Source organism: Carcharhinus amblyrhynchos, chromosome 14 (assembly GCF_965287045.1).
Source record: "Carcharhinus amblyrhynchos chromosome 14, sCarAmb.v2.hapA, whole genome shotgun sequence".
Classification (NCBI taxonomy): Eukaryota; Metazoa; Chordata; class Chondrichthyes; order Carcharhiniformes; family Carcharhinidae; genus Carcharhinus; species Carcharhinus amblyrhynchos.
The window spans coordinates 76,528,086-77,042,850 of record NC_137337.1 but is presented as its reverse complement, the minus strand read 5'-3'; the positions used below and the strand labels follow the sequence as shown (position 1 = coordinate 77,042,850).

The 514,765-nt window shown below is 43.2% G+C and overlaps 5 protein-coding genes and 1 pseudogene across 7 annotated transcripts; 4 read left to right on the top strand and 2 right to left on the bottom strand.

Annotated features, from left to right (window-relative positions):
- The first annotated feature begins 4,177 nt into the window (after positions 1–4,177).
- fam98b (family with sequence similarity 98 member B) lies at positions 4,178–33,469 on the top strand. Its single transcript, XM_080202076.1, has 8 exons — positions 4,178–4,315; positions 7,298–7,446; positions 11,335–11,469; positions 14,915–15,096; positions 15,183–15,263; positions 24,714–24,830; positions 28,634–28,801; positions 32,631–33,469. The coding sequence occupies exons 1-8, from the start codon at positions 4,278–4,280 to the stop codon at positions 33,069–33,071; spliced, it is 1,311 nt and encodes a 436-aa protein (XP_080058202.1). The 5' UTR covers positions 4,178–4,277; the 3' UTR covers positions 33,072–33,469.
- A 15,705-nt stretch (positions 33,470–49,174) lies between these two features.
- Positions 49,175–138,666, bottom strand: LOC145352797 (RAS guanyl-releasing protein 1-like). Its single transcript, XM_080203151.1, has 17 exons — positions 138,419–138,666; positions 128,174–128,352; positions 90,552–90,657; positions 85,253–85,315; positions 83,226–83,357; positions 78,462–78,615; positions 75,505–75,678; positions 74,773–74,889; positions 72,522–72,797; positions 67,156–67,236; positions 64,305–64,409; positions 63,353–63,462; positions 59,422–59,566; positions 58,198–58,234; positions 55,714–55,857; positions 50,771–51,144; positions 49,175–49,744 (listed from the first exon to the last, which is right to left on the bottom strand). Exons 1-17 carry the CDS (start codon positions 138,490–138,492, stop codon positions 49,574–49,576), a joined length of 2,442 nt encoding a protein of 813 aa, XP_080059277.1. The 5' UTR covers positions 138,493–138,666; the 3' UTR covers positions 49,175–49,573.
- A 43,064-nt stretch (positions 138,667–181,730) lies between these two features.
- Positions 181,731–214,476, top strand: LOC145352318 (rho GTPase-activating protein 11A-like). The gene is made up of 13 exons (XM_080202075.1): positions 181,731–181,889; positions 185,565–185,653; positions 187,113–187,209; positions 190,038–190,291; positions 191,288–191,451; positions 195,922–196,068; positions 196,299–196,373; positions 198,443–198,539; positions 201,884–201,981; positions 205,716–205,878; positions 208,284–208,389; positions 210,427–210,574; positions 211,877–214,476. The coding sequence occupies exons 1-13, from the start codon at positions 181,782–181,784 to the stop codon at positions 213,589–213,591; spliced, it is 3,261 nt and encodes a 1,086-aa protein (XP_080058201.1). The 5' UTR covers positions 181,731–181,781; the 3' UTR covers positions 213,592–214,476.
- Positions 214,477–240,970: 26,494 nt separating this feature from the next.
- Positions 240,971–257,120, top strand: LOC145352317 (gremlin-1-like). Its single transcript, XM_080202074.1, has 3 exons — positions 240,971–241,079; positions 242,324–242,427; positions 256,510–257,120. Exons 2-3 carry the CDS (start codon positions 242,390–242,392, stop codon positions 257,024–257,026), a joined length of 555 nt encoding a protein of 184 aa, XP_080058200.1. The 5' UTR covers positions 240,971–241,079; positions 242,324–242,389; the 3' UTR covers positions 257,027–257,120.
- Positions 257,121–262,456: 5,336 nt separating this feature from the next.
- Positions 262,457–262,653, top strand: LOC145352851 (small nucleolar RNA U3; annotated as a pseudogene).
- Positions 262,654–263,840: 1,187 nt separating this feature from the next.
- On the bottom strand, positions 263,841–514,457 carry LOC145352796 (formin-like). 3 transcript variants are annotated; one of them, XM_080203148.1, is made up of 19 exons: positions 514,363–514,457; positions 499,699–501,763; positions 490,377–490,534; positions 463,535–463,649; positions 454,998–455,059; positions 407,203–408,053; positions 402,346–402,496; positions 381,003–381,090; positions 371,783–371,844; positions 364,868–364,956; positions 362,743–362,872; positions 361,157–361,303; positions 360,340–360,399; positions 357,114–357,234; positions 343,209–343,301; positions 329,451–329,502; positions 314,084–314,233; positions 272,598–272,679; positions 263,841–268,552 (listed from the first exon to the last, which is right to left on the bottom strand). In XM_080203148.1, the coding sequence occupies exons 2-19, from the start codon at positions 501,641–501,643 to the stop codon at positions 268,508–268,510; spliced, it is 4,401 nt and encodes a 1,466-aa protein (XP_080059274.1). In that variant the 5' UTR covers positions 501,644–501,763; positions 514,363–514,457; the 3' UTR covers positions 263,841–268,507. The 3 variants fall into 3 exon arrangements, with proteins under 3 accessions (XP_080059274.1, XP_080059276.1, XP_080059275.1); XM_080203150.1 differs by lacking the exons at positions 490,377–490,534; positions 499,699–501,763; positions 514,363–514,457 and adding exons at positions 476,114–477,406; positions 478,016–478,550; XM_080203149.1 differs by lacking the exons at positions 490,377–490,534; positions 499,699–501,763; positions 514,363–514,457 and adding an exon at positions 476,114–478,551.
- Positions 514,458–514,765: the final 308 nt, after the last annotated feature.

The window sequence follows — 514,765 nt, the reverse complement described above, 5'->3', positions numbered from 1 at the left end:
ACATAAGTAAACCTGATGGCATTTTATAATAATCAACAGTAGTTTCATGGTCATTGTGAAACTCTGGGTTTTTACTGAATTCTAGTTTCACCATGTGCTGTGGTGGGATTTGAACCTGGGATTCCAGTGTTAACCTGGGTCCCTGCTTTACTAGTCCAGTCATAACACCACTCTCGCTTCACCTCCCCCTTTGGATCCTTCCATGACGACCAATAATCACATACCAGTTGTACATTGATGGAATGGCAGCCCTAGCTGTTAACAAACATTAGGGGCTCTTGCCACATGGGTGCAGTCGATTGCACCCCGCACTCTAGAGAAGCCTGAGATGGTGGTAAAACTGGTGAATCTTTGATCCTGGCTTTCTTCACCCTGAGAATTATAGAATGCCCACAGCACAGAAGGAGGCCATTTGGCCCATCAAGTCTGCACCCAGGTTTACCCAGTAAGCACGGTGGCACAGTGGTTAGCACTGCTGCCTCACAGTGCCAGGAGCCTGGGTTATTTTCCTGGTTTGAGTCTCTGTGTGAAGTCTGCATGTTCTCCCTGTGTCTGCGTGGGTTTCATCTAGATATTCCAGTTTACCCTCTCAGTCTGAAAGATGTGCTGGTTAGATGCATTGGTCATGCTAAATTCTCTCTCCGTGTACCCGAACAGGCGCCTGAGTGGCGACTGGGGGATTTTTACAGTAACTTCATTGTAAGCCTACTTGTAACACTAATAAATAAACTTTAAACTAAAAAAATCCCATGCATTTACCCTGTTAAACCCCCTTCTCAAATATCTTGGGACGCTAAGGGGCATGGCCATTCCACCCATCATCATGCCCTCCTGAAATGGCATCTGTGCCCTCTTTGCGGTGTTACGGTCTGAGAGATGCTGCACAGGTCCCTGGAAAAACCTAGAAGCAAAATCCCAGAGCAGTGCCAAAGCCAGTGGCAGGTGAAAGTCTCCAGCCCCATCAGGCTGCTTTTCCATTCCTGCAGCACCCCATGAGATGAGGTGTGGGTTAGCTGTGCCCACAGATGGCATCGAAGGAGGGATGTGCTGACCTTAGAATGAGTCCAGAGGAGGTTCACAAGAGTGATCCTTGGAATGAAGAGCTTGTCCTATGAGGAACAGTTGAAGACTCTGGGTCCGTACTTGTCGTTTAGAAGGATGAGGGGAGGATCTTATTGAAACTTACAGGATACTGCGATAGAATGGACGTGGAGAGGATGTTTCCACTAGTAGGAAAAATTAGAATCAGAGGGCACAACCTAATGCTAAAGGGATAATTCTTTAGAACAGAGATGAGAAGGAATTTCTTCAACCAGGGAGTGGTGAATCTGTGGAACTCTGTCGCAGAAGGCTGTGGAGGCCAGGTCATTAAGTGTCTTTAAGACAGAGATAGATAGTTCTTGATTAATAAGGGGATCAGGGGTAATGGGGATGAGAAAAATATCAGCCATGATTGAGTCTGCTCCGCCGTTCAATGGGCCGAGTGACCCAATTCTGCTCCAACGTCTTATGGCATACTGGGGACACTCCAGACATTTGGCAGAATTGGGGGAGGGGAGGACACAGTTGCCTCTTTTCACGTATGAAAACAAAGACAAACTTAATGCTATTTTCAAGCCAAGACTTTCAACCGTTCAGCAATCCCAAGGACGGTCACACAAAATTTCAACATTCACCTTGAGAAAAAGGCACAAGTTTACATTTTGTTAATTCACATTTCCAGATCTTTCCATTCGACTCCAGGAATGAAGGGTTTGAGGACAGCAGTATTTATGTAAACTAATATTTTATATACCAAGATTAACAAACAAGATACAAGCTTTCTCTTCCTCATACTTAGGAAGAACAACTGAACAGATCACAACTGCTGGAATAGACATATAAAGCGGTTAACTAAAATTCACTGCCTTCCATTCTGTAGAAGTGATGGGTTTTTTGATTTTTGGGTATCTTATTTGCCCTTGTTCCCTATGAGTTGGTGTTGGCTTTCAGTGGGATAGTATCAATAAGGAAGCAGGCACAGGGCTTGAACAGGACGCTGAATATATCTTAAGTTTTCTCGTGGTCGCCTCGATGAAATAAAGTTGACAAAGTTTAAAAGCAAACTGCGACTTAGGCTAAAGGTGACAGAATGTGGTGGCACACTGGTTAGAACTGCTGCCTCACGGCGCCAGAGATCTGGGTTCGATTCCTGGCTTCAGGTCACTGTCTGTGCGGAGTTTGCATGTTCTCCCTGTCTGTATGGGTTGGCTCCAGTTTCCTCCTAGGTGTGAAGGTTAGGTTGACTGGCTATGCTCAATTGCCCTTTAGTGCCAGGGGGATTGGTGACATAAATATGTGGGGTTAAGGGGTAGGGCCTGGTTGGGATTGTTGTTGGTGCAGGTTCGATGGGCTGAATGGCCTTCTTCTGCACTTCTGATTCTAATAGATTTATTACTAACAGATAAGCTGTATCAAAGACAACAATACTGTTTGTTCAACTTTAGAGATTTATTAACTGTTCTTCATTCAGGAAACAATAAAGTCAGGGAACTTAACTAATACGGTCATTAGAATTGTTTTATGTTAGTGTTTTACCTATTATTTTTGTCCCTACCCTTTTGATGATTTCAATAAAATCTGATTTGTTGGAAGCATGTTTCTTGAAATATATTTGTTATCCTTAGACGTTCATCTAAGAGCAAGGGTGAGCAACACATTGACAGATTATTTTTCTTGGCAAATAGGAATCTATTTAAAGATGCATAAAGATTCTCCCCTGGTGTCTCAACTGTGTCTGTCTCATTATTAGATTCCAGTTCATATTTGTCACTGAGTTGACGAACTCATGGAGTTGATCATTTCTCCCAAGGCTCTTGAGAAAGCTGCTGCTAGGATAAGCCTGTTTGAGGCAGTGATGACAAGGAAGCTCCCACACTTTGGGTATGTGATCTGGAGAAGTGTTTGGAAAAAGAATATCGTGCTTTGGACGTGGAGAGGATGTTTCCACTAGCAGGAAAAACTAGAACCAGAGGATGCAACATCAGGCTAAAGCGATGATCTTTTAAAACAGAGATGAGGAGGAATTTTTTTCAGCCAGTGGTGCATCTGTGGAACTCTTTGCTGCAGAAGGCTGTGGAGGCCAGATCATTGAGTGTCTTTAAGACAGAGAAAGATAGGTTCTTGATTAATAAGAGGGTCAGGAGTTATGGGAAAAAGGTAGAAGAATGGGGATGAGAAAAATATCAGTCATGACTGAATGGTGAGCAGACTCGATGGGCTGAGTGGCTTAAGTCTAAGGCCTTAGTGGTCTAAGTCTTATGATCTAATGGTCTTGCAAACGTCCACTTGGAAGACCTACAAGAGGCATGGATGAATAACATCAGAATGTAAGTTGATCTAAATGGTCATCCAGACTTGAAACCTAGAAGCCCTACAGTACAGGAGGTCATTCGGCCCATCAAGTCCGTACCGAACACAATCCCATATTCCCATAGCCTCACACATTTACCCTGCTAATCCCTCTGACACTAGGGTCAATTTAGCAGGGCCAATCAACCTAATCGGCATATCACTGGACTGTGGGAGGAAACTGGAGCACCCAGAGGAAACCCTCCCAGACCCTGGGAGAAAGTGCAAACTCCACACAGTCAGTCACCCAAGGCTGGAATTGAACCTGGATCCCTGGCGCTATGAGGCAGCAGTGCTAACCACTGTGCCACCGTGCCCAGCCAGAACATCGGCTCTATTCTCTCTCCACAAATGCTGCCAGACCTGCTGAGATTTTCCAGCATCATTTTGGTTGTAAAATGTACAGTAATTGACTATGTGAAATAGAAGTTGATCTAAAATCTTGCTGCATTGTGGGCGGCATGGTGGCACAGTGGTTAGCATTGCTGCCTCACTGTGCCAGGGACCCAGGTTCAATTCTAGCCTTGCATGACTAATTTTAATTGATCTGGTGTACGTGCACCGTAAAATATAAGTGGATCTTAAGTCTAGCTGCACTTTATAAAGACCATGCATAAAGTGTAAGTTGGCCCGGTGTGGGTGCATTATATTCAATGGAAGTTGATGTGAAGCATGGTTAACCTTTGCGCAGCTGCAGGGGCTCCTCCCGGCCGCCAGGTGGCGGTGTTGGTGGAGGTCCGGCGCGGTTGGGTTTGAGCGGGTTGGGGCTGCTCTTGTCTCTGTCCCCCGGAACAAAAGGAGCGGGAGCTGCAGCGGGAGAGAGTGCGGGGAAGCGGGCCTGCTGCTGTGCTCTACCTGCCTGAGGCCTCGGGCCCTCCGCCGGGACCATGGAGGGCGATGTGTTGGACACGCTGGAGGCGCTGGGGTGAGCAGTGACCGCACTCCCTGTGTACCCGCCCCCCCCCCCGGCAATATCCAGATTCCCCCCAATATACAACCCCAAATATTCTCCCCCCCATGTACACCCCCGCCCCCAATAAAACCTCCCCAATAAAACACCTCCAATATTACAGCCCCCAAATATACATCCCCCCCAATGTACACCCCCAATATACACCTCCCCAAATATACAGCCCCCAATGTACACCCCCCCAAATATACACCCCCCAATGTACACCCCCAATATACACCTCCCCAAATATACAGCCCCCAATGTACACCCCCCCAAATATACACCCCCCAATGTACACCCCAATATACACCTCCCCAAATATACATCACCCCCAAATATGCAGCCCCAATATACACCCCCTCCAAATATACATTCCCCAATATACAACCCCAAATATTCCCCCCCAATGTACAACCCCCATATACACCCCCAATAAAACACCTCCAATATCCAACCCTCAATATACAACCCTAAATATTCCCCCCCCTCCGATGTACACCCCCCCAATGTACACCCCTCCAAATACATCTCCAATAAAACCTCACCAATATACACCCCCCCCCCCTTCCCAATACAGCTCTCCCCAATACAGGGCCCCGCAATATGCGACCCTCCCCAATATGCCACCCCGTAATATGTGCCCCCCCCGCCGCCAAGCAGGTGGCCCCCGACCAGTGGATGATCCCTCAGTGGGAGGCCGAGACTGGCTCACCACCACCAGTGGTCAGCCCCCCACCCCCTAAGTGGGTGGCCTGATCCCTCGTGACTCTCTGACACTGAGCCAAATGTATTCCAACACGCACTGATAACCCCACCCTTCCACTTCCCATCCCCCCTCCTCACCCACCCCACCCTCAGATTTCTGCATCTGCAGTAATTTACTTTTTGTCCCCCAGTTAGCACATCCTTGTCTTTCTCACTCATCTGTTAATGCTCCTCAACCATCCCTTCTAATGTGTTATGGAGCTTGATAAGCAGAATGTTACTGGGTGAATAATCCAGAGACTTAGATTCATTTCTTTCTTGGGATGTGAGCATCACTGGCAAGGCCAATCCTGAATTGCCGTTGAGAAGGTGGTGAGCTGGTGCGGTCCATATGGCACACGTTCACCCACAGTGTTGTTAGGACGAGAGTTCCAGGTTCTGATCCAGCTGCAGTGAAGGATGGCTTGCAGGTGGTCATGTTGCCATCTGTTGCGCTGCTTCTTCTAGGTGGTAGAGGTCCCTGGTTTGGAAACTGCTCAGATCAGTGGTGGTCAGTAGTGAATAAATATTCACTATGGTGAATATTATTCACCATAGATGGTGGATGTGGATGCAGTGCCCAACAAGTGGACTAGTTTATTCTGTAATGCTGTTGGAGCCGCACTCATCCAGGCAAGTCAAATTTCAGGCCTACAGTTGGTCATGAAAGTGTAAATTGGGCAAATATTTTTGTTTTCTCAAGCTAAAATATCTACAGCTTTATGTTACCAATTCTCCATTTAGCTTTGATCCTCATCAGAGGAATATTCAAATACTCATTCCGCCTGAGCCACTCAGTCCCTGGCCTGATTACAGACTTGGTTCAAACATGAACGGAAGAGCTGAAGAAGTGAAGGTAACTGCCCTTTAAATCAAGGCAGCTTTCGTGTGGCATCAAGGAATCCGAGCAAAACTTGAGTCAATGGGAATCACAAGGCAACCTCTCCGTTTATACCAAGCTCAAAGAAAAATGGGTGTAGTGGTTGGAAGTTACTCATCTCCAGTTCAAGGAATGTCCTCAAGCCTACTATCTTTAGCTACTTCATCAATGACCTTCCTTCCATCGTAAGGTTAGAGTGAGGATGTTGGCTGATGTTTGCATAATATGTTCACTGTTCGTGACTCCTCAGATAATGAAGCAGTCCACGTCCAAACTTAACAAGACCTGGATAATATCTAGCTTGGGCTGGCAAAAGGCAAGTAACATTCGGACCACATGTGCCAAGCAATGACTTCTCCAACAAGAAAATTTAACCATCTCCCCATGACATCCAGTGGCGTAGCCTTTGCTGAATTCCCACTACCAACATTCCAGGGGTGGTCATTGATCAGAATGGTATGGCCATATAAATACTGTGGCTGCAAGAGCGGGTCAGAAGTTGGGAATTCTGCAGTAAATAACTCACCTCCTGACTCCCTAAAGCCTGTTCACCGTCTTTAAGACAAAAGTCAGGAGTGTGATAGAATACTGCCCACTTGCCTGGATGAATGCAATTCCAATAATATTCAAGAAGCTTGATACCATCCAAGAGAGAGCACCACCTTCAACATTCACTCCTCCACCACCAACGCATAGTAGCAGCCGTATGTACCATGTACAAGATGCACTGCTGTCCCCTTAAGACAACATCTGAAGGTTCCCCTCTAAGCCACTCACTGTCCTGACTTGGAACTGCTATTCCTTCACTGTCACTGGGTTCAAATCCTGCAACTCCCTCCCAAACAGCACTATGGTGTACCTATACTATGTAGACTGCAGCGGTTCAAGAAGGCAGCTCACCACCATCTTTTCGAAGCCAGTTAGGGATGAGCAATAAATGCTGGTCTAGCCAGTGACGTCCACATCCCATGAATGAATAAAAAACGTTAAATTTTTTGTTGGTAACTGAACTGTAAATTTGGACCTGTGCATAACTCAAGTGGAAAATTTGACAAACCTTGTTTAAATCTTGTGATGTTTTTCATCTTTGTTATCTTCTGTTGATCACATCAGTACATTCTGCAAATATTGTGAACATTACCTGAGAATGCCTGTGTCCCTGTTGTCTTTTTTTTGTGTCTTGTGAACTTTGAGGAGCAGATTTTGTTTGACAAGCTTCCCACTTGTCGGCCAGTATTTCCATTAAGCTGTGAATGTTCCTTTTTTTAATCTATTTGGACCCACATTTTGACATCAACATTCTACTTTAATGGATTTTTTTTTTGGTACAGGTACAGTGGACCCTTGTTAGAAGAAGAAGCGTTTTTGAAAGCAGTTGAGGCTGGGCCATCCTCTTTAGCATTTACTGAACTTTGTGTGTGGTTATCATCACAGATTAAAACGTTGTGTAATTTGGAAGAAACTATAAATGCCACTGCTGGTAAGAACAGTCTACTGTCAGAACATCTACTGTTTTCAAGAGATCAGATATGCTTGTTCCACGGCCCTGAATGTTTTCTAAAATATATTTCTGAGAAGTGTTTAGCTTGAAGTTTGCCTCCATGTGCTGTTGCCGATGAGAAAATAATTTAACTTCATTATATGTGAAAGCATAAGTAAAGACCTGTATCATAATGATGGGTGACACGGTGGCGCAGTGGTTAGCACTGCTGCCTCACAATGCCAGGGACCCAGGTTCGATTTCTGACTTGGGTCACTGTCTGTGCGGAGTCTGCACATTCTCCCTGTGTCTGCGAGGGTTTCCTCCATACGTTCCTGCTGATGAGAAAATAATGTAATCTGATTATATATGAAAGCGTAGGTAAAAACCTGTATCATAATGGTTTCATTATCCTGGTAAAATTATAATTGAGAAGCTCAAATAATATTTGAGGCAAATGATATCACATGCTGAATAAAAGAAAATTCTAGAAATCAAGCTTAAGGAAGATGACTTGATCAGTGTATCCCTACAGTTGTTACATCCTGGAGCATTAGTTCGGCAAAAACAGCTTAAATTCATTGCTACAGGAAGCAAAGTATCCTGTCAATTTGCTACTTTTGGTAGAATCCCTTTTATGGAAGTGATGTGGAGATAGAGCAGATGTGTAATTAGATACATGGAGAATGTGGATGAGGAATATTGCAGATGTACTCACTGGGTATAGTGTCCAAGTTTTTAACAAGTAGTAATTGAGAAAATGAGCCTAAAGATGATCAAATCTTTAATGATTTCCGCAAGGGAGTGTCTATGGGCATTATTTATACAGACTCTCAGAAAGCCGGTTCCTCCGTAAGAGGTTGTTGCAGAAATAGGCACACGTGGAATGTATGACAACTTATTGATGTGAGGGAGGAACTGGTTAGGAGACAACAGTAGGCCTAATGGATCTGTACTCAGATTGGCAGATTGGCTCCCATGGTGATCTGTACTGGGGCTCCTTTTCGTTGCATTTTCAAACCACTGATAGAAAGCAGCATACCCAGGTTTGCTGATGGCACCAAGTCAGGGGGCAGAGTAAGTCGTATAGATGGGAGGCACAAAGTTGCAAGGGGACGTTGAGTGGGCAGAAGTGTAGCCAGTATGAGGAAACCTAGCAGAAATTGGGAACACTTCCACACACCCCACAAACAGAGAGCCAGCTGAAAATTTCTGAACTGACATGGATAGGTCAGGTGAGGGTTACAGAACTAAGACTGATACATGAAGTTAAGATAAAATCAGCCATGATTTGATTGAATGGTAATGCAGTCTTTAAGGGGCTGATATACCTGCTGGCATATTTCTCATTTTCAGTTTGATGCAGTTTAATTTCAATAAGGGAATTGTTCCATTAAGTTGGGGATACAGTTCCATCAGTATATATTCTTGCAATTCTGTGATTGCAGCCAGTGAATTTGTTATCCTGCAATTAAATTCATGCGTCTTCTAGAATATTCAACAATTTTGTTGATAAATTTGTTCATAAACTTGAGAAATGGGATCTGGTGTATGGCACACGGTTGCTTGAGCTTACTTTTGTTATTTGTAAGATCATCACCGATCCTTTGTTTTACAAGTTCTAATTTGCTCTCAAGGGTGGCACAGTGGTTAACACCGCTGCTTCACAGCGCCAGAGACCCAGGTTCAACTCTGGCATAGCGTGACTGTCTGTGTGCAGTTTGCACATTGTCCCTGTGTCTGCGTGGATTTCCTCCGAGTACTACAGTTTCCTCCCACTATCCAAAAGATGAGTGAGTTAGGTGGATTGGCCATGCTAAATTGTTCCTTAGTGTCAGGGGGATGAACAGAGTAAATAAATACATGGGGTTAAGGGGATAGGGCCTGGGTGGGGTTGTGATTGGTGCAGACTTGATGGTCCGAGTGGTCCCCTTCCACACTGTAGGGATTCTATGATAAAATGGATATTAGATAACCACAAATTAATCTATCCTTTTAATGACATTCATGACTATGCTTAGGAACATGCAGATGTTTTCCCTTTTTGAATTGTGTTCATTATGCACCATGTGATCTTATTGTCTTTAGTGAGCTGATCTGAGCTGTCTGATATTGCCAACAGCAAATGTCGATTGCTTGTAATCAATTAATAAGATTTCCAATATTATCTGCACTCTGTGTACAACATGCTTTGTGTCACACAGAAGGAACAATACTTTTCACTGTATACTAATACATGTGACCATAATACAAGAGCAGGGATGTACTGCTAAGGTTGTATAAGGCTCTGGGCAGACTGCATTTGCAGTATTGTGTGCAATTTTGGGCCCCATATCTAAGGACGGATGCGCTGGCCTTAGAAAGGATCCAGAGGAGGTTCACAAGAATGATCCCTGGAATGAAGGGTTTGCCATATGAGGGGCAGTTGAGGAGTCTGGGTCTATACTCAGTGGAGTTTAGAAGGATGAGGGGGGATCTAATTGAAACTTACAGAACACTGAGATGTGGCATCTCCACATCTTTCATGGAGACATCTTTCATTTTACTGGCATGTTACAAATTCATTTCTTAGGGACACTATTATATGTTACTTAAATATTTTGTATTATTCTCAAACCACATATTAAAACATTAGCATTACCTTCATGCTAGGCATTTAGGATTAATCAAAATTCTCAACTACACTTCCCCATAACCCTCTGTCTACTCCGCGATCTATCAAATGTTTCTCCACCTCCACTTTAAATACCTCTAATGATTCAGCCTCTATCATCCTTTGGGGCAGAGAATTCCAGAGATTCATCAGCCTCTACACAACTCAGTTTGAAATGACTGACCCCTTATCTTGTAGCTTTGTCCCCTTGTTCAAGACTCTCCCACTCATGAAAACATCTCACCATCTACCCTTCGAGCCCCCTCAGGATATTATATGTTTGAGTAACATCATCCCTCCCTCTTATAAATTCCAAGGAGTATAGACCCAGACTATTTAGCCTCTCTTGATAGGACAACCTACTGATTCCAGGAATTCTCCTGGCCAATCTCCTTTGGACTACCTCCAATGTTATGATATCCTTTTTTAGATAAGGGGATCAAAACTGTGCACAGTATTCCAGTGAGACCTCACCAACACTCTACAATTGCAACAAAACCTCCCTATTTTTAAACTTTGCAAGAAAGGCCAAAATGACATTTTCTTAACTACTTGTTGTATCTGCCTGCTAGCTTTTTATGATTCATGCAGTAGGACATCTAAATCCCTCTGTACTTAAATTGTGTGAAGTTATTTAAAATACACTTAGTGAGAGCAAATTAATAAGAATCTGTGAAATAAAGGGTCAGTGATGATCTTATTAAACACTTGAGGAGCTATATGCTGAATGTACATCTGATCCTATTTTTGACTGCCAGTTCTCTGCATATGTTATGTTTTTTTTTGATTTGAGTTAGATTGAGACAAAGGCTTTACCCCTTTATTTGATGGCATTAATTGACACAGTTAGCTTTTTGTATTCAACCTACATGCCCATAGCACTGGGTTAATTGTTCTGTGCAGGAATTTATGTTCATGTTGCGCATGTTATTTGTTCCATTTTGATTTGAGAATTGTTTGGATTTTAGTCTTGGCAATAGGGTTGGATCAGTTAGTGAAATGTGATGGCCAGATTTAGCAACATATATTGGAATCAGAGCCGATTGTCTTTTATGCAGCTGCAGTTTCTGAGGGTTTTGTTTGATATGTGGTGCTTTAGCATTGAGAGGGAAATGTGTCCTAGGACATTTCATTTTCTTGGATCGATTTGACTTCTTGACAAGTATTAAAGGAAAGAAATGATTCGTACACTTCTAATTTACTAATATTTTAATTCTACTGACTTGCTATTTAAGGTGCCGATGACGTTGAAAGCTTTCTGTTTGAGATTAATGGCTTCCTAAAAGAGATGTCTTGCCCCTATTCAACACTTCTCACTGGTGATTTTGAAGAGCGACTAAAAAAGAAAGAAGACTGCTTAAAACTTCTGTGTAAGTTAAATTGTCTGCCAACAAGATAGAATTTTTATTGTTGATATTTTCCATGCATTTGTTGCAGGGATTGCTGCTGGAACCTTTATTATAGAATCCCTACAGTGCAGAAGGAGAGCATTCATCCCAACAAATCTCCTCCGACCACAATCCCACCCAGGTCCTATCCCCATTACCCATGCATTTACCCTACTTAGTCCCCCTGACATTAAGGGACAATTCATCACGGCCAATCCATCTAACCTGCACATCTTTGGACTGTGAGAGGAAATTGGAGCACCCAGAGGAAACCCATGCAGACATGGGTAGAATATGCAAACTCTGCACAGACAGTGACCCGAGGCTGGTATCGATCCCGGGTCCCTGGCACTGTGAGGCAACAGTGCTAACCATTGTGCCTTCGTTTGTAATTTACTTAATAGGATTGCTTAAAACATATTGCAAAAAAAGGAAGCAGAAAATTTATGCCACATAAAAATGGTTGATCTAGTAATATTACTGTTGGGTACTGTGGCCCTTCTATCACTGAGTGTTTTGAGAGTATGCCTGACTCACTATCATTCACCACAAGGTGTCCCCAAAATCCCTTGTTACATGAATTCAGTGATTGTTTCTCAGGAGCTTTGAGGACTCTTAGTCATCAGCAGCCGCACGGCACCTTTTCAGAGTTGCTGTTCTTCACTGTTTGAATAAATGTCAACCTAGAAAATTGATGTGCTGGGCAGCGCCAGCTGGCCCATCAGATCTGCTGCACAAAGAGTAGTGAACACTGGCGGGATGGTGGACTATAGAGGCAGCAGACCCAGGATTGATCATTTCCTTCTCACCATTCAAGCTCTTCGGTAAGAGTCACTAGATAGGCATGGGGATCGGGAACACCTTTTGTTTTTCCCTTTTTTCCCATTCCCTGGCTTTCTTTCTCTCTCGCAGGGAGAAATGATCTGTTGTCAGCTAACTCAGCAGCAATGTAAATCAGACTTAGGCCCCTTAGGTGGGTTTATAGTTTTTAAAGTTTATTTATTAGTGTCACAAGTTGGAATGTTGTTCCCAGCACCCACATACCTGTGATCCTGCTTTTTTTTAAAAAGTTTCTCTGTTTTCCTCTTACATTTTGTCAATGAGGCCCACTCCCACTTCTGACCCCATTGCAGCTAAACTGCTAATAGCCCCTGTGCTAACTAACATCATAAATGGTATCCCCCTTTTATTGTTCCCTTGTCTTTTCTGAAGTGCTGCCATATCCCCCTTCTTCTTTTGAAATCAATAATATTTTTGTTACATTAGGCAGGGCATTAATAGTCAGTAAACCATGGAGGTTAGCTGGAATTGAGATGCAGGACAGCCATGATCTAACAGAACAGTGTAACAGACTGAAAGGAGATTGCTGTTTCCTGATGTTCCTTTGAGATATCCTAAGGCTGGGAAAGGGGCTATATCAAAGAGTTAATAAAAATGAGTTCTAAATACACCTTAGAATTGCTTTTTAAAAATCATTTTAGCACAAAACTGGATGTTTTTAAAGTGTTTGCAATGTTACCATTGAAGAATGCCCTACAATGCAGAAAGAGACTTAGTGAATCTACACCAACTCCAAAAGAACATCTCACCTGTGCACGTCCTTATCCCCACAATCCCATGTGTTCAACATTGGCTAATCCCCTTAACCTACACATCTTTGGCCACTAAGGGACAAATCCACCTAATTTGCACATCTTTGGACTGTGGGAGGAAGCCGGAGCACCCAGAGGAAGCTCATTCAGGCACAAGGAGAACACGCAAATATTCTCTGCTTAAAAATTGACCTTTTGCTGAGGGTGTGGGGAATATAGTTGTGACGATGAACAAAACTTTGCTTTTTTTCTCAGGGAGAGATAAGATTTCTTTGGAGCTTTTAACTTCTTGTAGCAAAATTAACCTGCTTTGTTGAAGGTCATTTGTTACGTGAATGAATGTATAAAATAAATTAGCCGAATAAGAAATAGGAGTAGGAGTAGGCCATCTAGTCCTTCGAGCCTGCCCCGCCATTCAATAAGATCATGGCTGATCTGAAGTGGATCAGTTCCACTTTCCCGCTTTCTCCCCATAACCCTTAATTCCCTTGTCTATCAAAAACCTATCTACCTTTGACTTAAATATATTTAGCAAGGTAGCCTCCACCACTTCAACAGTCAGAGAATTCCAGAGATTCACCACCCTTTGAGTGAAGAAGTTCCTCCTCAACTCCGATCTAAACTGCCCCCCCCCCGCCCCCATCTTGAACCTGTGCCCTCTAGTCCTGCTATCCTTTCTGAGCGGGAAGAATCTCTCTTCCTCTACCCTATCCATCCCCTTCATTATCTTACACGTCTCTATAAGATCCCCCCTCATCCTTCTAAACTCCAACGAGTACAGACCCAGTCTATTCAGTCTCTCTTCATAGTCCAACCCCCTCATCTCCGGCATCAGCCTAGTGAACCACCTCTGCACTCCCTCCAAGGCCAATATATCCTTGCGCAAGTGCGGCGACCAAAACTGCACACACTACTCCAGCTGCGGCCTCACCAGTACCCTGTACAGTTGCAGCAAGACCTCCCTGCTTTTATATTCTATCCCCCTCGCTATAAAGGCCAGCATTCCATTCACCTTCTTGATCACTTGATCACCTGCTGCACCTGCAGACTGGGTTTTTGCGACTCATGCACAAGGACCCTTAGGTCCCTCTGCACCGTAGCACGCTGCAGCTTTTCACCCTTTAAATAGTAATCCCTCCTACTATTATTTCTGCCAAAGTGGATAACCTCACACTTGGAAACATCATACTCCATCTGCCAGGTCCTCGCCCACTCGCTCAGCCTATCCAGATCCCTCTGCAGACTTTCCACATCCTCCACGCAATTTGCTTTACCATTCATCTTCGTGTCATCAGCAAATTTCGTCACCCTACACTCAGCCCCCTCCTCCAGATCATCTATATAAATGGTAAATAGCTGAGGCCCCAGCACCGATCCCTGCAGCACTCCACTAGTCAGCAGCCGCCAATCAGAATAGCACCCATTGATACCAACTCTCTGCTTCCTATTAGACAACCAATCCTCTACCCACGCTAACACCTTACCCCCAACTCCGTGCACCCTAACCTTCTGTAGCAACCTTTTATGGGGCACCTTATCAAACGCCTTACGAAAATCTCAAAACACCACATCCACCGGTTCCCCTCTGTCTACCGCACTAGTCACATCCTCATAGAAATCCAATAAATTTGTCAAACACGATTTCCCCTTAATGAATCCGTGCTGCATCTGCCCTATCAAACCATTCCTTTCTAGGTGTCTCGCTATTTCTAATCCAAAGGAAATTGACAGCTGTCTGTATTTGCCAAAGCATTCTTAAGTGTGTTATCTTTAGATACATTTAAAATTTACAAAAATAAACCTCTGCTTTTATCTCTGTATCTGTTTGTTTTCAGTATACCTATCATCAGAGCTTCAGACAGCTAGGATCCTGCACTCCAAATCTCCTCCGGTGTCCAAAGTTGAAGACAACGAAGAAGTTCGGCAGGAAATTAAATCTATCTGTGCAACATTAAGTTTGCCCTGTCCTGTGTCTGGTGTTGCTGATGCACATTTATTTAAGCTTATAGAGGAAAAGGTTGGTTTTACAGCTTGTTGTTGTTCTTAAGCCCTCATGTTTATTTGCTGTATTGGAACAATCTCTAAATATTTCTTGTTTTGCAGGTGAAAAATGTTACTTCCAAAATTCCCAAAAGCCATGTGGGAGAACCGTTGTTGAAACTAACACTAACTCCTGATCACTGGGTAAGAGACTACTTTGAAAAATAAGGAAACCCTTCACGTAGAATCATCTACTTTGAATTGCTGTTATGAGGGTAAACTTTGCTGCTCAGAAACAAATTACAATGAAACAAATGGGCAGCACAGTGGTTAGCACTGCTGCTTCACAGTTTCAGGGTCCTGGGTTCGATTCCCAGGTCGGGTCACTGTCTGTGTGGAGTTTGCATGTTCTTCTCGTGTCTGCATGGGTTTCCTCCAAGTACTCTGGTTTCCTCCCACAGTCCAAAGCTGTGTGGGTTAGGTTGCTCGGCCATGCTAAATTGCCCCCTTAGTGTCCAGGCATGTGTAGGTTAGAGGGATTAGTGAGTATAATATGTAGGGATATGGGGATAGGGCCTCAGTGGGATTGTGTTTGGTGCAGACTCTATGGGCCGAAGTGCCTCTTCCTGCACTGTAGGGTTCTATGATTCTATAAATTACTGCAGATGCTGGAATATGAAACCAAAAGAGAAAACTCTGGAAGATCTCAGCAGGTCTGGCACGTTGTAAGGAGAGAAAAGAGCTGACGTTTCGAGCCCAGATGAATCTTAGTCAAAGCTTTGGTCATCTGGACTCGAAACGTTGACTCTTTTCTCTCCTTAAAGTTGCTGCCAGACCCACTGAGATTTTCCAGCATTTTCTCTTTTGATTAAACTTTGCTGCTATTTTGTATTAATGACTTTTAATGCAGTGTTTGGTGGTGGTGCCTCAGAGAGGAACATTGATCTGAACGCTAACAGAGTAAACCGTGGCTCTTGCATAAAGCTGTGGTATTTTTAATATGCAGATAAATTGCAGAAGCACAGCATATATCAACTAAAGTTATCTGTTGCGGTTTTGACCAGATTAGCAGTGAACTAGGTCTACACTTGAGCCTAGCGTAATACCTTTTCTATTCAACGCCAGGGGACCATTGGAAAAGCGCTATCAGAGTGTGAAGTTTAGTCAGTGATTGTTGACCTGAAAATATGTTTGAGGGGTTAAGTCACTATATTAAGTTTAATAAGTTAATGGTTTAATGTGCAGGAACAGCTGAAACCTCTAATGTAAGGTACCAGTGTGACACTAGAGGAGGTGGGAGGCAATGGCCTAGTGGTGTTATCACTAGACTATTAATCCAGAAACACAGCTAATGTTCTGGGGGCCCAGGTTCAGATCCTGCCATAGCAGATGGTGGCATTTGAATTCAATAAAAAAAATCTGGAATTAAGAATCTACTGATGGCCATGAAACCATTGTTGATTGTTGGAAAAACCCATCTGGTTTACTAATGCCCTTTAGGGAAGGGAATCTGCCGTCCTTACATTGTCTGGCCTACATGTGAATGCACATTCACAGCAATGTGGTTGACACTCAACTGTCCTCCAAGGGCAACCAGGGATGGACAATAAATAATCAGCGACACCCATGTCCCACGAATGAATTAAAAAATTAGAGAAGTTTGTTTATATACTATACTATTTTCAGTTGAGCTCAAAGTTTCTGAACTAATCACTTCCATTTGTTTTTTGTGATCATGGTGGAGGGGTGACTGTTGGATAGAAACCTGGAGAAAAATGCTGTGATTTTCTTTTGACACTCACCAGACATGGAAACTTAACCTCGATTAACTTCTCAACCAAAGACACACTTCCAAAAACATGTCACTCTTAGGAATGCACTAATGTGTTTGCCTAAATTTGCACGGAGTAGGAATTGAACCGACAAATTTCTAGCTGTAAGTTGAGAATGCTACCACTGAATGAAGCTGACAAAAATGGCATGTCAGTGCATTCAGATATCAGCTGTGGCTTCCTGTAGATAATAGTGCGTAAATATGTTATGTAAGATCTTTCAGAATGAAACAACTTGCACTCTTGCACTTATAAAGTAGTACCTCGTATCTCTTGTGTTACAGATTGTGTGAAAGTATTGCTACTGTTACATCAGCTTTAAATAGGCTATATTCTGTACAGAATCCTTTGTATTGGTCTGTATTTATTAGTGTGCAGGTTGGTTTAGGTACGTGTGCGTTCCATTTTTATACCCAATTATAGGAAGCACATATGAAAGCTGTACTTTTAAATCTTGCTTTTCACTTCATCTGTAACATTGCAGGTGGAGTGTGCTTTATCTACTCCTGGAAACCAAACACATGCAAAAGCCCACACTTTTTTTGAACTCCATCGACCTTTAGCACGGGAAGCCTAGCTGTTTGTCTGCATTGTTTACTTCGTGAATTTTGTGGTGAACATGTCGATAAAAACCTTATTGCAGGTACCCTTTATTTATTATTCAGTTCTTTCATAGAATTTCTACAGTGCAGAAGAAGGCCTATCAAGTCTGCACTGATCATAATCCCAGCCAGGTCCTATTCCCATAACCCCATATGTTTACCCTGCTAGTCCCCCTGGCACTAGGGTTAATTTAGCGTGGCCAATCTTTTGGAGTGGGAGGAAACCGGAGCACTGGGAGGAAACCCACGCAGACATGGGGAGAACATGCAAACTCCACACAGGCAGTGACCCGAACCCGGGTACCTGGCGCTATGAGGCAGCAGTGCTTGCCACTGTGCCACCGTTATGTCTTACTTTCCTAGCTATTCTATTTACTTTATACTGTAGCCAACCTAGGCTTAGACTTTGTGATGTAGGTTTATGTATATTCTGAAAACCGAAATGGTCTGATTCCAAAATTTCAATGGCCACAAGGGTTTCGGATAAAGCATACTTGAGCCTTGGTTAATGGCGAAAGCTACCCTTGTTTCATTCAATCTTTTCTCAGGGGTGCCAATGTTCGACAAGTGCATTGATGTATTACTGAATCATACAGAAATCATCCTTGTTTGTTCTTAGCTGGGTTAGCTTAAGTATTCTGCAGTTGAGTTCAGCAACTTGGGATCTTGGTCTGATCGGTAACCAGTATTAATGTTGGAGGTTGCAGTCTTATTCAGCAGTGGTGCATATGGACAATAATTACTCATCGTAGACTGTCTAAAATTGAATAAGCAGAGTAACTTTTTTAATTCATTCATGGAGCATGGGCGCCACTGGCTGGCCAACATTTATTGCATCCCTAGTTACCCGTGAACTGAATGGCTTGATTGGCCATTTCAGAGGGCATTTGGCAGTCAGCACATGTCTCTGGAGTCATATGTAGGTCTGCCCAGGTAAGGATGGCGGATTTCCTTCCTTAAAAGACATTAGTGAATCAGATGGTTTTTCCAACAATTGACAATGGTTTCATGGTCATCAGTAGATTCTTAATTCCAGACTTTTTTAATATTGAATTCAAGTTCCACGATCTGCCATGGTGGATTTCAAACCTGGGATCCCCAGAACATTAGCTGAGTTTCTGGATTAATAGTCCAGTGATAACACCATTGCCTCCCCTTACAATGGCACTGGCTCCCAATACCACTCTACAAAGTTGTACCTTACAGTGGAGGAAATTGGGGGCAAAATAGAATTCCAACTGAATTATTTTAAAAAATCTAATTTTTAATATTCTAGATTTTTTTCAGTGTTAATTTGAAAGCTGTTATTTGCATTAAATGCCTTTGAAAGTGTTAAGTGATATGGCTGCCTTGACATGAGGAGCTTTATCTCTACTAAACTGGATGTGGAATAAACTTCCTGAATGTAAAAGACAAGTTGCTGCGTTATTCCTCTGTCGTAAACTGGCATTGAAATTAAAAAGCTGAACTGGCCTGGGCTTTAACTTAAGACGGTAAAGAAACCTTCAGTGGTCTCTGCCATTCACATTAATTAATATCCACATCTTTGTTTTTAAGTTATGCTTAGTTATAAAACTCATTCCTGTCCTATATCCTTGTACGCTTATGTCTGCAGATATAATGACCAAACCCTGTGTTTTACTGTTTTAAAAAATGTATACTTCTGATTCAACCCTATGGAAAATTTGCTGAGTCACTTTAAAATTGACTTCACAAACAGGGTTTGGGGAAACATGCCGCAGCCTATTTCCAAAATTAAAACAAATCTGTTTACAGACAGATGGTGAGAAAAATAAAGGAGTTCAGTTTGCCTCTCTCCGCAGTCTGTAACAAGACTGATTAGAGAAAGACAAATATAGACATCAATTTAAACCAGTAAGTAGCTTGTTTGGATTTATTAAGTTTTTGACACCAGTAAGTAGCTTGTTCGGGGCAGCACGGTAGCGCAGTGATTAACATTGCTGCTTCATAGTGCCAAGAATTGGGTTCAATTCCTGGTTTGGGTCACTGTCTGTGTGGAGTTTTTACATTCTCCCCGTGTCTGTATGGGTCTCCTCCAGGTGCTCTGGTTTCCTCCCAGATTCTGAAAGACGTACTGGTTAGGTGCATTGACCTGAACAGGTGCCGGACTGTGGTTACTAGGGGAATTTCACAGTAACTTCATTGCAGTGTTAATGTAAGCCTTACATGTGACTAATAAATAAACTTCAAAAACTTTTCTGAAGTTACTGTCCCAAAGTCATTAATAATGGGTGGAGTGCAAAGTACCATTGCTGGACCCAAGAGCTAATAGATAGCCAACCGATCTTTCTATGGAAGAATGACTAGTTCATAATCTCTTAAGTTGTGTGTTTTCATATACAGCTGCAGATCTTGTGAATTGTGGACATAAGATTTTAAGATTTATGTTCATGTACACAATCCTATTTCCAACAGTTTATGAGCAGTTTGTTGTTCTTCCCGATGAAACACTCACTTCATGATCAGTTGAGTAATGTTCGAATGTGCTGAGGTCAGTTGGGTTTGTACATCTACTCCATGATTTATAGTTGTCAAACGTGTACACGACTACTGACTATGTAGCGTTTGAGAACATTAGCAAGAGAAGGGGAGAAGACTTAACAATACCAATACCTTGTAGCTAAAGCAGCATATGGTGTTTGGCTATTTTCCCTTGTGGTTCTGCCCAAAAAGCCATCAAGAAAGACAGCCTTTCAAGTGCATTCTACTCTGCAACTGTGTATTTTTTTGTGACGAGTGTTATGATCTCCGTAGGTGACCACACAAGCATCACGCTGGACTCACTGACTTACTCACCATATTACAAACATTATGGCTTCTTCCAATATGATTGTGCCACCTGTTAACTCTTGTTTCTGTTTCTTACCTGCCCGGCATTGCTTGTTCTCACAGCATGCAAGGTTGCTTCTAACTCCACATCCACTCCTCTCCTCCCAGTGCTCCCAGTTCTTCACTGCTACCAGCATCATTTCCCTGCCTTATACGTCTTGGACCCAGTCAGTGCCTTACTTCCCTGGGGTCAGATTTTCTGTCCTCCATTTCTGTTGCGACCCAATTTTCATCCATCTTCAGGACTATATTGACCCAAGTCCCCATTGGTACAGCCCTCACCTCTATTCCCTTATGTCCAGAGGACATAGACTTGAAAGCATATGGTGGACAGTTGATTCTGCCATCTCCTGCCGGATCTGGCTGGACATAAAACACTAATGGTCCTGTTCTTATTTGCTGAAAATAGCTCTCTGGATTCTTGGAATAAAAATAACTTCTGGCTTCTTTACTGTATTGCCACACTGCCTTTCCTGTGTCTCCTCCAAAAATTGATGTGAGGAACCCATGGATTTTTTTTTATTACTAAGACTGTTTGATCAGCTGTTTCTGCCTTGTCCATCCTTTCCACTAGCCCACCAGGCCAATTTTCCCCTAAAGGTCTTCTGTGTAATAGCTGTAAACTTGCATCTTCCTCTAATTTTTCTCTGCCTCTGCTCATGCACGCCCTCACTGAGCCAGCTTGTCCATGAGACCCACCCCATGTTAGCTGATTATTGTAAATGGTTCTTTTGTCCCTCTCTCTTTTAAATCTTCAGAAACCAACCCTTGAACTCATTTCCTTGCAGATTACTCCATGTTCACCTACCACCCCTGCACTTGCTAACTTTTATATTGGCTTCTGGTTGGGCACCATCTTATTTTAATCTCGTTATGGCTTGATGTCATTTTTTAAAATTTAAAATGTTCCTATGAAGCATTACGTTAATGGTTATTGTGTAAGTCAAAGTTGGTGGTGCTGTCATACCCTTGAACTTGATGCAGAACCAGATAGTTACCCTGAAGGAAAGAGAGAGATTAAAGGGTACAAAGACAAGCAAAATTTGAGACAAAAAGTTAAGAACAAGAGTTGGATGGAGCGGTGCAGATGCTAGTGCAGTAAATATAGCGCCATAAGAAACAGGTGGACAAAGACATTTGACAGAGATCTGCAGTTTGAGGGGGGTAAAAAAAATCACAATTATAGGATGATATATAATTTGTCTTTTAACACTTCCATTTAGATCAAGTGTGATATGTTGTTATGTACTGTAACTCCACTGTCATTACAAGCCTACCTACTCGATCATCGACCCCAGTCGAGAGTTATAGAGATATACAGCATGGAAAGAGGCCCTTCGGCCCAATTCGTCCTTGCTGACCTAGTTTCCTCAATTGAACTAGTTCCATTTGACCCACCCATGTATCCGTTCAAATATTTTTCTAAAACGTTGTAATTGTACCTGTCCCAACCACCCCTTCTGGCAGCTCATTCCATGTACACACCACCCTCTGTGTGGGAAACGTTGCCCCTCAGCTGCACTTCAGATCTGACATGATGTTCATTGGTCTTAAACATATGGTCTTCACAGAACAACATCTCAAATTAATTGACATCACAAAAACTATGCTTATGTTGGGAGGGAAAACACTGCATCCAAAATAATCACAGAATCCCTACAGTGCAGAAGCAGGCTGTTCAGCCCTTTGAGTCTGCACCAACCACAATCCCACCCCAGGCCCTAGTCCCACAACCCCTCACATTGACCCTACTAATCCCCATGGCAATCAACCTAATCCACCAGAGCACCCAGAGGAAACCTACGCAGACACGGGGAGAACGTGCAAACTCAATGACCAGAGGCCAGAATTGAACCTGGGTCCCTGGCACTGTGAGGAAGCAGAGGTAACCCACTGCGCCACCGTGCCACCCATGTAAAAATGAAATGTATTGAAACTAGAAGAAGCGGTATTTCTTAATGTTCTGGCTTCTGCCCAGCTGGTTTGTAGCACCTGCCATCAATTTTCTACTCTTCACGGCACTCCTATAACATTTGTATGAGCTGCCTTTCTGAAAAATGAAAGTGTTTCAAAGTTTTTGATTAAAATCCTGTCAGTTTATCTCTTTTGGTGTTTAGCAGCTACTCAAACCCCATAATATACAAGAGATGGAAAAATTCCTTTTCATAGTGGCATTAATATATTTTCCACAAAAACTGCGCTTCTTGTGTCTTCCTGTGTTTGTCTTCACAACAGTTGTATGGATTGATAGTTTAAAAATACATTTAAAACAAATGATAGGAAAAAGAATTGTGCGCAGTAATTCTTGCAGCAGTCATATTTATTTAATACACCAAATATCCATTATGGCGCCTCTTTCAGTGAGATTACAAAGTAATGCTTCATTGTTGGCAGTTTGAGTTCGTTGCACAAATCAGTGTTTGTACAGCAGCTAGAATAAGTTACTGTCTCTTGTGTTCCCTTGTCTTGTTATTTATTGACCTGGGTGGCACACTAGTGGGTGGCAAAGTGGTTATCATTGCTGCCTCACAGTGCCAGGGACTTGGGTTCAATTCCAGCCTCGAGTGACTGTGTGGAGACTGCATGTTGTCCCTGTGTCTGTGTGGGTTTCATCCGGGTGCTCCGGTTCCCTCCCACACTCTAAAAGACGTATTATTAGGTACATTGGCCATGCTAAATTCTCCCTCCATGTACCCGAACAGGTCCGGAGTGTGGTGATTAGGGGATTTTCACACCAACTTCATTGCAGTGTTACTGTAAATCTACTTGTGCCAAATAAGACCATATTCAAATTTTATTCCCTTATCTTTTAGTTCAGGTTGATGGAAATACTGTGTGGATTGGTTTAGTCTGTGACCAGAATTATTTCCGATTTATATAAACAGCCTGGATGTAGAAACTCAATGGAAAGCGATCATGTATAAATAATAGCAAAATTAAGAGATCAAGTAGAATCTGAAGAGGCAGATCAGAAAGGGCAAAGAGCCGAACAAAATATGTAAGTGGGCAGAACAAATGTAGCTGAAATTTAACGTGATGTATCTGTAGTAGGACATATGGGGAGGGAAACCAACTCGGGTAACAGAGACGTTGCAAGGAGCATTGGCAGATTCGAAGCTAAAGGTGACTATTTGTAGCAGAGCAGTAATCAGTGGGGTGAATAGGATATTGAACTGCATAGCTAAATAGCAGTCAGGAAGTCGTGATGCAACCTTCTAACCCTCTCCTCAGACCCCATAGTTAGTGCTGCGTATGGTTTCATGGTCATCAGTCGACCTTAATTCCAGAGGCTGAGGGGCAATCTGGTACAAGTTTATAAGATTGAGAGGTATAGGTAGGGTGAAGAGTTGGAAGCTTTTTCCCAGGACAGAAATGACAATTACAAGGGGGCACAAGTTCAAGGTAAAGGTTCAGTAGAGATATGAGGGGGAAAATTTTTTACACTGAAGGTGATCGGAGCCTGGAATGCACTGCCAGTGACGTGGTTGAGGCAGTTATGTTAGCCACATTTAAGACTTAGCTTGAAAGACATATAAACAAATGGGGAATAGAGGGATGTAAATGGTTGTCTAGATAGGTAAATGTGCTTGGAGAGCTGAAGGGCCTGTTCCTGTGCTGTATTGTTCTTTGTTTAGAACACTAAGAAATGAGAGATTCAAGCTCTGGCAGCAGTCAAGGAAGAAATTATTGGTCTAAATGTTGTAGTCAGCAGAGAGTGAACTATACTTGCTCATCTGAAAAAGCTTCAGTGGACTACTGAGCACAGACCTCTTTTCTGACAGCAGTTTGAAATGGCTGTATCTGCAGGGGGCCTGTGACATCTGCCAGCAGGGCATTCAGCAAGAAGGTTGATCAATCAGATTGAGCAATCCTCACAGATGGCAAAGCAGGAATTTTAAAAACAAAAAATATCAAATCCATTTACTGAAAGCGAAATAAAGTATTTGGACATTGCAGGGGAACAAAGGTGAAACTTAAGTAGAAAAGTGCAAACTTTCGAAAGCTTTGTCAATAATTTTCTTGGAGAATGACATTCAGGCCCTGAGAGATTGTTCATGAGTAGTTATGATTGACTATGCAGTTTAAAAACCTAATTACTCCTGATTGAGGTTTCATTGATCTTTGGCTTAAGTTGATGCCTTAACAGTGATTTTTGTTTTGATTCCATCAACCAAGTCTGCAACTGTGCAACCTGCATACTATTTTCCTAAGCCAATTATGTAAAGGCAAGTTATCTTTAAATATTGCTTGGCTGCATGAAGAATTCAGCTGAGCTGCTTTTGGACCATGTGTTATATGTAATATGTGACATGAGTTAACTTATTTTTCCTGTGGATAGTGACCTGTGTTTGTATCATCTTTCTGCCCAGGAGAAGCTAATGGCAATAAATACTGCTCTTACGAATGAGTATGAGTGCCGCAGAAGGATGTTGATCAAGCGTTTAGACGTCACCATCCAGTCATTTGGGTGGTCGGACAAAGCTAAGGTAGGAGTCAAAGGCCGAGGCTAAAGAACACCATTAACCTTGGAGAAGCTCATTGTTTTTGCAGCTTACCTTCCAAACACTGATTGAATCTGATTGCATTCCAACCCTGAGTTGAGTGCACTGAAGAATGTACTGTGGATTAAAACAACATTCAAAGAAGTAATGAGTTAAAGTAAATCCCAAGACTGCTTAACATTTTGTCACTTCGTGTCAGCTTGAAAGTGCTTATTTAAAAATGTATTTTGAGTAAACTAGAAATGTTTATATAAAACAGGCCCTATTCACGTAACCCCACATATTACTAAGGGATAATTGTGCGTGGTCAGTTCACATAACCCGCACTCAATAACTTTGGAGTGTGGGAGGAAGCCGGAGCACCTAAAGGAAACCTGCACAGACATGGGTGGAACGTGCAAATTCCACACAGTCACCCAAGGCTGGAATTGAACCCAGGTCCCTGCTGGTGAGAGGCAGCATTGCTAACCACTGTGCCATCATGCCTCTCAGGTTGGGCATGGATTTGGAGGAAAGAGTTACTCTCTGGCTACATACTTCATCACTCCAATTTGGAGCAGCCCTGGTGATGATGTAGGAAAGATCACTTGTAAGATATTGGAAAAGGTAGAAAAAATGGAGATTAATGTATACATTGGGATGAACATAGGCTCTGCAATTTTTCTATGGTGCCACCATGTTACTCATGTTCCCTTCCTAACAGCACTGTGGGTGTACCTACATCACATGGATGGCAATGGTTCAGGAAGGCAGCTCAGTACCACCTTTTCATGGACAATACATGCTGACCTTCAGCAACATCCCACGAACAAATAAAAAAGTCATTTATGTTGGGGAAAGCCCAGAAAAATCCTCAAGGCAGCCTTGTTTGCAAAGAAAATTACATTTTTTCTAAATAAAATTAACTATGTATTTTAAACTTAAGCGTTCAGTGGGTTTCAATCAGGGAGGGAGATGGGGGAACTACATTTCAATTTATCTCAAACTTGGGCAGTGGGGGTGGTGACTGGTGATTTTTGGAAATATCAGGTTTGGCACAACATTAAACATGAATTAAAATGCTGACACCTGAAAAGAAACAAATTGCTGAACAAAAGAAAGTTAGCAATAAATTGATAATTTTTTAAAAATGATAATAAATAAAGATGGCCGTGGGTGTACATGTCCAGCTCACTCCTAGTCTTGGGTGCTAACTGACTCAACCTCACCCACTCAGCGAGTGCCTGATTGTGTCAGGGTGAGGGTGAATGAGAACCCTGAGACTGGGAGTGAGCCAGACACAGACGATCCTTGCCCTCTTTTCACTGCCAGTACTACTTTCACCCTCCATGTCTGTCTGTCTCTCGCACGCGCACACCCAGACACACATACACAATTTCTTACTGTCCACTCCTCCAATCCGTATTCACTACCCACACACGCTCCTAGCCCCAGGCAGTGAAACTTTTCATTACACGTGCCCATCCTGAACAAGCCTCTCCCTCTCCCCGCCAGCCTGGATTGCTCTCGCTTTCCCCCCAGTTTTCTTGTTTCAGAGCCCGCTGACTGCTGCCCGCATTGATTTTCCTCCAATCACCAACTGCTTATCATCCATATTCGCTGCTATTAGGCTCACTTGCTGACCTATCTGCAACAAACAGGAGAGGATTGGAAAAGCACCTACACTGGCATTTTTGAAACTACCCCGGGGGCCATGGTTGGGGGGCTTTGTTGCCTGGATGAAGTATATAAAATATGCTTTCAAATATGAAAAGTTTAGCATTACTCCTTGCGTAATAAAAATGCACCTCCATTCTTTTCATAATTCTTTTGGTGGTTATTGCAAACTAGCAGTTAATTGAGGCCTATCTGGAAAGAGAAGCATATTGATTAGGTGTTGAGATTGAGTGGTAAATCAGTATGTATTTCTCATTTTTTTTTCTCTTAAAAAATAATGTTCCATTATTCTGAGGTGAATGAGCATCGTGTAATGTGGCTCTACATGTCATAGAGTCAAAGAGGTTTATAGCATGGAAGCAGGCCCTTTGGCCCAACTTGCCCATGACGCCTTAAGCTAGTCCCAATTACCCGCATTTGGCCTATATCCCTTTGTATCCATCTTACCCATGTAATTGTCTAAAAGCTTTTTAAAAGACAAATTTGCACCCACCTCTACTACTACCTCTGGCAGCTTGTTCCAGACACTTACCACCCTCTGTGAAAAAATTGCTCCTCTGGACCCTTTTGTATCTTTCCCCTCTTACCCTTAACATATGCCCTCTAGTTTTAGACTCCCTACCTTTGGGAAAAGATATTGACTATCTAGCTAACCAGTGTTCCTCATTATTTTATAAACCTCTATAAGATCCCCCCTCAGCCTCCTATGCTCCAGAGGAAAAAGTCCCAGTCCACCCAGCCTCTCCTTGTAACTCAAACTATTAAGTCCCGGTAGCATCCTAATAAATCTTTTCTGCACTCTTTCTAGTTTAATGATATCCTTTTGTATAATAGGGTGACCAGAACTGTGCACAGTATTCCAAATGTGGCTTACCAATGTCTTGTACAACTTCAAGATGTCCCAACTCCTGTATTCAGTGTTCTGACCAATGAAACCGAACATGCTGAATGCCTTCTTCACCACTCTGTCCACCTGTATCTCCACTTTCAATGAGCTATGAATCTGTGCCCCTAGATCTCTTTGTTCTGTAACTCTTCCCAACGCCCTACCATTAACTGCCCTGGTTCAATCTACCAAAATGCATCACCTCACATTTATCTAAATTAAACTCCATCTGCCATTCGTCAGCCCACTGGCCCAATTGATCAAGATCGCATGCTTCCCTAGACAGTAGATTAATACATTCCTGTCACTGATTTGAGTGCTGTTTTCTTCAGCTGTTTCTACTGTTGTAACTGTTGCCCTGCAAGGCATTTCGCATGTTGGCTAAAAGGCACCTCTTGCGTTGCACACTGACCAACCACCTGGAATCCAGATACTGGTGAATCATTCTGCCCATGATGATTACCGGTGCTGATTAAAGGGCCGCTAATATTGTTTGCAGTACGTTCCTAAAGATTAAGACATTTGTGCTGCAACTTAATATGGGATGACACAGTGGTTAACACTGCTGCCTCACGGTCCCAGGGAACCAGAGGTTTAAATCTGGCCTCGGGTGATTGTGGAGTTTGCACATTCTTCCTCCGGGTGCTCTGGTTCTTCCCACACTTCAAAGATGGGAGGGTTAGATTGATTGGCCGTGCCAAATTGACCCTTAGTGTCAGGGGGATTAGGACCATAAATATGTGGGGCTACAGGGACCTAGGTGGGATTGTTGTTGGTCTAGGCTCAGTGAGCCAATTGGCCGCCTCCTACACTGTAGATTCTATGATTCTGTGCTCCACAGGGTGCAATTTTATTGTGTATTTTAAGCTGATGTGGACTGGAATTTTTCACACAACGCAAACTGACAACTTTCTCCGTAGCATCGAAGTGCGTTTAACATTACATCTTCCCACAAAGTACCCCCAGCCTTAATTCTGTTTGTACCTAATGACTGAGTGTTTACAACTCCAGAGAATTCCAATCATACTCTGGTCAATAGTGTGTTTAGGCCCTGTAGATATTGTAACCAGACAGTTGCAGTTTAACTGACCAGTCTTTCAACTGAATAGAACAATTACTTTCGATATACTAGGAACAAAATTTCAAGAAACCATTCTAACCAAGAAGGACTTTTACTTTCCAAGAATGACATTGACAGTCATGGAAAACAAAAATGAAACAATGATAACACTTTTTTTTTCTTCAGGCAAATACTGACAATATGGCAAAGGTTTATCAACCAAAAAGGCACACTTTGTCCCTGGCATCCACAGTAACTCTGGCGCACCTTCTGGCTGCCCGTGAGGACTTATCCAGGATCTTAAAGACTAGCAGTGGATCCATAAGAGAGCGGACATCCTGTGCCATTAATAAGGTACGGCTGTTGATTTAAACATACCTCTACTCTGGAACTTGACTGTGATGTATTATTCTAAGTGGTAGATTACTAATGCCACAGATATAATTCCACATATTACTCATTATTCATTATGTGGGCGTTGCTGGCATGATCATGTTTATTGCCCTTGTGAAGGTGGTGATGAGCTGCTGCCTTGAACTGCTTCAGGCCAGAATTTCACACTGTCCCCACCAGTGCGTTTTTACCGGGGGTGGGGTGGAGGAACGAGGGGTGTGTGAAACTGAAGGAACGGGATTCCCTCTGCATTGACGCAGCCCCTGATCGTGCAGCAGTTTTACACTGGGTTAGGCAAGGCCTCCGATGGGAAGCCCATCCTTGTCCCATTGGCCACTTAAGGGCAGGTTCTTACCCAGCTTTTAAAAGGATTTATCCGGCGTGGGGGCATCTGTAAAAGAACAGGCGGAGTGAGATGACGTTGGTCAGAAGCAAAAAACCCCAGTTGAGGTACAGTGACTGCTGGAAGTTCCCCTTGCAGCATCTGCAGGTGTAACTTGGGTGTCCCAGAGGTCACTTCAGAATGTTCCTGGAGAACCATCTTCTCAGGAGATTGGCCTTTCTTCAGTGGTGGGTCAGTGATGTTGGGCACCCTTCCAATATGGCAGCTCAAAACAACAGCTATGCACCATCCAGGCCTACCCCACCACCGAGTACGGCATAAAACTCCTGGGTGCATAATTCCCAAGGTCGGGGCCGTTAAGATTTGCTGTGACTTCCTTCTGGCTGTCACAGCGGGAAACACTCCACGTTCCCACCCAGCCACATTGGCAGTTATCATTTTGCCCATGTGTTAGCATTTGTATGCAAGGTGGAACACTTACTGAACTGTAAGTCATTAAATTATGATGGGTATATATTAGACACCCTTCAGCCATCCCTTGCATTGTATTTTGTGGATTTAAAGTTGCTACTTATTGTCACACTTGAACAGCAAGTGCATGTACAACCAAAAGAGAAAACACTGGAAAATCTCAGCAGGTCTGGCAGCGTCCATAAAGAGAGAAAAGAGCTGACCTTTCGAGTCCAGCTGACCCTTTGACAAAGCTAGAAGGCATAGAAAGTGGAAGATATTTATATTGCGGGGGGAGAATGAAAGATGAGTCATTGCCACAGAAACTAGGGGAAAAGATTGCTACTGGCAGTCCACAGAGACGAACTAGTTTCTGCACATGCTATGTTTTCCAACCTCTGGGTCACACTTGGCTCAAACAAAGTAACTTCCAGTTACTTTCCCTGCATTGTAATCTTCTGAGATTTGGACAAAGCTTGCTTCTCCAAACACTTGAGAAAAAGCTTGCAGCTGGGTGAGTGAACAACTTGGACTGGCCTTTACATTTTGCGGAGTGTTGGAGGGGGAACAGTCTAACACAATTTTCTGCAGTGGTATAATGGCACAAACTTACAAGATAACAGATCGCCTGGGGGAACATTTGGGGGATATAATTTTACAAATCAAATTTCAGGCATCAGAATGTCTAATAATAAAGTATTGGGGACTGTGCTGCTCTCTATCAGCATATGAAAAGATAATTGTTTCGGGGGTGAGCCTTTTGTTGGTATTTTGTGAGCGTGTTCTTGTTCAGAGGGAGAATATAATTTATAACTGCTGGAACTGCAGTGCATTTTGACATAAGTTATGAGCAGAGTATTGGAGAAGTATGCTGAACATCAAAGCCTGTGAGCAGACATTACGGTGCGCTGAGCCAACATGATGCTTGCTAAAGAATGTTTCCACTTTAATCATCAAAGATGAAGAATGCATTGGTGCCCACCGTACAGGTAAACTTCCATATCAGGCCTATAACTGTTTGGATGGTTTTACAGCTCAGCTTCCCACTCATTCAACAAGATACTGTTGCAAAGTTGTCCTCCCCTTGCCTCTTTTCCTACCTGTGTGCTCTGACTACTTGGCACAAATGATTGGAGGATTTTACCAGCAGAAAAGATCTATTCCAGGAAACTGGGTTAGCATTTTCTCTCCTCCTCGGAACGCTTAACAAACTCAAATGATTTAAATGGGATTCAATTTGTGACTGGTGCTGTTACCAGCAATAAACACTGCTGTGAGGTGTTTTCAGTTTGACAAGTTGAGATGGGTGGTCCCATTCATGTGATGTTCAGAGTGTGTGCTGGTCAGCATGATGGCACAGTGGTTAGCACTGCTGCCTCACAGCATCAGGGACCCAGGATCAATTTTAGGCTTGGGTCACTATCTCTGTGAAGTTTGCACATTCTCCCCGTATCTGCATGGTTTTTCTCCAGGTGCTCCAGTTCCTTCCCACAGTCTGAAAGACCTGCTGGTTAGGTGCATTGGTCCTGCTAAATTCTCCCTCAGTGTACCTGAACAGGTGCTGGAGTGTGGCGATTCAGGGATTTTCACAGTAACTTCATTGCAGTGTTAATGTAAGCCAACTTGTGACACTAAGAAATAAACTGATGTATAGGTTAGGAAGATTAACCATGGGAAATAGGTGCATTGAAGGGATAGGGTGAGAAGAGGGCCTGGGTAAGATATTCTGTCAGAGAATTGATGCGGACTCAATGGGTTGAATGTCCTCTTCTGCACTGTAGGGTTTCTATGATAATATCATTGGTAATTCATCTCGTTGCTGTTTGGAGTAGAATAACTACCATAATTAGATCAGTGAACTTTGAAGTAAGTTCCCAGCACTCTGAAACACTGCCACTTGATGAAGCTTTATATATGCATGTGCCAAGTGTTTGACACTGGAGAGGTGATTAGTATGGTATTTGATATGCTAAGGTATCCAGGTAATGAGTATGATTGATGCTACATTTCCGAAGGAGGTATGGACTTTTCAAGTTAATGAACTACCTTCTCGGCACCCACTGACCGTGTGCATTCTTTACACTTAATCGGTTTCTCTCTGGGATCACAACTACATAATGTCTTTCTTTTGGCATTCGAATCCTTCAAAAGCATGTGAGACAATAATAGCAGTGAAGCTGCTTATCTGGGAGAGAATAAATTCCAGTAAAACTCTACTTCATCTTCTGTCTTGTGCATATGGCTTGATGATTGTGCAGTTTGTTGATTAGTTCTTCAAACCTCTATGTCATGGCGGCACAGTGGATTAGCGCTGCTGCCTCACAGAGCCAGAGATCCGGGTTCAATTCCGGCTTCGGGTCACTGTCTGTGCAGAATTTGCACGTTCTCCCAGTGTCTACGTGGGTTTCCTTTCGGTGCTCTGGTTTCCTCCCACAGTCCAAAGAAGTGGGGGTAAGGTTGATTGGTCATGCTAAATTGTTCCTTAGTGTCGGGGGACTAACAGGGATAAAAGGGGATAGGGCCTGGGTGGGATTGTGGAAATTGTGGTTGGTACAGGTTCAGTGGGCCAAATGGCCTCCTCCTGTACTGTATGGAGTCTGAGTGCTAAAACGTGGAACTGTCTGCAAGAATTAAAGCAGTCCCTGCCATAGGTTCTGTGCCAATTCTCATTTGTCTCATTCTTTGACTTTCTCAATGAAAGGCCACATTCCAGTTAGTGGCAACTTTTTATCTCCAGTTTATATCTCCTTGCTCCAAATTCAGAAATCCCATGAGACGGTATTATCCCTGTGTATCAGTGAAGCAATAACCGGGATTCTATCCCCCCCGCCCGCCTGCCATGGGAATCAGAGCGGGTGAGGGGTGGACAATGGAAATGTCCATTGACCTGCCTTTATGGTTTCAGAACGAACGAGGCTGTAAAATCCTGCCCTATATCTGAACAGAATTGACGCATCTTGCTTTGGATTCACCCCACATTGTGATTTACTTTGACAGGTGATGATGGGGAGAGTGCCTGATCGAGGAGGTAGACCGTCCGAAATAGAGGCACCACCACCCGAAATGCCACCTTGGCAGAAGAGACAAGATGGAGGAAGAGGCGGTCGTGGTGGAGGTGGCTGGGGTGGTGGCCAGGGAGGTGGCAGGGGTGGTGGAGGGAGAGGTGGCCAGGGAGGGGGCGGCTGGGGGGGAGGGGGAGGGAGAGGTGGCCAGGGAGGGGGCAGCTGGGGGGGAGGTGGAGGGGGAGGAGGCTGGGGGGCAGGAGGAGGTGGCGGTTGGGGGGGAGGGGGAGGCCAGGGAAGTGGGGGTGGTTGGGGAGGAGGGGGACATGGAAGTGGAGGTGGTTATGGAGGAGGAGGTGGCTATGGAGGAAGAGGTGGCTATGGGGGCAGAGGTGGCTATGGAGATATGGGTGGAAGAGGTTATAGACGGTACTGAATCTATATTAGATATTACAATCTATTAGTGAGGCCCATAAGGAGAATGGACTAGTTACACTCTTTAGCCACTGCAGTGTGTGATGACTGAACCTGCAACTGTAAATGATGAATTTACCTACTAAATTGAGTGAAGGAAATGAAACATGCTGTTGTCCTTTAAGATAGATAAATGTTGAAGATTTTTTTATGCATACAAGAGCTCAGATGATAGATATTGTTTACTACTGGAGACGAAAATCATTTTTTTACATGTTCATTGCAACTTTTTTTATGAGAATGTAATTAAAAATGTTTTACTGTGCAAATGTTCGAAGGTTATGATGAGCTGTAAGCAGTTGAGAATTTTTTTTAATAGAAAGACTTTGAACATGTAGTGAATAAAAATGATATAAAGAATTGCTTGGGATTCTGTAAGGTTTTATTTTCAAGAGTTAACCGTCGTAATGAATCTGTTAAACTCAGTGTTTCAGTCACGTCACATGTTGTGTGAGTCAAGTATTTTTGATTTCTGAGGAATTTGCAATTCATGTTTGTCCACTTGATGAGTTACTTCAGTTCTGCCCTGACTGAGTCCTTGAACAAATAATATATTTTCTCTTGCCAAAGTTGGTATGACTGCATATTGTAATCTTCAAAAAAGAGACCTTGGCCACCTCTGGAATATAGTCAGCTTTATGTATTTGAAAGAGGAGGTTGATTTTCTCTGAGAGAAATTGGGAGTCACCAACTTCAGACTGTGTGTGTTTCCACTTCAAAAATAGTATTCAACAGTTTATAACAAAAGAAAAATATCTATTGTGATACAAAATTTAACTTAAAATCACATTTTAACATATATTAACCCACTGTGAAATTATACAATATAGAGGAAGCCAGTTGCATCTTTGTCATCTGTGTCTATCAAGCGAACCCCTTGCTCAATCTCCATAAGGGAGATGAGAAATTTACAACATAGAAGGTCAGTTCAGTCCAAGGCATTCATAGTGACTAGCGGTCATCTCCTTTAATCCCATTTTTCAGCTCTTGGTCTGTATGCCTCTACCATCCTTTGCGATAGTTAGTTTGAGATCCCAATCACCCTCTGGACATAAAGATCTCCTGTCTTTTCTGTATCTTAGCCTCATTCTATGCCTTCTAGTTATAGATCCTTCAACCAAAGGGTAAAAGGGTCTTATTGCCCACCATGGGCCCTCACTGGTCACAATCCACACACACTGTGATCCGAGGTGGGATTCGAACCAGAGTCCCTGGTGCTGGGAGATATTGCTAACCAATGTGGCACCATGCCGCCCCCTTACAGGATTGTAGTCGTGCAAAACATTTATGATAGGTAAGATTGTACAATTTCAGCCCTATAGCACTCAGTAGAGTGCTTTCCTGAAGAAATGAGAGTCACTGGATCATTTGGCATCATTGCAGGTAAGGCAACAACCGGAAACACAGGGAAGGATTTGCCTTGCATTGGAACTGAATAGAGAGGAGTGGTTCAAAGCTGACATCAGGTCCACAGGCCGGCAACAGTGATCTTGGAGATGGAATTTATAACGTGGGAATGCGGTTAGAAATATGCAGATAAAGATGCTGATTTTTCAATGGAACAGAATGAGATATTGATCTAAGATGTGCAGAGAGATGGAGGGAGTATTTCATTCTCATGACAACAGATTCTCAGAACAACAGAACAGGTGTTGGGAGATTCCAACACGTGTCTCGTCTTGCCAAGTGTGATAAACACTTTTCGAGACGGTATTTAGCCCTCTTTCTGCTTACCTGACAGCAATACACGGGACTGGTCACGGAAAATCACTCAACGGATAAAACCAAACTGTAGCAAAAAGCGGAAAGTTTCCCTCCTGTTTGACCACTTGGAGCCAGGAGAGTTGGCCGAGCACCTAACCTACCTCGAGTTCAAATCCTTCCGCAGGATCTCAGTAAGTGTGCGCTGCCAGTGATATGGAGGTCTTGAGAGGGACAGGGCGAAGAATTGTCTATTTTAAAATGATGTTCCCTTTTTCTACACTGGAAGAGAGAGACACTTCATCAAGTTACTCATTTAAGCCTCTCAGATAAATTACAAGTAGGAAATTGTGATAGATACTGCAATGATTGATGGTGTGTGGGCAATCATTCAGTTCTGACTGGGCTGAGAACACCAGCGCAGCAGTGAAGACAATGATCCACGCATTCCATTTACAGAGCATTCATTCTCCATCAATCAAACCTGGAGTGAATCTCAGTTTCACTTGGAATTTCAAGGATTGATTCATTTTGGCATCTCCAAAATCCCATCATAATGTCTGGTAATTTATTAACCAGCTTACAACTTCCATGGGAACAGTATATCTGCCTGAAACATTTTGGATAATTTTACAGCAATTAAAGATATTATCTCTAGAAAATACAATTTGAAGTATATTTTTGCTGAAGGTTTATGGAATAAAATAGAATGTTTGCAGCACAGGAAGAGGATTTGTCTCTGTCACAGCAACTCACCTTGTCCGATTGTCAGAATCACAGAATATTACAGTGCAGAAGAGGCCTTTTGGCACCGACACATGGAAGGCTCTGATCTGCCCATTTAATCCCACTTGGCCCATAACCATTGAATGTTATGATGTGCCAAGTACTCGTCCACATACTTTTTAAAGGATGTGAGGCATCCTGCCTCCACCACTCTCCCAGGCAGCGCATTCCAGACCATCACCACCATCTGGGTAAAAACATTTTTTCTCAAATCCCTCCCAAACCTCCCACTCTTCACTTTTAACTTGTGTCCCCTCGTAACTGACCCTACTAATAAGGGGAACAGTTGCTCCCTATCCACCCTGTCCATGCCCCAAATAATCTTGAACACCTCAATCAGGTCACCCCCTCGTTCTTCTCTGCTCCAGAGGAAACAACCCAAATCTATCCAAACTCTCTTCATAACTTAAATGTTCCATCCCAGGCAGCGTCCTGGTGAATCTCTGCACCCCATCCTGTGCGTTCATGTCCTTGCTATAATGTGGCGGTGAAAACTGCACACGTACTCCAGCTGTCGCCTCACCAAAGTTCTATATAACTCCATCATAATCTCTCTGCTTTTGTAATCTATACCCTGATTGAGAAAGGCGAGTGTGCCATATGCCTTTTTCACCTGCCTATCCACCTCCAGAGATTCACAGACGAACACGCCAAGGTCCCTTTGTCCTTCGAAACTTCTCAGTGTCAGATCTTTCATATTAAGAGTGACCTTCCTTGTCAAATTACTCCTTCTAAAGTGCATCACCTCTCACTTTTCAGGGTTAAATTCCATCTGCCACTTATCTGCCCATTTGACTGTCTCCTCTGTATCTTCCTGTAACTCAAGACATTCACCATCACTGTTAACCAGCCGGCCAATCTTTGTGTCATCCTACCCCCCCCCCCACATAGTCATCTGTAATTTATATAAATGATGAACAATGGGGACCCAGCATGGATCCCTGTGGTACACCACTGGCCACTGTCCTCCACTCACTAAAACAGACATCTGTCTCCACCCTCTGTCTCCTACTGCTAAGCCAATTATGAATCCACCTTGTCAGATCGCCATTTGCCTTGCGCATTTGTCGTCTTAATAAATCTCCCATGCAGGGGGGCTTTTTGCTGAAATCCATGTAAACTAAATTCAATCAAATTTGTTAGACATTTCCCAATAGCACTGTGCCTATTCCTACATGACCTCCCTGTGAAAAAACCATGCTGACTATCCTTGATCAAACCTTGCCTCTCCAAATGGAAATAGACTCTCACCTTCAGTATCTTCTCCATTAGTTTCCCAAACACTGATGTGAGACTCGCTGGTCTGGAATTCTCTGGCTCGTCTCTACAACCTTTCTTAAATAGTGGGACCACATTTGCCGTTCTCCAGATCTCTGGCACCTCCCCGGTGATGTGGAGATGCCGGCGTTGGATTGGGGTAAACACAGTAAGAAGTCTCACAACACCAGATTAAAGTCCAACAGGTTTATTTGGTAGCAAAAGCCACTAGCTTTTGGAGCACTGCCCCTTCATCAGGTGAGTCAACCAGGGAGGAATTTAAAAATTAAAAATGTTATTCGTCAAACCAGCAGAGGGAGCTCCAGCTACTGATTTCTGGGATAAAAGCCCAAGCTGTAGCCAAAAATAATTTTAATAATTGCTGCACATTTTACTTGATTTTTTGAACTCAGTGTTTCTTTAGTTGTGTGGGATTTCAGCTTGCTGTCAACATTTTAGAAGCTCTTTCTTTTAACCATTCTTGGGATGTGGATGTCGCTAGCTGGGCCAGAAACTTATCAACCAAAAGAGAGAATGTCAAAGCTGGACTCTGGTCATCTGGACTCGAAATGTCAGCTCATTTCTGTCCTTATAGATGCTGCCAAACTTGCTGAGATTTTCCAGCGTTTTCTCTTCCAGCGTCCAGCAGAATCCAGCATCTGCAGTAATTTGCTTTTAACTGTCAGCCATGATTGAATAGCCAGCAGACTCGATGGGCCAAATGGCCTAATTCTGCTCCTATGTCTTATGGTTTTATGGCATTGAGCCAGTGTAGTCTGGCAGGTTAAAGTGCTCCCAAAGAGCTGTTAGGAAGAGAGTTCCAGGATTTGCTTTGACAAAGGGTCATCTCTCTGACTCGAAACGTCAGCTCTTTTCTCTCCTTACAGATACAAACAACAAAGAACAACACAGCACGGGAAACAGGCCCTTCGGCCCAACGAGCCCGTGCCGCCGTCCCACTGTCTCAGTGACCTATTCATGATTTTAGCCTACGCCTAATGTGCGAGGATCAGGGAGGTCCAATTTAGGGACAATTTAGTACCCAATCAATCAGCCTAAAAGCGCATCTTTGGGGATGTGGGAGGAAACCGGAGCACCCGGAGGAAACCCACGCAACCACGGGGAGAACGTGCAAACTCCCACAGACACAGGCCCAAATCCATGTGTCCGCACAGCAACAGAGATAGTCTCTGAGCTGTCATGTTGCCCTCGAGATGGTCCAGTTCAAGCACACTAACGACATGAAGCAATAGGCAACTCCCGAAGCAACGTCCAAGAGCAGCCCACTACAACCTGCCGCATGCATGCCCCTTGCATTTGATATCTTTCATGTTGCCAGACCTGCTGAGATTTTCCAGCGTTTTTCTCTTTTGGTTTAGTCTGACACTCCCTGGGTTAGCACAATGGAGGCTGTGTGGATGGAGGAGCTAGTTCCAAAGTTGTGCTTCCTACTGTGATTCCATCCATATCCAAAAGACAGCGTAGATCTTGAGCTACTGCAGGCTGTAAAGATCGTGTTAGCCCCAATCTTTAACGCCTCAGCCTTGTTGAAAGCTGAATGCATTGCTGCCTTATAGGACCATTTTCAAAGTGGAGGGGTCACGATCCCAGGGTGGGTTACGGGATGTTGAAAACTGGGTTGCCTAAAACAAAAACAAAGATCGCCTGACCTTTCGTTCCATTTTCTCTCTGGGTAAATTCTCGCTACAATACAATGTATGACTACATTTGAAGTTTAAAGTTTATTTATTAGTGTCACAAGTAGGCTTATATTAACACTTCAATGAAGTTACTGTGAAAATCGCCTCACTCCAGCATCTGTTCGGGTACACTGAGGGAGAATTTAGCACGGCCGATGCATCTAACCAGCATGTCTTTCAGGCTGTGGGAGGAATCCAGAGCACCCGGAGGAAACCCACGCAGACACGGGGACAACGTGCAGACAGCGACCCGATCCAGGAATCGAACCTAGATCCCTGGTGCTGTGAGGCAGCAGTGCTAACCACTGTGCCAAGATTCAACAGGCCAGCATGCTCTATACATGCACTTGGCACCAATTCTCTTTATGGGAAGCCAATGGATCGTTTTGTTACGTGAAAGAGAGGGTCAGAGACAAGCAGTAAGTGAGTGTGGCGTAGCTCGCGAGGGCAGGACGTTTGATAAAAGTAGGTCACTGGTAATAAAGCTTGAAAACCCGGCCTTATTGGACAGGTAGCCTTCAACCCCCATCCAATCCCCACTCAAACAGTACACTCTTCATTCTGCTCCCCAGAGATAGTGGCCATTTCAACACTTGCTGTTTGATGGCGTATGCTGTGGCTTTTAAATCTCTGGAATCCTCCTCAAAACTGCTTCCTCGCTTCTGTGCAGGTAACTAAACTGCAATTGTAATGTCTCATTGTGAATGTCACCATTGGGGCCCTCCTGCGGACTTTGCAGTGGGAGGGGAGGGGAGTATTGGTGCGATTCCAGTCTAAACCCACTGTCCTGCCGGGTCCAATCCCAAAAGTGATGTTGCGACGGAGGGAGCTTGGTGAACACAGCAGCTACTCTGTGAACAATGTCAGAGGAGACAAAGAACTTGGCAGAACCGAGGTTCCGCCACAAATTGTTCTCTCTCCTCCTTTAAGGTTAATGTGCAGGTTCAGTTGGCAGTTAGGAAGGCAAATTCAACATTAGCATTATTTCTAGATGGCGAGAATACCAGAGCAGGGATGTACTGCTGAGGCTGTATAAGGCTCTGGTCAGACCCCATTTGGAATATTGTGAGCAGTTTTGGGCCCTGTATCTAAGGAAGGATGTGCTGGCCTTGGAAAGGGTCCAGAGGAGGTTCACAAGAATGATCCCTGGAATGAAGAACTTGTTGAATGAGGAACAGTTGAGGACTCTGGATCTGGACTCAATAGAGTTTGGAAAGATGATGGGGGAATCTAGTTGAAACTTACAGAATACTGCGAGGCCTGGATAGAGTGGATGTGGAGAGGATGTTTCCACTCGTGGAAGAGATTAGAACTCGAGGGCACAACCTCAGAGTGAAGGGACACTCCTTTAAAACTGAGATAAGGGGGGTTTTCTTCAGCCAGAGAGTAGTGAACTCATTGTCACAGAGGAGGCCAGGTCATTGAGTGTCTTTAAGACAGAGATAATAGGTTCTTAATCAATAAAGGGATCAAAGGTTATGGGGAGAAAACAGGAGAATGGAGATGGGATTCACATCAGCCATATTGAATGGTGGAGCAGACTTGATGGGCTGAATGGCCTAATTCTGCTACTGTATCTAATGGACTCAATGAACATCATGGTCACTTGTCAAGTGCAGGTGAACGCTAATGGGCTTTTTCAAATCTAGTGGCTGCCATTAATCCTAATTGAATTTCATTTTTGCCAGATTCAGTCCAGCCTCCACCACACCCCCCCCCCCATCCTTCATCTGGAGTTTAGAAGGCTGAGGGGGGGATCTTATAGACACTTACAAGATAATGAAGGGGCTGGATAGGGTAGAGGTAGAGAGATTCTTTCCGCTTAGAAAGGAAACCAGAACTAGAGGGCACAGCCTCAAAATGAGGTGGAGGGGAGCAGTTTAGAACAGAGTTGAGGAGGAACTTCATCACTCAGAGGGTGATGAATCTCTGGAATTCTCTGCCCATTGAAGAGGTGGAGGCTATCTCATTGAATATGTTTAAGTCACGGGTAGATAGATTTCTGATAGACAAGGGAATTAAGGGTTATGGAGAGAAGGCAGGAAAGTGGAACTGATCCACTTCAGATCAGCCATGATCTTATTGAATGGTGGGGCAGGCTCGAAGGGCTAGATGGCCTACTCCTGCTCCTATGTCTTATGTTCTTATCCACGCCAAAGATTGCCATCAAGGCCAAAGTCAACCTGTCTAAAAAAATACAGAAGATCTTTCTCTCCTCTGTGCACTGGTTCCCTTTAAATTGCAGCTAAGTGGTTTTCTTTCAAACGCCTCATCTCAAGCCCAAGGTGCACTTGGAGCTGTGAATAAATACGTAAATAAACGAGACTCAGGAAACTGGAGTGCTATTATTAATCTCTGCTTCTGGTTAGCTCTTAATGATTGCGACTGAGTTTTGCAAGGGCACAGACACACATCCCAGTTTAGAAGCAAAGACAGTCTCTGCTGCAAACACTTCCTATTATCTGTCTTTGTTTTGTAGTTCTGTACTGACATCACCATGACTTAAATTAGTGTAAAGGACTTGGCTCGCAGTTATTTTTAGTCGTACGTGTTCTCTGGTGAAGATACAAGCTGCACGTCGTGTTGCTATGGGAATGGTTAAATTCGTGCCCCCTTCTCAGATATAATGAGCCGGAAGGACGTGAGGTCTGAAGTTGCAGCCACAGCACCATGGCTCCAGACACGCAGAGGTCAAGACACCTGCCTCGCTGTTTACCCACGCCCCGAGACCTCCCCAAATCCTGGAGCCGTTGGGGGAGATGTCTGCACCATCACTGGTGCCGTTGTCCCGTGCACACGCTGACCTGATGGATCTTTTGTCTGCTGCTTTGTCACATCGTTGAGGGAAGTAACAAGGGAGCGATGACCAAATTCTTAAAGCTGTGGAATTCTCCTCCAAACTGCTTCCTCACTTCTGTACAGATATCCAAACTGCAACTGCAATCTCTCGTGGTGAGAGTCATTTGGACATGGTATGATGGGGCTGTCCTAGAATTATAGAATCCCTACAGTGCAGAAGGAGGTCCTTTGGCCCATCGAGTCTGCACCGACAACAATCCCACCCGTAACCCCATGTATTCACCCCGCTAATTTCCCTGACACTGTAAGGGACAATTTAGCATGGCCAATCAACCTAACCCATACATCTTTGGACTGTGGGAGGAAACCAGAGCACCTGGAGGAAACCCATGCATACATGGGGAGAATGTGCAAACTCTGCACAGCCAGTGACCCAAACCAGGAATCGAACCTGGCTCCCTGGTGCTGTAAGGCAGCAGTGCTGACTACTGCGTTGCCCATTTTGTGGTCAATCTGTGATTTAAGGCTGAACAGACCAGTGGTATCTTTCCTCTCAGGTTAACCAATGCTGAGAGCGAGAGCTGGATTCGGGTCAGATCATCCGGGCCACACAAGGAATAATTTTTGGTCAGGTCCCATGTTGCAAAGTAAAATAATTGTAGACTGAAAAGTAGGATATTAGAATTTAGTGTTTGTACAATTGTAAAATGCTAAGAGGAGAAAGCATTGCATGGTTCTGTTAAAAGGTTGTGTTTTTTTCCTGAGCTTAGCTTAAAGTTTTAAAAAATGCAAGTACATATAGAGTACCCAGACTGAAACATTTGTATCAAAAGACCAAGCAGCAGTGTTACCAAGGCAACAAGCTTTTGATTTTTTTTGAATTTAGCCAATCAAGTTGAATCAGGCACTTAGATACCAGCAACCTATTAAATTTAATTCTGATGGTTTTGACAACCTAAGAACAATCTTATTGTGAGGGATATTGACATGTCATCACAGGTATAAAAAGAAGGAGGCAGTGGGACAAAAGGAGAGAGCAACTGCCAGCTGCCAGAGTAACAGCTCTTAGTTCAGCTCTCAGCTTTAAAGAGAGAGAGAGAACTGCAGGCTCTCATAGCCTCATTTAGGTCTTAATAGAAAGCACCATCTTGATAGTGAAGGTACCAAAGAAGAAAGAAGAATCAACAGAGGAGGCCCAGAATATTCCAGAAGACACAAAACCTGGTTGTAATTTAGAGAGTGACTAATATTCTGTTTTGTTGCTAAGTGGGAATTGCATTTATCTGAACGGTATTCCATTGGAATCCTGTTTTATTCAGTTTGTCAATCATTTATTAAATTGTTCCCTGTTAATTACTTAAGTAATTAGTTTAGAGAGAGTGTTGGGGTTATTTTGATTTAACCACTACAAGTTGCTGAAGTGCCGCTTCACACTCACTTTTACAGATTATGGGGTGAGTTCTCCTCTTTGAGTGGTTTGGTGTTAGTTCTCAAAGGGCAACTCAGCCTCCGCTTTTTAACACCCATCCTCTTCGCACCAGTCACTCTTCTCGGTAGTCCTTAGTGGCTGCTTCCAACTAGCATGAGCTTAATGAAGGGGCAGCAAGTTATTTCTAGATGACTCTCGAGCCATTCAGAGTCGAAGGGCTGACCCTAGCAGAAGATGCCTGCTGCCAAGTGTACTTGCTGCTCACTCGGCTGTGTTCTTACAAAATTGCTGTGGCCTACAAAATTTGATTTGATTTATTATTGTCACATGTATTAACATACAGTGAAAAGTATTGTTTCCTGCGCGCTATGCAGACAAAGCATAATGTTCATTGAGAAGGAAATGAGAGAGTGCAGAATTAGTGTTACAGTCATAGTTACGGTGTAGAGAAAGATCAACTTAATGCGAGGTAGGTCCATTCAAAAGTCTGACAGCAGCAGGGAAGAAGCTGTTCTTGAATTGGTCAATACATGACCTAACGGAAGTGGAAGATAGAATGTCCAGGGTGTGTGGGGTGCTTAATTACGCTGATGCTTTCCTGAGGCAGTGGGAAGTGTAGACAGAGTCAATGGATGGGAGGCTGGTTTACATGATGGATTGGGCTACATTCACAACCTTTTGTAGTTCCCTTGCGGCCTTGGGCAGAGCAGGAGCCCATACCAAACTGTGATACAACCAGAAAGAATGCTTTCTATGGTGTATCTGTAAAAGTTGGTGAAAGTGGTGAATGAATGAGAGACATAGACAGTGTGGATAGTCAGAGGCTTTTTGCCAGGTGGAAGGGTCAATTACGAGGGGGCAAAGGTTCAAGGTGAGGGGGGAAAGTTTAAGTAAGATATGCGGGGGGAAATGTTTCATGCAGAGTGTGGTGGGTGCCTGGAAAGCACGGTCAGAGGAGGTACTTGCATCTGTTCTCAGCTGGTGCTCCACAAATTTGTGGGAAAACTGAAGGATGAGCCTGAGCTTGCACCCTGTTACTGAAAGATTCATCTGAATATTCCCTGCGGTGTGTTTAACTTTCCATTCCTCCATTTCAGGATGGAATGGTCCAATTCAACTAATTGACATTGACATCAATCAGTCCATCGTGACCCAGCAGGGAGGTGATGGCCTAGTGGTATTATTACTGGACTATTACTCAGCTAATGTTCTGAGGACCGGGGTTCGAATCCCGCCGCAGCAGATGGTGGAATTTGAATTCAATAAAAAATATCTAGAATTAAGAATCTACTGACGATCATGAAACCATTGTTGGAAAACCCATCTGGTTCAACAATGCCCTTTAGGGAAGGAAGTCTGCAGTCCTTACCCAGTCTGGCCTACACGTGACTCCAGACCCACAGCAATGTGGTGACTCTTAAATGGCCCAGAAAGTTGCTCAGTTCAAGGGCAATTCAGGGTTGGCAGCAAATGCTGACCTTGCCAGCAACACTCGCATCCCATGGAAGAGAGAAGGATATTGTACCTTGGTCAACAAGCACTGATTTTAGCCTGCATTTTACACTGAATAATCATATGGCATGAAATGTCCCTCATATCGTAACTACAGTAGATTTTCACCTTTCGTAAGATCAGTTTGGCAGATATGGCAAAGTGCGTTTGACCACCCGCTTTCACTAAACAATTCTTACAAAGTGCGGTTATATCACACCTCTAACAAAGTGAAATGTCCCAACGCGACACAGGGCCAAGTTCCAGAGACCTGGTAAATCTTCAAGATTGTCATAGGATTTCTAATTATCACCAGAAAGGCAGCAAGGAGCCTCCGATTTATGGGGCGAAGAGATTATATCTACATATGACTCCAGAGCCTCAGCAATGTGGTTGATTCTCAACTGTCCTCTGAACAAGGGCAACTAGGGATGAGCAATAAATGCTGGCCAGCCAGCAACACCCATGTCCCAGGAATGAATGAAAAACAGAACTGTGCTTAAACAACACATATTAGATTTGATTCCTGAAAGTCTTTACAGAGAATGCAGCGATTGGTAATCTTACTCCCTCAGTAAAGGTCAGACAGGAACTGTAAACTTATAGATCCTAGATTCTCTCTGAAAGAATAACAGTCTGAGGTAGAAGAGATTTTTTCACATATTATTTAATGTTTGCTACTTTTAAACAAAAGAATCCATCTTAATTATTACATCATGCTACAGATTACTTACAATCACAAACCAAGTTACAAAAACAGAAATATGTATCATACAATTATACATATATACAATCACCCAAAGAGCACAATTGTTTATCTTATGTTTTAAAAAGTTACTTAACTGAGCCTGAAAGCTCTTTTAGTCTTTAAGGGGCGACTCGATTGAATGGCATCAAGGTTGCTTTTCATTTTACATAACGATCTGAGTAAAATTATGACTCACATTTTTATCTGCATCTTGCTGACCCGATTGACTGAAATGTATACTTTGGAGTAAACCTAAATATGCAAGAGCCTCGTAGTTTCCAAGTGCCAATCTAGTCTGGGTGGGATTGTGTTCGGTGCAGACTCGATGGGCCGAAAGGCCTTTTTCTGCACTGTAAGGCTCTATGATTCTATGATTCTAGTTTGCTGCAACACCCACCCACTGATCATAGATCTAATCTGTGATGCATGCAGAATGAAGTGTTGGTCTATTGAGCTAATGGAATATATTTTGTGGCTGCCATCTAATTTATATTCAGAAAACAAACACAAGAGAGGGGAATTTTCCCGTCCCACCCACCCCGGGAATCGTAGCGGGCAAAGAGTGGACCATGCAGAGGCCTGTTGACCTCAGGTGGGATTTTCTGGTTTTGGGGACAGCGCAGCTGGAAAATCCCGCCCAATGTTACATTATGCAACCACGCGCAGGGCTCTGGGTTCTGCTCTTATTCAACTTGATGAGGGAAAACCAAAAATTGTTTTTTTATATCAAATTAAACCTTTCAAAGGTTGAGTGAATTTTAGACTAATTTGAGTGGCGCAGAGGTTAGCACTCCGGCCTCACAGTGCCAGAGACCTGTGTTTGATTCCCGGCTTGGGTCACTGACTGTGTGGGGTTTGCACATTCTCCGGCTGTCTGTGTGGGTTTTCCTCCGGGTGCTCCGGTTTCCTCCCACACTCGAAAGATGTGCGGGTTTGATGGGCTAAATTGCCCCTTAGTATCAGGGGACTAGGATAAATGCATGGGGTCATGGGTATAGGGCCTGGATGGGATTGTGGTCGGTGCAGACTTGATGGGCTGAATGGCCTCCTTCTGCGCTCTAAGGATTCTACGACAAGGCTATGGTAAAAGCTAAGGCCAAATTCTTTGCTGATGCTGCAGTGGATTTGTGACTGGACCTCACTGATTACATTGACATGAGGACTGCAAACATTCATGGGTGCTTTTAGACTAAAATGTCAGCATACTTCTTTTACAACTCATAAAGTTTGTGGCTTGTATAAACTAGAAAAGGTTATGGCTAACCACCGGAGAAATGTATAACACGCAGAACTGAAAGAATGTGGTTTGGTTATAAACTGGCTGGTATTATCAAACACGTCTATTCTGGTTCAAAACACGAGGCTGGAGTTTCTGGCCATTCTTGGCGGGGGAGTTTTTCTGCCCCACCAATGGTGAACGCTCGCCACGGGTTTGCCGTTAGCGGAGGAGGGTGTGGATAGATTGGGAAACCTTGACAGCAGGCCACATCGGCCACCGCAGGGGGTGCACAGAAAATCCCGCCCAAACCCTTCCCTTGTAAGTATTTGTGGGTGAATATTTGAGCTGCCAATGAATGTGACTACTGTGCGCACGTGTACATTTGCTGAATTTAATCTCTGGTACAGGATGAGGGAGGGAGAGTGTGGTAGAGCCGTGAGAGATTGCAACAGAAAGTAGCAACTTTAAGAATGAAAGATGGATGATCGGGCATGGGACAGGGGTTGGGGGTGTTGTATTGAGGCAGTACATGCCAATCCATCGAACTCGCGCATCTTTTGAGGAAACCGGAGTACCCGGAGGAAACCCATGCAGACACGGGGAGAATGTGCAAACCCCGCAAAGACAGTGACCCGAGCCAGGAATCGAACCTGGCGCTGTGAGGCAGGAGTGCTAATCACTGTGCCGCCCAAATGGTTTTAAAATTCACTCGACTGTTGAAAGGTTTAATTTGACAAAAAAGGGGGTTTAAGATGGAGGAGAAAGGAGTCACAATCTAAAGTTGCCGAACTCAACATTGGGACCTCAGGGATGCCAGACCTGCCGAGTTTTTCCAGCATTTTCTGTTGTTTCGGATTCCAGCATCTGCAGTATTTTGCTTATTCCATTAATTCAGTTCTGAGTACGGCGACAGCAATACAAAAAAAACCCAAGGATGCTGGAAATTTGAAATAAAAAGAAAATAAAATGCTGGAGGAGAGGTTGATTGCCCTGAAGTGTTAATTCTGAACAGGGGATTTTGTTTGTGTGTGTTAAGTGACTATAAACGCTCATAAAAATGAAAAATGATTGTATATGTTGACTGGGTTTCCTTCATGATAGCTGTGACATTTTCAGGGCTAATGCTGTCAAGCTTCTGCGTAATCCTAGGGTAACATCAAGTCATTGTGATTCATCTTTGATGACTTGATTACGTTTGTAAGTTTTATCAAGTATAAGGACAGGGCTTAAGACCATAAAATATAGGAGCAGAACTAAGTCATTCAACCCATTGAGTCTGCCCCACCATTTAATCATGGCTGATATGATTCTCATCCCCATTCTCCTGCCTCCACCCCATAACCCCAATCTCCTTATTGATCAAGAACTTATTATCTCTGTCTTAAAGACACTCAATGACCTGGCCTCTTCTGTGGCAATGGGTTCCACAGATTCACCACCCTCTGGCTGAAGAAATTCCTCCTCATCTCAGTTTTAAAGGAGTGTCCCTTCACTCTGAGGTTGTGCCCCCGAGTTCTAATCTCTTCCACTAGTGGAAACATCCTCTCCACATCCAGTCTATCCAGGCCTCGCAGTATTCTGTAAGTTTCATTCAGATTCCCCCATCATCTTTCCAAACCCTACTGAGTACAGACCCAGAGTCCTCAACCGTTCCTCATTCAACAAGTTCTTCATTCCAGGGATCATTCTTGTGAACCTCCTTTGGACCCTTTTCAAGGCCAGCACATCCTTCCTTAGATATGGGACCCAAAACTGCTTATACTATTCCAAATGGGGTCTGAACAGAGCCTTATACAGCCTCAACAGTACATCCCTGCTCTGGTATTCTGGCCCTGTAGAAATAGTTGAGAGGAATGTAACAGATAGCTTTAGGTTGATAATTGGCCGAGAAACACCTGAGCTTCAAATCTTCATGATGATCCATTATTTAGGATGCTTAACATGTTTAAAAGTACAGAATTTTCGTGTTTTAAGAAGCTTTGTGGATGAATGGAAGAAGTATTTGTACAAATAGATGACCTTATCCTGACATTGCAAACACTTCTCATGTTTTTGACTTACTGTTGTTCTATGGATGAGCAGAGTGTGAAAATAATTGTCCAGAAACATCCTTGGCCAAAGATGTATTGGTCATGGGAGGGTCAGATTATTGGAGCAGGTGATGCAATAGTTTCAATATAGTCTTTCACAGAATCCCTACAGTGCAGAAGGAGGCTAATCGGCCTATTGAGTCTGCACCGACAACAATTCAACCTGGGCCCTATCCCCCTAACCCCACACATTTACCCTGCTAATCCTCCTGATACTGGGGTCAATTTAGCGTGGCCAATCAACACAACATTTAACAATACAGCTTTCAGAATTTTTCACCACAACTGACACTAGGGAGCAGGATTTTCTGGCCCAGCTCGCCACAAAACTGAAAAATTCCCAAAGTCAACTGATCTTTGCATGGTCCATACCTTGCCCACTATAATTCCCATGGCGGGATGGGAGATAGGAAAGTTCTGCGCTGAATGTGTTATGCAACTTGATGTTATTGGGTGACATCTTTTCAAGCAGTGGGGATTATTAGAAAAAATCTGATTCTTGTGTGAAATTTTGTAAACTTTTTTTTCTGGCAATTTCCATTTTAGAACAATATTTGCACATACTTTCTGCATCAACGTTAGTTTACCTCGTCAAGAAACAGGGCGGGAACTCATTCACATCTCGTCACTGCTGCCAGCAAGGATGGAGAATTTGACACTCAGCCAAATCTTCATTCACTGCAGTGGGACCAGAAAGCCCCACCAACGTGACTGGGTGTAAGATTCCGCCCGTTGTGTCTATTTAAAATCGTTATAAGCACACTTGAAATGCCTTTTAATCAGGTCTGAGTAAAACAAACCAGAGGTAATAATTTATTATAAATGAGTTATTATGATAGCGGCTCGTTAATCTAACCCTGCCAATTTTCACGAAACGATGGGCAGCAAATCTAATTGGTTGTTTTACACTAACGCCAATCCTGTTGTGTAACTCTTTAAAAAAACTGTCAGTCTTAGCTTTCCTTGAAGTAATCAAATGCCCATCTGCTCCCTTTCTCCAACTCCTGCTCACTTCATCCTTTATAAAGTTGATGATTTTGAATTAATAAAAGTGTCTAGTGTTTGTAATAATGCTTACTTCGACATTTTCTGATTTGAAAACTCTCCGTGAGTTATTTTTGATGAGAAACATCATTAAATAATGTGAAAGTGTCCATCACTTTTCACCAACAATCCTCATAGTCTGTTCACATTCTTAGCACTGTACAGAAATGCTGCTTACAGTCTACTGAATATCGTACATATTATTCCTGCGTCAGGGAAGAGTTTCTTGGCTCCATGATCATATGCTTTCGGAATAAATCTAATTGTTCTGTGAGAGCTTTAATCTCTTGCTGTGCCTCCAATAACTTTGTCTGCAGACCTGTGTTTTCAATGTGCAGTTTCTCCTTCTCTTCCCGAAGCAGAGTTCGTTCCTAAATTAGCAAAAGAACAGAGGAGTTATCGTTGTACACCAAGAGTTTGGACTAAACAGATCATGTAAGGATAACTGTCCTAAAAAGCCCCTTCGCGTGCTTCCTTTGTACCCTGCTAATAGCAATGCGGCAGATATTTTGGAGCAAGCAGTGTCATTAGAATCATGGAATCCCTCCAGTGCAGAATGAGACCATTCAGCCCATCGGGTCTGCACCAAAACTAACCCAGGCTTATCACATAACACAAGGAGCAAGAACCTATTGGCTGTTCACGCCATGTTCCCACTGGTCAGGGAAATTGGTGCCCAGTCCAATCTCCATTCACTGCAGTGGGATGGGAAAACCCTGCCAGTGCGAATGGCCGTAACATTCTGGTTTACATACGTATTCCGCTAATCCCCCTAACCTAAATATCCTGGGACACTAAGGAACAATTTAGCATGGCCAATCCACCTAACCTATACATCTGTGGGAGAAAACCGGAGCACCCGGTGAAGCCCATGCAGACACGGGGAGAACATACAAACTCCACACCGACAGTGACCCAAGGCCGGAATTGAACCCGGGTCCCTGGCACTGTGAGGCAGCAGTGCTAACCACTGTGTCACTGTGCTGCCCCAATATTCCAGGACACACTGCCTTCTCCAGGTTAATGATATCCCTGGGTTAGCCAGCTGGCAAGGGTCTGCTAAAGGTTGTTTTAAAGTATCACTAATGTCCTTTAGGGGCATCCTTACCTGGTCTGGCCTACATGTGACTCCAGACACAGTAATGTGGTTGACTCTCAACTGCCCTCTAAATTGGCTTAGCAAGCCACTCAATTGAAGGGCAACTGGGGATGGGCAATAAACGTTGGCCAGCCAGCGATGCCCATGTCCCATGAATGAATTAAAAATAATAACTATTGAGGTTCATTTTCAACAACACCATTTTGCTAAAAAATGTTTTTTTTAGAAACAAAAGATATTATCAGATTTTACATTGCCCAACTGTGATAAATGTTCTTTAAAACAAATGGATTCGTACCTTTTCTAGTTGATATAGTCGATGCTCCTTGCTAAAGTCATCACTTTTAGGTTTGTGAAAAGATGCCATATTTTCCCACTTCACACAGGGTCTCCTGCGAGCGGGAATGGGACTTGGGCACAGTGGGAGTATGTTTGGGGATAGCAGGGAGGTGTCTGGTGTCTTCATTCTTCCCGCAGAAGTCGCTTGATTCCCCGAGACATCTGTGTCTAAGCCAGTTGCGTCAGTCTGTGTAGCCTTATGCATTACAACGGGCTTCAATCTTACAGAGATCTTCTGTGCTGAGCCCCCCATCAGGACAATCGTGCGGTCTTTGCGTTCAGCATCATCATTCACTTCCTCGTTGAAGTATGTAAATGGTCCATCCTCATGTCCTGAAAAAATGTTAGCGTGAAAGGCATAAGAAAGTTTTAAAATAACTGATTGAGATACATAATATATGAACTGCAAACAAACCTCTTTATTCTCACATGCATGGATTCCGGGAAGAAAATGAACTGGTTGGATGTGAAATTTGGAAAAGAGAAGGGGTTACATTGATCATAGAATCCTACAGTGCAGAAGGAGGCTATTCGGCCCATTGAGTCTGTACCGACCGCAATCCCATCTGGGCCCTAGCCCTGTAACTCCATGCTTTTTTACCCTATCTAGTCCCCCGATACTAAGGGAGAGTTTGGTATGGCCAATCCACCTAACCCGCACATCTTTGGACTGTGGGAGGAAACCGGAGCACTCGAAGGAAACCCACGCAGACACAGGGAGAATGTGCAACCTCCACAGAGACAGTGACCCAAGCTGGGAATCATACCCAAGTCCCTGGCACTGTGAGGCAGCAGTGCTAACCACTGTGCTACTGTGCCATCCTATTGGATTCAACACAGAATATAGGCCCTGAAACATCCCAGTTCCAAAGCTGGATGAAGACCTGTGCTTCGGAACAAGGCAAGCTGTTCCAGTACAGCTACAATACAGGAACTACCTCTACAAAAAGCAAGACAAATGCAATCCAGCCACTTACTGCCCCATTGATCTACTCTCGATCAACATCAACTATACCAGACCTTGGTGAGACCACATTTGGAATATTGTGTGCAGTTCTGGTCACCTCACTATAAGAAGGATGTGGAAGCATTGGAGAGAGTGCAGAGGAGATTTACCAGGATGCTGCCTGGTTTGGAGGGTAGGTCTTATGAGGAAAGATTGAGGGAGCTGGGGCTTTTCTCTTTAGAGCGGAGGAGGGTGAGAAGCGACTTAATAGAGGTTTATAAGATGATGAGGGGGATAGATAGAGTGGATGTTCAGAGGCTATTTCCTCGGGTGGATGTAGCTGTTACTAGGGGGCATAACTATAAGGTTCATGGTGGGAGATATAGGAGGGATGTCTGAGGTAGATTCTTTACTCAGAGAGTGGTTGGGGTGTGGAATGCACTGCCTGCTGTGATAGTGGAGTCGGACACTTTAGGAACTTTCAAGCGGTTATTGGTTAGGCACATGGAGCACTTCAGAATGATAGGGAGTGGGATAGCTTGATCTTGGGTTTGGATGTAGCTCGGCACAACATTGAGGGGTGAAGGGCCTGTACAGTGGTGTACTGTTCTATGTTCTATAACATCAAAGAGATGGAAGATGTTATTAACAGTGTTAACCAAGTGGCACTTACTCAGCAATAACCCGCTCACTGATACTCAGTTTGTGTTCCGACAGCACAACTTGATTCCTGGCCACCACAGCTTTGGCTCAAATATGGGCAAAACAGGGAAATCCCAGAAGCAAGAGTGTGTGACATTAGGGCAGCATTTGACCAAGTGTGACGTCAAAGAGATGGAGAGAAACAGGGTCAATGGGAATAAGGGGAAAGATTCTCCAACGGTTTGAGTCATACCTGGTACAAAGGAAGCTGTCGATAGCCAATCAGCTCAGCCCTAGGATATCGCTGCAGGAGATCCTTAGGGTAATGTGCTAGATTTACCCAACAAGCTTTAGCTGCTTCATCAATAACTTCCATCAAAAGGTGAAAAGTGGGGATGTTCATTGATGATTGCACAGTCTTTGCTACATTTTTAACCCCTCAGATACTAAAGCAGTTCATCCCCATATGCAGCAAGATCCTGACAATATTCAGGACTGATAAGAGGTAAGTAATATTCACACCACGCAAGTGGCAAGAAGTGATCACATCCCCTTGGCTTTCAATGGTATCACCATTGCTATATTTCCCATCATCAGCTTTCTGGGGGGGGTGGTTTACCTTTGATCACAAATGGAAGCAAACCAGCCATGTAAAAACTGTGGCCACAGGAGTAGGTCAGAGACTGGAACTCCGCAGCAAGCAGCTCATCTCCCAAACTCTGTCCACCATCCACAAGGCAGGAGTGTGATGGAATTCTCTTCACCTGCCTGGATAGCACTCAAGAAGCTCGACACCATCCAGGACAAAACAGCCTGTTTGATCAACGCCCCATCCACCACCATAAATATTCATTCTCTCTACCGCAGATGCACAGAGGCAGGAGTGTGTACCATCCACAAGGTGCACTGCAACAACTCAGCAAAGCCCCTATGGCAACACCTTCCAAACACACAACTTCTACCGCCTACCACCTACGGGCAACAGTCAGATGGGAACACCATCACCTCCATATCATACACCATTCTTACTTGGAACTATTTTGCTGAACCTTCACTGTCACGGGGGTCAGCATTCTGAACCTTTCTGTCTAACAGCACGTTGACATTTAATGACAGTGCTATTACTTAGCATTTTCAGACAGGGAATTCTCATTCAAACACCTCGTAAGCAAATGAGTCATTTGTTCTTTCCCTTCTTGTGTTTTCATGGCAGAATTTCATATTTTCAAAAGTTGGACGTCAGAGGTTCAAGGAAGCAGCTCACCACCCTCTGCTCAAAGGCAATTAGAACGTGGAACATGTGCCTATGACGATGATGCTCACATCTCAAATATAAATGAAAGGGGATATCAGATCTGTGCAGTTCTTTTATAACTCCATTTTGGTCTTTGGAGCTTTGTTTAAACTGTTTTATGCTGTTAACGTCCCCAACAATCTCAAGATTTCTGTGGCTCAATGCAGAAATGACTTTTAGCATGATTAATTCTGTAACTGTCCAGATATCTAGGCAGCATGGTGACACATTGGTTAGCACTGCTGCCTCACAGTGCCCGGGACCTGGGTTCCATTCCTGGCTTGGGTTACTGTCTGTGTGGAGTTTGCATGTTCTCCCCGTGTCTGCGTGGGTTTCCTCTCAGTGCTCCGGTTTCCTTCCACAATCCAAAGATGTGCGGGTTAGGTGAATTGACCATGCTAAATTGCCCTTTAGTGTCCTGGGATGTGTAGCTAAAAGGGATTGGCAGGGTAAATTTGTGGGAGTACGCAGATTGGGCCTGGGTGGGATTGTCGTCAGTGCAGACTCAGTGGGTCAAATGGCTTCCTTCTGCACTGCAGTGTTTCTATGATTCTTCTATGATATCCAAAAGAATTCAATTGCTGGCTGAAATCTGTTATCTACGGTACGATTCTGATGGTGGTCAAGATTTGATGAGTCAATAACTGCATTATTGTTGTGTTATTCAGCCAGCTGGACAGTAAAAGACCAAGTAGATTGACCTGGGTCATCACAGAATCCCTACAGTGCAGAAGGATGCCATTTGACTCATTGAGCCTGCACTGACCACAATCCCACCCAGGCCCTATCCCCATTACCTTACAAATTCACCTGCTAATCTCCCTGACACTAAGGGGCAATTTAGCTTAGCCAATCCACCTAACCTGCACATCGTGGGAGGAAACCGGAGAATCCCGGAGGAAACCCACTCAGACACGGGGAGAATGTGCAAATTCTACACAGACAATCACCCAAGGCCAGAATTGAACCCAGGTCTCTGGCGCTGTGAGGCAGCAGTGCTAGCCACTGTGCCACCACTGGCCCCAGCAATTCCAATGTCCCTGTATTAAATAAAGGAGTATTCAGGAGCTGGTTGAGGCAGTGGTAAAGATGCTGCCTTCTCACTTCATAACATGTGAGATAAAGGTCCCAAATTGACTTTGTTATATCTCAAGCCATTATCTCCATCATTCACTGAACTATAACTTTAGATAATTATTAAAGAGCAATTCTAACTAGTATGACAAAAACAGAAAATGCTGGAAAATCTCAGCGGGTCTGACAGCATCAGTGGCGAGAGAATAGAGCCAACGTTTCAAGTCTGGATGACCCTTCATCAGCGATCATCCTGATGTGTTGGTTCTATTCTCTCTCCACAGATGCTGTCAGACCCACTGAGATTTTCCAGCATTTTCTGGTTTTGTTTCAGATTCCACCATCTGCAGTGTTTTGCCTTTATCTAACTAGTATTACTACAGCTTGGGGAATTGGATGTCTGTCACTGACACGACCTGACTAGAGAGGGTTCCTGCCTCCTTGCTGATACTAGCCAGGTTTCCAAAGTTGCCTGCATTTCTGCGAGGAAGCATTACATGCCCCTCGAAAACAGGCTAGAAGATCGGAGTGGAAGAAAATCTCTTCTATGCATTTCCTAGAAGCTAGTTTCAGAATAACACTGACAAGAGATTGTGGAACAAGTCACATGCGAGCTTGTCGTCTGAGTTTGTTCCCTGAAATGCCCAAAAGAGCAAAAAAGCTATTGAAATAATCAACTCAATTACCCTTAGATAATATTAAAAAGATAATAGAAAATTGAAACTAAAATCCAGAAAGATGCTTGCTTTTTTATCTTCTATATAATACCCAGCATTTCTCAAATATATATGTAGGTGTCTAACAAAGGGAAGCACTTGCATCCTGTTAAGTGGCAGGGTAATCAGTACTCAAAGTTATGCATCTTTTATCCAAATCAATTTTGAACATTCTTACCCTCAATATATTAAATAGCGATTGTATAATGCTGTGACAAATGTAATATTACCAGTGCTGGTGCCTTTGGTTCCCGCAGGGCAGAGTGCAGTGGGAGTGGAGCTTGATGTTGGACTAGTATCTGTGGTCTTGGGTTTATTTTTACATTCCAGGACCACCAGGTCTCGACACTGTTTGTGGCAGTTCATTCCACAATCTGCAAACAGAAAAGGAAGCGAGATAACATCGGCACACAAACTCACGAGAGGCTCAATGCAAAGAGGATGGAAATAAGGGTGGGAATTTGACACTGTGTTAAAATGTTCTGGGATGGATGCACGCAACAGATTTACTGTAGCGATAAATTTTCACTCTTCCCTGCTCAGTAATGGACACCAAGGCCAGAATTTTACCATCCCGCCCGCCCTGGGGATCGGAGCAGGCCAAGGACAGACCATGCAAAGGTCTATTGACCTCAGGCGGAATCTTATAGTTTTGGGAAGAGCGAGTCCATAATATCTTGCCCCAACTGCCTACTCTTTGCAAAGCACCATGTGTTCCTTGGAGTAGCTACAAGAACACAATTGATTTTTCTGATTCTATTATGGTCATTGTCATAATTCTGTCCCACACCATGCTATACAGTTTTAGAACAAAGCTATGTGGATTTTTAAATACATTAAATGTTCAGTATTGCTTTTCAGATGATCTACAGGCTAATTTAGAGGCAATTGCATGTTCACGGCACCTAGAAATTCATAACCCTTACAGGTACATACTTTTGGGATTGATATTGTATCTTTTTTTATTTAAAGCCAATCCCTTATGCCCTCCTGAATGCAGAAGTACTTGTAAAGGAAGCCACAGTGACAAGCTGTTTCAAAAACATTCTACTAACTGCTAGTTGGCCTTCCCATTAACTTTGCAGCCTGGATTATCTGTTAGCATCCTGTTAAGTACATTAATGGATAGTTCATAGCCACACAGGGAAATGGTTTGAGGCTACCTCATCTTATTTTACACGGGGCTTTTTCAGATAACTGTGAAAGACGTTCATCCCCTCCGTCTGATCTGTGTTGCAGATTCCTAACGTTGAGAAGAAAAGACTGTTCTAAAACTATACCAGCACGGTGGCACAGTGGTTAGTACTGCTGCCTCACAGTGCCAGGGACCTGGGTTCAATCCTGGCCTTGGGTCAGTATCTGTGTAGAGTCTGCATATTCTCCCCGTGCCTGTGTGGGTTTCCTCCGAGCGCCCCAGTTTCCTCCCACATGCCAAAAATGTGTAGATTAGGTGCATTGGCCTTGCTAAAATTGCCATTTAGTGTCGGGGGACTAGCAGGGTAAATGTGTGGGGCTACAGGGATAGGGGCTGGGTGGGATTGTAGTCGGCACAGACTCATTGGACCACATGGCCTCCTTCTGCACTGTATGGATTCTATGAGATGTGTAGGTTAGGTTGATTGGCCATGCTAAATTGACCTTAGTGTTTGGGGATTAGTAGACTAAATATGTGGGGACATAGGAACAGGGCCTAGGTGGGATTGTGGTTGATGCAGATTCGATGGGCTGAATGGCCTCCTTCTGCACTGTCGGGATTGTAAGGGCACACATTTCAATTCTCACCTTCCCCCCGCCATTCCAAGGGATTTTAAGCCAACATTTTCAGCATCTCTGTAACTAGCTTGAAGCCAAGTTTCATTTGAAACCATCACTCAAATTGTTGCTTTTTTTTATTCATTGGGCACGGGCATCACCAGCTGGGCCAGCATTTATTGCCCCTCCCTACTTGCCAGAGGGCTGTTGAAAATCAACCACATTGCTGTGGTGCTGGAGCCACATCTAGGCCAGGCCAGGTAAGGACAGCAGATTTTCTTCCCTAAAGGGCATTAGTGAACCAGATAGGTTTGTCCGACAGTCAACAATGGTTTCATGTAGATTCAGTAGATTCTTAGTTCCAAATTTTTTAAAATAGAATTCAAACTCCATAAACTGCCGTGGCAAGATTTGAACCCAGGTCATTAGCTGAGTTTCTGGATTAATAAACTAGCGATAATGCCACTAGGCTATTACCTCCCCAGGCAAGCAATTGTTCAAAATATAAGCTTGATATAGCTGGCCTGGGATGAAATGAATGGTATAAAACTCACCCTTTCGAACTTTTAAATTGTTAGTTAACAGATTAAGCGTCATTTGTGTGGTTGGTTTGGGTTTTGTGATACTACTGACAACATTAACTGAAGATTGTGATAAGATTATGGTCTTACTATGTATGCTTTGAGTGAAAGTTTAATGCTGTTTGAAGCATTCATAAAAAATGTACACTGATTTCAATATGTTCTTAAATAAAATTCAGTCTTCTAGAGTAACATCATCTAGAAATAGTCTGGAATATGTGTTCAGGCAAATCTAATTACTTGAAAATTGCAAAAATGATTTATTCATAATTGTAAATCAATTAACCCAATTTCACTGATCTATCTGAATTAAGTCACCATGAGTATGATATAAAATTAATAAACTTCCTTGACATGCCTGAGACCTAATATTTCACTTACCTCTGCATCTGTAGCCTTGTTTTATAACACCCCAGATCTGCAAAAAGGACAAAATGGATACTTTTGAGAATATTGCAATTTGACAGAACCGTGTATGTTTAATATTTTGTCAGAAAATTGAAATTTAAAGTTTATTTATTCGTGTCACAAGCAGGCCTACATTAACACTGCAATGAAGTTACTGTGAAAATTCCCCAGTTGCCACACTCTGGCACCTGTTCAGGTACACCGAGGAAGAATTTAGCATGACCAATGCACCTAACCAGCACATCTTTCGGACTGCAGGAGGAAACTGCAGCACCCAGAGGAAACCCATGCAGACATGGGGAGAATGTGCAGCCTCTGCACAGCTGGCAACCCAAGGCTGGGAATTGAACCTGATTCCCTGGTGGTGTGAGGCAGCTGTGCTAACCACTGTGCCACTGTGAAGGAAATAAATTTGAAAAATTTGATCTGGGTATATGGCCACAAGCAGAACATCGCCCCATCCTTATTTGCTCTGAGGATATTCAACATCAAATATTGGCCAGAGTTTTCCAGCCATTCACGCCAGCGGGATTCTCCAGTTCTGCTGCAGTGAACTAAAATTTGGCTGAGCGCCAAATTCTCTATCCTCACTGGGAGCAGCCATGGGGCATAAATCTATGGAATTCATTGCCATGGAGAGCTGCGGAGGCCAGGTCATTGAGTGTACTTAAGAGAGATGCTCTTGATCGGTAAGGGGTTCAAAGTGTACAGGGAAAAGGCGGGAGAATGGGGTTGAGATGCGTATCAGCCATGACTGAATGGCAGAGCAAGCTCTGGGCTGAATGGCCCAATTCTGCTTCAATATCTTATGGTCTTATGGTGAATGGTCAGAAAAATTCCAGCCATTGTTTGTATGACTGGAAGCCAGGCACCTTTTCTGAAGGTGGGGTTTATACATCAGTCTGACAGCTCCCCTGATCATTTTCAGGTTAACCAACAACTACGAGATTTATTCAGTTCAATTCCCTTACTCGCAATGCTGAGATTTGGCCTCTGGGTTTCCAGTTCGGCAGCATTGGATAATCACACTCATTACACAAAGGAATAGAAAAGCTATCATCTCCAGCACTATTACCCCCTCTGACTACATTCATATAAACTACTAATGGAAAATTTATCAATCATCAAGGGTAGCTGCTGTACATCTGAAACGGGGACATCTTACAGGAGACTAAATAGCGGATAAAAGTGACTTACAAATCCAGCACAGTTGTCACAGAAAGTTGGTTTCAGATACGTGGTCTCTTGGAAGTTATGGAGAAAACCTACGACGGACTTTGAGAAGATGGAGCTGGACCTCATGAAGTAGGCTGTGATCTCCTCTCTGCTTATTAGTCCTTCACTGGAAAATGAGAATTTTTCATTGTTAAATATCTTCTACAAATGTGGAATGACACAAACATAATAAGACGTTTGCAAACACCATTTCATTAGGAATGGTTGTGGATACAGAATCATAGAAACCCTACAGTGCAGAAGGAGGTTATTCAGCCCAAGAGTCAATTACTAGGGGACACTGACTTAAGGTGTGAGGATCAGTCCCACCCAGGTCCTATCCCCATAACTCCATGTATTTACCCTAGGTAATCCCCCTGACACTAAGGGGCAATTTAGCATGGTCAATCCACCTAACCTGCAAATCTTTGGACTGTGGAAGGAAACCAGAGAAACTCACACAGAGATTCAGGAGAACATGCAGACTCCACACAGGCAGTGACCCAAACTGGGAATTGAACCTGGATTCCTGGCGCTGTGAGGCAACAGTAAGATAATCTATCCTGTTACCCAGTAAAATTATAAATGATTTACTCAACAATGTTTTACATAACATTTTAAATAGTTCACAACTGACAGCAATGTTGGTACAATACTGAATACAACTGAACAATTCTTCCACGGAGAAACCTATAATTTAGCAAGGTTGTGTTCATACTTAGGAAGCACCCTGCTCTGCATACTGATGGCTTTGATCTATTCTGGGGAGGCATCAGTTACCTACTTCAGATATTGTATTCTATATATTACTTTGTGAGAGAAAGGACCATCGGTTACATTTGTAACTGGCTACAACGAGCACCAGTTTTGATGGGTGCAGTGTGGCCTAAATGTGGTAATGCTAATGTCTTAGTGTCATGGAGAATGTTTGATATCCCCCTATGGTATCCCTGATATCTCCCTGGCTATAGCAAATGTGAGAACACTGAGTAGTTCACGTTGATATGGCTCCTGGCCATGGATGGACTTAGATTTCCCACAGGGCCAGAAATAAAAGGCTGGGTTCTCTTGCCTACAGCTAGGATTCTCTAGTCCTGTTGCTGTGAATGGACATTTGGCTAAACGCCAAATTCTCCATTCTCACTGGCAGCAGCAGTGGGGTGCGAACGGCCAGAGAATTCAGGCCATACTTTTCATCAGGGCAGTTTGAAATCAAAGAACAAAGAAAATTACAGCATAGGGATAGGCCCTTCAGTCCTCCTAGCCTGCATTGACCATACTGCCCACCCGAACTAAAGCCCCCTACCCTTCTAGGGACCATATCCCTCTATTCCCATCCTATTCATGTATTTTTCAAGACACCCCTTAAAAGTCACTACCGTATCTGCTTCCACTATCTCCCCCGGCAACAAGTTCCAGCACCCACCAGTCTTTGTGTAAAAAATCTGCCTCGTACATCTCCTTTAAATCTTGCCCCTCGCACCTTAAACCTGTGCTCCCTAGTAATTGACTCTTCCACCCTGGGAAAAAGCTTCTGACTATCCACTTTGTTCACACCTCTCATAATCTTGTGGACTTCTATCAGGTCACTCCTCAAGCTCCAATGAGAACAAACAAAATTTCTCTATCTCTCTTCACAGCTAATGCCCTCCACACCAGGCAACATCCTGGTAAATCTTTTCTGTATCCTCACCAAAGCCTCCACATCCTTCTGGTAGCTATCAGAATTGACCACAATATTCCAAGCGCGGCCTAACTAAGGTTCTATAAAGTCATAAGCTTGCTGAGTGCCTTCTCCAAAACTGCCAAATATCTGCAGCTCAAGAGTGTACTGTGCCTTTTGAACCCTGGTCATGCATTGTAAATGGGCTTTGTTCTAGGGCATGACATTGAGGGAGCTGCATCAAGAGATACTTTTGCATTACAAAGAGAGTATTCCCTTCAAATGCATTTCTGATGGCAATAGGCTTTACAATGATGATTTGCTTGCTACAACAGCTTTAAAATCCATATTTAATGATTTTCTGTCAAATGTATTCCTATTTCAATAATGCCAAATAAAAGAGAACGGATTTGTTATTAGACTAATAAACGATGCGTGAATATAGAACCTCCTGCTTGTAGTAGTGTATTTTTAATTTTTTTTCCTCTCATGTCAAGCATTACAATCACAATGTGTTCTGCAAAATATTCTCTCCTCCAGCGTGTATAAGGAGCTGGTTCATGTTAACTTGTCAACTCATCCTTTGTTAATTTAGTCTGTCTTTGCAGATAAATCAGGTTTTTTTCGCGCAGTTAGAATCTTCAGTAGCAGAGTTGGTGGGATTTGGTGAGTTTGTGTCTATATCTGTGGATTTTTAGCAATTAACATTTTGTCATTATTGCTCCCTAACAATGCTGAAAGGACTGTATACATAAATCATCCCAATCTCGGTGTCTTATCTGTTCCCTGTTCCTAAACTTACACAGGTAATAGTAGGGCCCTGAGGAGTGTTGCAAAAAGAGAGATGGAGAGGTGCAGATACATCGTTCCTTGAAAGTGGCGTCACACATAGACAGGGTGGTGAAAAGGTGTTGGGTGCAGTTGCCTTCATCGGTCAGAGCATTGAGTACAGGAGTTGGGACGTTATATTACAACTGTACAAGACAATGGTAATGCCACATTTGGAGTACTACATACAATTTTGGTTGCCCTGCTATAGGAAAGTTATTAAACTGGAAAGGCTGTAAAATGATATACAAGGATGGGACAAGCACTGGAAGGTTTGAATTATAAGGAGAGGCTGGATAGGCTGGGCCTTTTTTCCCTGGAGCAAAGGAGGATGAGGGGTGACTTTATTGGGGTTTATAAATTTATGATGAGGCATAGATGAGGCGAATAGCCATGGTCTTCTCCCCAGGGTAGGGGAGTCCAAAACTAGTAGGCATACATTGAAAGTGAGAGGGGAAAGATTTAAAAGGGCCCTGAGGGGCAACTTTATCACACAGAGGGTGATGTGTATATGGAATGAGCTGTCAGAGGAAGTGGTAGAGGTGGGTACAATTATAACATTTAAGAGACATTTGGACAGGTAGATGGGTGACGGATATGGGTCAAACGCAGGCAAATGGGACTGGTTCAGTTTAGGAAACCTGGTTAGCATGGATGAGTTGGGCTGAAGGGCCTGTTTCCTTGCTGTATATCTCTATGACTAACCAATTTAGAAATAAATACAAGAATAGAGAGATTAAAGAAGTTGGGATTCAGACAGAGAAGATTTAGGTGTTAATCCCTTAAGAAGGTTAATGAAGGTATTCAAACCTCTAAAGAGTTCTGATAAACAGTTAGGGAAGAATGCTTCCATGGACAGGAAAATTGATAACCAGAATATATATTTAAACTAATTGGCAAATGAAGAGATCAAAACAGAAAATATTCAGCAGCATCTGTGGCGAGAGAAGAAATCCCACCCAGGCCCTATCCCCATAATCCCACACATTTACCCTAGCTAGTCCCCCTGACACTAATGGGCAATTTAGCATGGCCAATTCACCTAACCCACACATCTTTCAGACTGTGGGAGGAAACTGGAGCACCCAGAGGAAACCCACGCAGACACGGGGAAAACATGCAGACTCTGTACAGGAAATGATCCAAGCCGGGAATCGAACCCAGGTACCTGGTGCTGTGAGACAGCAGTGCTAACCACTGTGCCACCATGTTGCACAACAGATGCATGTGGGAACAATGGCCATTCTCTGGTGTGTTCACAAATGGATCTAAATCAAATAAACCCACAGTGAAGAGCTGACAAACTACTCTTAAACAGCGAGCTGTTTGACCCATGATGCCTATTTATAACACTGATTCTGTTCTGATACTTGGTGTCACATCATGCAATATTTTACACCATCCTGAAATTGCTGTACCTACCAATCTTTGTGCATCACACAGAAGGAAAATGGGAAACTGGCAGCAATCTTTTCAAACTCTTCTTGGGAAATATAGCCATCCTGATCATGGTCGTAATTTTTGAAGACAGACTGTATACAGTTAGGAAAAGAATGAACACATCAAATTAACAATGGAAAGAGCAGACATCAATACTAATATTCTGTTCATGTGACTGTGAATAGACTTGGCCTACTCCTTTTTCTATATGATGTTATTAGTTTCTATATGATGTTATTAGTTTCATATGGTACCCATTTCATCCAACTCTCTGCCTTTGTAACACTATATTCCCCTTAAAAACTAGTCTGCTGTTCCATCAAGATACTTCAAATTAATTGCAGCCACACTTATCTGTATAGAATTTCAGATTCCCTACAGTGCAGAAGGAGGCCATTTGGCCCATCATGCTTGCACTGACAACAATCCCACCCTGGCCCTATCCCTGTAACCCTACATATTTACCCGTTAACCCCCCTATCCTATACATCTTTGGACTGTGGGAGGAAACTGGAGCACCTGGAGGAAACCCACACAAACACAGGGGATCGTGTAGACTCCACACAGACAGTGACCCAAGCCAGAATTGACCCCAGATCCCTGGCACTGTGAGACGGCAGTGCTAACCACTGTGCCACTGCGCCACCCTTCCTCTATATCAACATTACTCTTTATTATAATATTGTGTTGCTGTTTGGACTCTGCCTGAACTCACAGCTCTAACTTTGCCTTCGCGCAGTGAGGATGCTGATTCCTCTGATGACTCCTGACAGTCAATGGCTGGAATCTTACTGCCCTGTCCACCATGGGAATCTAGATATGTGATGTAGTTGTATTGTCCTTTCACAATCAGTTATGACATTTTGTTATGAATGTCAAAAAAAAAGCTACTAATGAGATGTATGACACAATATTATCTTTGGGAAAAACTTACATCAACCATCCGCTGAATATGTTTACTGATGGTCTTGGGGTCAGGTTTTGTTGATACTCCAGGGGCCCAGTCTGCTACTACAGGTGGCTTGCAAGGAGTTGCTGGCTAAATGGGTCAATGATAAAGAGCAATCAGTTACTTTTAAACTGCAAACCATCCATGGGAAGACATTCCTCTCACATGTTGGATACTTTCATCAGTGTTGACAAATTTCAAACAAATTTGTTTTACTGCGTTAGTTATTGGATATTAATGTGGTTTAAGTTACTTGTGTCAATGTCAGTACTTGCTGTATCTTATTCTGCCCTAAACAGATTAACCTTTGATAAGCAACAAAGCAGATTTTCCTTTACATGTTTTAGTTACTAAATTAATAACAAATTCATGAATTAATTATCTTGCAATGGTTTAGAATTTTAAATCAAGATTAAATTATCTAGGAATATGATGAGGTAGTAACTTGTTCTTGCATATATTAAAAAAAGGATCAAGATAAGGCAGCTAACAGTTACACAAGATAAACTCATAGGTAATGACAGCGAAATACCAGAAATACTGAATAATTACTTTACCCTGGTATTTAGTAGGGATACTAACATGTGAACATGACTCTAGAAGTTGAGATTAAAAATGATAAAAAGATGTTTAAAATAGAAAGAGGCAGATAATCAATATACTAATTAAACTTAGACAGAGTAACAGGCCTGTGGTCCAAGCGGATCTTGTGATGAAATAAATTAGGGAAAGAGTTTGCCGTGGTAATGTTACACAGATAAAATAATCATCAGAAAAGGGAGGTGATGGCCCAGTGGTATTATCGCTAGACTATTAATCCAGAAACTCAACTAACATTCTGGAGATGCAGGTTTGAATCCCACCATGGCAGATGGTGGAATTTGAATTGAATAAAAAATGTCTGGAATTAATAGTCTACTGATGAAACCATCATCGATGTTGGAAAATCCCATCTGGCTTCCTAATGTCCTCTGGGCAAGGAAATCTGCCTTCCTTACCCAGCCTACATGTGACATGTGCATTTTAGGTGTTTGGGGGAGGTGGTTGCTGAGGTGATGTGTGTTAAGGGGAGGGGACTGTCAGGTTTGAGGTTTATGTGTTTCCGGGGAGTGGAGAGGATGTCAAGGTATTGTGTGTGTTGGAGAGTCTTTTGGGAGGCTTCCTGGCTGGAGAGGATTAGGAAGCTGCATAGATACACTAAAGAGAAGGAAGATTTAGTGTGAGAATGAAATGAAGAAGATGTGAGGCAATTAAGTCACGGAGAAAAATCCTATAAAAGTGGGTAAACAATTTTGCAGCAACATCTGTGCACATGATCATTCCATTTTGTTTTCAAGCCAACAGACATCTCAAAATAGGTAATCAGTGAATTATTCTAAATTGGTTTAATCTAGACTTTCTTCCCCATTGGACAGGAGAAGACAACAAAAGAGTGCCAGGCAAGTATTGGAGCGTTAATAAATGGACAGATATATCTGCACTTTAAATTACCTGGGGGTAATTTTGACATTGGCTGATAGCTTAGAGCAGACAATATCCTATCAGCTGCTTGTAATCTACCGCCACTGAAAACAGGTGGCCAATCCAAAGACAGATTGATCCATTCCACATTTTATCAGATTCTGCTATTTTGCTGATAAATCCAAAATGGATCAGTTCAGGTCAGTGAGCTTTCTGAATCGATTGGGATCAGCACTGACCCTGTATAATATTAATAAATGCTGGGACAAGCTGGTTTGTGCTCTAGGTTTTATAGAATCATGGAATCCCTACAGTGCACAAGGAGGCCATTCGGCCCATTGAACCTGCAACGGCAACAATCCCTCGCAACCCCACATATTCACCCTGCTAGTCCCCCTAAAGGGTCAATTTAGCATGGCCAATCAGCCTAACCTGCACAAAATTGGACTGTGGGAAGAAACCAGAGCACCCAGAGGAAACCCAAGCAGACACGAGGAGAATGTGCAAACTCCACACAGTAAAAAGTCCCATATCACCAGGTTAAAGTCCAACAAGGTTTATTTGCTATCACAAGCTTTAGGAGCACTGCTCTTTTTATCAGGTTAGTCTTACCTGATGAAAAAGCAGTGCTCTGAAAGCCCGTGATACCAAATAAACCCTGTTGAACTTTAACCCGGTGTTGTGAGCCTCCATACCGTGCCCACCCCAGTCCAATGCCGGCATCTCCACATCAAACTCCACACAGACAGTGACCCGAGGCTGGAATTGAACCCAGGTCCCTGGCGCTGTGAGGCAGCAGTGCTAACTTTAGAACGGAGTTGAGGAGGAACTTCTTCACTCAAAGGGTGGTGAATCTCTGGAATTCTCTGCCCGTTGAAGTGGTGGAGGCTGCCTCGCTAAATATTTTTAAGAAGCGGGTTGATGGGTTTTTGATAAGAGAGGGGATTAAGGGTTATGGGGAGAGGGCGGGAAAGTGGAACTGAGCCACGACAGATCAGCCATGATCTTATTGAATGGCGGGGCAGGCTCGAAGGGCCAGATGGCCTACTCCTGCTCCTATTTCTTCTGTTCTTATGTTCTTATGTTCTAACAACTGCATCACCGTGCCACACTGTACTACTGTGCCAAATTGGATATCTTTTCTTTCAACTAAAAATGATTCCCAGGTAGGTAGCAAGTGCTTTCAAACTGAAATCAGTGACTCATTTCTTCAGGAGCCACGGATCACCTGACTCGAATATAATCCAAACTGATTGCCTTTTGACGCTATCTGTGAGAAATATAATTGATGAATACACAGCTATCATCAGCAAAGGGTGTTGCAACATGACATTTAGTGTGAAATACCAACATTATCTAATTGAAATGGCCTTACTGGAACTTTATTGTTGCGTGGCTCACGTGCATACGAAAGCTCGTAAATTTCATCTTCCGAATAATAGAGATCCAAAGAAAGCTGAAATAATGGCAGAATACCAATTACACAAGCAGTTTGAAATAAACATTTCAGTTTTTACTCACTCTGCTATATACTATATATATATTGTATAAATGACTCATGTTCAGCAGCATCTTCTATTAGCAATTGACAGGTTTGCTAATTTGGAAAGACTGCACTCATTCTTTTCAATTAATGACTTAATGATTACTGATTATTCAAACCACACCAAACACCGCACAAGAAACACCAGTCGCCGTGGTTACTGATAGACTATGATAGAATGGTAGTTGCTGGAGTCACGCTTCATATAATTGCACCAAAACCTCCTTTTAATACAACCCAGATACAGAATATCACAGGAAAAGATCTCTGTTGTGGCTGAACCTTTTGATTTTGTTCCATTTTCTTTCCAGTACTCTCTCTTTGGACTCCCTCTCTGGGGTACAAGCATCTTGTCCCATCCCAATAGGACCTTACCCCTGTGAGAATTATTGCTGTGAGCAGTAACAATGAGGGCCAATGGATTAAGTGCAGGTGGGCTGACGGAATGAGGAACTTCAGTTACCTAGAGATAGATTGGAGAGGTTTCCCTTGGGGAAGATAAGGTTGAGAGGAGGCGGTGCTCAAAAACATGTCTGGTCTGGTCAGAGAGGATAGGGAGAAACTGTTCCCACTGGTGGAAGGATCGAGAACAAGGGGACAAGGGTTTAAAGGCATGGATGCAAAGGCAATATTGAAGAAAGTTGCTTTTCTACATTGCTAGTGACCAAGGTCTGGAATGCATTGCCTGGGAATGTGATGGAGGCAATTTCAATCAAGGCTTTCAAAAGGGAATTTTATTGTTATCTGAAAAGGAAGAATTTGCAAGGCTATGAGAAAAAGGCGGGAGAATGCCATTAGGTGGACTGATCCTTCCACAGAGCTGGCACAGATACAATGGGCTGAATGGTCTCCTTCTGTGCTGTGACCATTTTGTGACTCAAGGTTTGATTTTGTCCTCACCAGCTGTAGGTAAGGGATCTGGACCCTGACTGATATGTTGGCTGGAATTTTACCACCCGACCCACCACAGGAATCAGAATAGGCGAGGGGCGGACCATGGACAGGTCTGCTGACCTCGGGCGAGATTTTACCGTTTCTGGATGAGTGAGGCCATAAAAATTTTCCCGTTATCTTTCCTAACCTGGAAAGTGTTGCTAACCGCAGTGACTCTCTTGCTGTACCACTGGAGGTCAGCAAAGAATGGGTTTAGAATTGGAGGACAGACCATTGGTGTAGCGCCTTGGGATTTTTTTAACACAGGAACACTATATTCAGCATTAAAATCCTCCTGAAGGATCACTGGTAATGTACATTGTAACCAGACAACGCAACAGTAAATTAGTGTCCAATATGAACACCCAGTAACCTTAGTGCTTAATCCAGACATGGTAAGTGTGTGACTCTCCTCTAAGTCATTGCTACGCGAAAGGAAGCTGTCACTTGTCACAATATTTACCACAAGCAATTCTCCCCTAGTACCACAATCAGGGTGAATGGGCATCTCTATCTCTTTACCGTCCCACATTACCCTATCTCAATATAACCAAATAAATGGGCAAGGTGGTTAACATTACCCAGCCTTCCATCAATACAGTAACTGAGCAGACAGCTAGGAGATGCTCAGGATTTCTGGTGACCACTCATAGAATCCCTAAAGTGCAGATGAAGGCCACTTGGCCCATTAAGCCTGCACCGAAAACAATCCCATCCAAACCCCCTAACCCCGTGTATTTTCACTGCTAGTCCCTCTGACACTAAGAGGCAATTTACCATGGCCTATCCATCTAACCTGCACGTTGTTGGACTGTGGGAGGAAACTGGAGCACTCGGAGGAGATCGTAAACTCTACACAGACAGTGACCTAAGGCCAGAATTAAACCTGGGTCCCTGACACTGTGAGGCAGCAGTGCTAACCACTGTGGCATCGTGCCACCCTCATATTCTCAATATCCTTGAGGAGTGGACTACATTGCTAACCACCCAACTGCCACTGACACCCACCCACTCCCCCGCCAGCCCGACTCAACTACCTCTGACCCAAATTGTTTACCCTCTTGGACCAGACTGCCGCCTCACACTCTCTGCCACCTCATCCACCCTACCCATTCACTGGAGTTCAAACTGGACATTTAAAATGACAATACAGCAGCTGGTGTGCTCCCTCTGACTCTATTCCACTGTGACTGTGCCCCCTACCTGACCCTAAGCTCCGCATTTCATAGAAAAGAAAATCATAGAATCCCTACAGTGTAAAATGAAGCCATTCAGCCCATCGAGAGTGCTCCAACAACAATCCCACCCAGGCCCTATCCCCGCAATTGTACAGATCTAGACCACCAATCTCACTGACACTAGGGTCAATGTAGGATGGCCAATCAACCCAACCTGCACATCTTTGGAGTGTGGGAGGAAACCAGAGCAGCCAGAGGAAACCCACGCAGACATGGGGAGAATGTGCAAACTCCACACAGATAATCAACTGAGGTGGAATTGAACTTGGGTCTCTGGTGCTGTGAGGCAACAGCCAATGACTGCCGCTCCTTGGAAGAATTGATTTATGTCGGTATTATGTTATTTAATAAAAGGACAGAAATCATTGGAAAATTATAATATTCAAAAGATAATGCAGGTGCAATTTAACTTGATCCCAGCCTGAAGTTGCAGGGCTCTACTGACTGATTAACATTTTGATTTATGATCAGTAAATGGATTCTATTTCATATGTCCTAATGGGGCTGCCCAGAGGGAAATAATCCCTCAGAAGACCCTGCAATTAAAGAAGACCATTTGAATTTGTATGATTACATCTAATAAAGGTCACGGAACAGGCCCCAAGCAGATTCTGGGAATCTGCATTAAGAGCTCTCTGTTCAAGCACAGAAACTCCTGCAGACAGGACGACAAATACAAAGGGATGCTAGCTGGTTGAGATTGAGTGAACTTGCTGAACTTGCTAAATGTCTTCTTGGCAGCAGTGAAATCAGATAAGTGATTATCCATTTTAATTGAGTCCCTGAGTTCTGCTCAGTTAGCACTGCTGCCTCACAGCGCCAGGGGCCCGGGTTCGATTCCTGGCTTGGGTTACTGTCTGTGTGGAGTCTGCACATTCTCCCCATGTCTGCAAGGGTTTTCTCTGGGTGCTCTGGTTTCCTCCCACAGTCCAATGCTGGTTGGGTGCATTTGCCTTGGTAAATTGCACCTTGGTGTCAGTGCTAAATTCTCCCTCAGTGTACCCAAACAGGCGCCGGAGTGTGGCGACTAGGAGATTTTCACAGTAGCTTCACGGCAGTGTTAATGTAAGCCTACTTGTGACTAATAAATAAACTTTTACTGAAGGTATAACACAAAATAATGGTGTGGTTAGGTTAAAGAGAATCAGCAACAACTTATAACGTGTATTCCATATTCTCATGGCATTGTATTTTGTAAGTTGTTCAATTTGTTCTTGATCATGCAGTTCCTTTGTCATAGAATCCCTACAGTGCAGAATGAGGCCAGTCGTGAGGAGACCCATGCAGACATGGGGAGAATGTGCAAACTCCACACAGACAGTGACCCAAGGCTGGAATTGAACCTGGGTCCCTGGTGCTGTGAGGCAGTAGTGTTAACCACTTTGTGCCACCATGCCATTCAGATAAGCCATAAAGGGAAAAGTTACCTCTTTTTTAAAAGACTCAACCCTTGTGGGATGGATACTTAGCAAAACTTTTGTAAAAAAATTAAGACTTGTGCTATTTGGGTTGGAATGAAATCACATGTAAGTGATGTGCTGATGTGTTTTGATTCTATATAAAATTAATTGCATCCTTTTAAATACATGAACAAGCAGATCCATGAAGTTGGCGATGACATGAAGTTTTATTTTGCAAACTTTAATGTGTAAAATCGAGACAGAGATTTGTCACCATGGAATGCATGAGCGAAACTAACCTACCAACAGGATGGGAGTTTAAGTTTCTCACCTTGTAGCTTTGTGGGATGGGGGAGGTTATAAAGAATAGGGTTTTCTTCGAGGGGATATGAGATGGACATTTTAGAAGACTAGACAAAGAGTTTCATTAAGGATCCATGAGGTTGATTCCAGAGATGAAGGATTTGTTGCATAAAGAGAGACTGAACAGGTTAGGCCTATACTCTCTGGTATTCAGAAGAATGAGGGGAGATCAAATTAAGATATACAAGATGATAAAAGGTCTGGATAAAGGAGACATGGAGTGGATGCTTCCTCTTGTGGGACATTCTAGGACGAGAGGTCATAGCCTTAGGATAAGGGGCAGTAAATTTAAAACAGAGTAGGGGGAGAAACAACTTCTCCCAAAGGGTTGTGAATCTGTGGAATTTGCCAACCCAAAGTGCGATGGATGCTGGGACAGTGAGTAAATTTAAGGAGGAGTTAGAGAGATTTTTAATTGGTAATGGAGTGAAGGGTTATGGGGAGAAGGCAGGAAAATGGGGATGAGAAGCCTATCAGCCATGATTGAATGATGGTGCAGACTCGATGGACCGAATGGCCTAATTCTGCTTCTATGTCTTCTGGTCTTATGAAATTAATAACAAATCAGCTACAAATCCAGACTTTCTGAACTGGTGGTGGGATTGTGACCAATCTGACCAGTCACAAAACAGATATAGAATATGGGCTAATGTAAGTCTAGCATCAATAGTCACCAGTCTGGTAAATATATTAACCAAACAGACTTGTGCAGGAGAAGGTATTAAAAACAGCAGGTATAGACTTTGTTTTTAAGGATTAGAACTATTTTATCCAAATATAAAGTTTCCTTTCAGGAATCTGTATTATTGGCCTAGTTCCTAAAACTTCTTTTCCATCTAATTTGAAGAAATAGTATTGTCCGAAGATGTATGGGTTAAGTTGATTGGCCATGCTGAATTGCCCCTTAGTCTCGGGGGATCAGTAGGGTAAATATGTGAGGTTATGGGGCTGGGGCCTGGATGGGATTGTTGTTGGAGTAGGCTCGATGGGCCGAATTGCCTCCTTCTCCATTGCTGGGATTCTATGATTCTATAATCAGTTTGTTTCAACAACAACTTGCATTCATATAGCATCTTTTTCAGAATAAATGTCTCAAGTTGCTCAATGAATGACCCAAACTGAATGTTCTGGTTACATAATATTTTTGATGGACCTTATGCCCCAGTGTTTGGAGGTGCCATCTTCTTGCTTCTACTAGTGGTGGACCTTAGGGTTGTTTATCACCAGAGTAGTCAAGCAACGATCAGGGTAAAGACCGACTTACTGTGAGCAAGTGCACCAGGTCCTTGTTTGCATCGAGAGGAGGTGCTGTGTTCTGGAGCTGGACCAGCTCATTGATGTGGTTGTACAGTGTCTGCAGTTTGTGCACATTAATCTTGTTGTCTTCAATGCAGTCTGGCAGGGCTTCATGTAGTGAGATTAGATCTTTCAGGTGGACGCCCAGAATAGGGATCTTGAAGTCTACGCATTCACTGTACACGCGTCGGTAGTTGTTGTAGTTTCCACTGGACGAAAGCAGCTCAGTCATTTCATTCATCACCTACATTGGAAAAAGCTAGAGCTACAGACAAATGTGTTTGAATTTTCTTACTAACATGAAACTTATATCTCAAGCAAGTATTTTCCTTTGAATAGCCGTGTGGTACAGGAATCCAAAGAAAGCGTAAAAACAATAGGGTGGGAATTTATCTCGGGAGGGAATACAAATCACACCAGCCTCCTGCGAATGTCCATGACTATATTTCACCAGGTTGGTATATCTTTCTTTGTTCTGTTGAGTGTGGAACTGCTTAACTGGGGGAGGTTAATCTGGTTGCCCCTCCCACATGAGCCAGAAATTTCCTACTGCCTTTCCAACCGGTGTACTGAACCCATGTCAATGATGTTAAATTTTGCCCACTGGTTTTTGGGAGATGGGAATATAGATATAGGAGTGAGAAAACGAAAAAGTCCTTTGAATAGAGTAATGATCAAGTTTCCTTCATTGTAAATGCAGGTGTTGGATGGGCTGTTTGTTCTTTTCTCTTTTTCACTTTAGGTAGTAATTTTCCAGTGCAAATAGACAATTTGAAACTGAAAGAGATTTCATAAAATGGATAACACTAATTCTGTAATAAGGTGTCATTTTTCACTGAGGGTACACAATGCGGGGATTTTTTTTTTGAACATCTACTAAACTATAGTTGCACAGAAAAACAGGGGAACAACGTTTCAGCTACTGTTTCACCTACACATTGATGTCATATTTAGCATCGTTTGCATTCGATATCCTAACCAGAACAGCTAAACCTGAACATTTCTGTCAACACAAAGCCATTTTCTGTTAGTTGTCACTTTACTTATTTATTTTCCGACTGACTGACAGCTTCTAAATGCACAGAGAGTACAGCACTTCATTTATGCCTGAACGGGTTGACTGTATTGGACCCGCCACAGATATGAACCCACCAAGGGACCAGAATGTTTGCTGCCCTTGTGCTGAGTTTGGAAAATAGATCTCAGCCCTGTGGAATTTTGCTATCAACTATTAGTGAAATGTTGTCAGCAGGGATGACAGTAGGGGCTGCAAAAAGTTGACCAAGTGTTCCTGAGCTCATGAGGGGAAACCAGCCAGGGCTTCTATTCCTGTTTATTACTGACTGGCTGCTGCTCGAAGCTTCATATCTATAGAATCTGGTGATGATTTCATTGAACTGGTCAGTACTACTTTCCACAGTCCAATAGTCTGTAGTTAGCACAGTGGTTAACATTGCTGCCTCACAGCACCAGGGACCCTGGCCTTAGATGACTACCCGTGTAGAATTTGCTCATTCTCCCCATGTCTGCATGGGTTTCCTCCAGGTGCTCCACCTTCTTCCCACAGTCCAAAGATGTGCGGGTTAGGTGGATTGGCCATGATAAATTACCCCTTAGTGTCCCAACATGAGTAGGTTAGGTGGATTAACCATGCTAAATTGTCCCTTAATGTACAAACATGTGTAGGCTATATGGATTAGCCGTGCTAAATTGTCCCTTAATATCCCAACATGTATAGGTTAGGTGATTAGCCATGCTAAATTGCCCCTTAGTGTCCCAACATGTGAAGGTTAGATGGATTAGCCATTCTAAATTGTCCCTTAATGTCCCAACATGTGTAGATTATAGGGGGAATTAGCAGGGTAAATACCTGGGGCGACAGGGATAGTGCCTGGCTGGGCGCTCTGTTGGAGGGTTGGTGCAGACTCGATAGGCTGAATGGCCTCCTTCTGCACTGTAGAGATTCCGTGTAGTGTATATTGTCTAGGCTTATACATGAAGAATAACAACAAGGTATCAAAAAGTACATGCTGCCCACAGAGCTGTACCCCCCAGCATGAGTCAGAGTTACATCATAACGAGAAGGGGAATGAGGTTGTTAGAGTCAGAATTGCAACGTTTGACGTATTTGCAAGAGTTGCAAGCTGCCTTGCAACATCGCGACATGATGTGGAGACCAAGCTCTGTAACAAGAGGCTGCCAGCAAGAGAAACACCAACCTTATTGACATCATGAGGGACACAGGCACTCGTTTCTTTAAGTCTGGAGATGGAGCTGTGACATAAACCCCCAACGACTGCCATTAGTGTATTAAAGTTCTGGAGCTGCTGGAGTTTCTGTGGAAAAGGTAAGATGACAATGCATTCTGAATCAAATGAGAAGAATGGTACAACAATGAGTGATTCAGATCTGCTGAACTGAAACCCATCATTAACACCTCCAACTGGATTCAACACAGTAAAATGTATAATCTGTTCAAACATGTATTTTCCCATGCCTGCAGTCTTAAAGGAAAATTCCCTTGCAAATCATAATTATGATTTGATGACAATTTAATTTTTTATCCTTTGTTGTCATCCTTATTTGGACAGTGTTCTCTATCGTTGTACTCAGTTCTCAAAAGTTGCACGAGTCTCTGACTCAGTATGACTTGTTCCTGAGATGTGAATAAGTACAATGCATAGCGTTGCTATTGCAAGTGTAACCTTGGACCATTATAGCACACACAATGCTTAAAGGAACAGCCAAAACATGGATAAAACAGATTTCAATTGATTTATTTTTCTCAGGCTCCATTTATGAGACATAAATGTGGGGGACAAGTAAAAAGAAAACTAGATTTATGGTTTTATTTATCTCAGGGGCTACTGGGTTAACTGTATATGTGACAGCAAATGTGACCAAATGAAACTAACTGTATAATTGGTGTGAGGAGCTCACACCAGCCATACCTGAGCTACGCAGATAAACTTGGTGAAGACTTCAGCCCGTAGCTGTGGTGTTGGCCTGCTTAGAACCATAAGCTGAACCCATTGGGAGATACCATTACACAAAGCAACGGAACGTTCCATCGTGGGATTGTCTTTTACACAACCAGTCAGCACATAATTCTGATAATCTGAAATCTAGGCAAAGCAAAGTCTGGTTATATTCCGATCAATATCAATTCACACCTCGTCTAGCTCTTAAGTTGAAATGCACAGTTGTTGAAGTCAGAATCATAGCAAATTGTTTGACCTTCCCGAATATGCCAGAAATATTTGTATAGACCGGTAACATAAAAAAACATGCAATTCCTGAGCAGTGAGAAAACATGCCCAGTATTTCTGCCTGCGGTTATGTTTTTTGCAGCAATGTACCATGTTTCTGTACAGATCAAGGGATATAGGGGAGAAGGGGGGATTCAGATATTGAATTTTGATGATCAGTCATCATTGAAATGATTGGTGTAGCAGGCTGGAAGGGCCAAATGGCCTTCTCCTGTTTTTATTTCTTATGTTGCTAGCTATCTCCTAGCTGAAGATACAAATGATGGGGAGGGTTCGTCCATCCTGCCCGCCATGGGGATTGTAGCGGGTGGGGGGGGGTTGGTAAACCATGCAAAGATCCATTGAAATTGGGCAGGATTCTCCAGTTTTGGGGTGAGCACAGCTGGAGAATGTCTTGTATATCACAGCATTTCTCTGTTGCTATGGATGGACCATTGTATTGTAATGTTGGGTGTGGCTGAGATGCGCTGATAACATTTGTTCTGTGTCAGAAAGTTGTGAGTACAAGGTCCACTCTACTGACTTGTAAACCCAACTCTGGAGCACACAATGTAGCTGGTTCTTCAGTGTGGTATTAAGGGACTACCTTTCAAATCAGATATTAAACCACTCTCTTGGGCGAACATGAAAGAGACCAGGACCCTGCTCAGTGAAAAGATGGGGATTCCTTATTCATTGCCGCAGGAAGTAGTTGATGCCAAAGCATTGAGTGTATTCAAGAGGTTGGATATAGCACTTGGAGTGAATGGGATCAAAGGTTATGGGGAAAAAGCAGGATTAGGCTATTGAGTTGGATGATCAGCCATGATCATGATGAATGGCGGAGCAGGCTCGAAGGGTCAAATAGCCTCCTCCAGCTCCTATCTTCTATGTTTCTATGTTCAGAGCCCTGGCCAACATTTATCTCTCAGTAACATCTAAAAGTGGTCAACGTGTCATTTATCCCTCTGATATTTGTGAATCTTGCTGTGCACAGGTTGACTACCATGTTTCCTACATTATAATAATTCATTGAAAAATTACTGAATTGGCTTTGGATTGACCAGAAGTCATGGCGTATGAGGCACATTTGAGGACACTGGATCAATGGAGTTTAGGAGGATGAGGGGGGATCTCACTAAAACTTACAGGGTACTGAAAGGCCTGCATAGAGTGGACACAGGGAAGATGTTTCCATTAATAGGAGAGACGAGGATCCGAGGGCACGGCCTCAGAGTAAAGGGATGACCCTTTAGAGCCAAGATGAGGGGGAATTTCTTCAGCCACAGGGTGGTGAATCTGTGGAATTCATTGCCACAAAGGGCTGTGGAGACCAGATCATTGAGTGTTTTTAAGACAGAGATAGATAGGTTCTTGATTGGAAAGGGGATCAAAGGTTACGGGGAAAAGATGGGAGGATGGGGTTGAGAATCACATCGGCCATGATTGAATGGCTGAGCAGACGTGATGGGCTGAATGGTCTAATTCTGCTCCTATATCTTATGGAAGTCACGAAAACCAAGTTCTTTCTTATAAGGATATATCCATAAACTGTTTTAGTATTGCAATGAAGAAGGAACATTAAAAGTGGAGTGTAGCCAGAGTCAATGGCAGCTAGACTCAGGTTCAGCTGCGGAGTGCCCAGTACATTGATGGTTTCAGACCTGAGCCAGAGAACTAGATCATTAGATGAATAGAAGATAAATTTGGTATGTAAGGAAAAGCATAGTAAGAAGTGTCACAATGCCAGGTTAAATTCCAACAGGTTTATTTGGTAGCAAAAGCCACTAGCTTTTGGAGTGCTGCCCCTTCATCAGGTGAGTGGGAGTTCTGTTCACAAACTCAATTTACAAGATAAGAAACATTGTTTTGTAAATTGAGTTTGTGTCTATATATGCCCTGTTTGTGAACAGAATTCCCATGCACCTGATGAAGGGGCAGCACTCTGAAAGCTTGTGCTATCAAATAAACCTGTTGGACTTTAACCTGGTGTTGTGATACTTCTTACTATGCTTGCCCCAGTCCAATGCTGGCATCTCCACATCATATAAGGAAAAGGCAGAGGAGTGGGACGAGGTGAGTTGCTCTGACAGAGAGAGAGAGACAACTCTCTTTCTGTGCTGCAACCATTCAATGATGTTAGTCTATGAACCTTCAGCAAAAATATAATAATGCTGCAAATTGTATTTTCCAGAGATAATATTTTTAATTGCGGTAAGATTATCCAAAATATTTTGGCAGATATACTGTTCCCATGGAAGGATAAAGTTACCAGCTGATTAATAAATTTCCAGACATTATGATGGGATTTTGGAGATGCCAAAATGAATCAATCCTTGAAATTCCAAGTGAAACTGAGATTCACTCCAGGTTTGATTGATGGAGAATGAATGCTCTGTAAATGGAATGCGTGGATCATTGTCTTCACTGCTGCGCTGGTGTTCTCAGCCCAGTCAGAATTGAATGATTGCCCACACACCATCAATCATTGCAGTATCTATCACAATTTCCTACTTGTAATTTATCTGAGAGGCTTAAATGAGTAACTTGATGAAGTGTCTCTCTCTTCCAGTGTAGAAAAAGGGAACATCATTTTAAAATAGACAACTCTTCGCCCTGTCCTTCTCAAGACCTCCATATCACTGGCAGCGCACACTTACTGAGATCCTGCGGAAGGATTTGAACTCGAGGTAGGTTAGGTGCTCGGCCAACTCTCCTGGCTCCAAGTGGTCAAACAGGAGGGAAACTTTCCGCTTTTTGCTACAGTTTGGTTTTATCCGTTGAGTGATTTTCCGTGACCAGTCCCGTGTATTGCTGTCAGGTAAGCAGAAAGAGGGCTAAATACCGTCTCGAAAAGTGTTTATCACACTTGGCAAGACGAAACACGTGTTGGAATCTCCCAACACCTGTTCTGTTGTTCTGAGAATCTGTTGTCATGAGAATGAAATACTCCCTCCATCTCTCTGCACATCTTAGATCAATATCTCATTCTGTTCCATTGAAAAATCAGCATCTTTATCTGCATATTTCTAACCGCATTCCCACGTTATAAATTCCATCTCCAAGATCACTGTTGCCGGCCTGTGGACCTGATGTCAGCTTTGAACCAGCATTTATTCTCAGAATTGAGCCACTCCTCTCTATTCAGTTCCAATGCAAGGCAAATCCTTCCCCGTGTTTCCGGTTGTTGCCTTACCTGCAATGATGCCAAATAATCCAGTGACTCTCATTTCTTCAGGAAAGCACTCTACTGAGTGCTGTAGAGCTGTAATTGTACAATCTTACCTATCATAAATGTTTTACAGGACTAGAATCCTGTAGGGGGCAGCACAGTGGTTAGCATTGGTACCTCCCAACGCCAGGGACCTGGGTTCAATTCCCGCTCAGGTCACTATATGTGTGGAGTTTGCATGTTCTCCCCGTGTCTGTGTGGGTTTCCTTCGGGCGCTCTGGTTTTCTCCCACAGTCCAAAGATGTGTGGGTTAGATGGATTGGCCATGCTAAATTGCCCCTTAGTGTCAGGGGGACTAGCGGGGGTAAATGCATGGGCTTACAGGGATAGGTCCTGGATGGGATTGTGGTCAGTGCAGACACAATAGGCCTCGTTCTGCACTGTATGATTCAATGATACTATAAATAAAAAAGAGGTTTGAAACCCAGAACAGATAATTTTGGTTGCCTCAGTACGTTCATAACATGAAAAGTTGCCTGACATCAGTATTTGTAACAGTAGATGTTTGGAATTACTGTTCTCTAAGCTTACTTTTCTTAACAAAGCAATGGGACATAAATTTCATAAATTATATTCAATTCTTTTCTTTCACAGTCAATTAAACAGCCATTTAAATATCGATTGAGCACAATCCCATTTTTCTGAGCTACAATACAATCACAATGATTTGATGAACTTTCTCTTCCAGTTTGAGATGTCCTCTATGGAATAAATTTGGATAATCTTAATCTGGTCTTGAATAGGCAAGAACCCAAGCCACAAAACTGCTTAGAAATAAGCAATTTCAAAGAAGCCACAGGAATGTCCAATGTTAAGAATGTGGGGAAAAGCGACACCTTCCTGCTCTGATCAAGACTGCAAGAAACTACAAAGGGTCATGAACATAGCCCAGTCCATCACACAAACCAGCCTCCCATCCATTGACTCCATCTACACTTTCTGCTGCCTCAGAAAAGCAGCCAGCAAATCAAGGACTCCAGGCACCCTGGACATTCTCCTTTCCACCTTCTTCCTTTGGAAAAAAAGGTACAGAAGTCTGAGGTACATGACCTCAGTACAAGAATGTACTTGTTCTAAAACTGGCAATCGTCCTTCAAAACACAATTTAAAAAAATGACTTTCCAACTGTCAGCATGTCTCATTGCTGATATAACAGCAGCTTCTTGCCTGCTCCATCAGACTTTTGATTGGATATGAAGCCTAGCGGATATGAAGTTGATCATAGAATCATAGAATGCCCGCAGTCAGACAGAGGCCATTTGCCCATTGAGCCTGCACCAACAGCAGTCCCAACCAGGCCCTATTGTAACGCCATGCATTTACTCTGCTAACCCCCCCGACACATCAAGGGTCAATTTATCATGGCCAACCAACCTAACCCACACATCTTTTTACTGTGGAAAGAAACCGGAGCACCCAGAGGAAACCCACGCAGACATGGGGAGAACATGCATTTTCCACACAGACAATCACCCGAGGCCAGAATTGAACCCGGGTCCCTGCCACTGTGAGGCAGCAGTGGTAACCACTGTGCCACCGTGCCACCCTTGAACTTTCTCTGCACCCTAGCTATGTCTGTAACACTACATTCTGCACCCCCTCCTTTCCTTCTCTATGAATGGTATGCTTTGTATAGTGCACAAGAAACAATACTTTTCACTGTATATTAGTACATGTAACAATAATAAATCAAATCAAATCAAACCATAGAAGCAAGAGATGCCATTCTGTGAATAAATTTAAGGCATCTTGTTCAGGCAAGATGATTGATTTCTCTTCGCAACCCAAAATCTTTTACCTCAAATTTGGCACTGTTTGGTTAACAAAAAAAGGGAAAATGTTGTTGCTCCCCCATCCCCAACTGTATCCCGACTCCTGATCACTTCTGGCGCTTCGGTCTTTTTCAAAATTACCAGCAGCCCAGAAACCTTCAGAAGCTTTTAGAGGTCATTCAGGGGGAATAATGTTACCACAAAAAAAGGGTTAAAATTTTTAAAAACCTCGAAACCTGACCCCAAATCTCCACTTTCAGTGGTGGGCTGTCCCGCCTGCCACAGGAATTGTAGCGGGCAGGGAGTGGGGCTGGTGGGGGGAGCGGGGTGGGGGGTGGAGGCAGCAGTGCAAATGTCTGTTGACCTTGGGCTGGCGAGTGCGACTAGGAATTTCCACCCAGTATCTCCTAAAACACTTCAAATCCAATGAAGTGGATTTGGGGGGAGTGGAGAGAGGGGGTGGAAATGGTGGGAGGGAAGTCCTTGGGGAAATAAGTAACCAATCCATTTCCAGGCAGCAGGTTAAATATTAAAACGAGACCGCGGGCCTCATTTAATCTTGTCTCCATGTGTAACTGACAGCTCAGAGGAGGGTGAGAGACATTTACTGGCGACTGGTGAAGCCTGGCCATTTGAAAGGTAGAATGTATTTGTTCTAAAATTGGCAACCTTCCTTCAAAACACAATAACAAAAAAAGACTTTCCAACTGTCAGCATGTCTCAGCGCTGATATAAAAAATCATGAATTCTCCAATGATGAACAAGTGGTTAAGTCATCCATGCATTACATGCATCACATCACTTGCCTGATGTATTAAATAAGCAACCAAATGTCTTGTGTAGAATTAAATTGTTTAATGTGTGGGATCGTACAGCACGGAGGGATTGCACCCTGCCACAGGACTCACTCTTTCAGCTGAGCTATTCAGGCAAGGCCCAGTGTTCGCTATCGGGTGGACATCACAGATTCACACAAGAGCTTTTGCGAGTTTACACCATTACTGCCTGTGGGATCTTGCTGTGCACAAGCTGGTCTCCCTACATCATCACAGTGATTACTTTTCAAAAATATTTCATCGGATTTGAAGTATTTTGGGAGATACTGGGCGGAATTTCCTGGTCGCACTCGCTACCCAAAGCCAGCTCAAGGTCAACAGACATTTGCACTGCTACCCCCTCCCCCAAACACCTCCCCCCCACCAAGCCCCGCTTCCTGCCCACTACCATTCCTGCTGTGGGCGGGACAGGAAAATCCCGCCACCTTAGACCACACACCTGTGATGTACAAATGCAACTTTGATTTTCACAGATGATTGCTTTGTGCAGTGACCGACAATGATGCTGCCACTCCCAAGGCAAGGGTTCATCGATTAGTTGAGAAATACTGGGCAGGATTTTCCCGTACTCTTTCAAAAGTGTCAAGCTCTGACTAAAACCTGAGGTGTAGCCCGACAACTGCACAGACGAGTCTGTCGACCAGATTTTCAGGCACTCACAAAACAATTAGCGGTTGGGGTTTGCGTTGTCAGTCTGGCAGAAGGGGGCCTGACTGAACTGGCAAGGCCGTCACCATGGAAATTCGGGTGCCATCTTTCAAGGGCGCTCTAATCAATGCTGAAGAGAACCCCCCCCACCCCTTGCCAGCCACCATGGAGTATTAGGAGCACTCCCACAATGCACTCTTCCTTGGCACAATCATCTCTCCCCCCACAACCCTCCATCACTGCTAAAGTACCGCCATGTTTCTCCCCCCTCATTGTCCACTCTCCCCCACTCCCCTGTGCCTGCAAGATCCCCTCTCAATCGCCTTAGTGGTCTACCTCCTACACACGTAACGGGGACACCCCTCCCTCCACCATCCAATGCCGCTCCCAAGAAGGCCATACCAACCTATGTCATGGGGCAGTGCCAGGGTATGTCCCTCTCTCCCAGGGCTGGGAGAGGGGGAATTACGCTTATTTTGTGCCCCCGGGTGCGTCCCCTTGACTGATTCACACCTTCGAGCAGCCGTTGTGGATCTCACCAACAAGGTTGGAGTGTTCAACGAGGGGGCCAATCATGTGGCAGTGGGGGCGGGGCTGGGTAATTAGATTGAAATGTATTCAAAAACATCAAAATGAGATTCTCGCCCATGGTGGGTGTGAACCTTGTGATGTCACCGGTGAGGGAGTGGAAAATCGGGAAACGATCTCACCGGTGGGAATCGCACTTCCTGATTCTCCTTTACATTCCGCCCACATCACCATTCTCACTGCGGCAAAGGTGGGCTGAAAATCACCCCCGTTGTGTCGGAATCTTCCTCCGGTTTTCTCCCCGACACCACGCTTCTATTTCTGAACACAGGAATTCTGGTGCTAATTAAACAGTTCTGCAAATGGAATTGCTTCCTACAGGAATGGGACAGGAATATTTTCTCTTACATTTGAGAGGTGTCGATGAATTGGGAGTGGGATTCTTCACCGCTCTTTCGGACCAGTTCCTGAAAATGTTCCATTGTTTCTGACAGGCCTTTATCCATTTTGAACATAATCCAGAACTCTTTAATCCAGTACCTGTAATAAAAATCATGGAACTATCAACTTATAATGGATCGGAAGCAACAATGCCTTAATTTTCATAAATTATATTGGTTCATAAATCAATGTGGGGGAGACACATTTCCTGATTTGTCGCATTGAAACAGCTCAGACTAAAACCTACACCATTACTTTGAACAGGAGAAAGCTCTATGACATTGTCTCTATGAGTCCAGTTATATTTCAGAAACTGGTCTCAGAACATAATCGATGCAGTGTGATACAGGACAGACAAAAAGAGCCAACATTCAGCTGAACCTTTGCAACTTGACATCACTTGAACTGGAGTTATACTACGGCTGATGTGAAGACTTTCGTGTATGAAACTGCCCCTGATTGTAGTGTCATACTTGTTTTGCTGGAGCATGTTAGGTGGCACCATTGGCAAGTTTTTGCCATTGCTGAGGGGGCGGGTGGCTGGGATTGAAAAAGTAAAGGAGACAGCATGGTGGCACAGTGATTAGCACGGCTGCCTCCCTCACAGTGCCAGAGATCCGCGTTCAATTCTGGCCAAGGGTGACTGTATGGTGGACTCTGCACCTTCTCCCCGTGTCTGCATTTCCTCAGGGTGCTCAGGTTTCCTCCCACACTCTAAAGATGAGCGGGTTAGGTGAATTGGCCATGCTAAATTGCCCCTCAGTATCCCAAGATGTGTTGGTTAGATGGATTAGCCATGGGAAATGCAGGGGCTTACAGGGATAGGGTGGGGGGAGAGGGCCTGGGGGAGATTTGTCGTGGAGTCGGTGCTGACCCGATGGGCTGAATGGCCTCTTCTGCACTGTAGGGAATCTATGATTCAATCTAGTGCAGTTGGGAGTCAGACGACTTAACTGATCTTTGACATTCCAATATGTGACACATCTCGAGCAGAAAATTGCAATGTGATTCTCACTATTAAGACAGCGCTCCCCTTCTCCACATGATAGAAAGTTGAAATCTTACTTCGCATTTCATTTACTTAATTAGCCCATTGATCCTACGCGCAGTCTCAGATGTGGCATGGTATTGTTGTGCTTGGAATAAGCACAAGAGCAGTTCAAAGTCTGAATAGATCAGTCTGACCCAATTTAGATCCACTTTAATGTTGAAAGGATCTCATATCTGCTGACTATTGCATGTATTTGGTGTGGCAGTAAAGACGGCTATTTAGAAAGGTTGTTGACTGGAGATTACTTTCCAATTTTTCAATTCTTCAGTTCTTTTTCAGTTCACTTTCTGGTGAATGATTTACTCTGTCTTGATTTGTAGTCAATGCTGATTAAGCACAGAATCACAGAATACTACAGTGCAGAAGAGGCATTTCAACCCATCGAGTCTGCATCGATGCATGAAATACCCTGAACTGCCCACCTAATCCCACTTGCCAGCACTTGGCCCATAGCCTTGAGACATTTCATTCTCTGTAACACATATAATACAGGCGGCATCGTGGTTAGCACTGCTACCTCACAGCTCCAGACACCCAGGTTTGATTCCTGGCTCGGGTCACTGTCTATGTGGAGTCTGCACATTCTCCCCCTGTCCAAGTGAGTTTCCTCTGGGTGCTCCGGTTTTCTCCCACTGACCAAAAGATGCTGGTTAAGTGCATTTTCCTTGCTACATTCTCCCTCAGTGTACCCTAACAGGCATCAGAGTGTGGCATCAGATTGTCACAGTAACTTCATTGCAGTGTTAATATGAGCCTACTTGTACACTAATATTTAAACTTTAAAACATACGCACACACAAAAGCAGTTTTTCTCATTTTCAATAAAGCATTTGCAAAATTAAACCACATTCTTTCTAATTGAGTAAGATGTGCAGCTTCTGCAGGTAACCTTTGCTATTTGTCTTTTCATAGATGTGGTTTCTGCTTCCAGGAAAACCCTCACCTTATAAAGTAACAGATCTTCAGGCAAGATGCACCACAGTTTTTTTCTAGACCATCCTGATATGTAGGTCACCATTAAGGAAAACAGTTCAGCCGAAGTGTCCGAGGATCATTATTTATATTCAACAAGAGCATTGCTGAGGCCAGTGCGAAAGGCTTCTTCTGTGAGACAACTGTTATATAAGATGTACGATTATAGTTTACCACGGGCAGTGTTTATCTCTTGGCACATCTCACATATCTCCCACCAATGTCAAAGATTTCCTGAAATACAGCTTCAGATCTCCAAAGGTGAGCATACTGGAGGCAATTATCTGCAATGTTAAGATGCATTTAAATGCAGTGATTTTAAAAAAAGACAACATTGTACCAGGTCACAATTGCCGATCTGCCTGAAATCGTGTGCCATTATCACTTACACATCCTGGCAAAGAAAAGTTCCTTTTCTGCTACTTGTGATTCATGGGGACTAATGAGAGTAGTGGCATTTATCTACTTGCATGGATGAACAGTTCCAATTTGCCTCTTGAGATTTTATTTTTATTCAGTGGTTGCCTCCTCCCCCCTGCCCCCATCCCTCATTGTTGGGCAGGAAGTTGAACAACAAGACAGAATTGCAACATTTCTTCTAGAACTAAATACAGCGTTTGCTGCAAATCATATTCAGGCAGAATAACACAATAGATGCCACAATGGCAGTGACAGAGCAAACTCTTTTCACCATAATGTGGAGTTGCTGGTGTTGGACTGGGGTAGGCAGAGAAAGTCGTCTCACAACAGCAGGTTAAAGTCTAACAGGTTTACTTATTTACCAAATAAACCTATTGGACTTTAACCTGGTGTTGTTAGACTACTTGCTGTGTCTTTTCATCATACGCTCAAATCGTCAAAATTTGTTTTTGAATGCAGTTGAAGCATTCACTCAAAATGAAGGCTAGCATTGGTAACCTTTGTTACTCACAAAATTGCACTTTTTTATTCATTCATGGGGCATGGACATCACTGGTGACGCCAGCATTTATTGGCCATCCCTAACTGCCCTTGGAGGACAGTTGAGAGTCAACCACATTGCTGTGGCTCTGCAGTCACATGTAGGCCAGACCAGGTAAAGGCAGCAGATTTCCTTCCCTAAAGGACATTAGTGAACCAGATAGGTTTTTCTGACAATCGACTAATGGTTTCATGGCCATCAGTAGATTCTTAATTCCAGATATCCTTTACTGAATTAAAATTCCACTATCTGCTACGGTGGGATTTGAACCCGGGTCCCCAGAACATTTGCTGAGTTTCTGAATTAGTGATAATACCACTAGGCCATTGCCTCCCCTAGATTAGGCAAAAGTCCTAACTATAATTTTCTTGTTCAAGATATATTAGATCTTTAAGGCTCTCTAGTTAGTCTTTGCTGAATATTTGATTTGATTAGTACATTGCCTAGTGTAGACTAGTACTACAGTACAGGTAGGCTCCAATTATGGATTGTACTCCTTTCAGTAGGTAATAGTCAGACTGACCTTCCTAAACTGAAAAGGAGATTGTGATCAGCTTATGATCATTTGGGCCAGCCAGTTTGCATTACTGATTGTGCAGAATTACAAATCACCACTTATGTAAGATTGCAGGTAGATATTAAAGTTTATTTATTAGCATCACAAGTAGGCTTACATTAACACTGCAATGAAGTTACTATGAAAATCCCCTAGTCGCCACACTCTGGCGCCTGTTCGGGTACACTGAGGGAGAATTTAGTACGGCCAATGGACCTAACCTGCATGTTTTGGAGCGCGGGAGGAAACAAGAACACCTTGAGGAAGCCCACACAGACACGAGGAGAATGTGTAAACTCCACACAGACAGTGACCCAAGCCAGGGATCGAACCTGGATCCCGGGTGCTGTGAGGCAGCAGTGTGAACCACTGTGTCGCCCTGAGCTCAGTCACTGAAGAATTGCCTTCTTTATGATTGTGACCTTGAGGTGATCTGATTGGGGGTGGGTCGGGTTGTCTAGAAGTGGGCGTTCTAAGCAAAATTCATTTTCAGAACCATGTTACAAAGAGATCTAATAACTTAATTAAATGACATCATCATCGCAAGAAACAGATGATGATTTTATATCCGTCTTCTCCAATGGAATGAGGGCGACGGGCGGGGGAAGGGGAGTGGAATCCTTTGCTTTTAACAGGATAGTGTGTCATATAAACCAATATCATGTAGCCTCACTCACACTGAGCACTCCACTCTGATTAGGTGCATGACTGGGCCCCTATTCAAGTACCAGAGAAGCTTTTCATCCCTCTACAAGCCTGCTATTCATTCTGTGGGAAGGCAGACTAATTATCATAGCGGTTAATGCATCTTCTGAAGTAGCTTTTGTGGTTTAGCCTATTTTAAACATTGGATAGTTCACTGATTAAGGTCTATTTTTGAACAAGGTTTCAATTGGACAGAGTGGGGCCCATTGAATTAATGCATGCAGGTTCTGTAATGTTAAGGGTTGATCAGAAACTGGAGGTATTTATAATGGATATCCTTGTGGCAAAGGCATGTTAGAATTCTCTACCTTCTCAGTTAAAATTGCTATAACGCAATGGAATTCTAATAGCATGAAGATTGCAACATTGAGTGGAATTTTCCAGTTACAGAGGCGATTTCCCAATGGCTGCCTGATGGATCTCCTGGTCTCACCAGTATCTATGGTCTTTTGCCCATCCTGTTGCTGGGAACCTGTAAGGGGCAAAGTGGGGGCCACCTTTGGTGGGACTGCAAGATCCCACTGGCAGGAAGAGCTGCAAAAATGTTTGGGGTGGCACAGTGGCACAGCAGTTAGCTGTGTAGAGGGACCTGGGTTTCAATGCCAGCCTTGGGGGACTGTTTGTGTGGAGTTTGCACATTCTCCCCATGTCTGCATGGGCTTGCTCCGGTTTCCTCCCGCACTCCGAAGATGTGTGAGTCAGGTGGATTGGCCAGGCTAAATTGCTCCTTTAGATCCAAGATGTGTAGATTAGGGGGATGAGCAAGATAATTATGTGGGGTTCTAGGACTAGGATCTGGGTGGGATTCTCCACCGGAGAGTTGGTGCAGACTTGATGGGCCGAATGGCCTTCTTCTGCATTATAATATTTTATGAGTTCTAACATTATCCTTGTAAATTTCTTTGCACTAGGGAATCAGTGCAAAGGCATTTACGATAATGTTAGAGCTAAGAACTAAGAGGTTATTTAACTATCAGGAAAGATTGAATAACCTGGGCCTCTTCCCCAGAAAAGGCAAACCTGGGGGGTGATCCAATGAAGGTTTTAAAGTTTATGAAAGAGTGCTAAGTGAGTAAATGTAGTGACTATGGCTGGGACTTTCCAGCCCTCCCTCCTGCCAGGATCTTCCAGTCCTGCTGAAGGTCAATAGACCTTTGGCTGGTTCAATGTGGCTCTGTGGCGGGACTGGAAAATTCCCAACAAATATAAAATACTCATTGATAAATCAAAGGGAAATAAGGAGAAACTTCTTCATCCAGAGTGTGATTAGACTGTGGCTAAAGTGGATGGTATAATCGTATTTAAGCAGGAGCTAAATTAGTTACATTGGATAGGAGGAGGGGAGTGGACAATTCACATACAACTCACCACTGAACATGACAGGTCTCTAACGTGGCAGGTGCCTACCATGTCACTTGCGTGCTGTCATGAAAGTGAATGTTCTAATTTCTCACTGGTGGGGAACTTAATTTGGAGGGGGAACCTACTTCAGATGGGGGTGGTCTTTAATGAGCAAGCATGACTTGCTAATGTATGCAAAAGGATCACCAAGGCTTATTTGATGGGAAACTCGACCCCACATTACCCTTCCTTTCCAGTCCTGAGATCATAATTACTAAAGTTCATCTGCTGGCAGGAATCTGTTTGTTGGTTTCACGCCAAATTGTTACCTCGCTCACCAACTTCCCACTGCTGGTGCGACCAGAGGTTCTGCTTGATGTATAACCTGTGGTTGGATTACTGTTTGATAATGAGGGGCTCTAATGTGTAGAGAGTGCAAAATTTAGAATTGAAGTGAAAATTACCCTATTGTTACACACTCTGCAGAGGGAGGATCGGTCTCGCCAGGAGGGAGTTTGGCAACACTTGATTTATTTGCTCTGCATGAATGCAAAACTTCACAAAATGTTTTTCTTTTTATTTCACTTTTGTTAATCCAATATGAAAAAACCACTTTTCTATCAAACACTGGAGAAATTTACATAAAATCATAAAAGATACGGAAATGGGCAGCACGATGGCACAGTGATTAGCATTGATGCCTCACAGCGCCAGGGACCTGAGTTCGATTCCCAGCCTGGTCACTATCTGTGTGGAGTTTGCACATTCTCCCCATGTCTGTGTGGGTTTCCTCTGGGCGCTCTGGTTTCCTCCCACAGTCTGAAAGATGTGCTGGTTAGGTGCATTGGCCATGCTAAATTCTCTCTCAGTGTGCCCAGATAGATGCCGGAGTGTGACAACTAGGGGATTTTCACAGTAACTTCATTGCAGTGTTAATGTAAGCCTACTTGTGACATCAATAAATTAATTTTAGACTTTAAAACTTTTCACCAACACAAAAGATAAAATTAGTGAAATACATCTTTTTAAAACGTCTTTAAATAACACTGAAAGCTTTATTGCAATCTGATGCACTTATACTGGTAAATAAGTTGCATTTGTTAGAGAAATGAGTAAAACACAGGCTGATTTTTTAAAATTCATTTTTCTGGGGTGTGAGCGTCACTGGCTGGGCCCATCCCTAATTGCCCTCCATTTCAGGGGGCAATTGAGAATCAACCACATTGCTGTGCCTCTGGGTAAGGGTAAGGACAGCAGATTTCCTTCACTAAAGGGCATTAGTGAACCAGATGGGTTTTTATAACAATCGACAATGGTTTCAAAGTCATCATTAGACTTTTAATTCCAGATTTTTTTTGTTGCATTCAAACTTCACCATCTGCCGTGGTGGGATTCAACCCCGGCTCCCCAGAACATTACCCTGGATCTCTGAATTAATAGTTCAGTGATAATTCCGCTGTGCCTCTGCCTGCCCTAATCCCCTGATCAGCAAATTTGAACTCACATTATCAGATTATTCTTGTAATAAGCCAGAATAAAATAACAACAGTTTGCTTTCAAAACTTAAACAAGAGAATATATGAGTTCATTAATATAAAATTGATCTTGTTCTGCTACCCTGTTTAACATGAATGGTTTACCATCCAGGCGTCTTGCTCCACTCCGATGCTGATGTGCAGCTTAAGTGATATTGTAGCAAAAGGATATAGTGTGATGAGCTTTTGCAGCAGCTCCGTGGAGGAAACATTGAAGCGATGCATGGTCAGAGTAACTTCCAGCAGATAACTGCTTCGACACAGGTTCCCATCCGTATCTGTCAGAAGGGAAAGGTTACACAGATTGGAAAGGCAGACTCATTAAATCTCTTTATTCTCCCACTTCATTTTTGCAAACATCCCTATCCGCCCGCAGTAACAAAAGCCAGAATTCTCCGGCTTCCCGGCCTCAAGCTTCCTGCATTCGGGAGGTGGCACGTTGTTTGCTAGCGGTGGGATTCTCCAGCCCCGTTGCTGTCAATGGGAATTCCCATTGATGTCACCCCACTCCGGACGGGTGTGCGCTGCCTGCAGGATCGGAGAATCCCTCCGGCTTGAACGGCCGGAGAAGTCTGGCCAAAGTCTTGGAATTTAACCAGAATTATCTTGATAATATACATTCTAATCACTTTGTAGAGCAGTAGTTTGAAGAACGGTACACTGTTCACTGTACACTGGTGAACTATCTCCCTGGCCAGGCTACCAAGTCAGAGGGCTGGAATCAGCCAATGCCACAAAACAGACTGATAGTGAATTGATACCTTCATAGGAATCTTATCACCATTCTCGCTGGCAGGCTTTTCCCATCCCGCCGCAGTGAACAGAGCTTTGGCTGATCTCCAAATTCTCCGACCTCACAGCAGTGGGAGCGTGCCATAAGCAGGCGGTAAGCTCATGCCCCATGCTTTTCACTGTTTTATGCTAATGGTGTTGACCGATTTCGAAGACAGAAATATAAACTGAAGTACAGATCACGCACAGAGTACAGCTCTGAAGGCTCATCCAGGCTCGAAATGTTGGCTCTATTCTCTCTCCACAGATGCTGTCAGACCTACTGGGATTTTCCAGCATTTCCTGTTTGTTCCAGCATCTGCAGTATTTCACTTTTACATGGGACTTTTGTGAAAGAGAAGTTGTCTTGTTTTGTCACAGCTCTGCAGACAGTTTCTGTTTAAATGTGCTACACCTGTTTGGACCACCATCCTGTTACTCATTTGTGACTAACCAAAGCTATTGCAATGAAGAGTAGTGTCCTCAGAGCTCAGGAAAACCCAGTTTGCAATTACCATAACTATCAGTTGCGAACACAGTTTTAGAATTTGAATCATTTTAGGGGACATGATTTTGCATGTTTTAATATTTCCTTAACAACTGGCACAACATCACGTCATCAAAATACTCTGCTCTGCTTCACAGGAGTTGAATGTGCTCACCTACTTTCACACATTTTGAATAGTTTCAACATCTGGACTTTGACAATTCTATTAGTGGTCCATTTGGCTAGTGCAGGACCTGAATGTTGTTGAAAAAAGACATGCGGTGGAATTTTCCTATCTCGCCTGCCAATGGAATCATAGCAGGCGGGACAGGACCACACAAAGGACCGTTGACCTCAGGCGGGACTTTCCAGTTTGGGTGTGGGCACAGCCAGAAAATCCTGCCCATTTTGTCAAAGCTTTTCATCTTGCACTCATCAGGACAACTTGCAAGAATACTAAGTGTGAAGGGAGTAACAATTTATACTTTATGAGAAGAGAGTGCTGATTGGCTGGCAGTAGGACTCTGATTGGCAGAGGCATTGCCATGGAGAATGCAGCAGTTAATTGATGACTGACAGTTAACTGCCTAGCTTTGTTTCAATTCAAATTAGAGAGGTGTACTCATGAGTAGTCAACTCATTGCCCTGCATCATTTCCCAGGGCAATGTCGTGACCAGAGTCTAATGACTTCAATCAGGCCATTGAGATTGGCCTATTGGAATATGAACTCCTTGATTAAGGAGCCAATTGATGGGCCATTGAGGGAGCCTTTTACTTGTATTTAACCAGAAGTATCAGTTCCTCTGGCACCTCCAAAGGTAGACTGCTGAGTGATAGCACTCTATGTACTGCTTTTGGAATTGTAAATAAAGGGATTTTGGTGTAGGGACTTCTGCCTCCAAAGGCTTATTACACAGAGTCAACCTGCCTGATCTGAATTTAAACAGAGCTTGGCAGTTAACTGTTAGTCATCAGTTAACTGATGTATTATTTACACCAATGCCTCTGCCAATCAAAGCCCACTTGCCAACCAATCAGCACTCTCTTCTGATGAAGTAAGTTGTTGTTCCCTTTACAATTGGTCTGCTCAAGAATTGTCCTGATGAGTGCAAGATGAGAAGCTTTGACAATATGTCTTTTTTTCAGCAATACTCAATTCTATTGGGGTGGCACAAAAGTATCACATCAAAGGAGCAATCTAATTGAGTTTAGTCTTGTCACATGAAAAATATATGATCAGATCGATTGTCATTAAACTCTTCATGAGTTTATCCTGTTCAATGAAGGCGTATTATCAAACAATACCCAGCACAATCTGATCAACAATTTGGGTAAGAAAACCATTTCCTGTTGTTAAAAATATGAATTTCCTGATGGTATTGGTTAGACAATGTAGCTGGCCAGTTGGCTGGCTAAAACAATAGTCACAATATCAAGAATTCCATCGCAGTTACATGGAAATTAAAACCTTGAAGACAGATGCAACTGATGTAGTGAGTTTTACAATATCTCTAATAATCATTTTAAGAAAATGATTAATTACTCCCCCATTGAGTTTAAAAATAATTCCTTGTGCTGTATTTACAAATATTCCAATTGATTTATTATAATTGATCGGATTAAATGAAGAAGGGTTGGTGGAGACTCATGCGTTATATAAGGACCAGAAAGGACTTGTTAGACACATAGGAGCAGGAGGAGGCCATTTGGTCCTTTGAGCCTGCCCAACCATTCATTATGATCATGGCTGACAATCCAACTCAATAGTCTAATCCCACTTTTCCCCATAACTTTTGATCCCATTCATCTGAAGTGCTGTATCCCGCCGCCTCTTGAATATATTCAATGTTTTGGCATCAACTATAGACTTGTTGGATCAAATGGGCTTGTTCTGCGTTGCGTTACGGATGACTCAGGGAGTCTGAGTTGTTGTGGCAACATGTATTTTTTCAGTTATGGATGGTGAAGGCTCCAACTTTCTTTCCATCGTTTCTCCTGTTCTTACCGCCTGCCATCGGTGTTGGGTGTTGGATGGATTTGCAGATTGATTATTTGACTTGTTTGGCCAATTTGAGGACCCACCTTCCTCAGCCATCAGGTCCTGGAGCAGAACCTGTAGCCGGGACTGGCTCAGGGGAAGGACATCACCCACTCCTCCACAAGATCCTCTCCTTGAGCTGTAAATACTGTGTAATATGTTGTAATTTAGTGGAGTAAAGGTTGATTATGACTTTCGCATCATTGGGTGGAACATGTATTGGCAAAGAACATTTTCGGTTATGAAATTCTCCAATTACTCTAGTCACTGAGGCAGATGTTGCTCTACACAACAGAAATACCAACACCACTCGCTTACGTCCCATGGGTTGACTTGTCACATGAAATAGCCAGTGCTGCCTCTCCTCAGTGACCAGACATATCATTAAGTGGTGATCTTTGCAGCTCATTTAGCCAGAAAGGGATCCGCAAACAAATGAACCTGTCCACGTTTCCTTTTAGTAGATTTACAAAGAACAATGAACAAAGAAGATTTCAGCACAGGAACAGGCCCTTCGGCCCTCCAAGCCTGCACCGACCATGCTGCCTGTCTGAACTAAAACCCCTTACCCTTCCGGGGACCATATCCCTCTATTCTCATCCCATTCATGTATTTGTCAAGACGCCCCTTAAAATTCACTATCATATGTGCTTCCACTACCTCCCCCAGCAGTGAATTCCAGATAGCCACCATCCTCTATAAAAAACTTGCCTCCCAGTAGCTACTGTACTTGTTGAAAGACAAATAGCCCAAGTTTATTAATGTCACAGCAATGAAGTTGCTGTGAAAATCTCCTAGTAACCATACTCCAACGCCTGTTCGGGTACACTGAGGGAAAAGTTAGTATGGCCAGTGAACCTAACCAGTGCATCTTTCTGACTGTGGGAGGAAACTGGAGCACCCAGAGGAAACTCACGCAGACACGGGGAGAAGGTGCAGACTCTGCACAGATGGTGACTCAAATCCAGTACCTGGCACTTTGAGGCAGCAGTGTAACTGCTATGCCACCGTGCCGTGCGTATTGACTTAATAATTAAGATTACAGAATCATAGAAAAGGTATTATCACAGCTTTTACTTATTGTAATTTAACAAATTTATTTTGTAGTTTACATGAACTTTTGGAATGTCCAAGTTGCATTCCAATGTGTGCAGTTTAAAACATGAAAATGCCCAGAAAGCAGTTTTAAAGGGTCTATGTTGTTCAGGTTATTCCATAGCCCTAGGATTTTGAACGAAAGTGATGGCACTTAGCTAAAATTAATTGATTGTAGTTTATTTTCATTCCAAACGCCCCTATCTCTGGTTGATTAGACTTAATTCTTTTCACTTGTGAATTATCTGGCTGGCTATTTTTGTTCTGATCTGGTTGCCTCCTCCTGGCCACCTGTGACTATTGGTAAATGAGATGTTTTTTCAAATTTAATTTACAGGATGTGGGCGACGCTGGCTCAGCCAGCATTTATTGCCCACCCTTACTTGCCATCGAGTAGGTGGTTCTTCAGAGGTTTTTTTTTACAGTGTCCTCTCAATTTAAATACAGAATCCACACTTATTCTGAGATTATGGGGTCATTAAGTCAACCCCAACCCCAGCCTCATTGCTCAGTCATTCAGACACAAGCCAAACTCAACCATCAAGGAGGATTGATACATTTGTGAAATGGAAGCATAGATTTGCCACTTATTTGCTTCTACTATCGTCTTTGACTACATTAACCTGCAGAACACACGCACATACACACACACACATGCACACACACACACACGCATGCACACACACGCCCCCACCGTAAAATATAATGCTTGAGTCAACATCCATTCAAAAAGTCTGATGTGTCAAAAACAAATGGACAAATGGCCAACACTCATTATCAACATAGAATCATAGAATCCATATAGTGCAGAAGGATGTCATTTGGCCCATCGAGTCTGTACCGACAACAATCCCACCCAGGGCCTATCCCCGTAACCTCACATATATACCCTGCTGGTCCCGCTAACATTAAGGGGTAATTTAGAATGTTCGGGCAACCTAACCCGCACATCTTTGGAGTGTGGGAGGGAACCGGGGCATCCAGAAGAAACCCATGCCGACACAGGGAGAACATGCCAACTCCACATTGACGGTGAGCCAAGGCTGGAATTGAAATCGGGTCCCTGGCATTGTGAAGCAGCAGTGCTAACCACTGTGCCGCCCGTATAAATGAGGCTTTGCAAATTTTCAATCCCATTGTAAAGACATGGAAGTATTGAGAATGTTGGCATTTCTACACTCAGCACTGTGCTCATAAGAACTTACACACAAACATACAAGTTAGGAGCAGGAGTAGGCCATTCAGCCCCTCGAGCCTGCACTGCCACGGCTGATCTGATTGTGGCCTCAATTCCATTGTCTTTGAACCCTGATAAACTTTGACTCTTTTGTCAGTCAAGAACCTACTAACCTCTTCCTGGGTAAAAAAGATCATTGACCCAACTCCGTTGTCCTTGGGGGAAGAGAGTTCCAAAGATTCAAGAACTTTTGAGAGGCGATTTCCTTTAATCTCTGCCTTAAGTGGGAGATGATGTGGGTATGCCGGCGTTGGACTGGGGTAAACACAGTAAAAAGTCTGACAACACCAGGTTTTAGTCCAACCTATTTTGGACTAAAACCTGGATAGGTTGGACTAAAACCTGGTGTTGTCAGACTACTTAAGTGGGAGACCCATCATCTTTAAACACTTACCTCCTAATTCTAATCTCTCTCACAAGGGGAGACACCCTTTCAGCATTAACCCTGTCATGACCCCTCAGGATCTTCTATGTTTCAGTAAGATAACTTGGCAATCTTCTAATCTCCAATGGATACAGGTGCAAGCAGCCTATTCTTCCTTTCCTGACACGATATCACTCCCAACCCTAATCGCCAGTTGAAGGAATCCTCTCCCAAATGCTTCTAATGTATTTATCTTTCTTCATCCAGGAATCTTTTTCCCTGGTGTGCATCCAGTTCATGATTGCAGTCTGACAGAAGCGTAATCAAGTTGTGTTTCCTTGCTGCCATCATTGCCAATAGGAACAGAGAATGTGCCACATCCTGCCTCACTCTGAGCGAGTAAATAACTCCCTACAAGTGAGGCTGACCAGATAATTCACAAAGTGGCAAAGTCAGCCTCATAAACCTCGTTGATTTAAGTTGCTGCGGATCAGTATTAACTCCAGCCCTGACATTCTCATAGAATCCCTGTAGTGCACAGGAGGCCTTTCATCGAGCCTGCACCGACTCTCTGACAAAGATCTTACCCAGGCCCTCTGCCCCATCACCCCGTACATTTTGCATGGCCAATCCATCTCACCTACCCATCCTAGGACATTCGGGGAATTTAAGCATGGCCAATCCACCAGAAACTGGAGCACTGGGAGGAAGCCCCCGCACGCACAGGGAGAATGTGCAAACTCCGCACCGATAATCACCGGAGACCAGAACTGAATCAGGGATCCTGGAGCTGTGAGGCAGCAGTGCTAACCACTGTGCTATCATACTGCCCTTAGAAGGAGGCTGTTTGGTCCATTGAGTCTGTACCGACTCTGACAGAGCGTCCCATCCAGGTTCTGTTCCCGTGTAATCCCATGTATTTACCCTAACCCTAATTCCCCTAATCTACACATTTTAGGATATATTATGGGACAAATAAGCATGGTCAATCCTACCTAAACTGCACATCTTTGGGTGGAAATGGAGCACCCGGAGGAAACCCATGCAGACACGGGGACGACATGCAGATTCCACACAAACAGTGACCCAGGCTGGGAATTGAACCCGGGTCCCTGGTGCTGTGAGGCAGCAGTGCTAACCACTGTGCCACCATGTGACTTGTATCTTTATCAATGAGAGAAAATATAGGCCGATGGCATCACAAGGCTCTCAAATTTAGAATAAATTTATAAAATACACTATTCTTTTTTCACATTGTCCTCGAACAGGCACCGGAGTGTGGTGACTAGGGAATTTTCACAGTAACTTCACTTAGTTGTGACACTAACAAATTAATAAACAGGACATGCTTCAATTATTGGTGGGAAAAAAATAACATTTTGGAAGACAAGTGTTACTGTGAATAAACTTTCCGACGTAGTTCTGAGTTTTGATATACTGAACATGTATACCTTGGGTTTCATCTCTGATGATATCATTCAAAAACACAGCGTGGGTTTCCAAATGTACACTGACGACACCAGTCAACTCTGTCTAACCCTCCCACCCTATAAGTTCTCAGACTGATTGTTCAACATGCGGGACCAGATAGGCAGAAATTACAAATAAATAAATATTGGGAAGAGTGGAGCCCTTCGCCTCACGCTGCCACAAATTGTGCTCACTGACCAGCCACTCCATCCATCTCCCCCTGGCAGCTACCTGAAGCTGGACCAGACTGTTCAGTTCACAATGAGTTCCAGTGAATGAGAACTGATCACTAAGATTGCCCATGTCCACCTTGTAACATCAGCTGGCTCAGCACATCTGCTGTTGGCACTGCCATCCATGCGTTTGTGATTTCCAAAGTCAATGGGCAAATGTAGATTGATTTTGGAAAGCCAGCATGGATTTGTTAAGGGAAAAACCATGTTTAATTCACTTGATTGAGATTTTTGATGAGATAATGGAGAGAGTTGATGTACATGGTCCTGGTGGTGTGGTGTGCATGGAATTCCAGAAGACATTTGATAAAGTGACATATGACAGGCTTGTCAGCAAAGTTGAAGCTCATGGAATAAAAGGGAAATAGCATGGATTTGACATTGGCTGAGTGACAAGAGGCAGAGAGTAGTGGTGAACACCTGTTTTTCAGACAAGAGGAAGGTGGGGCTCCCTGACTGTCATTATGAGAATTACTGCATTTCTTGATCTATGTTAATGACCTAGATTTGGGAGTGCAGGTACAATTTCAAGATATGCAGATGACAAAAAATTTGCAAGTGTTTTGAAGTGCGAGGAGTATAGTGCTAGACATCAAGAAGTCATAGTCAGGCTGGTGGAATTAATTGAGAGAGGTGTGTGAGATACTTTGGTAGATAGCTTGAGGAAAGGCAATATAACATACAGGATACAATTCCAAAGGAGGTGGGTGGCTCGGTGACACAGCAGTTAGCGCTGCAGCATTACAGCGCCAAGGACCTAGATTCGATTTCAGCCTTGGGTCATTGTCTGTGTAGAGTATGCATGTTCTCCCTGTGTCTGCGTGGGTTTCCTTCCACACTCCAAAGGTGTGCCGGTTAGGTGAATTGGCCATGCTAAATTGCACCTTTGTGTCCCAAGATGTGCGGGTTAAGAGGGTTAGCAAAGTAAATGTACGGGGTTACAGGGATAGGGTGGGGTTGGTAAGCTGCTCTGTCAGAGAGTTGGTGCAGATTTGATGGACTGAATGATTTCCTTCTGCACTGTCAGGATTCTATGAGGTGTGGGACAGTGGATTTTTGGAATATGTGTAAAAATCATTGAAGGTGGTCGGACCGATTGAGAAACTGATTAGGAAGGAATACAGGACTTATATAATTCCTACAGTCCAGAAGATGGCCATTCAGCCTCTAGTCTGCATCGACCACAATCCCACCCAGGCCCTATCCCCATAATCCCACATATTGACCCCGCTAATTCCCTGGCACTGGGGTCAATTTAGCATGGTCAACCATCCCAACCTGCTCATCTTTGGACCGTGGGACGAAACCAGAGCATCCAGAGGAAATCCATCCAGACACAGGGAGAACGTGCAAACTCTGCACAGGCAGTGACCAAAGCTGGGGTCAAGCCCAGGTCTCAGGGTTCAACAAAAAAGCAGCCAGCATAATCAAGGACTCCACGCACCCTCTTTTACCTTCTTCTGTCACGAAAAAGATACAAATATCTGAGGTCGCGTACCAACCGACTCAAGAAGAGCTTCTTCCCTGCTGCCATCAGACTTTTGAATGGACTTACCTTATGTTAAGCTGATTTCTCTCTGCCACCTAGCTAGGGTAGCACGGTGGCACAGTGGTTAGGGCTGCTGCGCCACAGACACAGGTTTGATTCCCTGCTTGGATCACTGTCTGTGCGGAGTCTGCACATTCTCCCTGTTTCTACATGGGTTTCCTCCAGGTGCTCCGGTTTCCTCCCACAGTCCAAAAGACATGCTGGTTAGGTGGATTGGCCATGTTAATTTCTCCCTTAGTGTACCCAAACAGGCACTGGAATGTGGGTGACTCAGGGGTTTTCACAGTAAATTCATTACAGTGTTCATGTTAACCTATTTGTGACTAACAAATAAATCAATAATAAAATGACTATAACACTATATTCTGCACCCTCTCCTTTCCTTTTTCCTATGTACTCGATGAACCGTATGCTTTGTCTGCATAGCACGCAAGAAACAATACTTTTCACTGTGTCCCAATACATCTGACATAATAATAAGTCAAATCAAAAATGTCAGCCATGGTATGAAGAATAATGTCATTTTTAAAAATGCTATCTGATCTTTAAAGAATTCAGAGCCTTGAAACTGGTTGCTGCATTGGTAAAATAAAGGAATGAACGGTGTTTTTTGTCAAGTTTGTGCTCGCTGAGATTTTGGCTGCGCTGCCTAATGGAGAGTGCGAGTCAGTGGATGCCTGAGTGTCAGAGTGTGGGAGTGAACTGGTTGTCAGTGTTGCATAAGTGATACCACGTGAGTCATGCTAGGGCATTGTATTTCTATTTTTGCAGCAAGACTGAAGAGCGCAGAACCTTGGATTTTATTAAAGTTAGCAAGCTTTTCTTTTTGGTTTTAAGCATCCCCGTATCCGAGAAGAGAATGCTTCTCAGAGTACCGAGCTTCACTTTATAATTCAGGTTCCAAGAACAGTTAGATAACAATAAAAGTCATCAGGTTTCTTTAACATCTTCAATTCTATCTAAAAGCAATGAGAGAAAAATGCATTGTAGTGAAAGTGCACGGTGATAATAATTCTGCTTGTCAGGCTTCTGCTTTTAAAGATCAGCAATTTTGTTAATGCGAGCTGTCGGTACTTTATTGCATTAATGTACGGTATTGTTTGCCTTCACCTTCAGTCGACATCAGGTCGTCCATTTATGTGTCCATGCTGCTTAAACATATTCCTTTCCTGGTGTTTCAACCCCTCCTTGTACCATCGCATAGAAGGTGCAGCACAGAAATAGGCCACTCAATCCACCTGACCTCTACTGGGGTTTTAACTCCACACAAAGCTCCCCTCCACTGTAGTTACCTTTTCCCATCCTGTGCATCCCCCCTCCTCAATTATCCTGCTTTTCCTGTCTCCACAGTATACGCACAGAGTCCAAGCATTAATTCTCTGCTTTAGTACTCGAGGTGGCGCAATGCTAACAATGGGTAGCAACGCTGCTCACAATGCCAGGGATCCCAGTTCAATTCCCAGCTTAGGTCACTGTCTGCATGGGATATGTACGTTCTCCCTGTGTCTGCGTGGGTTTCCTCCAGGTGCTCCAATTTCCTCCCACAGTCTCAAAGACATGCTGGTTAGATGCATTGGCCATGCTAAATTCTCCCTCTGTGTACATGAATAGGTGCTGGAATGTGTTGACTATGGGATTTTTCACAGTACCTTCATTGCAGTGTTAATGTAAGCCTACTTACATTGTGATACCAATAAAACTAAAATAAAAATACTCCATTTGTCACGGATTTCTACATTCCCAGACATCCTTCTTGAATGCGTAAAGAAATTCTTGCTTAAATCTCTATTTGTTGCAGGTGTTCCGTCTGACCTGAAAGAAAAACTAACCAGACAGGAAGTGGTCCAAATTACATTGGCAATCTGGTTGGTATATCTGCCTCATGAACACGCACCCCCCCCACCCCCCACCCCGGTGAAGGTATGTTGTCTGCCTAGTTGTGGTTGATGGAGCAAAGACTTTTAGAATTAATACGCACTAAAGCTTTGCTTCCAATAACATAATGAGATAGCTTCCATCCAGTCCCCTGTTCCCAACAGCTCAGCATGTCTGGGCCACTTTGGCAGATGGAATAGTCAAGCTTCATAGCCCGTGCTCCTATGGGTAGTGAGACTTTGGTGAAAGCCAGAGGACTGAATACATGCTGCATGGTTCCAGATGTTTTAAAGTTTAGTTTATTTATTAGCGTCACAACTAAGCTTCCATTAACACTGCAGTGAAGTTACTGTGAAAATCCCCTAGTCTCCACACACTGCACCTGTTCGGTTACACTGAAGGAGAATTTAGCAGGGCCAACGCACCTAACAAGCACATCTTTCAGACTGTGGGAGGAAACCGGAACATCTGAAGGAAACCAACACAGACTCGAAGAGAATGTGCAGATTCTGCACAGACAGCAACCCAAGCCAGGAATCGAACCCTAATGTTATGAGGCAGAAGTGCTAACCAATGTGCCACTGTGCTGTGCATAAATGTCCCCCTCTCCCTTGGGACAACTACAACAAAGAGACTCTAAAGTGACACAAAAATGTGAAGGGGATGCTGCTATTTTCCTGTGTTTGATATTTTTTAGCAGCACAAGTCACATTTTTTGTCTTGCTTGGCTATTTAGTTGAGTGCCACAAAACCTTAGGGCTATGTAAAGATTAAATGAAAGAATCTCATTCATTTGCACAATTGGAGCTTTCAATGTGAAGTGATTTCAGTCCTCACATTGAGAATGTATCCACCAATGGAAAAAGTGCAGAATATTTCTAAACATTATGCCTGAAAATTCAAACAGATGCAAACTGTGGATCAAGAAATACAAAAGGCAATTGTTGGGCTGCATATCATCTGTAGACCACAATTTAGTCTTTCATTCTCCGGATGTAATGTGCCTTACGTCAGTAAACACAATGTTTTGCAATTAGTTAGCACAGTAGGCAATACTTTGGTGTCAGATACCTCATTTTCTCAGTGGCGTGGCAAGAAGCTGGTTAGAATCTGGAGATTTCTTTGTGGGAAGTTCTGTCTTAGACTCAGGCTGCCAAAGAAGGGCTAGATTTTCTGGGGAAAATTGATAAATAGTCATCACGGATTCCCTACCTCCTGTTGACCACATTGAGGCTGGCATCTGCAGAACCTTGGAAAGATGTCACTTAATTGTACTTTGTGAAATAAAATGCAATGTGGTGTGGGGACTGAAAAGGGAATGGGTTAATGGGGCAAATCACACTGCTTTTACAATACTAACTGTGAAATGCCATTTGCCATCTGTTCAATATTTTAAACAGCATTTGCATTGGTAAAGTTAATATATGTGATTTACTGCTAATAAAGTAACCAATGGACCAAGGTATATATGAGGCCAGACTGAACCCCATTTTTTCTATTTTCCTATTTTTTTCTATTTTTGGATAAGCGTGAGGAAAGGATGTTTTACTCCAGAAGTAAATCCATTGACAAATTGGAGATCTTTTTATCACAACAAGCTCTATTCATTCTACAGTTTAAGTATAACAAAATTAACCAGATTAACATGAAACTAAACAAGTCTAATTTCTAACTTATCACTATTCTAATCCAGTTCCAAACAAGCAACATACTTCTTACTGACTCAAACCCCACTTTGAATACAGTTAGCAATCACAAATATACTTGCTATAATGAGTGTAGACAGCCTTGGAGTTTTCAGAGAGATATACAGCTTTCAGAAGCCTTCAGAACTCTCCCAACCTCAGCCAGAACAGCCCTTTTTTCAAAAGACTATTTCTTTCTTTTACAGATCCTGGACTGCACATAAACCACAACATCACATGACCCTATCAATCACTCTAATCTGAAATCCCAGGGAATTTAAGTAAACAGAAGTCCATTAATTCTACTTAACATAGCCACTTACAAGATTAAAATGACTAATTATCCTGCTTTCCCCAACATCTAACCTGTATTCCTTCCAGACAAACTGACTACCTTTAGAAAAAAGCTTAACTTTAAAACATTCTCCTGAAACTCACATAAATACACAATAGGTATACATATCATTTGCACACTTTCATCACACCAGTGGTTGGTCCTTTATTCCACAAAAAGATAATGCTGAAAGGTAAGGGAATAAGTCAGAATTTTAAAGATTTTGGAGGGCTAAATTTGACGACGCTCAAAAAATGGGTGCTGGAATGCAATGTGTTTACCCCAATCCAATGCCCGCATCTCCACATTATGATAAGTGACAGCAGGAAGGTAAGGTTTTAATTTGATTTGATTTGATTTATTATTATCACATGTATTAGTATACAGTGAAAAGTATTGTTTGTTGCACACGATCAGACAAAACATACCATTCATAAAATACATATGGGAGAAGGAAATGAGAGAGTGCAGAATGTAGAGTTATAGTCATAGCTAGGGTGTAGAGGAAATTAACTTAATACAAGGATGCAAGGTAACTTAATGACAGCAGCAAGGAAGAAACTGTTCTTGAGTTGATTGGTGCATGACCTCAGACTTTTGTATCTTTTTCCTGATGGAAGAAGGTGGAAGAGAGAATGTCCGGGGTGCATGGGGTCCTTAATTATGTTGGCTGCTTTGCTGAGGCAGCGGGAAATGTAGATAGAGTCAATGGATGGGAGGCTGGTTTGCGTGATGGATTGAGCTACATTCACAACCTGTTGTAGTTTCTTGTGGTCTTGGGCAGAGCAGGAGCCATACCAAACTGTGATACAACCAGAAGGAATGATTTCTATGTGCATCTGTAAAAGCTGGTGAGAGTCATAGCTGACATGCCAAATTTTCTTAGTTTTCTGAGAAAATAGAGATGTTGGTGGGCTTTCTTAATTATAGTGACGGTATGGGGGGACCAGGTCAGATTGTTGGTGATCTGGACACCTAAAAACTTGAAGATCTTGACCCTTTCTACTTCAACCCCTTTGATGTAGACAAGAGCATGTTCTCCTTTACACTTCCTGAAGTCGATGACAAACTCTTTCGTTTTTTTGACATTGAGGGAGAGATTATTGTTGCTGCACCAGTTCACCAGGTTCTCTATCTCATTCCTGTACTCTGTCTTGTCATTGTTTGAGATCCAACCCACAACAGTGTCATCAGCAAACTTTTAAATCAAGTGGGAGGGGAATTTGGTCACACAGTCATAGGTGTATGAGGAGTATAGCCTGGGGTTGAGAACACAGCCTTGTGGGGCTCCAGTGTTGAGGATGATTGTGGAGGAGGTGTGGTTGCCTATCCTTACTGATTGTGGTCTGTGAGTTAGAAAGTTCAGGAACCAGTCACAGAGGGAGGAGCTGAAGCTCCTTGGACACCTGCCCCTCCCCCTGAACCTGTCTTCATGACTGACCCTTCAACGAAGGGGAACAGCTGCTTCTTATACACTCTGTCCGTATCTCTCATCTTGTGCGGCTCCATCAGGTCACCCCTCAGTCTTCTCTACTCCAACTAAAAGAACTCAAGCCTACACAACCTCTCTTCGTTTATTCTAGAAAAGTTGCCAACTGATGGGTTGGTAATGGTGTTGGGCTGTAAGAATGTTTATTTTCTTCCTTGCAGAGTCGGGGCATCACCTATATTTGGAATAATGTTTTCATCATCAGCTTTAGTGGATGATTACTTGCATCCTGTGGGCCTGGTACCAGTAAGAAATCTTTACTCCCCAACTTGTCATCATCCTGTTCAATTAATCTGAGCGTATATTTTAATCTTTCTGCTCATTAGGGTGTTATTGTGAGTGAGTGCAGATCATTAGTTAACGTAGTCCTGGTATTCAATAAAGGAATGATCACAAGGGGGGGAAATGCCTGTAAATAAGATGCTACTATTACTGAACACAATTATTCTACAAGGTAGTCTCTGGTTCAGATCAGATTCTCTCTCCAATTCTTAAGATGCTGGCCATTGCTAAGGTATACCTTTTCATTATTGATTTGCGCCCTTGGGTGTTAGAATGTAACCGGTGATAACCTTGTATCTGTTGTAGTGTGATCAATAATAACAAGCTGTAAGCGCCAGCTGACCCATTAAACCGTGTAACCAATGACAGAATGATATGATGATCAGATGACTCATTAGAAATTAGCACATGTTGGGAATTGTGGAGAGCTTGGAATGGCCCAGGGCAAGGCCTCAAATGTTGGAGTAATGAAGTTTCTTTATTTTCTTTGATTTATAAGTTGGAATAAGTTTTGTTATATTTTCGTTGTCTACACTGGAAGAATTCCTTCTGGATGAACATTGGTTATTGAGTAGGAGCAGATTATTTGAGATCAGAGGGCATCACATGGTCACACCTCCTCGGCACCACTGATCCCCTTCACTATCACTGATCCCCTGACTGAGATTAGTCAATTCGGCATTAACCAAGGAATCAATTTTGAGACTTCCTGGACTTTATTTCTACTTGGATGGCGAGGGGCGCCTTCCCAGAATTCAGCTAATGGTTGATTATGGAGAGTGGAACATTGAATAAAATTAAAAGATTTTCTTTGGACAGAGATTAGCGAGGGAGTGAATTCAGAAATGCGAAGTAGTACATTGGTAAAATATAAGGCTCTTCCGGGTCACGAAATACAAATGCAAAAAGCTAAAACAACAAATATCCTCCTTCTCTTTTTCTGCTTGGGAGCAAGGACAAACAATGATGGTAAACTGCCCCATGTGATGACCTGTAATGTTGTTTATTGTCCTGTACTGCTGTGGGCGTGTTAAAAAAAATTAGTTGCTATTAGGGAAAGACTGGAATGTTCCATTAGTGGCACAAGTGCTCCAAATGGTCCACTTTTTAATAAAACTGTGCCTATTCAGAACCACTTGGCTAATTCGATTGAGTCGCAAAGCTCACAGTTTGGAATGAAAATGCAAATTTAGTTTATTTTCCTCTTGAAATTTCAATTTCATTTTTTTTTTGGTTGTTCTGAATAATATGCTCTGTAGTGGTGTAGGCCACAGCATGTTGCTTGGATGGCTGCTCTTTATTGCCATGGTAACCTTTACCAACTGCCATTTTGTTTCCCCCCCCCCCCCCCTTCATTTGGATGACACTCCATCCAGCTAGCCCCAGTGCTAAACACAGGCGTGGCACTTTCAGTCCAACTACAACCACGATGAATCTCCGCAATCTTTCCACGTTCCTAGATACTGCACCTCAGTGAAAAGCAGCCAAGGCTTGCTGCTGGAAAATTCAAAAGAACGGCAATTTTGTAAAGCACTTTACATCCTCAAGTATTGTGGCTGCACAAAAAAGCAAGCTGCTATGGCAACCAGAACTATTGTCAAGGTGCCACTTAGGATGCATTTTGTTCAGGATTAAATCTGCAAGTGTATGCTAGTTTACATTTATAGACCATAGAATATGAAGGTAGTTATCTCATCACTGGTGCTGACAATCAACGTGCAGATAAAATTGTTTTCGCACACCGTTTTGGAACACATGAATGCTATCAATATAATGACTGGACAGCGAATGTTTTTCAGGTACCAAGACATAATGGGAATTCCCATGTGACTGTAAGATAGCATTTAAAAATACAAGCATATTACAAATAATTTCTAAGTCTTAGTTATATAACATTGGTTTGAACAATGCCTGATTGTCACCATATTTTCTCTAACGCTTGGCATCAAATCCAAATGTATGCCATACTTAATTCTTAGCAGTGCAGGAGCTGCTTTGTAATCACAAGTTTAAGCTTGTGATCTTTCTCTTACCCATTTGGAGTACTGCGTAAAATTCTGGTCACCCTGCGATAGGAAGGATAGAGGTTTACAGCATGGAAACAGGCCCTTCAGCCCAACTTATCCATTTGCCCAGTTTTTACCACTGAGCTGGTCCAAATTGCTCAAATTGTTATCAAATTGGAAAGGGTTTAAAGTCACAGGTAGATAGGTTTCTGATAGACAAGGGAATTAAGGGTTATGGGGAGAAAGCGGGAAAGTGGAACTGACCCACTTCAGATCAGCCATGATCTTATTGAATGGCGGGGCAGGCTCGAGGGGCTAGATGGCCTGCTCCTGCTCCTATTTCTTATGTTCTTGTGTTAAAGAGGATTTACAAGGATGTTACCGGGACTGGAAGGCTTGAATTATAAGGAGAGGCTGGGACTTCTTTCCCTGGAACATACGAGGATGAGGGGTGACCTTGTGGTGGTTTATAAAAATATGAGGGCCATAGATAAGGTCAATAGCCAAGGTCTTTTCCCCAGGGTAGGGGAGCTCAAAACTAGAAGGCATAGATTGAAGGTGAGAGGGGAAAGATTTAAAAGGGACCCATGGGGCAACTTGTTAACACAGAGGATGGTGTGTATATGGAATGAGCCATCAGAGGAGGTGGTAGAGGCAGGTACAATTACAACATTTATAAGACATTTGGACAGGTACATGGCTGGAAACGGTTTAGAGGGATATGGGCCTAATGCAGGCAAATGGGACTAGTTCAGTTTAGGAAACCTGGTCAGCACGGATGGGTTGGGCCAAAGGGCCTGTTTCCGTGCTACAAATCTCCATGACTCGGCTTTCTACTCCTTGTCCCTTCACCTTCTGAGATCACAGGGCTAATGCTTCCCTGGGTAGCAATAGCACCTTGTCCAAATGACCAGTCTTATGAGCAAACCTAGACAGTAAATATCTGTTAGCTAATCAACAGTTGGGAATCACACCCAACCTTGATCCTTTTGGGGCACTTTTCATAAGCATCCATCCTTTCTACAGGATTGAAGCTGTACTGAACTTGAATGCGAACGTATTGATTAACACGCTCACATCTCCTTTCTCCATGAGATTTTTTAATTAAATCAGCCCACTTAAAATAAATCACTTTGCAAAAATAGAATATATAGGAGTGTTTTAACTAAACACTATAAGCACCACTCAACAGAATTCAAACCCTTTAGGTTCTGAATACTCCCTAAAATTCTTGGCCAGGATTTTCCAATGTCGGATGCTCCACCACCGCTGCCAACGAGAACGGAGAATTTGGCACTCTGACAAATCTCACTGCAGCGGGACTGGAGAATCCTGGCCGCAGACAAGGTCAGAGAATTCTACACCTTGACTACTTTTTTGTTGCTTGTTCAGTGTTATCCACACAAAAAATATTTTTTTTTATCAACAGTTGTTCCTTTCCTTTCAATAATGATCAAGTTATTTAGAAATGGGACCAAGATTGCTAATGTTGAACCTGTAGAATTCTCTACCACAGAACATTGTAGATGGCAAGTCAAGGAATATATTTAAGAAGGAAATAGATTTCTTGACACTATAGGTATCAAGGGGTATGGGGAGAGAGCGGGGATGGCATTGTGATAGAGGGTCAGCATTGAATGGCAGAGGACAGTTGAAGGGCCGAATGGCCTACTCCTACTGCTATTTTCTACGTGGCTTTGTATCTATCGAGAATCTTTGAAACAGAAAGGCAGGACGAATTTGAGATATTTTAACTTGACGTTTATTTATTTTGTCACAAGTAGGCTTACATTAACACTGCGATGAAGTTCCTGCGAAAACACTGACGGGGAACTTAGCATGGCTGATGCAACTAACCAGTACAACTGTCAGGCTGTGGGAGGAAACTGGAGCACCCGGAGGAAACCCACGCAGACACGGGGAGAATGTGCAGATTCTGCACATACAGTGATCCAAGTTGGGAATTGAACCTGGGTCCCTGACGCTGTGGGGCAGCAGTGCTAATCATCGCCACCACATTTGTATTTCACATTCTTGTAAGATCTGTAAAATGATAGTATTTGAGTGAAAATGAGTCATTTTTCAGTAAAATGTTTACCCAGGAAAGGTAAATGTCTTTTGGGGAAATATTTGTTAGTGCTCATGTAATCAACTTTTCTCTTTAATCAGACAAATGGTGCACGCCTACAATATACCTGATGAAGTTATTGGATAACGTTGTTACGTAGCAATTTCATAGGGTAGATTTTGCACATTGGTTTCATGGCACATGTAGGTACAGGTTCGGAGCCACAACTGCCACAGAAGCTCAGTGATGTCCCCTGATTTGACCAGGTCAAAGGAGGAGCAAGAACTTGCCTGAATATGGAGAGGGTTTTGCAGTATTGGATTGGGCCCTTGGCGATTTTTAAAAGCCTCCATTGGCTGAGGAAAGTGTTCACAGATGAATGTAGCAATTTGTAGTGTTAAAAAGTTAAAAGTTAAAGTTTATTCATTAGTCTCAAGTAAGGCTTATATTAGCTATGAAATGAAGTTAATGTGAAAATCCCCTAGTCGCCACACTTTGGCGCCTGTTTGGGTATACTGAGGGAGAATTTAGCATGGCCAATGCACCTAACCAGCACATCTTTCAGACTGTGGGAGGAAACCGGAACACCTGGAGGAAAGCCACACAGGGAGAACGTGCAAACCCCACAAAGACAATGACCCAATTTGGGAATCGAACCTGCGTCCCTGGCGCTGTGAGGCAGCAGTGCTAACCACTGTGCTGGCCAGCAGTACACAATGATGCCCACTTTAGAAAATTCTATTTATTTTGTTTTACCTATTTAAATTCCACCTTAACATCTAAAAATAATAAAGGCTATTACCTGAACCTATCACCTGATGAAGGGGCAGTGCTCTGAAAGCTCATGCTACCAAATAAACCTGTTGGACTTTAACATGGTGTTGTGAGACCTCTTACTATGCCCACCCCAGTCCAACACCGGCATCTCCACATCAAGGCTATTAGTGTGTTGGTTGTGGCGAGACGCTGACACTCTCGAAGACTCCCGCGAAAGAATTCTTTTTCATGAATGTTGGGAAGAGTTATAAGTCATTCCAACTGGCGGATATCACAAACACATTGGCCCCCATTTGTTACCAATCTAACCATAGGGGACGGCTGAAGTTTTCTGCAGCTGGTAGGCAGATGTGTAAGCTTATAAGCTGCCGGGGGCTTGTTCATTTTTCGGTCAAATAAGGCCAGTGTCTGCAGCAAATACACAAGTGGGCTTAGTCTCTTGTCTGTTATATGGTTAACTGAATGCCGTCTATAGTCTCTGACTATCAGTGAACTTGTCAGGCCACAGTTATATTTTCCAGGGAGGACACAATATTAGTGGTGATATGTATTGTCTTGAACTGGCCTGATGTTAACATCTGGCGGAAGTCATGCAGGTGGTGGCTGAGGTGATGCAGAGTGTGGCCCTGGAATTTAACACATCTGCATGGGATCGTCAGTGTCCAACTCAAGCCTCAACCCAGTGAGAAGTTTTAGCTCTTTGCCACAGGAGATCAGCATTGAGATCCCGAGGGAATGGTTTCTGGTGGTCAGATATATTCTTAAGAGGGATGAGAGGGAAGCACAGATCAATGTAGGCCCAAGGTTTCAATACACAGCACAGTGCCATAGTAGTTAGCACTTTTGCTTCACTGCACCAGGGACTTGGGGAAGGCAATGGCCTAGCAGAATTATTGCTGCTCAGCTAATGTTCCAGAGATCTTGTTTCGAATCCCACCATGGCAGATGGTGGAATTTGAATTCAATAAAAAAATCTGGAATTAAGAATCTACTGATGATTATGAAACCATTGCTAATTGTTGGAAAACACCATCTGGTTCTTTAGGGAAGGAAATCTGCTGTCCAAGCCCCGTCTGGCCTACATGTGACTCCAGAGCCACAGCAATGTGGCTGACTCTCAACTGCCCTCAGACAACTAAGGATGGGCAATAAATGCCAGCCCATGTCTCACAAATGAATAACGAAAAATTCTAGGCTCGGGTGACTGTCTGTTTGAAATTTGCACGTCCTCCCTGTGTCTGAGTGGGTTTCTTCTGGGTACTTCAGTTTCCTCCCACAATTGAAAGATGTGCAGATTAAATGGATACTAAATTGCCTCTTAGTATCTGGGGGTTTAGCAGGGTAAATATGTGTGGTTACAGGGATACAGCCTGGGCGGGATTGTTATCGGTGCAGGCTCACTGGGCTGAATAGCCTCTTTCTGCTCTGTAGGGATTCAATGATTCGATGGAACTCACAGCAATGTTTCTGTCCCTCCTGAACCAAAAGAAGATTTAAAAAGTGATTTAATTTTCTGGGTTTCTTCCGGCTCTGGGTCCATTTGCTGAACATGGTTTATAACTTCTGGCATTGGCCAAAACACAATGACTTGTAGTTAAAATTGTACCATGGTCCCTAATTGCAACACAAGACCCAAACATTAGTACCTTCACATGGTCTTCACACGGCTGTGACAGGTACATCTGCTATCTCAGAAACCTAGCTGCACAAAATGGTGGCAAAAGGAACTCATCGGGAATCCAGTGGGAATCGCTCTTCCGTTACGTTAACCACCAACTCATTCCAATCAGGCCAGCTAGGGTCAAATTCAAAGTTTCAGTATCAGTGACTGATACATACCCTCCAATCTCATTCAGACATCATCATCCAATCCCACTCACACATCATCCAATCTCACTCACACAATCACAACTACAAGTCTCACTCACACCTATTACTTTCACAGTATTAGTAATTAGAAATATATAATGAAGAAAAGCTCAAATATGGTTCCATTTGTTCAGCTTAATATTCATTCATGGGACATAGGCCTTAGTTGCCCAAGGGCAGTTGTGAGTCAACCACATTGCTTTGGCTCTCCAATCACATGTAGGCCAGACCTGGTAAGGACAGCAGATTTCCTTCCCTTAAGAACATTAGTGAACCAGACAGGTTTTTCAGACAATTGGCAATGGTTTCATAGTCATTAATAGATTCTTAATTCCAAATTCTTTTTTAATTGAATTCAAATTCCACCAAGTGCCATGGTAGGATTTGAACCCAAGTTCCCAGAAGATAATCTGAGTTGTTGGAGCAATAGTCTAGTGATAATACCACTGGGTCATCACTTCTCTAGCTGAAGGGAAGTACCTTATCTCTGCCAAAGAAGTCAAAGGTCACAACAGCGTAGCTGTCAATGATAAATATCTTTTAAGCAATTGTAGCGTCCCAGTATAAGTTGTTGTTGTGTATCCTTCAAAATTATTGCCGAAAAGCCTTTAAAGTGTGCTCAGTAGAGCTTCAGAATTAACTGTGCAAAAGAAGTGGTGCTCTGGGGCTGCACAGAGGTTGCTAAGCATGAGGAAAGTGAGAGCTAGAACTAGTTTTGGTTTCTGCATCAAACAATTTGACTCAAGAGAAAGAAATGACGCATGCTGAGTCTAGGAATCTTTTTCCTCTTTTTTCCGCGGTGGTTGAATGTACTTTCGTTCCGTGGGATTGTATTTTAGCTGCAAAGACGCTTTGGTGCACATTTTAAGAATTAACTGTATCTTAAGTGATTCTGAATCGGTTTTCTGTAACTGGGACCGGCCACACATTCTTGTCAAATCAGCCACTATAATGTGGATGGAATAAATAGCTGCAGTTTGTGGCAAGAACAACCTAACCACCAAAGCTACTGTTGCAACAGACAGAATGTGCTTTTGAACCAGAATGTGAATCCAGCTCTATTGTTCAAGATCTGAAAGGCTGTGCATGAAATGAGAAGGTTTACTCTTGTGTTTGAAACAAAGATAATTTCTACGTTCCAATGGCCAAAATGTATGCCATCATCAGCTTAGTTGTTAAAGTTCAGAGTGTGCATGATGTAGATCTCTTCGGTCAAACATTATTGATCCCTCCTCTCAAAGAGCGAGATATTTCAAAGCAGTGTACGCTATTCAGAAGGCTCATTTGGAGATGTGACATTTCAGCTCTGCATGTGTGAGACTGGGCAGTGCATTACCCCCACAAATAGGCAGCAATCGGAGCTTCTGTGCGTCTCAACTTCCAAAGGCAGCCTGGCCCCAGGACTTCTGAGGGGAGATCTGATGTGTAGGTGCACAGCAGGAAAGCTTTCATCTTTAAAGCTATCGTGTATTTATCGGTCAGTCATTTTGTTTCTCCTTAACCCTTTGCTCTTAGCAAATGAAGCTCTTCAAAGTATAATCCCCTGAAGGTTCAAGTGGCAGAGCGGTTTCATAGGAACATTGAAGATAGGAGCAAGAGTAGGTCTTTCGGCCCTTCGAGACTGATCTGTCCCTCAGTATGATCATGGCTGATCATCCAATTCAATAGCCTGATCCCACTTTCCCACCATATTCTTAGATTCCTTTTGCCCCTAGAGCTACAACAAACTCCTTCCTGATAACATGCAATGTTTTGGCCTCAATGCTTTCTGTGGTGGTGAATTCCACCGGCTTGCAAGAACATATTCTCTTCATCTTACTCTTAAAAGGTTTACCCCTTATCCTTAAACTATGACACCTTGCTCTGGACTCTGCCATCATTGGGAGCATCCTTCTTGCATTTACCCTGTCTGGCCCTGATAGAATTTATAGATTTTGAAGAGATTGCTCTCATTCTTCTGAAATCCAGCGAATATCATCGTAACCAACTCAATCTTCTCATACATCAGTTCTGCCATACCAGGAACCAGGAACCTTGGCTGCACACCCTCAATAGCAAGAACATCCTTCCTCAGAAACGGAAACCAAAATTGTGCACAATACTCCAGGTGTGGCACCACCGAGGCCCTGTATAATTAATTGCGACAGGACATCCCGCTTCCTATACTCGAATCCTTTCACTATGGAGGCCAACATACCATTTACTTTCTTTATTGCCTGCTGCACCTGCATGCTTACTGGTGCACAAGGATATCCAGGTGTCATTGTACATTCTCCTTTCTCAATTCATAGCCATTCAGATAATAATCTGCCCTCCTGTTTTTGGTATTAAAGTGGATAATCTCACATTTATCCACATGATGCTGCATTTGCCTATTCACTTAGCTTGTTCAAATCATACTGACGCTTTCCTGTGTCCTCCTCAAAGTTCATCCTTATTGTCCCAAGGTGTGCAGGTTAGCAGGATTAGTGAGGTACACAGGGCCTGGGTGAGATACCCTGTTGGAGAGTCGATGCAGACTTTAGGGGCTGAATGGCCTTCTGCACTGTAGGGATTCTATTATTCTATTCAAGTGCTGGAGGAAATTGCGTTTGATCTTGGGCTCCACGTTGAACAAGCTGTTTGAGAGAACATACGAAGGGCCTGAGATAGAGAAAGAGAGAGAAATGCTGGAGAGGTAGCACTTTCTGAAAACTGCCTTCACCACTCTTACAAAACTAACTGCAAAAATCACAGCGCAACATTTTGCAAATCGTAGAAAAAGAATCTTGCAGATCTGCAGAATGCTAGTGATAGTATCTTTTTATCTGTTTTACATATTTGAAACTACGAAACTGAAACTATAGGAGTTAGTTATGCAGAGAACTTGCAAGCTGCAGAGAGGGAAACAGTGCTATCACGAGCTTGCTGTTGTATAAAGCATCAGCCTGACCTCAGGACCATAAACTGAAGGTAAAAAGAAGAAAATACATAAACATCCTCAAGAGATCTTTTAAGCCCCAAAGGTTTAAGGCACCATTGAGACCCGCACTCTCCTGTGAATCCAATGTTCAAGGCCCAATGAGTATAGTTGTGAAGTTTCGGCAAAGTGGCAGGAGGGAAAAGAACCAACCCAGGTGCCAGAAATGAGAATGCTACACCCAGCTCTGATGTCCCTGCAAAGTTCTCCTCACTTACATCTTGGGGCCAAAATTGGGAGAGCTATCCCACAAACCAGTTAAGCAAAAGCCAGACATAGTCAACAAATCATACTTTAAGCCAATGATCCAGACTCCGCGAGTATATCCTGTCCCATCGGCAGGACAGAGCCAGGAGTGGTGTACAGTCAGGAGGGAGTTGCCCTGGGAGTTTTCAGCATTGCTTCTGGACCCCATAAGGTCTTCTGCAACCAGGTCAAACATGGCCAAGAAGAGTTCTATCCTCTCTGAGCTGATGGATCAGTGCTCCTGCATATTGAACACCATTTGGAAGAGGCACAGAGGGTAGCACGGGCACAGAATGTATTCTGATCGGGAATCTTCAATGCTTATCACCCACTGTGGCTTGGTAACACCACTGAGTGAGCTGGTCCAATCGTGGGGGGCATATATGTCAGCTTGGACCTATGGTAGGTAGTGAGAGAACCAACAAGAGGGAAACACTTCCTTGACCTCACAGTCACCAATGTTCCTGTCACAGATACATTGTACATGACTGTATTGGTAGAAGTGACCACTGCACAGTCCCTGTGAAGAGACCCTCTCTATCCCACCTCGATTCAGACAAGAAATAGCAGATCCATCCTGAGCACGAATGAGATGCTGTATGGCCACCAATATTGGCACAATTGTAGCCAACCACAATCTGTTATTTTAGGACCCAGCATATCCCCTCATTCTGCCACTATCATCTCCCACAGTCTGAAAGCATTGGTGTGCTAAATTCTCTCTCAGTGTACCCGAACAGGCTCAGAGTGTGGTGGCTAGAGGATTTTCACAGTATTGCAGTATTAATGTAAGCCTACTTGTGGCAATAAATAAACTTCAACCTTTAACCATCCTGGCTCAATGTCTGCACCTTTAAGACTTGAATAGCAGATTAGCTGTAAAGACTCACATTCTAATCAGTATTCTGTAAATTGTGTGTGCCTTTATATGCCCTGTTTGTGAGCAGAACTCTCCACTCACCTGACGAAGGAACAGCGTTCCGAAAGTGAGTAGCATTTACTACCAAATAGACCTGTTGGACTTTAACCTGGTATTGTGAGACTTCTTACTGTGTTTACCCCAGTCCAACGCCGGCTTCTCCACATCAATGTAGGAGAGCCAGCCGTATCGAAAAATGATGTGACATCATTTAGTGAAACTACGACCTAGGCCACATGGTGCCAAACTGCACAGCAAAGCGATCCCATATCCAAGGGAGAAGATCAAAGCTATGCAGCGCTTTTACATGATGGCGGATAATTAAGCAACTAACTAGATCAGGGGGTTCCACAAATATCTCCGTCTTCATTATCGGAGGAAGTCCGGCACATCAGAGTGAAAGACAAGGCTGAAGCATCTTCAACCATCTCCAGAAAGATGTGCTGAGTGAATGAGCTATCTCCGCCTTCGAGATCCCCAGTATCAATGATGCCGGCAATCTCCAGTGAATTTGATTTATTGCACATGATGTGAGGAAATGACTGAAGGCACTGGTTACAGGAAAGGCTTTGACAAATGCCAGATCACATCTCAGCAGTCATACTGAAGATTGTGCTCCAGAACTTGTGACACCTTTACCAAACTGTACAACACTAAAATCTACACAAGAATGTGAAAAATTGGCCAGTTATGTTTCACCCACAGAACGCAGCAAATATCCAACCAGCCAATTACTGCCCCAGGAGTCTACTCTGAATGATTAGTGAAAGTGATAGACGTTGTCACTAATAGGGCCATCAAGTGACACTTAAATCAACACTTGCTAACCAATACTCCGTTTGGGTTCAGCCAATGACGCACAGCCTCTGTCCTCATTACAGCCTTGGTCCAAACACAAACAAGCAAAATAGCTGAACTGAGGTGAGGTGAGAGTGGGTGACATCAAGGCAGCACTTGACCGAGTGTGGCATCAAGGAACTCTGGCAAAACTAAAATCAATGGGAATCAAGGGAAAGTTCTTCCTTCTTGGAGTCATACCTGGTTCAAAGGAAGATGTATGTAGAAGTTTAAACATTTCAGCTCCAGGGCCTCACTGCAGGAGTTCCCCAGGGTAGTGTTCTAGACCCAACCATCTTCAACTGTTTGATCAATGATCTTTCCTCCAACATAAGCTCAGAAGTTGGAATATTCGCAAATGATTGCACAATGTTCAGCACCATTTGTAACTCCTCAGATACAGGAGCATTCTGCGCCCACGTGTGACAAAACCAACACAGTATTCTGACTTGGGCAGATAAGTAGCAAGAAATATTCACGCCATACAAATGCCAGACAGTGACCATCTCCAGAAAGACAGAATATAACCACCTTCCTTTGACATTCAATGGCACTACCATCACTGAATCTCCCCACCATCAACATCCTGGAGGTTACCATTGACCAGACACTGAACTGGATCAGCCATGTAAATAATATGGCTACAAGAGCAGTTCAGAGGTTGGGAATTCTGCAGAGAATAACTCACTTCCTGACTCCTCAAAGCCTGTCCAACAACTAAAGGCACAGCCAAGAGTGTGATAGAATACTCTCCACTTGCCTGGATGAGTGCAGCTCCAATAACTAAAGAAGCTCAACAACATACAGGATAAAGCAGCCCACTTAACTGGCACTACATCCAATACCTTCAACATTCACTCTCTCTGCCACACTGCCAATGGCAGCAGTGTGTATCATCTACAAGATACACTACAACAATTCGCCAAGATTCCTTCAATAGCACCTTCCAAGTCCTGATCTCTATCATCTAGAAGGACAAGAACACCAGATGCATTGGAACATCACCAGCAAGATCCCCCTCCAAGTCACTCATTACCCTGACTTGGAAATATACTGCCGTTCCTTCACTGTCACTGGATCAAAATCCTGGAGTTCCAACCATAACAGCTCTGTAGATATTCCCATAACTACTACGGTTCCAGAAAGCAGCTCACCACAACCTTCTCAAAGCCAAATAGGGGTGGGCAATAAATTGCTGGCCTAGCCAGCGACATTCACATCCCGTGACCAAATAAAAAAAGGATAGGCAAAAACTGCTGGCCCTACCAGTAATGCTCACATCCAAGGAACGAGCAAACGGGTATATTTTAAATATGAAACGTACCAGCTTTTTAAAAAATTCAAACATTGTACGAAGTTTCCTAGATTTTTGAATCACTTGGCAACACAAACCAATTTCAGGCTTCAACTCAAAATAGTTAAAACCTAATCCGACTCGAGAGCACCCAAAGGTCAGTAGAATTGAAACCTGTTGCAGACGATGGTGTCCCATCACTGGGGTGGGGGTGAAATGCAATTGGCAGAGGGGTAACGCTAAATGGGCTTTATCGCATGAGCTGCCTCTTGTACACCTTGCATGCAATTAAGTTCTATTGAAGTAAACAAAACTAACCATCAAGGAGGATAATATAGTGCCAATGTATGAATGCCCATTTTGTCCAATTCCTATGCCTAGGTCTTTACATCTGCCTGTCGGAATCCTGGCAACATTTTAAACTTAGTATGAATCTTTTTTTATTCTTCTCATAGCATCAACTTCCTGCCCAGCAAATCTCTGGCCATTCATTCCCAAGTACACAGGCACGGAACTCCTTTGTCACTACTTTCAGTCTCATGTGCAACAGGTAATCTAACTCTGGGGTTTCCAGTTACGTATCATGATCTACAAGTCTCCCATCCCTATCACCGTATTGGCTGATTTTAGTCATCCTTCTGTGCCCCGAATCCACATGAAGCTATTATATGTAACTTGTAACTTCCTGAAAGCTTATGGAATGAATAGTGGGTGGAGTTTTCCCGTTCCATGGGAATGATAGTGGGTGGGACAGGACCATGCAAAGCTCCATTGAGTTTGGGTGGGATTTTCCAGTCTTGGGACAAACGCAGCTGAAAATCCCACCCAGTACGTATAATATTAAAATGATCAAAATCATAATCATGTTGACATGAAGTAATTAGAGGAATCATTTTGGTACATCGCAATCAGACATTATAATGCTTGCCATTCTGAGAAATGGTGTGTAATGCACAGCCACTGACTCTCACAGGTCCACTGCCATTTGACACTCACTTGACCATTGATTGGCTAGAATGTCCATTTGCCCTGGGAAGGAACTCCTGCTTTGGGACCTGTCGCCCAATCTGACTGGCCAATAGCTCTCCAATCACTCCAGGAACAGTGTTACAGGTGGCCAGCAGAGATACTGCAGTGCTCTGCTTGGAACTAAGTCCTGGAACTGTTCCCAAGTTAAGTCCTGGGGATGATTGGGGATTCCCTGGGGAGTAATCATGGGATTGAGGAGGGGAATAGGCCAGTAGAATTTGAAGAACAGGGGCTCCTGGGTCCCGGAGGGGATCGTTACTAAAAGAAATCACAACACTTTACCATGTAGCAAATAATCACCAAAAGACTCACCCCTGGGGCAGAGAACTGGAGATTTACCGAAGTATGAATTGCATTTTTATTTGATAAACTGACTGATTAATGGGAACCAATTTTGCAAAGTGGTTGTTGCAAACTGATCTGAAGCCATTGTCAGAATCATTCTAGTTGTGTTGGTGGAGGACTGATTCCAGTGTTGGCTTAGATCACAGACAATAATGTGCATGAGTCTCAGTTACCAGGTACTGTCATGGGAAAGCACCAAGTGCCGGGTGCATTACTCGCATGGGCAGAGGCAAAACCAGGAGAGGGATAATATCCCTGAGAAAGGCTGTACTAATTGTATAGCCAGTAAAAAGTCTGACAATGCCAGGTTTAAGTCCAACCGATTTATTTGATAGTAAACTCACAAGCTTTCGCAATTTGCCCCTTTGTCAGGCGAATGGAGAGTTCTGGTCTCAGGCAGAGCATACAACAGCACAGACAGGCCAGAACTCTCCATTCGCCTGACAAAGGGGCAAATCCCGAAAGCTTGTGAGTTTACTATCAATTAAATCGGTTGGACTTAAACCTGGTGTTGTCAGACTTCTTACTGTGTTTACCCAAGTCCGATGCCGGCATCTCCACATAATGACTAATTGCACAGCTCCAGGTTGCCAGTTTGGAATGTGAGAAGGTGGCATCTAGACAACTACTTCACCTCAATTGGGCAGTTGCTTCTGTGCTTGCCTCTTGAATTTTGTCTCTTTTTTCTCAAAGCTATGCTAAAGGAGGTCTATGGTGAAGCTTTTGTTAATACTATTCTGGCCAGATACAAGAAGCAGTGCATGTTCAGGGATATTATCTCTCTCCTCTGCCCATATGAGTGATGTGTCTGGCACTTGGTGCTTTCCCATTGCAGCACCTGATAGCTCAGGTCATGAACATCACCGTCTGTGATCCAAGCCATCACTAGAATCTCTTCCCTACCAACATGACTAGAATGATTCTGACAAATCATCTGTCCAAAGATATGCAGGTTAGGTTGAGTGGCTGTGATAAATTGCCCCCGAGTGTCGGGGGATTAGGAGAGTAAATATGTGAGGTTGCGGGGGATAGGACCTGGGTGGGATTGTTGTCGGATCAGGTTCGATGGGCCAAATGGTCTCCTTCTCCACTCTAGATTCTATAATTAATGGCTTCAAATCAGTTTGTGACAACTGCTCCAATAACTTGAAACTATTAATTAGTCAGTTTATCAAATAAAGATTCAATGGGGTTGGCAGAGTAGCACAGTGGTTAGCACTGCTGTCTCACAGCGCCAGGGACCCAGGTTCAATTCCCGGCTTGGGCCACTGTCTGTGTAGAATTTGCACTTTCTCTCCGTGTCTGCATGTGTTTCCTCCGGGTGTTCCGGTTTCCTCCCACACTCCAAAGACATATGTTGGTTAGGTGTATTGGCCATGCTAAATTCTCCCTCAGTGTACCCGAACAGGCACCGGAGTGTGGCAACTAGGGGATTTTCAGAGTAACTTCATTGCAGTGTTAATGTAAGTCTACTTGTGATACTAATAAATAAACCTTAATTCATGCTCCAGTAAATCTTCAGTTCTCTCTGCTCCAAGAACAAATCTTTTGGTGATTATTTGCTTCAATACGGTAAAGTGTGGTTATTTTCTTTAACGATCGGTTGGTCTGTTGGACACAGGCCATGAATCGACAGGAACAGGAATTGAACCTGTGTTGCTGCTGTTAATTTGATCCGCATGATAGTCCTTGAACTGAGCTAACCAGCCCCTCCCATTGAGAATGTTCTTTCACTCAGAGGGTAGTGAGGACCTGGAATTTACTGCCTGAAGGCTGAGAGAGAGAGAGAAATGCACAGTGATATGATTTATTATTGTCACATGTATTAATATACAGTGAAAATTATTGTTTCTTGCGCGCTATACAGACACAGCATACCATTCATAGAAAAGGAAAGTAGAGGGTGCTGAATGTAGTGTTCCAGTCATAGCTAGGGTGTAGAGAAAGATCAACTTAATGTGAGGTAGGTCCATTCAAAAGTCTGACGGCAGCAGGGAAGAGGCTGTTTTGAGTTGGTCAGTACGCAATCTCAGACTTTTGTATCTTTTTCCCGATCGAAGAAGGTGAATGTCTGGGGTGCCTGGGGTCCTTAATTATATTGGCTGCTTTGCTGAGGCAGAGGGAAGTGTAGACAGAGTCAATGATGGGAGGCTGGTTTGCGTGATAGATTGCATTTATAACATGGATATGCATTTAAACTGCTGGAACCTCAGTGTTATGGAGCCCAAAACTGCAAAGCAGGATTAGGTTGAATGGCTTTTTCTCAGTCAGCATAGGCACATCGGGCCAAATGGCCTCATCCTGTGCTACAAACCTTTTGTGTTTCAACATTGCCATTATATTCTTTAGTCTGCTATTTGATCTATTTATTATCCATGTAACGGAAGGCAGTTGTAGTCCTACTGAACTAGTAATCCAGAGGTCCAGGATAGCATTTCTAATGTTAAAGTTAAGGTTTATTTATTACTGTAACAAGTAGGCTGACATTAACACTGCAATGAAGTTACTGTGAAAATCCCCCAGTCGCCACACTGAGAGAGAATTTAGCATGGCCAACGCACCCTAAACAGCACGTCTTTCAGACTGTGTGGGAGGAAACTGGAGCACCTGGAGGAAACCCACACAGAGAGAACGTGAAACCTTCATACTGCCATCCAAGACCAGAATCGAACCTGGTCTCTGGCACTGTGAAGCAGCAGTGCTAACCACTGTGCCACCGTGCCGCACTATCAAGTAGGGCCTCATCATCTGCAAGCACTCTTAACATCTCCTTTCGGGGAATATATTCATTTTTAAATCTACATGTTTCAAGGTGATTTATAAAGTGTGATTTATAATCTTTCAGGGTTGTACAAATTCCTGATATGATTTTGACTTGATTTATTATTGTCAAAATATTAGCGTACAGTGAAAAGTATTATGTCTTGCGCCCTATATAGACAGAGCATACCATTAATAGAGAAGGAATGGTGAGAGTTGCAGAATGTGTTGTTACAGTCATAGCCAGGATGTAGAGAAAGAATCAACTTAATGCGAGGTAGGTCCATTCAAAAGTCTGACAGCAGCAGGAAAGAAGCTGTTCTTGAGTTGGTTGGTACCTGTCCTCAGACTTTTGTATCTTTTTTCTGATGGAAGAGAGAATGTCCGGGGTGCCTGGCATCCTTAATTATGTTGGCTGCTTTGCCAAGGCAGTGGGAAATGTAGACAGAGTCAATGGCTGGGAAGCAGGTTTGCGTGATGGATTGAGGTACATACACAACCCCTTGTAGCTTCTTGCAGTCTTGGCCTTAATCATAAGGCCTTTGTGTCATACACAGACCCTAAGCCTTTCTGAAACCTAACACTTGTTCTCCAACCTGACAATGTATTGCAAGGCAGTCTCGGATATTATAAAATATCGGCAGAAGCAATTATCCATAAATCACACCCACGGTAGTTTAGTGCTTGTTAACAGTAGAATCATGACTTGGGAGACATTATCGTCTCTGCTTGAAGGAACTGCAGCTTCAAACAGAACAAGTATAAACCTCAAGCTTTGTAATATTTGAGCAAGAGGGTGATGTTAGCCAGTCTTTGTCAATCAAAACAATATGACTCAAGGTCATGCCAAAGCTGTTTAGACATTTATCACAGACTGTCCTGAGTGCATCTTAGTGTGGTGTAATATTAATTAGACTTTATCAGTTCAATGATGGAAGCAAAATAATTGATATGGTGGTTTGAAGAGAAAAGACTTACAATTATTGAGTAAGTTGAGGATCTGTTGCGCACTTCCAGCATTCTGTATTCTTAATTTCATTATATTCGGGGTATCTCCCTATTCTTCTTTAAAGCTAAGCAGGGCTATTTGCCCCATATTAAATGTATTTTTTTTCTTTTCTACACATACTTGACTTTAGGAGGACAGATCTAGAAACAATTGAACTAGAATTCGAAAGCACGAGCTTGTAACGTAATTAAACAATGCCATACAGAAGTGTGAGATATTGAAACACTGGAGGAAGTGTAGGAAAGATTTATAAGGATGCTCTCAACATTGACAGCATGTAACTGAGTAATGAACCATGGGGAAAGAGTAATAGATTTAAGAAACAACAAAAGTTCCGGAAGAAAGGTGAAGAGAACGGCTGGAACTTTCGGGGATCTTCCAGTCCCGCTGCGGTGCACCCATGCCACAGATTTCATGGTGGCATAGGGTGCATTCAAAGGGAAATCCTGTTGACAGTGACAGGACCAGAAGACCCTGCAGCCAGCCAATCAAGGGCCACCTCCTGGTGCCATGAGATACACAGCGGGTTAGGCAATAAATCCTACCTAGTGTTTGTTGTTTCGAAAAATGTTGATTTTACATCATCATAGAATCCCTACAGTGGAGAAGGTGGCTATGCAGCCCAACAAGCCTATCCAGGCCGTATCCCCATATATTAACATGCTAATTCCCCTGACACTAAGGGACAAATTAACATGGCCAATCAACCTAACCCACACATCTTTGGACTGTGGGAAGAAACCAGAGCACTTTGAAAATGACATTGAAAACAGTGTACTTCTTATAAGTAGTTCACGACTGATAAACTTGTACTATACAAATGGCATTACAACCAGATATAAGCTAGCAACTTGACCATCGCTGTGCAAAATGTGCAGACTCCACACGGACAGTCACCCAAAGCCAACGCTGTGATGCAGCAGTGCTAGCCATTGCGCCATTGTGCTTCCCTTCCATGATCTAGAATGTATTTCCAGATGGGCATTGGTAGAGTGTCAGGATTAAGGCGATCTTATAGAAACATGTTGTAGATTGGCTACCTGATGGGGAGTCATGGAATAATACAGCACAAGAGGAGACCCAGAAGGAATCTTCAAAATGATGTTGGAATTCAATCGGGTAAATGTGGAGAAATTGGGTCAGGCTTTCCAGTTCCGCAATGGCTACTCTCCGAGTTTTCTGCCCCCCCCCCACCACCCTACCCCCACTCCCAAGCACTGCTTCACACAGGACCAGAAAATTCCGGCCATGGTCTCCACTGGTGGGTTAGTCCTGAAAGAGGGAGCTAAATTTAAAATAGCTGCAAACCAATCAAATAAAGAATTTCCTTCACATAGGTTGTCTTGGGACTGTGGAACCTGCTGTCACATGAACACAGCACGCAGATGCCAATGAGGGATGGAAAGGGAGGTTTGATACACAAAAGAGGGTGAAAAAGAAAGTACAGGAGTATGAGGCAAAGTGGCAAAAGAAAATTAAGTGGGAGGAGGCTTGCGTGGAGCATAAAAACCAGCATACGCCTGTTGGGCTGACTGCCAAGGTAGAGTTTAATCATAGAATCCCCACAGTGCAGAAAGTTAAAGTTTATTTATTAGTCACAAGTAAGGCTTACGTTAACAGTGCAATGGAGTTACTGTGAAATTCCCCCAGTGGCCACAGTGCGGCGCCTGTTTGGATCAATTCGCCCAACCAGCATGTCCTTCAGAATGTGGGAGGAAACTGGAGCACCCGGAGGAAACCCACACAGGCACGGGGAGAATGTGCAAAGACACAGACAGTGACCCAAGCTGGGAATCGAACCCAGGTCCCTGGCGCTGTGAAGCAGCAATGCTAACCATGCCACCATGCTGCCCATCTGGCCCATCGAGTCCGCACCAACAACAATCCCACCCAGGCCCTATTCCCATAACTCCACATATTTACCCTGCTAGTCCCCCTGACACTAAGGGACAATTTAGCACAGCCAATCCACCTAACCTGCACATCTTTGGAGCGTGGGAGGAAACCGGGGCATGCGGACAAAACCCACTCAGACATGGGGAGAATGTGCAAACTCCACACAGACAGTGACCCAAGCCGGGAATCGAACCCAGGTCCCTGGCGCTGTGAGGCAGCTGCGCAAGTTTGGATGTGGGGTGGGAAGGGGTTGTATTTAATGCGATGGGAGGGCTCCAGGTGGAAACTCAGCCACCTTCCTGCCTCTGACCTGATAAAGTCCAGGGCAAAAAGGCTCATGGACAGCCTTATTCATCCCAGCACCAATCGAGGTCCTTAAATGGACAGCGAGCATCCCCTCTGGTAAGTTATAATGGTGTGACCACCCAGCATTGGATGTTTGCTGTGTATTGCAGGCTGACTCTTTTCTCTGCATTGAGCAAGCCCCAATTCCCAGCATCAGAAGCAAATGATGGTTCTATCAGCCGTTTGTAGCTGAGATGATGGTCACAGATGGCTGGAATAACATGACAGCTGTCTGATCTGAAAGGGAGATTAGAGAAGGATGGCTTTCCCCAAGACTGCAACCATCATAAAGAGAAGTAATTTCAGATCCAGGGCAAACAATCTCGGCGACAGTGGCAGCTGTCACTCAAGCAGAAAACTTGCTACGTTGCTCATCTTACATCCCAAGGACGCTTTGAAAATGACATTGAAAACTGTTTGCTTCTTATAAGTAGTTCACGGCTGGTATCCTTACTATTCCAGTTGCGTTACAACCAGCAAATTACTGCGGATGCTGGAATCTGAAATCAAAAGAGAAAATGCTGGAAAACCTCATTAGGTCTGGCAGCATCAATAAGGAGGGAAAAGAGCTGATGGTTCGAGTCCAGGTGACCCTTTGTCAAAGCTTTTCTCTCTTTACAGATGCTGCCAAACCTGCTGAGATTTTCCAGCATTTTCTCTTTTGGTTACAATCAGATACTAGCTAGCAACTTGAACATTCTGGCTGGGCAGAAATTCGATTTTGTCTCATGCACCCTGTAATGCAGTCTGAGCAGAATAGAGAAATGGTAAATATGTCAACACAAGCAGTACGGGGAAATGTACAGCAATGCGGGTAGTAATAATCTTGATGCTGCTTTGCATTGTGCTGTGTAAGTAGATTGGAGTCTATCAAGCAGTGAAATAATTTAACATGCCAAGTATGTTTTGGGTGCAAGTTTACAGCCCTTTCCACCCACAGGATTTTCCTGAGCCTCCAAAGTGAACTTTTGAACGACTGGCTGCATTTTCTAGCTACGATGGGTCCAGAAAATTCCGCCCTGATGTGTAAGGCTGAAGGAAATTCTTCATTAAACTGAGAGGGTTGCATAAAACAACTTCTCTTTAACTTTATACATGCATAGCAAAAATAGAGTACCAAGAAACAGGATTGATATAGCGAGAAGCTTGAAATAACATAACTCAGTAACAGTGAGATTGTGTTTTCCATTTCTTGACTGGACTGTCACGCGATATTAAGATACACCAGCTATTTGGGATTATTTCTGAGCCCCGGAGTTGTAATCCAAACCCTATACTAGATGTTGACACCCATGTTACTTATAACCAGTGACACTAGGAAGTATTATCCGACACTGAAGGGATTGTCTAGAGGCACCCTAAGGGAGTGTTGTCTTGAAAAAGAACATTCAAATAAGAGAGAATGTCTAGAACTCATTGTGTGTCTTTCAAGGACAACTAAGTTGATCAACTAAGTCAGAAACAATTAATGTGTTCCTGTTAGTGTTCTCACAAAAGATTCAAAGCTTAATATCCATTAAACTGAAGCTAGTAGAAACATACGGCTTTACACTTCCCTGCAGAAGATGTATGGACAAGGTGTTTGATAATTATTTATGTGTGCGTGTTTTTTCCTTTAGCTGCCAATCTATTTAGGGCTAACCCATTATTAACCCCGACAGGAAGTTGCTTAAATTGACAGAGCTCTGCAAAATACTTGTGAAAGATCTCTGTAAGCTAGTCTGTGTGTGCATGTGTGTGTACTCTGTCTGGTGGCACACGTCTGATCAACCTTTCTCCCTTGATCCAGGTACGTTACATACAGAAAGACAAGCATGTGCAAATTCATTAGTGAGCAGGATCAGTTTCCATCCACTTCCCTCAGTAATGTGGCAGAATTCATTCCCCTCACAGAGCTCAGGCAAGACAAATTGTTGGAGCTCATTATCACAAACGCTCAATTACAGCCCATCATATCAAAAATAATTCCTGAGAACGCGGTAGCACAGAAGGAATAACCAGAAGAAGTATTTCTCTGAATGTGGGGAAATGACCGGAACTGATTATTCTGATGTTTTAAAGATTTATTTTTTTCTTTGAGCATTCCTCTTAATTGAAATCAAACAATGATTTTTGTTCATGCATTCATGCAATTAAACATTTTGTCCAAGGTTGAATTTATTTTCTAACAAAGCCCATATTATAGCCACACTCTGTAATCTGTGTTCACCAGCTGTGATAGCTTTCAGATTGTCCACAGCAAAACCTTATCTGAAATTATATTTTATAAGCCTTTACGGTTGTTCCACATAAATTATTGTTCGTGATGGGCACTTGATTCAGATAACTGAGATAAAACCTTCCAAAACATGCATTTGTAGTTCCAAAAATAACAAAATAAAAACACACTTATTAAAGAAAGAAACTCCATAAAATGATAAACTGTTGTTAAATGAAAGGTAGCTGTTGTCAAGGGAAAAGCCCTATTGATAAGGTTTCCATCCATGGTGAAGAATGTGCCCCATAGAAAGAAAAGTAAATCTTACCAAAGGAATCAATGCAGGTATCGATTAGGTCATCTAAGCTAGCCCCCTTGGCTAGCTGTCCCAGGGACATCATTACGCTCACTCGATTGATCTGAGCAAGGTTTAGGCTGGATACACCGCAGTTTCTCTGCCTAAAAACAGTGGCAACTTTAAGGTCTGTGCATTCTTGCTGGGGTTTCCTGGAAGATGAAACAGCAGTTGGAGAAGTGTCAGATGCTCAGCTGAATCTCACATGAGTATACCATCAGGGCAGAACACAGAGTATGAAAGCAAAACCCCCTCGAGGTGGACTGGTAGGAGCCATCATCCATTGGCGACTGAAGCAAATAACACACATTGTGGAGGCTGTATTTCATATGCAAATTCAAACTGTCTCAAAAAAAAAGTTCACTGTAGCCTGTGAACACAAGCATGTTGTTTGAAATCAACTGACCATGGAAGAGATAGGAAGCTCTGTCTCACAATAACAGTGCATATAACAGAGACACTTATTTACTGATGATTTGAATAAAATGCTTGATCAATTTATTGCAGACTTTTGATGTAAATGATCCGTGGCATGAAGCTGAATGTTACAACCTATCTGAATATCACACCCCATTATCCTAAGCTGAAATCCTGGTAATTAATATTGTTGCATAAGATGCCAGAGATACACTATTCAAATGCCACTTTTTAAAAAATTCACAGACAGCCTTATTTTCTACAAACAGAACAGGAATTTACTGGTACCATTCCGACACCAAAGGAATTCAGAAAATGTAGTTTACATGAACAACCAAGATTTTAATTTTAAAAATCAATAAAATTCTAACTTACCTGCAAGCTTCCAAAGTTGAGATTTAGAAATTTTAGCCAATGTTCATCAGGATGTAAAGTACATAGCCCTGATCATGGGGGAAGTGGGTGAAGCCTACATGTAAATCATTAACTTAATTACAAAATATTTTACTTCATCTGGGAAGTGTTTTTGTCATCAATGGCTATCTTTTAATGGTGTGGATAAATGATGACTGCAGAATTGAATTTTCGACCTCAAGTGGGAGACATTCGCTCATGCGGAACCACTTCTGGAGGGGACGTTGTGCATTTCTTAATTAGCTTCCAGTCATTTTAGAAATTGACAGCTAATAGTGTCTATAGCTGTAGCTTTAGCATTAGAGATGCATACTAAAACTGAGAAATGCTGTTTTATCTGTGCCTGCCATTGTAATTATATTTAGAATATTAGAGATTCTGTGCTGTGTTTCTTTTCTGTACTGTCCTTAAAAATGCAACAAGTAAATAACAAATAAAAAACATAAGAAGCTGAGAGTGCTGAGAGGATCAGATGGTTTCTGTGGACAGAGAAACAGATTTAACACCATCACTGCTGACAGTCATTTTTCTTTCATGGATTCTCCCTGATGTGTTAAGCATTTCCAATATTTTTCATTTTGGGTTTCCAGATCCTATAGACCGTTGCTTTCTTGTAAAAGTAAATAAATGTTTTAGGTTGAATGTTTCAAAAACAGCCACCCAAAAAAAAGTGCATGTGTTTGTATTTAACTTTGACATAATATTTCCATAATGATTCAGGGGAAAGTTTTGGAACACAGTAAGCCACATAGGGTGATATCAAAGCAGATGGTCACACTCTTGGTCAGACAGGTAGCTTCCCAGGAGCATCTTAAAAGGTGAAAGGGAGAGTTGGAAAGGTTTGCAGAGGAAATTCAGTTGCTTCAGGCCTTGACAGCTGAAGCACAGTGGCCAAATGGTTAGCACTGTTGTCACACAGCACCAGGGTCTCAGGTTCAATCCCAGCCTCGGGTCACTGTCTATGAGGAGTTTGCACTTTCTCCCTGTGTCTGTGAGGGTTTCTCCGGAAGCTCCAACTCCCTCACATAGTCTAAACACGTGTGAGTTATTTTGATTGGCCATGCTAAATTGACCCTAGTGTCAGGAGGATTGGTAGCGTAAACGTGTGGGGTTACGAGAGTAGGTCCTGGGTGGGATTGTGATCGGTACAGACTTGACAGGCTGAATGGCCTCCTTCTGTACTGTAGGGAGTCTATAATTCTATGAGTGCAGATATTAGGGGGCTGGAGAATGTTGCAGAGTTGGGGAAGTAGTGGTTTAACGTGCATAGAAAATGTTCCAACAGTGACCCTTTATTTCTCAACACAGAGCTTTCCACCCTGGTTCGAAAAGTTCAGACCAGTAACGTGTAAACTACTTTGTGTGGGTGAGTTCAGCTTGCACACACTGTGATTTGCATTTCCAAGGTGGACTTTGTAAACCACAGGGTAGTGCATGTGGGGGTGGGGGCGATGCATGTGGGTGGGATCTTCCTCATTTGTTGTACATCACTGCTGCTGAAACTAGGGTTGCCAACTCTGATTGGAAAAACCCCTACAAGGTGTGGCCACCTTGCCTCCAGATTCCACCATGGCACTGCCTGCAACATTCATCCCCCAGTCACACATCACCTCCCATTCTATTTGAAAAGTGAGGAGACTGGTACCAGATTGGACATTTATTGACTGTCCACCTGCTGATTTTACCCTCTCCATCATTCTCACAACTGAGAAATGAAAGTGGAAAAAAAAGTTGTTTTTTTTAATGCCGGGACCATTTCTCCAGAGTAGCTGTAAGCAGTGTCCTAGAGATTTGTCTTAAATTCCTGGAGACCCATCTAGAGGGTGGGCAACATGGGTCAAAATTAAGACCAAGGCACATGGCTGCAACGCAAAGTGAACAGAGCTGAAATTACTCGAGTATTGAGATCATCCAGAGGAGATTAGTGGCAAAGTGTTACATTCTGTCAATGGTGTTTCTCTTCCACAAAAGTCAATGTTTTGGGTTTAAGCCACGTTTTTTACCCTGTTAGTCAAACACCAGGAGCAGTGCTGTTCCCAATCGGAACACAGAAAGCTGCATTAAACGCCAGTGACTTCTACAAGTTGTTGTTTCTCTTCCAGTACCTAGTGGTGCATGAGGCAGACATTCATCTGTTCCCATAGTGATTTTTCTTCCCTGGAACAGATTGCCAGTCTCTCCCCAGAGGCTTATAGCTTGAAGGACATCACTTCGTATCAAACATGACTGACCAGGAGTCTCTCCCACTCTTAGTGCCAGCCATTGACATGTTGGAAGGATTTTGTAGGTGGACACTCAACCTGTTTGGCTGCGTTTTGAATGCACCTTCCTTGGCCAATAAGTCCTGGACTGGGACTCGAACCCTGAGCTTCTGGCTCAGAGGCAGGGACATGACATATTGCTCCACAAGAGTGGCAGTACAGTGGCACAGTGATTAACACTGCTACCTCACAGCACCAGGGGCCAGGTTCAACTCCCGGCTTGGGTCACTGTCTGTGTGGAGCCTGCACGTTCTTTTGTGTCTGTGTGGGTTTCCTCTGGGTGCTCTGGTTTCCTCCCACAGTCCAAAGATGTGCGGGTTAGGTGGATTGGCCATGCTAAATAGCTCTTTAATGGCAGGGGGACTCGCTAAGGTAAATGCATGGGGATGGAGCCTGGGTGGGATTATGGTCAGTACTGACTCAATGGGCCAAGTGGCCTCCTTCTACACTGTAAGATTCCATAATTTTTATGTCCAATTGCTGATTTATTAAAGTTAGTGCTGAATTGATTTCCTGTGGAAGTGGATGGGGGAATGAGAGAAACAGTAGATAAGTATCAATGTATAGAATAAGATAAGGTGAAAACAACACAGGTTCATCGTCAATTTCTTTCTCAGGTTATGTGCAATGCCCTGGACTTGACCCAATTTGCTTATTCACACAAAGCTTCTGCAAGTTTGTGCCTGTTCCCTGGTGATAATCAACAACCAATCGAGGTATTTGTTTAACCCATACTCTCAACTTATGACAAGCTGATATCATTGGCAAGAGACTTTAGAGGTTCCTGTGACCTTCTAGCCGGGTATGGCAAGAAATCTATAAGAGGAAAAGTTTGTCTTGTTCTGGTATCCGTAAACAATCTGGGAAACAGAAGATTCACCATTGCTGGAGGCTCACAAGGTGATAAAGATGATCAGGATCTGTGAGGGCCAGGAACTATATATTTATATATAATTTTAAAGGAGTTAAATTTGAAACGAGTGAACAATTAAAATTACACGGGGTTTTATAATTCTGATCTTTGCTTTTAAAACTCTCCATGGCCTCATCGCCTCTTTATAACCTCTTTCAGCTCTTCAACCTTCTTATATGTCCACCAGCATTGGAGATGTCTCGCACAGGTTCACAGTAAACCCTATCATGTGTTTGAGAATATGGAAAAAATATTCATTAAATGAGTTCCGACTCAGTTGGGGGGTGGTGCACCGGCTCTCAATGCTGGTGCCAATCTAATCTATATAAATGACCTGGATTCATCAACTTAATGAAAAGTGATCGTACTTGCAGTTGTCCTAAACATCCAAGGGCAGTTGAATTGGAAATAGTAGCTCAGAAAATATAAAATGCAGTGGACGTGATATAAAGTTAAAGTTTATTCATTAGTGTCAGAAGTAGACATTAACACTGCAATGAAGTTACTGTGTAAATCCCCTATTCGCAACACTCTGGCGTCTGTTTGGGAACACTGAGGGAGAATTTACCTCAGCCAATGCATCTAACCAGAACATTTTAAGTTTAACTTTATTTATTAGTGTCACCAGTAGACTTACATTAACACTGTAATGAAGTTACTGTGAAAATCCCCAAGTCGCCACACTCCGGCATCTGTTTGGGTACATTGGGGGAGAATTTGGCATGGCCAAAGCACCTAACCAGCATATCTTCCAGACAGTGGGAGGAAACCTACGCAGACATGGGGAGAATGTGCAGACTCCACACAGACAATGACCTGAGGCTGGAATCGAACTCGGGTCCCTGGTGCTGTGAGGCAGTAGTGATAATGGTTGAGAGATATGCAAGTGGGCTAAACAATGAAAGCTGAAATCTAATTAGCGCAGGTTTAAACTGGCAAAGGGGAAATTTTAGGATAGATATCAGGAAATTCATTTTCATACAACGAGTGACCAACATAGATAAACTTCCAACTATAGCAATGGAGATAAAAACACAAATCAATTTTTCTAAAATTGTTTCTACAATGTGCAATATTACAATTTTTCTGGATGAGTGCATCAAGATGAAGCAAGTAGCCTTCCTCATCCAAAATTATCGTATGAAGTTAACAACCACTAAAACCTTCTAGTTGATTGGAGCTTTTCTATCTTTATCTACATTTATTTTTGTGTTTTTCAGTTTCAATCATTGCAGATGCCCAGATCATTTTTTTTTAAAAGGGGTTAAGTGATGGAGCAGTAATTACTATCACCGAGAGTCTATCCACAGATCCCTATTCGCGAGGTAATTGTTAATTTTGCCATGCAATTCTGTGCAGCAGAACAAGTTAAATGTTTGTTTTTGTCCACATTGGCTGGAACTTTCCAGCCCTTCAGATCTCCCAATCCCGCCAACAGCTGGGATTCCCAGTGGCATGGGGTTGATTGACTGGAAAATCCCATTGACGGCGATAGGATCAGAAAATCCTACCACCAGTGAATGGTGTGTTGTCTCCCACCATGAGAAACACACAGTTGGGAGGCTTGAAAATCTTACCTGATGCTTCCATATTTAATCTCCAGTGAAAACAATTTCATTCATACAACAGTGACACACTGCAGATGCTGGAAATTGGAAACTGGCATGGTGACACAGTGGTTACCACTGCTGCCTCACAGTGCCAGGGATCCAGGTTTGACTCACGGCTTGGGTCACCGTCTGAGCATAGTTCTCCCCACGTGTGCATGGGTTTCTCTGGGTGCCCCGGTTTCCTCCCATGCTCTAAAGATGTGCGGGTTAGGTGGATTGGCCATGCTAGATTGTCCCTTAGTGTTAGGGGGACCAGCTAGGGTAAATGCATGGGGTTATGGGGATGAGGCCCGGCTGGGTTTGTGGCAGGTGCAGACTTGATGGGCCGAATGGCACTGTCAGATTCTATGAAACTGCTAGAAATACTCAGCAGGTCAGGCAACACGTATGGAGTGAGAAATAGATTTAGCTTATTTTATTAGGCCTGAAGTAGGCTTACTTTACAATGATGTTATTGTGAAAATCCCCTAGTCACCACACTCCAGTGCCTATTCTGATACACTGAGGGAGAATTTAGCACAGCCAATGCACCTAACCAGCACATCTTCTGGGCTGCGGGAGGAAACCAGACACGGGGAGAACGTGCAGACACTGCACAGACAGTGACCCAAGCCAGGAATCGAACCTGGGTCCTTGGCGCTGTGAGGCTGCAGTGCTAACCACTGTGCCACCCTCAAAATAGAGTTATCTTTTCAGGTCAGTGACCAATTTGATGAAAGGTCATCAGCCTGAAATATTAGATCTGTTTCTCTCTCTACAGATGCTGCTAAACTGCTGAGTATTTCCAGCATTTTCCATCTTCATTTTAAAACAAATTCATTTAAAACCATAGAATCCCTACAGTGCAGAAAGAGGCTACCTGGCTTAATTCACCTAACCTGCACATCTTTGGAATGTAGGAGGAAACTGGAGCACCCGGAGGAAACACACACAAACGCGAGGAGAACATGCAAACTCCACACAGACAGTGACCCAAGGCTGGAACTAAATCTGGGTCCCTGGTGCTGTGAGGCAACAGAACTAACCACTGTGCCACCATTCTCCCCATGTCAACATGGGTTTCCTCCAGGCGCTCCAATTTCCTCCCACAGTCCAGAGATACGTGGGTTAGATTGATTGGACATGCTAAATTAACCCTAGTATTGGGGAATTAGCAGAGTAAATGTGTGGAGTTACAGGAGTAGTGCCTGGGTGGGATTGTGGGTGGTGCAGAACTTGATGGGCCAAATGGCTTCCTTCTGCACTGTAGCGATCCTATGATTCTGCATTTTTATAACATAAGGATGAGTACACTGTTAGAATGTCTTTGATAATGGAAGGATAGAACTTGGTAAATACCCTCCATAAAGCCAAAAGCTAATTTCTCACCCATCTCCAATCCCACCTGACCAACATGGTTTCTCAGTCCATCTACCTAATTGGTCCAGGTCTGCTGTGAATGCCACTTTTATATGTATTATCGCATGGCAATGCAAAATGCAGCTTCCTCCAGATCTTTGGAAATGATGTCAACAGCAGGACTGAGAACACATCTTTACAAAATTCAAGTTGTCACTGTCCCCAATAACAAGCTTTTTCCACTGATCGCAATCTCTTCTCTAACTTCTACTCTCAGTTTGTCTTCATTGTTTCTGTCAGTCACAGTTTGGACATTCCTAGGATTAAAACTAAAAACTAAACTCTTGTTGGCATTTGCACCGCGAGACCTCCACTTGCAGGCATCAAACTTCGGCAAACGTACTGGAGGATAAGGAACCCATTGATATAATTTTAAGTAAGCGTTTATTGAAGACATAGCTCACATTTCCCATTGATGTTGTTTGCAGAATTGTGCAAAGGAGCACCTCATAGCAGAATGTTACGCCATGCCAAGTGCTCACCCAGGTACTTCTTAAAGAATATGAGGCAATCCAGGCAGCACATTCCAAACCATCACCATTCTCTGGATGCCATTTATAGCACAGAAGGAGGCCATCCATCGAGTCCATGCAGGCTCTTCACGTAGCTGTCCAGTTTGCCTTATTCCTCCACTTTATTCTCATAACTCTGCCAGATCCTTTCCTTCAACTGATCATCCAATTTCCTTCTGAAATTATTGATCACGTCTACTTCTACCACCCTCGTGGGTGGTGCGTTCCAAGTCACTAGACCTCACCTTATTCCTCACATTTCCTCTGCCCAAAATCTTAAACCTAGATCCTTGTCCCCTTGTAGAAGTAGAAAGACTTGAGAACTTCATGTTTTTAGGTGCCCAGGTCACCAACAACCTGTCCTGGTCTCCCCATGCCAACACTACAGTTAAGAAAGCCCACCAACGCCTCTACTTTCTTAGAAGACTCAGGAAATTTGGCATGTCAGCTACGATTCTCACCAACTTTTACAGATGCACCATAGAAACATTCTTTCTGGTTGTATCACAGCTTGGTATGACTCCTGCTCTGCCTAAGACTGCAAGAAACTACAAAAGGTCGTGAATGTAGCCCAATCCATCACGCAAACCAACCTCCCATCCATTGACTTTGTCTACACTTCCTGCTGCCTCAGCAAAGCAGCCAGCATAATTAAGGACCTTACGCACACCGGACATTCTCACTTCCACCTTCTTCCATTGGGAAAAAGATACAAAAGTCTGAGGTCACATACCAACCAACTCCAGAACAGTTTCTTCCCTGCTGCCATCAGACTTTTGAATGGCCCTATCTTGCATTAAGTTGATCTTTCTCTGCACCCTAGCTATGACTGTAACACTATATTCTGCACTCTCTCCTTTCCTTCTCAATGAATGGTATGCTTTGTATAGCACATGAGAAACAATACTTTTGACTGTGTAGTAATACATGTGACAATAATAAATCAAATCAAATCAAATCAAACTTGTGGAGGAATGTGCTGTTTGTGAAACTCAGATGCTAGTTAAGATTTCAGGGAGGCACTATGGACATCATTCACAACACAGCCAGGAAAAGTGAAACCACAAAACAAGTTTAGCAGGATGACTTTTGTTTTGGAAATGAAGGATGAATTCTGATTGCAACATTAAAATTGTTGCTCTATGATGCTATAAAAATTCAGGTCAATTCAATACCTCCTACTATTGCGATACACCAAACAAACATTGAACCTTAAGATTCTGGAATAATTATCCAATGGTATCTATTCATAAAGTTTACAAAAATCAGCAAATGGAGTTACAGAGTCACAAGATTTTTTGTAGAATTTAAGATAGAGTTAGTTTTTTTAATGTATGTTTAATATTGAGTCTGCACCGACCACAATCCCACCTACACCTCATCCTGAAAACCCCACACATTCACGCCGCTAATGCCCCTGACACGAGGGTCAATTTTAGCAAAGCCAATCCACTGACCCACACATTTTTGGACTGTGGGAGAAAACTAGAACATCTGGAGGAAACCCATGCAGACACAGAGAAGAAGTGCAAACTCTGCACATACAGTCATCCAAGCCGGGATCGAGCCCGGGTCCCTGGCGCTGTGAGGCAGCAATACTAACACTGTGCCACCGTTTCACTCTAAGGATAAAAGTATAGGATTTAAGGATAAAAAGGTACAAAGAAGTACAGTATCAGAGTGCAACTCCCCACGACTCAAATCCACAGTTCCCCTATCTGTAAATGGGCAAACTCCCTCTTGTCTCCATTTTGTGGGGTGGGGGGAACTGGGACAAGTCATTTGCAGTTTAGGCATTTCTAAAATCAATTTAAAATTTAATATCTTGAAAAGATTGCTCTAATAATGGGTGGCACCAAGGCACAGTGGTTAGCACTGCTGCTTTACAGCACCAGGGACCCAGGTTCCATTCTGACCTCTGCAACAGTCTGTGTGGATTTTGCATGTTTTCCCCGTGTCTGCATGGGTTTCCTCCGATTTTCTCCCAGAGTCCAAGAATATGCGGGTTAGGTGGATTAGCCATGGTAAATGTGTGTGGGATTACGGGGATAGGGCGGGTGAGCCGACCTGGGTGAGATGCTCTTTCGGAGAATCGATTCAGACTTGATGGGCCGAAAGGTTCTCCTTCTGCACTGTATGGATAAGGCTGTCGGTTACAACTTTTCTATTCTGACTTCAGTCTATAATAGGCACAACCTCCAAGACCAGCCTTTCAGACACACAATACTCTGCAGAATTAGCTTTTTATAAACTGAGTATCAAGATGTTTTAGAATTCCCTCCCTTAAAAAAGATGTTCGCTCAGACATAAACTGTAAAACTGAGATTGATAGATTTTTGGCCAATAAGGGTAATAACAGTTACGGAACTGAGATGGGTTAGATGTTAAGATGCAGAGAAGCCACGATTTAATTGAGAAATGAACAGTCTGTAGGGGGTCTGAAATAGCCTCCTTCTGTTTCTACCTTCCCATGTAAGATGTAAATAGTTACAAACTTCAATTGGTGGACGAAAATGAGAGGTATCCCACAAAAATATTACTGCAGATACAAAATGCTATTCCCCCTGACAAAATGCAAAACCTCGAGGCAGCATGAAAATGATCCAAAGTTGATCATTAACAAACAAGATACGCTTAGCGCTGGGAAGGAAATAGCAGCAAGAGACAAAAAATACAAACAAACTTTGACTCACTGAATTTCTTTGAATCTCCCTAATGCTCCCATGTTTTCCGTAGGCTGACATGTCGCATTTTTTTGGTATCTCATCGCTCGTACACTAGCACGGATATTAAAGTGACAGAGCTCATCTCACGCTCCTTGTACACCAACTGATTCCGCTCTCACATCTGTCTTCAAAGGAAATTTATTTTTAAGAGTGATGCAACTTTCCGACCAGAGAACTGTGATCTTATTATCCCCTGCCCCCAGCCAGGAAGTAGCTGCTTGCCTGAAAGATACAGAAGTCATTCTAAGACTTACCCCCCTTAGCAGTTATGCAAAGCAGTCTGTTTGACAAGACAAACACACCTTTTAACATGCTGCCACAAGCAAAGTTAAAAATGTTGGCTGAGGTTCATACCATACACACGATGTGATTGTTACGATCAGTGAAACGCAGCCATCTGTAATAAATGTCAATATTTTGTAGATGTTCTTTTAATGGTTATTTTTCATGGAGTCTGACAGAGATTCTGAAATATTAAAATGTGTAGCTCATAGTAAAGATACCAGCGGCATTTTGTAAATGACTGTATAGAAGGGTTAAGTTTTGTTGGCGCGATCGAAGCTGTTGGTGGCATTGTGTTAAGCTGCTGATGTTCTAATAGAAATAATATTTAGGTTGTTTGGTTATGCACAATATCTAGACTACTGACCTAGTGTTTGAAGGCAACATTATACTGTTTTGGCAAGGAAATAAAAATTGCATTTTTATATTTAAAAGGCCATTTGCTTTACACAGCAACAATACATTTCCTTTTGTTTAAAATGTAACCTAATTCAGACTAACTCAGGCCCACAGACAATTCCTGGCTTCCCAAACTTTAAAAATGTTTGCCCTATAATGATATTGTGCCTTCAAGAAATGTATTTGTGTCATGTTTCTTGTGCAGGATTTTTTTAGCAGTCAGTCCTATTAACCCAGTGCCACTTTGCAACTGGCAGTCCTGTTGTTACTGCAGAAACATAATTGCTCCTAATTACTGGTTTGTTTTGATCTGATATAATGCACTTTTGTTATTTTGATATTTTACCTTGGGGTTTTACAGAGTAGGAGCTGATTCTGTTTATTGACAACAGAAGTCATATAACTGTGTGGAGCTAGGTTCACAGAGAGAAAACAAATTGCAGTTGATGATTGAATTTGGACAGAACAGTAATTCTTTCACTCTCTCTGGAGCTCTGCTGCTTGAAGATAGATCTTTTCTTTGGAGGCTGTGTATGGGAGTCAGATGTCTTTCCATATGTCTGTCCAGATGTGTTAAAAGGCTAGAAATCTAGCAACTCACATAAGTTGGTGTGCTTTTGCTAACTGATTCTGAGGAGAGAGAGTTTACATCTATGAGGATATTGCTTAGATTGAGACTATAGAGATATCTGTTAAGAATTATACTTTGTTTTGCTGAAGTATTTCAATTGATAAAAGTTATGCTAAATCTTTTTGTTATATTGACCGAATCATTATCAGAATAATGTAAGGTTCCGAATAGTCTCCTTCTACACTGTAGGGTTTCTATGGATTCTAAGATGACATACCAAGACCTGTAGAACAGGTGGAAGATTAAGTTTAAATTTATTTATTAGTGTCACAAATAAGCTTACATTAACACTGCAATGAAGTTACTGTGAAAATCCCCTTGTCGCCACACTCCAGCGCTGTTCGGGTACATTGAGGGAGAATTTAGCATGGACAATGCACCTAACCAGCATGTCTTTCAGACTGTGGGGCAAAACTGGAGAACCCGGAGGAAATCCACACAGACATGGGGAGGACCTGCAGACTCTGCACAGACAGTGACTCAAGTCAAGAACCGAATCCAGGTCCCTGGCGCTGTGAGGCAGCAGTGTTAATCACTGTGCAACTGTGCTGCCTGGTCTTTAAGGTGGAAATTAGTAAAAGAGAAAAGGATAAAAATGAGAAAACAGTCATTAGAGGAGGTCAAAACTCAGCCTGAGAAGTCTAAAGTTCCAAAAGGAAAGTAGTCAGATGGGGAGTAAGTCTCGGGGAGATTAAGGCCTCGCTATGATCCCCCCCCCCACACACACAGCAGGTGAAAGAGAGTCAGGAAGGAATTAAAATTTGAATTATTTATCAATGGGTTTGAGCTCCATGTAAGTGTTTGAGTTCATTATCTAGTTTGACAGACTAATGAGTGCTGAGGGAGATTTCCTAGTGTCATGGGCCTTCCTCAAACTAGGCCATCAGAGAATATCAGATTTACCGATCATTCCTGTGGCTGCTGCAGAATAGTTCCCTCATTTTTCTACATAACAATCACAACACGTCAGAAGTGGTTAATTGCACAAGATGGTTTGGGTATAATAAAACGCCAAACAAAGGCAACTATTATTAATAATAATGTCCCTTTAGGCTTTGCGTAAGCGCTGTAACATCTGGGAACTGCATTTGTTCCACCTAGAATGGTTGCCACTGTTAAAGATGTCAAAAATGATGAGGCCGGTGACACTGGGGCCGGAATTTTACTGGCACGCCCGCCCGAGGTTTGCAAGATCCCGCCCAAAGCCAACGGAGAATGCCGTTGTGTGAGCCTCGCCCAGCCCAATTCCAGGATGGGTGTGCCAGTAAAATACCAGCTAGGTGTCAGCTGCTGTGTCCCATCATCAAAGGATACTGGCTCGCAGGTCTGTTTGGTTTCATATATACTGGAGCCTTGAGTTCAACAATGAGGTAGTTAACTGAGGTATAAGGAAGCTGTAAAATTGCAACGTTGATCAATCCACAATACCTTCCTTAGAGGCAATACAATGTGGCATCGTCCACAATTCTGATTGCAAAAGCTTAGTAGCCTAAAAGCTTGAAGGAAAAAAAAATTACATGGGATCATTAGAAAGAGGTAATTCGGCACATCAAACTTGCACCAACAACAATCTCACCCAAGCCCTATGCCTGAAACCCTGCTCGTCCCCGACACTAAGGGACAATTTAACATAGCCAATCAACCTAATGCACACATTTTTGGACTGTGGGAGGAGACACGGGAGGAACATGCAAACTTCACACACAATCACCCGAGGCTGGAATTGAACCTAGGTTCCTGCTGCTGTAAGGCAGCAATGCTAACCACTGTGCTACCCATGTTTTAAAGTTATTTCTCTCCTTTCTGAGAAGCCTTGGTACCAGAGCTTTAAGAGGCTATTTGACCATATTGGCACAAACTAGCTCTCACCAGCCTGAAGGCTGCCACGGGGTCACCATATGAGAGCCAAGACAGATAAGCCTGGCCCTGTAATTGTCCAATTTCCAGCTATGATCGCTGGAAATATATCACAGGCTGGATTCCTCCCCTTCCTCACACCTTGCCTCTGAGCACCATATACAAATATATCACAACTCATTGATATCAATGCCTCTACTTTCTCAGAAGATTAAGGAAATTTGGCATGTCAGCTACGACTCCCGCCAACTTTTACAGATGCACCATAGAAAGCATTCTTTCTAGTTGTATCATGGCTTGGAATAGCTCCTGCTCTGTCCAAGACCTCAAAAAATTACAAAAAGTCATGGATATAGCCCAATCCATCATGCAAACCTATCTCCCATCCATTGACTTTGTCTACACTTCCCACTGCCTCGGAAAAGCAGCCAGCATAATTAAGGACCCCACGCACCCCAGACATTCTCTCTTCCATTTTCTTCCATTGGGAAAAAGATACAAAAGTCTGAGGTCACGTACCAAATGATTCAAGAACAGCTTCTTCCCTGCTGCCATCAGACTTTTGAATGAACCTACCTCGCATTAAGTTGTTCTTTCTCTACCCCCTGGTTATGGCTATAACACTACATTCTGCAGTCTCTCCTCTCCTTCTCAATGAATGATATACTTTGTACAGTGCGCAAGAAACAATACTTTTCACTGTATTCTAATACCTGTGGCAATAATAAATCAAATCAAGTCAAATACACCTCAGCAAAGATCAGATGTATTTTTATAGATTAATTCTTGAATCGTCCCAGTTGATATTACTGGACCAGACCATATGATGCATTATTGTATTCAGACACAGCGGAAACATAAATAAAAGTACTGATTTATGATGCTTAACTAAAGATTGCCCTCTTTATACCGTACAGTTTACCACCAATATGAAGATGGATGGTCCACTCTGCCTCTGACAACTGTATTTTACTAACTTGTTTTGGTAAGAAGTTTGATATTAAGTCATCTATTTGAGTTTGCCATTAGTTATGAAGTATTATTTTTATTCATTCGTGGGACATGGACGTCGCTGGCTGGGCCAGCATTTATTGCCCATCCTTAGTCACCCTAGGAGGGTAGTTGAGAGTCAACCACATTGCTGTGGCTCTGGAGTCACATGTAGGCCAGGCCAGGTAAGGATGGCAGATTTCCTTCCCTAAAGGACGTTAGATGGGTTTTTCCAACACTCGACAATAGTTTCATGATCATCAGTCGATTCTTAATTCCAGATGCTTTTTATTGAATTCAAGTTCCACCATGGCAGGATTGGAACCCAGGTCGCAAGAACATTAGCTGAATTTCTGAATTAATAGTCGAGCGATAACACCACTAGGGTATCGCTTCCCCTGTAAGTGACTAAACTTTAAACCTCAGAACACAACACAATGTACAAAATATCATTTACATATTTTAATTGCTTTCTGAAAAGGTTTGCAATTTTATTTTTTTTAAGAAGGCAAAAAACACAGATCACTCATATTTCATTTTCACTGTGGAAATCCCCATGTACATTCAGTGTACTCGATGAAGATGTAACTTTCCACTTCCCTATGGAAATAGTCAGTGTCTCTCTCTAAAAGGATAATGTGGCAAATTTTTCAGTGATACAGCATTTAGCCGCGGTTGCTTAGTTAGTCATTCCCCTGCAACCTTCCGATCGAAGAAATGTTGCCTGCAAGTATGTTTATTGTGTGAACTCAGAATAATGCGCTGAAGGTAACAGGACAAATAAAACCCAAGGCAAACATCAAGGTATCTTCTTAACCAATTAGATTTAAAGACTGAAAAATAAACATGAGAATAACTGAGAAGGAGGTTAAAGGAAATGAACTTAATCTCAAATCAGGTACAGGGAGAGAAATGTAGAGATGGAGATAAGATTTGATTGCGAGACAGTAAAAGAGACAAAGGAAACAACTTCAGAGCATAAACTCTCCCCACCCTCCCTTCAGGGCAACTGCCACGTTCCTCAGGCAGTCCCTTAACATTCCGTGTCTCTGTTCACAGAATCATAGAAACCCTACAGTGCAGAAAGAGGCCATTCGGCCCATTGAGTCTGCATCGATCACAATCCTACCCAAACCCTATCCCCCTATCCCTACACATTTATCTGCTAATCCCTCAAAGCTACACATCCTGGGACACTAAGGGCCAATTTAGCATGGCCATTCAACCTTACCCGCACATCTTTGGACTGTGGGAGGAAACCCAGAGCACCCGGAGGAAACCCACGCAGACACAGGGAGAATGTGCAAACTCTACACAGATAGTGACCCAAGCTGGGAATTAAACCCAAGTCCCTGGAGCTGTGACGCAGCAGTGCTAGCTTCTGTTCTGCCGTTCACACATTCTAGTCACTTAATGGATGCTTTTACCATCTTTCTCAGCCTTTTTCATTAACATTTACATTCCCTTTGTCCTATTACAGACCCCCTTACTGTATAATATAAATATCTTCTGATTTTCTTTGCTCTTAGCTCTGACGAAAGGTCATGCAGACTTGAAACGTTGGCTGTATTAGAGACTGATAGCCAAGTTCCGCACACATGAGAGTAGTGTTCTCTGCTGCTTCAGCACTCAGGGACATTTGGCCTCTGTTCTATGGGGAAGCATTCTCCAAAGCCGTCTTCACGACACACAACAACGCAGAATCACTGAGCAGAAACTGATAGCCCAAGTTCCGCACACGAGGACAACCTCAACTGGGATCTTGGGTTCATGACACACTCTCTGTAACCCCCATGACTTGCTTGGGCTTGCAAAACCTCACTAACCATCCTGGGTGGAGACAATACACATCTCTTTAACCTGTGCTTAACCCTCTGTCCACTCACATTGACTGTACTTTTAAGACTTGGTTAGCTGTAAAGACTTGCATTCCAACCATTATTTTGTAAATTGAGTTTATGTCTTTATATGCCCCGTTTGTGAACAGAACTCCCACTCACCTGATGTAGGGGTAGTTCTCCAAAAGCTTGTGGCTTGTGCTACGAAGTAAACCGGTTGGACTTTAACCACTTCTTACTGTGTTTACCCCAGTCCAACGCCAGCATCTCCACATCTATTGTCTCCCCACAGATGCTGTCAGACCTGCTGAGATTTTCCAGCGCTTTGTTTTTGTCCCACCTATTGACTCCATCGACCCTTCCCGCTGCCTTGGAAAAGCAGCCAGCATAAACAAGAACCCCATGCTCACTGGACATTCTCTTTTCCACCTTCATCCATCGGGAAAAAGAAACAAAAGTCTGAGATCAAATATCAACCAACTCAAGAACAGTTTCTTCCCTGCTGCTGTCAGACTTTTGAATGGGCCTACTTTGCATTAAGTTGATCTTTCTCTACACTCTAGATATGACTGTAACACTACATTCTGCACTCTCTCCTTTCCATCTCCCTTGTGTACTCTATGAATGGTAAATTTTGTCTGCATAGCATGCAAGAAACAATACTTTTCACGGTGTCACTAATAGTAAATCAAACCAAATTAAAACATGTAATAGTTAATGTACAGTACCTGAGAATTTGGTTGTAATAAACAATTATCACATTATTGCACACTTGAATTTGTCATTCCACCCTCTAAGTATCTGTGGTGGATCTAGTTTGTCTCTATTGTACAAGTACAGCAACTTCATGACAGTTAAATGCAGACAGTGAGCAGCCATTCACACAAAGTTCATGACAGGAAAATGCAACTTGGACAGTGGATTTGAGATACTTACATTCGACCACTCATCTCCTTCTCGCCTACATTCCTGCGCAATTTAAGCATAAATGACGTTCAGCACTGTCAGCTTCACTCTTATTTTGACAAATAAATTCTGGCCCGATAATATGAATGAAATAGAGGTGAATCATTCACACTGTGGCTAGAAGGTTCAATGGCTGGAATAGATGTGCAAGTTGTGGTTGTCGAGGATCTTGCCATTTGGAAAAAGGACATTTGAAAAGCTTGACGAAATGGAAAGATGTCACTAAATCATCAGGGGATTGTGACTCAGCGCATTTCCTGATCTTTCTTTAGAGTCCATCTGAAGACCTCTGGAGAATTAATTAACCAATAAAAACGTCAAGAGAGAATCCTTCCTCAAGATGTCCTGAAAATAATCGCTTCCATTTATATGTTTTTCTCTTGTTTGAGCACTTTTTAATGAGTGTTAAGAGGTAACAACTGACAATAAGAACATAACAACTAGAAGCCATCTGGCCCCTTGAGCCTGCTCTGCCATTCAATAAGATCATGGCTGATCTTTTCATGGATCAGTTCGACTTACTAGCCCGCTTACCATAACCCTTAATTCCTCTACTGTTCAAAAAATTATCTATCCTTACCTTAAAAACATTCAATGAGGTGGCCTCAGCTGCTTCATTGGGCAGGGAATTCCACAGATTCGCAACTCTTTGGGTGAAGAAGTTCCTCCGCAACTCAGTCCTATTTTTAAGAACATTGGAAGTTGCTAGGATTCATTTATTTTAACACCAACTGATAATTGACCTTTTTGAATTTTCACTAACCCTTAAAATAAACCACTGGAACGTAAAAACAGGGCTTTAAAATTTGAGTGGATATTTATGCAAATCAGATTGACATTCTCTGCCTACTTTGTGTTTTAGGGTAAACAAAATAATCTAACCTTTGGTAACCCAATCCACACAATGACCCAAACTTTCCATTTTATTAATGCCAGTGCTTTACCTTGTGGGTGTATCCTGTATTATTTTAAACAGATATGTCTAGCCCACACGATAAATAATTAAAGTTAAAACCATATGTATACAGTAGGACTGACACCTCAATATCTGTCACCGTGGCTAAGCGGTGGGAGAGTATGAGATTGTTTAGTCAAGTTTGCATTACAAAGGAGCTGACTTTGAAAGTTCTGCGCTGCACCGTAAGTTAGAACAAATAATGAATTGAGTTTCGGTGGAGAAGTTTCGCAAACGTGGAACTAAATCAAAATTTCCAGAGAAACTATTGTAGATATTACCGAATGAGAAGTGTGGGTAGAGCAAGTATTATAAATAAAGTTGTAAGCATGAGAGGTGTGAAGTAGAGAGTAAGTCAAGTTCCCATAGAATAGTGCCGTGGACTCAAAGGGCTGAATAGTCTCCCCCGGCCCGGTGTCTGATGTTTTTTTGATCTGGTTTGATTTATTATTGTTACATGTATTGGTACACGGTGAAAAGTATTATTTTTTGGATAGACAGAGTATGCTGTTCATAGGAAAAGAAAGGAGAGGGTGCAGAATGTAGTTTTACAGTCATTGGTAGGGTGTAGAGCAAGATCAACTGAACGTGAGGTAAGTCCATTCAAAAGTCTGACAGCAGCAGGGAAGAAGCTGTTCTTGAGTGGGTTGGTACGTGAGCTCAGACTTTTGTATCTTTTTTCCGAAGGAAGAATGTGGAAGACAGAACGTCCAGAGTGCGTGGGGTCCTTGTTTATGCTGGCTACTTTTCCGAAGCAGCAGGAAGGAGTCTCTGCATGTTTGAGCAGAGGCCCTTGTGCAAATGAAGACTCCAGGTTGTTTCAAGAACCTTAATTGTCAACTGTGTGCAGTGGATGATTCCTTGGACCTGTAGGAAACCAGCAAGTGCAGTAAGGTTCTGATTGACCTCGTAACTCCCAGCCTTGTCATAAATGTCACAAATTATCCAAAAGATGCATCTGTGAGCAGCAGATCACAATAGTTCATTGTAATTTGTAACATGATCCCACCGGCATTGTGGCCTGATCCCTATCATAGGTATTTATAGGTAAAATCCCTATTTATAGGTAGTTGCATTTTAAATGTCTACACTCCTGCACTCTATAAAATCAACCTGGTGTGATGAAAAATTAGTTGCGATAATATATAGATGTGTGTGTGTATATATAATATATATAATATATATAATATATATGTATGCATATTATATGCATTTTTGCAATATAGAAGGTAGACTTGTTTCAGTTTCATGTAGATTTGGGTTGTGAGCCTTGTGTGCCTAGAAGTCTGGATGGAGCTGTGATTAAAAAGCCAGTCATTTGTGTTTGTTTATATGTATAGTATATATACATGGGTGGCACAATGGCACAGGTTAGCACAGCTGCCTCACAGTGCCAGGGACCCGAGTTCAATTCCAGCTTTGGAGGATTGTCTTTCTGGAGTTCACACATTCTCCCCGTGCCTGTGTGGGTTTCCTCTGTATGCTCCAGCTTCCTCCCACATTCCAAAGATGTGCTGGTTAGGTGGATTAGCAGGGTAAATGTACAGGGTTACAAGGATAGGGCCTGGGTGAGGTGTTTTGTTGGAGTGTTGGTGCATTCTTGATGGGTCGAATGGTCTCCTTCTGCACTGCATGGATTCTTTGACTCCATGACAGTTTAGACTTTTAATGAGGTTTTACAGTCCCTAAGAGTCAAGAGATGGATTGAGGGGGTTGAGAGTTCAGGGATTCAAAAGCAATGTAGAAAAGCCTTGCTGTTGCACAGGGCCAATAATCAAATGACTCAGAGTCAGGGAGATAGGAGATAGAGACAGTACAGTTAGTGTGAGTCAGAGATGGAAGATAGGGGCCATGATTCTCCCATCGTAACCCACAACTTCTCTGACGGGTCAGAGTGGGAGACGCACGTCTGCAGGTTTGAACAGGGATTTGCATATGCGCCAGGAACGCATGCGCGTCTCCCACAGCCGGTGAACAGTCACCAGTCAGACCACACTGGAAATCGGCAGGAAGACAGGTAAGTCATTTAAACCTGTTTTTAATTTGTTTTAAATATGTAGATTAGATAATTATCTGGACCTTTCAGGTCCTGATTGAATTTCCCGCCCCTTCATTCCGGTGGAATTCAGACTAGCTCCTCATTTTCATGGAACTAGCAGGAGATCCCACCAGAATGAAGATGGGGGCAATTGGGGCCCCAGAGGGGGTCGGGCAGCTGGGGAGAGATGTCCCCGGCCATGGGCACTCTGGCAGTGCCAGCCTGTGCCCCCTGGCACTGCCCAAGGGGCAAAGTGCCCATGCCCGGGGGGGGGCACCTTGGCACTGCCCATCAGGCATTGGTGCCTATTGTGGGCAGGGCCTAGGGGCAATCAGTGGAGGTTCCGCTGCCACTCTGCAGGTGGGGTCGGTCTGCGATGGACGGAGGGCAGCGATTAGGGTGGGCTGGCGGGGAGGGTCTGCCGGGGTGGCGGCCGCAGGGTGTGGGGGAGGGTCTAACTCCGGGGAGGGGGAGGCGGTTCTGACCCCAGGAGAGTCAGCGGGTATGGGGAGGGTGTGCCTGCGGGGGTCATAGAGTTATAGAGGTCTACAGCATGTAAACAGGCCCTCTGGCCCAACTTGTCCATGCTGCCCTTTTTTTAAAACCCATATGCTAATCCCAGTTGCCTGCGTTTGGCCTATACCTGCTTCTACTATTACCTCTGGCAGCTTGTTCCAGACACTCACCACCCTCTGTGCGAAAGAATTGCCCCTCTGGACACTTTTGTATCTCTCTCCTCTCATCTTAAACCTAGTTTTAGTTTTAGACTCCCCTACCTTTGGGAAAAGATATTGACTATCTAGCTGATCTGGGCCCCTCATTATTTTATAGACCTCTATAAGATCTCTCCTCAGCCTTCTACACATCAGAGAAAAAAGTCCCAGTCTATCCAACTGCTTCTTATAACTCAAACAATCAAGTCCTGGTAGCATCCTGGTAAATCTTTTCTGCATTCTTCCTAGTTTAATAATATCCTTTCTATAATAGAATGAACAGAATTGCACAAGTATTCCAAGTGTGGCCTTACCAATGTCTTGTACAACTTCAAAAAACCATCTCAAGTCCTGTATTCAATGTTCTGAGCGATGAAACGTTCTTCACCACTCTGTCCACTTGTGACTCCATTTTCAAGGAGCTATGAACATGTACCCGTAGATCTCTTTGTTCTGTAACTCTCCCCAACGCCCTACCATTAACTGAGTAAGTCCTGCCCTGGTTCAATCTACCGAAATGCATCACCTCGCATTTATCTAAATTAAACTCCATCTGCCATTCATCAGTCCACTGGCCCAATTGATCAAGATCCTGTTGCAATTGGAGATAACATTTTTCACTGTCCACTTTGCCACCAATCTTGGTATCATCTGCAAACTTACTAATCGTGCCACCTATATTCTCTCCAAATAATTGATATAAATGACAAATAACAAGTGCACCCAGTGCTGATCCCTGAGGCACACCGCTGGTCACAGGTCTCCAGTTTGATAAACAACTCTCTACAACCACCTTCTGAAGCCAATTTTGTATCCATTTAGATACCTCACCCTGGATTCTGTGAGTAACTTTATGCAACAACCTACCATGCAGTACCTTGTCAAAGGCTTTGCTAAAGTCCATGTAGACAACACCAACTGCACTGCCTTATCTACCTTCTTGGTTACCCCTTCAAAAAACTCAATCAAATTGGTGAGACATGATTTTCCACTCGCAAAGCCATGCTGACTGTCCCTAATCAGTCCTTGTGTCTTTAAATACCTGTCGATCCTATCTCTCAAAATACCTTCCAAGAACTTACCCACCACAGATGTGAGGCTCACTGGCCTGTAGTTCCCAACCTTTTCCCTGTAGCTCTTTTTAAGCAAAGGCGCAACATTTGCCACTCTCTAATCTTCAGCCACCTCACCCATGGCTATCGATGATTCAGATATCTCAGATAGGGGACACACAATCTCCTCCCTAGCCTCCCACAATGTCCTGGGATATACCTCATCAGGCCCCGGGGATTTATCTAACTTGACGCGCTTTAAGACTTCCAGCACCTCCTCCTTCGTAATATGAGATCTTTCCAACTTTTATGTCTGGTGTACATTTTCTCGTTTTAAAGATATTTTATTCTGTGTGTTCAAAGTTCACCAGCAGATTCTGGTGAATTTGATCAATAGTCTTCCTGCATGATTTCAAAAAATAAGTTAGAATCTATCAAGCCCTGGCTCTGACATCGGGTCATCTAGACTCAAAACATTGCGTTCTGTTCTCTCGCCACAGATGCTGTCATACCTGCTGGGATTTTCTAGCATCACCGCAACTGGGGTTGAGCAAGTATGACTTCTTCATTGCAGCGTTTAAGGAGAAACTTAAAAAGTGCAGAGGCAAAGAAATAGAAGCATCTGTCAATAGGGTGAGATAATGTAAACAAAACTGGAGGAAGCCAGTGTAGACCAAGAATAGGCTGGTTGGGCTGAATGGCCTGTTTCTGTGCTGTACATTAGATGTAATTCTCACCAGTATCACTGAAGATAGTCTCTTCTCCCACGCAGCATAGAATCCATCACTGGTCACAGAATATTGAAGTGGATTCCATTACTTCAAAGCTTTTACACTCCGTATGTCAAATTATGAGGCAGTAACATTTTGAAATCTTTTTTAAAGTGTTTTCAATTTCTCCAGAGATGTCAACCAGGAAGTATCTCCGTGAACATATTTACAATGTATGGATGCAGAGACCAAGGCAGATTTTCCGTTTTGAATTGATATAGAATGTGATTGATGCTGGGGTAGAATATATTATAATCTACTTTCTTCACTTGAATTTGCAAAATTTGAATTGAAATTACATGAAAAATGGCTCTTGTGCTGTTATATTTCAATTGCATATTTCAAATTACTGGATAATAGTGTGGAAAATGACCATGAATATATTGAAATAGACTGTAATGTGCTAGTACTTCTTACTCTACTGCTCCATAAGTGTGTTAATGGAGACCTAATGCTGACACGTTTCAGTATCATCTATTTTATTTTTTTCTCTCATAATAGCTTAACCTGTGCGGATTTGACGCTGTCTAAGATCAGTCCCTTTGGAACAATGAAATTACTCTTAACTTTACACTGTCTTTAGTCACACAATGGAAACATGACAAAGACAGTGTGCAAAATTAAGACACCTGAGATGAAATCCAGAACAAGAATAATTATAATAATATCAATAGAATCAAACTGGATAAAATGATTTCCTTGCTTTAGTTTTCTCTCTCTACTCCTGAAGGTGATGGCTTATATGTTAGGCCAGTATTCTTTGCTTTCAGCTCTGATGTAGGGTCATCCAGACTTGAAATGTTGGCTCCATTCTTTCCTCACAGATGCTGTCAGAACTGCTGAGATTATCCAACATTTTCTGTTTTTGTTTCACAGAATCCCTACAGCTCAGAAGTAGGCCATTCGGCCCATTGAGTCTGTGCCGACCATAATCCCACTCAGTCACTATTCCCGTAACCCTGCACATTTACCCTGCTAATCCCCCGACACTATGGAGCAATTTAGCATTGCCAATCAACCTAACCCACACATCTTTGGACTGTGGAAAGAAACAGGAACACCTAGAGGAAACCTACATGGACACAGGAAGAAGGTGCAAACTCCACACAGACAGTGACCTGAAGCCAGAATTGAACATGGGTCCCTGGCACCGCCAGGCAGCAGTGCTAAACACTGTGCCACCGTGCCACCCATTATTCTCTGGAATTCTCTGCCCGTTGAAGTGGTGGAGGCTACCTCGCTAAAGATATTTAAGTCACGGGTAAATGGGTTTCTGATAGACAGGGGAATTAAGGGTTATGGGGGGAAAGTGGGAAAGTGGAACTGATCCACTTCAGATCAGCCATGATCTTACTGAATGGTGGGGCAGGCTCAAGGGGCTAGATGGCCTATCCTGCTCCTATTTCTTATGTTTTTATGTTCTTATTATCTGCAGTATTTTGCCTTTTTCTATGGATCAGCTGTGGCTCAGAGATAGAAGTCATTCTTCTGAGTCTAAAATCTAGGTTGACACTCCAAGTGCCATACTGAAGAGGGTTTGATTTGATTTGGTTTATTATTGTCACATATATTGGGATACAGTGAAAAGTATTGTTTCTTGTGCATTATACAAACAAAGCATACCGTTCATAGAGTACACTGGGGAGAAGGAAAGGAGAGAGTGCAGAATGTAGCATTACAGTCAAAGTCAGAGTGTAGAGAAAGACCAATGCAGGTTTTTGGGTGAGATATTCAACTGGTATATTGTCTATCATCAGAGGGGCACATAAAATAACCCATGGCACTCTTCTTAAGAAGATCAGAGGAGATTTCTTTGGTGTCCTGGCCAATTAAAATCACAAAAAAACACATTGCTGTTTGTGGATCCTTACTGCCTGTTTCCTACATTAGAACATTGACTACAGTCATAGAATCAGAAGGAGGCCATTCGGCTCATCAAGACTGCACCAACCACAATCTCACACAGGCCCTATCCCTATAACCCCATGCATTTACCCTAGTTAGTCCTCCTGACACTAAGGGGTAATTTAGCATGGCCAATCCGCCTAACCCGCACATCTTTGGACTGTGGGAGAAAACCAGAGCACCCGGAGGAAACCCACGCAAACAGAGGAAGAACGTGCAAACTCCACACAGACAGTGACCCAAGCTAGGAAACGAACCCGGGTTCCTGGTGTTGTGAGGCATCAGTGCTAAATACTATTCTTTCAAAAGTACTTCATTTGTTGCAAAAAGTTTTAGGATGAATTGAGATTGTGAAAGGTTTAAGCATATTTTTAAACATGAGGGCTGGCTACCCTTTCTTGTCTAGCTGACATGCTCATGGACTGCATGGTGGCACAGTGGTTAGCACTGCTGCCTCAGAGTGCCAGGGACCTGGGTTTGATTCCCACCTTGGGTCACTGTCTGTGCAGAGGCTGCATGTTCTCCCAGTGTCTGCATGGGTTTCCTCCAGGTGCTCTGAGATCCAGCCACTCATTTTCACAATTATTTCAAATAATGGAACACAAACTGTAATAAAGTCTCACAAACCTTTGAACAAGGATATCTTTCTGGCTTCTCATGAGCCAACCTCTTTTCAGCTTTATCTGTGGCTTTACTGAACAGTACTTGATCTCAATCCAGATCCTCTTTGTTCCTTTATCTTCAGGCTTCTTGAAAACTGCTCTTCACTCCAATAGTTTCCTTAACAACTTGTTCTTCAAATTTCCTGCACTTGTTTTCTTAATATTACTCCATGGTATGGCTTTTCTTTAACAAAGCTGAGAGAGATGTTCTCTCTCTAGACTTCTACAACCAACTGCTATGAAGTCAGCTGAAACTACAAAGCATCTTCCCATCCTTAAGGTGCCCCTGGTTGCTCAGCAATCACCTTTACTTCTCCTAGCTTATTTACTTTTCATGACATAGCCCTCTCCAAGCATAACAGAAGCACAGTTTGAACTGAAACCAAAATGCCCCAGATGTATGCACCTTTGTTTAATATAACTCTAGCTATAGATTTACCCTTCCTTACAAATAATCGCCGAATTATAACCAAACCCTATTTCCAATATTAAACTATTATATACACATATCACTAAACCATATACTTTTCTGCTATCCTTAACAGAACTGCTGAATTGAATCCCTCAAACATAAATATAATTCAATGAGATTAACTGAGTAGGGGTCAGGGAATGAATATCTGCCTCATTTTTCCTTTCTTTAGGCAGAAGACATTCATTCACTAGTGCTCAGATTTCCCCCCGCAGTCTGAAAGACGTGCTGATTAAGTGCATTGGCTAAATTCTCTCAGTGTATCTGAACCGTTGCCGGAGTGTGGCGACTAGGGGATTTTCACAGTAATTTTTCGCAGTGTTAATATAAGCTGACTTGTGACATTAATAAGTAAACTTTAATACCAATAATGCTACTGTGTCCTGGTTGACATCAAGGTTTGGACAAGGCATCTCCTTGGTCCATGTACCTCGGTACTACACCATGTGATGCATTTGACTACTGAGATATTAAGCAAGGGATAAGGTTTCTAAAAGGGAAGAAAAGTAAAAATAAAATAGTCTAAAGCTTAACGCAATAAATACAAAAATGTTGTATTATTTGCCTGTGTAACTGGCATTTACAACACATGAAATATAGAGAAGGATCTATTTGTAAATTCCGACTGCAAAGTATACAATGTAGAACTAACCACTACGCTTAGCACTGTCTAACTTTCAGAACAAACATTTTTTTCAAGGATAGAGTATGATTTCTTAGGTAAATTAAAATCACTTAATCTAATGTATAAATAGAAATCAGAAATATTTTGAATTACTGATGGACACATGCCACGAGTGATTCTCCTGACCTCCAACCATTTACTATGCACAAAGAAACAACTACCACTTCCAATTTATATAATATCCAACACCAAATAATGTGATATTGCATTTGTATCCATCTTTGTAAATTTAAATTGCCACTTAGTGCTGCCCATGATACTGTGGTTAGCACTGCTGACTCACAGCGCCAGGGACCCAGGTTCAATTCCGGCCTCGAGTCATTGTCTGTGTGGAATTTGCACCTTCCCCTCGTGTCTGCGTGGGTTTCCTCCGAGTGCCCCAGTTTCCTCCCACTCTCCAAAGATCTGTAGGTTAGGTTGATGGCCATGCTAAATTACCACTTAGTGCCAAGGGGACTAGCAGGGTAAATATGTGGGATAAGGATTGGGTGGAATTATTGTCAGTCCAGGTCCAATGGGCAGAATGGCCTCCTTTTGTACTATAGGAATTCAGTGATTCTATGATTAGTAGTTGTGTAGATTTGATGGATTAGCCACGGTAAATGTTTGGGTTTGCGGGGATAGGGCGGCAGAGAGAGCCTGTGTAACTGTTGGAATGTCGGTGCAGACTCGATGGGCCGCATGGACTCTTCTGCACTGTTGGGATTTTATGATTCTATTTTATTCCATGTCATCTAGTTCAAACACCTTCGCAGCAGGTCAGACAGGGAGGAGTGGGACTCCGTATATGTTCTGCTGATGGTGGTGTTTAATTACTCATTGGTAAGCATGGAACCACGCCCCTCAATCTTTAGTATACATTTGTTGTTCCTCTGTTTCATTTGTGACTAGATGCACTGACACATCTTTACCACAATCTTGCATGTCCAATAGGAAGTCTGTAAACACCTCCAGTCGGGAATATTTTAGCTCCGTCCTCTTCCCCCACTTCCTCCTTTTGGAATAACCCAGGGATTTGCCCTCCATGACTGGAAGGTGTTTTTTTGGGGCTCATCGTTATCTGAAATTTCCAGTTTTGTGGTTGGTCTTCTTGAAATCCAGGGGCAGAATTTCATGGCCCCCTCCCATTGGCATGATTTTCCAGTCCAGCTGAAGTCAAAGGATATTTGAACAGCTCGCTGCATTTTCTAGCCCGGCTCCTGTCACAATAGGCCTGCAAAACTCTGCCCCAGGTTTATTTTTTGGAATTGAATAATAGCCTTGGACTCTTAGAAAGTTCTGCTTTTGAGGACAAACTTGCTTCACCATTGCATCCCTTTTTAAAAGGAAAATCATCTAATAAATCTATCTCTGCTCGGAGACATTAGAGAAGAGAAGGTGGCCTTCAGCAAAGGTTGAGAGGCTATTAGGGAAATATTGATTTTTTAACTTGTTTGTCCAGTTCCAGAAAGTTTGACTGATGATAAATGTGAATGATATAGCAACAGAAGGTGATTTCTGATTAATCAAGATATTGACACAGATGTAAGTTGGGAAATCTCTCCAAGGCTTTTACATAGACAATGTAGCAACAGGCCATTCAGCCTAACCAGTCCATGATATAATGCCCTACTCAAGTCTCACCCCCATCTTTTCCCACCTAAATCTATGAACATAACCCATATCCTTTATTGCCTGTCTAGCTTCCCCTTACGTATGTCTATATTCTTCACTTCAGCAACTCCCTGTGGGAGTGATTTCTTTCATTGATTCATGAGACATGGGTGTTGCTGGGTGGCCAGCATTTATTGCCCATCCCTAGTTGCCTGGGGGCATTTTAGAGTAAACCACATTGCTGTGGCTCTGGAGTCATACGTAGGCCAGACCAGGTAAGGATGGCAGATTTCCTTTCCTAAAGGATATTAATGAACCAGATAGATTTTTCCAATAATCAACAGTGGTTTCACGGTCATCAGTAGATTCTTAATTCCACTAATATGCTTTTGTGTTCATAGAATCATAGAATCCCTACAGTGCAGGAGGAGGCCATTTGGCCCATCAAGTCTGCACCGACCACAATCCCACCCAGGTCCTATCCCCTTAACCCCACGTATTTACTCTGCTAGTCCACCTGACATTATGCAGCAATTTAACATGGCCAATCAACCTAACCCACACATCTTTGGAGTGCGGGAGGAAACCAGAACATTCGGGGGGAACCCCGCAGACATGGCGAGCACGTGCAAACTCCACACAGACAGTGACCTGTGCCCGGAATTGAACCCAGGTCCCTAGCACTGTGAGACTGTACTGCTAACCGCTGTGCCACTGTGTCGCCCCATCATGTTCTACATGAAAGTTGTAAAAAGTAGGTTTTAATTTGGGTTTAAATGAAATGATACAGCAAGATGCCTGTCTTTATTAAAACTTTTACAGATAAAATAATACTGGAATTAGATTGGGATTTTATTTTAATTGGTCAAGGTGCCTCTCTGGGTGGTGTCCAGCAACTGAACGTCCCTGGTATTCACTTTTCAATTTACTGATTTCATTCCTAGTTGGGATGAGTTCCAAAATGAAATATGGGCATGACGTGAAGTTTTGGGATTAGATTAATGCTCGGTGTGCGCTCTTTGTTGGAAAATATCAGGTAGCCACTCATCAGAAAAGTACATTTGGAACACTTTTCAATAGCCACACTTTATTTAATTATTTTTTAGTATTGAATGTTAATATGACCAAATAAACCCTTGCTTCAAAAATAATTTTGCATCATATAATGTCCTTATGTTGAATGCAAATACCTGCACATTCTGGTAAAGGCGCCCTTTCCTGTCTAACCCAAGGGAAACCACTGCAGTAGTAACCATGTCACTGCCAAGGTCAACTAAAAATGGATAAAGCAAATTGAAAAAAATCTGCGTTGCTTATGATTTATGCTTTGAGAGCTGGTAAACATCAAATTTTCTGTGATTATATCTGACATCTGTTTAATTTCTAAAACAATCTCAATCACCTTGACAGGCTCAGCATGTTTGGAAGCCTTTGAATGTTGGTTTGGCATTGCAGAGTTTCCATCTTGCTGTCACTCACATTCGGACTGCGGTCTCAAGGTAATCATGGGACTTTGTAGTTATTTTCTAATAGTCGATATCAATGTTCCAAAAGTTGGATAGGTAACTACTCATTTCATAGAATCATAGGATCCTTACAGCGCAAAAGGAGGACATTTGGCCCCTTGAGTTTGCGTCAACTCTCCTACAGAACAGAGATTCGCAGCAAACTCAAGACTCCTACACGCCCTCCCCCAGCCCTATCCTCGTAACCCCACATATTTTGATTTGATTTTATTTAATTTATTATTGTCACATGTGTTGGTATACAGTGAAAAGTATTGTTTGTGCATGCTGTACAGAAAAAGTATACCATATAGGAGAGGGTGCAGAGTGTAGCGTTACAGTCACAGCTAGGGTGTAGCGAAAGATCAACTTAATTTAGGATAGGTCCTTCAAAAGTCTGATAGCAGTAGGGCAAAAGCTGTTCTTGTGTCATTTGGTACGTGACCTCAGATTTTTGTATCTTTTTCCCAATGGAAGAAGGTGGAAGAGAGAATGTCCGGGGTGCATGAGATCCTTGATTATGCTGGCTGCTTTTCCAACGCAGCAGGAAGTGTAGACAGAGTCAATAGGTGGGAGGCTGGTTTGAGTGATGGACTGAGCTTCATTCACAACCCTTTGAAGTTTCTTGCGGCCTTGGTCAGAGCAGGAATCATATCAAGTTATGATACAACCAGAACTTACCCCACTAATTCCCCGAACCTACGCATCTTGGGACACTAAGGCTCAATTTTGCATGGACAATCCACTTAATCTGCGCATCATGTAAAGGGAATATTCTGATATATGAGTAAAGTTTTCTGGCAAATAACCTAATTAAGTCATTCAGAACTCTTCACAAGTGGAATAGTGCAAAAACGAAGACATACATTCTTGTAAATACAAAACTTTTTAAAAATTTACAACACAAATCAGGCCATTTGTCAAATTTTGTGCTCATTGAGGTACTTGTGGCAATAGTGAAATGTAGCGCCTTCCAAATTTCTGTACAAGTGTCAGTTTCAAGTATTTTAGATTGCATAACACACACTCTGAAGGAGAATAATACTCCTAATTTGGCCTAGTAATGTGCCCTTCGCTCACCTCGCTAGCACCCTCTACTGCATCACTATGGTGGTTACATTTCTTAGTGCTGCCTTTCCTGATTACTGATTCAATAACAAGTTCCATTTAAAATCCACCTCACATGGGGCCTTTAAGACTGTCAGAAAAATAGAAGAATCTTATACTGTTGAATTGGTTTAGAATTTCCCCTTATAGTTTTTCCTCAAATATTCCGTCATCTGGTTTTTCCTCAAATATTCCGTCATCTGGTACTCAGGGTCAGTGAACATTCTTCAAGAGTTGACTGTGTTTAGGTGTCTCAGCGAACCGCGGAATCCTAAAGTTGAAAGGTAGATTCACCAAGCTCTGGCTGCACACTTTCAGTCAAGTATCTTAAGCATTGAGTCCACTAATATTTTTATTTATTGTTAAGCTTTCTCCATTTGCATTGTCTGCACCTGTAAAGACTTGATTACCTGTTAAGACTCGCATTCCAAGCATCACCAGCCAGCGACGCCCATGTCCCATGAATGAATTTTAAAAAAGGCACATATCATTTGGAGCACATATGTAATCTTCAAATGAAAATAAATTCGGATGGTCTGTGCAGAGGGTTTGCTACATGGATGTCTTTGTGACCTTGACATGATCAACATGTGCAAGACGAAGCCACATTGTGCATATAACTCCCATGAGTAATTAGGTCAGAAACAGGGCAGGAGATCAAATCAAACTAAAAAAAAGCAGAAAAGGGAAGTAGATTAACAGCCACTAAGGGGAAGTTATATTTACCTCACAATTGGAAGTTAAACAGTATTTTCTGATTCTGGAGACAGCATCAACAACATAAAAGCAGCTGAACATTTTTTCCTAAATTTGTCCTCTCTGTAGAAGGCCAGTTTCCACCGAATTTACCACCCTGCCAGCTACAGGAATCAGAGCAGGCGAGGGGCGGACAATAGGAAAGTACTTTGACCTCAGCCGGGGTTTTATGGTTTCGGGATGAGCGAGGCCATAAAATCCCACCCAATATTGTCTCATAGCAATATTTTTAGACTCCTTATTGAGACTTCAATGCATTTTTTATAGTTTTTGCAACTGAATTTTCTTAAACATATGTTTAATGTGCATAAATGATGGCTTGATCATTTAAAATCTTAATTTTCATAAGATAAAGAGGGACCTAAACAAGATAGTATGGCCGGAATTCTCCCATCTCACCCAACATGGGAGTTGTAGTGGGCAAGGGAGTGAACCATGCAAAGGTGCATTGACTTCAGGCAGGATCCTCTGGTTCTGAGTTGGGTGCGGCTAGAGAATCCCATACCTTTTGTAACTCTCTCAATGAATTATTCTGTGTGTGAGCAGAGGGTGTTGGCATATTATTTGAACGGGAAGGAAATCACAACCAACCACAATTCAGCCTCAGTCCAATGTCAACACATACATTTGATCTGATTTAAGTTATCATTGTCGCATGTATTAACATACAGTGAAAAGTATTGTTTCTTGCTCACTATACAGACAATTCATAGAGAAGGAAAGGAGAGAATGCAGAATGTAGTGCTACAGTCATGAGAACATAAGAAATAGGAGCAGGAGTAGGCCATCTAGCCCTTCAAGCCTGCCCCGCCATTCAACAAGATCATGGCTGATCTGAAGTGGATCAGTTCCACTTTCCCGCTTTCTCCCCATAACCCTTAATTCCCTTGTCTATCAGAAACCTATCTACCCATGACTTAAATATATTCAGCGAGGTAGCCTCCACCACTTCAACGGGCAGAGAATTCCAGAGATTCACCACCCTTTGAGTGAAGAAGTTCCTCCTCAACTCCGATCTAAACCGCCCCCTCCCCCTGCTTATTTTGAGGCTGTGCCCTCTAGTTCTGCTATCCTTTCTAAGCAGGAAGAATCTCTCTACCTCTACCCTATGTAGCCCCTTCATTATCTTATGTCTCTGGTAAGATCTCCCCTCAGCCTTCTAAACTCCAACTCCAGTCAAAGCTAGGGTGTAGAGAAAGATCAACTTAATGCAATTAATGCGAAATAGGTCCATTCAAAAGTCTGACAGTAGCAGGGAAGAAGCTGATCTTGAGTCAGTTGGTATGTGACCTCAGACTTTTGTATCTTTTTCCCAATGGAAGAAGGTGGAAGAGAGAATGTCCGGGGTGCGTGGGGTCCTTAATTATGCTGGCTGCTTTGCCGAGGCAGCGGGAGTGTAGACAGAGTCAATAGATGGGAGGCTGGTTTGCGTGATGTATTGGGCTACATTCACGAGCTTTTGTAGTTCCTTGCGGTCTTGGGCAGAGCAGCAGGAGCTGTGACACAATCAGAAGGAATGTTTTCTATGATGCATCTGTAAAAGTTGGTGAGAGTCATAGCTGATATGCCAAATTTCCTTCATCTTCTGAGAAAGCAGAGGCGTTGGTCGCTTTCGAAACTATAGTGTTGGGGGAGGGGGGAGTGTAGGACAAGTTGTTGGTGATCTGAAACCTAAAAACTTGAAGCTGTCAACACTTTCTACTTTGTCCCCATTGACGTAGACAGGGGCATGTTCTCCTTCATGCTTCCTGAAGTCGATGACAATCTCCTTCGTTTTGTTGACATTGAGAGAGAGATTATTGTAGCCACACCAGTTCACCTGATGCTCTATCTTATTCCTGTACTCTGTCGCGTCATTGTTTGAGATCCAGCCCATGGCAGAGTCATCAGCAAACTTGAAAATCGAATTGGAGGGGAATTTGGCCGCACAGTCATAGGTGTATAAGGAGTATAGGAGTGGTCTGAGAGCACAGCTTTATGGGGCACCGGTGTTGAGGATGATCGTGGAGGAGGTGTTGTTGCCTATCCTTACTGACTGTGATCTGTGAGTTAGGAAGTTCAGGATCCAGTTGCAGAGGGAGGTGCCGAGGCCCAGGCCACGGAATTTGGAGATGAGTTTTGTGGGAATAATAGTGTTAAAGGCTGAGCTGTAGTCAATAAATAGGTCTGACAGACATGTTATTGTAGGAATCACTTGGCAGTAATCAGGAGCAGAACAGCTGGCTGATACTTCTCACTAAAAAAACCCACAAAACATATACCATCTTCTTTAAGTCCCTCTTCATCTTATGAACGTTAAGATTTGAAAATGTCAAGCTGTTATTTATGCACATTAAATGTTTAAGAAAATATAATTGTTAAAGGTTTTCTTTTGTCATTTTTTAAAAAAAAGGTAAAGCTGTAGAAAATGCATTGCAGTCTCAAGAAGGAGCCTAAAAAAATTTGCTATGAGACGATGGGCGGGAATTTACAGCCTCGCTCGTCCCGAAACCATAAAATCCTGCCCGAGGTCAACAGACCTTTCCTGTGTCCTATTGCCCTCGCCCGCTCTGATTCCTGTGGCTGCCAGGGCAATAAAATTCCAACCAACAACATCTTAGGATCCTGCTGTAGGCAAAATCTAGTCTCCGTCCCTGCTCCAAAACTGATCTAAATCAGGAAATGTATGTTCTCTGCTCTTTTCCATAAAGCCCTTTTCAGATAATAATCCAGTTTGATACAGCAGAGCCTCTCTGTCATAAACCCCTAGCCCTCAACCATTTTTTTCTCTGATGGGAATATTTGTAACTTGAATCGCCCTACACAACAGCTGCTGTAAGTTTCCTGGGTCTCTCCTGAACCACTGAACAACTTGTTTTCTACTGTAAAGTAGGAAGTCAGCCCCCTCATCAGTCCCTGATTACAGAATGCACTGAAGATGAGAGAGGGAAAGTTCAAAGGAGATATAAGGGGCAGTTTTTTTTGCCCAGAGTGGATAGGTGTCTGAAACACTCTGCCAGAGCGGTGATGCAGGCAGATACGATGGGCTCATTTGACAGGCTGTTGGGTGGTATGGTGGCACAGTGGTTAGCACCGCTGCCTCACATACCAGAGACCTGGGTTTGATTCCTAGCGTGGGTCACTGTGTGTGCAGAGTCTGCACACTCTCTTTTTGTCCGTGTGGGTTTCCTCTGGGTGCTCTGAAAGATGTGCTGGTTAGGTGCACTAACCATGCTAAATTCACCATCAGTGTACCCAAACAGGTGCCGCAGTGTGGTGACTAGGGGATTTTCACAGTAACTTCATGGCAGTGTTAATGTAAGCCTACTTGTGACAGTAATAAATAAACTTTAAAAAAAATCTTTAAACTTAAATGAACACATGAATATGCAAGGAATAGAGGGATATGGGAAAAGGGCAAGCAGGAGGGATTAGTTTAATTTGGCATCATGTTCGGCACAAGAGCGTGGGCCAAAGGGCCTGTTCCTGTGCTGTACTGTTCTATGTTCTAAGTGCTACCATAACTGCCTGGAATAAAACACATACCCTCTCAGTTAAAACAACACCCTCCTATTCCTACATCACCAGGGACCCAAGTGTGATTACCAGCTTGGGTCACTGTCTGTGTGGAGTCTGCATGTCTTCCCCTTTGTCTGCGTGGATTTCCTCCGGGTGTTCTGGTTTCTTCCCACAGTCCAAAAGATGTGTAGGTTAGGTAGATTAGTCATGCTAAATTGCCTCTTAGTGTCAAGGGATTAGCAGGGTAAATGTAAGGAATTATGGGGATCGCCTGGTGGGATTATGGTCAATGCAGACTTGATAGGCCGAATGGCCTTCTTCTGCATTGTATGATTCTATAATTTCCTACTGTCTGTTTTCCAGTCTATTTCATTAACACACATTTACCTTTATTGTCATGCAATGCAGTCTGCTCCTACTTTCCCTTCCTCCTCCTCATCCATAACTTCCTTAACGATTTGCCCTCAGCTGGAAGGCAGCAGCACATAGATGTCCCTTCCTGCTGCATAGCCCTGATTGCTGCCTCTCTGAGCTGGGAATGGGATTGTCCATTCTTGTAGACAGACAGAGCAATACATCTCTTTTTTTTATTGATTAGTGTCACAAGTAGGCTTACGTTAACACTGCAATGAAGTTACTATGAAATCCCCTGGTTGCCACACTCCAGCCCCTGTTCGGGTGCACTGAAGGAGAATTTAGCGTGGCCAATGTGCCTAACGGGCACGTCTTTCGGAAGGAAACCGGAGCACCCGGAGGAAACCCATGCAGACACAGGGCGAATGTGCAGACTCCATATACAGAGTGACCCAAACCAGAAATCGAACCGGATCCCTGGCGCTGTGAGGCAGCACTAACCACTGTGCCGCCATCAGCAACATAGGAACATTCAAAGCCAGGAGGTGGTCAGGGTTGAGGGGTTATCTAAGGGGGTGGTACCAGTCTATTAGGTTCATTAGGTAACAGACTATAGAGAAACTGAGCAGGACAGGAGACAGGGCCAATTATTCTGATTTGTTTCAAGAAACACAAACCAGGCTGTCTAAATGTGGTCTATCAAGGTGAATCACTGATAGTTAGCATTTGTTTCACATTGATAATTAGAAATTTGATCAAGAGGCAGCAAATTTACAGATTCATATGGAAGTTATGGGCAGCACGGCGGCACAATGGTTGGCACTGCTGCCTCACAGCGCCATGGACCCGGGTTCAACTCTGGCTCGGGTCATTGTTGGTGCAGTGTCTGCACATTCTCCCCATGGCTGCATTGTTTCCTTCAGGCTCTCCTGTTTCCTCCCACAGTCCGAAAGACATGCTGGTTAGGTGGATTTGCCATGCTAAATTGTCCCTTAGTGTTTGGGGTATTAGCAAGGTAAATATGTGTTGTAACAGGGATAGGGCCAGGATGGGATTATTGTCAGTGTAGACTCGCTGGGCTGAATGGATTCCTTCTGCATTGTAGGGATCCTATGATTGTATCAAGTTCCAACTCTGATCCAGATATGAATTATTTAAAATGATGTTATTGTATCATTGGTGGGGTAGGAAAAACACATTGTTAAGATGGCGGCGTAGGCTCGTTGGGCTGAAGGGCCTGTTTCCCGTGCTGTGTTGTTCTTTGTTTGTTCTTTGTTCTTTGTATTGGTAGAGTTGCCTGACTTATTTTCCTTCATTTTTTTAAAAAGGAACTGATGAATGCTACTATTTAAATACAAATGAGATCATACATTTGAGCAGCACTGTGGTAGAAGGATTATTTCACATCACCATGGATATTAGGATGAGTGCTACTGAGGATGGATATTGAACCTGCTAATTATGATGATGAGTTCCATTAGTTAACAGCCTGAGAACACTGTGACTGTTTCACCTCAAAGAAAAGCGAGCACTTGGCTACTCTCACCTGACTGGTCTTTCACATTATTGATGGCTCCCTCCAATCTATTGCCGGCTCTGTGTTTTGGTACGATTAGTGGGAGAGTGCAAGTGGGTGTGTTAGCTACTTGTACATTTCCCTTCACTTGCAATCAAATCTCTTTCCATGTTAGCTACCTACAACATAGAGTTTCCTCTGAGTCTCACAACAACATGCTTTATCTCATTTCTTCTATCATTATTACCACAATTTTACATTTAACCAGTGATGCAGTAATTGGCAGATTGCCTGTAAGCAGTGTGAAGCAGCATTAATGTACCTGGCAGTGGGTAAAAGCAATCGAAGATGTGATTTACGTATCCCCACCAGCATGTCCAAAGCTCTGGTCAGACCTCATTTGGAATATTGTGAGCAGTTTTGGGCCCTACATCCAAGGAAGGATGTGCTGGCCTTGGAAAGGTTCCAGATGAGGTTCACAAGAATGATCCCTGGAATGAAGAGCTTGTCATATGAGGAACAGTTGAGGACTCTGGTCTGATTGTGCGCCTGGAACCTCATTAATTATGCACAGGTGCTTTCCCCTGTGAGATTGCTGGTGAGGCAACAGTTGATTCATCCTCCTGCTATCAAGTGGCTGGTCTGAACGACTAAGCACCACATTTAAATACCAGTCCAGCCCATTCATATTGCTCTCTCCAGCCCACCTGTCTGCACCAGATTGTGTAGGATGTCAACAACACAGAGAGAAGGCTAGGTGCCTCAAGAAGTCAATTCCTTGATTCAACCCTTCCCTCCCTCCTTCCCCCCACCCACCCGCCAAAGCCCATGACCTGTGAGGCACGCATGCCCCGCTTGGACCTCTACGCACTACATCTGCAGTCTTCGTGCATCCCCTTCCGGTAAACAATGTGGTATCCCTTTGACCCCATTGTTTCTGAGCTTTTCATGCAGCCTTCCCTCGCTCTTCCCTTTGTCATCTTCATCCACTTTTACTTGCACTTCCGATTTAGTCTACTGTATTTACTGCACACTCTTCTACATGGTGGAGATCAAATGTGAACGGAGTGAACGCTTTGTGGAACAGGGGAGTGGGACTAATTGGATAACTCTTCCAAAAAGCTAGCAGACTTGAGCAGCCAAATGCTCTCCTTATGTGGATATTGTATCAAGGGATTTGCGCTAAAATCTTTGTTAATGTTCACGCTATCAACTTTTTTAAAAATCTGTCGCTACTTCTTTGCTTATGCATTGACAGAAGGAGACATCATTTGGATTTGCATTCAGGTGGAGGCTGTGAATTTTCAACAGTTTCTGTTTGCCTTTAGTGCACTGCCTATTTACATTTTCTGATGCGATTTCAAGAGCTGTGCCTGCAAAAATAAAACACCACTTGAAAAACTGAAGATTGGTCCTTTAACAATCTTTCTCCAGCCATTATTTCTTGATGCATCCTTTTACTGTCATGAATGTGTACTGGTTATATATATCATAAAAGTTCCTTTTTATTTTAGCACCATCCCAGGGTCATTCTGTAAAAACATCATGTGATATTCTGATGTGATGCAGATGGAATACAAACAAACATTATGAATGACCTACTGTGCATTTTACTGATGTACATTTACTGATGTACTCATGACAAGAAAGTATCATAGAAAGAAAAAGAAGTAGATGAAGAAGGACCAAACTAGACATGGAAATGGGGTGGAGGTAAATTAGAAGCCAAGTTAGAGAAGGAATCTGATCATAAGACACTGGCACAAATACACAAGGCAAGAAAAAAATGACAGCACAATTCCCAGCTTATCAGGGGCAAGGCCGCAGTCAAATGAGAACTTTGATAGGCCATGTTACAGAGGGTTAATGGATGTACACAGCCAGTGCTGCTGGGAGATCTGCTGTCATGATACATGTGGGCAGGATGATGGTTAGCACTGCTGCCTCACGGCGCCAGGGACCCTGGTCCGATTCCCGACTTGGGGCACTGCCTGTATGGAATCTGCACGTTCTCACTGTGTCTGTGTGGGTTTCCTCCAGGTGCTCTGGTTTCCTCCCACAGTCTAAAAGGTGTGCTGATTAGGTGCATTGATCATGATGCATTTTCCCTCAGTGCAAAATTCTTTATTCTTTTAGGGGGGTTTTCTTTGTTCTTTTAAGGGGTTTTAGTTCAGTCGGGCAACATGGTCATTGCAGGTTTGGGGGCCGAAGGGCCTGCTCCTGTGCTGTAATTTCCTTTGTTCTTTGTAACCAAACAGGTGCCGGAGTATGGCGACTAGGGGATTTTCGCAGTAACTTCATTGCAGTATTAATGTAAGCCTACTTGTGACATTAATAAATAAACTTTAAAAAAAATGCATGGTGCATTGGAAAGCCTGTACATAAGGTGAAGGAGTATGGAGGAATCTAACACTAACTTAGCACAGGACTATATGCAGAGCTTGGAGCTTATCTGTTCCAACGTGGACTAGGTAGTTACTTCCATCAGGCTTACCTGCAGCATCTGATGACTAATATCAGTTTCCATTGCAGCACAAATAGCTTTTATCAAATTCTACGAGTTGTAATGGAAGCTCAGAATGTTGCTTTGCAGTATGTGTCTGGATAGCACTTTTTTAAATTGAAATTCAGCATAAAAGAGTTTACTTGCAACATTCCATGAACTATGTGAAGGGAGATACACAAAGCGTCATAAATGCAACGGGTCCATTACACACAACATTGCAATAGACTTACATTTTGCAGGTAAGATTAGAAATATTTCAAATTTTGCTGTCTGGCTACATCTGTGAAAACATTTTTTTCTACACCTTACCTTCATCTACCTCTGCATAATTTAAATTTTCCGTTCATTTACACATATTCTGGAACACAATCGGGATATATCACATTTAAGTTGGTCCTTCAAAGACCCACTGTTCATAAATTTAACAATTTTCCTGCCACTAGCTCCAAACTTAGGCTTCGTGTTAACACTCATTAGTTCGTGTCCTCTGTTCTCTGATTAAAAGCCCCACTGTACTGTACAAAATTGCAAGTTTACAAGTTGCTTAGTATGTTGTCATGTAATAATAATCTAGAAGTAATTTAAGTTGATTATAGAACATAGAACATTACAGTGCAGAACAGGCCCTTCGGCCCATGATGTTGCGCCGACCAGTTAAAAAACAATGACCCACTAACCTAAACCAATCCCTTTTCGTCCATAAACCTATCCACAGATCTCTTAAACGCCCCCAAACTAGGCGCATTTACAACCTCAGCAGGCAGGGCATTCCAATCCCTCACCACCCTCTGGATAAAGAACCTACCCCTGACATCCGTCCTATAACTACCCCCCCTTAATTTAAAGCCATGCCCCCTCGTGCTAGCTTTCTCCATCCGAGGAAAAAGGCTATCACTGTCCACCCTATCTAAACGTCTAATCATCTTATATGTTTCAATAAGATCCCCTCTTAGCCGCCTTCTCTCCAGCGAAAACAACCCCAAATCCCTCACTCTCTCCTCATAGGACCTCCCCTCCATACCAGGCAACATCCTGGTAAACCTCCTCTGCACCCTCTCCAAAGCCTCCACATCCTTCCTGTAATGTGGGGACCAGAACTGCACACAGTACTCCAAGTGCGGCCGCACCAGAGTTGTGTACAGTTGCAACATGACGCTGCGACTCCTAAATTCAATCCCCCTACCAATGAACGCCAAGACACTGTATGCCTTCTTAACAACCCTATCTACTTGATTCCCAATTCACAATTATTATTGTGTAAACATTCTAAATGTATTTCATTTATTCCACAGCATTTATGACTAACAAATAAGGAAATTTTGGATTTTTTCAAATAATTTCTTTAGCTGTACAAAAGAATATTGCTCTAATTGTTGGTATTATTATTGGAAAAACATGAATTGGGGCAATATTTTATGCATAATTGTTCACCAAAACTAATTCTCCATTAATGACTTTTATTGTCAACTTCTTGAAAGAATGAAAGTCCTATTGAAATCAGTGATCATATACAACATGGCTACGAAAAACCTGTCCAAATTGACTGATGTACAGCAAATCACAGCAAAATCAGTCTTTATGATAAGGCATTTCGGCATCCATCTACATGAAGTTATCTGTCAAACATCACTTGTGGAGAGGAATTATTGATAGAATTATAACAACACAGGAAGCCATTCGGCCTGTTGGATTTGTGCCATTTTCTGCAAGATCAGTTTATCTCGTCCCACTCTTCAGTCCTTTCACTGTGGGCCTGGATTATTTTTTCATTTTGAGTGCTTATCCAATTCCTTTTGACAGCCATAATTGAATCCATCTCCACTACCACCTCAGGTGGGGAACTAATCCTAACTAGTCACTGTGCAAAATATTTTTCCTCAAGCTGCTTTTGGTTCTTTGTCAGTCATCATATATTGTGTCCTCTGATTCTCAACCCTCCTACCAATGGAAACAATTTTTTGACACTGCATGGTGGCACAGTGGTTAGCACTGCTGCCTCACTGGTAGGGACCAGGGTTCGATTCCTGGCTTGGGTCACTGTATGTGCAGAGTCTGCATGTTCTCCCTGTGTCTGTGTGCGTTTCCTCTGGGTGCTCCTCTCACTGTCCAAAGGTGTGCAGGTTAGGTTGATTGACCATGCTAAATTGCCCTTTAGTGTCCCGGGATGCGTAGGTTAGAGGGATTAGTGGGGCAAATATGTGGGTTGCGGGGTTAGGGTCTGGTTGGGATTGTTGTGAGTGCAGGCTCAAAGGGCCAAATGGTCTCCACTGTATGATTCTATAAATTTCTGTTTATCCTTTTCAAATCCCTGGTAATTTTGAATACCCCTATCAAATTTCCAATCAACCTTCTCTTCTCAAGGGAAATAACCCCTGCTTCTTCATTTCATCCTTGTAGCAATCTATGCTTTTTCTTGCAACATTCTCATAAATCTTTTCTGCACCCTCTCTAAAGCCTTGACATCCGTCTTAAAGTGCAGTACCCAGAATTGGACACTATAATTCAGTTGGGACTGAACCAATTATAATGGTTCATCATAGCTGCATTGCTTTTTTACTCAATGACTTTATTAATAAAGCCCACAAGTATGGTGTACCTTTCCTGACCTGTCCCACCACCTTTAAAGATTTGTGCACTTATATCCCCAGGTTTCTCTCTCAGGCTTCCTGCACCCCTTTGGAATTGTACTCTTTAGTTGAAAATGCTGTTTCTCATTCTTCATATCAAAATATATCACTTCACACTCCTCTGCATTAAATTTCATCTATCACATGCCCACCCATTCTGCCAGCCTATGCTGCATCATTATCCTCCTCATTGTTGTTACACTCGACATGATTTCCACCTCTTTTGAATATTAAATCCTTGCACTCTTCACACTAGCAATATTTCAGACAGTTAGATGCTTATGCCAATCTCCATCTATGTCCTTTGCTATTAAAATAATGATGACAATAATAAGATGACTACCTGAGCTGTTTTTTTGGCACATTCAAGGGATGAATATGACAAAGATTTTAGCCTGTTTTGCAAACCATTTTAAATCCTATTAAATACCAAAAACGTTTGCCTTCTTTACATTGGTAAGCGACATTTTTTTAATGCCTTTTTAGAAAATAAATTTCACATTATTTCAGCCAGAATATCCTTACTTTTCTGATGCACAGGTTATAAAGTTTGCTGACATTAGTATTGCCTTTCCCGGTGAAAGATGGCAGGAGTGCACAACAGTCAACCTGTTATGAGGTAAAATCCACTCTTTTTGCTCTCTGTTACTCCAAAGGAATGGAATTTTGGAGCAGATCAGTCCTGATCTAATTGAATGTTACCGTGGACTTAAGAAACTGAATAGTTTAATCCTCTTCCTGATGTTCCTACCGTGTTACCGTGGACTTAAGAAACTGAATAGTTTAATCCTCTTCCTAATGTTCCTATGCTCTTCAGACCTTGATGACAGTGCCATAAATACAGGATCTGCCTTTTATTCCACCAGCATAGATTTGAACCACCACAGATTTATCAATAAGCCTATCTTGCCCACACTAAACAAATAGACTTGCAAATTGGCTCAAGTAAGTTCATTCCAAAATGCAGTCAAACCAAAACCTTAAATGTTAATCAAAATTTCCTTGGACTTCTGCTATATACAAAATTCTAATTTGCAATGGGAATGTTTGTATATTTAGAGTGCCCAGTTGCCTGTACAGGGTTCCAAAGTAGCACATAATACCAGCAACTATGTATATATGCTTGGGGCGGCACAGTGGCACAATGGTTAGCACTGTTGCTTCATAGCGCCAGGGATCTGGGTTCGATTCCTGGCTTGCGGAGTCTGCAAGTTCTCTCCTTGTCTGCGTGGGTTTCCTCCAGGTGCTCCAGTTTTCTCCCACAATCCAAAAGATGTACTGGTTAGGTGCATTGGCCATGCTAAATTCTCCCCCAGTGTACCTGAACAGGCACCAGAGTGTGGGGACTAGGGGATTCTGACAGTAACTTCATTGCAGTGTTAATGTAAGTCTACTTGTGACAATAATAAATATATATTTATAAACCAAATATTTTAGTTGTGTCTTTCACATTAAACAAAATAAATTACTTAGGGGAAAAAATTCCAATGTTTTACTTAACTCCTCCACAAATATCTTTTTATTCACTACTGCACACTCCACTACAGTACTTTACAGAAACAAATGTTTCTGTCACCATAGCTTTAAGAGGTTTAGATATGCATTTTAACAATGATAACTTATAAAAATGTCTGTAGTTTACTTCATCTGTCTTAACATGGACATCCTTAATCTTGCACAAACCGCCCCAAAACATGTTTATATCGCTACATGAAAGTAAGATAATAGAAAACTACTCCAAAGTAACGGGAAGAAATCAGATAATCCAAAAAGCAATAAAACCAATTTAAAAGAAGGAAGACACGAAGAAAGGCAAGGCCATGTTTAAACAAATTTTAAGTTTTGTACCTTTTTTCCATCCAGCATTTTAATCTTTGTTCCACTAACTTCGAATACTTACAGAAGAAAACTAGTCAGGTGCTCGCTCAGTTCTGTGGTCAGGCTTCTGAGTGGTTTAAAACTTGCTATTGATAGGCCAATGAAACTAAAGTTTCTCACTGTTGTTTTCCTACCCTGACTGCAGTTAGACAAAATCTAATCTTGAACTGTCTGTTATTTTTAAATCATGGATTTTGGGGAATACATCTTTCATGTTTCACTACAGTTGCACCTTAATTCTGAGTCCATTGTTACCAAATGTTCTAGCCATGCAACATAATGCCATGTTGCTGCTAAACAAGTTAGCATATCGCTGTTCCCTCTTGATACGTTAACATCCTCATTAAGGAAAAAACAAACAGTTCACACTGTTACTGTGAACAATGAAGGCTTTATTGAGCAATGTGTGTTTTCTCACACAGTTCAAAAAAAATCAAATTATAAAAAGGAACTAAACTGTTCTCACTTTAAAATACTGCAGTTGTAAAATGATTCTTTTCGCAGGAAGCCAGACTGGTGGTCTCTACCATTTACCACAGGTGCAATGGAAGGTTTATATAACGGGGTGTGTTTTAAATAAGTCAGTGAAACAGCAGCTAGCAGCCTGCAGTAGCTGTGTGTTTCCGACGCTTTTATGTACTTTTCCTACATTGGTGCAGAGAGGTTCTCTTTGAAGCTATACCACTCTAAGCAATGTTTGCCGCATGTAATGATGATACTGCTGTGCGTTGTCGATGTAAAATACAAACATTAAAATTAACCTACATTTCACACTGACATTGACTGACCATCACTCACATTAGGGGCGATCTCCAAGCTTGCTGTGCTGCTCTAGCAGAGCAATGGGCTAGGAGAAGACAAGTGGAGGCTTTGTGTTGGACGCCACGGCCTCTGCGTGTCTCCGGGCCCAAGATTTCTGGTGGCCTCAGCTCCGTGCCGATTTAAATATTTAAATCTTCATTCAAATATAATTAGCTGGCCGGGGACTGCAGACTCCGGCCTGCTTGCCTTCCCCCTCCCCACCCCCGCCACCCCCTATCAGAAGTGGTTCTCTCCAGCAGGAATAACAACAGCTCCTCACTATTGGGGAGCTGGTGACCTGACCCTGCTGGAGTGAAGGGAGGCCATGCAGGCCCTCTTAGAGAGGTCAGTATAAGATGGGTGCCCCCCTGGGCAGTGCCAGCCTGGTCCCCTGGCATTGGCCAAGGGGCAAAGTGGCAATGCCCAGGGGCCACTTTGGGACTGCCCACCAGACATCGGGGACAGCAGGGCAGGGCCAATTAGGTTCTGGGCCTGTGTATGTGGCGGGGGGGGGATATTGGTGGGAGTGGGGGGGTCCTGCTGCCACTCTACACTTGAGATCAGTGACAGAGAGAGGGAGGACAGAGATCGAGGCTGGCCATTGGAGTGGAGGGAGGAAGGGATGGTTGGGGCTACTGGGAGATAAGGACTGCTGGTGGGCAGGGGAAATCGAGGCAGGCTAGGAGTGTTGGGACTGTCGCGGGAGGCCAGCGAGTGATGGTGAGAGGAATGGACGTGTTGTGGCCTGCTCAGCATTACGCTGCCAGCCTATCCAGAGGGAATAGGCTGATTTTTATCATGATTCACACTAGGGCACAGGTCAGTGCTCAGAATGTGGGAGATTCATTTTGAAAATCCCACTGAAAAACCTAATTTTTACACAAATTCGGCACTTGGAATTTGTTTTGGGAGAATCCTGGCCATTATTCCAATAGTTTTTTGTTTGTTATCTGATATTAAAATTCATAACTCAGAACATGCACAGCAATGGCAGTGATGGCAACACCTCTCATCCACTGCAGACTTCTAGAAGTCAACTAATTCTGAACAAAATTATATTTTGAGGTACCATAATGAGAATAGTTAAATAACGGAATATAAAACAACAAAAGGTTCTTAAAGTGAATGTACAGCTTATGGTGTCAGATTTCTCCTAGTCTTCGAACGGAAGTGAAGGATTACCTATCCTTTCTGAAATAAATAATCAAAGTATAACTCTGTTCCAAACATTACCCATTCATTCATTTATTTCACAAAATTCCAGATTAAAATGAAATAAAAGTCCACAATTAGTCAATTTTTAATATACGACATGGTAAACTTAATCAGTTGTTTGTCACACTGCACCAAAGAAGACAATGTATTCTAAAATCTAAACACTTCTGTGCATAATACGGGCTATTAAATTGCTTTTGTTGGGTTAGTTTAGATCAAAGTGCTGAAACAATGATTAAATGGGTATGTTTAAAATGAGCAATTTCTGGTCATTCTGAAGCTTCTAGAAATTCTGGTTTCCAGCAAATGGTCAGATTTACTGTAAAAATAACCACAAGGTAATGGTGGTCAGCGAATAGAGAAACAGAGTTAATATTTCAGATCATGAGTTTTCATCAGAAAGGTTCTGCAGATCTGGAATCAGAAGTTAGCTGCTGCAGGAGCTGGAGCTAGTGAGCGGTCTGGAGTCCTGTTGCTGAATTATTAAAAACTGAGAAATAAATCTTAAAATTATATTGAAGAGTGCAAAATAATTTTTAAAATGAACACTCACTCAGAGGAAACCAAATAGGAAGACAGTGAGCTCCAAAGGTATGATGCTAGGAGCTGATTTGGGACCAAAGTAAAATTTATCATCAGGATTATAGGAAGCTGAGAACATATTTGATTTGATTTATTATTGTCACATGTATTAACATAAAGTGAAAAGTATTGTTTCTTGCGTGCTATACAGTCAAAGCATACCATTCATAGAGAAGGAAAGGGGAGAGAGCAGAATGTAGTGTTACAGTCATCACTAGGGTGTAGAGAAAGATCAACTTAATGCAAGGTAGGTCCATTCAAAAAGTCTGATGGCAGCAGGGAAGAAGCTGCTCTTGCGTTGTTTGATACGTGACCTCAGACTTTTGTATCTTTCTTCCGATAGAAGAAGGTGGAAGAATGTCCGTGATGCGCAGGGTCCTTAATTATACTGGCTGATTTGCTGAGGCAGAATCAATGGTTGGGAGGCTGGTTTGCGGGGTGGAATGGGCTACATTCATGACCTTTCGTATTTTCTTGCCAGCTGGGGCAGAGTAGGAGCCATACCAAGCTGTGATACAACCAGAAAGAATGCTTTCTACAGTGCATCTGTAAAGGTTGGTGAGAGTTATAGTTGACATGCTAAATTTTCTTTGTTTCCTGAGAAAGTAGAGGCTTTGTTGAACAGTTAGGCAGCAGATTAGGAGATAAAGGCCAATTTTTCACTCAGATATTTGTATCAAAGTTTGTTTCAGTAGATCACATTTTTCGTTTCCATCCAAATGTTGAGGAATAAATGTAATGGGATTTATGCATTGCCACTCAGTGTTTTTGTTGTGCAATTGCATGCTGACTCTCAGGCAACATGCAGTACCATTAAGGTACTATGCAGCTAGAAATATATGACAAATATTTTAACATTTCAGCTACAGATCACATGCCATCTACAGGTGTAACTGGTGCTTCACCCAAATGTTGACACTTTTGCAATAGATCTACCATAGATAGAGCTTGACAGCAATGTTTTCAATAAATTTTGAACATAAATGTTGCAACACAAACAGCATATTTAATATATAACAGATATATGTTAACTTGGCTCAAATAAAAATGAGATGCATTTATACCTTGCTTTTGTTTTGTACTACTGCTGTGTATTTAAAGCTAGCTTCAGATCATTTTGACAATCTTTTTGGGGAGGGAGGAGCAAAAAGGTCAAGAAAGAACGAGGTTTCTCCAAATGCTCACGACTTCATCATAAAATGGTAATTTCAGCAATCAGATCTGCATCTCTGATAACTTGAAACATACAGCCATATTTGTATCATGTGTGGAATTGCTTGCCACAGGCTAACAATCAACCATTTGCTGCAACATTAATACAAAAGGCCCATGTGGCCACCTCTTGTCTCCAAAAGGTGAAAAACATCCCCATCCAAATTTAATTACCATTAATCTGTAAAAGAACAGAAAATATAGAGAACAATACTTGACTTACACAAAACTTTCAATTACTCTGAAACAGCAATCCAAGATTCTAGTCCCCATTCAAAGTTTTTTTTAAAATGAGTATTTAATCAAAATAAACTTTCTAGGCGATTGAGGATAATTTGCTTCCCCTAGAATTCGATGTGCAATTGGCAGACATTGCTTGAAGTGTTGGGCAGATGAGTTTTTTGGAGGTTTGTTAGCTTTCTCTGATGCCTCAAGTTCTCTGTACATTCTCAATGAAGTCTCTTGATCTGTTCATTCTCTTCCATTTGGGAACTTTTCCATTTTGATGAGTCAGAAATCAAGGCCTCCCATGAATCAACAGGGATTTCCGTCTCCTTCAAAGCATTTGTTGAGGACATCATTAAATCTTCTGCCACAATCAAGTTGCAAATAGAACATTGACTTTGTGAATCTGGTGCCACGCGTACAAACACCATATGCTATAGGGCACAACTAGTTTTGAATGACTAGTGCCTTGAAGCTGGGCATGTTGGTTTGGGAGAGATTTCATTACACTAGATTTCAAGGATCTTGCAAATACACAATTGGTGGTATTTCTCCAGTGCTTTGAGTTGCCTGCTGTAAATTGTTTAGTTCTGTGAAGCATACAGGAGTATGGGGATCACTGCTGCCAGGCCTACCATAACCTTAGTCTTGAAATCCTGATCCACAAATACTCTTCTTTCTCAGTCAGCCAAAGGTTGAGCTGGCACATCAGAGGCAATGATGAATTTCATTGTGCACGTTTGTAGTTGTTGAGAAGAGGCTCCCAAGGTACAGATAATGATCCAGATCCATTGGGATCTCATTGGATGGAAGGAATCAAGCTTTGGGCATTGGTTCAAAGAGGACCTTCATTTTCTGTATGTTTGATGAAGGGTCCATTTATTCATAAACTTCGGAGAAGGAGTCAGCAATAACCTAGAGCTCAGATTCTGAAAAATGTGTCATTTACTTACTGAAGATCACAAGTGTTATCTACTTACTGATGATCTGTGACTGAAATTGGATTGGTTTTGGATTGAAGATAAGTGTAGGTGAACTGTTCCCTATCTGTGCAATAGATTATCTTACTGCTGTGGGTGATTTGCCTGAGATTAGTGGCTGTATTACAGCCAGGAAATGGAGAAAAGGGTTGGTGAATTGATGAAACCTTGTTTAGCTGAAAGTAACATCTTCACCTCTTCTCCATTTTTTCTGTTGCAATACTGCCCCTCAGTTCCATGAAGTCTTTCTGGCTGCTGCAGTAAGGAAATTGGCAGTCAAACATGGAACTGACCATCATCAAACAGCTACCCACATATATTCTGAAGGCAATTGGAGAAATCAAGAATTTTATTTCCAGCAGTTAAGTGGATTAAGGTGGATTCCGCTGGGTAGTGTCCTAGGCTCAGCCATTTGCAGCTACTTCAGCAATGAGCTTTCTCCAATAAGGTCAGAGGTGGGGATATTCACTGATGACTGCACAATGTTCAGCACCATTGGTGACTCCTTAGATACTGAAACAGTTCATGTCCAAATGCAGTAAGACCTAAAGTTTAAAGTTAACTTATCAGTGTCACAAGTAGTTTTACATTAACACTGCAATGAAGTTAGTGTGAAAATCCCCTGGTTGCCACACTCTGGCATCTGTTCGGGTACACTAAGGGAGAATTTAGCATGGGCAATGCACCCTAACCAGCACATCTTTTGGATTTGATTTGTTATTGTCACATGTATTAGTATACAGTGAAAAGTATTGTTTCTTGCACGCTTTATAGACAAAGCATACCGTACATAGAGAAGGAAAGGAGAGGGTGCAGAATGTAGTGTTACAGTCATAGCTAGGGTATAGAGAAAGATCAACTTATTGCAAGGTAGGTCCATTCAAAAGTCTGATGACAGCAGGGAAAAAACTGTTCTTGAGTCGGTTGGTACGTGACAGCCTTTTGCATCTTTTTCCTAATGAAGGTAGAAGAGAGTGTGTCCAAGGTGCAAGGGGTCCCTAATCATCTGGTTGCTTTTCCGAGGCAAAGTGTAGACAATGTCAATGGGTCGGAGGCTGGTTTGAGGAATGGACTGGACTTAGTTTGCACCCCTTTGTAGTTTCTTGCAGTCTTGGACAGACCAGGAGCCATACCAAGCTGTGATACAATCAGAAAGAATGCTTTCTATGGTGCATCTGTAAAAGTTGGCAGGAGTCTTTTAAATGTGGAAGGAAACCAGAGCACCCAGAGGAATCATATGCAGACACAGGGAAAATGTGTAGACTCTGCACAGACAGTGATCCAAGCCAGAATTGAACCTGGGTCCCTGATGCTGTGAGGCAACAGTGCTAACCACTATGCTACTATGCCTGGACAACATCCATGCGTGGGATGAGAAGTGGCAAATAAGATTTGCATCACACTAATGCCAGACAATGACCATCTCCAACAAGAGAGAATGCGACCATCACCTCTTGGCATTCAATGGATTTATCTTCTCTGAATGCCCCCACAACAACATCCTGGGGGTTGCCATTAGCCAGAAACTTACCTGGGCTAGCCATATAAATACTGCAGTTACAAGAGCACATCAAAGGCTAGGAATCCAGTGGTGAGTAAGTCACTTCCTGTCACCCCAAAGCTTGTCCACAATCTACAAGGCACCAGTCAGGAGTGTGGTGCAATGCTCCCCACTTGCTCGGATAAGTGCAGCTCCATCAACACTCAGGAAGCTTGACATCATCCAGGACAAAGCAGCCAGCTGGATTGACACTCCATCCACAAATGTTCACTCCCTCCACCACTAATGCACTAGAACAATAGTATGTACCATTTACAAGAAGCACTCACCAAGGCTCCTTAGGCAGCACCTTCCAAACCCATGACCATTATCATTTAAAAGGACAATGTTAAGACCCTGGCCAGAAACTCCAAGGTGTTCTACGAAGTTAGCCTAGACCCTAAGTTTTACATTTCATTTTGGTACGGGTGAGCATAAGCTGTTTTATTCCAGGTATGATTAAAGTGTCCCAATAGGAAGCTTTTATAAAAATAAGTTTTTTTTTAAAGTTTATGTATTAGTGTCACAAATTGACTTACATTAACACTGCAGTGAAGTCACAGTGAAAATCCCCTAGTCGCCACTCTGGTACCTGTTTGGGTACACTGAGACCAGAATTTTACTGGCATGCCCGCCTCGATCCTAGGAGTGGGTGAGGCTCAGAGAGCAGCATAGTCCATTGGCCTTGGGCAGGATTGTACGATCCTCAGGCAGACGAGCCAGTAAAATTCCACACTGAGGGAAAATTTAGTGTGGCCAATGTACCTAACCAGCATGTCTTTTGGACTGTGGGAGGACACCCACACAGACACGGTGAGAATATACAGACTCCACATAGACAGTGATTAAAGCCAGGAATCAAACTCGATTCCTGGCAAAGTTTATTTAATAACACAATTCAAATATAACAAATAAGAATGAACATAACTTTTACCAATGACAAGATTCCACATAACACAGTATGCTCCTCATGGCTATCTATCTAAACATCATCGCAGAGACATACACCCTTCTCTAGACTTGACATATAAACAGGTATGCTCACATCATGCTGGATTTGCAGCTTTTTAACACCTATTGTGAATCGGTCCTTTCAACTTTGGATCAATTATCTGAGACTTCCCAGTCCTGGAATTTCAGAAAGCCTCTGGAGAAGGAGAAACTGAGCTTCTAGCAGCAAATGAGAAACAAAACTAAAACTTGACTAATAAAAATGGATTGTCTCATTTGGAAAATTGCAGAACTCTGGAACAATTTTATGTCTGGCTCTTCTTCCACACACAAAAAATAAAGGAGAAAACAAAAATTGTACCCTTCATGACCTTGAATGCCTTAAAGTGCTTCACAGCCAATGATACACCTAAAGTATAGACAACAGTTATAATTTAGGGAAAAGCAGCAGCCAAATGGTGCACAGCAAGATCCCACAAACAGCAATGTGATAACCACATAATGTTTTGATTTGATGGCTGACAGATAAATATTGGCCAAGAACCAGGATTTATCAGAATATAATCATAAGAGCTTTCATGTCCATCTGAGATGTCAGGTGAGTTTTATATTTAACATTTCATCTGGAAGACAGCATCTCAAACAGCGCCGAACTCTCAGTACTGTGTTGAATTATGAACTTAGAATGATGTTAACCTGTGCTCTTCAGCTAGTGGAAATTTATTATGGAGCACTGATGTTGTAGGGTGTGATAACAAGTAACATAGAGGTGCTACGCGACAACTGGAACAGAAAACAGCAGATTTATTGTAGAAAGGTTCACTATACAGGATTACGATCTAGACTGCATGGAAACCTTCGGCAGGCCTGATAACTTCACAGGGTGATCATGTGATGTTTCGCTTAAAGGGACCATGCCACAACCCTGTAAAAACCCCAAATATATAGCATTCCTCCCCCTTTATTTCAAGGCTAAACGACAAATTACTGAGGCGTTTATACCTGGTCTAATTTTGTATAGAATGTTTTTGATGCTGTGCAGCATGACTCTAAATTTCACAATCAATAGGAAAAGCAATCTGGGAACTACAGGCCAGTGAGCCTCACATCTGTAGCGGGTAAATTGTTGGAAGATATTTTGAGACAGTATCTACAGGCATTTAGAGATGCAAGGACTGATTAGGGACAGTCAACATGGCTTTGTGAGTGGAAAATCATGTCTTACAAATCTAATTGACTTTTTTGAAGGGGTAACCAAGAAGGTAGATGAGGGCAGTGCAACTGATGTTGTCTACATGGACTTTAGCAACACCTTTGACAAGATACCGCATGGCAGGTTGTTGCGTAAGGTTAAATCTCATGGAATCCAGGGTGAGGTATCTAAATGACAGAAGCCAGATGGTTGGCTGTACCTTTAGGACTTGATTGCCTATAAAGACTCACATTCCAACCATTACCTTATAATTGAGTTTGTGTCTTTATATGCCCTGGTGTGCGAACACAAATCCTCTCTCACCTGAAGAAGGAGCTTGAGGCTCCGAAAGCTAGTGCTGCCAAATAAACCTGTTGGACTTTAACCTGGTGTTGTGAGACTGTGTTTACCCCAGTCCAACACCGGCATCTCCTCTCTGTGAAGCAGCAGTGCTGACCACTGTGGCATCACGGTTTGATTATTTGAAAAAAAACCAATGGGCAGCACTTTAGCCTACTCCCCTGGGAATAGTCGTCAATTGGGGTTTTGGTGGAGGGTCAGCCATGGAAGTTGAGCACAGTTGCCTTCTTTGTCCTGGGTTCCACCATCTCTGCCTCAGCGCCGCCCTCTTTCCCCGCCCTTTTCCCAGTGACCGTTAAGCTGCGCGCGCAGCCCGCATTTCAAACGGCTCGAGCCAACCAGAACCGCGCACCGCAGGAGCGCCACCATTTGAGTAGAGAGCAGAGGCCCCAGCGCGGAGCTGGGAAAGAGGAGGGGTAGAGAGAGAGAGAGAGAGGGCCCCAGCGCGGAGAAAAAGGGGAGTGAGGGGCTTCAGCGTGGAGAAAAAAGGGGGTGAGGGGCCCCAGCGCGGAGCTGGGAGAGAAAGGAGGGGTAAGGGGTGCCCCAGCGCGGAACTGGAAGGAGCGAGTGGAAGAGCCCGAACGCAGAGCAGGGCAAGAGACTGAGAGGGCCCCAATCGTGGAGGTGAGAGGTGGGTGGTGGGGGAGAGCAGAGCGGCCGATCGGAGGGAGCTGAGAGAGGGGACCGGGGAGGAATCGCAAGGCCCACGGCGCCGACATGAAGGGTGACAGGAATGTGTTGAGGCTGGCCGCTGCCCAGCAGCTCCGGGCTTACGGCATCAAAGTGAAAAACTGGAACCGGATCAATGGCCGGGCTCAGGGCCGGGTAAGGAGTGGGAGTGGGGGGAATGGAGTCACTGCATGTTTATATTAGCATGGTGCTTGGGGGGGGGTGGGGGCTTAATGAGTGACAGTGTTTACATTAGACTGGGGGGAATTAGTGAGTGACAGTGTTTACATTAGACTGGGGGGGGATTAGTGCGTGACAGTGTTTACATCTGATGGGGGGGGGGATTAGTGAGTGACAGTGTTTACATCTGATGGGGGGGGATTAGTGAGTGACAGTGTTTACATCTGATGGGGGGGGGATTAGTGAGTGACAGTGTTTACATCTGATGGGGGGGGATTAGTGAGTGACAGTGTTTACATTAGACTGGGGGGGATTAGTGAGTGACAGTGTTTACATCTGATGGGGGGGGATTAGTGAGTGACAGTGTTTACATCTGATGGGGGGGATTAGTGAGTGACAGTGTTTACAGTGGACTGGGAGGGGTTAGTGAGTGACAGTGTTTACATTAGACTGGGGGGGATTAGTGAGTGACAGTGTTTACATTAGACTGGGGGGGATTAGTGCGTGACAGTGTTTACATTAGACTGGGGGGGGATTAGTGAGTGACAGTGTTTACATCTGACGGGGGGGGGGATTAGTGAGTGACAGTGTTTACATTAGACTGGGGGGGATTAGTGAGTGACAGTGTTTACATCTGATGGGGGGGGATTAGTGAGTGACAGTGTTTACATCTGATGGGGGGGATTAGTGAGTGACAGTGTTTACAGTGGACTGGGAGGGGTTAGTGAGTGACAGTGTTTACATTTGACGGGGGGGATTAGTGAGTGACAGTGTTTACATTTAACGGTGGGGATTAGTGAGTGACAGTGTTTACATTTGACGGTGGGGATTAGTGAGTGACTATTTACATTTGACTGGGGGGGATTAGTGAGTGACTATTTACATTTGACTGGGGGGGGATTAGTGAGTGACAGTGTTTACATTTGACGGTGGGGATTAGTGAGTGACAGTGTTTACATTTGACGGTGGGGATTAGTGAGTGACAGTGTTTACATTTGACGGTGGGGATTAGTGAGTGACTATTTACATTTGACGGCGGGGGGGGATTAGTGAGTGACAGTGTTTACATTTGACGGCGGGGGGGGATTAGTGAGTGACAGTGTTTACATTTGCCGGTGGGGATTAGTGAGTGACAGTGTTTACATTTGACGGTGGGGATTAGTGAGTGACAGTGTTTACATTTGACGGTGGGGATTAGTGAGTGACTATTTACATTTGACGGCGGGGGGGGGATTAGTGAGTGACAGTGTTTACATTTGACGGTGGGGATTAGTGAGTGACAGTGTTTACATTTGACGGTGGGGATTAGTGAGTGACAGTGTTTACATTTGACGGTGGGGATTAGTGAGTGACAGTGTTTACATTAGACGCGGGGGGGGATTAGTGAGTGACAGTGTTTACATTAGACGGTGGGGATTAGTGAGTGACAGTGTTTACATTAGACGCGGGGGGGATTAGTGAGTGACAGTGTTTACATTAGACGGTGGGGATTAGTGAGTGACAGTGTTTACATTAGACGCGGGGGGGGATTAGTGAGTTACAGTGTTTACATTTGACAGGGGGGGGATTAGTGAGTGACAGTGTTTACATCTGACGGGGGGGGGATTAGTGAGTGACAGTGTTTACATTTGACGGGGGGGGGGATTAGTGAGTGACAGTGTTTACATTTGACGGGGGGGGATTAGTGAGTGACAGTGTTTACATTTGACGGGGGGGGGGATTAGTGAGTGACAGTGTTTACATTTGATGGGAGGGGGTTAGTGAGTGACAATGTTTACTCAAGGAGGCAGCTCACCACCATCTTCTCAAGGGCAACTGGGATGGGGTTCATATGGTTTTTCTTTACAGTGAGCTGTAGTGTTGATATTGGATAAGGGCAAAGCAAAGAACTGGATTGAAATATTAATATTTACCTTGGTTTAGTGTGAATTTAGGATGTAAGACTGGATATCATGTCTCTCTAAGCCCTTTTGCAAGTAATTCCAAATTTTACTTGCCCAATTTAACTGAAGCTCCTATCATTTGCTGTTGCATAAAATCCTGTTCATCTGTTTCCAAAATACTAAATGTGGTTATTATATTTTGGAGACCTATGATTGTTCATCTAATCCAAGTAGATGCCAACTGAATTCAGGAGGTTGAATGATTATTTTCCATTAAGATTTAATTGAACTTTGCTTTGATTTCAAATTGGATGTGGTCCAGGATATTTGAATTCACAACCTTAATGCTGACACTGACCACTGGTGTTTGTGTCACAGGATGAAGTCAATGAACTTCTGAAGACTCTGCCAGCAGTTCCTGCTCCATCACATATCAGATACTCTTTGAGTTTGCTTTCAAAGTTCAGTGTTTGGTGCATTTTTGTTATATGGCAGGATGAGCTCAAAAATGGGTAATAAAAGTGAGTGCAGGATCAGTTGCTCACATGTACAACAGTGTGGCAGATGGGATAGAAAGAACATGAATATGCATTAAATCACATCATGGTCCTGAAGGGCAATCTAACAGTGGATAAAAACAAATTACTGTGGATGCTGGAATCTGAAACCACAAGAGAAAATGCTAGAAAATCTCAGCAGGTCTGGCAGCATCTGTAAGGAGAAATGCTGCCAGGGCAATCTAACAGATTGGTTCAAATTATAATTATGTTGTGAACATTCTGCGAATTTAAGGAACCCTGTCTCCTCAAGTTGCACAGGTTTAATTTCATGTCTTCATATTTTGGAAAGTACAACTCCCTGATATATATCATAGCCCACAACATGTAAATGAGATGTAAGATAATTTTGTTGTATAAATTAATCCGTATTATGATTTTTCCTGTGAAGATGGATCTCATTTTTCTATATTACCATCGAGGATACATTTAGGGATACTTATTTTGTTGTCATCAAGGGCCATTAAGGCAGGCTTGGCTCAGTGTTAATGCTCCTACTTCTGAGTAAGGTTGTACATTCATATCCAGGAATTTATGTACATAATCTAGGCTGAGGGCAGTGGTGAAGCAATGGAGTCACATGAAATATAATGTTGGAAAATGTGAAGTAATGCACTTGGTAGGAAGAATTCTCAGATAAGCAGAAAGGAATTTGAATGATACAGCACGTCTATTTTATAAGAAGGTACACAAGTAATTGCTTGATCGTATAGAATTTTGGTACATGCTATCAAAGCTTTTCATTTTGCACAAATCGGGTAGAAACCAAGCATATGAAATCTCAAGGGGAACAACAATTAATGTTGCACAAGAAGGAAAATAAATGGTTTTGCTTTGAAAGAATTTTGGTTTGTTCGTAATCAAAGTTCAAGAGGAATACCTGTTTTTGAACTTAGTGCCATTAATCTTTAATTGCAAAGTCCAGCTATGGTAAGCATGTTTCAGTCTTCAAGTCAAACTGCTGGGGAGTCTTCACATCTGAGTTGATTTTTTTACATGGATTGTTGCCCAGGTTCAGAAAATTTTGGCAAAGCTAAGATTTAATCAAGTCGAGTGAATGGCAGGATTTTTCTGGAATTTAACCAGATATGTAATTTCACAGGCTGTATCTTTATTAAAAGAGGATATGCTTTAGTTTTCTCTGGGTTATTTTGGTAACATGGGTAATATCTAATTTGAAACAATTGTGCATTCTTTACAATTGTTTTTAGGACAAGAAGATAGCATACAATGAAGTGTTTGGAACCCCTCTGCATGCTCTGCCACAATGCACTGTACTTGAACGTGCCACTGTTCCACAGTGAGTAGCAAAAGAGGTTGAATTGATTTTTCTCCTGGCCAAACAGCTGAGGTTATTAAATGTTTAGTTTGTGATCTTGTTTTTAATTTTAAAATGTTTATAAACAAAAAAGTTCACGTACTTGATCTTTTTATAGGAAAAGTATTGGGATTGTTTTGTTTAAATGCAATTTTGTTTAATTATTAAAGTAGAATACATTTAGAAAGTTAATTGTAATTTCCTATGTTTTAGACCTTGATCTATTCAAAATTTAATCATTTTATTCAAATGATCTGCTAATTCAAATAATTTTTAGCCCTATTCTCCCTTTATTGTTTATCTCACTTGTATAATTCAAATCTTTGTAATGGTGCAGATGTAGACTATATTAACACAATTATTGTTGTTTGCAAAAAGCCATTTTTGGAGAAACTAAAATGGCCAAATGATAGTTGTGTCAGTACTTGATGACATTGCATATATTATTAGCTTTAATTTTGGCAATTCAGAAAAAAGAATAGGTGATTGATGCAATGGGTAACAATGTGTAACTTGCATCAATTATCGCAGAGCAGAGAGGCCAATTTCTTGACTTCACGTGATATAACGAATGAGTTAAAAGCAAATTACTGCAGATGCTACTACCAGAAAATGCTAGAAAATCTCAGCAGGTCTGAAAGCATCTGTGGAGAGAGAACAGAACAAATGTTTTGACTTTGGATGATTCTTTGTTAGAACCCAATGCGATGATATTAAGACTATTTGTTTAAATGCATTTTGGTTACTAAGTTAAAATACCTTTGGATAGATTTAATAGGTGTATTTACATTATACCAATGGATTTTGTTTCAGAATATAACATTGGATAATTTGGCCCATTGTCTTATTTGAATGTAGTTCCAATAAATTGCTTATAGCACACCATCAGGGCTGGGATTTTGGATTGTTGGAGAGGTTGGGGTCAGTGGCAAACACGATTCCTAAGCACTTAAGCATATTTGCATAACAAAATTGCTGTGCTTCTGCCTTTCTACATTATGCGGGAGTTGAGATCCGGAAGTCATTACAACATTGCGGTTTTGAGCCACAACTGAAAACTTGCTCCACAATTCAAAGATTCCAGAATGCATTTGCTAGCCCATTTTATCTCTTTTTTTAAATATATGAAATGGGAGCATTTTAGTGAAAATTGCTTTTATGCTATTTCAACCATCTGAACTTTATAGGCTGGAATTTTACCAGCACGCCCACCCAGATTCCGGGGGCAGGCTCAACTCAGTGGACAGCTCTCTCCATTGGCCTGGGCGACATCATACAAACCTCGGGTGGACATGTCGGTAGAATTCCGTCTATAGTGCGGTTTTTGTGTTAACTGAAAAGTTTATAACTCAAAACTCTCTAAGATATTAAAGAAATATCAAATGTAGTGAATCTTAACAGTTATGGTTTTGTGCTGATCGGTCATGACCTGACTTTGCAGGTTTTTAGTTGATGCCTGTGGCTATTTAGAAAAGCACATTCACACGGAGGGACTCTTCAGAAAATCAGGATCTGTGATTCGCCTTAAAGCTTTGAAGGTAACAAAGATCAAAGAAAAATACTATTTTATGATCAAATGTTAACTGCACCTGAATTACAGTGAAATGGGAATAGTTCTAATTTTCCCAGTCCTTCGCGGGCACAGAAGTGGTTGTTTTCACCTCTGTTATTGTGGAATCTTGATATTCCAAAAATTGGGTTGAATTCTCCCAAGCCCTTGCTGGCGTGTTTGATGGCAGGCATAATAGGAGAATGTAACATGAGGTTCAGAAATAGGTTTCATGCTGACTTGAATCTACAGCAGGATCTCTTGCTGGTGGCTGTAATGGCAGTTCTGAAAATCCTCAGAGGCTGGCGTGAACCTCATTTGCATCCCGTTAATAGGATGCAGGTGAAAGCCTGACTTTTACACACCAGAGAGGCCAAAAACACGACTTGCACCATTGGGGGGGAGGGGGGTGGTGTTGGTTGGGTTACACCAAAACCTGTGAAAGTGGGTGAGCACAGTAAAAACTCTCAGAACACCAGGTTAAAGTCCAACAGGTTTATTTGGCAGCACTTCATCACCTGAAGAAGAGGCAGTGCTCCAAAAGCTCGTGTTACTAAATAAATCCGTTGGACTGCAACCTGGTGTTGTGAGACTTCTTTCCCTGCCTATCTCAGTCCAATGCCGGCATCTCCACAACAGTCGGTGGTGCAGTAACGAGGAAGGGGGGTGCTGGGATGTCATGATTGGGTCATACAGATGCTTGTGGGGGAGGGACCTTAAATTTAACTTGGTGATCTTGGCACCCAGTAAAAATGATGCCTTGATCTTAGAATCCCGGTGTTGCTGACGTGTTTATACCGCACCGTTCCATCCTGTGCGATCCTGGCCAGTACTTCTGTGAGGCAAGAAGAGCCTTCTGCGAAGCTGATGAGTTTCACACAGCTTTCGTTGTCTGATCTAACACTTTGTGCAGTTTGGGGGAAATTATCCCAAAATTGCACCTGTGGTATCAAATTTTTGTTGGAATGTTGAGGAGCAGTGTTTTACGTTAAAGGCAGTGTATAAATGCAATTTGTAGCAAAGCATATTTCTAAGTTTAGAAGCTTTAAAATGCACATACAATGTTCCTTTTTATTTCTATAATATTTCCCTCACTTGTCATGCTGATACTCAGCTGTTTGGTAATGAAGGAAGCGATGCTTTTGTGAAATAAAAGCTGTGCATTTTGTTTTCTCGCTGAATGTTTTCTTGCATGTTTGGGCTGAAGGAAATTGGCTTTTCAGAAAATGTTCCATAATTATTTAAAACCCCCCATGGTAACTAGTGTGATTGTACTTCAAAATAATTTTGATAAAAAAATGGTAAGGAGGGGGTTGGACTCGTGATACCATCAAATTCTTTGGATACAGGTGAGGTCCCAGAGGATTGGAGGATAGCAAATGTCCTGTTATTTAAGAAGGGTAGCAAGGATAACTTGGGTAATTGTAGGCTGGTGAGCTTGACGTCCGTGATAGGGAAGTTGTTGGAGAAGATTCTTAGGATATGTGCACATTTAGAACTGAATAATCTCATTAGCGATAGACTGCATGGTTTTGTACGAGGGAGGTCATGCCTCACAAATTTGGTTGAGTTTTTCAAGGAGGTGACAAAAACGATTGACGAAGGAAGGGCCGTGGATGTCATCTATGTGGACTTTAGTAAAGTATTTGACAAGGTCCCTCATGGCAAGCTGGTGCAAAAGGTTAAATCTCATGGGATAAAAGGTGAGCTAGCTAGATGGGTGGAGAACTGGCTTGGCCGTAGAAGACAGAGGGTAGCAGTGGAGGGGTCTTTTTCCGGTTGGAGGTCTGTGATTAGTGGTGTTCTGCAGGGCTCTTGTACCGGGACCTCTGCTGTTTGTGATCTGTATAAATGATTTGGAAGAAGATGTAGCTGGTGTGATCAGTAAGTTTGCGGACGACAGAAAGATTGCTGGAGTTGCGGATAGTGATGAACATTGTCAGAGAATTCAGCAGGATATGGATAGGCTGGAAAATTGGGTGGAGAAATGGCAGTGATGCATTTCGGTATATCTAACGTAGGGAGAGCTATACAATAAATGGCAGAACCATCAGGAGCATAGACACACGGAGGGATCTGGGTGTGCAAGTCCACAGATCCTTAAAGGTGGCAGCACAGGTGGAGTGGGTGGTGAAGAAGGCATATGGCATGCTTGCCTTTATTGGACAGGGCATAGAGTATAAAAGTTGGCATATGATATTGCAGCTATATAGAGTGTTGGTTAGGCCACATTTGGAATACTGCGTCCAGTTCTGGTCGCCACACTACCAGAAGGACGTGGAGGCTTTGGAGAGAGTACAGAAAAGATTTACCAGGATGTTGCCTGGTACAGAGGGTCTTAGCTATGAGGAGAAATCGGGTAAACTGGGATTTTCTCCCTGGAAAGACGGAGGATGAGGGGCAACCTAATAGAGGTTTATAAAATTATGAAGGGCACAGATAGGGTGAACAGTGGGAAGCTTTTTCCAAGATCGGAGGTGACAAACACAAGGGGTCACAAGTTCAAGGTGAGGGGGGCAAGGTTCAACACAGATATCAGAGGGACGTATTTTACACAGAGGGTGGTGGGGGCCTGGAATGCACTGCCAAGCAAGGTGGTTGAGGCAGACACGGTGGGATTGTTTAAGACTTAGCCACATGAACAGACTGGGAATAGAGGGATACAAACGAATAGTCTAGTTGGGCGCATGAGCGGCGCAGGCTTGGGGGGGGTGTTGCCAAAGGGCCTGTTCCTGTGCTGTATTGTTCTTTGTTCTTTGAATTGCCTTCTTCCTTTTCCATGTTATGATAGGACGTGTGTTTTGTTTTTTGAACCAGGCCAAAGTGGACCAAGGTGAAAAATGTATTACAATGGCGCCCCCTTGTGATGTGGCAGGGCTGGTGAAACAGTTTTTCAGGGAGCTACCTGAGCCAATCTTTCCAGCAGAATTACACGAGGCTTTTTTCAAGGCACAGCAACTACAAAAGGATGAGAGCATTACTGCTACAATTCTTCTATCCTCTTTATTGCCTGAGAAAACCATAGATACACTGCGCTACTTCCTGAATTTCCTTAAAAATGTGTCCCTCAGGTATGATAGAAATACTATGTAGTATATATGAATCAAGGTAGCTGCCAATGTATAAATTGAGCTACATTTTAGTGTGAATTAACTTACCGCAAAAATGTTTTTCTCTACATTTTGTCCAGTCTGTTAGCTACCTTTTTTATCTCCTGACTCCATCATATTTTCAGACTGCTAAATTTCCCTTTGTGTTCCAAGATGTGCAGGTTAGATGGATTAGCCATGGTAAATTTATGGGGGCAGGGGGAGAGGGCCTGGGTAAGATACTCTTTCAGAGAGTTGGTGCAAAGTAAAGTTAAAAGTTTAGTTATTAGTCACAAGTAGGCTTACATTCACACTGCAATGAAATTACTGTGAAAATCCCCTTGTCTCCACACTTCAGTGCCTGTTCAGTTATACTGAGGGAGAATTTAGCATGGCCAATTCACTTAACCTGCACGTTTTTGGACTGTGGGAGGAAATTGGAATGCCTGAATGAAATGCATGCAGAAGTGGGGAGAACGTGCAAACTCTGCACAGACAGCAACCCAAGCTGGGAATCATAAGAATATAAGAAATAGGAGCAGGAGTGGATCATCTAGCTCCCCGCGCCTGCTCTGCCATTCAATAAGATCATGGCTGATCTGATAGTGGGTTCAGTTCCACTTACTCGCCCGCTCCCCATAACCCTTAATTCCCTTATTGTTAAAAATCTATCTGTGACTTAAACAATTTAACGAGGTAGCCTCTACTGCTTCATTGGGCAGAGAATTCCAAAGATTCACTACCCTCTGGAAGAAGAAGTTCCTCCTGAACTCTGTTCTAAATTGCCACCCTGCTGCCCCAAACTCGATGGGCCAAATGGCTTCCTTCTGCACTGCACTAGTGGGGAATACACCTGTGTAAATCCTTTTAAAGACAGGCCAGAAACACTGTGGAAAGGGAAGATGGGTTAGACAAATGTGAACGTGGTTCCAAAGATTGTTTAAAGCCTATTTGGTGAACTTTTTGTTCCCTATACAGGTCAGAAGATAACAAAATGGATGCCAGTAACCTAGCTGTAGTGATTGCACCAAATTTGTTCCATTCAGGTGATGGAAGTGAAAAGATAACTGCACTGACCGAGAAGCAGCTCCACCTTCAAGCTGCAGCTGTGCACACACTGATTGATAATTTTGAACACATTGGTATGTATTGTTTTGTGTATGTGTGTTTTTTTTTGTGTTTCTTCGCTACCTTTTTGCTTCCTGCGAACATTACCATTCTACATTAGCTGATTGAAAGGTGTCAAAGTGCTGAAAATAATCAGCAGGTCTGACAACATCTGTGGATAAAAAAAGCAAATTTGCTGCTTAATATTTTCAGCACTAGTTGCTTTTTTCAGAGTTGCAGCACCTGCAGTGTTTTGCTTCAATTTAATGTGCTCCCTTTGGGACATAGGTGAGGTCAAAGACTTAGCAGAGTGGCTGGCATCATATCACTTCATGACTCAAAGTTGCTATTTGTTGTTATGCCTAAGACAATTCTGTTTAACTGTGAAAGATGCTAATTTTGCACTTCAAATTTTCTGACACTAGGATTATATCTATTGAAATTCATTTTAAGGGTGAGGAAAATGGATGCAGTGTGTTTATTGCCAGTCACTGCTGGTTTATTGAGTGTGACTTGATCATATAGACTCACCAGGTCAAATTTTTACACTTCTATTCATCAATCAAAAAAAAACTAATGCTTTAACTTACTTTAAAGCACTATCTCACCATTGCTTGTTGTCTTGCTTTTTGTTGTAAATTTTGAAATACAGTTGCTGTGTGATCTAATTAGCATTGAATTTTGTATAATCCATTTGTGCTTTTGTTTTTCAACTTGGTGTTCTTGTTAACTGTATTTTATCAACTTTTGGATTTCTATACCTTTGCTGGTGAGCTAGCATGTGACTTTTTGGCACAAAGTTGCTCTGTAGTTTTGTGAGGAAAAAAGTAATCCACACTGGAAATTCTTTTCCATTAAAATAATTACCAGCACAATGTCAATGATCTTTTACATGTAGATCATATTCTCTTATAAATTTAAAATGCCCCCACCCAGTCCCAAGCAGATTTTGAAATTCTCTGTTAAACTTCTTACAGTTCCACAATTTTAAAAGGTCAGGTACTTCTTAGCACGCAAGAAAGAAATTTTGGAGCTGTGCCAGCCTTTTAGATGGTCTGGCCGAGTTACTGGCAGAATTTAAGCATCTCTCCTCAATAATGCTCATTCTTTTTACGAAGATTAATAATGCAGAGTGCAGCTTGTTAAAGAAATAACTTGCCACTAGCTACCAAGAACCTTATGAATCCTGCTGTCAGCTATTCTCTGAACGTTTCATTGCTTCTAGATTGGGAAATCCCATTGGGCAGCTACTGTCGTATTAATTATATAATGTAGAGCAACAGTTTATAATGTAAAAATAACATACAGATATCAATTTTTATTCCCTACAAGATCAGTAGGTAAGTAGCTCTGTCATGTGTAGTAGTAAGAAGTCTCACAACATCAGGTTAAAGTCCAACAAGTTTATTTGGTAGCAAACTCCACAAGCTTTTGGAGCGTTGCTCCTTTGTCAGATGAATGGGAGATCTTTCACAAACAGGGCATATAAAGACACAAACTCAATTTACAGCATAATGATTGGAATGCGAGTCTTTACAGCTAATCCAGTCTTAAGGTACAGACATTGTGCGTGGAGAGAGAGCTTTAAGCACAGGTTAAAGAGATGTGTATTGTCTCCAATACACAGAAGAAATATAACTTTTAACCATCAGTCCATTTTTTGGTTGAAACTAGTTCAGTAGTGGGAGGGCTGCTGTTACTAAGGGGAAAGCAACTTGTCAAAGGTAAGACTAGGGTTTATGACTTCAAAAATTTCAGATATGAGCTGGCTGTTTTGGAATCTAGAATCTATGCCTCAAACTTGGGAAGGTAAATTAGTGTTTTTAGCATGAAATTGAACTTTGAAGTTTGGGGCAGAGAGGGTGTAAACTTATGGATTCCAAGAATTTTTTTGTCAGAAATTTGGAGCAAGTACTTAATCTTCTTGAGCAGTTTCATTGACTTATGAGTCTGACAAGTGGGCGTCAGAATACAACGTTGTATGAGATTTTGATGATTAAAAGTTGAATATTGTATCTGAATTCCATTTTACTTTTGATAAATAACTTTTCTATGCTGTAATTAATCTGTAATCTTTCCTCGTGCATTTTATGTTTGAAGTGAAGTTGTGGTTATGGGCTCCTGTTCATAGAATAATAGAATTGTTACAGCACAGAAGCAGATCATTTAGCCTGTCAACAGTTATGCCAGTTGAAGGGCACAGAACTTCGGTAAGTCAGTTCTCTGTGCAAATTATAACCACATGAATGATTGAACAGGGTTTAACTCAGACTTGGGGGAAGAAACTAAATTCAGCATCACACATTTTTAATGGAAAAACTTTTACGTTATCTTTGACAGTACGATCAATCTCATCTCGATCCAATCATAAGTTATTTGAGAAGAATTTTCCAAAGAATTCCAGTGTTATTTCTTTAATAGTTCAGGCCTTGGCAAATTGGCCTAAAACTGGCACGGTGATACTAGCTTCATTTTATGATCTGTGGCAAATTTCCCATTTATAAATGAATTTACCTAGGTTTTTAAAAAATTCCAACAGAGAAAAAATTTATTAAGTCTTTCTATAAACAACAGGGGCAATTCCCCCAAAAAGATGCAGTGTTGAATTTGCATAATTTTGTAATTGCATAATTTCCGAGATTGGTGCATGCGCAGTGGCCCCGTGCTGCCAGCCTCCTGATTGCTGCCCCCCGCCTCTTTGGCATTATCTAAAGCCTGGTGGACAGTGCCAAAGTGCCCCCTTGAGCAGTGCCAGGGGCTCAAACTGTCACTGCCAGGCTGATAATGCCCAGCGGGCACCTCCCTTTACTCCTGACCTCCTGGGGGGGGGGGGGCCTCGATGCCCCCCCCACCCCCCCTTCACTCCAGCGGGCGTGGGCTAGCTACCTGCAAGTGGGCAGCTATTGTAAATCCCACTGGAGTGAAATACTCAGGCTGGGAGGGAGAGGCTGGCAGGGGGGAGAGACTTGCGGGCACAGGGATTTCACTCCCAGACCCACTAATGGGATGATAATCGTGATTAGCATAAATTACATCGTGCAGTGTCGATTTCTGGTGTGGTGCTGATGACACTGGAAATCTGACTAAATGGCCTCCACTGATGTCTCCCAGCCCACTGCGCTGCTTTTGGGAGAATCCCCCAACATCTCACATTTTCTGTTAAAGCATCTTGCCTATAACTGACATCAGGCTCACTGGCCTATTATTCCTGCAGCTGACTTGTCACCCATTTCGAAAATCATGAGCATTTTTCGAATCTAACTGTAGCTCCAGACGTAATGAGCTGCCACGGATACGGGAAAGGAGCTCAGAAAGCACAGGTTACATCTTGGATGGATGTCACCTGGACCTGCAGTGTAATCTATTTTACATAGCTGAAAATTGAGTGCTATACAGAGGAATGAAAACTGTTGCAAATGGATCATTTAGCATTGCTGCCATACCTCGAGTCCATTTGAATCTCTGAGGTGTCTTTTCAGTGGCCCACTACAATCTCTATGAAGGGTCCTCTGCCTCCCTAAATAGCTGTAAACAAAAGTTTGTAATTACGATTGTCATTGTCAACTTCCTTATCTGTTAATCTATTAGCTGCCTTGATAAATGGTTTTGTTTCCCTTTTGCGCAGAAGAATATTCTCTCCCTTCAACCTGCAAAATTATTTTTTGTCTTTTTTCAATTTATCATGAGTCCTCTTAACCCTAACCTCAGATGACTTTCTTCAAAGGCGACCTACACTTTCAATAGCAACCTATATTTCTTCCTCATTAATTTCTCTAATAGAATTGCCCAGTTAACATTTTCCAAATCCTAAAACATTTTCGTAAAATTAGTCTCCTTAAAACCAAGAGCAGACATTAAATTGCCAGTCACAACAAAAACAGAAAATACTGGAAAATCTCAGCAGGTCTGACAGTGTCTGTGGAGAGAGAACAGTGCTAATGCTTTGAGTCTGAATGACTTTTCATCGGAACTTTAATTGTCAGTATGCATTCCTTAGCTAACCATTGTTTCCCCACATGGACATCTGTTGCAGCACCAGTAGTGCTGCTAAAAACTAGATCAGTAATTTGATTATACCCTAGTTTTGTCACAAACATGCTCTTTTGGAAAATAAGAATTAATGATAGTAGTGAGGTTAAATAAGGCCTCAAAATACACTCTCATGACGTAAAAGAACCCATGAACGTCTCTAAATCAACTGCTCATTATCAAATTGCTGTTTGTGGGAACTTGCTCTTATGAAGCTCATAACTTATTGAAATATTTGAAAGTGCTTCACAGAATGAAGTTATTTTGAAATATTAGAACCTTTTTATATGCCAATGCAGTAACAATTCTGTCAGCAGTAACTCAATGTAGCTTTAAATGTGGCAGTCTAATTGGGACTGCTTTGCGTGTTTGTTTTATGTTGAAATTTAACAATGCCACCATCTATAATACATTTTTGTACTAGCTAATAACTTACTGAAACCTAAGTTATTAATAAATCATTCCATTGATTTAAGGTCGTGTGCCAGAATTTGTCTCGGAAAAAATTCCAGCCATGATTGGTATTTGTGTGGAACCTGATACGCCTTCGTTAGAAAATTCAGAAGATGGCGATGGCTCAACAATGGGGGAGTGCAAGAGACGAAGGCGGCGTAGTGTTGGAGGTTAGAATTCTGTTTTTGAAGTCATTTACTTAAACAGTATTTTTGTAATTGGACTCTGCAGCTTACGTTGCCAATGCTACAACAAATGAGCAAGTTTTTTTATGTCATGAATATATTTATGCTCCATGTTTATGGAGCATATGGAGCATAATGGGCAGAGTGGCATGGAGTTTAAGCATTGTTGAAAGATTGATTTGGCTATTAACATTATTTTGACTCTTGCATTTCAGATATAGTTAGTGGAGCACTAAGTAAACTTAAAGCAAATCGAACACCTTCTGCTACTCCTCAACCTGATACATCTGGTATGTAGAACAAGAAATGTACGCTGTTCACATTATTTATACAAAAAAGGAGCAAATGTTTGGAAATATTATAACTGCATTTTGTTCGTAGGCAAACTCATAAATTAATAACCTGTTCTAACCACACCTAGGATCGTAAATCTCCCACCAGTTCCCCTATGTCCTCTACACTCCTTTCCATACACCAATTGGGTGCACTAAAATCAAGAATTGATATTTGGTGATCTTAATTGTTGAAATTGGTTGCTAGATTTTGTTCTAATGTTGTTAGAATAGCCTGCACCAAAAGTAAAGGTGAGCATGAAAAATCCCGTGGCACTTTTTGGAACACGAGCAGGAAAATGCATGAATGTTGATTTAATTTTTCAGTTCAAGCAAAGAATACATATATGGTCATATAACCGACAAAAAAAACTTGTGTATAGATTTAGGCATAAATGTTAGTACAGACATTACGAGAATAACCCTGACTTTTTTGAAATAATGTTATGGAATCTTTTACATCTATCTGAGAGGGCACACCAAATACCCTTTTAGGGAGATTGTTCCCATTAGAACAAAATATTATTTGGTAATTATATTAGTGCCTTCATTTTCAGCAGTGTCCTTGGTATAAATATGGATATCTTACAATCATGAGCAAACATCCTCATTGCCTGGAAGTTTGAGAATGGCTGACTGCCTAAATGTAATCATTAAAAAAATTGTTTTTTTTTTAACATGGACTGCTCTCAAAAGGAATTTGAAGACAAATCTTGGATCATGTTTACAGCAGTGAATCTAAGGTAGTTGGATGTGCAGCCAACAGAAGCAGAAAGCTATGTTCCAAGACTTATTTTGATGTTCAGTGTTGTTTGAATTGACAGTTTGAGGTGAATAGTGTAGTACTGTGAAAGTATTATTTATGCTGATTACTGTCTTTATACCACTTCAATGTTGTAGTGTATAGTCTAATTTATTGTCTGATGACATCTATGCACATCTGCACTAAAGTTAAGCATATCATGTAGCAGCAATATTGTATCCAGTAAGGCAAAGTACAACGACAACACTTTTGTACTTGACACCGGTCCCTTTAAATTTGCATGAACTAGAAAAAGGCACATTCTGTTTTCAAGGGAATACAAGCTGAGATTATCGGCAGGATTTGTCACTGAACCCAAAGAATATATCTATAATAAAACTCAAAAGTATTATAGATGGTGTACCTGCAATATTAAATGTGAAGGAAGAGCTGGGTGGATAATATTTCATTTAATATACTTGCCCGTCCTCTTCCCAATTTTTAACTGCCAGTTAGATTTGGTAGTGTCATCAGCCGAGGAAACTTGTGAAATAGATGATGCATGGCCTCCTCGGACAGCTGCATTGCACAGCGAAGGCTGGGCAAAATCAAAGTTATAGGCTCCTGTATTATCTAGTGGGGGTGAAACCATGATCACGCACTTGGGCATGCTGATGCCTGCAGTCGTGATTTGCCCAGGCGAGGGTAGAGTAAGGATCAGGGTACCCAATGAGGTTAAACTGAGGCTTTACATGATGCAGTTTTTTAAAGCCACCTTGGCCTTTTGGCTAAGATGAGGCATTAGATCAAGCCCAGGAGGGGGTGTAATGCATCATCATCTCAGTTTGGATCTAGTTTATCAAGCCCAAGATGTGATGCAATGTCCTGTCTTGTCAGCTTGGATGTTTTTTGTCCCTCGTGGGGACCATGATTGGACATAATTTGTTATATGATTGTCATATTAAATGGAGCTTCCTTGGATGCCTTCCCATCAAAATGTCCTGGAATTGAGGGACACCTAACTTATGTTTCCATTTAAAACAAGTTTGACCAAATATTTTAATGAATACTTTTTATTTTTAAGTGGGTGTGTACTTTGGATAATATACTCCCTAAATGATTTCCCATAACTTTTTAAATGTATAGAGTATCACAACATCCCACTTTTTCTTTGTGCAGCTTATGATTTAAGAAAAGAGATGGAATACAACGACAAAGCTTTAGAGATATTTTAAGCGCTTCAAATTTGTGATTATCAAATAAGCTGCCATTACCTTTTTCTTAGGAGCATCTTCAGGAACTCCGATAATCATGACTCCAACATGGAAGCGGAAAATAATAGCAGATTCTTCACAAAGCCTTGGGTTTTCAAACAAAAAACGGTACATTTTTCTGTTGCCTCTCCTTGCTGACCTTGGCTGAGGACGTTTGTGTCGAGGAATGGAATTTTTTTTTTCCCCAAAATGTTGGCTCAGGCAAGGAAAGCACTATGCAGCCCCCCAGCTGCACTGCCAGCTTTTCCTGCACCATATTTTTCAGCACTTTGGGGTGACAAATTACTGGAGGCCGCTCTCACCCCATTGGCAATGTCAGCCTTCCAGAGATCAGGGTGCCCTTTTAAAAGGGCAACAATCCAACATCGCTAAAAATAAGAACCCCACCACCCCTCCTTTATGTACATGGGGACCCCCTCCAACCACACAGTGGCACCAGCCCCCACACACACAGGGAATCTCCCAACACACACATGGGAACCCTATCGAACATCCCCAGAGAAACCATCTCAGTCGACACTGCCCCTGGCAATAACCCAGCACTGGTCTCTAATCCTCCTTCTCCCCCAACCTCCCCCAGGGGCTGTTCTTACCTCTTTGGCCCAGGCAGATTCCCTTCACCTTGTTCATGTTCTCCAGATTTGCTGTAATGTATTATTAATGTGATGCCACCTTCTAATGATATTGAAATATATTTAAATGAGTCCCCGACCTTCCTGGACATGAACCACATTACATCAGTGGAGGGGGAATGGTGTGCAGTGACAATCGTGTTGCAAGATCTCGCTGGCGAAATTCTCATTTTCGACCACTCATGAGATTTTGCAACCCTGTCCCCTTCATGTCCATGGAAAACGGGGGCACAAAATCCCACCCAAAGTATTTTCATACTATAAAAATTAATTTTTGGAAGTGAGTCAAACTAACAGTTTATTATTACAAATACATAAACATCAGAAGCTATGTGAATGACTGCTTTGTTTTGTTTGTGTCATTTAGAAACATTCACATTGTTGAAACAACATGGTACTATGTGAAGTATTAACTAATTTGAGTTCAGATACTCGACGTTGAAAATTCAAATGCCAAAAATATGGATCTTGTTGTCTCAGGTTACTCTAATCCATTTTGATTTCCGATCAAATTTGTATTCCTATTTATCTAAACTTTCATCAGTGCAAAGTTCAGCTGAGAAGCTTGTGCTCTTAACAATGTCACTTGCTAAATCTAAATATGCACTTCAATTCCATGCATAGAATCAATGCATAGACTCCAAGTATTACTAGGCAATGCCATTTGTTGCCAAACTATATACCCAGTAGTCAAAAGAGAAAGTGCTGGAAAATCTCAGCAGGTCTGGCAGCATCTGTAAGGAGAGAAAAGAGCTGATGTTTCGAGTCCTGACGACTGCTTTGACAAAGGGTCATTTGGATTTGAAATGTCAGCTCTTCCCTCTCCTTACAGATGCTGCCAGACCTGCTGAGATTTTCCGGCATTTTCTCTTTTGGTTTCAGATTCCAACATCCTCAGTAATTTGCTTTTATATACCCAGTAGAATCATTTAGGAAGTAATTGGTTTAATTTCATGAAAGGTGGTCAGAGCTGAAGCCTGGTGGTCATATTAACAGAAGCTCAGTCAATTAGAAGCACAGCAGCAAATGTTACAGCGCAGTGTTTGAGCAAATGTTTAATATATTTGCTAAGAAAGCTTGGATATGAATTTATATTGACTTCCTGGCCTTTTTAATAATGCAGCAAATTCAGTTTGAACAAACATGGATGAAATGGAACTGACTCCCACTGTTTATTTCAGCGGCATTTTTAAAATTAATCTCCCACATTCTGTGCACTGCAGAGTGCCCTAGCTTGATTCACTCTGAAAATCTGTGGGTGGGCCTTATTCCTGTCTGAGAGGCTGACAGCATAGCGCTGAGCAGGCCATTGCGTGTGTGCCAACCTGTCGGAGCAAAGATTGGCACGTGCACAGTGGCCCGCACTGACAGCCTCCTAGTCACTGGCCAGCACAGCAACACTGCATTGCTGGGTTACAGAGCCCCTCAAACAATCAGGCATCCTTCCTCCCTCCTCTCCTCTCTTCTCCTCCCCGCCCCCCCCCCCCCCCCCCCCCACCCCCCCCCCCCCCCACCCCCCCACGATCACTGACCTCTCCAGGCTAGCCCTGACTCCCCTCGATTTTTGGGCCGTGCCGGGGGTTAGGCTAACACTGCCAGGTTGGTAATGCCCAGGGGCACCCCTGTCCTCCATACCCCTGACCCTCTGGGGAGCCTCCATACTATGATATTTCATTATTATATTAAAATGAACATTTTAAACTCATTAGCCAGCCCAGAAACCTCAGTCCTGGGCTGACTAATGAGATTAAGATGATCATTATAACGTTTAAATCAGCTCCCTGTCAATTTCCAGCTGACAATGCTAGAAATCCAGCCCTGGAGACCTGCGGAGGCCGTAGCACCTGCTAAATAGCCTCCGCTGCTGTCTCCTGGCCCGCTGTGCTACGAGAATAGTGCAGCGGGCTGGGAAAATGCCCCTCAACAGATGTAACACAAAGGTTCAGCATTGTAAATATGTTGTGGCTCCAATTGGAATTCGATAGAAAGACTAGTGAAGTAGTTTGTAACAGTTCATTTCTGTGTTTTGTTCAACAAGCATTTATTTGACATCAGTCTACTGTTTGGTTAAGATGGGAGCCACATTTTGCCATCTGAAAAAAGAGTACAAGAGATTTTTTTTTCTTATTTCAGAATCTGCTCAATTTGAAGCTGAAATAAATAGGTTACCAGGACTTGATCTGAAATAAGCATTCTTGAAATGATAGAATTAGAGACTTTTGTTGCTTCCTTAACTTTTTTGCGACCATGGTAGAACTTCAGTCTATAAGTAACTCATAGGCTGTAAATGGGTTTAAATATCCTCATGATACAATAAGTTGCCATCTAAATGAAATTTTTTCTTTGGTTGGGGAAGGGTAGTTTTGTTTCTTTGAAATATGTGTTATTAATATACTTATGGAAAAGTCTTACGAATCTTGTGAATTTTGAGATAAGTATTTAAACACAACCGTTTCAAAATGTTGAAATCTGTCAAGTAAAACCATATGCAGCAACAGGAAAGTAGCCCTGTACGCTATTGAATTACAGCGATTAAATATTGACTGCTTGCACCAAGTTGGTAACTTCATTAGAGTGCACATTTGAGTCCTCCTTCCACATAAAATGTGTATTTCCTGAACTCTTGAGAGTTGGAGTTTGATAAAAGACTACGTACATTATATATATATACGATATGAAAAACAATTTTACAAGTAACATTGCATACTGATAGTGTTATTATTTGTTGGTCTCCAGTTAAGGTCTCTGGAGTGTTTTGTTTTGCTCTTTGGAATCTGAGACCTGTTGAACATCAATTGAAAAATGCATTCTTATTCTCAGGCGATCACTCAGACACAACATCGCATTGGAATTATTGCCTAGTGGTTTTCTCAGCCAGAATTCTACACCATCATCAGATGGAGTCAAGAAGGATGATGGTATGAATAGAACCTTCACCTCCTTCTATGGAAAATGTCATTCTGTACTTAGCACCTAGTGTAGACCCTTTCTTTTCTTAAAGGAAGAGAAAATGTAGGGGGTAAAACTACAGTATGTAAAGTGGTGTGTTTTTCAAACCTCTCGTTTATAGGGAATGTTATAACACTCAATTCTGACATCTTGGACATGCACTATTTGCCTATCATTGAGCCCATGCCTTAAGCTGCCTTAACTCTAAACTCTGTATTTCCCTTCCTAAATCTATCTCTCCCCTTTTAAAGTGCTCTGACCAAGTTTTCACCCTAACATGTTCTTACAAGGCTTGATATCAGATACTGTTCCTATGAAGAGGCGTTTTGTTAAAGACGCTATATAAAATCATGTTGTTCATTCACATACAAATAGTCATGACCCTGACACCATTCGTGGAAGTTACTTTAAAAACTGTTTTTACTGTTCTAATTAAACTTTGTTGCATTATGGTCTCAATTTGAGACAAACCATTAGAAAAGACTACATACATTGGAAATTTGGAATGAAAATGCTGGAATAAAGGTCGGTGAGCCTTATATCAGTGGTAGAGAAATTATTGGAGAGGATTCTTTGAGACAGGATTTATTCCCACTTGGAAATAAGTGGATGTATTAGTGAGAAGCAACATGGTTTTATGAAGGGGAGGTCATGTCTCACAAACTTGATCAAGTTTTTCAAGGAAGTGACGAAGATGATTGATGAGGGTAGGGCAGTGAGTGTTGTCTACATGGACTTCAGTAATGCCTTTGACAAGGTCCCTCATGGCAGACTGGTGCAGAAGGTGAAGTTGCATGGGAGGTGAGTTGGCAAGATGGATACAAAACTGGCTCGGTCAAAGAAGACAGAGGGTAGCAGTGGAAGGGTGTGTTTCTGAATGGAGGGCTGTGACAAATGGCGTTCTTCAGGCATTGGTGCTGGGACCTTTGCTGTTTGTAATATATATAAATGATTTGGAGGAAAATGCAACTGGTTTCATTAGTAAGTTTGCAGACGATGTAAAGGTTGGTGGATTTGTGGATAGAGATGAGGACCGTCGAAGGATATAGCAGGACATAGATCAGTTGGAGACTTGGGCAGAGAGATAGCAGATGGAGTTTAATCCAGACAAATGTGAGGTAATGCATTTTGGAAGGACTAATACAGATAGGAAATATACAGTAAATGGCAGAACCCTTAAGAGTATTGATAGGCAAAGGGATCTGGGTGTACAGATACATAGGTCATTGAAAGTGGCAATGTGGGTGGAGAAGGTAGTCAAGATGGTATGTCGCATGCTTGCCTTCGGTTGGGGCATTGAATTTAAAAATTGGCACGTCATGTTGCAGCTTTATAGAACCTTAGTTAGGCCGCACTTGGAATATAGTGTTCAATTCTGGTCACCAGAACATCAGAAGGATGTGGAGGCTTTGGAGAGGGTACAGAAAAGATTTACCAGGGTATTGCCTGGTATGGAGAGCATTAGCTATGAGGAGACGTTGGAGAAACTTGGTTTATTCTCACTGGAACAACAGAGGTTGAGGGGTGACATGATAGAAGTCTACAAGACCATGAGGGGCATGGACAGAGTGGATAGGCAGAGCTTTTTCCCAGGGTGGAAGAGTCAGTTACTAGGAGCACAGGTTTAAGGTGCAAGGGGCAAGGTTTAAAGGAGATGTACGAGGCAGATTTTTTACATAGAGAGTAAGGGGTGCCTGGAACTCATTGCCGGTGGAAGCAGATATGGTAGTGACTTTTAAGGGGCGTCTTGACAAATACATGAATAGGATGGGAATAAAGGGATATAGTCCTTGGAAGGGTGGGGTGTTTTAGTTAAGTCAGGCAGCATGGTCGGTGCAGGCTTGGAGGGCCGAAGGGCCTGTTCCTGTGCTGTAATTTTCTTTGTTCTTTGTACTTAATAGGTCAGGTAGCATCTATGGGGAAAGAAGCGCGTTAACTTTTGTGATCTTTCATCAGAACTGGTCTATCCCCAAAGAAGTTCTCTGTCCTGCTGAGAATTATCAGCATTTTCTGTTTTGATATCAATTTTTCTATTCTTTCTCTTTTCCAATCATGTGCCATATGTTTCTCTTGCATTCATTCCATATAATTTATGTTACTGCTATTCAAAGTCTTTAGCCTTCGATCCCAAGGACTGCAGAAATTTTAGAACTGCAAAGATGTGAAGTTTGGTCTTTTTTGAGAAAAGTCTGTGATGAAGTTTCACGTCCCTCACCTGTTCAAGACTGATTTCAGCTATGCAGACGTTGTACTTTCAAAGTTGGGGGAAATTTCCACTCTCCCAAAGACCCACTATATCAGCTTGCCAATACAGAAACCTTTCTCTGGCAAAAGATAACTCAGATGAAGAAAGCAACTAATAATGCTAACCTCATCAAAAATAAAGACAGTAACTCTTCTTTTCTATGCTCTGAACGAACAATAAATTCTAGCAGGTTCTCAGAAAGGACCTGCCATCAAACACATCTGGATGTGTTTGACAGCATCCGGAGGTAACTGCAGAGAAAGACAAAAATGGCTATGTTCTGTTGCGCTCCCAAATTTGGTGAAAGATTTCTCAGATCAAGGGGTTTTTTAAAAAAAAACCACTAAGCCAATGTGATGATCTGCGAAGGAACTACTGTAAAGTTCCAGAATCTCACAAATTGATAAATAAGATTCAGATGTGATGATGTGGACTCACCATCCGGTCCTGAATTATTTGTAATGGAGAAAACATTTCTTTTTTGCAAATCATCCAGAAATTGTACAAAAGAGTCTTTTTTTTAATGTTTAAAAACGTAACCTAGATCTTTTATGAGAAAAAGGGAAAACGGAATAGGAGCACTTTGCGTTGAAAGTAAACCATACGAGTTTGTGCCACATCTATAATAATGTCATGCTTAATATATGTGGAAAATTGCTTTCAAATATTTACTTAGTGCACTTTGACCACACTCTCTCCTCGCAACCTAAAAATGGGGAATAATAAACTGTCCCACACCTGCTAGATCATGAATTTAAAAGGTACATAGGTGAGCACCTGTAAGTTTCATCTTCTTCTGCACTGCCAAAAGGTGGTGAATGTGAGAAGTTGTGGAAAAATAATGGTGATACGATTGAAAACTAAAGTTGATTTTGTATAAACAGAAATATGTGGATAATGCAATATTAGACCAGTGTATAACTTATAAATGCATTTAACTTTGTAATCTCTGACTGGATGTAACGGGTGAATTGCGGAATTGTAGAGTGTGACATAGGTTTACTAGGAAGAATTCTGCCAAGCCTGGTGGGTTCAATGACGGGAGGCCCAAAATTCAGTTTCATGCTGGTGTAAATTTCCCACAGGATCTTCTGCTGATGCTCGCTATGATAGAACACCCAGATACAAAGTGATTGAGGTCAGATCCAGAACATTTTCCCGTCAGCCTTAGTGTTTCCACAGTTGGAAACACTCCACGTTTCCACTCTGCCACAGAACTTACTCCCAGGATGGGAGAATTCCACCCATTGTTGCATGCCGGTGTTATATTCTGTATCTATCATCATGATACCCAGTATTCCGTAAGCTTTTGTTTTAGTTGTGTCTACTTGAGGTGCTGCTTTTAACCTTGTGAACTTGAAATGCCAAATCATTTGGCGAGAATGGGGTTAGTAAAATTTTAAAGAGATTATAGATTTAGTTAGAATGGATTTGTGATGGCTTTTCTTTTTTTCTTAGTTTACTACCAGGCACAATGTACTTTTGGTGAAGGTAGTCCTCAAGTATCACTGGAGTCATTGCAGGGACCTCTGACCTTCTCTGCTGCAAGTGTTACGTTTCAGTCAACTGCATCAGCTAATCGACGGAAAAGTAGAAGACTAGAAAACAAAGGAGTAGAGAGGTATTTCATCAATACACTATCAAATTAAGTTATTATATCTGGTTAGTAAATATGTTTATTTCTTTTATTTTGTGTATGTATATATGATTTCAAGAATGAGTAACCACCAATGTGAATTTTATTTTTTAATTTTTGTATTACCCCCCAAAACACATGTATCAATAAGACAGATTTAAAATTGCAAGGTAAATAACAGCAACAAAATTTCTGTTAGCTTTCTGTTGGATTAATGCTTTTGCAGTCAGTAGACATGTACACACAATTAGTGTCACACTAAAAATTTAGTAAGCCATAGTAGGTATATGATTACCACAATGCACAATTATTTACTCATTACACATGCTGAAAGCGCTGCTTGAGAAATTGTCAACCTGCAATCCTGATTTTATTGTCCACTAATTTAAGATTGTGGACTTTGTGCCCACTGCTCTCTGAGTGTCCACTCAAACCATAAAAAAACCATTGGCAGCAGCACGATAATAGATTTTCTTCTTCACTTAGCTGGAGCCAAAGGAGGAACAATTTCAGGTGATACCTTGCATAAGAAATATAATTGCACAACATTAAAATGCTAAAGTGATGCTTTTTCTGTATCTTAAATCAAGGCTATTGACAATACTGTTTCTATCTATATCTGTTAATATTTTAAATTTTAGTCTGTGTGGGCTCCCGGTCAGCTTTTCCTATTATAAATTCTTACATCCACATTTGCAGTGGGCAATTTTTAATCTTTAGTTTTTGCATTTTTAGGTTTTAAAATTATTGTTGGGTCTGCTCCAATCTCCATAACCAATTCAAGGTATTCCGCACTGTTCACAGTTCCTGGTTTGCTCAGCTGTTTTCTTTCTCCTAACCCCCAGCCTTGCTTCCAGGCCTCCCTCCATGTACTGCCATCTGTTCCTGCTCCCTAATCCTGCTAATTATTTATAAAAGTGAGTTTTTGATGATGCCTGCAAACTGGAGGTAAATTCAGGCAGATTGGGAGCAAATGAAAGCACACTTGAAGCTAAGCTCTCCTGCACTCTCCTCCAGCTTCTAATTCACTGACTGTGTTCATCAGTCTGTCTCACTAATTCATTCACTTAAATACAGAACGCAATTTTTCATATTTATAAGTTAACTGTGAGAAAGCCAGGTGGTAAAATTATGTATCACATTTCAGTGCCATAAATTTAGTTTTGTGACGTATTCACCATTAAGTTTGAGACCGTTGGTACAGGTGCCTCCATTCTGCCTTCCTCCAGGCCCCAGCTTTTCAACCATTCGCTCCTTGAGCTCTCATGCTTTTCTAATATCTCACTTTGCTTTTTTCAAGCTCACCTTTTCCATTAAACCCACCTTCTATTTCTTTTGAACCCTTTTCACATCCTCCATGTTCTTCGACTTGTCCAAAGTTTGGTCTGCTCATTATGTACAGTAATTCACGTATTCTTGTGCTCTACTTTGGTACTCTAGTCCCCAATAAGACTAAGTCACATCTTTAAAAAGCTGCTTCAGAACACATTTCTTTAACCAAGCTTACGGTCACCTCATTTTTGTCCATTTGGTGTTTGTTTTCTTTGTTTAACTGACAATTGCCTCAGGACATACTTTTAAGGTAAAATGCCATGCAGTTATTAGTATATCATTAAAATGATATTCCAATATTTTGATAGTGGAAACAATTCTGTATGCTTTTTCTGTTGTTTTGTATTGCAATTTGGAAATTGTTTTGAGTCTGTTAATTGTTGAACTAGTGAAAATTGCAGAGTTTGTTTCGATGCTGTTGTACTTGAGCCCTTCCTAGGTAATTGCTGGTACAACTGGAAGACCATTCTGAGATGCCAGTGTTTTCTTTTCTGCTAACATAGGCCCACCTAGTGAATCTGTGAATTTGTTGCAAGTCAGTATTTGAAGGATTTTGTTTTGCCTCATTGGATGTACTCAGAAATTGCATTTCTCTGAATGAAATTTTTAGCAAGTATTTTAGCCATATTAACTGAGCAAATCTCTCCACTCATTTCAGTTGGTCAGTAAGAGAACCATTCCAATTGTACTAGTTGCCCTGGATTGGGGAGAGAGAAGTCATCCAGGGTTTCCAGTTCTGATTGCCAACATTTAAAATTGGTAACATATTGCTATGAGTGTATGTCTGTTCAATTCCAGAGCCCTATGTGCCATTTATGTCCGATCCTGCTGGAACTGTGCATGTGGTGTAAACACAGGGTCAAGCTTGGGTGGGATGCTTCCCATAAACAAATAACAAGATGCCAACTGTGGGAAGTGGTTAGCGCCTTTGTGTAGGAAAGTTGAAGAGAAAACTGCCCAGAAATGTTAAAAAATGCTGTTGACAGTAAGAGTCTGGAATAATTATTTCCCAACATTTAAAAAATTCCATAAACATTTAGAATTTATTTGTCTTGTAGGATGGAGTCTGGAAAAACTAGTTGCTTTTCTCCCAAGCTTAATCGAAAAGGAATGGTCCGCAAATCCTTGCGCTTAAGGTTTAGCCTTGGAAAAAACAGAGACCCAGTAAGTAATTGATGTATTAACTGTTTGAACTAAGTAACCTATTAGGAAAATTAGAGGTAACCTATTGGAAAAATGTCTGTTCAATCCACATACTCCATGCGCCATAAGGGTACATATCTTTCTCAGATACATGCTATATTGTTGAAAAAGCATATTGTTGAATGTTGTTTTGCATTAAATGAGAAGCCTATCTGGAGACTGTTCTGTGATAGATGCCAAAATGTTCTTCTCACTATCCATCATAAAGTAGAAGCCCAAGTTTTCGAATAACAGATTTACAGTGCTGCCTGTTGCAAATCAGGTTTGTTATGTTAAACTGATCATATCTGCCTATTTGTTATACTATGATAATATTGTAGAGACCTTTTGATGTTATTCCCCTTGCTAACGCCCCCATCTTCAACATGTTTGTGACCAGCCAAAGCCCAATTTGTGTTCCCGTTGCTTCTAAATGTTCCTGGTGTAATGTTTTGCTTTAGTGTTAAGACCTGTGCTCCTAATTGAAAACAGATTGCTCGGTTAAGATGGAACTTCTGATCTGGTTGGTAGCATTCTACATTAAATTAGACTGGCAAGTATCATGATTGGAAAGTTAAAGGTTATTGGTGACGTTCAATGGGTATTTGATATACAAACAGATTACATTTCCTTCTATGGCATTAGAAGACTAAAAGACCAGAATTTAATTTCTGAGGGAGATGCTGTTGCCAAACCTTTAGTTTGAGGAAAATATATTTTATAACACAATAAATGTATGCAATTTCCCTGACTCTGCTGTCTGCATATTAAGGGAATTGAGTAGGTGGAATGGGGGGGTGTTGGGGGAGAGATTGGCACATAATTTTAATAGCTAGGAGTAAACGGAAAACATTTTAGAATTGTGCTTGTTATTAAAGCAAATTTTAAAAATAAATTGTGCTGGGCAGCAGAATTGCATTTCTGGTATTTTAAAATGAACAACTTTGTTAGAATGATGATGTAGTTGATGGAGATTTTGGCGCATCTTAAAGTTTCAGACTTTTGTTAGTATGCAAAGAAAATATCTTGCTATCAAAGTGCTAATGGCCCTTGCATCTTACATTTTTGAAATACAATTTATTTGTTCCTTTTATTAATGCTGAAGTCCAATGTTAACAAATAAATCAGCACATTCCTGGATCTATAGGTTACAAGGCTATAAATTTTAGAAAATACAAAGGATTGACGTGGCAAAGGATCAGATTTAGACACACACATCCAGATTTTGAGTATGCTGTAAAAAAGATAATTCTTACTGTGCATAGCAGTCAGTGAACAATGTTTGGTGGTGTTTTGAGCAGCACCTAATTTGAGTGCCAATCTAGGACATTTACACTGTCAATGAGTAGGGCAAGAAACACCAATGTTCTTTAATCAGATGGAAGAATCCTTCACTAAGATGACCTGAAACCAGAAAGTGTAATTTGGTTTAAATCATGTACAGAAAGCAAAATAAACATTGGGAAAGACAGATGGAATTGAAAGGATTCAGAGATTAACAGAAAGGAAGAGAAATCTTCATCACTAATTTCTGAAGCAGTGAGACTCCACGTTTTTAAATTTTCAGGTCTAGAGACATCATTTGGCAGTGATCATTATCAGTTCTCACACCACTAAAAATTATTTACTCCTCTATGTACCTCCCTAAATCTGTGACTGTGGTGGCAAACAAATGGACGAATACTTAAAAGTTCATTCTTTCAATGCTGAATTTGTTGTGCACAATGCAGAGAGGAATGGGGTTTTTCTGGCTACACCCATACTTCGATGTTAAAATGTACTTGCGTGGATGCTCGAAGTTGTTGTTCAATTGACTCCATAATGACTCTGAGTTGGTAATATTACTGCAAAGTATACTTTCATCTTTCACAACATTTGCATTGTATCACTGAGTGTACCCTTACTGTTTTTACCGAAGTTACTTACAAAGGGTTCTGCTGGTGAGCAAGCCAATAATTTCAACCTTAGGTTATGTACTTTGCATTGTTTCAAGTTAAATGTTATTTTAATTTTGCACAGAATACTTTATCCTCCGGAGGCCCAGCACCAAATGGATCAGAAAACATTGGCTGGCGACTGGCAAATCAGCACAACGTTCACAACTACAATTGGTTCTCAGCGGAAGATCTCCCATCTACCCCAGTTGTAAGACAGAGAAATACAAAAGGTAAAGGTAAAATTCAACACTTATTTTCATCATGCACCTCACAAACCTAGCATGATGGTTTTGGGAAAGTCATGTGCTGAGTACAAAAATGTGGTGGAGTTGCAAATGGTTTCCTTAAATAAAGCCCCAGATCTTCATTTTTTTGTCTTTTATTTATCCTCAGTTGAAAGATTGTTGCTCCTTGAGTTGGACCTTTATATGGCTAAAATGTTTTTAAGTACAGCTGTACTTGTATTGGAATCCAATTCCACCAGAATCTTAAGTGAAAAGAATTTAGGGTGCTTTAACCTTGTGCCCAGTAGGTACGGATTTGGCAAACAAAATTGTCCACAATCTTTCATATTTTGCGCTTTATTGCTATTTGATCAGATAAACTGGCAAAATAAATATTTTGAGGTTGGGACATAGAGGGAACTTTACTATGTGTAGCAGGATCTTGATCTGCAAGTGTTGACAGTGGAAGGTTGGGCTAAGAGGGAAAATATTCATGTGGATGAACGGTTGGAATTGGAATGGTGGGGATTGAAGGTCAAGCGCATCAGGCAGCCGACTTCAGTCTGCCAACTTCCAGGTCTTGCTGAGGTTAGAGTAGGGCAAGCTCCCAGGATATATGTTGGCGTTTTAAATACGTTACTGTGACTGGCAATTGCAGATTTAACCTGCTTTGCAGGTTCAGCTGTGACCGATGCCTTGGGAAACCCAGTAGTTGCGGCAGGGTGAGCACAGGTTTGGTGAGAAGGCAAGTGACTTTCTGTCACTCTTTGTGGGCCAGGAAGAACTGGACTGCTTCCAGGAACTCTATAACCCACTCCCCTCCAGACTACTCCCTGCTTGAAGATATTATTTCATGGATGGCAAACAGGTGACTCTCCACAGGGAAACGGAAAACATCTTTTCACTGGACTACTGATCTAGTACTTGCATAAACTGCCCATCTTCTTGCTACTAAAGAGGGGAGATCCTGTTGTTTGCAAATGTGAATTTTCTTTCAGTAGTGAAGTATTTTTAATGCACTCAGCCAAGTACATTTCTTCTGGTCTCATAATTAGCTTAGTTTCATTCACATAATAGTACAATTATTCATTAACTTTCAAAGATAGAAACAAAAAAATGCTGTGTGAAACATGATGCCATGCTCCCAACGTGGTAGGCCATTTAAATTGCTCATGATTCCTGATTACGTAATAGGTGTTAGGCATCTTTTAGGTTACGTGTTCTTTTTGCTGTTATTTCTCATTGCTCCTTATGCTGATGCACATATTTTAAAACTGGGCTTTATAATCACTCTTTGATTCCTTTCAGACTCAAAGCGCATAAGTAAATCAGAAGAAAATCTTCTCACTCCAGTGTGCAATAAAGACATTCATCGAATGTCTTGGAATGGAGCCAGTCCTACAGAGTACCAAATAACTTCTAGCCATTCCAATATGGAAACCCCATTAGATTGTTACCTAAATTCCAGGAGTTTTCAATCGGAACCTGCCCTCGTCATTGGAAAGCCACCCGCCGTACCAGGGGATTTCCGGAACCAGTGCACCTCTCTCAAAAATAGTGGAGGTTCTTTAAGTGAGGATGCAAGCATTGGGACTGGAGAAACTGTGTTGAAAATGAAAAGGGCATTTTCTGAATCGGGGAGTTCAGCAATTGGAGACCATAAACCTTCCACTTTGAATAATTTGTATAAAAGTGACTCGCTTCTCCAGACTCAACATGAGGCTACCCCTCAGAAACCTGATGGCCCATTCAGAGATCTGTCAGATCAAAAATGTTCACGCTCTGAATTACCATCCCAACAAGTTTCTGAAATACAGCATCACAATGCCAAAATAGATTCCTGCCCAGACATGATTCCAGACATGAACACAGCACATGGCATGAACTGTAATCTAAAATGTATTAGCAATTTGGATCAGCAAGATGTAAATGGAGCTGCAGTTCTACAAGACAAATACATGTGCTTTCTACCTTCAGATACTGATCGTCATAATCTGAACAAAACCCAAAAATCCTTTAAGTCTGTTGCAGTATTTTCATTCGCAGAACAGCCATCTGCTGATCAGGTGCCATCAAATTGTAAAGAACTGAAAGGACAGGAGGACAATAGCATCCCTGTAGAAAAGGTAATTGCACCAAATTCTGTAGACCCCAAAGATAAACATTCCTCTGAATTGCACCAGCCTGTGCTTTTAGCTAATGAATTGGAACCTACTTTAAATAAGAGGGATGACAATTTGCTATCTACAGATGGAACTCCGGCCTTGGAGTTCCCTTCAAAGATGCTTACTTTGGATGCTCCTTTGAGGAAGGTTTCAGAAGAAGTTGTGAAGGAGACTGAATGTGGTAATCACAAAGTGATTGAACATATTCAGTGGTTTAATAGTCTTTCATTGAATGATCAGAACCCAAAACACAAAATTGCCCAATCACCTTTAAAGTTCAGGCGCACCCCTGTTCGTCAGTCTATTAAAAGGATGAATTCACTATTGTGTGGAAGTGACAAATCAGTAGCAACTAGGACCAGATCATGTAAGATGACAGTTGACTCACTGATGGTTAAGTCAGTAAGTCATAAAAGTGCTCCGCCGTTTAATCCAAATTCATTTTCGTTCACACAAGATACAGATGTAAAGCAAGACAAACACAGAAGTGATGTGCACCAAAGTAATTTATTTATTGAAGGATTTTGCAAAACCAAACCAGCAACACAAGCACAGCATTCTGCTGCCTTCCAGCAAGAGCGTTTAGTCAGACAGCAGAAGAATTCATTTGACCAGAATATTAACCAGTCAGTTTTTGAAGATTTGACAAATGGGAAAATGTCAAGAACCCATCAAGTTGATTGTGTCCTGCCAAAGCATAGTGTAATTATTGAAAAAATGTCTTGTGTAACTCCAGAAAAAGCCATTTGTAATTCTGTGTTGCATAAAGTTTCAGAAAAAGAGAAGCATCGTTATAAAGGTTCACCAAAGTGTCCCATATCATCAGCAAAACTCACAACTAAAGCCATAGATCTATAAATGTGTGGGATCAGATAATTCTGTTGTCACCCTTTATTGCTGCTGTTTGATGTCTCTAATTGCACAAGTTGAGTTAAAGTTAGCTTCAACGTTTGACATTCAGGTTACAATTACTTGGTATGCTGGAATTTGATTAAAAACTAAATTAAGTAACTATTGTCCAATGTATAATCAACAGTTTGTGTACTAGGGTATTTTCCCATTGTATGTATTTCAGTGTGCTTTGCAGTAGTGTGTGCCATACAGCTGAGTTCTTGCCCTTCTGCTTTGAAAGGCATCAGGCAACTAATAATTGTCATATTTCATGGCGGCAGCTTTTTTAACTTTTTTTAATGCTTTTTTAAATTCACTACTGAGTGACTTTCTAAGACTTGCTAACATTTAATTTAGTGGAATGATGGAGAATTGAAATTCCTTTTGAAACTTAACTGTAAAGATTTTAAAGTAATGAATCACTGTAAACATTTACCTGCTTCCCAATAGTGTCCAAAATGGTGCTAATATGCACAGTAGGTCGACTAGCTTGCTGGATTTTTTTTATTCTGATTCTATTTAAAAAGATTTCTGACTGTACATTGAAATCTCTTGCTCTTCCAGAAATCCTATTAAGCACCTTTAGTTTATTGTACTGTAATTTTACAAGTATATTATACTGTAGTTTGTATTCATTTAAATGAACAGGAATATTTTAAATTGTCCTCTAACAATTAAGATTAATGTGCTCTATTATGAAATAAACTGTAAAGTTGACTGTCTCAACTTTTTACTACCAATCCTATTGGGTTGGGTTTGACTTAATACTGCCATTGTTCCAATGAAATCATTGTTGCTGATTTGAGCCTAAATGTAAGCAGTAAAAAAATTAGTTCACACATACGCTGAATTTTTTTTGAGCAGATGTGTACATGTTGTAGTATTTGACTTCAGTGGAGCAGAATTCAAAATAAAATATTCCCCTCTATTTGCAGTGCAGTTGTTGTTTTAAAAAAAATGTTGTGCTGGTTTGCAGTGCAGTCGAGGAGAATGGTGGGACAAACAAAGCCAGAACTCACTAGATGACAGTGTTGGTGGGTAAGATGAAACAGAAAAGGGGTGCCTTTGACAATTGTAAGGAATTTGGGCGTGCACTTGACAATGAATAGACAGCAAGGCTTGTACACTTGTAACAAGTCAGATTTATTCAGTATGAAACTTAACAAAACTAGGTAGTAATTTATCAGCTTTATTTCCTGTTTTAACCATGGATAGCGGTGCATTGCATGGATCATCATGTAGTCTTCTCTTCATAGTTTTGTCTTTCAAGCCTATCAGGCTAACCCTTGGTATCCTTTGCTGTGACCATGATTTTTGGCTCAATGCTTTTATATTGTTTCCAGTGCCAGAGCCTCCCTGATGTGATGTGCTTTGTGCTTAGTGGGATTAAGATAATCCTGTCCCTTTGCCAAGATGATGCAATTTTATACACGCTGTCAGTGACAGATCAGTTCAAACACTAGCTCAGCGTGTCCTTATGGTTACACGAGTCATTTCAGCTAGTATAAACAGTTTACAGTAAATGCAGTTTTCAGTCAAAAGTTTAATCCACTTCTAAAGATACACCATTTAAAATCAAATATATACTTGATTTCCCCGCAGAGACGTCAGGCTGATAATACAAGTGTGAACCAAACTGAATATAGGACGTTCAGAGAGGAAATGAAAAAAGGGCATAAAATGAGAGTGACAACTCTCATTTGGAGTAGGGTCAGTTAGGGACCAAAGAGTGAATTTTCACATGGAGGTAGTGGGCATGTTGTGGTACTAAGATCTATATTTACTAAGGAACAATATGCAATTCAAGTCATTGCGAAAGAGAAGGTAGTTGAGACACAGGAGTTAAAAATTGCTAAAGAGAAGAATTTGTGCAGGCATTGCGCCTGTTTCAACTGAACAAAATATGTGGCCGCCATTTTTTGGTGAAGGCATTGCCCTGGGGAATGAACTGATCAGTCAACCTGCCTGGTTTGATTTTAAACAAAGCTTGTACTTCACTGTGAATCACCATTAATTGGTTTATTTTCCATGGCAAGGCTACTAATAAGATTTCACTTCCAACCAATCGACACTCTTATGAAGTATAAATTGTTGCTCCCTTTATATTTGGTATTCTTGTGAATGTCCTGATGAGTGCAAGACAAAAAGCTTCAACATTTGTTTTTTTCAGCAAAACCCAAAAACGAGGTATTAGAAAACTGGCTGTACCTGGTTGATAAATCATCAGAACCAGATCGTAGAATCCCTACAGTATAAAAGGAGGCTATTCGGCCCATTGAATTTGCACCAACAGCGATCTCGCCCAGACCTATCTGTGTAACCCCATATATTTATACTGTTAATCCTATGACACTAAGGGACAATTTATCATCTCCAATGTACCTAACCTACACATTTTTGGAGTGTGGGAGGAAACCAGAGCACCTTGAAGAAGCCAACAGAGACATAGGGAGAATGTGCAAACTACACACAGTTACCCATACCAGAACTGAACCCAGGTCCCTGGCAGCGTGAGACAGCAGTCCTAACCACTATGCCACCGTGCTGCATCTAAGGATATGGGGGAAAGTAATGGTGGAAATTGTAGAAGCACTGACCCCAAGCTTTTTTGGATAAATGGGTGGTTCCAAAGGACTGGAGAATTGCAAATGTTAAGAGTAATGTCAAGCCAGTTAGATTAACCTCAATGGTGGGAAAACTTTGAGAAACGGTGAAGTATGCATTAGGAAATGGTTGTGAATATCTCCATTTAGTCAATGTCCACAGGAAAATGACAGGAAACAAGATTGGAATAAGGTGCTAAAGAAAGAAATGCTTGTGGTTTTATGCTTACAAATTTTAATTAGACACAAGGCAATAAAATAAGTTGAAGTAATTGTGTGTGATCATTAGAGAGTGCAAAATAGTCTTTTCTGAATTGGCTGAAGTGCAAAATTGAGAGAGTGCTGCACAGCTGGAGGTGTCTAGCCAATCTTGGATGGGCATAATAGATCCTGTGGCAATATTTTGTAGAGGAATGGGGGAGTTGGCCCCAGCGTGCTGACCAACATTCCCTTGTCAACCAACTTCACACAAACATGGGCTAGTTATATGTCATATTGCTGTTTGAGAGACTTTGGTGTCTCCTCATCAGCTGTTACATTTCCTATTTTAAAGCTGAAAGTCTCCTGCATTGTGAAGATTCTGTGAAAGCAATGACAAACACTTCCAAAGTACTTCATTAGATGCAATGGACTTTGGGACAGAGTTAAAAGACACTTTTTTCCTTTGCATTCTTAAGGTCAATTATATATGAAATCATCAATTTAGTTAAGATGCCTAACTTGGCTGACTTAAGATTTTCTTTCTATAATTAGGAATTGATTGTGTGGTCTTGTTCATTATGTGAAAACAAAATGTGCTGTCAAATTACAATCATAAAATTTTCAGAATTAAGTCTTGGAGCTCCATGAGAATTGTTAACTATTCCATTACGCCTCAAAAGTCAGGTGCATTGGTAGCTCTGTGTCAATAGATGGTGGGTTCAAGTCTCACTCCAGATACTTGAGCATAAATTCTAGGCTGATACTCAAGTGTAGTGTTGAGGAAGCACTGTTACATGATCCAAACTGCCATCCTTTGAATCAGATATTAAATTGTTTGCCCTCTGTTGAATGTAAAAAGTCCAACAGCTGTATATAAAGAACAAGAGTGTCTCCCCCATATCCTAAGCAATAAAAATTGTACCTCAACCAACTTCACTGAAAAACCATTTACCTGATCATTGATTTACAAACGCAAGCTCATAAGTTTGAGGTATAGGAGCAGAATTAGGCCACTCAGCCCGTTATGTTTTCTCTACCATTTGCTAATGTCTGATATGCTTCTCATCCTATTTTCCTATCTTCTCCCCATAACCATTCAATCCATTACCAATTAAAAATCTGTCTAGCTCTTCCTTAAATTTACTCACTGCCCCAGCATCCACCATGCTTTGTGATAGTGAATTCCACAGATTCACAACCCTTTGGGAGAGGTAGTTTCTCCTCAACTCTGCTTTAAATTTACTATCCCTTATCCTGAGACTATGACTTTTTGTCCCAGAATGCCCCACAAGAGGAAGCTCCATGTCTACTTCATCTGTACTTTTTATTTTTTTGTATATCTTGACTTGATCTCCCCCTCATTCTTCTAAATTCAAATGCAATGAAAATCTCCTTTGCAAAGGAATGAGGGGACGGGAGGATCGAACTGGTTAATTCCGGCTTTGTTTTCAAAAGCTGTTGTTCCTTTTTCTAAACTGTGCAGTAACTGGTTTGTATTAAGAATAGGCCTAAACTGTTTAGGGTTTATACCTTTTTTTTAGGGCAAATAGAAAAAAGTGGAGGGGGGAGGATTGTCCAGTGACCTGATTTGAGTTCTATTAAGAGCAAGTCTGGGTTGCTTAGGTATCGAAGATAAAAGGCAGGGAAGTCCAGGTCGTTTACCTGGGAAGGTGCAAGATGTTCATTCCTGTCAACAGTACAAAAGCAGCTCTAATGATAGTGAATAGACCATTAATCTCCAAAGTCACAGCGAGGTGTCAATATTATTCGGTCATTAACGGTTATACTTTGACCTATTTATTTACTTCCATGATAAAATAATGTTGGGATCTAACGCATAACTAACTCATATTTCTACCTGGCTACAAGGCCCATATAATTCATGCGGCCACAGAAATGGATTTTGAGAAGGGAAATCTCCACATAAGCCATTGTAGGATGGACTTGCAGGATGTTTCCTAAAATAGTCACTAAACCTCCCAAATGAGTCAGTCTGTCAGAATCCAAGAGAAAGCCACAAGTTAAAGACAGCAAGTTTCTATCGTTTGCCACTCAAAAAAGTGCAGTTTGTGATTGGATTGAAGAAACTTAATTTTTTAAGAGTTTGAACAAGACTGGAAGATTAACCCAGCTTTGGTCAGAGGGAACTTCTGTAACCCTAACAAAAGCCTGTTCAGAGATTAGAAGTTATCCAACTGGGAAACAAAGTAAGCAAGCCCTTGAGAGCTAAGAATCACTTTGGACAGGGGCCAGGAGGATAATGTGTTTACTTGAGGGTCAGAATAAAAACTAACTGTGGAGTTATACTTTTCAGCCATGTAAAGCATTAATGAGGGAATTTTTCCATGGTTTGTGTCATAAATTGGTATAATTTGTGATGGCACGGTGGTTAGCACTACTGTCCCTCAGTGCCAGGAACCTGGGTTCGATTCCTGCCTTGGGTCACTGTCTGTGCGGAGTCTGTACGTTCTCCCCATGTCTGCATGGGTTTCCTCTGGGTGCTCCAGTTTCCTCCCACAGTCCGAAGAATGTGCTGGTTAGGCGCATTGACCCGAACAGTCGCCAGAGTGTGATAACTAAAGGATTTTCACAGTAACTTTTGCAGTGTTGATGTAAGCCTACTTGTGACAAATAAAAAACAAGTTGCTACAAATATAATAGTGTTTAGTCAATGATTTTTTTGTTTGTTATAGTAAAACTCTTAAAACTTGAAATCTTGCAATTCCTTTGGCCACTAACTATTCAAATTTCTTTTCAAAAGTTATCAATCATAACATTTAACACTGTTGCTTGTATGACTGATTACCAAATGGCTCTTATTTTTCTGATTACAACAATATCTACGCTGAAAAATAAATTACTTTGGCCGTCAAGCTGAGATGTTTTAAGGTTGTGAAAGGCGTTATATAAATACAAGTTCTTTTCTTTAATAGTCATAAAAATCAAGTTGGCTACTTGGGGAGCTTGGGCACTGCAAAAGGACACCTTCACTTCATTCAGTCTTAAAAATAGCATTCCCGTGTTTTTTTTTGTAATTTAGTCATTGGTTCCTCCATTATAGGTGATATATGGATAAAATGGGGTGGCACAGTGGTTAGCACTGCTACCTCACAGCACCAAGGACCTGGGTCCAATTCTGGCCTCGGGTCACTTTCTGTGTAAACTGCTTGGACTTTAACCTGGTGTTGTGAGACTTCTTATTGTATGGAATTCTTCCCGTGTCTGTGTGGGTTTCCTCCCACAGTCCAAAGGTGTGCATATTAGGATGATTAGCCACGATGATAAATTGCCCCTTAATGTCAGGGGGATCAGAAGAGTAAATGGGGTTAGGACAGTACCTGAGAGAGTTACAAGGAAAGGGCAGTAACTGGGTGGCGTTACTGTCAGTGCAGGCTCGATCGGCCAGATGGCCTTCTGCACTGTAGATTCAAGAAATTGTGGTGCCGGTTATCTCTGACGTGACTACCTCACTTTATAGAGACTGATGCACCCCACTTGGGAGAGTGGAGGGTGAAGTTTAGATAATAGTGCAATGAGAAGGAAAGGGTTATTAAAGTTTTATATTGTTTCAAGAATACTTGAAGTCAAAAACATATGTTTGCTATTTTACTCATTTTTTTTAAAAAGTGTGCCAACTGTGCTGTCCAAGTTTAGTACAAATATTAGGTATTCTCTTGAGACAGTCCAACTGTGAGCATTTTAAAAAGAATTTAAGAGAAGTAGAGTTTATGGGGTAGAAATTGGTCTCGATTGACAGCTCATTCCACACAGCACTGATGGTCAGTTCCATTGAATGCAGAGGAATTATGTTAGGCACTCTGTATAAAGGGTGTTATGTGGCACTGCCCATATTAATTCTGATCCCTATCCATTGCCTCCTGAATTGTCATTGGTGACCCATGGTTTCCGCTGTGCTGTAAATGGGTGGCACGTTTGCACAGTGGTTATTAGCACTGCTGCCTCACAGCACCAGTGACCCGGGTTCAATTCCCGGCTTGGGTCACTGTCGGTGTGCAGTTTGCACGTTCTCTCCATGTCTGTGTGGGTTTCCTCTGGGAGCTCTAGTTTCCTCCCACAGTCTGAAAAATGTGCTGGTTAGGTGCATTGACCTGAACAGGAGTTGGGAGCAATTAGTGGAATTTCACAGTAGCTACATTCCAGTGTTAATGTAAGACTTACTTATGACTAATAAATAGAATTGTAGAACCCTACAGTGCAGAAAGAGGCCCTTCGGCCCATCAAGTCTGCACCGAACACAATCCCATCCAGACACTACCCCCATATCCCTACATGTTATACCCACTAATCCCTCTAACTTACGCATTCCTGGATGCTAAGGGGCAATTTCTTAGCATAGCCAATCAACCTAACCTGCACATCTTTGGACTGTGGGAGGAAACCCACGCAGACAGGAGGAGAATATGCAAACCCACGCAGACACGAGGAGAATATGCAAACTCCACACAGACAGTGACCCAAGCCAGGATTCGAACCCAGGACCCTGGAGCTGTGAAGCAGCAGTGCTAGCCACTGTGCTACTGTGCCGCCCCTATATATTATATAATACATATAATAAGAATAATGAATCTTTGTAACTGATTTAGCATTTGCTGAGGTTTTTATAAATGTGTTGAGGTACTGAGGTATTAAGATACTGTCTGCTGCCAAAAAATTTGATGTCAGCAAAGATTGTATCTACTGAGCTTTTGAGCATTTTTGAAAATTCCTCTATCTTTGTTCCATCTCTCCCTTTCCCATTCCAGATATTTGTAAATACCACATTGATAGATCTCATTCTTCTATCTGACTTGATGCTTGTCCAGTAATTTTCTCAGATTCTGGCTGAGAAGTAGGTGTTCTTTCATGAGTTCTCCAGTCTCTAAAGGTCACTGAGACAGCAGCAACCAAGACAGAATTAAGGTCTCCTCCAACACGTCTGCAGCTGACATACATCTCTGAGGACTATTTTGTATGCATGATGACTCTGAAGATGGGTAACTCTTGGACGCCCTTTGTACTAATGGGTTTTTCAAAAATCTGGCTGATGCCTCACCATCACCATAGTTTTCCACTAAAGGCTTCCCTATTTTGGCCATCAGTGTTTCATAGTCATGTTTGCGTTTCAGCTTGTTCCCATCTATCAGACAAGAGATGTTCAGCAAATATTTCCTTATGATCTTCTGCATGTAGGGATGAGTGCTCAGCTGGAGGGGAGAGGATGTGGGTGAGTTGAAACTCCCTTGATGGTTTCACCAATTGTCCAGTGAAGTTCTCCTTCATTCTATTTTACAGATGTTCTTTCACTCAGCATATTAAAGATGAAATGACATATTTTGGTTGCTTTTAGGTTTCTAAGGTGAGAATTCCCTTATCCGTGACATCAGATTGGGACAAGTGTATTCCTGCTTACAATTTTCATTAGTGCTTTGCCTCAGGGAAGAATTGGCACCCATTCAGCAGTCATCATGTTCTGATACTTCCAACTGACAATGAAACAATCCAAGTACATGATTATTTCCTTCACTTTTCCAATAATATCAATAACAGTGATTAGCTGGCATTGTGAATTAAAACAGCCTTTTTTTGGAATCATTTTAAATCTATCCAAGATCACTAAAATGAAATTTGCTTCTTTCTGGTATCTCATGACAGGCTAAAATGTTTTGCCAATCTCAATTTGGATTGAAGTAAGTGAATCTTCAGTACAAATGTGACTAAATTGACTAGACAAAGGTACAACAGTGGCTAGTGCTACATGGAGTGTGTTTTGGCTCAGTCGAAACCCACCCCCTTGCACATAGTTTATTATCAGATCCTTGGTATTACATAGAATAAGTAACACAGCAACAGGTTGTTTGAGCCAGCAACAGGTTGTTTGAGCCAGCAAGTCCAAAGAGGATAGGATCAATTAGAGAGAAGAAAAATGAAGAAATAATGGTGTGCTTGACCTCAGCATAGTGGATGTGTAACTGAAAGCAAATAGACAGCATACTTACTAGGGATTGTATAAAGATAAACCATCATAGTACAGATGATCAGAGGCTGCTTTCTCCACATAAGCCATTGTACGATGGACTTACAGGATGTTTACTAAAATAGTCACTATTCTCCTTTTGAAGGGGAGAGCTGACTAGTGGTGATTTAATCTGAAAGTCACTATATGTCAGGCAAGGGACGAGGTTGGGAAGGTGGAGCTTCACGAATAGCCTTGGCTGGTAAGGGAATTGAACCTGTGCTGTTGGCTTCACTCTGCATCACTAACTAGCTAAACTGACTGTAGTATCATGGGTTAATAGAATAGTTCTGCTAATAAGTTAGGGATGTGTACCATGATGTAACAGTGACATCAGCAGTCATGTGCTACAGGTTGTAGAACAGATGCAATATTCTGTACTCTAGAGATGTGTCTACCCAGTAATTCATTGTCTATGTAGTTTATATAATGTAAATAGAACAGTTTGAATTACCTACCTGAGTTAGACCAGATAAGATAGACTGTCCGACTAATACATAAAGCAGATACTTAAGTAAGGAAATAGTTGATGGACCTCAAATTAGTAAAGTCATTAGACTTCGACAGCATTTGCCCTAGAATGCTGAAGGAAAGAGAGAGCAAGTAACAGAAGTTTTGATTTAATCTTTTAAACAAAGACATGGATCAATTGACGAAAGCCAGCATATATTTGTGATTTACCAGAAATTTAATATAGCTGTTTGATAAAAGAACAGTAGTGGACTTTCTGTATGTGTAAAACATAATTGCTAAGGTTCAAAGTGGAAGTTTTGTTCATTAAATTAGCATGTTCTTAAAGAAAATGTGGCAGCGTGGATAAGAAGTTGGTTAAGGTACATCAGATAGATCTCTGGTTAACTGATGTTTTCCAGGCTGGAGGCTTTTCAATAATCTTGTTGTCCACTAAAAGTCAGTGTTGCATTTCCACTGGTTGGTGAATTTACAGATATAAATGGAGGCACGATGGCACTGTGATTAGCACTACAACTCACAGCGCCAGGATCCGAGCTTGAGTCACTGAATGTGTGGAGTCTGCACATTCTCCCCATATCTGCGTGGGTCTCCTCAAGGTGCTCCAGTTTCCTCCCACAGTCTGAAAGATGTGCTGGTTAGGTGCATTGACCCGAACAGGCGCTGGACAGTGGTGACGAGGAGATTTTCACAGTAACTTCATTGTAATGTTAATATAAACCTTACTTTTGACTAATAAATAAATTTTAACTTTATCATCACTGAAGATACAGGTTAGATTTTTTTTACAGGAATCAGAATCAATAAACAGGATGTGGATAAAAAGGTGTAGAGAAAAGACAAAGAAATAGAATCAAGGACATATCTTTATTCAGATGCCAAAGCTGAATTATATCTTTCTCCTTGCCAATTTCTTATGCTTCTACTAACATCTTCCATGGAAAGAAACTACATACAGAAAATAGTTAGCAGTGATGACAAATGATAGAAAGAAATCACTAAGAGAAAGCTTTGATCATAATGCTATCACTTTCAATGCTGTCCCTTAAACTAGTGAACTGTAGGCACAATTGCTGCCCTCTTTAGGGTTTTAATTTGACTGCAAGGACTGGTACAAGTAAACTGGATCTAAACATCTTTACATTGCTGTTTGAGCCACCCAGTTCTCTCTTAGATCAGTGCCATTAGTTTTTACCTTCAAGTGAACACATAGCATGCAGGCAGCACAGTGGCTCAGTGGTCAACACTGCTGCCTCACAGCGCCAGGGACCCAGGTTCGATTCTCGGCTTGGGTCACTGTCTGTGTGGAGTTTGCACGTTCTCCCTGTGTCTGTGTGGGTTTCCTCTGGGTGCTCCGGTTTCCTCCCACAGTCCGAAAGATGTGCAGGTTAGGTGGATTGGCCATGTTTAATTGCCCCTTACTGTCAGGGGGACTAGCTGGGTAAACACATAGGGTTATGGAGGTAAGGCCTGGGTAGGATTGTGGTTGCTGCAGACTCGATGGGCTGAATGGCCTCCTTCTGCACTGTAGGATTCTATGATGAATATGGTGTTCGATGTCTCTATCATGAAGCTAACTGGATGACTCAAAGTGCTTTATATAAAAACATTTATCTTTGAAATCTAGTTTGTCATTCCCAGCTCTTGCAATTAAATTATTGACCACCGAGAGGCAGCAACTATGACTCGATTCCACTGGTCAAAATGACAAACTACGACAAGATACAAGCAAAATATTAAAACTAAGTGTTTTAAATCTTATCAAATGTAAACAAACTTTACTCATAATGTTAATAGTATTCAGTGTCAATGTTTTGATACAAGGCACAAGTTATTTAACAAATTAGGCATTTAATATTGAGCTACATTATTTCACTTGTCGATATATATATCATCAGAATACAAGAAAGCAAATAAGTCATTAAAATTGATGAAATTAGTACTGTTGCCTTCCAAAAACTTATCAAATTTGAACTTTTTCCATTGAGATGGAACCAAAGAAAGGTTACAGTGCAGAAGGGGAACATTCAGCCTCTTGACTTGATTTGATTCATTACTATCACATGTATTAACATGCAGTGAAAAGGATTGTTTCTTGCATGCTATACAGCCAAAGCATACCATTCATAGAGAAGGAAATGAGAGGGTGCAGAATGTAGTGTTACGGTCATTTCTAGGGTGTAGAGAAAGATCAACTTAACGCAAGGTAGATCCATTCAAAAGTCTGTCGGCAGCAGGGAAGAAGATGTTCTTGAGTCAGTTGGTACGTGACCTCAGACTTCTGTATCTTTTTCCCAAAGGAAGAAGCTGGAAAACAGAATGTCCGGGGTGCGTGGGGGTTCTTAATTGTGCTGGCTGCTTTGCCGAGGCAGCGGGAAGAATAGGTAGAGCCAATGAAGGGGAAGTTGGTTTGTGTGATGGATTGGGCTACATTCACGGCCTTTTGTAGTTTCTTGTGGTTTTGGGCAGAGCAGGAGCCCATACCAAACTGTGGTACAATCAGAAAGAATGTTTTCTATGGTGCATCTGTAAAAGTTGGTGAGAGTTGTAGCTGACATGTCAAATTTCCTTAGTCTTCTGATAAAGTAAAGACATTGATGGGCTTTCTTAACTATAGTGTCGGCATGGGGGGACCAGGACAGGTTGTTGATGATCTAGACACCTGAAAGCTTGAAGCTCACGACCCTTTTTACTTCGTCCCCACTGATGTAGACAGGGGCACATTCTCCACTATGCTTCCTGAAGTCAATGACTATCTCCTTCGTTTTGTTGACATTAAGTCCAAGTCAGCCAAAAAAGAGAAAAAAATAAACTAGTTGTTCATTTTAATCCCTGTTCCCTGCACCTGGTCAGTAGCTTTGCAGATTCCAGCGCTTCAGATACAGATTCAGATACTTTTCAATGAGTCAAGCATTTCAGCCTCAATCACCAACTTAGCCAATGAATCTCAGACACCCACCACTCTCTGGGTCAAATAGTTTTTCTTCGTGAACCTGTTAATCCTTCTACCAATCACTTTAAATCTCTGCCCCCTGGTAATCAACCTCTAAGTTAACTGGTCTTTCCCATCTACCCTGTCTGAATTGTAGAATTCCCACAGTGCGCAGGGAGGCTATTCAGCCCATCAACTCTGCACTAACCCTTCAACAGAGCATCTGCATCTTACCCAAGACCAACACCCCCCTACCCTATTTCCCTAACCTCACACATTTACCCCACTAATCCCCTAAACTTCTTGGAACGTAGCTAATCCGCCTAACCTGCACATCTTGGGGCAATTTAGCGTGGCCAACCCACTTAACCTGCACATCTTTGGACTCAGTAAGAAGTCTCACAACACCAGGTTAAAGTCCAACAGGTTTATTTGCAATCATCAGGTGAGTGAAGGAGCAGGTTCCAAATAAACCTGTTGGACTTTAACCTGGTGTAGTGAGACTTCTTACTGTGCTCACCCCAGTCCAATGCTAGCATGTCCATATCACATCTTTGGACTGAGAGGAAACCGGAGCACCCAAAGGAAACCCATGTGGACATGGGGAAAACACGTAGAGGCCCCATATAAATTTGGACATTTCAATTAGATCACCCGTTAACTTCCTGTGTTGTAAGAAAAACAACCCTAGCCCATCCAATCTCTCCTCATCGCTGCAATTTTCAAACCCCGGCAACAGATATGAATTCTAATTAGTTTAACACTAATCCACAATTCTTTTAGTCATCTACTTAGGGCATATCTATTTTAAAGAAACATCAACCCGGGGAAGAATAAAAAAGGGCAGAATTTAATGCCCATGTCAGCTTGAGGTAGGCTTGGAGGTGAGGGATTTTAATTGAGTGGGAGGGTAGCAGATGGGGACCGTGTTGTCTCCTCTGACCTAACAAAGTCCGGGTTGGGAAGGCTCATGGATGGCCCATCCTCCTTCATGCCCACAGCGGCCTCATCCCACCACTACTGGGAGGCAAGAGAGCAAACCCTGTCAAATTTGCTTGTGGGGTCCGGGGAAAGGGGTGGGCGAGGCACTTAGTGACTGATCGAAGGATCCAATGTTGGGTAAGAGTAGGGAGCGGAGTATGCTTAGAGCCACCTCCTGCCTTTTCTCAAGACCCCGACATCCCCTTAGGCAGCAGCCCCCTCACCATGACCCCACATTCTACCCTCACTTACCTGTGGCACAAGTCCCTCACTGACCTTGGACCTCTGGTGGATACATTTAGGCAGCAACACCACTCCTCTAGCCATGAAGAACTCCCAACTTTGGATTTGCTCTGATTGTGAGCTGAAAAAAAATTTGCTTGCTAATGTAATGGTGAGTTTGTAGGATAGCACATTATCCAACAATACCTGCACAGAATTTAATATTAATAATTGAATTATAACAACAGCCAGTTGAAAAATGATATGTTTTGAGTGGTTAAATGCAACTGGAAATATAAATTGATAAGTCATTTGTTGTTAATTGTGGATCAGGTTTTTAAAATTATTGCAATGCATTTGCAAAACTCATTTTTGTAAAAATCCCAGGTTTTTACAAGGATTTCTGGGTTTTTAAAAAAGTTACAACAGAAACACTTGAGAAATCCATGGATCCTAACCAGGACTTAGAAGGGTCATGTCAGTAAAGAACTGGTTGCTGATAAAACTTTAAATATCAGATGTTCTTATCATTAATTTAATGAATAAGAGAGCATGTTTAGACGGTAAAACATTGATTCTCTAAAGAATTCCCCACCTATTTTTGCATAACTCATTTATTAAAGAACTCCTTGTGATAAGAATACTGGTGTGACAAACCGCAATATAATAAGAGATTAATTTTTGCAAATTTCAAATGAGGTATATTCTTGAGCACAATGGCAACAGGTTACTAAATGTCTTGCATTTAAGCGTGTGCCATACTATCAATAGCTAGCTGTAAAATAGTGTAGCCAGAGGTGTAATAATAGAATGCTAATGGTCTGAACTGTATGTCTGGGGCAGAAACTGGTGTGCATTCTGCCCATTTTCAGGCATGCAACAAACATATGTCATTGCTGTTTAGCAGTGGAATGGCTGTGTCTAGTCTGAACAGGTAGAAATCTCATGGCTAAGTTCATGGGGTACACAGTTTACAATGATTCTGTTTTTAATCTACAACATGATCACATTCTTGCCAATCTTTGGGTAAAGAAATTTCATCCAAATTCCATGTTGGATTTATTGGTGGCTATCTTATACTTATGGAGGTCTCGTGGTGAAGTGGGTAGCTTCCCTGCCTCTGAACCAGAAGCTCTGGGTTCAAGTCCCGCCCCAGGACTTGATGGCCAAGGAAGGAATGTTTACAACGCGATCAAACAGGTTGTGTATCAACCTGCAAGTCAATGGTTGGTGCAAGAGTGTGAGAGATTCCTGGTCAGCTGTGCTTACTGTGGAGTGGAGCCCCTCAAGATATAAGCCCCTGGTGACAGACTAGTGACCTATTCCAGGAATTACTAGCAATGGAAACAGATGAAAAATCTGCCTTAGTGAATCACTAAAGGAATAGATATCTCATATTTATGAGCCCTTGTTTATGGCCTCCCGACAAGTAGATACATGTCTCCAACCAATCAAACCCTTCCCAAATTTTAAAGGTCTCTTGTAGGTTACCTCTTAGCCTTCTCCTTTGAAGAGGAAATAGCCTTGCATTGTTTCAGTCTTTCACGATAGGTATATCCTCTCAGTTCTGATATCAGCTGAGTAAGTCTCTCCTGCACTCCAGTGTTTCTGCATCCATTCAATAATATGAAGAGCAGAGCTGTACAAGAAGCTCTGTGAGTTATCTAACCAAGGTTCTACAAATCTTTCCCTCTAGGCATGGAGGCATGTGATTTTTTTTAAATGATTTCCTCAACCTGTACTGCGATTTTAATAAAAGTTTAAAGTTTATCTATTAGTCACAGGTAAAGTTTACGTTAACACTGCAATGAAGTTACTTTGAAATTCCCCTAATAAATTTGTGTATCGATACACAAAATAAATTTATGTATTTATAACCTTGTGTCCTAATTTGTTCAACCCAGAAGAATATATTGCCAATCTAGTCTACCAAATTTAGACTTATTATCCAAATGTGTCACTTTGATATTCTTCCAACCAAAATATAATATCTCCCATGTATGTATATTGAAATTTATCTGCCAATTAGGTGCTCTTTCTGCAAGATAAGCAATGTCTTTTTGCATCTTGGAAACCCATCCTTCATTGGCCAGGGATTAGAACCAGTGGCTTCACTATTGAAATTACAAACATAGAAACTAGAATCAGGAGGAGGCCATTTAGTCCTTTGAGCCTGTTTCCCCATTCATTATGATCACGGCTGATCATCACATTCAGTATCCTGATTCCCCCTTTCTCCCCATATTCCTTGATTCCTTTGGCCCCAAGAGCTATACCTAACTTATTCTTGAAACCACACAATGTTTTGGCCTCAAATACCTTCTGTAGTAGTGAATTCCACACATTCACCATTCTCTAGGTGAAGGAATTGAAGAGCTACCTTCCAATGTGTCATCATTGTGCGTGTGTGCATGTGTGTGTGTGTGTGTGTGTGTGTGTGCGTGCACCAGCGTGTATGCATGTGCACGGTAGAGGGGAAAGGACGGGGAAGTAGGTGCTAACAACAGAGGGGCAGCTCCTTTAAATGAACTTGGAACAAGATTTCTAAATCTTCAATTAATTTATGAAAAGTAAATAAGTCGTACTTGTCTTGCCAACCGTCGATGGATACACACATCTGTTTTCTCAAAATCAATAGTTCCATCAATAAGTAAATTACCATAAACTACATGAATAAGAAGCTCGAGGCGAATTTGTTTGGAGCTTGGCATTTTATAAGAGAGGCCAAATAAGAAACATAACCTCCATTTTTCTGAATTGCAGTTTCCCTTATCAAACAGATCTGAAAAAGCTTTTAGTGAATTCGTACAGGATCCTTTGGGGAAACATTTATAGACCTTGTAATTATTACTCAAAATCTTACTCCAAACTTGGCAATGATACATCCCTCTCAGCATTTGCTCCATTTACACGGGAACCAATGGTGTGAGCATTTTGTAGAATCATAGCATCCCTGCAATGCAGAAGGAGACCATTCTGCCCATCAAGCCTGTACTGACACAATCCGGCCCAGGCCCCATCCCTATAACCCCTCATATTTACCCAGCTAATGTTCCTGACACTAAGGGTCAATTTAGCATGGCTAATCCACCCGCTTTGGATTGTGGGAGGAAACCCAGAGGAAACCCATGCAGACATGGGGAGAATGTGCAAACTCCACACAGACAGTGATCCAAGGCCGGAATTGAACTCGGGTCCCTGGTGCTGTGAGGCACCAAGGTTAATCACTGTGTCACCATGACACCCTTGACATGTCTTGCAAAATTAAAAGATGCTGCTTTGATATCTCGCATCATTTAAATTATCATTTGTGATACACATAGCTTGCAATAAAAATCTATTGAGTATAAGAAAATTGCCGAAGAAGAATTGAAGAATTTCTGTTTGTTGTATGGGTAAGTACATGTTTTTACCAAACAAAAATCTGGGAACCCTCATTTTCCTAAACTTTCTCAGGGTTCTTTTTCTAGTATACTTTCTATGAATACATTAGCGAGTAGGAGAAGGATTGACTTAGTAGCATCATAAAGTTGGTTTGTGTTGGGAGTTATAGCTAGGTATCTTTATCTTTCATTCATTAATAATGATGGCGTGAGAACCTGAACAATTGCAAGAAAGCAGTAAAAGTATTTCAAACACAGAAGAAAGTATTGTCCAGCTAAGTTTAGTAGTTCTTGTAAATGTAACTATTTTCATGCCTCTTTCATAATTCCATTACCAATTTCTTAGTTTAGGGGAACAATTCAGAATGATGACCAAAAGAATATTCAAGAAAGTATGTGGAGCAAATTGAATAATTTTCTTTCCTTCTTTCATTGCTAACCTTTCCCAACTGCTTGGTTGTCACAAATTTCTAGGACTTTGTATTGTTGAAAAAAAGAAGAGACATTTCTACCAATATTCTATGTTGCCCTATATCCTTCCCTATCATTTCTCTTTATTCCTAAATTTCATTGGTCATGGACACATGTTAACAACTTGCACTTGCAGCAATTTGTGACACAAAAGGGAATGTGACCTAAGAGATGTGATAAAATTGCCAGTTCACCATGAAATGCCCCACTGCAGCAGATTCAGGGCCATCCCTGCCAACCCCTTAGCTTTCCTGGATTCTCACCGATTTTTAGATTGCTGGCACTGGCAGTTGGGTAATGGTGTATTGTATTGTTCCTCAACTGATTCCTTCAAACACATTTCCAACAGCCCTCAGTTTGAGCATCAGTGGCTGCACCAGAAGCCTTGCTCCTTGGCATAACTCAGCAAATAAACAGGGACTAATAGCAGACAGTGCTTGGCATTCGAGATCATTCTCACTTATCCAAGATAGTCCAATGCCATGGATCAGAGCAGTGTGGACCATACCTGCTTCTCCTAAAGAGATAAAAGGGTGCAAATTCTCTCCTTTTGAGATTAGTCCCATGGTGGGAGCAGAAACATGGAGTGTTTCCTGCCGCAGAGGCCAGTGGGTGTCTCATGCTGTGTTCAATGGCGGAATAGGCCTAGAATGGGTGTAGTTCACCATCGTGTCAACGTCCTAAATTGGAAAGGCACGCAACATCAATGACCCACTATATCAGAAAGAGAATGAAGATGGATGGGCAGCACAGTGGCACACTGGTTAGCATTGCTGCCTCACAGCACAAGGGACCCGGGTTCAATTCCTGGCTTAGGTCACTCTATGTGGAGTTTACACATTCTCCCTGTGTCTGCATGGTTTTCCTCCATGTGCTCCGGTTTCCTCCCACAGTCTAACGATGTGTAGTTTAAAAGGATTGGTCATGCTAAATTGCCGTGTAGAGTTCTGGGAGATGTAGGTTAGATGGATAAGCCACGATAAATGTGTGCAGTTGCCGGGATAGGGTGATCTGGGTAAGATGGGGCAGTACAGTGACACAGTAGTTAGAACTGCTGCCTCACAGCGCCAGAGACCCAGGTTCAATTCCTGGCTTCGGTTATGCCTGAGCAGAGTCCACATCCCTGTCTGTGAGAGCTTCCTGTTGGTGCTCCGGTTTCCTCCCACAGTCCAAAGACGTGCTGATTAAGTGCATTGGACATGCTAAATTCTCCCTCAGTGTATCCGAACAAAGTAAGAAGTCTCACAACACCAGGTTAAAGACCAACAGGTTCAAACCTATCCAAGCCTGTTGGGCTTTAACATGGTCTTGTGAAGCTTCTTACGGTGCCCACCCCAGTCCAACGCTGGCACCTCCACATCATGGCTACCCGAGCAGGCACTGGAATATGGCCACTAGAGGATTTTCACAGTAACTTCATTGCAGTGTTAATGTAAGCCTATTTGTGACACTAATAAATAAACTTTAAACTTAGATGTTCTTTCAGAGAGTGGTGCAGACTTGATGGGCCGAATGGCCTCCTTCTGCACTGTAGGGATTTTACAGCCCACTTTGTGAAACCCTTAAATAGTGAAATAAATCTGGAAAACGACAATCAATGTCCTGATACTTCACATTGATTTGAAAGTTCAGTTTTGTACATACCTGTAATCCTTGTACTTTTGAAATGGGTACAATTTATTAAGAGCCATAAAATAAAACGACATTTATATTCGCAAAATCAAAGCAGAGGTTACAGATTTCTGCGATAATTAGAGGGAGGGAGTTTGTTTTAAGTCTCGGACTAAACTTCACCGCTTTCTGCCCAGAACACGCTGGCGTTTTCAAACAAAATATCGACAAGACACCCAAATGTGCTAAATTCTGAAAGTTGCTGAAATGTAATTGAAAGGAGATGGGAGGAAGAAACTCACATTTTGGGTCTCTCACACAAACCATGAAGTTGAAAATCCAGCGTCCCTCTAATAGTCAGAGGCTCCAGCGGATCAGTGTAAAACACTCTTTGTATCAGCGACACTCGGTATAGATTGAGTACAATAAAAATGTCAAATTGATCCAAACACCGGAGGCTGTGGACAATATGAATGATGGACAGTGCTTTGGGGCAGAATATGTGTTAAAATCAGAAGTGTCAGCCAGCATATTGCTAGCGACAGGGAACAAGCTGAACACGGTGTATGAGAACCCTCACATCTCTCAGACACACGGGGCAGCTTAACCCGACTTTACAGAGTCAGCTACAGAAATCCGCCCACAGGTTTCATTCTTGTTCCACTTTAAACCGGCAAAGTAACCGGTTAGGTTGATAAAGACCTTCTCAAAGGGCAATAAATGCTTTGCCAATCTCCTGAAAGAATTGTTTAAAAAGCTGATCTTTTATTCTCGAGTTAAACAATTTAGCAAGAATCAACTTGCGAGAATTGCATTTGACTGGGGATGGAAGGGGAGTGAGGTTTACCAGGAAAACGCCAGGTTTATTTTGGATAATCTTTCTAATAACCACTACTAAAATAAAAAGAATCGAACTTGCTCATGTGAATCGGCAACAAGGCAAGCATCTTAAAATCCCACACTTCAACCCATTAACCTCACCCGGTTAGAGATCCCATTGTGTGTTTGATTGTATCAGATTCATCAGAACGCGAATTCGGTCGATAAAATAATTCCAACAGGGAAGATACAACAATGAATGTATTGCCACCCACATGATAGATATACATATATATAATACTATATATAATACTCTTAAAATTTTAAAATATAAGATCTTAAAATAAAATATACGCAATCATTTAAATATATATAATTTAAAATGTCATTTATATTTAAATATATATATAAATATATATACATATAAATGTATATATATTTAAAATATACACAGTCTTTTAAATATATATATATTTAAAATTTCATTTATATTTAAATATATATAAATATATATACATATAAATGTACATATTTAAAATATACACAGTCATTTAAATATATATAACTTAAAATTTCATTTATAATTAAATATATAATATAAATGCATACATTTAAAATATATGCAGTCATTTAAATATATATTAATTTAAAATGTCATTTATATTTTATATATATACGTATAAATGTATACATATTTAAATGACTGTGTATATTTTATTTTAAGATCTGCTTCTATTCAGAAGCGCCAATTTAACCAGGCAACTTTTTTTTTGCACTTCTGGAAAGGCAGATTGATAACATTAGTATCGAATGTATCAGAAAGGTTTACTTAGCTACCATGCTAAATTTACCACCGAACTCTCCAACAAGAGACTCTAAACAAAGGTAAAATGACTGCGGGTAATGCGAAACCCGATGCATCCGTGGGAAGGAACCGTGGAAGGAGAATAGATAATTTAAAGGTTGCAGACATCAAAAACCGGATACATTTTGTCCAAGTTCGTTCAGTCACCCGGCGCACGAATGTTTTTGGGAAAAAAATTACAAGCACATTTTGAGGGGTAAATTATTCTTTTTCGATCGCTTCCAGTTTACTGTCGTTTATATCGCATGTATTAAACGCATTTGATTTCGGATTACCCGCAGTCTTTTTTGGGGGGGTCTCTTGTTTGGGAGTTAGGTGGGAAATTTCGCATTGTAGTTAAGAACACCTCTCTGACACATTCGCTGCTAACATTATCAATTTGCCTTTCTACAAACGCAAACTGTAAATTTTTAACCTGAAGTCTGTATGATATTTTAATATTCTAGATTCGCCGCGCAGTATTACTTAGCTAGGATAAAAAAAGCCAGCAGAAACTGTTCTGGAAAAAAAAGTCTCGGGTTTGTAAACAGGATGAATCCACAAACTGGAATTGGGAGAGTAACTGAAGGGGGAAGGGTTAAAATTGTGTGTAAGTTTCGGCAATTAATGGATTGTCTTCTTTACAGTAACAATAACATTCACTTTTACAGTAATCTAACAGTAATTTTCACAGTAAATTCACTGCAGTGTTAATATGTGACACTAATAAAACTTTATTTTTTAGCTGTTCCTAAAACAAAACCTACAGGCGTCAAACGCATCCTGTCATTTTATTTCCCTCCAACACATTTGAAATTAGCTTCGAATTCTCTGATAAATACCGCACAAAATCAGGAGATTAATTGTCTTGTGCTGGAGATACTTGTGAAATGAGGAATTATTTACCTTGCGTGAATTCCTGCAGGAACCGCTAACCGTGCGATTAAGTACACACACAATTTCACATTCCGACATCAAACCTTTTAATAGATTCTTTATATGGATTGTGTTCCAGAATTGGAGAAAGCGCACTTCCTTTAGACATTTCTTCGCGTCAGAATGCTGCCTTTGTATCGACTACAGGAATCGGGTCCAAACGATTCCCTTGATCAGCGTTACAAGGGGGAGCAGAATGATTGAAGAGAGCTGTTTAAAACTCGCAAAAGATCAGGAGAATTCCAAGTGTGCTCGCTGGGGAAGTTGCAGCTTGCTAACATGACGTTAAACGAAACCACAGAACGTGGAAACTCTCGGAACTATTTAGGCTAAATTATTGTGGTTCCATTTGAACTCCTGTGCTTTCTGGCGACAGCCTTGAACCATTGGTAAAAGCTGAAGAAACCGGATGTTGCTGTTTCTTTTTAAACTTAACGCTGGGTGATACGGTTTTTATTTCTGAAATAACTAAACTGTAGCTTAACAGTAAAATCCCAGAGGCTGCGCACCCCAAACATGTCATCAGCAGCTCCTTGCTCCTACAGAGCCACCCATGGGTGCCAAGGTCAGGAAGGGGTGACAGCGGGATCAGGCTATTGAGTTGGATGATCTGCTATGATCATTATGCAGCAGGCTGGAAGGGCCGAATGGTCTCCTCCTCCTCCTATTTACTATGTTTCTATGACAAAGTGCGGGCTAAAATGTCTTCAATGGCAGGACAGATAAAGGAAAACTTAAAGAAAAAGTAAAACACTGCGGATGCTGGAATCTGAAATCAAAACGGAACATGCTGGAAAATACCCAACAAGTCTAGCAGCGTCTTTGGAGAGAGAAACAGAGTCTGGATAACTTTTCTTCAGAACTGAACTAGCATTTTCTGTTTTCATATCAAAGTTAAAGTTTATTTATTAGTGTCACGAGTCAGCTTACATTAACGCTCAATGAAGTTACTGTGAAAATCCTCTAGTTGCACACTTGACACCTGTTCGGGTACAGGGCCCGAATTTAGCACGGCCAATGCACCTAACCAGCATGTCTTTGGACAGTGGGGGGAAACCAGAGCACCCAGAGGAAACCCAAGCAGACACAGGGAGAACGTGCAAACTCCACACAGACAGTGGCTCAAGCTGAGAATCGAACCCAGGTCCCTGGTGTTGTGAGACAGTGGTAATAACCATATTAGGCAATTGAACATGTCTCACCAGCTGTGGGGGGGGTGGGGGGGGGGGGGGGGGGGGGGGGGGGGTGGAGAATGGTCTAGTGTCTTTGTAGTTCTCCAAGTCACCAATGTCTGAACACCAGCCCAGCAAGGTCACGTGGACACTGATGGAACGCACAAGGTAATATGTTAAATCAAGCCACACAAGCTTCTACCCGGTTGGGTTTGCCATACCCTGTGCGATGGACACTTGGTGATGGGGTGGGACTGTGAACTAGGGAGACTCAAATCAAGAATCTGTGGACAGGCAGCAGATGCAGGAAGGTTGTTGGACCCCTGTGTTGGATCAGGCAGCATCTGTGACTGAGCAGAACTCATGTGGATACCCTCTGCCCAACCCCAGAAAGGGAGCGGGATAAAAGAAATGCCCAAAAAGTAGGTTGCCCCACTTTCCACCTGGCTGGAACCACAACTTGTGGGATCACGAGCTTTGTGCTCAGCGAAAGGAATCTTCAACTTTTGTTGGAGCATTCATGGCTAATCTTGACAGTGACTATCCATAAAGAGGAAATGTGATCATGTCACATGAGCTATCAAGACTCCAAATTGACTCTGCTGCCCTCAGTGAGACCCACCTTCCTGGGGAGGGGCAGCTGAAGGAACAAGCTGGGGAAATACCCTTCAACTGGAAAGGAAAGACTGGCAGTGACCATTGGCCATGGAGTTGGTTTTACCATTTGGAATTGGATCTTGGACACACTGCCAGAACAGGACCTATAACACATCACCACAGATCAACACTAGCCAGCCTGCCACCATAATCAATGGTCATGCCCCATACCTCGATTCCAATAAAGATGTAATGGAAAAGGTCTGTTCTAACATTGATGATGTCTTCACTGCCATTCCAAAACAAATGTCATCCTTCCGGGGGCAACTTTGATGCCAAGGTTGGCCATGACTCTGATGTCTGGAGTGGAACCACCAAGGAAAGTGATGTGGTAAAAGCCAAATGGCTCCCTCCTCCCAGCAGGGTGTGCTCAGCATGGATGGTCTCATTATATCTACCACCCTCTTCTCCAACCAGACCAGCTGGAGACATCCTAGATCAAAGCATCGGCATCTCTTGGATTATATCGTTGTTTGAGTCAAAGGTCTAAAGTATGCCATTATCACACAATCCTTGGTGAGAACTGATGTCTCCTGGACAGATCATTGACTGAAGAATATCCACCTAGCACCAAGACATTGCAAGACCCAAATATCCATGAGGAAAAAAAATCAATACCTCACTCCTAAAGCACCCCAATCAAAGCAAAGAATTCCACAACTATATTGGAAAATTATCACACATTCAACTCAATTCCCCAATAGCAAGATTAAAGAAAGTCAGCTGTGCTAGACACCAAGCCCAGGCAATATTGTTGTCACAAGTACAGTCTCAACAAAAGTAACACTGAAATATGTGACTTCCCAGAACAAAATGAGCAGCCTTCATTGCCTGGTAGAAGAATTCAAGGTTGCAATTCTAGACAGCAGTTTAGCAATAGCTCAAAGTTGATGCCCAAAGACAAATCCAGAAGATCAAGGATAGGTGGTGAGAAGAGAAAACCCGAAACATTTTGACCATCCTGACATGCAAACTCTTTTGAAGCCGCCAGGACCATCTATAGATTGCAGTCAAATAGACAACGTACCCTTCACTCATAGGTTGGGTTTCTCTTTGTAAAGGTGACAATGCCATCAATACAGGGAAGATCATTTTGAATGACTCCCCAATTGTGAATCTACACTGTCAGCCAATACTATCCAGGCTGCACACCCCCCCTGTAGTAGAATCCATGGCTGAACTGCTATCAATGGGAGAATTGCAACCAGCAATTGAATGGATGAAAAATAGCAAATACTGTGGCCTCTATGATATTCCAGTGAAGATCTTCAAAGCTGGTGAGCCTTTATTAACATTAATGCACTCATCCCACAGATTTGGGAGGAAAATTAACTTCCCTCCTCCCCCCTCTCCCCTCCAGTATGACTATCTTTGAGAAGGGAGATAAATTCTGCTGTGGAAACTATCAAGGAATTCCTCTTGTTCCCAACAGGGAAAATCCTTACACACATTCTACTGAACCACCCATGCCCTGTGGCTGAAGAATCCCTTCCAGAGACACAGTATGACTTTAGACTTTCCAGGTAAACCTCTCGCATGAGGTGGGATTTTCTGGCTGCACTCGCCCCCAAGACCGGAAAATCTTGCCTGAGGTCAACAGACGTTTGCATGATCCTGTCCCGCCCACTATGATTCCCGTGGTGAGTGGGATGGGAAAATACAGTCCATTGTCATTGTTGCCAGACAAATCCAGGAAAAGTGTCAAGAGCAACACAAGGAATTCTTCATCACATTCATCAACATGACCCAAGCACTTGTCTCAGTAAAACCACAAGATTCTGTGAATTGTGCAATGAAGATTTGGGTGTCCAAAAAAAAATTTGTCACAATCCTGCAACTGCTTCCTGACAATGTGGCTGCAACTGCCTTGTGTGGGAGATCTGAAACAGACTCCTCCCAACTCTGGACACTGGATAACACTATATCTGAAAAACATTTCCCCGTTGTGATGGCATTTTCTCAACTCAAGTGACTGCAATCCAGGGGAGGGCAAAGAAAATGCTTGAGTCTGTGGTAGCACTGATATTAGTCATTGCCAGGATTTTGCTACCTGATTCAGAGTGGTGACAACTTGTCCATCATGGTAGATAATGCTGAGATTTGATTTGATTTATTGTTGTCACATGTATTAGTATACAATGAAAAGTATTGTTTCTTGCATGCTATACAGACAAAGCATACTGTTCTTTGAGGAGGAAAGCAGAATGTAGTTTGTAAAATCTATAGTGCAGAAGGAGACCTATATGGCCCATTGAGCCTGCACCAATAACAAACCCCACTGAGGTTCTGTCCAGCAACCCCACATATTTACCCAGCTAGGGGCAGCACAGTGGCACAGTGGTTAGTACTGCGGTTCACAGTGCCAGGGACCTGGGTTTGATTCCTGGTTCAGGTCACTGTATGTGTGGAGTTTGTACATTCTCTCCGTGTCTCTGTGGGTTTCCTCCAGGTGTTCTGGTTTCCTCGCACAGTCTGAAAGATGTGCTGTTTAGGTGCATTGACCCAAACAGGTGCTAGACTGTGGCAGCCAGGGGAATTTCACAACAACTTCACTGCAGTGTAAATATAAGTAAGCCTTACTTATGACTAATAAATAAACTTTATTTTAATCCCCCCTGACATTAAGGGACAAATTAGTATGGCCAATCCACCTAACTGGCATATCTTTGGAGTGTGGGGAGAAACCCATGCAGACATGGGGAGAATGTACAAACTCCACATAGTCACCCAACGCTGGAATTGAACTTGGGTCCCTGGTGCTGTGAAGTGGCAGTGCTAACCACTGTGCCACCATGCCCGGTTACAGTCATAGCTAGCTTGGAGAGAAAGATCAAATTAATATGGGGTAGGTCCATTCAAAAGTCTGATGGCAGCAGGGAAAAAGCTGTTCTTGAGTCTCAAGATCTTAGTGAAGAGGCGGCGGAGAAGGAAAGCAAAGGAAGCAAATCCTGCTATCCGGATTTCACTAGGCGATGGGACACACATGTTCTCAAAGATCTGCGGGTGCTGGAGAATCAGATAGTCACATGAAGGCTCAATGCAGAAACTCAGCACCTGGAGTAAATACATTCACAACATCCTGCTGCAATCCACAACCCGCCAATACACGTTCAATTTACTCTAGAATATAATGGATTTTGTTAGCTGCTTGTTACAGTGCTGCATTTATTTTATCCTTGTACTAGAAACAACGACGTAAAAGCTATCTTGTATTTCACATTCACACACACACATACCAGGAAGCAAACCTAACTACTTTTAAAAGCAAATTGCTGCGGATGCTGGAATCTGAAACCAAATTTTTCTTTTGGTTTCTAACTATTTTTAACGGTGGGAATTGCCTGGAATATCAATGTTAAAATGTATCACTAGATTAGTATGTAATAAGTATGACATTGCATGACAATTGGAACTTCTGAGCGGGACAGGTGAAGGATCTGAACAAAATACGAGATGCTGCTAACACTAATAGATCCTCATTCGGTTCAATCTTAACCGACTCAGTTCACTAAATAATATCAACATTATTCACAGTCCGAGAAGGAAACATGAACAAAGGGGAAGGAATATTGACAATTATAACTGATATTGGAAGATTTAACGCGGGACAATGTTCAGATGCACTATTTTGTTAGTATGTGTGGCATTTAGAGAATTAGATTTCAATAGGGAATTCATTAATTAGGACCTGCGTAGATTTCCACAAGAGGAAATGGATATGCAGCCGTGCAAAATGCAGGAATTCATGAATACGAATAGAGTCTGCAAGAAATTGCACGATTTCTGACATTTCTTTTCACATTCTGTTTAATTCAGGCAGTTATGGAGCGCTATCATCGCCGGTTCCTGCCCCCCCGCTGGAGTGCAGTGTGGAAGTTTGGAGTGGGTTCGCACTGCCAGCTCCTTGGGGGCGGGTTAGTGTGAAGCGAGCCCAAATTTTTGCAGCCAATGATCGCGAGGGGGTTTGGAGACTCCCTCTCTCTCTCTTAAATGTGGTTGCGCGGAGTGGGGCAGCACTGGCACTGTCCTTTCTATGGAGCCGTCAGCAACCCCCGGAGCCTTTTGCATGAGTCGGGACACTGCCTGAAGGCGGAGATTGCAGCCACTGTCAGCCCCGGGAAAAGAAGGAGACAGAGGAGGTGAGTTTACCCTGAGTGGGGTGGAATCTCTGTGTGTGTGTGTGTGTGTGTGTCCAGCATCATGAGGCAGCTTGCTGACAGCTCTCCCTGGACTGTAAAGCTTCCTTCTCCCTGTTTACTCCGTGTAGTGTTCCCTCCCCTAACACTCTGTCCCTGCAAACCTCTCCCATCACTCCTAACAGGCTCTTGTGGTGTGGGGACAGTACAGCCCTCTTTTGGGGTGTCTGCTATTGGCACCCAGCCTCCTGCTCAACAAGCTCAGAGAAACCAAACTGCTTTATTTTATTTTTGGCTGCCATTTGGAGTTTATACACAGGCCGATTCGGCAGCACCGACGGTGGGGAAATGTCCCACAGCAGGCAGACAGTCTGCTAGCTCATTCAGCAGTGAGAAGACACAAGATGAATTGTGTGGGGGAAGATACTGATGGACAATCTGTCCATTGGGTTTGGCTCAGAATGCGATGGGACTAACCTGTCCAGCTCTGATAGCTGTGTCTCTCTGGGGAGGGCTGGATGTTTTTCTCCCTCTCTCAGTATAATCTCCAGCCAAGTCCCGACCATTCACGGGGACTCACTATACTCAATGATCCGTCTGGCCTCCATCCCTCCACTCCAAATGCAGTCTGACCTCATTCACATTTTAACTTGTCCTAACTTTCTTTCTCTAATACTTCCCCAGTTCCTTGACCACTTCTAGGGCAGGCGATGGGACGGTGGTGTTGGACTAGAAATCCGGAGAGCCCGGGTGATATTCTGGGGGAGGCAGGTTCGAATCCCACCTTGACAGATATTGATATATGACTTCAATAAAAATCTGGAATTAAAAATCTAATGATGAGCATGAAACCAATTGTCTAAAAAAAAATCCCATCTGGTTCACCAAAATTCTTTAGGGAGAGAAATCTGCTGACGTACATGTGACTCCAGACCCACAGAAACATGATTGTTGGGGGAGGGGGCGAATTCTCCCGTCCCGCCCGCCAGGGGAATCAGAGCGGGTGAGGGATGGAGAAGGTCCGTTGATCTCGGGCGGGATTTTCCGGTTTCGGAGACCAGCGGGGCCGGAAAATCCTCCCCTAGATAATGTCCTTAGAGATGGACAATAAATGCTGGCTCAGCTACTGATGCTACGAATGAATTTAAAAAAAAATGAAATGCCCCCATTCTACAGTTTTTTCCTGAGTTGCTAAGCAATATCTTAATTTGGTTTTGTTCTCTCTCTCTCTCCCTCCCCCCTTACAGTCAGCTTCCCCCCTCGCTCTGCAGCACCCAGCGTTGCTGCCCTTGGTGAGAACACACATCAGAGACATGATGAGGTTGCAAGATGCGGTGAGAATGACTGAAAGGTACAATCCGGATGAGTTAGTGTGTTTGTACATTTAAGCTTTACGCGTGTCTCATGTCCCCGCTGAGAGAGGGGAACGGGGGTAGGGGGTGGGTTGGGAATAGCAGAGACTTTTAAAGGATGCAAATAAATTAGAAAAAGGGCTTCAGATTGCATATCCAGGGGAAGCTCTCATAGGAATGGGGACAAGTGACACACACAGGGAGAAATTCAGTCATACAAGCCCAAGGTCCAATTTCTGCACAATTTTTGTAAAATATCAGAACACACTACAAGGGTCCCCTTCTCTTTAAATGAATGATCTCTAAGATATTTACCTACGGCCATCATTTCATTCGTTCCATCACTCGTTCAACTTTGTTTAGTTCTTGCATGTAGAAAATACCGATGAAATATTTTGAACCTTTTATTTTGGGATTGCTGAAATGCCCATAAATATATCAGAGAGTGTACACATTAGTATTCTCAGTCTACGCCGCTTGCAGCCGAATCTTTATGTCAAGCGAACTCAAAGGAATAGCACAAATCACATCTTTAATGTTGCAAGTAGTATTATACAGATTAATGATACCCCACACAGTCTAATGAATGTTAATGCTCCAAAACAAATTCTCCCACACAAAAACCCATAATTCCAGCTCTGTACTCATACACAACTTCAATATGGAGTACCAGCCCGCTAAGGGGTCAAGATAAAATTAACCATCTCTCCACTGGACTGAGGCAGTCACAGAGCACATTAGGTATCAGAATGTCAGCACCTCTCTCTGTGACCTGTGAGGATAATTTTGGCAGCTTTTGTTAAGCAATCGCTTGCTGCATAATATAATGGCCAAAAAGCAACACGGGTATCTGGCAACTATCTTAAAACAACGGATTCTTGAGGCGATTGTTAAGGAGTCTGTGTTGGTGATTAGAATATAACTCTTATTTATGATGTTGCAGCGTAGTTCAGACGAATGAAAATACTGATTCCAATCCAGTTCTGTTATCTTTAAATTAATGCCATTAATATTTTAATAAGTGTTTACAGCCGCAATGTATTGTAAAATGGAATTCTTTAAATTAACGAATAAAATCACTGAAAACGCTGCTATTACTTGACATCTACATGAATAACAATCAGTCTTCAAAATCAAATTCAGCATTTTTTTTCCGCCAAAAACCTGTATTGGGAAAAATTCCCACCTGACAATAATCTTAGAACTTTTATTCTAGCGTGCCTGAAATTAGATTTTCGATGTTAAATTGGATAAGTTATACAGCAGCGAATAGTTCCTTGCAAAACTGAATTCCCACCTACTAATAATATTTCATCACCGCAGGAAAATAGATGAAACTGCCTCAGTTATTTATTAGTATCAACTTCTTCACAACAGTTCTGAAGTTCTTTTATTCTTGGGTGATGGTCACACTCCCACACAAAGTCATCTACAAAACAAAAACGCACACAAATTTCTAAGCAACTCTCCAAATTTTGGCCAGAGGAATTTTGTTTCCCCCTTTTCCAATCTTACCTCACCACTCTTTCTTCTATTGAGTAATTTTCCAGAATCATACGTTTAATTTTGTTGCTGGGATCCTTTCACATTCTTCAAACCCCACATATTTCCTAAGGATCAGAAATCATTGTAGTTTGAAAATTTGCAATGTTACCAGATACAAGCATGGCACAGACACGCACACATCAGATTCCTCATCCTTTTAGCTTGGGTAGTACTAGAAAGTAATATAGTTCAAATGGTATTTATATTATTCTTAAGAAGTATGAAGAAAAAAATTGACAATTGTGTGTTTTTGTGTGGGAGAATTTGTGTGGGAGCATTAACATTCATTAGACTGTATGGGGTATCATTAATATGTAATTACAATATTAAATATAATGTTATTAATGGACTATTATTTGTACTATTCCTATCAATAAGATTATGATTTGGTAACTAATGCAATATTTCATTATTATGTGGTGCTTGCTGAATATTGTCAAGCAATTTACATTTTGTTATTACACTGTTGAACTAATATACATACTACTGTGGTTTTAAATGCATTGATACAGCATAATTACAATGTTCACTCTGTAACGAGGAGTAGACTGTACTTTAAAGCTGAAAATTAAATTGGACTGGGTTAAGTTTTATGAAAGAATGAGCAGCGAATAGTCCCTTGGAAAATAATGTTTGCTATTCCCTTCTGTAAGGTACACAATCCCACTAACCTTAGTTAGTCTGCACAGCAAAATAGTTATCGGCCTGTTTAAATTGATTTCCATTTGTACTTTATATTAGGTACATACAAAATGATGTGTGGGAGTAGTTTGAAAATCTTACGGTTAATTAATCACTCAAACATTGTCCTCGCAGCTTATCATTTTACCCTCTTTGCTTTGAAATTAAATTTCAGGTATCCATTATTTTGTATATGCATAAACAATTGGTTTTATCACATTTTACACATCTGTAATATCATCAAAGTGTTGTTTTAGTATTTCTAGATTCAAAAAGCATTACTTTAAGGAAAATCTCTGGCTCTGAGTGAAGTATATTTATTAGTCACACATGAGGCTTACATTAAACATTGCGATGAAGTCACTGCAAAACTCCCCCAGTCACCACACTCCAGCGCCTTAGAGTATGATGAATGAAGAAGACAAACTTTAAAGTGCATGTTTATGTTTAAATGTGTTGCTTCATTTCACTGTAAGGCCAGGATGGTGAAGTTTATATTTTTGGTATCATCTGCCAAAAAAAATTCCCAGTTTCCAATTTTCATTGCCTCTTAGCAGCTAGTTAAGGAAACAGTTCATTTTTTTTTGTGCAAAGTGGGGCTGTTTTAAAATATTCCCATTTGGTTTAAAAAAATGAGGATATAGATTATTAACTTCCTATCTGTGTACATAACTGGCTGCTCATGAAAAAGCTTCTCATTTTCACTGTCATTCAAATATATTACTTGGGGTCCAATCGCCTGTTTGAACTCATGGTTGTTTTTAGATTGGGTGATTGACCTGCAATTCCATTTAAACCCCCCCCACCCCCGATGGAAGGTTGAAACTATACCACAATGTTTCAGATTTTGACATTGATGCCTGCTTTCTGTTACTAGCTAAAACATTTAAACCTGAAGTTCTGGCTATAAGACAAAAAAAAGACAATATTTACAGTTACAGACACAAAGCAAAGCTTCAACATTTCTCAAAGTATTTCATGCATGAAATACATCTGGATTTGCTAGGCAGGCAAATATATTTGTCTATCATGGTCTAACTCAAATAATTCAAAAATTACAACATAGCAGATTCCACAAGATGGAGTGAGATGCCGATGCCACTGAAATACTAGCAGATTCTGGGGGTAGAGTTACACCTGGGCTGCTCATTCATTCATCTTAAACTAATTTCAGCAAAATGCCCTTCCTAGCTGTTAAGTCAGTGTGGCAGCACAGTCGTTATCATTGCTGTCTCACAGCCCCAGGGACCCTGGTTCGATTCCTAGATTGCCTGTGTGGAATTTGCACATTCTCCTCATGTCTGTGTGGGTTTCCTCCGGGTACTCTGGTTTCTTCTGACAGTCCAAAGATGTGTAGGTTAGGTGGATTGGCCATGATTAAATTCTCCTTCAGTGTACCCAAACAGGTGCCAGAGTGTGGCATCCAAGGGATTTTCACAGTAACTTCATTGCAGTGTTAATGTAAGCCTACTTGTGACTAATAAATAAATTTTTAACTTTACTTCATTTACAAATGCAAGGAGCCTAAATGCCTGTTTTAAACAGTCTCCTTAAAGTAGGCCCTTCCAAATTTAGCAACAGTTGGAGCCCTGGGCAGATTAGGTGCAGGCCTTCTGACGGTTGAAGTGGTATGTGTTATGCCTACTTTATGCCAAAAACAAGCTCAATGCCTGCCAATTTCTACCAAACAATGTAGCATCAGAGTAGCAAAAATATTCTTTGAATCATCTCACAATCAAATGGCTAGAACAGTCTTCATAATGGAGTCATACTCAACTTATTTATTCGCTTATAGTAATTGAGGATGTAATGGTAATAGTAATTGAGGATGTAAATTTCAGTTTTAACTCTCAGTTGCTTCTAGTCTTTGGTGACTTCAAACAGCAATAAAGAAAGAGCTTATCTCCTTTCCATAGTAAAATGTTTTCTCCAAAAGCTTGGAGATATTTTTCTCATTTATGTTAGTTTCCTCCCACTCTGTGCACCATTCCCTGGCTACCAGTCTGTTCCAGCATCTCTGCAATTACCATTCAGAAGTTTCCCACAAGGAGACGAGGATGAATAGTGCCTGACATTTAGCCTCTGATTTTTCAGTCTTGATTCCCCTCATCTCCATTTGGTACCTCATGATGCATATCATGGCAGGACTTCACCTTGTGAGGAATTTGAAAACCCTTATCTGGAGGGATTGTCTTATCAATAGGGAGCCAATGCTAAACCTTATTAATTCACCAAGATTATGCCTTTGCTTTGTTGTAAAATGGCCCATAGGATTCCCATTGACTTTGGGCATCCATAATTATTATTCACATGTGCGGAGCAGGTCTTGTAGACAGAGAGAGAGAGAAAGGAAAACACTGAAAAAAATAAATTGACAAGAGAAAAAGAAAACAGAAAGCCATGGCAAGAGGAAAAGAGCATTGAAAAGAGAGGAGAATGCAAAGAAATAAAAGCAAAAAGCTGGAGAGAATAAATCAAAGACAAGTGAAAAGTAAAAGAAGATCAATACAATATATATCAAAATTTTATAAAGTAATACATTCCCTCCTCTGCCGATAACTTTATACAATCCTGACAATACAGGGGGAGGCCATTTGGCCCATTAAACTTGCACTGACAACAATCCCAGCCACTTTAGCAAAAGTGGCACACTGGCACAGTGGTTAACACTTCTGCCTTACAGTGCTAGGGACCTGGGTTCGCTTCCGGCCTCAGGTCACTGTCTGTGTGGATTTGTATGTTCTCCCCATGTCTGTGTGGGTTTCCTCTGGGTGCTCTGGTTTCCTCACACAGTCCAAAGATGTGCGGGTTAATTGGTCATGAAAAATTGAACCTTGGTGTCAGAGAGATTAGCAGGGCAATTATTTGGGGATGCAGGGATAGGACTGTTGTCAGTGCAGGCCTGATGGGCTGAATGGACTCTTTCTGCACTGTCGGGATTATATGGTTCTATGGCAAATCTTTGGACCATGGGAGGAAACTGGAGCACCTGGAGAAACCCATGGAAAAATGGGGAGAACATGCAAACTCCACACAGTCACCCAAAGCTGGAATTGAACCCGGGTCCCTGGTGCTGTGAGGCAGCAGTGCTAACCAGTGTGCCACCTTGTTGCCCAAGTTGTTTCTCATTACATTAACATTTTTATTGACAATATATTTTTCAAAATGTTTATAATCTCTGGGACTAATTTAACAGCAATTGGGAAAAGTAGATTTTCTGTACCACAGACCAAAGTGTCAAAAGTTGTCATCACCAATTTATGCCCCATTATTCAAAATTAAGGGCATTCACTAAGAATTGTAGCTGACGTGTAGACATATACTGTGCCTATACTTGTCCTTTTGAGCACTAGATTATTAGAATATGAAATAAATATATGAAATGTCTTTTAACAGGTTGTAAGTAGCAAATGAGAGGAAATTAATATAAGGCTAAAATGCTTAATTCTGTTTGCTTTGAGGATTAAGTGAAACATACTTGTTCAGTTGCCAAAATCCCATTTGCCAGTAAACATGCATGCAGAAAATGACTGACTCATCAAGTGTCTACTTCTATTAGTAGCTTCAGGCAAAGCTTTAATACTTAAGTCCTGATAGTGTATTATTTTAGCACAATTGCTTTTAATGTAAGTTACATATCTGTTTGTTAAAATGTACCGACTCCAGTACCTGGTACTTAAAATTCCAGATACTGTTCATTTACAGTGATCAATATTTCTCTCTTTGCCAACCAGCAGTTTAAGAAATGCTTTTGTTTAACCAGATAATTTCACTGCCCAATAATGGGTAGATTCTGTTGTACAGAGAAACTGAATAACATGTGCTTTCACCCAAGGCTTCTCACATAAGTTCCCAATCTTTTTTTTCAATTCAATCATGGGTCATGGGGTCGCTGGCTGGGCCAGCATTTATTGCCCATCCCTTGGCGGGCAGTCAAGAGTCAACCACATTGCTGTGGAGTCACGTGTCAGCCAGACCAGGTAAGGATGGCAGATTTCCTTCCCTAAAGGACATTAGTAAATCAGATGGATTTTTCCAACAATCGACAACAGTTTCATGATCATCAGTAGATTCTTAATCCCAGACATTTTTGATTGAATTCAAATCCCACCACCTGTCATGGCGGAATTTGAACCCAGGTCCGCAGAATATTAGCTGAGATTCTGGATTAATAGTCTAACGATAATACCACTAGGTCATTGCCTCCCCTGAATTATAGTTATATGATAAGGGTGGAAGGTAACTAGCAAAGGTTTGCCGCAAACCTCCTAGTGACCAGTCGGTTTAGCTCAGTTTGCTGGTTTGTAACTCAAGAGCGTGGATTCAAATCCCATAGTGATTTGAGGTTATTCAGGAAGGCTTCTCACCTGAGGTGCGGTGATCCTCAGATTAAATCACCACAAGTCAGCTCTCCCCCTCAAAGGGATCAGCGGCGTATGGTTATCTGGGACTTTACATTTTAGTGACCAACATCACTGGTTATTGGCAGAAGCCCAAGGAAAATCTACTTGTGGCTGTTGTAGGGAGCTTGAAGAATTGGGGGAAATGCAAAATAGATTTTATATTTCTTCTTTTGAATGTAAAATAACAAATTAACCTGCTGAATTTATCTGTATTTTTAGAATTGTAAGGACAACAAATTTCAGGAATTGACTTTTGAGTTTAACTCTCAAAATCCTCCTAAACTTCAATAATATGACATGCACATCATGAATATTTTTTAGCATTTTGGTTTCAACAAGTAAATACAAGAGCAAGCTTGGACAAAATGTTCAATTTCAACAGTAAAATAATTGTTAGCACACCAATAGGAAGGAAAAATGAAGTGATTTATATAACAGGTAATTGCTGTAATTTCAAATTTCTACCTGTAGAAAATTATTTATTCCAACATTCATGATCCAAACTGAAATTAGAAAAGTCTTCTCTTTTTGGCTTTTTATTTGTGAATGCCACAGGGTGACATTTAATGGCCTCGCTTGAGCAAGACCGGAAATTCCCACCCGAGGTCAACAGACATTTCTGTTCTGCCCCTCGCCCGCTCCGATTCCATGGCAGGTGAGGCGGTAGATGTCCAACGATTGTATCTGCATTAGCTCTCCAAATGAAGAGTTCACTTAGTGCCATTCTTCCACCTTCTCCCAGTAACCCTGCATATTGTCAGTGAGGAGTTCATTCCCTTCTGAGTGCTCAATAAGGTTAACCATTGTAGTGAAAGAATTGGGACACACTTCCATCTCAGCAACCTTCTATCGGTATCATTGCTCTGAGGCAGATATATGTAGGTGACCAGGTAGAGCTCAACACATGCTTTTAACTTGAAACAACCTCCTACACCCTGGCTATCTTTCCCATTCCAGTGTTCCTGTATACTCTTGGTGTGAAACTGGGGCTAAATATGGATGTTTTTGTGCTATGGACCGATGCCAGAACATAGGTATCATAGAACTCGTACAGTGCAGAAAGAGGCCATTTGGGGTATCTCACTCAGGTTCAACCTCCGCTCAGTCCCCATAACCCCAATGCATTTACCCTACTAATTCCCTAACTTATACAAGGGGCAATTTAGCATGGCCAATCCATCTAACCTGGATATTTCTGGACAGTGGGAGGAAACTGAAGCACCCGGAGGAAACCCACGCAGACATGGGGAGATTGTGCAAACTCCGCACAGACACTCACCCAAGGCTGGAATCAAACTCGAGTCCCTGGCGCTGTGAGACAACAGTGCCAACCAACCTACATATTCAATGAGGTTTGCAGCCAGCATTCAGAGAAAATTTTCATCCCCTTCAATAGTTTGGGCTAGATTGGAAATCTGGCCCAAACAATGAAAGGTCTGGACTCTGATGAAGGGTCATCCAGACTCGAAATGTTGGCTCACTTCTCCTTCCATGGGTGCTGACAGATCTGCTGAGATTTTCCAGCATTTTCTCCTTTAATTGGCTTAAACACTTCATTTCGATCACTCTTTAATCTTCTAGAATTAAGGGACTGGAAGCCTAGGTAATCTTTAAGCTTCATAAATTAACTCTTTTAGCCCTGATTCTAGTTCATTTTGTTTTCAATTCAGCAACTGTTGACATTTTCCAGTGAGAAAGGCCATGTGAATAACTATAATGGGAGCTGGAAATGTACACAAGTAGCTGTGGGATACTATTCTGAGGTTCAGACAGAGTAAAGAGCACTTTGCTCTGCTTTCGGTTAAGCTATTTCGGATGGTCTTTCAATGGTGAAATTGGAAAACTAAGCTGTGTTTCTGTCTTTAACACTGGGTGTGACATGTACCTACAGGAAAAAAAGGGGATAAATTTGCATGAATATTCATACCCATTAAAAAAAGGGTAATAAGTTTAGTGGGAGGTGATGGCTCAGCAGTATTATCACTAGACTATTAATCCAGAAACTCAGCTAATGTGCTGAGGAATCCGACCACGCAGATTGAATTCAATAAAAATTATTTGGAATTAAGAAGCTACTGATGACCATGAAACCATTGTTGATTATCAGAGAAAACCATTTAGTTCACTAATGTCCCTTAGGGAAGGAAATCTGCTGTCCTTACCTGGTCTGGCCTATATGTAACTCCAGAGCTACAGAAATATCTGAAATGATTGAGCAAAACATTCAGTTCATGGACAAATGCTGACCAATGATCAATGCCCATGGCCAACAAATTTGAAATAAAGTATAATTGACTCAAACAGTCAGCTAATTTAAGCCATTGACTTAAAATGAAGCACTGTTTGTAATCTAGGGCAGATATACAAATCACTGCTATGATATCCTACTAATATTAATACTTATCCCCTGAATCTGGTGACCTTTCATGTCATTTTCTATCTCTAAACACTGAACAAGAATCATCAAGAAGAGTTTTAAATAGATTAAGGATTTTACGACATACAGCAAACTCAAAAACCGTATGACATGTCAGATGTCAGGAAATATATTTCAATATATTATCCTGTAGTTGTTTGGATAGGAAGGTGTTATGTGGACTTGTAATACACTCCATTCAGAGTCACTGTATAGGCCCACTTGAAATGATGTGTAATTGAAAACAATAAGTCATTTAAGAGGGTAATAAATTTCTTTCTAACACATCTGGAATGTATCTTCCATTGAAGTCAATCAGAGCACAAGGGGGCAATAAATACATGCACTGCCCTGGGCAATACATGTTTTGCACACGTAGATTTCTCCAAGTTCTCTTACGAAACACTTTCACTAACTCATACGATTTCTGAATGATTTCTTACCATGTATGCTGATCGAGTACACAATGACAAACTACAGCTTGTGTTTGAAATAAATACTATTCACAACAAAGGAGGAAATAGATCTTCTTGAAAAGCAGCGAATCTGTTTTCCCTTGTTAGAAGATGACCAAGTTGCTGGAAATTGCATGAAACAATCCAAGTTTGACATTACCAATTTTAACCTGATGGTGTTAGGATATTTCTGTACTTCTGAATTTAATAGTCAGAATATCTCTGCTTCTGTTTCTTTCCTCCTCTTCGACAAAAGTTAGTACCTCTTAATCTTTTGACTACAAGTCTAAGGAAGGTGTAGAAAGGGACTAGGCAGTTAATTTTCTCTCCTTCTCTCAGATAAACCAGCAATAACTAGAAAACTTACCACCCCCATTCAGGATAAGAAAAACAACTCTAACTCAAATCCACAATTCCAACTGGGATCATCTATACATCAGTGATCACCACAGCAGCTTTGTGAACAATGCTTTGATGTTTTGAAAAATAGATTTAATCCTTATTTTACTGTAAGAGCTCTTAATTAACCAGATTATTAAGTGGGTGACTTGATTGAGTACATTATTACACTTTGACAATTTGTCAGAGTCCCAGGATGAACATTAGGCAATAAGTTTGAAATGAACATCAGCTGCTGAACTGCTGATGAATATTAAAAAGAACAGGGGCAACGGTGGAAAATATTTACATATCTGGCATTGTGTTTGGCTCAAGTACTATATTTCAGAACCCTGTACTCTTCATACATTAGTTAACTCGGTGAAAACTATACCTCTGAAACAAACAGTCCTAATAGTTGATTCCATTAGAAACCCTATAAGTCATAAAGATGAAAATGGACAATGTAGACTGTTTGGAAAATCAAAATAATCTTTTCACAGAAGATTTACTTCTCAAGCATCTAATTGTACCTTGAACAGTGTAAGAGTTTTTGCATCCACTTTCTGGAATGGATCCCTTCCCTATACTAAATTTTCTTTGGATAAAGAATTGCTTCCTGTCATCAAAATATTTGGCCTGATCAAAATTATCAAGTGTTCAGACAGCACGGTGGCACAGTGGTTAGCACTGCTGCCTCACAGCAGCAGGGAACCCGGGTTTGATTCCTGCCTTTGGTTTGTGAGGAGTTTGCACGTTCTCCCTGCGTCTGCATGCGTTTCCCCTGGGTGCTCCAGTTTCCTCTCACAGTCCGAACATATGTAGGTTAGGTAGATTGGCCATGTTAAATTGTCCTTTAGTGTCCATAGATGTTCAGGTTTGGTGGATTAGTCATGATAAATTACCCCGTAGTATCCAAGGATGTGTCGGTTAGATGGATTAGCCATGTGCAAAGTTATGGGAATTGGGCGAGAGCCTGGGTGAGATGCTCTTTCAAAGAGTCAGTGCTGGCATCAATGGGCCAAATGGCCTCCTTGTGCACTGTAGGGATTCTTTCATCTAATGCAGCAATGCAAGACTTGTTTTAAAAGGTCTGAGCGCTACATTGAGATTTCCTCATGTTGAGCAGTATTGTAACCATACTTTTGAAGGAAGGCTTTTGAATTCTGTTACATACAAAGAATGAGAAAATGGCCCTCTAAATATTTTTCAATTTAGTAGGGGATGATTTTAACTTGGGAGGATCAATATACTAAACACCCTCTTCCGAAAACAGCAATTTCCTTCCAATTGTTTAAGACTCAGTTGACTGTGACTGCCAGCAATAGTTTGAGTTCCAGACAAACAGGACTGTGTTTAGATTGATAGGCTCATGCCTGACTGCAACTATCACAGTTTTATTCAGTTGGAATGCCTGGATATAGGGGTTGACGTAGCCCTCTCCCCAATAATTGGTACGTAAACATTTCAGAAGCACAGCAGAGAGAATCACTACTTTCTCAACACTTAGACTGCAGAAACTCTCAGCATTTTGTAAACCAGGTTTGACACTGTCCATACAGTATCAAATCAAAGCAATACAAGACTACCCCACCAGAATCTAATTTCTACATAAGTCTAGAGCCAGTTCAGGCAAAGACTCCAGCCTTACGCTGCCAGTTTAGTGTTGGTGGGAGAAAGATCATAAACTTATAGTGCAAGCGTATCCACTGAGAATAGGACTTTTTTTTAGAATTTGATTTGATTTATTATTGTCACATATATTAGTATACAGTGAAAAGTATTGTTTCTTGTGAGCTATGCATACTGTTCATGGAGAAGGAAACGAGAGAGTGCAGAATGTAGTATTACAGTCATAGCTAGGGTGTAGAGAAAGCTCAACTTAATGCAAGGAAGTACGTTCAAATGTCTGATAGCCGCAGGGAAGAAGCTGTTCTTGAATCTGTTGGTACATGATCTAGCCAAGGACTTAAGGACTAGCCAAGACTCAATATAGTGATTAAAGCTGGAATTCACAGAATCACAGAATCCCTACAGTGCAGAAAGATGCCATTTGGCCCATCGTGTCTACACCAACTCTCTGACACAGCATCTTATCACCTCCCACCCAATCCGCCTCACCTACTCATTCTTGGGACACTAAGGGACAATTTAACATGTCCAATCCACCTAACCTGCTTATCTTTGGAGTGTGGGAGAAAACTGGAGCACCCAGAGGAAACCCATGCTGACACGGGGAGAACATGCAAACTCCAGACAGACGGACACCCAAGGCCAGGATTGAACCTGGTCCCTGGCACTGAGAAGCAGCAGTGCTAACCACTGTGCCACCCTTTACTTAAGCAAAACAATTTTGGAAATCAGTATCTCATGTTGAAAAAACATATGGACGATGTCTATCCTGATATTGGATTAGGTTAGTATTCAAGTGTCCTTGCCTGTCATTTGAAACACATGTTTGAACATTACAGAAGCTTGATCAAATTGAGAATCTCCAGCAATCACTGCAGGCTAAACAATAGCGTCCACCTAAAGGCTAACTTGTTCTAAGCAAAGGGAAAATGAAATGTGGAGCCAGGAACAGCAGGAATATTCCTCCAGTACCATCTATACCACTGAGCCATCCTTCTGCCTGCGTGCCCAACTTCTGCTAATCCTATCTTGGCACTGATTTTTCAGCCATTGCCAATGTTTAAAAAGTGGGTAAGCTCTCTGCACAGGTGTAATCAACATTTGTTATATTCGCAAGCGATGTTACAAAGAACAAAGAACAACACAGCATGGCCCAATGAGCCTGCGCCACCATTTTAACATTGTGAGTGCCCTCTATGTTATTGAGGCTTTAGGTCCAATTTTAGATCTGCCATGGGACTTCTTGTTGAGGCATTGGCTACATGGGCAGTATATCCATTTCTACCTCAGAAATAGACTAGAAGCCTACTTACTCAAAATCTGGGACTTATTAGAGGAAGACAAGGTTTTATTACAAAATAAAACAGCAGTTTTGTGAAAATAGACATGAACCCATATATATTTACATTTGATATTGTTAAAATCCAATGATCATTGCTTCAGATGCACTTGTGTATTATTTATGAGATAACTTTTTTTTGGATAAAGGCTAATATGTATTTGAGTTCAGCTGAAGCCAGTAATATATTAAAAATAGCAAAACTTTGTGAGAGTATTGTGATAATAGATTGCATGTCAGTGATTTGATTTATTATTGTCACACGTATTAGCATACAGTGAAAAGTATTGTTTCTTCATACTGTTCGTAGAGAAGGAAATAAGAGAGTTCAGAATGTAGTGTTACAGTGATAGCTAGGGTGTAGAGAAAGATCAACTTAATGCGAGGTAGGTCCATTCAAAAGTCTGACAGCAGCAGGGAAGAAGCTGTTCTTGAGTTGATTGGTTCATGACCTCAGACTCTTATATCTTTTTCCTGATGAAAGAAGGTGGAAGAGAGAATGTCCAGGGTGGTGGGGTCCTTAATTACACTGACTGCTCTGCCAAGGCAGCAGGAAGTATAGACAGAGTCAATGGATGGGAGGCTGGTTTGCGCAATGGATTGGGCTGCAATCACAATCTTTTGTAGTTCCTTGCAGTCTTGGGCAGAGCAGGAGTCATACCAAGTTGTGCTGCAACCAGAAAGAATGCTTTCTGTGGTGCATCTGTAAAAGTTGATCTTAATGATGAATTATCTTCGCTGTCCACTTATGATGTGTTTGAAAATCATCAGATGTGGAAATTAAACTGAGGTGGGCTAATATTGTACACAATCATAAATATTTAGGTTATGTTTTGTTGAAAGGGGATCGGTCCAGGAATTACATCTTTTCCTCAAGAATTACACCAATCTATGGAACAAAACAAAATACGCAATAGTTACAATGGATGTGTGATTAAATGGATGCTATTAGCACCATTCTCAGCCTTTATCATCACTATTTACATTGCCTTTGGATTCTTGCTCATGCCATCCCCATTAATTGTACCACCCATGTATAAATCTTGTCCGATTTTCCATGTCGTCAGCTCTGATGAAGGGTCACCCAGACTCAAAATGTTAGTCCTATTCTCTTTCCAAAGAATGTTGTCAGACCTGCTGAGACATTCCACCATCTTCTGTTTTTGTGTTAGGTTCCAACGTCCGCAGTAATTTGCTTCTGTTATTAAATACATTCTGTGTTCTTTTCCCAGGATGACCCGAACTCTGTGTGCTCTGTGCATTGTCCTGTTCCTGTGGGGCTTTCTGTTGGGTACCACTGAGGGAGCTGGGAAGAAGAGGAATCGGAGCTCCCAAGGGGTGATCCCATCCCCAGACAAGGGGCAGCCCAACAACTCCGAGCAGTCAGGGAACTGGAGTAACGTGGACGAGGTCTTGGAGTCAAGTCACGAGGCACTCCATGTCACTGAGAGGAAGTACCTGAAACGGGACTGGTGCAAAACACAGCCCCTCAAGCAGACCATCCACGAAGAAGGTTGCAACAGCCGCACCATCATAAATAGGTTCTGCTACGGCCAGTGTAATTCGTTTTACATACCCAGGCACGTCCGCAAGGAGGAAGGCTCCTTCCAGTCCTGTTCCTTCTGCAAGCCCAAAAGGTTCACCACTATGACAGTCACCCTCAACTGTCCCGATCTGCAGCCAACAATTAAGAAGAAAAGAATTCAGAGAGTTAAACAGTGCCGCTGTATTTCCATAGACCTCAACTGACGCAACTAAGTCACTACTAACATAACTCAGCAACTTACCATCTAATATTCCCTAGGCAAAAATACTGGGACATGCACACTTACACACGTCTGTATCCTCCATTACCTTTACTTGTTCAAGGAGTTGGATTGGAAACCAAGCCCCCTAATTTCCACTGTGTGGAATGTGAATAGTCAGAGAAAAGGATATGAATATTTAAGTAATTATTTCAAAGCTTTTTGTTCAGAAAGTTATGGGTATTTAATAATTAATTTCTGTTTCAGTGAGAAAGCCTGTGTTCTGCATAATTTTGCCCATAATGTTATACAGTCGACCACGAGGGAGGTAATTCTGGCATTGATAAAACTCACCGATCTTAATTAAAACCATTCCACACTAGATAAAAGCGATGGTCCAGTGGCATTACCGCTAGACTATTAATCCAGAAACTCAGCTACCGTTCTGGGGACCTGGGTTCGAATCCCACCACAGCAGATGGTGGAATTTGAATTCAATCAAAAATATCTGGAATTAAGAATCTACTGATGGCCATGAACCGGTTGTCGATTGTCAGAAAAACCCATCTAGTTCACTGATGTCCTTTAGGGAAGGAAATCGGCCGTCCTTACCTGGTCTGGCCTACATGTGACTCCAGAGCCACAGCAATGTGGTTGACTCTCAACTGCCCTCTGAACAAGGGCATCTAGGGATGGGCAATAAATGCAGGGCAACCAGCAATGCCCATGTCCCACGAATGAATAACAAAAAAGATATTGCCGGCATCCTGAAATTAAAAGATAGATGAACTCACAAAAGTATCCAGTAGTTTATTTAGGAATTTGCAGATTGTTCTCACTTGTGCTTTCTGTGCATTAGGAGTTTGCTGGTGTGGGAAAACCAACCCAGCCCAGGCAAAGATCCACATTCTCACACCCACTTCTGCTCTCTGCTCCTGGGAAGAACCATTGCATTTGACTATTGTGGCTGGCTGTATTTTTAGCATGATCTGTAACTGGCCACTGAATGTGTCAGTAGTTTTAGATGCCGAAATGAAAAGCAGCGTCATTAGCAAACCACTAAATGTCTAGTGCAATCTGTTGTAAAGGCATTGATCAACAGGCAGTTTTAATGTGCAGATTGCAAAAGCTCTTATGTACATAACTCACACGGAACACACTGAAACCATGGGAAAGAGTGTTATGGTAGCAGGGCTGGTCAGTCGTACATCCCTTTATATAACTTGCCTGATCTTCATACTATTTTAATGGACGCAATGAATATTGGGTAGGCTTTATAAACATTACGTGATTCACTATTGCTGTACATTACTATACTGACGGGGAGGACAGAGATCTGTTCCTATGTATCATCCAATGTCAGTTATCCTTAAATGTCTAAATTCTCCCGTTGGGTGTGTTTTAACTTTTAAGATACTTGAAATATGTCCTTACACAGAACCAATAAAGAGCAAAATGTGGTAACTACTGCCACAATAATAAAATGCAACTGTATTTTGGCTTTTTATTTAATGCCCTTAGCAGAAGGAGATATTCTACCTGTCGTTTGTCATTGTAAATGTTCTTTTTCATTTGCTCCTGTTAAATATTAAAATTCTGGGGCAAGCAGTCAGAACAATGGTGAGTACAATTCACTGGAGCAGCAGTACATGGTGTCACAAATGTGCGGGATGTGGATTCCCATCTGTAAAACTCCACGTTATTGATATCCTCATTTTAACTAAGTTACTGTGAGGAGGCGAGGAAGAGAATCCAGCAGTTCCCTCGCAGTGGGAGTGTGATTCAGTCTCAGGCTTGTTTCATACTGAAAACAGTATACCTTAGAACACCTCACTTGTTCTCTCAGATATAATTAACACAACACCTGGAGACTCTGTGGAAAGAGTTGAGAAGCATTTGGTGAATGATAGAAGATAGATTTGCAGATGATAAAGTATTTGTAGCAAAGCCAGAGGATGGATTACGAGAATTAATGGATTAGCCAAGTAACAGCAGGCACGAATTTTGGAATAAAAGACAACATTAGCAAAAGTAATCCATATCACAAAATCACCAAGACACATTCATATGTTATAGAAAAGAACAGCTACAAGAATTCATGCATTCAGGAAGGATTTCTGCAGACAGAACGTGGAACAAAGAGATCAGAACAAGGATAGCAATTGGAAGGGCACAGAAACAGAAGATGCCAGAAAATCTCGGCTGATTTGACAGTATCTGTGGAGAGAGAATACAGTAAGAAGTCTCACAACACCAGGTTAAAGTCCAACAGGTTTATTTGGCAGCACGAGCTTTCGGAGTCTCAGGCTCCTTCTTCAGGTGAGGCATTTCACTCACCTGAAGGAGGAGCCTGAGACTCGAAAAGATTGTGCCGCCAAATAAACCATTTGGACTTTAACCTGGTGTTGTGAGACTTCTTCCTGTGCTTATCCCAGTCCAACGCTGACATCTCCACATCCGAGACAATAGAGCCAATGCTTCGAGTCTGAATGATCGTTCATCAGAGTCCAGGCTGAATCATTGGCTCTATTCTTTCTCCACAGATGCTGTCAGGCCTGCTGAGATTTTCCAGTGTTTGCTGTTTTTGTTTCGGATTCCAGCATCCACAGTATTTTGTTTTTATCAATGGGAAAGGCACACTTGGTGAGAGACAGTTGCTAATCGGAAAGCTGCATCAACAACTCAAAAAGTGACTTATAAAGAGCTTGATTTAGAGTGATGCTTTGAGGGGATGCAAGACTTAGACTTGACGGAGAAAGGAGCCCAATGTGTTAAATAACTTTGAAATGCAGGTTTGGAAGAAAATGGAAAGGTCCAGTTGGATAGAAAAGAAATGTTGAAGTGCTGAGGAGAGTGAATGAACAAAAAGATATTTGCTTGAGTAATTAGGAACAGAGTTTGGGTAAAGCACATCTTAACAGGAAAGGGAATAGTAAGAGACATCTGGAGGATAGATTTCATGGACAAAGAGGGTGAGGAAGGAAGAGAATATCAATTTTGGATTGAAGAAAGTTTTTGGAAAATGAGAAGACTGGCACAGGACAGAGAGACATGGAACAACTACAATAAGCAAACCCCCTGCCTTCAGGCAGAACACGCTAAATGACAAAAACAAAGTAAAAACAAGAGTTGGCGATGAACAATGAGTTTTTTGGTAATAGCAGAGAGGTCTTTATTTTAGAATAGAAGTATTATGTTGTCTATGCTTCACTTCAAAATAAAAGCTATCCCTATCCGTGCACCAATCTTTATTTAGTTAAGAATGCTCTCAAATCTGTGATTTTTGGCATGACAGAATAGACTGTTGGACCCTGCAGATTGGAAGATTAGTTAAATTAAGATTTAGCAAAATAAGTTTGGGTTGGATGCATGGGAACTATTTGCCAACTTTGAGCAGTAAGTTTTGCTGAAACGCTTGAAATACAATTGGCGGGGGGTGTGGACAGTGCACTTCTTCCCACCTCTCCCTGAGGTTTACAAAGGATAAATTGTTCAAGGAGGTGGGAAGAACCATTGCGTTCTTATTTGACTGCACGGTTCTGGAAAGCTGGTACAACTGTGGAGTGCTATACTCAATGGGAACACAGTGGAGCCAATTGGTTATGTTTCTCTCCTCTATAGTACATGCATGACAGTTCCGCTTGCTACAGTCAGGCATCATGAGTCGCAATTAACTAGTTGAGCAAATAATATTAAATAATGAGAACTGCATGTATTTATGGTAACTTGTGCATTGTAAATCCTGTACCCATTTTATAGCATGTACCGCAGGTTTTTGATGAGCTAGCTTGTCTTCAGAGCCTCATTCAATTATAGTAAGCAAAACCAAGACGTCATAAAGATTTTGTAATTGAACGGAATTCAATTTCATTCCAAGCGTTTTACATGCCATGTTTATTCTTAGTACACAAATAAAAACGAACTTCCTAAGCACTGTGCTCTATTTTACTCTCAAAAGGAATTTGCTCCTTGCTGTGCTTTTAATATATTGCTCACTCCCATGGTTCTTCTCCATCATAAAACGTACTTAATTTATGACTAAAGGACTCAAGCTCATCATTCACTGAGGGTACTTCAAAACACATCTTCTAACTGTCTATGAATCAACCATGGCTTGTCCATGTACTTCTTTGGTAATTGGATCAAAGATTTTTGCATGTTCAATCGTCAATTTGTTCAAGGAAAGTAAGTGTACTTCTTGTAGTCTGCTGTACATATCAGTGTTTAAAGTTTATTCATTAGCGTCACAAGTAGACTTATGTTAACACTGCAATTAAGTTACTGTGTAAATCCCCGGAGCCTGTTCAGATACACTGAGGGAGAATTTAGCACGGCCAATGTACCTAACCAGCACGTCTTTCAAACTGTGGGAGGAAACCTGAGCACCTGGCGGAAACCCATGCAGACACGGGGAGAATGTGCAAACTCTGCACAGTCACCCAAGCCAGGGATCGAACCTGGGTCCCTGACGCTGCGAGGCACCAGTTCTCACCATGGTGTTACCGCGCCATCCGTGTTCAGGATTAATTTTTTAATAATTTAGTGTTAATTTTTGCACTCTCAATACAACTCAAGAAAACAATCTCAGCAGAGTTTTGCTGAAAAATGCAAAATGTAAATGAATCAAACCATCTTTGAGAACAATCACTGCACTTAAAGGATTCCCTTTTGTAGGAGATATTCTGAATAACCTACACACTCATCCATCGCATAACTACAGTAGCCACAAAATCACTGACAGATTTTATTAGATTACAGTAGTCATCACTGAAAATGAATCACATTCTCCAGAAAGTGCGACCACCATTTAGCACTCTTCGTTGAGCCCCAATTAACAGAACAGAGTAAAATGGTTTTGATGAAGGAGACAAATGCAGATCTGAGATCACAATTGAAAAAGAAATGTTCTGACAACACCAAAATGGCAGAAAATAATGTTAAATACTTGGAATTAAAAAGACCTGATGTCAGCATGCCTCAACTGGAGCATTTACCTTTAGTGTTGTGGATTTTAAAAAGAATGTCGAATTGGTTGACAGGCCTTTGATGTTTAGCCAAGTCTGCATGCTGATCTGATTTCACTTTATGCACCTATTCTGTTTAACATTAGCTTTCAAATATTAGAACTTCTCCAAGCTAAAAACTTAAACTTTTAGTCAAACCTATAAGCTCCCAGGTCACCTACGAGTTCAGTAGCCCATTGTGGGCCTCTAATTTGTATCGCTAATGTCGACATGAAGTCAGAAAGTCCTTGTACACACCGGATGATCTAATGGTACAGGCTCTTAGCAACAATCTTAAATCAGCCACTTTCCAATTACCCACCGAAACCAACCAAAATCAAGACAAAAAGCTTTCAAGTCTATTTCCAATTTAGAACAATATATCAAACACTCAGTTTCGCTTATGTGGGTGCCCTGCAAAATACCTTATTACAATTATACTCTTAGGAATCAGTTCTATAATGTTTTCCTAGAGAAATGTGTTTTTATAGTGTGTGGTCTCACAAACCATGAGGAGGATACATAGTGTTCTCTTCTGAGCAGAAAGTAGGTATCCAGCTTGCTTTTAGCAACTGTTCGGTGTCATTAATGAGTGTTCCTTTGCTCTCTTGTGGGGTGGCACAGTGGTTAGCACTGCTCCCTCACAGCACCAGGGACCCAGGTTCGAGACCCACCTTGTGTTTGCATGTTCTCTCCAGGTCTGCATGGGTTTCCTCCAGGTGCTTCGGTTTCCCCCTACAGTCCAAAGATGTGTGGGTCAGGTAGATTAGCCATGCTCAATTGCCCCTTAATGTCAGGGTGACTAACGAGGGTAAATGCATGGGGTTATGGGGATAGGATCTGGTTGGGATTGTGTTGGTGCAGACTCGACAGGCCAAACGACCTCCTTCTGCACTGTAGGGATGTTATGAATTACTTTGCTTAGGTTTTGTGAAGAAAGCAATTCGCTTTGGGAAGCAAATTCAATGCTTCCCAAAGCGTTAGGCTTTGCAGGAAATCAAGTTGTGCATATTGATATGCAATGTCATCCAGAACTAACTATGTGAAAAAATGTTGTGTAAAAATAATATTTTCAAGGTCTAATTATGCTACAAAGAAAGACAATGCTTTTCAATAAACTGCTTTTTAGCTGCAATTACAATACATTCAATGTATTCAGGGTGGGATTTTACAGTCGCGCTCATCCTGAGACCATAAAATCCCGCCTGAGGCCAACAGACTTTTCCATGGTTCACCTCCTTGCCACTCCGATTCCTGTAGCAGGCAGGGCAGTAAAATTCCGGCCTCAATCTGTCCTTGTGTTGTTCTCAATCTCCATTCACTCCAATTTTACAAATTGTATTTATTATTTATAGAAGAGAAAAAGGCACTGAAGAAAAAAAAATATGATTCAGGTTTATTTCCAAAGCATTTCCATCTTATTTTGCATTATCTGAGCAACACAGTGGAAATCTGTTCAATGAGTGCTTGGAACGTGTGATTGTCTACATTATACTGTAAGAAGTATTATTTTGATCAGGCACTTTCACATTTAATCTTTATAAAGTTAAGGTTTATTTATTAGTCACAGGTACATTCGCACTGCAATGAAGTTACTGTGAAAATCCCCTAGTTACCACACTCCGGCACTTGTTCGGGAACACTGAGGGAGAATTTAGCACGGCCAATGCGTCAAACTGCACATTTTTACACTGTACACATTAAAACATGGGTACATAATAGTCAATCTTATTCAGAGTTGTTCACCTTTACTTGGAACTTCAAATCCACATTCCTTTGCCAACCAAAACAGAAGCATAAATCGATAAACATCAATAATAGCAAAATTGATCATTTTATTTTAAAGTGCATTAAGAAACATCTACAGACAATGCTTTTGATGGAAAGGAATAAAGTCTGGTAGGGAAATTTTGTGACCGTTGTAAATCCAAGATCATTTCTTGTAAGACAAAGTACAGCTTGCTACATCATTTCCGGATACTAGTACATTTCTTGTATATAAAATAAGGAAGGTGTGCGTCTTCCCAACAGTGAAATTGAGATCCCGATTCTGTGAATTTGAGAACATTAGTCCTGCTGAAACATGTCACACCAGTTTTGTAAACATTCTACAAGTTTGCATTAAAAAAGTTAAAAGCAACAGCAGCAGTACAGAGCAGTATTATTGAGCAGAGTACACATTTACATACTCATTCAGCAATAGATAATTATTTTCTCTGTGTGACCCGTGGATTTAAATCATTAAATTGTTTATAAAAGAACAGGTTTGTAATTCTGCCACACTTGTCACACAGAGGAAATCTTTGCCCAGTGTTCACTAATTTGCACAGATTATAGTGATTATGCACTTGGATTATTAGATTCTTCAAACAATGTAGAACAGAGAATGAAATTGTGTTTGCAAAGATCTTTTCCCTTACTTTCTTTGGTACTTAAATAGATTCTCCAATATCACTTGAAGCTGATATTATTTTCAGGACATTTGAACTAAATGTTCAAGCTTTAATTAAGAACTCCAAATATTTAGCAATTGTGTAGCGTTTTAATGACTTTTAAAGAAATAGCCTTTTAATTACACCTCATGATTAGACTTTTAGTTCTACGAATCAATAAAAATATCTTTTCAGCAACAAACTGTATATTCCATTTAGGGAATTAATAAATAACCATAATAACAAATGAAAAGGAAAAATACAATTCAATTAATTAAAGGTATCTGCTCATGCCTCTTAATTTATGAAATGGCATTCATTCCTGTTCACTGAACTTCAATGTACTAAAGAAAATAACAAAGACATTTTGGTGAGTTATTATACCATTCACTTTGCTTTCTGTTGTTGTGCAGGGTTCCTTGGGCACTGCAAGTCATGCAGTGTGTTGTCCAATTGGTCATTATTTGACATGCAAACACAGGCAGTAAACAATAGCAGCTTATGGAACGTCTTTGAGTGACATCAGGGCTGAGCTCAGACCTGCTCTCTCATTCCAGAAGGGGTCACCATTTAGCAAATGGTAAGGGGCAGCTCAGGCTAATGTTCCCCCTTTGCCAGCCCAAGGACAACTGCAGCACCCCTGACATGTTACCCTGTCTGAGATTAGTGAATTTAACCCGAACGAAGGAGTGAATCTGAGGCTATTATACTCTTTATGGTTACCATGACACCAAACGATGTCGGGAGTTCAGGAATTTTGGCTTGATCTGTCAAGGCAATATAGTAAAAACCTTCACAATTATAATCCTACATATGTTATGTTGTTCTGATAAAATTATTCTATTTTCAAATAACTATGATTAAAAAATACTTGGATATAGTCAATTGTCCAAATTGACATTTCTATAAAGTACATTATTAACTCTAAAGATTTGGTAAATACCATGTATCAACTTGCTTTAATTCTAGTAAATGAATCAAGCCATCAAGTCGTCCACGTGACATACATTCTATACAAATTCAAAGTTCCTGTTCAGCAAAGTTTTTGCTGAGCAAAATGCTACGTCTCTCCATATTTCTCAATTCCATTAAGGAAAGATGGATACTTCGTCTTTCACGTGCCTATTCGCTTGCATTAGTTTGTCATGCAGCATATGTTCGCCCTTTAATAATTAGATCACTATTTTTATATGTGAGGTTGGGGACGGGGGGATGGTAAAACTACAGCAGCTAACAAAACAATTTCTGATTTTGAATTTATCGATTGGATTTTACAGCACCATGCTAAAGATAAAACATGTGTTTTAGAATTATATAGAATCTCTCCAATGCAGAAGGAGGCCATTCAGTTCACACCGAAAATAATCAAACCCAGGTCCTATCCCCGTAATCCCATATATTTACCCCACTAACCTATATATCCCAGGACACTAAGGGGCAATTTAGCATGCCAATGCACCTAACCCGCACATCTTTGGACTGTGGGAGGAATCCAGTGCACCTGGAGGAAACCCACGCAGACGCAGGGACAATATGCAGACTCCGCACAGAAAGTGACCCAAGCCGGGAATCAAGCCCAGGTCCCTGGAGCTGTGAGGCACCTGTGCTAACCACTGTGCCATCCATGCGTTTCCCCTCCCAAAAAATTAAAGCTGTATTTCCTCTAAGCATCTTGCTAAGATCAGTGGCGTATGCCAAAATAACTTTTTAAAAAATTGTACATAAATCCGTTGTGGGAATGTAAAATATAAAGTATAATGAACTGAATGTAGGTATCGATTTTCATCTCCATGTTCATCATTCATTTTATCTGCACTTCAGAGAAGTAAAAAGGATTCTTTCGAAGAATTAAATCAAACATTTAATACTAATTTATTTTGGTCAGAACTCATTATGTCAAATCTACAGCTACACAGAAAGCAAACTATTATTGCAAATAATCTTTTGAAACATTTTAAAATAATATTTGGAATACTTGAATAGGGATTCAAATGGTAGACTTCTGAACATTTTACAAGAATTACTGTAAAGCCTGTGGGTGTCGGAGCTTTACAGATTCTACATATTTAATTTCCAGAACAGAACTGCAAGGACTGTAAAAAAACTATAGTGCCTCTACACAGGCTAGGGTAAGTCTACAATACTGCTGACATCAGGTTATGGGATGCAGGATAGGCTGTCACACTAACTATAGTTTCTAGAACTTGCAGAAGATCAAAGTTCCAAGTGAATTCAAGGTCTTTATGGAACAGAGAATGGTACTGAAATGATCAGGGGAAAAGGAAGACATGTTGCACAAAGCAGTATCTTGGAGAAGCAGTTATGGATTTAACACAAATTTTTGCCTGCAGCAAATGTGGTCCTTCCAAACATTGCAGCTTCCTCCTCATGAGTGCGAGTACAAGATGAAACAATTCTAATTTACACTTGCCAGGCCTCAGGTCCTACAAGTGATCATTATCTTTCACTGTTGCCAGGAGACAAGCCAGAGTCCTGTCCTGCTAAGGGAGAGAGCAGACCAACAGTCATAGGACGTTTATGAGAGAGACAAGCAAAAGCCCAGTTTCCCTTAAGCGGGGAAACAATAGGCAGTTGGGTTGTGGGGCAGAGGGACAATCTCTGGCAAGCAACCAAACCCTCAGGACTTGCTTTATATCCTTCAAAATGTGAGTGAATGTTCAAGTCTGTTAAGTGGCATGTGACTGTTGGTAGTGACACTTCTCTTCAATATTACCAACACGAATATCAATTCTGATATACTTTCTGAAGTTGAATGAGCTTCTTGGCAGAGATAAAGAAAAAGCAAAACTGGGTACTGCTGAGTTTAGGGTGCAAATCACATTTCTTTTTGGGCTAATGTTTTTTCAAGTTGGGTCTTTGCCTTATGCACTTGATTCTTTTGGAAGCCAATGTGTATTGTACTGAGTGGTATGTTATAGATTTACACCAGAATTTTCCCATCCTGCCCGCCACAGGAATTGGATTGAGCTGGGGAGGTGGGCATGGGGGTGGAGGGCGGGGGTAGTGAGGAACATACTAAGATCCTTTGAACTCCGGCAGGATTTTCCAGTTTTGGGGCAAGCAAGTCTGGAAAATCCCACCCCAGGTTGGTTAATTTGGTTGAACAGATTTTGTGGCGATTTACACAGTAAGAATTATTGAACACAAAACACAACTGAAACACGGATCACATCATTGTGAACTTCTCGAGCAGCTGTAATATTTCATCATTTGATTAAAGCTTTAAGACCTTTCTATCCATTCTTAATGGCTGTCTTGCAGTGTTTGGAACAGATTGAGATCCAGGAGAGACTGGGTAGAATTTTACAGCTCCATTGCGATTGAGGGGAGCGGGGCAGTAAAATAGTCCAGTGTCTTCGAAATTCTGCCCAATATCATAGAACCCTACAGTGCAGAAGGAGGTCATTCGGCCCATCAAGTCTGCACCAATCACAACCTCACCCAGGTCCTATCACCATAACCCCATGCATTTACCCTAGCTAGTCTCCCTGATACTAAGGTGCGATTTCGCGAGGCCAATCCATTTAACTCACAAGTCTTTGAACTGTGTGGGGAAACCGGAGTACGCGGAGGAAACCCATGCATACACGGGGAGAATGTGCAAACTCCACACAGACAATGACCTGAGCCGGGAATCAAAACTGGATCCCTGGCACTGTGAGGCAACAGTACTAACCACTGTGCCGCCCCATATCTTTCTGAAGGAACAGCGTATGAACTTTGGATTCCAGGATGCACTTGCTGGATTTTCATGGGATGCATGGTAATTAGACACAACTTTAACTTAAGCATCCAAATCTCACTTGTGTGAGGACAAAACATTTACATCCTGTGCTAACTACAACCAAGAACTTATTACTGCCTTCTGGAATGAATGGAGGCACTTTTGATGCCATTATGGAATCAAAAACCACCATGGTGGGGTGTCACTGCGATGTGCAAAGATGAATAAATCTTTCAAGAAACATCCTCAAATTTTGACTGCGAGGAAGAATCAGGTGACAGGATTCCATTTCTTCTTGGTTTCCTTCAGTTGGTGGTAACACTTGCCTCTCTTTGGCGTAGTCTTTCTTTCTGTTTTGTAGACAAAAGAAAAATGTGTGTTGTGATTGATAGGTCTAGATGTTCAATTCTCTGTGAATTACAAAATCCACATGAATTTGATTAACAATGCCATTCGGTCAGTTTTGAATAGGGTTACATTTAACATCCAAGACTGAAAAATTGCCTCTGGATTGAAAACTGGATTTTTGTCTAAAAGTAATTACTTCACATTTCATTACTCATCTGTTGTTTGCTCTTTTCATATTGTTCTTGTATTACGACCAGGGAAGGAATGCCTAGAACCCTGAATCATTCCAAATTGGAGCAACACGTCTTCATATCAGTAGTCCTTTGAGAGTGTTGACATTGGTGACTTAACAGAATACAATTTTGTCTTTCTATTACCAAAATATGGTTAGACTCATAGAATCCCACAGTGCAGAAGAAGGCCATTTGTCCCATCAAGTCTGCATCAACCACAATTCCACCTTGGCCCTATGCCCATAACCCCATGCATTTATCCTTGCTAGTCCCCCTGACAATTTAGCATTCCAATCCACCTCACCCGCACATCACTGGACTGTGGGAGGAAATCGGAGCATCCGGTGGAAATCCACGCAGAAACAGAGAGAATGTGCAAATTCCACACAAGCAGTATCTCCCTACTGCAGACTCAAATGGACCAAATGGCCTCCTTCCACACTGTAGGGATTCTGTGATAACAGAGCTGTGGATGTATCTACACTATATGGACTGCAACGGTTCAAGAAGGCAGCTCACCACCACTTCCTCAAGGGGCAATTAGGAATGGGCAATAAATGCTGATCTAGCCAGTGACACCCACATCCCATGACTGAATAAATGGAAAGTTCTACCCCAATCTCACCAGCCAGTTGGGTTAAAATCGCATATTTGTTGCACTTCTTAAAAAATGAGGTGTCTTTATGGTATAATTGCCAGGTCAATTTTAACTCTTCCTATTAGTGGGCTGAATCCAGGCACTATGCTATGCTCCTAATTACTTGTGGCACGTACTGTCCACTATCAGCACACCTTCCCAGCATTTGGTCACGCACAGCCATTAAAAAGTTCAAAATTTAACAGTTTACTTTGATTATCCAAACAGGGCTATAATTAACTAGAACACTCTGTAACCAAAGAAAATCTGTCAAATAACACTTGCTGACATTCCCGAAACTGTCTAATGCACGGCACATTACAATGAGGCAAGACGTTAATTCAACGATATTGGATGAAGTGATGTAATCCTGTTGCTTCAGCAGACCAAGGTAATAGCTTGCAATTATCCAACGTAACTGAGTGACTGAGAGGTAACATTTGTATCAGGCAACAATAGCATTTCTCGGCTGGAAAATTACTTGATCCAAGACAGAAAAGATTGAAAAGATTTGCATTGACATTGGGCGGGATTCTCGGGTTTTATCCACTCCTTTCCCGCTGCCAGCGAGAATGGAGAATTTGGCCAAAACTCCGTTCACTGCAGCAGGACTGGAGAATCCCCGCCGCGGGTTAAGGTCGGAGGTTTTCAGTAACTGCGGCTTTCACAACCTCAGAATGTCCCAAAGCGAATGAGATTTTTTTTTTGAATTGTAGTCACTGTTGTAATATATGTTACCTCTGCTTACATGTGGATTCAACCAGTCCTTTACCTGGTACCACCTGCTCACATTCAATTCTAATGTCTCTTCTAAACTTCTTCTACTGCTTAACCAAATAGTGACACAGCGGCACAGTGATTAGTGCTGCCTCACGGTGCCTGGCAGACGAGTTCAATTCTGGCCTTGGGTGACTCTCTGTGTGGAGTTTGCACATTCTCCCCGTGTCTGCATGGGTTTCCTCAGGTGCTCCAGTTTCCTTCCACACTCCAAAGATGTGTGGGTTAGGTGGATTGGCCATGCTAAATTGACCCTAGTGTCAGGGGGATTAGCAGGGTAAATACATGGGTTTCGGGGATAGGGTCTGGGTGGGATTGTTATCAGTGCAAACTCAAAGGGCCAATGGCCTCCTTGTGCGCTGTAAGAATTCTATTTCTTTCAGATTATATTATAGTCTTTGCCTCAATATCTGCCTGTGCTGAAGAATCCCATGGTTTAATTCGTCAACGCAGGAGAAAAATCACCCAAAATCTACTTCTGGTGATGATCCAAAAGTAAAGCTTTCTTTTTACTGAATCCACTGACAGTGGGTGCACTGACTATCATTTTCCAACGTTCCCTCAATCCTAGAACAGTCCCAGTAGATTGGAAGTTAGTAAATGTGACACTGCAGTTCAGAAAGAGGGGAGGAACAGGGAATTACAGGCCAGGTAGGCTAACATCAGTCATGGGAAAATGCTGGAATCTCTTCTTAAGGAACTCTTAGCAATTCATATCGGATGAGATTGTCTGCACCCCCCCTTCCCTGGCATGAATCTCGATGGTAGGGAGGTTGGTCCACTATTGGTTGGCAAGCGGGATCTTCTGGTCCCGCCACTGTCAATGGGATTTTCCACTGAATCCATCCCATGCCACCGGGAAACCAATGGCTGGGATGCGCTTTTGGCAGGACTGGAAGATTCTATCCATAGAAAAATGGCAGAATAGTCAGCCAAAGTCAACATAGTTTTATAAAAGGGGGGAAAAAACTTGTAGGGTGGGTAAAGGGGAACCAGTAGATGTAGTCTACTTGGGTTTTCCAAAAGGCATTCAGTGAGCTGCCACACAAAATGTGTCAGATAAAGGGCTAATGGAGTTGGAGGTAGCATTTTAGCATAAATAGAGGATTGGTTATTGGACAGGGAGAAGAGAATAAGGACAGATAGGGAATTTTTAATTTGGCGTACTGAGTGCCACATGGATCAGTGTTACAGCCGCTGCTACTTACAATTTGCATTAACAGGTTTAGTGGATTGGTCCATGGGCTGAGGGGTTTGCGGTACAATGAGAGGCTGAGTAAATTGGGCCAAAACTCTCTGGTCTTTAGAAGAACGAGAGGAAATCTGATTGAAACATTCAAGATTCTGAAGAGGCTTGATTGAGTAAATACTGAGAGGTTATTTTCCCTGGCTGGGGAGTTTGGGGCACAGTCCCAGGATAAGAAGCCAGCCATTTAGAACTGAGATGGAAATAAATTTCTTCATTTAGAAGTTGTGATTCTTTGGAATTGTCTATCCAATCTAGATGCTCCATTATCGAATATATTTAAGACAGAGCTAGATAGACTTTTAGCTTGGACAGAATCAACGGATGTGTGGATCAGGCAAGAGATGGAAGTGGGGCTAGGATCAGCCATGCTTGTACTGGAGCAGGCTTGATGGGCTGAATGGACTATTCCTGCTCCTACATATTCACAGAATCCCCGTAGGAAAGGAGGCCACTCAGCCCATCGAATCTGCACTGACCACAATCCCATCCAAGCCCTATTCCTCACACATTTACCCTGCTAACCCCCTGACCCTAGGGTAAATTCAGCACGGCCAATCAACCTAACCAGCACATCTTTGGACTGTGGGAGGAAACCGGAGCACCCAGAGGAAACCCATACAGACACCTAGAGAATGTGCAGACTCCGCACAGACAGTGATCGAGGCCGGAATTGAACACGGGTCCCCGGCGCTGTGAGGCAGCAGTGCTAACCACTGTGCTACTGTGCCGCCCCATATTATGTTCTTATGAATTGTTAAGCAGTAATAACAGTATTTCACCATTTAGCCTGCCAGACTCTCCTTCATTGCTGAAAATCTCCATTATAGCTATTAATCTTTTCCGTTTCGGTGGAAAAGCCTGTAACTTTAGCATTTTCTTTAGGTTACGATTTCTCATTCCTGCTTTCATTCTCTGGAATTTTCACTGGATCTTTTCCAGCGTTCTAATATCTTTTCCAGAAATGGAACTCAGACTCAATGTTGTTTTTACAAATCCCATATCAATGTCTTGACATATCAAATTTATATATAAATTAACGGGAATATTGTTCTTTAAAAAATATTTTTGGATTTTTATTACCTTGAGTGCCATAAACGTCATCAAATATCTTCCAGGACAGAAATACAGACCACTAATAATAACAATCTTACCAGGCTGTTGGGGTTTGTTTTCTTTGTTTCAACTTTCTTTTCTGAAGTTATCTTCTTTACAGATTGCTGAGCTTCCTTCAACCTAAAATAAGTTCAGAAGAAACTAAGTTTAAGTTAAGTTTTAAAGTTTATTTATTAGTGTCACAAGTAGGCTGACATTAACGCTGCAGTGACATTACTGTGAAAATCCCCTAGTCGCCACACTCCAGCGCCTGTTCAGGTACACTGAGAGGGAATTTAACACCTAACCAGTACGTCTTTCGGACTGTGGGATGGAATCGGAGCATCTGGAGGAAACCCACGGAGACACTGGGAGAATGTGCAGACAGTGACCCACAGAAATGAGGAGGAATTTCTTTAGCCAGAAAGTAGTGGATCTGTGGAACTCATTGCCGCAAAAGGAGACCAGGTCACTGAGTGTCTTTAAGGCAGAGATGGATAGGTTCTTGATTAATAAGTGGATCAGGGGTTATGGGGAAAAGGTAGGAGAATGTGAATGAGAAAAATATCAGCCATGATTGAATGGCAGAGCAAGCTCGATGGGCCGAGTGGCCTAATTCTGCTCCTACGTCTTATGGTCTAAGCTAGGAATCAAACACTGGTCCCCAGCACTGTGAAGCAGCAGTGTTAACCACTATCCCCCAGTGCTGCAACTAGTCGTTTATTCCAAATTATTTTCTACATTTTAATGAATTTTGGTGGAATGTTTCAATTTATGATTCACTGCAAAGTTGTAAATGCACAAACAACTACCCGTGTTTACCATTTTGCTGTAAATGATACCCATTTTTTCCCTAAGTCATCACTGTCCAACTGACTTAGAATTTGAAATCATAGAATCCCTGCAGTGCAGAAAGTGGTCATTTGGCCCAGTGAGTCTGGCCATGGTGCACTGTGCACTGGCCACAATCCTGCCCTGGCCCTATTCCTGTAAACCCACATATTTGCCCTGCTAATCCCCCTGACACTAAGGGGCAATTTAGCATGGCCAATCCAACTAACCGGCACATCTTTGGACTTTGGGAGGAAACTGGAGCACCCGGAGAAACCGCACACCGACACGGGGAAAGCATACAAACTCCACACAGACAATGATCCAAGGCCGGAATTGAACTCAGGGCCCTGGTGCTGTGACGCAGCAGTACTAAGCATTGGGCCACTGTGCCAAAATGTTTCACGCAAACTTGTCACTAAAGGCAATAAAAATACTTTTCACAATCTCAATCTGCCTCAGTACAGGCTGGATTCAAGCACAGTTCTTCATTAATCATATTATTCCAGAGAACCAAAGAAGCCCCACGGGCAGAAGGAGACCATTCGGCCCAACAAGTCAGCACCAATTCTCTGAAACAGCAACAAAGTGCCCTCAAAGAATAAAGCAAACCTGATCAACAGGGCACAAAAATTAACGTATGTCCTCACTTCTGCCTTCATAGAATGAGTTAAAAAGGACAAATGAGAAATTGGTAAGATTTCTTTTTGGTTGAGAACATTTGCAATGAATGCTTTATAAAGCAAAGAGTCACCAAGGCAAAACTGAAAGGACAATGTGCAACTTAAAACTGTTCATGAAGTTGGACATGAACTGAAAACTTGATAATTTTTGCTTTCAATTTCCTCTCTTCTCTCACCTCCATATGATCCATTTCTGACACTTCCTTTTCCCATCCTCAACTTCTTTCTCATCATTCCTGGTGTTGATTATTGGCCAATATCCATTTTAAACTGATTGACACCCACAGCCTATAAGATTACACTTCCTCACACCTAACGTCTATTCATTCTCTCAGTTTCTTCATCCCTGCCGCATCTTTTGTGGTGATGCTACCTTCTGTACCAATGCTTCTGACATGTCTTCCTTTATCGTCAACAGAAACTTTCCCCTATCATGGTTGACCCGTGTCCAGTCCACTTCTTGCATTTTGCTCTCATCCTTTTTTCACCCTCTTAGAAATATGGTGAGGTTCTGTTGCCCTCACCTTCAACCCCTCGCCAGTCTCAATACCCAAGAGATAATCTTCTGCCAATTCTGCGATGATCACCATCAAACACATCTTCACCTCTCCTCCCCTGCTCTACTCCTCAATCACTCTCAACTGTCCCCATCCTTCCCATGGCCCCTTCCCAATCGATGATGCACCATCTGTCCTTCTGCTCCTTCTTTCTGTCCAAGGCTCAAATATTCTTTCCAGATGAAACAGTAGTGTACTGGTACATCTGCCAAGTTTTGTTAACTGCATTTGCTACTCAGCTTATGTTCTCTTCCACATGAGAGAGACCCAGCAGAGAGTGGGTGACTGCTTTGTAGAACATCCTCCTTCAGTGTGTAAGTGTGACCTGGAGCATCTGATCACTTGTCATTTTAATTCTTCATTCCAATCCCATTCTGATTTCTTTGATCGAAGCTTCTTAAACTGTTCCAGTGACTCACATCATAAAGCTGAAGGAACAGAACTTTGTTTTTCATTGAAGTCTTCTGAGTTCAACAATTTCAGATCATAACTTGTGCCCTATTTTTTTCTGAAACAGAGTCGTTGGTGGAGATTCTATCATTCTCATTTACACCACTCTGGACACATCTCTTGTTTCATTACTTACCCCATTATCTTCTCCTTTTGATTTACACCCTCATCCCTTTTATAATTTGATCCCTACTGCCTTCTGACCTATCAATGGCCTTTCTTTTCCTTCTCCCCTCCTACCCCACTTTCCCTGCCTCTATAACTTGGTCCTCTTCCGCCAGAAGGGTCACTGACCTGAAATTTTAACTCTCTTTCTTTCTCCATTGCTGTGCTGAGTAATTTTAGTATTTTTAGATTTCTAACACTGCAGTGCTTTATCCTGCACAGTGAAATGCTTGGTGGATTCACAGGCCTGCCAGGAAGCTTGCGTGCAATGTCAAGGAAACGTCCAGGACCAGTTTGGCACGGCGCTCTGCACAATTTGGAATCCGTCCTTTCTGGCATTGAGGTGGGGACCAATTAGAATCATAGAATCCCTACAGATTAGAAGGAGGCCACTTGGTCCATCGAGCCCGTACTGGCCATCCAACAGAGCAGCTTACCCAGGCCCACTCACCGCTCTATCCCACTAACCCCACATACTTATCTCGCTAATGCCCCTTTGGACACTAAGAGGCATTGGAGCTTGGCCAATCCACCTAACCTGCCCACCTTGGGACGCAAAGGGTCAATTTAGATGGCCAATCAATCTAACCAACACATCTTTGGACTGTGGGAGGAAAACGGAGCACCTGGAGGAAGGCCATGCAGACACGGGGAGAATGCGCAAACTCCACACAGACAGTGACCTGTGCATTCCACGATGCAGTGTGTGATAGCCATTGTCTTAGTTTCCATTGCAGAAGCGACCCAGTGTCTGAAGCCCGCTGTGAAGTTCCGACTCCTGCTGCATTAGTTCAGCTTTTTACTCTGTGAGGTCACACTGCTGCCATCAAGATAGGGAACAGCAATATTTGACCAGTCACTGACTCACAAAATTCACAGTCTATGGTTCACACCAGCTGGACACTGAGGGAACGGAATACCTTCTGATTCCTTAAGGCTGAAGTGCGATGCTTGCAAAGCAACTCACGGGCAATCGAGGCACCCTCCCCATGCAGAAGTCTGTGATCTCTCTGTGAGGGTGTGTGCTCGCTGTTTATGCTCGCACTCCGGCAAGAAGGAAATTCATCCAGTTGTTTATGAATAGAGACCATCAGAGATAGCCCAGATACAAGAGTAGGTCGCAGGTTTCATATATTGCAGGCTCTAGAAAGGAGCTCACTGGTCAAACATTCATTGTCATGGTTATCTCTACAGCCACTGGCCCTGTAGTCATTGCCTTGTTCTGGGTTTGCAGTTGTAGCGAGTGGTAGGTCTCAGTGGGGGCATCCTTACTAAAACATAAATGTTGCGCACCTTGTTCTTGTGCTCATGATCAGGCCATGATGATCATCCTGGATGTTTGCAGCCTCTGGCTGAGCTCCCTTCTGCTCCTCCCCCTCCTCCCACTTCTGGCAACTTATCCTGCTCTGTGTTGCCTCTGTTCATTTCCCCAGCCAGGCTTGCAGTTGATGGGGACTGCTTTCTGGTACATAAATGGCTGGGAACAGCTGGTTTGTGCATAAACCGAGAAGTCACACCACTTTCTGTAGACCACAGGGGGAATTCTTCAGCTGATCACACCACTGAGATTCTCCGGTCCTGCCGGCAGCGCACCCCACCATGGGTTTTCCATTGGGAATTCCCATTGGCGGTGGCAGGACCAGAGAATCCCGCCACCAGCAAACATCGTGCCATCTCCTGCCAGATCAAAACATGTGGCTGGGAGGCTGGAGAAGGCCCCCCGCAACACCACCGCCACCCCACCCCCCACCAACTTTAAGAGAAATCTAAAAATCACCAAATGTTTGACTAATTAGAGTAAAATCATGTTGAAATCATAGAATCCCTAAAGTACAGAGGAGGTCTTTTGGCCCATCAAGTCTGCACCAACCACAATCCCACCCAGGTCCTGTATCTGTAATCGTACATATTTACCCTGCTAATCTCCCTGCCACTAACAGTCTATTTGGTGTAGTCAATTAACTTAACCCTCACATCTTTGGAGTGTGGGAGGAAACCGGAGTTCCCGGAGGAAACCTGTGTAGACATGAGGAGAACGTACAAACTCCACACAGACAGTGATCCGGGTCCCTGGCGCTATGAGCCAGCAGTGCTTATCACTGTGCCACTGTACCACCCCAATCAATCAGCAGCTAATCTGTAAGAAATAGATGATAAATAGCATGATAACTGTTTTGGAACATGTGGAATCAACAGTGATTAAGTGACAACAGAGTAAAGTTTACTAGTGTCACAAGTAGGCTTACATTAACACTGCAATGAAATTACTGTAAAAATCCCCTAGTTGCCACCCTCCGGTACAGTGTTCGGGCACACTGAGGGAGAATTTATCATGGCCCAATGTATCTAACCAGCACGTCTTTTGGACTGTGGGGGGAAACCAGAGCACTCAGAGAAAACCCACGCAGACACGGGGAGAGCGTGCACACTCCACACAGACAGTGACCCAAGCCAGGAATCAAACCCAGACGTCCCTGGCAGTGTGAGACAGCAGTGTTAATCACTGTGCTGCCAACATTAGCTGGAGTATGAAATTCTGAAATGGTAACATTGGCATGCAACTTGTTGCTAGATATTATGATCTGTCCACTGTGCATGTACTGACAACCTTGCACCAGAATCCCCTTCAAGAATATCATTGTACCAAATAAAGATGGATCAGGAGAGCAGTTAAACATTCCTAGCTAAATTTCAGAAGCTCATCCAATTTTGTTAAAGCAAACCAACAAATCCCACCTTCTTCCAATTAACCACAACGTTTAAGCGGATTATAAACCTGATGTGTGCATTGGAACGATTTGCTGTTACTGGTTCCAATATCACTTGAATGCATTTGATCTGCGGTACATATGTCCAAACTTCATTCAAAACTGAAAACAGATGCAAATGTTCAGATTAAAATTGACTCTGTTTGACAGGTGAAGGTACATCTTGGCGGTCAGTGGTGTTTTCTCTTTGTGATGAAATAAACAATGTTCATCTTTCATCCTGTCTACAGCTGCCCAGGGACTTGTGACAGGCTTGGCACTGGAGTTGCAAATTACCAAGTTCCCTATCTAGTCCTGCGTCCCCTACTGCAGAGCAAGAGGGCATCAATAAATAGAGCAAGCAGCAGAGCCATTTTTCAAATAAGCAGACTTAAGAATCCTCTATAAATTAAGAAGACGATAAAACAGGGAGTTAAAATAAAATCAGGAAATATAAATTATACTGAAATGGTTGCACAGGGAGCAGAATAGTTCCTATGAAAGGTCTTCGGTTGGAATGTTAACTCTATTTCTCTCCACAGGCACTGCCTGACTTGCTCAGTAATTCTAACAATTTCTGTTTCCATCTCAGATTTCCAGCATCCACAGTCCTTTGCTTTTGGGAAATACACATGTGAATAAGAGAGAGGCATAAATGAAAACAAAAACAAGAAAATAAAAACAATGTTTTAAAAAAAAAACTGTAACACTAACTTTTGTCTGAAAGAACTAGACTCCACACTTGGAAAAAAATAAGTTTTCAGGTCCAGAGATGTCGTTCAGCAGTAATAATCAGTTACACATTAAAAGCTAAATTCCTCCAGATTGTACGAGCTCTATCTTTTTCCAGCTGTTTTCTGTATGAGACCAGTGGATATTTCACATCATTACAGTGATCTCTCTGTGTTAATTCATTAAGGCCTATAACCTTGTCTTGCCCCATGCTTGCAGGGTGGTGTCTTTCAAGCTATTGTAATGACTTCAATCAGGTCATTGAGGTTGGAATATATGAGGAATATAAACTCCCTGATTAAGGAATTAATTGACGGACCAATCAGGGAGTCTTTTCCTTGTATTTAATCAGGAGTGTCAGTTCCTCTGGCACTCCTGGAGGTAGACTGCTGCCTGATAGCATTCTGTGTACTGCTGTTGTCAGACTTGTAAATAAAAGGATTTTAGTGAAGGGACTTCTGCTTCCAAAGACTTATTACACTATACAACCAATTGTCTCCCTCTCCAATGGCCCTTTGTAGATGATGGCTAACGATTTACTATGTTGGTACCATTGACAAAGACTGCAACAGTGCAGGTTACAAAGAAACAAAGTATCAGTGGCAACAAGACACTTCTGTACACAGCTGTTGCATGTGCGAATGTAGACATTGCTGTCATTTTGGAAATAAGTGTTGACAGCTCCAGGGAACTGAGACGGATATTGGAGTGAGCTAAGTGTTAATGAGAACCCAAAGTATGTATTGGGTTATTACAGAAATATATTACTCAAAAACACTGCAGCTTAACAAACATAGAGCAATGACAAGCTTCCACTTGTTTATTTACCTAGCACTGCAGTACCCATATGGGAAGAGAAACAACAACACCCATTAGAGGGTTTGCAGTGTTAACCTGGGCCGAGTGAGAAGAATTGCAAATATCATTAGGCTGCGCTTGGTCCCAACAGGAAGCATGATTGCTTGGTTAACCTAGAGATCCACAAAGCTGTTTTACTTGGGCTTCCGATCACCACGACCTCCACAGAGGATGAACGCTGTACCAAACTCACAACATCAAAACACCTTGACCTCAAAGGAACCCTGATTATAATGGCAACTGAATTATTATGGCAACATGATCCTCATTGTTCAGGATCCCCAGGATGCACCACAAGGAGGAAGATCAGGCAGACAGCTCATGCCTATATAACAATCCTATTGAACTGTTCCTCTATTAGTGATTGCAGAAAAAATAGGGCACATTTCTTTAAATAGAACATGAGTCTACCTGCTTTCAAGTTACCCAATACACTCAAGCTTATATAATAGGACTACCTGTCCTTACATGTGTAAAAAAAAACCACAATACTTTTTATTCATTTATGGGATGTGGGCGTTGCTGGCTAGGCCAACGTTTGTTGCCCGTTACTAATTGCCCCTTGTGAAGGTGCTGGTGCCACCTTCTTGAACTGCTGTGGTCCATGAGATGTAGGTACATCCACAGTGCTGTTAGGGAGGGAGCTGCAGGATTTTGACAAAATGACACTGAAGGAATGGAGATCTGTCTCTAAGTTAGGATCATGAGTGGCTTGGAGGGAATATTCCAGCTGGTGGTGTTCCTGTGTGTCCGTTGCCCTTGTACTTCAAAATGGTAGTGGTAGTGGGTTTGAAAAGTGCTGTCTAAGGAACCTTGGTGAATTGCTGCAGTGCATCTTGTAGATGGTACACACTGCTGCTACTGAGTGTCGGTGGTGGAGGGAGTAAATGTTTGCGGATGTGGGTGCCAATCAAGTGGGTTGCTTTGTCATGGATGGTGTTGAGCTTTTTGAGTATTCTTGGAGCTGCACCCACCCAGGCAAGTGCGGAGTATTCCATCACCCTCCTGAGATGTGCCTTGTCAATTTTGGACAGGCTTTGGGGAGACAGGAGGTGAGTTACTGGCCACAGGATTGCTAGCCACTGACATGCCACAATATTTACGTATTATATGACTAGTCCTGTTCAGATTCTGCTCAATTATTACATTTATTTATTTCTCCTCAACATTTGAATGCTGCTGACTAGGCAACAGGGTGGCACAGTGGTTAGCACTGCTTCCTCACAGTGCCAGGGATCCGGGTCCGATTCCCAGCTTGGGTCATTGTATGCGTGGAGTTTGCACATTCTCCCCGTTTCTGCGTGGGTTTCCTCCGGGTGCTCCGCTTTTCTCCCACAGTCCAAAGGTGTGCGGGTTAGGCGGATTGGCCAGGCTAAAGTGCCTCTTACTGTCAGGAGGACTAGCTCAGGTAAATGCATGGGGTTATGGGGATAGGGCCTGGGTGGGATTGTGGTCAGTACTGACTTGATGGGTAGCATGGCCTTCTGTAGAATTCTATGATTCTAAGTAGTTATTGCCATTCCTAATTGCCCTTGAGAATGTGAATGAGTACAGATTAGCACATTAACATTTTTCAGATTCAGATGTATATCTTATTCAACATAGAAAAGAAATAATCTTACTGATGTTTGAACTCAGGATATATTTAAGAGTATTTATTCAATTCAGGTGCTAATACTACTTGCCAAAACATGCTAGGTTTAACAACTTACAGAAAAACAGTCAGACCTCAGCAGAGAACATTTAATATAAAGCACAGTGGTGGAAAATGCTGAAGATGGATATATGTTGTCAATATAACAGCGGTATAAACCATTAATGTAATGGAAAGACTGGTTCAAACTGTGTAAAGGATTTATAGTTTTGATATAAAACTGCTGTGCCTCTCAGTGTCCAGATGATGCAACTAACATGTGAAGTGATTGCGTTCAGAATAAAACAAATGGATTTTGCTGCTGATCTCTTTCACTTAAGAAAGATTTCCTGATAGACTGTGCAAAGAACTAACATTTAAATGTCACAAGTAGACTTCCATTAACACTGCAATGAAGTTATTGTGAAAATCTCCTAGTTGCCACACTCTGGTGCCTGTTCAGGTACACCGAGGGAGAATTTAACATGGCCAACGCACCTAACCAGAGCACCCGGAGGAAACTCACGCAGACACAGGGAGAATATGCTGACTCTGCACAGACAGTGACCCAAGCTGGGAACCAAACCCAGGTCCATAGCGCTGTGAGGCAGCAGTGTGTACCACTGTGCCACCACACCACCCCTGGACACAGCCTTCCGACACTTCAAGTGGATTTGAGATGGAATTGTTGATTGGCAATTGCCAATGTTTTCCAATACTTCATGAGAACTGGCGAAGGGTCATCTAGATTTGAAACGTTGGCTCTATTCTCCCTCCACAACTGTTGCCAGACCTGCTGAGATTTTCCAGCATTTTCTGTTTTCGTTACACAAAGGCAATATTTGCATGTTTATCCTCCCTCTAAGTTTAGATATACAGTGTGAAGTGAAAGATGAAATCCGCCTATACAATCTGTCCAAACGTTCTCCTCAGATGCAAAGGATAAGTTGTTGATTTAAGATGAGAATTAACATTTCTTCTACAAAGCGTCGTATATGTAGCTCAATCCATCATTCAACCATCCTCCCGTCCATTGACTCTGTCTACACTTCCCACTGCCTTGGAAAAGCATTCAAGGACCTCATGCACTGTGGACATTCTCTCTTCCGCTTTCTTCCGTCAGGAAAATGATATAAAAGTCTGAGGTCACGTACCAACCGACTCAAGAACAGCTTCTTCCCTGCTGTCATCAGGCCTTTGAATGGACCTACCTTGCATTAAGCTGATCTTTCTCTACACCCTATCTGTAACTGCAACACTACATTCTGCACCCTCTCCTTTCTTTCTCCCCTATGTACTCTATAAACTGTATGCTTTGTCTGTATAGCGTGCAAAAAAAGATATCTTTTCACTGTATCCCAATACATGGGACAATAACAAATCAATCAATCAATCTATCAATCAATCTTCTGACTTTCACTGGGTTATGTGGCCAACTATTTAGATTTGGAATTAAATGGATAAGATACTTTAATTTACCAAATGGTGAGCTCGTTGAGACTCTGTCCCTATGTCTCACTGATTTTGTCCAACAGATACTGTGACTGTTATACATCATATCTAACTGGCTGATGCACTTGCATTTTCCACTTAGCTCAATAACAGGGAAGCAGGCATATCCAAGCAAAGCTGGGATATATTCAATGTAATGAGTGTGCAGGCGTGCCTTTCTTTACAGGAAATAATCATAATATATTACTGTCTTGCTCAGACAATTGCCTGACCACCTTTCAACTATGGCTTTGCACTTGGTCTGACTTACAGGATCCATAGGCACAATAGGTTAAATAACCTTACTGCTGCCTCGCAGCGCCAGACACCCGGGTTCGATTTCTGGCTTGGATCACTGTCTGTGGGGCGTTTGCATGTTCTCCTTGTGTCTGGGGTTTCCTCCGGGTGTTCCAATTTCCTTCCAGTCTTCCTCTGAAAGACATGCTGGTTAGGTACATTGGCTGTGCCAAATTCTCCCTCAGTGTACCCGAACAGGTGCTGGAGTGTGGTGACAAGGGGAGTTTCGCAATAACTTCATTGCAGTGTTAAGGTAAGCCTACTTGTGGCATGGTAGCACAGTGGTTAGCACTGCTGCTTCACAGTGCCAGGAATCCAAGTTCGATTCCCGGCTTGGGTCACGATCTGTGTGGACTTTGCACATGCTCCTTGTGTCTGCGTGGGTTTCTTCCGGGTGCTCTGGTTTCCTCCCACAGTCCAAAAATGTGCTGGTTAGGTACACTGACCCAAGCAGGCACTGCTAAAGTGTGGTGACTAGGGGAATTTCACAGTAACTTCATTGCAGTGTTAATAAAAAACTCATGACTGATAAATAAATAAACTTTAAGCTGCTGTCTGTGCTGTAACCTCTTTAGCTCCATGGTAGAGTGGTGATTTTTCTTTTATACAAGTTAGGTCCAACATTGGAATACAAAAGCTGACGCTGGAAATCTTGAATAAAGATAGAAAATCCTGAAAATATTCAGCATCTGTGGCGAAAGAGTGAGAGAGAGTCTGGAAATAAGATTTCAGGTCAATCAGGAATGCAAAAAGGTTTGAGGCAAGTGTAGAGGCAGGGGAGAAACAAAGGAAAAGGTTAGTGATCAGATGGAAGGCAGGAATTGGCAAAATAGTTGATGGTGTGAGCCGAAGGAAATGGTCCTGGGACAAGTTATAAAACAAAAAATGGGTCTTCTAAAGCTGCTGTAAATAGCAATAGCTGAATCAATACCAAGAATTGCAACCCAAAAAAAAAGTTATTAATATGATCTGAAATTGTTGAATTCATTTGCATCCAGAACAATGAGGATGCTTCCAGCACTTTCTATCCAACATTGCTACAGTTGGCTTCCAGAGTGACCACAAGCCAACTTGAATTGCGTCAGTATGCCAAAGGTCATTTGCCAGAGTGTAACTGATGCCAGTTTGAGGCCTATTAATTTAACCAGCAATCCTTTAAAAACATGATGCCACACCAGGACTGCGATCTGGCAACATCCATTAATTCAGCTATTTCACATTGGAAGAAAGCAGAGGAAAAATAAAAGGGGCACTATAAATCCAAGTCTAGACATGTGTGTGTGTCAAAGATCCAAGAAATTGCTGTTCTTTATTCCAACGTTGTGTGAACATCCTGTACACCTCTTGCATCTTCTTCTTCCATGGAGTATACAAATCAGTAGAGTGCAACCTCTGGATAATTCTTGAAGGACAATGTCATATAGAACTCGAAAGGTGTCAAGGACATTTTCTCTTTTTTCTATTCATTCAGGAGTCACGGGCATCGCTGGCTGGCCAGCATTCATTGTCCATCCCTAGTTGCCCAAGGGCAGTTGAGGGTCAACCACATTTCTGTGCTCTGGGGTCACATGAAGGCCAGACCAGGTAAGGGGTGGCACAGTGGCTAGCACTGATGCTTCATAGCACCAGGGACCCAGGTTCGATTCCCAGTTTGGGTCACTGTCTGTGTGGACTTTGCACATTCTCCCTGTCTCTGCATGGGTTTTCTCGGGGTATTCCAGTTTCAAAGAACAAAAAACAAAGAAAATTTCAGCACAGGAACAGGCCCTTCGACCCTCCAAGCCTGTACTGACCATGCTGCCCAACTTAATTAAACTCCCTGACCCTTCCAGGGACCATATCCCTCTATTCCCATCCTATTCATGCACTTGTCAGGGCACCCCTTAAAAGTCACTACAGTATCCGCTTCCAATACCTCCCTGGCAATGAGTTCCAGGCACCCACTACTCTGTGTAAAAAATCTGCCTCATACATCTCCATTAAACCTTGCCCCTCGCACCTTAAACCTATGCCCCATAGTAACTGACTCTTCCACCCTGGGAAAAAGCTTCTGACTATCCACTCTGTCCATTCCTCTCATAATCTTGTAGACTTCTATCAGGTCTCGCCTCAACCTCCATTGTTTTCTCCCACACTCTGAAAGACATGCTGGTTAGGTTCATCGACCCGAACAGGCGCTGGACTGAGGGAATTTTACAATCTTACCTGCGACTAATAAATAAACTTTAGATTTTCTTCCCTAAAGGACATTAGTGAACCAGATGGGTTTTTCCAACAATGATTTCATGGTCATCAGGAGATCCTTAATTCCAGATATTTTTTACTGAATTCAAATTGCACCATCTGCCCTGGTGGGCTTTGAACTTAGGTCCCCAGAACATTGGCTAAGTTTCTGGATTAACAGTCTAGCGATAATGCCACTAGGCCATCATCTCCCCACAAGGTACTGCTCAAGATCCTGTTACAATTTGAAAATGATGATGTGGCAAAAAAACCTCAAGAAAATCAGACCAGAGGTTCAACTAACTTACCGCAAGAAAAATGGGACCACGTTAAAAAAATGGTGAAGGATGTAACCTATATGATAGGTTGCTCTTAGTGAAGATACGAGATTAAGTGGTTACGTTAAACAAATTGAAAATTGCAGGCTTCATGTGTTACAGCATGGTCTTTAATAAAGTCCTATCTTCGTTCATTTATTTGCCGTACTGTAGCCAAGTTTTGCTTTCATCAACAGACACTGTGCTTTGTGAACACTTTTGCCTTTTGGTTTGTGTGTGCTAATGCGGAGAGTTGATGTAAGCTGTTTTGGTTGATTGAAGGCAGGTGTGGGATATCAAACTCTCTGCCGTGAAAACACGGGGCGTATAAAGCCTTGTACCACTTGATTTTGTTGAACAAGCACAACGGCCGGGCTACTTTCAAAAAAAATTATATAAACATGTGCTCTGAATTCAATTTAAGGTGATTAGCGTTAGTATTCCAATGCACTTATGAGTAATGGCGAACTAAATGAAGGTACAGGTTTACTAAAATTATCCACTTAATCTTGTTATTTGATCTTACTTGTTAGTCAAGTGTTAAATTGAGTACTCAGTACGCAGAACCGACAGATCAAAAGACTCGCTGGGCAGTCAAAAAATAATTAGGGTTGCTGAGTGAGGAGTTCCATGTGGCAATATGTCTTGTTTGTACAATAGTTTTGAGATTGTAGAGACAAAGTACCGCACTGGAAATGAAGGCAGATATGACATGGCTCTATCCAGGAGCTCACTTGATTCATATTTCCCTATCTATTTCTTATAGAATGAAGCCAATGGGTCAGAATTTATTATAAGCTCTCACTGTTAAATTAATATATTTGATCTGATTTATTATTGTCACATGTGTTAGTATACAGTGAAAAGAATTGTTTTTTGTGTGCTATTCAAAGCATATCGTTCACAGAGAAAAGGAGAGAGTGCAGAATGCAGTGTTACAGACATAGCTAGGGTGTAGAGAAAGATCAACTTAGTGCGAGTTAGGTCCATTCAAAAGTCTGATGGCAGCAGGGAAGCAGCAGTTCTTGAGTTGGTTGGTACGTGACCTTAGACTTTTGTATCTTTTTCCTGACGGAAGAAGATGGAAGAGAGAATGTCTGGGGCGCGTGAGGTTCTTAATTATGCCGGCTGCTTTTCCGAGGCAGCGGGAAGTGTAGACAGAGCCAATGGATGGGAGACTGGTTTGCATGATGGACTGGGCTTCATTCACAACCCTTTGTAGTTTCTTGTGGCCTTGGGCAGAGCAGGAGCCCATACCAAGCTGTGATACAACTAGAAAGAATGCTTTCTATGGTGCATCTGTAAAAGTTGGTGAGAGTTGTAGTGGACATGTCAAATTTCCATATGAACAGAGAGGACAGCAACTTCAGGCGAATGTGTATGCACAGTTAATAAGACCATAATATATAGAAGCAGAATTAGGCCATTTGGCTCATCAAGTCTTCTCTGCATTCAATCATGGCTGATAAGTTTCCAAACCTTGTTCTCCTACCTTTTCCCTGTAACCTTTGATCCTCTTACCAATCAAGAACCTATCTATCTCTGTCTTAAATACATTCATTGACCTGGCCCACTCTGTGGCAATGACTTCCACAGATTCACCACCCTCTGGCTGAAGAAACTCCTCCTCATCTTGGTTCCCTTTACTCTGAGGCTGTGCCTCATCTCTCCAACCAATGGAAATATCTTCCCTGCGTCCACTCTATCCAGGCCTTTCAGTATTTTCTAAGTTTCAGTGAGATCCCCCCTCACCCTTCTGAACTCCATCGAGTATTGACCCAGAGTCCTCAGACGCTCCTCACATGACAAACCCTTCATTCCCGGGATCATTCCCATGAACCTCCCCTGGATCCTGTCCAAGGGCAGCACATCCTTCTTTAAACATGAAAATCCAGAAGTTGCCGTTTGAGCTAAGGTATCTCTGCCATAAACTGCACAAAAGCAGCGTCAAATATATTGTACATGAGGAATTTCCGTCTTGCTGTCGCACATACAAACTAAACTGAATTAGTTTTCCCCCTTTCCAATATGTTGCAGCTGTAAGCACGATTTATTTCTCAAATACCGAAATATCTTCAGAGGGTGCATCTTCAGTCAGTCTCTCAAGGGGGGCTGCCAGTCTTCCAGTAATGGATGGCTTACTATTGACCCTCCAGGCTTGGAATCCGTCATCCTAGATCTTCCTCCGGCTCCTTTCCAGGAATCGCATTTCATCCAGGATCAGGAGTCAGGAATTAAGGTTTTGCCCAATGTTTCAGGTCGAAGACCTTGCATCAGAACCTGGACACATTAGGGAAGTAACAGGTTTTCACAAGTGAAAGAGAGAGGGCCGGAGGCAGGAAAGTTTAACTGATAGAAGAGTCGATGGTGCCAGAGGCCAGTAAAGGAAGAGGGTCTGCCTGGTGGACATGTGGATGCGCAGAACCATTCTGACCAAAAGCAAAACAAAGACAAATGCAAGAGAGATAAATGAAACAAAACCATAGGACCATACTGAAGTTACAGCACAGAATGAGGCCTTTTGGCCCATCTTGTCCATGCCAGTCTGAGGACATCCAGGTGTCCATTCTAATCCCACCTTCCTGCATCCGGCCCATAGGCCTGTTGCTTACAGCACCTAAAGTGTAGAGCATTTTAAAAGCATTCACTACCACCAACTCAGGCGTATGTGCACGCGCGCGCATATGTGTGTGTCAGTGTGTATGTGAGCGTATGCATATAGGCTAAGAAAGTAACTACCTACTGCATAGTTTGTAATTCTGTGTGCATGTGACCGTGTGTGTGTATGTGTGCATGTGTAGGTCTGTATGTGTGCATGTGTGTGTGGATTTATGTGTGGGTCTGTGTATGTGCGTGTGTATGTGGGCCTGTGTGTGTGTGCACATGTGGATCTGTGTGTGTGCATGCATGTGTGCGTGCGCGTGTGTGTGTGTGCATGTGTGTGGGTGTGTGTGTGCACACGGGTCTGTATGTGTGTGCGTGCGTGGATCTGTGTGTGTGTGCGTGGGTCTGTGTGTGTGCGTGGGTCTGTGTGTGTGCATGTGAGAGAGTGTGTGTGTGTGTGGGTCTGTGTGTGTGTGTGTGTGTGGGTCTGTATGTGCGTGTGTGTGTGTGTGTGTGTGTGTGCGGGTCTGTGTGTATGTGTGTGGGTCTGTGTGTATGTGTGTTTGCATGTGTGTGGGTCTGTGTGTGTGTGTGTGGGTCTGTGTGTGTGTGTGGGTCTGTATGTGTGTGTGTGTGGGTCTGTGTGTGGGTCTGTGTGTGTGTGGGTCTGTATGTGCGCGTGTGTGTGTGTGTGTGTGTGCGGGTCTGTGTGTATGTGTGTGTGCGTGTGTGTGGGTCTGTGTGTGCGTGTCTACATGAGTGTGAGGGGAGTATCTTTATTTGTTTCTGTTTTTAAACGCAATATAAACAAACCCCTTTTTGTTTTAAACTCATGAAAGTCTGCCAGACTAGTTTCTTCGCAATCAGCATGCAAACGGTTAAGGAGCAACATCGAGTGAATACCTTCACCCTCGCAAATGTCACAAAGAAATCCTGTTACAGTCAGACTCGGGGTAGGACAGGGAGTCATTTTTATCCCTCTCCACCTGGCCACAATGGCACAGATCCCAGATGTCCTTTGGCGAGTGCCACGCAGTTTGGATCAGCAACCTCCAGCAATTCCCTATAAAAAGGTCGCGGCAATTAAGTAGCCTAGAGCAAGGCAAACAGAGAGTGCCATACGTCTGCTGGATTCAGTAAAACTCAAACCATTTCTGTGTATAATCAAATCTTTTCAGCTACAAAATGCTCCACTCCTCTGAGCTGCCCTTTTCCCATTTTGTATGGTCGTTTGCACAATTAATCATCCATCATACATTAACCATGTAGCCAAAGTCTCGGAACGTGTTAATAGCTGAGTCATAAAGGTGAGAATAAACTGACATCCATTTTAATTCAATAGTGTATATTGTTCAGGCCAATATTTCCCCAGTGAGATGCATCCAGTCACCTGATATGTACCTGCTTTGTTTGCAAATGAATAACGCACTGTACTGAGTTTCGCAGCCTACTCAACGTTAAAACAAGTGACTTAAAAATAATTTATTTGGTCAGGAACAATCAAGATGATTTTCTGACAAGCAGTAATTTAAATTAACAATATGGGTTTTGTTGAAAACTGTGATTTGTAGATTAAAAAAGTCATAGCATCCCTAGCGCAGAAGGAGGCCATTTGGCCCATCGAGCCTGCATGGGCCACAATCCCACCCAGACCCTACCCCTAGACCTCCACATATTTACCCTGCTAATCTCCCAGACACAAAGGGGCAGTTTAGCTAATCAACCTAACCCCCATATCTTTGGGCAGGGGGAGGAAACTGGACCACCTGGAGGAAAACCAGGTGGACACGGGGAGAACATGCAGACTCCACGCAGACAGTGATCCAAGCTGGGAATCGAACCTGGGTTCCCTGGTGCTGTGAGGCAGAATGCTAACCACTGTGCCACCGTGGAACCAGATGTAAAAGGAAACCTGTCGCTTGCCACTTCACCACATCACTGCTCTCCTGTCCACATGTCCATCCTCACTTGCAATGTTCCAGTGAACCCCAGTGCAAACTGGAGAAACCTCATCTTCCGATTGGGCATTTTACAGCCTTCTGGGCTGGACAACAACTGAGTTCAACAACTTCAGAGCGTGAACTCTCCCCTCCACCTTTACCCCATTTCCATTTATTTTATTTCATTTTGCTTCATCTCATTCATCCATTTTATCATCCTTCTTTCTCACCTCCATTTTTCCACTTTCCATTCCAGCTCTCCTTCTTGCCCCCTCTCCCCACCTAACCCCCCCTTCAGTGCAACTGCCACACTCCAGGCAGTCCTTTAACAATCTTAACTCCGTTCTGCCACTCACGTATTCTGATCACTTAATGGAATCTCTTATCACCTTCTCAGCCTTCTGTATCCTCATCCCTTTGTCCAATACCACCACTTCCCCACCCCCCTCCACCCCCGCAACCCTCATGGTATAAATCTCTGCTGGTTCTCTTTGAATGGAGATGCCAGCGTTGGACTGGGGTAAACACAGTAAGAAGTCTCACAACACCAGGTTAAAGTCCAACAGGTTTATTTGGTAGCAAAAGCCTCTAACTTTTGGAGCACTTCTCCTTTGTCAGATGAGTGGCTTTTGCTACCAAATAAACCTGTTGGACTTTAACCTGGTGTTGTGAGACTTCTCACTAGATTCTCTTTGCTCTCAGCTCTAACGAAGGGTCATCTAGACTTGAAACGTTGGTTCTATTCTCTCCCCACAGATGCTGTCAGGTTTAGAGTCATAGAGTCATAGAAATTTACAACATGGAAACAGGCCCTTCGGCCCAACTTCTCCTTTTCACCCCTTTTTTTAAACCCTTAAGCTGGTCCCAATTGCCCGCATTTGCCCCATATCCCTCTATACCCATCTTACCCATGTAACAGTCTAAACACTTTTTGAAAGACAAAATTGTACCTGCCTCTACTACCACCTCTGGCAGCTTGTTCCAGACACTCACCACCCTCTGTGTGAAAAAAAATTGCCGCTCTGGACCATTTTGTATCTCTCCCCTCTCACCTTAAACCTATGCCCTCTAGTTTTAGACCCCCCTACCTTTGGGAAAGGATATTGACTATCTAGCTGATCTGTGCCCCTTGTTATCTTGCAGACCTCTATAAGATCACCCCTCAGCCTCCTACACTCCGGAGAAAAATGTCCCAGTCTATCCAACCACTCCTTATAACCTGCCGAGATTTTCCAGTGTTTTCTATTTCTGTTGCTGAAATGGAAGATCCCATCACTGGAGAATAGCTCGATCTGTAAACCATCTGAAACAGCAGTTGTCCAGAAGCAGAAATTCACTTAACAAACTACTGCTAACTTTAATGGAGTGAGTGGATGATGGGGTGAGTCAGTCAACTGTGTTAGACCATTTGGAGATCCAGGAACAAATCCAATCCTGTCAGATGTGTTGGAAACCTCTCCACTGAGAAAAGAGGATGCTAAGTGAGACCAGTAGAATTGTAATTTTAAAAATTTAGCACTGGTCAGGCTAATAACACTTGCAGAAGCTTATTGATATGAGGGGGGACAGTACATGATAAATTCAATGCTCCCACACAGCCAATTGGGAAGTTGCTTTCAGAGGGAACAGGGGTTGAACAGAAGGATTCAACATCAGAATCCCAGTTCTCTGACCCCCGGGTTCCCTCCTGGTCGTATTTCACTTACTTCTACTCATCCAAGTTGTACCTGTGACTGAGAGAAATGTTGGTATTTGATGATTGATCCAATTCTATTACATTTTGTTATAAAATTATTCACATTTTTGCATTTGTGTTTTGAGGCAAATGGGCAGCACAGTGTCACAGTGGTTAGCACTGCTGCCTCACAGTTGCAGGGACCTGGGTTCAATTCCTGCCCCGAATGACTGTGTGGAGTTTGCGCATTCTCCTCATGTCTGCGTGGGTTTCCTCTGGGTGCTCCAGTTTCCTCCCAGACTCCAAAGATGTGCAGCTTAGGGGGATTGGCCATGCTAAATTGCCCCTTAGTGTCCCAAGATGTGTAGGTTAGGGGGATTAACCATGGTAAATACATGGGGTATGGCGCTAGGGATGGAGGGAGGGGCTAGTCCTACCTTTTTACAATTTTTTTTCACAATTGCAGGGGATGGGGGTGGAATGGGGCAGTTAATTGTTGTGAGGCACAGCTTCTACATTGATGATTTTCAACCCAGGTCCTGTGCCTGTGAGTATCCAGGAGGAAATCTCTGGGCTATTTTACCTAGCCCAAATCTACATTGGTGGGGTCAGTGTCAAAGGCATCCTTGGAGGGGACAGGGCAGCCTATCTCCACCCATCCTTGCACTCACGCATCGAGACTGTCTCTGTGCCCCTATGTGCGACAGTGGAAAACATATCAAAGCGAACTGCTATGTCCGCCAAGGAAATCTGAGCCATACAGCAGAACTTCATAACCTCGCTCTGGCGAGACTGGAAATTCCCACCTGAGATCAATGGAGATTTCTGTGGCCAGACACTCGCCCGTGTCGATTCAGTGGTGGGCGAGGCAGCGGAGTTCCGGTGATAGTCTCCTTCTAAAGTTGCACTTTAGCTAAATGAAGCATGGGCATTATAATAAAGTGGTTTTCTGCATCCCTTAGTTTACTCACTAATCTTTCAATTTCTTACTATATTTTACGTCACTTAGTTTAGACCTGCATATTTGAGAAATAGTAACATTTTTATAGCTTTATGACCCTTAGCTCATAATCAGCTGTGGCGGAAAGTAAAGGTAGCTTAAAGCAAAAACTTTCACTTGGTCATTTGTCAATCTATGGCCTCGTAACAAAAGCTCATCATAAAGTTTTACTCCCTAATTACTGAGGCATCTCTTCTTACCAGCAAAGTGAATGTCAACCAATGAATAATGCAAATAAATGACAGATTGTTACATGTCTTGCTAAAGCTGGTATAATTGGTTCAATCGACTCTTACTGGAAAGAATGAATTTTGTAACATATTCAATAAACTGCTCCTTCCTGTCTATTCACACTATTTATTTATTTATCAGTGTCACGTGAAATGGTTATCATCATTAAATTGTCCTCACTCTTGGTGACAGCTCTTGTTTATTTAAAAGTGTCACAAGTAAGGCTTACATTAACACTGCAATGAAGTTACTGTGAAAATTCCTTAGTAGCTACACTCCGATGCCCATTCGGGTACACTGAGGGAGAATTTAGCACGGCCAATCCACTTAATCAGCACGTCTTTCGGACTGTGGGAGGAAACCGGAGCACCCGGAGGAAACACAAGCAGACACGGGGAGAACGTGCAGACTCTGCACAGACAGTGACCCAAGCCTGGAATTGAACCAGGGTCCCTGGCATTGTGAGGCAGCAGTGCTAACCACTATGCCACCGTGCTGCCCTACTACAGAAGTTAAGCATAATATAAAACCAAAGTGGTGTCTCACCAACACCAGGGCCGGAATTCTCATTTGTCCTGCCAGCAAAAACGGAGAAACCAGTGCCCAGCTCAATGTCCACTCACAACAGCAGTGCTGGAGAATCCCAGCCAAGGACAAGGTCGGAGAATCCTGGCTCAAATCTGGATTAAATTGGGTGTGAAAGATTAAAAATGGACTTGAGATGAAGTGTAACAAAATGATCTCTTGTGGATAATCTCGATCTGTTGTGTTTCTTGACAAATCAGAATGTGACTATGGATAAAAACACTCTTAATTTGTCATATCTAAATATTAATTGTACGGACAATCCAGTGTGAGATTTCAATTATGCTCATGAAATTACTGGGTTCAGTTTTTTTTACACTGCAATAGAATACTATAAATATTTGAGGTGCCAGAGAGATTATTGTCTTGTTTTTGGGTCTCAGTTAATTATTTTTCAGTGCAAATATTCAACTGCTTTACTTTAACTGTGTTATCCAGTTCTGTATTTCTGTTACTTTCTGTAAGGAAATACTTAAACTTACAGTCACTGTCAGGTGAAGAAAGAAACTGTGAATCAGACTGACTAGCTTTATATTAGTGGAGCTTCTGAAAGAAAAGTTACATGGATCAGCACACTTAACTACTCCCCTCCAGATTGTAATACATCTGAAGCAATTGCACAGAATCTGTGTAAAATGGATAGTTTGACCATTACAGATTGTCCGTTTTAAGATGCAATTTAGATGTAAAACTGCGGTTAAAAGCAAGCACTGCAAAAAGCATAAGGCTATATATATAAAAGCTGTTAGAAACCCTTGTTAAACTCATGAAGTTTATGTGCCATACTTCAAAGAAATTGGCTGAAATTATAATTTTGGAACCAGTTGTGACCGGGTTTCCTACTCCCGAAATAGCTACTGGCCACGTACTTGCAGGTTTAAAATACATAGTAAGGTTTTAAATAAAGTCTACCAAACTATTAGGCAATAAATCCCAATACTAAGGAATCAATTGGGCACTTGCATTTGTATGCAGATACCTATATTAGCAAATGACTTCACCAGTGGTAAAGCATACATCACGCACATATCAGCAGGATAATATAAGGATTCAGATTACCTTTTCACTGGGTATAGTCCATCGTTATCTTTTGGAAATGTCAATGCAAAAATCAGAAGGATGGAATGGGTAAGCTCCATGATTTCCTAACTAAATCCTTCTAAACATCTTTCCGCACTGGATCCAACATGCAAATCATTCCCATATTGCCAAAAAGTGCATTTACAAAATAAATATGCATTTGTGATCCAGGCTAAGGGAATACTGGCAATTAAAAAAAAACTTGATCAGTGATAACATAGGCTCACATTAATTGTGCATGACTGCTTTTAATTAATATAACTTTTAGTATCTTAAGTAATTTCAGATGTGCATTTTGTATTGCAACTGGGAGCCTTCCATTGATAAATGATGATATCTACCCTGCATTACTAATTCATGATAAATCAAAATGTTGTTTTAAGGCAGAAATAGCCTTTTTTTTTAATCGTTCTCACATCAAGAAGTATCTAAAATTAACTGTAACTGCCGATAAATAATTCTGAAGCATTTACTGCATTAGTTTCACGTGAAGTTGCACTAATCACTTATAAGATATGGCTTATATTTCAGAGTGACTTCTGTGTAGATCTAACATAGCCAGGGTCTTAAAAACAGGATGTGATTTATAGATAGGCACCATATGTGTCTTGTGTTTACAAGCTCAACCAATGAACCATTTCTTGAAGAAGAAACACCATATTACCCTCCATAAAATTCAGTTTTAACTTGATGAGTTGCCTCTCTCTCACTCTGCGTATATAATAAATATATACGCAAACTATAGTTTAATGCAATAATAATTAAAGATACGCTCACTAATCGGTTACCTAACCAGCTATTTATAAATGAAAGAACGATTTATTTTACACTGCATATTTGCATTTATTAGCAACAGCTTATTGTTGCTGCTGAAGTTACTTCACACATATCCCTGCTGACGATCTTTTTCTCTCTCTTATCTTTTCACGACTTACCACTTTATAGATCGTGAGTGGGATTTTCCACTCCCGCCGCGGCGTGTTTTACAGCAGCGGAGGCAGCTCACCGTTGGCCGGTGGGTGATATCATCCGGACCTGCCGTTGGCGGTGGGGGGTGGGGGGAGGGGGTTGCCATCAGTGGGACCGGAAGGTCTCACTGGCAAGAGCAGCTGGAAAATTGCAGCCCATCTATTGCGAAGTTTGATTTGGGGCGGCACAGTGGTTGGCGCTGCTGCCTCACAGCGCCAAGGACCCGGGTTTGATTCCCGGCTCGGGTCACTGTCTGTGTGGAGTCTGCACATTATCCCCGTGGGTTTCCTCCCACAGTTCGAAACACGTGCTGGTTAGGTGTACTGGCCATGCTAAATTCTCCCTCGGTGTACCCGAACAGGCGCCGGAGTGTGGCGAGTAAGGGATTTTTACAGTAATTTCATTGCAGTGTTAATGTAAGCCAACTTGTGACACTAATATCTAAACTTTAAACTTTAAGTTTGATTTGCATGTTGGGTAACTGTTGGGTGCTTTCGATAATTTTTCTACTTATATCATGGATTCAAATATAAAGAAAAGTAAATAAAATTACAGGTATTTTTAGGATGCAATTATTCTGCTACTTTTGTGCTAATGTGAAGTATTTTCAGGTAATTTTACATCAGTATCAGGTCCAACCTGACCCATCAATTAATTGAAATCATCCAAGTTTACACAATCTAAATTCAGCACAGTGTGAAATCCCACACTGTAAGTTATATAATCCATTGGTAACTTTCTAAACTTACATTTGAATGTTCTTTATGTTAAAAGAAAACAATTTGAACTGTCATACATTGGAAAATAGTCACCCATAAAGCCAAACTCTGCATGCATTCAAGTGGATGCACAGTCTCTTTGCAATTGGCCTCAGTGTGACTGGTGATAACTCCTAGTAGGCAGTATAACTTGTGTCGACTGACTGCGCATTGCACTAAGAGCACGCCAGAGCCCAACCCAAGAGGACAAGTCCTCGTTGGAGTTTAGCCTGGTGTTGTCAGACTTCTTACTGTGTTTACCCCAGTCCAACACCGGCATCTCCACATCAGGAAAATAAAGCAGTCGTGTGTTAGGTGTAATCTGAGTTCATGTGGCATGTCAGAGATGGCATTTGAGTTTTATTTATTATTGTCACAAGTAGGCTCACATTAACACTGCAATGAAGTTACTGCAAAAATCCCCTAGTCAAAAAGATACAAAAGCCTGAGGACATATACCAACCAACTCAAGAACAGCTTCTTCCCTGCTGATGTCACACTTTTGAATGGACCTACCTTGCATTAAGTTGATCTTTCTCCACACTCTAGCTATGACTGTAACACTACATTCTGCACTCTCTCATTTCCTTCTCTATGAACAGAATGCTTTGTCTGGATAGTGCGCAAGAAACAATACTTTTCACTGTACGTTAATACATGTGACAATAACAAATCAAATCAAAATCAAATTGAGGCGAATTTAGCATGGCCAATGTACATCTTTTGGACTGTGGGAGGAAACGGGAGTGTGCGGAGGAGGAAACCCACACAGACATGGAGAGAATGTGTGGACCCACGCAGACAGTGACCCAAGCGGGAAGCAAACCTGGATCCCTGTTTCTGTGAGGCAGCAGTGCTAACCATCGTGTCATCCACGGTATGGCCAGTTCTCAAAGGAAAAGAATGAATCCTTACTTCTGTCATGCCTGGGGATTGAGTGGTGATTAAAATGGTTAGCTTCAGCTCACTGGAAGCAGTTCGACTGCTAAATGTCTGACGTGGGATTTTCTTCAGCACCAATAAGAAGACAACCATTTCAGAGAAGCAACGAGTGTATTGAGTTCATCAAACACACAGAACAAACATTGTTCAGGTTGTATGCATGCTGTTACACAGATGCAAGTCACTGGATAAGTTTGTAATAGCCATTGGAAAGACGGGAAATTACGAAATCAAATCGTGTGACGCCATAGATATAACTTCAGACTTTTGAATGGACCTACCTTGTATGAAGTTGATTTTTCTCTACACCTTAGTTATGCCTGTAACTCTACATTCTGCACCCTCTCCTTTCCCTCTCCATGTACAGTACAGCAAGCAAGAAACAATATATTTCACCGCATTCCAATACATGTGACAATAATAAATCAAATCATATATTAAGTTGATCTTTTTCTACACCCTAGCTATGACTGCTACACTACATTCTGCACCCTCTCCTTTTCTTTTTCCCTATGTACTCTATGAATGGCATGCTTTGCCTGTATTATCTGCAAAAAACAATACTTTTCACTGTATCCCAATACATGTGATGATAATAAATCAAATCAAATAAATTACCAATTAAAGTTACAGTAAGAAGTCTCACACCACCAGGTTAAAATTCAACAGATTTATTTGGTAACACGAGCTTCCGAAAGCTTGTGCTACCAAATAAACCTGTTGGACTTTAACCTGGTGGTGTTGTGAGACTTCTCCCTGTGTCTATCCCAGTCCAATGCCGGGATCTCCACATCAATGTAAAATTAAAGTCAAAAGTTTCTTTCTTAATCATATGTAAGCTTACATTCACACTGCAATGAATTTACTGTGAAAATCTCCTGGTCGCCACACTTTGGTGCCTGTTCAAGTACCCTGAGGCAGAAGCTAACGTAGCCAATGCACTTAATCTCCGCTGACCTGGTGGTTTTGTGTAGTCCACTGACTTGGTGGTTTTGTACCATTTATTGCACCCTGTCCAATTTCCTAAAGTGTTTCGACAGTGGGGTGTTATCCGCTGTTAATGAACTGCAGCGACTTCAAGACTGGACGTCAAAACCGGTAGATAGCCAAGAAACAAAAGTAAAACAGCATTGGAGAGTTTTGTCAGCTTCTGCACTACCTGTTGTTTTATGCCCAGTAAAGAAAGGGTGAAGCACTCAACAAAATTGGATAGAAAAGGCCTGCGGTTGACTGTTAGGGCCAATTAAGGCCATTTTAATGACCTGCCAGAGGTACGTTGTGCTGTTTTTCGGCTGGTTGGTATGAATATGATCAGCGCACGCTGTGCTCACCTGCTGAGCTGCAGTTATTTTAATGACAGGCTGCTGAGATACCCAAGTAGCATCGGCATTGATAATGTGAATGCCCTGGGACAGAAGCTCAGAAACATATAAAAAGTTGGAGGAAACATGATGAGAGCATGTTGTACAAACAGCAGATGTGCAGTAATGGTATTTATTTAACTTGGGTTAAATTGGTATCTTTGGCTACTGAAAAGCCAAACATCCTCCAAACGAGTGCTATTAAATACCTCTGCCTGAATGATTTACTTTGATCAAGTCTAAGAAGTGATGAGGACAAATGTAAAAGAAAACCTTTGAATTGTTTTCTAAAGACTTTGGGAGAAACTATTAATGATGCAGCCAAGTAAGTTGGTCTGTAAGGCTCAAGATGTAACATTATAATTTGTTTGAGGTATAAATCTCTTACCATTTTGCCCCCTGGACAAACGTGCCTGAGGAAACTCTATAAAGAATTCAGTATGAAAACTGCAAAACACACTCCATCAATTGTGTGTGCCTCCATCTATAAGAGCAGCGTGTGTGATGGGGAATGACAGTCAGGGCAAGGGGAACACAATGTACACCGCAGGCAGCTTTATAAGACCGAGAGTGACTGCAAACCATCATGTTAACACATCTCCAGTAAGCAATCTCTGTTGCACAGGGGTCACAAGCAACGCAACCTCGCTGTAAAGTTAATCAGTGCTTTACACATTGGCAATGCTGGAAATCCAACTGTACGGTAAGATGTGTTCGCGAAACACAGTCACGAGCCAGTTCAAAGGGGCACTGACTTGTTCGGGAAGAAAATTTATCCCCAACATCTTTCACTCTCTTGACTAAAAATGAGCGACCAAAACTGTTCCAGTTCAAATTGGGCAGCACAGCGCCACAGTGATTAGCACTGCTGCCTCACAGCGTCACACTGGTTAGCACTGCTGCCTCACAGTGCCACACTGGTTAGCACTGCTGCCTCACAGCGCCACACTGGTTAGCACTGCTGCCTCACAGCATCACAACCTCTTTCCTGAGTTTCTTTCGTCTGCAACATCTTTAATGCAGGGAGCTGACACTGCGAGATGTAGGAGCAGCAGTAGGCCATTCGGCCCATCGAGTCTGCTCTGCCATACAATGTGATCATGAGTGATCTGATTGGATAATCCTCAACTTCACTTTCCTGGATTGCCTTACTGATTAAATATCTGTCTGTCTCAGCCTTGAACATACTTAATGACCCAACCTCCACAGCCCGCTGCAGTAAAGAATTCCTCAGATTCACAACTCTCAGAGAAGAAATTCCTCCTCGTCTCTGTGTTAAATGGGCGACCCCCTTACTCTGAGGTGATGCCCTCTGGTCCTGGACTCTCCCACCCGAGGAGACAAGCTCTTAGCATCGACTCTGTCAAACCCGCTGAGAATCCAGTGTGTGGGGCCTGCACTCTCAGCGCTTGGCCAACAATTGCAACCATTCTTAAAGAAGTTGCTTGGGAAAAGGTAATCAGATTTTGTTTATGAAAACACACTTTTTGATGAGGCCAGATTGGCATCACTTTCTCCCAAATGGCACTCCCCAAACATTCAAAGTTCTCTTTACAATGCTGCCATTGCGTGCATCCAATTTCTTTCATGCATGCTTCCTTTCAATACCATTGTGGCGCTGTTCATGCTCAATATTTAACAGGGAACAGGGCAACTGTGCAGCCACACACAGAATCAGTTGACTGGGATCACACTGCCAAGCAGCAGGGGGTGTAAAATGCTTTTGCGGAGAGTTGGTGCAGACTCAAAGGGCTGAACAGACTCTTTCTGCCTTGTGGGGATTTCTACGATTCTAAGCCCTATTTGCCAGCTGCCTTAGTCTGAAGACTAACCATCCAAAGTGGGCAGATTGCAGTGGAGAGATTGCCCCTTTGCTGGGTCTAGCTCTAACTGTAAGATTATTGTCTCCTCACTGACTTCCCCAGACAGAAGAACGAGTTTCTGCGAGGGAGGCAATGGCCCAGTGGTATTATCGCCAGACCATTCATCCAGGAAATTCAGCTAATGTCCTGAGGACTTGGGTTCAAATCCCAACCAGGACAGGCAGTGGAATTTGAATTTAATAAAAAATACCTGGAATTAAGAATATACTGATGACCATGAAACCATTGCCGATTGTCGGAAAAACCCATCTAGTTCACTTCAGGGAAGGAAATCTGCCATCCTCATCAGGTCTGGCCTACACGTGATTCCAAAGCCACAGCAATGTGGTTGACTCTCAACTGCCCTCAGGGAACTAGGGACGGCCAATAAATGCTGGCCAGCCAGTGATGCCCATGTCCTACAAATGAATAAAAATTCACATGACTGAGATACCCAGAACGAGGAGAAACTCCAATTTTGTGTAGAGGCTTCAATATGTAAATATTTACTGTGAGTAAAGAGGTTTGCAGGGAGATGCTTTTAAGAAGTTACAGAATGGATACTTTGGGTGAAGTGTCAATCCCCAAACACCCATCTTGACCCCAACTACACAACAAAACTCTTTCATCCCTCACGCTACACTGCTGGTTTTTTGTGATGTCACTTCCAGGAGTCCCTTGTGATGTCACTTCCATCAAATGTCTCAGAGGTGGCAAACTTTCAGTCATTCTCATTTCATTTTCTCTGATACCTACACTTTCTTGAATTGATTTGATTTATTATTGTCACATGTATTGGTATACAAGGAAAAGAATTGTTTCTATGAAGACAAAGCATACCATATATAGAAAAGGAAAGGAGAGGGTATGGAATGTGGTGTTACAGCCATAGCTAGGGTGTAGAGAAAGATCAATTTAATGTGAGAAAGGTCCTTTCAAAGGATGGCAGCAGGGAAGAAGTGTTCTTGAGTCGGTTAGTGCATGACCTCAGACTTCTGTATCTCACCAACACCTTTCTTGCCAACACTTTCACTTGTACATCCATTCCAAAGTGAAATATTACATAATGGTCTTTTGCACTAATGGAAGGCATGGTTATACAGTGGTTAGCACTGCCTCCTCAGGGTGCTAGGGACCCGGGTTCGATTCCCAACTTGGGTCACTGTCTATGTGGAGTTTGCACATTCTCCCTGTGTCTGTGTTTCCTCTGGGTGCTCCAGTTTCCTCCCACAGTCCGAAGATGTGCGGGTTAGGTGGACTGGCCATGCTAAATTGCCCTTTAGTTGGGGGATTAGCGAGGGTAAATGCATGGGTTTGTGGGGATAGGTTATGGGTGAAATTGTCAGTGCAGACTTGATCAGCCAAATGGCCTTCTTCTATACTGTAAGATTCTATGATTCTGTAATTCCTGTTTAGTTATATTTACTATACCTGATTAATAGACAAGTTATTTTTGATTAATGGATGTATCAGATTAATACATGATGAATTCGGAGGAAGAGGGAAAATTTGAGGAACATAAGGACAGATTGGTGTAATGCTCAGCGAAGTGAGAGAGGTCAATGTAGAGAATCGGGAAATAGTAACCTTCAGGAATAAAGGAACTGAAACAGAATTGAACACCCAAAACACTATGATTCCTAGCCCAGCTCTTGAAAGGTTGGAGTGCAGGTAGGAAAAGCCATAAAAAGGCAAATGGAATTATGGGCTTTATATATGGGGGAACTGAATACAAAGGGAAAGAAATAATGTTGAATTTGTAGAGGTCATTGGTTAGGCCACATCTGTGGAAGATTATCTGCAGCTCTGGGTTTTCCATTATTGAAAAGTATTTGGACCGATGGAAATCTTACCGTGAAGCTTAACTAGATTGAGAAAATAATTGCAAAGGAGGAAAACAGGATTCAAAATTGTGTTTTTGCTGAAACAGACAATTAAAATATTTATTATGAAGAGGGAAATTTGAAAGATTGCTTCTGCGAGTTGTCCCAGCAGAAGCAAGGAGACGTAAGCTCACGATTACTGTCGGAGCAACGAAGGAGAAAGCAGAAAGATGTTTTATCCACACTGTTAGAAATCAGAATGTTCTACAAAACCAGCGACCACAAAATGATTTAAAATGAAATAGTGTAAGTATTTGAAAAGGAAGAATGTAAAATGACACAGGGTAGGGGAAAATAAATGGGAGTAGAGTAGGTAGCTTTGTTTGGTGAGTTAAAACCAACATAGACATACGTGTAAGGAGCTGAACACTCTTCTTGTGCTGTGACTTTTATAATCATAGAATCTCTACAAGAGGAGGCTATTTGGCCCATCTTGTTTCCATTGACCACTATCCCACCAAGACCCTATCTCCATAATCCCATGTATTTACCCTAGCTAGTCCCCCTGACACTAAAGGGCAATTTAGCACACCAATCAACCTAACCCACACATCTTTGGTGGGTGGGAGGAAACTGGAGCAAACTCCAGACAGATAGTGACCTAAGCCGGGAATCGATCCCGGGGGTAGTGAGACAGTAGTGCTAATCACTGTGCCACAGTGCTGCCCACCCTGTTTTCAAAACCATGGCGATACTTAATTTTTTTAAACTGAGGACAATGCTGTTAGTATTTTCAAATGGGGATAGTCTTCATCGGCTGAATGAAGAACCTGATAAACCTCAGGCAGGACCTTTACTCTCCACATTTATTGGATTCCAGAAACTTCTCCGCAAACACGCACTGGGATTTTCCGGTTAGCTTCCGGGCAGGAATATTCTCAGGCGGGACGGAAAGCTTGATGTACTAGCCAAATGTTTGTTGCATCTAGGCAGGCACTTCCAATCCCGTGACGGGGGAGACTGGAAAATCCCAGCCATGGTTTGTATCATTTGTCAGATAGTCACAAATCAGCAGTCATAGAGGTTTACAGCATGGAAACGGGCCCTTCAGCCCAACTTGTCCATGCCGTCCAGTTTTCCCATTGAGCTAATGCCAATTGCCCGCATTTGGCCCATATCCCTCTATACCCATCGTACCCATGTAACTGTCTAGATGCTTTTTAAAAGACAAAATTGTACCAGCCTCTACTACTGGCAGCTCATCCCAGACACTCACCACCCTCTGCGTGAAAAAAATTGCCCCTCTGGACCCTTTTGTATCCCTCCCCTCTCACTTTAAATCTATGCCCTCTAGTTTTAGACTCCTCTACCTTTGGGAAAAGGTGTTGACTGTCTAGCTGATCTATGCCCCTCATTATTTTATAGACATCTATAAGATCACCCTAAGCTACCTACACTCCAGGAGAAAAAAGTCCCAGTCTATCCAGCCTCTCCTTATAGCTCAAATCAAGTCTTGGTAGCATCCTAGTAAATCTTATCTGCACTCTTTCCAGTTTAATAATATCTTTTCTATAATGGGGTGACCAGAACTGTACACAGTATTCCAAGTCATTTTGAACATTTGAAAATATTAAAGGGCGATAAAGTATCCCTCCTGTTGACATGTGAAGCCATGGCATCTTTCACATATTTAGGTGTGCTATTTATGAGGATTGAAATGCAAGGCTAAAAGAAAAATGTTGAATTCTGTAACAATGGCTTGTGACAAACTGGCACACAGGATATATCTCAAACGTAAGTGGGAGGCACAACCTTGCACATCTTTAACAGGATATTTTCTTCCAATGTCTTCAATATATTTTTCAACTATTATTTCTGCGTGCAGTTCTTTAGATTCAAACAATCTTTCTGAGAATATTAAGTTCAGGACAACACCATCAAGATGATGATTGGCTCGTGGATGATTTTTAATCAAGAGTGAATTCCTTTCTTCGATTTACTCTCCTCTCTGAGATTCACTGACACGCCTGGTTCTATTTTTCTTCTATAGTTCCTCTTCTGGATGGAAGCAACAATCATCAATCCTTTCTCTCGCAACCCTGAGCCATGAGACCTTCAGCTCCACGTACTGTTTTCGTGTCTGTGTTACACTTTCAAATCTGTGACCAAACTCCACGTGTATTATTCCAGCTTTCTTCACCATCGTCTGGGAACTCCAATCACTGCTTTCAACAACTCTGAGTTTCATTTTTGGCTCTTTGCCACGGTTTCCCATGTCCTGTAATTTTCATCCCAACATCGTTTCATCCGAGTACAAGTTCCTCGGTTAATTTGCCAGCTTTTCTCAGATGTTGTTGATTTGTTTGATTACTATCCTGGCTCTCTCCCATCCTTTTAGAAATTATGAATTTCTCTGCTGGCTATATCTCACTCTGTCTTGATTCTTCTATGCTGACATCTTGTGTTCTTCTTCTTGACTTGGACTAAAGCTCCATTTCTGTTGGGTGAAGTTTGCAACCAGCCGTATCAATATTGTGGCTACAGGAGTAGGTCCTGGGAATTCTGCAGCGAGTAACACATCTCCTGACCCCCCCATGCCTGTCCGCCATCTACAAGGCACAAGTCCAGACTGCAATGGAATACTCTCTACTTGTCTGGATGTGTGCAGCTTCAACAACACTCAATTAGTTGGACACCATCCAGGGCAAAGCAGGCCGCTTGATTACAGCCCCATCCACATTGAATATTTATTCTTTCCACTGACGCACAGTGACAGCTGTGTGTGCCATCTACAAGATGCACTGCAAAATCTCACCAAGACTCCTTCAACAGCACCTTTGAAACCCCTGACCTCTGTCACCGAGAAAACAAGGACATGGGAACATCTCAAAGTTTCACTATGAACCATTCACCATCCTGACTTGTTAACTATATCGCCGTTCCTTCACTATTTCTCGGTTAAAAACCTGGAACTCCATTTCTAACTGCACTCTGGGTGTACCTGCATTCAAGAAGGCAGCTTGTCTGCGTGTGTTTCCTCCCACAGTCGGATGATGTGCTGTTTAGGAGCACTGGCCGTGCTAAGTTCTCCCTCAGTGTACTCGAACAGGTGCCAGAGTGTGACAACTAGGGGATTTTTACAGTAACTTCATTGCAATGTTAATATATACCTACTTGTGACACAGACCCATCCCACTGCCCTATCCCCGTAACCCCATGTATTGACCCTGATAATTTTTGGGTCTTTAAGGAGCAATTTAGCATTGACAGTCCATCTAGCCTGCACATCTTCGGAGTTTGGGAGGAAACCAAAGCACCCAGAGGAAACCCACGCAGACACGGGTCGAATGTGTAGACTGCGCACAGTGACCTAAGACTGGTATCGAACCTGGGTCTCACGTGCTATGAGGCAGCCGTGCTAACCATTGTAGCACTGTGCTGCCTGCCCACCACACTACCACCCCTTTTGTCCTTTTCCCACACAACCCTTGTTCAAAATCTATTACACCTCTAACCTTTCCCAGTTTTAGTGAAAGGGAAATCCACAGATGCTGCCAGATGTACTGAGCATTTTGTTTTTATTTCAGATACCCAGCATCTGCAGTGTTTTGCACTAACAGAAACAAGATAAGCCAGATAAGATTAGTGAAGGAAGCTGGGTTACTGCCCCTTGAGCCTGCTCTGCCGTTCAACAAGATCAGGTTTGATCTGACTGTAACCTCAAACACACATTTCCGCCTTCCTCCATAATCTTTCATCCCCTTTGCTTATCAAGAATTTATCTCACTCTGCCTTAAAAATATTCATTGACCCGTCTTCCACTGCCTTTTGAGGAAGAGAATTCAGGAGAATGAGGAAGGAACTCATGATATATATAAACACAGGCACAGACTCATTGGGCCAAGTGACCCGGTTCTGTGCTTTATAGTCAATGTATAATTAACACAAAGGAAGTGAAATCCATGATAATGATTGTCCCTGCCACACTGCACCAAGGGGCACGATTGTACAGTGGTCAAGTAGAAAGTGGCAAAAAATGGGATTAGGAGCCCCAATGCTTGTTCTGGACTCTGTCTGGCCTCATGAATTTCGTTAAGTGTGCTAAGGAAACTTTCTGTTGATTAGTACTGGCCAGCTCCCTGCAGCTGAATCAATAGAAACACAGAAACTAGAAGCAGGAGAAGGCCATTCAGCCCTTCATCTTGATCATGGCTGATCATCGCATTCAATATCCTGATCCCCTTGCACCCCCCCATATCCCTTGACTCTTTGAGCCCCAAGAGTATATCTAATTTCTTCTTGAAATCAGACTACTTTCTGTGGTAGTGAATTCCACACATTCACCACCCTCTGGGTGAAGAAATTTCTCCTCACCTCAGTTCTAAAAGGGTTACCTCCGATCCTCAAGCTATGACCCTTAGTTCTGGACTCCCCCACCACTGGGGGAGTCCTCCACCTCCATCGATTATCTCTTTGTATCTTGCTGAAGATCACAAGGGAATAGAACGTACTCTGGTGGAGTACATCAGTAAGGGTGGCCCAGTACTAATCAACTGGCCAAATCCTGAAGGAGCTTGTAACTAAGTTGGATTTGTGATCAGTGGTAAGGAACCAACACAAGAAAATAACACACTTGGCCTTGTTGTATCTGCTGTAGAAACTCTATTCAGGACGGCATTGCTAAGAGTGACCATCATACAGGGAGGCTGGGTTCATCCCTCAAGAGAACAGATCACTTTAAAACGAATCTCAGTGTGAGGTTGGGTGATTCTCTATACCCTGCACCCATTACAGAACTCCAACTTGGATTTCAGATAGAACTTCAACATCAGCCTTGATTCTCTAATCGATGCTGAGTTCTCTCCTTGGATAGGATGATCAATATCTCAGAAATACAAATCACATCTCGATGGACCACGTTAATAGAGAAATTTTCCCAGTGGAAAAACCACACTCTCAGGAATCAGACTGGACATAATTTGGGAATTCGCCAACCTCCAAAGATATGCATGTTAGGCAGATTGGCAATGTTAAATTGCTCCTTAGTGTCCCAAACAGTGCAGGTTAGGTGGATTGCCCATGCTAAATTGCAATGGGGGTGGCATGGTGACAGAGTGGTTTGCACTGCGGCCTCACAACGCCAAGGACTTGGGTTCAATTCCGGCCTTGGGTGACTGCCTGTGCGGAGTTTGCACGTGTCTGCATGGGTTTCTTCCGGGTCCTCCGGTTTCCTCCTGCAGTCCAAAGATGTTCCAGTTAGGTTGAGTGGCCTTGGTAAATTATTCCTCAATGTCAGGGGAATTAGTGGTAAATACATGGTGTTATGGGGGTAGGGCCTGGGTGGTGTTGTCGGTGCAGGCTCGATGGGCCAAATGGCCTACTTCTGCACTGTTGGGATTGTATGATTTTTATGTTCAAAGATGTGCAGATTAGATTGGCCACGGTAAATGCATGGGGATGGGGGATAGGGCAGGGTGTTGGGCCTGGGTAAGATGCTCGATGGGCCAAATAGCCTCCTCCTGCCACGTAGCAGGGTTCTGTGATTCTGTGATACAATATCACTCATCTTGCCAATGAGAGTGAAGGATTGAGGAATGATCTCCGGTGAATCCGCCTGGCTAATCGCTCTGAATATTGCACAGCATTTACAAAATAAACTCCAGCAAGCTGCAGGAATCCGAAAACAAGTACTTTGGCATATGCCCCTAACAAACTGTAGCTCTGTCCAATAATGAAAAAGCAAATACGTGTTAAAATGGATAGTAAAATTAAACAAAGTGAGAAATTGTTTGGTCACTGTAGTAATTTGACATTTTCATCTGTACAAGTTCAGCAGATCAGTTCAGTCTTGCTTCCTTTCTGAATTAACATATCCCCAGTGTGTGAAAATCCTTCATAAGTGCAAGAAAATACAGACATGAATTAATTCACCTTTCACATTTCGAATACTTTCCCAGAGAGAAAGTAATCAGAACCCTCGGCAGCCAGCTTCTCATTCAGAGTCTATAAAACCGATGAAAGACCTACCACTAGACGCCTACTTTCACATGTTGGAAATGACTGGCGACCTTTCATCGCAGTCTCCTTAAGACAACCCTTATTACACGGCGTTTGTTTCGTCCATTACTGCTGCCTGTTTCGCTTGTAGTTTAATTGTGTGATTTAGCTCAGCCTGACTTAAGCAGCAACTAACGTTATTTGTGGCATTGTGTCCCAGAGCGTTCTGGGTTGTTCAGACCTGAATACCACCTTTGTTAGCACAACCTGTTTGGTCTTTCTTAACTCTGTGACCTGACAGACAGGATTGAAAGAGCACATGTCTTGCCTAAACATAGAAAACAGAAGAAGGCCATTCAGCCCTTCGAGCCTGCTCTGCCGAGAACACTAAATTGCCTCTTAGTGTCAGGAGGACTGGCTAGGGTAAATGCATGGGGTTACGGGGATAGGGCTTGGATGGGATTGTGGTCAGTGCAGGCTCGATGGGCCAAATGGCCTCCTTCTGCATTGTAGGGATTCTCTAACACTCCGACAAGCACACACTGGCTCGCTAAGAATCTGCAGATCAGTCTTCAGATAGTTGATACATCAAAGTAATCTTCAACGGAAAATAACTAATGTAAATCTGTACTAAACTGTGAAAGAAAATAAATTAAAGTTGCACTTCTCCACCTTGGACGCAATCTTGCTATCACTACGATATTTGAGAATCTAACTGCGGCAAAGATTTACGATTAATCTTAATGCCCAGCTTTTTCTAGGATATATTTTTCATTTGATTCCTGAGATACCATTAGGCAAATTAATTGAATTTTTACACATAACTAAAATGAAAGAGCATTAAAGTAGATCATATCTACGTTTAGGATCAATAAAAGTACTCAGTCATGTCTTTCGATGTTAATACTGTTTCAAGGGGACCATTGCTCTAATCCGTAATATTTTCTTCATTCAGTATTTATTGCCCCATCTCTCGCCATTTATCTGTCATGCTAAGTTATTTTCAAATACCACGTGATTACTGAAGGAGTGAATTTTGATGGAGGTGCTCTCGAATTTCCATTGCAACTTGGGCAGCAAAGCCTAAGGAATCCTGAGAGAGGACAGGCCGGAATTGTCTGGCCGTTCGCTGGGATCAGAAGATCCCACCGACAGCATACCCCGTGCCGGGGGCCTCCTGGCGGTGTGGGTGGACTCAGTGGGAAACCTCATGAGGCCCCAAGTGCCGACACCGTTTCTGCAGCTCTTGCACCAATATTATGGAGGACAAGTAGAATTTCACACCCCTTGCTTGTTTTACAGTGTGTGTAAGAGGCATTGAAGTGTCCAATCAGTCCTGATCATATTGAATGGTGAAGCAGGCTCGATGTGCTGAATGGCCTCTTCCTGCCCCTACGTTCCAACACCTGGGTCTGAAAATCAAGGGAATGCCACAACTGAGGTTGGCAGTGAGTCCATTTGTGACTCATTGCTACAGTTAGCAGACGCTGGTTTCTTTATCAATGCCAGAAGATGGCCAGTGAGATGCCAGCAATCAGGAGAGTGCAATTCTGACTGATTTTCCACTGCTAAGTGCAGGATTTTCAGGCAAGTTGTAGCATCTTTGTTGAGGCTGGCCATTAAAGACAGATTAGGGATCAAACCCTGCTGCTTCCTTGGTCTATTCTGTTCAGTGTTAGCCTGTACATTTGTCTATTGAAGTATTGGGGTAACGCTTAGCACACAACCTGAATATCATAGAACCCCAAGTGCAGAAGGAGGCCATTTGGCCCATTGAGCCTGCACCCACTCTTCCTGACAGAACCTTACCCAGGCCCTTCCCCCATCCCATCCTGGCAACCCCACATGGTCACCTTGGTGAATCCACCTAGCTAACACATCTTTGGACACTAAGGAGCAATTTAGCATGATCAATCCACCTGACCTACACATATTTAGAATGTGGGAGGAAACTGGAGCATCCGAAGGAAATCCACGCAGACACGGGGAAAATATACAGGCTCCGCACAGACAGTGACCCAAGGCCGGAGGTGAACCCGGGTCCCTGTGAGGCAGCAGTGCTAACCACTGTGCCATCGTTCTGCCCTTGCTGGATTTGAGCTCTCGAATAAATATTGTGATAGTTTTTGTCTGAGTACATGGGACCGGAGTTGCTCAGACATACATCTTCATTATCACATTTAACCACTAATAAAGTTAAAAAGGCAGCAGTAGGAGGTGCAATCACATAGAACATGGGTTGACGTATTAAAAGCTACGTTTTCCATTATGCTTAAAGAGACAGTGTCTGTGTGTCTCCTTTCTCTGTGAATGTGTGACAGTATCCGTCCATGTCAGTGTGAGTATAAAAGGGTTGTTTTTTTGTTGAACGGGTGGAGAAATATCAGAAGTAAAGATCAGGAAAAAGTGGCAGACATCCAGATTACTTAATCTCCAACCCTTTTATGTACCTTTGGAACTTTTGGCATCTGCGCTGAAAGGGATAGTATTTAGCCTATACTTGTTGTGAGTGCAAATGTTATTAGGTCATTCAAATGAGATGGCACAATGTCAACTGAGTACTTCAGAGCAAAAATGACCCAGAGGATATGATATGGCCTTCTGCTGGGCTCCAGTCAACCAGAGAATTCACTCATGCTCTGTGGCCATCCAAAGACTTGTAAGATAAGTGCATTTTTCCAAGTGACAGCTCTTCCGAAAGGATTTTAATACTCAGTTGAGACATTCTGGCTGCAGATACCAATCTGTAAGTTGAAGGCTTTAAACTGTGTGGCACGGTGGCACAGTGGTTAGCGCTGCTACCTCACAGCGCCAGGGACCCGGATTCGATTCCCAGCTTGGGTCACTGTTTGGGCAGAGTTTGGACATTCTCCCCGTGTCTGCGTGGGTTTCCTCTGCTTTCCTCCCACAGTCTGAAAGACGTGCAGTTAGGTGCATTGGCCATGCTAGATGCTCCCTCAGTGTACCCAAACAGAGTGCGGCGCTAGGGGAATTCCACAGTAACTTCACTGCAGTGTTAATGTAAGCCTACTTGTGATACTAATAAATAAACTTCTAAAACGTATAAACTCTCATTGCTGTCTCCAGGGTCATGCTGGGATTGTCCCTGGGTTAGATTATTGGCTATGGATTGGAAATGCTTGGGCCTCTCCACAGGGTGTGGCCCCACCACTACAATCCAGTGCCCAGATAGGGCAGCAGGGGGCAAAACCTGCCCTAATAAATCTGCCCCTTTCTGAGTGAATGTGATTGTGTGAGATGGTTCTTCTCTGTGTGAATAAGGAGACAGTTCCAGTTCCTCTCTGCATGATGAAATAGCAACTGAATATAGATGTCGGAAAAGAGAGTTCCTGTGGATCCAACTTAAAAGGATTTAAATACACCAGCATTTTTAGTGATCGATAATGAGTAAATACATTGCACTGGGAAGAAATTTGAACAGCAGTCAGGTTATTGGCTCCATTCCCTTAAGCTTAACATCATCAAATACTGGATGAAAATTTTTATAGCTCCAGTTTGCTGAGATTACAAAATCCAATAGTAGAAACTTAATTATCATTGAATCCCATAGAGTCATTGAATCCTTACAGTGCAAAAGGAGGCCATTCAGCCCATCAGGTCTGCATCGACCACAATCCCACCCAGTCTCTATCCCCATAGTCTCACCTATTTACCCGCTTGGTCCCCCGACACTAAGTGGCAATTTGGCATGGCCAATCCACCTAACCCACACATCTTTGCAGTGTGGGAGAAAACTGGAGCATCCGGAGGAAACCCACACAGACACGGGGAGAATATGCCAACTCTGCATAGATAATGACCCAAGCCATGAATCGATCCTGGGGCCCTGGCGCTGTGAGGCAGTAGCGGAGCAGAGCTAATAATTCTTTAATTGTTGGAGATCTTTATAGCGTAAGGTGGATGATTGTGAGTCAGCATCTCGTTCACCATCCCTATCACCCGTTATCACACAGGCCCTTTTCTAACTACATTACAGGATAAATGTGATAATGAGGATGTAAGTCTGAGCAGCACTGCTCTTATGCTACTTTATAACATTCATCTGTAACAACAGAACCAAACTGCAGAGAGGAATTGCTTCAGCAGGGGAATGCAGAATGAGAGCATTTAAACTGATTCTGATCCACTTCCAGTAAACTGGGTGGTAAATCAACGGTTTCACACTTAGGAAAACAGTGTCGCTAAGGGTCATGACTTTACAAGACATTCTAGATGTGGATGTTTTTTCTACTGTCCCATTTTACAACATTTCAAGGAACTCCCATTTTTAGTTATATTTCCTAATGGATTCCTTCTGTTTTTTTTGATAAATTCCATCCTTAACCCTAAAGTAACAGTTGGACATAAGATTCTTATTATCTTTACAGAATGGGATTGAGTAGAAGACTTAGTTTCCCATTTCATCCGGTGCGGTGTGTGTGACCATATACTGCATGGTAACCGAGCCATAGCTTCTATAAATTAAGCCCAAGCAGTGAAGTAATTCTGAACCTAATGAGTTAACAGTATTGTGTGGTGTTATACCATCACCACATTCTTCTTTTTTCCCTTTTCTTTTTAACTTTTCCCAAGAGTGTCTATGAAATTGGACATTAAACAATTTAAATCCATCTGGTTTTCCTTGTACACGCACTAATTGAGATTTAGAAGTCAATAAATGAATTTAAAGAAAATAATATGTTTTTACTCACACAGTCGCCTACACTGAACTAATAAAAGAAAATCTCGGGGCGTTGTTGTAATGAGTTGTCCAGATTATTAACGCAAAGAAAGTCTCCTCTTTAGAACATTCTGAAGCCTTATAAACAGTTTTAGCTAGCCACTGCATGATTACAAGTGGCTAAACTCACAGAAGTAAATCGAATAGAATTTATCAGATACTTAACCACAAACAAGGCTGAAGCTTTAAAAAGTACTCATCTACTTTGCCTCCTAGTTACTGAAGGGATATTATGCAACTTTAACATCTACAATATTGGCTATACATCTTGATAGAAAACTGCACCATTGCAGCAACCGTGCAAAAAGTGATTTTGCCAATAAAACTGAGAAAATGCCAATCTTTTAGTCGTAATGAAGCCCTCACATAAAAACTTCCTTCATGAAACCTTACCTAAAAGCGTATATGGGATAAGGTTATTCTTTCTCAAACCAATAAAATCAGGAGACTGTTGCGAGAGCAGTGTCACGCAGTTTGATGTCCCCAGCAGGGTACCTGGGGTCAGATGTGCTGCCATAAATTCAGTGTGGGGCTTTGACATTGTGCTAAGTGTGGCCCAGGTCTGGGGGGTTTCCCTTTGATGCGAGTGAGGCTTAATAACTGGAAAAAGCATTTGCTTTTATTTGTTGGTACTGTCTGCGACAGTAATATCAGTTCATTTAGACTCGTTCGACACACGCACAAAAAAAAATGCAACTGGCGAAGAAGTCTGTTACAAATTAGCCCAGCTCTCATTCCACTTTATTAGCAGGTAATTGAAAAGAGTTGAGAAAGTGTAATTTATCAGATTATGTGCGTTTATCTTCCGTGTGGGTAAAGGAGGCTTTGGCAACTTTTTCAACATACCCAGGGGGGGAATCGAACTCCTTTCAGCCAAGTTAATAATAAAAAAAGGAATCGAGTAAATCGAGTATAATGCATATTAAATATGTTCAGATTCAAATGTTACAATTTTGAAAGAATTTCCGGCGGGTTACTCCATCCCCTTCTTACCTCTCTTTTGAGATGTTTTTGCTTTCCCGTTTCCAAGTGTTCTTAAAATCCGTGCTGAATTCAAACCACAACATGAATATGTAGTTTGGAGTAATCTCCTTCTCCCCAGGCTTTGACTTCACTCCAAAGAATCTTATTGTATCTTCAAAGCTAGGAGGGAAAAGGAGGGGGTGAGGGGGGAGGGGGTGAGGGGGGGGGGGCGGTGGAAAAACACAATTGTCAACACGTAAGCCTGCTAGTGGCCGTAGTTCCCCCGAGGGCTCGTTCCAAAGTCAGTAGCCAATACTCTATAATTACTCTGACTTCCCTGTGCTTCAACTTGCATGGCAGCAACACTTGTCAAGTATAATGTAACCTTCAAACACCTACGCTCTTCCCAGGAGGAGATATTTGGAATGGCTATATAACCATGCCCACATGCATAGCCAAGTCTGAGTATTAAAACAAGCGCTATCAGTAGCCTCATTTGAATGCTCCCAACTCTTACAAATTAAAAAAAGGACTCACTACAGTGAGAAATCAAGACCACATTAGCCTACAAAAGTGAGGGACTCCAGGCGCATAACATAAACAAGTACAGACACATAAAAATCTGAACTGCACACTTTCCCTTTCATTCATGCACTTCAAATAGTTGGTATCTGTTTAAACTCATGCTCCCTCTGACAACCAAGGTGCCACTCAGATGAAATGCAATGAAATCCAATATTGTGTTACTGATCTCAGCACACACATCGCCATCAGCGTCAGGCATGGATTTGATATAACGACACGAAATAATGCATCAAATTGTTTCCTTGTCGGAGTTTCACTGAGAGCCCCGGTAAATACAATTCCCGTACTCTGCAGGAAGGCGATTAATCCAATATGGGCAAAGCAGCCACTTTGCACATCTATGTTTTATTTATTTTCTTTCTCTTTCCCAGCTTCACCATTGTTGCTTCCTGCCACAGGTTTTTTGTCTTCAAGTAGCTTTCCCTTTCACCCATCAAATATTCACCCCCAAAAACTTTTCTCAAATTGGTTCCGTTCATGTAAGATGCATTTTGGATATACCAGCTGTTTGAAGGTTATGAGTAATTTTATGTTGGATTTACCTGGATTTTGTCTCTGAGAAGTATTTAAATCTGAAGCAAATACTTAGCACTACACTCAAACAAATACTAGAATGTTGCAGAACACTCGGAACACCTTTCTTTAATCATTAACGTTACTTGGAGATAGGATAAACATTTCAAACAGCTTAATTTTCACTAGCTCTGATGAGTCCTAGCCCTTCAAGCTCATGTTAGTCTTCAACTGAACAATGATTATTTTACTGTCCCTCAAGAGAATAGCACACCAAGCATTTACACATAGATCTACATCACTTTAATGGAAACCATCAGGATTGGTTTAGATAGCAGTAAAAATGCAAAAAGAATTATGAAAAAGAACCTTTAATTTGCAGTAAAAAGTGTTTCAAAGCGTTGCCCATAGTAAAAATGTCTATATACACACTAGGGAGCATTAATTAGATCATTAATTAGTCACTTGTGTAATCAACTTAAAATTCTTTAAATAACAATTGTGACCATGTTGTTTTAATGGTTTAAATAAAATTACATGAAAGAACACATTACTTTATCACCTATCACTTTCAACGTTGAAAAGTGCTTGTGATATTGGTGATGAATAGACTGATAATTTAAACCTTCAGGAAAGGAGCCAAATGCACCAAGCTTCCCATAATATCTGCAGACAGATTCACCCAAAAATCTCTGAGGATTACAAAACTACAGGCCAATTCATCACCGGCACAAAACAACTTCAATCAAGCTATCGAATTAAAGATCTCTCATCAACAATTGTATCCTTCCCCCACCCCACCCCCCCACCACCCCCCTGCCCTCAGGGTGGCATGGTAGCACAGTGGTTAGCAGTGCTGCCTCACAGCATCAGCCCAGGTTCGATTCCGGGTTTGGGTCACTGCCTGTGTGGAGTTTGCATATTCCCCCTGTGTCTCCCCGTTTCCTCCGGGTGCTCCGGTTTCCTTCCACAGTTCAAAGTGGGTTAGGTGGATTGGCCATGCTAAATTGCCCCTTAGTGTCAGGGGGACTAACTAGGGTAAATGCATGATGTTATGGGGATAGGTGGGATTGTGGTTGGTGCAGACTCGATGGGCTGAAGGGCTTCCTTCTGCACTGTACAGATTCTATGATTCTCAAATTGTGGCCTTTGAGAGGTTACACCTTGAAATTATTTCAAGTTTATTTATTAGTGTCACAAGTAGGCTTACATTAACAATGCAGTGAAGTTACTGTGAAAATCCCCGAGTTGCCACACTCCAGCACCTGTTCGGGTACACTGAGGGAAAATTTAGCATGGCCAATGCACCTAACCAGCATGCCTTTTGGTCTGTGGTAGGAAACTGGAGCACCCCGAGGAAACCCACGCAGACACGAGGAGAATGTGCAGACTGCACACAGACAGTGACTAAGCCGGGAATTGAATCCGGATTGCTGGCGCTGTGAGGTAACAGTGCTAACCGCTGTGCCACCGTGTGGCCCAAGTCTCACGTGGGTGAAACTTCTATTAATAATAAATTAATTATAGCAGTCCACAAGTGAAAAGAAAGTCAAAGAAATGCTGGCAATGAAGGGAGCATTGAAAAAAGTGAAAAGGACCCATCCTGTCTATACGTTAAAGCAAGTTTGAGGACTGATTACTAGGGTTCTGGAAGCAACAAACATATGTAGGTGGTGTACATTATGCTGATGATCTTTAATGTGTTACATATTATGGTGGAACACTATGCAGTGGACTATAACACTGTTTTCTCTGGTACCTTATCCAATGGGAAATGTAATCTGAAACAATTTTCTGGAAACGCGCCATCTCCACTGATTGCTAATTCAGTGGACAGCACAGTCTGCCCTTACAGTAGGAGTGTCCATACAATGTGTCATAATTGTGGCTTCCTGCTGTCACTCTTCACTAAACTGAATGAGATCCCGAGGGTTAGTGAACGGCGCACTGTGTCGGAAGCCACTTATGGAGCCACCCACCATCCCCCGCCCTCCAAAAACGGAGCTGTGATGTACTGCTTAAAAGAAACATCTTTCCTTTTATTTCCCTCTGCCTGATCAGTGACTTAGATGCCACTAAGTCTCTGACAGGAAATCAGGGCAGAGTTATCTCTCATCTTTCTACGGGTGCGGGCATGCCAAAACCAAATATCCAAATGACTCTGTGCAGGGATCTGGGGGCTCAGACCATGGGAAAGCCAAAATGGTGTGATGGGTGTCACATTCCTGTCTCATTTCCAGGTTTCCATCTTTTAGTAGATCTCTTAGTAAGAGAATAAGTCTGGCTGTTTGAAATTCCTGGACATTTCAGTAAGTAAACCCACTGCTTTGATGAAGAAGCCAATTGCAACCCAGATTGTTTGGTTGTCTACAATGATTCCCAAAAGTGTTGACTGTAATGTCTCAAATCTCCTGAATTTTATGATTTATCTATTTAGAGTGGCACAATTGTTAGCACTGCTGCCTCACAGTTCTAGGGACCCGGGTTCGATTCCAGCCTCGAGTGACTGTCTGTGTGGAGCTTGCATGTTCTCCCTGTGTCTGTGGGGGCTTCCTCTGGGTTTCCTCCCCACACTCCCAAGATGCATAGCAGCTTTGACAAAGACTTATCCCCAGATTCAAAACATCAGCTCTTTTCTCTCCTTACAGATGCTGCCAGACCTGCTGAGATTTTCCAGCGTTTTCTCTTTTGGCTTCAGATTTCAGCATCCACAGTAATTTGCTTTTATTTATGTAGGTTATGTGGATTGGCCATGCTAAGTTGTCCCTTAGTGTCCTAAGATACAACGGTTAGATGGATCAGTCATGGGAAATGTGTTTGCAGGGATAGAGTGGGGAGAGAGCCTGTGTAAGATACTCAGAGAGTCAGTACAGGCTCGATGGGCTGAATGACCTCTTCTGCATTATAGGGATTCTATTACTTAGGAGCTATTCATTCCATCAAGTGTGTAAGCCTATTTTTCTAAAGTCTGGAAGGTTACAACAACCCTATTAGAAATATCACATTAATGCATTAAAGTGCCTCAAACTGTCGGTGGTTTGGAAGAAGACACAAAACAAATGTCTGAAGGAAGATTTCAAAGTTTTCCAGAGGTTGAAATATGCTCCTCAGATTGAATAGCTAGGCAAGAAAGTGTATGGGAAATATACAGGTATCCCAGAATAAAAAGCATGTAGCCACCAGAATGCGGGATGTGCAAAAATTTGAATAATATAAAGAATACTTCTGCTTTTTAAATTTGTTCATGGGATGTAGGTGTTGCCGGCTAGGCCACCATTCATTGCCAATCCCGGAGTGCAATTAAGAGTCAACCACGAAGCAGTGGGTCCGGAGTCACATAGAATCCACAGAATCCCTACAGTGCAGAAGGAGGCCCATCGAGTCTGAACCAACAAAAAATCCCACCCAAGCCCTATCCCCATAGCTCCACGTATTCATCCCACTAATCCCTCTAACCTATGCATCCCAGGACATTAAGGGGTAATTTAGTATGGCCAATCAATCTAACCTGCACATTTTTGGACTGTGGGAGGAAACTGGAGCACCCAGAAGAAATCCACACAGACACGCGGAGAATATGCAGACTCCGCACAGACAATGACCCAAGCCGGGTATCAAACCCAGGTCCTTGGAACTGCAAGGCAGCAGTGCTAACCATTGTGCTACCGTGCCACTCCTGTAGGATGGCAGATTTCCTTCCCTGAAGGACACTGGTGAACCAGATGAGTTTTTATGACAATCGACAATGGTCATCGTTAGACTTTTAATTCCAGAGTTTCTAGTTGAATATTCTTGAATTTCTTGAATATTGAATTCAAATTTTACCATCTGCTATAGTGGGATTTGAATCCGGGTCCCGAGCATCATGCCGGATATCTGGATTACTAGTCCAGTGACACTACCAATATACCACCAGGCATGTGCTTGAATTTATCTGGCTAAAGCAGTGTAATATGCCGAGAGAATCACCTCCTCGATGTTTGACAGCATCCGTGGAGAAAGAATAGAGCCTACATTTCGAGTCTAGATGATACTTCATCAGAGCTGGTGCTCTTCCCGGCCCATTCACCATAATCTTCAAACCCTTATTAATTATAATTCTGCCCACCTCTTCCTTAAAGTTACTCAACGCCCCGGCATCCACTGCACTCTGGGGTAGTGAATTCCACGGACTCACAACTGACAGAAGGAATTTCTCCTCATCCCCGTTTTGAATCTGTTATCCCTTATCCTAAAACTATGACCTCTTGTTCTAGCTTGTAATTGTACAAGGCTTTGATGAGGTCACACTTGGAGTCCACTTTTGGTGTCAGTACCCAAGGAAGGATATACTCACCTTAGAGTGGGTACAACAAAGGTTCATTTGACTGATTCCAGGAATGGAAGGGTTAGCCTATTAGCAGAGATTGAACAGAATGGGTCTACGCTCTCTGACATCAATCTGAATGAAACATCTAAGATTCTGAGAGGATAGGGTAGATGGTGAGAAGCTAATTCCTCAGTTAGAATCAGAGAAAGTAGTCTCAGAACATGGGTTAGAATGGGTACTTGGGATTGAGATGAGAAGTAACCTCTTCAATCAGCTCAGAGTAAAGCTTTCGCTCCACCTTGGAGCTTTGGACGGTCAGATACAAAGAACAAAGGACAAAGAAAATTACAGCACAGGAACAGGCCCTTCGGTCCTCCAAGCCTGTACCGACCATGCTGCCCGACTTAACTAAAACTCTCTACCCTTCCGGGGACCATATCTCTCTATTCCCATCCTATTCATGTACTTGTCAGGACGCCCCTTAAAAGTCACTACTGTATCCACTTCCACTACCTCCCCCAGCAATGAGTTCCGGGCACCCACTACTTCCTGTGTAAAAAATCTGCCTCCTACAACTCCTGTAAACCTTGCCCCTCGCACCTTAAACCTGTGCCCCCAAGTAATTGACTCTTCCATCCTGGGAAAAAGCTCTTGACTATCACCCTGTCTCCGCGCCTCTCATAATCTTGTGGATTTCTTTTAGGTCTCCCCTTAACCGCCATCGCTCCTGTGAGAACAAACCAAGTTTCTCCAACCTCTCCTCATAGCTAATGCCCTCCGTACCAGGCAACATCCTGGTAAATCTTTTCTGTACCCTCTCCAAAGCGTCCACATCCTTCTGGTAGTGTGGCGACCAGAATTGAACACTATATTCTAAGTGCGGCCTAACTAAGGTTCTATAAATGTGAAACACGACTTGCCAATTTTTAAACTCGATATCCTGGTTGAGTGTATGTTGACTATATTCAAGGTAGCAAAGATTTTTAGTTGCTAAGGGAAACAAGTGATGTGGGGATTGGGTAGAAAGTTGAGTTGAATTGAGGGCAAGGATCAGGCTTTGTTGAATGGAGGGGTACACTCCGGGGCCTATGTGGCCCACTCCTGCTCCAGTTTCTTATGTAGGAAATACAGCAAGCAGTTTGTGCAAATCCTCATCATTCGCAGTGATAATAACCAAATCATCTACCTTAATGATGCTGGCTGAGGAATAAGCATTGACCAGCACAGCAGGAGAACTCCTTCACTTTTCTTTGATTTTGACTTTCTACATCCAGCTGAGGTAAGAGACGCTAGTCTCTCAGCTCGTTCGGACGACAGAGGGCCGGATTCTCTGTTCACTGCAGCGGGAGTGGAGAATCCCAGTTGCAGGCAAGGCTGGAGAATCTGGTCCAGCATCTGCAACTCTGGCCAGGATTCTCCAGTCATTCACACCCTTCCGTCAGTGAGAAACGAGAACTTGGCGCTCACTGTAGCAGGACTGGAAGATCTCAAAGATGTCCAAAGTCCAAAGATATGCGATGTGGGTTAGGTGGATTGGCCATGCTAAATTGCCCCTTGGTGTCAGGGGGTCTAGCTGGGGTAGATGCAGGGGGTTGTGGGGTTGGGGCCTGGGTGGGATTGTGGTCGGTGCAGACTCGATGGGCTGAATGGCCTCCTTTTGCACTGTATGATCCTATGATTCTATGAATATTATGGGTGTGATGTCAGCACATAAAAGCAAATAACAAGTGGAACAAGATATGAAGAAATGAGCCTTTAAAGAGAAGTTATGAATGTCACCACTAGCGTGAGCTGGAGGAAAAAGGTTATGTATGATCACAATGGAACCAGATTGGATCATAATGCCTGTGCATCCACTGCACCAACCACTATCACTGTAGTAACAAGAACAATTTATATTTATATAATGTTAATAAGACCATAAAATATAGGAGCAGAATTAGGCCATTCGGCCCATCGAGTCTGCTCCACCATTCAGTAATGGCTGATATGATTCTCAACCTCATTCTCCCCATAACCCTTGATATCCTTACTGATCAAGAACCCATCCATCTCTGTCTTAAAGACACTCGATGACCTGGCCTCAACAACCTTCTGAGGCAATGAATTCCACGGATTCACCAGCCTCTGGGTGAAGAAATTCCTCCTCATCTCAGTTTTAAAGGAGTGTCCCTTCACACTGAGGGTGTGCTCTCGAGTTCTAGTCTGTCCCACTAGTGGAAACATCCTCCCCATGTCTGTTCTATTTAGGTCTCTTGGCTTCAATTAGATCCCTCCTTCGTCCTTCTAAACTCTATCGAGTATAGACTCAGACTCCTCGACTGTTTCAATTCTGGGATCATTCTTGTGAAGCTTTTCTGGGCTCCCTCCAAGGCCAGCACATCCTCCCTTAGGTAAGGGGCCCAAAACTGCTCACAATAGTTTGAAATTCTGCTGCAATAGAAGACATGCTTTATGTTAGAACTATATTACACTGAACACAGTTGCCCCCAGTTGTGGAAGGATTGGGGGATCAGTATAAGAGGATATAAACACCCGCTGCAGTGAATGGACATTCGGATGAGAACCAAATTCTCCATTCTCACTGGCAGTGGCTACAGGATGAACAAGACCAGGGAATCCCGGCCCAGGTGTCTGGGAGGAACTGGGAGAGTCTGTAACTTTGCTTTGCTGTCTTAGCAATAAGCATGTTTCAAGGAATCAGCTGGCTTCAGTCCCCCATGCCAACCCCAACTCCACCCCTGCCGCCCCCCTAGCCGCTCCCCCCCACCCCCCCAGCTGCGGGTTCCCCGATGGTAAGCCCATGAAATGTCTATTTACATCGGTGAAGCTGGAAGATCCCGCTGGCGTAAAGGGCTGGAGAACTCCGGCCATTCATCCTCAACATAAAACTATTGGAATTAACATCTTAACATTAGGCATATGGGTGTCACATATGGGCGTAATAAAAGAAAGGATCTGAGGCTAAGAAAGAATGTGATGGTGTGACCTAGGTTTGGTCAAAATAGTGCATTTAGAATCATAGAATCCCATAGCGGAGGAGGCCATTTGGCCCATCAAGTTTGCACCGACCAGAATCCCACTCAGCCCCTATTCCCACAACCCCATATATTTACCCTGCTCAACTCCCTGACACCAAGGGGCAATTTAAACTGGCCAATCCACCTAACGCGCTCATCTTTGGAGGAAACTGGAACACCCGGAGGAAATCCACGCAAACACAGGGAGAACGTACAGACTCTACGCCCAAGCCCGGAATCGAACCTGGGTCCCTGGCACCTTTAAGGAAGGATTTTAAGTTTAGGTGGGATCTTTTTCTATCTGTCATTTTTGTATTTTATAAGAAAGATATTCAAGGAGGAAGAAGAGATGGATGGGAAGAAGAGATAAGGGATGGAATGCCAGCTTAGGTCAGGAATCACAGGATGAGGAGGGTTGGGAGTGGGATGGGATAGGATCCAGGCAGTTGAGTGTGGTTGGATCAGCTGAAGTGTACAGACGGTGCAGCAAGCAAGATGCTAAGAGATGAGTGAAATTGTTTAGTCTGGAGATAAAGCCTGAATAATGGGTTTGGAACAAGATTATTTGTCATCGAGGGAAAGGCAAAGGATGTTACCCTGGTGGAAGTACAGCAGATTTCCAACACATTTTAGTAGCTGAAGGACACAGCTGAAAAACAAACTCATTTTACAAGGAACATGTCTCTTTGCTGGGTAGCCCTGTATATCAAGTGGTTGAGTGCTTAGATTCCAAACAGATATTGAAATCTAAATTGTGTAGCTGCTTGTCACTTCATCTTGACTAAATTTTATTTTTGGATACTGTACTGTAAAAATTGGCAAAAGTTCCAAAGGGCAACTAAGCACAATCCAATCCTATGAATAGAGCTATGATTCATCTTCCTCTTTAGCTCCGCATTTGGGCAAAAATAATGGCCCACATTTTGCTGTCAGGATAATGGCACTTGCTGCACTTCATGCATAACTTGGCCATCGTCCTGTACCAAGGCAGAGGAATGCCCTGAGTTGGGAATCATGAGTTCTTGAACTATTTGCATCATTTCAGTGATACCCCTGTTAAAACAGCTGCATATCCTCAAGCGCCATTGAGCGCTTAATGACATCTGTACACAGATCGTCCATTTAACCAGCTGTGGAGAGCGTAAGTGCCTCCTTGATGCCGAGATTGATGGGCCCATAATGTCAATCAGTCTCTCAAACTTAGACTATCATTGGCATGAATCTCATTCCTACGCACCAACAACACCCACCCCCCCGCCCAGCTTATTGTCTCGTGCAGAGGCGTCCGCCATCGGCAGGTGGTGGGATCTTCCAGTCCCGCCAACACCAATGGGGTTTTGCGTTCCTGCACCCTCCGCCACCGGGGAATGTGTCATGGGATTCCAGACATTCCGGACAAATGTGAGGTAATGCATTTTGAAAGGTCTAATACAGATAGGAAATGTCCAGGAAATGGCAAAACCTTTAAGAACATTGATAGGTAGAGGGATCTGGGTGTACAGGTACACAGGTAACCGAAAATGGCAACGCAGGTGGAGAAGGTAGTCAAGAAGGCATACAGCATGCTTGTCTTTGTCAAACGGAGCATTAAGTTTAAAAATTGGCAAGTCATGTTGCAGCTTTATAGAACCTTAGTTAGGCCGCACTTCTAATTTAATATTCAATTCTGAACATTAAAAGATGTGGAGGCTTTAGAGTGGGTACAGAAAATATTTACCAGGATGTTGCCTGGAATGGAGGGCATTAGCTACAAGGAGAGGTTGGAGAAACTTGGTTTGTTCTCACTGGAGCGATGGAGGTTGAGGGGGTGACCTGATGGAAGTCTACAAGATTATGAGGGGCATTGACAGAATAGATAGTCAGAAGCTTTTTCCCAGGGTTGAAGAGTCAATTACTAGGGGGCACAGGTTTAAAGTGCGAGGGGTAAGGTTTAAAGGAGATGTACAAGGCAAGTTTTTTTACACAGAGGGTGCTGGATGCCTGGAACACACTGCCGGGGCAGGTAGTGGAAGTGGAGGGCTGAAAGGCCTGTTCCTGTGCTGTAATTTTCTTTGTTTTTTGTTCTTTGTTTGGATGCGGGAGTAGCGGGACTCACCATCGACAGGACCAGAAGATCTAGCTGATGGGTATGGCTGGAAAATGTCGCCTAATTCTTGTCATTGCTAAAAGAGCAGGCGGGGGGATAAAGGATGAGTTTTCAGACCCAACATTACGGATTTAGAAATTGAAAATATGCACCAGTCCATTTCTAGCTGCTGCAGGTAGTGGGCTGGGCTTAATTTGCCAGCCAATCTGCAGAGGGAGCTATTGCGCATGCGCAGACCTCTGTCTACTCATGCACAATAGCAACTATAGAGGGAACTAATGAATATGTGAGACTTCTGATTTTGCACATGTGCAATTGCAACAGCAGGGGTCTGATAGACAGAGAGCTGTCAGGCCCCTGCTGTTGCAGGTAGCCTGAACACAGTCAACTCCCCCCACTGCAATTGCATGGCCAATTGTGAGCCTCCTCCTGCAAGTTACAGACATGTAGTCCCTGTGGGCCCCACGCTGCACAGAACAAGTGCACTCCCCCCTCCCCCAATCTGATCACAATAACTGGCAGCTGGCTCCCTCCCCTCCATGATCTGGCCATCCTCTGAAGCCCTGACCCAGCAGGCCCCATTCTTATAAGCCCCACCCCATTAGGCACCACATCTACCCACTTCAGACCCCAACCCTTTAGGCCTCCCCATATGCTCCTCCTCCATAGGCTACACCCTTTGGCACTACCCAGTGGGCCCGGGCTGGCAGTGCCAAGGTGCCATGATGGCATTTGCGCTGGGAACAGGAGTTTTCCTGGCTGGAGAGAACCTCTCCCGGTGAGGCCATAAGGCAAGCGAGCCCGGGTGAGTGAGTGCCAGGCTCACTAAACACATGCAAATCAACATTACCATAAATTACCATAATTTATTCAGCCTCTTGCCTTTTTCCGGCGAGATGCTGACCTTACCGGAATTCCGGCTCTCGTAAACTCACGAGAGCTTTTGAAATCAGGCTGAATCCTGATTTCTCGCCTCTCGGGTGATTTTACCAGCCCATTCCTCCCGTTGACGAGCAGGGCTGGTTGGTAAAATCCCAGCCAAAGTTTCTATCCCATGAGATGGAATCACAGAATCTCTACAGTGCAGAAGGAGGCCATTCGGCCCATCGATTCTGCACTGACTCTGACAGAGCATCTTGCCCAGTTTCATTGAAACTGATATCGAACATAACCAGGTTTAACCAAAGCAGAATCTATTAAGATAATGCTATCTGACTGTTTGCTGCCTTTCAGATGGGATGGGGACCAGTTGCTATGTTTAATAACATCATAAATTCCTCTGGAGCAGTTCCTTCATAAAACCATCACTGCATTATCTCCACGTTAGATTAAGCACCTTTTCAATGCTTTAACCAGCTTACTTCTTCTGTACACATATTTGTTCTTGTTCGTGTCTCTGTTGTGGCAAATATCAGATGCAAATTTCTTGCCTTTTTCTTTCTGGCTTGTTGAATTTCCTTGCATTTTTGTCTCCCGGGTTACAGGGAAATGTTGCGAACTGTTTTTTTTTAATAGAACGCTTCACAGTTTGGAACGTACTCTTGATACTTTAACGGCAGGTAAAGCTTGAGTCTTTCTTGGAAAAGAACAACTCAAAAAAAAAGAGATCTTTGATCTTTTGGGAGCAGAGCAATGAAATAAACTTTAGCTTTGCTGTTTCAAGATGTGACCCAGCATTTCTCCTGTATGACATGAAAGCTACAAGAATGCCTTTAAACTAATAATGCTCAAATTCTCACAATGGAAATTTATGTTCTCAATAACCCCAGGTTCATTCTGTTATATAACTGAAGCCCACCTGCATGTCATATAGAGGTGAACATCATAAATGTGGAAAACGTAATGACCCATAAAATTTTGATATATTTAGAAGCTACTGAAAAATAACAAATTGCAGTTGCACATTAGCATAAAAAAGGATCATTTCGATCTGGATACTCATTCCATGTATCCAACTGGATCAAAGAATGCTGCATCAAGCTTGAGCTTGTGTAAAATACAAATTGGTCATGAACAAGCCAGTGGCGGCATGGTGATATACCACACACTTTGATATCAAATGCATTGTTAATGGCACTCTTATTAATAGAAAAGCTCTATAAATCACCCTCGCTATAACACCTTCTCCAGCACTACGGAGATTGTATTTCACTCACAGCTTTGTAAAACAGGATTGTCCTGCAATAAAATAGAATTCCACTGATATCACACAGACACATTGGGACTTGCTAACTGCATAACGCCATGAGCAAGGTATAAGGCGGCCATTCTTTATTCCTGTAAGAATTAACTCGTCTAACTGCTAAAAATAACTTTAAGTACACGTCTCTGGACGGTTATTTCCAATGTAAAGATGGTGGGCGGAGTTTTCCTGTCCCGCCCATCCCAGGAAACGTGGGACAAAAAATTTGGCGGACCGTGCAGAGGGCCGCTGATCTCCGGTGGGAATTTCTTGGGGCGAGCGCAGCCCGGTGAGTGAGCGAGTGATGGAAGGCAAATTGGAGGGTGTGCCGGAATAAATTCGATTGAAACGTTATAAATCATCACTGCCGGAGGCCACAGGACAGCTACTTACCTGCCAGGCAAAAGTGCACAATGTGGAATTTGTACATTGCACTGGAGGGGAACCTGCAGTTGATAATGAGTGGACCAAACTCTACAGCGGTGTGTGTGGGGGGGGGGGGGGGTTCTCCCAGCCCGCTGTGCTGCTCTAGCTTCCTGCTGGACATCAGGGTTTTCGCCTGTCTCTGGACACCTGATTTCCAACATTGCCAGCTCCAAGCCAGAAATCGGCGCGGAGCTGTACAAATTATGCTGATGGTTACTAGCATTTCATTAGTGGGCCTGGGACTGAAGTTTTTGTGCCCACTAGTGTCTCCCCACCAGCTACCCCACTCCCCCCACTCCCGGTCAGGGTTTACACTAGCTCCCCCACTAGCCAGCAGCCTGACCCTGCAGGAGTGAAATGGGGGTCACTGAGGGCCCCAGGAGGTAAGGAGGGGTGTCCCCCTGGGCATTGCCAGCTTGGCAGTGCCAGCCTGGCCCCCACCAGCACTGCCCAACGGGCAAAGTGGCAATGCGCTCTTGGGGTACCTTGACACTGCCCGCCAGGTATAGGGCAGTGTCAATGGGATGGGGGCCAGAGGGAACGGGACCTACTTTGGGGGGGGGGGCCTCTTGGGAGGAGATCAGTTGGGGGAGCCTGGTAACAGAGTGAAGGTGAACAGTGATTGGGGTGGACACTGGAGTTGGGGTGGGAGGGGGCTCTGTCAGCCGGGGGCTTCAGGGGTTGGGGGGGGGGGGCGCGGTGAGGGGGTTGGGGACTGCGGGTGAAGATCGGGGCTCTGGAAACGGGGATGGGGGTCAGGACTGTGGGGTGGGGGGCGGTGAATCAGGAGATTGGACTACCAGGGGAAAATTGAAAATTGATGCTGGCTGGTGGGGGTGGGGTGGGTTTTGGCTGGCCCGGTTATATCAGGGAGGCCAGTGATTGGGTGGGAGAGTCGCACAGCCAGCGATGCGAGGTCACAGGGCTGGCCAGCAATCAGCAGGAGGCCAGCAGTGTGGGGCCACTGCACATGCACCAATCTCAGTGCTGACAGATCCGCACACGCACAGTGGCTCACTCAGCTCTATGCTGCCGGCCTCTCCAGCAGAAATAGGCCCCCACCCCACTGATTTTTAATGAGATTCACACCAGCACACTCTGTAGTGCATAGAATGTGCACTCATTTTGAAAATTCCCTTGGAAAAAAAAGCGAGATTTACTCCAAGCTTTACACAAATTTGAATTTTTTTGGGAGAATCCCCGGTCTTACACGTTTGCCTCGCCTCTTGAATCTTCAGGTCTTCTCTGCATCCATTTTTCTTCAAGTCGATCCCCCACAGTCTGTCTCTCTTTGATTTAAAAAGTTACTGTCAATCGTTCTGCTCCTTTCTCTCAAATTTGTTGAGTAGAATTTATACTGATCTCCATCCTTGTCTTTCTCTGGGGATTTGCTTTTGTTTGGGACCTTTGCTTGCTTTTGGGATAACTCCTTGTCCGTCTCCCTGTGTCCTGCTCCCAGGGACACAGTATTTACAATTGTGTTCCTCTTTAGCTGACCTGCACATTTGCCCTGTTTTATTTCTCTCCTGTGCAGTCACACAGGGCTGGTTCCCAGGCCTGGGAAGACACTGATTGCGTATGTGTGGCACTTTCCCGGCCAATGCGTGCGCAGAAGTCTCAACGCTTGATGGGAAGTATTGTTCCAAAACTACGCCTTTACTTTAAGTTCATGCAAATTTTTTTTTGTTTCACCACAATACCAAACCTTGCCAAGGAGAATGCCGCACCTCTGCCGATCAAAATCCACTTACCAACTGTAATGTCTTCACTCAGGCCATCGAGGTTGGCCTATTGGAATTCCCTGATTAAGGAGTCAATTGATGGGCCAATCGGAGAGTCCTTTCCTTGTATTTAACCGGGAGTGTCAGTTCCTCTGGCACTCCCGAAGGTAAACTGCTACCTGCTAGCACTCTGTGTACTGCTGTTGGAATTGTATATGAAGGGATTTTGGTGAAGGGGCTTCTGCCTCCAAAGACTTATTACACCAACCAAACAGCACTCTCTTCTCAGGCAGCACAAATTGTTGCTCCCTTTGAGATGTGGCATTCTTGCCAATCTGTCCTGATGAGTGCAAGACAAAAAGCTTTGACAGCATGTCTCTTTTTGTCAGCAACACTCACATTCTGTACTAGCAAGCAACTAAAAGGAAAAAAAAGCTTGCACTCATGCAGTAGTGAAAAATTGATTAAAGTGTCCTGCACGTTATCTTTCAGCTAAAGCTGCTTTGGAGAGGGGGATGCAAGCATAGACAACCTGGCTGATAATTAACGTGATACCTTTTCTGTGATTCTTCGAGATGTTCCTCTTCCACCTTATGATCGTTTTTTGCTGGAAATAAAAGAAATGCAATGTTATTGTGCTAATCAAAGAATCAAACACCCTCTCACCATTGTCACTATGCAGTAACAAAGCAACTTCATTGAAACGTTATTCTTGATTTAGTATAGCGGGATATTTTGTGTTTTTATTTTCCTTAATAAAGAGACGTATTTCTGATCAGTTTGCATGTCCAAAGATAAGAAGCAAACCGCAAGAAAATCCCCATACATAACAATGCTCTAATACCTTGAATCAGCACCAAATTATAGGACTCTTACAGTGCACAAGAAGATAGATAGAGTTATTTTTGTCCAAAATAATTTTTCAATGTGGTTCTGTGAAAGGGTAAAATTTTGTGGATGTAATCTGTTAGTGTGTTCATATTCGGACATCTTTGCTTGAGAATGAGGCCACTGAGTACTAAATGCACTGGGGGGAAGCACTGTTCCTCCATCATGATTGGAAAGCCACAAAGGTAGACGGGCAGCAAGGGCTATCTTTTTGTTACTTATTCGTTCATGGAATGTGCGCATCACTGACTGGGCCAGCATTTATTGCCCATCCCTGAGTTAAGGGTCAACCACATTGCTGTGGACCTGGAGTTACATGTAGGCCAGATCGGATAAGAATGGCAGATTTCTGTTCTTAAGAGACATTAGTGAACCAGGTGGGTTTCCTTACGACAATGGTTTCATGGTCATCGTTGGACATTCCAGAATTCAAATTTCACCATCTGCTGTGGTGGGATTTGAACCCAGTTCCCTAGAGTGTTACCCTGGGTCTCTGAGTAACAAATCCAGAAACAGTACCATGACGCCATCAGCTCCCCCTCCATTAACAGCAACACTTTGCCAAGGCCAGAAGTCATTGCCAGGCCAGCAAGGTTCTTTCCTCAGTTTCATTGGGTGAATAACAAGTTCAGTCCCAGCCTCTGTGCCACTAAACTGTGACCAGTCCATGTAGCAGTGCTGTCCTGATGCTTGCAATGTTAAATATCCTTATCCATGATTTTATAACTTCAGCCAATGTAAAACAGCAGGGAGGTTGAAGATACCTTAAATTGCCAAGGAAAAGAAAAGTACTCAAGAAAAGCCGAGAAGGTTCATAGCAATTGAAGAATATGTATACCAGCGATGACTTCTGGCATGATACAGAGCTGCTGTTGATGGGGGGGGGGTGATGGTTTAATGGTATTGTTGCTGGATTTGTTACCCAGAGACTCAGGATAATGTTCGAGGGAGCTGGGTTCAAATCCCACCATAGCAGATAGTGAAATTTGAATTCAATAAAAATCTGGAGTGTTCTAATGATAACCACTGATACTCAACTATTTGACTGAAAGGATCAAATTAACCTGTTAACTGAGTATTCCCATTAAAAAGTGAAAATCTATTACAAATCTCATTTAGATGGTGACATTCATTGAATTTAATCCAATTAATTATGGTAGAATTTCTACTATTTTTCATTGCCAATATAAAGAAGATTTGTTACTTCCAGAACCATTAGAAATCTTATTATTTATATATTTATTAATGAAATTAATAAGCATTTTGTGTTTTGTTTAAAACTCAGGATTTTCAGTGTGAAAATTAAAGGAAGCATGAATTACCAATGTTATTCTTTCAGTGTTTAAAACACTCACCAAATTTCTCTCTGTACTATTTAATACATGGCTTTTACTTACTCTTAATTTAACAGAAAAGAACTTGAGAGTACTCTTGATAGTAATTTCCGCCCTACACTTTATTGTCAGAGAGTATTTTCAGTTATATATTTTTACTTTAAGCAAATCAATAGCTGGTGGCCCTCATTTTTTGGTACTACTACCTGACAGGGCCAGGGATCTGGGTTCGATTCCCAGCTTGGGTCGCTGTCTGTGTGGAGTTTGCACATTTGCCCTGTGTCTGCATGGGTTTCCTCTGGATGCTGTGGTTTCCTCCCACAGTCCGAAAGACGTGCTGGTTAGGGTGCATTGGCCATGCTAAATTCGCCCACAGTGTATCTGAACAGGCGCCAGAGTGTGGCGACTAGGGGATTTTCACAGTAACTTCATCGCGGTGTTAATGTAAGCCTACTTGTGTCACTAATAAATAAACTTTAAACTTTCTTAAAAATTTTTAAACTTTAAACCTTAGAAAATGCTGGAAAATCTCAGCAGGTCTGACAGCACCATGGAGAGAGAATACAGCCAACATTTTGAGTCTGGATGACCCTTTGTCAGAGATTTTCCAGCATTTCCCTTTTTGTTTCAAATTCCAGCATCTGCAGTGACTTGCTTTTACCTTTCTGTAACAATGGTGCCTGGCGCGTTGTATAACTCAGGCTGTAGATAGGGCCTGAAGCTAAATGGTATGTGGAGTCACTTGGGAAGGGGGTTTGGATCATTACAGAGGAAGGACAAGGCAATAGCGTGGGTTATGATACAGAAAATGATAACCAGTGTGTGACGTGAAGGAACTGTGCGTATAAACATTAGGATGCTCCAGTAAATAAGGCCAGAGTCAGGAAAGTGTTAAAAAGACTTCTGTGGAGAGAGGGTTGAACAAGCATTTCAAGTCAGGATAACCCTTTCTTCATCTATTAGCAGCATGAAGTGCACATCAGTGAGGTAAATTACAGTTTGCTCTAATAATTCGCTTTAACCTCATCCTTCAATGAACATTCTTCACTCTGCAACTCTTTTTCTTTCCAGCAATAACAAATCTTTCTATCTCCTACAAACCCCTGCTTCACTGCCAGAACACATTTCCTTCTCCAGCTCTCTCCCTCTGCCAAGACTGCTGTTAGCCATGATGCCCACAAACAGTGGCGGGGAGTCAGGGGTGATTATACAGGCCTACTCATTGGAAAGATGGCAGCTATCCCCAGGTATCCACGTTAACAGTTCTTAGTTGCCTCCAGGAAGGAAGCTTTTGTTTCAACCTTTGCTCAGTGGGAGTATTACAGTTGCTAAGGTTGTGGGTTGTACCCTGCCTTCCCAACTGGCACTTCAGCAACCCTTTAGCAAGCAATGTTAGCACACCTACCTCACAGCTTCAGGGACCTGGGTTCAATTCCTGGTTTGGGTTAGTGAGCCCTGTTTTACCATTTTGATTCTAAGTGCTGGGTGGATGTGAAATTGGGAGTGTTTCAGATCTGACTTTTAGACCTGTTCTAAGGCGCTCCCCCATACACACTCTGCCTGAAAAAAATATCAGCGGGTCTGAACTGCGCTACACAAGCCAGTGGGCGGGGTTTAACGCACCAGCAACCCTGCTGCTCCAATCGGTACCTCCAACTGCGCACGCGCAAAAGTAAATGATAGAATGCCGCTCCTCTGCCATATCCCTCCCAGGCTGGATAATGCCTCCCCCTGACCCTCGCAGGCATTGCCCCATTCCCCAACATTACTGACCCCCTTAATGACAAGGGGATTAACAGGGTGAATGTGTGTGGTTACGGGAATAGGACCTGAGTGGGATTGTAGTCAGTACAGACCCAATGGGCCGAATGGCCTCCTTCTGTACTGTGACGAGTCTCCAGCCCTGCCGCAGTCTGGAACGGCCCTCATCAAATTCACATTTCCACCCTCTGTGACTGTGGGCAACTCTCCTTCCTCATCACTGCTGACCAGTCTGCAGCCTTTGGGACAATTGGCCACAATATCCTCACTCAACACCTCATCTCCGATGCCTAGATCTGCGAGGCTATCCCTTTCGTCCTTTGTGCCAAGTCCGGACAGACAGTGACCCAAGGCCGGAATTGAACCAGGGTCCCTGGTGCTGTGAGGCAGTAGTGTTTACCACCGTGCTGCCCAGTTATGCTGACTTCCTCATCCAATTTTAGCAAAATGCCACTGGAAAAGTCTTCAGGAACCATTCAATCGGCAACCTCTACCTCCTTGTTATTCCTGAGGGTTTTCCATTCGGCAGGGTGAAGATGCTGAACATTGTCACTGAAATATACACGGGCTGTTCCATTCAAACATAACACAAATGAAGGCAATGTTTCATCTGAGGTTAAGCGCAGTAAGTACAATGAATACCTTTGTGTTCCCTGAGAGAAGCAAGGCAGAGGGGAACAATTTAAAAATCAAATGGCCGGAAGTCCTATGTTATCGAGCACAGGCAGAGTGACTGCACAGAGCAAAGCAAATCTTTTCCAGAAAGAAATTTCCTGTTGTGTCCAGCAACGAGGAGGAGGCCACCAGGCGCGCTGAGGTCTGCTCCAGCCTAACTCTGCCCCCTCCAGACAGACTCCCTGGGAGAAGCGGCCCATAAAATGCTAATGAGCCTGACCCCAGAACGATACTAATGAGCTTGATAAGGTCAGGAGCACAGCCCTGTGATGAGTAGAATTGCCACCTTGCTGCAGCTCTGGTGAGCAGGAAATAGCACTGCTACATTCTGCCAGCACTGCCGTCTCTAAGAAAGATTCAAAATCATTTTTATTGGTGCTGGTTTTCTGGGAATAGTGTATTTCCAACATATTAACGTAAATTGCCTTGGCAAATTTCAGCATTATTCTTATATTAAAAACGTTCAGTTGAAAATCAACTTGGCCACAAAGGTAGCACAGTGGTTAGCACTGCTGCCTCACAGTGCCAGGGACCCGGGTTCGATTCCCGGCTTGGGTCACTGTCTGAGTCTGCATGTTCTCCCCATGTCTGCGTGGGTTTCCTCCGGGTGCTCCAGTCTCCTCCCCCAGTTCGAAAGACCTGCTGGTTAGGTGCACTGGCCATGCTAAATTCTCCCTCAGTGTACCCGAACAGGCGCCGGAGTGTGGCGACTAGGGGATTTTCACAGTAACTTCATTAAGCCGACTTGTGACACTAATAAATAAACTAAACTAAACCTGTACACTTTTGCAAGGACACAGAAGATATGAAGATGTTCTCCACTTAATTCAGAATGCTCACGCTTTCATTCATCTTCCCCAATTTAGCAAAGTGTTTCCAGGATTGGTTTGTCATCTGTGGGAAAAAATTCCTTATTATCAGCCACGACAAACCCTCACTGATGGAGCAAGGGCAACCATCAAACTTATAAACAAGTATATCCTGGGGAGACACATCTTGGGGGGTGGCACGGTGGCACAGTGGTTAGCACTGTTGCCTCACAGTGCCAGGGATCTGGGTTCAATTCTGGCCTTGGGTAACTGTGTGGAGTTTGCACATTCTCCCCGTGCCCGCATGGGTTTCCTCCGGGTGCTCCGATTTCTTCCCACAGTCCAAAATGTGAGGATTAGATGGATTAGCCACCCTAAATTGCCCCATTGGTGTTCCAGGATGGGTAGGTTAGATGGATCAGCCATGGTAAAGATGTGGGGTTACGGGGATAGAGCAGGGAAGAGGGCCTGGGTGAGAGTCACTGTCAGAGAGTCGGTGCAGACTCAATGGCCAGAATTTTACCATCCCGCCCGCCACAGGAATCGGAGCAGGTGACAGGCAGACCATGGAAAGGTCTTTTGACCTTGGGTGGGATTTTACAGTTTCGGGACGAGCAAAGCCATAAAATTGTGCCCATTGGGCCGAATGGCCTCCTTCTGCACTGCGGGGATTCTATGATTGGCCAGACTCTCCCTCCATCAATGGGCTCCTTAAAGGCCTCAACAGGCATAAGGATGAGTGGGCCTCCCAGTATCTCTGCACCTCTACTTCCACTGGCCTGTGAACTCTGAGTAAAGTCTGGGGCTAGCAGGAAGGTGGATAGTTGCCAAAGGGCTATAAATCCAGCCCTGACTGATTGAAATAAGATCATAAGACATAGGAGCAGAATTAGGCCACTCAGCCCATCGAGTCTGCTCCGCCATTCAATCATGGCTCATATTTTTCTTACCCCCATTCTCCTTCCTTTTCCCCATAACCCCTGATCCCCTTATTGATCAAGAACCTATCCAACTCTGTCATAAAGACACACTATGACCTGGATGGAACCCTGCCATATTCTGTGCTGAAGGGATTGAGGAATTTGACATTATGACGTTGTTGTATCCCATGCTACGGGGGGACTGAACTATGTAGCGACCAGTTTGAGCGGGTATATCCAGGGGCATGTTGCTAGTCGGAGATCCTTAGACTATGGGTGGGATTCTCCGGTCGCGCTTATCTCAAAACCGGAGAATCCTGCCTGAGATCAATGGACCTTTTTATGGTCCACCCTCCCTGCCCACTACAATTCTTGTGGAGGATGGGACGGGAGAATCCCAAGCTTTAAAGCTTACCAAAATCTTGAGCTTAAAATGTTCATCATGAATAAAGTGTGAGCAAAATTATTGAGAACGCAGAAGTAAAAAATAGTTGGAAAACTTTTATTTCTATTTTCATCTGAAACTTGGAAATAAGACACTTGTTTATTTATTTTAAAGGTATTCGGCTTAAATAAAGAACTGTGTCCAATATATCCACAAATGGCAAGTAGAAACAAAATTGCTTCACAGCTTCTGAAATCAATGTAAAATCTACTGTGTTAAATATGTGTGATAAACATAAGAAATCCCACGTGCCAGGCAATAAATGATTTTTGCAAACCAAATAAATACTGAGGCCTCTGGCCAGGGTGTTTATTAGAATGCACAAGTTATTTTTGGCCAAGGAAACAGTGATTTTTCAGTTCATTAATGGATTATACTGGTTATTAAAACTTTACAAAGACGCACGAAAGTAAGTGAAATACTACACTGGGAGCAATTGATGGGTAACAAGCCTCTCGTGGGATGTTGTTTATTGCAGAGTTTAGTTATTTAACAAAGTACTACTATGTAATTGAAATCATGCTTTGGGACCGTACAGCATTCTCTATCTGTGCTTGGGATGACACTCATTGAGTCACGGAAGCACCACAATGCAGAAGGAGGCCATTCAGCCCATCGAGCCTGCACTGACCATAATCCCACCCAGACCCTATTCCCGTAACCCCTCATAGTTACCCTGCTAATCCCTTGACATTAAGGCATGCAATTTAACATGGCCAATCAACCGAGCCTGCACATCTTTAGAATGTGGGAGGAAACTGGAGCACCTGGAGGAAACCCACGCAGACACGGGGAGAACGTGATGACTCCGCACAGACAGTACCCTGAGGCTGGGGTTAAAGGATAGACCTAGGTAGGATGCTCTGTTAAATAGTCAGTGCAGACTTGATGGGTCAAGTGTCCTCGTTCTGCACTACAGGGATTCTATGATTCTATAAACAAATAAGTGGCTGGGCCAGTTTTCTGAGGGTGGCTAAATGCCAACCACATTAATATGGGTCTCAAGTCACATAATAGGCCAGGTCAGGTAAGGACGGCAGATTTCCCTTTCTGAAAGCCATTAGTGAAGCAGTTGAATTTTTACAACAATGCAATAATTTCCCGGTCACTGTTTCTGATGCTAACTTTTAATTTCACATTCAATTAACTGAATTTAAATGTCTCAGCTGTCATGATAGAATCTGAGCTCATGCTGTCTGGGTCATTTGCCTTGGATTACTTGTCCAGTAACCACAAGGCTACCTATGGTATAAGAGTCATGTACATATAGAGTTAATGTGAGTACAGTACCACCTACACAGTGATGTAAAAAGGGCATATGACCCCCACCTAGGGGTCAGTTGTGGTTGGCATTTAGCCACCCTCAGAGATGTGTGTACCAGCCAGCACGGAGACTGCCCTGGCCTTGGACCCTTCACTGCATATTTGTAAACAGTTCTAAGAATCAATAAAGATTTACAGTTAATTACATATGTCTACAACGACTCCTTTCAAACCACTAATCTATAACCAGCATCTTACAACACTATCCTCCCCCCTTGTATGGGCAGAGACACATGGAAGAAAATATTGAGGCTTAAGGTAAAATAGCATAGAAAGAGGTTAATCTGGTAGCAATAAAAAGAATTGAAAAATGGTATGAAAGAGCAGAGCTGAAGAGCTGCAAGATTAATTAGGGAGGTGGTGGTGTGGGGTATAGCCAATGAACTAGTGACCTAGGGTAATGCTCTGGGGGCTCAGGTTCGAATCCCACCATGGCAGATGGTTAAATTTGAATTCAATAAAAATCTGGAATTAAAAGTCTAACAATTGCCGATTGTCAGAAGAAAAACTATCTGGTTCATTAATGTCCCCTTAGGAAAGGAAATCTGCCAACCTTACCTGGTCTGACCTACATGTGACTCCAGGCCCACAGCAATGTGGTTGACTCTTAAATGCCCCCTGAAAATGACCCGGCAAACCACACGGGCAATTAAGGATGGGCAATAAATGCTGTACCAGCCAGCGACGCCCACAGTCCTTGAATGAATAAAACAAATGAGAATCGTGTGATGGAGGAGAAATAATTGGGTGGAGAATGCAAAGGAGATGTAACAGGAGATGAAAGAGATTCGAGTAGAAACAGAGGCACTTGGGCTGGAATTGAGATGTGTGTGTCTGACTGCAGAGTGGAGAATGGGTTCAACAGTGACAAGTGGTGGATCCCCATTTCTAATCACCCCTGGAAATTCAGTGATCATCTTAGTGGTCTAGGCAACCTCAATTCTCAGTTATCACAATGTAGATCTCCCCGAGAGATACGTATCTGGAGTGCTGAGGTGATTGAAATGTATAAATAAGAAACCTTTAGCTCCTGAAAGACACTTCTCTGAAACAGAATTTTTGAGTCATCCAGGCTCAAGACATTGATTCCATTCTCTCTCCACAGAATCAGTCAGACCTGCTGAGATTTTCCAGTAGTTTCTGTTTTTGTTTCAGATTCCAGCATTCACAGTATTTTGCCTTTATTGAAGTCACTGGTTAATTGGTTGAGTCTGCAGCTGGGCTTGGAGGAGTGCCTTTGGCTTCTGTGGTGAAAATGATTTTATGGGAATGATCTGGAATGCGTGTATTTCTTTTCGTTGCAGCTTTAGTGTTTTGCCTCTGTAAGGCTGTTTGTTTATGGACACTGTTCTGGGTTTGCCCACTGGCACTGAAGGAAGAGGAGGAGGACCCAGCTGTAGGAATGTACCTGCAGCTCCAGACACAAGGAGCAACTGGAGCCTAGCAGGATGCATACACGTCAATACCCCTGACTCTCAATCCTGGCCTCAATCTCTATGCTTCAGGATCTGTAATGAGTGACGCTGAGGATTATCTACGAATTTACAGTGCAAGTTTATAGGTGCACTCTTCAGCTAAGGAATAATACCTTCACCTCCTCTCAGGAGGTTTCTAAGCAACATGATAGTGCTGGTGCCCAGAGAATTATCAAAGAAAAAGAACAAAAAACAAAGAAAATTACAGCACAGGAACAGACCCTTCAGCCCTCCAAGCCTGCACTGACCATGCCGCCCAACTGAACTAAAACACTCTACCCTTCTGGGGACCATATCCCTCTATTCCCATCCTATTCATGCATTTGTCAAATCGCTCCTTAGAAGTCACTACTGTATCCGCTTCCACTACCTCCCCCCAGCCACGAGTTCCAGGCACCCACTACTCTCTGTGTAAAAAATCTGCCTTGTACATTTCTTTTAAACCTTGCCCCTCGCACCATAAACCTATGCCCTTTAGTAATTGAATCTTCCACCCTGGGAAAAAGCTTCTGACTACCCACTCTGTCCATTCCTCTCATAATCTTGTAGGCTTCTATCCTCAACCTCCGTCACTCCAGTGAGAACAAACCAAGTTTCTCCAACCTCTCCTCATAGCTAATGCCTTCCATACCAAGCAACAACCTGGTAAATCTTTTCTGTACCCTCTCCAAAATCTCCACATCCTTCTGGTAGTGTGGCGACCAAAATTGAACGCTATATTCCAAGTGCGGCCTAAGGTTCTATAAAGCTTCTATAAAACATGACTTGTCAATTTTTAAACTCAATGTCCCAGCCGATGAAGGCAAGCATGCCGTATGCCTTCTTGACCACCTTCTCCACCTGCATTGCCACTTTCAGTGACCTGTGTACCTGTACACCCAGATCCCTATCAATACTCTTAAGGGTTCTGCCATTTACTGTATATCAGTTGGTTCTTTCATGGGATGTGGGTGTCACTGGCTGGGCCAGCATTTGTTGCCCATCTCTGATACTCCTTGAACTGAGTGGCTTGCTAGCCCATTTCAGAGGACAGTTAAGAGTCAACCATGTAGTGGTGAGCGTAGCTGCCTTCCAAGCAGTTGATCCGGGTTCAATTCCTGGCCATCGCATCGATAGTTTATTAGAGGCAACACGGTGGCACAGTGGTTAGCACTGCTGCCTCACAGTGCCAGGGACCCAGATTCGATTCCCAATTTGGGTCACTGACTGTGTGGAATCTGCGCATTCTCCCTGTGTCTGTGTGGGTTTCCTCCGGGTGTTCAGGTTTCCTCCCACAGTCTGAAAGACGTGCTGGTTAGGTGCACTGGCTGTGCTAAATTCTCCCTCAGTGTACCTGAACAGGCACTGGAGTGTGGCAACTAGGGGATTTTCACAGTAACTTCATTGCAGTGTTAATGTAAGCCTTACTTATCTCTAATAAATATTCTTTCCTACTTTCGACATTGCTGTGGGTCTAGTATCACCAGACCAGGCAAGATTGGTAGATTTCGTTCCCTAAATGGCATCAGTAAACCAGAAGGGTTTTTAGAACAATTGATGATGGTTGTCATGGTCACCAATTACTGAAGCTTTTCAATTCCAGATTTATTAATTGTATTTAAATTCCACCTACTGTTGTGGTGGGATTTGAACCCTGGTGCCCAGAGCATTAACCTAGGTCTCTGGATTACTAGTCCAGTGACAATAGCACAATGCCATCATCTACCAAAGTGTCCTGTGTGTTCCAAATGGAGGCCAAGGATGATTGTCAACAGAAAGGGCATTCACTCTGACTGCATTTTCCAACCTCTGGAAGTGCCTCCCCATTGGCTGCTGGCGATATCTTTGGTCCCACCGAGGTCCATGGCATTTTGTATAACTCGCTTGCCCTGCCGCTGGGGAACTCGCCACAGGGATTCACCAGCAACTGGAAGATCCCCCCCAACCAGGAAGGACTGGAAAATCCCATCCTCTGTAAAAGGGAAGCAGGCACGTGATGAGTGGCAGTGGATAAAGCTGGTTTCCTGACAGTCGGCCAATGGCTTTGTTCAGTGTCATTTCTTAACCAGCTTTTTAAGGTTGTAAGACCATAAGATATAGGAGCAGAAATAGGCCATTTGGCCCATCGAGTCTGCTCTGCCATTCGATCATGGCTGATTAGTTTCTCAACCCTGCCCTTTCCCCATAACCTCTGATCCCCTTACCAATCAAGAAACTATCTATCTCGGTCTTAAAGGCACTCAATAACCTGGCCTCCACAGCCCCTGCGGCGATGAATTCCATAGATTCACCACTCTCTGGCTGAAGAAATTCCTCCTTACCTCAGTTTTCTTTTACTTGGAGTGACGGGGCAGATATTGGCTGCTTCAGGCCAGAGATAATCCCTTAAACCCCTGGCTCAGAACTTACATAAGGAATCCAAACACAGACAATGCTGTCTATCGCAACCAGAGACAATAGCACATGAACATTGAGCCAGGAGCTGCAGAAAGAGGTTCAAGTGTAAATGCAGATCTAAGCAAGACTAGGGTAGATGAGAATAGGAACCTTACCTTGGAAGCTCTAATCAGACCATAGAACTTTCTATACTAATGCGATTAGAGTCTCGTCTAAGCTCTTCACTCTCACAAGCTCTGCTACCTCTGCTGCACTTTCCTTTCAATCCTTTTGCGATCAGGAGCAAATAACAATCCCTGTACCAACATCTCTAGCACAGCAATGGGGAATTACGTGTTCCTTGCCCTGGTACCCCTTCACTCCATTTTTTACCACCATAAGGTAAAGCACTTCACAGCAGCCAAGGTGTGCCATATATTTAAGAATATAAGAACATAAGAAATAGGAGCAGGAGTAGGCCATCTAGCCCTTCGAGCCTGCCCCGCCATTCAATAAGATCATGGCTGATCTGTCGTGGCTCAGTTCCACATTCCCACCCTCTCCCCATAACCCTTAATCCCCTCGCTTATCAAAAACCCATCAACCCACGTCTTAAAAATATTTAGCGAGGCAGCCTCCACCACTTCAACGGGCAGAGAATTCCAGAGATTCACCACCCTTTGAGTGAAGAAGTTCCTCCTCAACTCCGTTCTAAACCGCCCCCCCTTTATCTTGAGGCTGTGTCCCCTAGTCCTACTGTCCTTTCTGAGCAGGAAGAGTCTCTCCACCTCTATCCTATCCATCCCATTCATCATCTTATACGTCTCAATGAGATCTCCCCTCATTCTTCTAAACTCTAATGAGTACAAGCCTAGTTTATTCAGCCTCTCCTCATAGCTCAACCCCCTAACTCCGGCATCAGCCTAGTAAACCTCCTCTGGACTCCCTCCAAGGCCAAAATATCCTTGCGTAAGTGCGGCGCCCAAAACTGCACACAATACTCCAGCTGCGGCCTCACCAATGCCCTATACAGCCGCAGCAAGACCTCCCTACTTTTATATTCAATCCCCCTCGCTATGAAGGCAAGCATCCCATTCGCCTTCCTGACCACCTGCTGCACCTGCAGGCTGGGTTTTTGCGACTCATGCACAAGGACCCCGAGGTCCCTCTGCACCGTCGCCTGCTGCAGTTTTTCGCCACGTAAGTAATAGTCCTTCCTACCATTCTTCCTACCAAAGTGGACCACCTCACACTTGCCAACATTAAATTCCATTTGCCTGTTCCTGGCCCATTCGCCCAGCCTATCTAGATCCTTCTGCAGACTCTCCACACCCTCCGCGCAATTTGCCGTTCCACCAATCTTGGTGTCATCAGCAAATTTCGACACCATACACTCAGTTCCCTCCTCCAGATCATCTATATAAATGGTAAATAGCTGAGGCCCCAGCACCGACCCCTGGGGCACTCCACTAGTCACCAACCGCCAATCCGAATAGCACCTATTGACCCCCACTCTCTGCCTCCTATTTGACAGCCAATCCTCTATCCACGCTAACACCCTACCCCCAACTCCATGCCCCCTTACCTTCTGCAATAACCTCTTGTGAGGTACCTTGTCAAACGCCTTCTGAAAATCAAGAAAGACCACATCGTAGAAAGATCTCCTCGTAGGCTGCCTTTAAATGGCATCACTAACACACAAATTCCTGTTCCCCCCCTTACCCAAATCGCTGTCAATCAACAACATGTGGCACATTCTTCACTGGTCACACAATTTAAACTGAGACACTTTCTCCAAGATCGCACATTACCTCTCGATGTAATCAGGTTTGTCCTCGATTTTCGGCACACTCATAGAATCATAGAATCCTGCTGTGCAAAAGGAAGCCATTTGGCCCATCGAGTCTAGACCGATCACCATCCCACCCAGGCCCTATCCCCATAACCCCATGCATTTACCTTAGCTAGTTCACGTGACACTAAGCGGCAATGTAGCATGGCCAATCAAGTTGTCCACACATCTTTGGACTGTAGGAGCAAACTAGAGCACCCAAAGGAAACCCATGCAGACATGGGGAGAATGTGCAAACTCCACACAGACAGTGACCCAAGCCGGGAATCGAACCTGACTCCCTGGTGCTGTGAGGCAGCAGTGCTAACCACTGTGCCACCCTTGTATTTATGATAATTGTGGAAAACAATGAGTAATTTTCAGCTTTTATTGCAGTTAAAGCTGTGCTGTGGATGTCATATGAAATCTGAAAATGCAATTGATACTTTACTGGTATTTCACTACATAAGTGGTGTTAAAATATATACCGTACTTACCATCTTGAATAAATGCTTCCATCTTTTCTTTGAAAGGCTGGAGTTCCTGCTCTGATGACCGCTGGCAAACAAGCCTTATTTCTTTCTCGCATGCTGAAAAATGCATAAATCATCAAGGAACTATTAGTTTTCAAAACAAAATCTTCTGTCAAGGTTACAGCATTTCATTTAAATCTCATGAACAATTACCAAATTCTGTCCAGAGAGAGGCCAGAAAACTATCAAGCTTGTGGCCAAATTAAGCAAAAGCCAAGTCGCATTTATAAACGGTTTCTGTGCTAACATTTTGAAATTGTTATGCTTTTATTTATACTGATTACTTCAATAACTACAGCGATACAAAAAAAAAATCATGTTGCTTTAATTTTAGCACTGATTATGCTTGCAAACACATTTTGATTTGATTTATTACTTTCACATGTATTGGGATACAGTGAAAAGTATTGTTTCTTACGCATTATACAGACGAAGCTTAGAGTACATAGAATCCTACAGCACAGAAGGAGGCCATTCAGTCTACACGAACTACAATCCTATCCAGGCTCTAACTCCACAACCCCATACATAGGGGAGAAGGAAAGGAGAGGGTGCAGAATGTAACGTTACAATCAGGGCTAGGGTGTAGAGAAAGATTAACATATTATAAGACAGGTCCATTCAAAATTTTGATGGCAGCAGGTGTGTCACTGGACAGTCCAACATTTGTTACCTATCCAAAATGCCTTTGAGAAGGTGATGGTGAGTTGCATTTGTGAATCTCTGCAGTCCCTCGGAAGCAAACACACCCAGAATGATGTTAGAAAGGAAATTGCAATAAAAGGGAAGGAACAGTGATTTAACACCGTCAAGGTAGTGAGGAGCTTGTAGGGGAACTTGCAGTGATGGTGCTCCCATGTACCTGCTGTCTTTGTCCTTCAGTTTGTTTATTTATTAATTAAAAGTAGATTTGCATTAACACTGCAATGAAGTTACTGTGAGGATCTCCTAGTTGCCATACCCTGGTGCCTGTTTGGGTTCACTGAGGGAGAATTTAGCACCGTCAATGCACCTAACCAGCACGTCTTTTGGACTATGGAGGGAAAGCAGAGCACACAGAGACAACCCATGCAGACACGGGGAGAACGTGCAGACTTTGCACAGACAGTGACCCAAAGCTGGAATTGAACCTGGGTCCCTGGAGGCAGCAGTGCTAATTCTGAGCAAAGTGATCATGCATTCATGCTGCTTTATCAAAACTATTTACAAACCTGATGTGGCAAATGACAGCGCTAAATGACCTCTTGGTACTGACAATAAGTAATGGAAACACTTCAACATGATGTGTGAGGCGATGTTGCCAGCGTATTTATCAGGTTTTTGCATTCTTACAAAATGTGACTGGCGATTCTTACTTTGTCTGGCTTGGCAAGGCCATTAATCTTCCGTAGTTGAGTCCACATGAGTTTGAGATTAGGGAGTTTGCATCAATTTTGCTTTCCACCTGACTGATGTCTTCCAACTCTCTGTTCTTCTCTGCTTCCACATCTGCTTTATTAAGGAGAGGGCGGTGTTTGGCTCCACAGTATTCCTGTCAGTCTTTCACATACTGTACGACGCATGTATTTTTTATCGTTACCAGCGAGAAGTTTTCTGGTAATATTCTTTCCTTAAGGAGAAGGGCTGGACTGACTGACTGCCCCTGGCATCAATGAATCATTTGAACAAGTGAGGCATGAAGGAGCCCCAGTGGAACTGATCTCAATGGGCATCACAGCTGTCACTCCAGTGACTAGTATCAGACTGTCACAGAAGTAGAGATTATTTTGTTAAACGACAGTTATCTCAATTCGAGGACATTGCTGTGGGTATTACTCAGGACAGCTTCCTAGGCTGAACTATCTTCCACTGCTTCTTTCATCACCATCCCTGCATCGTAAGGTCAAAATGTTTACTGCTAATTCCTGGGTGTACAGCCACATTTCAGAAATGAAGTAGCTCATTTTTGCATGCCGCAAAGCTGGGGCAGATAAGAGATAAGTAGCATTTCTGCTACACATCCCACAGAGTCATGGAGCTCTACATCCCAGTGAGAGGCTCTTCGGCCCATCATATGCTTGGCAATGGCCATTTCCAACAAAAGAGAACCTGATCATCTCCACTGGAGATTCAATGGCATTTCCATTCCCTAATACCAACACCTTGGAGGTCACCATTTCACAGAACTGGATAAGCAACACAAATACTCTATGTAATAATGTGGTGCATTCTGTTACTTTTTCTTTTGCCAGAAGCTGGGTAACCAGCAGCAGGTGACTCACTTCCTGAATTCCCGAACTCAATAGAATCACAGACTCGCTACAGTGCAGAAGGAGGCCATTAGGCCCATCGAGTCTGTGCTGACTCTCTAAAACAGCACATTAGCCAGATCCATCCACTCACCCTATTCCTGTAACCCCATGCATTTACTATGGCTAATCTACCTAACCTACACGTCTCAAGGCAATTTAGCATGGCCAATCTACCTAACCTATAAATCATACTAGTACCAGCACACGGTGGCACAGTGGTTAGCACTGCTGCCTCACAACACCAGGGACCCAGGTTTGATTGCTGGCTTGGGTCACTGTCTATGTGGAGGTTGCACATTCTCCACGTCTGCGTGTGTTTTCCCTCACAGTCCGGAAGACATGCTAGTTAGGTACATTGGCCGTGCTAAATTCTCCCTCAGTGTACCTGAATAAAGTGAAGTCCATGAGGCGTCATGTTTGTACAGCTCCTGTCCATTGCAGTTTCAATTTGGAACCTGAGTTTTCCCAACTATGCAGAACCTCAATCCGCTGGGTGTTGCCCTCGCTGGGGCTAGTCTGAATAACGTGCATCAGCTCCGAGCAGTAAAAGACCTGCAAAAGCCCCTTTTTCCCCTTTATTCATTCTCAGGCTATGGGCATCAGTGACAAAGCCAACATTTATTGCCTTCTCTACATTCTCTAATCTCCCTCGAAAAGATAGTGATGATTATTCTTCTTGGAGTTTGGGTGGCACAGCGGTTAGCATTATTGCCTCATACCACCAAGGACCTGGGTTTGACTCCCGGCGAGGGTCACTGTCTGTGTGGAGTCTACATGTTCTCGCCGTGTCTGCATAGCTTCTCTCCGGGCGCTCCGGTTTCCTCCCACACTTCAAATATGTGCGGGTTAGGTGGATTGGCCAGGCTAAATTGCCAACTTCAGGAGATTAGCAGGGTAGAATCCCTACTATGTAGAAGAGGCCATTCGGTCCATCGAGCCTGCACCAACAACAATCCCACACAGGCCCTATTCCCTTAATTCTAGCGTGTGCTCTGGTTTCATCCCACAATCCCAAAGACATGATGGTTAGTTGCATTGGCCATGCTAAATTTTCCCTCAGTGTACCCGAGCAGGCACCTGAGTGTGGTGACTCGGGGATTTTCACAGTAATTCCATTGCAGTGTTAATGTAAGCCTACTTGATATAAAGTTTTGTCAGAATTTAACTGGTGCTAACTTTGTATTGGATGCAATGTGACCAATGGGAAGAAGATGTAAAGGTCAGCTGGCCCAGCAAACCATGGAACCAATCACAGAGTGACGTAATAGTCAGCTGACCAGCTGATTCACTATAAATGAGGAACTATGTAAAATTGTGGGAAGCTTGGAGTGGCCCAGGGCAAGGCCCCAAGTTTGGAATAATGATGTTTCTTTATTAAACCCTTTCTTTGATGTATAAGTTGAAGTAAGTTTTATTGTATTTTCATTAACTGCATTTTGAAGAGTTCCTTCTGAGGAAACAAGTTCTACCAGATGATGGTTACCCTACCCTTTGGTAGAAGATTATTAATTAACACTTCTGCATTGCACAATATTAGATTTAAAATAGTTAATTCTGTAAGTGATTCCCCAACATCATCATTGAGAAAATTGTCTTCCATCCTCCACACAATTATTGGAAATTTGGGGTGCCCAGTCTAAAGTAAGATTAAAATCTCCATTGATTACTGTCTATCTTTATGACATGGGCCTCCCATTTCCTGAGTTACTGTGCCCTACACTACAACTATAATTGGGAAACCTATACACAATGTTTTGTGTCTCCCTGCTTCTGTGCAGTTCCTGGTTCAAGTCTCACTCCAGGGCCGGAATTCTCCAGCCTTTCACGCCAGTGGGATTCTCCGGTCCTGCCGGCAGCGCGCCCCCACCCATGGGTTTCCCGTCGGCATGGGGTGACATGAATGGGAATTCCCATTGAAAGCGGCGGGACCAGAGAATCCCACTGCTAGCAAACAATGTGCCACCTCCCGCCATCGAGAGACACACGGCTGGGAGGCTGGAGAATCTCACCCCAGGACCTGACGGCCGTATAAAGTTTCAAAGGTTGCGAATTAGGAGAAAAACGTGTGAAAATATAAAACAAAATAATGCTGCTTCTTAATTTGCTGAACCACGGTGTATTTTTGTGCTCTCACAGTACCTTCCTGAACTCCTGTACTTATGTTTACCCTAACACTGCTTTCCTTTAGAGCTCTGACATTTACCTTGCTGTTTTAACCCTTTCCTGTATATTCCTTACCCACTTTAGCAAGTTGAAGCCCTGTCTACTGCTTCAGTTATTCATTCCACCTATCCTCCTGTCACAGGCCAGTTTAAGTGGAGCCGGTCCTAAAAGAACAGCTCCCTCAAATTTTATTTGATTTGCTTTATTATTATCATCACATGTATTGGAATACAGTGCAAACCATTGTTTCTTGCATGCTTTATAGACAAAGCATACCGTTCATAGGGTACATAGTGGAGAAAGAAAGGAGAGAGTGCAGAATGTAGTGTTACAGACTTAGCTAAGATGTAGAGAAAGATCAACTTAATGCAAGGTAGATCCATTCAAAAGTCTGATGGCAGCAGGGAAGAAGTTGTTCTTGAGTTGGTTGATACATGACTTCAGACTTTTGTATCTTTTATTTGACGGAAGAAGGTGGAAGAGAGTATGTCCAGGGCGAGGAGGGTCCTTCATTGTGCTGGCTGCTTTTCCTAGGCAGCAGTAAGTGTGGACGGACTCAACGGATGGTCGGTTAGTTTGCGTGTTGGACTGGGCTTCATTCACGACCCTTTATCCCTGTGCTAATTGGAGTAGAGTTCGGCCAGGTAACAATCCAGAGATTACATCCTGAGATTCTGCTCTTTCATTCTGATTCCTCAGACTCTCTTGGCAGTACAGCGTTCCTATTTCGAGCACTGTTGTTTGTTCCTACGTGGACCACAACAACCTGTCCTGGACCCTTCATGTTGACGCTATATTTAAGAAAGTCCAGCAATGCCTCTACTTTCTCAGAAGACTAATGAAATTTGGCATGTCCACTATGCCTCTCATGAACTTTTAAAGATGCACCATGGAAAGCATTATATCACAGGTTAGTAGGGCTCCTGCTCTGCCCAAGACCATAAGAAACTACAAAAGGTCGTGAGTGTAGCCCAATTCATCACACAAACCAGCCTCCCATCCATTGGCTCTGTCTATGCTTCCCGCTGCCTCGGCAAAGCAGTCAGCATAATTAAGGACCCCACCCACCCCGAACATTCTCTATTCCACCTTCTTCTGTCAGGAAAAATCTGAGGTCATGTACCTACCGACTCAAGAACAGCTTTTTCCCTGCTGCCATCAGACTGTTGAATAGACCTACTTCACACGAAGTTGATCTTTCTCTACACACTAGCTATAACTGTAACACTACCTTCTGCACTCTCCTTTCCTTCTCTATGAACAAAATGCTTTGTCTATGTAGACCGCAAGAAACAGTACTTTTCACTGTATGTTAATACATGTGACAATAATAAATCAAATCAAAATCAGACTGGATCCTCCTACTTCCCACTGCAACATTCTGACTATGAAGTCTGGGGCTTAGTACATTTGTGTGCAGGCTGGGCGGCTATGTTTTTTACTGGACTCCTCGAGCTATCTGGTGAAACGCTCAATATCAAGGATTACACAACAAACTTTAATTCTTCTTCCTGATGTTGCTACAGGAGACTGGGACTATGCTCATTGGAATTCAGAAAAATGAAGAGAGATCTTATAGAAATACGCAAGGTTATGAAGGGAATAAATGAGATAGAAGCAGGGAGGTTGTTTCCACTGGCAGGAGAAACTAGAACTGGAGGGATGGTCTCAAAATAAGGGGGAGTAGATTTAGGACTGAGTTGAGGAGTAACTTCTTTACCCAAAGGGTTGTGAATCTGTGGAATTCCCTGCCCAGTGAAGCAGTTGAGGCTACCTTATTGAATGTTTTTAAGGCAAGGGTAGAGACAACTTTTGAGCAGTAAAGGAATTAAGGGTTTTGGTGTGCAGGTGGGTAAATGGAGCTGAGTCCATGAAAAGATCAGCCATGATCTTATCGAATGGTGGAACAGGCTTGAGGGGCCAGATCGCCCACTCCTGCTCCTAGTCCCTATGATCTTTGCAATCAGAAATCTCTCCAAAAACTGTCGCCAGCTATCGGCAGTGGAAAACAATTCTGAAAGTCCCGGCTGATCAGGATCAGAACGATAACTGTTCCATGACTGTATAAATTTTGAATGAAACTTTTGTGCACACATTAAACAATGACTGATCGGAACTGTTATAAGTAACACAGGACGCCACACTCTTAGAATTGACAGAAATCCTAATCCTTAGGCCTTGCAACAAACAGTAAAATTGTGATCGAATCTGAACCACATTACCCTTAGTAATTAAATACACATTCAGACAGACATCAAACACTAATTTGATAAGGGATTATCTATGATGTCAAAGAGGTTTCTTTACGATAGGAAGCTTTGTATAAAAAATAGTAACAAAAGGAGGAATGCACACAGAACCTGGATTTAGATATAAGCAAATCTTTCATCCAAATTGTGCTTACTATAAACAAATGATTGATTTCCAAGTGTCTCACTTACATCCGAGAGTACTGATTTTTGTGTATTATTCTTTGCTCCACGAGATTTTGTTTGGGAGATCTTTAACATTTCCACATCAGATTTACTTGCATTCATCAATTTAACAGGCGCCAGTTCAGCTGTTATCAAACTGAGAGAAGTGAAATTTTGGCAAAGCCCATTGTAAAAAAAAATCAAAGGCTACAACATGAACAACACTGTTTGGAAAATGCAGTCAATAGTTTTGAAGGGATTTTTTGGGGATTGCTGACAAAGATTTCATTCTGATTCAGATGTGATTTTCCAATGGCTGCGGGTGGGAGGGCAGGTGGGGGGGGTGGCGGTGTGCGGTGCTCACCTTCTAGATGCCAATCAGTCCCCAAAAGGTTGAAAATTGCGTCCTAGAAGTGAGTAAGCACTGCTGACGGGAAGTGTGTTGGATGCCACCAGGGCACAGTGCTTTGCATACATGCAACACACTCTAATGATTGGCAGCACAGCAGGTAGAATATGACACCAATCGATATACAATGCTGAAACCAAAAGAGAAAATGCTGGAAAATCTCAGCAGGTCTGGCAGCATCTGTAAGGAGAGAAAACAGCTGACGTTTCAAGTCCAAATGACTCTTTGTCATCATAGAATCCCTGCAGTGCAGAAGGAGGCCAATTGGCCCATCGAGTCTGCACCAGCCACAATCCCACCAACCCCTGTCCCCATAACCCCATGTATTTACCCTGCTAGTCCCCCCGATACTAAATTGCAACTTAGCATGGCCAATCAACCTAACCTGCACATCTTTGGACTGCGGAAGGAAACCAGAGCATCCAGAGGAAACCCATGCAGTCATGGGGAGAATGTTCAGACTCCACACAGACAGTGACCCAAGTCAGGGATTGAACCTGACCCTGGCGCTGTGAGGCATCAGTGCTAACCATTGTGCCACCATGTCACCCCAGGGTATAGAGTGTCACTGATGACCTGCCACCTTATCTTAAGTGGACTTCCTGCCAGGAGTCCCTGTGGCATGCCACTTGTCATCCTGTCAATTCTGTTTCCTGTGAGCTGTGTCAGTGTTACCCCCTACACTGTGAGCTTTTATTTTCTGCAATAACATTTGATGTGGCACCTTATCAAGTGTTTTTTTTTGGAAATCTAAGTACAGCACATTGACAGATTCCCCTTTATCCACAAAAGTGCCAAGGATCTGGGTTCAAACCTGGCCTCGGGTCACTGCTCATGTGGAGTTTGCACATTCTCCCCACGTCTGCGTGGGTTTCCTTTGGGTGCTCCGGTTTCCTCCCGCCCTCTCAAAATGTGTGAGTTAGGTTGATTGGTCATGCTAAGTTGTTCTTGAGTGTCAGAGAGATATGCAGGATAAATATGTGGGGTTATGGGGATAGGACCTGGGTGGGATTGTTATCAGTGCAGGCTCGATAGACTAAATGGTTTCCTTCTGCACTGTAGGAGTTCTACGAGTGTTAACTTACTTTTAGCATCCAATTTTCAACCTTTCGGGGGGCCGATTAGCACCTGAAATGTGAGCACTGACTACTACCCTCCCAGCAAGTGGAAAATCACATCTGGATCAGAATGAAATCTTTGTCAGCGATCCCCAAAAAATCTCTTCAAGACCATTGACTGCATTTTCCAAACAGTTCTCATGTTGTAGTCTTTGATTTTTTTTACAATGGGCTTTGCCAAAATTTCACTTCTCTCACTTTGATAACAGCTGAACTGGCGCCTGTTAAATTGATGAATGCAAGTAAATCTGATGTGGAAATGTTAAGGATCTCCCAAGTTAAATTTCATTGAGCAAAGAATAATACACAAAAATCAGCACTCTCGGATGTAAATGAGACGCTTGGAAATGAATCGTTTGTTTACAGAAAACACAGTTTTCAACTAATTTGGATGAAAGGTTTGCTTGTATCAAAATCAGTGCAGTGACTAAGCCTAGGTTCTGGAATAGCGTGAACCTTTCCGTCCCTCAATGTCAACAAAGAAAAGGAGATTGTCATCAACTTCAGGAAGCATAAAGAAGAACACACCCCTGTCTACATCAATGAGAACAAAATAGAAAGACTCAGGAGCTTCAAATTTTTAGGTGTCCAGATCACCAACAACCTGTCCTGGTCCCCCCATGCCAACACCATAGTTAAGAAAGCCCACCAACACCTCTACTTTCTCAGGAGACTAAGGAAATTTGGCATGTCAGCTACCACTCTCACCAACTTCTCCAGATGCACCATAGAAAGCATTCTCTCTGGTTGTATCACAGCTTGGTATGGGCTCCTGCTCTGCCCAAGACCACAAGAAACTACGAAAGGTCATGAATGTAGCCCAATCCATCACGCAAACCAGCCTTCTATTCATTGACTCTGTCTACACTTCCTGCTACCTTCGAAAAGCAGCCAACATAATTAAGGACCCCACACACCCCGGGCATATACTCTTCCACCTTCTTCCATCGGGAAAAAGATACAAAAGTCTGAGAACATGTGCCAACCAACTCAAGAACACCTTCTTCCCTGTTGCCATTGAATAGACCTGCCTCATACTAAGTTGATCTTTCTCTACACCCTAACTATGGCTGTAACGCTACATTCTGCATTCTCTCCTTTCCTTTCTATGAATGTTTTGTCTGTATAGCGCGCAAGAAACAATATTTTTCAATGTATACTAATACACGTGACAATAGTAAATCAAATCAAACTTGGCCATTTCAGTGAACTGAAATGAATTCCACTCCCTCAATGTGCAGTTGATACATGAGCACAAGCAGTGCCTCAACAAGGTGAACACCATTGTCCTGGCAATAGTCATCACTGCTTCATTTTATAGCCACCCCCTTGTGGCTGTTGCTTTGGAGCAACCGTAGTAAATCAAAGGCTGGCTGATAAGAGTCATCCACATGTGACATGGTGCATGATTCCATTCTGAACCCCACACAAAGCTACAAAGCAGGAATATAATTTACCAGAGAATGGTCACAGCACAGGAGAGAGGCGATTTGGCCGGTCTTGTCTGTACTAATCCTTTGCAAGAAAGAGCAACTCAGTCAGTAGCACTCTCCCTCTCTTTACCCCGGAATGTTTTTCTTTTCAGGTATTTATCTGATATCTCCACCCCCTCCCTGACATTCTCAGCTCTTTTGTCCACCATTGGACCAATGCTGTAAAGAGAGAATCATAGAGGACAACGTGTCTCCTGCTCATTAACGTGGAACACTTGGAGCACCTCTGGGAGACAATTATTCCCGACAGTCAAAATCCTCGATCATTCTGTGCTTGCCTTGCAGAGGAAAAGGCTGGGAATAACCAGATCCAGGGAAGCCCAATGCGGTCAAGGACACCACCATCGAAACTCACAAGTTTGCACAAAAGGGGAAGATTCTGGAAATAGATAATGCTGGAAAAACTCAGCAGGTCTGACAGCCTCTGTGGAGAGAGAAAGAGAGCTCAGGTTTTGAGTCTGCATGGTCCTTTGTCAGAGCTCTGGAGCTGATCAGCCGCCTGGGCAGGATGCTGCAATAGATAATGTGAGGGTTAACTTCAACATTACAGCTTCGAGGGCACCTCTGAACCTGTGTGCAGACAGGCTGCAAGGGAGGTCCCCAGAACCTCCTGTCCTGTTACAGAATGGCAATGTAGTTATCTCCTTAAAGACCATAAGACATAGGAGCGGAATTAGGCCATTCAGTCCATCGAGTCTGCTCCGCCATCCAATCATGGCTGATATTTTTCTTGTCGTCATTCTTCTGCCGTTTCCCCATAATAGAATGGATGTGGAGAGGATGTTTCCACTAGTAGTAAAAACTAGAACCGGGGGCACAACCTCAGGCTAAAGGGACAACCCTTTAAAACAGAGATGAGGAGGAACTTCTTCAGCCAGAGAGTGGTGGATCTGTGGAACTCTTTGCTGCAGGAGGCTGTGGAGGCCAGATCATTGAATGTCTTTAAGAGAGAGATAGATAGGCTCTTAATTAATAAGGGGATCAGGGGTTATGGGGAAAAGGCAGAAGAATGAGGATGAGAAAAAATTCAATAATGGGAAGATAAACAGTGAGGAGGACGCAAAGAGGTCCCAAAGGTTAAGTGACTGGGCAAGAACATGGCAGGTAGTGGTTAGCACTGCTGTCTCACAGCGCCAGGGACCTGGGTTCAATTCCGGCCTCAGGTGACTGTCTGTGCGGACTCTGCACCTTCTCCCCGTGTCTGTGTGGGTTTCCTCCCACATTCCAAGGGTGTGCAGGTTAGGTTGACTGGCCATACTAAATTGACCCTTTGTGTCAGAGGGATTAACAGAGTTAATGTGTGGGTTAGGGGAATAGGGACTGGGTGGGATTGTGGTCAGTGCAGACTTGATGGGCCAAATGGCCTCTTTTTGCATTGTAGGGATCCTATGATAATGTGGAGAAATGTGATATTATCCACTTTGGTGAGGTAAAACAGAAAGAGCAGAATTTATTTTAATTCCTCCTGCAGCCCGAAAGATGTGTTGGTTAGGTGCATTGGTCATGCTAAATTCTCCCGAACAGGCGCCGGAGTGTGGCGACTAGAGGATTTTCACAGTAACTTCATTGCAGTGTTAATGCAAACCTGCTAGCGACACTAGTAAATAAATCTTCTCTATGAATGGTATGCTTTGTATAGCTTGCAAGAAACAATACTTTTCACTGTATGTTAATACATGTGACATTAATAAATCAAATAAAAAAAAATCAAAATCTCTACTTAATGTTATGAGTCCGAGAGCAGCTTACAGAAGTGACAGAATAATGGGTCAGTTTAGCAAGTTCGTTAGCACAAAGAGTTGATACAGCATTAGGAAATAATTACAATTTAGGTTGAAGAATTTTATTTTGGCACCTTTGGTCAATCATTATAATGAGAAGCAAAAGTGACAAATTTGGAATCTGGTGACAATCCGCCAGCCTACTTTTAAAATAAAAATCTTTACAATCCGTATTCTTTCGCAGTTAGGCGAGTGTCTTGACTGAACTGACACACAAAGCACTCACACCACCAAACCATAAAATAAATCTTATGCACCCTGTAATAGGGGCAACACTAGTTAATATTACTTAAATTATTCACATCTGAAGCCAATGGGTCTGTCTGGATAGTTGAGCCTGATGCTTCTTGGTAGTCAGTTTCTAATCACATCTGGTTTCGCTTTAGACTTTCACTGGTATTTTGCCAACAGCCACAACCTTTTAATGGCCGCAATAAATTAAAATGACTGTAAAATGTGAAAATCGTACACTAAATGAAACTTAAATCTGGGTACAATTTAAGATTCTTTACAGAACATGACATGTATACAAATAGGTTCAATATTGCTAATTTAAGCAGCTTCAATATTACCAATTTTAAGCATTTACATTTTGCAATCTATTTCGATATTGGGTTTCGCAAAACTCTTGTCGTATTTTCAACTCAAAGCAGACAAAGTTAAATGGTTTGTTTTAAGCACATTTAACTAAAAGTTAAAGCACCTTCTCAATAAAGAGTCATTTATCTTTTTCATTTATAATTTATAGGGGAAGGTGCCTACACATAGGTCCAAGTGACACAGTAGCTGGACTTAATACTGGAAACCTGCTGACAGGGGAGAGGAGATCAAACACAGATCATGTTTCTGCACACTACCAATAGCGAGGGCAGGGCAAGGGTTCTATGGGAGCCAAGGGATGACAGAAGATAAGAACACTCCTGTGTCCCTCGCTGGAACAAACAATAACTGAGGCTTTCCTACCACTGTGATCTGGGGATTGTTTTTCTACTAACCAACTTACTTTCGTTGCATGCATCACTTTACAAATATGTTCTCAAAAGGCATTTTGCTAAGACCTCACTTTGTGGAAACATACATTTTAAATCCCGCCTAATCCTTTTTTGTCTGGAATCTTTAATCTGTTACTTCAAAATTTAAGTCACAAAAAATGTTTAAACATTGTACGTTATTGGTCATACAATAGGAACACTACTTCGAATGAAATATGCAGACACTCACCTGTTTTAGTCTATAGATTATCTTTTTACATTTACGCATCAAAAAGTGAAATCATATCCCAAGTTATACTTACTCCTGCGCCAAAATTGTTGATATCACACAATGCTTCCATTTCCTGCCAATTTTCCCACCTTATATTAAGTTGATCTTTCTCTATGACTGTAACGCTATATTTTGCACCCTCTCCTTTCCTTCTCCCCCAGGTAGTCTATGAATGGTATGTTTTGTCTGTATAGCACGCAAGAATTGAGACTTCTCAGTGTATGCTAATATATGTGACAATAATAAATCAAATCAAATTAAATCAATCTCATTATCATCCTTCTGGGCGTAAAATTCAGTGCAAAAATCAGTGCTAATAATCAGAAATTGACGGAACTCACAACACCTACTTCTTTAAGACTGAAAATACAAGTTAAAAGCCACCTCAGCCATCACTCAAGGGTATTAAGCAACAGAACATGTTCAAGAATATGCTATCATGGAAACTGAGACATTTTTACTTCCATTCTTTCGGGCTGCATTCAAAGCAGCAGGAAACGTAATGCAGGTCTCGGTAAGACTTCTCTTTCTAAAAACTTCTAAAATGTTATAAAACACCACAAATGTAACCTTCTCCTGCTCCCAAAATAATTTTAAATTTATTTCAGATGGAAATGATCACGCACAGCACCTTGGCACGGCCAGGATGCCTTTATACTGAACCGCGACGCATTTTTTGGATAAAGAGTTGGGTGAAAAACATCAAGAAATTTCAGACACAGCATAACTGCAAGTGTAACTGTCATGTTCCCAACTTTTCACAATCTTTTATGCTGACTAATTGCTTTGTGCCTCAGTTACGTGCGTCCCTCAGTGCAAATACACAGGAAATGTCACTCCCACGTAAACATCATGTTTAATCAATTCACTTTCTGACTACCAAACTTAAATATGTTATATATTTTCAAACTGACGTTATGGTAAAAAGCTGCAATACCTTCAAGGTCTTTTCTCAACTTCCTGAGGTCCTTACTGAGATCCTCAAACTTAACTTGCGAGGCTCGCAGTAAATCCTGGGGTTCTGGTAAAGGATAAACACTCTTGTCTGTCCCTGCATCCTGTTATAAAATAGGAAATGAACCATTGATATTTGGTCGCAGTATCAGTGCAGAGATCCATAAGCCTAATGTTTCCTCATCCATGTCACCTGAATATCAGATGGAAATGGGTTTGCAGCAATAGATTTTGCAGTTGGTGGAAGCATAGAATCCGTGCAGTGCAGATGGAGGCCATTCGGCCAATTTATCATGACCAATCAATCTAACCCACCTATCTCTGGACTGTGGGAGGAAACTGGAGGAAGCCCATGCAGACATGGGGAGAACGTGCAAACTCCACACAGTTGACCCAAGGCCGGAACTGAACCTGGGACCCTGGCAATATGAGGCAGCAGCACCTATCAGGGTGGCAACTGTGTCCACCAAAAACATATTGTCTACTGTGATTGGGTGATTCTGAGTAAAAGGCTAGACTGGTTAGATTGGCAGTCACACATCAAGATATGGAGATGCCGACATTGGACTGGGGTAAACACAGTAAGAAGTCTCACAGCACCAGGTTAAAGTCTAACAGGTTTATGTGGTATCAAATGCTTTTGCTACCAAATAAACCTGTTAGACTTTAACCTGGTGTCGTGAGACTTCTTACTATAGTCACACATCAAGCCAATGAGTCTTCAGGTCCTGCACCCTTTGGGCAGACAGACTTCTATCAGGGCCATTTGTGCAGTCAGATTGGGTATTTTCACCTCAGCTAATGGATGTGAGTGTGCAGGTACCAACTAATCTCTTCACACAATCTCTCCTACCTGACATATTTCCACATAAGCTCCGGACTTATCATAGAATCCCTACAGTGCAGAAGGAGGCCATTCAGTCCATCACGTCTGCGCTGACTCTGAAAGAGCTTCCTACCCAAACCCAGCCCTCCTCCCTGCCCTATCCCCGTAACCCCACACATTTACCACACCCAATCCACCTAACCTGCACATCTTTGGACATTAAGGGGCAAGTTAGCAGAGCCAATCAGGAGGAGAATGTTCTTTAGGAAACCCATTGACGTGGAGAGGGAAAATAAAATTGACATCTCTCGGCACAGTCATCAAACCATTGCACCAATCACAAAAAAGAGAGTAAGAAAGAAGAAATATTGGTTAAGAAATGTTTGAAACACAAATTTATAATACACTATCCTTGTCATGAGCTCAAGATTACCCAGTAACATTGGACACACAAATGGGCGGCTCTTTACGAAGCACAACTATGAGAAATGGTGCACGTTACCATTGCAACTATGAATTAATATTAAAATGAAATGTTGGCCCCACACCAATCAATGCAAGTGTTTATACAATGGGGCAGCATACTGGCACAGAAGGATAGCACTGCTGCCTCACAGCACCAGGGACTTGGATTCAAGTGGACCTTGGGTCACTGTCTGTGTGGAGTTCGCCCCGTGTCTGCGTGGGTTTCCTCCAAGTGCTCTGGTTTCCTCCCACAGTCCAAAAACATTCAGCTTAGGTGTCAGGGGGATTAGCATGGTGAATATGTGGGGTTACGGGGATAGACCTGAGAGGGATTGTTGTCAGTGCAGCCTTGATGGGCCGAATGGCTTCCTTCTACACAGTCGGCATCCTATGATTCTATGACACATTAGAAGGCATCATACCAGGGTGATTAAGTGTCAGCATTGCCCAAATGGCCATACCTGGTCAGGTCTCCATGCCAAGCCATTTCTATTTATCTTGGCTCAATGGCTTGTCAATGACCATCAAGAACTGTCTTCCCCAAGTCTGAGTCAGCGGGTAGGCAGTTACAGAAACCACGCAGCTTAGGCCTGGTGAACACATTCACAAAAGCAGTCAGCTGTGATCTGGAACTTGGCCGCATTACCTGCAACTATGACCTATTGAGATGATTTTACAGAGGATGGACCTCCTCAAAACCACTTCGTGCAGCATCACCTTCATATTAACAGCTGCAAATTAATGGCTCGGTGCTAGGCTGCTCCATCCTGAGGATTCAGGTCTACACCTCGATTTTCATAGAACTTATAGAATCTTTACATTGCAGAAAGAGATCATTTGGCTCATCTAGTCTGCACTAACTCTCCAACAGGGCATCTTACTCAGACCCACCTCCATCCTATCCCCATGCATTTACCCTGGACAATGAACCTAACCTCTACATCCTTGGATACTAAGGGACAATTTAGTATGGCCAATCCACCTTACCTATACGTCTTTGGACACTAAAAGGGGCAATTTACCATGGCCAATCCACCTAATTTGTACATCTTTGGATAATAAGGGACAATTTAGCATGGCCAATCCACCTAACCTGTACATCTTTGGACACTAAGGGACAATTTAGTATGGCCAATCCACCTAACTTGCACATCTTTGGAGCATAGGAGGAAACTGGAGCACACGGAGGAAACCCACGCAGACACCGGGAGAATATGCAAACTCCACACAGCCAGTCACCCAAGGCCAGAGTTGAATCTGGGTCTCTGACGCTGTGTGACAGCAGTGATAACCACTGTGCCACCATGCCACTGTGCTCCTTTACCTTCATTTTCTCTCAGCCCCTTGCATTTTCAAGGTGATGATGGGTTCAAATACTGTTGGAAGCTCTTTGAAGACTATTTGTTGGCCTCCTTTCTATACACTCCCCTTCAGTTATCCAATCCCTCTAAATTTGACTCACCTCTAATTTTCCTGCCTCGGTATCAGCACAATCCATTAAATAAATAACTAAGGCAACGTTAAAGAGTTTACTGGGGGCAATTTGGTGCTAAAAGGCCAGTTCCATTTGATTCTATTCTGTGACAATTATACCAAGAGAGGAAAATCTAAGCCATGGATATTAAAATAAAAATCAACTCATAAGAAGTGAAATCTATGATTATTAAAGCAATGCATGTAGAACCCCTTTTAATTTACATTCGAGATATTTTGATGCTTATTTACAAAAGCACTTCAACTGAAAGGCTTCAATATTTCATATACTTTCTTCAGAGAATAGTCATTAAATAAACAAATGAGGAGAAAGCAACACTTATATTCAAAAGGAAGTTACCGCAATAATGAATTGGTGTAAGGTACAGTAATTTCAAATTGAAGGTGTGTTCAACACAAATTCAAAGAAAGATTTATTAATTACCTTGTCAAAATGATGCAAATAATAGGACGCGACAAAATCCACAAGGCTGATTTGATTATCCTGAAAGAGAAAATAAAAGTAAATGTTATAACAGCAGAGAAACAGATTTCCCTCTGGTTGAGTGAATCAGAGTCTGGGATCACTATTTTATATAAATAAGACCATAAGATATAGGAGCAGAATTAGGCCACTCGGCCCATCGAGTCTGCTCCCCCATTCAATCATGGCTGATATTTTTCTCATCCTCATTCTCCTGCCTTTTCCCCATAACCCTGATTCCCTTATTAATCAAGAACCTATCTACCAGAGGAAATATCATTTAATAAATTAAAATCCTTCTTAACTTCAAACACCTTGGCCAAATCTCATTGGAAAGATGATGACTGACTTGGTCACGTTTGACAAAGTGTTATTCAAATATTGAAATGCATCTACACACATCAAGTTGACGTGTTGCAGTTGTGCTCTGGCTAACCGGAAAACAGCTACAAGCTTAACGGTTGAGGGTGGTGTGAACCTTGCCTGTCACCAGCCGTGTTATCCTCCAGGTGAAAACTGGTGACATATCTCTGTTTCTACCTTCATATTGAGCATTTCATATTGAGCAGAGTATTTAATATTCATTCACGGGAAGTTTTGGAATCGTTGGATAGGCCAGCATTTATCGCTTATCCCTTAATGCTCACCGCCACCTTCTCAAGGGCAGTTAGGGATGGGCGATGAATGGTGAGTTAGCCACCAACGCCTGCATCCCATGAACGAAGACAGTTAGTCATCACTGGGCGTTGCTCACAGTCAGAATTGAGGTACACCATACCCTGCTTTTGACATCCTTTAATTTCGGGAGGATTTCCAGACCGAATCCGTCAGCCTGCCCACGTGTCCTGTTCCCCCCATTCATGTGATTTCCAAAAGCCAGGATGAGTCCAAGCACAATCTTCACATTTGGTTGGTCAGTCAAGCTCTGCTCAAAAGAAAGTATAAGTCAGCGAGGGAGGTTTCTTTTTCTCTTTTAACATTCAGGTAACAGCATTGTTGAGGTGTTCAACATGACAGCAATTTCCATTCCTATTTACATCCGCACATCCTTAAGTTTATTTAACAGTGTCACAAGTAGGCTGACATTAACACTGCAATGAAGTTACTGTGAAAATTCCTTGGTCTCCGCACTCTGACGCTTGTTCAGTTACACTGAGGGAGAATTTAGCATGGCTAATGCACCTAACCAGCACGTCTTTGGAGTGTGGGAGGAAACCAGAGCACCCGGAGGAAACCCAGACAGACATGGGGAGAATATGCAGACTTCACAGAGACAGCGGCTCAGGCCGTGAATTGAACCTGGATCCCTGGCTCTGTAAAGCAGCAATGTGCCATCGCGCCGCCCCACAGACAAAACCATACCGTTGTCTGGTTAATGTATTTTGGAATAAGTTTACATTCATTTTAAACAGAAAAGTGTGTGTTCAACATTCAACAAAGTAACAATAAACTAATACCTTTGGGCGAACAATGTCAGGTCACATGCAAAGATGATAACTGGGAGAAAAGATCTGTAGAACCATCCAGAAACAAAAGTCAACAAAACTGGATTTCAGCAGAGGGTGGTCTGAAGTATCACGATTTTAACACAGTGAATGCAGGGGCGTGTCTGATTTATTTAATCTTTAATTTTCATGGAAAGCTAAAATACAGGCAGAATTCTCTGGCCATTCCTGTGTGGGATGGTCCAATTCCCTCCAAGGATGACCTCCGCTGCGGGTTCCCTGATGGCGGCACAGACAAAGAATGTAAATCACCATCAATTTCATTAGGACTGGAAAATCCCATTGATGGCCAACAGCGAGCGACCTCCAACGGGGAGGCTGGAGAATCCTGCCCAAAGATTAAAACAATACTATCGTCAGTGACTCATTATGACATGGACTGCAGCAGCTCAAGGATACGTCACAACTGCAGCAGAGGGAGGGGCAAAAAATGAGGTTTTATCAAAAAGAGGGCGACACAGTAGCACAGTGGTTAGCATTGCTGCCTCACAGCGCCAGGGACCCGGGTTCGATTCCCGGCTTGGCTCACTGTCTGTGTGGAGTTTGCACATTCTCCCTGTATCTGCGTGGGTTTCCTCCGGGTTGCTCCAGTTCCTCCCATGGTCCAAAGATGTGCTGATTAGGCGGATTGGCCATGATAAATTGCCAATTGGTGTCAGGGGGTCTAACAAGGGTAAATGCATGGGGACACAGGGATAGGATCTGGGTGGGAGGGTGGTTAGTGCAGACTCAGTGGGCTGAATGATCCCTTGCACTGTAGGATTCAATGATTCTATGAAATAAACTGAAACAGATCTCAGCAGATTATTGAGAGCAGGTAGATATTTCTGGGTTGACACCAACTATACCATCGTCATACCTTGCTCAGGTGTAGAACGTTCCCTACTTTACGGCGTATGGTGGAGATTCCTTCCATGAAGACGGACTGGAATATGATGCAGTGGGTACGCTCAGGGAAGTTAGGAATCTGTGATAATTCATACAAGAACCTATTGAGGAGTGAGAAGTGATTTGTGTCAGATATTGCTACTTTGAACGCTCATGAGATGAAGAAAGCAACTGATGTGAAAAAAAACGCCATAAGCAAAAGCAATGACATTAATATGTTGTTGCGGCTGTTAGGAGTACACCTTCTGTTTTGAATTCCAGTAGGTAAGGTCCTATGTTTTATTAAGCTGTAATGACTAACACAGCAGAGTAGAGATGGAGTGATAATTAAAATATGGCTGAACGCCACTGCCCTAATTCATCCAAGCTGCTCTATTAGTAGCTAAAAGTCAAGTTGCTTTTATGTTGGCAATTTCATATCCCTACCCTTTGTTGTGATTGATTGATCACTATATGGAACTGAATTTAACATTGTTGCGCCTGTTTTATGGGCCTAAAACTAATTTAGTAGAGTAGAGGGCCGTTTCCGATCTGCAAGGGTGTTCAAGACCACTGCTCAATTGGTCAGTGCTTTTTATTAACGTGTCCCCATGGTGGCCACCTGAAATATTGAGATAAGTCTCGGTTCTGACCTGGACTGGTAACTTTGTTTGCCCCAGTCAAGGAATTGAGACTGTCCTTCATTTCTGAGCCCTGAGCGGTTTAGCAAATGGCCACTGGAGGCCATTCATTATAAGTCTTCGGGATATCAGGAGGGAGCAGCACTGCCTTTCCTGGGGACTCCAGGCTACCACACAGCAACTAGAAGCAGGAGTAGGCCATTCAGCCCTTCAAGCCTGTTCCGCTATTCATTTTGATCATGGCTGATGATCAGATTCAATATATTGGTCCCCTCCCTTTCCCCCATATTCCTTGATCCCTTTAACTCCAAGAGCTACATCCAATTTCTTCTTGAAATCACATGATGTTTTGGCCTCAGCTACTTTCTGTGATAGTGAATTCCACACATTCACCACTCTGGGTTAAGAAATTTCTCCTCACCTCAGTCCTAAAAGGTTTACCCTCAAAACTATGACTCCCACCTCTGGACTCCCCCACTATCTGGAACATTCTTTCTGAATCTACCCTGTCTAACCCTGCTAGAATTTTCTATGAGATCCCCTCTCACTCTTCTAAACTCCAGTGAATATAATCCTGACTGACTTAGTCTCCCCTCATATGACAGACCTGCCATCCCAGGAATCAGCCTGGTAAACCTTCGCTGTACTCCCTCTATAGCAAGGACATCCTTCCTCAGATAAGGACATCAAAACTGCACACAATACTCCAGGTGTAACCTCACCAATGCACTGTACAATTGCAGCAAAACATCCCAATCTCTAACTCAAATCCTCTCGCTATGAAGACCAACATCTCATTTACCTCCTTCACCACAACCCTCCTGGATTGGTACTTCCCCATCACAACCCCCTTCCCCAAATTTACCTCCAGAACTCGGCGCAGAATGAAAGCAGGAGGTGGGACCTCTTCCTGGCTGAGGTTGGGCAGTCTGCCCTAATGCCAATCAATGCTTGTTAGAGTTTCCATTTACAGAGGGGTGGTCAGAGTCAGTGAGGATGAATTCCCCGCTGACTCTTTAAATAGAGTGGGGAGGGGATGGGGATTGGCGAACCCCCACCATCCAAACCACTCTGGCCATGGTTCGAGTTGGGTCCTCATGCTATTGGCCTCTTAAGGGCCTCAATCGGGACAAGGGTGGGCTTCTTATCTGAGGCCTTGCCCGTCTCGGGTTAAGATCATTGTGAGGTGAGAGAAGGGCGGGAATCCCATTCCTGCAATTTTAACACTCCCCCCACCTAAAAACCCTCTGAAAATTCAGGCCCATTGCTCCATCCTTTCCAATCCCATCTTTGCCTCTCCCCGTGAATGTGGCTTCTGACTAGAAGCACAGGTTCTCCTGGTGTTGACAAAGAGTCACAGTGAACTCCAAACGTTAACTCTGTCTCCCGCCCCACAGACCCGCTGCCTTTCTCCAGCGCTGCTTATTTATACATCAGTTCCTGCTTTAATAAGTTTAACAAAAATCAGTTGCTTACTGCTCTGGCTTATCCAGTAGCTTTATTTCTTCTTCCTTCGACTTTTCGTAATATTTGCGTATCTTTGTCAGTTCTTCTGCCTGGGCTCTCTGTAACACAGGCACACGGTTAACATGATTATCTAACAATCCCTTGACTTCAGTGTGTTAACAAATGAATTATATGCCCCACGTTTGAAGCAGATTTATATTTAATCAGGCTCTTTGCCCTTCAAAAGACACCAGTGGCAAACAGATATTCCATTTTATGAGAGGGTTTTTGTAGTGCTTACGTCTGCGATCAAAAATACTCTTTGTCACTCCCACCCATAGCCTAGGATGGTGTGAAATTAGCCAAGTAGTTCAGGCAGGTTTTGCAGCATAACCAGGTTACAGAGTCATTATAAACACAGGGACTGGTATTCATAATGTAACCTGCTGATAGGAGAGTACAGCCATAACATCTTTACTATATTACCAACTGAGCTTGTTCTTGCTAAATAGGAGCAAAGATCTATTTTCTGTCCCTCCTGTTTTCTTCTTGTTGTTTCTCTCTCTCTTCTCCTGCTGCTTCTCCCTCTCTCACTTTTGTCGCATCATCCTGCTCTCTCTTCCTCTTTCCCCTCTATCCTTTCCCTTTTGGGTGACACGGCTGGGAACAGAGGCACCAGCTGCGTGTGACAGGGTCAATCTGGAATTGGCTTGCAGGGAAAATGTACCCTCAGCAGCTCCTAACACCAGCCCCAATGACACGTGGTTCCTCCCATCATGTCCATACCCTTTCATCTTCTCCAGACCCTTCCAGCCTCCAACACCCATCTCTATGTAGATTTGTTCCCTTTAAATTACCCACTCTTATCCTTTCTCTGCTCTGCTTTCATTCACTTCACTCTTAATCCTAAATTTACTCTGCTAAGGGTGGTTGGCCTGGGGCCAGAGGCTCTTTCACCTGTCATTTCTTTCCCTCAATATGTCAGTGCTGTTTAAAAACACGATAATGGCTATTTCCATCATTGAATTGGCTGTGTCTTGGTCTTGGACCCACATGTGTGATTTTTCACATCGTCAGAGAGCTGGGTGGCACGGTGGTTAGCACTGCAGCCTCACAGCACCAGGTACCTGGGTTCGATTCCTGGCTTGGGTCACTGTCCATGTGGAGTTTGCATGTTTTCCCCGTGGCTATGTGAGTTTTCTCCGGGTGCTCCGGTTTCCTCCCATAGCTGCTGATTACTGAGGTGGGTGTAGTACCCACCCCCCTCAGTGGTGCTGCTGTTCAGTACAGATCAGTGCTGGTCTCTCAGTGGGTGGAACTGCCACCTCTGGGTCCTCCGTCTTGGAGGAAGATCCATTACTGGTCAAGTGTCCAAGTGAATCAAGAAGCTCCTGAAAATAGGCGACATGGTGCTCTCATTGGCTCCCAACCGATGGCCAAGCCCACTCCCATCACTTCCATAAGGTGTCACCCATGTCTCTGAACCATTACTCTGAGCCTCTGGATTACTAATCCGTTCACATTACTAGTATGTTACCATTCCCTGTGTTCAAACTGGAAAGTTACAGGTTCATTTTACACAAAGGATTTTGCCTTCAAATAAGGAACAGCGATCGCAGGAAGAAAGGGACACTTTGGTTAATCTTTCTGCAATGTTTTCTAAGTTCATGACACATGTCAAGTGTGAAGATTGCTGACAAACTTTAGTGACCGTCTGGATTTCTGACCTACCGTTTGCGACAATGAGACTTGAGAAGCTGCTCACAATTGTATCACAGTCCGAGCTATTGCCCATATTGTGGAATATTTCCCAGAGCTCTGCAGCCTGTTCCAACATGCAATGGTTATTCTTTTGCAGCAAGGGGGGAAACAATGATTTCCTTCTATTGGTAACCATAACAACATTGATCTCTAGCTGATAGAATCTTATCACTGATATCAAAAAACGTTTTCAAAAGTACCACACACACAGTTTCTAAGCAAAGCTCTCCTCACCAACTTCCATTGCATTATTCACTATTGATTCAGGTTGGGTATGATATGGGAAGAGCCCAGAATTCGGGGTGATTTCAGTTTAATTAAGAATTTCGGATGATGGTGCCAACTGCAACGTTGATTTGTGGGTAAAATTTGCTTTTTTAAAGAAGTTTATTTATTGGTGTCACAAGTAGGCTTACGTTAACATTGCAATGAAGTTACTCTGAAAATACCCCTAGTCGTCACACTCCGACACTTGTTCAGATACACTGAGGGAGAAATTAGCATGGCCAATGCATCTAACCAGCACGTCTTTCTGACTGTGGGAGGAAACCAGAGCACCCGGAGGAAAACCACACAGACACGGGGAGAATGTGCAGGCTCTGCACAGACAGTGACCCGAGCCAGGAATCGAACTCAGGTCCCTGGCACTGCGAGGCAGCAGCGCTAACCCACTGTGCCACCGTGAGTTGAAAACTCAGAATAAACTTCATTCGATAAAAAGGTAGCCAATTCCAACATTTGCTGTATATCGCATGTATATTTCTGTTCTTTGTCTGCCATTGGAGCTCAGCAAGAAGGCTCAGGAAATGGGTGCAAAGAGAGAAACCAAAAGGGAAAACGCTGGCAAATCTCAGCAAGTCTGGCAGCAACTGTAAGGAGAGAAAAGAGCTGACGGTTCGAGTCCAGATGATCCTTTGTGAGCATTAATTTCAAAGGTGGATCTAAGCAAATTAAGTACAACCTCATTTCTTTAGAAAGGGTATAATGACCTTGGGAGGAGTGCAGTGTAAGTTTACTGGAATGACACCTGGACTCAGTGGGTTAAGTTATGAGGAGAGATTATGCACGCAAGATTCTATCACCTGGAAGTTAGAAGGTTATGTGGTGATTTAATTGATGTTTTCAAGTTATTAAGAGTAACGGGGAGGGTAGGTAGCGTTTCCACTGGTTGTGAAGCCGTGGATTAGGGGAACAGACTACAAATTATAGCCTGACCTTTCAGAAGTGAAATTGAGAAACATTTCTACACACGCTATTTGTTGACTTGTAAATTTTAAATCTGAAGCCTTTAAGCAACATACGAACATACATATTGTCACAGAGTGTCATTTTAAATACAGAGTTTTCTTACAAGCCTTTCTTCTATGTAATAGCTTCACTGCTGTCAGTTAAGGATTCTGAGGATGTGAGGGCTTGTGGTGGGCTTTTTGGCCTACAAGAGGGTGACTTGTAAACAATGCCTGTTTTACTCGTGCTCCTGTTTTCATAGTTATTACTGTTCTGCTGAGTAGCTGCTATTATTAAACTCTGCCACTTATCTCAATAAACAAGGTCCATCTTTTAAACAATACATTTATCGGCCTTATTTGTGGTCACAAAAAACAAACAAACATGCAAATTAGCAGCAAGAGTAGGCTCTTGGAGTCTGCTCTGCCAATTCAATACATTCACGGCTGTTCTGAATGTGACCCCAAGTCCACTTTCCAGCCTGCTCCTTTTAATTTTTGATGTGGAGATGTTGGCGTTGGACTGGGGTGGGCACAGTAAGAAGTCTCACAGGTTAAAGTCCAACAGGTTTACTTGGTATCACGAGCTTTCAGAGTGCTGCTCCTCCATCAGGTGAGTGAAGAAGGAACAGTGCTCTGAGACCTTTAATCTTTGACTCCCTTGATTATCAAGAAACTAACTCAATCTTAAAAATATTCAATGACTAAGATTGCAGTGTTCTCCAGGTAAGAGAATTCCACAGACCAATGACCCTCCAAGAAAACATTTTTCCATGTCTATGTCTTAAATGGTATATTCCTTATTTTTAAGCTACATCCCTACTTCTGATATCTACGATTAGATGAAACATCCTCTCAGCATCCATCCAGTCAATTTCCCCCACAGTATCTTTAATGCTTCAATGAATTCACCTCTCACTCTTCAAAAATCCAACTGATACATGCCCAACCCATCTAACCCTTCCTCATAAGATAACCGCTTAATCTTATGGGACAATGGAGTTGGCTCTGACCAAGACTACAAGAAACTACAAAAGGTTGTGAACATAGCCCAGTCCATCACTCAAACCTGCTTCCTACCCATTGACTCTGTCTACACTTCCCGCTGCCTCGGCAAAGCAGCCAGCATAAGCAAGGACTCCATGCACCCCAGACATTCTCTCTTCCATCTTCTTCCGTCGGGAAAAAGATACAAAAGTCTGCGGTCACGTACCAACCCACTCAAAAACAGTTTCTTCCCTGTTGCCATCAGGTTTTTGAATGGGATTACCTTGCAATAAGTTGACCTTTCTTGACACCTTAGCCAAGACAGTAACACTACATTCTCCACTCTCTCCTTTCATTCGCTATGAATGGTATGCTTTGTCTGTATAGACTGCAAGAAACAATACTTTTCATTGTATACCAATACATGTGACAATAATTTATTAAAATTAAATCAAAGGTTTCAAATCAGTCACAATCTCAATGTCCTCCTTCTGGTCCTATGTTTTTTTGATTGATGTATTTTCCCCTTAGCTAAGGGTCACTATGATCAATTGTAGAATCCCCAACTCTCCAACAAAGATAATCCAAAGTGGAGGATTTCTTCGTTAATAACTTAGAGAATTCCCTGCACTTTATTCCAATATGCTTGAACAGGTGCAGAATGTGAGTTGCTAGACTGGATTTTATGGTTAGCAGCAAAGGGGTGACACTTGCCGTCGACTTTGTAACAAGCTGCTCACAAAGCTCTAGCGAGGCCTATACCATGAATTTCCCCTCCTCCTGCTCAATCTAATGCAAAGTAAAGACAACTCCAGCGGCAGTGACATCATCAAGCAAGGTAAGCAACCAATGACATTTAAGTACTCTCACAGCTAGCAAACCAGGAAATAAAAAATATTCTTCACAATTAATTTTACATGGTATAAACTGATAAATAAATAAATGATTCAGATATTATATATTGGATTGAGAGAAACTGAAATATCAAAGTTAAATAAATGTTTTAATAATGTGGAAATTGTTCAAAAAATCTGGATATTTGATACTAATGGAGAAATTAGACAATTCATTAAACATAAAATTATTCTTTCAGGGCACTCTACTTTCTGAACCCCTGAATTAAGCTCATCCATTATTGTTACACCATAGTCATGTGACATTATCGAGTGTTGCTTTGGTGTTAACAGTTTGAGGTCAATTTATATGTTTTTTCATTTAATCGGGTAACGTTATAATCGTGGTATTTTTCATCAGCTTCTTAATTGTAACATAAGTAAAGTTAAAGTTCATTTATTAGTCACAAGTAAGGCTTACATTAGCACTGCAATGAATTTACTGTGAAATTCCTCGAGTCAGCACATTCTGGTGCCTTTTCGGGCCAATGCATCTAAGCAACACATCTTTCAGAGTGTGAAAGAAAACTGGAGAAGACCCACACAGACACGGGGAGAACATGCAAACTCCACACAAACAGTGACCCAAGCTGGGAATTGAACCCAGGCCCCTGATGCTATGAGGCAGCAGTGCGAACCACTGTGCCACCGTGCCAGCCCATAACGTAACTAACAACCTGTCATTCATGAATATATTAGAATATGACAGTATGGAATAAAAATAATACGTGTCTGTCTTTACCTAAAAAACAACAGCCAGCAGCATATATAACACTTAAGCATTATTTCCACATCATCTCGAACAAACTTTAAAATATAAAGTCTGCTTAGCGCATGTTAATAAGTTCAACAGTTGACATGACCTGGTCATGAGCCCATTGCTCTTTGTGGGAGCCTGCTGTGCATAAAATGACCACCTCATTACAACACTGGCTCTACAGCAAACGTACTTCATTGGCTGGAGCAGATATGTAGCGGGATTCGAGGGTGCATGATGCACAAAAGGAATTGGTTTATTTCTGAAGACAGAGGCTGGCACGGTGGCACAGCGGTTAGCACTGCTACCTCACAGCGCCAGGAACCGGGATCAGATCCAGCCTCATATCACTATCTGTGTGGAGTTGCAACATTCTCCCCGTGTCTGCGTGGGTTTCCTCCGGGTGCTCCGGTTTCCTCCCACAGTCCAAAGATGTGTGGGTTAGGTTGATTGGCCGTGCTAAATTAAACCTAGCGTCAAGGGGATTAGCTAGGATAAATGAGGGTTGCGGGAATAGGGCCTGGGCGGGATTGTAGTCGGTACAGACTCGATGGGCCGAATGGCCACCTTCTGCACTGTCGGGATTAGATGATTCTAAATGGAGCAAGGCCAGCAACAACAGAGAGAAACTATTAAACAGATGAGAACACATCAATAGTCGGCTGATTTTGGATATTTCTCACAGCTGCCACTGAGAACTCCTGATGACGTATCCAGATTAGAACATGGAGCATATTCCAGTACCTTCGATCCTGCTGGGGGTCACCTTACATCCACCAACAGCTGATGATGCAGACAATGATACCCCTTTTTTTATTGTTGTTACCCAGGGTGTTAAGGGGGCACAAACCCAGGATTTATCCACTCTTATTCCAGTCATATCAGTAGCCCCGTGCACGCAATGTAGAACCAACCATAAATAGCGACAAAGGCATTGAAGCACAAGCTCAACGTGAAAAAGGATTCTTCTCCTCACTCCCCAGTTTATAAAACTCAAAAATAATTTGCCATTTTAATGCAAATATTGTACTGGCAATGGCATGGGAGTTTGGGGTCAAGGCATTTAATGCAGAACTACCTAATGGAATAATTTTGAAAGTTTGGTGACTATACATGTTTACATGGAAGTGTTCACTTCTAGTCCATTTGCCGTGCAATGTCAGAATGTCATTATAAATTATATTGTATCCAGCACCAAACCCAAACCACTAATACACTAATGCACGAAATGGATTCTAGTAATTCTTACCGTATATTTTCAAAGAGCAAGACTCTGTCTATTTTATGGGCTTCTTGTAATCTCTATGGCTTCAGTACTTACATTGTCATACAAAGCTTGAAGTGTTTCCAAATCCACAACAGAGTTTTCCAGATTTAACACAGCTGAAATTACACATGACATGGCACATTAACTCGCAATTATTGATAATGATCAATGTTCTGTTAGATTATACTTACTGGAATCCTCTGTATAGCTCACATAAACTGACTATATATAATATATATATCTCAATGGTTTGAAGCCACATTACATGTTTTACAGAAAGAAGCAGGACTTTAAAAGCCTGTTTCTGGCACATATCCTATGTACAATCGTTCAAATAATGCACTCTCTCAATAAATTAATAGCCAGTCCAAATAAGACAAGGGTGATGCAAATGAATCATTGGGCGGGATTTTCCAGACACACTTCCCCAAAACTGGAAAATTCTTCCCGAGGTCAACAGATGTCTGCATGGTCTCCCCCCCACCCTTCCCCTGCCTCCCGCTACGATACCTGCGGCGGGAAGGATGGGGATGTTCCTCCCATATACCCTGGATGGGAATTTTCCAGCCCGTCACTTTGGTGGGATTTTCCAGTCCCGCCGGAGTCAACAGACTTTTGAATGGCTGACTGCATTTTGCTGTCCCATCACTCGCCACAACCAGAACGTTCCGACCTTTTGGGCCGGATTTTACAGCCTCGCTCATCCCAAAACCTCCCAAGGTCAATGGACCTTTCCATGTTCTGCGCCTTGCCCCCTCTGATTCCCATGGCGGGCGGGACAGTAAGATTCCGCCCTCTCTCCCTGAAAACGCAACAGTGTTGTGGGATAGAGCAAGGAGCTGCTTCCAAAAGGAATGTTGTTTAATTGAACTGTCAGGCTGCCTGCCTCCTCGCGAGCTACCAATCCTTATTAGCAATCTCGGCATACACCATCCGCTCCAATTTTCCACTTTGCTGAGATAAACAGAGAGGAAGCAGATGCATGCTGTGAAGAACTGGTAATTTTATTAGACTCTCGTAAGTAGGGTGGGGGGAAAAAAAACTGTCGCTCAGCCAAGTCTGGCTTTTGAAATCTATTTGAGTTAAATTAAAGCAAACACTTCCCTGTGGTACTATGGTGTCCGCTCACTAAAAACAAGAATTCATACACAGAAAGATCATTAGCGTAGAATTGTGCCCATTTGGTTATAATAACCATCAGTGACAACAAAAAACAGATCAGCCCAGTGCACTTAACAAACTTGCAGGCACACGCATTAAAACAGTTCCTCACTCAAGTCATGTACTGTGACACATAAAACAAACGGACTATTTGGAATCCACATGTTCTTAGTTTGGTTGTATTAATTTACCCGATTGTGTGAACTTATGTTCTCCTGAGCTTGCAGACATACTTAATTATTTTCCAAAGACATTTAGCGTAGCCCAGCCCATCCATAAAAGCTTAGATGTCATTCTGCTACATTCAGAGTAAATTTCTGTCGGAAGCATTTCTGGGGGTGCATGGGGAGGTTGGGGGTGAGGGGGGGAGGGATATTCTCCACAGGTAACCACAGCAAAGCATGTTTATTATTTCTTTTTGACATTCAGCAAGGAAAATCTGCTTTTCTCCCCTTTGCCAAGTCTTTCCGTATTGATAGGGCGACTTAGAAGAATCATTCAACTGCACAAAAGTCACTGGCCTCAGACTTTCTGGGAGCACTCAAGTGCAACGTTCTGTTGCCAGCTTGGAAAGCTTTCTGAAGGATCATGCTTTCTTGCGGCAGCAGGGAGGAACAGAATTACATTCTCATTCGTAAAGTTCAGAGGAGACTGTCACCAAGGCAGCCAGCCAGAGGAACATGAGCACAGTGATAAAATCCCTCTTGGCCTAACTTTGTGACCCGTCTGGTGTGTCAGTCTTCATGTCAGCCATCCAGGAGAACGACCCTGGTCTGACTGACTTTCTGTCATACCCCAATAACTGTGTGATTTATGATGCAGGGAATTGTGATAGGATTGACATACGGCTGAGAGGCTAATAGAGCCCTTATGCCCCACAAAGTCAAGAGCAAAATGGTTCTGGCACCAGATCTGGCCTGGGTTCATCAGGCTAAATCCCTTGATCTTCCAGGCAAATTCAAAGGAACACATGTTACAAGTTATTCAGAACAAAGGAAATATTTTGTAAACCCCTAGATTTGTTCAGCTTTGGGTCAGTGACGCCTGGTCTTACAGGGTGGTTTGCTGGCCGGCGTTGAAAACTATTATGGAGAAACTTTAAACTATAATCGGTTGCACAGAGCCAACCCAGCGCACAATCATGAGAGTTGACTCAAACACAAGGAGCGGGGTCTTGTGTTTGGGCTAAGCAAAAAACAGGCTTCTCCCTCTGACAGAAAATACTAGAAAATCACAACATGTCTGTGGAGAGAGAATACAGCCAACGTATCGAAACTGGATTCTGACAAGAGGTCATCCAGGCATGAGACGTTGGCTGGAATTTTACCAGGGTGGGCAACGCCCGCAGAACGGAATTCTCCATTGGCCTCAGGCAGGATTTTATGAGCCTCATGCAAGGGTGGTCGTAAAATACCAGCCGTTGGCTCCATTCTCTCTCCACAGATACTTTTTAAAAATTCATTCACAGAGCATTTATTGCCCATCCCTAGTTGCCTGAGGACAGTTGAGAGTCAACCACATTGCTGTGGCTGTGGAGTCACATGTAGACTAGACCAGGTAAGGATGGCAGATTTCCTTCCCTAAAAGACATTAGCGAACCAGACGTTTTTTTCGACAATTGACAATGGTTTCACGGTCATCAGTAGATTCTTAATTCCAGATATCTTTTATTGAATTCAGATTTCCACCATCTGCCATAGGCAGGATTCGAACCCTAGAACATTAGCTAAATTTCTGGATTAATAATCTAGTGATGATAGTACTGGGACAGCGCTTTGCCTATTGGGCCAGCTGAGATTTTCCAGCATTTTCTGTTTTTGTTTCAGATTCCAGCGACTGCATTTATTTGCTTTCAGTTTAGGTTTCCCTTTCTGGTGAGCGATGGCACGGAGCAAGACAACACAGAAGTGAAAGCAATCACCTTTGAACAGTCTTCACTGAGCACAAAGTGCTGAGCAAGCAGCGAAAAAGCCCACGCACCTAAATGTTCTTTAAATAAAACAAGTACAATTGTCATATATTGCTGCCATTCTGGATCCTTCATTTCTTTGAGAGATATATATTTTTAGAGTGCTACATTTCTCTGTAACTATCCCATGGTTTTTGGCTCTGAACTGTTTAGTTAAATAGATGTTTAGTTAAATAAATAAATGTTTAGTTAAATAAATGAGGCTGGCCCATCTGTGCCTATCATGTTCTATAGAGTAAAACGCTTTCTTCTGGTGACCCACTTTTACCAAATGTCCAACCCTCGCAATCCACATCATGTGGGACGTGTGATGACATAAGGAGTGGGATTCTCCAGCCTCCCAGTCATGTATTTCCAGTGATGGAAGGCAGCACGCTATCCACTGGCAACGGGATTCCCTGGTCCCACCACTGTCACAGAATCCCTACAGTGCAGAAGCAGGCCATTCTGCCCATTGAGACTGCACCCAGGATCTATCCCATGCATTTACCCCACTAATCTCCCTGACACTAAGGGGCAATTTAGCATGGCCAATCAACCTAATGTGCACATCTTTAGAAACCGGAGCGCTTGGAGGAAACCCACACAGACACTGGGAGAACGTGCAAACTCCACACAGTGATCCACGCTGCAAATTGAACCCAGGTCTCTGGCATTGTGAGGCAGCAATGCCAACCACTGTGCCACCCAATAAAATTCCCACAGTGCAGAGGGAGGCCATTCGGCCCATTGAGCCTGCGCAAACAACAATCCCGCCCAGGCCCAATCCCTGTAACACCACGTATTTATCCTGCTAATCCCCCTAACAGTGAGGGGAAATTTAGCTCACACACCTTTGGACTGTGGAAGGAAACCGGAGCACCCGGAGGAAACCCACGCAGACATGGTGAGGGCGTGCAAACTCCACACAGACAGTGATCCAAAGCCGGGAATTGAACCCGAGTCCCTGGAGCTGTGAGGCAGCAGTGCTAATCACTGTGCCACCATGCTGCTCAGCACAGGATTTCCTACTGGTGTCACCCCACGCTGGCAGGAAACCTGCGGGCACTGTGCTGTCGGCAGGGCTGGAGATTCCCGCTGGCGTGGATGGCCAGAGAATTGCAGCCATGATCTTTCCATTTTGTACTAAGATTGTACAGAATATTAAACGTCAAGGGGTCCATTTCTGATCCTTTTTCCAACTTATTCAGGACATGTTCCGTCACAAAGAAAAGTGGTGCCGGTATTTTGCAAACGTCAACATGTATATTTAAAATAAATGTCTGAAATCAGATAAAACGCACATTTCTGGTGCATTAGCCAGCCACAGAAAATTGACTGCTATTTACTTGTGACAGATTTCTCATTTAAGACGCACCTTTGGAATGCAGAGCTCGCCAGATCAACGTGCTGCTTTTAGGTGGAAACTTAAAAGAGTAGTGGCCAATTATCTCTGCTAGCATCCCATCAATAAACCTCCCTGGTAGGTGGGACGTGTCACATCAGTAAGTACATTTCGCTGCTTCCACGGGAGGCTGCCACTGATCTGTCGATTATCCTTTCTCACCCACAGTCCCAGTTAAAAAATAAAACGTCTCGGTGGTTTTCCTGAAGTCATCTCGTTTTGAAATTGATTCAACGGCAAAATATTTTTATCCACAGAGGGGGAGAATTAATGAGTTGGATTGTGAGATAATGACGGTACAGGTCAAACCCTGAAGCTATAACCTGCCTTCACAGCGGGAAGTTTGAGATTCAGACTCCAATGGCCATGTGAGCTGCAGCATTGCTGCCACAGTCACAATCTAAACGGGATCTACTGTGTATTTAAAAACACATCTAATTCATATCTTTTCCTTTTCTAAAATGCACATAACTTGCAATAGTATCAGGCAATACTAAACTTTTCCTCCACATGAGACTCCTCTTGGTGGCTATGTCTTTGTCAGAGATCCTCATTGTCTAAGTTGAGTTTATAAGTTTATTTATTAGCGTCACAAGTAGGCTTACATTAATGCTGCAGTACAATTACTGTGAAAATCCCTTGGTAACTTCACTGCAGTGTTAATGTCCTCCACAAAATGGGCACTACAAATAGGACATCCCGCATTTTTTTAAAGCAGGATTCATGGAATCTCTACAGTGCACAAGGCAGCCATTTGGCCCATCAAGTCTGCACCTACAACAACTCCACCCAGGCACTATCCCTACAGAACAATCCCTATATAACAACTCCACCCAGGCCCTACCCTGTTAATCCCCCTGACACTAAGGGGTAATTTAGCATAGCTAATCAACCTAACCTGTGCATCTTCAGAGGAAACCAGAGCACCTGGAGGAAACCCATGCAGACACAGGGAGAATGTGCAAACTCCACACAGACAGAGACGTGAGGCCAGAATTGAACCCAGGTCCCTGGTGCGATGAGGCAGCAGCGCTAACCACTGTGACGCCCATAGGTTCTAAACTCTAACAACTAATAGGTAATGTCGAAATAAATAGAATGCATGTTAAAATGATGAAGCCCACTTTGGAACAGATAATTTCAACCATCCATCGCCAGCCTAAAATGGAAGGACAATGAAAAGTGCTCATCTCAAATTCAAAAACTGAAAATATCTTTGGTGGTGAATAGATATATTCAAAGGTAAGCTGGAACATTCAGTTCTGGATTTAAGATTCCTCCAAACTCAGACTGTCCATATAAAAGAAAGACCACACGATGTGCGATTCATGGATTGGCAGGGAAATCAGATAGATGGATCAACTATTCCGGCTGGGTAAATTAATGCATGGAAACCCATTCAGCATGCCACAGAAACTCGACACTGCAGTTGGGTAAGCCCTCAGTCACTCGGGGAGAGGGGTTAAAGTAGTGTAAAAAGAAAGCTCACTGGATCGGAGGGATATTAAATGACACAAGGAGATAGCAATACTAAATTGCTAGGCCTTGCTATGAACAGATGCCACCATTGGGCATCATAGGCTGGAGTTCAATATAAGAGGGGAAAGGTTCGGTGGGGATGTGCAGGGGAAGTTTTTTACACAGAGAGTGGTGGGGGCCTGGAGTGCACTGCCAAGTGAGGTGATTGAGACAGACATGTTAGCGACATTTAAGGCTTATCTGGATAGACAATGAGCAGGCAGGGAATAGAGGGATCCAGGTGGTTGGTCTAGATCGGACAATGTGATTGGCGCAGGCTTGGAAGGCTGAATGGACCGTTCCTGTGCGATACTGTTCTTTGTTCTAGTTATCCTCGAGAAGGTTTTGATGAGTCAATTTCTTGGATACAACTGAGTGGTTCACTTGGCTACTTCAGAGAATGGTTAAGTGTCAACCACTTTGCTGTGGGACCAGAGCCACATATAAGGCAAAAGGAGTAAGAATGGCTGATTTCATTCCCTAAAGGGTATTCATGAACCGGTGAGATTATTCAACAAAGTGGCAATTGAATATTTCACCATGACCGATTTATTTCAGAATTATTTCGCTAATTGGATTTAAATTCCCTGGCCGCTGTGATAGGTTTGAACCCATGTGTGAGAGCTTCCTGTAGGATCTTCCTGTCCGCCGACGGCATGTCCCCACTGTGGGGTTTCCTGGTGTCGAGTGGGATGGGGGTTTGGGGGGGGGGAGGGTGGATTCAATGAGAAATCCCATTGACAGCGATGGGACCAGAAGATCCCATACCGGCCAACAGGGAGCTGCTTCCTGCTGCCGGGAAGATGTGGCACAAAGTCCTGCCCCATGACACTGAGCCCCAGTAATGTAACCACTGGCCTCCAATAACCCAGGAAGTAACCCACCAGCACACAGGAAACAATTTCTCAGCTCCTTTGCTGCCCAGCCTCACAAGGCTTACTCTTTATATCTGTGGCAGTTTAATTGGACCAATAACTGAAGTTTTCTCTTTTGCTTTTCACCACCACGGATGGTAAGCTTTGGGTATCCCAGCCATAACTATCTGATATATAGCAACTGCATATAAGATTTGTTAGTGAGAAGATTGATAAATATTCTTGATACACAGGTTGGAATTGGGTCCATCATGAGGGTTCTTAGAACCCTACAGTGCAAAAGGAGGCCATTCAGCCATCGAGTCTGCAACGACAACAATCCCCACCCAGGCCCTATCCCCATAACCCCACATATCCACCCTGCCAATCCCCCTGACACTGACGAGCAATTTAGCATGAACAATCCACCTAACCCGTACATCTTTGGAGTGTAGGAGGAAACCGGAGCACCCAAAGGAGACCCTTGCAGACACAGGGAGAACGTGCAAACTCCACACAGACAGCGACCCAAGCCGGGAATCAAACCTGGGTCCCTGGCGCTGTGAGGCAGCAGTGCTCACCACTGTGCCACCGTGCCGCCCGGGGTTGTGACAGCCCAGCCAAAAATCCAATGACTTTGGTGGGACCAGATGATCCCGGTGGTGAGCGGGGTCAGAAGGTCCCAGTTGTAGCCTTTATACTTCATGGGGATGAATCTGCGACCCTGCGACACATGTGCAAGTCCCACAATGACCGGAGACTCTTGCAAGAGAGACCATGCGCTGGGGTGAATTTAATTTTAAGATTCTCCCCACCCCCAGCCAGGGATGTAAAAGATTAGCTTACCTAAAACTTCATTCAAATATGCAGGGTCTTTAAGCCAGATCCATCCAGCTCCTGGAAACCATGCCCAATGTGAAGCCAGCGCAGGAATCACTGTTTCATCTATGGAGACCAGTCGGGCTGACCATGCCAGGGGGGTGGGGGGCTCGGAGGCTATTATAGCCCCTGGCTGGTCAGGGACGTGGCTGAGTGGGTGGGCACCCTGGCACTGTCAATTTGGCAGTGCCAAAGGGTAGGGCCCTGAAGAAGTGAGGCCTGAAGGGGCAGGGCCTGGGGGGGTGGCGGGGGGGAGGGTGCGGTGGAGGGGGGGGTCTTTGGCACCTCCTCGGTGTGCCTTCACTCATGTGAGGAAGGGTCCACTGATAATAGTATTGGGGGATGAGGGGGTTGCCAATGCAGAACATTGAAGTGGGGGGGGGGGGGGTGCTCATTTTTATCTTTCAGGAACACATCATGCTGGTGTCGTTAGGCCTGGCCCCTCTTACCCACCCCCTCCCTTCCAAAAGAGTGACCATGTGGGGGAGGATTGAAATCAGAATCACACCAACCCAACCAGCATTCCCACTGGAAAGTGGCACTTCGTCATTTCTTTTGAGAGTTTGAGAGGAAATATCCATTTAGACTCGCAAGATTTAGTGTCCTGTCATTGGCAGGTGGCAGTATTTTCCAGTCCCGTCACTGTCAATAGGTTTTCCTGCTGTTAGCATCCAATACCGCTGATAACCCCCAGTGGGGGGGGTGGGTGGGGGAGGGTGCCTTGCTGTCAGCAGAACGGGAAGATCCTGCTGAGGGGAACGGCAGAAAATCTCACCCGGGGAAAGCAGAAGACAAGGAAAGTGTATCACAGATTCCCTACAGTGCAGAAAGAGGCCATCCTAAAGTTTATTTATTAGTCACAAGTAAGGCTGACATTAGCTACAATGTGGAATTCCCCTAGCTGCCACACTCCGGCACCTGTTTGGGTCAATGCACCCGGCATGTCTTTCAGAACGTGGGAGGAAACAGGGGCATCCGGAGGAATCTCACACAGACATGGGGAGAATGTGCAAATTTCACAATGACAGTGACCCAAGGTGGGAATCGAACCCGGGTCCCTGACCCTGTGAAGCAGCAGTGCTAACCACTGTGCTACCTTGCTGCCCATCGAGTCTGCACTGATCACAGTCCCACCCAGGCCCTATTGCCATAGCCCAGCATTTACCCCAGCTAGTCCCCCTGACACTAAGGGTCAATTTAGCAAGGTCAAACCATCTAACCCGCACATCTTTGGAGTACGGGAGGAAACCAGAGCACCTGGAGGAAACACACACAGATACGGGGAGAATGTGCAAACTCCACACAGACAGTCACCCAAGCCGGGAATCGAACCCGGCTGTGAGGCAGCAGTTCTAACCACTGTACCGCTGTGCCACCCTTCTATCTTCTACTGCACTCAGCAAGCACATCTCTAAGCACCAAATAACACTTTATTAATATTATTCTTGGGATTTTTAATTCACAAGTAATCAAAATGAAGAAGGTTTGTACATTTTGTCTAAAGCATACCTTGCCGTATATCTTTCATCTCCAGATGTAGACTTGATATCAGGATTCCCACTGTCTGAGAGCGTTTGCCATCCAATAACTTGACAATCTGTAATTGAAATGGAAGCTTCGATAAAAATATTTGACACTGAAGAACTTTAATACAAAACTGCTCTTGAAAGGTGTACATGCAGGCAGGGCAGTATTTGTTGTCTATTCCCTGTACACAGTCCCTGGAAAGCTGGAGCGCCCAGTTTAGTTGTAAACTTCCACTGGGTGGACTCCAGGTAATTAAAGATCCTATCACAGGTGCAGAGACAAAGATTGGGGTTCAGTCAGAAGGGATCGACAACAGGTCAAAATCAGAGGCATGGAGGCCAGAGGTCGTGTTGGACAAAGGTGCAGGGTCGGGACTTAAACATTTTAGATGTCTGATTCCCAACACAATAAATTTCATGTAGGCTAGCGAGCAGCAGGATTGTGGATATGCCGGACTGGGGTTTCACTTTTGAACTAGGTCGCGGAATTCCAGGAATTTGTCAGCCTGGCATGCCCGCTTTGGGAGAATTGCTAATGTGAATTGGGCTCGCCTCTGGAAAGCATTCGGAGACAGCTGCAAGGGCTGCTGGGTAGCAAGGCAGTCTGTCAGAAAGCTCACTTTGAGCACCTTGGTCATTGTTCTGCTAAAACTAGTAAGATTGTCAGATCCGCATCCTCAAATTGTCCCTCAAACATTCCCACGGCTCCACCTCCTTCCCTCTACCCACCTCTCATTGCCCTCTGTGGTCCCCATGCCAAGCCATGCCCCTTCATTCACCCCCATGGCCCTTAATACCTTCCATGCCAAGCTATGGTGCTTTGGTATCTATTCACCCACTTTACACTCTTTAAAGAGACATTGAATCCTGTCATGACAATAGTATGTATTAAAAAAAGCCTCTTAAAAGTCATTCATTTATAAAAACTGTTTGACTAAAATTCAATAAAAGTGTAAATAAATTGTCAAGCCACTTCTAAGTATCGGCGACCAAAACAGTAAGCACTTGAAACCTCTTTATCCTGTGTAGATAAACATTGTGAAATTGATAGATTGAGATCAGTGAACCCAAGCTGTTGAATCCATTTTTATTATATTTATAGTTCAGGGAGGAGGTTGGATGCCTTAAAAGAACATTTAGGTTTGAGATTTGTAACAAAGAGAGCTATATAAACTAGTAAACTTGGATTCAACATTCAAATGCAGTTTGTGTGGTTTGTAAGTACTTCATTTGAGGATTAAAGGATTTGAGTGGTGAAACATTGCCTATCAGAGTATTGTCATTGAGTCAGTTCATATAGATATGGCTGGCCAGCTAACAGTAGTACTCCAGAATGAATGATAGATCAATGTATCACAAGCATATGAGGTGTCACAGCAGAAACATGTAAAGTCGATCCCCTATTATAGCCCACCAGGTAGTATGAGAATCTACTGCAACTACTGACATATGTTACTCATTTTATATAAGTTGTCATGTTAAACAAATCAGATCTAAAGAAGACCATTGTTCAATCGCTCCTCAAGAATCAAGGAATTATATTAGACACAACTGATGCAAGGATCTTTCTTGATAAGAAACAGGAGAAGTTAGAGCAGGTGAGGCAGCAAAACTGACTGTTCTGATCAGGCGCCAAAAAAACCCTTAGTACAGCACTCCAAACATTTTGCTAAAGATACCTAAAGACAAGAGGTTGAGGAGTTGAAGACAGCTTATGAATAATGAGTAGAAGCTATGGAGCGGGATCTAACCTATTGACGGATGTGTCGAGCTGGTAAGATAGGGCGAGACGTGAAAAATCGGGTTTGCGCCTGACTTGTCACCTCTTGCAATCTTGCCAGCCCCATTCTGCCGGCAAAATCAGCCTCACGCCCAGCCTGCACAATGGCGCCCTGAGAACTCAGCAATGGGCTTACCAGCGAGCTGAGACTCCGTTTCTGCCCCTGTGGGCAAGTTTTACATTAGGGCTTCTGTATTTCACAGAGTGCCGTAAATTGCCATCACGTGCCTCACCAAGAAAACCACCTCTCTTCTAGCCTGTTCGGCACTTGGAATTTTTCTGAGAAAACTCCACTCGACAAAGCCTTGGGTTAGTCACAGCAACTTTTCCAAAGTGGATTGTGGAGTTGGAAGAAAAATTAAAAGTTCTCAGTAAAAGAATCAACCGAGCCAGGCCTTGTGGCTGTGTTTATTTCACTCACATTAACTTACTAATGGCAGTTTTGTTTTGAATGCTTAACTCAAGTAACAGTGTTTTAAATTTGGAATTCCCCCACATTTGTATTCCTCCTAGCTCTGCAATGCCTGATGGAAGGTGCGTATTAACTATCACTGCCATTTTTCACTCCAAATGGTTTCTCTATACACGGACTGATACCAACAATCTTGGCCACTTTATCAATTTATGTGTTGATAAAAATCCTTTACTTTGATGATTAATTCTTTTTCAATCTTTTGGCCGTGCTGATCTCTCATCATTACAGATGCACCATAGAAAGCACCCTTTCTGATTGTATAAGGACTTGGTATGGCTCCTGCTCTGCCCAAGACCGCAAGAAACTACAAAGTGTTGTGAATGTAGTCCAGTCCATCACGCAAACCAGCTTTCCATCCATTAACTCCGTCTACATTTCTCGCTGCCTGGGCAAAGCAGTCGGCATAATCCCCACACCCCAGACACGCCCTCTTCCACCTTCTTCCATCAGGAAAAAGCTACAATCGTCTGAGATCATGTACGAACTGACTCAAGAACAGCTTCTTCCCTGCTGCCTTCAGGCTTTTGAGTGGACCTATTGTATATTAAGTTGATCTTTTGCTAGACCCTAGCTGTGACTGCAATGCCATATTCTGCACTCTCTCCTTCATTGCGTGAGGTATGCATTGTCTGTATAGTGTGCAAGATACAATAATTTTCACTGTATACTGATACATGTGACAACAATAGTATTTTTTTACTATTTATTAGTGTCACAAGTAGGCTTACATTAACGCTGTAATGAAGTTACTGTGAAAAATCCCCTGAATAATAAATCAAAATCAAATCAAAATTTTCCTTCTGCTCATCCTATATTTCTTAACATTTCAAATTTTTTCATAGTTTCGCTGAAATTACACAACTGGATCATCAGCATCAGCACATCTGGGTGAAGAACCTTTCTTGGACTGGCAAATCCACTGTGTTCTCCCGACATTTCCTGTGTTTAATATTGACCCAGTTAACTTCATCGAAGGAACTGGTCTCAGAATAACTTTGGCCATTCTAGAATAAAACTCTGCATTTCTCAAAGAGATCAATTCTGAACAAATCCATGGACTTGACAACAAGCCACAGTGCACTCAACTGAAATAACACTGCCAAAAGTAAAAATCTTACTTCAAAGGACATAAGAAAATGACGAGCAAAACTGAAAAGCAAAACTGAGAACTATATCTTCTGTCATTGCAGATTTCAACAAACGCATTTCGGACAGCACGGTGCCTCGCAGCAGCAGGAACCCCAGTTCGATTCCTGGTTTGGCTCACCGTCTATGCGGAGTATGCACGTTCTCCCTGTGTCTGTGTGGGTTTCCTTCAGGTGCTCCAGTTTCCTCCCACAGTCCAAAAAATGTAGGTGCAGTGGCCATGCTAAATTGCTTAATATACCCGAACAGCACCCCGAGTGTGACGATTAGGGGATTTTCACAGTAACTTCATTGCAGTGTTAGTGTAAAATTACTTGAGATGCTAATACATAAATTTTCACACTGTGTAGGTTTCCTCCGGGCGCTCCTATTTTCTTTTACACTCTAAAGACATGCAGGTTAGGTTGATTGGCCATGCTAAACTGCCCCTTAGTGTACCTGAACAGATGCTGGATTGTGGCAACCAGGGGATTTTCACAGTAACTTCATTGCAGTGTTAACGTGACACAAATAAATGAGCCTTTAAGCCAAATTTTATCTGGTACCTTTGCTCCTAAGTTTTGCTTTAACCCATTTAAAACAGTTACCTGCTGAACTTTCCTACTTCATAGTGCAATACATTACACCTTTCACATACTTCCAAATTGACCTCACTCTGGGGCAGATGCCTAGGTTGCTGTGATCCCTATTAGACATGCCTTATTTGAGGCCAAGATATTACACTGATATAATTGATGTGAAAACAAGCTGTACTCATTGTAACACAAGTTAGGTAGTTTTCTTCCAATGATGGATTGAAGTGGAACTGGTAATAATGAAAGAAAGAAATGGTCTGGTCTTTTTCACTGCAGCAGCCTAATCTGGACATTTGATAGAAAATCACATTGAAAGAATCAAAAAGCCTTAAACTGGAAGAGGTCATTTGTAAACATGTGGAGTTATTTCCGACAAATATTTCAGACAACTGTTATCACTGTCACAATCCAAAGTATATTACGAGTAAAGGAAATTTTACACATTGTTATGCGGGTTTGCACAGTGGTTAGCACTGCTGCCTCCCAGTGTCAGGGTCCCAGGTTCGATTCTCTGCTTGGGTCATCAATTCTGCACGTTCTCCCCGTGTTTTTGATAGACAGAAGACATTGATCGAATCCCTACAGTGCAGAGAGAGGCCATTCGGCCCATCAAGTCTGGACCGACCACAATCCCACCCAGGAACTGCCCCCCGTATCCCTACATATTTACCCACTAATCCCTCTAACCTACACATCTCAGGACGCTAAGGGCAATTTTTTTTAGCACGGCCAATCAACCTAATCTGCACATCTTTGGACTGTGGGAGGAAACCGGAGCACCCGGAGGAAACCCACGCAGACACGAGGAGAATGTGCAAACTCCACACAGAGTCTGCCTGGGTTTCCTCCGGGTGCTCCGGTTTCCTCCCACAGTCCAAAAGACGTGCTGGTTAGGGTGCATTGGCCATGCTAAATTCTCCCTCAGTGTAGCTAAACAGGCGCCGGAGTGTGGCGGCTAGGTGATTTTCAAGGTAACTTCTGGGCGACACGGTAGCTCAGTGGTTAGCACTGCTGCTTCGCAGCTCCAGGGACCTGGGTTCGATTCCTGACTTGGGTCACTGTCTGTATAGAGTTTGCACATTCTCCTCATGTCTGTGTGGGTTTCCTTTGGGTGCTCCGGTTTCCTCCCACAGTCCAAAGATGTGCAGGTTAGGTTGATTGGCCATGCTAAAAAAATTCCCCTTAGTGTCCTGAGATGCGTAGGTTAGAGGGATTAGTGGGTAAATATGTAGGGATATGGGGGTAGGGCCTGGGTGGGATTGTGGTTGGTGCAGACTTGATGGGCTGAATGGCCTCTTTACGTGCTGTAGGGTTTCTATGATAATTTCTATGATGATTTCATTGCAGTGTTAAACATTGAATCCCACAGGACAGAAGGAGGCCATTTGGCCCCTCGAGTCTGTACGGACCACAATCCCACCCAGCCCCTATTCCTGTAACCCCACATATTTACCCTGCTAATTCCCCTGACACTAGGGTCAATTTTGCACGGCCAATCAACCTAACCCGCACATCTTTTGGGCTGTTGGGTGTGTGCCTACTTGTGACTAATAAATAAATAAACTTTTTTTAACTATTGTCAGTTTTAAAACATAGCCATCAATGCAACATGATAACATTAAATTAATTAACAAGTGAAAACAGCTAAAACTTAAACATTACAATGCAAAGATACTTGCCTTTACTAATTTGTTGAATTGAGCATTTTCCTGTTACTATTCTGTTCCACGTATCGAGCATTTTTTATTTTCTTTGCTCAATAAATCTTGGAAACACGAAGCTTAAGAACAAATGTCAAATACTATACTTTTCATGTGGTTTTTCATTCGGTCTCACTTCCCGTACTGAACATGGTTCTGCAAAAAGCATTAAACTCTGCTTCATAATACCTCTTCAAAGCATGCAGAATAAGCACAGGCTCCTATCTATGATCCAAATCAAAAATGTGGCGACATGTACAGCTTCCCTATTTTGTTCTGCTAAACTAACCTTTTAAAATAACCCCTCAAAAGAGCAGCATTTTACATTAGACCTCAAATAAAAGCATGTGTTATTAATTATGGTTAAACTGTTTCAAAGCAAAAGAGCAGATATTACCTTTAATGCCTTTGATGTGACAATCAAGTACGACTGGTAACTTGTAATTTTTGTTGCATACATTAAACTGCGACAATTCTGGATTTACATTCATGTGTTAATAAATGAAGCAGTTATATATTTAGTTTTTAACCTTGGAACCTTTCTATTTACAAACTCTGCAACCCGCCAGAAAATATGATTTCCATAACTCAAAAAAAAATACAAACCACTTCCTCAAGATTCCCACAGGGATTCAAAATGTTTAAATGCTGCTAGCTGTTTCTGAATGTATGTGTATAAATACTTTCACTACATACTATAATTATTTCTCTACTATATGCCCATGTTTGCATGCCTCTTTTCAGTTAGCACCTAAATTAAAGGATTTTCTGAGCTGAATTGAGGTTATTAAATGTAATTAAGTATGTTGTACAATAGGAGAAGAATATTAAACCACTCTAAGTTACGCCACACCATAACACACCCGTTATTTGTGGCAATATTAGTTGGCAAGAGTTTAGTGTGTGTGATTCCCCTGCTCCCAATTGCAGCAGAGACATGGATCCATTTAACAGGCTGATACCAGTTTGAAATAATGGAGAGAGGTATGTAACATGAGATATCATTTGTTAATTTTGCAAACAGTATTATGGATACACCACCACAGATTAGTTAATGCTTTTATAATTAAACAGGGTGCGCTGTGAACAATAATGCTTTAGAACCATTAAGAACAGATAGATATGTGCCAAGAATCTAAAGTCAGCCTATCATTATAACCATTTACCCATGATGGTTGAATATAAGCTATTGCGATTGCTCAATATAAAACACAGCCCCATCCAAATAGTTTAGGTTAGAGGGTCATTAGATTGGTTCCACTGGTCGGCGCAACATCGAGGGCCGAAGGGCCTGGACTGTACTAAGCAGGCCCTTTGCTCTCTTCTATGTTCTAAACAAACTCATATGAATTTTGCCCGAAATAATTCAGCAATTCCACAAATTTTAAAAGTGCTTTGAAAGCCATTAACATTGTGTATTTTTGTTATTTCATTCATGGGATGTGGGTTCCACTGGGTTGACCAGCAGCTATTGTCCGTCCCTTAACAGAATGGCTTGCTGAGCCATTTCAGAGGGCATTTCAGAGTCAACCACCTTGCTATGGGTCTAGAGTCACATGTAGGCCAAAACAGGTATGGATAGCAAATTTCTTTCCCAAAAAGGGCATTAGTGAACCAGATGAGTTTTTACAACAATGGCCTCATGGTCATAATTGAGTGTCTTTAAGACTGAGATAGATAGGTTCCTGATTAATAAGGGGATCAGGGGTTATGGGGAAAAGGCAGGACAATGGGGATAAGAACAATATCAGTCATGATTGAGTGGCAGAGCAGACTCGATGAGCCGAGTGGCCTAATTCTGCTCCTATGTCTTATGGTAATTAGACTTATAGTTGCAGATCTCATTGGATTTAAATTTCACCATCTAGCATGGTGGGATTTGAACTGGGTCCCCAGAACATTATCCTTGGGTTCCTGATCCATTGGCCACAGCGCTATGCCACTGCCTCCCCACAATATCCATGTGCAAATGATCATTTTTAATTTAATTATCACACTCTTGGCACTAAAAATAATTAAATATCTGTGACCCCAGGACCCTGCCTGTGAGGTTAAAATTGTGTCTGGTGGCTCACTCTCACCAGAATTCTCCCACCCTGGAATTTTAGCGAGCGGGTTGCGGACAAAATGAAACCCCATTGACAGTCGGTGGCGGGGGGGAGATTTCCAGCTTTTAGACTAGCCTGGTTGGAGAATTCCACCCTGCATTCCAGACTGCATGAGAGTCGGACTATGGATGAAGTGCAGGGGACAACTTACTTGCACAGGCTATTGGTATCCTACATCTCGGACACTTGGCAACCTCACTCTTCTGGAATGTTGGGTATCAGCTTTCCATCAGAGGTGAAAGTGGGGGTGGGAGAAGGTAGCACGAGGGAACCATCCCTGTTCCCCATTCATCATCTTAATCATAAGACCATAAGACATAGGAGCAGAATTAGGACACTCGGCCAATCGAGTCTGCTCCGCCATTCATCCTGTCTTTTCCCAATGACCCCTGATCCCCTTATTAATCAAGAACCTATCTATTTCTGTATTAAAGACACTCAATGACCTGGCCTCCACAGCCTTTTGTGGCAAAAAGTTCCACAGATTCATCACTCTCTGACTGAAGAAATTCCTTCTGATCTCTGTTCTAAAGGATTATCCTTTTAGTCTGAGGTTGTGCCCTCTGGTTTTAGTTTTTCCTACAAGTGGAAACATTCTCTCCACATCCACTCTATCCAGGCCTTGCAGTATCCTGCAAGTTTCAATAAGATCCCCCCTCATCCTTCTAAACTCCAATGAGTATAGACCCAGAGTCCTCAACCGTTCCTCATATGACAAGCTCTTTATTCCAGGGATCATTCTTGGAAACCTTCTCTGGACCCTTTCCAAGGCCAGCACATCCTTCCTTAGATATAGAGTCCAAAAATGCTCACAATATTCCAAATGGGGTCTGACCGGAGGCTTATACAGCCTCAGAAATACATCCCTGCTCTTGTACTCTAGCCCTCACGATCTGAATGCTAATACTGCATTTGCCTTCCTAACTGCTGACTGGTCCTGCACGTTAATCTTAAGAGAATCTTGAACATTGTCTCCCATATCTCTTTGTATTTCTGATTTTGTAAGCAGTTCCCCACTTAGAAAATAGCCTATGCTTCCATTCCTCCTTCCAAAGTGCATAACCTCACAGTTTTCCACATTGTATTCCATCTTCCACTTCTCTGCCCACTCTCCTAACCTGTCCAAGTCCTTCTGCAGCCCCCCTGCTTCCTCTGGACCCTTTCCAAGGCCAGCACATCTTTCCTTAGGTAAACAGAAGGTCAAGACATACTTTCTTTTGTTAAGAAATGAATCCTTTTTCTTCATTTGGTGGGGCTCACTTACACTCAATAATGAGGTTTCATCTCAATGGACATGTTGACCTCCACACATGGGGACAGATCTCACACGGCCCCACCTGCTTAGTGAGTTGCTGCATTCGTGACGATAGAATAGCTTAGAGGATGTCCATTGAATGACTAGGGAAACTCAGACCCAAAGGAAACTCAGATCCAGAGGATAAATCTCTGAATTTCTCCTGTGTACGTGAAAGGTTCATGCGTCCACATCGATTGATTTTTAACATGAGTCACTTATTGCCAAATCAGGCTTTTTTTGGTTTGTTATTGCTCCATTGGACTCATTTTTATCCTAAGCTGACACACTTGTTTGACAAGGCTGTGATTCATTTCGGAGTTGTTTGGATTTCAGTGAGCCCCAGAGCACTACTTTTTGTCCTGAAAAAGCCTATTTGCATTAAGCAGAACTCAGGGTTTTAACTCGAAATGCGAACAGTACCGGCAAACAGTTTTTCAACACCAAAATTAACATCCTCAATTTTAAAAGGAAGATGACAAACAATTAACTTGCTTTTCATTGATGAAAATCCCCAAATGAGTTTTGAATTCATTGCATCAGAATTGGCTGTAAAAATAATACCAAGCCAATCAGCGTGGTGTTATTATTAACGGATAAAGGGCACACAGCTTCAGGCCAGGACCAGCTAAACGTTAATATCCAAAGATTGCACTGATATTAACTTCACAAAAACTGCACCTTGTCCTCAGCCTCCCCGTTTTAAAGTAAAAGTAAAATTTATTTATTAGTGTCACAAGCAAGCTTACATTAACACTGCAATGAAGTTACTGTGAAAATCCTCTAGTTGCCACACTCCGGTGCCTGTTCGGGCACAGCACTGGTTAAGTGCATTGGTTATGCCAAATTCTCCCTCAGTGTACCCGAACAGGCACTGGAGTGTGGCGACTAGGGGATTTTCAAAGTAGTTTTAGTGCAGCGCTAAAGTAAGCCTACTTGTGACACTAATAAATAAACTCTACTTGGAGAGAGAGAGTGGAATTCTTAGCATATTGATTAGCAAATACTGGTTGATTGCAGAATATTATCATCCATTAAACATGATGGCCGGAATTCTCCAGTGTTGTACACATCACCACCCTGCCAGTGAGAACGGAGAATTTGGAACTCAGCCAAACCTCCATTCACTGCATCAAGACCTTAGAATCCCAACCTCAGGTAAAGTTGGAGAATTCTGGCCTATACGTTCTGAGTTTTTCATTGATATGGTAACGTCTCAACCTGTCAGAGTCAACTTGCCAGCCAATTAGCACTTTTACTCATATGTAAATTGTTGATCCTTTAAAATATTGTATTCTTGCATCTGATCTGATGAGTGCCAAATGAAAAGCTTCGACAACATGACATTTGTAAGTTGCAAGCAATCAATCTTTCTGTTACCAAAAAATATTGCAAGTGTTGAGTTTCATTTCTTCAGGTTTTGAATATTTCAGGGAGATAGTTTATGTCTCCTTCCTATTCTCTCCAATTCTCTTCACTAAATTGCTATTTCCCTCGCTGTCCCTGATTTGATGTTAAAATTATCCCTTTTATTCCCTCATTCTTCTCAGCTGCAGGACGAGCTCAGTTGATAATCTTAAATCAGTTGTTAGTGTAGCTGTTAGCACACTCGGGATTATTCAGTAAGTGCTAGCCAATTGCGGAATCACATCCAATGAACAACCAATTTAAGATAATCAGTTGTGCTCCTAACTTGGCTTACTTATTCTTGCTAGAAGCAACATACATTCATATACAGGGATCCAGTTTCCTCAAATAGAGGGGACAGGCGTAAGTCTTACACTTTTTCTGAACTTCAAGGAGTTTGAGGGGTTTAATGCTCTGTTGCTTTCTCCACGACAAATTGTCAGCCAATCAGAACAGGCTTGCCAACCAATTGGCACTTTTTTTTCTCCTATAATATAAATTGTGATTGTTTGAAATTTGGCATTGTTGTGCTTCTCCTGATGATTTCAAGATGCAAAGCCTTGGCACCATCTCTCTGTTATCAACAATATTCTCGTTCTGTAATACCAAGTGACTGTTCAGTGATATTTCCCGGTTTCAGTTACAACATATTACTTACAGTAGAGTCTACAGACACAAATTAGTCCTGACCAAATGAGGAAGGGTGGGATTACTCCCCACTCCAGGCTTGACCATGACAGGGATTTTTTTATGTATGAATTTAGAGAGGATGCGTTTTGCAATTCTGTAAAAGTCTCACAATTTATACTTTCAGATTGCAAAGTTAGTCACACAGGTTTTCTTTGGTTCATTAAAGATGAAGAACAAGATGAGTGAATTGAAACTACTTCGCAAAGTAAAAAAAACTAGGTCAATTGCAATTACATTTCACATGTCACACACATTCACCTGAGCGGCAGAAAAATACACACACACACACACACCACCAGACACACACACATATACACACGTCTGCATGCACACACATAAGAACATAAGAAATAGGAGCAGGAGTAGGCCATCTAGCCCTTCGAGCCTGCCCCGCCATTCAATAAGATCATGGCTGATCTGTCGTGGCTCAGTTCCACATTCCCGCCCTCTCCCCATAACCCTTAATCCCCTCGCTTATCAAAAACCCATCAACCCGCGTCTTAAAAATATTTAGCGAGGCAGCCTCCACCACTTCAACGGGCAGAGAATTCCAGAGATTCACCACCCTTTGAATGAAGAAGTTCTTCCTCAACTCCGTTCTAAACCGCCCCCCCCTTTATCTTGAGGCTGTGCCCCCTAGTCCTACTGTCCTTTCTGAGCGGGAAGAGTCTTTCCACCTCTTTCCACACACATGCACATACACACATGCATGCACAAACACACACCTATATATGCATGTGCACATGCACACACACACACATACACACACATACATACAGACACATGTGCATACACATGCATGCATGTTCAATTCCCAGCTTGGGTCACTGTCTGTGTGGAGTTTGCACTTTCTCGCCATGTCTGAATAAGTTTCCTCCCACAGTCAAAAAATGTGCGGGTTAGGTGCATTGATAACATTAAATTGCCCCTTTGTGTCCCTGGATGTGTAGGATAGAGGGATCAGTGGGGTAAATATGTAGGTTACAGGGATAGGGCCTGGGTGGGATTGTTGTCGGTGCAGACTCAATGAGCTGAATGGCCTCCTTCTGCAATGTAGCAATTTCTATAATTCCATAATTTCTTTTCTCAGGATTCTTACTGGACAGCACATCTGAGAAGAGATATATGGAGGGCACATGACTTCAGCAGTCTGTATTCAATACGGCATTACCTCTCTTTCTCTTTCTACTGCTGGGCACACAGTCCTTAAAAGTACTTTAAAAGGCTGTATATTCCAGAAAAACATCTATTAAATGATGTTTGATAGCACAGAACTTCTGAGTATTGCTGAAAAAAGACACGCCACAGCCTTTCATCCTGTACTTGTCAGTAAGAATGCCAATATCGGGGGAAAGAACTTTATACTGTGTGAGAAGACAGTGATGATTGGCTGGCAAGTGAACACATTGTTAATCCATGGGAACACATCTACCAATCAAAGGATACTTGCCAACCAATCAGCCCATCTCTTCATGCAGGGACAGCACAGATGCGTCACAGGGACCCAGGTTCGATTCCCGGCTTGGGTCAAAAGAACATAAGAACTAGGAGCAGGAGAAGGCCATCTGGCCCCTCGGGCCTGTTCCGCCATTCAATAAGATCATGGCTGATATTTTTGTGGACTCAACTCCACTTACCCGCTCACTCACCATAACCCTTAATTCCTTTACTGTTCAAAAACTTATCTATCCTTGCCTTAAAAACATTCAATGAGGTAGCCTCAACTGCTTCACTGGGCAGGGAATTCCACAGACTCACAACCCTTTGTATGAAGAAGTTCCTCCTCAACTTAATCCTAAAGCTGGTCCCCCTTATTTTGAGGCCACGCCCCCTAGTTTTAGTTTCACCCGCCAGTGGAAACAACTTCCCTGCTTCTATCTCATCTATTCCCTTCATAATCTTATATACTTCTAAAAGATCTCCCCTAAATTCTACTGAATTTAGTCTATTCAGTCTCTCCTCATAAGCCAACCCTCTTAACAGTGGAATCAACCTAGTGATTCTCCTCTGCACCTTCTCCAGTGCCAGTATATCCTTTCTCGTAAGGAGACCAAAACTGTACACAGTACTCCAGGTGTGGCCTCACCAGCATCTTATACAGCTGTAACATAACCTCACTGTTTTAAAAACCATTCCTCTAGCAATAAAGGACAAAATTCCATTTGCCTTCTTACTTAACTGCTGCACTTGGAAACCAATTCCTTGTGGTTCTTGCACAAGGACACCCAGGTCCCTCTGTACAGCAGCATGCTGCAATTTTTTACTATTTAAATAATAGTCCATTTTGCTGTTATTCCTACCAAACTGGATGACCTCACATTTACCAACATTGCACTCCATCTGGCAGACCTTCACCCACTCACTGAGACTATCTATATCCTTTAGCAGGCTTTCAGCATCCTCTGCACACTTTGCTCTGCCACTCATCTTAGTGCCATCTGTGAATTTTGACACACTACACTTGGCCCCCAACTCCAAATCATCTACGTAAATTGTAAACAATTATGGTCCCAACACTGATCCCTGAGGCACACCCCATGTCACTGATCGCTAACCAGAAAAACACCCATTTACCTTCACCTTTTGCTTTTTGTTAGTTAACCAATCCTCTATCCTTGTTAATACATTACCCGTAACACCGGGCACCTTTATCTTTTGCAGCAGTCTTTGGTGTGACATCTTGTCAAATGCCTTCTGGAAATCCAGATATACCACACCCACAGGTTCCCATTGTCTACTGCACATGTAATGTTCTCAAAGAATTCCACCAAATTAGTCAAACATGACCTGCCCTTCATGAAACCACCTTTGAACTGCCCTTCACTGTCTGTGAGGAGTTTTGTACGCTCTCCCCATGTCTGGATTTCCTCCAGGTGCTCCAGTTTCCTCTCACAGTTCAAAAGATGCACTGGTTAGGTGCATTGGTCTCAGTGTACCCGAACAGGTGCCGGAGTGTGGCGACTAGGGGATTTTCACGATAACTTCATTGCAGTGTGAATAGAAGCCTACTTGTGACACTAATAAATAAACTTTTAAATTTTAGTTTTGAACTGCGATAGCGTACACTGTTGTCTAAATTGCCTGAATCAGTCAGGATTCCACACTGGTTAACCCGCTGTTCTTCAAAAGCCACATGATATCATTAAAACGACAATATTCCATGTTGCAATGAAGCTCTCATTACTACAGGAAGGACTTAATGACAAATCATTGAATGTATTCCAGAGCCGGCTGGAACTAGCACTTGGAGGCAAATGGCATCAAAGGTTATGGGGAAGAAACGGGATTAGGCTGTTGAGTTGGATGATCAGTCATGATCGTAATGAAGGAACAAATGACCTCCTCCTGCTCCTACCTCCTATGTTTCTATTAAGAAAAATCAGCAGGATTCCGAGTTTCGGAATCAGATAATGTAATTCAGGCATGGAACAATAGCAAAGCAATGGTCAGAAATTTGGAACGTGTCTGTACAGAACCCACCAAGATTGATCCCATGAAGTTGCCGGGAGATTGTACTGGCACCATGAGACAGGCTGAGATAAGAATCACATACTTCAGCAACCAGACTACACTACAAACACCAAAAGTACCACTGACAGGTGACATCTAATCACCGGTGCAATGTTAATTAAGAATTCTGGATCGATGCCAAAACAATGCGAGCCATTCAAATACAGTAAGCTGGTTGGCAGTGTCTGGTGACACGTAAATTAAGTGAAAATCTTGCTTTTAAAATCAGAACGTGCTATAAAATTGTGATTCGTTTTTAATGATATACTTGGAATTCTTTATAGATTTATAACATGTAATATGGCATGTAAAACTGGTCACAAATAGTTGCACGGAAATCATTTTGATCATATTTACATGTAGTCAACAGGGAACATAATTCGGGTTTGCCAATTAAACTTGTGAAACTGTTTGGACACTATTCTGTGAGATATGCAGACTTAATAAAAAGTAGACCTTGGTTTTGAATTAGTCAGAATATATGAGGGTCAGGGCACAGTCAAATACTTTGCAGTTGGCAGGATAACACACTGGGCACGCTTCTTGTTCCTTTCTGCACTGGCTATCAGCATATCTTTTTAACCTCTTAAAGCAAAACTTCTATATGTAAAACTCCACACCACATTCTGGCTACGGGCAGCTGTAATGTGGCACCCTGCTCCGCAATCCCTCAACTTGCTTCACAGCAATTACTTCTATGGAAACTCTTGAAGTGTAAACATGAATACAGAAACCCGATTTGAATTGAAAACAGAAAATGCTGGCAAAACTCGGCAGATCTGGTGATATCTGCAGCGCAGGAAGCAGAGTTAACCTGGGTTCAATTCTGACCTCGAGTCACTGTCTGTGCAGAGTTTGCGCATTCTCCCCATGTCTGCGTGGGTTTCCTCCGGGTGTTCCGGTTTCCTCCCACAGTCCGAAAGGCAGGCAGGTTAGGTTGATTGGCCTTGCTGAATTAACCCTAGTATCAGGGGGATTAGTAGAGTAAATATGAAGGGTTATGGGAGTGGGGCCTGGATGGGATTGTGGTCGGTACAGACACGATGGGCCGGATGGTCTCCTTCTGCCCTGTAGGGGCTCTATGATTCTATTCTATGATAAACGTTTCCTATTCAATACCTGTCATCAGGAATTAAAAAGATTAAAAATCTAACAGGTGCAAGTGGGTCACAGCTGGAAAAGAACATAAAGTACACTCTGCGATTGGGTTAGAGACATGAGAGATTAAACAGTAAAAGAGTTTGCAGGATTGTTAGAGTGCAGGAGGCCATTCAGCCCATTGCGTCTCCACTGGCCATCCAAATGAGCAATTCACTTGGTGTCATTCCCCCGTCTTTGAACCATATTCCTGCACATCCATTTCAGATCAGAGTCTAATTCCTTTATGGAACCAGTCTCCATCACACCCCCAGGCAGCACATTGGAGACCTTAACCCTCGCTGTGTGAAAAAGTTTGTTCTCATATTGCATTTACTTCTTTTTGCCAATTATTTTAAATTTTGGTTCCTTTGCGAGTGGGAACAGTTTTTCACTATCTACTCTATCCAAATCCCACATGATTTTAAATCAGTCCAACAAATTTCCTCACATCATTCTCTTCTCTCCAAAGAAAACAATCCCAACTTCTCCAATCTATCATCATTACATCCTTATTCCTGGAACTATTCTTGTGGATGTTTTCTGCACTCTCTCTAATGCCTTCACATCCTTTCCAAGTGCAGCTCCCAGAACTGCACGCAACACTCCAACTGAGGCTGAACGAGTGTTTTATACAATTTGAAAGTAACTACTTTGCTCTTGTACTCTATTCCCTATTGTTGGTGATGCAGACTGAAAACAAGTAAAAGTGCGGTAAGCAAAAAAAGATGCGCCCCGAGGAGGTGTTCACCATTCTGCCACGAGGCAAGCTACCTTTTACCCATTCTCTCCTTCAAGGAGAGACCATGGAACTTGGGGTGGCTCTACATTCAATTCTTGCATGGGGGATAGCAAGTGTGACAGATTAGGAAGGATATTGCTCACAATTCTTACTTTCTACTTTCCTATCCTGCAGCTTAACTACAGCACGGTGTTGGGATAGGCATTTCTTATGTTCTTATCAGAAGGATATAGATGGCTGAGAGGAGCTGGGAGGATAATCTTTTCCAGATCATTTACAGGAAGAGATAAAGGAGTAACCCAATGACAACTTGTAGTTACTTCACAATGCTCCATCTTCCTCTTCACTGACCACCGCCACCCCCCCCACCCCAGTGGTGTGACAGCAGTCCTCAGACTAGCTGTCATATCCAAACTATGTTAGCGGTTGTGGGTTTTAAACAGAAGGAAAAGATGTGGTTTGCACGCGTCAATTCAAAATACCAGCAACAAGGTTTATTGAAAGGGATGTTCTCGACGCAGAGGACAAACTGAAACTAAAAGCCTCTGAAACACCCCAATGACATCACCATCAACTCATGTGACCTGTGCTTAAAGCAATCATGCAACTGCTTAAATATATAACACTAGCCAACCTGTTCACAATGGGCCACCGAATTAGGGCCAAGCATAATATTGTAATGACACCACCATCACTGGGGCAACAATACAAAGAACATCTCCTCAAAGCACCAGAGGGGTGGAAGGAGAAGGGATAAACCAGCCTGCCCAACAACTGACACAGAGAGGCAGCTAGTAATGCTTCCTGTGAGTAACAAGCTGCCTTTAGTTTCTTCTCTTTTCATTCACAGGTTTTAAGTCGGTCCGCCTCATGTCCAACGAGGGGCATACACACGATGGGTCGTACTGGGGCTGCTCTTGGTTGTTCGAGATTGGCCTAGTGCTTCATGTTGTTAGTGTGTGCCTAAACCGGACCAGATACTGGGCAACACGACAGCTCAGTGACTATCGCTGATTGCTGTGCAGACACATGGATTTGGGCCGGTGTCTGTGGGAGTTTGCGCATTCTCCCCGTGCTTGCGTGGGTTTTCTCTGGGTGCTCCGGTTTCCTCCCACACACCAAAGATGTGCTGTTAGGCTGATTGGAAGGAATAAATTGTCCCTAAATCAGTTTCCCTCAATCTGGACGGCCATAAAACATTAGACAAGGGTCGTGGGTGGAGAGGGGGACTGGTGGTGTTGGGCCGAAGGGCCTGTTTCCTGGGCTGTTTTTGTTCTTTGTTCTTTGTAGTCAAAGGCCACTTTAGCTTTGATAGCACTAATATGCAAAGGATCAACACTTAACCCCATTCCACCTTCATGGTTTCAGAAAGCATAATCATAAACATAGATTAGCTGGGGGAAAGGAGTAGCCTGGTTGTAAAACAGAATAAACACTCAGATGCTGCTAATGCAGGTTAGAATTGGATAGAAAAGGATGCGCTGATTTTCCGCTCACATCCTCGATATGTGGTGATGATCGGGTGATTATGCAAGGACGGAGAGGACTGCTTTCTGCCCTGTTGTAAAAGAATTAATGGTTCGAAGGAGCATCCCTTACTTTAGGGTTGAGAGAATGGTATAAAGATAGACTTGTTGATGCAATGTTTGTTTGTTTATTTACTAATGTCACAAGTAAGTTTACATTAACACTGCAATGAAGTTATTGTGAAAATCCTCTAGTCGCCACACTCCAGCACCTGTTCGGGAACACTGAGGGAGAATTTAGCATGGGCAATGCACCGAACCAGCACATCTTTCAGACTGTGGGAGGAAACCCACACAGACATGGGAGGAACGTGCAAACTCCGCACAGCCAGTGATCCAAGCCTGGAATCGAACCCCAGTCCCTGGCGCTGTGGGGCAGCAGTGCTAATCACTGTGCCACCGCGCCACCCCTAATTGTGCATGTATCTTGCATTAAACACAGCTTGAGTCACCTGTGGTGCTCCTCCCCTTTAAGGACGTTGGCATACAAGGGGATGCCCACTGGGGATTGGCACAACTGCCCCTGTGAACTCTGCATTGCTGGTATCGAGTAAACCTACATGAAGACTTCAGAAATAACCACAAACCAAAGAGGTGAATTCCAGAGGAACTGACCACCTTAACTATGTGTTTCTTACAGCGGCGTGTTCCAAGGAGCTGGACAGGGAGGTGGCCCGCCATTGGCGGGCAGTGGGATCTTCTGGTCTCGCCATTCTCAGCAAGATTGCCCTTTGAATGCTCCCTGCTCCCTCCCGACAGCCTCCCCCCATCCCAAACCCCCCCTCCCCCGGGCTGCTGGGAAACATGCACAATGGTGGGGAGGGGCGAGACCAGCAGATCTCTGGTGGGAATGACTGGAAAGTTCTGGTTTTTAGAATTTAGAATCCCAACAGTGCAGCAGGAGGCCATTCAGCCCGTCGTGTCTGTACTGACCACAATCCCACCCAGGCCCTATGCCCATAACCCCACATAATTAACCCGCTAATCCCACTGACGCTAAGGGGCAATTTAACACGGCCAATTAACCTAACCCACACATTTTGCTACCTTTGATCTCAGCCATTCCGATTTGCAGCTCTTTTATAAGCCACGCTAGGCCTCTGGCGGGATCAAAATTGTAGGCGCCAGCCCCGGATATTTAAATGACCTTGTAGACAGGGCCATCTGCAGGTCACAATGGCAGAATTCCCACTCCATCCATGCTTTGTCAGATCCTTGAAATTTTTATCCCCAGTACTCTGCGCGTGGGTTAAAAATAAACTGACTTAGTCATAGCACCACTGTCCAAGATCAGACAATAAGCTTCATCTTGATCAAATTTAAAACCTTTGCTCTGGATTGGTTACATCTGTTAAATATAAAATGTCACTTTGATTTATTTAGTGAAATTCTGCAATGCAATGTCATATTCCACTTTATGCTTCAAAAATCACAACCTTCTTCATAGTGCCAGTTATTGCATTATAATTTTAGATTGTTCAAATGTTATTACTTTTATTTTTGTTTATTATGGAATGAAAATCTGCATCTGCAACAGACCTTCACTTGTGCAGAATATAAGCGTCCAATATATCACCTCAGTAAAACTAAAGGGTCTATTTTGGTTTCTCCATTCAAAGGCCCACGGAACTAACAGAAGCAAAAACAGCTGAATTTATCTTACCTACATTTATCCATGTGTGTATTCTAGTGTAAACACTGGATACAGTTCAGTCGATCCAGAGAAGACTTCACAGCCATACGTAGATTAACTGTAAGTCTTAGAACTATTCAAAAATATACAGTAAAGAGTACAAGCCAGGAGCGATCCCCATGCTGGCCGATACACTCGTCTCTGTCCAACACTCAACTGACCCCTAGATGCAGGTCATATGCTCTCTCACCTCATTGCATGGGCAGTACTGTACTCAGTCTCACGTTAACCCAATTGTGCCAAACTCTTATGCCACATATTCTGAAGCATTGGAAACTATTAGGTGCATTTGCTCACAATTAGAAACATTATTAAAACAATCAAGTTAAGAAAAACACATTTAGCATGCGAGATTTAACATTGCATCTAATCATTTTCTCTCTCTATCAGCCACTCTAATTCTTTTTTGAAATGAGTTCAATCAGGGCATCACAGTGTCACTGTGAGTGAGCACTGTTGGCCTCACAGTGCCAGGGACCCAGGTTCAAATCCAGCCTTGGGTGACTGTCTGTGTGGAGTTTTGCACTTTCTCCCAGTGTCTACATGGGCTTCCAGCAGGTGCTCCTGCTTCCTCCCACAGTCCAAAGATGTGCGGGTTAGGTTGATTGGCCATGCTCAATTGCCCCTTAGTGTCAGGAGGATTAGCAGAGCAGATACGCGGGATAGGGCCTGGGTAGGATTGTTGCCGGTGCAGGTTCAATGGGCCGAATGGCTGCCTACTGCACTGTGTGGATTCTTTGATTTGGTGTTAATCTGGTTCTGAAGAAACATGGGCACACAATATGGAAAAGTCCCAATTTGCACAAGTTTGCTATTGTCAACACAAGAGATGCCTCAAGATGTGCAGGAAGGCACACTGGCTCTCCGTAGGCTGCTGTCCCAGAACATTTTCACTCCATGGTACTACCAGAATGACCAAGTGAACCAACAGGAGTACCTCCTCCTCAATGGACATGAAAATCCACCCAAAATTGAAAATTTAAATATTAAAACCCTATGGGATAAAATCACACTGTGCAATATTAGCACAGAAATGTGTTAACTTAAAACTGCAATGATTGTGGTTTTGAGTTAACATAATTCACATAACTGCATCCTACAAATGCCCCAAACTTTATCCTTCACAATTTAAAATGTGGACTGTCACCTAGATTTGGTTCATACGGCAATGTCCTTTCTGAAGTTTATTAATGTCACAAGTAGCCTTCCATTAACACTGCAATGAAGTTACCATGAAAATCCCCTAGTCGCCACACTCCGGCGCCTTTTGGGTACACTGAGGGAGAATTTAGCACGGCAAATGCACCTAACCAGCACGTCTTTTGGATCCTGAGAGGAAAGCGGAGGAAACCCACATAGACACAGGGAGAAGGTGCAGACTCCGCAGACAGTGACCCCACCAGGAATCGAACCCAGGTCGCTGGTACTGTGAGGCAGTAGTGCTAACCACTGTGCCCACAATATGTTCTGCAGTTGAGAAGCCTTGGTAAGAACATTTCGATTCCTTGTGATAAATTTAGTCCACAGTCACATTAAATCTAACCTTTTTAGTCTTATTTGTCTTCTGGTAGGTGTCTGACAAAGGCTTCTTCACTTCCTTCACTGTTGCTTTCGAGAAGAGTTCTTCAAACTCTTCAGTGTCTTGGATACAAGGCTCTTGTAGTGATTCCCAAATAGTTGACATTTGATCATCTCTATAAAGGAAAAGATAAGTAAGCATTCAAGAAACACTGCACTTACCAACGAGTGAAGTAGTCACAGTGATTCAACATTAGAATCGCTTAAAATCTAAAACAAAAATAAAACTCTCTGGGTGGAATTTTATGGCCTACTATTTTATGGTGATGGGGTCGGGTGTGGAAGATGTGGCAAGGCATTCAGAAGACCCTGGCAGTACTGAAAGATCCCTCCAGAGAGGAGGGAATGTAAAATCCAGCTCTCCTCCAAGCAGCAGCAGAAGATCCTTAAGTGACCCCACGTTTCGTTTTGCAAATACATCACATAACCTTGGGGTTAATCGCGATAAGTTGTACAAGCAGGGCAATTTAGAAACAGTTTTTCTAATTTACATCTGAGAAACACAAGTCCACAGACTGGGCGAAGTGTCACTGATATTTCAGCAGTTAAAGAAGCCACCGAGGCCCCCCATATGGTGGGCAAGGTGTGGGCCCTCACTGAGGGCTGGAATTGCCCCAGCCACTGTGTTGGTAAAGGCCAAATTCTGGCATGTAGCACAGACATGTGAAACAGGGTTAATCCCTTATATAGGCAATTAATCATAGAGTCCTGACAGTGCCGAAAGAGGCCATTCAGCCCACTGAGTCTGTACCAACCGCAATCCAATCCAAGCACTATCCCTGTAACCCCACACATTTACGCTGCTAATCCCCCTGACACTAAGGGGCAATTTAGCATAGCCAGTCAACCTAACCTGCACATCTTTGGAGTGTGGGAGGAAACCGGAGCACCCGGAGGAAACCCACTCAGACATGGGGAGAAAGTGCAAAGCTCTACACAGGCAGTGACTCAAGGCCAGAATCGAACCTGGGTCCCTGGTGTTGTGAGAGAGCACTGCTAAGCACTGAGCCACCAGCAAAAGTAATTTATTCTTACTGGAGTTTGGCAAGGAGATTGACAAAGAACCTTTTCCCCAGTTGCCTTGTGTTTGGGCGATTGAAGGAAAGAATACATTGTTTAGCTGGGAAATAGGAGAAAATGAAACCTCTTTAAACTTCAGCTTCATTGAAATGGGGTAACTTTTCTGGTTCTGCTCCCCCACGGGCAACAGGACAGAAAATCTGATGGGCCACAGACTCTCGGGTGGGAACTTCCAGTCTTGGGGTGGGTGGGACTGGAGAACCCCACCCGTAAACATCTCAAAGGTGCAATGGAATGGGGATTCTAGACCCACCAGAGAAAGAAAAGTGCTTATTCTCAACACCGTGCCACAGTTTTGATGCAACTGAGAAGTGAGTTGGACACGCTTGCCGACCAGACAGTGCTGTCATTCTCATGTTAGAATTCTGGCTGCAAATAGCAGCCCCACAATCCCCGTTCCAGACACAAATGAAGCAAATATAGAAACAGGAGGAGGAGGAGGCCATTTGGCCCTTTGAGCCTGCTCCGTTACTCATCATGATCACGGCTGGTCATCCAACTCAATAGTCTAATCCTGCTTTCTTCCCATAACCTTCAGTCCCTTTCATCCCAAGTGCTATATCCAGCTGCCTCTTGAATACATTCAATGTTTTGGCATCAACTACTTCCTGTGGTGATGAATTCCACAGGCTCACCACTCTTGTGAAGAAATGTCTCCTCACCTCCATCCTAAATGGTCTACTGCGAATCCTCAGACTGTGACCCCCGGTTCTGGACTCCCCCACCATCGGGAACATCCTCCCTGCATCTACCCTGTCTAGTCCTGTTAGAATTTTATAAGCCTCTACGAGACCCTCCCCTCATTCGTCTGAACTTCAGTGAAAACAATCCTAACCTAGTCTCATCAATCCCGCCATCCCCGGAACCAGCCTGGTAAACCTTTGCTGAAGTCAGGGCATTTAGGGAATCATTGAATCCCTACGGTGCAGCAAGAGGCCATCCAATCTCCTGAAGTCAGGGTATTTAGAGAAATGGGGCAGAATTCTACAGCCTCACTCGTCCAAAACTGTAAAATCCCACTTGAGGTCAATGGACCTTCCCATTGTCCGCCCCACGCCCGCTCCGATTCCCGTGGCGGGCAGTGTGGTAAAATTCCGACCATGGTACCCAAGCAAAGACCGAGAAGGAGCCAGTATAATTAAAGTCTACCATCAGGAATAATTTAGACTGTTTTGAAAACAAAATGACATGGATTGAAAACAAAAATCAACATTCACAGAAGACACAGTGCTGCAAAAAGGGCAAAGCAATGTGTAAACCTGACAGTGAGCTATGCAGCAAGATATACACTGGCCTTTAGAGAGGAGAGACTGACAGGAATAAGGCACAGACTTGACTTACTCTGCCAAGTCCATCCAATTTCAAAATGCTCCTGTCGGCGCTGCAAGAAGGGAACTATGATTATTTCCAGAAGGTAGGAGTGGTAGCCAGGATAGGGGAATCCAAATTGCTTCCAAGACTTTCCAGCACTTACTGGTTAAAATACCATAAAACATTGTTTATGTTGTTATGTTTTAAAGTTGTGGATGAAAAACAGCAGCGGACAATTATTTGGGTTTTATAACATGCGTCAGAACCGTGCTGAGAAAGTAACATTTGTTCATGTCTTTTTTGAGGTTTACAGCATGGAAGCAGGCCCTTCGGCCCAACTTGTCCATGCTGCCTTTTTTTAAACCCCTAAGCTAGTTCCAATTGCCCCTATTTGGCCCATATCCCTCTATACCCATCTTACCTATGTAACTGTCTAAACACTTTTTTAAAAGACAAAACTGTACCAGCCTCTACTACTACTTCTGGCAGCTTGGTCCAGACACTCAGCACCCTCTATGTGAAAAAATTGCCCCACTGGACCCTTTTTGTATGTCTCCCCTCTCAGCTTAAACCTATATCCTCCAGTTTTAGACTCCCCTACCTTTGGAAAAAGATGTTGACTATCTAGCTGACCTATGCCCCTCACTGTGTTATAGTCCTCTGCAAGATCATCCCTAAGCCTCCTACGCTCCAGAGAAAAAAGTCTCAATCTATCCAGCCTCTCCCTATAACTCAAACCATCAAGTTCCGGTAGCATCCCAGTAAATCTTTTCTGCACTTTTTCCAGTTTAATAATATCCTTTCTATAAAGGATATTATTATTTTTATCCACAGTTGCTCAAACATTTCATTATAGTTAACGCCCTTGGTTGTAGCCTGGAGTTAATAAAATTAAATCTGTTTTGACAAAAGTTGAACCTGTATACTACAGTGAAAAGCAACTAGTTCAACATTCAAAGAGCAAGAACAAAGTCCATGGAACAAAAGCTGCTTGATTTATTGCTGTTGTCGCATCAGTTTAAAATGAAAGAATAAACTGGTGATAAAGAAATCACATCTCAGTTTTTTTCAACTTACATAAAGTTGATTACTATAGGTTGATTTTGTTAACATCACATTTAAAGTCTGTTTTATTATTGTCATAAGTAGGCTTATATTAACACTGCAATAAGTTACTACGGAAATCCACTAGTCACCAGGATCCAGTGCCTGTTTGGGTACATTGAGGAAGAATCTAACCAGCCCATCTCAAACAGCACAACAATCTCTCCCTCATTGCCAACAAAACTAAGCAGATTTTCATCAACTTCAGGAAGCGTAGAGGAAAACATGCCCCTGTCCACATCAACGGGGATGAAGTAGAAAGGATCGAGAGCTTCAGGTTTTTAGGTGTCCAAATCACCAACCACGCCAACACTATCGTTAAGAAGGCCTGCCGAAGCTTCTACTTTCTCAGAAGACGAAGGAAATTTGGCATGTCAGCTACAACTCTCACCAACATTTTCAGATACACCATGGAAAGCATTCTTTCTGGTTGTATCACAGCTTGGTATGGGCTCCTGCTCTGCCCAAGACCAAAAGAAATGGCAAAAGATTGTGAATGTAGCCCAATCCATCACACAAACCAGCCTCTGTCTACACTTCCCACTGCCTCAAAAAATCAGCCAGCATAATTAAGGACCCGATGCACCCCAGACATTCTCTTTTCCACCTTCTTCTGCCAGGAAAATGATACAAAAGTCTGACGTCATGTACCAACCAACTCAAGAACAGCTTCTTCCCTGCTGGTGTCAGACTTTTGAATGGATCTACCTCACATTAAGTTGATCTTTCTCTATCCCCTAGCTATGACTGTAACACCACTCTCTCCTTTCCTTCTCTATGAACGGTGTGCTTTGTTTGTTTAGCGCGCAAGAAACAATACTTTTCACTGCATCTTAATACATGTGACAATAACAAATCAAATCAAATCTTTCAGACTGTGGGAAGAAACCTACAAAGACACGGGGAGAACATGCAGACTCTGCACAGGCAGTGTCCTAAGCCAGGAATCAAACCTGGATCGCTGGTGCTGTGGGACAGCAGTGCTAACACTGTGCCACTGTGTTGCCTGCGTGATCTGTTATCTGAGGGAGCAGCATATTTTCTATTTGCACAACCTAACCTGACTTTCATGACAAAGAAAGACACTTTGCATTGCCAAATATTGCCAAAACTCTGCCAAATATTGACAAAATATTGCCAAAACATTGCCAAAATGGCCAAGGTGGTAAAGGTGATAATTTTTTGTTTCCTTTTTCATCCGATTCACAATGACGCAGTGCTGAATGAATTTTGCAAGTTCTAGTTACTTCATTGTAAATGTAGCTCTAATTTGCAATATGAATGGAATACCACAAAAGCAGAAATAATTAGCATTCATTTACATTACCTGGAATCTTTTATCTGGATTCTTGTCCAATACAAGGGCTTCATCGGGCGGCGTGGTTCTATCATCGGTTTCCTTACGCGTCGCTCTGCGGACAAGCTGGGGTTAGGGGAAAACTGGTTTCCAGCAACTCCAAATGGTGGGGGTGGAGGTGGAGGAGGAGGTCCACAGCCAGGCAGGGGAGGTGGAAGAGGAGGTCCAGACCCTGGGAGGGGAGGCGGAGGAGGAGGTCCAAAGCCTGGGAGAGGAGGAGCTGGAGGAGGTGCAAAGCCTGGGAGAGGAGGAGCTGGAGGAGGTGCAAAGCCTGGGAGAGGAGGAGCTGGAGGAGGTTCAAAGCCTGGAAGAGGAGGAGCTGGAGGAGGTTCAAAGCCTGGAAGAGGAGGAGCTGGAGGTGGGGGAGGTCCACAGCCTGGGAGGGGACATTGAGACTGGTCTGAAGGCAGTGGTGATACAGAAGGAGGTGGAACAGGCTGAGGTTCTGATTCTTGTGAGGTTGAGGTTTGTGAGGGAGATAGAGCTTCCCCCTTTAGACCATGTGGGGAATGGGCTGACTGACCATTTAAGTTCAGTGTTGCGAGATTCAACTTCCCTGGATTTGTCAGGTTGCTTTTGGTGATTTTGCCATCGTCCTGAATGTGGATAAATGTTTCTCTGTCAGTCTGGATGCAAACATTGCGAAATGTTTTTGGTACAATTTCATCCGCAGTGGAAACAGCAATGTCTCTTGTTTCAGATTTACCCTCTTTTGTTTTATTTTCCAACTGATTTTTCAGTTGTGTGGCAGTTTCTTCGAGTTTAGCAATGGCTTCGGCATGTTCCCCACGGACATGGAAAAGTTTCAGCTCAAAGTCTTGCTGTGGGGAAACAGTATACTAATTAACATTCATTCACCACAGGGATTGAAGCATATCATGGCTTATTATTGTCCTTTAGAGGTTTGCTATATAGCTATATTTCACATTTTCAGTTTTAAGTTTTTTGTCACATAAACACATTGGCTACAAAGCAGTTCAGAGACTAGGAATCCTCACCTCCTGATTCCCCAGGACCTGTCCACCATCTACAAGGCACAAGTCAGGAATGTGATGGAATATCCCCCCTTGCCTGGATGGATGCAGCTCCAACAACACTCAAGAAGCTCGACACCATCCAGGACAAAGCAGCCTGCTTGATTGGCACCACACCTACAAACATCTACTCCCTCCACCGCTTACGGTCAGTACCAACTTGTGTACTATCTACAAGATACATTGCAGCAATTCACCAAAAATCCTTAAACAGCACTTTCCAAATCCATGACCACTTCCATCTAGAAGGATAAGGACAACAGGTGCCTGGGGAACACCACCATCTGCAAGTTCCCCTCCACACACCATCCTGACTTGGAAATATATCACCGTTCCTTCACTGGGTCAAAATCCTGGGATTCTCTCCCTAACAGCATTGTGGGTCAACCCACAGCACGCGGACTGCAGCAATTCAAGAAGGCAGCTCACCACCACCTTCTCAAGGGCAACTAGGGATGGGCAATAAATGCTGGCCAGCCAGCGATGCCCACGTCCCATGAATGAATTTTTTTAAAAATTGCAACTAAGTTGTCCTCAATATAGTTTTACTGGGTCAAGGCATGAATCGTCCTCAGTGTGGGGTGACCCTGAAGCAGCTTGCAAGGACAGGGCTGATTTTAGCAATGCCAAACAAAGTGCTGGCAGCACTGCTCCCAAACACATTATATATTTTTTCACAATCAGGATTGGAGATGTCCTTTCTTTGAGAAGCGGTTTGCTTTACATCAATAAGAAAAGCAGAGAATGCTGGAAAAACTCAGCAGGGAAAGAAAACCAAGTGAACGTTTCTAGTCCGCCTGACTCTTCATCAGAACGAAAAAGAGGGTAATGTGTAAGGTATTAAATTGTAGCTGGGAGAGATTGTAGCAAAGATGTAGCAAACTTAAGAATAAGAGACATGTGGCTTGGTGTTGAGGGAGGGGGTCTGGGGAGAGAAAAGAGGCCTTTTGCATCAAGACAATACATGTATGGGATATATAAAAAAAGTTCAACGTGGAGGAGAGAGGTCACAGTCTAAATTGTATTTTGCTTGCTTCGTACCTACCATCATTTTAAGGTCCACATTTTGTACAATTTGCAACTATACTACTGTTAAAGTTTATTTATTAGTCACAAATTCTATGATTTCTAAGTAGATTTACATTAACACTGCAATGAAGTTACTGTGAAAATCCCCTAGTCGCCACACACCGGCGCCTGTTCAGGTACACTGAAGGAGAAATTAGCATGGCCAATGCACCTAATCAGCACGTCTTTCGGACTGTGGGAGAAAAGCGGAGCACCCGGAGGAAACCCACGCAGACATGGGGAGAATGTGCAGACTCTGCACAGACAGTGACCTAAGCGGGAATCGAACCCAGGTTCCTGGCGCCGAGAGGCAGCAGTGTGAACTACTGAGGAAGATGCAATAGAGAAAAAGAAATACAAATAATGAGGAAAGGTGAGACAGTGATTTCAAATTTAAGGGGCAGGGGCTTTCCAGATATTGGGATTCCTGCTCTGTCACACCCTGAACATACGTCTGTGGACATATCCCCACCGATATCAGCTGTCCCATGGTACCTTATTCTCCCAGGAGTGTTATGTCAGCCATGATCAAATGGCAGAGTGGACTCGATGGGCTGAATGGCCTAATTCTGCTCCAATATCTTATGGTTTTATGAAAAGGACTTTAGAATAGGGTTAATTTAATAGCTGTACGAAAGAGTGAGCACAGGGAAAGCAGAATAAATGGGATTCCTCTGTGCTGTATCATTCTATCGAATCTCTGAACCTGTTCTTCAAGAAGTAATTACCATTACCGCTCTGTTATTTGAGGAAAAGCACCATAAAATCAGGACACATGTTTAAATTGCAGTGGGTGATTTTTTATTTACACGCCCAGATCATTATATAAAGATTTATTTTTCACATTTTTTAAGTACTGCCGCATTTGAGTTGAACCCGTCTGATTTCCCTGCTGTCCACTGTGTGGTTTGTCTTCCAGGATTTCACTGAAGGTTAGAAGAATTAGAAGTGAAATTGCATCCTTTTCAAAACTGAATCCAGTTCACACATCAGCTCCTTCTGTAATCCCCGTGACAGGGGTTACATCACTGCACGGCTTACACTGGATTATAATTTCAAAGGAAGTAAAGAGTTATATAGTAAAGTGATCTTTTACAAGTCTTTTTTGGTGATTTGGATAATATTTAAGGAGTGATTTGGGCCATTAGTGAGTTTAATTTAAAAAATATGTGGAACACAGGGAACGCTTTAACATAACAGTGCATTAACACACTACGCCACTTAGTGGTCACACGCAGATCTGCAGCCAGGGTCCATTAGAATTGCCAAATTTAGTCATGAAGATCTCCAGCTATTCAGGGAAGGAGAGGGCATTGGTGGAAAAGAAGGAGGTCACTTGCCTAACAACTATAAAATACTGTGTCACTATATCTTTATATATTTCTTTAAATAGTTTATATTTTTCTCTCTACACTGTCCTCTGAAACACATCTTAGGGCATGGTGGCACAGTGATTGGCACTGCTGCCTCACAGCACAGTAATAAGTCTCACAACATCAGGTTAAAGTCCAACAGGTTTATTTGACAGCAATAGCTTTCGGAGTCTCAAGGTCCTTCACTCACCTGATGTGGGCGCATGTGTGTGTGTGTGTGTGTGTATACGTGTGTGTGTGTGAACGCAAGTGTACATGTGTGTGTGTGAACACGAGTGTACACATGTGTGTGTGTGAGCGCAAGTGTACATGTGTGTATATACGTGTGTGTGTGTGAACGTGAGTGTACACGTGTGTGTGAGCGCGAGTGTACATGTGTGTGTGTGAGCGCAAGTGTACATGTGTGTATATACGTGTGTGTGTGTGAACACGAGTGTACACGTGTGTGTGTGAGCGCAAGTGTACATGTGTGTGTATACACGTGTTTGTGTGTGTGAACGCGAGTGTACGTGTGTGTGTGAACGCGAGTGTACGTGTGTGTATATACATGTGTGTGTGAATGCGAGTGTACGTGTGTGTATATACGTGTGTGTGTGTGAACGCGAGTGTACGTGTGTGTGTGTGAACGTGAGTGTACGTGTGTGTGTGTGAACGCGAGTGTACGTGTGTGTGTGTGAACGTGAGTGTACGTGTGTGTGTGAACGCAAGTGTACGTGTGTGTGTGTGTGTGAACGTGAGTGTACGTGTGTGTGTGTGTGAACGCAAGTGTACGTGTGTGTGTGTGTGTGTGAATGCAAGTGTACGTGTGTGTGTGTGTGAACGTGAGTGTACGTGTGTGTGTGTGTGTGAACGCAAGTGTACGTGTGTGTGTGTGTGAACGTGAGTGTACGTGTGTGTGTGTGTGAACGCAAGTGTACGTGTGTGTGTGTGTGTGTGAATGCAAGTGTACGTGTGTGTGTGTGTGTGAACGCGAGTGTACGTGTGTGTGTGTGTGAACGCGAGTGTACGTGTGTGTGTGTGTGTGAACGCGAGTGTACGTGTGTGTGTGTGTGTGAACGCGAGTGTACGTGTGTGTGTGTGTGAACGCGAGTGTACGTGTGTGTGTGTGTGTGAACGCGAGTGTACGTGTGTGTGTGTGTGTGAACGCGAGTGTACGCGTGTGTGTGTGTGAACGCGAGTGTACGTGTGTGTGTGTGTGTGAACGCGAGTGTACGTGTGTGTGTGTGTGAACGCGAGTGTACGTGTGTGTGTGTGTGTGAACGCGAGTGTACGTGTGTGTGTGTGTGTGAACGCGAGTGTACGCGTGTGTGTGTGTGTGAACGCGAGTGTACGTGTGTGTGTGTGTGAACGCGAGTGTACGTGTGTGTGTGTGTGAACGCGAGTGTACGTGTGTGTGTGTGTGTGAACGCGAGTGTACGTGTGTGTGTGTGTGTGAACGCGAGTGTACGCGTGTGTGTGTGTGTGAACGCGAGTGTACGTGTGTGTGTGTGTGTGAACGCGAGTGTACGCGTGTGTGTGTGTGTGAACGCGAGTGTACGCGTGTGTGTGTGTGTGTGAACGCGAGTGTACGTGTGTGTGTGTGTGTGAACGCGAGTGTACGTGTGTGTGTGTGTGTGAACGCGAGTGTACGCGTGTGTGTGTGTGTGAACGCGAGTGTACGCGTGTGTGTGTGTGTGAACGCGAGTGTACGCGTGTGTGTGTGTGTGTGAACGCGAGTGTACGCGTGTGTGTGTATGTGTGAACGCGAGTGTACGCGTGTGTGTGTGTGTGTGAACGCGAGTGTACGCGTGTGTGTGTGTGTGAACGCGAGTGTACGTGTGTGTGTGTGTGTGAACGCGAGTGTACGCGTGTGTGTGTGTGTGTGAACGCGAGTGTACGTGTGTGTGTGTGTGTGAACGCGAGTGTACGTGTGTGTGTGTGTGTGAACGCGAGTGTACGTGTGTGTGTGTGTGTGTGTGTGTGTGTGAACGCGAGTGTACGCGTGTGTGTGTGTGTGTGAACGCGAGTGTACGCGTGTGTGTGTGTGAAAGCGAGTGTACGCGTGTGTGTGTGTGTGAACGCGAGTGTACGCGTGTGTGTGTGTGTGTGTGTGTGTGTGTGTGTTTTAATGAACTCCCATTTGTCTCCAGCCATTCCAGGAGTCAGGGGGGAGTTCAGTTTTCCTCCCCCATCCTTTGTGTGGTTACCAGCCAGAGGAAACTAGCCACCCGTTGTAGGAGTGTCCCAATTAGCTGAAAATCAGGCCAGCTATAAAAGAATTTTGTAATCCGCTTCAACAGGGAGGGAAGGCTAAAATCTAATGTAACCTTAATGTGGAGACAATCGTGTAGATGGTGGCATGGTGGTAAAATCACATGACTACCAACCTAGAGGTCTGGGCTAAAGCTCTGGGGATAGGGGTTCACATCCACCACAGCCACTGGTGGAATGTAAATTCACTCGATAAAACTGGAATTGAGAACTGTCGCCATGGCAACTATCAGCAATCATTGTAAAAACCCATCTGGTTCACCAAACCCACCTGGTTTGGGGAGGGAAATCTGCTGTCCTTACCCTGTCTGACCTACGTGTGACTCCAGCCCCACAGACACGTGCTGGACACTCAACTGCCCCTCTGAAATGGCCCAGCAAAATGCTCAGTTCGAGGGTAATTAAGAATGGGTAACAAATATTGGTGATGCCTACATCCCATCAAACAAAATAGCTGCCAATTATTAGATCTTTCTTGGCGGCTTGGCTGAGAGCTGGAAACCTTTGCCTGGTTCAGTGCCAATGGCATTCACACGTGAGCGAAAAATTCTTTGAGTGAGATTCTCCATCTCCCCTCAGCTGTTTTCTCGGCAGTGGGAAGCAGCACGCGGCTCAGTCTGGCAGGACGGAGAGAAATCCGGCCCCTCGGATATCAAAATCTAAAATTTCACTGATTTTAAAACTTATATGCTCCATCTGATTTGAAAAGGTGGCAGCAAGTGGTTAGCACTGCTGCCTCACAGCGCCAGGGACCCAGGTTCGATTCCCGGCTTGGGTCACTGTCTATGCGGAGTCTGCACATTCTCCCCATGTCTGTGTGGGTTTCCTCTGGGTGCTCCAGTTTCCTCCCACAGTCCAAAAGACATGCTGGTTAGGTACATTGGCTGTGCTAAATTTATTCTCAGTGTCCCTGAACAGGCGCCAGAAGTAAGTGTAAGCCCACTTGATACTAAGAAATAAACTTTGAAAAAAACTACCAGTATGCATGTATGTGAGTGTACCCCTGTGTGTCTATACATGTGCATTTGTGTGTGGGTGTTTCAGTGTGTACTTGCACATGTATTGCCATGTGTATGTGTGTTTCAAAGTTTGTTTCCGTGTGAATATTTGATTTGATTTGATTTATTATTGTCACATGCATTAGTATGCAGTGAAAAGTATTGTTTCTTGCGCGCTATACAGACAAAGCATTCCGTACATAGAGGAGGAAAGGAGGGTGCGGAATGTAGTGTTACAATCATAGTAAAGGTGTAGAGAAAGATCAACTTAATGTGAGGTAGGTTCATTCAAAAGTCTGAAGGCAGCAGCAGGGAAGAAGCTGTTCTTGGGTCGGTTGGTATATTATATCAGACTATCTGTGTGTTTGTGTGTATGTGTGTGTGCGTGTGTGTGTGTGTGTGTGTGTGTGTGTGTGTATCCATTTAGATGCCTCAGATGCCTCTTAATAATACAGTAGTCCAGTTGGGATTATGGTTTATTACGATCGGTACAGGTAGTTCATTTTTAGATCATACCAACATCCATATTTACTTGTGTATAATGTTATTGATTCTTTTCCTCCAGTTTTGATCCTTTTTCTCTCAACTCTTGGAGTCAGTGACTTGTTATCAGGAATGATAACTGGGGGGTGTGGTAGAAGGTGAGAGGGCAAAGATTTAAAAGGGACCTGAGGGGCAACTTCTTCACACACAGGATGGTGCATATAGGGAAAGAGCTGCCAGAGAAAGTGGTTGAACAGTACAATAGCAACATTTAAAAAGCAATTGGGTAAGTAGGTGGATGGGAAAGGATTAAAGGGATATGGGCCAAACATGGGCAATTAGGACTAGTTGGGTAGACACCATGCAGGCATGGACCAGTTGGGCCGAATGGCCTGTTTCCGTACTGTATTGCTCTACAACTCTATGACTTTAAATAGTTGATAGCTCCTAAAAGGGAAACTACAAGAGGGCGCAGGTTTAAATTGAGAGGTGGTAAGTTAGGGGGTGATGTGTAGGGAGGTTTTTCACACAGAGTGTGGTGGGTGCCGGGAAGGCACTGCCAGTGGAGGTGGTGGAAGCAGACATGTTAGCAACGTTCAAGGCTGACCTTGATAGCCACATGAACGGGAGGTGAACAGAAGGAAAGAAACAACATAACAGGGCAGGCTTGATGGGCCGAAGGGCCTGATCCTGTACTGCATCATTCTTTGTTAAAAAACAGATCTGGGGACCAGGATGTAATTCCACATTCTTTGTTTCGAATGCAGGTAGCACAGTAACCTATAGAATCACAGAATCCCTACGGTGCAGAAGGAGGCCATTTGGCCCGTTGCGTCTGCACCAACCACAATCCCACCCAGGATAAAAGCAAATTACTGCTGATGTTGGAATCTGAAACCAAGAGAGAAAATGCTGGAGAATCTGCAGGTCTGGCAGCCTCTGTAAGGAGAGAAAAGAGCTGATGTTTTGAGTCCAGATGATCCTTTGTCACAATCTATCACAATGGTGATAGATTTCAGAGACTGTCCTCACCAAAGCAAAGACATCTGACACATTGTCCTTTGCAGAGGTTCCCTGAACATGCTGGACAGGCATCGCTTCCTGCTGAGAGCCCTTTGTCCTTCCTCCTCCAGCTTCCAGCAGCCTGGCCTGCTTTGTACTATCTCTACTTATTCTCCATGACATCTTGTGGTTCACAAGTATTGCAGACAACAGCATCTACACCTGGGAGCAAGCGGAGGCTGCAGAATTCTGAGGTTGGACACAGTCCTTTGGCATACACTACTCCCAGTGGATTATAATAAACTCTTAAGAAAGAAGCAAACATTCCTGTAATCACAGCAGCAGCCAGAATCAATCATGGAAGACATTTATGAACAATTAAACCTCAAAGTAGTTGATGATCCCTTTAAGTAGCGCTGGATTCTTCCTGATGCTGAACACAGGGTCAGCTTTGCATGTTGAAGGGGCATTAGCTAGAGTGCTGAGATCCAAACTGGCAATGTTGGCTTCAAATTAGCATATTGGTGCCACAATTATGCATATTCCTGGCGGAGGATTCCTGCATAAATGTTAAAACACTCACCAAAATGGTGACTAACCTGGCTCGCACGAGAATGACCGCCGGGCGGTACAGAGATTAGCTCTGCTGTCTCACAGCACCACGGATACAGGTTCAATTCCAGCCTCGGGTCACTGTCCGTGTGGGGTTTGCATGTCCTCCCTGTGTCTGCATGGGTTTCCTCCGGGCGCTCCGGTTTCCTCCCACACTCCAAAGAACGTTAGGCGGATTGGCCATCCTAAGTTGCCTCTTAACGTCCAAAGATGTGTAGGTTAGGGAGATTAGTGGGGTAAATGTGTGGGGTTATGGGATAAGCCTGGATATGAGTTGGTGCAGACTCGATGGGCTGAATGGCCTCCCTCTGCACTGCAGGGATTCCAGATGGCATTAGGAATGCTTTCATAGCACTAAAAAACAGGGGCAAAGGTGCTGAAACTTGCTACATTAGTTCACAAAGCCATATCAACCTGACTATAGTTTATAATTTAACACTTATGTTTCTTATGTTGATAATTAGAATCATAGAAACTCTACAGTGTAGAAGGAGGCCATTGGGCCCATTGAATCTGCATCAACCACAATCCTAACCAGGCCCTTTCCCATATATTTACCCTGACAATCTCTCTGATAATAAAGGGCAATTTAGCATGGCCAGTAAGCTGAACCTCGCATCTTTGGACTGTGGGAAGAAACCAGAGCATCTGCAGAAACCCATGCAGACACGGGGAGAATGCACAAACTCCATACAGACAGTGACCTTGAGACTGAATTGAATCTGGGTCCCTGGCCCTGTGAGGCAGCAATGCTAACCACCGCGCCATCATGCTGCCTTGGGAATCAGGTAAGTTCACTCCCTTGTAATTAGCAGAACAACTCGAAACAAGATGAAATTGTGGCAGTGAAGAGGCGAACAGGCAATAAGTTTCAATGCGGCAGGAAGGGCGGGAGTTGTCATGTTGCAAGGTTTTCCTTGGAACCACAGAAGTAGCAACAACTGAAACTAAATTCGGAGAAATTTGAAAGAACAAGTCAAAAAAGTGTGCAGAAATGCACCCAGTTAAAGCCGTGAGTTCTGTGAGTTAGAGCAAGTCTTTTGTTTTTCCACAGGGAGGCAGATGTGTTGCCACCAGATTAGTAATCCACAGACCCAGGGTCATGTTCTGGGGACCTGGGTTCGAATCCCACCACAGCAGATGGTGGAATTTGAATTCAGTAAAAAAAAAATCTGGAGTTAAAAGTCTAATGCTTACCATGAAATCATTGTCATAAATACCCATCTGGTTCACTAATTTCCTTTAGGAAAGGAAATCTGCCATCTTTACCCTACATATGACTCCAAACCCACAACAGTGACGGGCATTTAAACGCTGGCCCAGCCAACAATGCCCACATCCGATGAATGAATTTTAAAGTAGTTGGATTGAGAAGGTGAAGCCAGTGGCTGAGTTCTAAATTGATCTTAAACTTATTGCTACATGGTGACTGCTGTTTCACGTGGTGCTTTATTACTTAGAACTTGAAGTATTCAAAATTGCTTCATATGTGTTATTAAAAAACTTATTGTAAGCATTCATTTCTATGACGTTGACAGTGAGTTATGATTGTGAAATATTCATTCCAAAAATATAGTAAATACGTCTTTTAGGAACTGTTTGGTTCAATTAAAGGTCTTTAATGTTTAAAGAAAGCATTTATCTGAGAATAGAATTCAAACATTTCATTGTTAGGTAACAAGGAATTGATTTGTTTTACATTCTTCCACATTCTTCTTTGTTCTGCCAAGTATGGCTGGTAGAAACATACAGAACAGGAAATTTACTCATGGTTCACGAGCAGTTGAGATACTCCATAAAACCATAAGATATAGGAGCTGAATTAGGCCATTCGGCCCATTGAGTCTGCTCCACCATTCAATCATGGATGATATGATTCTCATCTCCATTCTCCTGCCTTCTCCTCGTAAACCTTGATCCCCTCATTGATCAAGAACCTATCTAGCTCTGTCCTAAAGACACTCAGTGACTTGGCATTCTCTGTGACAATGAGTTCCACAGATTCACCACTCTCTGGCTGAAGGAATTCCTCCTCATCTCAGTTTTAAAGGAGTGTTCCTTCACTCTGAGGTTGTGCCCTCGAGTTCCCACTGGTGGAAACATCCTCTCCACATCCACTCTATTCAGGTCTCTCAGTATTCTGTAAGTTTCAATTCGATTCCCCCTCATACTTCTAAACTCCATCAAGTATAGACCTGGGCTCCTCAACCCGCTCCTTATGTGACAAACCCTTCATTGCTGGAAACATTCTTGTGAACCTCCTCTGGACTCTCTCCAAGGCCAGCACATCCTTCCTTAGGTATGGGGTCCAAAACTGCTCACAATATTTCAAATGGGATTTGACCAGAGTCTTACACAGTCTCAGCAGTATATTCCTGCTCTTGTATTCTAGCTCGCTAGAAATGAATGCTAACATTGAATTTGTCTTCCTAACTGCCAACTGAACCTACACATTAACCTTAAGAGTCTTGAACTAAGACTCCCAAGACCCTTTGTGCTTCAGATATCCCCATTTAGAAAATAGTTACGCTCCTACACAACAATACTCGACAATAAGTGCATGCAGCAGGAAGAGAGGAATTTGATATTTGGTGATATTAAACTCTTTAACTTGTTCTGGTTCTTAGAACTAAAAGTCTTTAGTGATGCTCACATATAAATGAAATTGGCTTGCAAGTGATAGAAAAGTAAGGGTCCACTAACTCCTGTCCACCACAAAAAGAATAGGTTTGTAAGTTTCAAAATAAGTAAACCAATGGCAAACATGTTTGCATTATTTCTTTCCCATCACGTAATATTAATTTTAACTAAAGCAAGCGTTTCTAACCATTCGTTAAATGGTTATTATGGATGGCATCTGTGCAGTATCAAGCAGGGGCGCAGTTTAATGGCAATGTCCTTGTATCAGAAGAAACAGTTTACATCTGGACACCATTAGCTCCAAAAAGTAGTTATTTTACTTCAAACCTGAAAACAATTTTAACATGCATAATCAGGTAATTTTCAACTGGCACCTACAGCCATATTAAACTTAACTTTGGTAATAATTTATTTGAATGCCTTGTTGCTGAAATAGCTTTCTTCTTCATATCATTCCTAAGTCAACAACATTCGCCTTTTTTTTAATATCTTTCCTATATCACCAACATTTACTAATCTTAGCGACACCATTTCAGAAATACTAGAATACATTGTGAGCTTAAATAATTCAAAATATTTGGCAGTCGAGTTAATTTTGCCTGAAGTATAAACTATAAAAACACACAATTAGATTTCATTTTTGCACCTAATGTTCCTTCCTTTGTGAAATTCTCAATGGAAATTGTTCTCATGTCAGAACTCCTATCAGAATATACTGTCACATTAAACGCACAGGAATTTCTTATTCCAGCAATTTTTACTTGAGGAAGAAGTGGTGGCACATCGGTTAGCACTGCTGCCTCACAGCGCCAGGGACCCGGGTTCAATTCCAGCCTTAGGTGACTGTCTGTTTGAAGTCTGCACATTTTCCCCATGTCCACATGGGTTTCCTCTGGGTGCTCCGGTTTCCTCCCACAGTCCAAAGATGTACGGGTTAGGTTGATTAGCCATGCTAAATTGCCCCTTAGTGTCAGGGGTTTAGCAGCGTAAATATGTGGGGATACAGGAATGGGGCCTGGGATTGTGGTCGGCGCAGACTAGATGGGCCAAATGGCCTCCTTCTGCACGGTAGGGATTCAATTTGATTCTATTCTATTCTCCCCGTGTTTGGGTTTCCTCTGAGCGCTCTGGTTTTCTCCCACTGTCCAAAAAATGTGCGGGTGAGGTGGATTGGCTGTGCTAAATTGCCCCTCAGTGTCAGGGGGACTAGCTTGGGTAAATGTATTGGGTTACCCCCCCATAAAATGTATTTTTCAGGGCCAAAGGGGTTGTTCAATAGTAATTACGAGCTTAGCATGCTGTTAAAAATCCGAATCCACCCGCCTGACAAGGTGCACATTTTTCAACAATGCTTCAAATGGGATGATATAGCCTAATGATGGAAGTTTTCATCAGTGCAGTCGATTGCATTCTGGGAGAACCCCAATATCACACTGTTTGGAGAAAAGTAGAAATACCAGCAGCAAGTTCTACATTCCCTGGACATGTGCGGATTCCAGAAAAATCTGTCAACTTCAGAGGAGTAATGATGAATACTGATGGTCCTGCCATCATTACCGTAATAAGTCTTTGGAGACAGAAGCCCCTTTACCAAAATCCCTTTATTTATAATTCCAATAGCTGTACACAGAGTGCTGGCAGGCAGCAGCCTACCTCCGGGAGTGCCAGAGGAACTGACACGCCCGGCTAAATACAACGAAAAGATTCCCTGACCAGCCCATCAATTGACTCCTAAATCAGAGAGTTCACCTCTCCAATAGGCCAACCTCAATGGCCTGGGTGAAGTCATTACAATTACAAACACAAAAGTGTCGGCCAATTAAACGTAGGATTGTAAAATTTGGCAGGGGTATGGTCGAGGTCGGGTAAGGGTATATCTGAGGCAGCAAAACAGGGGAGAAATCTTTGCATTTTGGTGGATACCTCACTAAATCAACAGTGGTACTCGCAGGCTGTTTTTAAAAAAAACTGTAAACAGAATGTTGGGATGCAAAACCAAGGATATGAATCCATAGAAGTAATTTTTAAATTGTATTTGGCCCTGGTGACACCACATCTGGAGGGTTGCGTGCAACTTTGGTCTATTTCAAAAGGGATACTCAAGTTATTGGAGGGAGTACAGAAAGGAGCTGATCCCATAATTTAATGCAATGATGCATGAGGAGAGATTACCGATCTTGTGTCTTTTCTGTGCTGAATTAAGATAGATTATGATAGAGGCGTTTAAAGTTCTAAAAGATACGGACGCAATGGACCCAAATAACCTTTCCCGCCATGCACAAAAACTGAAGCTGTTAGATATACAGGCAACAAAAGGAAAGGCCGGAGGAATTTTTAAAAATGCTTATATCGGTGATGGTATATGTGGAATTCAGTGTGGATTCTGGCACAAGAAAACTCAACTGGGTTCATGAAGAAGATACACTCTTGTGAACAAATGATGCTCAGGATTACTGAAAATGTATTAACAGAATAGTCTAGATAGGGTGATTTAGATGGATTGGGATTCTTCTCTTACCTAGACTGTTACAATCTCATAAACCCCACTATAGCTGCCAGTGAGAATGAAGAATTTGGCGCTTAGCCAAATCTCTGTTTCCTGCAGCAGGACTTGAAAATTCCAGCTGCGGGCGAGGTTTTGGAATTAGACCATAAGACCATAAGACACAGGAGCAGAATTAGGCCACTCGGCCCATCGAGTCTGCTCCGCCATGCAATCATGGCTGATCTTTCTCTCATCCCATTCTCCTGCCTTTTCCCCATAACCCCTGATCCCCTTATTAATCAAGAACCTGTCTTAAATATTTGGCCTCCACAGCCTTCTGTGGCAAAGAGTTCCACAAATTCACCAATCTCTAGTTGAAGAAATTCCTCCTCATCTCTGTTTTAAAGGATCATCCCTTTAGTCTGAGGTTGTGCCCTCTGGTTCTAGTTTTCCTACTGGTGGAAACATCCTCTTCATGTTCACTCTGTGCAGGCCTCCCGATATCCTGTAAGTTTCAATAAGATCCCTCCTCATCCTTCTAAACTCCTACGCGTACAGACCCAGAGTCTTCAATCGTTCCTCGTACGGCAAGCCCTTCATTCCAGGGATCATTCTAATGAACCTCCTCTGGACCCTTTCTAGGGCTAGCACATCCTTCCTTAGATATGGGGCCCAAATCTGCTCACAATACTCCAAATGGGGTCTGACCAGAGCCTTATACAATCTCAGAAATACATGTGGCCTACGTTTCCTTTCCAGCAATTCTAAAAGATCAATGCTTTGTATCTAATTATCACTCAAATTAGAAATAGACCTTTCATCCTCTCAGAGATAGGACAATCACAACCTTTATCATCATTGATCTGCATGAGCCTAAAGGCTGCACCCTTGGGCCATTCACCAATCCCATGGAAGGGTTTCTCTCTATGCTGATGGTCATCAGAGCTGTGGCTCTTCCTCATGTGTAAATGTTCATCAAGCAGGCTAGACTGTATCCACACTGAGGCAGCGTCACACTCCTCAGCACCCGCCTTGCCCAGCAGGGCTGCCACGCGGCCAACACTGTTGCTTGTGATATGGCCTCCTGTCTACCTTGGAAACTCCACCAGGCATCTTTAGCTGGAAAGCGAATGCAGAGGCTGTGTCCTAATTGGTCACCTCCGAGAGATCATACCAGTTGTCTGCCTTGTGTTGCACTGGAACCTCCAAAAAGATCCCAACCCCTGCAATCTCTGAAGACCAGAAGACTCCGCAGAAGAACTTTGAAATTTAAAACACGGGGGTGCCGGCCATTCACGCCTTGCTCCTGCTGGAATGAGGTCGGAGAATTTGGCGCCCAGCCAAATGTCTGTTCACTGCGACGGGATGGGAAAATCCCCCTGACACGAATGGTGATAAGATTCCGGCCATAGTTTATTTAGCGCTCGAGTTAAACTTTACCAAATACACTCCTTGCTGGCAAAAAAAGTTAAAGTTATTAGTGTCACAAGTCGGCTTACATTAACGCTGCAATTAAGTTACTATGAAAGTCCCCTAGTCGCCACACTCTGGCACCTGTTCGGGTATGCTGAGGGAGAATTTAGTATGGCCAATGTGCCTAACCAGCACCTCTTTTGAGAGGAAACCAGAGCACCCGGAGGAAACCTCCCCGGAGGACACGAGGAGAATGTGCAGACTCCACACAGACAATGACCCAAGCTGGGAATTGAACTCGGATCCCTGGTGCTGTGAGGCAGCAGTGCTAACAACTATGTCACCATGCTGTTGAATCTGTGCCTAAATTTGGCACAGCCAAAGCATCCTTTGATTTGACCCCCTCCCACCCGAAGTCTCCTTTCATCCAGAAAAATCACTGAAATGTCAGATATAAGTATTTGGCAAAGCTGGTGCCAGATCCAGAATAGTTCCTTGTGGGGACGTTTCCAAATAATTCTGTTTATTAAACTAAGCAGTCTTTCAATATCTGAAGAAACATCAACGCTTTGGAGTTTGATCAAGCTGAAACTATTTTTAAGTGGAATTTCAGCGTGAGTGGGAAAAAAATGATACACTAAAGTAACGATGTGTTTTTGATGGCTGTATTATTGAACTGACAGGCTAGTTTGCTTCAGAATGATGCTTAATCTTTGCTGGCTATGCCCTCAATAACAGGACTGAGAACCATATAAAAAAGTACAGCAACTGTGTGGTTTAGATATGTAATCTTATAGAGCTGTTTATAAATGTCGGAGGCAAAAACAAGATGGACATTAGCTTGTCCACACACAACTATTGCGCTAGTTGAAAAGTTTTATTTCTATATTGTTGTGTGAAGCAGTTAAATGCATTGTGCTAAAAGGAACTGAGCTGTATATTGTAATGTCCTAACTGTGTTAGGGATTGTGGGTTTTACACACCAATATTCAAACTAACACACAACAGGTTTTATTGAATAGCTGCTCTCTGTACCGCACGGAGCAAAAACTGAAAGTAAAACAACAGCCTGTGCAAACACCCTAATGACATCACCATCAAATCATGGGATCAGCTTTTAAAGTAACGATGCCACCAGCTAATATACAACAGATATCTGTGTCAAATGATCTTAATGGAATCTGGGGTGGAATTCTGTGCCATCTCTCATGGCAAATTTTGGGGGGAGGAGATTTAATCTGACCTTCCCACCATAATGTTAATTAATGCCCATTAAATAGCCCCATGGCAGGGGGACTCGCCACACAGGAAACAGGCCACGTAACCTGTGTGTGCTTGTATATGGAGTTCCGCAGGGGGTCGCTTGTTCAGTGACCGACTGAGCGATCGGCATCAGGAAGTGATGGGATGTGCCAAGACCTCCTCCTGGCCCTTGCTGCCAAACGCCCCACCCTCCCCTGAACTCCCCCAGCCCCCCATCCCACACACTGGCCCGCACTCCACAACCTCCTGCCCATTGATTCTAATCGCCCCATCATTTCAGTGGGAACTGCAGTTTGAAATGCAAGTTGTGGCAGTGATTAAAGTTCAAAGTTTATTTGTTAGAGTCACAAGTAGGCTTACCTTAACACTGCAATGAAGTTACTGTGAAAATCACCTAGTCGCCGCACTCCGGCACCTGTTCGGGTACACTGAGGGAGAATTTAGCATGGCCAATGCACTTAATCAGCACAAACTGTAGGAGGAAACCGGAGCACTCGGAGGAAACCCACACAGACATGGGGAGAATGTGCAGACTTCACACAGACAGTGAGCCAAGCTGGGAATCAAACCCAGATCCCAGGCCTTGTGAGGCAGCAGTGCCAACCACTGTGCCATCGTGCTGCCCACTGCTTCTTCTAGGTTTATAAACCGCACAATGCAGATTGGTAGATGTTCAAAACTAATTGGTAATGTAGAAATAAACCACTGTGCCACTGTGTCGCCCCAGGATGAGATAATCCATGCCTTTAGAGACATTGTGCATGTGTCTCTTCCCGCTTGAAGCTTCGAGAAAGCCCAAGTTGGCAACCTTTCCTGATTTTAGCAGGCCTGCTATCAACTAGGCCTGCCTGGTAGCATGCTGGGTAAAACAGGTGGGGTTTAGACATGTCCTTAGATAGAGAGCTGGAGAGCGAAAGCTTCATTTGCTACCCCTACTCCCCAAATAGGCTTACTGAAAAAGATAGGCAGAAAGCTAACAGATCCAATCTTTCATCTCAAATCCCAACTTTTCTTAAAAAAAGGCAACATCTTGACCTCCCCTATTGCAGGAAGTGTCTGACCCCACGTGTAGATACTTACCTTAAAGTGCCCGCCTCCACTTAATTCTTAAAAGGATGAAGGTGGAGCAGATTCCCCTATCCCTGCATTAAGTAGGCTCCATACAGAGCTCGCCACAGAAAGCTCATCAGCTCATCCCCAGAAGATTGCAGAAGCTTAACAGCTCCAAAAACACAGATCACAGCACTCCAATCCCAGCACAATGACCAGAAAACAATTTTGCCAAATTATAAGCAGCTTTGTCCTATGAACTCACAGACATTACAAACCAGACTGGAACTGTCCAAACTCATTGCATGTACAATTCCCGCAGCTGGCAAAAGACAGTATTAGACTTCCAACTCAATTTCCTCGGTTCAAATCATTTGGTTTTCTATCTACTGGAATTAAATCTGGTGTTTCTACATCTGCTGTAGCTGTATCGGCATCACAGACTAATATCCGTATTCTGTCAACATTTATGTGGCATTTAAAAATAAATGCCTCAGCGTGCTATGCTAAATCTCTTGTAATATGATGGAATCCAGCCAGAATTTTACAACCATCCCCTTCTGCATCGGGCCAAGTTCACGGGCTGGGCAGGGGGTGTCATAAAATTGGGTTGCACAGTGTCACGCACAGCTGTTGGCTACCCACTCTCTTGAGAACGTAATCAGTGAAGCGGAGAGGCGTAGGGCAACTGCTTGTCCATAGGCCAACTGAAGCCCTCATCCGATGAATCCATACAGTGCAAAAGAGTCTGCTCCAACTCTCAGAGTATCATAGCCAGGTCCACCCACACCCTGATCTATCCCTGTAAGCCTCCCAACAATTGCAATGGGTAATGCATAGGGATAAGGTGGACTGTGCCCTCCCCACCCCAGCATCCACCATAGCATCTCTACAGTGTAGAATGAGGCCATTCAGCCCATCTTGTCTGCACTGAGTATTCCGACAAAGGCTGTGAGAAACACCTGACCTCTCACCTAATCCCATTTATAATGTTAAATACTTTTCTTCCATGAATTAAATTTCAGTGCAGTCCACAGTACAGAAACAGATATGTGTAAATCTCTGTATAATATGGGTAGGTTTCTGGTTATATTATTTGCAGTGAGTCAGAAAACCATTTTTTTATTTAGCTATTGAACCCTGCATTGACCTGTACTCTGTATGAAGTTACTGTGAAAATCCCCTAGCTGCCACACTCCGGCACCTGTTCGGGTACACTGAGGGAGAATTTAGCACGGCCAATGCACCTAATCAGCATGTCTTTCAGCCTGTGGGAGGAAACCGGAGCACCCGGAGGAAACCTACGCAAACACAGGTGGCATGTACAGACCCTGCATAGACAGTGACCCAAGCTGGGAATTGAACCCGGGTCCCTGATGCTGTGAGGCAGCAGTGCTAACCACTGTGCCATCGTGCCTTCTGTCCTCACATATCATTCCATGGTACAGTGCCAAATTTTGTTGATGTGTGAAACACTTTGTTTGTAAACACATGGGGCGACAAAGTAGTCAGCACTACAGCCTCACAGCGCCAGGCTCCCGGGTTCAATTCCCGGCTTGGGTTGCTGTCTATGCAGAGTCTGCACGTTCTCCCTGTGCAGAATCGTTACGTTATCCCTGTGTCTGTGTGGCTTTCCGCCGGGTGCTCCGGTTTCCTCCCAGAGGTCATGCTGGTCAGAGGCATTGACCATGCTAAATTCTCCCTCAGTGTACCTGAACAGGTGCCAGAGTGTGGCCACTAGGGGGATTTTCACAGGAACTTCATTGCTGTATTAATGTAAGCCCACTTGTGACACTAATAAACAAACTTAAACATCAAATATGAGCCGAACAAATGAAAATTGTTATAATATACCTTTACATAGAAACATAGGAGATAGGAGCATGCAGAGGCCATTTGGACCTTCAAGCCTGCTCCGCCATTCATCACAACTGCAGCTGATCATCCAACTCAATAGCCTAATCCTGCTCTCTCCCCATAACCTGGGGGCCTTTCTCAGTTGTTTTAGGAACTGAATTCCACTTTGTTCATTCTGCAAAGATTCTAAATTAGTGCCTTATTAGGTTTAGGTCTGCCTCCCTCTGTCTGGAAAGTCCAAGCAAAGCTGCAGGGTAATTGGACCTAGGTGCCTCCTGCTGCGAGCAGACTAGAAAACCCACCCTCTGCCCCACCATGCTCTGAACTCTGGTACACTGGCTGCAGTCATGAGCTGCCAACTCTGGAGCTTCCCAGAAGCAGCAGCAAACAGCCTAAAGGCCCAAAGTCATCAGAGAATGGGCAACGGCTGTAGGAATTTCTGCTTACTTCTCACAGAGTGCCTGCGGTCCACCTCCAGCTCGACTGTGCAGAGTTTCAGAGTCATAGAATACTACAGAGCAGAAGAGGCCCTTCAGCCCATCAAGTCTGCACCAACGCCTGAAATGCCCACCTAATCCCACTTGCCAGCACTTGGCCCAGAGCCTTGAATGTTATGAAGCGCCAAGTGCTCATCCAGGTACTTCTGACAGAACGTGAGGCATCCCGCCTCCAACACCCTCCCAGGCAGCGCATTCCAGACCCCGGGACACCCTCTGGGTAAACAAGTTTTTTTCTCAAATCCCCCCTAACCCTCCCACCCCTCACTTTTAACTTGGGTCCCCTCGTAACTGACCCTTCAACTAAGGGGAACAGCTGCTCCCTATCCACCCTGTCTGTGCCTCTCATAACCTTGAACACCTCAATCAGGTGGCCCCTCAGTCTTCTCTGCTCCAATGAAAACAACCCAAGCCTATCCAGCCTCTCTTTATAACTTAAATGTTCCATCCCAGGCAGCGTCCTGGTGAATCTCCTCTGTGCCCCTTCAAGTGAGATCACATCCTCTGACTGGGGGCATTTAGCCCATGAGCCACGGATACAGCAACATCGTTAAGCCACTAGCTCAAATGATCGCAAAGGAATTAACTGTGTTCTCACAAATTACAAAGTATTACTAACTCCATAAAGTCTGTGTGCCTGCAAATGAATAGCAACCACTGTTCTGATATCACACTGAGCAGCAACATAAGAGATGACCTCAGGGCTTCCCTTCAACAGTAGCACCAGAGTTACTCAAGTGACTCTCATAGATGAAGGAAGTCAGCAAGCCAAAGCAGTGGAGGTTAAAGCCCACAGAAGCAGTTTGTAACGGGTCCACCCTGGTTTGCAGTGACCACCTCCATCCCATGAGGCTCACAGTTGTGTAGTATGGATGCCCAGATCCTCAACCTCAGATGACATTTAGAAGGAATGTGAGGCGATGCCAGGGAAAAATTGAAAACCCACAAGGGTATTGCATAACGCGGAGACTCATTTACTTCCCATTCATAAGTTCCAGCATTCTTTCATGATTTATGCTGTCTGAATTTTTTTTTTAGCTCACACAGAGTTAGACTGGAAATAAGTGAAAAATATGTTGGTGGATCTCCAATGGGAGGTCAGCTTTTATAAATTAACAACATTACTTTCTCCTGTTCACTTGAAAGGTTGGCAACCCAAAATGTCTGGTGTGATTCCCCTCTGCCCCTCTCCCCCCGCAACCCTCCACAGCGTGTTTCTTGAGACGGCTTGAGTTATCCAGCCGTGGTATCTTCTGGCCCCTGCCAAATACTCTGGCGCACTGGCTGCAGTCATTAACCAAACCATTGTTAGCATTCACATAGGTGGCACGGTGGCACAGTGGTTAGCGATGCTGCCTCACAGTGTCACGGACCCAGGTTCAATTCCCGGCTTGGGTCACTGTCTGTGTGGAGTCTCCCAGTATCTGCGTAGGTTTCCTCTGGGTGCTCTGGTTTCCTCCCAAACTCCAAATATGTGTGGGTTAGTTGGACAGCCCAGGCTTAATTGCCAATTTCAGGGGGTAGAATCGCTGCTATGTAGAAGAGGTCATTCGGCCCATCGAGCCTGCACCGACCACAACCCCATGCAGATCCTATTCCCTTAACCCTAGTGTACTTACCCTGCTAGTCTCCCTGACACTGAGGATAAATACGTGGGATTACCAGTAAAGGGTCTGGGTGGGACGCTCATCGGAGAGAAGGAATCTGCACTGTAGAGTTTCTGTGATTCTATGTGCTGGCTAATTGGGAAAAGTAGCAGCTCAAACCCCTTTTGCCCTCAGCTTTATGGCTACTTCAATCTGAATGAAAATGTATATTGTGTTCATCCAGTAGAAGGGACTCTTTAGTTAGTTGTAAGAAAACAATATAAAACTTACTCCAACTTGTAAATTAAAGAAAAAGGTTTAATAAAGAAACATTTCACTTTCACCTTGTCAGGGGAATACTGTTGGGTCTGCAGACCTTAAATTAGATTTCCTGTTCCACCCCCTCAAGAATGGCTCACTTTGGAATGTTGATACTAAATTCAGTCTCAGCGAAACTCATCACACCACCATTGCTGTTATATATTCCCCGAGCTGTTGCAACCACTGTGTGACTATCATCGTCATTATTTTTTGTTTATATCCAGCTCAATGCAATCAAAGTCTCAACGAGTGAGACATTCCTGATCCAAGCTGACAAGACAGCTTGTCACCCCTTCCTGTCTTGGGCTTGATCTACATAACCCAAGCTGATTGGAGCAGGCATCGCACCTCCTCCAAGGCTTGATCTCATTTACATCTTAGCCAACAGGCCGAGTTGCTGCTTTTAAAAAACTGCTCCAAATGAAGCCTCAGTTTCACCTCATTGACTTTGATCAAGTGCAGCATGCCAATACTACATTTGATCTTAGCCAAAAGGCCTTATTTTAAAATATTGTAATAAATAAACTTTATTACTCCAACGCGTGAGGCCTCATCCTAGACCATTCCAAGCTCCCACAAACCCCAGCAGCTTCTTATTTATACTGAGTCAGCTGGTCAGCTGGCCACCACCTCATTTTGTCATTGGTTACATAGTTTACTGGGTCAGCTGATCCCTCCAGCATGTTACCATTGGTCACACTACAACAGATCCAATGTTGTCATTGGTTACATTCTAACAGACTCCATTGTAGTGTCTCCTTCAGCTTCCTACAAAATTCTTATTTCAGGAATGATAATCAGCAACATCATTCTTTCAGGAAAATGTCGAACAATTCCAAGAAAAGTGGTGATGTAGGATGCCGAATGCAATTAGATGTATGAATGCTTCGTGAATTAAAATGTATCACAAATTAAATGAACTACCTTTTCAAATCTTTAAATGCTTCTTTCACCCTCCAACCTATTGCACCCACATTCTAATTTGCTCGCTTTTACTTTAATAGGCTAATTAATCTGGCAAATCAACAGTTTAGTTCTCAATTATTATGCTTGTCGACAAGTAGAAGTGATGTGGAGTTCCGACGTTGGACTGGGGTGGGCACAGTAAGATGTGTCACAATACCAGGTTAAAGTCCAACAGGTTTATTTGGAATCACGGGCTTTTGGAGCGCTGCTCTGACTCACCTGGTGAAGGAGCAGTGCTCTGAAAGCTTGTGTGATTCCAAATAAACCTGTTGGACTTTAACCTGATGTTGTGAGACTTTGTACTGTGACAAACAGAAGCTCAGATTAAAGAAAGGATGCTTAGTATCTGGCATAAACAAATTCAATACACATTTAAAACTTCTCAAAATTTGTACATTGGTGATTTAATTTTTTTAAAAATATAATCTTTCAAAGCACATGGGTATTGCTGGTAAGGTCAGCATTTATTGCCCATCCCTAATTGCCCTTGAATTCTGTGGCTTTCTGGGCCATTTCAGAGGACAGTTAAGAGTCAACGATATTGCTGTGGCTCTGGAGACACATGTAGGCCAGACCGGGTAAGGATGGCAGATTTCCTTCCCTAAAGGGACATTAGTGAATGAGAGAAAAAACTCAGATTCTTGTGGGTTTTTACAGGAATTAACAATGGTCCCACAGCCACCATTACTGAGACCGGCTCTTAATTTCTGATTTCATTATTTGAACTTAAATTCCACCAGCTGCTGTGGTGGGATTTGAACCCAAATCCTCAGAACATTAGCCTGGCCTCTAGATTACTAATCCAGTGATATTACCACTGAGCCATCATCTCCCCCAAAACTACAGGAGTGATCGTGAGCCTATGTTTGCCAACTGTGCAAATGCCGGTGGGGGCCCCAAGATCCGGAAGTCCTAGTTTTTGCCGGCGAGAATTCAGTTTCGGATTTTTCACGCCCCTCAAAGTGACACCATTATGTCATGCCCATAATGGCCTGAACCTGATTTACATGAATTTGAATATATCTACATGTTGTTAAACCATCCCCTAGCCAGATATTGACCCCCCACCCCTCTAGGTTGACACCATGTTGATGTGACATCACGTCAGTGCTGTTTACAACAGGTTGACACACGTGTGAACCTGTGGTTAGGGTCTCCCCAGGGGCACAATGGTAAGTATAGACCCCAGGGGAGAGCAGCATGGCCAGGCAGTGCCTTGGCAATACCCCTTGTCACTGCCCTTGGCACAGATTGACACCCTACCCATGCCACCCTGGCAGTTCCAACCTGCGCCAAGGGACAGGCCCCAGTAGGAGCAGCTCCACGAAGGAAGAGGGGGTTCATTTAGACGTTGTGGTGTCCAGAAGCAACCGGAGGGTCAGGGGATGTCAGCAATAGCTGCCGGAGGGAGGGGGTGGGTGCAATGGGTGCTGGCTCAGACTTGGGGGAAGGGAAAGGAGCCCCTAAGACCTCCTTGGTGGGATGGGTGGGGGAGTTTACACAGGTTGTGATCAGGGCGCCCTTTAAAGATGACACCCCGATCTCCAGGAAGCTGGGTTTTGCCGGCATGTTTAGGTTCCATCCACCTGTATGATGGCTTTAAATCTTGATTTTTTTTGGCACAGTGTCATAAGATCTGGAGAGGAACACACCGGTATTATCGCCGGAAACAACAGTGCCATTTTTGGTAAGATTTCACCCTACATTTCTGTTGTGAACCCAGTGAAATGCTAAAGAAAACCTACATCGTATCCTTGTGGAATATTACTCAACTGCATTTCTTCATAACATAGCAGCCCTTAGAATCACTTGGCAAAAGATATTGTCTCAAAATGCAGAACAGAAGTGTTCCTGAAATTAGATCAATTTTCTTTAAAGCAGTGGATGATATTCTAAAGAACTTTTCCAAATAATCTTTGTATATAAAAATAGCAAACTGGTAATGAATTACACATCATTAAACATTTGGATTGGCTAATAAATCAAATAAATCTCAAGTAATTCACCTTATCATTAACTGATAAGATCTTAAATGCTACCAAGCATTTTTGCCTTATTTCTTAGAAAATATTTGGCAGTTAAGTTATAGGCCCAATATATGAGTCACACAAGTTGCGGTTGGCAGAAGTTAAAGCCAAAAACTCACTCAAATTTGGGCTTTAATCCCCATTCTAATAATGGGGTCAAGCTCCAAAAGACTTGGTTGTGTCCAGGGTAGGTTCCCCAATGGAAGGAACTAAATGGGAATTGAGTCTGATTGGGGGTGGGGAGGGGTGCCCCAAAGACATCCATGGTGGGTTGGGTGGGGGATTTTATACAGGTTACGATCAGGGCACCCTTTAAAGATGGTGTTCCGATCTCTGTGCAGCCAGGTTTTGCCAGTATGTTTAGGCTCGGTTCCCCCCTGTGACGGCTTGAAACACGCATCCTTGACTTCCCCCCTCTGGGGGAAGAGTGGTATGTCTGGGGGGGTGATGTGATGATACTGTGCCTTTAAGAAACGTATTTGAGTCATGTTTCTGTACAGGACTTTTTTTTAACAGTTTGTCCTAACACTGGGTGCCACTGGGTCTGTAACCGGCAGCCTCGGATGTTACTGCAGCAGCATTATTGATCTTATTTGTTAGAGTGTTTGTTTTAACCCGAGCTAATGCTGAACTGTTATTTTCATGTTTTCCCCTGGGGTTTTGCAGAGCAGAGTTTGATTAGAATGATTGACAGGAAACAAATCATGTGCCTGGGCAGAGCTAGGCTTAAACAGACAATTCAAGCTCAGTTGCTATTTGGAATTGTTGGAGAGCATTGACTCTCTTTCTGTCTCTGGATTTGGAGATTGGGTTTTCTAAAAAGTAAGTTTCTTTCTCCGAGATTCTGCTGTTTAGGGGTGAATCTTCCTTTGGAGGTTGCTGCATGGGAGTCAGAAGGTGAGAGTCTTTCTATATTTGTCCAGACAGGGTAAAAAGCTGGAAACAGCACCCACATGAGCATATTGGTTGGTGTGCTAATTCTGAAAGAGGGATTCAGGTCAGCATAATTGCTCCTAATTGCTAGAATGTTTGTTTTAATCTTCACTTCACAGAAGATATTGCCTCCAAATGCAGAAAAAAGGTGTTTCTGAAATTACCCAGAGCTTGAGTAACTCACATGTTGAGCCCAAAATTCAACTGTCAGGTATTTTCTAAGAAATAAAGGCAAAAAAAATTTGGCTGCATTTAGGATCTCATCACGTAATGATAGGGTAAATTACTTGAGATTTATTTGATTATTAGCTAATCTAAATGTTTTAATGATATTTATTTCATTGGCAGTTTGCTATTTTTATATACCAAGACTGTTTGAAAGAGTTCTTTAGCATATCATCCATTACTTTAAAGATCTAATTTCAGAACCACATTTTTTTTCTGCATTTTGAGGCAATATCTTTTGCCAAGTTAGGATTAAAACAAACTTTCTATCAATTAAGAGCAATTATGCTGCTGCAGTAACGACATACAACATGGTGTTAGAACAAACTGTTACAAAAACCTATACAAAGAAATGACACAAATACATTTCTTAAAGGCACACTACCATCACTGTGGTGCAGATAATGTAATGGAGGTAAGTACAGACTGGCACTCGCCCACACTAATGCCATGAAATGAGGAAGAATACATCTGCTCCTCTTGTCTACCTGCAGGGGGGAATTGTTAGAAACCTTCGCTGCCAATTCCTTGACTTTCTCTGGTGTCCCAATAAGTTCAGCTGGTGAGGCTGCTTTAGATGGTATACAAAGCATGCACCGTGCCAACTCTCCCTACTTTTTACAAAATATTCAAGAAAAAGTCCTCAAACAAGTGGTAAATTTTTTGTAGCCTTACTTAGGAACAATATTGATTTTAGGCAGAAGGAAGGGATGCCAAAATCAGTTAGGAGCAACATAAAGGCGCAGAACCTTACATCGAAAAACTACAGAATATTGTGTCTGTTTTACTCTTGAAAAACAGACAAAACATATAACAAGTTCTGCTTCAATTTTTTTTTGTGTATTAAGTAATCGGTATTTTACTGTCATCATTTCACAATTTGAATTTGCATCATATGAAGCTAAATACTCCCTTACAGCTGTCAAGTTTCATGCGTTGATTGTGCGTAACATATCCAATCCAAACTTACTTGTAAACAACCTCTCAGGGCACTGGAAGGAGAAAGTGATGACAAATGGAAAAATAATAAGCTTTTCCTGGAAGGACATAAACTTACAGGATTCGGGAAGGGCCTGTTCTGCGTCTCCTGCTGCTTACGTTATACATAAATAATCTGGAACAAAGTGCTCCTCACTGATGATCCCTAGCTATTTGGAAAAATGAGGAATATAAAGATGCTAAACTGCATTAAAAGAGGTCTCAGCTAATTGGGCTGATTATATTGGTTTTGGTCTGTTATTGTTCGTCAGGCCTGGTCCTGTGTTAAAGCAGAAGCATGCTTCACTAAACCACATTGACTTGGATTTCTGGGTCATTGACAAAGCAATGTTGCTCCCCACTAAGCTCAAAGAAAGCGGCCCATAAAAATCCAGCAATCTCTGCGACGGGATCTCCTCTTTCCTGATATCGGTTTCGAACTGGGATCAGGTCAGGACACTCAACAGTCATCCAGAAATGTTGATGCTATCGGATAAGGTAAGCAGCCAATCGCACGGAAGTATGGAGGTGGAGCTGAACTCAAGAGGTGCTGTGAGGTGAGGGTGAGTGCCCTTGACATCAAGACGGCATCTGACTGAGCGTGGCACCAAATCACTCTCGCAAAGCTGGACTCAATGGGAATCGGGTGGAAAACTCTCCACACATGCAACACTGCACTACCTTGATCCAACCTTATCTCATCAAATAACACAAATACGTTCAGTAGACATGATGTGCCTTCAACAAATCCTTGACGGCTCACATTAATTAACCAGCTGAAAGTCAATTTTACCCCCAGTGGTGAATTTCTGAGACTTTCTCACCAATTTGGGGCAGCACGGTAGCACAGTGGTTTAGCACTGCTGCTTTCACAGCTCCAGGGACCTGGATTTGATTCCTGGCTCGGCTCACTGTGTGTGTGGAGTTTGCACATTCTCCTCGTGTCTGCGTGGGTTTCCTCCGGGTGCTCCGGTTTCCTCCCACAGTCCAAAGATGTGCGGATTAGGTTGATTGGCCATGCTAAAAATGCCCCTTAGTGTACCAGGATGCTTAGGTCAGAGGGATTAGCAGGTAAAATGTGTAGGGGTAGCGCCTGGGTGGGATTGTGTTCGGTGCAGACTCGATGGGCCAAAGGGCCTCTTTCTGCACTGTAGGGTTCTATGATTCTATGATGTTAGACTGACTGGCTTGTGGTCTCCAGGTTTTTCCCCCTTCACTTTCATCTTCAACATTAACAACCTTCCATTCCTCATGCACTACTCTATCCAATGAAGACTGAAAGATTGTGACCAATTTCCCTACTGTTTTGACATTTGTTGCTTTCAAAAACCTGGATGCAATCCATCTGGATCAGGCAACTTATACATTTCAAAACTGCTAGTATTTTTAGCCAGAATTCTCTGTCACTTTCCTGTCCAAAACTTAAACTTTTTAAAGTTTATTTATTAGTCACAAGTTACATTAACACTGCAATAACATTACTGTGAAATTCCCCTAATCGCCCCAGTCCGGTGATTGGTCAGGTCAATACATCTAACCAGCACGTCTTCCAGAATGTGGGAGGAAACCGGAACACCCAGAGGATACCCACGCAGACACGGGGAGAATGTGCAGGCTTCACACACACACACACACACACACACACACACACACACACACAGACCCAAGCTGGGAATCGAACAGGGGTCCCTGAAGCAGCACTGCTAATCACTGTGCTATCATGCCTTCTTTCCTCTTGGAGTGTTACCTTTCTTTGTGAAGACAGAAGATAATCACCGGAATTTTACCTCCTCTGATTCTGGGGCGGGTGAGGCTCGCGGAACGGAATTCTCCATTGGCCTCATGTGGGATTTTACCAGCCTCTCCCGAGCAAGGTTGTAAAATCCCACCCGATAACTCACTGCAGCAAAGTCATCAGTCATGAAGGTGTCCCTCTGGGGCCTAAACAGGCTCAGCCTCTGACCTGGCTAACCTCTTCGAATTTCTATGGATGGGATTTTCCGGCTCTTTGTGCTGGTAGAATTTTCCGGTTCTGTCGTAGGTGACCCCCTGCGGAGAGGTCCCTGGTGGCGATATGGGAAAACCACACAAAATGCCACAGGCACTGGCACCACAACAGGGAAAATCAGCAGGAGTTGTGTGGGCGGTGGCAGGGGCGGTTAGAAAATCCTACTCTGTTTATAAAATGTTTTAGTGTTCAATTTAAAACTTGTTCCACAATCCGTTCTTGTAACCTCTCTCTCACACCCATATTAACTTTCTCAGCTCTCTCCTGTACTCATTTATGCTGCTTGTCAGTTTTTGTAGATACTTCATTGCTCCGCATAGCTTTCGAGACGAGGAACATACATTGACCCCCAAATATCTCTCCCTTATTTTTTACTCTCTCATTACCACCACTTCTCGGAGCTTTGAGCTCACATTTTGTTCAGGTCAAACACTGGCAACAATGAGAATATATTCTGATATTCATTCATGTAAGAGTTATAAAACAAAGAGAACAAAGAAAATTACGGCACAGGAACAGGTCCTTCAGCCCTCCAAGCCTGCACTGACCATGCTGCCCAACTGAAATAAAACCCTCTACCCTCCCGAGGACTATATCCCTCTATTCTCATCCTTCTCATAAGGACATAAGAACTAGGAGCAGGAATAGGCCATCCGACCCCTCGAGCCTGCTCCGCCATTCAATAAGATCACAGCTGATCTTTTCATGGGCTCAGTTCCACTTACTTGCCCGCTCACCATAAACCTTAATTCCTTTACTGTTCAAAAATTTATCTATCCTTGCCTTAAAAACATTCAACGAGGTAGCCTCAACTGCTTCACTGGGCAGGGAAATCCTCAGATCCACAACCCTTTGGGTGAAGAAGTTCCTCCTCAACTCAGTCCTAAATCTGCTTCCCCTTATTTTGAAGCCATGCCCCCTAAGTTTTGGTTTCACCCACCAGTGGAAACAACTTCCCTGCTCCTACCTCATCTATTCCCTTCATAATCTTATATGTTTCTATACGATCTCCCCTCATTCTTCTAAATTCCAGTGAGTATAGCTCCAGTCTACTCAGTCTCTCCTCATAAGCCAACCCTCTCAACTCTGGAATCAACCTAGTGAATCTCCTCTGCACCCCCTCCAGCGCCAGTGTATCTTTTCTCAAGTAAGGAGACCAAAACTGTACACAGTACTCCAGGTGTGACCTCACCAGCACCTTATACAGCTGCAACATAACCTCACTGTGTTTAAACTCCACCCCTCTTGCAATGAATAGTATTTGCGTTTTGTATTTGTATTGTATTTGTGTTGTATCTCCAGTATTTGTCCAGGCGCCCCTTAAAAGTCACGATTGCATCTGCTTCCAATACCTCTCCCGGCAGCAAGTTCCAGGCATCCACCACCCTCTGTGTAAAAAACTTGCCTCCTTTAAACCTTGCCCTTTGCACCTTAAGCCCGTGCCCCCCCAGTAATTGACTCTTCCACCCTGGGAAAAAGCTTCTGACTATCCACTCTGTCCATGCCCCTCATAATCTTGTAGACTTCTATCAGGTAATTATCCCCCTTGTAATTCCCTGCAGCACAGCACAAAATATATTTTTAATAATTGTGCACAATGGGCATCCCTCCTATCAAATTAATACGCGCAGTTAATTCAATCTGTGCTTTTTGACCAGGGACTTGGAATCACTTTTCTCACAGCCGATGTCTTTACTGTCATCTGAGTCACAGCCTGCAAGTCGATTCTGTTAACTTCTACTTTGTAAATTTGATTCCTATCACAATTTTTAAGCTAATTATTCTAGACTTGGTGGAGTTTTTTAATGCCATGTGCAATCCGTTGCCAGGAGGTTTGGGCCTCTGGCAATGAAAATCAGTTAAGACGAGGTGCCTCGGCAAACTATGAAATACAGTTAATTTAAAACAATAATATTCTCCAGTCAACTTATCAGTTGTGTTTTGCCTGACATTTATACCAATTATGAATGGAAAAGCCATTTTTCATAGAATTATAGAATCTCTACAGTGCAGCAAGTGGCCATTCAGCCCATCGGGTCTGCACTGACTCAGTATCCTATCCAGACCCTATTCCCATAACCCCACGTGCTTACTCCACTAATCCCTCTAAACTTGTACATCTTTGGACACTAAGGGGCAATTCAGCATGGCCAATCTGCCTAACCTGCACATCTTTGGAGTATGGGAGGAAACCGGAGCACCCAGAGGAAACCCACGCAGACACGGGAAGAATGTGCAAATCCGAGGCTGAAGTCGAATCCGGGCCCCTGGCGCTGTGCAGCAACAGTGCCACCCTATTTTTTGTGAGATAATTCCTCCTGCAGGGAGCACACTGACATTTGCCTGAATTAGTGAAAGGTTTGGCTGCTGTGGCAAGCTTTTGCTCAATGGGTTGATGTTTAGTGACATCTAGCGAACTGTGACAGCAGTTCAAAGCAGTACAAACCACAGCAATAAATAGATCTTATTTTCCATATTCTACATGAAGTGACTTGACATCAGTCCAATCATTTCGATTACCTAACCTCTGTGTGATTTAATTCACAAAGGTGATGCCTCCACTTACTGGCTAGGACATTCTATGCCTTAAGACATTGTTTTATCCTTACTTTCCATAAATGGTTCCTGACCAAATGTTGTAATGGATTGTAGCTTCAGTTGCAAAACCAAAATATTTGACGATTAAAAGCTGTATTCAAAGTCAGCTCAGAACCCCCGTACCTGTGTAAACATACCAGGGGATCTTAAATAAACATTCAGCAATTAATACATGGCACATCCATAAGTGACTGCGTTGCAGAGCAGATTGGAGAAACTCTGTCTTTTCATCAGCAGGTTTTTGTTTACAATTCAGCCCTTGGAATAAATATCACCCATTTCTCCTGGTGACAAGAATATTAAGGTTCCATGAGTTTAGGAAGGCTGGATGAGAAATTCAACTGACACCAATAAAGGGGGCAAGATGGTGCCATCTGCATCAGAGAGCGGCGTGCACAGAGTTGGAGCATGTGCCCCCCCCCCTTGATTGGTAAGCAGCCCACATGATGCATACATTTGCAGCTCGTCATTTAGAGAATGGGCACCAGTGCCTCTATTTAATGGCAGTCCACACCTCGTGAAGGAGCAGTGCAATTTACCTTGGTTTTTCAAAGAAGGGTCCTTAGGCAACGCCTTCCAAACCCACGACCACTGCCATCGAGAAAGGCAAAGGCAGCAGACGCATGGGAACACCATCCCCTCCAAGTCACTCACACAGAATCATAAAGTACAGAAGTAGGCCATTTGGCCCATTGAGTCTGCTCCGACCACAACCCCACCCAGGACCTAGCCCCCTAACCCCATGCATTTACTCTAGCTAGTCACCCTGACACTAAGGAGCAACTTAGCATGGCCAATCCGCCTAACCCGCACATCTTTGGAGTGTGGGAGGAAACCGGAGGACCCGGAGGAAACCCACGCAGAACATTCAGACTCCACACAGGCAATGAGCCAAGCCGGGAATCAAACCAGGGTCCCTGGCGCTGTGAGACATCAGTGCCACCAGGCCTCACCATCCTAACTTGGAAATATATCGCTGTTCCTCCGCTGTCTCTGGGTCAAACTCCTGGAATTCCCTCCCTAACAGCACTGTGAGTGTACCTACAACACATGGATTGCAGCGGTTCAAATCGGCAGCTCACCACCACTTTCTCAAGGGCAGGTAGAGATGGGCAATAAATGCTGGCCAGCCAGTGGTACCCACAAATGAATGAATAAAAACAAAATACACTTATTACTCTTGCCCATCATGGCGATAGAGGTCATAGATTAGGGAGATGATGCTCAAACATGGGGGGGTGGGATTCTCCTAAAAAAATTCTAACTGTTGAATTTGTGTAAAACTGGAGTAAATTCCGCTGAAATTCAAAATGAGTCTCCCGCTCGCTGAGCACCGCAGAATGCCTCAGGGAAATTCACGTGGGCAGGACCTATTCCTGCTGGACAGCGTAGCACCGAGCGGGTCACTGTGCATGCACTGATCTGTCAGCACCGAGATCACCACATCGCAATGGTCCCACACTGCCGGCCTCCCACCTGCTCCGCAACCCCCACATCACCGCCTCTCCAGGCCCCCCCACCAGCAGCCCCAGCCCCCTGCCCGCCCCCGCAGCCCCCCGCCTCCCCAGCAGTCCTGGCCCCCTTCCGCTCCCCCTGGCCAGCCCCGACCGCTAGCCTCCCTCCCCCCTGTCACCGGTCCCGACTGCAGAGTGGCACCGATCGCCACCCCCCGAGGCCCTGCTGCATGGGCCCCATGGCCCTCTGTCCCCATTCCCCTTGGCACTGTTCGATGCCCGGTGGGCAGTGCCAAGGTGCCCCCTGGGAATGGCCACTTTGCCCTTGGTGGTGGGGGGGGGGGGGCAGGCTGGCATTGCCAAGCAGGGGGCACCCCAACTGACCCCCGACCTCCTGGGGTGGCCTCCATGCCCCTTCACTCCAGCGGGATTGGGCCACCAGCTCCTCATTAATGGGGGGCTGTTGTAAACCCCAGTGAAGTGAAACACTCCTGGTAGTTAAAGGGGGGGGGTGGAATGGGCAGATGGTGGCGGGCATAGAGACTTCAGCCCCAGGTCCGTTAAAAAGATGCAAATTCTAATTTCAATAACTCCCTGCCGATTCCTGGCACGGAGCTGATGATGCCGGGAATCCGGCACCCGGAGAATCATGGATGCCAAGGTGTCCAGTGGGAAGCCCCCTTACATGGCTTCTGCTCGAGTCTCCTATCTCACTGCTTTAGCAGGACTCGTCCTGTTCACCAATCTGAAATCTAACAGTGTTTACCATCGGAGTGACCAGTGCGATTCCAAAAGACAATTTCCATTTTCCAATGAGGCATCTTGTAACAATATGCGAATCGCCTCAAGTAGCTAACTTTGATATTTATAAAGCAGTGGAGCGGGCTGGGAGAATCACCCCCAGGATGTACAGATCACTCATGGTAAACCTGACATCTTCGAGAAACTATCAGGCAGCATGGTGGCACGGTGATTAGCACTGCTGCCTCACAATGCCAGAGACCTGGGTTCGATTCCCGGATTGGGTCACTGTCTCTGTGGAGTTTGCACATTCTCCCTGCGTTGGAATGGGTTTCCTCCGGGTGCCTCGGTTTCCTCCCACAGTCCGAAGATATTTATTATTGTCACCGTATTAACATACAGTGAAAAGTATTGTTTCTTGCGTGCTATACAGACAGAGCATACCTTTCGTAGAGACGGCAACAAGACAGTGCAGAATGTAGTGTTACAGTCCTAGCTAGGGTGTAGGGAAAGATCAACTTAATATAGGGTAAGTCCATTCAAAAGTTTGACAGCAGCAGGGAAAAAGCTGTTCTTGAGTTGGTTGGTGCGTGACCTCCAAATTTTGTATCATTTTCCTGATGGAAGAAGGTGGAAGGGAGAATGTCCGGGTCACGTGGGGTCCTTAAATATGCTGGCTGCTTTGCCGAGGTAGCGGAAAATGTCAATGGATGGGAGGCTGGTTTGTGTGATGGATTGGGCTACATTCATGACCTTTTGTAGTTTCTTGTGGTTTTGGTCAGAGCAGGAGCCCATACCAAGCTGTGATACAACCAGAAAGAATGCTTTCTGTGGTGCATCTGTAAAAGTTGATGTGGATTAGGTAGATTGGCCATGCTAAGTTGCCCCTTAGTGACAGGGGGACTAGCTAGGGTAAATGTGTGGGGTTATCGGGAATAGAACCTGGGTGGGATTGTGGTCGGTGTAGACTCGATGGGCTGAATGGCTTCCTTCTGCATTGTAGGATCCTATGATTCTACGAACTGTTGTGCAAAGCTTGGTTCTTCTTCTCCTTTCTGGCCACAGCCTGGTGTTGGCAATGTAAATTCAAAAAAATAACTCATTTAGCAAGAATGTTCAGATATACAGATGTTTTCTGGGAATCCAATAAGGGCTGAAGTGGAGTTTGATGAAATTTGACAGATTTTGACCCATCTAAAATCATTGTATTATTTTTGGCTGCCAACACCCTTGACACTTGTATCCACCAAATGTCTCAGAAAGCAGAGTATGTTACACTGATTAATGATTGCGTTTTTTTTTGCCAGTTTGGACTAGTGCAGTAGGAATGTTTTAAACGCTGTTTCTGAATTGTATAACTGCTTTGATTGATGGCAAATTATTTCTCTTCTGAAGGGTTAACTTCTTTTACAGCACGCTGCAATACATGCCAATCTAGAAGTTGGGATGTTCTCTCTCCACAGACCGTGTGCAGTGGCGGGGTCTGGAGAAGTGGCACCTTCTCCGCTAACCGCAATAACGGGTTTCTGCGGCCAATTGTCCGCCTCCTCCCTCATTAAATATTTGCCAAGAGACCATGGCATCGATGGGTAGTCCGTGAGTGGCCTGCCCTCTCATGATAGCAATGTGTTATCATGCCCGGGTGCCATGCTCAAACTGCATCCATGCAAACATCTTTCAAAGCTTGAAGCCACCTACCCCACCACTCCCGCCACCCCTCCACTAGACAGAGATGGTGGGTCAAAATCCTGGCATTTCCTCCCTAACAGCACTCTGCGTATACCTACACCACAAAGGATAGAGCAATGCAACCCCAAACTTCTTCCCCCAGAGGACAATCATCCTGATTGATATACAGGATGGCTGCACAAATATCAATAATTGGAATTAATCTCACAAGAAAGCACTTTGACAGTTCATCGAACCATAGGATCCCTACAATGCAGAAGGAAGCCATTCGGCCCATCGAGCCTGCACCGACAACAATCCCACCCAGGCCCCATCCCTGTAATCCCACATAGTTACCCTGCTAATCCCCCCAACCAACACATCTTGAGACACTAATGGGCAACTTAACATGACCGATCAACATAACCCGCAAATCTTTGGATTGTAGGAGGAAACCGGAGCACCCGGAGGAAACCCCCACAGACACAGGGAGAATGTGCAAACCCTGCACAGACAGACAGTCACCCAAGGCCGGAATTGAACCGGGGTCCTGGCGCTGTGAGGCAGCAGTGCTAACCACTCTGCCACCGTGCTGTGTTCATTATTGAGTCTTTTGTTACAGTAATACCCTAACATGTCTCAGCTGTGCATTTGGGAATACAGATTTCAGATGGGTGCCCTTTAACTGGGTCACTGTCTGCGTGGAGTTTGCACATTCTCTCCACGTCTGCATGTCTTTCCTCTGGAGGATCCGGTTTCCTTCCACACTCCAAAGATGTATTGGCCATGCTAAATTGCCCTAAGTGACGGGCGGACTAGCTAGGGTAAATGCATAGGGTTATGGGGATAGGGTCTGGGTGGGATTGTTGTCAGTGCAGACCTGACGGGCCAAATGACCTGTTTCTGCTCTGTAGGGATCATATGATTCCAATGTACACATTCTCCCCATGTCTGCATGGGTTTCCTCCGGTTGCTCCGGTTTCCTCCCACAGTCCAAAAGGCTGGTTAGGGTGCACTGGCCATGCTAAATTCTCCCTCAGTGTACCTGAACAGGCGCAGGAGCGTGGCGACTAGGGGGATTTCACAGTAACTTCCTAATGTAAGGCTACTTGTGACACTAATAAATAAATTTTAAACTGTTCTCTTGCTGATAGGGAACTGACCATTTGGCTCCCGCGATACTTTCCCCTCCGCCTGTCACGGGCAGGAATGGAAAATCGTGGCGATGATGTGGGCTGATGGAAATACAACACCTCAGAAGTCTAGTGACACAGTACTGAGCTTCACTCAAAAGCTGCACATTCAAACCCAGGCCATAACTGAATCATATTTAATTCAACTAGCTGTCTGAGTTCTGCTCATTTAGCCAGATTTCTGTAAATATTCTAATCTTTTTGAATAAACGTTACAATAAGAACGCTCTTCTGCTCTTCACCAAGTGGACATCTGTCCTCAGCAGACATCCACTGGGTGGGGGCAGCACGGCGGCACAGTGGTTAGCACTGCTGCCTCACAGCGCCAGGATCCCAGGTTCAATTCCGGCCTCGGGTCACTGCCTGTGTGGAATCTGCACGTTCTCCCCGTGTCTGCGTGGGTTTCCTCCGGGTGCTCCGGTTTCCTCCCACACTCCAAAGATGTGCAGGTTTGGCCATGCTAAATTGACCCTAGTGTCGGGGGATTAGCAGGGTAAATGCGTGGGGTTACGGGAATAGGCCTGGGTGGGATTGTGGCCAGTACAGACTCGATGGGCTGAATGGCCTCCTTCCGTGGGGTGGGATTCTAACATTGGTTAGCGCTCAGCTGATGAGCTATTGAAAAAGAAGTGGAACTCATGGGCCAGAATTCTACCGGGACAGGTGAGGCTTGCAGGACAGCATTCTTTGCTGCTCGTGGTGGGATCTTACGAACCCCGGGCAGACGGGATGGTAAAATTCCGCTACACGTCATTTTGACAATAATCCCATTCTGGGAACGTTTCTGCGGCCTCTCCTTGCTGTGGCCACTGAGATCCTGACAGGTTAAAAATATCCAACCAAGAAACTTGTACCAAGATGCTGTCAAAAAAAAAGAAATCAAATCAAGCATTTGCTAAACAGAACCAGGAGATTATTGCCTTCATCTGCTCTCAATTCCTGCCTTATTACCAGCAACTGCACCAACATATTCCACATAAAAGGAAGCAGCAAGTCATCCAGTCAAAGCTGTCATATTTTTCTGAACACAGATACATTCCACATGTAAGACAACACAACGCACTAAGCACCAAAACAAAACTGTACAGCAAATCAGATTGAATATTGATGCATTTTTTGAATTCATAATTTAAGTGATTAGCCCTGCTGCCTCGGACTTGGGTTCGATTCCCAGCTTGGGTCACTGTCTGTGCGGAGTCTGTCCCCTGTCTACGTGGGTTTCCTCCGGGTGCTCCGGTTTCCTCCAAAGATGTGCAGGTTAGGAGCATTGGCCATGCTAAATTGCCCCTTAGTGTCCCGGGAATCGCTGATTAGAGGAATTGGGGGGTAAATGTGTGGGGATAAGGCCTGGGTGGGATTGTTGTCAGTGCAGACTTGATGGGCCGAATGGCTTCCTTCTGCACTGTAGGGTTTCTATGTTTATTAATGGTGCACTGCTATTCTTCATTAACTATTACACCCTCTAATAAATACACTCCAGTTATCTCACATTGAACAAGTCCTGAATCATTGGTTCAGTAGCTCACCGAGTAACTGATCTGTTGATCACAGTAAATTGGATCTTGAAGTGACCAGAAATCCAATTTAAAATCATTGTTATTATTCCCAAGTCTTGTACTAAATTCCAAATGGTTTTATATTACAGTAGCTTTCTTCTCAACTGGATTAGCGAGACATCAGTCAGTCAGCATTTAGATTAGTAATTCTGATTTTCACAGACTAGGGGTAGATCTGTAGTTCCAACTTCATCTGGATACCCATCTCCAGAAATCTGCCTGAACATTAGTGTCGAAGTTGGCAGCTGGTTTACAGATGTGGGGCTTCCAGAATTCAGACTAACAGCAATAGAGAAAGCCTTTTGCAAACATTAGTGCGGGAAGAATATTTTGGACGTAACAGTGTGCTTGCTCCCTTCAAAGTATGTTTATATCCTGCGTATGTAATGTGAAAAATATTTCACAAGAGAAGCATTATGATTCATGGCACTATACATCTCCTCATTTCACCCTTCCACTAAATGAGGACCAGCTGATTCCTTTAGGCTGGTGACACCTCACTGATGTCTGGCTATAGAATCAGAGGCTCCCTATGACTGAATGCACAGCCATACTCATTCCGCGCTGATTGTTGTCAGTTTCTGTTCACTCGCGTGGATAACATCTGGATTTCCTTATTGGAATTGTTACTCAATGAACTCATGACTAGCATCAGCCATTCAGCCAATCAGTCCCAGGCTACAAAGACAGCTGACCGCACAACAATAGATTGCATTTACGTAGCATTATTAAGGTGGTGGAAGTTCAGAGAGGCAAGGTGGCGCAGTGGTATTATCGCTGGACTAGTAATCCAGAGATCTGGGATGCGCAGGTTAGAGGGATTAGCGGGGTGAATGTGTAGGGTTATAGGGATAAGGCCTGGGTGGGATTGTAGTGCGTGCAGACTCTCTGGGTCGCATGGCCTCCTTCTGCCCTGTGATGTTCTGGGTTCGAATCCCTCCATAACAGATGGTGAAACTTGAATTCAGTAAAAAATATTTGGAATTAAGAATCTACTGATGACCATGAAACCATTGTCGGAAAAATCCATCTGGTTCACTAGTACTCTTTAGGGAAGGAAATCTGCCATCCTTACCAGTCTGGCCTACACGTGACTCCAGAGCCACAGCAATGTGGTTGATTCTCAAACGCCCTATGAAAGGGAGGGTAATTAGGGATGGGCAATAAATGCTGGCCTTGCCAGTGATACTCACATCGGGTAAATAAATAAATAAGCACCTCAAAAGTGTTTCACGGAGATGTGAATCTGACGCCAAGACGATAGGTCAGATGACCAAAAGCTTGGCCAAACAGGAGCATCTTAAAGGAGGAACACAAAGTAGGAGTGTGGGAATTCTGGAACTTAGAGCATCACCAGACAGCTGAAGGGTATAGACCCACCAATGGGTGGAGCAGTTAACATTAGGGATGCACCAAAGGCTAAGATTGCAGGAGCACAGAGAGGTCAGTGAGTTGTAGGCACTGGCGGAGAATGGAGGGAGGGAGGGGAATGGGCATGGGGGGATCTGAAAACAGGAATGAGGATTTTACAGCCAAGGCGTTGCTCAACCAACAGCCAATGTAGGCCAGCAAGCAGAGGGAGTGGTGGGTGAGTGGGACTCGGAGTGAGTTAGGATGTCGGCAGAGTTCAGGCTGATGAAGGGTGGAAGATGGGAGTGTTAAAGTCGTCACGTCTCAAAGTAACAAAGGCACAATGAGGTTTTCATTGGCCCAAAAGTCAGAGGGAGTTTGTGGAGATGGTACAAGACACCAGCTGTCTGGTGGGCGGCATGGTAGCACAGTGGGTTAGCACTGCTGCTTCACAGCTCCAGGGACCTGGGTTCAATTCCCAGCTCGGGTCACTGTCTGTGTGGAGTTTCTCCTGCACATTCTCCTCGTGTCTGCATGGGTTTCCTCCGGGTGCTCTGGTTTCCTTCCACAGTCCAAAGATGTGCGGGTTAGGTTGGCTGGCCATACTAAAATTGCCCCTTAGAGTCCTGAGATGCGTAGGTTAGAGGGATTAGTGGGTAAATATGTAGGGATATGGGAGTAGGCCTGGGTGGGATTCTGGTCAGTGCAGACTCAATGGGCCAAATGGCCTCTTTCTACACTGTAGGGTTTCTATGATTTCTATGCTGGTGTAATGTCACTGGGCTGGAAAGGGACCCAGGCTGATGTTCAAATTCTGTCTTGGCAGCTGGTGGAATTTGAGTTCAGAAACTCCTAGCCTATAAAACTATCATCGATTAAAATTCACTAACGTCCTTTAGGGAGGGAAATCTGCCATCCTTACCCGGCCTGGCCTACATGTGACTCCAGAGCCACAGCAATGTGGTTGACTCTCAACTGCCCTTGGAAAGGGTCTAACAGTTCACTCGGTTCAAGAGCAATTAGGGAGGGGCAACAAATACTGGTCTTGCCAGTGACACCCACACCCCTTGGAAGATTAAAGAAAAGGAGATGGAAGTCGGAGGTCTGGTAATTGAGCAGATGTTGGTTGATGGCTCATCTCGGGCTCATGTAAGTTGCAAACGAGGCTTCTCACAAAACTAATTGCTGTTTGTCACAAAACTGTGAAATAAATCTGCAAAGGTTGTCACACAGCTTGGTGCGAAAGACCTTCAGTCACCACTCTTCAATTCTGCAGCCTTCAGGTGCCGGAGCGGGAGCGCTCACTGCGTCCGATTCGCCAATGGCATCACAGAGAAAAGCTCTCCGGCTAATCCAAACCTCCCCGGGATTCCGGAATGGTGGGGGTTAATCCCGCCTTTGCGTGACTAGGAAAACTGATTTTAGATTTATAAAACCGATATAAAGCCTGTTATGCATCTCTCATGGCTTTCATTCCCACTGAAAACCCCCAGGCCCAATATATCAGAATTTACAGAAAAATACAAGCGATATTCTTACTAACGGCTTGTCATAAATCCATCATTCTGATTTTTAAAATTCCCATCTGCGCAATTGCAGCCGCAATGTTTTCGACTAAAAAGGTTCAATGTGTTCACATTTCCTTTCAGATACTGTAGGTGCCAGTTTTTATCCTACTTTACATCAATTTTTACAACATTTAAACACCAAATATTCTGAAACCCAGGCTCCTGGAGAAAGAGTCCAACAATAAACAATAAGAAAAGTTATGCTCAAAAACTAAATATAGACCAAAGTAGAGGGTTACCCAACAGGCAAAGTTGGAACCTCTCGTAGACTTTTGACGGTTCCATTCTTCATTTCAAAGAAGAAATGTGAAAGGCTGACTCTCTTCTTCTCAATCCAAAATTTCAAGCTTGGGTAGCCAACATGGACGACAGCAAGACTTCTTGCTCTTTCCTTAGGGATTCTCCGATCTCATCTGCGCCCACCATGCTGCCCGCGAGAACTTGGCGCTCAGCTGACACTCCATTCACTGCATCAGTGCTGGAGAATCCCAGTCGCGGACAAGGTTGGAGGTTTCAGTAGCTGCCTTACTCGTTCTACCGAGTGTGATACCTGACCCCCAGCAGTCTGGTTGACCCTCACCTGCCCACGATAAAGCCCAAGCGAGTTGCTTAATTCTGTCAAATCTCTACAGGAGAGCTGAAAATGAATAAAACCGGGCATCGAACTGGCATCAAGACAAAGGCACACCCTGCCCTGTGGGCCCTGTAAAACTCCTTCTCAATTACAATGCGACAAAATTGGGATTATGGTCATAAAGTCAAATCAAGCAACAGCCAGACATGGTCATACTCTTGGCAACATACATTACACCAATATCCCAGACACCATCCCCAAACAGGTCACTTCCCACTACCAAAGTACAATGGAATACATGCGGGAAAGAATTGCCCTTGGAGTCCTCCATGTGAACTCCAGGCCCTGTTGATGTCTCACGGCATCAGGTCGAACACGAGCAAGCAAATATCCTGATGATTTGTCTAAATCCTTTGATGGGAGATGAGCATTGCTGGCATTTGTTGCCAGCTCTTGAGAAGATGATAGTGATTACCTTCTTGAACCATGGCCGTTCATCCAGTGCAGGTCTACCCACAGCGCTCACAGGGATGAAGTTCCTAAGAGCACTGTGGGCATTTCTGCACTCGACCCAGTGATAATGAAGGAATGGCGATATAGTTCCAAGTCAGGATGGTGTACAGGTTTTGGGACGAACATGCAAGTGTTGGTGTTCTCATCCATCTGCTGCCCTCGTCCTTCCAGGCGGTAAAAGTCATGGGTTTTGAGTGTGCTATCAAAGGAGCTTTGCTGAGTTGCTGCAGTGCATATTGTAGATGGTACACATTGTTGCCAGGAACAGGAACATTATGGGACCAGCTGTATAAGTACGGCAACTACAAGATCAGGTCAAAGGCTGGGAGTTTTGCAGTAAGTGACTCAGCTTTTGACTCCACAAAGCCTGTCCGCCTTCTACAAAGCACCAATCAAGGGCGTGTTGGTATTAATGAGTGCAGCTCAAACAGCAGGTAGAAAGAACCCTCAGGAGCATTGACAGGCAGAGGGATCTGGGCATTCGTGCCCATCTATCACTGAAAGTGGCAACGCAAGTGAATACGATAGTCAAGAAGGCAGACGGCATGCCTACCTTCATCAGTCGGGGCATTGATTCGCAGGTCACGCTGCCGCTGTACAGAACCTTAATTAGGCTTCATTGTGTACAGCTCTGGTTGCCACACTACCAGAAGGATGTAGATACTTTGGAGAGGATACAGAAGAGGTTTACCAGCATGTTGCCTGTTCTGGAGGGTGTTAGCTATGAGGGGAGGTTGAAGAAACTCGGTTTGTTCTCACTGGAATGACGGAGGTTGAGGGGTGTCCTGGTAAAGATTTACAAGATTATGAGTGGCATGGACAGGGTGGATGGTCAGAAGCTTTTTCCTAGGGTAGAAAAGCCAAGTATTAGGGGACATGGGTTCAAGGAGAGTGGGGGAAAGTTTAGAGGAGGTGCTTGAGGTGGGTTTTTTTTACACAGAGGGTGGTGAGTGTTTGGAACACGCTGCCCGGGGAGGGGGTGGGAGTTGGTACAATAGTGGCATTTAAGGGGCAACTAGATGAATATATGAATAGAATGGGAATGGAAGGATACGGACTCCGTAAGTGCATATGGTTTTAGTTTTGGCAGACATCATGATTGGCGCAGGTTTGGAGGGCCGAAGGGCCTGTTCCTGTGCTGTACTGTTCTTTGTTCTTTAATAAACAAGAAACACAACACCGCTCAGTAGGGAGAAACTTGCTTGATAGGCATTCCATCCACCAACTGATACACAGGGACAGCCGTGTGTATTACCTACAAGATCCACAGCAGCAACTTATCAAACCTCCTTCAACAGCTCCTTCCAAACCCACAACCTCTACCACCTGGAAGGTCAAGGGTAAAAGACACATGCCTTGGAGGTTCTCCTTCAAAGCCACACACCATCCTAACATGGAAGTATATCACCATTCCTTCACTGTCGCTGTGTCAAAATCCCTGTTTTCTAACAGCACTCTGGATGTACCTACGCCACAAGGACTCTGGCAGTTCAAGAAGGGAGCTCACCACCATTTCCCAAGGGCATTTAGTGAGTGGCAACAAATGCTTTTGACAGCGATGCATACATCCAGGAAAGAATAAATAAAACACAAAATTAATTGTAAAAGCTTCACTGCGTCGCTATACAAACTGTGCCCTCCCCCATCTCCAGTTCAACACTTCCCATTCTCAAAATGCTCCTCAATTTCTGTGTATCACATTGCCTTCAAAGGAAAGAACCTTAGATTGATTGGCCATGCTAAATTGACCCTAGTGTCAGGAGATTTGTGGGGTAAATATGTGGGGTTACGGGAATAACTTGGGATTGTGGTCACTGCAGACTCGATGGGCCAAATGGCCTCCTTCTGCACTAAAGGGATTCTATGATTCTATGAAGCTAAGCATCCATGCGCGTTGGGCTGGTTCATACAGGTGGTGAAAATATAATGAATGCAACTTGTGTTTCCAAAGAGTAAAGCAGGTTGAACCCCAATTAATCAAATGGAGATATGTTCACTTCTAAATGTAACAGGCACCAAAATAGATTACATTTCAAAACTCAAGTCAACATTGCTGATGAGTATGACTGGATGGATCTGTTTGTCTGCCGTTACAGTTTGGAGATTACTCTAAACCCGGGATCATTAGCATCTAACCCGGCGTAAAAGATTCATCCATCTCCAATGTTAACCCACAAAGCAACATGAGCCAATGGTCTGCATTGTGCACCCAGTTGCGAATGGATGGCACTCGCCTTTCATTGCACCGAGTTCTCCAGGGGCTTCCGTGGGCTTTTGCATGCAACCTGCAGCAATGAGAGATTCATTTCAAGAACTGCTTGTTTTTGCAACCACTCAGACTGTAGAATCCTCACGGAGACACCCAGACCCTGAGGTTCCCTTAAAGAGTTGTTGGGTTCAGAGAGTCAGATATCATTTGGGTGGCACAGTGGTTAGCACCACTGCCTCACAGTGCCAGGGATCCAGGTTCAACACCAGCCTTGGGCCATTGTCTGTGCAGAGTTTGCACATTCTCCCCGCGTCTGCGTGGGTTTCCTCCGGGTGCTCCAGTTCCCTCCCACACTCCAAGAAGAGGTGCTGGTTAGGTGGATTGGCCGTGCTAAATTCTCCCTCAGTGTACCCAAACAGGTGCCGGAGTGTGGCGAATAGGGGATTTTCACAGTAACTTCATTGCAGTGTTAACGTAAGCCTTACTTGTGACTATTTTTAACTCAAACGGAAGTTCAGTGCATCAGTCAGTGGCTTGTTAACACAGACAGTACGTGAAACCTGGCACAGTTATGAAATTAAAGAGGAAAGATAGGATTAGAACAGGCATAAATGAGGAAATGCAATTTAAAAAATTAATTATTTTTAAAATCTCCAACAATAATTAGAATGTGAAGGAAAGAGATTCCATGTTTTTAACATTAGTTTTTAGAATTACAGAATTTGTTTGGCTGTAATTATGATTTACCATGCCATGAAAAATTCTCAAATACTTCAAAGTCCAACCTTTTTCTGATGAGTTCAGTGAATGGAGATCAATGTCAAATCTCTCAGCAAAATATGGGAGCAAAGCAAAACTTGTTAATTTCCAGATATAACTGTGTATGTCCAGTCACTGGCAGGCGTCCAATTCACTCCCTAACATAAGTGAGCACTGAAAGTCCCGCCATTAACTTCACCACAAAAATTCAAAGTTTACTTATTAGTGTCGCTGCAATGAAGTCACTGTGAAAATCCCCTAGCTGCCACACTCCGGCGCCTGTTCAGGTACACTGAGGGAGAATTTAGCATGGCCAATGCACCTAACCAGCACGTCTTTTTGGAATGTGGGAGGGAACAGGAGCTCCCAGAGGAAACCCATGTAGACACGGGGAGAACGTGCAAACTCCACACAGATAGTGAACCAAGCCAGTAATCAAACCCGGGTCCTTGGTGCTGTGAGGCAGCAGTGCTAACCACTGTGCCACCTAATATGGCATTAAAGTAATTGCAAGCTTTGTACCAGTCAGTGTCCTTCTGCGTCTTGGAGAGTTCAGTCTATTAAAGAATGCATTTTCCTTGTGTTAACATTACTTGAGCATTTTTGTTCAGGGTTCAAAAGTCTCCATTTGTGAGTATATATTAACAGTGCAATGAAGTCAGTAGCAAAAAGACCAAATTTTGAAGAGGGCTAATTGCATTGAGTCAATTATCACGTACAGCATGCTTCTGAACTCAGTGCAGGCTAATATAATCCAGATGTCCAGAAAGAAGTATAGACATCCCCCCCATCATGCTTTTACTGAATTATTAAGGTGACACAAAAATGATTGCAAGACACAAGTGGAAACGTGGGCAGACTTCAAAATGGATATAAAAGGTAGTTGAAAGATATCTTGACAGTGCTGTAAGTTAATGTGGTGACAAGATAATGTTCAGGGACAGTTGTACTGATTCTAATTGGCAAAGCTCAGACATAAATCCCACACACACATACTTCAAACCCAGTGATAGGAGACTCAAGCAGATTTCAGCAGGTCAGGAAGTTCCATAATCATCAGTTGTAATTACTGCTGGAAACTCTTTTGATTATTCATTTCGAAAAGTCAGAAAGACTGGAAATTAAAGTGGATTTTCTTATTCATTTCACTCTGTTTTTTCTAAGCTTTAAAATGTCCTGTTCAAAACCAAATTGAAGGAATCAGACATGCAAAATTCCGCACTTTCGCACTGAAGAAAATTACACAGCAGGCAGCTACTGTGGAGATTTTTGCAACATTATCGTTTCATCATAAGCCACTGGTGAGAGTGAAATAATGGCTGGAAGTTTACCACCCCGCCCATCACGGGAATCGGAGCAGGCGAGGGGCGGACCACGGAACGGTCCGTTGACCTCAGGCAGAATTTTACGGTTCTGGGAGCCAGCCAGGCCATAAAATCCCACCCATTGTTTCCTAGAAAAGTGAATCATCGTGAAGCAGTGAAACTGTGCAACCTCAAAACCTCCTGAACATATTCCCACAATACTTGGACATTTTACCAACACTGTCGTGAAAACGTAACCAGGATCATAGAACCCTTGCTGTGCAGAAGGAGGCCATTTGGCCCATTGAGCCTGCACTGACAATATCCCACCCAGATCCTATCCCTGTAACCCCACATATTCACCCTCCTAATCTCCCGACCTTAAAGGGGTAATTTAGCACGGCCAATCTATCTAATCTGCACATCGTTGGACTGTGGGAGGAAACTGTGCAGACACGGGGAGAACATGGGAGGACAATTACCTGAGGCCGGAACTGAACCTGGTCCCCTGGCGCTGTGAGACAGCAGTGCTAACCGCTGTGCCACCCCAAATTAATACCAGGAGTGTGATTTAAACTGACATAACTTTATAAACTTCTGCTCAATGCCCCAAATGGTAAATCTCTTGAAACCATTGTTAATACCAATAAAACATAATTATTTGGAGAACAGAACCAGCAATAACACATTTATTTTGAACTACTGAGAGGGGAAGTTCAACTTCAGCAGAGTTGCCAAATGACAGTTCACACTGTGGTCTCTCCCCAACATTTCTCTCAACCAAATTCAATTCAATTTACCTAAACAAAACTGGGTGAATTAAGTTGGTGTGTGGAGCAGGGGGAATCCAATCCACAAACTGGGCATCAATCTCCCCTTCAGTGTCTCCTGCCAAAGTTAAACCTGACTCCCCACATCACTTCAAAAATGTGGAAGAGGGATCCTTAAAAGATCTGTAATTATTGAGCATGCTTCTTCTAGCTGCCCCCAGTTAAGTAAGAACATCTGCCAAGTCCATTCATAGAATCCATACAGTGCAGAAGGAGGCCAATCGGCCCATCAAATTTGTACTGACTCTCTGAAAGAGTCCCATCCCCTTAACCCCAAGCATTTACCCTATATCACTTCAAAAATGTGGAAGAGGATTGTTTAAAATGAGTTACTGCACGTTGGAAAATAGAGGTTCCGGTTGTAGTTCGAGATCCTTACCTGCAATTTTTCCGTTTCTATCTTCTGCTCGCGTTTCAAATGCAAAATGGCAGCATGATACTCTATTAAAATAAGAGCAGAAATAATCTGATTGGTGCTGGTTACGGTGTGCATAACTAAACATTGCGTTAAGTTCTTCCCTTCCAGTGGAAACAGCTAATGTTCCTTTAGCAAAGGCTTATCTTCACACCCTTAATTATTCATCTCTTCTGAAAAGTTAATGGCTGGAATTCTCTGCTCTCGCACGCCCTGCTCTAGCTGCCAGTGAAAGAGTTTGGCACCCAGCCAGGTCTCTGTTCACAGCAGCGAGATCGGAGAATCCCAGCCATCGGCGAGGCTGGAGAATCCCAGCCACTGATGAGGCTGGAGAACCCCAGCCACCGGCAAGGCTGGAGAACCCCAGCCACCAGTGTGGTTGAAGAACCCCAGCCTCCAGCAAGACTGGAGAATCCCAGTCACCAGCGAGGCTGGAGAACCCCAGCCGCCCCAGCGAGGCTGGAGAACCCCAGCCACCAGCGAGGTTGGAGAACCCCAGCCACCAGCGAGACTGGAGAACCTCAGCCACCCCGGCGAGGCTGGAGAATCCCGGCCAATGTCTTAGTGAAAGGTTTTCGTTTTTGTTTGCAAGCAAAGCCAATCGAATCGAAAATGTCTCAACGTATCAATTTGCACGAAGTATGAGTGAAGAAAATAATGTCTATCGACAGAGCACCGTGCAGGATAAGGTAAGACTGCACTGTCCTCTGAAAGAGTCCCATCCCAACCCCAACCAACCGGCAACTCACCACAAACTACATATCTTGGGACACTAAGAGGCAATTTAGCATGGCCAATGTACCTAACCAGCATGTCTTTCAGACTGTGGGAGGAAACCAGAGCATCTGGAGGAAACCCATGCAGACACAGGGAGAACATGCAGACTCCACACAGACAGTGACCCGAGGACGGGAATTGAACCTGTGTCCCTGGCGCTGTGAGGCGGCAGTGCTAACCACTGTGTCACCGTGCCTATTGTACTCTTTGACTTCAGATTATTCCAATGTTTTTAAGCACAAGAGCTACTCAATTTTCAGGACTAGAGAAGGTTGCACTTTCCCTTTTGATGGGTATATACAGCGCTTCTGTTGATCATAATTCCTTCCGACTTATGTAAGCATTCTGCACATTGATAACCTTTCCTAATGTACACATTGGCATTGATGGCAGTGCTCTGGGGTATTTCTACTTGCTACTGACTGTTTCTCCTCAGGCAAGGCAACTACACCCAAAAATTGAATGCTATTGCCCTCTGCTGGCAGAATGCAGAATATATTTCCAGTTAAGAAGTCTCACAACACCAGGGTTTATTTGGGAGCATAAGCCTCTGGTTTTCAGAGCGCTGCTCCTTCATCAGGTGAGTGGGAGTTCTGTTCACAAACTGGGCATATAAAGGCACAAACTCAATTTACAAGGTAATGGTTGGAATGCGAGTCTTTACAGGTAATCAAGTCTTAAAGTTACAGACAATGAGAGTGGAGAGAGGGTTAAGCACAGGTTAAAGAGACGTGTATTGTCTCCAGCCAGGACAGTTAGTGAGGTTTTGCAAGCCCAGGCAAGTCACGGGGGTTACAGGTAGTGTGACATGAATCCAAGATCCCGGTTGAGGCTGTCCTCACATGTGCGGAACTTGACTATCAGTCTCTGCTCAGCGACTCTGCGCTGTTGTGTGTTGTGAAGGCCACCTTGGAGAATGCTTACCCGAAGATCAGAGGCCGAATGCCCAGGACTGCTGAGATGTTCTCCAACAGGAAGAGAACACTCTCACCTGGTGACTGTTGAGCGGTGTTCATTCATTCATTGTTGTAGCGTCTGCATAGTCTTGACATTACGGACTTTCTACAGAAACTCAGCACACATGGAACAGTTGAATCAGGAGCACTCCTCGTCACAATGGATGTCTCGGCACGCCTCACCAGCATTCCCCACTAGATGGCATTGCCGCAACTGCCTCAGTACTCAATGCCGACAACTGCCAATTTCCAGATGCAATTTTACAACTCATCCGCTTCATCCTGGACCACAATGTCTTCACTTCAACAACCAGTTCTTCATCCAGACACACGGAACTGCCATGGGGACCGAATTCACATCTCAATATGCCAACATCTTCATGCACAGGTTTGAACAAGACCTCTTCGCCACACAGGACCTTCAACCGATGCTAGACACTAGATATATCGATGACATTTTCTTCCTTTCAGACCCATGGTGAACAATCACTGAAACAACTATATGATGACATCAACAAATTCCATCAGGCTCACCACGGACTACTCTCTGGAATCAGTTGCATTCTTGGACACACGCATCTCCATCAAGGATGGTCACCTCAGCACCTCACTGTACCGCAAGCCCACGGATAACCTCACAATGCTCCACTGCTCCAGCTTCCACCCTAAACATGTTAAAGAGGCCATCCCCTATGGACAAGACCTTCATATACACAGGATCTGCTCAGATGAGGTGGATCGTGACAGACACCTCCAGGTGCTGAAAGATGCCCTCATAAGAACAGGATATAGCGCTCGACTCATCGATCGACAGTTCCGACGCGCCACAGTGAAAAACCGCACCGATCTCCTCAGAAGACAAACACGGGACATGGTGGACAGAGTACCCTTCATCATCCAGTACCTCCCCGGAGCGGAGAAGCTACAACATCTTCTCCAGAGCCTTCAACATGTCTTTGATGAAGATGAACATCTTGCCAGGGCCATCCCCACACCCCCACTTCTTGCCTCCAAACAACCGCACAACCTCAAACAGACCATTGTCCGCAGCAAACTACCCAGCCTTCAGAACAGTGACCACAACACCACACAACCCTGCCACAGCAACCTCTGCAAGACATGCCGGATCATCGATACGGATGCCATCATTTCACATGAGAACACCATCCACCAGGTACACGGTACATACTTTTGCAACTCAGCCAACATTGTCTACCTGATACGCTGCAGGAAAGGATGTCCCGAGGCTTGGTACATTGGGGACACTGTGCAGACACTACAACAACGGATGAATGAACACCAATAACCAGGCAAGAGTGTTCTCTTCCTGTTGGGGAACACTTCAGCGGTCACGGGCATTCGGCCTCTGACCTTCGGGTAAGCGTTCTTCAAGGTGGCCTTCATGACACATGACACGCTATACAGCCAAAAAATACTGTTCATAGAAAAGGAAAGGAGAGAGTCGTGTTACAGTCATAGCTGGGGTGTAGAGAAAGGTCAACTTAATGCAAGGTAGGCCCATTCAAAAGTCTGACAGCAGCAGGAAAGAAGCTGTTCTTGAGTAAGTTGGTACATGACCTCAGATTTTTGTATCTTTTCCCCGAAGGAAGAAGGTGGAAGAGAGAATATCCGAGGTGCGTGGGGTCCTTAATTACGCTGGCTGCTTTGCCGAGGCAGCAGGCAGTGTAGACAGGGTCAATGGATGGGAGATGGTTTGCGTGATGGATTGGGCTACATTCACGACCTTTTGTCGTTTCTTGTGGTCTTGGGCAGAGCAGGAGCCCATACCAAGCTGTGATACAACCAGAAAGGATGCTTTCTATGGTGCATCTATAAAACTTGTTGAGAGTCATAGCTGACATGCCAAATTTCCTTAGTCTTCTGAGAAAGTAAAGGCATTGGAGGGCTTTCTTAACTACAGTGTCAACATGGGGGCACTAGGACCGGTTGCTGGCGATCTGGACACCTAAAATTTGAAGCTCTCGACCCTTTCTACTTGTCCCCATTTATTGTAGACAGGAACATGTTCTTCTTTACACTTCCTGAAGTTGATGCCAATTTTCTTCATTTTGTTGACATTGAGGGAGAGATTATTGTTCACCAGATTCTCTATCTCATTTCTGTATTCTGTCTCATCATTGTTTGAGGTCTAACCCACTGCAGTGGTGTCGTTAGCAAACTTGAAAACCGAATTGGAAGGGAATTTGGCAGCACAGTAATAGGTGTATAAGGTGTATAGTAGGGGGCTGAGAACACAGCCTTGTGGGGCACCAGTATTGAGGATGATGGTGGAGGAGGTGTTGTTGCCTATCCTTACTGACTGTGGTCTGTGAGTTAGGAAGTTCAGGATCCAGTTGCAGAGGGAGGTGCCGAGGCCCAGGCCATGGAATTTGGAGATGAGTTTCGAGGGAATAATAGTGTTAAAGGCTGAGCTGTAGTCAATAAATAGGAGTCTGACACAGGTGACCTTGTTATCTAGGTGTTCCAGGGTTGAGTGCAGGGCCAGGGAAATGGCGTCTGCTGTGGACTTGTTGCGGCGGTAGGTAAACTGTAGTGGATCCAGGTAGTGCGGGAGGTTGGAATTGATTCGTGCCATGACTAATCTTTCGAAGCACTTCATAATCCACCGGCCGATAGTCATTAAGGCACGCTGCTTGGTGAAGCAGGCCATTAGGGATTCTAGGTGGGATTTTCTACCACTCCCCCAATGACGCCTTTTCAGGCAGCTGAAGTGGCCCACATAGACCACCAGCAGAATCTTCTGGTCCACTGGATGCCTACGGCGTTTTGCATGGCTTGCCCATCCTGCCATCTGGGAACTCACCACGGGCACTCGTCTTCAGCAGGACCAGAAGATCCCACTGCTAGGTAGGGCCATAAAATCCTGCCCTACTTGTGTGTGTTGTGTGTAAAAATTTAATTCACCTGGGAACTGAGTGGCTGCAAAGTTGAGGACATCAAAGGGGCAAGGTTTGAAAGGCAGGCACTTGGAGTAAAAAAGGGCCAAACTATTTTCTACAAGTAAACACAACGTGAGTAGAAATTTGCATTCAGAGATAAGTGAGTATTTGGATTTTTTGCTGTTGAATTTCAAAGGGAGCTAAGAAGGAGGTTTCCTAAGAAGGAGTTCAAAAAGGTCATAAATAAATAAAGTTATTAAGTTTTGATTTACCTGAAAGTAATGGCCACAAGAAGAACATAAAAGGTTTTCATTTTTTTGGAAGGTTAAATTTCAAAGAAGGATAAGGGTAGTGGGAAAAGATGAAAGAGAAAAAAACATTTTTCAAGAGAATTTGGAGCTGTATTGAGGGGTGGGCACCTCCAGATGGTACACTGTGATGAGAGAGAGCTGTGAAAGAAACAAAGGGAAGTAGTTTTCAACAACCCAGGGTACTGTCAGCCTGTCTTTTTTTCAGAAAGCATGGTTTGGTTTTAAAGTTTTTGAAATTTTACACAGCAGAGTGGAAATCAGAGAAACAATGGGATATCCCTTGTGGTAATATTACTGGAGCATTTTCTAGATTAAATATGTATCAGGGCTGTTGCTTAAAAGGGGTATTTATTTTTGAATTTAACTGGGTAGGAATCCTTTGGGAGGAATGTACTATAAGACTAATTTTAACTGTGTAAATGTAATCTCTTGTGTTTAAGTTTTCTTATCTATTATTACCAAATGTTTTAATTTAACATCTAAAATCTGCAAAAGTGTTACTGGAATTTGTGACTTTGACTTCAGTACACATATCTTCTTGTAGTAAAATACAAATAGAATATAGTTGCGACAGCTTGTCAAGTTTCCCTTTGGGATTTGGTATTCACAGCATGTACCACCATCCAGGCCATTACAGTACACCCACTGAAGAGGTACAGCTGTCCTTACACATGAAACACACATTTTGGGATTTATTAAATGGACCGTTGGCCTTTATTGCAAGGGGCAGCTATCAGCCTCCCCCATCACGCAAACACAGCCTCCCATCCACTGACTCTGTCTACACTTCCCCCATCTCTGAAAAGCAGCCACCATAATCAAGGACCCCACGCACCCCAGGCATTTTCTCTTCCACCTTCTTCCTTCAGGAAAAAGATACAAAAGTCTGAGGTCACGTACAACTCAAGAACATCTTCTTCCCTGCTGCCATCAGACCTTTGAATGGACCTACCTCGCATTAAGTTGATCTTTCTCTACACCCTAGCTATGACTGTAACGGTACATTCTGCACTCTCTCCTTTCCTTCTCTATGAACAGTATGCTTTGTCTGTATAGCGTGCAAGAAATAATACTTTTCACTGTATCCCTATGCATGCGACAATAATAAATCAAATCAAAGCACTTGGGCTGCATCAGGAACATTGGTTCTGAACTTTTTAGCTATGGAGAGATGAAGCAGTTCAGAGAAGGTTTCATTGCCTGATTCCTGGGATGTGACATTTGTCTTTTGAGAACAATTTAGCCATACTTATTCATAGAATCATAGACTCCCTACAGTGCAGAAGGAGACCATTCAGCCCATCGGATCTGCGCCGACCACAATCCCACCCACTCTATTCCTGTAACCATAGATATTTACCCTGCTAATCCCCCTGCCATGACCAATTAACCTAGCCCGCACATCTTTGGACTGTGGGAGGAAACCAGAGCACCCAGGAGGCAACCCACGCAGACATGGGGAGAACATGCAAACTCCACACAAACAGTGACCCGAGGCTGGAATTGAACCTGGATCTCCGGTGCTGTGAGGCAACAGTGCTAACCACTGTGCCACCATGCCAGAGGTTAGAAAAATGAGAGGTAATTTTCTTGAAACATATAAGACCCTGAGGCACCGCGGATGCTTTCTCAGGGGATCATTAGAGAGGACATCGAACACTGAAGGGTGGGTCATTGAATATATTCAAGGCTGAGTTAAAAATATTTTGGATCAACAAGAGGGTTGTGAGGAGCAAGCAGGAAAAGTGGAGTTAAGACCACAATCATATCATGAATGGTGGAACTGAGCCGAGGGGCTGGATGGCCTACTCTGGCTCCTGTTTCCGATTGAACTTCCGAGCATTAACATTGATAATGATGGTATTTCAACATTAATTTAGTTCCACCAGCAGCTACTTAGCGGCAAATGCCTTGGAGCTATAAGGTTGACAGCACTTTATCCATCATTAGGTTTTGTCTTGTGTACGTTACACTACTTGAGCCCACAGAACAAAAAGAAAAGTCTTTGAATTCGGCAACATGAACGTTATCTGCGGCGCAGTCAGTACAACTCGAGAAACATGAACAGGTTTTGCTCTTTCAGCTTGCGAATGTTTAACGTTATTCTTTTCCCCGGCAAACAGTTGAATGTCAACTGTCTTTAAAATCCACCGGCCTGGAATGAATTGTTCTAATTGACAGAAACAAATCATCTTTTGTCTAACCAGAATCTCTGGGAATGAGTCATGTTCATTGCAGTAAACTTGTTCAAATCAGCAGGAGCACCGAGTTTTGGTGATTTATGCATTTTTATAACTTTGATGGTGATGCATGACAAATCATGTGTTATGAAATTTTATCTTTCAACTGATTAAGGATAAAAAAAGCCAAGGGTCAGAAAAGAGAAATAAGCTCAGGTGGTATTTCTGTGTCACCGTCATCAATGAATCACTGAATTAAGGAGCAGGAAAAGGCCATTCAGCCCTTCAAGCCTGCTCCACCATTCAATATGATCATGGTTCACTATCAACTCAATCGCTTGATCCCACCTTCCCCCTCCCTCCTCACCATATCCTTTGATCCCCTCCAGCCCCAGAGCTACCTGGGTGGCACAGTGGTTAGCACTGCTGCCTCACAGTGCCAGGGATCTGGGTTCGATTCCCGGCTTGGGTCACTGTCTGTGCGGAGCCTGCACGTTCTCCCTGCACCTGTGTGGGTTTCCTCTGGGTGCTCCAATTTCTTCCCACAGTCCAAAAGACGTACTGGTTAGGGTGCATTGGCCATGCTAAGAAATTGCCCCTTAGTGTCCAGGGTAGCAGAAGTTAGAGGGATTAGTGCGTATAATATGTAGGGATGTGGGGGTAGGGCCTGGGTGGGATTGTGTTCGGTGCAGACTCGATGGCCTCTTTCTGCACTGTAGGGTTCTATGATCACAATCAGTGATGAGTTTAATGGTCGCCATTACTGAAGGACAGCTTCCAATTCCAGAAATTTTCTGAATTGAATTTAAATTCCACCAGCTGCCACGGTGGGATTTGAACCCATGTCTCCACAGCATTAGCTTGGGTGGCTGAATTACAAGCTCAATGACATTACCACCATGCCACCTTCTCCCGGTACTCCATTGAGTTATATAAAGAAGAGCCGGAAAGTTGTTGCCAGTGTCTTGATTAACATTCACCCCTCAGCCATTATGGTACCAGATCATGACGATTTCGTGTGAGCTGTCCCAGCATTTCCTCTTTTACTCTCATTCTGTGCTTTTAAAACTCTTTTATCTTTTTTGAACCCTAACTATGACTGTAACTCTACATCTCGCACCCTCTTCTTTCCTTCTCTAAGAATAGTGTGCTTTGTCTGTATAACACACAGGAAACAATACTTTTCACTGCATGCTAATACACGTGACAATAATAAATCAAATCAAATCAGTTTCAATTCCACAGATATGTCACATTTTACAAATATGTCACAGTGACTCAAAACCATAACAAATTATTCCAACAATGTAACAGTACTACTTCACTGCATTTTATATCTTTACTCTTAAAGACCACAGAGACTATTTGGGTTCTTACCTGCCTCTGTATATTTCAAGCCCACTTTTTCTTCCTCGTCTTTTGATTTGGGAGGTGGCCATACAGCTTGGAGCCGCCCAGGAGTTCTGTCTTCAGATTCTGATGGAGATATATCCTGTGATTAAGGTGAAGAAACGGAACATTGATAAAGGTGACACTCAAGAATGCATGTAGATGTTAGCCTTGTTAATATTAGACTCAATGCGGAAACCTTTGTTCTTGTTGTTAGACATCTAAGTTCCATTTTCACCCCTGCCAATTTTATTGGAAGTAAAAGCTTCCTTAACACACCAGGATTTTGATTATAGGACGTAGAGGACTTATAGTTTTGTAAACAGCAACTAGCAAGGTGGCACTGTGGTTCTTACTGCCTCACAGCACCAGGGACCCAGGTTCAACTCTGGCCTAAGGTGCCTGCGTGGAATTTGCACATTCTACCCGTGTCTGTGTGAGTTTCCTCCAAGTATTCTGGTTTCCTCCCACAGTCTGAAAGATGTGCTGGTTAGCTGCATTGACCATGCTAAATTCTTCCTCAGTGAACCCGAACAGGCACCAGAGTGTGGCAACTAGGGGGTTTTCACAGTAATTTCATTGTAGTGTTAATGTAAGCCTACTTGTGACTAATTAACAAATTTTAACTTTACCACAAGTTATCACACTTCTACATCACACTAAAGGGGTGAACAGTGGTTAGCACTGCTGCTTCACAGCGCCAGGAACCCGAGTTCAATTCCGGCTTCGGGCGACTGTGTGAAGTTTGCACATTCTCACCATGTTGGCGTGGCGTTCCTCCAGGTAAACCAGTTTCCTCCCGCACTCCAAAGATGTATGGGTTAGATGGATTAGCCGTGCTAAATTGCCCCATAGTATCCCAAGATGTGTTAGGGGCATTAGCCATGGTAAATGTGTAGGTTTATTGGGATAGGGTTGGGGAAAGGGCTTGGGTTGAGTGCTCTTTCAGAGAGTCAGATTTGATGGGCTGAGTGGCATCCTTCTGCGCTGTAGGGATTCTATCACTCTATTTGTCTGTCTCTTTGGCTTACTTACACCCAGAGGAAACTGTCAGAGCAGGTTAGTGCAACTCCAATTATAGTTATAGAATCATAGGATCCCCACAGTGCAGAAAGAAGCCATTTGGCCCACTGAGTCGGCACTGACCACAATCCCACCCAAGCCCTATCCCTGTAACCCCTCATATTTACCCTGCAAATCCCTCTGACACCTAGGCGCAATTTAGCATGGCCAATCCACCTAAGCCACAGTTATTGGCATTATACTTTGGGTGTTTCCACACTGGATACAGATTTTATTTGGTCCCAGTTGGTTGCTCTTGTAAGTTACCCAAGTGTATCTTCACTTTCCCAATAACTAGGCACATAAAATGACAGACAGAGTTCCAACATGGGACCCTTGTCACTGCACCACATGATTGCCTCGTGCTCGATGAAAGAATAATATCTTCCAACAGCCAACACTGCAGCCTATTAATCATTTGATAGTTCTACTAAACATTGAAGTAGATAACATGTAGAACACAAAAATGAAAACAGAGTTCACTCCTTTGGAATCAGAACAAAAAGAATAAGAATTCTCCTGTGCTAATACTTGATATTAAATCAAGACTTCAAGCATATTTCTATTACTCCTCAGGTAACTAGCTATTCATTAATAAGGTTCTTGGGCTAGCTCTGATCTGTAATAGCTTCAACGTGTTCAGCAGGATATAGCTGCGCGCACGTAAACCAGCAATTGGAAAAACTTGGCTAAAGTGCTGCTCATTATTAGATTCTTGAATTAAATCAATTGGTGTGGTGCACTGATCCCTACCAGAACAATCTGAATAAGGTTGGATGCTCTCCATTGACCTTTCTGAATTGCTTGGCAACTCACAGTACATCCCTTTAACCCTGTTTGCAGCAAGAATCCAATAAACCATTCATCACAGGCAGAAGAGGAATTTCCCAGAGCCTATTAGGCTGCCATGGACCCTCTGACTTAAACACTTAAAAGTCATAGAGGTTTACAGCATGGAAACAGGCCCTTCGGCCCAACTTGTCCATGCCGTCCTTTTTTTTTAACCCCTAAGCTAGTCCCAGTTGCCCGCATTTGGCCCATATCCCTCTATACCCATCCTACCCATGTAACTGTCTAAATGCTTTTTAAAAGACAAAATTGTACCCGCCTCTACTACTACCTCTGGCAGCTTGTTCCAGACACTCACCACCCTCTGTGTGAAAAATTACCCCTCTAGACTCTTTTGTATCTCTCCCCTTTCACCTGAAACCTATGCCCCCTGGTTTTAGACTCCCCTACCTTTGGGAAAAGATATTGACTATCTGGCTGATCTATGCCCCTCATTATTTTATAGACCTCTATAAGATCACCCCTAAGTCTCCTACACTCCAGGGAAAAAAGTCCCAGTCTATCCAGCCTCCCCTTGTAACTCAAACCACCAAGTCCTGGTAGCATCCTAGTAAATCTTTTCTGCACGCTTTCTAGTTTAATAATATCCTTTCTGTAATAGGGTGACCAATACATTTTCCCCTGTATATTTATAAGCATAAGCCAATGACTTTGTCTTCCCCTTATTGTATAATTCTTGTCTATAATAACATTTTATCATGGAACACACATTCAAAGTTCACAGACTGATCTGTGGTGTTACTTGCATCAAACACTCATACAGACGGAGGAAGTAATCGGATTAAAAATCTGTGAATATATAAGGACCACGCAGTAACAGAAATTACCATCATCATTGTGAGTTTCCTGCCTGAGGACTGGCTCCTGTACCAGTCAGTTCCAATGTATTTAGGGTGGGATTTGGGAATCTACCTCAGCTGGAATGGGAATCAAGCGCATTGTCGAGACTGGCACTTCAGTGCAATAGCGAGGGAGCGCTGCACTCCTATATTTGAGGCCTTAACCCAAGGCCCATGACATGCCCGGTGAATATAGCAAATCCTACCACATTGTTTGAGGAAGAAGGGGATGTCATCTTGTATCCTGGCCAACATTCATCCCTCAACCCAACATCAGCAAAAGTAGTGTGGTGCACCAAACAATCCAATCTCATTTTCTGTTCTTGGGATCCTGCTGTGCATCTTGTACCTGCCTGTATTAACCAAACTGCCTATAATAACCTATCTGCCTGTACTAAAATTGGCCGATTTTAATACAAGCAGATAGCCTTTCAGTTTTAAAGAATGCTCACACACACAAACAATGATTTTTTCATTCATTCGTGGGACATGGGCGTCGCTGGCTGGCCAGCATTTATTGTCCATTCCTAGATGCCCTTGGAGGGCAGTAGAGACTCAACCACATTGCTGTAGCTCTGGAATTACATATAGGCCAGACCAGGTAAGGAGGCAGATTTCCTTCCCTAAAGGACATTAATGAACCAGATGGGTTTTTCCATCAACTTTTTTCCCTGGAGTGTTTCATGGTCATCAGTAGATTCTTAATTCCAGATATTTTTATTTAATTCAAATTTCACTATCTGCCGTGGTGGGATTCGAACCCGGGTCCCCAGAACATTAGCTAACTTTCTGGATTAACTGATTGGCGATAATACCACTGGGCCATCGCCTCCCCACAACATACACACAAACATATAAATCAGGAGCAGGACTAGGCCACTCGGCCCTTTGAGTCTGCCCTGCCATTCAATAAGATCATTGTTGACCTGGTTGGAACCTCAACTTCACATTCCCACCTACCCCCAATAACTCTTCACCCTACAACAACCTTTCATGTCTCGGTCCCCACGTCCCACTCCTTGCTTAGCCAACATCTATCTACCTCTGCCTTAAAAATGTTCAAAGATTGCTTCCTCCAACTATTGATGTGGAGTTGCCGGCGTTGAACTGGGGTGGGCACAGTAAGCAGTCTCACTGCACCAGGTTACAGTCCAACTGGAATCACAAGATTTCAGAGCAGCGCTCCGAAAGCTTGTGATTCCAGATAAACCTGCTGGACTTTAACCTGGTGTTGTGGGCCTTCTATACTGCACTCCATCTATCGAAGAAGAGGCTTCCAGAGGCTCACAACATTCTGAGAGAAGATAATCTCTCCTCATCTCTGTCATAAATGGGAGGCTCCTTGTTTTTAAACAGTGACAACAAAGGCACCCTAGTAGCCTCTTTTATATGAGAGACCCGGCCTTTGGAATTTACACTGGGGTCATTCCCACAGCCGGTTGGAAAACAGGAGTTGCCAGTGGCAAGGTATCTACAGGCTTTTCATTCCACAAGGAAAATAATAAATTCAGACTCTAACACAGAAACAGAGAGTGCTGGAAAATCTCAGCAGAGCTGACAACATCCGCAGAGAGAGAATAGAGCCAACGTTTCGAGTCAGGGTGTCCCTTCGTCAGACTGTTAAACACCAGGAGGGAAATGGAAAGCAACAAAGATGGACAGGGTGAAAGATACAAATGAAAATTCTGTCGGAGAGAAGAGAGTACTTCTTCAAGGTAAGCGTCCCTGGAAGTGGCAGTGAATTAAACACTAAGATATAATGAAGGGCCATCTAGACTCAAAACGGTGGGTGGGATTTTCCAGCGGCACTTGCCACGAAACTGGAGAATCCCATCGAGGTCAACAGAACTTTGAATGGTCCCTGTTCTGCCCACTATAAAATTTTATGTTGGCGGGGGGGGTGATGGTGGGGTTGAGATGGGAAAATTCTTCCTGGTGGCTCAATTGTCTCTCCACAGATGCTGCCAGACCTGCTGAGATTCTCCAGCATTTTCTGTTTTAGTTTCAGATTACAGCATCCGCAGTAAATTCAGACTCGAGTTCATCGAATGTAATGAGAAACGTGCTGAGAACAGGAAAACCCAAAATCAAAGATAAGGGAGTCATAACCAACCTCACTCATTGCATTAGATCTAAGTGAATGGACCTTAGCAAGTTGCTGCAATGGTTATGAGTTTATTATTTCTCGCTCTGTCACTGGTACAAAGAGATAGACTGAATTTTCACTGCGGGCGTGAGTTTGCCTTGCAGTCATAACTAGTCCCTCAAGTTTTGCACGAAACATTTAATAAATTATGAAGTGGGTGGGGAGAGTGATTACAGTAAAGGTACACTTCACAGTAAAGGTACCTGCCCCGCCTGAGTTTGCAATTTAAGTGATGTGCAGATGTGTGACCTAAAAGGAGCAGCCAGTTTGTGCCACACCCAGTAATTTCTGTTTCAATTCTACGCCTTGGAACTGGGAACACACTGATACATTCCTGGGCACACAAAGGTGGAAACTGCACATCTCCAGGCTCCCGGTACAATCAGGGCAAGGGGATAATCCCTGCAAAAGCCCAATATTTGATTTGATTTTGATTTGATTTATTATTGTCACATATATTAACATACAGTGAAAAGTATTATTTCTTGCGTGCTATACAGACAAAACATGCTGTTTGTAGAGAAGGAAAGGAGAGGGTGCAGAATGTAGTGTTACAGTCATAGCTAGTGTGTAGAGAAAGATTAACTTAATGCACAGTCATAACGAGGCTGTGGAGAATGATCAACTTAATGCAAGGTAAGTCCATTCAGAGGTCTGACAGCAGCAGGGAAGAAGCTGTTCTTGAGTTGGTTGGTACATGACCTGAGACTTTTTATGTTCTTATGTATCCACACTTTTGTATGGAAGACAGAATGTCTGGAATGCATGAGGTTCCTTAATTATACTGGCTGCTTTGCCGAGGCAGCGGGAAGTGTAGACAGAGTCAATGGATGGGAGGCTGGTTTGCGTGATGCTTTGGGCTGCATTTACAACCTTACGTGGTTCCTTGATTTATAGCTTAACTGGCATTTGTTCAAAGCTTTTAAAGTTCCAATGTTTATTTATTAGTGTCATCAGTAGGCTTACTTTTGCACTGCAATGAAGTTACTGTGAAAATCCCCTAATTGCCACACTCCGGTACCTGTTCAGGTACACTGAGGGAGGATTTGGAATGGCCTGTGTACCTAACCAGCATGCCTTTTGGACTGTGGGAGGAAACTGGAGCACCCAGAGGAAACTTGCGCGTACACAGGGAGAAGTTACTAACTCCACACAGACAGTGACCTAAGCCAGGAATCAAACCCAGGTCTGTGGTGCTGTGAGGTAGCAGTGCTAACCACTGTGCCACCATACTGCCCTTCATTTAAATCAGACTGGCTTCAACATTCCAATTTCAGGAACTGCCCTTCCATCAGGAGTAGGGTTCCATGGAAATGTTAATAAAGAATCTCTACGACATGAAACTCATGAGTTTAGCGTGAGAAGCAGTAGACGGTGAAGGTTAACTCACTGACAAATTGGTATCCTCAATGCCAGTGTGAGTCCTTAAGAAGTAAATTAGTTGCAAAAGGATATTAATTTATCAGTCATTGTTGAGGTCTGAGCTTATCTGTATGTGCCCACCACCACCACCCCCCTGTCCCCATTCCTCCCTCACTAAAAGGAGTCACTTACAGCAGGCACGTCCTGTTTGGACACAGTTGGAGAATAGAGGTACCAGAGGAAGGTCTGGGAAACATAATGAAACCTGCTTATCGCTGAAAAGAGAGACATCTTGCTGAAGCTTTTCACCTTGCACTCATCAGGACAAACACCAGAATGCCGAATCATAAAAAGTTTTACTACAAGACCAAATGGTGCTGATTGCTGACAAACTGGATTTGATTGGCTGAGGCACAGCCCTGGAGAGAGCAATATGGAACTACTTTCCAGGACAATTTCTTGGCCAATCAGGGTCAGCTTACCAACCAATCAGCACCTAGTTTCTCCAGGACTATACATTATTGTGAACATTTGAAATTTGGTATTCTTGCGTCTATTCTGATGAGTGAAAGAAGCAAAGCTTCAACAAAGCTCTCTCATTTCAGCAAAGTTCTGCATGAGCAGGTGACTGGTTGGGCCTGTTCTGGTGAACCTGGACAGGCAATTGTTTGTTCCGATGTCGGTTCTTTTTGACATTGGAGGAAGTGGAGTTGAAGTTGACAGGGTTAGAAAGTTAAAGTTAAAGTTTATTTATTAGTCACAAGTAAGGCTTATATTACACTGCAATAAAGTTACTGTGAAATTCCCCTAGCTGCCACACTCCGGCGCCTGTTAGGGTCAATGCACCTAACCAGCACGTCTTTCAGACTGTGGGAGGAAGCCGAGTGCCTGGAGGAAACCCACGCAGACACGGGGAGAACGTGCTAACTTCACACAGATAGTGACCCAAGTCAGGAATCGAACTCAGGTCGCTAGCGTTGTGAAGCAGCAGCGCTAACCACTGTGCTACTGGATTATGGAAGATTACAGAATTACGGAAAATCAAGGAGGACAGGAATTTAGAGAGTAAAGCAAGCTGACACGGCCGTGGCTGGCTCGAAACCAATTCAACTGCAGCATTAAGAAAGGAATCATGAGATAAGGCAGTCAACTACCGGGGATCCAATTTTCATGAAGCTAAATGCAACATTTGCATACTGAGTATATGTGATGTGATTAGGCATCACAGCACAAACGAGGAAAACCTCCAACATGTACCTACCCTGTACAAACTTGGTTCATTCCCCATGACAAAGCTTTGACCAAGCTGAGTCAAACTCTCTGCTTTGCATTTGAACAACAGATTAACAGTTAACTGTTCACTGGTGTATTCTTCATGGCAATACACCGATGAATGACAATCCACTTGTCAGATAACCAGCACTCTCTGCTCATGCTGTGTAAACTGGTGTTCCCCTTATTACAGACATGCTTGTGGGTCTTTCCTGATGAGTGCAAGGTGAAAAACTTTGATGGCATATCTCTTTTTTCAGGTAGACTCAAGCTCCATATTACCAAGTGATTATTTAGGTAAAGAATACATGTGTTCATTCAAATATCCTAAAATTTGACCATTAAACTGTGGGTAACTCCCCTGAAGTAAGGAATGAGTTTGCCTGGTACTAGACTACTATTGAAGAAGGTATCGGATAACGGGGAAATCAAACAAATCTGAGACAACTACACCGCCTCCCACCTACCCATCCCCTTCTGTATCATGATGGATAATCTGTAATCTTGACTTGAGTCAACATTGTCACAGGCCTAGAGCCCCCAGCGCAAATCAAAATCATCTTCTACAAAGTCCCCCTGAAGAAATGGCCATACTAATGAACTTTGCCAACAACATGTAGGCCAGGATTTTACCACGCTGCCCGCCACGGGAATCGGAGTGGGCGAAGGTTGGAAAATAGAAAGGTCTGTTGATCTCAGGCAGGGTTTCGGAATGAAAATGCCACCCACAGTTTCTAAGTTTATTCATTAGTATCACAAGTAAGGCTTACATTAACACTGCAATGAAGTTACTGTGAAAACCCCTAGTCGCCACACTCTGGTGTCTGTTCGGGTACACCGAGGGAGAATTTAGCATGGCCAATAGCACAAGCGGTGGCACAGCGGTTAGCACTGCTGCCTCACAGCACCAGGGACCCAGGTTCAATTCTGGCAGCGGGTCACTGTCTGTGTGGAGTTTGCACACTCTCCTCCGGGTGTTCCGCTTTCCTCTCTCAGTCCAAAAATATGCGCCTTAGGTGGATTGGCCATGCTAAGTTGCCCCTTAATGTCACAAGGACTAGCTAGGGTAAATGCTGCGCTGATGAGAATAGGACTTGGGTGAAATTGTGGTCAGTGCAGATTCAATGGGCTGAATGGCCTCCTTCTGCTCTGTGGGGATTCTATAATGATTTTTTTTAGACTGTGGGAGGAAACAAGAGCACCGGAGCAAACCCACACAGACATGAGGAGAACGTGCAGACTCTGCACAGTCTCCCACGCCGGGAATCGAACCCGGAACCCTGGCATTGTGAGGCAGCAGTGATAATGGCTGTACAAGCATTTGCCCTCTGAATCCTTAAAGGCAAAATCAAAATCACCCTAATAAACGTCTCCTGTGATTTTATCCAATAACAGTCTAATTCCAGGCAAATTCATTTTTACTTCGGGGAGTTACTGACAGTGTAGCTGTCAAATCTGTCTAAGAATAAATGGCAAATGGATTGACCCATACTCAAGATTATTTCTCCAAAAGCCACCCCGCCAAGTACAATTCTCCTTTCTCATGGATATTCTTGGATTCCCAAATCCTATCTCAATCTTACAGCTCTTTCCCAGGTCACCTCCTCCACCCTCATATTTAAAACAATTTCAACCCTCCCCCCAGTACTCAGAAGCACTCTGATCTCTGGATACACCCTCTGTCAACAGTTCCCATTACATTCACTTGATGCATAGTGTAGGAGGAGGCCATTCGGCCCAGCAAGTTTACACTGACTCTCCAAGAAAGCATTCTACCTAAGACCCAATCGCCCTCCCTATATCTGTAACCCTGCACATTTACGCCTAACCTGAAAATCTTTGGACAACAAGTGGCAATTTAACACGGCCAATTCACCTGAGCCGCACATCTCTGCTGTGTGGAAGGAAACCAAAGTACCCAGAGGAAACCTACGTAGACATAGAGTTTAGAGGTTTACAACATGGAAACAGGCCCTTCAGCCCAATTTATGCATGCTGCCTAGGCTTTTCCCTGCAGCCCTTTTTAAACAAAGGCACAACATTTGCCACCTCTAGTCAACTCATCCGTGACTATCAATGATTCAAATATTTCTGCTAGGGGACCCGCTATTTCCTCCCTAGCCTCCCACAATGTCCTGGGATATACTTCATCAGGTCCTGGGGATTTATATACCTTGATGTGTTATAAGACTTCCAGCACCTCCTTCTCTTTAATATGTACACTCCTCAAGACATCACTATTTATTTCCCCAAGTTTGCTAACATCCATGCTTTTCTCAACAGTAAATACTGATGAGAAATATTCATTTAGGATCTCACCCATCTCTTGCGGACCCACACATAGGTGACCTTATTGATCCTTAAGAGGCCCTACTCTCTCCCTTGTTACTCTATTGTCCTTTAATAATTTGTAGAAGCTCTTTGGATTCTCTTTTGTTTTAATTGCCAAAACAATCTCGTGTTTGCCCTCCTGATTTTTGCCTTCCTGATTTCCCTGTTAACAAACATGGCGAGAATATGCAGATTCCACACAGTCACCCAAGGCTGGAATTGAACCCAGGTCACTGGCACTGTGAGGCAGCTAACCACTGTGCCACTTTGCTGCTTAGAATCATAAAATCCCTACAGTGATGAAGGAAGCCATTCAGCCCATCGAGTCTGCACCAACCACAATCCCACCCAGGCCCTACCCCTTCATATTTGCCCTGTTAGACCCTCTGACACAAGGGGCAATTTAGCATGGCCAATCCACCTGACCTGCACATCTTTGGAGTTTGGGAGGAAACTGGAGCACCCGGAGGAAACCCACGCAGACATGGAGAGAACGTGCAAACTCCACACAGACAGCGAGCCGAGGCTGGAACTAAACCTGGGTTCCCGGTGCTAAGCCTTCATTCGAAAATCAGACTCTGCCCTCCAGGTGGGAAGGCCTGACTTTGCAGGAGAATCCGCAGGGAATACAGTTCTGTAATGAAGCAGCAATGTCCGTGGCCAGCACTGCAAGTGCAGGAGGGTGGATCAGTGTATCCGACACGTCAGTTTTCCACCCAGATTCCTTGGGGTAGTCAGCCAGTTAGCTCCTGCCACAGGACGTAGCCAACTTTAAAAAAGGCCTGGTGAATCAATGTTCAGGTGACCGTGACTACAAAGAAAACTGGACCTATTAAACCCAATAGATAGTTGAAAGGATTTTTGTATGTTAATTTTACTTCCAAAGTTCTGAACATTTGCTACCTCAATGACACCCTGGGCAGAATTCTACCTCTCTCCACTGGCAGGGTGTAGATCGTGGCAATTATCCCCTCAGGTCCCTTCCCTGATTCCTAGCCCATCCCTAACCTACTCACAATCCTACCGGCAGCAGGAATGGCCGAGAGTGGCGTGTCCACTCTCGAACCAATTTAATGGTCAATTATGTAGCCTGCCCCAGCCTCAATCCTGAGCGCAGTGTGATGGGGTTCAGGCACAGGCAGGGTGCCTACCCCGGTGGTGGGGGAGTCCAGAACTAGGGGTCGTGATTTGAGAGGAAAAGGGGTAAACCGTTTAGGACTGAGGTGAGGAGGGTGTGAATGTGTGAAATTCACTACCACAGAAAGTAGTTGAGGCCAAAACGTTTTGTGATTTCAGGAAGAAATTAGATATAATTCTTGAGGCTAAAGGGGTCAAAGGATATGGGGGGGGAAGGTGGGATCAGGATTTTGAATTTGATGGTCAGCCATGGTCAAAATGAGTGGCAGAGCAAGCTCGAGGGGCCGAATGGCCTACTCCTGCTTCTAGTTTCTATATTTCTCCAAGCGTGTTCAGACCTTGGGCAGGAAGGGGGGAGGGGCCATTACTTTTAGTGGCCACCCATCGAGATAAAGTGTCTGGGGAGTGTGGGGGAGGGGGAGTGGAGGGGGGAAGGTGGGGCCGCTCGTTCCCTGGCTGCCCTGCAAATTACAAACCCCCTCCCCCGCCACCATCTCCCCCGCCTTCCCAGGCTCCCCTCAGCAACGCGAGACCCCCCTCCAGATTTAGCTGCTCCTGCGGGCTCCAACACATTGACCCTGGAGACTGCTTGTAGGGTCAGTGGTCGTCAGCACTCCTGGAATGACAGAGCTGCCGGATAATCCGGGCCAGAAGTTTCACCTCCAACCATTAGCTGCGGGGCTGCCGTGCTTGGCAGGAATGGATCCCCAATATCCCCACAGCAAGGTTGGAAGCCTCACCGTGGGAAAACTCTGTCCCCACATCCCCGGATGAAGGAGTAGATGTAGCAACAAATGATATTTATCTGCATCAAAAACTATCCGTGGGAGCGTTGAAATTTTTACAGAATTGTTTCTGGATTATAACAATTAACTAATAAATTGTTCATTTTGATCTGCAAGTTTTTCTTGAGCATGTACAAAGGTGGGTTACGCTCTCGTCTGGGTGTCAGCGTTGCTCTAGAGATCTGAGCACAAAAATCTAACCTAAGTTCACACTCTGCTGAGGGAGTGCTGCACTGTCAGAGGTATCGCCTTTCCAACGAGACGCTAAAGTTGAGACCCAGCCGGCCCTCAGGCTTAGTACATGGCACTACAATGGAGAAGCGGGGGTGGGGGGCGCTTCTCTGAGGTATCCTGTCTCTTAGTTATCCCTCACTAACACCATAGAAACAGATCGCCAACACTTCATAACATTCAAGGCTACAGGCCCAGTGCTGGAAAGCGGGATTGGGCGGGAAGTCAGTTGTTTCCCACGAGTCAGTGCAGATTTGACGGGCTGAAGGGCCTCCTCTGCACTGTATGATTCTGTAAGTATTGTTTCATTTTCACACTGCTGTTTGTGGGATCTTGCTGTGCACACTTTGGCTGCTGCGTTCCCCACGTTAAAACAGCGACAACACTTTGAAGGTACTTCCCTGGCCATGACGTGACCCGGAACATTCTGAAAGGTGCTACATAAATGCAAGCCTTTCAGGACTAAATTCAAATTAAATCTATAACCGTCACCCAGTTTCAAATATTTACTAATATTAAACGTTGACATAAAAAGAATGTTTTTTGAACGTACGGATTTTGTTTCTGTAGGTCCTAGCCACCGTTTCTGGTCAGGGGGCTGCTTCACAAACGGCCTTTCAAAGATTGCCTTGAGCGACTCCTTCTCTTGCTTCTTTTTCCTTTTCAACTTTTCCAGCTCTTCGGCATCACTTGGTTCCTTTTTGACAGGTTTTGCCATAAACAGCGACTTGAAGCTCTCCAAAGCGGTCTCAGAGGGAGAAGCTGTGGGTGCGTCTGGCGCCAGTGGCTGACGGGTGGGTTCCGACTGCGGACCCTTGTCAGGGGCACTCACCTCACCCTCGACTCTAGGGGAGTCAAAGATCAGCTGACTGAGCTGATTGAAGATCCCTGTGTTCTTCTTCGGCTCTGCTGGCTTCTGATCATCCGTCCCCTTTGACGCCGATTCTGCCAAGAGCTTCGCCGCCGATTTCTGACCTGGTTTAGTCAATTTTAACATCGCCAGATCTGTGTCCCTCTGTTTGATCTCAGCCACAGTCTCCCTCTCCTCACCCACCGCACCTTTCTTCAATAACCGCAATCCACTGAAGAAAGGGGGCATCTGAAATGTCCTCTCTGCCTGTGAGGGGGCAATCTCTTCATTGGGAAAACTGGAAGTGGACATGGGTAGGGTGGGGACGTTATTTCCCTTTTCCAATGAGTCTTCTTCAGTCTCACTGCTTCCACTATTAGAGATATCTGTTTGGCCTTGATCGGGTTCCATCTGTGAGATTAAGTGCTCTTTTGGCAATCCTAGTTCAGAGGGTGTCTTTGTCTCTTCCGATACAACAATGTTATCCCATTCTTGACTTGACGTAACCTCATTTTGTGTGGGCAGATTTTGTTCTGGGACGTGCTTTGAGCTTTCACGCGCTGACAATGGGACTTCAGTGTCATTGAGCTGTTTGCTTTCTGGCTCAGTCTCGCCCTCGGACTCTGTGTCACTTGTCGTCTGAACAAGAATGACATGTACCGGACCTTCGGTTAGCTCTTTCTCCACTGGGTCTGCAGGAGTGAGCATTTCCTCGGGGGTACCGGATTCCTCAGTTCCCTTCTCGATATTTTCAGTCTGAAGTTTGTCACCCAGCGACCGTTCTTGCGCTGCTTCCTCGTCAACGTTCTCCGGTTCCTCCCTTGCCTCGTCAACAGGTTTGTCAGGGGCCTTCCCAAGATCCGCCCCCCTATCATCATCAGGCTTATCAGGATCAAAAGTACGAAAGAAAGTCAACCATGCGTCTCCTGGAGCATTGTTCCGTTTCGCTGCTTCTGAGGCAGACTTCATTCCAACGCGGCGACTCAGAAATGGCACCTTCTTAGAAAACGAGGAAAATAATGAAGGAGGACCTTCTGCGGCAGGCGTGTCTGAACTCCCTTCCCGTCCCATTTCAGTGCCGTTACTATTATTTACACTGTCTGTCATCCTGCTACAATTTACAGCAACCTCCCCTCTCTCTGAAAACGATGGGGGAAATTTAGGTCATTATTTGTGTCAACCACTGACAGATTCTCAATTCTACAATTTGCACAATAAATTGCCAAAATCTATCCCTAAATGGCCTTTAACCTTCCCCAGCCTCAGCCACTCTTAAGGTTATTACATTCCCAGAACCTAAATATAAAACATGCAAATGTGCATTGGAAGCATCTCACCTGCAAACACACTATTACAGCTCTCTGAGGGCAGCTATAGACTAAAAGCTAAGAAAGGTTCCTACATCACGCTCTTCATTAAACTACAGCATCATCGTGGATTAGGCTAATCTGACTAAAGAGTACATTTAATATAGTTATCCCGATTTATGATATAAATGAAGGCCCCCTTCTCCCAGAATTAATGGAAAAATCTATGAAGAAACATTCAGTCCAATGACTACAATAAGGCCTGAATTTTCTGAGTAAACCTTTAAAGTATTCCAACCCCAGTTTAAGGACTCCTAAGGCTCCAAAGGCAAAACAGGAATAAACTTCTGAAAACTTCTCTCCTGTGCTTCCCCCAGTCGTCTGACTTTTGTTGCAGACATTCCAAAACCAGAAATCTCGGCAGGATCAGATTAATCAAGTTTCTTCCAGCGTCTAAGTCCTTTGCGTTGTTTTACTTCGTACTGAAGGTGTAGAACAGCAGGCCTGAAAAGTACGGTGGTTCTTCACACAGTGAGCTACAGTCAAAACTCCAGCGTCCTCGGGAGAAAGAGAGAGAGAGAGAGAGAGAAAGCGTGTACAAGTAACCTCCTCCTCAATCGACCAGCTCCAGCTCCCGGCTGGAATCTGAGTTTCCGGCTTTACAGCGAGACAAGAGAGCCCACACAGCACTGGTTTCATATTTCCCTGTTTTAAATCTCCCAGTTACTTCCGCACTCCAGCCAGGTACTTATCAACCGCCCCACCCAATGTCAGTCATGGTAGCAGCCAGCTCACAGACAGTGTGCATAGCTGAAAGTGTCTGCAATGTCATCACTGTGCTACGGATTACAACTTAAAGCAGAATTAGGTGCCGCAATTTATACTTTCCTCTTCCAAATGAAACCACTTATTTGTACCCAGAACTCTGCGAGCAGTTTCTACTACAGAGTGACTGCCTTACTTGTAAAAGTGGAATAAACCTTACTTAAAGGGTAACTGGGTGTTAGGTCTCAATGTTAAAGAGGGTATGAAAAAAGAATGGGGGAATGTTGTCCCGAAAGAAATGAGACAATGAAGCTCAGAGAATAAGTAAACATGTGGCAGAAGCTTCACAAATATGTAACTTTCTCCATGCTGAGTAAGGGTGGGATGGTTCTTGTTTGACATGTGGGCAGCTCCTTACTCTGTAAACAGTTTCTAAGTTTTGGCTGAGAGACAGCATCTGTTAGCTTTTAAGTTAATGAATCATACAAGAAGATAACTTCAACAATTAAAAAAAAACTCCTTTACTTAGAATTTAGGTAAAATTGAAAAGGAATTTCATTCAGACAATGTTTCCCAATAGTACACTTTCCGAGCTTTTCTGATGGTACACTTCCCAATGTTTCTTGATGGTACATTTCCAAGGTTTCCCGATGGTACGCTATCCGATGTTTCTCGATGGTATACTTTCAAGGTTTCCGATGGTATACAACCAATGTTTCCCAATGGTATATTTTCTGATGTTTCCCAATGGTATTCTGTGTGATGTTTCCCAATGGTATTCCGTGTGATGTTTCCCGACACTATGCTTTCCGTCGGTTCAAATCTTCTGCTGGATAATCAGTCTGAGTGTGAACTTGATTACCTACAGTCCTATTCACTCCCACTGTTGATCATATACAACATTTTGCACAGCCACTAGGGTTTAGTTTGCACAGACTCAGACATCTTCAGTTCAGAGATTCCGGGGCTAAATTCAATGAGGTTGTCATGTTTTGTGGGCACAGCAACAGCCAAGCTCACAGTGCTGAGTGTCACAGCTGATCTGCAAGTTCAGACTTTAGCTGGCATTTTGTGGGTTTTTGAGCTGAGATTTAAATCATCCAGTGAAGATCCTCACCGTCTAAATGTAAACTTCTTCTGATATTGTATTCATCATTGCATTAAAAGAAACAAGGGTTGAGAATTGAACACATACACACACACACACACTTCTTCAAAATGGAGTCACAGGTGGACAGAGGGGTGAAGAAGGCATTCAGCATGCTTGGTTTTATTGGTCAGAACACTGAATACAGGAGTTGGGACATCTTGTTGAAGTTGTACAAGACATTGGTAAGACCACACTTGGAATACTGTGTACAGTTTTGGTCACCCTATTATAGAAAGAATATTATTAAACTAGAAAGAGTGCAGAAAAGATTTACTAGGATGCTATAGGGACTTGATGGTTTGAGTTAGAAGGAGAGGCTGGATAGACTAGGACTTTTTTCTCTGGAACGTAGAAGGCTGAGGGGTGATCTTATTGAGGTCTATAAAATAATGAAGAATATAGATCAGCTAGATAGTTAACATTTTTTCTCAGAGGTAGGGGAGTCTAAAACTGGAGGGCATAGGTTTAAGGTGAAAGGGGAGAGATACAAAAGGGTGCAGAGGGACAGTTTTTTTTCCACATAGAGGGTGGTGAGTGTCTGAAACAAGTTGCCAGAGGTAGTAGCAGAGGCCAGTACAATTTTATCTTTTAAAAAGCATTTAGACAGTTACATGAATAAGATGTGTATAGAGGGATATGGGCCAAATGTGGGCAATTGGGATTAGCTTAGGGGTTAAAAGAAGGGTGGCAGGGACAAGTTGGGCCGAAGGGCCTGTTTCCATGCTGTAAACCTCTCTGACTCTAAGCATGCTCCCAAACTACTTGAGAACAAACTTCAGTCAAACCACAACCCCTTGAAAATGGTCCTAACAATGACAAACAAAAAATACTCGTAGCATCTATAAAGCTGTACTGAAAAATGAATTACATTTTCCAGTTAGTGGCAATCATTGATGACAGTCTTACATCAACCAGAAAGTTTTGGATTGGATGGGATCCAGTTACAGCCAAGACTTTGGGGTGTTACCAAAGCAATCTGCATTCCTTTTCAATGCAGTCATGACCTAGTTAAGACTAAAAAAAACACAAGTTGAAAATCTCTGCACATTATTTCTTATCACTTTCATATCACTCACACCAGGCAGCATGAATAGTTACGTAATTTGTGTTGTGCAAAGGCCTCATTTTTATAATTTACTCTCTCATGGGAATTGTAACTCTACTCCTCTCGTTCAGCTTTTGGTATTTTTTCTAAAACGAATCTGTATTTCTAAACTCATTAGCAATTGTAGGAAATGCAATTTAAAACGTGTAGCTCCCAAGATTTTACAACAAAGGCCCACTGTTATCACAGCTATTTGTGTTACACAGCAAAGGTAGGAATGTGCAAAGAAACATGACTTAAAACAACACTGCAGTCCATCAACGTTTTCTGCATACTGTTACCACGAACAATGAACGGATACAGATCAGTTGATTGAAACTCTCCAAAAAGCCACTCGAGTTGTACTTGCTTCAGGTTCTAAACCAGAATACAACTGGGCTTTAAAGTTGGTTTCCAGCCAACAAACAAAACCTCTGTTAGAGACATGTTTGCCCAGATTTTGGGTCTCTGGATGGTCAGAGGTCAGACACACCTTGGCGGATGTGCCACAGGACCCCGTGGGAGTCCCCATGCACTGACTCAACTTCTGAGAGGCAATTCCTTTGTTCCCCCAGACCCTGCTAAAACAATCTCCAAGTATTTGACTTAGAGTTGGAGACTTTCGAGGGTTCTAACTTGATTACCTAGATAACTATCTAGGAACTGTCAGACAGAAAAAAAATCTCTTTCGGGACTCGTGTCCAACGAGGGGCATACACGCGATGGGTCGTACTGGGGCTGCTCTTGGTTGCTCGAGATTGGCCTAGTGCTTCATGTCGTTAGTGTGTGCCTAAACTGGACAAGATACTGGGCAAGACGACAGCTCAGTGACTATCGCTGATTGCTGTGCAGACATATGGATTTGGGCCGGTGTCTGTGGGAGTTTGCGCATTCTCCCCGTGCTTGCGTGGGTTTTCTCCGGGTGCTCCGGTTTCATCCCACACCCCAAAGATGTGCTGTTAGGCTGATTGGCAGGAATAAATTGTCCCTAAATCAGTTTCCCTCAATCTGGATGGCCATAAAACATTAGACAGGAGTCGTGGGTAAAGAGGGGGACTGGTGGTGTTGAGATGGCGGCGCAGGCTCGTTGGGCCGAAGGGCCTATTTCCCGGGCTGATTTTGTTCTTTGTTCTTTGTTAGAGAGAAGGTTAAGAAGTGACCTAATTAAGGCATACAAGATGATCAGAGGGTTAGATAGGGTGGACAGTGAGAGCCTTTTTCCTCAGATGGTGATGGCTAACACGAGGGGACATAGCTTTAAATTGAGGGGTGGTAATTATAGGATGGATGTCAGAGGTAGGTTCTTTACTCAGAGGGTAGTAAGGGCGTGGAATGCCCTGCCTGCAGCAGTTGTGGACTCGCCAACTTTAAGGGTGTTCAAATGGTCATTGGATAGACATATGGATAACATTGGAATAGTTTAGGTTAGAGGGTCATTAGATTGGTTCCACTGGTCGGCACAACATCGAGGGCCGAAGGGCCTGGACTGCGCTGTAATGTTCTATGTTCTACGTTCTACCACCAGCCAATGGTGAGACCAGAAGATCCCACCACCAGCCAACGGTGAAACTCGGAGATCCCATCACCAGCCAATGGTGAAACTCGGAGATCCCATCACCAGCCAATGGTGAGACCAGAAGATCCCACTACCAACCAATGGTGAAACTCGGAGATCCCACCACCAGCCAATGGTGAGACCAGAAGATCCCACTACCAACCAATGGTGGGACCAAAAGATCCCACCACCAGCCAATAGTGGCACCAGAAGATCTCGCTGTCAACCAATGGCAGAGCACCTCCGCCATGACAAAACATGAGGAGTTAAGCTGGAAGTTGCGCACATAGTTTCCCACTGATCCCTGCACTCAATTCTGAAACACGTAACTTATTTGCTGTTCACTCAGAACAAAAGTTGCCACGTGCTGTAAAATAAAGTTCCAAATGTGGTGAGGAAAAACAGCAGGAAGTGATCTCAGTAACTGCGGTGATATCACTGAGCATTTTGGAACAGTGTTTATTTGCCAGGGTGTCTGAGTCACTCAGCAATGTCAACACGACTGACACAAGTCCATTATTTCACTGAACAAAGAATAATACCAGACCCTACCAAAGGAAGAATATCTCACCCTGAATGAAGCTTTATTTTTTTCAAAAATTTGAACCACCAGCACTCAACAAATACAATAAGCTGCATACATAAAATCACGAGGAAATATTGCCACTTTTTCACTTTCATTGTCATTGAATCTTACAGTGCAGAAGGAGGCCATTCAGCCCATCGAGTCTGCACCGACCACAAACCCCACCCAGGCCCTATCCCCAAACATTTACCCTAGTTAGTCCCCCTGATACGAAGGGGCAATTACTTTGGCCAATCTACCTAACCTGCACATCTTTGGATTGTGGGAGGATACCTGAGCACCCGGAGGAAACTCACACAGACACGGGGAGAATGCGCAGACTCCACAAAGACAGTGACCCAAACCAGGAATCGAACCCAGGTCCCTGTGAGGCACCCAAACTATAACAACTGCGTACGATTTACCGAATCCCACTGCTTTCTCCAGCCCTTTGAGTAATGATCCCACTGTGTGCAGACTCGGTCAGGGACATTGGGCTGGATACTGGTCCATACCCCACTCAACTCCCTGACACCTAGGGGCAATTTAGCATGGCCAATCCACCCAAACCGCACACCCTTGGATTGTGGGAGGAAACAGGAGCACTCGGAAGAAACCCACATCGACACAAGGAGAACGTGAAAACTCCACACAGACTGTCACCCAAGGCCAAAAATAGGGCAGTACAGTGACACAGTGGTTAGCGCTGCTGCCTCACAGCTCCAGGGACCTGGGTTCGATTCCCGGCTTGGGTCACTGTCTGTGTGGAGTTTGCACATTCTCCCTGTGTCTGCGTGGGTTTCCTCCAGGTGCTCTGGTTTCCTCCCACACTCCAAAGATGTGCAGCTTTGGTTGATTGGCTATGTTAATTGCCTCTTAGTTATCCCGAGATGTGTAGGTTAGATGGACTAGCAGGGTAAATATGTGAGGTTATGGGAATAGGGTCTGGGTGGGATTGTTGTCAGTGCAGACTCGAGGGGCCAAACGGCTTTCTTCTGCACTGTAGGGATTCTATGGAATTGAACCCGGGTCCCTGGTACTGTGAGGCAGCAGTGCTAACCACTGCGCCACCATGTGGCACAAAGATATGAGGGTTGGGTTGATTGATCGTGTTAGATTGCTTTTAGTGTCGGGGGATTAGCAGGGTAAATATATAGGGGCTAGGAGATAGGGCTTGGGAGGGATTGTTGTTACTGCAGTCTTGATGGGTTGAATAGCGTCCCTCTGCACTGTAGGGATTCTATGGAATCAAACCCGGATCCCTGGCGCTGTGAGGCAGCAGTGCTAACCACTGCGCCACCCGGTCACATAACGTGAAGATTCTCCTTGTTTTTAGTCTCCATCCTTCTGGGACAGTCCCCGTGATGGGAGAATGCTTCAATCCTTTTCCAAAAGATAACTTTTTGTAAAAAGTGCAATGCAACACTGCTGTGTAACTGGCAAGTCTTGAAATTCCTCACAACAGATGCTGAAGGTGGAGTCTGATTACTCAGCTCATTCCAAAGTTCACAGATCAGGAGATAATTCTGTTAGTGCCTTTTTCATTAGTTTACTGATAGCTAGATGTTCATCAGCTTTGTGTCCCCAGTGTTAGAGTCATAGAATCCCTACAGTGCAGAAGGAGGCCATTCAGCCCATCGAGTCCACACTGTCCACAATCCCACTCAGACCCTATCCCCATAATCCCAAGCATTTACCTCAGCCAGTCCCCCTGACACTAAGGGGCAATTTAGCATGGCCAATCCCAACCTAACCCGTACATCTTTGGATTGTGGGAGGCAACCAGAGCACGCAGAGGAAACCCATGCAGACACGGGGAGAATGTGCAGACTCCGCACAGGCAGTGACCCAAAACAGGAATCAAACCTGGGTCCCTAGTGGCTGTGAGGGAGCAATGCTAACCACTGTGCCACCCCTACCCCTACAAATATATCAAGGTGTACGTGCACAGAAAAATGGCATGGAGGTAGGAAATCAACCATGGTTTGGTTGAACAAGAAGAGACTTGAGGGGCTGAATGGTCTACGGGGTACAATGGTGTTGGCAAATTGTCTATCCTGATAGCCTACTCATAGAATCTCTACAGTGCAGAAAGAGGCCATTCGGCCCATCAAGCCTCTACTGACAACAATCCCACTCAGGCCTCATAACTCTACATATTTACCTTACGCATCCTCCTGACATCCCTCTAACACTAAGGAGCAATTTAACGTGGCCAATCAACCCAACCCGCTCCTATTTCCAATGTTTATAATTCTACAATTCCTCCTGGAGCAGGTGGTGGGGGCGAGGGGGTGTGTAAAAACCGGATAGCAGGCGTGTGCCCACTGGGATTTTACCATTGGCAGGTAGATGTCAGGTAGCGTCCCCACAGTTGGGCCAACTGATGCCCTCAAATGGCTAATTATTTAATTAAATCTCATTTGTCGTTACATGCGTGTATCATCCACATGACATTGAGGCTCCTTCAACAGAACCTGAGAACAAGAGCAGCAGGTATATGGGGGAACCAATATCTACAGGTCCAATTCACACACCATCCTCTGTCTCCCTGCTATTGGAGCAAAATCTTAGATCTATCTCTGTATTCGTGCTGTGGGAGTGTCCTCACCACAACGTCTGCTGCAGTTCAAAGGCAACAAGCTCTCGGTGAGGTAATGTTGGCCTTATGTGGAGCACCCATATCTCGTGAACAAACAATGAAACTAATCGGGGCTAGATTCCTTCTCAACTCAATTAAGTTGGTCCTCCTCAAGTTAAATCTTTGGTGCTTGATTGCTCCTTATCCTTTTCCATAACTGTTATATTATACAAGATAATTATAATTAGGTGTGATATATACGTATATATTGTATGTTGCGGTTTGGGCTGTGGACTGCCCCTTTAAGATTACAGATCAGGTGACCCCTGGGCAATTAGCTCCTCCCAGTGTGGGACCTTGTTGGGCGGTCTTAGACCTGAGTCTGAATGAGTGCACAACTTCGATAAAGAGCTATCAGTATTCAAGTTATCAAGCCTACCTCGTGATCCTTTATGCACCCTTATTCAATAGGGGCATACATAATATTATTAGCTTTCACCTGAGACCCTCAGACACTATGGCTACCATTTTAACAAAATATTTCCTATTAGATCACACACATCACTCGTTTACTTGGGTGGCTAGCACCAGCCTCGGGTCACTGTCTGTGTGGAGTTTGCATGTTCTCCCCGTGTCTGTGTGGGTTTCCTCCGGGTGCTCTGGTTTCCTCCCGCGGTCCAAAAGACGTGCTGGTGAGGTGCACTGGCCGTGCTAAATTCTCCCTCAGTGTACCCGAACAGGAGCCAGAGTGTGGCAGGTGGTGAATTTTCACAGTAACTTCATTGTGGTGTTAATGTAAGCCTACTTGTGACACGAATAAGTGAATTTTAGTTTTATTTTACCACAAGTTATTACACTTCACATCACACTAAAGGGTGGCACAGTGGTTAGCACTGCTGCCTCACAGCGCCAGGGACCCGGGTTCGATTCCCAGCTTGGGTCACCGTCTGTGTGGAGTTTGCACGTCCTCCCCATTTCTGTCTGGGTTCCTCCAGGTGCTCCGATTTCCTCCTGCACTCCAAAGATGCGTGAAACTAATAAATAAACTTAAACTTGAATCTTAGAAAGGATAGCAGAACTAGAGGGCACAGTCTCAAGATAAGGGGGGGGCAGTTTAGAACAGAGTTGAGGAGGAACTTCTTCACTCAAAGGGTGGTGAATCTCTGGAATTCTCTGCCCGTTGAAGTGGTGGAGGCTACCTCGCTGAATATATTTAAGTCACGGGTAGATAGGTTTTTGATAGACAAGGGAATTAAGGGTTATGGGGAGAAAGTGGGAAAGTGGAACTGATCCACTTCAGATCAGCCATGATCTTATTGAATGGCGGGGCAGGCTCGAAGGGCTAGATGGCCTACTCCTGCTCCTATTTCTTATGTTCTTATTATGTTCTTATGAAATAACTTTGTTGGTAAATTTTCTTTACATTTACAATCCATTATCATCCTTTAAGATCTGCAGGGAGGGTTCAAATGTCTTTTGGCATTGACATGCTTTGGTATGTTCATCTCCATGCTGCTATCAATGTCTGCATCTGAGGCACAGAGAGTATTTGCTTACGTAGCATCACTGACGGGAAAGCAGTTCAGTGAGGCATGGCTGAGATCCAAAACAAAAATGTGCCAAGTTCTCCTCAGGCAATTGCTGTATGCTGACGTTACCGCACTAGCATTCCACACCCAGGAACAACCTTGGGGTTAAATGGACAGACTCTGTCCCGCCTGTAATGAGTTTGGTTTGATCAGCATTAGGAAGACAAATATCTTGGTCAGAATGTTGCCAAACCACCAGCTACCTGCACTGACAATGTGACACTGGAGGTTTTTGATACCTTCACATAGCTGGGCTCCACAATCACCAACAATCTATCACTTGATGCTGAAATCAACAGACATATTCGCAAGAGCTATCGGAGAGTGTGGAACAACACCAGCCTGGCTGAAAACAGTGGTACGGTAGTTAATGCTGCTGCCTCACAGCATCAGGGGCATGGGCTTAGGTCACTGTCTGAGTGGAGTTTGCATGTTCTCCCCGTGTCTACGTGGGTTTTCTCCAGGTGCTCCACTTTCCTCCCACAGTCCGAAAGATGTGCTGATTAGGTACATTGGCCGTGCTAAATTCTCCCTCAGTATACCCAAACAGGTCCCAGAGTGTGGTGACTAGGGGATTTTCACAGTAATGTCATTGTAATGACAATATAAACCTACTTGTGACACTAATAAATAAACTTTAAAATGAGGTTCACATATCTAGACTCCACAATCACCAGCAATCTGTCATTTTGATGCTGAAATTAATGTGTGCATTTCAAAGCTGCAGCTGTTATGTCCAAGCTGAGTATGACAGTATGGAACATCACCAACCTGACCCAGAACACCAAACTGTGGGTCTGCCAGGCCTGCATCTGCAGTGCACTCATCTACAATGATGAGAACTGAACAACATCTGCTGGATAGGAGGTTCAGCTTCCACCTTCACTGTCTCAGATATATCCTTGGCATCTCTTGGCAACATAAGCTCAGTCATTCAGTGGTCCTGAAACATGCTAATCCCATCAGCAAACACTCATTGCTAAGCTGACAAAGCCTCTGCTGACTTAACCAGGCATGACAGCCATTTACCCAGAAACCTTCTGTACAGTGAACTGACCACTGGGCTATGGCCATCTGGGTGTCTACACCTGCACTAGCAGGAAATCATTGTGGGATATGAAGGTGGCAGATATTGACTCCAGTAATGGGGAGACAATTGCAGACAACCATGATTGCTGGCTGCTTGAAAGGACATTGGAACAGACGAGCAGAAATAACAAGGCTCAGCTGACCAGGGTGAGAGCCCAGAGAAAACAGAATTTTTCTTCTTTCTCTGTAGCAAATGCAGAAAACTCAGTGGCTCCAAGAGCAGGTCAGAGGCTAGGAATACTGTGGTGAGCAACTCATCTCCTGACTCCCCAAAGCCTTTCCACCATCTACAAGGCACAAGTCAGGAGTCTGATGGAATACTCCCCTCTTGCCTGGATGGATGCAGCTCCAACAACACTCAAGGAGCTTGACACAATCCAGGACAAAGCAGCCCACTTGATTGGCATCCCATCCACAAACATCCACTCCCTCCATCCCCGACGCTCAGTAGCAGCAGTGTGTACTATCTACAAGATGCATTGCAGAAATTCACCAAAAATCCTTAGACAGCATCTTCCAAACCCACTTCCATCTAAAAGGACAAGAGCAACAGATACCTGGGAACACCATTGCCTACAAAATTCTGTCTAAGCCACTCACCATCCTGACTTGGAAATATATCGGCTGTTCCTTTGCAGTCGCTGGGTCAAAATCCTGGAATTCCCTCCCTAACGGCATTGTGGACTGTAGCGGTTCAAGAAGGCAGCTCACCATTATCTTCTCAAGGGCAACAAGGGATGGGCAATAAATGCTGGCCAGCTAGCGACGCCCAGGTCCCACAAATGAATAAATAAAGAATCTGGCATGCCAGGCTGGCATTCCTGAGCTACAGTAAGAAGTCTCCCAACACCAGGTTAAAGTCCAACAGGTTTATTTGATAGTAAACGCCACAAGATTTCAGAACACTGTTCCTTCGTCAGGTGAGTGGAGAGTTCTGCTCACAAACAGGGCATATAAAGGCACACACAGTTTACATAATACTGATTAGAATGCGAGTCTTTGCAGATAATCTGCTATTCAAGTCCTAAAGGCGCAGACAATGTGAGTGGAGATAGCATTAAGCATAGGTATTGTCTCCAGACAGGACAGTAAGTGAGATGTTGCAAGTTCAGACAAGTCATGGGGGTTACAGATAGTGTGACGTGAACCCTTTATTGTGTTTACCCCAGTCCAATGCCGGCATCTCCACAACATTCCTGAGCCACACCAGGCAATACTTAACGTAGGGTGGGATTTTTCACCCTCTTTGGGTGTGTTTCTCCAAGGCGGGGGCGGTGCACTGCTGGCTTGTGGTGGGATTTTATGGTCCCGCTATTGTCAACATGGTTTCCCATTGAATGAAGCCATTGCTGCCAGGAAACCCACAACAGGCGAGGACCATCAACGGGACCCATAAGATCTCACTGGCAGCAGGATTGTGGCAAGAGAAATAGACCACTGAGACACACACCATCTTACAAGACAGAAAGCTTCTGTAGAAATTATGCAAATGCAATCTTCAACAAGCCACTGATTAAATGCAAGGTCATGATCACGAGGGTGATGGAAAATTTCACCCATCGAACTAGAGTCACATTAAATGAAGGTTTAAACCTCATCTGGTGGTGTGGAACTCCTATCCAATACATTCAGGCATCTTACAATATTACAAACACAGTGATCAAATATCTATGATCGTCCAAAAACATTTTACATCAAAACAAGATTTTGTATCAATAAAAAATTAATGACTATTATTAAATACATGATTAATATATATATGATTCAAAGTAAATATGTATTTTTTGTGTAAATGATCCAAATTTCTTTTAAGGATTGTATTCCATGTTTGTGGGTCAAGTAATTAAATATAAATTCAATGATAAAAGCAAATTACTGCAAATGCTGGAATCTGAAACCAAAAGAGAAAATGCTGGAAAATCTCAGCAGGCCCAGCAGCGTCTGTAAGGAGAGAAAAGAGCTGACATTTACAGTCCGGACGACCTTTTGTCAAAGCCTTGCTGACTCAAAATGTCAGCTCTTTTCTCTCCTCACAGATGCTGCCAGACCTGCTGAGATTTTCCAGCAATTTCTCTTTAAATACAATGACGTTTGATCTAACTTCAGCAATCTTAGTTTTAGCCCCTCAGGTTGATAACAATGTCCCCTAAGAAATGCCAAAGTATTTTCAAAGGCTTCAGCTATAACCTTGATTGTATCATTTATAAAAACACCCGTAAGATGTCACCCTCAGAAATTCATCATTAAAGATAGTTCTCAATAATTATAATTCATAACTTACATAGAGCTCCGTGTAATCAAATCTGGGAGTATTTGCGTCAATTTCTTCTTCAGCCACAGTAATAAGCTTGAGGTCCAAAGATGGCGGCCTTACGATCGCAGAAGTTCTTTCAACAGATGATCCATTTTCAGTATGTAGCTGCATCAGAGAAGCCTCCTCTGAAAAAGAGTTTGTAAAATCAGTCTTCAAATGAAGGCATTATAAACTGTATATAGTTCTGGTCACCCTATTATAGAGAGGATATTATTAAACTAGAAGGAATGCAGAAGAGATTTACTAGGATGCTACCGGGACATAATGGTTTGAGTTATTAGGAGAGGTTGAATAGACTGGAACATTTTTCTCTGGAGCGTAGGAGGCTGAGGGGTGATCTTATAGAGGTCTATAAAATAAGGAGGAACATAGATCAGCTAGATAGTCAATATATTTTCCCAAAGGTAAGGGAGTCTAAAACTAGAGGGCATGGGTTTAAGGTGAGAGGGGAGAGATACAAAAGTGTCCAGAGGGGCAATTTTTTCACACAGAGGGTGGTAAGTGTCTGGAACAAGCTGCCAGATGTAGTAGTAGAAGTAGGTACAATTTTGTCTTTTAAAAAGCATTTAAACAGTTACATGGGTAGGATGGGTATAGAGGGATATGGGTACAATGTGGGCAATTGGGACTATATTAGGGATTTAAAAAAAAGGGTGGAAAGGAGAAGTTGGGCCTCTATGACTTTGAGACTTTACTTTTGTTTTAATTTGCTGTTGCTATGTGGTTCCATTACCCCCAAGGCATGCCGGGCATACTTTGTTTCTTTACTCTACCTCTTGCTCTGACCAAGACTGCAAGAAAGTACAAAGGATTGTGAATGTAGCCCAATCCATCATGCAAATGACTGTATAAAAGCAAATTATTGTGGATGCTGGAATCTGAAACCAAAAGAGAAAATCTCTCTCATATCCTTCTATACCCATCCTACCCATGCAACTGCCTAAATGCTTTTCAAAAGATGAAATTGTACCCGCAAAGACAAACTCATGCCATCTGGAACAACACCATCCCAAACTAGGATGCTCACTTGTGTCACGTTCAAGTCTAATATAGTTAAAAACAAATAACATGAAAGAAATTAAATTTTTAGCAAATAATGATGTGCGGGTAGGTTGATTGGCCATGCTAGATTGACCCGAGTGTCAGAGAAATTAGCAGATCAGGGGGATTAGTAAATGTGTGGGGTTACGGGAATAGAACTTGGGTGGGATTGTGGTCTGTGCAGACTCGATGGGCCAAATGGCCTCCTTCTGCACTGTAGGGATTCTATAATTCTACGATGCAGATAGCTAAAAATCATTGCCGAGTTTGGGGGGATAATTTGGTAACTCATAAGCAATATAATCTCTGAGGGTCTTTATCTAAATATCAAATGATATGTAATGTTGTTATCTGACACTTTGCTTTTTTGTTGTCCTCTTATCTTCCACAAATCAGGACTTGCATTGGTATTTGTTCTGAGCAGATTTAATGGACGGTTTTACTGAAATAGCACAGATGAATGTTCGTGCTGCTGTTAAAACAGAGTTCCATGTTGGTTTTTGGAGAGTTCAATATATATGAGCCATGAGGCATCGCTCTGTGAATATATATATATAAATAAAGCAACTCCTAATTGCTTTATAATGTAATGACCATTAAAACGAGGCCACCGATTTCCCTGTGGCAAATTTTGTAATGATTGCCTTTGACACCATTCAGAACTGCAAATAAAGTAAGTTCACCAGTGGATCTCTCCCTGGCAAGATAGTCAATCAGCCTTGCGATTAGATGAGCGGCGTGGTGGCACAGTGGTTAGCACTATCCCCTCATAGCACCAGGGACCCGGATTCAATTCTGGCCTCATGTGGAGTCTGCACATTCTCCCCATGTCCGCGTGGGTTTTGTCTGGGTGCTCCGGTTTCCTCCCACAGTCCAAAGATGTGCAGGGTAGATTGATTTGTCATGCTAAACTGACACTTAGTGTCAGGGAGATTAGCAGGATAAATAAGTGGTGTAATAACTGGGCCTGGGTGGGATAGGTGTTGATGCAGACCCAGTGGGCCAAATGGGATTCTATGTAGAGTTGTGATAAGATATGGTGGGTGGTCTGCTATAGTTACCGTTCATTCAGGATATCAGCATTGTTGTGGAAACACATACTTTTACATGTGTGTTCTCATATGGAATTGTACTTGAGGTTCTATCTTTCGTTCCACCACTGAGCTGATCAGGAATCTCTCCTACTCTTGCTGCCTCCCATTGGCGTGTGTTGGAAGGATCGGCAGGATGACAATTTACCTGTCTGGCTGTGCTACGGACACACCTTCCTTGGCCATCAAGTCCTGGGGTGGGACCTGAACCCAACGGGGATGGGGGGACTCCATTAAATGAGCCACAGAACTTCATCAATTAGGTTAAAGGCAAAAGAATTAATATTTTAACTAAAGAATTTTGAGAAATAGAAAACTTTCAAATACCAACTATCAATAACTCATGGTGTAGGGGGCAATATGCTGGCATGGATAGGAGATTGGCATCTGAACAGGAAACAGAAAGTAGGCATAAATAGGTCATTTTTCTGGTTGGCCAGATGTGACAAGTGGTGTGCTACATTGGCAGATTCTGGTCATGGTTGCTAAATTTGCTGATAGTACAAAGATAGGCCCAAAGTAAGTCGTGAAAAAGTCATAAGGGGGCCACAAAGGGACAGAGATAGGTTAAGTGAGTGGGCAAAAATCTGGCAAATGGAGTATAATGTGGGCAAATATGAAGTAGTGTATTTTGGAAGGAAGAACAAAAAAAAGTATAGTATCTACATGGTGAGAGATTACAGAGCTCTAAATTGCAGAGGATGCCCTAGTGCATGAATCACAAAAAGTTAGCATTCACGTGGAGCAAGTAATTAGGAAGGTTAATAGAATGTCAATGTTTATTGCAAGGACCAGTGTTTACAGAAGTAGCAAGGTTATGCTTCAGTTATCTACACTTCCTGTTATATATCGAATTTCTACAGACAAAAGGTCATTGACCTGAAACGTTGATTTTAATTCTCTCGATTAAGACACTGCCTGGCCTGCTGAGTATTTTGAGCATTTTCTGTCCATAAGAATCATTATTAGTGGCGCTGCACTTGGATATAACATAAACTTAACCTGTTCCCATTTCTGATTTTAGCTTCCCTGCACCAAAATATCCACTTTAATTTCTGATTTCTCATTTTAAATTTGGAAAAACAATTATCTTTTGGTGTGACCCTTGCAACCTGCAGTATGATCAAAGTTTAATTATTATTGTCACATGTAGGCTTCCTTTAACACTGCAATGAAGTTACTGTGGAAATCTCTAGTTGCCATACTCCAGCGCCTGTTCAGGCACACTGAGGTAGAATTTAGCACGGCCAATAGACCTAACAGAGCATTTTGTGGACTGTGGGAGGAAACTGGAGCACCTGGAGGAAACCCACGCAGACACGGGGAGAATGTGCAAACTCCGCACAGACAGTGACTTGAGGCCTGGAATTGAACCCGGGTCCTGGCACTGTGAGGCTGCAGTGCTAACCACAGTGCTGCCCAATTGTCACTAAGCTTGATGACTGGTATGTAGAAATAAAAATGTAAAGAAAATCAGAAAAGAATATCAATTGCCTTTTATTTAATGGGCATTTTAAACTGCAGTCCTCCAATGAACAGTAATTGCAATCATCAATAATTTAAATTATTGAAGACGTCACAACAAATTTCAGGAGAGGTACCAGACATTGTCAGGTAACCGGCAGAAAAATTGATATTTCATCCATCACTCTATTATCCTTTTGCCAGATTTATAGCTGTTTTAATATAACCTACCAGTTCATACTGACAATGAATAGAATCATCATAGACTCATAGAATCCCTACAGTGGCAACAGTGCTAACCACAAGCAATCACATAAACTGAACTCTTTAAATAAGCGATCAATATATTTCATATCAATGTGAGCTTGAGGTTTAACCACGGACAGCCCTCTCTGCCAGCTCTGACCATCTGATTGCAAATCACTTTCAGTTTGTCTCGGGTGTTGGGCAATTTTTCACATTATCAGTTATTTCTGAATGGTGATCCATTTGCTCCAATATTGTCACACCGCTTTGTCCTCAATTCTATACTATTCCTTTGAATTATTGTTTCAGTTGTTAAAAGTCCTCTACTCTTCTCTGCTTCTGTTTCCTTATTCAGGATTTTCCAGCCCCGCACAAGAGGTGCAGGGCGCCAGCCAAAAGTCTATCAATGTTCAGCAGGCCCAGAAGATCCGGGCCAGCCTCTTCCAGTTCCTAATCACCCTAGTCTGATGATTCATGTTGAGACTAATAACTTTTGGAAAGAAATTTGAATTACCAATGAACATCTGCACAAGATTACAAATTTCAAGACTTTTACGGTAACATACAAACTACAAGAAACACTGGCTAAACATTGCTTAGTGCCCATGATGTGGAGATGCCAGCATTGGACTAGGATGGGCACAGTAAGAAGTCTCACAACACCAAGATAAAGTCCAACAGGTTTATTTGGAATCACGAGCTTTCAGAGCACTGCTCCTTCTTCAGGTGAGTGGAAGGCTCATAATTCCAAATAATCCTGTTGGGCTTTAACCTGGTGTTGTGAGACTATTTATTGTTTAGTGCATACTGGGCTAAAGGGCCTCTTCTGCACTGTATGATTCTATGATTCTAAGATTGTTTCAGCAGGAAGCCTAAATGCTAATTTACAGAAAAGGCTTCCATTTAACATTTAAAACTAATGAAAAAATCCCCTCCTCCCATGTTTATACTTTATTTTATGGTTGTCGGTGGACGTCACATTCTCCATAAAACAGTCCAAAGTGATTCTAAGCCCCTAAGAACTTGTTCCCTTTCTTTTTCTTTCTCAGCCAGATAACTCCGGCTCTCAGAGCTGAATTTTGCTGTGAGAGATAAGGTGGAGAGTTTTCTGTCTAGCTGAAGTTAGGCAAATCTTCCAGTCTCCTCCAAATCCTCCCAAACCCAGTCACTTCAACCCAAGTAAGAACTCCACATTGTATTATTGCATCATAGATACTCGCTGTTGCGCTTTCTCTCTGCTCTCTTTCAGATTCTTGCAGACTGACCATGAATTTCAGCGATATCTTTTAGAAAATATCCTGTAGCCCAATCTTATAGTGGCTTCCTATGAACTCTCCCCCTCTCAAAGCCTGTTAGCAGGGCAATGCAAATCATATGGGCCTTGTATCCAGGTAGAAATGCAAATTAGCTATCCTTTAAGCTCCTGATTTTATTATACTCCGGAAACAATATGGACAGTTTAATGTATAAGCATTTACAAAACTTGACTTTCCTAACACCTTCCTGAGACAAACTAACAGTCTATCCACCATCAGTACAGTTGCTTCGGTCGTTGTTTACAGGTCTGAACACCTTGCACCTTCTTCCCAGGAAAACAACCTGAGACCCCTTTAAATTTAACACCTAAGCTTGCTATTAGCAGAATTCAGAACCAGTCACAGGTTATACAAACAAACAAATGTCTTTACAGAGACAGGAGTGGACCATTCAGCCCCTTGAACATGCTCTGCCATTTGACAAGATCATGGCTGTTCTGATAATAACCTCAAATCTGCCTACTGCCAGTAACCCTTCCCCACCAAGGATCTATCCACCTCTGCCTCAAAAATATTCAAAGGCTCTGGTAGTTCTAAAGACTCACAACTCTGTACGTGAGAAATTTTGGGTGGGATTCTCTGATCTCGTCCGTACCTGCCCTGGTGAGAATGGAGAATTTGGCACTCAGCCAAAGCACCGTTCACTGTAGCGACACTGGATAGTTCCAACCAGAGACAAAGTCAGAGCTTTTCAGCATTTGACTCATCTTCATTTTAAATGGGAAATGCCTAATTTAAAGGACTTCCTTCATTCCTCCACTTAACCCTAAATAAAAAGCACGGCACCAAAACTTAACCTTGCATTTGTAACATGAGACAAGATCAGCTTAGCTGCATCATTACTTTAGGCATTTAAACTACAAAGGGTTGTTAACTTAGCCCAGTCCATCACACAAACCAGCTTCCCATCCATTGACTCAGTCTACACTTCTTGCTGCCTCGGAAAAGCAGCCAGCATGATCAAGGACCCCATTCGCCCTGGACATTCTCTCTTCCACCTTCTTCCGTTGGGAAAAAGATAGAGAAGTGTGAGATCACGTACCAACCGACTCAAGAACAGCTTCTTTCCTGCTGCCATCAGACTTTTGAATGGACTCACTTTATGCTAAGCTGATCTTTCGCTACACCCTAGCTATGACTGTAACATTCTAATATTACAGTTGACGTACTACGTGCTAACAATGTACAATGTATTAACTACATTCTGCACCTTCGGCTTTCCTTCTCTATGAACAGTATGCTTTGTCTGTATACTGTGCAAGAAACAATACTTTTCATTATCCCAATACATATGACAATAATAAATCAAACCAAAGACCCACCAACTGTTCTTGCGTTTTACCACTCTCAATCTCTTAATTATTTAAATTTGCAAAACATTGAAGCAATGGGTCTCCAAGCTCCAAAATCTTCAAGGAACTTCGACATAAAAATGCATCAGCCATTGTGTGGGATTCGTACCCCAGAGGACCGAGTTAGGGCCATAGAATTGACAAACCGACAGAAGAAAAGTGCTGTAAAATTTAAAATATTATAAATACCCTGAAGTAAATTATCCCGCCAAAGCCAATATTTAACCACTGATGGACCACTTCACGTTCCCTCCAAACATGAACCAGTTAATAAGCCATCAGCATGAGGTACTAATCTACAAGGTTTTTTTTATCCCGATTTGCCACATATGGATGCTCATGCATGAATCACATGTTTCTGAGCTACGTATCTCTGTCAGCGTAGTTCTTGCTGTGAAGTCATTCCAATTAATTTTTTATATATATATATCTATGTCTCAAAACTGGATGCTGAGTCTTGTAAAGTAATTAAAAAAGCTGTCTTTAAAAGGATCAAGATGAGAAAATAATTATTTGATTCAATGCAAATGTTATTTCAGGGAAAATAATGGCAGTAGTACAGATGGTGTTGTACCAGCCAATGTCTCAATACAATCAGAGTCAAAGCACAGGCGTTTCTCCAACCCATAATTATCAAAGGGAGCTTTGTTTTGGTGTGGGGAGTTTTCTCATTGCAAAAATGTATGAGATGCAAGAACTCATCACAAGACCTTCATCCCACTCAATCATGCGCACTCATTGATGCCAACATTTTCAAGGATTGCTGCAGTGTGCTGTACACAGCACATTCTCAGGAGTAATGCAAGTACAAGAAGACAGAAAGGGCCAGAAAGCTTTGGACCCTCTGCCCTTGAAGGTGAACTTCCTTTCTGACTCCACTGAAGTTTCCAGAGTCAACGGCACGGTGGCACAGTGGTTAACACTGCTGCCTCAAAGCGACAGAGACCTGGGTTCAATTTCAGCCTTGGGTGATTGGATTCCCCGTGTCTGCGTGGGTTTCCTCCTCCTCCTTCCTTCTCTCCCACAGTCGAAAGAAGTGCAGGTTAGGTGAATTGGCTATGCTACGTTACCCCTTGATGTCCCAAGATAGAATCACGGAATCCCTACAATTCAGAAGGACACCATTTGACCCATTGAGGCTGCACCGACAACAATCCCACCCAGGCCTTATCCCCATTCCCAAGTATTTACCCTCTTGGTCCCCTGACACTAAAGGGCAACTTAGCATGGACAATGCACTTAACCCACACATCTTTGGACCGTGCAAGGAAATTGGAGCATCCAGAGGAAACCTACGCAGACACAGGGGGTTGAGGAGGGCGGGGGGGTGGGGAGGGGACATCTAAACTCCGCACAGACAGTGACCCAAGACCAGAATTGAACCCGGGTCTCTGGAGCTGTGAAGCACCAATGCTAACCACTGTGATGTGTAGGTTCAGTGGATTCGCCATGCTAAATTGCCCCTTGGTATCTAAAGGTTAAATGGGTTGGCCATGGTAAATGTGTTGGGCCACAGGGATAGGGCAGCGGTGGTGGGCCTGGGTAAAACACCTTTTCAGAGAGTTGGTGCAGACTTGATGGGCTGAATGGCCTCCTTCTGCATCGTAGGGATTCAGTGGAAGACAGCATCATTAATTTTAACTAATTGTACAGTATGGATAAATGTTGAACATTCCCACGGTTTGCAGGGTAAGTTCGGGGGTGGGGGGGGAGCGGTTGGCACAGCGTGATCAAGAATTTACACCAGGTATGTGGGGACAGTCCAATCCCAAAAGATGCAATTCTGTTTATGATCGAGCAGCTTTGTGAAAGAGATAATCCAAACAAATTTAGGATAGACGGTGTCAATCTTAGAAGCCTCCAGTCAAGGCCCTATCATGAAGATCCCAGCAGATTCCAGTTCCACTCCAAATGGGTCAGAGCACTGGTATCTCCCCAGACATTCAGACCATTTCCCACAACAGCTTTGAGTCATGAAAATCCAGCTGGTGAAGTCCTCCTCATGGTTCTATTGACCACATCATAACCTTGGTGGCTGTCAACTCATAGCCCACTAGAAACTGAGCACGATAACCTTTCACCTTGAAGCTTTTGTTTCTCAAACCCCAGAGAAATTAACAAAGGAATATGGGAATCTGTACTGATTGCTCTCATACATTTAATTATCAGTTACATTACATTTTGATGGATCCGTCTATAAGCTGTGCAATCTACTGATTACGGCCATGATGTGGAGACGCTGTTGTTGGATTGGGGTGGACAAGATGGGAAGTCAGATGAAACCATGTTATAGTCCAACAGGTTTATTTGAAAATTACAAGCTTTCAGAGCACTGCTCCTTTGTCCATAGCTAGCTTCCCTACAGTGCAGAAGGAAGCCATTCAGCCCATCAAGTCTGCACCAACTTTACTTGACGAAGGGCAGAGCTCTGAAACCTTGTGATTTCAAACAAACCTGTTGGACAGTAACCTGGTGTCGTGTGACCTCTCAATCTATAGATTGTCTGTGACAATTATTTAATTACATGGAATTTTAACAACATGACCAGAACTTCTTTTCCTCAAAAAATGTATCTGTCGGACTTGATTTTCTGTAGTTAAGTTCGAAGTTTTAGTTTAAAGTTTATTTATCAGTGTCACAAGTAGGCTGACATTAACACAGCAGTGAAGTTACTGTGAAAATTCTAAAACTAAAGATCATACAAAAATAAATATAACTATTTTAAACCAATGAAAATGAAGCAATCACATGAATTAAAAAAAAATTGCTTTTAACCAACCTTGCAATGACAGATAGTCAAATAATGCATCTTGTTCCTTGTAGTCCTGCTCCTGAAATTTTCCATTTGTGTCACTGAGATTTTGTCGCAAATGATTTCCTTCTCTCAAATTTTGTCCCACTTCTACTCCTCCAGGTGGCGAACAGGATGAGTGTAGCTTTAAACTGTCCTCTTGGATGGTTTTCTGTTCCATTTCTAACACAGACAGTGGGAGAATCCTGTGATGGAGTTGAGGGCTAGGTAATCCTGAGGTCAAAGGGGATGCAACGGGGGACACATGATGCGTATTGTTAGCATCACATAGATTGTTATAAATATTACTAACTCCTGGTAATGAAGATGGAGAAATGGTTTGATTCAAATTTTCCCCCAAGGAAACGCCATCAGCAGATTCAAGGGGTTTTTGAAACGTTTTCTCTTTCGCTGGTAGTGGGTCATCCCTTAATGAGTTTTTATTGTCACAAGTCCGACTGGTTCCACTCGCCCACGACTTGCCCTTTTCCACTCTGTGCCACTCACCAGCTTCACGAAATTGGTCAGTCTCGACGACATTTATCAGGCGCTTGTTGACGTATTTACTGAGCGCCTGGGAATCTGCACTCGTTTGTACCTCTCCCTCGGCTGGTTCACCGATTCTTCTGCCGCCGTCCAGCTCTCTGCCACACGTCGTCCAGCTCTCACCTTCCGACTCTGTCACAGGTAGTGTGACCACATCACAAATGGTCACAGTTTCGCTTTGCATTGCGCCCACCACTGTAGAAATATTCTGTCCCGCACTGTAACGTTTCACCGACGCATTTGCAAAAGGGGTGCCATTTTTGTCTTCTTCGGGCTTCAGAATAGCCGGCACAACTTTTCGCACGACCATGCCTGTGTCCTGTATTTTGACAACCACCCTGGCTGCTCCGTTCTCCTGAGTTAATTCATCTCTGCAGCGATGGTCGTTATTCCCTGACGTTGGATTTGTCAAGCACGTGCTGGCCTTGTCAGGTGAGCTCTGAGTTGTCTGATTCATTTGTGAGCAGCTTTCCTGCTGTCCTCCCAGGAGTTTTATGGTGTCCTGTAGGTCATCCAACAGACTGTTGCTACCGGTCACTAAATCTTCAGTAAGAAGTACATCACCGCGCTCTGACATAAAGTTGCAAACATCAGTACATCGTCCATCTGCTCTGATGTCATCCTGGAAATCTAAATTGTCCTTTGCTAGCTCTGACTCGGCCCTTTTCGTTCCTGACAGTAAGTCAATACCCATCGTGGCTGGCTGGAGATTTTTGCTCTTACTGTAATTAACTGGATTCAGAGATGCATCCACGGTGGTTTTGATGCACACTTCACTTCTCGGCAGTGACACTTCTTTTACTCTCACAGTGGAACGTTCCAATTCCACAAAAGACTTCCTTTTGACAGTTTTGCATGAAGGCTCCTCGGTGTTTTCCCTTCTTCTGCCAAGCTTTTTCAGCTTTTTCTTCTTGGCATCAGCTTTCTTGCAGTCAGAAGTCACTGACACTGAATGCTGCAGGTCGCTGTAATCTTCTTCCCGTTCACTGTGCTTATCTTCTGCCTCCTGAGCGTCTTCAAATTTTCCATCTTGATTTCCCATCTTCAAAGCTAGGCTGTAAGCCTGCCCTGTGCTGGATGCTCCAGCAAATATTGATTGTTTTTCAGCTGGCCATAAGGCTGATGTGCGCAGTTCCTTAACAGCGTCGGTCGTAGCAGTTTGCTTCTGAATATAAGCAGTGTTGAGAGAGCACAAGCCTCTCTGTTTCGCACTGCCTGGCTCCTCCTTCGCTCGCTTGCTCTCTGGAAAGCAGCTTACGGAGCTATCGAACAAAGTGCTGCACTTGTAGGGGATCCATCTGGCTTCGCCTCCGAGGCAGTAGACATTGATGAAGCAGATTTCTTTGATAGGCTTGTGCAACTGCTGCTTGGTGTGAGTGTCTTCCATTCTGTCCAATGCATCAGCTGTTTACACAATTAAAGTGACCAGAGTTTGAGAAGTCCCATTAAAACAACCCATCCAATAATTAGGCTCCATCGGAATTTTCATCTCCACTGCGTTGTCATCCTGTGAAAGAAGAATTTAATAGAATATTTTTATTGTCGTAATCACCGTTACGTCTCAATGCTGGCAAAACTTTACAGGACTGATGTGTCATTTCTCTTTATTTTTGGGGGCACTAGAGGAGATCCTCCCATCCAGATTTAAGACAGGCTGGATTAGCGCAATTTGCGCTGGGTGTCCTGCGCAGAGCGGATCTCTGAGCGCCAGATTTCCAGAGCTGTCAGCTCTGCACTGGCAATAGGCACGGAGTTTCATTACATTTCAGGTTCTTTACGCAGAGAGTAGTGGGTGCCTGGAACTCACTGCTGGGGGAAGTGGTGGACTTTTAAGTGGCTCCTTGACAAATACATGAATAGGATGGGAATGGAGGAATATGGTCCCTGGAAGGGTAGGGAGTTTTAGTTCAGTTAGGCAGCATGGTCGGTACAGGCTTGGAGGGCCGAAGGGCCTGTTCCCGTGCTGTAATTTTCTTTGTTCTAGACATGAAGGGCCCCATGCAGCAACACTGTTTCACACTCACTTGCCATCAAGCTGCAATGGAATATTATAGTGTATTGAGAGCAATATATCATTGTGCGAATGCATGTGGTCTGTAGGCCAGATGTACTTAAGGAAATATAGTCCAGCGAACTCTTTTGGGTGGGAAATGGATATGGAAAAAGGACAGATTTAGTTCCAGAAGGTATATTATATTTGGGAAATCCTCTGGTCGAGAGCCAAATACATCTCACTGATGAAGGATAGAGACCTGAAATATTCCTGTATCGTTGGCCAAATATAAATCAACGGGGAAAAATGACAAGGTGATGTTTCATAGTAACTGAAGTGGTTTGAAGGCACTGAAAGATGTTGGTAAGAGAACTGTTAACAGAGATTTATTGGTGTATCTTTTGCTTTGATCTCATAATGTTATGTCTCCTGCCCTGCCCAAGACTGCTGGGAACTACAAAAAGTCGTGAACGTAACCCGGTCAATCACATAAATCAGCCTCTCATCCACTGACTCTGTCCACACTTCCCACTGCTTTGGAAAAGCAGCCAGCATAACTGGCTGTACTGTGTACAGTTCTGGTCTCCTTACTTGAGAAAGGATATACTGGCACTGGAGGGGGTGCAGAGTAGATTCACTAGGTTGATTCCGGAGTTGAAAAGGTTGGCTTACGAGGAGAGACTGAGTAGGCTGGGGCTATACTCATTGGAATATTGAAGAATGAGGGGAGATGTAACAGAAACATATAAGGTTATGAAGGAAATATATAAGATAGAGAAGTTATTTCCACTGGTGGGTGAAACAAGAAATAGCGGCATGGCCTCAAAATAAGGGGAAGCAGATTTAGGACTGAGTTGAGGAGGAACTTCTTCACACAAAGGGTTGTGAATCTGTGGAATTCCCAGTTGAGGTTACATCATTGAACGTTTTTAAGGCAAGGATAGATAATTTTTGAACAGTAAAGGAATTAAGGGCTGTGGTGAATGGGTGAGTAAGTGGACCTGAGTCCATGAAAAGATCAGCCATGGTCTTATTGAATGGCAGAGGAGGCTTGAGGGACCAGATGGCCTACTCCTGCTCCTAGTTCTTATGTTCTTATAATTAAGGATCTTACACCCCCCAAACATATTCTCTTCCACCTCCTTCTGTCAGAAAAACAATACAAAAGTCTGTGGTCACGTATCAACTGACTCAAGAACAGCTTCTTTCCTGCTGCCATCCAAATTTTGAATGGACCTACCTTGCATTAAGCTGATCTTCCTCTACATCCTAGCAATGACTGTAATACTACATCCTACACTCTCTCCTTTCCTTCTCTATGAATGGCATGCGCAACGTACGTATAGTGCGCAAGAAACAATATTTTTCACTGTACGCTAATACAAGTGACAATAATAAATCAAATCAAATGATAATGTGAAAAACAAAAAGAAGAAAAGCTTTTGTGGCACAGTAGTTAGCACTACTCCCTCACCGTGCCAGGGGCCTGGGTTCGATTCCCGGCTTGGGTCGCTGTCTGTGTGGAGTTTGCACATTCTCCCTGTTCTGTGTGAGTTTCCTCTGGGTGCTCTGGTTTCCTCCCACAGTCCGAAAGATGTGCTGGTTAGGTACTTTGGCCATGCTAAATTCTCCCTCTCCTCTCAGTCAGTGGTGTTGGTGCCTCCGTGCTTTAGGGCAGCCTTAAGCTTTTCCTTCGATCTTTACCTTTGGCCACCCTGAGAGGGCTGGGCAATGGAGAGCTGGGAGAAGAGAACCTGGCGAGAGAGGCACTTTTGGGCATTTGGACATAATGGCCCAGCCATTGGAGTTGGTTGCACAGGGACGGATTTTGGTGCTGGTACAGCCAGCTTTGTAGAGGAAGCCAGTGCTGGGCCAACGAACCTCCCATTTGATCCCCAAGCTTCCACACAAGCACTGATTATGTAAATACTCAAGGACACAAACATGGCATCGATAGACAGTCCAGGTTTCACTACAGCAGGGGAGGGTGAACACAACGGCCTTATAAACCAGGACCCCTGTTGTCAAAGACAGGTTGGTGGAGCTTGCACAGTTGACTCAGTATATTGATGTACTTCCTCATCACTGATAGTCCCTTGGGAGAGGTGGCTGTCGAGATATGAGAAACACTGCACATACTCCAGAACCACCATGTCTACATAGGATGGTGCAGGGGGTCACTCATCAGGCCTCGGGAACCACCTTCATCTTGGTGATGTTTAAAGATAGGCTGAGACTCTTATAGGTGTTAAAGATGGTGTGGAGATGCCGGCATTGGACTGGAGTGGCACAGTAAGAAGTCTCACAACACCAGGTTAAAGTCCAACAGGTTTATCTGGAATCACGAGCTTTCGGAGCGCTGCTCCTTCATCAGGTGAGTGGAGAGGTGGACTCACAAACACGGCATATAGAGACAGAGACACAATCGCAAGATAATGGTTGGAATGTGAGACTTTATGGGTTTTTGCGGATACAGACAATGCAAGTGGAGAGAGGGATAATCATAGGTTAAAGAGTCTTAAACCAGGACAGTTAGTAGGATTTTGCAAACCCAGGCCAAGTGGTGGGGGTTATAGAGATGTTAAAGAGGTCAAGCTTCCTTTGCACGTCCTGTACAGAGTGAGCCACCATGTAGCATCATCTGCAAACTGAAGGCTGTGGATATCGTTTTTGCCAGGAAGTGACCAAGGTTCAAAAGCTTCCATCCAGACGATACTGAATTTTGACACCGGGTATAGGGAGAGTCAGTTGTACATTAAAAAGAGTGTGAAAGACAGTCAGCCATTGTATTGAGGGTTTATTGATATAAGACACAATGTGAAACATAATTAAAAGGTTTTAAGACAGAACTTACATCTTTTCCACCTGAAGGATAATGGAAATGTGCAATTCTAGCAGAGAAATGATTGGTGTGCCTTTTTGCACATTGACTTTGGGCAGTCTTTGGTCAACCTTGCAGCATTACTTTCAGCTTACTTCCCTGAGTGAGGAGTGAAGCAGCAGAGTTCGTAAGCACATCGTGTTATGTCCGAGCACTTAATCTGCCTTGTAATCAGCTTAGATCCAATGTGGACCACGACCAGATCACTAATACCCAGCACTGCTGCAGGAGCGCCTACAGAGAAAAACCTGAGGGCTTTCCCAGAAGGACAAAAAAAAGTGTGGGGAAAAAACTATTTTTATTTCTCACTCAGCCTCATGAGATTTCAGTATACCTTTCTGGGTTCCGAACCTCGGCCTTTGCCAGAGTGTTAAAATTGGGCTGAATATTAACGCTCAGAGAGAAGCCTTACAGGGAGTTGTCTTATTCACGGTGGCCAAACACATAAGAGCAAACAGAATATTGTGTTTTACATCTAATACAAATTCTGAAGAGCTCATACAAGGCCAGAGGCCGCCTTTGTGTGTGTGGGGCATCTTAGCATAGGAAGAATATAGACGCACAGAAAATATGACTCAGGATGAGGCACTAGAGTTTTTACGAAGGAACTACAGAGACTGGGCCTTATTTCACTCCAGCTGATGACGCAGGTCTTCAAGATGATGACACAGTAAAGGCCAAATAATGCAGATAAAGTAAAAGTAGAGCTGATTTCTTAGTGTCGTATGCAGGCTTACATTAACACTGCAATGAAGTTACTGTGAAAACCCCCCCCCCAGTCGCCACACTCCAGCGTCTGTTCGGGTACACTGAGGGAGAATTTTGCATGGGCAATGCACCTAACCAGCACATCTTTGGACTGTGGGAGGAAACTGGAGCACCCGGAAGAAACCCATGCAAACACGGGGAGAACATGCGAACTCCACGCAGACAATGACCCAAGACGGGAATGGAATATGGACCCCGGCGCTGTGAGGCAGCAGTGCTAACCACTGTGCCACCGTGCTGCCCTGCAGACGTGGATGCTGGGCATTGGAAATAGAAACAGGAAAGCCTGGAAATATCCAGTGAAATCTGGCGGGCAGGAGTTTTCAGATGGCGGGGCTTCCTGCCCCAGTACCAAAAAGGTTGGCGGTGAATGGCTCCCCAATGATGTTGGCAACCCCACAGCCATTTAATGTTCTACAGAGTGCTAACTGGCTAGCACCCCACCGTTCACCAGCCAAACCATCAGCAGGGACCCATGAAATTGTGCTCAACATCTCAGATCAATGACCTTTCATCATCATTACTGTGTACAGAGGAGAGGGATCGCAGTCATCAGCTGGACAACCAGTGTGAGGCACTGGGTGTTGGAGAAGCAGTCTGGATGAAGCTGAACACCTCCCATTAATTTAGTTTTATTCATTCGTGGTGTGTCACTGGCTGCCCAGCATTTATTGCCCATCCCTAGTTGCCCAAGGGCAGTTGAGTGTCAAACACATTTGTGGCTCTGGGGTCACACGTAGGCCAGACCGGGTAAGGATGGCAGATTTCCTTCCCTAAAGAACATCAGTGAACCAGAGGGGTTTTTCCAACAATCCACAAGGGGCAATTTAGCATGGCCAATCCACCTAACCCGCACATCTTTGGACTGTGGGAGGAAACCAGAGCACTCGGAGGAAACTCACGCAGACACGGGGAGAATGTGCAAACTCTGCACAGACAGTGACCCAAGCCAGGAATTGAACCTGGATCCCTGGAGCTATGAGGCAACAGTGCTAACCACTGTGCCACCCAGTAGACAAATAAGTTTAAGTCTGTCTTTGTCATTTTCCGTAACATGGAGACCCAGTAAGCTCCTGATGATTGGGAAGGGGGTGATTGGAGCTTGGCAACTTCTTCCCCACTTCTCCCAGACTCCTCCGACGGCATCTGAGACAATCAATCCTGCCCCCTCCAGATTGCAGAGCTGCCTCTGGCATTATGATTGCCACGTTCAGCTCATCATTAATGAGCAAAAATAAAGGCTGGACAACCACAGTCAATGCAGATATTTCAACACTTTCATTAGGCATCTGCAAGGTGAACAGGCGAAGGTTGCTTGCCATTCGGAGCAATGCATGTTCTCAACCACAATCTCACGCTCTTTTACTTTGGGTCAACATTCTCTAAAAAGGTATAACAAAGTTATCCACAGAATCAATACAGTGCTGACAGAGGCCATTTGGCCCATAGGGACTGCACTGCCTCTCTGAAAGAGCATCCCACTCAGGCCCACTCCCCGCCCTATCTCTGAAACCTGCCCATTTACCACGGCTATTCCACCCAATCTACACATCTTTGGACATTTAAGGGACAATTTAGCATGACCAATCCATCTAATCTACACGTCTTTCATCTGCGGTTGGAAACCCGTGCAGACACAGAGGGGACATGCAAACTCCGCAGGGTCGCCCAAGACCAGAATCAAAGCCAAGTCCCTGGCACTATGAGACATCTAACCATTGTGCCACCTACAGACACCAAAGAAACAACAGTTGGCAGTGCTGCAGGAGTGGGGAACGTAGGAAATACATGGACGGAAGAAGGCACATTTCCAGGGCAAAGGGATCACTTTTCTCTGAACCAAGCGGTGATGATGAACCTGGCCCACATGCTGGGTGCCCAAAATGGAAATGTGTCCCCCACACCAACATTATTCACCTAGAATAGCACAACCCTCGCTGATTATTTTCGAGTATTTATTGAAAGGAGCAATAGGATAATGTTAGACATTTAGAAATGGCTATTCCACACTCTCTTTCAAATACAACACATCATGAAAAGCTGAATCTGGACACGAGGGGGCAGCAGTTATCTGGTGGCAAGAAGAGGAATCTATTTGATTCTTGTGACAAGTCTCAGTGCTCAATAACAAGACGTCACTGTTATGTACAGTGATTAAAAACTGGATAAAAGTATTACCCACATCTTATAAAATCAGAAACATTCTCGCATAAATGCAGTTCCTTCTCCAGAATGGGTTACTGATTGAGCACTGAAAGGCAGGAGGTTTTGTGTTCTGCTTTTGCTAATTACTTAGCAGTAATTAAATTTAACTAGAATCAGTAATCATAGAATTGTGCACAAGGAGGCCATTCAGCCCATTGAGTCTACACCACCCACAATCCCAGCCAGGTCCTACCCTAGTAACCCCACATATTTACCCTGCTAGTCCCTCTGACACTCAGGTCAATTGAGCACGGCCAATCAACCTAATATCTTTGGACTGTGGGAGGAAACCGGAGCACCCGGAGGAAACCCACACAGACATGGGGAGAATGTGCAAACTCCACACAGTGACCCGAGCCAGGAATTGAACCCGGGTCCCTGGTGCTGTAAGGCAGCAGTGCAAACCACTGTGCCAATGTGCCACCCTGACAGAGGCATCATGGCACAAGACAACTCAAAACAATGATATCTGTCACAATACATAGTCACATATTTAAACTAGAATCCTTAATAGAAGGATTGCGGGCAGCATGGGTGGCACAGTAGTTGGTTCTGCTGCCTCATAGCACCAGGGAACCTGGATTCGATTCTGGCCTTGGGTGACTGTCTGTGTGGAGTTTGCACATTCTCCCCATGTCTGCGTGGGTTTCCTCCAGGTGCTCCGGTTTCCTCCCATAGTCCAAAGGTGTGTGGGTTTGGTGGATTGGCCGTAGCAATTTACCCCTTAGCATCACAGGGATGGTAGGTAAATATGTGGGGTTATGAGGATAGACCTCGGTAGGGTTGTTGGTGGTGTAGGCTCAATAGGCCGAATGGCCTCCTTCTGCACTTTAGGGATTCTATGATCATTTCCAGCTGGGGTCCTAACTCATTAGAAAATAAAGATAACATTCTTTGGGCACCAGAGTGGCACAATGGTTAGTACTACTGCCTCACAGTGCCAGGGACCCGGATTCGATTCCCAGCTTGGGTCACTGTCTGTGTGGAGTCTGCATGTTCTCCCCATGTCTGCGCAGGTTTCCTCCGAAAGATGTGCTGGTTAGGTCCACTGGCCGTGCTAAATTCTCCCTCAGTGTACCCAAACAGGTGCCGAAGTGTGGCAACTAGGAGTTTTTCATAATAACCTCACTGCAGCGTTAATGTAAGCCGACTTGTGACTAATAAATAAACTTTTAAAGACTGTAAATGAAATATCTTTTGAATTTTGGATTCAATACTCTGCCTTTCAAAAATACACTTTGTGATTTTTTTCCATGTGCTTGTAAGCATAAGTTACTTCCTGATCCAATATCTCAGTAGGTTACGTTAAATACCATCAAGTTATCGCACTACCAGCATCAGAATGAGAGTACTTTGAGCGCCTCTTATACACCTAGCAAGTTCATTAAATTTGATGAGGGAATGCTTGTGTGAACTGGATATTTGAACTTTTCATCCTGGAGCTTTTGGAGGTGGAGAGGCAGAGGGGTGTATCCGACTGCTGGGCCACCACCGATTACCTACAATGCGATAATCCCCATGGGGAATCATTGACTGATCTCCCGATGGGGCTTGTTGAGTATGACTTCCCCTGGTAACAGGCAGTGGCCTGCCCGGCTGCAACTCCTTACCTGGGCTTTTTCTAAGGCAGGCCCAGGACTGGGCCTGCTGAACTGTCGGTCCAGGCAGGGACTAGTGCGCGTACACCACGGCAGTGGTTTTACTTTGCATTCTACAATGAACTATATTACTTTCCAGTCGCACTTCCTGAGATATTACAGTCGATAAAGGGCGAGTTGGAAAGTCGTGGATTCTAACCCCTGTCCAAAGGCCTAATAACCCAGTCTGATTCCAACACCGTATGAAGGGAGTGCAGCCCTGTCAGAGGCGCCACCTTTCGGAGGAAATGTAAAACTGAGATCTCGTCTGTCCAGGTGGATGCGAAGGATCCCAGGTCATTATTTTAGTTAATTTTAATTATATTTTAATTATAATTTTAATTATTCTCTCAGTATCAATGGTCAACATATATCTCACAACCCATACGGAAAATGAAGAAATCTGTCCCTTCATTTCGTGGCTGTTTTTGGGACCTGGCTGTTCAAAAATTGGCTGCTAAATTTCTTATATTACCACAGCAACTGCAGCACAAAAATTACTTCAAAGGGTGTCCAAAGGTCAAGTAAGTTATTATATAAATGTTAGTTTGTTTTTTAATTTCTTTCTTTAAATAGCCAGCAAGAGATACTGGAGTGAATGCAGATGTGGCTCCTTCCAACAATCTTGCTGTTAGTATATTTTCTTTCCAGTTGACTACTCCAATGCCTTAAGGGATTCAGAATGTCAAAGTTAGCTTGTTCTAAGCTCTGCACCCTCAGAATCTGACTTCTCATCCCAGAAATGTTCATTTTGAAGCTACAGCAGGCTTACTGAAAAACATGTTGTTGAGTTATTAATGTACTGAAACGCATTGACAATAAATCTCTCATTTACCTCATTTGAATAGAACAGAAGATCTATTATTATTATTTTAATAGACAGACCAGGTCTGGATTTTGCTTGTGTGTGTCTAGACAGCTTTCTCTGTTATTAATGTATAACTCGATTTTAAAATGTCAAATCTTACATATTTGGTGGCACGATGGCACAGTGGTTAGCACTGCTGCCTCGCAGCAACAGGGACCCAACAGGTTCAATGTGTCTGTTTGGAGTCTGCATGTTCTCCCCATGTCTGCATGGGTTTCCTCTGGGTGCTCCAGTTTGCTCCCAAAGATGAGCAGGTTAGGTGCATTGGCCATGCTAAACTCTCCCTCCGTGTATCCGAACAGGCGCCGGAGTGTGGCAACTAGGGGATTTTCACAGTAACTCCATTGCAGTGTTAATGTAAGACTTCTGTGACGCTAATAAATAAACTTTTCTTTTAATTTATATTTAATTTTGTTTCTAAATTTCCCTTTCATCTTTCTCCCCTCTGAATTCAAATTTGACATTGACTTAAAGTTTTTAAAGTTGACTTATTGGTGTCACAAGTAGGCTTACATTAACACTGCAATGAAGTTACTATAAAAATCCCTGAGTCGCCACACTCCTGCGCCTATTCGGGTACACCGAGGGAGAATTTTGCAAGACAATTCACCTAACCAGCACATCGTTCAGACTGTGGGAGGAAACCCTTGCAGACACGGGGAGAACATGCAGATTCTGCATAGTGACCCGAATGGGAATTAAACCCAGGTCCCTGGCTCTGTGAGGCAGCACTGCTAACCAATGTGCCACCGTGCCGTCCTGTTTTCGACATTCAGCTGAGGGCCTAAGCTTTGGAATGCCCCCTGTACATCTTTCTACTTAACACCTTTTAAGACATTCTTTAAAATCTACCGCTAACTGAGGTGATTGGAGCTCTCATCGGCTGGCTGACAAACCAGTGGGAGCCTCGCATCACCCCTTTCTGGGAATGCCTGTGGAGCTGAGTGCCAATCAGACACTGGAATGGGCATGTGGGCCTTTCGAGGATCAAGAACCCCAGGGGCTGAACCCCTTCTCTCTCGAGCTGCCGGCTAATCAGAGGTCAAGAGCACTTCATTGCTTGGCAGCGCCACTACAGGCTGTGGTTGCTGCCGGTACTACAGCAGCCTGAGGCCAAACATTGCGAACAGCCCAGGGTCAGGTAAGCGATGATAGGAGGCAGGGATGAAGGTCAGCAGGGTGAGGAAGGCCATAATAGGCCTTCCCCTCACAGACATAATTGGGAAGTGGAGGGACGATGGGGGCAAGTCCACTTGCTATCTGATTAAATGTCTCGCTGCCACCAAATTTGGGAGAACAGCTTTACATGTCTCAGTCCCAGGGTCGCCCCACGACCAAACAGGTCAACTATTGACCTGCAGATCTTTGGGAACATGGGGCTGGGTATCCCACCAGGTAATGGGATCCGGAGGGCAGGACTTGCTTCCTTTCCTTTCCCTCTCTGTCCCCACGCTGCCTCATCATTAAGACATTGGGATGTTTTGTCACTCTAAAGGCATTACACAAGTTTTACAGACAGCATGGTGGCACAGTGGTTAGCACTGCTACCTCACAGCGCCAGGGACCTGGGTCCAATTCCCGGCTTGGGTCATGTCAGTGCAGAATGTGCACATTCTCCCTGTGCCTATGTGTTTTCCCTCCGAATGCTCCAGTTTCCTCCCACAGTCTGAAAGACGTGCTGGTTAGGTGCATTGGCCATGCTAAATTCTCCCTCAGTGCGCCCGAACAGGCGCCAGAGTGTGGCGACTAGGGGATTTTCACAGTAACTTCATTGCAGTGTTAATGTAAGCCTACTTGTAACAATAATTACTAAACTTTAAACTAAAGTTGTTGTTGAATTCATGCACTAACTTATCCTCCTTCTTTGCCCTCCCTGTGTATATTTCTCAGTCCATTGATCTCAATGTTTAAGAATACACTTTATCCAATCGATCACCAAGATGCCAGATGTCGGTTACCCTGGCAGTGCTGCTGGCAACTCACACTTCCAGGCGGTTTGGTGAGAAATTATCTTAATAACATAAACATGCAATTGTATGTTTAACTAGCAGGATGTGTGGTGAGATGTGCTGCTATAGCAGAAGTAGCTGTACATTTGTACTGTGATAATATTTGATATTGAATGAAAAGGTTAAATGATCATCAAACAGATTTGTTAGAGAGATACATATGAACATATGAATTAGGAGCAGGAGTAGGCCACTTGGCCCCTCGAGCCTGCTCCGCCATTCAATGAGATCATGGCGGATCTGATTGTAATCCTACCTACCACCTCCCCCACTGATAGATAACCTTTCATCCTCTCGCTTATCACAACTCTATTTACTTCCTTCTGAAAACTACTCAATGACTCTAGATGGGGTTTTCCCGTGGCGGAATCGTAGCGGGCGAGACAGGACCATGCAAAGGTCCGTTGACCTCAGATGGGATTTTCCAGTCCTGGGTGTGCGTAGCTGGAAAATCCCACCCTCTGCTTCCACCATCTTTTGAGGGAGAGAGTTCCTGAGACTCACAGCTGTCAGACAAAAGAGTAATTACAACTTATCTCTGTCTTAAATGGGCAATCCCTAATTTTTAACCACTGACCCCTGGTTCTACATTCTTCCACAAGAGGAAACATCCTCTCCACACCCACCCTGTCAGTACCCCTCAGGGTCTTAAAGGTTTTGATTAAGTCGCCTCTTACTCTTCTGAACTCCAGTGGATACAAAGCTGACCTCTCCAACCTTTCCCCATCCAACAAATCTCCTGTTCCCGGTGTTAATCTAGTAAACCTTCTCTGAACTGTTTCCAATGCATGTACACCCTTCCTTTAATAATCCTGTACACAATACAGTGGCACAGTGATTAGCACTGCTGCCTCACAACGCCAGGTACTCGGATTCAATTCCTAACTTGAGTCAGTGTGTGCGGAACCTGCACATTCTGCCCGTGTCGGCGTGGGTTTCCTCCGGGTGCTCCAGTTTCCTCTCACAGTCCGAAAGACGTGCTAAATTCTCCCTCAGTGTATCCAAATAGGACAGTGGCGAGTAGGGGATTTTCATAGTGTCTTCACTGCAGAGTTAATGTAAGCCAACTTGTGACACTAGTAAATAAATGTTTAAACTTAAAACTTCCTCCAGATGCTGTCTCACTAAAAATCAAAATAGTTAAATCAACAGTGATATTTCCACTTTCACCAACATATTTCTGCCCTCGCAGGAATGCTGAATGTGTTAAATTAACCTCTGGGTCATATATTTCCTAATATGCATACCCTACCCAAACCCAGTAAATAGAATGTGAGATTTACTGTAAGGGTGACAAAAATAATTCTACAACTTGTGGGCAAAATTCTTACAGTTATTGAGAAAGAGCATCCAGCAGAGGAATAATTAATCCACTGTATCTCCAAAACTCAAACTGTAGCCAAGAACGAAACTTTTAGATTGCAGCCACATCTTTTGGTCAAGGAAACACATATAAATATATTTAAAACATGTTAGAAGACCAGGGCTTTCTAATATTGACAAAGAACGCACAAGTGACACTTAACCCTCATCAGAGTTACCTCGCCCATGTCACTGTTTAATGTCAACAAAATAGGCAAAATAAATTGTTGCTGCGCCAAATACATGAAAGGGTTAACTCAGATTTGTTACAGCGCTGTTCTGCACTAAAATTAATTTAACAACTTTGGATTACTGGATATGCAATGCACTTGCTTCCAAAACCTGTCTTTAAAGTAAATTGTTATGTAGAAAATGTTGTTTACCTGATGGAGAATGAAAGGGTTGCGACTGGAGGTTCACTTCCACTGGGCCAAGATATTGAGAGCTCGTCAACAGTATTTTCTCTCTCTCCCTCTGTGTCTCCCCCCTCCCCTCCGCCCCCCCTCTCAGTCACCCTCTCGCAATCCGCTTCAGTCGGAGTTGGACAGCAGCTGGACCGGTTGGGGAGGCTGACAGACAGAGCGCTGAGCCAAACACAGCCACTCGCTGCTGCATCCGTCCTATCATCCTGCAGCCTGGCATCGACGTGACGAACCCTCGGAAAGGATTCAACACGCGGGGGTTAATCTCACGGGGTTATTTATAGAACAGGGAAGGGGAGGAGAGATGATGACAAACCGGAGAGAGAGAGAAGAAGACACCTTTGAAGGGGAGTCAGTCTCACTG

Bases quoted from the DNA above. Each gene is read 5' to 3' on its own strand.
- LOC145352797 (XM_080203151.1), bottom strand. From the start codon at position 138,492: ATGAGATACCAAAAAAATGCGACATGTCAGCCTACGGAAAACATGGGA. The intron at 64,410-67,155 runs GTAAGGCCATTT...TGACCCATTTAG, and splicing joins CACGCAACAATAAAGTTCCA to CCAGCAACTCCTTGCAAGCC. The intron at 51,145-55,713 runs GTAATATTACAT...ACATTTTTTCAG, and splicing joins AACCAAAGGCACCAGCACTG to GACATGAGGATGGACCATTT.
- LOC145352317 (XM_080202074.1), top strand. From the start codon at position 242,390: ATGATGAGGTTGCAAGATGCGGTGAGAATGACTGAAAG. The intron at 242,428-256,509 runs GTACAATCCGGA...TTCTTTTCCCAG, and splicing joins GCGGTGAGAATGACTGAAAG to GATGACCCGAACTCTGTGTG.
- fam98b (XM_080202076.1), top strand. From the start codon at position 4,278: ATGGAGGGCGATGTGTTGGACACGCTGGAGGCGCTGGG. The intron at 24,831-28,633 runs GTAGGAGTCAAA...TTTTTTCTTCAG, and splicing joins GGTGGTCGGACAAAGCTAAG to GCAAATACTGACAATATGGC. The intron at 28,802-32,630 runs GTACGGCTGTTG...TTACTTTGACAG, and splicing joins CATCCTGTGCCATTAATAAG to GTGATGATGGGGAGAGTGCC.
- LOC145352318 (XM_080202075.1), top strand. From the start codon at position 181,782: ATGAAGGGTGACAGGAATGTGTTGAGGCTGGCCGCTGCCCAGCAGCTC. The intron at 205,879-208,283 runs GTATTTCATCAA...TTTGTCTTGTAG, and splicing joins GAAAACAAAGGAGTAGAGAG to GATGGAGTCTGGAAAAACTA. The intron at 208,390-210,426 runs GTAAGTAATTGA...AATTTTGCACAG, and splicing joins TTGGAAAAAACAGAGACCCA to AATACTTTATCCTCCGGAGG.
- LOC145352796 (XM_080203148.1), bottom strand. From the start codon at position 501,643: ATGGAAGACACTCACACCAAGCAGCAGTTGCACAAGCCTATCAAAGAA. The intron at 490,535-499,698 runs GTTGGTTAAAAG...ACTCTTTTTCAG, and splicing joins TGACTATCTGTCATTGCAAG to AGGAGGCTTCTCTGATGCAG. The intron at 402,497-407,202 runs GTAATGTAAATG...TTTCCTTTATAG, and splicing joins ATCCAGATAAAAGATTCCAG to AGATGATCAAATGTCAACTA.